General features: G+C 36.3%; 11 protein-coding genes and 5 long non-coding RNA genes across 29 annotated transcripts; 10 read left to right on the forward strand and 6 right to left on the reverse strand.

The window, feature by feature from the left end:
* Positions 1-12265: 12265 nt before the first annotated feature.
* LOC127881283 (kelch-like protein 24) lies at positions 12266-33829 on the forward strand. Its single transcript, XM_052429033.1, has 3 exons — positions 12266-12423; positions 25612-25838; positions 30050-33829. The coding sequence occupies exons 2-3, from the start codon at positions 25642-25644 to the stop codon at positions 31602-31604; spliced, it is 1752 nt and encodes a 583-aa protein (XP_052284993.1). The 5' UTR covers positions 12266-12423; positions 25612-25641; the 3' UTR covers positions 31605-33829.
* A 4300-nt stretch (positions 33830-38129) lies between these two features.
* LOC127881285 (uncharacterized) lies at positions 38130-45320 on the forward strand. Its single transcript, XM_052429034.1, has 8 exons — positions 38130-38892; positions 39962-40103; positions 40821-40997; positions 41247-41510; positions 42802-42944; positions 43177-43287; positions 44337-44414; positions 44681-45320. Exons 1-8 carry the CDS (start codon positions 38730-38732, stop codon positions 45250-45252), a joined length of 1650 nt encoding a protein of 549 aa, XP_052284994.1. The 5' UTR covers positions 38130-38729; the 3' UTR covers positions 45253-45320.
* Positions 45321-47382: 2062 nt separating this feature from the next.
* LOC127832450 (SRSF protein kinase 3-like) lies at positions 47383-98496 on the reverse strand. Its single transcript, XM_052357921.1, has 16 exons — positions 98358-98496; positions 98181-98271; positions 80536-80642; positions 78690-78798; positions 76106-76193; positions 68676-68763; positions 67978-68084; positions 67526-67688; positions 67020-67162; positions 62168-62212; positions 60930-61218; positions 59909-60346; positions 58399-58475; positions 52205-52312; positions 51394-51559; positions 47383-50717 (listed from the first exon to the last, which is right to left on the reverse strand). The coding sequence occupies exons 1-16, from the start codon at positions 98416-98418 to the stop codon at positions 50533-50535; spliced, it is 2265 nt and encodes a 754-aa protein (XP_052213881.1). The 5' UTR covers positions 98419-98496; the 3' UTR covers positions 47383-50532.
* Positions 98452-121790, forward strand: LOC127832455 (pleckstrin-like). The gene is made up of 9 exons (XM_052357930.1): positions 98452-98689; positions 103565-103720; positions 106047-106172; positions 106684-106736; positions 107324-107588; positions 108572-108718; positions 108858-108953; positions 112135-112219; positions 114735-121790. The coding sequence occupies exons 1-9, from the start codon at positions 98642-98644 to the stop codon at positions 114929-114931; spliced, it is 1173 nt and encodes a 390-aa protein (XP_052213890.1). The 5' UTR covers positions 98452-98641; the 3' UTR covers positions 114932-121790.
* LOC127832453 (pituitary homeobox 1-like) lies at positions 99548-272718 on the forward strand. 2 transcript variants are annotated; one of them, XM_052357929.1, is made up of 5 exons: positions 99548-99568; positions 267800-267911; positions 271079-271418; positions 271661-272010; positions 272217-272718. In XM_052357929.1, exons 2-5 carry the CDS (start codon positions 267810-267812, stop codon positions 272667-272669), a joined length of 1245 nt encoding a protein of 414 aa, XP_052213889.1. In that variant the 5' UTR covers positions 99548-99568; positions 267800-267809; the 3' UTR covers positions 272670-272718. The 2 variants fall into 2 exon arrangements, with proteins under 2 accessions (XP_052213889.1, XP_052213888.1); XM_052357928.1 differs by lacking the exon at positions 99548-99568 and adding an exon at positions 266950-267083.
* Positions 152018-155066, reverse strand: LOC127831146 (C-factor-like). Its single transcript, XM_052356138.1, has 4 exons — positions 154845-155066; positions 153972-154151; positions 153549-153719; positions 152018-152524 (listed from the first exon to the last, which is right to left on the reverse strand). Exons 1-4 carry the CDS (start codon positions 154977-154979, stop codon positions 152294-152296), a joined length of 717 nt encoding a protein of 238 aa, XP_052212098.1. The 5' UTR covers positions 154980-155066; the 3' UTR covers positions 152018-152293.
* Positions 179058-199900, reverse strand: LOC127832452 (fibropellin-1-like). 4 transcript variants are annotated; one of them, XM_052357924.1, is made up of 12 exons: positions 199207-199900; positions 198670-198739; positions 197944-198111; positions 189421-189534; positions 188341-188454; positions 187811-187924; positions 187546-187659; positions 182852-182934; positions 182565-182661; positions 181791-181903; positions 179647-179747; positions 179058-179167 (listed from the first exon to the last, which is right to left on the reverse strand). In XM_052357924.1, the coding sequence occupies exons 1-12, from the start codon at positions 199501-199503 to the stop codon at positions 179146-179148; spliced, it is 1407 nt and encodes a 468-aa protein (XP_052213884.1). In that variant the 5' UTR covers positions 199504-199900; the 3' UTR covers positions 179058-179145. The 4 variants fall into 4 exon arrangements, with proteins under 4 accessions (XP_052213884.1, XP_052213886.1, XP_052213885.1 ...); XM_052357926.1 differs by lacking the exon at positions 188341-188454; XM_052357925.1 differs by lacking the exon at positions 187811-187924.
* On the reverse strand, positions 209994-213406 carry LOC127832457 (uncharacterized). Its single transcript, XR_008026906.1, has 2 exons — positions 212669-213406; positions 209994-212301 (listed from the first exon to the last, which is right to left on the reverse strand). It is a non-coding gene; the product is annotated as an uncharacterized LOC127832457 (long non-coding RNA).
* Positions 272719-274485: 1767 nt separating the features above from the next.
* On the forward strand, positions 274486-319781 carry LOC127832451 (recQ-mediated genome instability protein 1-like). Of its 2 annotated transcripts, none has more exons than XM_052357923.1 (14): positions 274486-274596; positions 278667-278844; positions 283637-283783; positions 285634-285744; positions 288637-288756; positions 290353-290486; positions 290994-291232; positions 293766-293809; positions 294828-295644; positions 308202-308287; positions 308950-309060; positions 313675-313716; positions 315534-315587; positions 316888-319781. In XM_052357923.1, exons 2-14 carry the CDS (start codon positions 278740-278742, stop codon positions 317062-317064), a joined length of 2187 nt encoding a protein of 728 aa, XP_052213883.1. In that variant the 5' UTR covers positions 274486-274596; positions 278667-278739; the 3' UTR covers positions 317065-319781. The 2 variants fall into 2 exon arrangements, with proteins under 2 accessions (XP_052213883.1, XP_052213882.1); XM_052357922.1 differs by lacking the exon at positions 274486-274596 and adding an exon at positions 275423-275581.
* LOC127832456 (uncharacterized) lies at positions 296023-297116 on the forward strand. The gene is made up of 2 exons (XR_008026905.1): positions 296023-296425; positions 297083-297116. It is a non-coding gene; the product is annotated as an uncharacterized LOC127832456 (long non-coding RNA).
* An 18273-nt stretch (positions 319782-338054) lies between the features above and the next one.
* On the reverse strand, positions 338055-364149 carry LOC127881617 (IQ and ubiquitin-like domain-containing protein). The gene is made up of 15 exons (XM_052429663.1): positions 363998-364149; positions 359290-359419; positions 359052-359108; positions 355014-355109; positions 353423-353573; positions 352427-352561; positions 350861-351028; positions 349929-350260; positions 349183-349393; positions 344676-344851; positions 343600-343770; positions 342277-342453; positions 341546-341794; positions 339680-339865; positions 338055-338588 (listed from the first exon to the last, which is right to left on the reverse strand). Exons 2-15 carry the CDS (start codon positions 359407-359409, stop codon positions 338424-338426), a joined length of 2394 nt encoding a protein of 797 aa, XP_052285623.1. The 5' UTR covers positions 359410-359419; positions 363998-364149; the 3' UTR covers positions 338055-338423.
* Positions 364150-364188: 39 nt separating this feature from the next.
* Positions 364189-516869, forward strand: LOC127881593 (dynein axonemal heavy chain 12-like). 8 transcript variants are annotated; one of them, XM_052429580.1, is made up of 66 exons: positions 364189-364305; positions 370155-370405; positions 373502-373592; positions 376123-376149; positions 380766-380955; positions 382089-382164; positions 386371-386613; positions 390017-390116; positions 390411-390581; positions 391647-391821; positions 392397-392488; positions 393838-394016; positions 397127-397388; positions 398526-398732; positions 403379-403500; positions 404236-404515; positions 405284-405469; positions 407223-407423; positions 408799-408993; positions 410924-411328; positions 421698-421974; positions 422710-422866; positions 423200-423368; positions 425654-425746; positions 426676-426822; positions 427127-427372; positions 427825-428054; positions 429085-429271; positions 430990-431214; positions 433951-434136; positions 435882-436007; positions 445082-445270; positions 447870-448015; positions 451933-452071; positions 452863-453029; positions 453792-453984; positions 454742-454947; positions 455545-455619; positions 457725-457806; positions 458754-458932; positions 459947-460139; positions 466130-466288; positions 468078-468287; positions 469208-469504; positions 470672-470929; positions 471674-471895; positions 472798-473109; positions 473373-473591; positions 474386-474531; positions 474985-475199; positions 487496-487688; positions 489127-489319; positions 490721-490893; positions 491633-491773; positions 499022-499180; positions 500187-500331; positions 502241-502465; positions 505060-505239; positions 506768-506908; positions 507646-507783; positions 508996-509229; positions 510716-510901; positions 511502-511605; positions 512527-512731; positions 514572-514801; positions 515867-516869. In XM_052429580.1, the coding sequence occupies exons 2-66, from the start codon at positions 370155-370157 to the stop codon at positions 516126-516128; spliced, it is 12012 nt and encodes a 4003-aa protein (XP_052285540.1). In that variant the 5' UTR covers positions 364189-364305; the 3' UTR covers positions 516129-516869. The 8 variants fall into 8 exon arrangements, with proteins under 8 accessions (XP_052285540.1, XP_052285541.1, XP_052285539.1 ...); XM_052429581.1 differs by lacking the exon at positions 491633-491773 and adding an exon at positions 494337-494477; XM_052429579.1 differs by lacking the exon at positions 376123-376149 and adding an exon at positions 376293-376325.
* Positions 420134-421235, forward strand: LOC127881719 (uncharacterized). The gene is made up of 2 exons (XR_008050219.1): positions 420134-420262; positions 420419-421235. It is a non-coding gene; the product is annotated as an uncharacterized LOC127881719 (long non-coding RNA).
* A 7627-nt stretch (positions 516870-524496) lies between the features above and the next one.
* LOC127881706 (uncharacterized) lies at positions 524497-544358 on the forward strand. 2 transcript variants are annotated; one of them, XR_008050202.1, is made up of 6 exons: positions 524497-524706; positions 533233-533389; positions 534279-534375; positions 535095-535176; positions 536267-536341; positions 543078-544358. It is a non-coding gene; the product is annotated as an uncharacterized LOC127881706 (long non-coding RNA). The 2 variants fall into 2 exon arrangements; XR_008050203.1 differs by lacking the exon at positions 524497-524706 and adding an exon at positions 532917-532970.
* On the reverse strand, positions 527079-530868 carry LOC127881704 (uncharacterized). The gene is made up of 5 exons (XR_008050198.1): positions 530776-530868; positions 530232-530296; positions 528808-528869; positions 528432-528473; positions 527079-528013 (listed from the first exon to the last, which is right to left on the reverse strand). It is a non-coding gene; the product is annotated as an uncharacterized LOC127881704 (long non-coding RNA).
* Positions 544359-554214: 9856 nt separating the features above from the next.
* Positions 554215-560400, forward strand: LOC127881643 (uncharacterized). Its single transcript, XM_052429727.1, has one exon. The coding sequence runs from the start codon at positions 556175-556177 to the stop codon at positions 557663-557665; it is 1491 nt and encodes a 496-aa protein (XP_052285687.1). The 5' UTR covers positions 554215-556174; the 3' UTR covers positions 557666-560400.
* Positions 560401-574286: the final 13886 nt, after the last annotated feature.

The following is a 574286-nucleotide window of genomic DNA, read 5'->3' on the forward strand; positions in this document are numbered from 1 at the left end:
AATATATCAAAAAATATTATTTATTCTCTCTGACGGGCGTTTCTTGTTTGTTTTATTTTTTATTTTTTAGCAGTCACATAAACAACCAAGCAATGCAATATTGATCTTTTACACCCATTATTGCTGCTTCTTCCTGTATTTGCACGATGATGATCTGAAATATTAACATAATGATGCTATATTCTTAAATCTTTTTTCTAAAAAGAAGGGATATAGTTGACAGTTGTTCGTAATTTCATTTCATTTCATCGTTCCTTAACAAGTTGTTACTCTGTTCCTCTGGTCTCCCTCCTACCATTGAGTAATTAAATGGTAGGTAATTAACTTGAATGCGTTTTAATTCCCTTTTATTAATGTTTAATTTGAGTTGCAATGCTATGAGGTTAAATTTTATTTACACTTATATGTATCACGAATATTGCTGGGCCAAGTATGAGGTTGAGCGCTCTAAAACCGGTTTAAACCCACAATGCTTTGCATTGACCGTCCCAAGGCGGTGACCCAAGCTTTATTCTTCTATGTGTGTATGTTGTTTCGTATTGTGCTGTTTCGTACTGTTTTGGCAATTGGTCACTTGCCTTAAATAAAGGAGCAACTAATTTTTTATTATGAGAATGCGATACTGCTCCAGCAGCTGGAGTTTCACTTCTTTATATTGAAAAAGAACGCTATCAATAAAAACGATTGTTATTTCTCAAGAACACGTACCATTCACCTTAATACTTTACAAAATACCATCATTTAATCAAATTGACAAGTTTAAAACATAACTTAACAGGTGTTTGACAAAAACATTCGGCAATAATGTAATAGGAACGCAGTAAGGAACACGTGTATAAATAATTACATAATCACATCCTAAATAGCTGTATTAGTGTACCACCATAATATCTTGATTTGACCATTATAATTTGGTGTGAACATTTTCGGTCGCAATCAAGAAAGGATATCAACAGTGCTTTAGAGCTGGAGTCTATTATTGCATGTGATGAACGGCACTTTGAAAGTTCATGCTTTGAACCATTCGTGTAGATGATAGCGCTATGAATGTGACTTTATTTTATTGTGTTTTTATTATTTGAGTTTATTTTGATATTACAATACTTATATACGAAGAGAACAACAATTATTAGGAATTATATAAAATCAGTTATTCAATTAAAGAGTCAGGTCGCCAATAGAACACTAACTGCATTTCGTCCGATGTATGTATTCAGCAAACTCATTTGATTTTCACTCTAGTATGAATTGAAACAGCAGTTCTTGCATTTTCAGATGTACTTTTTATTTATTAAGTGATGTTACATTTTTAGAAAATACCTTAGATTTTTGCAGCAGTTTTCCAAAGTTAAACGTCTTCTCAAATAAGGAACCATATCCACGTTACCTCGTGGTTGAACGCAAATGTCAGGACCGTATAAAAAATATGTGACACATATACATACAATATACAAAGTATGTATCCCTGCTGGATACGAAACTGAGTAAAAATATGTTGTTACATCGTACATGGATGAAAACAAAAAATTAGTATATGAGTAAAATCAACATAATTTTGATCTGTTGTTTCTTAAACAATTTACATTCGAATGGTAATAGCATAATCAACATTATAGCATTCATGTTTACTGCACACAAATAATTTACCAACGCACACAATATATATGTATCATTATGTGTATTCGTAATACCAAGTAATTTACACAGAAACATATCAGACGACATGTAAACACAAATGGCAACAATTTTTGGGAGAGTTCCGATGTATTTGATATTACTTTATATTGTCAGACAGATGTACTTGCATCACTCTCGACACCACCTCCAATTTCTATAAGGTCTGGTTTCAAACCACAATCATTATTCTTGTAAATGAAGATTTGTTTAAAGAATCTGAAAATATCCACACAAAATTAAATTGTATGTTCCTAATTATTGTATCAAGAATATATATTATTTTGTAAAAAAAAGTTAATGTCGAAGCGTAAGTACCGATGACAAAACAATGTATGGTGAAATATACTAATTCAACAAAAAGGCATTTAATTTATTAAAAACTCAGGTACTTTTTTTAAATCAAAATAAGTGTAGGAGCGTTAAACTATAAGTGTCGAAACAACCAATTTAAAGTGACGAAATAACTACCGAGTGCCGAAGAGACCAAAGTCCGAAGTATCCAGTTGACGAAGTAACTAGGATTCAATGCTTTGAGCTTTTATAAGCGCCGGAGGGTCAGTAGCTGGGAGTTAGATTATTGCAACTACTACGGTTACATGACATTCAAATGTGAGCAGGGGTTTTTCTGCTATGTAAAAAGGGCCGTAAAACGGACCCGATCCTAAAGAAAACGGACCCGATCCAATTTTTTTTAAGAAAGAAGTGTCTAATGACTTATGATTAATAGACTCTTATACCTTAATTTTATTCTTGAAACAACAAACAAAATATATAACTTTAATTTATATAATGTTTTCCCAAAATGGCCTGGAAAAGACATGTTGTGTCAATATTTATTGATAAAAAAATTCCCAATTTGGTCCTTTTTGTCGATAATATTTTCCCAAATTTGCCTCTTTTAGCGATTAAAAAAATCCCGATTTGACCAGACTCCTTTTCCCTAAATGGCTGAAGAAAATAAAACCTGGCAGAGTTGTCGTTCCATGCTATCACATACACTTTGTTCCAGCTATGCTGGTTCCAGTCAAATCTCTGCGCGAATGTTGAGAACGACAACTCTTCGGCAAGATTTTACCAGTCAGGATCAGCAGACAATTTATTGAAAAATTTTATCTTGCGGACAATATCGGAGATAGTCGATGTATCACGATTGAGATTTAACTAGTGGCTTGTCAATGTTGTTAAAGAGTAACTTCCCTTTGATACAAATACACCATGCTATAATTACGCCACGATGCTAATCCGTGTTGTGCACCAGATTCATTTATACTGCACTGAAAAAGCATGAAGCATGCTCCAGAATTTTTAACTGCAGAATATTATACTGCACAAGTTGATGCCAAGGAAGGACCAACAGCTATATCAATTGACCTTTAGACAGCCGATTGATTGACAGGCTTATTAACCAATCAGATTAAAGCATAGATTAGGTCCGTTTCTATCCACCATTTTGTCCGTCAAACTCGCCGTTTTCCGACACATAAGCTTATACGTAATTCTGTGTTTTAAACAAAAAAAAATGGTTAAAAGGTTATGGCACTTGTAATTCAGACACAATGTATCCAGAACGGTTAAAAGATGGAACTACGTTTTTCCGTTCCCAAAACCGGGTAATAATCTTGAAAAATGCAAACGTCTTTGTGGTCGTCAACACGAACAGCTTAATCTAAACAGCGATCGCCCGAAAGCAAAACACCTATACGTTTGTTCTAAGGTCGTTATAATAAGATACTACGCGAAAATAGAAAATGTAAGTTTTGCAACTGACACGCTGTAGAAAACGAGTATCACATTTACTTGTTTGTCATCTATATAGAGAAATTAGAAAGGAACATTTAAAACCATATTTTCAAAGGTGGCCAACGTTAAATAAATTTGACATTCTAATGCAGTTGGCTAATAAAAAATACATTATAAACTTTGTTAAATATATTTTAATGCTAATAAAAGCGTAATAATAAAGACAATCAGTTATAATTTTTAATTATATCATATAGAATAAAACATTTTTATTTATTTCGGTTTAAGTCTTCCGAAATTAATGTAGCTAGTTTTATATCGTTAAAAGTTAATAAACTATTTTTAAATGCGCAAGTAATTATCAATAGGTGCCAATAAGTATAATGTTTCACCATTTGTGGGCTTTCTACTAATCCGTTATCAAAACAGATGCCGCAAACTGTGAATGACCCTTGACACTTGGATACCCGGTCTGATTAGCGAGTTTTTTTTTGTATATGAATTTTTTTTCAACTTCTTATATTTTAAACATTGCAAAAAATAGTTTAAGAGGAAGTTAATAATATATAATAATACATTGTGTATGTTACTTCTTTGACGTCATTGACTATGTTATACGATTATAACAATGCTCATGGGTCATTTTGACCAAACGCATTGTAGATATGTGTTATATCGGATTTCAATAAAACGTTCTTCGTCTTCTTATATGATTAATTTACTTACCTGTGCCACATTTGCGATGTTGCCATCGGTTGCAAAATTAACGGCTTTTAATTAAAAAACTGAAACATCTATTACTCAAGGAAAGGTATTGTGACAAACGAATAATTCATACTGTATGCGATAATTGGCGATAATTTTGCCGACTTTGATTATAAAATTAACGGCTTTTAAGTACACTAATAAAAAGTTGTTACTATTTAATAGATTTGATAATTATATTCAGCATAACTATTCAATGATAATGAAAAATATTGTATGGCCTTTATGGTATACCATGAGGCCTTTTTGTTTCACTTATGCGGCCTTTTTTGGGAAGGCCATTTTGGTAAACGGCCTTTCTGGTGCTATATCTTTAAGGGAGCTAAACACCCGTTTGATACATTACATTTAACACGTTTTAAACAAAACATGATAGCAATAGAAAAATTTCATGTAATTTGGACCGAAATCATCGGGAATATCTTCCAACGTACGTGCGATTAACGATTCGCGTATCCATTTTATGACGGACTTCGGCGGAGTGACCTCCCTTGAAATCGGGAGGCGTGGCTTCACTCTCGCTGTCGAAAGTTCAATTGTGAGTTAAATTTATTAGTTTACCGTACATCCATTTGCAAATGGTTCATCACATTGATATTTCGACCACGCTTTACGTCGACTTTACGTTCTGTGCTAATCTATGTTAAAGTTTATAGAATGTAACTTCTATCAACTGCTATAATATGAACATTCTGAATGTATGGATGTAATTTCAGGTCACTCGTGCAAATTGTTAAGGCTCTTACATTGTACTTGGAAGTAGCATTTCATGCACGGCAAAAAAGTTTGCAAATACACTTACTTAACGTGGATTTTACGAGAAATTAAATAATTCTTTGAAGGTAAAGAATATTCTGCATTGTTTGCATTAGTCAAGAGATTTTGTTAATAGTTTTTGATATCACTGGAATTTTGTCACTGGAGAATATAATATTGAAGAGGACACAAAACATGACCGGAACGTCTTAAAAGTGCACATTTATTGTGAGATTAAGAGTAAACAGGTTCGAAAAATACATTTGACTTACTAGCTTTTTATTTTTTGCCACCAGGAACACCTGATGACCACTGCCGATATGGGAATGGAAAATAAAACGTCGTAACAGAAAAGTCAAGAAATTACATGGGATTCTTTAACACAAGAGAAATGAGAGATTTCAACACGATCACCTGCTCTTCCTCAGAGTACGAAGAAATGGTGGACTCTGACATAGACCTCGATGGTAACTTTAACATACATACTGAAATGGAGTCGAAAAATGAACATTTAACTCATGATGGACACAAAATAGAATGCATTGAATATCAAGAATTGCCAATAATCAAGGTAAACGAGTTCAGATTTTGCGAATTGAAACCGGAAGTAAATAAAGATGTGATAACTGCTGTAGATTCATCGTGTCAGGAACAGGTTCGGAATATTCATATTAAACATGAAACTCAAGTTGAAAACTACCCATAATTCACCGAATCTCAATACATGCCAAGAATCAAGATTACGGAGTTAACTTTTAGCAAAACGAAACCGGAAGAAAACGAAGATATGACCCTTGCTGCAAATTCTTCCTGTCAGGAAAAGGGTCCAAATAAGGGTCGCTTGTCGTTATTGCAACTAAGTAACATTTTGACAAAAAAATCCACGGTATCGAAACTACCAGTAAGTATTTTTTTTGAAAATGAATGCTCAATAGCTAACAGTCCGATTTATACTGCCCTGAAGGGATTAAACATTAAAACAGTGGATTTAAGCGCAATGGAAGATCATACTGCGTTTCGTCCTCGTGAAGTCTTTGGTGTATGCCCGAGTAAAACATGTAACGAATCGGTGCTTTTAAATCCCTATATTAAAATTCCAAGGTGCGGCGAAAACATGACATTATTTAATTCTTGTCACGAAGCACGAAGAGAAAATGTTATTCAGCTTACCAATGGCAATAAACCTGTTTTATCCACTTTGGGCGATTGTGATTCAGAAGGAAATTTTATTAGATCATCTCAACTGAATTATGTTTTGCGTTCAAAACAGTGCAGGATATCTAGTGATTTACAACCTACCACTACAAATACTACATATGGTTTTGAATCAGCTTGTTTCCGTTCTGCCAAACAAATTAGTTTTTCTAATACACGTCGTCGTAATCATAAGGGTCTTGTAAGAAATCGAAAGCAAAGAAGTGGTTTAAAACCCTATGAATATCCTCTGGGAGATAGTTCACTGCAGCAAAACAGTCCCGTAGATTCGGATGTAGATGTTGTTGATTTGTCTGAACAAGTGGATGATGATTCGTATTTAGAAGTAGACATTGTTGCCGAATGGGACAGTAGTGAAGTAATAAATAAAATGAGGGAACACATAAACAGTGATCATAGTTATATTCCGATGAACAACGGGATTACCCCCATGGATCAGAATAAAAGTCCCCAAAATCAGAATGGTGTTATAGTAAACATCCTTCGTGGCCGGCCGAAAAAAGCTAAGAAAAGTGATCCAGACTTAGCATGGAAACGGAAAACTTACGATATTCAACATCACAACCGTTTAGAACGGATGAGAACGCTTGAAATGAAAAATCTTTTTAAAAATCTCCACAGTATTGTAGAAAAGAACCCTTCTCCAAGAGAGTCAAAGAAAAGTATCATACGACTCGCCGTGAATGAAATTCGGGCGTTAAAAGAATGCTAGCATGTATTGTTACAAGAGAAAGGGAGATTTGCTCGTCTTGTGGCTGAGAAGACAAACTGTATTACACAAAATCAAGTAAATAAGAAGAACCAAGTAAATAAGAAGTAAAAGATTCTTTAATACTATAATCATATGTATGACATTATGGCTTTTTATCCCCCGTCATAGGCGGAGGAATATTGTTTTGGCGTTGTCCGTCCGTCCGTCTTTCCGTCCGTACATCCGACTTTCCGTCCGTCCGTCCGGAGCCATATCTTGGAAGTGCTCTGGCGGATTTCATTGAAACTTGGTATGAGTACATGTATATATATCGATAAGAGGATGATGCACGCCAAATGGTATTGTACGCCATCTGTTAATAACGGAGTTATGGCCCTTTGTATCTTGAAAAAAAAATGCTTTTTAATATAAGCTTAGAGCTTTATCTCCATTAACACATGAGCCAGAGCCATGAAACTTGCCATAGTTCTTCTCAATCATCTGAGGGTGCTTTACATTTAACACCCATAATCCTAAAGGCTAAAGTCAAGGTCACACATTGAGGTCAAAGGTCACAAATTGGATGAATTATTCATTATTTAGTCATTCCTTTAATATGCATCAAAGGATTCTGTAATAACTGTTCACAATTGTTCTCCATTTTCTAGCAGCGTGTCAAATATAAGATCCAGGTTGCTAGGGTACGTCATGGTCAAAGTCACACACAAAGGTCAAAATCACACATTTTGATTAAATATGCCTTATTTGGTAAGGATTCTACCGTACTTAAAATGTCCTGATGTAATTGTTCTCAATTATCAGGCACAAACCTTAACTTATAACTTTTCTTTTAGTTCTACACCCATCCATAAACAAAATTTATTTGGCGGGGGATATCGATTCAACGAATTTGCTTGTTATGTTTTATTTTGTATGTGTATAGTTACGTTAGCTAAGAAACTTTTACGTATAAAATCATGTTTCCACAATTACGTTACGTTTACATCTGATTCATTTAAAAATAAATATTAGTGAATACAATGTAAAATAAACCCTTATCGTTTTGCAGTTAAAATAAGTATACAAATGTGTAGAGAACATCTGGTTGGTGCCGGGACGGAGAAATTTATCTGATAAGGCTTGGAAGATGAAAACAGGGCCAAAAGTCGTTACTTGTTTAAGCCTCGCCAAATAAACTTATTTGTGTTCATACTTTCCTAGTTATTATGTTTACTTCTCAATCAATATAGCAAACAATTAAACTTCAGAAACAATTTCATTGGATAAATTCTTATTAGAATCTACTTTTTTTATAACAAAACGTCAACTCAAAGATAAAGCTGTGGAGCTAGCGGAGCAGGTGCTAGTGGAGGAGCGTATCGCCCCGCGAGATGATGTCAACTATCTACAATCGCAATCTATGCGAAAAAACTTAATTTTTACGTCAGTACCGGAGGCCACCGGAAACGGAATCGAAACAGCGAAGAGATGCTGCGCAAGCATTTGTTTAACGCGTTTAAGCTTTCTCAGGAAGTAGTAACCTCTATAACGTTTGAACCAGCGCACCGATCCCCGGGGTCGTCGACGCTCGTCAATATAAGAAACATTGTAACTAAGTTCACTTACTTTAAAGACATGGACATGGTACGAAAAAGCGGAAAGAACTTATCGGCAGAGCGTATCACAGCCCGGTCACCGTAACGACTTCTTTAACTTTGAAACACAATCGAAAAAGGGTAAAGATGTAAAAATGAGACGACTTTAATATATCATTAGTGTGTTATTTATTCTATCCAATCGTCGTGATAAGGATTTAAGTTCTTCAAATGTAAATTTCAGTAATTCAGATATTATCAAACATTGAAAGAGCATCCGACGAATGATACAACGAAGAACGCTCATCGTAATCGCGCACATGTTCTGGATTTCCTTTAAAAGTTATATTTTAAGTGTCTGTTGAACGCTTTTAACGAATACACACGAATAGTTCTTGTTTGACTCGGGTATACCGGGTACCTCTTGTAGACTGTATATTTAGATACAACGATATACACTGTTGAGTCGAACTTCAAATAACATTGACCTATTATTATAAATATTTGACCTTTATATCATAGACAAACTAATGCTCATTGGTTCATTGTCGACCTGAAATGTCCCACACGTCATCCGGGGATGACTAGAAGCCGATTCATGTCACCCTGGGGTGGTGAGTTCAAGCCGACGCTAGTCACCTGCGGGCCATTTCAGGTCGACAATGACCCATTGAGCCTAACTAATCGCACGTTATTATTTCTGTATTTTTCGACCGTCTGCTAAGGTTTTATGCGAAACAACACCTGCTTTGACGGTTCGAAACAAGGTTGACACAACTCGCTATAATGGAAACTTCGTTACACATGTGTTGAAGACTTATCGTGCATTTTGAGGCGATCTCTTGCAATGCAAAAATATTTCTTATAGACACATTGAGTTTGTTGATTTTATATATGTATGGCACTTACAGAAAATATACGACTGAACGTTGACCCTTGTCGATAACTATCGCATTGTTGTCGACGCTTATGAGACATATGCAAAATTGTTGACACACTCATTTTTGCAAATAAGAAGGCAATAAGAACATTATTCATCATAAACCATAACTTTGTTTCGCTATTCGGGAATTTCCGCTAATGGCGACTCGACTGAATTCCAAGTTTTGGAAAAAGACTCAAAAGTGTTCATCGATGTGCGTTTGTCGATGTATTTTGCAAAATAAAAAAAGGAAAATAAAAGTATCTTTACTCAATTTAAGTAAGCGGAAATATTATCGATTGACTTTAATGTGCCTATTTGAATGAATATGTTTACATTGAACTCCTTTCATACATGTCATTCGTCATTGGTAAGCATAGTGCTCGATTGGTCATTGTCGGCTCGGGTACTACTTACATGTACCCCAGGTACTCTTAGGTAATCATTACTAATACCCGGGTACGCTAAATATAATAAAACGTACCCTGGATTTTTCTCCACGCTAAATCGGTCGTTGTCGGCCTTTTAAAAAAATAATTATGTTCACATTTATGTCAATTGTCTGTTAAATGGCCTCTATTATCGAAACTCAAACTCAAAAAGCATGTTGATGCAGTTTTTTTTAAGAAAAGTTTGTAAAAGATAAACATTATCGTTTTAAGGTTATCGGTAGCGCGTTTTACGACATCGGATTTTGGGCGGGAATACAACTCGGGTACAGTCTAATATTGACATGTAAGTATACTTAAGACGGAAGTGAGACAATTCACCCCCAAGACAATTCACCCCCAGGAGACAATTCACCCCCTAGACAATTCACCCCTGCTCCCTGGACAATTCACCCCCAGATAATTTTTTTTCGTTTTCTTTTGATGTTTGTTTAGGATTTAGTAATACCGAATATCTGTTTTCTAAGGATAGTTATTTGTATTCTGTTTAATTTTTATAAAGTTCTAATAAAAGCATATTAAGATGTTCTCAGAATTTCTTTCTTTTTTTATAAAATTACTTGCAATTGAAACATAACTGTGCTTTTTATCTATTGATGTTTGATTTTATTATTAACAATATCTTATTATTGTTTTTATGTCATTAAATAATTAATTATGTGTTTTTGTTTTATTTAAGATTGTTTTTATTCATTAAAAAGTTTATATTTGTAAAAAGTGTATAAATAAATAATAATGGTATTGGATTCATTATTTGGAAATAATCCAATGTTTTTTATTTGATAAGTTATGCAAGATTTCGAAATGTTCATAATATTACTATATTTATTTTTAAATGGGAAATATAATAATAAAATATTTGTCACATAATCAGTCAACAAAGTAACAACACCTAATAACAACCTTTTTCACACCACTAAAGGTAACAATAAACAGATAATCTGTCAGGCATTCAAAACTGATGAGGGTACTGATTATCTAGTGGTAGATAAGGCTATTACCGATAGGGGTTGCTTAGAGATAAGGCTGTAGTATGGAATGAGTTAACATACTGTATGATTGAAGTGGACTTGAATTGAGTACACTTTTTGTAAAAAATATTATTGCATTTCAAAACAGTAGGACCATACTAGTTAGCGGTATAATAGTGGATTTATTAAATCATTAAGTACTCGTGTAAAAGTAGCATTTTTGAAATTATAACAGAAAATGGTGTAAATTACTTGATTTGAAATGAATACTGATATTTGAAGACTTAAATATGTTTCAATACACAACACTACAAAACAAAACTTCTATCACTAATCCTTCAATGAGAGAAAATCCCACAACTTAACGTTTCTAAGAATACAAATATATATTTTTTTTAATGAGACCTTATGTTTACAGGCAGTTAAGTAAAAATAATAATCAAAGTATCAGGTGAACAAACATGGAATTTTTAATACAGGTATTACCAGGTATTAGAATTGCACAGACCAACATAATTATTTGTGAATGTGGGTAACTAAAGTCATTGTTTATCTGTCTTGACATTTGATTAATCTGTTTTGACACTTTGATAAAGCCTTGTCAGGGGTGTGAATGCTTGATTGTAATACCCATTCATGGCACGCTCCCAACCAGATTAAATTTCCTTTCTGTAATTAAAGTTTTCTTATCAATTAAACTATTGTATTTTTTTAAATTAATTATCCTATCTAACATAAATAAATAAGTTATTGTGATAATGTAAAATTCTAAGAATTCAATGAAACTAATTAATCGACTTCAATATTTGACAAAGAACTAATAATAAAATAGTAACCTAATAATATTATTTCAAACAAATGCACAAATATTATACAAAATACTTTATTTATTTCAATTTTATATGTTGTTACACAGTTTATAGAAAAATACATTGGTTGAATTGCATTTGACAAAAATCACAATGTCATCTTTCATTTACATACTACAATTATTATTTTCACGTCAAAATTGTGCTGCAAAGTCAAAATGATAACCCCAAAACATTCGTCACAACTTATTTTCAAATACGACAAAAGCAAATGACAATACAATCTCATATAAAAATATGGGGGTGAATTGTCTTGGGGGTGAATTGTCTTTGGGGGTGAATTGTCCAAGGAAATCAAACTCTGGGGGAGAATTGTCCAGGGGGTGAATTGTCTTGGGGGTGAATTGTCTAACACCCCTTAAGACTACCCGGGGTACATGTAAGTAGTATCCGAGCCGACAATAACCAATCAAGCGTTAATAGTTGTACATTATTTAATCAATCAAACTTTAAAAAAAAAGTGGCATAAGAGTCACAATACGTCCGAAAGTTTGTTGAATGGCTATAAAGGAACAAGCACCTAGCGATCACTATAATATAAGCGATTAAAGACCAAGTTGTTGGGCAGAAGTTGTCATGAGAGATATGATTTTATTAGTGACGTGTAACCGAGAATCGATAAAACAACATTTCAGGACAAGTAAGCAGACCATTATTTGCAAAACATACATTACCACCTAAAGTAAAGGATACGGCACTTTTCTTGTATGAAAACAACTCTGCTGAAGTTTGGTTCAATCACATGATTCTTTCGGTGTAGCTGTCTAACCCAGGTTTTCACCTTAATTGATCTTTAGCTAAGAGCCAATACAATATTGAGAAATCTCCCACCATAGTTGCAATAATTCAACTCTCAGCCTTATATGCCAATGCCATTAAGTTGCTGAGAGTTGCAATGCGCTCTCTCATGTCCATGGGTGCAAAATGTTATCAACAATGCAAGGGTTAAGGAACACTGAAACTGCAAGAACTTATTAAAGTTTACCCGTCTAAACCACAAACTCATCAAAATGGTACCATTAAAGCGGGTATATACGATTTTTTATATGTGTTTAATTGTAATATATTGATAAAATATGTTACAATAACACAAAATAGGCAAGAAAAATTATACATTAAAGCCAAATTTCATAAAATGCAGCGAAGACAATTTAGCGCCCCGAGCCGATAGTGACGTACATATTTTCCTACAATAACCGAAGCATTTGTTTTTGTATTATAAACCGTTAAACTACAAGGTGTTTTCCAGAAGTTTGTGCATTTTCGCTATAACTTATTAGTTTGCTGGTAAAAGTCAATGAAATTTACATATTATACAAACCAATTATTACGGACTTTATATATAAGCTAAAAATGCATGAATTCCATAAAGCGCGTTTGAAACGCGTTGCCATAGAGACCTCAGTAACGACATGCGGCGCACGTATGTATTTTATTATAAGTATGAGCGTTACGCGAAATTTAAATTTGGTTTAAATGTCGTTGATAAACAGAATTTACGGCAAATTTCACGTTACAGCGCCTAAGTCCTCCTTACAGCCCGGATTTGGCCCCTATGGACTTCCGCGTCTTCCCGGAAGTTAAATCACAGTTGCGCGGTATTCACTTTGCAAGTAAACAGGAACTTACAGTTACAGCAAAGCGAATTGTGTTGTCTTTTGACGCTGACTGGTAAAGAGACACTTTTGACAAGTGGATTTCCCGACACATAAAGTGCATTCGCGTTGGAGGTGATTATGTGGAAAAGATTTGACAGTTGTTAACTTCATAACGTCATTGACGTTGAACAGAAACGTTACACGTGCGTCGGTGTGCGCATTGTGCACATGTTTAAATCTCTGATATATATTTATTGTTTTATGTATTTCCATGATATTTGGAGAGTAGATTTGGAAAGGACGAAATATTCTTAACATGCTATTTGTTTGTCCATTTATGTTACCAAATGAAAGTTATAGCGAAAATCCACGAACTTCTGGAACACCCCTCGTAAATTTAGATGCACATCGTACATGTATGGTATACATGCTGGCGAATTCGGCTGTACAGCCGTTTTCAATTTCAGAATTAAATATCTGGCTTATTTCGCATTTTTCGACACATGTTCTTCTTAACTTTTATTTTAATTTATATTGAAATATATATATAATAAGTTTTTTACACAGTTTATATAAATTCATAAATATTTGACAAAATCGTATATACCCGCTTTAAAGCAAGAAATAATTGCTTTTTATTAACTTAGTTATTCGTTCGTACGCTGTATCCGCCATATTGGAAAATTGACCCAATATTGGTTAGGTCGCAGTACACCAATATTTTGCACGTCGAGTTATGTGATGGAGCCTATTAAAGCCGATAACGATGTGGTATTTGATACAGAATACACTGTTTCAAATTTAAACATAAAAATGTCAGCGAGAAAAGTGTGTTGAAACATCGTCGTGTTTTTATAGGGTGCATGCAAAGGATATCATCCGTAGGTTGCCATTCAGGTATATTTAGCTAAAGAAGCTTAAGCGTACAGTTTATATTGTATTGACATACCTGTACGCTGAAGCCAACCCCGTATCGAAAGTCAACCAGAGTCTTAACATATTTATGTCACGCTATAAATCAAAGAAAGCTCATTTTCTTGGATACATATCTACATATATTGTTGAATGAATATAAATTACTGCATTGGGGAATATTTTAAGGTTCAAATGTTTCAAATGCATCTTACAATAGATGAAAATAACTCTCATCAGTCTGAAATTCACAATTTTGACGCCATTGTCATTTTGTCAAGTGACGAGTTTTCATTTGGATACTTTCGGATTAACCTTGACATTTTTTGCTGAAATTGTAAACATTACTTTCGTTTTCTGAAATCTATTACTTGTGATTAACAACTTACTTCTGGTGGATTATAAGACAAATTTCAGAGTGCATCAGGTAGTTTTTAATAATATTTACTTTGAGTTTGTATTTACACTACAATTTGTTTACAAAACAAGCCAGAATAATCTAAAATACCAGGAAATGTCATTCTGAATTTGAAAATACTTGAGTACATGGTATGTTACTATAAATAGACATAACGTCATATGACCGTGAAATCTCGGGAGATTCGCATTTCAAGAAAGTCTGTCACATCACTGTTTTTCTGGATATGTACATGTAAGAGCAGAATAGATAAATTTTAAATGTTTAAGATAGTATTTTTTTGAAAGAATATATCAGTTAAATGTGAAAAATGTCAATCTTTCTGATCAAGTGGTTGATTTGGGCCAATAACTGCATTTAAAAGCTGTTTTGGACCAGTCTTTGTTAACTGTCAATTTTCGGGAATTTCTGGTTGACTTTCCTAATGGGGTTGGTCCATAACTATAAAGTCGCGCCAGTCAAAAATCATAAAAAGCAACATTTAAAGTAATGGTAGCCAGAACTAAGGTAAATTTAACATGTGAATGAAGTTTAGTCATTATTTTCCGCAATTTGTCTCGAAAGACGCCTTTTTAGTGAAGCGCACGGATTCCGTGCGCTGAACTGCACCCATGTTTATGAAGGGGTGCATATGGGAGCCCGTTTATATGGACTATCTCACACCACTGCTAGTCCATATAAAGTTTATAATAATAAACGGACTCGCAGACGGCAAGAGCCTTTGATTTTTTGATTTTTTGCTATGACAGCTCTAGGAGTCCATATGCAACCCTTCATAAACACAACCGCAGTTCAGCGCAGCAATTCAGTGCCGATCATTAAACAGACGTAGTTCGTTACCTATTTAGGAAAGCGACAAATAAAATTAAGAAAAAAACATTAAATTTACCTGAATCATTCAGTGAATTGCAGTCTACGGACATTATCCTTTGCATGTAACCTAAAAAACATGACAAGGTTTCAACACGCTATTTTTGCTGACATTTTTAGCTCGACTATTATATATGAAATATATATAGTGGAGCTATCCTACTCACCCCAGCGTCGGCGTCTGCATCTGGGTTAGCGTGCAAATGTTAAAGTTTTCATACTACCCAAATAATTTTCATTGTCCCTTGACATATTGCTTTCATATTTTGCATACTTGTTTAACAACATGAACCCAGCCTATAAACAAGAGCAGACAACTCTATCAAGCATTTTTTCATAATTATGGCCCCTTTTCCACTTAGAATATGCAGCAAATGTTAAAGTTTGCGTACTACCCCATTTATTTTCATTGTCCCTTGACATATTGCTTTCATATTTTGCATGCTTGTTAACCAACATCACCCAACCTATAAACAAAAGCAGACAACTCTATCAAGCATTTTGTCATAATTATTGCCTCTTTTATACTTAGAATATGCATATTATTGATAAATCTATGTTAAAGTTTGCGTACTACCCCAAATATTTCCTATATCTTTTGACATATTGCTTTTATATTTTGCATACTTGTTAACCAACATGACCCCAACCTATAAACAAGAGCAGACCACTGTATCAAGCATTTTTACATACCGTATTTTACCATGTATAACGCGCTACCATGTATAACGCGCATGCGATTTTTTAAAGCCAAAATGGAGAAAAAAAAGAATTCAAGACCAAAAACCCGAAAATTTGGCCGAAAATGGCCGCCATTTTTATATTGCGCAATCATTTAATCGGAGTTTTTCGGGCGCTTAATTTTTTGTTTTAAAGTAGGGAGCGTTTTTACGATCAGGAGCATGGGTTGCATAGCACTATATTTTTTGATAATTTTTAAGATTATTCTCTCGTGAACACCGATATGTCCTTATTGCTGCGCACTGCGCGTGTTTTTTCAAGACCCCTGCGCGTTAAATTCGAACCACCATTACCTATTACTCACATTTGAACAGTGTAACATTTTCATTACCTGCCGCTCACAACATCGTATGACATCTTCTTCTGCAGACCCGCAACATCGCAATGTCCAATTTTACGCAAATCGTCCGTGGATCCCATTTTATTTTTCATCGACTTAAATATTTCCCCATTAAGAGATGCTCCCCATTAAATCCAGTTTGACCCGGTATTTCGCGCCTTCACTGCGTCTAGTTGATATTATAGTGAGACAAACAATACACCCGAACGCTCAATTCCATACAGTTGGCGTTATTGGCGTAAAGCCATTTGACAAATATCATTTGTTTGTCTCTATTGAAAGAAAATAAAACGAGTCTATATCTCTATTGTTGGTTTGTAACCTACGTAGTATACTCGCACAGTAGCATATTTATGCAGAGATCGGAAAATGATTGATAAACGTATTCGTCGTTTCAATGCTTAGGGCCGAGTAATTTCGGCAAATCGGAACTCAACCTACGTAATACACTTGCTCAATTAACCGTTGAACTCCACCTCCGTTCTCTTCAAAAGGTTCGAAGGCGGAGCTTTGCACGTGCTATTATTTAATTGGACGATTGCCATTGAGGAACAAACACACAATTGGTTCGGCATGTTGATTGCTAGACAAAGGAAGCCAATTTTGTCGGCGAGAAACTTGTCGCTTTATTGCTTCAGACAGGAAGCGGCTTTCCTTTGATGACGTCAAACTGTCAATTCACATAGAGTGCAAATTTTCGGAATTGCTAACATTAAACTTTGGATTAAATTATCAAAATAAAGCAAAAGCGAAGTTGAAAAATATGATTGAAATAATTAGCCTCAGTTCAAATAAGACGTTTTGCGTTGTAAATCAACGAGTTTTCATGACAACAAAAACTTTAACAAACAATACCGCGACGCACGGGGATCGATATAGCTCGATTTTTTTTAATGAACAATCAATGAAGAAGTGTGAAAACACCAACAAAGACATTTTTTTCATCTTTTAATTTTTGTCAAAACTGTTACTACCCCGTTCATTCCTAACCTTTCCCGCTATATGTTGTTTCGACAACGGCCCCTTCAGTCTATAACATTATAGGGTGTAGTTTTCTGCAATAGACGAGTTAACGCGTGACGTCACACGCACCTGCAAAGTTTAGTCTCCGCCCACTGGTTGGCAAAAGAGGTGGAATTTATATAAGCGCATATAGAGAAGGTTGACGAAATCTTCGTTTTTAATGATAATCATGCACAATATCAAATATAATTTTACTAATTATGTCTGAATAAAACATTAGCATGCAAGGAAATGCATCTTTGGAACGATTACATTGTTGTTATTATTATTTGTTTTTACTGACAACGAACTCGGGAGTGGAACACAATCTAAGAGTTCGGTATAGGGTAACTGATTTGAACCTTATATGTCTGGAAAAACTTACCTTCTTACACATTCAATAAATTATATTGTTTAATGTAATTGTTTTATTTAATTGTTCACACTAATTTAGGCACTCTTTGTAGCAGCATTTATATCCCGGTGTTTAATTGCACCTTTGTTATCACTAACCGATTATCTCGTTATGATCGGATACTGTCCAGACAATTACAAAGAAAACATGGTGTCATAAACCCAGGGACCTATACTTGGGCCCCTGCATAAACCACATGTTGCAGACGAGTGTCTGGTCAGTAAACATAAGTCACGATACCTCAATGTCATCTCTTGGCATATTGAGCAATCATTTAAGCCACATTTTAAAGCTTAAAATACTGATAAGTTAATGTTAAAATGAAATATTTTAAAATTTAAACAAAAATGAAGTAATTTGTCGGAAATGTATTAACGGGAACGAGTGTATAAATTTATTAGCCAGTTAAACTTAATAATACATTGTTTAATAACTATACATTTTAAATATTGGGCAATTTTACTGCTATGCAATTAAGGTATTAAACGGGTACCGGCAAAAGTTAACTCCGCTATTACGTGTAAAGATTGTACATTACTGCAGATTCCGAAACACGATCATGAACATAAGCATTCACAAAAGGGGCCGTTAGATAAATTAAATATATGCATTTATCATAAAATGCTATATTTTCATCACTCCTTATTACTAATAGAGATTTCAATAGACATGCAAAAACAGTTCAATTTGCGTAATTAATATGCAGGGTTTTTCCGTTTGCATGCTAAATTGAATTTATATTCATTCAATGTAAACAAAACGTAAATTCATTCAATGTAAAAGAAAATTACCACAATATTTAAAAACAGTACTGTATGCCGCTTTTTAGGGCTTTGTTTTTATAATTGATTAAATGCACCTCTGACTCTATCGATCGCTGATGAAATAAAATACTATCCACACCACTATTAATTATAATACAATTAATATATGTTTTATTAGTGTTGAAATATAATTTATTCAAGTCTTATTATCAGAAAGAATACGGATAATGTATTATTTTGTTTTGCGGAATTGTCAGTATTAAATCTTCCGATCACGTTTACTATATGCTAATAACTACTTCGTATTTTTATGAAGAGGAAATTTTATTTGTGAATATACATTTATTTGGTACTAAATATGCTATACTTGCACTTTTTTAAAAAGGGTTTTAATGTTTATTTCGTTTTTATTATCAATTTATTGACTAAACAAAAGCCCTTTATACATGTTTTACGTTACTGTAACCAGTGTTTTTGCCAACCAGTCAGTGCGCATGCGCGGAAAATCCCGAATGTAAACAATAACAATAGGCCAGTTCATTGTTATTGTTTTGATTCCCGATTTTCGCGCATGCGCAATGCACTGGTAGTCAAAAGCATTGCTTGCAGCTAACGCAAAGCATATGGATAACGAGACTTGTTTAGTCAATAAATCAAAAAGAAACTAAAAAAACAACACCTAAATAATATTTTAAAAATATCATGTTTAGTGCCAAAAGAATGCATTAACACTTTTATTTGCATTTTAAAAGAACGCGTCATTAGCATAAAAGTAATTAAGATTGTCTGAAGACTGAACGACAGGAAATTCGACGCAACAAAGAGCTCTATGCATTAGCCGTATAATTATTTGCAGAAAAGCTTCAATAAAAATAATGATACATCTAATTATAAAATTATAATTATCATTGCATGCGTAAACTAGAATAATAAAAAATTAGTGATAGCTAGAATGTGTCAGTGTTTCATTGAAAATAAACGTACTACAAAGCCCTATTAAAAGCGAAGTTCATGACGGTATTTACATGTAATTTTAATTTGGATGGGTGTTGTTCAGAGAATGACTTGAGGAATATTAACATTCAACTGAAAAACACAACCTCACATGATGTAAATTGAACTGTGTATTCATGTATTTTGTAAACTCGTTACTAGTGATCGAGTATGAGTGACAACTATCTAACATTTAACACACACGCACAAACACACACACACACACAACATAATATATATACATATATAATATAATATATACACATTGTTTCATTACTATTTACCCCCATTGATGTCAAACGTAATTTCTTGTTTTTATGATGTATTTCGTGCATTGCCGTAACATTACATCTTCATACGGAATTACGTATTTATAATTAACCGATGCCCGCTAAATACGTTAAATATTTTTTATTTACATTTTATAATTCATAAATACTTTATTTTTTTATAAATAAAACGGGCTTGTATCTTTACCGTGTTCAATTTCCGATTATCTATAGACTTCAAATTTGTACAATAATTATGTAACATATCTAATTTAAGCAACTGTTAAGTATGTCGGTGGTAAATTTATTCAACCAAATGCCTAGTTACTTAATACTACCAGAATGAAGACATGGTGGCATCATCAATTGCGTTTAATGACCAGACTGTCATCTGCCACCTAGTGTGATTTATGACACCATGTTGTTAGTTAGGTCTGGACAATATCTGATCAAAACGAGATAATCGGATTAGGCAGAACAAAGGGGCAATAAAACACCGGAATACAAAGGCTTAAACGATTTTAAGATTGATGCAAACAATCAAATGAAAACTATTGCATTTAATTTAATTAAATGTTTATTTAATGTGTCAACATGTTAGTTTTCCCGGACCAGGGTAAAGGTCCCTGCCCAGACAAATACCATTATGGTTAATTTGTAAATGTTTTTTATTTGGATTTGATCTATTTATTCATTGTGTTCAATCTTAGTTGTTTCAGTAACGTAGAACAACTTGTTGGCATGTTGAAAAATAAAATCTAAATATAATCGTTTAAATTTAATCGATCACGCTCTATTTCTCCCCATTGATTGTATCTTTCTTTTGACTACCAAGATAGCCCGGATGTAAACACGCAGGTGCGCGTGACGTCACGCGTGAACTGGTCTATTAACTCGTCTATAACAAAAATGGCGGCAATTGTGAAGATTTACGATTACGAAATGGATTTTTTGCAATTTAGCAACCAGGAAAGCGTTGTGTCAATGTATTACGCGCACTGAATTTTTATTTTGAAATTTGAAGGTAAAAAACCGCGCGCTATGCATGGTAAAATACGGTAATTATGGCCCCTTTTACACTTAGATAATTGAACATTTTGCTTAAATTGCCATAACTTCTTTATTTATTATCACATTTTATTAATACTTTGACAAAACAACACTTACCTGAATACCACAATGGATTCCACCCAAACAATAACCCACGCCCCTACCCAGAATCCCTTCCCCCCCAACCCCCCCCCCCCCCAAAAAAAAAAGTTTTTTTTTAAACATCTAATAAATTACCCCACCCCACATTATACCCCTCTCTCAACCCCCCCCCCCCCCTTACCCCCTCCCCCCCAATTTTTTTTTCTCCTTTTTTATTTTTAAAGATCGTCTAATAAATGACCACACCCCACATTATACCCCCTCTCAACCCCCCCCCCCTCCCCCCCCCCCCACCAAAAAAAAAAATAAATTTTTTTTTTCCTTTTTTTATTTTTGAAAGATCGTCTAATAAATTATTGAATATGAATAATTTCCTCATGATGGCTTACGTTAAAATGTCAAGCACTCGAATAGTCGAGCACGCTGTCCTCTGACAGCTCTTGTTATGTAGAAATTTGGAACAGTGTAAATATTCGACATATGTTTCAACTTTGATATCGTTATTGACTTCATAAAAAATCTCGATGTGCAAAAGATTGGTGTACTGCGACCTAACCTAAAGCGACACTTTAAGTCCACAACATTACAACAGTTTTCCAATATGGTGGATAGAGTGTACCAAAGAATAACAAAGCATATTAAAAGCATTTATTTCTTGCTTTAATGGTACTATTTGCATGAGTGTGTACTTAAGACATGTAAACGTTGATAAGTTTTTGCAGTAACTGTGTTCCTTAGCCCTTGCAGTGGTGATCAAATTTTGCACCTTAGGGCAAAAGACAGCACATTGCAATTCTCACTTTAGGTTCTAAAGCTGAGAGTTGAAATATTGCAACTAACCACTTGGCCAGAATGAAAAGCTTGAATTTTCTCATTTGTAAACAACACCTAAACCATGAAAAATAGAAAACGCTCTGTCCTGTCTGTAAAACAGCTGTTAAAGTGGGTATGCACGATTTTGTCAAATATTTATGAATTTATATAAATATGTGTAAAAAACTTATTATACATATATTTCAATATAAATTAAAATAAAAGTTAAGAAGAACATGTGTCGAAAAATGCGAAATAAGCCAGATATTTATGCCCCCCTTCGAAGAAGAGGGGGTATATTGCTTTGCTCATGTCGGTCGGTCTGTCGGTCGGTCCGTCCACCAGGTGGTTGTCAGACGATAACTCAAGTACGCTTGGGCCTAGGATCATGAAACTTCATAGGTACATTGATCATGACTCGCAGATGACCCCTATTGATTTTGAGGTCACTAGGTCAAAGGTCAAGGTCACGGTGACCAGAAATAGTAAAATGGTTTTTGAATGATAACTCAAGAACGCATACACCTAGGATCATGAAACTTCATGGGTTGATTGATCATGACTTGCAGATGACCCCTATTGATTTTGAGGTCACTAGGTCAAAGGTCAAGGTCACGGTGACCCGAAACTAAAATGGTTTCCGGATGATAACTCAAGAACGCATACGCCTAGGATCATGAAACTTCATGGGTAGATTGATCATGACTCGCAGATGACCTCTATTGATTTTGAGGTCACTAGGTCAAAGGTCAAGGTCACGGTGACCCGAAATAGTAAAATGGTTTTCGGATGATAACTCAAGAACGCATAGGCCTAGGATCATGAAACTTCATAGGTAGATTGATCATGACTTGCAGATTACCCCTATTGATTTTGAGGTCACAAGGTCAAAGGTCAAGGTCACGGTGACCCGAAATAGTAAAATGATTTTCGGATGATAACTCAAGAACGCTTTTGCCTAGGATCATGACACTTCATAGGTACATTGATCGTGACCCGCAGATGACCCCTATTGATTTTCAGGTCACTAGGTCAAAGGTCAAGGTCACAGTGACAAAAATCGTATTCACACAATGGCTGCAACTACAACGGACAGCCCATATGGGGGGCATGCATATTTTACAAACAGCCCTTGTTAATTCTGAAATCAAAAATGTCTGTACAGTGGAATTCTCCAGTATGTATATCATGCATGTACGATGTGAATCTTTGTTTAGTTTTACGGATCATGTTAATTTCCTGCAACAATATCTATTCATACAACACACAAACACTAACTCAGATCCTAATTAAAAGACAAATGCTTCAGTTATTGTAGGAAAATATGTATAATATGTATAATTTTTCTTGCCTATTTTGTGTTATTGTAACGTATTTTTATCACTATATTACAATTTAACACATATCAAAATCGTGCAAACCCACTTTAAAATTATAATCTTAAAAGCTGATGGACGATCTTTATTGTGTGGTAAATCATAAAGGATGTTTGTCGTTGTGATATCCCCACTATTTATATTGATTTGTTCATATGACACAGACACACTTTTTATGCCCCCTGGTAGGGTGGCATATAGCAGTTGAACTGTCCGTCAGTATGTCAGTCTGTCCGTCCGTCCGAAAAAAAACTTTAACATTGGCCATAACTTTTGCAATATTGAAGATAGCAACTTGATATTTGGCATGCATGTGTATCTCATGAAGCTGCACATTTTGAGTGGTGGAAGTTCAAGGTCAAGGTCATCCTTCAAGGTCAAAGGTAAAAAAATAATAAATAAATAAATAAATTTTATTTCAAAGCGGTGCAGTATATAGGGGGCATTGTGTTTCTGACGAACACATCTCTTGTTGGTTCTGAAACTCAAACCATTAATCATGTGGGTATCGGCTTTGTGATTCGAATAATTATTGTGAAAATACAGTGCTCAAGCGGGGGATTGAACCCACGATCTCCAGAGTGGTAGTCAGACACTCTAACAGCGTTGCTAAAGAGCGAGCCCAACAGCAACGCTGTTGGAAGTGACTTTAAATCCCTACAACCCCCCCCCCCCCCCTCTTAATGTTTCAAGGCCCCAGACACTTGCTACAAGCGTCGACCGCTACGAAAGCAACTCCCTGAAACCGTTATGCAAAGCCTAGACCCATTTACATAGTCACAGTTCATGTTTGCCTTGTCGCCATTATTGTGAAAATAAAGAGCTCAATCAAGGGATTGAACCCACGACATCCAGGGTTGTAGTCAGACACTCTTAGTCTAACCGCATTGCTAACGAGCTAGCCCACAGCAAGGCTGTTGGAATTGACCCCCCCCCCCCCCTATTTTGTGAAAAAATGAGTCATGAACTTTCTAAAATTGTGAAAATTTGAGTCGCGAACTTCTTGAAATTGTGAAAATTTGAGTCGCGAGAGGAATTTCCCAAAATTATGAAAAACGGCCATTCTCACAGAAGGAATAAAGCCCTTATATTGTCAAAATGTGAACTTCAGAGCCTAATTAAGTTTAACTTCCAGTTTGCAAAAAATGTATTTTGGTCTTTAAAAAAAGTATTTAATGTAAAATATTGATATTTAATTGCAAATAAAAATGCAGATTCGAAATAATGCAAAATGCTAAATCAAGGACATTTACCCATGTATTACATGTATTTTGATCGCCTGATGCTGTCCTACACGAGTTTTTGTTGAGTCGCTGAACCAATTATAATTAATGTCTGGAGTAATCAATACTTGTGCCACACATCATTTTTATCTCGAAGCTTTTTTCTTCCCGATATCATGATTGGGACCACTAGTAAATTTCAGGACTTAACAGTGAACAAGTCGTGTTAAACATGGAATATTTTTAAAGGTTCAACACATGTTTGCAATTAGCTCTACAACGATTAAATAAGATCAACAGACACTCATGGATCATAGAAAAAAGAAGTTAATTGAATAACATTGTTAATAAGTGTGACACATCACATTTAATATACCTTATCCACGAGGAAGATAAAGTCAATTACATTTGCTGCATTCATAACAAATTGTACTACAGTAAGAAACTAGCATAGCAATAGTTGGCCCATGCTAACAAGTTATGCTTAAATGAATATAACAATTCTAACGTTATACCCTGTATAAATTAACGCTTCGATTCCATTTTACATAGTGACATATTGTCATTATAAGCATTTTATTATTTTACTTTGGAAATAGAAAGAGTGGCTTCATGATAAAAATTTTTTTAGAAACAGGATAAACTTTGTGTGCCAACAGCTGATATATCTACTGAGACAGCTCTTGTTAAACGCAAATATGCAGTGTAAATGGGGCTCACATAGCAATACATTACCATGAGGCTGTCCTGGCATCATTTTCACCACTTTCAGCTCATTTGGGCATAACTGGTGGTCACCATACCGCACAGGTGGGTTTTCCTATGTGTACTCTGGCCTCCTTCCACAGCACAATACTTGATCAAAATTGAAAATCTTTCAGGAACAACTAAATAGCTGGAGATTCAACATTTGTCCCAGTTAGTTGATTAGGACAATAGGTAGGAGTGCCGGGACCATTCATTATGCTGCCAATGCGTGGAAGAACATAATGAACTACAAAATACACATCTATCTTACAGTGATTCTATCTTACAGTGATTCTATCTTATAGTGATTCTGTCTTTGTGTTTGTAGGCCTACTAGGGATTTGTGCTTCGTTTCAAGATGGCCTCTTTAATGCCGAGCGATGATGAAGAAGATGATGTTGCCTCGTACAACAGCGATGAACACTCAGACTTCTTAATTAGTAACATGGAGATGTTTAGAGGAGACGCTGTCTTCACTGATATAACCATAGAAGTAGAGAATAGAAGATTTGCCTGTCACAAAGTTATTTTAGCTGCTGGATCACCATACTTCAGGTTTGTTATGCTCCCCCAAAAAAAATTGGGGGAGCATATAGTCGCCACTTCGTCTGTCCGTCCGTGTGTCCGTCCGTCCGTCTGTGCACAATTTTTGTCCGGGCTATTTCTCAGCAACTAATGACCGGAATTCAATGAAACTTTATGGGAAGCTTCACTACCAAGAGGAGATGTGCATATTATCAGTGGGTTCTGGTTGGATGATTTTTCACAGAGTTATGGCCCTTTTAAATTTTCTATAAAAAAATTACTGTCCCCCCAACTACTGTGCCCTCAAGATGTTTCCTTGTATCTGAATATATAGTGCAATATTGTGACAAAAAAACTTTGGGGAGCATCACCCGTCTCCCACGGTTTCTTGTTTTCATATGTCATGTAACTTACTCAGTGTTTTCTTTACCAGTTTTGGAATGGGGCCGGGTCCCTTTGGATTGGGAAAATTTGCTGCGTTTTGACTTAAATTGGGAAATTAGTTATTTAGTGTTGTTGTAGTTTTGCTAAAAAATGCTTCAAAATTAAGAATGCAAGTGTTTTCATTATTATATTTACTAAGGCTGAACTTAAATGGATGGGAGATGAACAAAATATTGAGATCTAAAAATAAATAAATATATTTTTTTGGAAACCTTCCATTGGGAATTTTAGCTCCCATTTGGTAAAAATATATACTTTTTTTCATTGGGAATGATTACCGATTACCGGACCCGATTATGAATGAAAAAAACAACACTGTTACTTTTCTTAATATGTTGGTGAAATAATTATTTTGACATATTCATTGCTTTCCACCTGTTCTCTCTTTAAGACGCCCTTGGCCGTTTTAGGTGGTTGCCTCTCCCTACATTTTTAGCTCACCTGAGCACAACATGATCATGGTGAGCTTTAGTGATCGCTTTTTGTCCATCGTTTGCCTTTTTAACTCTCTAGGGGCCACATTTATTGTCCAATCTTCATGAAATTTGGTCAGAAGATTGGTCTCAAAGATATCTTGGATGTGTTCGAAAATGGTTACGTTTACTTGAAAAACATGGCTGCAAAGGGGCGGGGCATTTTTCCTTATATGGCTATAGTAAAATCTTGTTAACACTCTAGAGGCCGTATTTTTTGTCTGATCTTCATGAAACTTGGTCAGAAGATTCATCCCAATAAGATATCTTAGACAAGTTCGAAAATGATGACGGTTGGTTGAAAAACCTGGCCACCAGGGGGCGGGGCATTTTTCCTAATATGGCTATAGTAAAACCTTGTTAACACTCTAGAGACCACATTTATTTTCTGATCTTCATGAAACTTGCTCAAAAGATTTGTCCCAATGATATCTTGGAAGAGTTCAAAATTGGTAACCTTTGCTTGAAAAACATGGCTGCCAAGGGGCTGGGCATTTTTCCTAATATGGCTACATATGGTTATAGTAAAATCTTGTTAACACTCTAGAGGCCACATTTATTGTCCAATCTCTTTGAAACTTGGTCAAAAGATTAATCCCAATAATATCTTGGACGAGTTAAAAAATGATGCCCTTTGGTTGAAAAACATGGCCGCCAGGGGGCGGGGCATTTTCCTTATATGGCTATAGTAAAACCTTGTTAACACTCTAGAGGCCACATTTATTGTCCAATCTTCATGAAATATGGTCAGAAGAATTGTCTTATTGATGTCTTGGAGGAGTTTTAAAATGGTTACGTTTGCTTGAAAAACATGGCTGCCAAGGGGCGGGGAATTTTTCCTTATATGGCTATATATGGCTATAGTAAAATCTTGTTAACACTCAGACTCTAGAGGCCACATTTATAGTCCGATCTTCATGAAACTAGATCAGAAGATTCATTCCAATAATATCTTGGAAAAGTTTAAAAATGCTGTTTGGTTGAAAAACATGGCCACCACGGGGCAGGGCATTTTTCCTTATATGGCTATAGTAAAACCTTGTTAACACTCTAGAGGTCACATTTATTTTCCGATCATCATGAAACATGGTCAGAATATTTGTCCCAATGATATCTTGGATGAGTTCGAAAATGGTTTTGGTTGCTTTAAAACATGGCCACCAGGGGCGGGGCATTTTTCCTTATATGGCTATATATGGCTTTAGTAAAACCTTGTTAACACTCCAGAGGCCACATTTATTGTCCAATCTTAATGAAATTTTGTCAGAAGATTGGTCTCAATGATATCTTCGAAGAGTTCGAAAGTAATTATGTTTGCTTGAAAAACATGGCTTCCAAGGGGCCGGGCATTTTTCCTTATATGGCTATAGTAAAATCTTGTTAACACTCTATAGAGGCCACATTTACTGTCCGATCTTCATAAAACTTGGTCAGAAGATTCATCCCGATAATATATTGGAAGAGTTAAAAAAATGATGCCGGTTGGTTGAAAAACATGGCTGCCAGGGGGCGGGGCAATTTTCCTTATATGGCTATGGTAAAACCTTGTTAACACTCTGGAGGCCACATTTATATTCCGATCTTCATGAAACTTGGTCAGAAGATTTGTCCCAATAATATCTTGTTATTTCAGGTGAGCGACTTTGGGCCTGTCAGGCCCTCTTGTTTATGTTAATCGTTTCAAATGAGGTCATTTGGTGCTTTATGATTCTTAGACAAACAACAGCTTAAATGTGATTGATAAGTGAACTGACCTACACAATCTTTGTTTTGACAGATAAAACATGCTTATCTTAAATGTGGGTATACTGATACACAGTGTGTTGGATGTTTGGGCTTGATTTGGCAATAAAACACATTCAAATATTTAAGCGCATCTTGAGTTACTCAAGCGTTTAGTTACTGGTTAAATTGTCCATGATGAAGTGGAAACTACTTTACATTGCAACAAGATTGGTATATGAGATGACAGGCATTTGCAAACTTTTCCTTGTACATGAAGCCTGAAATTCACGTTGCGGTTTCTGGAAAAAAATAACACTGATAAGACATTTTTAAGGGCCCTGGGGACTCTGATTTTGAAATTCAAGCGACTTGGAATTAGCTCATTTAATAACCTTTGAAAAGCACTGATATCATTAGATTATGTCACAAAGTATTTAGAGGAAAAAAATATCTTAGAAAATGTATTCAATAGACATTGACCATGGTTACAGTTGGAAAATTAATAAAATCTATGGCATGCAATTCTGTTAAACATCACTGTGTTAACACTTTCCCAATCAGAAGTTAAGTGAAAATGGCTATGTGCAAACAGCATAAAACCAGAACAGCCTGCGAGTAACTCGCAGTCTGTTCAGGTTTTATGCTGTATGCTGCTCATCAGTATCTTAGGGTTGGAAATTAAGCCTTTAAAACTTGAATCTAGTAAGAAAAGTCTTAAACTAAATTTAACTTTCTAAGGGCCTACAAATGCGTAAAAATAAGTATCTATGTGGTAAAGGGTTTAAGAAATATCCATCTATTGATGATGTCTAGTACCGGTAAGTACATGGATGCAAATGGATATATTAGTGCACTTACAAATAAAATTAGTTCCAAGTAAACTGATTTCTATGTAAACTGCGTAAAGAGCATACCCAGAAAAATTGGATATTGGTGTGTGCTATTTATACTAATGTTTTTACAAAGTTTATTGGAGGTAGACCGAGCATATTTTAATAGTTTAGTCAATTCACTCATTTATGGCAGTATATTACAGTTTCAATTATTGATATTCCGACTTAAAACGTTATTGGACAATGCCAAGTTAGGTGAAAATGTAAGCAATGACATGATTGAAATTCAATGTATGGGTTCTTTGGTGTGTACATTTCTTTTAGTGAATTAGATAGTTTTAAAGTGCTTAAAATATGGCCGTATCATTCGTAAAATATGCCCTTATAATAGTTTTTATCACTGAAAAAATCCTTTGCCACTCAGACTGAAGAAAGCAACAGAAAAAAAACAGAAAAGCCTGCGAGTATTTCACTTGCAGTATGTTCAGGGTTTATGCTGTTTGCCGTTCATCTCAGGGTTGGAAATAAGCCTTTTAAACTTGAATCTAGTAAGAAAGGTCTTTAATAAAAATTGATTTTCTAAGGGAATTTAAATGGGTCATAATGCGTGTCTGAGTGGTCAAGGGTTCACATATATCTTTTCTATTACCAGGTCAATGTTTCTGAATGAATCTATTAAGAAAGGTCTTAGATTAAAATTGATTTTCTAAGGGATTTCAAATGGATCTAATTGGTGAAGGAACACAAATATCTTCTCTGTTACCAGGTCTATGTTTTTCTCTGGAATGGAAGAATGTCACAAGAATGTGTTCCGCATGCAGCAGTTAGGCAGTGATGTGTTTGAACATGTCCTCAAGTTCATATACACCGGGAAAGTGAACATCACTGCAGGCATTATACAAGACCTGTTTGCACAGGCTCACATCTTCCAGATCCAGACCTTAGTGAATCTCTGTGTCGAGTTCTTTCAGAAGAACATGAACGAACACAACTGTCTTGCCGCTCTTACACTGGCCGACATCCATGCCCACAGAATGTTATATTTGTACGCAAAAAACTTCTCTTGTCAGCATTTCATGCGATTGGTCCTCGATGACGACTTGTACAAGCTCTCATGCGAATGCGTCGTTGATCTGTTGAAAGACAGAAGGCTTGAGTGTGAAAATGAAGAAATTGTGTATGAAACTGCTATAAAATGGTTAGAGCATGACATCGTTGCCAGAAAGAATTACCGATACAAAGTTTTGGAAACTGTAAAATTTCCCATGCTGAAGAAGACATTTCTCACGGATACTGTTGCAAAAGCACAGCACGTTGTAAGCGATGACAGAGGGAAGGAGCTCTTGGATGATGGCATGCTGTTCCACACGATTCCTGCACGACGACACCAACTCCCTCTGTATCAGATCACTCCCCGTTTAAATATGCCGTTTTCAGAAGTTGCAGTTCTACTCGGCGGTAGGCTATCTGATGGGCTGAGTAATGAAGTTGAATGCTTTGTGGCCGATACTCAAGAATTTTTCAATCTGAAGCAATTGCCTTTTAAAAAGAGAAATGAATTCTCTGCCTGTACGATTGGAAATGACATATACGTGTCTGGTGGTCTGAGGAGTCCAGAGTTCTGGAAGTATGATCCTTCGTTTGATACTTGGTTACGTGGTCCCAATTTGATTCACGCTCGAAGACGGCACGGAATGTCGGCAGTAGATGAAACGATCTTTGTGCTTGGCGGTTTTGATGAAGACAACGTTCTTGCCACAGTTGAATACTGGAGCCTTGACAGTGGTCGTTGGGAAGAAGGCGGTAGTCTCAATCAGCCAGTGGAAAACATGGGATTTGTAGCCTTTGGAAAAAATATCTACCTCTTCGGAGGCAAAAACAATGACGAAGTAGTGACCAATAGTGTACAGTGCTACGATACGGTAACAAAAACGTGTACAACGTTGAGTTGCGATTTGCCGGTCAATGACATGTGCTTGAGTTCTGTAGTGTTCAACAACTATATTTATGTAATCGGACTCGAGGGCGTGTTCCGATTTTCACCGGACAGAGAAAACTGGGACATTCTTCCGGACATGAGCTGCGCGCGTGTTAGCCTGGCTGTGTTGGATGAAAAGTTGTACGCTCTTGGCGGACGGAGGAGGGGCGCGAAAGACAATCTGTACACGGAAACCATAGAGTTTTTCAATCCAGAGACCAACTTGTGGCTTAAGGCACACAATATGCCGGTTCCCATGTATTCATATGGATGTGTAAGGATACTTCTTAGCAAAAACATGTATTTGTCACGAGGTCCAGGAGAGTTCATTGCACCAAGGTGACAAGCTCACAGACCAAACAGTCACAAATATTGTGCTATTATTATTTATGAAGTGCAGTGCTTAATTTTTAGCTCGACTGTTTTTGGAGAAAACCAGAAGTATTGTCATAGCCAGCTCGTCGTCCGGCGTCCACCGTGCTAAAACCTTGACATTTTGCTCTAAAATCAAAGTGCTTCCACCTACAACTTTGAAACTGCATATGTACATGTAGATGCACCTTGATGAGTTATACATGCCACGCCCATTTTTGGGTCACTAGGTCTAAGGTCAAGGTCACTGTGACCTCTAAAAAAAATTCTTTCATTTATTCAAAACTGTACCCGCAGCCGAACGTTGGCGCCCATTATGCGGTGTTCTTGTTTCGTTTAATTAGAAGTACCTTTTATGTGTTCTTTGAGTCCTGAAACGTTTAGTATAAATCTTTAATTGTTTAGTATGATTACGAGACAATTAGATCAGTTAGAGTTGCAAATGCTGATTGGAAGGAGAATGGAAGGAAATGAAATCTCTATTTTATACTTTCTTTGTTGACATGTACCGCTTTTTTGTTCTTTGATAATCTGCATATTTACATAGCTTTTAAAAGCATTTTAAAGAAATAATTATTCGTATAAAGTTAAGTGCTATAATATACTATTCTTGTTAATATCTTGTTTTGTTAAATGCCATTCACAGTTAAAATTTAGTTTTCAACATATATTTTAATGTTCCTTTCTGCTACAGATGACTTACAAAATTAAACTATGTTACGCTTAGCGTTGTTTAAAGGAATTTGCTATGCTCACAGGTGCATTTTTCATATTTAAATGTTAGTAAAATTTCTGACTACTTGTCTTGTCTGTATACTTTTTCGGCGTAGCTATATTAAGCCAGCTTTTCACCTTACCTGACCTTTGTAAGTGTCCAATAAAATTCAAAATAAAATTTCCCGCGGCTAGGTACGAATGAATACACTTCATTTATTCCATTGGCTGATTTGAGTATACCACCAGAACATTGGAAACATATCCGCGTCTTTGTAACACTGTTTTACTGCATGAACAAGTTTATCTCTAATGAAAAGGCTCAATAGATAGAACAGGTTTTCACTAAATTCTCGACATCAATACAGTGTGTGCGTGCACCTTTTATTTTCAGAGAATTACCAGCGCAAAAGCGTTTATACTTAAAGGATATGTTCTCATATTTAGTACTTACGTCCATATTCCTGTCAACATGTTAACATGTAAAAGTATAAAGAGCAGTGGAAGCGAGGCCTCACTTTAATGCTTTGCATTTCAACCCGCGAGATATCGGGTCAATTCGCGGTTAGTGTGTGAATGTCATAGTTTATATACAGGTCATCACCGGAGTTTGGGGCCAGTAAAATAATCGTTATATAATAAAGACGGTATCCGTGAACTAGGTGACCTGGAATTTTCTTTAGACCAGAAATATGTTAAATGAAGATATTCAGCAATATAATTATGGTATGTCAAAAATAGATTCTTAATGTGTTTTCAACAATACAATGATTAGTATTATTTTTAAATAATTTAACAATAATTATTCCACCATATTGACTAATGTATTAAGCATGAGCGCGATGATTCTCGATACTGATTAATCGAATCAAATAGCAATGCCCGACAAACCACTAAAACAGGTTTGTTCGAAGAACGCGCCTATAAATACGGATACTTCGCGTGTGGCCGGTTGACTCATATGTTTTAATTTCCCTTCCATTCTTCATTTGGTTTTCTGTTTTGTATCTATAGGTTTATGACCAGCAATATGTAATAATGTAAAATAAGCCGCGAAAACTCCGCGTAACATCCCGTACTGCGTGTGATGCAGCTAAGAACTGCACAGAAAAAGACATTCGCTATCCTTGATCTCATTCATTGAACTATCAACGCCGTATATCTTTTTATAAAGATAGTTCTTGTTTTAAGTTAATGGGAGAAACTTTATTTCAACAGTTTTCTATTATTAAGTTTTTCACTTTTGTTCTTGAATTGAAATGAACTCTGCTACATTTGTCAAGGTATTTTTGTATTTGTAGTATTTATTTTTTGACGACTTTACTTTGTATCGATATTTATTTAGTAAAACCTGTTTATTATTGTGGGAATGACGTTACAAAATGGCTACTGTTTAGTTGTACAGGTACGTTTATTTGTGTGCTTTATTGTGTTGGTTTGCATCAGATTTTGCTGTTTATTAAAAATGGAATTTGAAATATAGCTGCAGTTTGTTTTACTACCCCATGTATGGTAAACTGAAACCCTTCCACTCCTGGTTGAATCGTGTGTGTGTAATTCGAAGTTTACTGGGACCCTGCTCATTGAGGCTACAGTATGTCTGGGCCCAAAGTGGTTCCAAGCACTTCTACCAAAACCAGAGACGTAGATCTACGTCTCTTATAAAACTCGGCATGAATTGCCGGTAGGCCTTGATTGTCATTTGACATGTTATTAGAAGATGGCGCATGGTATCTTATCTTAATAACGGCATCTACACATGTTGAGACATATGGTGTCACAGACATGCCAATCCACCATTGGGGCATCGTCTCCCACTGTGGAATTCTTTCGTTCCATGATCGCATAGATGGATTTTTAGCTCACCTGAGCACAACGTGCGCATGGTGAGCTTTTATGATCGCTTTTTGTCCGTCGTGCCTTGTGCGCCGTCAACATTTGCTTTGTTAACTGTCTAGAGGCCACATTTATTTCCAATCTTCATGAAATTTGTTCAGAAGATTGGTCTCAATGATATCTTGGATGAGTTCGAAAATGGTTACGTTTGCTTCAAAGACATGACTGCCAAGGGGCGGGGCATTTTTCCTTATATGGCTATAGTTAAATCTTGTTAACACTCTAGATGCCACATTTATTGTCTGATCTTCATGAAACTTGGTCAGAAGATTCATGCCAATAATATCTTGGCCGAGTTCGAAAATGATGCCGGTTGGTTGAAAAACATGGCCGCCAGAGGGCGGGGCATTTGTCCTAATATGGCTATAGTAAAACCTTGTTAACACTCTAGAGGCCTCATTTATTTTCCGATCTTCATGAAATTTGCTCAGAAGATTTCAATGATATCTTGGATGAGTTCAGAAATGGTAACCTTTGGTTGAAAAACATGGCTGCCAAGGGGCGGGGCATTTTTCCTTATATAGCTAAAATAAAATCTTGTTAACACTCTAGAGGCCACATTTATTTCCAATCTTCATGAAACTTGGTCAGATAATTCATCCCAATAATATCTTGGACGAGTTCGAAAATGATGCCGGTTGGTTGAAAAACCTGGCCGCCAGGGGGCGGGGCATTTTTCCTAATATGGCTATAGTAAAACCTTGTTAACACTCTAGAGGCCACATTTATTTTCCGATCTTCATGAAACTTGGTCAGAAGATTTGTCCCAATGATATCTGGGATGTGTTTGAAAATGGTAACCTTTGCTTGGAAAACATGGCTGCCAAGGGGCGGGGCATTTTTCCTTATAAGGCTATATATGGCTCTAGTAAAATCTTGTTAACACTCTAGAGGCCACATTTATAGTCCGATCTTCATGAAACTCGGTCAGAAGATTCATCCCAATAATAACTTGGACGAGTTTAAAAATGATGCCGGTTGGTTGAAAAACATGGCCACCTTGGGGGCGGGGCATTTTTCCTTATATGGCTATAGTAAAACTTTGTTAACACTCTAGAGGTCACATTTATTTTCCGATCATCATGAAACTTGGTCAGAAGATTTGTCCCAATGATATATTCAGAGGGGGTAATCACGTGACAAACAAGATGGTGACGTCCATGCCGAGGCGAGCATTGTTCGTCGGTTTATACCCTTTATTACTTGTATTATTATTTGTTATTCCGCTTACTTTCCAGCCATATTAGGAAGAAAGTAACTGGCTTTTATTATCCCCCGCCAGAGGCGGAGGGATATTGTTTTGGCGTTGTCCGTCCGTCCGTCCGGCTGTCCGTCCGGCACTTTTGTGTCCGGAGCCATAGCCAGTTCTTTGGTGGATTTCATTTAAACTTGGTATGAGTATATATATGCATAAGAGGATGATGCACGCCAAATGGCATTGTACACCATCTGTTTAAACAGACTTATGGCCCTTTGTATCTTGAAAAAATGCTTTTTAGTGTCCGGAGCCATATCTTGGAAGTTCTTTGGCGGATTTCATTGAAACTTGGCATGAGTATATATATGAATAAGAGGATGATGCACGCCAAATGGCATTGTACACCATCTGTTAAAAACAAACTTATGGCCCTTTGTATCTTGAAAAAATGCTTTTTACTATAGGCACTTTTGTGTCCGGAGCGGATTTCTTTGAAACTTGGTATGAATATATTCCCGCGCCAGAGGCGGAGGGATATTGTTTTGGCGTTGTCCGTCCGTCCGGCTGTCCGTCCGGCACTTTTGTGTCCGGAGCCATATATTGGAAGTGCTTTGGCGGATTTCATTTGTGTTATTGTCCTCCGTCCGTCCATCTATCATTATGTTCATCCGTCCAATTTGCACCCATCCTCAAACAAAGCATATGTTGCGGGGGATACCTTGGGCCTTTCAGGACCTCTTGTTTCATAGTAATATTCGCTCTATATCGCGACTTTACTCGGTGCGAAATTTCTTAGCGGGATGACCTAATTAGAGATCCACTAAGAAAATTTGCGCGGAGTAAAGTCGAGATATAGAGCGAATTTAAATACGAAATAAACGCAAATCACCTTTTACTGATATGGCTAGAAAGTGAGCGTCATTTAAAAAATAAACAGAAGCAATACAGGGTATAAAACAGCAAAAAATAACTGTCTCGGTATGGACGTCGCCATCTTGACTATCACGTGATTACCCCCTCTGATATTGAATGAGTTCGAAAATGGTTTTGGTTGCTTTAAAAATATGGCCACCAGGGGCGGGGCATTTTTCTTTATATGGCTATACATGTATATGGCTATAGTAAAATCTTGTTAACACTCTAGAGGCCACATTTATAGTCCGATCTTCATGAAACTTGGTCAGAAGATTCATCCCAATAATATCTTTGACGAGTTCAAAAATGATGCCGGTTGGTTGAAAAACATGGCCACCTTGGGGGCGGGGAATTTTCCTTATATGGCTTTAATAAAACTTTGTTAACACCCTAGAGGTCACATTTATTTTCCGATCATCGTAAAACTTGGTCAGAAGATTTGTCCCAATGATATCTTGGATGAGTTCGAAAATGGTTTTGGTTGCTTTAAAAACATGGCTGCCAAGGGGCGGGGCATTTTTGCCTGTATGGCTATATATGGCTTTAGTAAAACCTTGTTAACACTCTAAAGGCCACATTTATTGTCCAATCTTCATGAAATTTGGTCAGAAGATTGGTCTCAATGATATCTTGGAAGAGTTAAAAAATGATGCCGGTTGGTTGAAAAACATGGCTGCCGGGGGGGGGGGGCGGGGCATTTTTCCTTTTATGGCTATAGTAAAATCTTGTTTACACTCTAGAGGCCACATTTATTTTCCGATCTTAGTGAAACTTGGTCAGAAGATTTGTCCCAATAATATCTTGTTATCTCAGGTGAGCGACTTTGGGCCTTTCAGTCCCTCTTGTTAACCATTATCTTGCTTAAATTGACAATCCGTAATTAACGAGCAAAACTCTGATATACACACACAAAACGAACAAAACGTCATTTATTGCGTTCGTGTTTTAATAGTTTATTTCAAATATAAACTTTATAGTGACAATTTAAGAAAAGAAAAATACGTAAACGGAATGTAGGAAACATTATTGGGACTACCGGTATACATGTATAAGTGTACGCGTGGCTACATATGAGTTATGTTGAGCATTTTGGTCGTTAATTTAGCTTTTATTAAGAAAATAAAGTTAAACAAGCAATCGGTTACGTTTATATTGAGAACAAGACAAACACAGTTTTTTCAGGCGATGGACTTTGATTTTAACATTAAAATGTTATTTAAATAATAAAATTAAAATAAAGTAATAAGCAAAAGCAGATATTCACTTTTCTGACATCTTACACATTTTCGCTCATGAAAATACCCTGGACTAGATTTTCAAAGAAATTGTATATCTCGGCCATAAATCTTTAAAAATTTCGATAATTAATATCTCCGGAATTATAAACGCTAAAATCACAAAGTTTACATCAGACTTTATATGCGGATATAACATTTTTGATTATCTTAGAATAATAACATTCAATAAAGAAAGAATTGTGTTTTGAGCAAAAGCATAACTGGAAGGAGTACTAAAAAAACAGATATTTTGGCCTTGAACATAACGTGTTGTCACTGAATATTGTCGCAGAGACGCACATGTTATAAATCTATGGTGTATTATTTTAAGTTAATTTTTTTTGACGATGTAAAATATAATTAATTCACGTTTCCAATCTTTGTTTATTGATAGATCTTTAAACGCTGTAGTCTACCAAATTATTCTGTACCGCAATTGTAGCGGGTCACGTGATGGCGGCGGTCAATTCATCGATTCTGGGATCGACAACACAATTTCGTCGCTTAAGTTGTAATTTAGGTGCATGTTGTTAGTTCTACTACTTTCGTGGATTCATGCCATCGATTAAGAACTCTAAATTTGATAATTGCAAAAAATTAAATGTTCCCAATGTAAACATTGTATCTTGAAACTGACTGTTCTTAGCTAAATGGCACTGCGTTGGACTCGCACATGAGGTGATTATCAGCAACATTTCTGGCGTATACTGCCTTATTTATAAACCATTTGTAATATCCGGTGTATAATTTCTAATGCTGATTAACCATTCAATAGTCCTGAGTACTTTTCCTTTTTTTGCGTGCAAAATCGTATACTAGTATGCCACTCCGTGCAAACCTGTCATTTTACACTGAAAGTTCACTAGGTTTGTACATTTTGTGTCCTGAAAGTGTGCCAGGATTTTAGTCCACATACCAATGTACTGGTTTAGAACCTCATTCCAACATGCCAAAGCTCCGTTCTATATTACGTTTAATTTCACGTGACATTTAGCCACATCTTATCAGAGTATGCGTCACCGTGAACGCAGAATGAGCGTATAAATTGTCACCAAAGGAATCTTCTATTCACACGCGTTTTGAATCGGATAGGGCGATGGGAGCATATAAACAGTGCACCTTTATACTCACATTGTCACTATCGGTGGCAGTGTCTGGGTCTGTTTTCGACGTGGCCACAATAACCGAGATTGAACAGCTCGTCACGAAGGCGCTCGAATGCCGTCACGTGGCCGGAATGACGTTGAGCGTTTTCAAAGGTAAGTTTGTAACGAACCAACACCCGTACCCGTATATTTTTGTTTTATTCCGTTTGCATTTTCCATAAATGTCGATGGCTTTTAAAATGTAAAGCGACTGTGTAATCGAGTATTTTATAGATTTGATAAAACATTTATATTTGGTTAAATGAAAAACTATATGATTTTGCCTCATCCGATATTCAAATTGATGGAGCAAACCGTAGTACTTACTGAGTATTTGCTAAATATGACACAGAGTTTAAACGAAAAAAAAGTCATAAACCCGCAAGTAATAAATCTTAGTATATATTATTGTTAGCTCGGCTGTTTTCGGAGAAAACCCGAGGTATTGTGATAGCCAGCTCGTCGTCCGCCGTCCGCCGTCCGCGTCGTGCTAAAACCTTTACATTTTGTTAAGGTTTTGAACATTGGCTCTTAAATCAAAGTGCTTCAACCTATAACTTTGAAATTTCTCATGTAGCTGCTGCACCTTGATGAGTTCTACATGCCACACCCAATTTTGGGTCACTAGGTCAAAGGTCAAGGTCACTGTGATCTCTAAAAAAAAAAATCTGACAAGCTTTCATTTATTAAAAACTGCACCCGCAGCCGAGCGTGACACCCGTTATGCGGTGCTCTTGTATTATTTTTATGTCCCCCACCACTATAGTGGGGGACAAATTGTTTTTGTCCTGTCTGTTGGTTAGTTAGTGTGTTTGTTTGTGTGTTTGCGTCAAACTTTACAATTTGCCATAACTTATGCAATATTGAAGATAGCAACTTCATATTTGGCATGCATGTGTATCTCATGGAGCTGCACATTTTGAGTGGTGAAAAGTCAAGGTCAATGTCATCCTCCAAGGTCAAAGGTCAAATATATGGGTAAAAATCTCTTATTTAATGTACACTTTTGCAACATTGAAGATAGCAACTTGATATTTAGCATGCATGTGTATCTTATGGAGCTGCACAGTTTGAGTGGTGAAAGGTGAAGGTAAAGGTCATCCTTCAATGTCAAATGTCAAATATATGGGAACATAGGGTTTCACAAACACATCGCTTGTTTTTTTATTTGTGTCAATTACAGGAGGCGATGTGTGGTCTCGCGGTTTCGGCAGCGCGGATATCTCGGCTGGTACTCCGGTGGACAACTCCACTCTGTTCAACATTGGCTCCGTAACCAAGTCCTTCACCATGGTGCTGCTCGGTATTCTACTCACCGAGAAAAAGTAAGTCTCACTAAAGATTGAGAAAATTGTAAAAATAATAGCATTGTTCAAGCGTGAGCAACACATTTTGCCAAATACGACCAAACAAACACATATTTCATGACTAAAGACTGTATAAAAACTAATTTTAAATAGTAAATATGGTCCTAAATAAAACTCTAGACTTAAAATAGCCCTTGCAATTTAAACTTTTTATGTTTGGACAATTTATCAGTAGTTTTGTTTTAGTACATTGCCACAATTCGAGTATTTAAATATTGTTACTTATTTACACATTGACCCAGTCCTTAAATATTTATATTTCAGCTTCGAGACTTTACGATCGATTGTCCTCACATGCTCCTCGGAATCATTTAACATAGCCCGTTAACTATCACAAGTTCTACTGAATATGCTTTGAATTTAGTTCATTAAATTTTATATCATAAATACAATACAACAAATAATAATTTGCATTCAACGTAATAAACGCGCTCTTTTCTGTATATTTTAAGTACATGACGGTATAACATTTTTATTATATACTGTGGGTAATGCCGTATTGGTAATAAAGGTAGGTAAAGAGAGGTCACCTAGCCTCTGGAATGTTGACATTACTTTCATTAATGTATATGCAGGCTAGCTAGCATAAGAAGAATAACAGTCGTGAAATTAATGCAGTCATTATTAATTTTAATTGCATTTAAATGACTGACCATCCATCTTCTTTAACTCTAGACTGGACTGGACGGCCAAGGTGATGGACATTCTGGGTCCCGAGTACGGTTTCGTGGACGAGTATCGAACACGGGAGAGCACACTGAAGGACCTTCTCTCGCACCGCACTGGATTAGATAGCCTTGGTCTGGGCTTTTTGGCGGGCTTTTCGAATGTTACCAGAGAGCAATTATGCAAGTTCGTAAATGCTTAATATCACATAAAAAAACAAATAAGAAGGGTAAGAGTAATATATTGAACCTCCTACATAGGCAATAAGCGTATTTATAAGCAGTTGCAATTAGTATTGTACAAGCACTTTCACGCCGAAAAGTTTAATGAACTTACACCTTACAACTTTCGACTAGGAAAACATTATTTAACCAAGTCATGAATGGCACGTTTATACATTATATTACATTTCTTATGATTTAACTTTTTTACTAGAAATATGAAGTTTGTGCCAGAACGCATGCCGTTTAGAGATACCTTCATCTACAGCAACTTTATGTATATGTTGCTCGGTCACGTGGCAGAGAAACTAGGCGGAGACACGTGGGAAAATCTCGTGACGTCACGAGTCCTTCAACCAATTGGAATGACGTCATCAAAACTGATGTTGAAGCCTGCGGATGCTTACCAGATGAAGACTGCAAGGCCATATATTTATAAAGACGGGATGTTTCAAAACGGGACTAAGGAAATTTACGAGTAGGTTAAGTAAACATAGTATGGATTTTTTGACTGAATTATAAGCAATTTAGCTTACATTGTTTTCCCGTTGATGTTGAACTTTCCCTTCTGTGAAAGATCGAAAAAAAGAGTGACAACCTTTACAATGTCCAATTTGTTTTCACCAATTCAAGGAATTTATTATCCTATTATAAGATTGGTATTTACGTTATTGAAAGAAGCTGTGAATGTTATCAACAAAGGTAGCTTGTTAATACCATATTTATTTTTTTAAATATAGAAATCTATTCATTCGTTTGCATATGATCAGACAAGAAAATGAATTATTACGTGTTTATACGTGACATCTCACCAACACGTTTATAATAAATTAAATTAACATGTGAGTAAAAATAATGTGAATATTAATTTGCGGGAGCTATTTTCTTCATGTTTAGTTGTGAGCGTTCGCTCACAACTAATTTAGAGAAGCAGTTTTTTTTAATTCAGTTTGCTTTAGCTACGATAGGAACGATAATTACAAGTCAATCTGCTGTTCACTACGCTAGGAACGATAACCACTGCCTCTTTATACTTCATTGGTACATTGCAGCAGACAGCCTCTACTTTAACAATAGGTTTAAGAGCTTGTGCGATGATATTGGCCAGTATAGTGTTTATAACAGCTGGTGCGACGACATTTGCCAGTCTATCATTGAAATATGTACATGTTTGCTGCTTTCAGGGAAAATGGGGCTTAATGCTGCATTAAAAGTCTGTCACGTGGGCAAAATTGTTTCTCAATAATTTAAAGAAAATAGATTAAGTATTGGATACACATAAAAAACATTTACATGATTATAGGCTTGTTATTCTTTAGCAAGGCAACCACAATTTTAAAGATGGTTGCCAGTGCAGAAACCAATTGTGAAAAAAAGAAACATAATTATTGTTGTTATTTTGTCTAAGTTATCTCTATAACATAAATATGAGGATAAACAGTGCACACACATCTCGACCTGTGCTTTAAGACACACTCTTTATAAATTTGAATGGGATGTGTTCATTTCAAACTTGCGATATAAATAGCAATAACATAGTTTTGAAAACTGAGTTGCGTCTAAGATTATGCAATAGCGAACAATTTCAGTGCCTTCAGCGCTTTGATATTTTATTTAGACGTAAGACTTAAGCAGATGAAAACAACATCCGCGACAAAAGTCGTCACAATTTTCTTTAGTTTCATTTATTTCACTGAAGATCTTCTTTCACAATATACAGACATAAACACAGTTTATCTTTCGAAAGACATTTCTCGTTACTATTTAAGCTTTCACCCTATGGAGCCAGCAGGCGCCATTTTGTCAAACGGTGTCGATATGGCCAAGTACATCCGGTTCATCATTAACATGGGAAAGACTGACAAAGGAGAACAACTACTGGACCCGGAGCTTTTAAAACGATCTTTATTTGGTTAACCATATGTTGCCGAATGCTCGTATTTCAACAAATAAACTATGATATTATTTCCGGATAAAATACAAAATATATACAAAATATATACAATAAAATAAATAGTAAATGATAGAAAATGTCTGATAGATGACTGATTAACTAAAATAGTAGGCCCTTATACGGATTGTATGTGTAAAATGTATTGGAATGTATTTGTGGAGTCATCTTAAATTCTGTAATATTACTTTAGCTGTGATCCCTGTCGACGGAGAAGTCAATCAGAATCTCAAGCGCCCAGAATTCCCCGTGAGTGACATTGATCTGGGTTACGGTCAAGGCTGGATCGAGTCTGTCTACAGGGGTAGGGTGGCATTGTTTTCCAGATAGATACGACACAAATAACGAATACCAAATAGATATTACACATCAATTAACCCCATCCCCATATACCTAACCCTAACCCTTCGTGGGCGGAGTAAACACCGCACTTTCAATAGTGCAATTTCTCTTTGGATGTGAATCTATTTAGAATACAATGTTATCGACAGAAGTTGTTCAAACAAAACAGTGAATTTGTTTAATGTACTCTTAGTTTGATTTGTACGGTTGCATATATGAGCTCTTCCATTATAACAACTTATTTGGATGTCCAAACATCATGTAATATATTGTACTATATAGTATTTTTCATTGAATACATGTATTATGGATATGAAGTACGCGCTCCAACCTCAAAGATGATATTCAAAATGTAATTGTTTAACATAATCAGTTATTTTTAACGCTCGTTTGGTTATTGTCGGCTCAGGTACTAATTACACTTCCCCGGGTACTCTTTAAGTATACTTAAATGTACCCCGGGTACGAAAAATATACTAACACCAAGGCTGAACCACAGTTTTCTTCGCGCCTAGAATCCGATGTCGAAAAACGCGCTACGAAACAAAATCCTCTCGAAAAAAGTTCCTCAAATGCTTTTTTGAACAGGAGTTTCGATAATATAGGGGCCATTTTACAGAATATTGACATAAATATGAGCATGGTTAATTTGAAAAAAGCCGAAAACGACCAATATAGTGTAAGAATTCCCGGGTACATTTGAGTATACTTAAGAGTACCCGGGGTACATTTAAGTAGTTCCAGAGCCGACAATAACCAATCGAGCGTTATTAACACCGGTTTTGTATTGGGTTGTCTCATATACCTTTTCAAGGATTTGTTTCACGGATTTGTAGTGTAAATAAACGTCAAGTTTTTTAACTGCATATTTAAGTTACAATTAATGTTTTTCTTTTCTACGTCCTAGAGTCACTATTAAATACATCCACGATACTGGTGTTAAAACACGTTTTTTATATAACATGTTTTATTGATAAACATGCATGTACATACACATTTAACTGTTGCTAGGTTATCACCTAATACGGCATAGCGGGGGAGTGTTTTCCTACATCACTGATTTGTGGATTTTCCCCGAACACAATTTTGGTGGGTAGTGCAAATGGGTATGAATTCAACACGAAACTATCAATCACATTTTGTTGCAAATATTACATGGTAAATATAACCGAAACACTTATTTCTAAATGCATCAAGCATTACTAGAACAAAACTCTAGTCTATAGACCTTGTGTAGTAAAATACATTTATAATCGTTATGATCGAATCGAACACTACTGGCATTGAAACACATTTATTTCAAGCGATGATCGATATAGCAATTATTATAATGGTCAGTAACAATTTTGCAACAGGACTCTTCGCCAGCACGAACGGTCCAGCGCTCGATTCACAATTTCTGGCCATTAGCGCAACGTTTGACCACGTGACCGATCGTTTGCTGGGACTGGAGCCGTGGATAAACACCACTACGGCGTGTACATTTCCCGAACCATGGCGTACCGCTAACGATTCGGCTATTCCTCCAGTTGAGAACGCGGCGGTGTTAACGAATGCCAAGAAATACGAAGGGTTTTACAGCAGTCTGATTTTGTCTGGTATTCGTATTGAATTAGACGGCACCAGTAACACGAGTTTGCGGTTCAAGATGGGAAAACTCGGAGGAATTCTGTACTCAACTCTTGACAAGGACCGATTTCTGATGGAGATCAGGACACCATGGGAATTCTACGTATCTTCAATGGATAAAAACAACGTCACGGCGAAGACAAACGTTACATTCATATGGGATGGGGACCACGTTAACACGTTACAAACGCACTCTCCAGTTCCGCTTAATTTTACAAGGCGAACACATGCTGGTGGGGAAGCTGCCAATGCATGTGACCCGCGTTCGCATCCAGGTTGCATTTCCATTGTCGGATAATCCTTGCAACGCCACAAGATTTATTGTTCAAGTGATGATATGTCTTTTTAATAAAGAGCTTTAGTGCATCGTGGTTTTGATAAAGCCTTTTCCACATGTATTTTAACATGTAACATTTGATTTCAGTTTTTCCCCGTTTGAAAATGTTCATCGCTAAGTAGAAATGATTAGTTATTATTACCCCCACACGTGAAAGAAATATATTTATCTTTATGATTGTGATCATTGAAAGGAAATATTGCTTTTAAGTAAAAAAAGCACAACTTTAATGAGTCTAGTTAAGTTGTTAAAGGTCAAATGCCAATTTTATTACGCAAAATGCTATTTTATAAATATGTATATTCTAAAACGATTGGAATCATCAAAAACAATGCCAACAAATATTGTGATACTAAAATAAGGTGATGTTGTTTTCCGTAAACCGCTCGGGAATTTCCTCCACCTATGTTGATGGTGACGTCATTTTTACACAAGGCGCATGACACGGAAACTCGTCCATTGTTATTACGGATTGGAAATTGAACACTTCATACTTCAAGTCAAATTTAACATTCAATATTGTGTCATTGTGTTAATGTTTCGTTAAGTAATAAATGTGCTTTCTAGGGTTTTAACAAGGTTTTATTAGAGCCATATAAGGTAAAAATGCACCACCCTCTGGCGGAAATGTTTTTCAACCCACCGGAACCATTTTATAACTCCTACAGATATCATTGAGACAATTATTCTTACCAAGTCAGATGAAGATCCGACACAAATGATGCCTATAGTGTTTAAACAAGGTTTTACTGCAGCCATATAAGGAAAAATGCTCCGCCCCCTGGTGGCCATGTTTTTCAACCAACCGGAACCATTTTCGAACTCATCCTATATATCATAAGGACAAATATTTTAACCAAGTTGCATAAAGATCGGACAATAAATGTGGCTCTCGAGTGTTAACAAGCTTTTACTATAGCCATATAAAGAAAAATGCTCCTCCCTCGGCAGCCATGTTTTTCAACCAACAGGAACCATTTACCAAGTCGTGCAAGATATCATTGGGACGTATCTTCTGACAATGTTTCATGAAGATCGAAAAAGAAATGTGGCCTTTAGTGTATTAAGACAAATGATGACGCTGCAAAACGCACAACGGACAAAAGCTCACCATGAGCACATTGTGCTCAGGTGAGCTAAAATGGCCTTGTTATCGTCAAGATAACTATTCTGACCAAAGCTTCGTCAAGATTGAGCCATAAATGAAGATAGTTTCATACATGTGGTTCCTGGAGTATATAATAAGATTTGACCATGTAATCTAGATTTCTAAAAGCACAGGAGCCCGATTTGAACGTTGCTAATAAGGTCAATATTGGACGCACACTAGTCAGATTCTAAAAGTAAATTTTTGGCTCATGCTTGTCCAGGTCATATTAGAAATACATAAAGATTCTGACTGAGTTTGATCTAGATTTTGTCAAAACTGTGGCGCCCAGAGTTGTTAACGAGATTTTTGAAAAAATTGACCCGACAATCTATTTTAAGGATGTGGGATAAAGAGTCAAACTTGGCCTAGGTAAACAAAGTTTCGTCGAGATTGCGCCATAAACGTGGCTTCTAGAGTGGCCACAAGGTTTAATAAGATATTATCTGGTGACCTAGTTTTGGTATGCACGTGACCCAGCTCAATCAAGATAAACATTCTGACCAAGTTTCATGAAGATTGAGTCAGTAATGTGGCCTCTAGAAGGATAAAAAGGTTTTTCTAAAATTTGATATGGTGAGAATGTTTAACGTGACAAGATTGGATCTTAGCCTAGAAATTGTCACAATAAACTTTAATAGTTTCATCGAAATTGAGTTATAAATGTTGGATCGTAAGTGGTAACCAGGTTTATCTCAGATTCAACCTAGATATTTAAAGATTTATCTAAGATATTGTCAGATAAACATTCTGACAAGGTTACATCAATATAGTCATGTATGTGTCCACTAGAGTGTTTATGAGCTTAAAGTTAATGTGTCCATTAGAGTGTTTAAGAGCTTGACATACGCTACATATACAGTGAGCTAAAACACGGACTCTAGATGAGACAATAATCTACGCTCCGTGGCTAAAAATAAACTGACAAAAAAACAAAACACTAAAACGTTTGCATAAACTTTAATCGCATTCAACTTAAATCACATGTATATTAAAATGCATGTCACAATATACATATCTGAAGGTATAATTTATATGCGATGAATGATAACATCTGAAAAGCTGGTTTTGCATGTAGCAAACATTTGTTAATAAAGTATATACAGGCATCTTCAAAGATGAAAGTGATCTTTAATAATTAAGCTAGGAAAAGGTTATATGAAAACTTACAATATCAACAGGATAGTAACTGCTGAATTTGATCATTCAATTTAAGTTGATTCAAAGTTTAACTCCACTGTTTCATGTGCGATTTTGGTTATCCAGTATTTCGTGAAGATAAATCTATTGGGCTTCCACACAGTGGTTACAGCTAAAAAGTTCCAACATCTTGAGGATAACCACTAGGGTGACTCCATATAAAACTTACAAATCGTCGCTTGATTTCTTTTGTGCTCTAACAACCATTTTCATTTTTTGGAGAAAAACGCATGTACAGCATTCACCTGTTTGTAAAAATGTGGGAGATAGAGCAAAATGGAATCGAAAAACTTCTTCTGTGACGACTAATCTTGAATCCAATTACGTCATATTAAAGATCTCGTTTTCACAAACACAGTGATATAAAAAACTCAATTTTGAAAAAAAATGGAAATAGAGCACTATAGCAATGAAGCGACTTAATCTAGATCTAGTTTGATGCTGATCGAATGCAAACTATTTGACTTGTATGAAGAACAATGTTTAATCACCTTCAAAACAAAGTTTGCAAACCAATATAGCCCGTTATCTTGGATGAGAAGTGGACATAATTTCATTGAACGCATTGTGATCAGTATCTTTAAAAATTTGCATAAATAAACGGACTCAACTGTTGCTAAACATTGGTTAATGAAGAACACCATGAAGAATTTCTAAGTTGAAAATAATACAAAAGCCATTAACACAATGCAAAAACGGCAACACTTGCCGCCTATACGTCTAGATCTACTATTTACATAAAACAAAATATACAAAGTGTTATTTCTGTTATAAATGCATGTTTAAGCTACTTCATGTGCATGAGCCATTGCTTAAAATATCATAACCAATAAGTAGCCTAAAAGATTGAAACGTCACCTACTAGTTACATGTACCATTCCCTTTGAAAAATAAAATAAAATAATTTGATAAATCCATCTTGCAAGCTTTTTATACATAATGTTTATCAATAGATATCTAGGCTGTAAAAGCTGCATTAAGTTGTTTAAACTTACTGGTGATATTAATAATATACCATATTAATGGAAACTAAGCAAAAACAAGCGATGTGTTTGTGAAACACTATGTCCCCATATATATGACCTTTGACCTTGAAGGATGACCTTGACCTTTCACCACTCAAAATGTGCAGCTCCATGAGACACACATGCATGCCAAATATCAAGTTGCTATCTTCAATATTGCAAAAGTTATGGCAAATGTTAAAGTTGGGGCAAACAAACAAACAAAGCAACGGACAGGACAAAAACAATGTGTCCCCCACTATAATTGGGGGACATAAAAAAGTAAAATGCCACTTTTGTTTATTTTTATCAGATCCACGGCGAACAAGGTTAAACTCCTTGGGTAATTTCAATGCAGTTATAAAACCAAATGTGAAACATTGTTACATTTACAATAAATATTTTTACACAAACAAATGTAGGCAATACGATTCTGCAAACTGGAAAGGAAACAATCCATCTATCATCCAGGGGTTACAATACATTTTTCTCATGAAATTATTGTTTTGTATGTATCCGACTTTGCACATTTACAAACAGAACAGTGGTTACTGAAGTGGCTTTCAAGTTAACAGGTCATGGCAAGCATCATACAATTTAAGGTTTTTCATTACCTGTCTCTGGTAAACCTTTCCCCCAATTTAAGTTTTATATCTCAAATGCAAAAGAAAAACTGAACGAACATAATTTTGCATTTTAACTGTTAAAGGACACATCAATAAACATACATATCTACTTATCTACATTATACAACAAACTACTGTTGGATTTCAACTTCTAATAAGCTGTTGACAAAAAAATTGTTCTGTCCCATTGTTCATAAACAAGCACATGCTGTAAGTTTCACAGTCCCAAAATATCCATTTTTTAATAGAACCGGTATGAACATTCCACATATTTGCACTGTGACTTAGTTTTTAAATAGTATCTTCTAAAGCCAGTTGTGAAACGGTAACTTTGAGGCAGACAACAATGTTGCTTTTAAAAGACTTATCTCTTTGCACTAACTGGTCTGGATCAATGCTTCATTCTTATGAAACCGCATAATCTGGCATGACTTTATAGCGGACAACGCAGCACATAAAGGCTGTGCAATAGCGCAGACTGGTCTTTAACTGGCTTAATAATGCCTCGCATGATGTAAGACACATTTTGGCTTGATGTGGATCATATAAACATTACCAAATGACTTCAAAGAAACATTCCTGCTATTACTACTGACAAGAACAAATACCGTTTTAGGCAGCAAAAAAGGGAAGCCAGTTGCACTACTTGGTATTAATATATTTGAAGATAAGTAAAGCACTAAATTGTATGGAATTAATATTGTAGCACAAACAAGTAAAACAGAAACAGATTAACAGTAAATAACAACAGTAATTCATGTATATCTCCGAAATATATAGAAAGTTTCACAACACATGGCTATTATCAAAACAGTAACAATCTTGGTTTTAATACTCTTTGTGCATGAAGATATCCTGGAATAATGCACACAAGAAAAACTAACAATTAATACATGTGCAAAACAAGATCTAAACATAAATGAGATTATGAAGCTGTTTAAAACATTCATAACAATAGTAAACACAAGTGTGCAATACAAGAAATTATTAATTTCATTTGTTTTAACAGAATTTGTCCAGTAAAATGGTTATTGGGTGGGTTATCAGAAATGGCAGGCAATATAAATATCATTACGACTGTATTAACATCCATCCCATAAAATTGGGACAACCAAAAGATATGCCGAATGACTAATATCTATATTACATACATCAATATTTTTTGTATACACCAACGTTTAGCAGATTGACAACAGGTCGAGCATAAGATGGTGAGAGGGATAACATCAAACCTTTCTTGATACAATGCCAATATGAATTTTGACTATGAATTAAGCCATGGATGTTGTAAACAGTCCCAAGCAGTGGCACGTTTTTCGGGCTCGAATTCCAGCATGGGAACCAGGAAGTCTGAAAATGCAGTGGCTTCGTCCGGATCCCACTCGTACTTCTCCATCAACACTTCGTACAGGGCCCACGGCTTCAACTTTGTGATGTTTCTCAGCTCCCCTGAAATGATGTGGACAAAAGATGACATTTAATGAAGCATTTAATGAGAAAATGGTGCTTCATGCATCTGGCTAAAGTGTCATCCCAGATTAGCCTAAGCGCTGTGCACAGACTAATCAGGGACCACAGTTAATACCGTAACTGAATTTTCGTTACAAAGAGACTACTTTTAAATGATGAATACCATAAAGCGTAAAGTGTCGTCCCTGATAAGCCTGTGCAGACGGCACAGGCTAATATGGGACAAGACTTAAGTCACATACATTAATACCAGTTTTTCCTGAGGGAGCCTAAATTAATAGCAAGTGTAAGGGAAAGAAAAGAAGGCTTGTCACAGGATCCTTTAATTGTGACAAATATTGCCGCCATGGTGAATAATAGTCTTAAGTAGTATTAAAATCCTCAAAGGCATAAAGAAGTTCAAGAGCGGAAACAAAGTCTGGATGGAACCCAACCACCCACTATCCCATTTAAATATGTTCAAATAAAAACACCTTTGAATGTTTCAACAGTGTATGTCCTCAATTTGATCCATATTGCTAAAGAAAATTCTTATCTGACTAAAACTAATTAATTAAAACCTACAAAATAGCCAACCATAGAAACATTTTCCCATAGAAAGGCGAATTTGGCTTAAGACAATTTTTAGCTAGGGGAAGCCCTGTGAAGCCCGTACCTTTTCTATTGAAGAACTCCCTGGAGTATTTTCCAGACAGGGCAATGTGTCTGGGTATGGGTCCCAGCAGCTCTATGATGTGGGCAAGATGGTCCTCGTCTCTGGAGTACTCCTCCCCCCCAGAGTGAGGCTCAAACAGGTAGTCTCCAGTGGCCAACTCAAATGCCTGAAGGGAACAACACCCAAATAGGATTTACACCAATCTAAAACTTCAAAAATGAGCCGCATTTTTGGAAAACGGGGCGTAAAGCATTTTGTTAGTATGTTGCAGCCAATGCAGTCCACAGAGGGGCGATACTTGCAACTTAGATTTTTTTTAAAGAAAGTCTCTACTAAACGAAAATCTTGTCTAGCCAGAAAGTGATGTCCCTCATTAGCCTGTGCTAATAAGCTAGACAGGCTAATCTGGGTCGACACTTTACGCAAGTGCATTCATACCCGTTTCCCAGAGCGAGACTTTAATTTGAGCTCATTAGGAACATCTAAGCAAATAATTATGGTATAAAACTATTTACTTAATCAATAATGCATTCTCTCAAATGCTATACTGCATAGGAAAATTAGAGACTTTCTAGTCACTTGGATGTGACCATCCAGGACTTGTAACCTTCTGAGAGAGCCTTCCAACACCACATCCATAGTGATCAAACTCACTAATATCGAACAGAATGGTAAACACCGTATTCCCATATTCCTGACACCACTGCAACATTTGTAATCCAAGTAATTCACAAATGACAAGATAGAATCTTGTACAAACAAGCATTCAAGCGCCTGCCCTAAACCTGACTTCAGGTGAAAGGTGTGTTACCATGCAAGCTGTGCTCCAGATGTCAGCTGGGGTTCCATAGCCAGCCCCCACTAGCACCTCCAGACATCGGTACTGTCGGGTCTGAATGTCCTCCGTGAAGTGGTGGTACTGTAACATACACCAGTGTTGTTTTTGTTTTTTTTCGTTCAAAATTTGGGTCGGTAGAGGTACTCATTCCCAATGGCAAAAAGTGTACTTAACCTATCCGGATCAATTACCCTCCATACGTATTTAACAAGACCTCTCATAACTGAGTTCTTACCAAAAAATACATAATTCGGAGGTAGAAAGTTTGAATGTACTACAAAAGGCAATATTTTTTTCTTTTCAACATGGCCGTCGGCGGCAATATTGGATTCTGGTATTTTGAGGCTCCTGGCAGTGTGACGGACAAGCACCTCGGTGATTTATCATGTGTAAGGACTAATTAACTCACATCAAGTGAGAAAATCTCCCAACCCTATTTTGCTAACAGGACTTCAGACCTAGTCCTGCACTAGTGAATATATTTTTCCCAAATAGGACCTAAAAATTCCCAATTAAAGGTGTCTTTTTTAGTTTTTTTGTTTTTTTTTATAAATAAATCTTGACATTTAGTTCATTTCCCATCAAGCTCTTAGTAAAACCTTAGTAAATTTGTTCAAATCACTTTTATTCTCAACTTTTAAGTATTTTTTAGCAAAAAAACTAATTCCCAATTTTAGCTAATACGCTGCCATTTTTCCCAATTCAGTGGGACCTGATCCCATTTCCAAACTGGTGAAAAACAAGAGCTGTCTCCATAGGATGACATATGCCCCCAATAAACTCTTTGATAGAAGTAATGAGCATTTTTCAAAACCTAAACGCATTTTTCAAAACCTAAACGCGTACCCTATGGTCAAGGTCAAAGGGGTCAAAATTTGTGTGCGTATGGAAAGACCTTGTCCATATAAACATGCAAACCAAATATGAATGTTACATCTGAAGCGACATAGAAGTTATGAGCATTTTTTGGAAACCTAAACGCAAAGTGTGACGGACAGTGTGATCACAATATGCCCTCCTTCGAAGGCATAAACAAGAGGGCCATGATGGCCCTGTTTCGCTCCACTGTTTTTTATGCGAAAAAAACGTGCAATGCGCATGGGTTGAAATGTACTCAACATGTGACTTTCTCTTTCTATCCCTCGTCCCACTGGGCGCTTAAAGTTGGAAGGGTGAGCATTTTTATATATGGAAAATGTTACTACGGTGTTAACTAAACAGACTAAAAAGCCCGGGCATTGTCGCACAGGTCCTTTGCTAATAACGTAGCTACATTTATCTCTATAAAAGATATTGTCGTTCTTTCTATTTCACATATTTTTAGATGCTGAAGAACATGTCTACGCATTTGATTTGAAACAGATTCACAAGACCCATAGGAATCAAAATGCCTTAACCCTTTACCAAACAACACATTTTGGACTGTCCCAATTTGAAAGAGGTTGCAGACGACAATTAAATTGTAATGGAATATGAAGGAAATGATCAGGTAGGGTAGAAATAATTGTGATAAAAGGAGAAATTGCTCATCTTGAGCAATTTCTCCTTTTATCACAATTATTTATAAAGTCATCAGCTACAAACCCGTAAAATCCTGCTAGTGTTTCATAAAGGGTTAATAATCTCTGATTCCTTCTCAGAGCCTTTCACACATTTATAACAAATACAAAATCTTTCTTTGTAAACAATCATCTCAAAATATGATTAACAACCCACACATCCCTATGACCAACAGGCCTGAGAATATTATGATAATCTAAAGATTATTTCTTTATATTTATAAATGTATTAAATAAATAAATACATTTGACTTTTAAGATCAATTCATAACTTATATTAAGACAAGGGACAAAATTGTCACAAAACCAGGTTTTCAATTTCAAACAGCTTCTCTGCTGACTAATTTTTACGGGTGTTGAAGTGTAGTTTAAATTACTTCATTTAACTATAAAATTATTATGTTTTATGTTATTGAAGAAGTGCAAATGTTTTACTCATCAAGTGTAAATGTTAACATAGCAACAAGTAATGGTTAGGAACCAAGTACAATGTACTGTTGGATGTGTATGTGAAAGTGAACAACAAGTCCAGGTAAAAAATTGCAGAACAGGAATAATGTATTTGCCACAAACACAATCACCAATAGTCATCCAAAAGAGTAAAAGGGTTAACCAATTACCAAACAGTGACCTTGAAGGATGACCTTGACCTTTCACCACTCAAAATGTGCAGCTCCATGAGATGCACATGAATTTATTTTTTTTGACCTTTGACCATGAAGGATGACCTTGACCTGTCACCACTAAAAATGTTCAGCTTCATAAGATACACATGCATGGCAAATATCAAGTTGCTATCTTCAATATTGCAAAAGTTATGAGCAACGTTAAAGTTTTCAGACGGACACACGGACGGACGGACGGACGGACGGTCAAAATTTGTGTGCGTATGGAAAGGCGTTGTCCATATACACATGCATACCAAATATGAAGGTTATATCTCAAGGGACATAGAAGTTATGAGCATTTTTCGAAACCTAAACGCAGATTTTGAAACCTAAACGCAGACCCCTACTTCACGGTCAAGGTCACAGGGGTCAAAATTGTTGTGCGTATGGAAAGGCCTTGTCCATATACACATGCATACCAAATATGAAGGTTATATCTCAAGGGACATTTATGGCCATTTTTGACCTTTGAACTCAAAGTGTGACCTTGACCTTGGAGATATCGACGTAATTTTTTTGCGCGACACACCGTCCAATGATGGTAAACAAATGTGCCAAATGATTTTAAAATCTGACAATGAACGACATAGTTATGGCTCGGACAAGCTCATTTATGGCCATTTTTGACCTTTGAACTCAAAGTGTGACCTTGAACTTGGAGATATCGACGTAATTATTTCGCGCGACACACCGTCCAATGATGGTGAACAAATGTGCCAAATGATTTTAAAATCTGACAATGAACGACATAGTTATGGCCCGGACAAGCTTGTTCCACCAGCCAGCCAGCCCGCATTCGCCAATCTAATAACCAGTTTTTTCCTTCGGAAAATCTGGTTAAAAATTATAAAATGGTCAGAAATATATATGGATCATTGAGCAATTGACAATCATATCCACAATTCATGAGTCACGATTCACAAATAGAACAATGAATCATTAGTAATTTAAAAGCAGCATATACGATAGTTAAGAACATTGCACATCATTAATTCCAACACCTTCTTTTGGATACAAAGTTTGAGTTTACCATGCAGTATCATTTATTGACTTTTCTTGAAATAATTATGTTCATGGAAGTTGTGTTTTTAAATTCAATAAGATATTATTAAACTGGTTAAAACACTACAAAAAAAGACATGAAATTAACATGTCATCCGAAATATTTTTATCCGGATATATGGTCACTTTCGACATATTTAAATAAAACCCGACTTTTTTTCAGTTTATAAGAAAAACATGCATAACACATGTTCTAACTTCAATTCCTTTGTAAGCAGTCACCATCCGATCTAAAATGGCACTAAATGACAGGGTTTTATCTCATGTTTACAAGATGTTGTTGTTGTTGGTCACAGCCACACGGCCGCAGTAATCTCCCCCGGGGCAGGGTCAATAATTTGAACAAATTTGGTAGAGGACTATTAGATGTCACTACATACCAAATTTAGTAGCCCTAGGCTCTATAATTATGAACAAGAAGATTTTTAAAGCTTGCACAAAAATGGCCTTATTTAAGCATATGGTAATTTGTGTGACCTCCGGGGTAGGGTCAAATTTGACCCCAGGGGCATAATTTGAAAAAACTAAGTAGAGAACTATTACATGTCACTACATACCAAATTTGGTAGCCCTATGTCATATGGTTATGGACAATAATTGTTTTAAAGTTTTCACAAAAAAGGCCTTATATAAGCATATGTTCAATTTTGTGACCCTCTGGGCAGGGTCAAACTTGACCCCAGGGGCATAATTTGAACAAACTTGGTAGAGGACTATAAGATGCCACTACATACCAAATTTGGTAGCCCTAGGCCCAATGGTTATGGACGTAAAGATTTGTAAAGTTTTCACAAAATAGACCCTATATAAGCATATGTTCAATTTTGTGACCCCCGGGGCAGGGTCAAATTTGATCCCAGGGGCATAATTTGAACAAATTTGGTTGAGGACTATTAGATGTCTGTACATACCAAATTTGATAGCCCTAGGCCCAATTTTTATGGAGGTGAAGATTTTGAAGGTTTTCACAAAAAAGGCCTAATATAAGCAAATTTTCAATTTTGTGACCGCCAGGGCAAGGTCAAATTTGACGCCAAGGGCATAGTTTGAACAAATTTGAAAGAGGTTCACCCTAGGAACATTCATGAGAAATTTCATCAGAATTGGACCAGTAGTTTAGGAGAAGAAGATGATTAAAGAAAAAGTTAACGCACCTACGACAGACACAGGACCATGGCATAAGCCCTGCTGGCCTCTTGCCAGTGGAGCTAAAAACACTGTACACACAAACTCTACAGTACCAAGTGGTAATGAATTATTGCATTTTTAAATGGTAACATTTTTTTATTATTTTTAAGTGCTAAACTATGAAATCAGGGGGTTTTTTTAGAAAAAGGGGAAGACGCTGAACGCTGGGTAAAAGGGGAAAATCGAGCGCGAAAGAGACATATTTGGGGAAAAAATATAAACTGTTCATTTCAATGTCTATAACTCACCTACAGACTTCTGGTTTTTTTTTTAGAAAAAGAGGCATGTCTCTGACGTTTTTGTTCTTAAACACATGAACAAGTATGATATTAAAGTCAAAGTCCTAAATAAAGTTGCAGGGGTAGATCTAATAATGGGAAATGTTTTCAACTGGGGCCGGGGAACGATGTTAATATTGTGATTTCAATTTCATGATGAATGGGTTGACGATCTAGATCTGCTACAGTATTGGAAGGGAAAGGTGCGGCAGCTGCCGATTGTCTACTTTCACTTTCACAATAATCCGACAGTATTAATCGTTTTGTTTACATGTACCTCCGAATCCTGCTGGGTTTCAACGGATTTTGATGATCATTCTTAAAAAATGCGTCAACGCAATTAATATTTTCCGAGTCCGAACGTTTTATTTTGTTCGTGTATGAACGCCAATTGTGAGACTTTTTTTCTGTTTTAACGTTTATATCTTGGCTTTCACATAACCCGGATGAAAATTCGACTGGTTTCCGGTAATTAATTGACGAAACACCCTTCTCGCGCAAGACCGGAATGCAGTAAAATAGTCACATGATTAATACGATTAGTTGCCCGGTTTCCATGACGTAATTTAATAGCTATATATAGAATCACTGGGATTCCAAGATTTGAGTGTTCTTCGGGAGAGAGAGAGCGCGAGATCGTTGTACATGGTACAAATTGGATAAGTGTCGACTTCCCAAAAGAAAAAAAAAACATTTCTTTGAGGGTAAAATATTATAATTTGGTGAACAATTATTTTTTGGAGGGGAAATGGTATTTTTAGGGGAAAAATTCTGGTAGGGGAAGACGCCGAATATCGGCGTCACTTTCTTAGTAAACAAAACCCCTGGAAATAACATAAGAAAATTTGTAGGGGTATCAACAGATGCCAGATTTTTTATTAAGACATCCTTATGTGATATCTAAATACTATCTAAATAACCACATGGATTTCCAATATCAGCCAAAATGTGCATTCATATTCTTATATTCTTGTAACAAAGTTCATTAATAACTTGATAAATGTAATCACTGTATATGCAATAAGAAGATATTCTTGGATTACTAAAAGATTCTTGTGGTACCAATGGAATAACCATTTGTTAATCCCTTAATTGCTAATCAATCAAGCATGTTTATGACATGCGTGTGTCTAAGTTGATTTTGCCAGCAGGAGCTTATAGCCTGTGCTGATTTAATCAATTAAGGAGAACACTGTGTGATAAAGGAGGAATAGTGTGTATTTTATTATATTTTTTACACAAATATTTCGGGTACTGCAATACTACCCAATTAATTACCCAGTACTCAGATATTCAGATATCCAAAAATACCTAGACATACCTAACGTTAGCACATAAATGTACATTCTACAATGGAAACACCATTAATTTAACAATTTAATTTAATTTAATACAACAGATGTCAAACTCACAGTCCAGCAAGCATTTCCCAAGTCTGCCAATTTACAAGGTATGTCACAGATCTCTCGCACCGGGTCTATGTACCTTGCTGAAGAAAAAAACGACATCAAATAAAAACACATGCAAAACAAGAGGGCCTGAAAGGCCCAAAGGCACTCACCTGAGATAATAAGATACTATTGGGACAAATCTTCTGACCAAGTTTCATGAAGATTGGACAATAAATGTGGCCTCTAGAGTGTTAACAATGTTTTACAATAGCAATATAAGGAAAAATGCCCCGCCCCCCTGGCAGCCATGTTTTTCAACCAACCAGCATCATTTTTTAACTCGTCCAAGATATTTTTGGGATGAATCTTCTGACCAAGTTTCATGAAGATCAGACAGTAAATGTGGCCTCTAGAGTGTCAACAAGATTTTACTAAAGCCATATAAGGAAAAATGTCCCGCCCCTTGGAAGTCATGTTTTTCAAGCAAACATGATTATTTATGAACTCATCCAAAATATCATTTACACTAATCTTCTGACCAAGTTTCATAAAGATTGGACAATAAATGTGGCCTCTAGAGTGTTAACAAGGTTTTACTATAGCCATATATAGAATATAAGGAAAAATGCCCCGCCCCTGGTGGCCATGTTTTTAAAGCATCCAAAACCATTTTCAAACTCATCCAAGATAACATTGGGACAAATCTTCTGACCAAGTTTCATGAAGATCGGAAAATAAATGTGGCCTCTAGAGTGTTAACAAGGTTTTACTACAGCCATATCAGGAAAAATGCCCCGACCCCTGGCGGCCATGTTTTTCAACCAACGGGCATCATTTTCGAACTCGTCCAAGATATTATTGGGATGAATCTTCTGACCAAGTTTCATGAAGATCAGACAATAAATGTGGCCTCTAGAGTGTTAACAAGATTTTACTATGGCCATATAAGGAAAAATTCCCCGCCGCTTGGCAGCCATGTTTTTCAAGCAAACGTAACCATTTTCGAACTCATTCAAGATATCATTGAGACCAATCTTCTGACCAAATTTCATGAAGATTGGACAATAAATGTGGCCTCTAGAAAGTTAACAAGGTAAATGTTAACGCCGCATAATGCACGACGGACAAAAGGCGATCACAAAAGCTCACCATGAGCACGTTGTGCTCAGGTGAGCTAACAAGACATGCTATAGGACTTGAAGCCCACACATTCCACTTTTGTCGCAAAACTCTATTGATTGTGAAAAACATTTTTAAAATATACCCTCTAAAAGAATAGATACATTAAACTTGGGTTTACAGTGAGATGTGCTTTTTTGGTTGAAAGAAATATTGAAACAACTGAACATAAAATATAACATTTGTGAGCATAAAATGACATTGACTTGTATTTGTTTTGGAATTTTCAATTACCTCTAATATAGAAACAGTTTGCACTGAATTCCGGAAAACAACTACTATAAGTCTCTTACTGTGAAATGTCATAAAGATTGAATACTTTAGAACTGTGTTGTTGTTTTTATGACCTTACCAGAATTCAAAGTCAGCCCATCCCCGTCCCCTTTCTCCAGCTGCTCATCGGAATCCATTGATGGAAGGGGGCCTATGTCCCCTTCTGAGACTGCTTTAAATGGATTTCCCTCCCTTTCCTGGTCCACTGAATTTTCATCACAGATAACGCCTCTCTCACTTTTCACTGCTCCCTTGGCCTCCACTGGCTCCACAGGCGAGGTTTCTTCCTTTACAGGAGATTCATGTCCATTACAAGTCTCTGACACTGATACTGATACACTAATGGAATCTCCACTGGTCGATGTAGAAATGCCCTTACTCGTATCTACTGATGGCGATTCCAACTCTGTGATGGTGGGACCGTTGATTTCCACCTTTTTGTCGATCTTGTTGTTCTGTAGAGATTCAGATGAGTTCTTCAAGTTCTGTTCCAGCACAGTTGCTTTATCAAGTGCTTCTGCAAACAAAATCATGATAAGAAATAACAGCCCTTAGTGGAATCGAAGAATTTTAACTTGTTCGGAAATAAACTGACAGGAAGAAACACGAAGGAAATAATCCTACACTCAAACTTCCATCACACTCATAAAAATCTAATTCATCTCCATCCACGACCTGCATGAAGTAAGGAACACAATCTTCCTTCAATGAATCCAATACATCAAACTTGACAAACATGACACAAGTGTTTTTTCCCTTCAAATTTGGGTCTGGTATGTGGACCCATTCCTAATAGAAAAAGTATACTTTTTTTCCCGAAAGGGACCTAAAAATTCCCAATTGAAGGTTTCCAAAAAATAATATTTTTTAATAAGTCTTAACATGTCAATTATCTCCAAATCCAACTCTATAAGTTGAATCTTACAAAATATGATATAAAAATCAATTTTATTATCAATTTTTAAGTATTTGTAAGCCTAAAATCAACAACTTTAATTTCCCATTTTTAGGCAAAAGTAAGCGAGATTTCCTAATCCAAAGGATGCCCCATTCCCAAATGGTGGAAAAAACACACTGCAACAGAGAGCGCATACAAGCACCTTTTTCTGTGGAATCTTTTGGGTTGGCGTTGTTGTTCTTCTGAGCGAGTATGTGGTTCTCATTCTGGTGGTTGATGGCGATATTCACAGTGTTTTCTATGACAGTTATTGTGGTTGTGTCCTTGGCAACTGTGGATGGTTGGTTGCTTGTTTCCTCCTCGTCAACTACCACCACACTGTTGCGGTTGCTGCTACCGTTGCTGTCGAGCACCACCATGCTGTTTCTGGCGCTGCTGTTGTTGCTATCACAGGTTGGTTCATTCTTATCTCCAGTGCCTATAAGCGATTTCTGAAAGAAAAAAAAACACAACACCTTTCAACATATGTTGTCCTCTCATGTATTGATTTGTTCACAACATAATGATTTTAATTGATGTTTTTCTTTGAAATAAGAAAGTATTGTTGCTACATGTATATTAATTCAAGTCCTATACATAACAAAACCAGATAAAGGTACAAGTTTCTTTGCAATCTGGAACAAGGGCTGTTTGTAAAACATGCATGCCCCCCATATGGGCTCTCCGTTGTAGTGACAGCCATTGTGTGAATATGTTTTTTGTCACTGTGACCTTGACCTTTGACCTAGTGACCTGAAAATCAATAGGTGTCATCTGCGAGTCATGATCAATTTACCTATGAAGTTTCATGATCCTATGAAACACTGCTATATGCAAGTTAGAATCCATAACATTCTTGTTGGAAAAAGAGTATAAGGTCTATGAATGTTCAGATATTTTCAAGACTCCTTTCTGCTTCATTAACACCTAATTTGTGAAGAAGGACCCCTCCTTATCTTCAATATCCATGGGATGTATGATTTTTCTGCTATACTTACATGTATGCGGTTACATGTTGCAATGAATTGGTGTACATGTAAAATTTACAATAACATTATTTAACACTTCCTTCATTCTGTCTTATTGATACAAGTGATAAACAATGTTCATATAAATTGAGACTAAACCAATGAATTGGGGCCCTCATGTTTATAGACAGGAGACATAAATATCAATCTCCTCACAAATGTGGACCAGATAAACATGATTTTAAACCCTGAATGTTCACACAATTAAGCTTGTTTATATGAATAAACATACATCAAGAACTTGACGTGGTCAGTAGCAAGTGTTTTAGACCTACTGTCACACAAGCTGTGTGCCAATCATTTCTGATAAAATCAAGCCATGAATAACAAAACGCAACAGAACAGTTTGGGAATTGCTAAGATATGAGTCTACCTTTGATTCTGGAGACCGGTTTGTGTGATCCGGCTCATCATGAAGCTGTGTAATATAAACAACCAGTGTTGGTGGTAGAAAGTAAAGAGTCTAAACAAGATTACGAAGGCATTAGTACTGCCATCCATAGCACAGGTATGAATCCAGTGAATGAGTACAACATTGTTATACAACATTAATGGAACACAATACGAAGCTACACTAGAACTAAAAAAATAAACCTAGATGTAATTTTTTGATAAACTATGTGAAATAATAGTGAGCAAAGAAATCTAAATTAGAACAAGCTTACAATAAATAAAGTACATGGAAAGGTTACAGTATTGCACGATCATCAAAAAATAAAAAATAAATAAATAAATAAAAGAGAACATGTATTTAAATTTAATACATGCATCAAGTAGTGCGCTTCTTTTTGCCAAATACTAATGCATGCTCATTTGAATATTTCCTGGTATTAAAAATAAAACAAGAGGGCCATGGTGGCCCTGTATCGCTCCACTGTTTTTTTATGTGAAAAAAACGTGCAATGCGCATGGGTTGAAATGTACTCAAGCATGTGACTTTCTCTTTCTATCCCTCGTCCCACTGGGCGCTTAAAGCTGGAAGGGTGAGCATTTTTTATATATGGAAAGCGTTACTACGGTGTTAACTAAACAGACTAAAAAGTCCGGGAATTGTCGCACAGGTCCTTTGCTCATAACGTAGGTACATTTATCTCTCCAAAAGATATTGTTGTCTTTCTATTTCACATATTTTTAGATGCTGAAGATCAAATCTACGCATGTTCTACAAGATTAATGAAATTTCTTTCATTCAATCATGAATCTTTTTCCAAAATTCCAAAAAGTGTTTGTAGGTTTCAAAGTTTCTGTTACTTATAGAGTTCATGACATATGCAAAATACCTAATGACGTAGATCACCTGAACTTAACTTCATTCTTGAGGCATTAGTGAGTGTGGCAGGATTGTTAACGTGGTGAAGAAATTGTTTATTGTACAAAGAAGATATTTGCCTGAGGAAACATAAAGTAACGAGTTTTTCAGGTTCATGAGGTGCCGAAAGGCAGTAGGAATGATAACTTTGTAGAGGTTGTTTGTTAAACAAAGTAAATGTTTATGCGACAAGAAATTAAATTAAAATTCATCAAGATGTTGCGATCATGGCAACACTACTTGCATATGGCATGAGGTTTTAAGAGATATCATGACAAACAATTAGCTTGACCTATCTTTCCTTTTCTTTTTCCATCTGACATTGGTTTCCTGTCATGTTTGTTTTTGAAAAATACTAGGATTGCCATATATTGAAATAAGGTATCTGACCTATTCTCTGATATGTTGCTAGTAATAGACTTAGCGGCAGTCATGTTATAAACAAGGGGATTGTTCACGGCATTGGTAGAATATACTTTTAATAGATACATCTTTATTAAGTTGGATTCTCCTTACTTTTTTGCTACTGAATATTAAAATCACTAAATTTCAATGTAACAATTGGTTAAGTTTATCTTGAACAAATATTTTTTGCAATCTGTTTATAAATCATAAAATGATGTCATTCATTTTTTTTTTGATAAATAGGGCCTATAATAAAACAAGAATTTTGAGAATGTTAACATAAAAGAATAATACTAACCATTTGGTGAAAACAAACAAAACAATACATTTTTTTTATAAAATCTTATATACAAACAAGGTTAATGGACTAAATATAAACAAACACACTTGAGTGTTCTTCTTGTGTTAATGATGTATTAAACTGAGTTAAATTAATATATATAATTTGTTTACCTTTCAATATCTTGCATTTCACATCTTTAGTTCAATGCTATTTCAATTAACTGAACAGCGTGACAAACATAATAAAGCAGAATATGCATATGAATCTGATTATACACAGATCCACTATACTATAAATCAAATCATGTTTGTCTATTTCCATGTTCGAAAGATCCTCTTCTAAACTGTTTTACTTCACGAGTAGACTGAACTCCCAATTTGCAAACAGAAACACTGGTTTCCGTGACACAAATTCACTGTGCACATTTCTAAACAAAATATGTTTTTCTTGTATCTAAAACGTAGTCTTTTTCGTTGACAAACACATTTCATTATTCCTACCAAACTATATGATGTCAGTCGTTAATTCTATTGATATTTGTCATTTCAATAATCTTAATTTTCGCTTCACAACGGCGCCATTTGCATACGAAATACCAAACACATTTTATGAAACCGATTTTAATTGGAAGATTGGGAAACGACAGCCAATCATATCGCTCGTTATAAAAATGCTTAGGCAGAATCTACCATTGTAAAATGCGGAGAGATTTCGCGGGCCGCGAATATGTTAAGCATATGTTCATTTTTGTGACCCCCGGGGCAGGGTAAAATTTGACCCCAGTGGCATAATTTGAACAAACTAAGTAGAGCACTATTAGATGTCACTACATACCGAATTTGGTAACCCTAGGCCCTATGGTTATGGACAAGAAGATTTTTAAAGTTTGCACAAAAAAGGCCTTATATAAGCACATTTTCAATTTTTTGACCCCCCGGGGCAGGGTAAAATTTAACCCCAGGGGCATAATTTGAACAAACTTGGTAGAGGACTATAATATGTCACTACATACCAAGTTTGGTAGCCCTAGACCCAATGGTTCTTGACAAGAAGATTTATAAAGTTTGCACAAAATAGGCCTTATATAAGCACATTTTCAATTTTTTGACCCCCAGGGGCAAAGTCAAATTTGACCCCAGGGGCATAATTTGAACAAATTTGAAAGAGGTTCACCACAGGAACATTCCTGAGAAATTTCATCAGAATTAGACCAGAAGTTTAGGAGAAGAAGATGTTTAAAGAAAAAGTTAACGCACGCACGCACGGACGCACACACGACGGACACAGGACCATGACATAAGTCCCGCTGGCCTTTGGCCAGTGGAGCTAAAAATAAATGGAAAAGTAAAAATAAAAATATTTCAAAGTGTAAAACATCAGAGTTAATTAATTTTAAACAAATGGATTTGATCTAATGATCAATTTGTATTTTTATTATTTTTAATCTCCTGACCTTTTTTTGGATACAGTTCCCGTAAAACAAGTAATTAAACAAGGGACAAAATTGTCACAAAACCAGGTTTTCATTGTGAAAAAAAAATCTGATAAAGGGAGAAAACTCAAACTGAACTTTTGAAATGAACAAACAAAATTAACCCCCTTTGTAAGTTTGTTTTTAAAAAAATCTATTTTTAGTCATGGCGACCTTGACATTGGAGATATTGACGTGATTCTTTCGTGCGACACACCGTCCCATGATGGTGAACAAATGTGCCAAATGATTTTAAAATCTCACAATGAATGACATAGTTATGGCCAGGACAAGCTCATTTATGGCCATTTTTGACCTTTGAACTCAAAGTGTGACCTTGACCTTGGAGATATCGACGTAATTATTTCGCGCGACACACTGTCTAATGATGGTGAACAAATGTGCCAAATGATTTTAAAATCTGACAATGAACGACATAGTTATGGCCCTGACAAGCTTGTTCCGCCCGCCCGCCAGCCCGCCCGCATTCGCCAATCTAATAACCAGTTTTTTCCTTCGGAAAACCTGGTTAAAAATGTTGGCATCACACATTTTAAATAGCATCACACAATTTACAACAACAGCAACCTCCGTTTCTATTTAAACTGTAGTATAACTTTCTTTTTTACAACAGTACTTTTAAAATGCCGTAAGATCACAAATCTTTTCTAATAAATGCCTCATTTATAAACACTATAAAATCAATTTAACCTTGCCTCGGAAGTCATTCAGATGAATATGCAAAGAAATGACAAATACTTTAAGGTTTCCATTTACTTACAAAACTTAATGACTACAAAATCAAATGCATCTTTCACCTTGTTAAGGGGGTCCAAATACACTTACAATGCTCTAGACCGGATACTGCGCAGACCCTCAATCACAATATCTTTGTCAATAATTAAAATCTTTATAAATTCTTAAGTGTTAACACAAGTAAAACTTCTAAACCCCAAATAATGCAAATGAAATTTATAGGTCAGAAGATTCCAATAAGGCAAGCCAGGCTTTTCTTGGCGTATGTAATGGTACGTTAAATGGACCCATTCCCAAAGCGAAATGCTAACAAAAATATATCCCAATTTGATTTTTTTTCCCCAATGTCCAAATTGTATTTTCTTTAATAGAAAGAAGTGAATATTAAATCTCAATTTTATTTCACCAAAGTATTTAACTATAATTCATATGATTTTGTTCTCCTAATTTGAATCATTATAAAGAGTAATATTAAATTAGTTTTTCAGTTGACTTTTCACGCATGTAAGTCCCAAACCAGAAATGGCATTTTCCCCAAAAAGGCCTACTAGCAAATTAATTCATATTGTAATTAAGCAAACACATATAAAGACAAAGGCTGACTTAGGGCCTGGGCTGCATATCCAGTCTATCGAGTGCCACACACTGAGACAGCGATTTTTTTCCCAAATGGGGAAAAGTACCCGTAAAATGCCAATGGAGAAAAAAAAGCAAAAAAAAAATGAAATTGAGAAAATCTAGTTGTGGAATCTTAAGATTGGGTATCATTGACTTCTTACTTAATTTCACAAACCCATCTTAATCTTCTTTTACATGCATTTTTGCTGAAATGTTCAATTAAAGTGCTCCTTTTTTTGTTTGCTTTCAGATTTTGAGCTTTTGGAACGATGTTTCAGATGCATATTGGAAACTTTGCAATTTTTCCTCCATTGCTTTTTACTGGTACTTTATAAAGAAGGAAAAAAATGGCTGTGAGAGGACTAGAAGGCACCATGGACTACCTTCTCCATCTCCACTTCAGAGATTTGCTGCATCTGCAGGTCCATCAGCTGCTGCTGCTTCTTTGCCTTCTTTTTCAACTTCTTCTTCTTGTTCTTTGACATCTTGGACGACTCATTGGGACGCTCCTTTGGGGCAGTGCTCACTGAAATACACGATTCAACATTACTATTAATAAGAAAATCATTCTTTAGTCATATTAATATTTCCTGATACTTGATTAATTAATTTATCTATGTCATATTTCCAATACATATTTTTCATTCAAGTTTTAAAAGTTTGCTTCTCATTAGGTGTCAGGGCTTTTTTTCTTTCTTAAAGAACTGTCATTTGTCACGATTTTCAGAAGTTCTCCAGAAGAGCGAGAATCAATTTTTCCACAATTTTGAAAACTATATTTCACAGTTTGCATCTTTAATTTTCAAGATTTTTTAATAGTTTCACTAATAGTGAGGTCGCTTAACAAAGTCAGGGATAGAAAAGCCCTGGATGTATGTTATGTATTTACCAGCTGAGCCTGGAAGCTTGTCCCCTTTCTTCTGCCATTCATATGCATCCGAAGCGAGCTTACGTACATGCGTCTCCTCCACACAGATCAAAACATTCTCTGGTTTGATGTCCGTATGAATTATGTTGCATTTTGTGTGCAAATAATGCAGCCCTTGCAAGACCTACAACAGCATTGTAAATAAAGATGAATAAACTGATAATAATAGTTTTGAAGGAACATTGTGACATACCTTAATTTTATTCGTTAGGGACATTTAAAAAATCAATATAAGTAATAAAGGGTATAAATTGACAAAAAAAAGCTGCCTGAGCATGTACGTCGCCATCTTAACTATCACGTGAGTACGTTTATACAGTTACATAAATACAAGACAACCCAACACCCAGTACTAACTACTTCAAATTCAACTAATCAATTCAGCCCAACATAAATAAGTTCACAATAATTACCTGTCTCATTATGTTCTTAACATTAGGAAGCGGTATGCCTTGATAGTTGGATCGAATTATGAATTTGAGAAGATTGTTGCCTAGGACTTCAAACACCATGCATACATCTACGAGTGCATTAAGGAAAATAATATTTGAGAAAGTACACAACTTAAAATTTTAACATCCATCACGTCTACAATCATAATGACAAACAATGTATGAATAATTGTACACTGGCAAGACTTTTCTCAAGATCAAGAATGACCAGTTGCAAACATTAGTATCTTAATTCCATCACACACAGATACAATCAATGCATTTAATTGATTCAAGAATATATATATATTTAACATCCCAGCTATAGGTAGGTTATGACAAGTAAATGAGTCTGGTTCTGGAAGATTCTTAAAGCATGTACTTTAAGTGTCGTCCCAGATTAACATGCGCAGACTGCACTGGCTTATCAGGGACAACACTGTCCACTCTTTTCGTATTTTTTGTTACAAAGGAAGTCTCTATTTAGCAAAAATCGATTTTTTGCCAAAAGTGTCGACCCTGATAAGCCTGTGGAGACAGCACAGGCTAATCTGAGTTGACACTATACACAAATGCATTAAGCCCTGTTATCCCAGAGCGAGGATCAAAGTCACTACTAAATTGGGATGATAAAACCCTTAAAATCATTTCCACAAACTTCAAAACCACTGCAAGGATACGTGTGCCATTAACACCAGATATTTTGAAGTCATCTAGTAGTTGTACAGTTCTTTCCCTGAATGGATCATTCTCATCCGCTTCTCTTACCTGAAATAGTGAAAATGTTTTCTCCATGTCATCTTAAGTATAACTTATTTGTGGAAAAAACATAAGAATACTTATCTTCAGTAATACCAATTCAATTCTTTGTTTCAGATATCTTTCTTGCTAATTTCAAGTGTTAGGTTTAGAGATCTTATCATCTTCACCAAACAGAGCTACCCATCATACCATAGCACCAACATGCCAACACAACACTCTTAAAAGGTTGCTAGCAAAATCATTATGAAAATGCTGTTTCTTTTGACAAAATCGATGCATGCATCAGAATGTTCAAGACATCTTTTTTAAATACACAATATTGTCTTATGCAAGGCCTAAAACAAATTTTTTAAGTAAAATTCATTTTAATTATTAAATACTTACCTGCTATCTCATTGCTTCTCCTTTCCAAGAGGAATTAACTTATCCGGAATTTTGACTGGGAATCCGCCACCTCAATACCGTAATATAGGCCAGATTAAACATAGTGCAATGCAACCTAGGCAAAAATCGGTAACCAACCCCCAATATTCTTTCAATATATATACAAAAATATTAATCGAATAGCGGGGTGGGAGGTGGGACTTACCGATCGCAGGTAAGTATTTAATAATTAAAATGAATTTTACTTAAAAAATGTGTTTTAATGTCATAAATACTGACCTGCTATCTCATTTCTGATTTTGCAGCTGCGGTGGGAAGGTTCATATATATTTTCCCATCACAGTAGAACCCATAAACATGGTTATCAGCTAATGATAGCAAAATCCTAAACAAGGGATATCAAGTAATCTTCGTTAAAACGGTATTAATTATGACTTCTCGGACAAAGTAATATGTCTATGTCGTAAAGAAGACACTACTGTTAGTGAAACCACAACAAGACCAAACATATACAAATTGTATTGTTGGCACTTCAGAAACGAAGATAAAAAGATGAAAAAGGTGGTCGGATTCCTCCAGAAAACAGCTTCGAGCACGTCAAAAAGTGGGGTGTGATTAATATAATGCCCACAAAACAGACAGAGCTCTTAATTCATGCGGTCAGATCCTAAAAAGGAATGCATCCTTAGATAGAGATAAGAGTAACTTTCCTTAGTCGAGGTCTAACCCCGAGAAACAGAAGCCGCAGACACATCTCCCCCTTTTTTAGGGAAATGAAGAGTGTCTTTTGAGAGCCTCGAATGAACTAACACTGCTGAGATAGAACTTCAAAGCCCCGATTGGCCATAGAAGTTTATCCTCATCTTCATGACTACCAGTTTAAGAAAAACTTGGAAACTTGAAGGTTTTTAGAAGCCATATAGAGGACTTGATATTAAGCAAGGAATCCTGGCTGACACAACAAAGTGAAGACGACATTAGATCCAACTGGAATTGGTCGTATTCAACAGAAAAAGCATGAATTTCACTTCTCCGTATGGAAAAAGCCATAATAAGATGGAAAACCGTCTTAATATTATATTGGAACTGTTAATAAGCCTGATGAAAAAGGTTCATAGGAAGCTCATTTAGCATCCCTATACATGTAACACAAGCCAAAACCGCTTAAAAAGGTAAAGGAACGAAAAACATAGTGTTGACATTCCATAGCTTGGATCAGTTCCAAAATAGGTAAGACAGCACAGAGTTGTGATGACTTACACAAAAACAAGGTATACGAAAGCATAATTTCTATCCTTTGATGGAGAAAAGAACACATTTCTTATCATCAAGAAAAAGATGAGAAAAAGGTCTATGTATCTAGCAGAGTGATTAAGGTAATAACTATGCTCTTGAATACCCAGTCAAAAAAGAATTTCCATAGAACCTTTATACAGTTCTGATGGAATTATCCATGCACAAGTAACAAGGATTGAAACTCTTAACAGAAAAACGTTCTTCTGTAGAGATAACTAAATAATGGCCAGACATGTAGTGGCACATGTTTGAATCAGTAAAATCAGATATAAGATATTTGACCAGTGAAGAAGTTTCCTGAAAATAATTGTACAAGAGACTTAAAAAGGTCGTAGAACCATAATCCTTTGGTTTATTAAGTAGATTCCATGAAATTATGGCAAAAACTCGGTTATTCCAAAAACTCACCAAGAAGGCAAGATATTTCCAGTTTATGTCAAGTGGACAAATGTATAACAATCGCACACCCTGCTGGATCGATTTCTGTGAACTGCATTATTGACGTTGTTCAGCATACCTGTATATACTGCGATCTACGATCGCATAACGCTCTTTACTAGCGTTAGATGATAAACAACGTTCTTCGATATACTTTGCATCAATTTATGTACGCCATTGCAAAATCACTGCCGCGCATGCGCAATTACATTTATTCGAACCCAACGGAAAAATAATTCGACAGAAAGAACTGCAAGACCAAACGTCCAACAGGGCGTTGAGACGACCTGGTATGAGTAAGATGATAGAGAAAATTTGATGTTCTTGCAAAGAACGAATAAGTTCCTGATTTCCAGATACAAGGAGTGATAATATGATCACCTCCGTGTCTGTAAGTAAATCACAACCGATGTGTGTTAGTTGAAACCATCACAAAGGAGACGTGAATATGTGTTGTAAATGAAAAACAGCTAAAAAGAATTTTCGCTTTTTAAGATGTTGATGTGCAGGTGATATTCATTATGATACCACATAATTGAGAAAATCAAGATACGTTGTTCTATGTGATCGTCCCTAACCTTCCCAGCTCACATCTGTATAAGATGTAAGGAAGGTTGTGGTAGAATAAACTATATTCTTGCCAAGATAATCTTCTAGTCTAGACACCACTGAATAGTGGTAAATAATGACAAAAATATGGAAATCTGTGTCATTGAATAATCCCGAGATTAATACAATTAACTTTAAAATAAAGCTGAAACGGACGTAAGAAAAGACGTCTCAGCAGAAAGACCGGTGACCGGTAAATACCAACAGGTGGCCGGAACCATTAGTCAAGGATGGGTGGGGAAAGAAATAACAGCAAGCCGAACTTTCCCACTCCCAACACACTTGAAAATTGGTAGAATAGGAAAGTGTTTAACACTTATAAGTTTTTGACCTATTTACAGTATATAACCTCTTTCTTGAACCAATAAAAGGCCCCTTTAAAATCCTGGAGAATAAAGGTCGTGAAGTCATCAATTTGCGAAGTACGGAAATATGATTGACAGTGGTACCTCCGGAATCGGAGGTGTGGTGGCAGAAAAAGGTGAAAACCCTTGGAGTAACCTTAACGGGGTTCACTCTTGCAGGTAGAATGCTTGTCAAATCTGACTTGATTAATCCATTTACTTCAAGACTCCTAACTGGGACGAATTCGAAAGGAATACGACCAGTTATAGGAAGACGGCCTGTTATGGCCAGAAGTGTAATAGAAGAAGAAGATCTTGAAGCTGAAAAGAAAAGATGAGGTCCCTCCAGATCCTTAGCATCTAAGATCTGAGTTAAATAGCTCCCAAGCCATCTACAAGACTGTAGCTGCCATGCGGTTAATCTGGTAGGCAATCCTATGTATCAGAACTCTTGTTGATTCCAGTAGCTTGAAAATATGCACTGTCATAGGGGCAATAGAAAAGCAGAAGTCGACACGAAATGTCGTCTTGCTAATCCTGCTAGTGTCACGTACTGTTTCGTGACACTGACTGCAAAGTCTGTAGCCGACAGGTAAAGGCGGTTAAAACAATTCATCCTTTGAGTCTCGAACATAAATTAATAGAGGTCAAATAATAATGTTCGACCTCAATGCTAGACTCCGAGCCCGCTTCAGCCAATCTATCTGCAAGACCAGTAGTCTGCATGTAGCCGGTTGAGATAAAAGTAGAAATAACAGATGTAGATATTTCATAATCTTCTAGTATTAGTAGTTCATAACCAGCACCAGAATAGATAGCTGGTCAGGAAAATCAACCATAGACCAAGTCAGCGGAGATGATTTGGGAAACAACGGTCGCCAGTAGAACATCAGTATTGAAAAACACAAAATGTCATGTAGAATCTTGAATTCATAAAATATTCTATTCAATACAATCATAGCCGGGGGTATACAACTAGGTAATGTAGACGATACCCGTGATACTATAAAATTGACCGATGAAAACACAGTGAAATACCAGTGATTGGTAACTGACCAGTGACTGTAGCCAGGTGAACGGACCAGTCATAATATGCCGGTGACATAACTGGTTAAAGACCGAAATATGGTGGAATCCATATGGTCTGACATCAATGTCGAGAACTGCTCGGAAAAGAAGATCGTGCCAAAAGTCCAATCCGATGGCGATGATACATCATTAAAGCAGACGACGAAGATTCATTTAATGACTAAGAAGAGGAGGAAGAATAGTCCGATGATGATAACGAAGAAGAGGTGATAAACGACTACTTATTCTGACCGATGACCAGTGACCGGTGATATGATTAGTGAATGGTGACCGATGTCTGGTGATTGGACCGGACCGGTATAATATAACTGCGTCAGATTGGAAATATCTGGTGCAGAAGAATGACCATCCACGAAGTCATCTGATAATGTAAACCGGAAAACGACGGTAGATTACCAGTATTAATAGTCATAAAGTGTCCATTGTAGTCCTAGTGGAGAAATGAACACCTAATACCGAAGCCTGAAAGTTAAACGAACTAGTGTTTTATACAAATACGGTTCGGTGACTGCAACATGTGTGGATGCCATAAAAAAACCATCACACGTGGAATGGAGACATGATATTCCGTAAAGGAATAAAATGGAGAACGTCGATATGGCCAGTAGGTTCATTAACGCCTATGTGAGAAGTTGCGACATCCCATATAACTGCGATGACGAAATATTGTTCGGCTACGCTGGAAATATTGTCTTCTACAATATTGTCTCCGTGAGCATTGATGTGATTGCTTACGAGCGTATCAACGCCGAGAACTGCTCAATGAAGGAGAGGTATGTTCGATAACTATCCTGTTGTGCTCAATGAAGAAGAGTAGTGTCCGATGTCTATCCTGTTTCCAAATGATGTCTACGTGCAGGTTGACGATGTCCTCGTTTCCTGCGATGTCGAGATCTGGATCGGCTGCGCTGTCGAGATGTGGATCGGCTGCGATCAGACCGAGATCTTCTAGAATATCGTCTCCGTGAGTGACGACGTGATCGCTTACGAGCCCCGCGACGATGAGAACTGCTCGACGAAGAAGAGCATGTCCGATGTCTACTCCTTTATGAAGACGATGCATTCGACGACAAATAGGAGGAAGAAGAATAATCTGATGATAAAGACCGAGTTCTTCTTCTTGACCGGTGACTGGTGTTATCGTTGGCAGGCCTAACTGATGACTGTTGACCGGTGACCGGACGGGTGATCAATGACCGGACCGGTGACATGACCGGACTGGTGACATGACCGGTGACCGGCCGGTCATATCATGTCCGGACCAGTGACCGGCCGGTCATATCGTGAAGGGATGACCGGCCAGTCAGACGTCGATCAATGCAGAGTCAAAGGTCCGTGATCAACGTCCCCGGTGACATACCGGTCATATCATGACCAGTGTTGTCACCGGATAATGACCGTATGGCGGATGTCAAATGGTCCGGCATTGGTCGATGTCCTTAACCAATGCCATCGGGAAAATACCTGCTGACGGGTGTCGCCATATGGACTGATGTTGACCAACTGTCTAAGAGACTTTGCATAGTACGGTCACCATCGTGCCCGATACCCGGTGACTGATGCTGCAACTTGTCATCCATGGTCTGCGAAGTCACCGGGTATTTATCCACTCTTGTTTCTGCGACCATCATGTAGTCGATTATATGACAAACAAGAGTTAAACATATTCAACCATAAACTGGTCACAGACCAGATTATCATACGGCACATAAAATCATTATTTGACCATAATGAAAATTATAATAATACTGCTGTAGATCATAAATTAAACAAAAGTTTAATTCAAAAAAGATGAAAAATAAAATGACCATCAATTAGATTGTCATACGGAACGTTAAAATCATTATTGCACACAATGGCAAATGATAAACAATCTGTCAATGAATGAGAAGAACACGCTTTGCACGATCTCGTAACACATTAGAAGAACATGCTTTGCACGTTCTAGCAATGTATTAGAACAGCACATTTTGAACATGGTCGTTCGCGCCTGAAAACACCCAGCATGGTAGAAATAAACCATTGTTCGATAAAAGCAAGCATGGCTTACCTTTACAAATGAAACAAAAATCCATTAAATCCACATAAATTAATCCGAATGAGAAATAAAAAGATAAATAACACAATTTATCTATTCAAAACCCCAATCAACCAAGTGAAATAAATAAAAAAACAAATTTCAATTCAGAGCCGTAAAAGACGCGTATACACCTAGTCGATCTGGAAAGAATATTGAGGGTTGGTTACCGATTTTTGCCTAGGTTGCATTGCACTATCGGGGGACAAAAATTCCACTCGTCCGCTTGTATTGACGAGTGAAATCTTGAAAGGACGAGTGAATTTCCCTAAAGCTCTCGTCCTACAGGACGAGTGAAAAAAGCTGATGTTAAAATATGTATTTTCTGATCAGTAAGACTCTTTTTCATTAAATAAAATCATTTTCTTAAAGCATATTTATTCCGAAAGTAGAACACGAATGAACCGGAAATACAAATTGTAAATTTTATACAGCAGGTGCGCGTTATTATGCGAGACGGTGTCCCGAGTAAATATTGGCTTTTTGGTGTAAACTTTGAGCGCCCAGGATGACAGAGAACCATCCGACTGCATCACTGTAAGAATTGATTTTTAAACCCCAAAGTACGGTTTTAAACCAGTCTGAATTTCGTCTAAAAAAATGTCTGACATATGAGCGTTCTTTAAAGGGGGTGGGTGGGGGGCGATATTCAAACGTCCGAAATGGAAAGCACGCGAGCATTAGAAAAAAGGAAAAATATTTGTCTTAATTTATTTTGTGTTCCTCATAAATAAAGTAACTTATTTCACTGCTTAACATTTCTTTTATGATCAGCTGGCATGAATAACTGAGTAAGCAGCACTTTAGCAGTGATAAAGGAAATTGTATTAGTCATATCAGCCCTTTGAAATCTTTGTTTCACACATATTTGAAGGACTAGTGCATGTGTTTGCAGGACGAGTGAAAATTTTAAAGCACTCGTCCTGCAGGAAATTTTTTTGTCCCCTGACTATGTTTAATCTGGCCTATATTACGGTAGTGAGGTGGCGGATTCCCAGTTAAAATTCCGGATTAGTTAATTCCCCTTGGAAAGGAGAAGCAATGAGATAACAGGTCAGTATTTATGACATTAAAACAAGTAAACATACAATCACTTCAAACTGCTACTTACACATCTAAGCAACTTGATTTCATCAATGGCAGTTTCCGTGTAGTGCTGAGCACTCTTGACCACTTTCATGGCCACAAACCTCTTGGCCCTAAAAGCGGAGCAAATATGGTTTGTTTAACTTTCTCATGGCAATTTTGCTATTACTATTACATGAGCCTCATTCTGAGTAAATTGGGTTTAATGCATGTGCGTATAGTGTCATCAGCCCAGATCAGCCTGTGCAATTCGCAATGAGGGAAGACCCTTTCCACTTTGATGGAATTTTTTGTTTAAAAGAAGTGTTTCCAAACTAAAATCTTGTTAGACAAAGTGTTGTCCGTGATTAGCCTGTGTGGACTGCACAGGCTAATATGGAACGTTAACACACATGCATTTAGACCCATTTTCCGAGAGCACAACTAAAATCTTTTAACACCTGAGAGTACTTGATTGATTTCAGAAATATAAATCATGGGTCATTTATTCCACATCTGTAACAAGAAAAGAACTCATTTTGTCACAATGCTTCTCTAAATATTAATAAATACCTTTTTTGGATTATATTAAGGTCCAACATTTTAATTTGTTAAAATCAAATGTATGGATTCAAATTTAACCATTTACCACATAGATACCTATTTGACACATGTGTAGTCCCTTAGAAAGTTAAATTTAACAAGCATATTCGTTGATATCCCCCACCAATATGCTTCTGGACACAAAATGTTATATTTGACACACAAAAAAGCATTTTTTCAAGATACAAAGGACCATAACTCCGTTATTAACAGATGGTGTACAATGCCATTTGGCGTGCATTATCCTTTTATCTATATATATACTCATACCAAGTTTCAATGAAATCCGCAAAAGCACTTCCAAGATATGGCTCCGGACGGACGGAAAGACAAACGGACGGACAATGCCAAAACAATATCCCTTCGCCTATGGCGGGGGATAATTAAATACACCTCTTACTTAATTCAAGTTTTAAAGGCTTCATTTCCAATCCTTGGTTACTGATGAGCAGCAAAAAGCATAAAACCTGAACAGACTGCGAGTTACTCGCAGGCTGTTCTGGTTTTAAGCTGGTTGCAAAAGCCATTGTCACTTTGCTTCTTATGGGGCAAACGGTTAATGCATTTAATCATCAAGCATCCCAAAGAAGATCTTTTCAGTAAATTCTATTTAATTATTGACATACAGATATGCTCAGAATAATGAACATAAAAAAAATAATGCACAATTACAAATACTAAAATATGTGATCTTCAAACACTCAAACTTTTTCTCCATGGGTATTAAAACAAAACAGTATGAAAATGTTTCATTACAAAGCATCATTACTTCTTTCTTCCATTTAAATTGTTCCTATAAATGTTCGCACATAACTGTATGAAAGTACAGCTTGATTATCCAGATATTGCTTCAGTAAATAAAATAGGATAAAAAGCAGATGCCTTCTATAAACTTCCCTGATCTGTATAGTAAACAAACTGGTGCATATTATAAAATGGAAATGACTTGCTGAGAAGTGTTTTCAGTAGCACCTCCTGACAAACTTAATGGAATCTATTTACATATCTAAACATAACAGCAACGCCATGCAAGTTATCATTATTCAAACAATTTACCATGCTGCTTAAAAAATTCAAGCATTTTGTTTTTGAGACTGTACATTGTAATATAAAGAAGTTTTCACAAATGTGAATTTTAGCAAAATTTCAGGGTAAAAATATAATGGCAGTAATGATCTCTTTCAATTCTGAACATCAGACAATTGAACATCAACAAGATCAAAATCAACTGCAATGAACAGGACTCACTCTTCTTCTGCACTGGATATTGAAATGAACATCAGTTAGACATACACAAAAATATTTACAACTTTTGTGCAAGGGCTAAAATACCAAACCACTGCATTTTCTATGGACTCCTGATCTACTTTTCATTCCTTGGTCGTAGCTTGAGAAAATGAACTTTATCATCTAATGATCTTATCAAGCTCAGACACTGGCTGACAAAAATTGTTAACCATCACTTTTTTACATTGCTAACCATCACTATTTTACATTGGTAATTATCACCATTTTAAATAATTGCTAACCATGGCTGATTGACATTGCTAACCATCACCATTTTACACACTATGCTAACTATCAATATTTTAAATTGCTAATTATCACTATTTCACATTGTTAACCATCACTATTTCCTCTTGCAAATAACCACCATTTTACATTTAACTACCACTATTTTACATTGTTAACCGATGGCTTTTTTTGAAGGGCCTGGCCTTCCATTTTGGGAAAAAATCGACATATCTGAGAAAGGGGAAAAAATTACCAAAGTAAGCTTCAAATTTTTACAAAATTGCAGCATTTTAAGAAATTCTCCTTTGAGATGGGGCCTTTCTCTTGGGGGAAGGGACCTATATAAGGCCCTTGCTAAAGAGGGAAAAAAGCCCTTTTTTTCTTGCATTGCATTTACATTTCAATTACATTGCCTTGAATTACATTGCTAACCATTATTATTTTAAATTGTTCACCACCATTGTACAGACATTTGAATTCCTGATGACACTGAACTATATTAATGTACATACTGGAGGTCCCAGCAGAGCCAAACAGTAGAAAAGTGCCCCCAGCCAAGTTTGCGGACCACATGGTATCTGTTGTTGAACAAGTCACCGATCTTCACCGGGTGATAACCACCTGAAAATTCACAATACAAGTATGTAAGTCAATGGCACAGGGATGTGCTTGGTGCTAGTGTGTCATGTCTCCTCTGGAAATTCCTGTTTGAATGTAAGCAGGAATATGGTCAGTGTCGATTGTAATTATTAATTGGGTGATTGAGACACATGGAATCTAGATGCTGTTGCATCATAGTCAACATTAAGAATCAATGATTCTGAATAAAGCATTTACTAATCCATGCAACATATGCTTCTCTCATTAAAAGTCAGCAAGTAAACAAGAGATGTGTTCGTCGGAAACACAATGCCCACTATTGCGCCGCTTTGAAAAAAAAATTGTTTTGTTTTTTTGACCTTTGACCTTGAAGGATGACCTTGACCTTGAACTTCCACCACTCAAAATGTGCAGCTTCATGAGAACGCCGCTTTGAATTTTTTTTTATATTTTTTTTGACATTTGACATTGAAGGATGACCTTGACCTTGAACTTCCACCACTCAAAATGTGCAGCTTCATGAGAATGCCGCTTTGAATTTGTTTTTTTGTTGTTGTTTTTTACCTTTGACCTTGAAGGATGACCTTGTCCTTGAACTTCCACCACTCAAAATGTGCAGCTTCATGAGATACACATGCATGCCAAATATCAAGTTGCTATCTTCAATATTGAAAAAGTTATGGCCAATGTTAAAGTTTTTTTTGCTATCTTCAATATTGAAAAAGTTATGGCCAATGTTAAAGTTTTTTTCGGACGGACGGACAGACTGACATACACACATACTAACTGACGGACAGTTCAACTGCTATATGCCACCCTACCGAGGGCATAAAAATTGTACATTTCTTTTTTATATAATATACATGTATGTTCATTTCTCAATAGGTGACTCAGGGAGTTTTTTTGTCCAATTAGGACAAGCACTGGTACAATACTGATTGGGAAAAAGTAAAGGGAAAATAACCTCTGAAAATTGGGAAATTTTGCTTCGTGCAATCTTCAGATTGGGAATAATGTGTCTTCCTAATTGCTTGTAATAAATTGTGCAAACCAATTAAAATCTTCATTTACATGCATTTTGACTTGAAATGTTCAATTTCAGTGCTCATTTTATTTGGTCACTAGCAGATAACGTACCTTTTGAACAAAATTGACATTTCAGTGTTCTTTTTCACCGTTTTGGGAACGGGGCCGGGTCCCTTTGGATTGGGAAAATTCACGGCGTTATTACTAAAATTGGGAAATTAGTGTTGTTGCTGTTTTGCTACAAAAATGCAGCAAAATTGAGGATACAAATGTGTCCAGTATTCTATTTACTAAGGTTGAACTTATATGGATGGGAGATGAACAAAATATTGGGAATATTTCAGACGGAATTAGGAAATTTTGAAGCTTGTCCCTAATTGGAAGGACTTTTTACGGGTACTTATAAAGAAGGAAAAAAATCGTGAAGACCACAACTTTCTTCATACTTACATAATGCATTTTAAAATGTATGGAAGTTTGCGCACAGAACTTACTTATAACAAATTCAACATGGATATGTCCTATAATACACATTGTACAGAATACCAAAAAATGTTTGTTATTAAAAATATGATATTGCATTTGAAAACAACAAACATTTTAATGATGTTTCAATAAGGCAGCAAAGTTAATTTATTTAAATGGAATTTTATTTGTTGTTTATTTAATTCTAACAAAGAGCTACAAGTTGTTTGGCAGCTGTTTCAGGTTTATTAGCAAGTTTGTGCCCACCTTTGCAGTAGTCTTTTGGATCTTCTTGCTCGTCATCATCAGATCCCAAGATCTCCTCTTCCTCCTCCTCTTCATCATAAGGTTGGTAACATTTGTTAGGGTCGGACCTGAACATGACAAAGACAGGGATTTAAAGTGATATTATGGGCATTGTTCACTGTTGAATTGAGCTGAATAGAATTAACAGGTCAAAAGAGTTAGTTAAAATGTGGTTTCTGACTAATTATCTGCAACCCATCTTGCTACCAGTTGTTCATAAAAAATATATATAATGTTGGATATTTTACATGACTAGTGAGTCCTCTAAGCCGAAATGATCCGTAAAACAAAAGAGTGTCTTTGTGCCGTATGAACGAATCTGCACTAAAACTACATTTAGATTCACATCGTAACTCGAATCATTTCTGTCGTCAGTTGTCAAAATGAAAGTACGGTTGATATTCAAAGAAATTATTTTTCTCTTTCCGGGATATTGTTTAAGTATTTTGATAATGCATTTACAAATATAAGTGTATATGAAGTGAAAACACCAAAAATAAACAACGGTTGCGATAGACACCTATAAACTGTTAGATGCCCATAATATCACTTTAAAAAGAGTTTGAAAACTAGTCAAATGTTTGAACCCGTGCTTGAAAATTTCAGAGGTCAAATACATTGTCCAAGGGGTAAACTAACGAAGCAAAGGATGATTGTGCATGTGCATACTAGTTAAATTATCTGTAAATGTTTCTTAGTATACATTTTTATCAAATACTATATGATTTAACATATTTTGTATTATATAGGATACACCTTTGACTTGGCTTTCCATTCATATTTGCATCAAAATGATGCAATGAAGATCATTTGCAGGAGTCAAAAGGGAGCAAAATTTCAAAAGGCTTGCATCAAAAACAGTATTCTGCTTCAATTGAAATCTATGTAATATATATTTTTAACACTTATTTACATATTCTTTCAAAATGTAGATGGATTCAAATAAGATCCTTCCATTGAATCATTTAGTGGCTCAACCATTCTACTGTAGGAACCAAACCATTTGAGCATTTGCAAAAGCAAATACTGGAGTATGTGCATGAACCATTTGCATAAGTCTGGAATTCATTTAAGCAAATCAATAGTTGAATAGGAGACAAGATGCATCCAAACTGCTTGAATTACACGAAAACCACTATTGATTTAGAAATACACATTCTTTTTCAATTCTTTATTATTTTTGTGGAACCTCAGCTGTTTTATTTGACAACAAGAAATGTGTTTGTCAAAAACACAATGCCCCCATTGTGTTGTTTGAAGCCATATAATTGACCTTTGACCTTGAAGGATAACCTTGACCTTTCCCCACTCAAAATGTGCAGCTCCATGAGATACACATGCATGCCAAATATCAAGTTGCTATCTTCAATAATGCAAAAGTTATTGCAAAACTTTAATCAAGGTTAAAGTTTTGGGACACACACAATAAATGACAGACAGACAGACCAAAAACAATATGCCCCCGATCTTTCGATGCGGGGGCATAAAAATTATAAGGAAATTAAGACTTCTTCAACTCCAATTATGTACCAGTACATGCTTTGTAAAATATGACAAACATAAATGATGTACGGAACACTCTTTGAAGATATGGGTGAACAACTTGTTCAATCGATTCCATCATGTATTGTCAGGAGACATCTAGACCTAGACAGCTTATAAGTTGGAAACCACACAAATATTTCCAATTTTGTCTCCAAACATACAGTTATACAGCTGTATCTAGTTTAACAAGAAACCGTCGGAAACGGGTGATGTTTTTTTTGTCACAATATTGCACTATATATTCAGATAAAAGGACACGTCTAGTAGTTGGGGGGACAAGAATTGCACTATATGTACAGTTAATGGAAAAATTCAAAGGGCCATAACTCTGTGAAAAATCATCCAACCAGAACCCGCTGATAATATGCACATCTCCTCTTGGTAATGAAGCTACCCATAAAGTTTCATTGAATTCCGGTCATTAGTTGCTGAGAAATAGCCCGGACAAAAATTGTGCACGGACGGAAGGACACACGGACAGACGAAGCGGCGACTATATGCTCCCCCCCAAATATTTTGGGGGAGCATAATAATATAAGATAGACAATTTTTAAAGAGATCCATTTGTGAAACACTATGCCCCATGCTGCCCTTTGAAGCCAAACAGCAGCTATATTCCAATTGAAAATATCATGATAAAGTTAGGGTCCATTAATTTTTTGGCAAACTTATGGGCACTGGACTTCAGAATTTTCTTTATAATAACACTCACATTGTTTTCCATAACGCTTTCAGATACCGTCCAAGTAACTTTGTCAAATAGCGAAATACAAAACTGACACTTTCAATGTAAGTCATGTAGGTAGACTCGCATCAGCTATATATCTGAAAGCAATTTTTCTAATACCTTGAAAACGGTTATTAAAGAGAACATTTAAAATGGTTATTATAGAGAACATTTTTGAGTCCATGGCCCATAATTTCGCCCAAAATCAATGGACCGGAACAAACTCACACTTCATCTGAAAGTTGTGTACGTTGAAAAAAATAAATATAAGGTCAATATCTGAAAGTGTTTAGGACAAAAGTCCATAAAATGAAATACCGCACAGACAGAAGACTGATATATGCCAACCTACTGGGAGCATAAAGAAGGTTACTCTCATTTTTTATTGTTTTTCAAAAGTAGTAACACTTAGACCTTGATATCCAGAAAACTTATGAAGTTATGTGATAAAAACTGATTATACATGTACAATACAAATCTAGTTAAATTGACAGTCAAGTTGCAAAATTAAATCATTTTATAACAATATTTATAAATAACACAGGATTGAGGCCTGTTCATTAACTAGATTTACAATGACCAATGATCAATAAATTTTCACGCAGCTGATACTCAAAAGAGATCTTAGACAAGAGATCAAAAGGATCTGAAATGTGTCTGGTTTGTTTGTTCCCACAGATCAGCCCATTCGAGTTTAAGTCTTTTAATTATAACAAAGAATTCACTAAAAGTATTATTTTTTTATAAAATGACATCAGCTTATTGTTCTGTGTTGATTTGTGTGTTGGGGTAACATACTACTAAAGATGATAAAAGTACTTTGAATAATAAATAAACTTAGGTATTTTAGGCTTTTTCCTGGCAATTTGGAAAAAATGCAGTTTCAATATTGGGAATTTTTGCGTGTGAAATCAATTGATTTTGGAAAAACTTATTAAATTTAACTCTTTATAACAATTCAACTTGTAAGAACAAATCATATTGATTATAGTTATATATTTAGTTACATGTAATTTAAATAAAAGTGAGATACAATAGTAAATTAGTAATCAGACACTTTTCCCCACACAAAAAAAAACAACGATTTTTATCCCCACGCTTTTTGAAAAAAAGGTGGGGATATTGTGGTGATCTCCGCCGTCCGTCCGTCCGTCTGTCCGTCCGTCCGTCCTGGCCACTATCTCCTCCTACACTAAAAGCACTAGAACCTTGAAATTTACACACATGGTAGCTATGAGCATATGTGCGACGGTGCACTATTTGGAATTTTGATCTGACCCCTGGGTCAAAAGTTATAGGGGTTGGGGTGGGGCCGCGTCAGAAATTATCACTCATTTTTTTAGGTTATTTTACATTTACTTCTTTATTTCAACACCGATTCACTTCAAATTGATACTGGACCTCACCTATGACAATACGGTCAATCTCAACCATGCATGGCCCCATTCCCAACCCTGGGGCGCCCCGCCCACATAGGCCACACCCACCAAAAATTTCCATTTACTATAATTTTTTCATTTCTACACGGATTCACTTCAAATTGATACTGAACTTTTGTTATGACATTAGGGTCAATCTCAACTATGCATGGCCCCAATCCCAACCCTGGGGCGCCCGCCCACATAGGCCACACCCACCAAAAAATTCCATTTACTATAATTTTTTCATTTCTACACGGATTCACTTCAAATTGATACTGAACTTCTCTTATGACATTAGGGTCAATCTCAACTATGCATGGCCCCATAACCAACCCTGGGGCCCCGCCCACATAGACCACACCCACCCAAAATTGCCTTTACTATAATTTCTTCATTTCTACACCGATTCACTTCAAATTGATATTGAACTTCTCTTATGACAATACAGTCAATCTCAACTATGCATGGCCCCATTACCAACCCTGGGGCGCCCCGCCCACATAGACCACACCCACCCAAAATTGCCTTTTACTATAATTTCTTCATTTCTACACCGATTCACTTCAAATTGATACTGAACCTCTCTTATGACAATACGGTCAATCTCAACTATGCATGGCCCCATCACCAACCCTGGGGCGCCCTGCCCACATATGTCACACCCACCCAAAATTGCCTTTTACTATAACTTCTTCATTTCTACACCAATTCACTTCTAATTGATGATGAACTTCTCTTATGACAATACGGTCAATCTCAGCTATGCATGGCCCCATTACCAACCCTGGGGCACACCTAGGTCAAACATTCGGCGTGGGGATACGCGTCGGCCTCTGCCGCGCCATTTCTAGTTACATTTGGATTTTTTTATTTTACAATTTTGCTTTGAGAATGGGTTCATTTAACTAACCTGCAGATATACCTGCAGGAAACGACCAGTATTTAATTTTGAATAGACTTTATTTTGGTTCATGTCCATTAAGTTATAAGAATTGGTGCTTAAAGTTATACACGTACAGGTGGTTAGCTTGTGGCTATGATATTAGTGATTAAAAACATCATTTTGAATGAAAAAATAATCAAATTATAACGGAAAATCAACTTCTCTGAAAAAAAGTTCACTATCAAATATACATGTATATATATATATATATATATATATATCAGGGATCATATTTTCCAGCAACATCAATCGGTCTGGATTTAAATGGGGAACGTGTCCGAAAAAAAAATTATACGAAATTATGACAAATTACGTTAAAATATATACCATTGATTTTGCCATTCATGAAGAGGGTATAATAATGTTCAAGTTAAATTGCCTTAAGCATTTTTTTTTAAACGGAACATACGAGTTTTCTCAATTGGTTTTATCATTAGCTATTTCATTGTTGTTTCGGTAACTGTTTTATCTGACTTCATCGTTGTCAATATTATTAATCTGTGTAAGTCTATACCGATGTTTTAAAACATTGTCCACTCGACAATAGCTTACAAACATGCATTGAATCTAACAAATGTCTGTGGCAGACTGTGAGTAGGTTGGCTACTGGCAATAATAAAACCAAATAGTTGAAAAACAATTCGTGTAAGTTATAGTTTGTTGTCGAATAAACCACGGCCGATAGTAAAGATGCGTAGGGATTAAATCACGAGTGCGAAGCCCGAGTGATTTGAAACCACGCATCTTAACTTCCGGTCGTGGGTTATTCAACAACAAACAATAAAGTACACAAATTATTTCGATTCTAACACGATTTTTACTAAGATTTATATAATGTATATTATTTTTATTGTGTACTATTTTATGTGAAGTTCCGCCCATAAAAATAACTTTCGGCTGTTCTGTCAATCAAAACCGCAACTTTCATTCATTTATTGCCGGATTATTACGCTGGTGGAAAATGTATCGGCATGTTTTGTTTAGTTACAGCGCATGCTTTCAGTGTATAAGGTCCGCCCACAATTATTGCAGAATATCCGATTTTCTTCTTTGTTTATATGAAAGTTTACTGACTGTATCATGCATGAAATGCACAATTTCCACGAGGATAACATCGAGGTTTTAATCTCCAAAGTAACTGTCAACGATTTTATCGTGGATGAGCACACATTACTGACCGATTAGTGTGCTAGGTATAAGCCAGTGAAATTATCGATTGATATTGACACTGGGTTATTCACGCTTAACTAATACACAACCGCGCGAATCTTCGTTGTTTGGCGTCATACGCTGATACTAGTCGGCTGACGTGCAATAGACTGGTCCTGACCAGTTTAGAGACTGCAGTGAATGGTTTATCACACCTAATCGAGATAAGAATGTAATTAGGGTATGCTAGCATGTGCACTGCGTAATCGATTTCATGACATGGGAATTTTAGCAAACAGAATCGGACCGACTCTTTGGGATTTTCAATCGGTCTTTCATGACCCCAATCGGTCTAGGACCGACAAAACCGAAAAAAATATGATCCCTGATATATATATATATATATACCGGTATATATAACAAGGTATTCAACCCAAAATGACTCCAAAACAGGGTGCATTACTTTGAAAAGCCATTACTTCGTCAATTGTGCTGCGATTTCCACGAACTTGGTCTTATTAAATGCAGAAATGAATTTTCTTTCTTGAAATCTACATATCTTGCAATATTTAAACAAATGCTGGGTCAAATTTTAAGAAATAACATAATACACAAATCGCCTGACCTACTCGTCGACGATCTGCCACACGCAAACCACCTGTGATATTTGTTATATTGCATTTTAACATAACTTAAACTCCTCTTTTCGGCACTTTTAGACACTATTTTCACACAACCAATAGACATCTATAAGTTCCCCCAAAACTGAAGAAAAAACATACATACCATACTGGACACATTAAATTGTGATTTTTATCAGTACTTTCAATAACACAGCACATGAGGAATTGTTCATTTGTGCCTTAAGAAAATCCAGGCCTTTAACAAATCACAAATATATCCATGAACCGTGGTTACCCGCTTTATTCCCTAAACACTCCAAAAAGCTGAAGAAGTCACTTTCAAGCCAATAGTCCTATGAATGGGAAACGCAAGCAGCAGCATCTTTCAAACAGCCGCATGAACATTGGAAGAGCACACAACAAAATCAATGTTCGGTAAGACCAATATCTAACTTAGAAATACAGCAGTTTGCTCAGGAAACAATGCTGACAATAACTCAAGAAATTCTGAATGATCAAGATTCTACTAGACAAAAACCAATATGCCTGTACAAACACATATTATAAACAGACTCTTTAACATGACTGCTGAGCATTGATTTTAGGAAACTGTCTGGGAATCTCTTTAATGCCTAACCTAACTTCGTGTTTTTTCCTCACCGTTTTGGGAATTGAACCAGGGTCCTTTGGACCAGTAAAAATTGTCTCATCAGTGCTATAGATAACAAGCGTATTTGCGTTATTACGCAATTAAAATAACCCAAAACGTAATTGAATTCAAAACAAAGCGTACAAAAACGCAAATACACATTTAATAATGTAATTCCCGTAAAAAACCTTGCATCACCAAACGCAATTCTTACGAACACCAGGCATATTTTTTAGACTGGTTATTTTCCGTACCAAAATGTACCAGATTGTTTATATGTCGTCTTTTCCAGCAGTTATCAATCGTTGGGGTATTATTGTAATCATTCCTAGACCCGTCCAATTTCTACTTTCATTTTCAAGGTATTCGACTCAAAATGACCCGAAAACAGGATGCATCGCTTTGAACAGCCATAACTTCATCAAATGTGCAGCGATTTTCACGAACTCGGTCTTATTCAACGCAAAAATGAATGAACTTGGATCAGAAATTCAGTTATTGTTTGTTGTTATGTACAGGTACCTTTTTGAATTCCATTTGTATAAATAATATAGTAACCTTAGTAGATTTTTATTATATTATATATATGTCATCAGGGCCCTTGTTTTGAACGTTTTTGGGGCCGAAATTCGGCCCCATTTCCCCCTTAAAATAGTATACTTTTTTTTCCATATTTCAGCTAAAAATCCCCCCCCCCTACAATTTTTATTTTTTATTTTATACCTATGTTGCAAGCTGGTATCGTGCTATTAACCTTTGATAAAATGAATATTTATGTAAAATATATTAAAATATAGCAATTTAAAGTGTTCAATGTTGGTGAAAAGATCATCTAAGATTCCCCTTGTCGCCCAAAACGACACGAAATTCCCCCCTCTAAGGGCTCTGGCCCCAATTCCCTAAAGTGAAGCAAGGGCCCTGGTCATTCCCTAAATTACCCAATTGAGTTAAAAAACCGGGGGTGAAAAACCCAATTAAGCTCAAAAGTAGGGGGTGAAAATTTTTGCTAAAACTATTGAATTTACAAAAACCCTATTGTTGTCAAAAAACAGGGGATGAATTACCCAATATACCCAAAAAGTTATCTATAGCCCTGTCTCATTGTTTACATAATTGAGAAATTTGGTGTTGTTGTTTTTGCTCTAACATATTGCCAATAATAATATTTTCAGAGAAATAAACTAAACGCTGAAATTTTTCATTAACAATAATTTTTGGGAAACCTTCAAAATTTAAGGAAGTCATTAGGGAAAAATATAACCTTTTTGAGCTTGGAAGATAACCAAAGAAAACCAGAATTAATACCACAGTTTATATCAAACTTGTGTGCTTATCAGCTTAGATTTTCTATAAAATTAATAGAGCAATCACTAAGACAGTGATTATAACACCTACATATTGTAGGACCTTTGAGATAGTTATGTTGTTCTTGTAGCAAATAATACAGCATTTTTCCTTACCACTTTGGGACTGGTGCCGGGACCAGTCAAATTGGGAAAATAAGCGTCGTTTTCATCAAAATTGGGAAATTTATTCATTATGCTCAAATCTTAATAAAGCATATACTAAACTTAAACAAGAGGGCCTGAAAGGCCCAAAGTCGCTCACCTGAGATTCAAAGGAACTGAGCTGTTCTGTGCAGCCCAAGATGTCATTAGAACAATATGTTCTTACCAACTTTCATGACTAGTGAACACCCTGGCAGCCACGTTTTTCAACAGACCAGAACCATTTTGATACACATCCAAGATATCATTTAAACAAATATACTTACAAAGTTTCATGAAGATTCATAAGTTAATAGAAGGAAAAATGCCCCGCCCACGGGTGGCCATGTTTTTCAAGCAACTGGAACCACTTTCGAACTTGTCCAAAATATAATTGGGACAAATCTTCTGACAAAGTTTCATGATGATCGTACAATAAATATGGCTTCTAGAGTGTTAACAAGGTTTAACTATAGCTATAAAAGGAAAAATGCCACGCCCCTTGGCGGCCATGTTTTTCCACCAACCAGAACCGTTTTCAAACTCATCCAAGATATCATTGGGACAAATCATCTGACCAAGTTTCATGATGATCGGACAATAAATGTGGCCTCTAGAGTGTTAACAAGGTTTTACTAAAGCATAATATATAGCCATATTAGGAAAATAGCCCCGCCCCCTGATGGCCATGTTTTTTAAGCAACCGAAACCATTTTCGAACTCATCCAAGATATTATTATAAGGACAAATCTTCTGACCAAGTTTCAAGAAGATCGGAAAACAAATGTGGCCTCTAGAGTGTTAACAAGGTTTTACTATAGCCATATAAGGAAAAATGCCCCGCCCCCTAGAAGCCATGTTTTTCAACCAACCAGCATCATTTTTGAACTTGTCCAATATATTATTGGGGTGAATCTTCTGACCAAGTTTCATGAAGATCAGACAATAAATGTGGCCTCTAGAGTGTTTACAAGATTTTACTAAAGCCATATGAGGAAAAATGCCCCGCCCCTTGGCAGCCATGTTTTTTTAAGCAAACGTAACCATTTTTGAACTCATCCAAGATATCATTGAGACCAATCTTCAGACCAAATTTCATGAAGATTGGACAATAAATGTGGCCTCTAGAGTGTTAACAAGGTTTTACTAAAGCAATATAAGGAAAACTGCCCCGCCCCCTGGCAGCCATGTTTTTTCACCGATCTCAACCATTTTCAAACTCGTCCGAGATATCAATGAAACAAATGTTTTGACCAAGTTTCATTATGATTGGGCAAAAATTGTGACTTCTAGAGTGTTCACAAGGTTTCTCTATTGCCATAAAAGGAATACTGCCCCGCCCCCCTGGCGGCCATGTTTTTCAACGGACCGGAACCATTTTTGAACTCAACCAACATATCATTTAGACAAACATTTTGACAAAGTTACATGAAGATTGGGCATCAAATGTGACTTCTACAGTGTTCACAAGGTTTTTCTTTTTTTTGACCTAGTGACCTAGTTTTTGACCCAGCATGACCCAGTTTCGAACTCAGTCGAGGTATCAATGGAACAAATGTTCTGACCAAATTTCATGAAGATCAGACAATAACAGGGCTTCCCCTGGATCAAAAATGTCTTTAGCCAAAGTTGCCTTTCTTTGGCAAAATTCTTCTATTTTTGGCTATTTTTAAGTTTTGATGAAGAAAAAGTAGTAGCCAAATAGAATTATCTTTAGCCAAATAGAACAATTTGTAGCCATTGGCTAATTTGGCGAATGGCAGAGTAAGCCCTGAATAAATGTGGCCTCTAGAGTGTTCACAAGGCAAAATGTTGACGACGCATGACGGACGACGGACAAAAAGCGATCACAAAAGCTCACCATGAGCACGTTGTGCTCAGGTGAGCTAAAAACTGAGATTTCTGGTTTATATTATATTTATCATTGAAGATTAATATATGGACAAAATAAAATACTTGCATTTGCCACCCAGTCAAATATGACATTCCTGTATTTGAATTCATACTTAGAATTTAGAAATCAAAAGTAAACGCTGCTATGTACATGTAGCAATGATTAACACCTTTTATATCAGATAAAAGTTGTATCTAATATAATGTTTCATAGACATTTGAAAACGTCTGAACAAATATCTAGTACTTGTGATGTTAACATGGACGCGAATATGCACCTGTGAATCTGTACCTAGTTAGAGGGCTGCACATACCAACGGCTTTTTTGTTTATTTTCTTGCTATAATACTTCGAATTATTCGCCGCCATAGTTGCTATTTATTCACGAAAATGTGTCGCGTTTTGATTAAGTTTCCCCTTCTCGAGTACAGAAGTATTCAGACAACAGAAACCAATTGATATATCGTCATCAACACTTTCTGCGGTTACTTCCCCTGTTGGTTAACAAGCATTAATTTTACTTTTACTCTATTTTCCTGGTAAAACAAAAGAGTAAACATCGCCGATTTTTTTTCCTGTAAAATTGGGAATTTTTTTAATTTGAATTGGGAATATTCATTTTTGAATTGGGAAAAATTGTTAAATTGGGAATGGTGCCGATTTACGGTACTAACTTTACATAGAGGAAAAACGCTGTAATAATGGAAAAACGCTGTAATAATATCTTACAGGTCAACATATGTGCTGTGTGTATGTATTCCTTCAAAGTTTATAGCATACAATTAGTTGTTCAAATAATTGTTGTTCACCTGTGACCTCCTTCACCATTAAGTAGCCAAACGATTCTTGGGCACAACACAGTTGAATTTAAATAAGTGATTATGTGATATAAATTTCAGTAAATTTATGAAAACATAATTATCGACCATTCTCTTTTGTCAATTCATTGTTGCATACAGACTTTAGAATCCAAACAATAACCTTTACCTTGAAGCGTTTTGTTTAATACCCAAGGCACTGACTGATGGCTATCATAACTAGAGCTTTGTCACAGACGTGACGTATACCCCCACATGCTGTACTGACACAGAATATTTTGCATGCTGTCTTCACAAAACAAGAGAAGGTAATTTATGGCGATTTTTAAGAATCATAATGCCATTATCATTTATGGCTATTTACACCTTTGAACTCTTGAATTCTTTCACATGACACGCCGTCCAATGAATGTGAACAAAATTAATGTACAGAGTAATTTTAAAATCTCACAATGAACAACATAGTTATGGCCCGGACAAGCTCATTTATGGTCATTTTCGTCCTTTGAACTCAAAGTGTGACATTGACCTTGGTGATATCGACATAATTCTTTCGGGCGACACACCGTCAAATGATGGTGAACAAATGTGTCAAATGATTTTTAAATCTCACAATGAACGACATAGTTATGGCTCAAACAAGCTCATTTATGGCCATTTTTGACCTTTGAACTCAAAGTGTGACCTTGACATTGGAGATATCGACGTAATTCTTTCACGCAACACACCGTCAAACGATGGTTAACAAGTGTGCCAAATGAATTCAAAATCTCACAATGAACAACAAAGTCATGGCCCGGACAAGCATTTGACCTTTGAACTCCAAGTGTGACCTTGGAGATATCGACGTAATTCTTTCGCGCGACACACCGTCCCATGATTTTAAACAAATGTACCATGTCATTTTAAAATCTAACAATAAATGACATAGTTATGGTCTGGCCAAACTTTCGGTTTAAACCCATATTCAAACTTGACATAGACATCATCTAGATACAAGTTTGGTGAAGATCGGATGAAATTTTCGGGACAGGCAGACCAACAGACAGACAGACCGACAGACAAAGTGACTCCTATATAGCCCCCATTACCAGTAACGGGGGCATAATAAGTAAGTCACATGTTTAAAATGAATGACTGAGAGAAAAGTCAAGTTAAATATGAACTTTGTTTAATTAAATAATTGCAATAAAGGCAGGAAATTTCCACAGGTCAACAGTTTTGGCTGCACATAATGGCTGCACACCATGGTATTATAGCCACCAAGGTGAATCTGCCATTAAGAACTTCTTCACAAGTCTAATTTTCTCTGTTGAAGTCTTGCACTAAGGATGTTTAACATGTGATAACATGGGTTTTGGATTGCTTTGAGCAAAAGTTTATGGCTACAGTTGGAATACAATGCAGGTGGCAGCCTAAAAATCTTTAAATAAGAAATGGTCAACATTGCAAATACTTGTTTGGAATCGGTTTTCATTATCCTCCGGACACTGCATATTGAGCAGTTAAGAATTTACAAAACTTCTTAATTTATGCAAACAATTAAACCATTAACGATTTATTTTACCTCCTAACATTTTGCATAATTCCTGTTAAATTCATGTCAAAATTCTTTATTTACAGCGTGGTTAACAACCCAAAGTCGATTTGTTCATACACACCCGCAATAACATGCGTGTGCTTACCTTGTATCAAAATACTTGTCACGTTCATTTAAGTCACGCTGGAAAGAGCACTCGATTGCAATAGGCATTCAGGCTTTTTCCGCCCTATGCCACGGGTCCGAAATTCGGCCCCATTCCCAATGCAAATCTGGCTGTTTTTTTCCCAATTGAAAAAAAAAATTCCCAATTCCAAAAAAAAAAAAAAAAAAAAAAAAAATATTTTTTTTTTTAACTTAAAATATATAAGTTAACCTGATCCGGTGTAGAAAATAGAAAGTGTTGCATAATTAAATCATCTGTTGCCTTGAATTTGTTTTAAAAACTGTAAAATATGTTAATGATTATTTAAGACTTTCCTTATTTTCCTCAAAATCCGGCGCTTCGCACCTTTTTTTTTACCTCAAAAAAGGTCAGGCCTTTTCCCCAAATTCAGATTAAAAAACCTGCACTTATCTCACATGTTAATAATACTTTGTAAAATTTTAATAATAAGTTATCAAAATAGTCGTTATTTACCAGTTAACGGATTCTTTGAAATATAAGAAACACTATTTACATGCAATAATTTTTCTCAATTGAGCCAATTTTGCGAATAATTTTTTTCCCAAAATGGGGGTTTTCACGACGCGAAATTCCCAAAATTCCAGTGTGGCATATTCCCAAAATGGAGCGGAAAAAGCCTGGCATTAGGCAAAAAAAAATTAATGACTGGACACATTTTATACAAACTTAAAAACTATTTAAAAGATGATTAAATTAGCATCCAATCAGGACGGGGGTATTCCCGCTAGACATGTGTAAAACATGGGGACATCTGATGGGATGTGCAGGGACAATTATTATTTTCAAAATCAGGAGAAAGTGAAAGAATTGTTTTTTACCATTTATCAAGCATGCACTATTCATTTCGATTATTTTAGTTGAGATAATATGTTAAAATGCAAATAGACTTGTTTTTCCTAATTTTGTTTGTGTTTATATTTTCATGCATAGTTATGTAAGTAAAACAAAATAATAGGAGTGCATGCATGTGACAATATCACTTGGTTCTTAATTTAAACAAAATTATCGATACCAGGACATGATGGAACAGGGTTTTACATTCATGTCAAATTTAATGGGTCCCTAGGACTCTAATAAATAATTTCAGGGGTCCTGTCAATAAAAATGAGATTCCCATTAACTTAGTGATTGTATTTAGCCATGACTCCGGCAAAAACTTTCGAGCCTTTTTAGTGGCAGAGGGCATTGTTTCAGTCCCAAAGGAACCTTGCACTTGTTTGGCTGATTCTGCATCTTTTGAACTCGTTTGAAAGAATGCTTGTAGGTCACCTTGTTGACATATTTGCAGACGAAAAAGGGAATATTTAAATGCATGCCATTTGAGTTACAAGCAGCAAATGTTAGCTAAAGAAACTTCAGCTTACAGTTTATTAAGTATTGACAGACATGTACGCTGAAGCGAACCCCATATCAAAAGTCAACCAGAGTCATAACATATTTATGTCACACTATAAATCAAAGACAGTTCATTTTCTTGGATACGTTTCTACATATATAAGTGAATGAATATAAATTACTGCATCGGGGTATATTTTAAGGTTCAAATTGTTTCAAATGCATCTTACAATAGATGAAAATAACTCATCAGCATGAAATTCACAATTTTTACGCCATTTTCGCTTTGACACGTGACGAGTTTTCATTTGGATACTTTCGGATCGACCTTGACATTTTTTGCTTAAATTGTAAACATTACTTTTGTTCTTTGACATCTATTATTTGTGATTAACAACTTATGTCTGGTGGATTAAAAGACTGATTTCAAAGTGAATCAGATAATTATAAAGTATTTTTACTTTGATTTTGTATTTACACTACAATTTGTTAACAAAACAAGCAAGAATAATTTAAAATACCGGAAAATGTCATTCTGAATTTGAAAACACGTGAGCACATGGTATGTTACTATAAATAGAAATACCTTAATTACTCTATGTTTTCGGACACTTAATTTTTTTTTTTCGTGTCCAAAAACTTAGATACGAAAAATATTCATAAAATACAGATGTCCGAAAACTTAGAGTCAAAATTGAAGTGTCCGAAAAAAAGCGTCAATTGTATCAACGACTACCGGTAATAGCACGCTCTTGTAAAATACCATGCCGTATAGTATAAATTACAGTTATGTATGTTTGCACTGCATTTTTAATAATTTTAAATGCTTTATTTATTTGACAGAAAGTTACTACAAGGTTGTACTTTGACCAACGAGTTCAAAGATGAGCATGTGATATATACCGATATTGATCGCTAGTATGAACCTGTATTTAATGCAATAAAAAAGCAAACAATGAATTCTTTGTTTGTTCATTTCCGATAGTTGTTGTCTAACACCTTCCATTGTTCGTAAAACTTGCAATAGGGTGCATCACACTATGAAGCGTTTAGTATATGTCACAGTTATTTTACTGAGAAGGGGTAGTACCATTGAGGTAGATAATTTAACTGTTAATTGGCACTACCCCTGCTAATTGTCATAACGCTTATGCTATCGGGCGAAACCATTGTTTCATACCAGTTTACAAAGTTATTTACCCAATAACGAAAATGTAATGGTCCGTTGCCCTCAGGCATGCATCTGCCATGTTTTATGTTAAACCCCATGATCGAAATGTCATTAGATTTCGAAAACAGGAACGTAATTTGGTGAAATAGCGCTGTAAAATATACTGTCCGAAAACTTAGAGACATTAATTATGGACAAAAAACTTGTGTGTCCGAAAATTAAGAGTAACAAAAAATATTTTTTTTTGCTAAAAAAAGGGGTGTCCGAAAACTTAGTGTCCGAAAACATAGAGTAATTACGGTAATGTCATACGAAATCTCGGGAGATTCGCATTTCTAGAATGTCTGTTTTTCTCGATATGTTAGAGCAAAAAAGATAAATTTCAAATGTTTAAAAGTATTTTGTGAAAGAAAATTACAGTTAAATGTAAAAATTGTCTATCTTTCGGGTCAAGTGGTTGATTTGGGCCAATAACTGCATTTAAAAGCTGCTTTGTTAACTGTCAACTTTTCGGGAATTTCTGGTTGACTTACCTAATGGTTTTGGTCCATAACTTTAAAGTCGCGCTGGTCAAAAATAATAAAAAGCAGGGGTTTTCCTCACTTCATTGGGAAGAGGCCCTAGCCTATGGATTTTGGGAAGAAATTGCTCATTTTGGGAAGAATTCTCCCTTAAATTACTGCTTTGGAAAATGAAAAAGCTTGTGTAAGTTAGGACTTTGGGAAAAACTGCATGATTTTAATGAAATTTTTAATTTGGAAGGGGCCTTTAATAGGCCCCTGTTATATAAGGCTGAAAACCCCTGAAAATCGCCTTCATTCATTACTGACAGCTGGACGTCCAGAATTACACACTTTCATTTTGGGGTGCTATTTGTGAAACTTTTGGCTGTTTTGGACATACATGGACATTTTCATCAAATAAAAGGTGTTTTATCATAGATGGACACTTCCTGCTGTCAACCACAATGACATATGTGTGCATTGTTTGATCTTTTATGCTGTTGCATTGTGCTATTCAATACACCTGTGAAATCATTGTTGGATACCTTTTCTCTTATTATATATATAAGGACCAAAAAATGTGTTCAAGTACCTGAGGTACTATACAGGAAAAGCACGGCTACATTCTAGTCCATATAAACAGACTCCCAGAGCCTTTGATAATTTTTGCTATGGCGGCTGTGGCAGTCCATATACACCCCTTCATAACATGGGTGCAGTTCAGCGCAGCGAATCCGTGCGCTTCACTAAACAGACGTCTTTCGAGACAAATTTAGGAAAATAATGAATAAACTTCATAAACATGTTAAATTTACCTGAATGGCAACCTACGGATGTTATCCTTTGCATGCACCCTATAAAAACACGACGATGTTTCAACACACTTTTCTCGCTGACATGTTAATGTTTAAATTTGAAACAGTGTATTCTGTATCAAATACCACATCGTTATTGACTATAGGCTGGAGCACATAACCCGACGTGCAAAATATTGGTGTACTGCGACCTAACCAATATTGGGTCAATTTTCCAATATGGCGGATACAGCGTACAAAACAAAACCCAAGTCAATAAAATCAATTATTTCTTGCTTTAATGGTACCGTTTGGATGAGTTTGTGGTTAAGATAGGTAAACTTTAATAATTTCTTGCAGTTTCAGTGTTCCTTAACCCTTGCATTGTTGATAACATTTTGCACCCATGGACAAGAGAGAGCGCATTGCAACTCTAAGCAGCGCATTGGGCTATAAAGCTTAGAGTTGAATTATTGCAACTAGGCTAAATTCATGACTATTTTAAAAGTACTTTGTTTTCAGGAATTTAAAATCTTCTTTGGCTATCAGTTATTAATGTTTCATCCTTGATGGCAACACAAGGAGACATGGAAAACGTTTTTTTGACACCAAACTAATCTCAAAATGGACATGTGTTTACACTTGAGTTGTGTCCCTTTGATAACAATAACATTTGAACAGTGTTCCAGTTTGTTTTGTAAAACATGTCACCTATCCATGGCAACAAAGAAAACGTGTAAAAAAATATCACGTTCAAATGTAAAGTAGATAACAAATAAAATGGATGTTTAAATCCTCGTTACTGCGTCGGTGTTACTTACGATCCTCTGCTAGTGGAATCTTTCTTTTTTTCGTCTGTTTTGAAACGAGTCTTCGCCTTCGAACGCTTTTTACGGGACTGGATGGCAAGAGCTGAAATAAAACAACCGAACTGATCAGTTTGTTGACTGTAATTGACGATTGTAATTGTCAATTTTGAATATTCGTAAAATAATCACCTTTCCTAGGAATTTTAGAACTCATCTTCCACCATTCATTGATAATAAACCTACTGCGCATGTGCGTCGTTGTGGACTTGAATTATGGGATCTTACTTCCGGCATAAATGTTGCAGACCACTCATCAGCCACTACCGACTTATTCCGAGTCTGGCCGAATAAACGTTAACAATAGCAATCGTGATACATCGAATAACGCCGGAATCCTCCGCAATAAATCGTCTGCTGCTCAAGAGTGTATCCGGAAGCTTTGTACATCATCAGAATATGCAAAGTAACACTGGATGGAAAAAGAATCTTCTGTCGTAAAGTCGGGGTTCCTCTTAAAATGGGTGTGTGATGTTAATATGAAATTATAATGGGTGTGTTTTATAAAAATGAATTTATAATAGACGTGTGACAAAATTATGTCCCGACAATTGCGCTTGTAAATCATGAGAGTGAGAGCAAATTGAGTTGCCTTTTGTCGTGGCCGCATGTTTGTCCTGTCTATTAATTCTCCAGATTTTTTTTATCTCCATTAAGGAGTGATACAATAAAGTTAAATAGAATGTTTTTCTTTTCTGAAACGTAAAACTTTTGTTAATGTCAGTAAATGGGATATATTGTCCTTCAAACAGGGAAGTGGACAATTTTTCCAGACAGTCGAGATTATCACCTAATATCAGCCACAACCATACATCACTGCGTCTGTCAGGTTAGCCCACTGGTTAAAACACTCACTTCTTACCTAGGGGATCCTGGTTCTATTCCTGCTCAGGAATAGTTCCTGCTAGCTAAAGAAACTTCAGCGTACAGTTTATATAGTATTGACATACCTGTACGCTGAAGCCAACCCCGTAGCGAAAGTCAACCAGAGTCATAACATATTCATGTCACGCTATAAATCAAAGAAAGCTCATTTTCTTGGATACATTTCTACATATATTGGTGAATGAATATAAATTACTGCATCAGGGATTATTTTAAGGTTCAAATGTTTCAAATGCATCTTAAATATATGAAAATAACTCTCATCTCATCAGTCTGAAATCACAATTTTGACGCCATTGTCGCTTTGTCACGTGATGAGTTTTCATTTGGATACTTTTGGATCGACCTTGACATTTTTTGCTGAAATTGTAAACATTACTTTCGTTTTCTGAAATCTATTATTTGTGATAAACAACTTACGTCTGGTGGATTACAAGACTGATTTCAGTGTGAATCAGGTAGTTTTAAATAATATTTACTTTAAGTTTGTATTTACACTACAATTTGTTTACAAAACCAGCCAGAATAATCTAAAATACCGGGAAATGTCATTCTGAATTTGAAAACACTTGAGTACATGGTATGTTACTAAAAATAGAAATAACGTCATATGACCGTGAAATCTCGAGAGATTTGCATTTCAACTAAGTCTGTAACATCGCTGTTTTTCTCGATATGTAAAAGCAGAATAGATAAATTTTAAATGTTTAAGATAGTATTTTGTGAAAGAATATATCAGTTAAATGTGAAAAATGTCAATCTTTCCGATCAAGTGGTTGATTTGGGCCAATAACTCCATTTAAAAGCTGTTTTGGACCGGTCTTTGTTAACTGTCAACTTTTCGGGAATTTCTGGTTGACTTTTCTAATGGGGTTGGTCCATAACTATAAAGTCGCGCCAGTCAAAAATCATAAAAAGCGACATTTAAAGTTATGGTAGCCAGAACTAAGTTCCTGCCAGTTTGGTTAGTCGTCACCATACCAGATAGGTGGAGTTTCCTTCGGGCCTTCCCCCTAAAACTCTAGGCCACGCCAAAATTAACACATATTATTTTAGGAACAAAAAAAGCTGGAAACTGCAGCTTTTGTTCTAAATTCATCCCAATATTTGTGACTCAATAAGATAATAAGTTATAATATTCAGTGCTTGGACACACTTTCATGCCTCAGATTATCAAGCTTCAGGTGTGTAAGGACCTCATAACACAAACACTGTCCATAACTGCCTAAACAGATACATTCTAATTGATGTTCATTTTATATTGTAACCATGATACTTCCGTTTTGGAACTTGCTCCGACTCATATGTGCATTTTCACATGAATATTTATATATAACCATTATTGGTAAACTTCCTACATCTAAAGAGTAGCGTAAATCCGTGGAAGTTCACAAAGTTTAGCAAAGACTTCAAAATGCCAAGGTATTGCTCAATTCAAATCAATTTTTATTTTAGGTCGGTGCATATATGGCAACATAAACATTAGCTATGTATAGCCATTTACCGACATATCATAACAACATAACATGTGACAATTAAACAAGCATATGCTGCTATTCCCTGTTGCTTTTTTAACACATAGTTTATTGATTTGTTTGTCAACAAAGGATTCCTCAATAGAATGAAAGGTTAGATCTTGCACTGTATTTCTATGTTGTTAAATCTTGACAATACTTGGGTGATTTGCATCAACTGGGATAGAATTTTGACCAATGTCCTTTGCAACATCAACAAAAAAGTTGCTAAATGTACTACATATTTCCTGCTGATTATTTCTTAGAGTATTATTCTCATTTAAAATTATATCTTTTTGAAAACATGACCCTTTATTTGTTAAAAAAGGTTTGATAGTTGGCCAAAAGTCTTTTGATTTAGCCCCACCTGTGCATCTTTCAATAAAGTAAGTGTTTACCGATTTTCTACGAAGTTTAGTTACCAGATTGCGTTGTTTCCTGAAAGCCTCTCATGTTTTAGTATTTTTATCTTTATTATATTTATTTTGAAGCATTCTTTTTTAATATATAGCTATTTTCAGCTCTTTGTTCATAAAAGGGGCAAGATTTGGAAATTTCTTTTTCTTTTTTATAGGCGCATGCTTATTTGCAACATCAAGAAAGGTGGAGCTAAAAGAATCATACATACAATTTACATCTGTTTTATGATCAATACTACAAAACTCAGCATTTTTAAACCTATTTTCAAGGTCACAGTTAAAATTTTCAACATTAAAATGTTTAAAACTTCTATAATAACACCATTTTGACTTAGTGGGTGGTATTTCTACTTTCAACTGAAAAGCAATCATATTATGAACATCACTGAGTCCACAGTTAAAATTACAAATTGATCCAATTGCTGAATTTACATTTGATAAAATTACATCAATAAAAGACGGATTACTATTAGCGATGTTGCAAGTAGGCTTTTTGACAAAGTTGTTCAAGTAAAAAATGTCACACATAGAGCTAAGGGGTTCACATTTTGAAGATTGTATCATGTCGTAGTTTAGATCCCCAATTATAACATAATGATCATATTTATCATGCCATTTATCAACAGTATTAAGGAAGTCTTTCTGGAAATGATCATCACTCAATTTTGGAGGCCTATAGGCACCAGCAATTAACCATTCTCGTAGCTCTGTAATATGATAAGGAAGTCCCTTTTTTCCAAGGATATTATGGTTGATTTCATGTAGCTTACTTTTATTGAATTAATTCTTCAAATGCATATCAAATGAGGCCACGCAAAATAAGTTGAAATTGGACAATAAAGCAAACAATCTGGCAGACTTGATTATTGGCAAACATCAGACACCTTTTCAGTTTGAAAATCCATTAGCATTCTGACAGCTTTGCATTGTGTCACACCATATTTTTAGACAAAAATTTCTTACAAACAATAATCATCTATAGTAAGGAACAGTCATAACAAAAAAATTGAACACGGAAATTGATCTACTAATTTTGGAAAAGTACAGGGTGCTGGTCTGTTAGAAAACCATGCCAGTGACATTACCGGTATTTAACAATTTTATAAATCTAAATACCTTAGGAGGGGTGAGGACCAAAAAGGAACAAGGCTTCATTCTGCTTTCTCTATCTAGATATTTTCCAGAGATGTCAATTTATTTAATGGATTAACCCTAGTTTGAGGTGTTGTGTTATTTATTTTAATTAAGCAGGCCGATGAGATGAAGTTTATCAACAGAACACATTCACATAGATTATTTGCAGCATTTTTCTGTAGGTGTTTACAGGACAAAATACATGTATTGGTGGTCTAAACATTAATATAACAGATAAATCTTAAATTAAGATTGGAATAAAATGCTTGTTCTTTTAAAAATTTCAGATCATGTAAGTCACTTGAGGCTGGTTCTGTTTCTATAAAAATGTTAATGCAGGGCTCGACATTAAAGGTAGTCCGACTGTCCGGGACAACCAAATTGTTAATCCGGACAAGTAAATAAAGAGTTTGCTAGTCCGACGGGACAAGTGGTCATTATAATTGTATAACTTAGAAAAAATGCCTTTAAAGCCATTATTTCTGTGGAGATATCACTCAACTTTTCCGAGTATATTTTCTATACGTTTAATCGTCAAAGCCCGAGATATTCCGATAGTTCCATGTGATACATGTACTACACTGTACTGTTCACAAGGGAAGCAACCCTTAACATTTTTTTTCTTTGCCAAGATAACAAGAATATTCTCCCTTGTAAAAAATATGCATTTTACGACACCGGTACACACCGATCTTGCAGACAATTAACGTAGTGACGTCATCTCTATGTATAGAATGATTTATTTATTTTTAAATATCAGTTAAGAACTGTACATATACATCACTTTTAACATTTTCTGTTTTATGGTGACAACACACAAGTTTTTGTCAGGTATTATGGCTTTGTATAATGTTTAAAAATCAATATCTTGAGTTTTCCTGTTATTCTAGTCAGTTCTTTTTGTATTGAAATAGCCTATAATTATGTTTACATGTATTTTGAACAATTCAAGTCTTTATGATTTGAGCATTTTGTAATATTTCATTATTTTGCAAAGTACTGGGCAGAATAAGATATAATGGTCAGGACCAGTTGCTTTTTGGTCAGGACAAGTGATATTATGGTCTACTTGTCCGCCTGGACAAGTGGCTTCAAAAGTTAATGTCGAGCCCTGTTATGTTTAACGCTCTCTTGTACAATATTTTTCTATGAATTATTAATTTGAATATTCAGGTGGAATAAAAAAAAAACAGCTGTATTTAATGGCCCTTGACGTTCCAGCGAATTTATCCCCATTGAACTTGTAGCACTAAATAATGTGCATATCTAATGTTTCATGTACATGTATTAGTCTTTGCAGGCTATAAACTATATAATATATGAAAATATATGTAATTATTGGTTTTGTTTTGTTTAACAAAACACACATATGTTTTTGTATTTTAAGCTGATCAAGCGTTGGAAGATGAGATGGATGATACTTCATGAAGTTGAACTGAAATGCTTTCTGAAGAGAGACAAAACTGTACTTGTTGAGACCATTCCACTGCAGGGAGCTTCAGTTATCTGTCCTTGTTATGATGAACCTGAAGTTAATATTGAGGTACAAGTTTATTATGTTTCACTAGTTTTTTTTATTGGACTCCATGTAGTTCTAGTGGAGTTTTTTTCAGATATACCATGATATTTTTTAAAGATTCCAGTTTATAGAATCAGTTTTCTTCAAATTCAAGGTACAAATAAATCAATTCACTTCTTAAAAAATGAGCTTAGTTTTAATTTTTGAGCTCAACTATTCTCTGAATATGCTGAGCTATGCTGGTAACCCATTTTTAGCTCGGCTGTGTTCGGAGAAGGTATTGTCAAAGCCAGCTCATCGTCCGCCGTCTGCGTCGTGCTAAAATCAACATTTTGTTAAGGTTTTGTACATAGGCTCTAAAATCATAGTGCTTCAACCTACTACTTTGAAACTTCATATGTAGCTGCATCTTGATGAGTTCTACATGCCACACCCATTTTTTGGTCACTAGGTCAAAGGTCAAGGTCACTGTGTCCTCTAAAAAAAAATTCTGACAAGCTATCATTTATTCAAAACTGCACCCGCAGCCGAGCGTGGCACCCGTTATGCGGTACTCTTGTTTGGCATCTAAGTAATGCTGTGGTTAACGTAATTGCAACATGTTAATATCACTGTTTGGAATACAGTTATTAATTTGAGGGTCATTTGGTGAAGTTACTGACCAAAGTTCATAACTCTGATCTGCAATTTAGCAGCACATGCCCCTTTTCATACTTAAAAAATTCTGGTAAAGGTTAGTGTGCAACTGCTCTATATCTCTTCTACAGTTATTAAAACTAAACTTTATATTGTATTCATTTTTTTATTCCCCCTGGATTGAAAGATCTGGGGTATATTGTTTTTGGCCTGTCTGTCTGTCTGTCTGTCATTCATTGTGTGTGTCCCAAAACTTTAACCTTGGTTAAAGTTTTGCAATACTTTTTGCAATATTGAAGATAGCAACTTGATATTTGGCATGCATGTGTATCTAATGGAGCTGCACATTTTGAGTGAAAGGTCATGGTCATCCTTCAAGGTTAAAGGTCTTAAAAACAAATCCAAGGGAAGTAATAAGCTTTAAAAGGGAGATAATTTATAAACCTGCCAAATGATATATTGAAATTTTATTTCAAAGTGGCGCAATAAGGGGCATTGTGTTTCTGGCAAACACATCTCTTGTTTATGAACACTCACTGTCCAAGACCCAAAACTGTTACCATCTTTTTACAGGAATTATTCCCCCTTTCATACTTTCAAAATTCAGGTTAATGTTTGTGTGCAAGATGAAATGTAGGTTAAGATTTGCATGTGACATGTACATATTTCTTTATTAACTACTGCAGATATTCAATTACAACTTCATTCATGTTTTCGGGATTATCATTTGAGGTCACAGATTAATGAATATAACTCTGACATGCAATTAAGCAGAATTATGCCTCTTTTTAGGTTAATATTTGCATGCAATATCTTAATATATCTCTAAATCCATAACAGATATTGAAATTAAAATTAACATAGGTGATTAGAGTCTCAAGACTTAAAACTGTGAACTGAGAAAAGCCTTTCAGAAGGATTGGACCCCCTTTTGTTCTTATACATTCAGGTTCAGCGTTGCGTGCAATAGGAAATTTTGGATAAGTTTTGCATGCAACAAGTTTATATCTCTGTAACTACTATGTATACATGTATGCAATTGAAACTAAACACACAACTTTGGGATCACCATGAGGTCCATGATTATAGCTTATAACTTAAACCTGCAATTTAGCAGTGTTATTTCCCCTTCTGTACTTAGGCAATACAGGTTAAATTTGCCTGCAGCAACTTAAGCTCTATATCTACAACAGATTTTCCTTTGAATACCAATTTATGTCTTTTTCTTAGTGGTCATTATAAATGACCAAGGGCTGCAAATTTGATATGCAATTTTATATGTAAATCAAAACTTTGAATAGTTAATTTTGTAACATGGCCATGTTTTTTGCAGTTATCTAAATTGTCAGGTGAAATTTTCATAAAAGTATGTAACTAATACAGATATTCATAATCAAATATGTCTTCACAGTCATGAATAAGTTGACTGAAAGAAATTGTAGTTAAACTATCAAAGCGGAAGAATAGTTGAGCATGCTGTCTTGTTGTTGTTTTTAGCCCACCTGAGCACAACGATTGCCTTTGTCCTGCGTTTTCTGTCTTCAACATTTACCTTGTTAATGCTCTTATCTCGAAAGTTGGTCCTTACATTTGTCCCAATAATATCTTTGCCAGGTTCAAAACTGGTTCATGTAAGGTCAAACACTAGGTTACTACATGTATGCTAGATTAAAGCAAAAGCTTGTGAACACTCTAGAAGTAACATTTATTTCAGAGAGCCTTCAAGCTAGCCACCCAGCATGGGGAGGAGCTGTTGTTTCAGGCAGCCGGGCTGCAGGAAAGGGACGGCTGGGCACACGCAATTGGGGCTGTCATACGCTCCATCACTACTTCTAGTCAAGTAAGAATCATTAATATATAGCACTAGTGGTGTTACTATTAACACTATGATAAATGAATAAAGTCAGATTAGATTTTGAGTAACTACTGCTTACAGTAACATGGCTTTAAACAAACATTTCCACCACATTTTTCAACATTTACCTAATTCATTCAATTCTTTGAGTAGACCAGTACAAATTCTGGGTCCAAACACTAATCGGCTACTGCTTTTTTGTATTTTTATTACCGGAGTGGCGTCATTCCAATATTGGTCAGTGGCGTCATTCCAATATTGTTCTAATGCCAATTAGTCTAGTCAGGAGCTACCCTATCCTCTATATAGTAATGCAAGGTTTTGTGGTCTCATTACCTGATTCTAGCGCTGGCTTCATATGGTTTAAGACCTATTTTTGCATGACACGCTCCTTGTTTATGATGAAAGCCTGGAGGAAAGCTGTGTCTTAAACTATGTATATGATGCAAGAGGTAATCAAACTCACAGATTGAATGTTGCCATGTTCTTGTTGCAGACCTCTAACAGTCCTGTAAAATTTCAACATTTTCGTGCCAAAGCCAATGTGAGGTAAAAAGTTTTGTTTCATTTCTTGTAAGATCCCTTAATGCAAAACCTTCTACTACTTTGTTATTAAAAGTGTATTGAGGTTGAGTAACGAACACATTTTGGTAAAATAAAATGCAAAATTTTGGAAACTGCTTATATTATACCATCTGTTGAATGTAATAAAATATTTTAGACATCACTTGTTTATTAAACTGGCATCATCTGTTTTAAGCTCACCTGAGCATAATGTGATCACCTTTTGTTCCAAGGGAGGGGCACTTTTCCTTATATGGCTATAATAAAACCATCTTAACACTATAGTCCTGATATAGCTATAGTAAAACCTGGTTAACAATCTAGAGGCCACATTTATTGTCCGATCATCATTAAACTTGGTCAGGAATTTGTCCTGATGGTATCTTGGACGAGTTCGAAAAAGTTTCTGGTTGCTTGAAAATGTGGCCGCCAGGGTGTGGGACATTTTTCCTCACATGGCTATATGTGGCTAAAGTAAAACTTTGATAACACTCTAGAGGCCACAACAGTAATCTCTAAAAAATCTATTGATATGTCAATCATCCGCAATACAGAAATTTGATGTCTTTTAGTGAGGTACTTGGAGCCCTACAAGACCCTGATGCTGGTGTTGAAATGACAAGTCACATCAGAAATGGAGTTGTTCACAAGAATTGCTTCAAAGGAAGTGATGTCATCAAGTGGTTGCTACGCTGGAACATTGTTCGTCGCCGCGGCGACGGGGTGGCTCTGGCACAGAGCTTGTTGAAACTGGGGCATCTACAGGAGGTGGATGTGTCTGATGGATCTATCGGAGCCTCACAACTGTTCAAAGATGACGAAAAGTTGTACAGATTTGTAAGTTTGGCTCTGTAAGGCTTAAAAAGTTACATTTTTAAAGTTTCAGAAATGTCACACAATTGTTGACCAGAAACAGTTATTTACCTAGTTCTATTTTGTACATGCCTATTCCTATTACACATTCAGATTTTCAAGGCCTTTGCTGGTTACATGTTCGGACATTAAAATTAACATTTATCACATAGAAAGTTTTCTTGTTGTATGCCAAGTTTATATCAGCAAGCTCAATTTGCCTATAAACTGTATAATTATGTGAAGTGCAACTGTGTAAGTGTCATCCCAGATTAGCCTGTGCAGTGCACACAATCTAATCAGGGATTACATTTTATGCTTTATGGAATTTTTCATTTGAAGGAAGTTTTTATGCCCCCTTCCTCGAAGAAGAGGGGTATATTGTTTTTTGTCTGTCTGTCTGTGTGTCATTGTATGTGTGTGTCCCAAAACTTTAACCTTCATTAAAGTTTTGGAATAGTTTTTGCATTATTGAAGATAGCAACTTGATATTTGGCATGCATGTGTATCTCATGGAGCTGAACATTTTGAGTGGTGAAAGGTCAAGGTCATTCTTCAAGGTCAAAGGTTGAATATGTGGCTTCAAAGCGGCGCAATAGGGGGCATTGTGTTTCTGACAATCACATCTCTTGTTTCTTAATGAAAATCCAGTATAGGCGGAAAGTGTTTTCCCTGATTAGCCTGTGTAGTCCGCACAAGTCAATCAGGGATGACATTTTCGGCTTTATGAAATTTTCATTTAAAGGAAGTATTTCCAGTCTAGGCGGAAAGTGTCTTCCCTGATAAGCCTTGGGGGTCTGCATAGGCTTATCTGGAACTCCACTTTACGAATATGCATTTAGTCCCATTTTCCCAAAACAATCCTCATTTTGAACACTTAAGAGTACTTAACAATTCCTTTCATGTTTTATGCCAAGTTTGTCATCAAGGTAAATTAACATACTGTATTTGCTCTTTTGCTCTTACAGACCTCACTAAACCTTGGTGTTCAACGTAACAGCTATTTCGATAGCTCTGACAGCGACTCTAGTCTCTCAGATGAGGATGAGGATGGCAAAATTGAAGAGAAGGTCAAAAAAGGAAAAATTATCAAAACGGGATTTCTATGCAAGAAAGTAAGATATTACTTCCATTCGTGCTTTCCAAATTTTATTCTTTTTTTGTATGCATGCCCTTTTCTCTGCAGCCTTTTATAAGTATTAATAATCATTTTATTTTTTATGATCTAAATTTTTGTGGATATTTTTGTTTCAGAAATCTCTGAGGAAAGGCTGGCGATTTGTCCGTATAGTGCTGAGAGATAGCCCCCCTCTATTACAATATGAATGTCCATACAGAAGCTCTGCTAAGGTATGAAGCCATAAAGATTTCAAGAAAAATTTTCTGTGGTGCCACATATTTGGAGGTATAAAATATTGCACTTATCAGTCCTGCTGATGTCTGTATATCCCTAAATATTGTGGACTTAACTTACATTTTTATTGCCTTGACTTATTAGCTTGGCTATTTTCAGAGAAAACCCAAGGTATTATCATAGCCATGTCGTCGTCCGCCGTTAGCTGTCTGCCAGCGGCGTGCTAAAACTTTGACATTTTGCTCTAAAAATCAAAGTGCTTCCACCTACAAATTTGAAACTTCATATGTAGATTCACCTTGATGAGTTCTACATGCCACACCCATTTTTTGGGTCACTAGGTCAAAGGTCAAGATCACTGTGACCTCTAAAAAAACAAAAAAATTCTGACAAGCTTTCATTTATTAAAAAAAAGCATCCGCAGCCGAGCGTTGGCACCCATTATGCGGTGCTCTTGTGTTACTAAATATTTTCATGCAGCGGAACTTAATTGTGTAGAATATGGTAGATTATTGTAAAATAATCCATTTTGCCTGCCACCAGCTGTGACTGGATTATTACACGTTGTCATGAATTCTGGTGTAGAAAATCTACAAAGGTAATTTGTGTGGTTATATTCTGTCCGCTAAGATATTACATTTGCATTTGTTTGTGGATCCACCTTGTAAAAATCTTGTCAAATTTTGCTTAACCATTTCTCACCTTGGAGAACTAAACATTGCTGCACCCTTTCATTGCACTTGATTTCCAACATTTTCTGCTCTGTTTACTGTATACTATGGTCAATATGAAGTAAAAGTGAACAACAATCATCTCTTGTTAGCATGAACCAATGATTTTTTAAACATAAATAATTGATGTCAAATGCCTGCAGGAATAATATTTAAGGTATTAGAAAGCATTTTCTTTTTGTTTTAATGGATTACTTTGAAAATTCTATTTTTTATGAATTTTTTAGCAACAAGGGGTAATGAACTTTAAAATATTGTTATTGAATTTCTAACCAAAAACTGGTTCCATGGCAATACTGGATGAAATGCACACTTTTCTTCAACACAATCCAAATTCTAATGCTTTTTCTTGATAAAATATCTCCTATACTAACTAGAAATACCACTTTTGATCAGAAAATTAATACAAAAAGATGTTTTGGTTCTTTTTAATTTCAATAAGCATACTGTTTACGTTGTGTTCATATCTTCCTAACAATCTGTTATGTCATCATTTTTATAGGACAATATTTAATGTATTGTGTTTTATAATTTTAAAATGAAAACATTAATATTGTTTAAGACTAATAAACAAAACATACTATTTAAAAGTGATTTTTGTTGTAATTATTGGCACTTTATTTTACATGTGTACATGTAGCAAGTTTAGGTAAATCTTTACCTATGTATTTTTTTCAAACTATATATATACAATTAACATTTTTGTACCAAAAATGTGTTATAAGATAAAAGTTTCTCAATAAAAATAACTAAAAATATATAATAACTCAAGTTTAAACATATGTGTGTCATAATTTCAAAAAGAATTGGGTGGCTGAAGCTAAATTAACTGATAAAACAATCATAAGAAGGATAAACTGAAGTATGATTTTTCAATGGTTTATGCGCTAAATTTGAGATGTCTTTGCTAGCAGTTATATAAAGTTTTCCTGACCAAAATCAATGTTATATTACTTTCAAATCATTTATGTATTGGTATACAACAAAAAAGTGGTAGAATATTAGCGGAAAACATAAGAATTTTTGACAAAAACTTGTCTGCTGAAATTTACAGAGATGTTCCGGAAATGACCGATCGTCGGTTTCCGAAAATAATACATGTCGTGGTTTCTGAAAAACAAAATGGATGTACCCAAAGATTTTGGTGTTATTGACTATTACTGGTTGATAAATGTATGATTTTGCTTCTTATTTGAAAAAGTGATGCTTTCAAGGCTGATAAACTTGAAATATGAAAGCTATTCGGTCGTTTGGCCTTTGTTTGTCAATACATCTGTACGATCGGTAATTTCCGTAACCACTCGTAAAATTGTAGCAGACACAAGTTTTAATCACAATACTTATGTTTTCCACTTATATTCGACCACTTTCTTGTTCAATACCAATACATAAATATTTTTAAAGCAATATTTTATTGATTTCAGCAAGTAACACCGTCTATAACCGCGAAAAAAAACATTCCGAACTTTTTGGTTTACGATTTTTATTTTCTAAATAGCTTGCATAGAGCATGGCATTGAATGTTATGCAAGATAAATGTCTCTACTTTCTTGAATGGATGATTTCAGACCGTTTAATCCAATCAGATAAGAGCTTTAAAACGTAATTTAGACCCATGTTAAGCGAGATAATAAAGAACCACTTTTTGGTTACTGCCAATTTGTGACATCACGAGTTGCCTCCCTTGTTGGTTCATGCTACTCTTGTAATTAATTCAAAGAAAATTGATTTTCCGTGTGTTAAGAATATGATGTGCCTTTGTTGTAAACGGATACTTCAAAATTTTGTTGTAAACAGACACCTCAAACTTCTGGCACTATATTCAGAGTTAGCTATAAATGTATAAACAAAATATTGTAAGTACTATACTGTGTTAAGAAGATATTCATATTGCATTTATTACCATACCATCTTGGGTCTCCTACAAACACTATTGACAGAGAATGCATGCTTTACACTTTAAGCCTTAATAGGTACATGAATAATTGTGTTATGATAGACATAAAATGAAACTTCTAGCATTCTGAATGACTGAATGCAACGTCCATCTAATTTATTGATCAGTAAGTTACTATTGAATGTGCCTAAGGCTATTTAAAAAATGAGCTGGGAAAACCAAGCTTAATTTTAAAAAATGCATGTGTTTAAAGTGTCGTCCCAGATAAGCCTGTGCATTTATCACAGGCTAATTAGGTACCAAACTCTCTGTATAGACTGGATTTTGAGTTTAGAGGTGACTCTCTTTACCTGAACAACTCTGTACAAGGGGAAAGTGTTGTCCCTGATTAGAATGTGTGGACTTCACAGGCTAAACTTGAAAGCTACTATATGAACATGCATTAAGCCCTGTTTTTCCAGAGCAAGGCTCAATTCGACTGTTTTTGTGCAGTTAGTTTCTATACGGCTGTAATAACCCCTTTTAGAAAATAGATCTATCCATTTTTAGGACCAGAAGTTAGAGACAAAGAACGTATCCAAGTTCATAGATCTGCAGAACTGCTACCTGGCAGTGTCCAGTCGCAGTTCCACAGGTGAGGTTCTTTATGACTTGTATTATGGTCCTTTATGTTCTGAGTGCTATGGATTATAGACAATCCCAGAATCGATAATATGGGCGCCGCCAAATTGGCTATTACGTAACCCGCGATTGAAAACGGTACTGAAGAATTTGACAGATTACAACGTTATCATAGTGTACACCCGCTTTATTCCAATAAACAGTACTTTATGACTTCGCACAGTAGGATTGAAAAAAGTGAAACATGAAACCAAGTGTCGATATGTATCACATCGTAAATCAATATAATTTAAATAAAGAATATACACGATAGATTCATAAAATATGTGTCTCTGCAACAATATTCAGTGACAACACATAATGTTTAAGGCCGAGTTGGCATTTTTAAGCATACCTTTCAGTAATGCATTTGTATAAAATTTAATTATTTCTTTATGGAATAAAATTATTCAAGCATAATTGTAAAGGTATAGAAATATCTAAAGCCTGAAGTAAACGTTGTGATTTTAGCGTAAATAGTGCCGGAGATATTAACAAAGATCTGTCAATATATAAAGATTGGAAACATCCATTCAGACCAACTTTTTATAGATCTTTGATATTAATTAGATAGATTTAAGGTTGATGTAGACAATTATATTGATATCTGCCTTTGTTTCAGCCTATATTATTTCTTATTAAATGTCGTACTTTCTATACTTTCCGGAGATATTCATTAAGAAACGTTGTAAGAATAAAGACTGAAGACGACTTCTTTTATTGAATAATACATATCTTTGTTTGTCTAAACAGTTACCATTTCGCTATTAATATTTCCCTTGTAAGCGTCATTTTAAAGGTAATATACAAATCTATAGCCGAAATGAAGTTTGTGATTCTAAAATTGTTCCGTAAATCTTTATTATCGAAACTCTGTAAGATTTCAGGTAGAGAAAAAAATTTAAATTAAAATTATGTATCTAGTTTAGTCTAAAACTAAAGTGGTTTTTAGCAATCTTTTATTTAAAATATGCTCTCAAGCTAATACAAAAATATCTAGCCAGAAATGAATTTTGTGATTTAAATGAACAAGTATCGGAGTTATTCGCTTGCAAAACTGTGTAAGATGTCAGGATATGTCATACTTTTTTATTGAAAAGGACATATCAGCTTTTGTCTACAACTTTCTAATATTATTATTTAAATTGCGTTTTACATGTTGCCTGAAATATTATTAATTTTTTTAATAGCATCTTAATTCACGATTGAAATGTTCAACATGATAAAAAATGAGCTTTAAATAAACTTAAATAGTTCCAATTGTGTTCTCTAGATTTCCTAAACGTATGTCTTTATTAAATTTTCGTAAAACGGTATGAATTTACGCTTAAAAAATAAAAACACGAACAAAATAAGTGATTTATTTTTCTTTAATTACGGATTATTAATGACAGCAACATACATCTCTTGAAAAAAACATCAGCGATAAAGGCGGGAACGAATTCGCTAAATGGGAGGCGATGATTCAAGTGTGGATTAAAAGCGTTTATGGGTTTGCCCGTGACACCACATGTCTGCACATGTGTAGATACGGAAATTAAGATAAGATATCACGCGTCACCTTTAAATAACATGTTAAATGACAATCAAGACCTTATTCAGGCCAGGGACCTACACAAATAGGTCCATGTCCATGCTGTGTTTTATTACTCTTAAACGAATGCAGATGAACCTTATTTCTACTAATTTTGTAATTTATATTTTTTTAAAATAACACGAATTATTAATGTCAGATCGATAACAGAAACTCTTTAAATCCTCAAATATATTTGTTTTAACCGTTTCGCTGCCTTATTTTGCGTAGGGACCTATACATACATATATGTATGTCCATGTTCATTTCTTCAGTACCGTTTTGGAGGCGCGCGAGAGTATTCAGGGGCGGGTAATCCGGGGGGGGGGGGGGATATTTTGACTATTAAGCGCTGTGGTGGTGTGCTAGTTTTTTTTTTAAACTCATCAAAGTGAAATCTTGCCATTAATTGCACTATAAGTTTAAATTTCAAATCATCATGCTAGTGTGAAATCCATTGTTTTGACCTTTTAAGTAAAAAATTATTGATCATGTTTGCAAAAGTAGCTTTAAGTGTAAACATTAAGTGTATTACCTACACAAGCAATAGCCAAAAAATTCGTGAATTGAATACATTAAAGGTATTTTGTTAAGTCTTCCCTGTAAAGCTATGTGAATAGGTGGCCAGGGGTGATATTCCAGAAGCATCATAAGTTAAATTATATTCTTATTCTTAAATCGATAAATTTTCTCAAGTGTTTCAGTTGATATTGCAATAGTTTGACATCAGGATTTATAATAAAATAACATCTTTATGACAAAGTTATTTGAGCGAAATCAACAACACATGTGTTTGCTTATGTGACAAAGAAATATAAAACATTGTAATTTTTAACTTAAGTGAAAATATTAAAAAAATGACTTAAAATGTTTCTGGAATACCACCCCAGACCCTCACATGATGATTGTGTTCCAGGTTTGAGTGACACCAGAGAGCAAGATCCTCCCACCAAGCTGCGTGTGTACGTGAGATCCAAGGGAGGTAAATGTCGCACATTTCAGACCAAGGATTCAGACGAGTGGTTTGAATACGTCTCTACGCTGCAGTCCCTTTGTCAAGCCAGACCGTCTTCTGCCAAATCCAACAAGTCATCAGAGCCGGTCTTAGAGTAAATAGGAGCAGCATTTCGGGAAAAGAGTGCTAAATGCATGTGCGTAAAGTGTCGTGCCAGATAAGCCTGTGCAGTTCACATAAGCTTATCAGGGAAAAACATTTTCCTCTTTTGTTTTTTTTTGTGTATGTGAAAACCCTTATAATCGAAAATCCAGTGTCGACGGAAAATGTCATCCCTGATAAGCCTGTATAGACTGCACGAGCTAATCTAGGACCACACTTTACACACATGCATTAAGCCCAGTTTTCCCAGAATGAGGCTCAAAGGTGTTAAATTTTCTGGCTAGTGCCATTACACAACCTTGATCCACATGGAACACTTGTTACTAAATGCACATTTTTGTTGATGCTAAGAGATTTGTATTTGATAATCATTAAAACTCTAGTCAAAAACCTTTTTTTTTCAGAAAAAATCAGTCAGTTCAAAATATTGAATAATTTAGCAGTTATTTGTTATTTGGTTTATGTACTTATAGATGTTGGTGATGTACTAAAATTATGATTTATAAAAAAAACATATCTTTGCAAAAAATTGTTCTTAATTTGAATGTGTTCAGGTTTGGAAGATTTTTTTTATGGACATTGTAAACTGTAAATTGTATCAAAGGTAATTGAAAGTAGATAAAAGTATTCTTGTTTCATTCATTGTAAGGCCTAATGCAACATAAATACAATTAAGAATGAATCTTATAGAGTTGATTAACAATATTAAATTGTCTCATAGTATTAGTATTCACTTTAATTAAATATACATATATTCCATATTATGGTTTCTAAAAAGTGCTTTTGTAGAAATCCAGAAGGGATGTAATTTTAGCTATGCAAAGGGTTGTACAGGAATTGCCCTATGTTAATTTTGTGCTGTAAATTTTATAAATGTGTATGATGACTGTCATTGTAACACTAATTTATGTGAATATTTCTTGTTCTTAATATGATTTGAAAATGATCATGTACACAAATATTAAATATACATGTATGTTTACAGTAAGGCATCAGTTTGGACCTTTTTCAACTTCCTGTTTCAAATATGTTACATTTTGTTGATATATTTTGATTTTTTTTTAAAGATTTTTTGTACGGACATTGTTTCTTTTTCTTTTTTTACTGTACATATACAGATTGTATTGTGTATTTCCTCTAAGTTTGATATCCTGCTATTCAGATAATCAAAACCTCTCCTCTTATTAACTTGCTCTTTTAGAAAATTTATTCAGAATTTAGTACTTTGTGTTTGGTTCTGCTTGTGTTAGTTGTCATCAGAGCTCCAGATAAGAGGCGTTTTTACGCATTGAAAACATGAAAAAAACGCATTAAAAATCGACCCAGTACGTAACAGAACGCAATACAAATCTTGGTAAGTATTTTAAATCGATTAAAGTGAGTAACTGGTTTACCAATAATCCAGTTGAGTTTTTTGTGTAAGTTAACCTTTGAATCAAAAGTAAGTCAATCCCAACAATAAGCTTGCAATAAAATTGCGGCCCATCATGTTGGTGGGTCAAGAAAGGGACGTTTTAAGCGACCATTTACTTTGTCAGTTTTCTATGGAAATGGAAAATACCCCAAAATATTCCTAAATACCCTTTTTGGCTGAAACAACGGAGTAAAATACGCTTTAACAATAATATCAGGGGGTGAAATACCCTTTACTAAATCCTTATCTGGAGCTCTGGTTGTCATCTGGTTGCTTGTGGATTTGATTATAGATATTTTGGGCTGATGGCATCATGCGGTAAAAAAAATATTACATTTTATGCCTATTGTTGCATAGAAATCCTAAGGCTTATTACATTTTCTAACTCTTAAGTATGTTTCTTTAGTAGAACCAGCACTTTTTTTTTCTTTTTTTTTTGGGGGGGGGGGGGGGGTGAAATCTAAAGAACGCTCCCACAGTAGGGATCAAATATGTGACCTTTCAGTCACTAGGCGGACACCATATCCACTGCGACCTGTATACATCATCATTCGATATTCATTGGAATAACATCCAGAGCAACTTTTTTTTAGCTCACCTGAGCACAACGTGCTCATGGTGAGCTTTTGTGATCACCTTTCGTCTGTCATGTGTTGTGCGGCGTCAACATTTGACTTGTTAACTCTCTAGAGGCCACATTTATTGTCCAATCTTCATGAAATTTAGTCAGAAGATTGGTCTCAATCATATCTTTGATGAGTTCGAAAATGGTTACGTTTGCTTGAAAAACATGGCCGCCAGGGGGCGGGGCATTTTCCTTATATGGCTATTGTAAAACCTTGTTAGCACTCTAGAGGCCACATTTATTTTCCGATCTTCATGAAACTTGCTCAGAAGATTTGTCCCACTGGTATCTTTGATGAGATCAAAAATGGTAACCTTTGCTTGAAAAACATGGCTGCCAAGGGGCGGGGCATTTTCCTTATATGGCTATATATGGCTATAGTAAAATCTTGTTAACACTATAGAGGCTACATTTATTGTCCAATCTTAATGAACCTTGGTCAGAAGATTCATCCCAATTATATCTTGGATGAGTAGTAAATGATGCTGGTTGGTTGAAAAACATGGCCGCCAGGGGGCGGGGCATTTTTCCTTATATGTCTATAGTAAAACCTTGTTAACACTCTAGAGGACACATTTATTGTCCAATCTTGATGACATATAGTCAGAAGATTTGTCTTAATGATATCTTGGATGAGTTCGAAAACGGTTATGTTTGCTTGAATAACATGGCTGCCAATGGGCTGGGCATTTTTCCTTATATGGCTATATAAGGCTATAGTAAAAATCTTGTTAACACTCTAGAGGCCACATTTATAGTCCGATCTTCATGAAACTCGGTAAGAATATTCATCCCAATAATATCTTGGATGAGTTCAAAAATGATGCCGGGTGGTTGAAAAACATGGCCACCACAGGGGAGGGGCTATTTTCCTTATATGGCTATAGTAAAACCTTGTTAATACTCTAGAGGTCACATTTATTTTCCGATCATCATGACACTTGGTCAGAAGATTTGTCCCAATGATATCTTGGGTGAGTTCTAAAATGGTAACATGGCAACCAGGGGCGGGGCATTTTTCCTTGTATGGCTATAAATGGCTATAGTAAAACCTTGTTAACACTCTTGAGGCCACATTTATTGTCCAATCTTCATGAAATTTGGTCAGAAGATTGGTCTCAATGATATCTTGGATGAGTTTGAAAATAATTATGTTTGCTTGAAAAAAATGGCTTCCAAGGGGCGGGGCATTTTTCCTTATATGGCTATAGTAAAATCTTGTTAACACTCTAGAGGCCACATTTATTGTCCGATCTTCATGAAACTTGGTCAGAAGATTAATCCCGATAATATCTTGGATGAGTTAAAAAATGATGCCGGTTGGTTGAAAAACATGGCTGCCAGGGAGCGGGGCATTTTTCCTTTTATGGCTAAAGTAAAACCTTGTTAACACTCTAGAGGCCACATTTATTTTCCGATCTTCGTGAAAATTGGTCAGAAGATTTGTCCCTATAATATCCTGTTACCTCAGGTGAGCGACTTTGGGCCTTTCAGGCCCTCTTGTTTAAAATGTTTAAAATTATACTTTTTCACAGTGAGCTTTTGTGATCACGTTTTGTCCATCGTGCATCTGACAGTGTCAACATTTGCCTTGTTAACACTCTAGAGGCTACATTTATTGTCCGATCTTCATGAAACTTGGTCAGAAGATATGTGCCAATGATATCTTGGACAAGTTTGAAAATGATTTTGGTTGGTTGAACAGTATGGCTGCCAGGGGGCAGGGCATTTTCCTAATATGCCTATAGTAAAAACTTGTTAACACTCTAAAAGTCACTTTTTTTCCAATCTTTATGAAACTTGGTTAGAACATTTGTTATAATGATAACTTGGGCGAGTGTGAAAATGGTTCCGGTCTGTTGAAAAACATGGCCTTCAGGGGGCTGGGAATTTATCCTTATATGGCTATAGTAAAACCTTGTTAACACTCTAAAAGTTACATTTATAGTTCACTCATCATGAAACTTTTTCAGGACATTTGTTTTTATGATATCTTAGGCTCCACAGAACAGGTTAGTTCCTTTGTATCTCAGGTGAGCCACTTTGGACCTTTCAGGCCCTCTTGTTTCATTAAGGAATACATGGAAACAAAACTGAATAACCTGTGTGAAAAAACACTTTCCAAGGTAATCCATTACCCTTGCAAAAGTGACCCAATAATGGCCAGTTGCAATTTTGTTGTTTCGTTTTATGCCCTAAACATCTTAATGCAGTGGTCATGTAATGATTGTCAGTGTCCTTGCATCTGTTACTTGTGAAGTAGATTATAAGGTTTCATAAAGAACCAACCCCATGCGTTTATGACCATTTTTTATAAACCCAACCACACATTGACCTTGACCTTATTGACATTGACCTTTACACCAATTATCAGACTTCACTTTGACTTTCACCCAATTTTGACGTAATTTATTTTTAGCTCCACTATAAATCAAATAGTTAAAGCTGTACTACTCCCCCTTTGTTGGCGGCTGTGTAATTCTTTGGTTAAGGGACATGTGCAACCTCACCATATCACTGTTGTTACTGAAGGTATTTTATGGAAACTATACATATGTGTTGTGGTCAGTGTGTGTGTGTGTGTGCGTGCGTGCGTGTGTGGTCACTGACCAAGTTCCATAAATCTGTTCTGAAGTTTAGCAGAATGATTCCCCTTTCTTAATTCTAAATATCATTTTAAAGTTTTTGTTTTCAAAAACAGATTCATGTTGCTACTATAACTCCGGACAAATTGCATGTCAGTTATCATTTATTATCCCCCACCAAAAAGCGGAGGGATAAAGAATAGGTATTATCCGTATGTCTGTCCATCAGGCCCTTTGTCACACACTTTTCAGGGCTCTATCTCAGAAACTATATAAGATATCAACATGAAACTTCACGGGTTTATAGAATAACAATTAGTAGATTTGGTGGGGGATATCATTTCAACGATCTTGCTTGTTTGTATTGTTTTACTATTCTGAACAAATTGAATCTCACTTGAATTTTATTGTGCTCCTATTTTGAATAAATTGCATCTCAGGACAAGTGCAATGCTTTTGCTCAATTCCTTCTTTTAATGTTTTGGAGTTTGTGTTGATTTTGTTTAACCAGCAGTTAGTTTGTTTTATAGTTTGTATACTTTTCTTTTTGAATTTAATGGCCTTATTCACTGTATAAATTGTTAAATAGTTTTTATTTTTCCAGCCTAAGTTTGCATGCAAGTAAGATTCTAGGTTAGAAAATTAGATCAGTTTCGTTCATTTATGTTTCTTCCACACATTGTAAATCATTTCCAGTTCAGTCAGTGGGTTTCTTATTGAGTTGTTGTGTTTGAGTTATGGACTGGTAGGCTTAAAATTCATCATTTCTTTGTATTACTTCCTGATAGGCTTATAATACATGATTTCTCTGTATTACTCCAAATTTGTGTTCGATGAAACATATTCATGTAAAATCATTATGCCATTGTCATCAATCTATTGCATGAGTCTGTGTACTTAGTACTGGTAATCTGATAAGATTTGCTTAGTTTGCCTCGATTGGTCATTGTCAGATCGGATACTACTGAAATATACCCCTTGTACACTTAAGTTTACATTTGTACTTTAATGTACCCCGGGTACAGAAAATATACTTAAACGTACACCGGATTTATAAGGCTAAATTGGTTGTTGGCAGCTAATTTTTTTCAAATTAATTACGTTCTTATTTATGTCAATATTCTGTAAAGTGGCCTCTATATTATTAAAACTCCTACTCAAAAAGGCCTGTTGAGGCAGGTGTTGTTCAAACAGAATTTTGTTCCGTATTCTGTAGCGCGTTTTTACAACATCGGACTTTGGCCGCGAATAAAACTTGGGTACAGTATTAATTGGCCGGGTATGTGAAAGTATATTTTCTGTACCCTGGGTACATTTAAGTATGCTTAAGAGTACCGGAGCCGACGATGACCACTAGAGCCTTTGTAAGCCCAGGAAGTGTGAGTAGGTTAACTGACTAACATTATTTGACTGAAACACTGGGCAAAAACGGTGAAATCCAATCATGTAACCCATGTTGATAAGTTTTGGTGAAGATATGAAAGATAAAGTATTGAAATGAAGAAGCTTCTTTTTCAATGATACAATTTTCTTATTTGATACTTGACAATTAGAACATGCTTTGACTAGGACTGTGACAAATGGTATATTACTATTTGTTTGACAAATGTATAGTTTGTTTCAGATTAAATAAATCAATACATGTAGCTTGCTTTTTCCATGTATTGATTTATTGAACATAACAGTTTGATTTTCTGTAATTATGTGACATCTTTTTCTGATGAAGTTACGTATATTATCGATTGTCTAGAACTATTTGACATAATTTTTTCATAAAGTTGTATATACATTTTACATGAAATTGAGAGTTATAATTTAGACATAATTGTTGTAAGAGTTCGTTACTATGAATGATCATGAATCCTGGTGTTAAAAATAGTTTTTTAATAAGAAATTGTAACAATATGGTTTATAAATGTATTTGATGTGATGTGTATTCGTATCTATTTTATAACTCTAGTTGACAAATATTGTAATAATTAATGTTAGCCATTCCTGTTTCTTTTATCCAGAAGGTGCATTCTTAAATGTTTGTTCATTTTGTTGTTTTCATGATCCTGTGTTTTATTCTGTGCGTTGTGCACTGCCAATAATCTATGATCTATTAAGGTGATTCTGTTTGTTAGCCTTTGCACGTGCTATTTTATATATTTTGTTCAATAGTTGTTTTATACCCGCTGCTATCATAATACATATGAAAACTTGGAAAGAAAATAAATTTTCGTTCCAAATTTTGTTTTATAGTTGACTTTTTTAGCTCACCTGTCACGAAGTGACATGGTGAGCTTATGTGACCGTGTGATGTCTGGCGTCCGTTGTGCGTGTGTCCGTGTGTCCGTCAACAATTTGTTTGTGTAGACAGAAGAGGTCACAGTTTTCATCCAAATTTGGTCAGAATGTTTATCTTGATGAAATCTGGGTTGGGATTGTAGTTGGGTCATCTGGGGTCAAAAACTAGGTCACTAGGTCAAATAATATAAAAACCTTGTGTAGACAATAGAGGTCACAGTTTTCATCCAATCTTTATGAAATTTGGTCAGAATGTTTATCTTGATGAAATCTGGGTTGGGATTGTATTTGGGTCATCTGGGGTCAAAAACTAGGTCACTTGGTCAAATAATAGAAAAACCTTGTGTAGACAATAGAGGTCATAGTTTTCATCTGATCTTAATGAAATATGGTCAGAATGTTTATCCTGATAATAACTGATTTTGAATCGTTACAGGGCTCCCGCTGCCGTTCGCCAGATTCGCCAATGGCGAAAATTTAGCAAATTCAGCGAATAAAATAATCGGATTTTTTTCCTGATGAATGCCGTCCCAGATAATAAACTCTTTCAGCTGTAGACTGTGCTTCAATTCATCGCCGTGTTATTGACTCGAAAAATTGATACGCAGTCGGCATTAACACCGGTCAGAACCGGTCATCAAGACAAAGAAAAACTAGAAATGGCGCGGCAGAGGCCGACGCGTATCCCCACGCCGCATGTTTGACCCAGGGGAGCCCCAGGGTTGGTAATGGGGCCATGCATGGTTGAGATTGACCGTATTGTCATAAGAGAAGTTCAGTATCAATTAGAAGTGAATCGGTGTAGAAATGAAGAAATTACAGTAAAAGGCAATTTTGGGTGGGCGTGGCCTATGTGGGCGGGGCGCCCCAGGGTTGGTAATAGGGCCATGCATAGTTGAGATTGACTGTATTGTAAAAAGAGAGGCTCAGTATTAATTTGAAGTAAATCGGTGCAGAAATGAAGAAGTTAATATTAAAAAACATAAAAAAATGAGTGAAACTCTCAGACCCGGTGTAGCGTGAGAATTGCAAGACTGTGAATTTCTTAAGATAAACCCGAAGTCTTGCATTTCTCACGTTACCCCCGTGAGAATTACAAACCCGCTGACCGTGAAAACATTAAGACCGATGTCCGATACAAGTAGCACTTATTAATTTGAATTTTTAGTAGCTTTGTAAATATTAAAAGAACAAAATGACCTTACCTCAAGAATGCAAAAAACTACTGTTCGGGTTGTTGTTATTTCCGGACATTAATGGTGAAAATTATTACTGGTAAAAATGAAAACGTCACCGAGGTAAAACGGCCTCACAGGTTAAAACGGTCACTGTTTTAAAAACAATGTGCTTACAACCGGACCCAATTTTTTATGAATATGCTTATACTAAAGTTTTACCACAAGTATACTTAAAACGTTTAGATATCACACATTCTGTGAACGCTTATATGTGGAAATATGGTTAATTCTTAAGGTATTAAGTATCTGTTAGTGTTTAGATTGAATTATAATGATTTGTTATCTTGGTAAAAAAAATTTTTTTTAAATCCTGCCAAAATTACTTAAGATATGGAAACCAAAAAGTGAATATTGTTTTATTTTGTAATATATTTACAGTTATTTCATCATTCGTCAAGTGATTAACCAAAATAATTGTGCTGGTGTTGGAAATATTTTATATTTCTAATGATTATTTCTAGCTTTTTCCCATTTTTTATATTCCCAAAATATTGTTTCAAATTATAATTGTGGTGATGTCCTGTACGTATTGTCTATAGCTAGTAATACATTTATTATTATATATAATTACATTTGATTCATGTAAGACTCACTTTAATATTGACTGAAATAATGATGTTGGTAACTTGGTAGCGGTGTATTATATTTTTTATGGCTTGCAAAAATATTTGCCTTTTAGATTTGCAAAACCAACTTACAGACTGGCATTACCAGCTGATAATAATTGCCCTCGAGAAGTGCACAACCAAGTAGTTGTCTGAAATAATGATATTGGTGGTGGTTGTGTCTTATATTTGGCTTGAAAAGCTAATACTTATTGCACATGCGAAGTGCAAGAACAATCATTTGTCTTAAAAAAAATATAATTGGTGGTGGTTGTGTCTTAATTTGCCATAACCATCTTATACTTATTGCCAATGAGAAGTGCAATACCAAGTAATTGGCTGAAAAAAAGATATTGGCATTGGTAATGTGTCTTATCTTTGTCTTGACCAGCTGATAGGAATTGCCAGTGAGAAATGCAAGACCAATTATTTGTCTGACATATTGATGTTGGTGGTTCTGTCTTATATTTGGCTTGACTAGCTGATACAAATTGCCCCTCAAGAAATTCAAGACCAAGTAATTGTCTGAAATAAAGATATGTTGGTTGTGGTTGTGACTTATATTTGGCTTGACCTGCAGATACTTATTGCGGATCGGAAGTGCAAGACCAAGTTATTGCTTGAATTAAGGATGATGGTGGTTTTGTATTAAATTGTGCTTGACCAACTGATACTTACTATCAGTAGAAATGTGCCAGACCAAGTAATTGTCTGATAATGATGTTGGTGGTAGCCGTGTCTTATATTTGGCTTGAACAGCAGATATGTATTACCCATGAGAAGTGCAAGATCAAGAAATTAATAAAATCATGTTGATTGGGGTTGTGTCTTATGTAAGGCTTGACCAGCTGATACGTATTACCCATGAGAAGCACAAGACCAGGTAATTGTCTAAAATCGTGAAATTAGTTGTGGTTGTTTCTTATTTTTGGCTTGACCAGCTGATTGGTATGGCCCATGAAAAGTGCAAGACCAAGTATTTGTTTGAAATAATGATGTTGGTGGCGGTGGTGTCTTTATCTCTCTCTCTATTGCGGAGAATACCGACGATAGTCGATGTATCGGGATTGAGCACGCCTGTTTTTACACACGTCCAAGATGTGGTGCGGTGACGGTGTTCTGGTGGAAGGACGTACTTTTATGCTCTTAAATTTTAACTGATTTTTAACTCATTATTCTGGTGGAGGAGATGCGGCAATACAAGAAACAGCTTTAAGAGAAAGACAGGACTTTTGTTCATTGCCCAAATTCCCAATTTTGTGTGCTCGGTGTAGATAAATAACTGCGTGTGTACGTGGACAAAGGAAATCGATAGTGGCCGCCATCTTGGATTTTTAGCTCATCTATTTTTTGAAAAAAAAAATGAGCTATTGTCATCACCTTGGCGTCGGCGTTGGCGTCGGCGTCCGGTTAAGTTTTGCGTTAAGGTCCACTTTTCTCAAAAAGTATCAATGCTATTGCATTCAAACTTGGTACACTTACTATCATGAGGGGACTGGGCAGGCAAAGTTAGATAACTCTGGCGTGCATTTTGACAGAATTATGTGCCCTTTTTATACTTAAAAAATTGAAAATTTTGGTTAAGTTTTGCGTTCAGTTCCACTTTTCTCAGTAAGTATCAATGCTATTGCATTCAAACTTGGTACACTTACTTACTATCATGAGGGGACTGGGCAGGCAAAGTTAGATAACTCTGGCATGCATTTTGACAGAATTATGTGCCCTTTTTATACTTAGAAAATTGACAATTTTGGTTAAGTTTTGTGTTTAAGTCCATTTTATTCCTTAAGCATCAAAGCTATTGCTTTCATACTTGCAACACTTACTAACTATCATAAGGGGACTGTGCAGGCAAAGTAATGTAACTCTGACTGGCATTTTGACAGAATTATGTGCCCTTTTTATACTTAGAAAATTGAAAATTTGATTAAGTTTTGTGTTTAGGTCCACTTTATTCCTACAGTATCAAAGCTATTGCTTTCATACTTGCAAGATTTATGAACTATCATAAGGGGACGGTGCAGGCAAAGTTATGTAACTCTGACTGGCATTTGGACGGAATTATGGGCCCTTTATACTTAGAAAATTGAAAATTTGGTTAAGATTTATGTTTTGGTCCACTTTACCCCTAAAGTATCATAGATATTGCTTTCATACTTGGAACACTCACAAACTATCATAAGGGTACAGTAAAAGGACAAGTTGCATAACTCTGGTTGTCATTGTTACGGAATTATGGCCCTTTTTTGACTTAGTAACTTTTAATATATGGTTAAATTTTGTGTTTCGATCCACTCGAAGTATCAAGGCTATTGCTTTCAAACTTCAAATACTTACATGCTATCATGAGGTTACTGTACCTGGCAACTTGAATTTTACTTTGACCTTTGAATGACCTTGACTCTCAAGGTCAAATTATTAAATTTTGCTAAAATTGCCATAACTTCTTTATTTATGATTAGATTTGATTGATACTTTGAAACTACTCTTACCTGACATACCACAATAGACTTCACCCAAACCATCCCCCGTGCCCTCCCCCCCCCCTCCCCCCTCTCCCCCCCCCTAATTTTTTTTTTTTTTTTTTTTTTAAGATCATCTCACAAATGACCACCACACCCTCACACTATACCCCCACCCCACCCCCCCCACCCCCCCCCCCAATATTTTTTTTGATTTTTTTTTTTTTTTTTTTTTAAGATCATCTCACAAATTATCACCACACCCTCACACTATTCCCCCCCCCCCCCCCCCCCGCCGATTTTTTTTTTTTTTTTTTTTTTTCGCTTTTTTGGAAGATAATGTAATAAATGTCCACAACCCCACACTATACACCCCTCTTCACTCCACTCCTCCCTCCTTTGTGATTGAAAATGAGAGTCCCTTCACCTTTAAAAAGAAAATAGATGAGCGGTCTGCACCCGCAAGGCGGTGCTCTTGTTTTACTTTGGGCATTCTAAAACTGTTTTTTACGCTTAGTGACCCTAAATATAGAAACTGTTATGACATTTTTAGTAGTCTTATTGCCGTGCCTATGTTTTACTGTAGATAATTCGTAGTTTTTTAAGCTTTTTAATGACTGCAACTTTTATTGTGAATAACTTTGATGCACGTGGTGCAGGTCGCGAGTGCCGTTGTGAAAAGGAAAACTGTCTATGGTCCTTAAATCTAGTCCCTTTTATGACATTTTAGTAGATAATTCGTAGTTTTCAAGCTATTCTATGACTTTGCAACTTTTATTGTGAATAACTTTGTTGCACGTGTTGCAGGTAGCGAGTGCCGGTGTGAAAAGAAAATTGTCTAGGGTCCTTAAATTTAGTCCTTTTATGACATTTTAGTAGCCTCATTATCATCCCTATGTTTTGTTGAAGGCAATCCATTGTTGTTGTTTTCTTTTTTCAAGCTATCCTAATGGTCTTGCAACTTTAACTGATTGCAACATTGCGAGTGCCAGTGTAAAAAAGAAAACTGTCTAGGGTTCTCAAATCAGACCCTATTATGACATTCTAAGATGCTTTATCGCCGCCCCAATGTTTTACTGTAGACAATTTGTTGTTTTTTAAACTGCTTTTATGATTTTGTAACTTTTATCGATTGCACGTGGTCACAGGCCGTGAGTGCTGGTGTGAAAATAACACTGTTTAGTGTCCTCAAATTTAGACACTTTTACGACTTTTCAAGTAGCTTTACCGTCGTCCCTATGGGTTATTGTAGGCACATCGTTGTTGTCCCTTAGATAGCCATCTTAATGATTGTGTATCTTTTTCTAATTGCAACATTGTTGCACTTGGTAGTAGGTCGTGAGAGCCAGCTTTAAAATAACACTGTTTATCCTTTGATTAATTCATATTGGTACGTGAGGGGTGGTCGTATGGTAAGCATGGCCTTGGAAGTTCGAAATAAGAAACCTCTGCCGAAAGCAGAAACACAGAAGTTTGAAAACTATGCCCTGAACATTGACAAAATGCTAAGGAACAAGCTTGAGGCCGCTCAAAGAGCTCAGGTCGTATCATACAAACTCAGTGAAGGCAATATAGTCTTCTCAACCGACGCAGTGCTATTTGAATTAATTGATATTGCACTCTCTCAGTACTTTAATAAACTGTCTGAGCAAAATTGTAACGTGAAAGTCACAGACACATTTGACAATACTGTAGTCAATCGAACCAAAAGGGTCTATAGAGTCATTAAAGCCGATGGTGTCAGGTATACGCTCAACGTTTATGTAACCACAAGTAGATTTCTCCTTAATGGTAAAAACTGTATGGAATTTCTGGAAGACGATATGCCAAATATAAATGCTATTGTAGACTTTCTGTGTGTAAGCAACAATATAGATTTGAAAGTGTTTAATGACCTGCTGGTTGAAAAGTTGACTGAATTTCTGTCAAAACAAAGTACAAATGCTCTGTCTGCAGCTTGTGCAGCGATAACCATCAATAACTGTAGAGAAGACTCTGATAAATGCCCAGGTTGTAACCGTGCATGCAAAACAAATAGTGTGCTGTGTACCAAAGGTTCTCATTGGATCCATTATCATTGCCAAAAGCTGAAGAAAGATGAAATTGAACAGTTGGCTTCGTCTCCTGACGAGTCGTTTTGCTGTAGATTTTGTAAAACTTCTGACACAAGTGCACCGTCTAAAACGTTAAATGAATGCGAATAAACTGGTGATAGCCTTGGTGAGCAAACATCTTAAAAAACATACTGTGTTGCATCACATATTGACAAAAAGAAACAACCAAAACTTATGTCAAAATCTAAATCAGACTCTAATTTACGCTTACAAATTCCAAAGGTAACCAAGGTAACAGAGAGCACGGTGGCTCTCGATATCTTATGCGATGAAATGGACAGTGGTCAGTTACAAGAGTCAGAGATAATCACTACTGTTAGTGCTGCAAGTGTCGAGTCGCGCGAAAGTAGCAACGATACCTCCAGGCAGAAGCTAGTGCAGAGTGTTGAAGTTAGTAGTGCAGAATGTTCTTGTTTAACTAAGTTGAGTGATATACGAGAACGTGAACTGAAAGTAAAGAAAAAGGAAGAAGAGGTTAAGATTCTCCAGCTTAAAAACCAAGAAAAACTTAAAGACCTTAATAAATTAGAATCCTATTTTAAACGTTTAGAAGCCCGTAATGAAGAATTACAAATTACACTCCAAACGGTTGCTAAGAGACTTGAACGTCTAGAGGCGGGCGAATGTGTTAATGATAAGCGGCATGATGCCGGTCCAATTCCTAATGAGTCTTCGCGAGAAAATGTGCACACTGGCTGTAATAGCACGATACAGGCTAGATTGACTAAATTACTTGATAGACTAACTAACTTTGTTTTTGACAAAATAGAAAGTGAACTTGAGCAGTTTATATTTAAAGACAATTTTTTGCATGATACTAATTGCGAGAATATCTCTGTTCCGCACAATAAGCGCCATATTGTTTCAAGCAATAGTGTACTAGAGGCCGCGAGTAATATAGGTGTGCATACAGCCGGCGTCAGTGTTTGTGCTATGCCGGTCCTTACGAACATTCACAGCGTTCCCCCTGTAACCCTGTCAACGACTAGTGTGGTTTCGACAGCCGCCGCCAGAGTTTGTGCTACGCCGGACTTTATGATCATTAGCAGCGTTCCCCCTGTAACTCGGTCAACGACTAGTGTTGTTTCGACAGCCGCCAGTGTTTGTGATATGCCGGACCTAACGAACATTAACAGCGTTCCCCCTGTAACTCGGTCAACGACTAGTGTGGTTTCGACAGCCGCCGCCAGTGTTTGTGCTACGCCGGACCTTATGATCATTAGCAGCGTTCCCCCTGTAACTCGGTCAACGACTAGTGTGGTTTCGACAGCCGCCAGTGTTTGTGATATGCCGGACCTAACGAACATTAACAGCGTTCCCCCCTGTAACTCGGTCAACGACTAGTGTGGTTTCGACAGCCGCCGCCAGTGTTTGAGCTGCGCCGGTCCTTACGAACATTAACAGCTGTCCCCCTGTTACGCTGTCAACGACAAGTGTGGTTTCTACAGCAATGCACTACAGTGACAGAGTAGAGAGCGTACCGAACCGCAACAGTGTAGACCGTGATAGCGAACATGTGTCAGTAGTGCCTAGACATCTCCATGGTCAACCGTTGATGTATCTACCGGCGGGCACTAGTGTAAGGAGCTTTCCTGATCAGCATCCTTTTTTGTACCACGTCAAACATCGGAACATTCCCAGATAGCACAAGGGTCGGAACCGAGTGTTAGTTTTGAACCTGGTAGCGAGTCTTCAAAAACGTTAGGGATAGCTTCTTTTAATTGTAAGAACATTGTGACTAGTACACTCGCCATAGCGGACATTTTTAAGTGTAACGATATTATACTTGTGCAAGAACATTGGCTATTTCAGTCTCAAATTGATCTCTTAAGTGAAGCTCACGCAAACATAAACTCTGTTGGAAAAGGTACAGATTATAATGACCCATTATTGCCTACACAGCTTCCGCGAGGTTTTGGCGGGGTAGGTGTTTTATGGAAGAAAGAACTTGATCCAAAAGTGACCGTGCTTGACGACGTTGGAAATTCAATGCCTGCAACTTTCTAACTTCAAGGACAATAAGGGATTAGTCATAGTGTCTGTATACATGCCCTGTCGGGGGTTGAGCGGTAATGTGACTGAGTTTTGCGATTGTGTGGACCAGTTAAGGAAAATCATTTTAAAATATAACACTGACAATTATATCCTTTTGGGCGGCGACTTTAATGAAAATCTTGGAGGGGCTCATGGATCTAGAAGACTCAATTACTTGAAAGAACTGGTAAATGACTTTGATCTTAAATTTGAGAATTCCGGGGAAACATACCTTGACCCTCGAGGCAATGAGTGTACCGAGATAGATTTTTTTCTGTACAACGTGCCATCAGTGCTAATCACTTCAAGAAAGGTCGTCCTTAATGACCTGCGGACAAATACATCGGATCACTATCCTATTAAGGTTGAACTTTTGTGTAATTTTACTTTATATATAAAGCAAGAAGACAGCGTAATAAGCACTAGGGTGAACTGGAGAACTATTGATAAACACGTATATTTTATTAGGGTCAAGGACGGTCTCGCAACCCTAGAAACTGAAATTGATGATGATAATGTCGAGGAGGTTGTTTAAGATTTCTGTGAGCTTATGAGTGAATCTGCGTCAAATCTTGCCAGTAGAAGGAAACCGTTTAATTCTAAACCTAAGTTAAGGGTGTGGGACCCAGAAATTAGAAACAATGTCATGAACATGAAAAGTGCATACACAGCTTGGAAGCGGGCGGGTAGACCGCGTGAAGAGAGTAGTTTGTTAACTAAAAAGAACTTGGCTAAGAGGGTACTACGATCCAGTGTTAGGCAGGCAATTGCGAAAAAAGACTATGAACTAAAACAGAAGACAAATGAAAGCAGGAAATATGACTCTAGAACATTTCATAAGCTAGTGAATAGCCAACGTAACAAGCAGGGCAGGTTTATTACTGATTTATACGTAGGTAACCAACGGTACCAAGAAGATAAAATTTTATGTGGTTTTCATGATCATTTTGAAGCTCTTGGGCAACAGGCTGCCAATGACTTTGTCGACAATGTATATGATGAAATCGTTAATATTGAATACGGACTGACTGTGAATATGAACCGCAATCAATACGTCCAACCTGTAACTAAAATTGAACTTGAAAAAGCAGTCAAAAGTCTGAATACTGGTAAAGCGCCTGATGTTTACAACATGTCAGTCGAACATATATTGAACTGTGAAGACAGCACCTTTGAGTATCTTTTAAAGGTTGTATCCCATGTATTTGCTAGTGGACTGTTTCCTGCGGCTTTGAAGAGAGGTGTGGTGACTCCCATTTTCAAAAACAAAGGTGAACCCAATGTGTCGGTAACTACAGGGGCATAACAATTCTACCGGTGATTGACAAGGTCATTGAAGCAATACTGCGTGATAGGATAGCACCAAACATAAAGAGCAGCCAGAATATATTCCAACGGGGCTTTACTAAGAACTCTTCACCGCTAAATTCAGCTTTTATAGTAGAAGAACTGTATCGTGAATGTCATGACAATAGATCCGAAATGCATTTGATCTTTCTGGATGCGAGATCTGCGTTTGATGTGGTAGACCACAAACACCTTATGCGACGACTGGGTCACATTGGAGTATCCGACAAACATTGGTCCCTAATCGATAGCTTCCATAGGGATTCCACTAGTGCAGTTAAGTGGAAGGGGCGTGTCTCGGCTGAGTTCAGTGGTCAGCAGGGCGTTAGACAGGGAGGAGTACTGAGCACCGACCTTTACAAGGTCTACATTAACCCGCTGCTTGATCGCCTACAAGAAGCCAGGGTGGGATCCACTATCGGTGACGTCAAATGTTCGGCCAGTGCTTGTGCGGACGATATATGCTTATGTGCCGAGACGGTCAATGAAGCTCAGGAACTGTTAAACATTTCAGCAGAATTCGCCAATATGGAGCGATACCTGTTACAACCTACCAAGAGCGTGCATATCCATGTTAGTCACCAACGTAAAAAGGGCGTGTCTACTCCCCTCTTCATGAACAATGACGAAATCCCATCTGTGCCAAGAGCTATACATCTCGGTATTATACGAACTGACTCTATGCTTAACAACCAAAAAGCTAATGTGGATGAAAATTTAAAAAAAAGCAAGAAAAAAGGCATATAGTATATTCGGTAGTGGTTACAAAGGGCAAGCGGGACTAAATGTACTGTCCATTATTCATCTTTACAAATCTTATGTTCTTCCCGTGCTTTTATATGGATTGGAACTGTTATTACCTCCTGAACGCATTATTAACTGTCTCGAAGCATTCCAAAGAAAGTTTGTTAAAGAAATTCTTAGACTACCAGACAACACAGCCAATGCGACAGTATATCTTCTATTCGGACTTTTACCGATCGAAGCACAAATTCACATACAGGCACTGACTTTCTTACATACTATATGCTCGCAAGATAAAAACAGTATTGAGTGGGCGCTACTTGTACGTCAGATTAGCTTTAAATCAGTTGACCGCTCATCCTGGTTCATACAAGTGCAGCATATAATGTGGAAGTACGAGTTGGGGACTGTTGCTGACTTAGCTGACAACACATCAAAGAAGGGAAAATGGAAGACACGTGTACTCAAGGCGGTTCATAGCTACTGGAGTGATCAAATAGACACTTTAACACCCTTATATTCCACATTATTTTTCTTGTGACAAGATAAGTATGTGCCTGGTAAGATTCTCCCTTTGCTCTCATTGGAATATACGGCCAGAGAGTCAGAACGGTTAAAAACAAAGGTACGGTTACTCACAGGGACTTACATGCTCCAAACAAAACGTAAGAACTTTAACCAGTATGATATAAACCCAACATGTCAGATGTGTGGTCAAGAAAATGAAACCGCAGAACATTTTGTGCTCAAGTGTAGTGCCCTGTATAGTGTTAGACAGTCAATTATGGTAGACAACGTCAGTGGGAGGCGATAACAGAGACTTCCTTTAATACTTTACCCGTAGACGAACAGCTCTACATACTCATCAACAGTTGGCCAACTTTAAAGACTTTCCTGAAAACCCATTTGTCTACAGAATTTCACGAGTGTGAGAAGCATTGTGGACGGTTGTTGTACGGTCTGGACAGGACACGTCAGTTGCTCTTGGTGACCAATGCAAGCCAGCGACCACCCCGTACCAAACACAAAAAAAAAACTAAAGAAGGGCATAATTCTTAATTAAACTGGCAATAAAGTTTATTGGGTATTTTTATTCAAGGCAATACAATTCAAATATATGTACAGAAGCACTCTCCGACCTTCCGTAAATGAACTTTCACTTAATGTTTTATTTTTATTTTTATCTCATTTAATATTTTAACAACTAATGAAAAATCGCGCGTACAGTTCTAAGTCGCATATATTCGCGACTAGTGGATAGACTTATATTCTAGTGAAAGGTGTGTGATTTAAGGAGTGAATAGTGTGAACGTGTAATATAGAGTGTTTATATTCGGTGGAGGATTATTCACTGTCTACAAACAATTGTTTGGTTCCTCTACAAAGGGGGTTCAAGAAAAACACAGAACAGATGGCGGCAAGCGGACGAGAAATTGCGATTAACGGCGAAAATAATAAATACCATTCAAATTAACAACGGATATCATATGGTCATTAGGGAATAATGTAATGCGTGTGTTAATTAACGCAAAATACTACGTTTGAGATAAATTACAACAACAAATATTTATCAGAAATCTGCACAGTAAATGTGCGTCACGGAAACGAGTGTTGGAAAATTGGTGTTCAGTCTACTCACAATGCGTATCGTTCGAAAATGGAAAGAGACAAATATGATTTGATTTATATGTTAGTGGATCTGTATAATACTCAGATTCATATGCATATTATGCTTTATTATGTTTGTTACGCTGTACAGTTTAATGAAATAGCATTGAACTGAGGTTGTCAAGTGCAAGATATTGAAAGGTAAACAAATACAATATATTATTTTAACTCCATTTAATACATCATTAACACAACAAGAACACTAAAGGGTGTTTGTCAATATTTGTTTATGTTTTCCCCTTATGATATTTAATTTTAAAAAATACTGAATTATATTAATAGCTACTCTTAAAGAGCTTATGATCAAATGATGTATTTAAGAATCTATAGATTATTGCAAGTTTAATATGCATGTGGATGGATATTAACTAAATATTGTCTTCATTGTAAGAAGACGTTAAAGCAGCACTTTATAATATAAAAATGCTGTCAAACATGCACTTAAAAACAATTCTGTTACTTATAATCATATTTATAATGCTTAATGTTTCCCAATTTCATGGTTTATCGCGCTATTTTATCCAATTTCATGGTTTATCACGCTAATTTTCCCAATCCAAATGCCACAGGCTGTAACAAATAAAAAATCACTTAACAGATTAAATTATTAGCAAGTAAATTCATCTAATGCTTTATTTACCATTAAACTGATATGTGACCCAGTCATGGTGTTTTAATGCTCAAAATGATTGAAAAGGTTAAAACTACTGACAACAGCCCAAAACTACTGAGAGATGCCCTCCATACTACTGAGAAGCAATCGGTAGGGTAAACAGGTCTGTGTATGTAAGTTTCAAGGTTCTAGTGCTAATAGTGTAGGAGGAGCAGGTGGCCAGGACGGACGGACGGACAGACGCACATCACCACAATATCCCCACTTTTTCTCCGAAAAACGTGGGGATAATGACTGGTGTGAAAACAATGGTGTAATCGTACATCTTATCGGCTTAAATAAACAATTACATCTGATTAAAGATTTCTGCCAATTTCAATCAATTTGAATAAAAGCCGTTAGCGAATTATCAACTTAGTCACACAATGAACGTAAGTAAAGAAGTTGATAATTGAGTTTAATTTCGAGAAGTTCGTAATGTTTGTAATGATTAAAGGCTAAATTAGTTCTGGCTACCATAACTTTAAATGTCGCTTTTTATGATTTTTGACTGGCGCGACTTTTTTTACAGGTATGTCAATACTATATAAACTGTACGCTGAAGTTTCTTTTGCTAAGGCTAAATGTGTTACAATTGTGAATGACGATAGATGAACGGGTATAAAACCCTGGATATTTTCGGCGAAAGTGTCGGAAATTTTGACTGCCATTATGCACTCTGGATCAGCAGACGATTTATTTCATAAATCAATACGGAGGAATCCGAGATAGCCGATGTATCACGATTGTGCCATTATGCACCCTATGGCGACCATAGGCAATAGACCAGTAGACGAGTGACGTCACGCGCACCTGCAAAGTTTAGACTCCGCCCACTGGTTTGCAAAAAGAGGTAGAATTCATATAAGCGCATATAGAGACTGTTGAAAAAATCATCGTGTTTAAGGATAATCATGCACAATATCAAATATAATTTTACTAATTATGTCTGAATACATTAGCATGCAAGAAAATGCATATTTTGAACGATTATATTGTTGTTATTATTTGTTTTTACTAACAACTGGAGTGGAACATAATCTAAGAGCTCGATATGTGGTTACCACAAAAATCTCTCTACTTGTCACTTCTTCGCGACCATTTTTAGTTGAAACATGCTCAGAAATTGAAATTCTTTCAGAATAAATTAAATTTAATGAACGAAAACAAATAAGGATGATAACAGACAACCAATATGTCAATTTTATGTACGCAACATAGGGTAACTAATTTGAACCTTTATATGTCTGGGAAAAAAAACAAAGACCCGTAAAATGTTTTTTATGGGTCTGTGGAAAAAAAACTTGCCTAGTTACACATTTATTAAATTCTCTTGATTCATGTAATTGTTTGATTTAATCGTTCACACGAATTTTTACACTCTTTATTGCAGCATTTATATCCCGGTGTTTAATTGCACCTTTGTTCATCACAACCCGATTATCTCGTTATGATCGGATACTGTCCAAACAATTACAAAGAAAACATTGTGTCGTAAACCCAGGGACCTATACTTGGGTCCCTGCATAAACCACATGTGGCAGATCAGTGTCTGGTCATTTAACACATGTTACGATACCTCCATGTCATCTTTTGGCATATTGAGCAGTCATTTTAGCCAAATTTAGAAGCTAATATACTGAACAGTTGCTTCAATAACATATTTAAACATTAAAAAAAGAAGACATTTGTCGGAAATGGATTAACAGGAACTAGTGTATATATATATATATATATATATATATATATATATATATATATATATATATATATATATATATATATATATATTAGCCAGGTTAATCATAATAATACATTGTTTAATAATTATACATTTAAAATATTGTGTAATTTTACTGCTACGCAATTAAGGTATTTAACGGGTACCGGCAAAAGTAAACTCCGCTATTACGTGTAAAGATTGTAAATTACTGCAGTGTACGGAACACCATCATGAACACAAACAATCACAAACGGGTAAATAATTGCGTTAAATAAAATACATATATGCATTTTTCATAAAACGCTAGATTTGTATCACTCCTTATTACTAGTAAAGAGATTTCAATATACATGCAAAGACAGTTAAATTTGCATAATATGCAGGGGTTTTCCGTTTGTGTGCTAAATTATATTAATATTGCCATTCAATGAAAACGAAACGAAAATTCATTCAATGTAAAATAAAAATTACAACAATTTATTTAAAAATTGTAATGTATTCCGCTTTTTAGGGCTTTGTTTTATAATTGATTAAATGCACCGCTGACACTATCGATCGCTGATAAAAAATAACACTATCCACGCCACTTATAATTATAATACAATTAATATATGTTTTATTATTGTTAAAATCTAATTTGTTTAAGTCTCACTATCAGAAAGAATACGGCTTACCGGTATGCATTGTTTTGTTTTGTGGATTGTCGGTATTTTGTCTTCCGATCACGTTTACTCTATGCTTATATCTACTTTGTATTTTTATGAAGAGGAAATTTTATTTGTGAATATACATTTATTCGGTACTAAATATGATATATTTTTAATAGTTTAATGTTTATTTCGGTTTTATTACCAATTTATTGACTAAACAAAAGCCCTTCATACATATTTTACGTTACTGTAACGTGTTTTTTGCCAACCAGTCAGTGCGCATGCGCGGAAAATCCCGAATGTAAAACAATAACATTCAACTGGTCTATAAGCGTCCTTTGGACTCTTACGATTCTAATGACACGGTCTAAAAAAATCAAATCTGGTAATAGATCATTCAAAGATGTTTGGCTTTCGGAATTCAAGTGGTAAGTTTATAATGCAAAATCAAAAACGATGTATTGCAAAATATGCATACAGTTTCAAAAATCAAATTCATTCACTTTAGGTGTAGTATGTTGAAAAAAGACAACATTTCAAAACACGAAAAATCAAAAGGTAATAAAAAAGAATGACAATCAATATTAAAATGAATATGCATGAACAATTTTTATATTATTAATAATATATTAAAAATAACAATAATATTTTGTTATGTTCATAATAAATATATATTGACACTTTTCAAAATGAGCTTTTTGTTTTGAAATTTAGCATATTTTTGTTATATTTCAGATCATAAAGAGGCCTCACAAGCTTAAAGTCTGAAAACATCAATGACAAATGCGCAGGCTGCAGCAATATCCAAAAGTGAAGCGGCTGTAGTGTCGGCTATGAATAATGTGTACTTTGCTGCACAACATACTCTCGCATCATCGCTGGTTCCAGACCTGAACAGATTGTTTGTCTTGCAGTTAAAAAATAAATAAAACATCTTTAAAACAAATTTGATTTGTTTTAAATTGATTGATAAAATTTGATTGTGTTTAAGTTTGCTACAAATATTGAGCAAAATATATTTGAAATCATAAATTATATTTTCAGGATGCAAATATTAATATATTTTCAGGGTGCAACCCAGCTCAATGACCTTCGTTTTGACAGCCACACGTCATATGAACACAGCTCCAGTGTGTCGGAATTTCAAAACTGTATGGCAGACGTTCTGAGGAGTGATCTTCTCCAGAAGATACAGACATCATGCAAGTACAGTATCATGATCGATGAGAGTACAGACATTTCAGTGAAGCAAAATTAAGACCTACGTTAGACTTTTGGAAACTGTTGAGTTTGGAATGGCTTTGCCACATACTTACTTTTTAGGTGTGGCTGAACTTCAAAGAACAAATGCAGAGAGCATATATGATAATGTAGTTAAATTGCTTGGTAGAAAGGGAATTGACATTCAACATCTCTCAGACATTCTATTAAAATTGAAAACTTGGAGAACTTGTTGTTTTTGTCCATAGACAGCCCACCAATGGAAAAGTTTGATTTCAAACGTGCTTTCAGGATTTGGGCTGGATTGAAGTTGAGGCGGATTATGGCCTTCTGCTAAAATGTATGTTCAGGATATCATGTGCTCATGTAATGTAAATTTATCATGTGCTTATTTTATGAACATGTGCTTGAGTTATGATGTGTGTATATCTATAAATGTTTTGTTGTACTGTTTTTTTTGTATGCTCACATGATGTGGATTATGGCCTTCTGCTAAAATGTATGTTCAGGATATCATGTGCTCATGTAATGTAAATTTATCATATGCTTATTTTATGAACATGTGCTTGAGTTATGATGTATGTATATCTATACATGTTTTGTTGTACTGTTGTTGTTTTTTTGTTATGCACACATGATGTGGATTATGGCCTTCTGCTAAAATGTATGTTCAGGATATCATGTGCTCATGTAATGTAAATTTATCATATGCTTATTTTATGAACATGTGCTTGAGTTATGATGTATGTACTTCTATAAATGGTTTGTTGTAAACTGTTTATTTTTGTTATTCACACATGATGATTATAGTAATAAATATCTTCTTTAGAACAAAAGTTATGTCAATTTCTCTGTAATAACATAAGGCGAAGGTGCTGTAATTTGACACATTTACTATGTAGTAATAAGTACCAATATTTTCCAATAAATCAACATAATTTCCATGACAAAAATTGTCAAAACTTCAATTCCGGTGGGGATATTTTAACAATTCAAACTGTTTTGGAAAGCTTTTTGGAATATCTATCTAGCTAAATTAATAAAACTAATGTATGACAATTTTTAAAATTTAACAGGGGTTGCTAGTAACTCATGGAGCTGCACATTTTGAGTGGTGAAAGGTCAAGGTCAAATATATGGCTTCAAAGCGGCGCAATAGGGGGCATTGTGTTTTTGACAAATACATCTCTTGTTAATCTTGAAAAACAAACCTAGAGGTCACAGTTTTCATCACGTCTTAATGAAATTTTGTCAGAATGTATTAATTTATGAAATCTGGCTTGGGATTGTATATGGGTCTGATAGAATTAAAGTTGATGTGGCAAGGTTAGTCAGGTGAGCGATTCAGGGCCATCTTGGCCCTCTTGTTTTAAATTGCGTTTGGAGAAACTCGGGTCAAGGCAACCTTTTTCTCAAAATAGGAAACGGGTTTCCTGTCAATTAGTTTTAATTACATTGAACGAGTATTGCCAATTTAGGACCTTATTTTAAGAACTTGCATGTTATTTAGATCAATCTCTGGTTTTATTAAGATATTGAGCACACCAGACCTGTTCATTATTATAATGTTACAACGTGAGTATAAGAATAAGTCACCAAAAAGTTGTTATCCGTTGGAGAGTAAAAATGATGTCCAGCGAATAAAGCAATTAGAAATATTTATATTATGTTGCGTTAAAATTGTTTGACTTCATAAAGGATGAAATTATAAACCTTAATTGCAAAAGGCACCAATATATGATCCGGCTATTAAAGCATCTTTATTCATGGGACACGGTAAACAAAGTACTCGCATGTTGAGTTGAGTGTGTGAATTGTTCGCAAAGGCAGTGTCTGGAAAGAATGCAGTCAACATTTGAAACCAAAATTATGTCCTCTAGTGTTGCAAATAAACTTGCACACGTTAGATCAGCTTCTGTCCAATACTATGTAGATGTCACCAGGTTTGATTTAAAGATTTGTATAAGATCGTTTGTTGCGTAGATTCCGTTGAATTTTTGATCACATGTCGATCTGCAGTGTACTTATGACTTTGTTTATGTGGTCACCAGGTATTTGTATGCAAAGACTGAGGTACCAAGAACCACTTGTCAAACTCTGTAAACAATAAGTCACAAAGTGAATTATATAGAAACCCTTTAATGTAAGTTTGTTCTGTGAAAGTGAGAGAATAGCAAAATAGTTAACTTAATTTTAGCTCTGTTATGTGCCACTTTGTGAAAAATCGGCCAGTTGCAAAATCAAAGTGGTCTTGATTTCCTGTTTGTGTCTAAAGTTGTTTGTCCAACGATTTAAAGGCTTCGATTGTATTCGTCAACACGGCGCTTTTATTTATTTCTGCAATTGACAGTCATAATTTGACAACAGGATCTTTGATTGACAATCTTTACGGAAAATTGCTTCCGAATCCGGGAGGAATAGAGGCGGAATTTGCATGTAATGCTCGAATGCCGACCAGACCTAAGACGTTTACAATTTTTACACCCTTATATTTACTCGTTATTTGAAATGTTCCAGGCGTAATTCTAAAGAATGTTCCTTGCGTAAAACAGATCCGGGAGAATTGTACAGTGAAACGTTTGTGACAGACGAAAACGGAGACGGAATTGTGGACTTAATATGTATATTAAGCGTGCTTTTAGGCTTAGAATTGTTTGTATATTTGAAACACTATTTAGAATTATTTGTTTTGAAGGAGTATTAAACATTTGGTACACAAATTCATCGATGAAGTTTATCTGTAAGAATATTCAGTGTCAACGAGAGTATTTAGGATGCCATATCATTACAAACTTATTTAAGGGACTTGTTCACATACTGTCGAAATAATAGTTAATAGTTAAATATGGTCGTTAACGTTTTTAATGTGTTTGCAAATGAAATATCTCATGTTCATGCTTTTAATTGTTTAAATAAAACCGTACTTGCTAAGCATTTAGTACATTAAATTTAACCTACTTAAAACATATGATTTTGTATTTATATAAAATGAAAATTAAATTTACATAGTATTCCTTTTTTATAGTAAATACATATTTTTGAATTGTTTAAATTCGGCGGATATGGCTATAAGTATATAAGGACATAAGTAGGCTTCATTCAAGTGCTTCCCGTTCCTTAACTGAAACTGATATAAACTAACATTCACAATGCGTCCGTAATCTGGAATGCCGCCCATAATCTGGAATTCCGCCTATAATCTGGTATTTCCCCTGAAATATGAATTCCATCTCTTAAATGAATTCCACCAGTAAACTGAAATGCCACTTTACCTTAATTACATATTTTGATAAGTATTAACGAAATTTGGTAAATATATATTTTGCATGGAGACGTTACTTGGGAAAATATTTGATCAAGTGTCAATGTCACTTTTCGTGCAATGACCTCAGTAAATTTCGAAAAGATATTTCACAAAACTGTAAAGTATAAGTATGTTACATTCAGACATAGCATATGCTTGCATTTGGGACTAGTCGGGTCAAGCTCAGGGTTGCTGTTTTTTTAAAATGACAAACAAAAACAGGTGTGTTTGGTCAATTACTTCAATTTGCATGGACCAATTTTTATAATAACCCTGCACAGAGACATAGCTTGGTGTATAGTTGTGTCGTGTCCTTTTCAGGTCAAGGTAACTTACTTGAAATAGAACAATGGCTAAATCTCAATAACTTGATTTTGGCTGGAGGTGATGTACTTAAATTTGTCTGTAGGTCGATTGCAAGAAACATAGGTTTCTTAAGGTTGCATTAAGACATTTATGGCAAAGTCAATGGCACTGTTTCTAAAAATGAACCATTTGTGTCCGGTAAATTAATTAGGAGGTTTTACACTTAAATGTTTCTTTAACTTTGCACTACTGTACAAATGTTTGAAATGAAAAGCACAAGTCATGCGGGTAACAACAATAATATCACGACTATAATACATTCAAAACAGGTCTTTTTATGTCATTATTCAAATTTTAAGTTCCCACTACATGAATAAAACATATTTTGTTTTAGTGGTTCACTGACTTCAGTTTAATTACAATTTACCATCTTTATTCAGGAGATTAATTTCAATTTCTTCCACGTTGATAATCTGTATTCGTTTCTTTGCCAATTTTGTCAAACTATAAGCATTCATTAACTGTTTAATTAGATTTGCATGTAAACCACATGCCACTTATAAATTTCATGAATTTAAAATATTCTTCTTGCAGAGCAATTTGTCGTTAACAACGGTTTTCTTTTTTATTGACATGACTTTATACTCACTGTCTTACAAGCCGCTGTCTTTCAGCGTTTATCGTTTTTTGTAATGATTTCAATAAAAACTTGGATAGTGGAATCAGTGATCAGTACCGACCCCCACTAAACGCCAAGGAATGGGCTAGTTAAACTGAAACTGAACTAGTAGACCAAACAAGCTCTGAGATTAAAATATCAGTAAAGGAACGGGTATTCGAGATAAGGGACAGATCGAAAAGGGAGATGACCCAACAGCCAGGAAGAATAGTGGCATTAACATGATCAATGACTTGTTGAACTTTTTTGGTACTTAACATGAAGGTTATGAAAGCGTGATACCACTTGAGAAAAAATATGAGAACTCTGAAAACCCAAGACCAACAAGGGTAATATTCAAAAAGATTGACAACCACAAATGTATAATGAAAACTTACACACGCTCAAAAACATGAATTCTATGAACTGTTTAAGTAAAATTGTGGTGACCCATGATATGACCAAATCTGAAAGGGAACACAATAAGGAATTGATTGGCAAAGCAAAAGAAAAAAACTAGCAGTGACCACTCGGGAAATTTCCACTTCCTGGTTCGCGGCCCTCCATGGGCAAGACAGATTGTAAAAGTGAATAAACTTTTAAAGGAAGTAAACACATCCAAGTCTACAGGTTTCACCAGATTGTATTGTAAAAGCTGTCAGATATAATCCACATATCTCTGTGTAATATATTCAATAGTTCCTTCAAGTCAGGCAGTGTGCTTATTGAATGGAAGATCGGCCGGATAACAGCATTATTTAAGAAAGGAGATACAAAATTAGCCCCAAACTACAGGCCTGGTGATTTATTTTGTGATAGACAGTTTTTATTTAAAAACCAATCAACCCGATCAACCAACCTACAGTAACTCAGAGTTTTGGACCACTGGACTAGAATACATGATCGAGGCGGTGAAATTGACAAAATATATACCGACTTCATGAAGACGTTCGACAAGGTCCCCCACAAAAGATGAATTTATAAATTGGAAATATACGGTACTAGCCCAAAACATATAGATGGGTACATAACTTTTTAAGCAAACGTTAACAAAGAGTACAAGTCTATGGGAACTATTCTCAATGTCAGGACGTCACCAGTGGCATCTCCCAGGGATCTGTTCTAGGACCCATCATATTTGTGGTGTCCATAAATGACTAACCAAAGCGTTTTCATGCTTGCAGATGATACAAAGATATACCTGAGACATCCACCACGGCGGATCATCTGATTGTACAAGAAGATATAAATACACTGTTTAAATGGGGCCGAATATGGTTGTTAAAGTTTAACCATGACAAATGCAAAGTATTGCCAGTATCAACGAAAAACCTTGGACAAGATCATAGACTATGCCAACATATGAAGGAGGCCAAGTTTTACTAGAAAGCGTTGCAAACGAAAAAGATGTAGGAGTAACAATAGACACAAAACTGAAATTTGATAAACACGTACAAAACCAAGCAAATAAAGCCAACACAATGATGGGATTAATTAGACGCTAGTTTTAGTATCTAGATAACAGAATATTCAGATTATTATTCAAGTCCATCGTTAGACCACACCTAGAATACGCTAGTAGCGTATGAAATCTATCTACAATAAAAGACATTGATAGCATTGAAAATGTACAACAAAGAGAAACCAAAATGTTACCAAAACTAAAGGATACGTCATACGAAGAAAGACTTAAATTTGTTAAATTACCCACTTTGAAATTTCGTCGGCTAGGGGGAGATATGATAGAAACATTCACGATTGTGAACAATATATATGACAAAAGAACTACAGCTGGAATTTTTTGTCTGAACATTAACACAACGATAGGTCACTATGAAAGTTAATTATTAAACACAGATGTGCACGGGACGTTCGCAAGAACGTTTTCTCAAACCGTATCGTATACGTGTGCAATAATTTACCAAGCAATATCGTTACAGCCAAGAACAAGAACACTTTTAAAAGACGCCTGGACTAATATTGGAGTAATCATCCTATGATGTATGACTTTAAGTGTGAATACAACACAATAATAACCGGAAGGAACACATTTAGATTAGTAACCAGTGAGGACCAAGAAGAGGCCGCTACAGAGGTTCCAAAGACCTGCGGTGGTAAACCACCTAAGGTTACCTAAGGTATTGAAATGTTGGCCGCTAATCCAGATAACAAGTAAACCATCGAGCGTACAATAGATTTTGATCACATTAACAAAAGGTTATTTTTTCTAGCCTATAAAATAAAGCAAAAACAAGTATTATATTATATTACATACGAGAAACATAATATTCAAATAGGAAAACACTGAATAAAAATAGCTGTTCTATGCTGCAAAATAAATTTTCCAAAATGATAATTAAAGCAATTGAACAAAAGAACTTCAGCCATATTGGCGTGCGCAGATTGTGCGTCAGCAAAACAAGATGACATTTTATGGTCTTGTAATATTGCAAGAACTAATCACTTGAAAGTAGGGAAGGGAACACATACTGGAAACGATATTCGAATATTCGTTTGTCATTATTCGAATATATTCGAATATTCGATTTAAAACCTTATATTAAAAAGTCCGAATTAATGACAGTCCGGAGCAAATGACTATTCCTGATTGCCACAAATGCCAATCTAAATCGTATCTTATATGCAGCTTTGAAAAACAGGAAAGAGTGAAATAAATTTAAAGGTCATTGATTATTATGCACTTTTTTAAATACTGTTTAGTTTCATTAGATGTAAGATATTTCAGGAAAACACATTACCGTAATTCTAATTTATTTCAATACTTATAATTGATCTGGGTTACTTTCTATCGATAATATTTATGCTTTTGGTTTCGCTATTTTTTCTGGAATAAAGAACCATTTAAGAACGATTTAATTGGTTTGGATTTGAGAAACTTAATTCTGATTAGATAATCATTGATTTGATATATGGATCACGGAATCAAAACATACATGCAAGATCTCGACGGGACAGTCTCGCCAGTTTGGTGATTGTTCCGGCGTCCCGATATGAGACAATTTGTCCAGATATTCGTTAATACGTTCTATAAATTCACAATGAAATTCGCTATTCAAGCTCTGTCTGGCTGAAAGTTACCATCGCTAATCCCTTTATTGACCCCTATTGACAACCAACTTGTACTTTTCGAGTGCAACATTACCGGTATGTTAGGCGTAGACAGCTCCGTTAGACTGCATTTAAGATTTAAGGTTAGACAATCGCTAGAAAAAATCAGCACTTTCAAAGCATCAACAATGTTCTGTTTTCGGTACTCTTCAATATGAATAAGGTACAGTAAGCTAAGTGAACAAAGAAATAAGTAGATTTATCAACTATGTAAGAATTAAATTAAATAAAGCTTAAATGAAACATAATTTTAGTGATGTTACGTATATTAATTCGGTAACTTGAAACGAATAAAGTTATCATTTTAAGTCCCCAATATTTAATGCTTAATGGCATGAACATTAAATACATATTAGCTATTTAAATACAAACTTCAATCAATCTGATACTCAATGCAAGTGATTTCGTTCCAAAGAATTATTTTATGTCTATTTCACTTATATCATATTTCAAATATAGATTCTATCTTGCAAAACGCAGTGTTGCAAAACGCACACATGTATTGCTTCAAACTTTTTACAGCCAGGATTCGATCATAAATTTCGGGAAATTATGTACAAAAGCATGAAACTGTATTCACCCGGGATTCGATAATGAATCTTGTGACAACATATTTTAAAATAATGTGTTTGTTCCGTTGTTTTGCTTCGTTGCACCCTTCTTCGGTACATGTGAATTACCGTGTCGCTAATGTAGACTAACCACAATAGTTGTATCATCCCGATAGATTAATGAGTTTTGCGATTCAATGCGTATACATCATAACCAGACAGATCCTTTTAAAGCCCCATTAACACTCAAAATCAACGAATATTTCGTTAATTATTTCGTAAAATAAAGTTAACCCATACAAAATCAGTGTTCCGTATATAATAGCCATAATTTCAACGCTAGATGTGGTCTGGTAACAATGTATCTTGTTAAATCTATGTTAACAGACCACATCTAGCGTTCACATTTTGGCTATTGCTCTAAAGAACAATGATTTTGTATGGGTTAACTTTATTGTATGAAATATTTTACGAAATATTCGTTGATTTTGAGTGCTTATGGGGCTTTAAATAATGTATTGTACCAAGTTTCTGACTACAACGAGCATGATGTCCATAACTTATTAGGTAACGAGTCGCCGCGTTGGTTTGCTTTGAGTTTATGAAGATTTTCTTTCATTAAGTTCGTAAAAACGTCCACCTCTCGGTCACTAAAGGACTTAGCCCGTTTTTCGCTTATTTCTTTTGTGACAGAGTCAGAGGCCACACAAGACAATGTTCGTCTGACAAATTGCGCGAAAACGACGTCATTTTCAGGGTTGCATTGTTGATAATTTTACTGTGGTAAGTTAACAAATTTCAATGTTTAGGTTACAACGAAGTAACCATCGTTTATACAAATACAATTATCTTGCGGTAACATAATAAATGTAAATAACTGCGTTAATCAAGTTTCTTAAGTTAATATTAATCACTGTTTATACCAGTGACCGCTGGGGTTAAAAAAAACTGTCAAAACACATTTTTTTAATGTTTATCAATATACGTAAATGTTAACATACATTTAATATAATTTTCGACTAATTTTCTGAAAATAGTTTGTACATATTGCATAACTATGAATTAATAGTAACTCGACGATTGGTCCCTCTCCTTATACCATCCCGTCTGCCAATTATCATCTCGTTCATTGATGGAAGCTGTTATCAAAGAAATGGCTTATAATGGAAACCAAAACTGCGACTTTGTACATGTACTTATAACTTTTTTGGAAGTATCTTTCCATAATAATAGAATATTCCAATATGAATTTTGGATTCGAATATGCGGCCGATTTTCGAATATTCGAATATTCGGTAACATCCCACCTTGAAAGCCATATGTTTAAGCATTATCAAGCTGTTAATCGACATGAATATGTTAATCAGTTAAATATGAAATTGAAGATAAATTTTCCTCAATTGTTGCACTAGACGTTAGACAATACTGTTAACACTTATCATAATTGAATAAATAATGCCTCTACTTAACCAGTTGTTAAACTAATGTATTACTTTCAACAACGAGTAATATCCAAAATCAGATCAAGTTAAGAATAAGTTAATCAACAAGGAACACTTTGATTCTGATAATAAAGTAACTATTGATTTTAATACTTGAGGGATATACACGTGTCAACAAATGATTATTGTAAGTTTAATCATTTTAAACTGTACTACAATACTTGTTTATATCGTCGAACCCCAAACTGTTTAATTGACATGACGCCGCCTGTCAATCAAGTTCTTATCTAAGAACTGATCTACCAATCAGCGATCGATTAATCGGGCGCGTTAGTTAGCAACGAACTGTCCGCCATTTTCTAGACAAGCTATGTATAGGTTCACTTTTACTTTAGCGAGTTTCTTTTGTTTTCCTCTTTAAAAAAGTAGATTTTAAATGGTGAAACGGTGTCGATGGGGACTATGTAACTCGGACAATCGATATCCTGAAAGATTAGTTGGTGACATTTAATTTATATCGTTTCCAAAGCCGAAAAGAGATCTTGAGAAGTGTAAGAGATGTATAAATGCATGCGGTCGTCACCACGAACAACTGAACGTCAACACAGTCAAAGACAATTATAATATATTTTTATCAGATATACTAGCAGATTTAAATAGTTTATGTTATCGATATGATTATCACATAATATTTCACGTTTTTTTTTAAATAGTTTTATCAGTTACTAGGTCATTAATATACAGAAGCGAGGTTCATCTGCATTATTTAAAGAGAAATAAAACCCAGCATGAAGCCTAATTTGTGCTGTGTTTTATTACTCTGATGGTAATGCACTTAAATGCCATTATACATGTTATTAGAAGGTGACACGTGATATATTATATTAATAACGGTATCTACACATGTGCAGACATGTGATGTCACCAATGAACGCTTTTAATCCACATTTGAGATCGAATGCCTAGTTCTCCTTTTTTCCAACGAGTTTCGTTTGATTTGTTCGAAAAAAAAGCGGGAATGAAATAAGGCAAAAACAGTGTGAATAGGTTTTATGTAACTCTGACATTCGGTATCCATAAGTTAGATTAATTAAATATATACCATTTCAAACGCGGAAATGCGGTCTTGACAAGAGCAAGTGGAAGCTTCAATGTGTAGAATAACCGAGATCACCGAGATGGAGCATTTATTTATTTCAAAAAACTGGAAATGTTATGTTAGAAATACCTACGCATTATTAAGTATGAATTATATCACGTGTGCTCGTAGAATAATAGAGAAGATCGGTACCAAATTTGCGTAACTTAACGAAATCCCCGTTATAAATCGAGTTTTGTGTGTGTCAGAAACAAGTGAAAACGATTATATGTTGCTATTTTAATAGAATCGAATCGATAAATGCCACAGGATACGATTTATTATTACTGATATAACCAATAAATGCCGACTTTGTGAGAAGATGGTACCTGCGCCAGCGTCTGATACAGGTAGCTTTACTGAATTCATACAGCGCAATTTATATATGACAATGACCAAACTTATTGTGCTGTCTTGCACTTCCAATATTAGTGATTGATAAATGTCCCATAAGCAATGTTTAATATTATAAATATCACTTTTATACGTAATAACGTGTGGGATTTTGGTACACTCGGTGTCAGAAAGCGTGTAAAACTTCACCGAAATCCCAGTTTAAAGCGCTATTTCGTGTCAAATACACGAGTGGAGATGTTTCGTAAATAACATGGGAAAATGCCGTTGAAGAAGTGTTAATGTATTGCTAATAACCAATTTCACACGTAATAACAGGTTCGATTTCGGTCAGCGCGCAAGCGTTTGAGAGCGTTATTCATGTACCGAAAAACCCATTATAATTAGCTGATGTTCTCTATAAACCTATATTTTTTGCATTCGCAGAATAACTAAATGACACAAACCCCTTATAAAAGTGTCATATTGTGTCAAAAAGTCAATAAAAAATAATCCGGAATATCGCGTTAATCTACATGCAGTATATAGGCAATGAAGCCATTTTGGTGTTAGCTTGTCTTGGTTTGCTACCCGCTGAGCGACGCGATTAAGTGGGCGGAGCGATCATAGATAAGGCGTCATGTCAATTGTCCTTGTAGTGGTAGTGCTTTAATGTTTAGCAGGTGATTGTCATTTACTTAAATAACTTTATTACTTCGGACGGTCATTACTTCGGACGGTCTTCAGGGCATTGACAAAATCACTACAAAAAACTATGAGAAGTTCCCACCATCACGCATATAGAAACCGTTTCAGTGGCTTCTTATTTTCAGCAGACGTCAGTTCCTTCGTAGCCATGGATGTCGAGAGCTTGATAACCGTCATATGTCGAATCATCTGAACAACTGACCGATCCTGAACCTCACACATGTTTTAAAAAACTGTTTAATAGTAATTTGTGTACTATACATATTCTGAAATGTGTACCTCAACAATATTTAATAACTCAGTTAAAGTGCAAGATGGCAAATGTTCGTGAATTTATTTTTAGTAAGGGGTTTACAATTGCTCTGTTCGTCCTCAACAAAGTCATTGCACCACTGTATTAAGCAGGGAGAATGCGTAAACGGGAGTTTTTCGTAAAGGAGTAGCGGATATTATCACCCGGTAAGCCACTTTTTATTTACAATGTATATTTATTATCGATGATTAGCCCTTTGGGCTTTACAGTGTTTGCGCTTCCCTCGGTTTTTTGTTTCAAGATCATTGACGTCGGAATACCTTGACTGGACCGTTGGGGCCTGACTTCCAAATATGAAATCTGGTCACTTGGGATATAAACATTAGGTCGATAGGTCAATTAAAAGGAAAAAAAGCTTGGGAACACTCTAGAAATCATATTTTATGTCTAATCTTCATGAAACAATCTCCGAGCATTTGTTTTAATCATATCTCGAGTTCAAACTCAAGCTCCGCTCCGTTGAAAAGTATGTTCGCAAAGGGTAGCAGTGAATATTTCCTTGTAAAAGCCATAGAAGTCACATGTTGTGTCCAACCTTCATGAAACATGGTCAGAACATTTGTTCCAAATGTATATTTGACTAATGAAAGTAATAAAAACATAAATTACTGTGTCCCACTTTGCGTTAAAAGTATCATTTATCATGTGACAATATTATGTTCTTCCTATTTCCTTGCATGCAATCTTCACGCAGAGTTGTCGTTCCATGCTCTCACATACAATCTCTGCCATAACAAAAAAATCCTACCAGATTTGATAGTATCATTTACTTTTATATTAGGAAAAAAGTGTATAAGTTTAGGTTTATAGTAAAGGAATAAGTTACCTTAAAAAAGTAAAAATAACAACGGTAACATTATTGCACCACATGGTTGGTTATGAAGGCAGGGATTTGATCTAGGTGCTGGTTCCAGTAAATTGAGCGGAGATTGCCTTGCCGGGTTAAACACCTACTGGGTAGTTTTCGCTAACACTATCGCAGCTCTTATGTAGCTTATCGGTTAAGAAAGAATTACTTCCGCGACCATTTTTGAAAGATTTTGTTCCCTTTTCACTTTTCCACTGTAGTGTTCATGACGTTAATCAAATATGGAGATGATCGTAATAGTACGCTTTTGTCTGTAACCATTTTAACTAAATAATCAGCTTTTCTTGTTTTTCCCAAAATATAATTTATAGAACCTTTTTTGTTTGTGCTAAATTGCTCATTAACTGTCGGCGTATTTCACTAAATGACTTAAAGCCGAAGAACCATCATGTGTTGTTAGGAAATTATGAAGGAATCCTGTTTCGACTTTATAATTACATTTGTCCAATTTTTTTCGATATTGATACACTTGATTTTTTTCTAATTTTTCTCATCTTAAACTGCCTCGTTGATTTTTCTCAAACTTTGAATTCCGCATGTAAGCTATCTAAAGATTCATCATAATTGGCCATTTCAAACAAAATTTATCAACCGGAAATCACCTGTTTGACGAAGCCCGTCGTAAGCCCATACGCAAAACCCCAATCTATTAACCGCATTTTAAAACCTGGTTTATAGCCGCATTAATATTTTCTGTTATTAGCATTGCATCAGATACATTTTCAATAGATAGATACATACAAAAAAACAATATTGACCTTACAACCCAATACAATACGAATACACCATATAAGTACATTAGCGCCTATTGAAACAATTTGAAAAGTCAAACATAAATATAAGATGTGTCGTAAATATCCTGTAAAGTTAACAGAAAGTAAAAAACCAAATTTACTATTGTTTTACAATCTTGTATTCACCAATTTTAACCAGTATCTACATTGTCCTTATAATTGCAACAAAGTTTCTGTAATTTTATTTCACAATTGTATTTCATAAGATACAAGCTTTTAGTTTAAAGCAGAATAATATGATTATATAAGAACGTGCATTTAACATAGACATGGCAATTTAGAACTGTTGAGCCAATCATATGCCAGTGTGCACATTTAAGAACATCACATTCCAGTTTTCACCTGTAAGCATATCAAATTCCTTTTTTAACCTATTAGCACATCAAATGCCCGTTTCCACCTATTAGCACATATAATGCCAATTTTAATCTACCGGCCATCATCTACCATCCCAACAGTTCGCCGTTATCTCCATTGTAAAACTTCCCAGTGCCCTCCTCGCCCTGAAGCTTCCCCATGACAGCCATGACCCTGGTCACGCTGGTGACGGTGTCAATCAGAGCGTTAGGCCCACCCATATCCGTCTTCACCCAACCGGGATGGATTGCCGTTGCTAGGATTCCGTCATTCTTGAGATCGAGGCTCATGTTTGTGGTGATCATGTTGAGTGCAGCCTACAAACACACCGTTTGATTTGTAAGCTTCTCCAAAACATGTGCAAGCACATGTTCGACACTCATTTCGTTGAAAGTGTAATATATAATGTAATATAGTATAATAACAAGTCTCACCATATAGACCACATGATAATTGTTTTATTTATTTCAGCAGATATTTTAGTTTTTAAATTTTAGATCTAAACAAGTTGTTAAACACAAGTAAGTATGATATCTCAGCCAATTAATTATGATATCTCCGACAATTAATTATGATACTCAATCATTAATAAAATGCGTACCGCGAATAGTAAGTTTATTAACAAGAGATAATAAGTAAAGGTGATGCATGCTTGATCCAAGTTTCTCGATAATTTAGCTGTATGAAAGGATTCCAAAATCCATCAACCATCTATTGTTTAATTTAATTATGTAATTTAGCTAGATTGTATCGAGGGCGATTGGCTAATAGGGACACTGTCAAATATGTTTCCATGGAAGAACCAGCACTTGGTGTCTAATGAAAGAATTTCTGAATCATCCATGAATGGGGATATATCCCAGGACCTCTAAGTCGCGAGGCGGACACAATATCCATAACCCCACTGAAACATTCAACAATCTTTCACAAGATACCGTTGAAGCTCTAAACATGTTAGATCTACCACATGACATATCTTATACATAAACGCCAGTTGATAAACGGATAATGATTGCAGTGTTAAATTGCAGTAAGGTCAGGTGAAGCCATAACAGCAGCAGAAAAGTCTGAAATGTTCACACTGAAATGTTTCTTTCTGGAATGCGTAATCGCTAACATACGAAACGCGTCATAGAAAAGGGGTCTTATGACATATGTTGCCAGTTAAGTCTGGCGAGGAGCTATCATGTTCGCTAATGAGAAAACGAAACCGTGTGCATTAAGTGACTTTAATGTGTAAAATGTAACTCTAGTCCAGGCTACGCTCCAAACCAGACTGCGCTGGAGTTACGCCTGTCGCACATGACATAATGCAAATTTACGTATAACAGGGCCCCATACCTTAGATGCTCTGTATCCATAAAATCCACTAGTAATTCCATGGAATCCGATTGAAGTATTTCCCGAAATTGATGCAAGGGATGTCGATATGTTTATTATTGCGGCGCGGTTGCATGACAGAGGTGCAGCGGGGTCGACACTTGCTGCTTGCTTCAACAGTGGCAAGAAGCTCTACAACATAGAAAAATCTTTCATATATGTGCAATGCAGACAATCATTAATGTCCCAAAAGAGTATTTAACTATTTATTAATATACTTTATACCATTGGCGACTTAACTTTCCAAAGTTATTAGAAAGCGTCATTACCATAATATATCCAGGCATGGTAGGTCTACACAAAACAGTTTGATTGTGCACTTGACATTTTAGATTTTAATAGATCATTTATTTAAAACACTAAATAACTTAACATTAAACCAACCTTAACCACCATCAGTGGTCCGATCGCATTGATTTCATATACTTTGGCCATCACTTCACGATTTGCCTCATGTATGTTGGAAAGAACGCCGATTCCAGCATTGTTGATACGGAGATTCACGCCATCGCCTTGTACTTTTGACGCTACAAATGCATTTGCACTATCTATTGAAGATTGATCTCAAACATCTGCAAAAAGTAAGGTTTTTAAATAAGTATTGAGCTTCTATCTAATATAGCTTCAAATCTTATGACAAACATGTACCCATTTGTTAATTTATATGTTTAGTTCCTATGACTACACATGAGGATACAAAATACACGAAATGAAATGGTGTATTATAGTGAATGTAGTATTTTGTAACAACCTTGTTGTTCAGGTAGTCGTGTAGTCAAGTGGTTAAATTGTATGTACTGGGTAAATGCGTGTTTGATTTCGTTTACAAGCGACATCAAGAGAAATATGGACAGTGTGACTGCTGCCAGAATTAGTTACTATAATATCATACCTAACTTCAGGACGTGAATTGATGAATTTGTTTTCGATAACCCTTGTAATTCCTGAAGAAAAAAAAAACGTTTTATTGTAAAATAATTTCGCATCATGAAGTGTGTTGAAGTCTAAGATTGGTCCCTGGCACCTGCTTTTAAGTCTGTACCTAGTTATTTGTATTCTTAAAGCTGATCTAAAAGTGCATTACAATTTTGGCGAATTTAAATCCACCTATAAATATTTAGCTTATATCTATTCATCTGATATTGTTAAGATGTGGCATACATTATTTTATTCTGATTCCGTATACCTATTGTTGTACGAAAATGATATCGTCCAAAAATTACTGAACTATTAAACAATGCTCATAAAGAAATGTACCTTTGCTGTTTCCGGCTGTCTGGAACAAGCGAACAGATGCTTTGGTGGCGACTTGAGCTGGAGGAACTGTTTGACAAACTCGAGACCAATACCTCTGTTGGCACCAGTAATGAGAACTATCTTCGGAGCTAACATATTGGCTGTGTGTTTAACAAACTTCAGCTAGTGAAGTCCCGAAAATCACAACTGCTGTCTTAAATAGATTGAAGAATGATGTGTGAATTGAAATGATTTATTTTTTTATTTTATTTGCAAAGAAAACAATAAATATAGTTCATGTTGATAAATAAGTTTAAAAGTTAAAAATAAAAACTTGCCATGAACATAAAGATACATTACAAAATATAATAATTGTATACATGGTTTGTATAAAAAGGACTACTTTGCTGTTGTATTTGTTAACAAATTACGTGTATAATGGTTCTTTTTTTTTTCAAATAATAAAATCGGATATTGTACTTGAACAATTAAATAATTCTTGCCATTTATTTCAGTTTATTTCACGGTAAATCTAATTGATGAGTGTACTTTTATCAAATCAAGCAATTGCAGATAGAAGCTAACATAATGATGTTGGAAGGAAAACATAAATCTATTACAGCAGAAGGTTACTTTGCTGCTTGATACAATCAACTGCCAGTCAAAACCTAAGCGATCAAATAAAAGCTGAACTATTGAGGCAGTAAAATTCGAAATGTCATTATTGGAAGTATTAACATTGAATTTAACATAATTCTTGTTTTCATTCGCGAGGAAAAATGATTGATAAATGAATGTCGCATGCTCAATCGCGCTATAACAAGATAACAAATAATAGTATAATGCAATTGTAAGGACACATTAGGTGTTTGGCTCGAAAGAAGTTTATTGAAAGAACGTATATATTTTTTTCTTGCAAATATTGAAAACAATTATTGAAATACAAGTCTAAAGGACATTTCAATCATTCATGTCGGCAAAATAAATCGTAAGGATTACACATACGAAAACAACATAGTCATGGGTTTATTAAAGAGTTTCAATACTCCAAACAAAGAAAACTATTTGACATTGTGTTTAAACGTGAATCTGAAGAGCTTTAGTTTGAACAAAATCTTCAGGCATTTAAACAGAAAATCAATTTGAAGTTTGTTAAATATATGTTTGAACACTACAACACTGGTATACAAAACTTTATTTCCTCCAAATACATGAAGAGCTAAACAGATAATATGGCACAAGTTTACAATTATTAACAGAAAGCATAAGTTTCATATGTATACATAAAACAATATCTTACACTTTTTAGCGATCAACACAGTAAACATTGACATGATAAACAGAGTAAAATTATATACACATATATTTGAACTAGTATTTATAAGGATGGAATTAAATTAAGTATTTATAAGGATGGAATTAAATTAATATTGTTTAGGAAAATTAATCTTCTAGGGGTCCATGAAACAGACAAAAATACGCACGTGGTATAAACATTAAACCTATAATATAATAGTGCATACGGGAATGAGTGAATATGTATAACGCACATACACGTGTATTCTCAAACCAGTGCTGATCAAAACATACGCGATAACAATCTGGCATTCTAGATACGATAACAAAAGTCTAGAATATTAAAACTTCTGTTTACTTATTATCTACTCATCGCGTATTGCGGTAAGATTGATAGCAACATAGGAAACTAACTGATTAACACGTGTTGAAAATAAATGTTATAATAAGTTCTCTCAACTATTTACGACCAGATTGCCCAACAAGTCTGTTACTTGTTAAACGTATCAAGTTTGACGCGCCTGCGTTGAGGAACTTTTGACAAATCAAGCGGTAAACTGCAGCATTGTAAGTACAAGTCTATCCCACATGTTTGAATGACGAGTACCATCGTGCGTGTTATGTGGGGTTTATTATAAGGGCAGAAAAAATTAAGGGTTCAATAATATTGTCACACCATCTTGAGCACTTGTGACACTGTTCCGCGTATAATCTCGAAAACATGCGCCCTACAGCTTTATTCGCTGATTCGACTATGGGCAGCAACTCTGGATGGGATTTCGAGATTGCATAAGATAAGGCACATATGGGTTACCGTCCTTCGGAATTATCGCGGATAGGGCTCACACGTGTTAAAAGTATTCTTCGGGTCGGGTCGGCGGGTCAAAATTAAAATACACGAGAAAATTCGGGTCGGGTCGGGTCAGACAATACATTAGTTAATTAAAATAAAACTACATTAATTGTCATAGCATGTTTTAGCGTTCTTAAATAGTCAACTGTTTGTCAAGTATATTGTTTAGAATATTGTACTTGGTATTGTTTTGATTTATTTAATAATGAATTAAATACTGAACTCCATAAAACCATTTATTAAGTTTACACAACGTTGTTGAACTTAATCAGCAAACGTAAGTATTACAAGGAATAGCGATCAAAAGTGCATGTACAGGAAAAACAACCTGTCAAGCAAAAATAAAGCTTGTCTTATTTTGAGGAGAGAAGCCAAAATAACTGTTAGCTCTAACTGCATTTTTTACGTTGAAGTCAATATATTTTATAATACAAGTTTCGTTTTTTTAACGTCGTCATTTTGGAATCTGAGTAACAAATTAAAGGAGCTGTAATCAGATTGACAAAGAAAAGAAAAGTTATAAAATACCGTATTTTTATAATAACAAGGGCTGTTTGTAAAACATGCACGCCCCCCATATATGGGCTATAAGTTGTAGTAGCAGCCATTGTGTGAATACGTTTTTTGTCATTGTGAACAACTGGTGGTGGTGGTGGTGGTGGTGGTGGTGGTGGTGGTGGTGGTGGTGGTGGTGGTGGTGGTGGTGGTGGTGGTGGTGGTGGTGGTGGTGGTGGTGGTGGTGGTGGTGGTGGTGGTGGTGGTGGTGGTGGTGGTGGTGGTGGTGGTGGTGGTGGTTATTGATACAATGCATTACAAAAATGCAGTTAGCCTTACATTTGGTAAAATTTAAATATATTACAAGGGAGGCATATGCTGTAACAAAAAGAACATGATCAATGTACCTATGAAGTTTCATGATCCTAGGCCCAAGCGTTCTTGAGTTATCATCTGACAACCACCTGGTGGACGGACCGACAGACAGACCGACAGACAGACCGACCGACAGACCGACATGAGCAAAGCAATATACCCCCTCTTTGGTGGTTATTGATACAATGCATTACAAAAATGCAGTAAGCCTTACATTTGGTAAAATTTAAATATATTACAAGGGAGGCAAATGCTGCAACAAAAAGAACATGCATAAACGGTAGCTGTTTCCCTTGTTTGAACCATGCTAAATCCTCAAAATGCCTATTTCCAGTAACTGTGACCTTCACCTGTGACCTTGACCTTTGACCTAGTGACCTCAAAATCAATAGGGGTCATCTGCAAGTCATGATCAATGTACCTATGAAGTTTCATGATCCTAGGCCCAAGCGTCCTTGAGTTATCATCTGACAACCACCTGGTGGACGGACCGACAGACCGACAGACAGACCGACAGACAGACCGACCGACAGACCGACATGAGCAAAGCAATATACCCCCTCTTCTTCGAAGGGGGGCATAATAAGTTTATATTGATTAAAATATCACGACTGGTATATTACATTACTTGAAAAAGGTTTTAAGTTTGCATATTTTCAGTAAATTCGGTAATAAAATGTTACTGGGTATGTGAACCGGGTAACTACCAGCTGTTAACTATAAATGACGCAAGTAGATTGATCATCATCGTTACGTGGTAAACCAAGGAATGCAAATGGCGCATGCGTAGTGAATTGTATATATTTTATGCATAAAATGATCAATCTACTTTCGTCATTTATAGCGTGTATATCTTTACGCAACCTATTTTCGCGATGTACTTTCGATTTCACATCGTGAAATTTATATAACCGAATATACTGAAAATATGAAAACTTAACAACTTTTTCAAGTAATGTAATATACCATTCGTGATATTTTAATCAATATAAACTAATGATTGTAAAAAAAAATATTCTTTTCTTCGTTAATCTAATCGACAGCTCCTTTAAACTAGACATTTATGCTTTTGGTGCGTCACTTCTATTCATTTATGACTATTTGTATACTGCTTAAACTGATAAAGGGTCTGATTTTACTTAACTTGTTTAAAAGAGATGAATTGACTACACGTTCAACATAATTATTATCTTGTACTTCGTAGCTTGCGACCCGAACCGGTATCGTTCGCAGAAACTTTTACCCGGATCCGCGGGTATTTTTTTGACCCGCGGATCCGGGTTTTTTCGGGTACCCGTTTGCGGACACGCCTGGTCTTTGAGTGCATATTTCCGAATACCTGGCTTCTCTGGATGGGTTTATCACGTGTCTCCGGATAATGCTCTGCCACTGCATTTTTGACACTATACCCTATACATAATGAAGCCAAGTAACAAGTCGGGATATTTGCTGAAGTTGTAAATATAACTATAGAAAATAGTACTATAGATCACAAACGGTAATTACAGGTAAAGAGTGATGTGTAGAACAAACGTTGAGAAAAGGATAGACGACAATTCGATCATATTAACATTATTTCGTACGTTTGAAACATCGATCAGCTTTTAACAACCATTAAAATTATCATTTTACGCACGTCAAATCAGTAAAACAGAAGAATATGTTGTACATGTTCTTAGTACAAAGACTTTAACACGTATATTTATTCCCCATGTTGTGTGTAATGTGTGCGCTCCAGTTAGAATACAGTGTGAAATCAGCAAATAATATTAAAACAAGAAAAGTCCCCACGACATTCATTTAGATTAAACAAACGCATACAAGTAGGAAACTGCTTCATATCTGCTATCGAAGACACACTTTTTTTACTCTCTTATTATACAATTTTAATTAAATATTACGGAGAGGACTAAAGCTTAACGTGGCGACACGCTTGAGTTATGTCCATGGGTAAATCAGTACTCAAGATTTGTAAAATCTCTAAATGCGAGATTCACACTGTTGTGTGTAACATCTGCATGAATCGCAGCTGAATGCAGTGTCTATCATATAATAGATTTGCTATCAAGAGACGATTTTAGACTCTTTCTGTAATATATACCGAAAGCAATGATAGCATTGCTATAAAGAAAAAAAAACACGGCGGTTAAATTATCTGCATAACCGGAGTTAAACAATACTTCTTTCGCGTGATGGGTGAATATAAACTGAAATGGACGAATGAAAAATCTGTAGGTTTTGTGGGATTATAAAAATCATAAATATGAGCTCATGTTTTTTTTTATAGTTAAAGATACGAATAGTGTGATTTGCTCTCAAACTAAATACCGGTGAGGCTGGGGGAGTGGGAGTGCTTAAAATATTACATTTCATTGCATATCAAAGTAAATCTTATTGCACTTGCAGACATTTCAGAATAGGCGAGTAATCATGGTACGATTTGTGAAAATCTTCATTGTAGCGCCGTTAAATGCCGCATCACCTTTAAATGTCGCAGGCTACGAGATTTGTCGCAACGTTGACGATAAATGTCGCAAGGAACGATAAATGTCGCAAATACTACTGACGTTATATGTCGCAACTTTAACGATAAATGTCGCAAAATGTTAACTGCCGATATATGTCGCAACATTAACGATCAATGTCGCACACCTTTGTAAGTCATGTAAAAAATGAGCAGTTGAAGTAAAATGACTAAAACTTTAAGGTTAGATCTAGATAACCCGACGTGGTTCCACCAGAATGGTTAGTTTTAAGTTAGTATTTTCCGAAATGGTCAGTTGTGGTTAGTATTTTCCATAAATGTCAGTTGCGGTCAGTATTGTCCGAAATGGTCTGTTGTGGTCAATGTTGAATGAACCCAATCAAATCTTATAATTCTTGGCTCAAGTAGCCAGTTGTTGATTTCCTTGTGCTAAATGAACTGCTGTTATCAAGATTGGCCAAGATTGTAAGACGTAATAAAACTGTAACATTATTACATCAACACAAATTGCGATACAATTGTATTGAATAGTGTATGTTAGTTACACGACTGTAGTACATTTATCATAAGCTTAGTTAATGTATTTCTATTTTGCAGACGCACTGGCATATGCCGTAGTTTTTGCTGGCATACTGATGAACTGACTGAAGACTGATATGTTCTCTTTAAAAAGTTTTTAAATATCGTTGCCTTCAATTAATGCTTAACATATAGGCAGCGGTATTCTATGTCGCCGATTCACTGACTCGCTGCAGAGTATAAATCTAGTGAAAAATACCTAATCACCGTTTATCAGTGAACTTAGCCTTCTGTGAGTTATTTCCTTTTTTTCGTAAATATAAAAGTATTTGGTGAGTCAAATATCATCCTCCGTACACAGTAATATTGTTTTATTAGATTCCCGATCCTTTTGGAATTTTAATTCGTACTCGTCACGGGATTAAATCCTCGGTAGAATTGCCATTCTTTCGCTTTGATCTATATGTTTCATTTTGACCTTAGGAGCTTATGGCACGGGTGTTTTTTATGCTACAAGTTGTCTCCACATGGTTATCATTTGTATCACGTTATTTTTAAATCGCAAATTAAAAAATATATCGAGTGATAAGGACATACATCTATATGCATGTGCTTACAGGAGCAGTGATAAATACTGTAAAATGTTTTATTAACTTAGTATGATTTGATGAATTTTCACATTTGCTAAAATGCAATACACAAATGTGTTTTCTTTCCTGCAGTATTTTTACCCAAAGAACATATTAAGCATGCAAGAAAATACAAACCTTACACTTTGATGACCTGGCGTATTGTTGACTTTAACACTGATTAATTCAGACACGCATGCATAATTTACATAAGCTTTAAATAAACATGGTAAATTTGTGGTTATTTTATTACATGTGCAGCATTTAAAGATGCTTTCGTAATTATATTGACATTCACGGTGCCTTAAAGGTTACAAAATATCTGAAATCCAAATATATCAACAGATAAAAACATATTAAAATTCTCTCTTAACAAACACACATATCCCGAACCAATTTACATGCCATAAAGTGAAGTTCTTTGCGCAAACTAAATATAATTACTACCTAGCGAGGTTACAGAAAATATAGTTTATATTTATTCAACTCAAAGCCGACCTTAACCGGATATATAGGTATCCCAAATCTAGAACACTTTCAAGGTGCCTGGTAAAAATGATACTATTTTATCATATTGATTAAAATAATGTCACTGGTAGATTAAAATTACTTGCAAAATAATGAAATATGATATATGTTATGGTGTTTAATTTAATTAATTAATTTACCTGGGTATTTTTACCACGTTAAGCTTTAAATCATATGTATTAGTGGGTAAAGAACCACCATACGACGTTACGTGCCGAATATTACACTTGGTATAGGACCACCATACGACGTTACGTGCCGAATATAAAACGCCAGACAGCTACCCAATACAATAGCTACCCACGAAGACTTAGTGAATTGATGCCGCATTCAAATAATATATTAACTGTTAAAAAAGTTTTTTTAACAAATTGACATATGAAATGTAGTTGTAATTTTATACACAGACAACTGAATTACAATAAGACTTGACCATCATTAATATCACTTTTACTAAATACAACAAAAAAAAGATGACGATAATATTTGAACAATTACTGTTAATGTTCATAAAAAGCTATCACTATTGTCTCCTTCGAAGTGCTTGTCATATAGATATCATCGTAAAAGCGTACATGTTTTGAAAAACTAGTATTGTGCATATGTACGGTTGAATTGAATTTTAAAATATTCTTTGGACCTTTGTTTATGTCTTAATATACATTATATCATGCGTAATCCTTTCTTTAGTATGAAATTCCTCCCACATACTGTGATAAAAGGCTAGGTAAAACGTTGCTAAAGAGGAAAACAATGCCGTGTTTAAAAATACATTGACCTACAATTAATGTTAATGTGCGTTTTTTTTTCACTGAAAGACGACTAGCGTGGAAATTCATTATGCACATACATCTTTATCCTAATATAGCGCATTTAAGATTTCAACGTTTGACAAATCGGAGCTGTCGACTGCCTTGAAACTTGATCCAATAAATTATGCATAATATTCAGCAAACTGTGCCTTTATATGTATTTACTGCAGGCTATTTTTGATGTCCTTTGGTTTGTTTGTATATGCACGTAATATATACACAACATGAAATACAATACGTACACCGAGACAATGTGTTCGTCGTCTCAGATTCGAACAATACAAATAAAGGACCGAAACTGTTTTGTAAATGTGTAAAACGAGGACTATTACAAACAGGTACATATCCAAACACAGTAAACATATTTTTAATTAAAAAACATTTTATGACATTTAAAGTCGATGGAAAAGTAAATTGTTTAGGTTATGAACAGAGATGCAAGAGCTCGTTTTTTTCTTCCAGTTAAGAATGTATACGGAACATCTCTTTAACAGTGATAATACAAATACTGAATTGTACACATAAGACGATGGGCTTAAGTAAATGAGTCTTACAACAATTTATATGTCTTACAACAATTTATATTTATATATATTTCACGAAAATTTAGGATTTTCGTGAAATGACTGTTTCACTTTAGGACTTAACAAAACACCTGCCTTCTTAAAAAATTTCATGAAATGACTGAAAAATGCCTTTAGTCATTTCATGAAATTCCTGAAACGACTTCAGCTTTATTTACAATTGTGAAATGCTTAATAAAACAAATGCAACTAAAATGCAAATATTTATTTATTTAGCAAATTGTATATCTACCAGCACTAACACAAAATATTGTACTTACATAAAAACGATGACCAGGAATAATAAACTATATCACACGAATTATAATAAATACTCTAAAGCGACCTCTTCACTTGTTGGTCACACATCAAATGCACAATGTGCACTAAACCACGTGATCAGTTACTGATCAGATAGGCTTTACTGAAGTTTGAAACGTATCGGGTTACTGCTGCGGAACGCCATAGCTGCCTTAACATGACAACGTATATTACATGACTATATTAATCATTACACGATGTTGATTTTACATTATTTGATGTTACCTTGGCATTATACGTTAATATTTAATGAGAGAATGATGATAGTGTACCATGATATGATGCTCACGGTCCATTATATGATGCTCATTGTTCATTATATCATGCTCACTGTACATTATATGAAGATTAGTGTCCATTATATGATGCTCATTGTACATTATATGATGATAAGTTTCCATTATATGATGCTCACTCTCCTTTATGCGATGCTCACTCTCAATTATATGAAGCTCACTGTACGTAACTACGTATGCCTGTTAATGTGGTCACCAGGGTATTTATATGATGAGGACTGAGGTACCGAGAACCACTTGTCAAACACTGTAAACAATCAATCATAAAGTTAATGATATTGAAACCGTTTAAAGGGATCTTTTCACGCTTTGGTAAATTGACAAAATTGAAAAAAGTTGTTTCAGATTCGCAAATTTTCGTTTTAGTTATGATATTTGTGAGGAAACAGTAATACTGAACATTTACCATGGTCTAATATAGCCAATATATTCATCTTTTGACGATTTTAAAACCTAAAAATTATAAAGCGTTGCAACGCGAAACGATTGAATAATTTGGAGAGTTCTGTTTTTGTCGTTAAATTTTGTGAAACTACGAAGATTGCTTATATAAGGTATAAAATACTTCATGTATATGTACTCGGCGGAATAGCTCAGTAGGTTAAAGCGTTTTTACTTCAGGACTCTGGCAGGACTCCAGGGGTCACTGGTTCGAAACCTGGTCCGGGCAATGTTCTTTTCCTTTTTATAAATTTTATTCTTGATTTTTTACTGGAGCTTTTACGATCCAATGTTTACATTTATCGATATAAAGCATTTAATGAATAAGTTAAAAAATGCCAAAATCTGTGAAAAGGCCCCTTTAACGTGAGTCTGTTCAGTGAAACTAAGGGAATAAAAAAATATTAAATGAAAATGACATTTACCTATTATTACTTTTTTTGATAATAAAAAATAAATACATAATAATAGATACATATTTTTAAAATGTTAAAATTCAGCAGAAATGGCAAGCAATATTTATTATAACATAATTAGCATTCATTCAGGTGCTTCCCGTTCCTTTACTGAAACTGCTATAAAGTAACTGTTACAGTCCGTCCGTAATTTAAAATTCCACCAATAATCTAGAATTCCGCTCATAATCTGGGATTCCGCCCATAATCTGGTATTTCGCCTGAAATATGAATTCCGTCTCTACACTAAATTACGCCCGAAAACTTTTGAAACATTCCTTTTGCCGAACAATTTGTCGTTTACAACTTTTTGCTTATTTATTGACTTTATACTCACTGTTTTACAACCCGATGTCTTTGTGCGTTTATTGTTTTCTTTAAGGAGTTCAATAGAAACTTTCAATAATTTTTTAATAATTATTTGTATTTGTTTGGGTTAATTATACAATGTACATGTAACGGAATAAAAAAAGTTCCTTGACAAAAACAAAGTTCGTTATAAACAAAAACTGAAATTGTGAGTTTTACGGAATAAATAACAAGCGATAAGTGTGGATTTCATCATAAAAGAATCGCTCTACTACGGCGAACATCAGTGTAACATTCGATCGTGGTGGGCGCCATTTGAAATGTCGGACTTTTCTATGATTGACCATAGCGGTTGAGTGCAGAAGCTCAGAGACTGTTAGAAAAGACAAGATTTGTGTACATACTTCAGTGTACAAAGACGGTGGAGGACAACACGATACTGGTTGTGGGAACGATAACCTTTTGTTCAACTCTACACATCTGGTAGAGGTTCGTCTACATAGGCGGTGAAGATATACAACAACAACAACATGGCCGCCAAAAAAACGGTTATTGTTGGCGTCAAATAAATCACTTCAAATAGCCTAAAATAGTTTTCTATTACATAATTAACAGATCAGGAAAACACTCATGCTTCCTTTGTTATGTGCATACAAAAGAAAATCCACTTAAGCCCAAGTCGGTCGACCGGCGAGGAGCAGGATGATTCTAAGATTTTTTTTTTTAACGCAGTCACACTATTTCCCGGTGCCGCCCCGGTTGAAGCCGGTCAACAGCCCGGCAGAGTATCGGTCAAACCGAACTGGCTACGGTTTTTACCGGTGAAGCCCCGGCAGAGCCCCGGTTGTCGCCGGTAGTGCCACGGTTGAGCCCCGGTGAAAGCCGGCAGCGTCCCGGCATAGCCCCGGTTGTCGCCGGTAGTACCCCGGTTGAGCCCCGGTGAAAGCCGGCAGCGTCTCGGCAGAGCCCCGGTATACCGTTACACCGCCGGCACTCACCGGGGCTATACCGGCATCAGACCCCGGCAGAGCTTCGTCAACGCCCTGGTTTCACCCCGGTCGTCACCGGTAATGCCCCGGCGTAGCCCCGGTGAATGCCGGTGGCGTCCCGGCAGAGCGCCGGTTTACCTATGTACCGCAGCTATACCGGGACTCTAACGGCATTCACCGGGTCGGGGCGTTGCCGTAGCTCTGCCGGGGTCTGTATGGGCCCCGGTGGAGCTACGGTGCCGTCTCGGTTGTTCCCGGTGCCGCGCCGGTTGTTCCCGGTGCCGCGCCAGTCGTTGCCGGTCCTTCCCGGTGACTCCCGGTTCATCCCGGAGGTATTGAACATTTTAATACTTTCCCGGTGGAGCCCTGGTTCATCCTGGTCGTCCCCGGTGGAGCATCATAGTGAGACTGAGCCTTTACACTGATAAAGAACGTTGTACAGATTGTGTACGTTGTCTCACGTAGAACTTTTCGCGCTCGATTTACGCGCTCGATCTGCGCAGTGAAATATCACATCCGGTAACTTCGTTTATTTCCGAAAATTATCATGAATATTTGTTGTTGTTTTTATTCTTCTTTTTTTATGTCTCGTTAACGCAAAATAAAATAACAATATCTTAAAATATGTTTATATATACCAAATATAATGTCTTCAAAAATGTATCAGAATTTTTTTTTATTCTTACTGTCTCCGTAGACACTTGTATCTTTTCGGTCTAGACCGTCAAATGAGGAACTTATTCTCGCATAAATATGCAAACAATTAAAACTATGTCGTAACCAATGCTTAGCAATTTTGCTTCAATAATATTTTTTACAACTTTTACGACACGGTCATGTTATATAGTGATGTGCTGTATTGGGAATTTGGGTTTTGGCAGCCAGCCAATTCTGACTGTCTCAGATTTGTATCATTACTATTACACAGGCCAAAAAACTTGCTGAAGTTACCTCATTACCGGTAAACAAAGTACATTTACAATCTTTCGAGAAATGGTTGTCGGTGATTTTCTTAAAAAAATATGTGTAATTTGCTACAAAAATGGTAAATCTTAGATCGTAAAATGCACAGAAAATAGCGAATAGAAACAAATTGTAGTGCTCATTATTATTTAAATCTATCAAACGCAATCATCGCATGGAAGAAGGGATTCGGATCAACTCAAAGCTCTTCGCTTAATGACGAGTTACCATTGGGATGAGTTTTGTGCTACATCGAACATTTCTGGTTTGTTTATCTAGATTGTTTGCCGTTTTCTACATTTTGTCGACGTTTACACGAGCGAGCGTCATTTCATATATTGTAATCGAAAAGAGGTATAGCTTTCTGGTATAATATGGTAAAAAAAGAACAATACTATTGTCACAAATAATATTATATTTGATGCAGTGTAGTCTTATAAACAAACTATTTGGTTTAAATATTATATAAATAAATAAATTATGACACTTTTTGATGCACCGGTAAAGAGTGATGAGAGTAAAATCGCTTCTAATTCAGAAAGGCATAAAAAGAACCTTGATTGATTGATTGATTGATTTTATTTGGTAAACATATGAACATTACATAGTTACTACATAATGCAGACAATATAAAATATATTATCACAGCAATATACATAGCAAACCATGGAATGCACACACAATACCAAGGATAACACAAAAAAGAGAAAAATGATTTTCACTTATTTCCATTGTGGTCCTTGATATTGGTGGCAGTAACCATGAAACAGTCATGTATTAGATATTTAATAATGTATATGTATCAAATATGTACTGGTTAATAAAGTACATTACTTATTAAGATGAATAAATATAATCACATGTTCATTATTATCACAGAAGTTGCATAAGAAAGTTACACACTACATATGTAGTTAATAAACACACTTTGTAGCATACTATAACTTTAAGAATAATTATGAGATCCTTGCATCTTATTGATCATAAGACTTAAAAATGTATCACAGTATTTTAATAGAACATAAAATTCATAATAAAAATTATACTATAAAAAGCTATAAAGACTCTAAAAACTGTTTCTTGATGGCACCCTTGAAATTGTTAGGTTTAGGTACATCCCTGATGTTTTGAGGAAGATTGTTCCATAAACAGATACCATTATATGTAAATGTTTTAGAACCAAAACTACCTACTCTTGGTTTGGAAAAACGACCAGAGTATTCAAATGTAAAATTTTCAGCAAAATGGTCAGATTCTGGCTGAGCTACCATATTAGACCTAGTACAACGATTATGTACGCCAGACACTGGCTTAAAATTCTCACCCATATACTCTGGTGCAATGCCATTTTTAATCTTATGTACATGACAAAGTATGATCTGTTCTACTCGTTTTGAAACAGGCAGCCAACCTAAATGTGAAAACTGTTCTTGACCAACATGTGATCTGTTATCCATATTCAGAACAAACCTAATCATCTTGTTTTGTGTAGTTTGAAGCCTATTTTTAAGTGACTGAATAAGACCAGGGTACCAAAAAGAGCAGGCATAGTCAAAGTGGCACTGTATAAGAGACATGACAAGGAGTTTTCTGGTGTGCAATGTTAAGAACTTACTTTTTCTGTATAGGAACTTTAACCTTGAGTTTGTCTTTGTAATAATTGACATAGCAATGGTTTTACCAGACAGGAACTGGTCCAATATAGCACCTAGGTACTTAACAGAACTTGATGGAGTAATTGACACATCATTGCAAGAGACATTTAACTGAGGATTTGACCTTAGTTTGGGCTTTGAGCCAAACAATATAGATTCTGTTTTACCAAGATGTAGGGAAAGTTTATTGTCCACTAACCACTCACTTATAAGTTCGAGATCGCTAGAAAGAATGGATTCAATTTCTGAAATGTGTTTACCAGCTACCAGGATGCCAGTATCATCAGCATAAAGTAAAATTTTATTTCTTACCACAGCGGCCATATCATTCACATAAATTAAAAATAAAAGGGGACCTAAAATGGAGCCCTGAGGAACACCACATGAGATGGAGGCCTCGGAGGACATAGTACCCGATACGTCAACAACCTGATGGCGATCGGAGAGATAGGAGGTAAACCACCTGACTGCGTCACTATGGAGACCAATAGCCTCAAGTTTTATGAGTAAAATACTATGATTGACGGTATCGAAGGCCTTCTGTAGGTCTAACAATATCATACCAACCATCTTACCTTTATCCATCTTAAAACGAATATAATCAGATATATGGGTAAGGCAGGTCTCTGTAGAGTAGCCAAGCCTAAATCCTGATTGATAGCTATACAGAAGCTTTTTGTCATTCAAGTAACCTTCAACTTGGTCATAAATTACTCTTTCAAGGATCTTTGAGATGATACTTAAGATCGAAACCGGTCTGTAGTTTTCAACCTCAGTCTTAACACTTTTCTTATAGAGGGGAATAACTCTCGCTGACTTGAGGTCATCAGGAACAGAACCCTGTATGATTGACAAGTTAACAATATGAGCAAGGGGACAAGATATGAAAGAAGCACTATCCCTAACAAATCTAGCAGGAATGCCATCCAAACCTGAGGCCTTATTAGCACTTAATTTATGTGTATGCTTTAAAATTGTATTTTCAGACACAATGGAAAATGAAAAACTGTTCGGCACAACACCTTTTGTAGCGTAGTAATTACTTACAAAATTCTTGCCATATTTATTAAAACTTTCTGGAAGTTTCTCAACAAGTATAGAAGCAACTGTTGTATAAAATGAGTTAAATTTCTCAGCTACTGTAAATTTGTCAAAGGAAATTTGCCCATCAATCTGAAGCCCTATGCTACTTGATGAAGAGTCCTTTTTTTAGTGGGAAGACCTATCTTCTTAAGTGTGTCCCAGAGAGATTTAGAATTGTTTTTATACTGTTCCAGTTTATCTGAAAAATAATGTTTCTTGGCCTTACAGATAAGTGACTGAGCTTTATTTCTCAACTCCTTAAAAGTATTAAAACTTTCTTCCATTCTATTTATCGTATATACATGAAAAGCTTTGTCTCTTGCCTGGATACTATTCAAAATATCAGGAGTAATCCAAGGCTGAGTGCGTTGTTTAAATCTAACTTCTTTTACAGGTGTAATGCCATCAAGAACAGATAAAAATGTATTTTTTAATTTATCCCAAGCTACAGAGACATTGTCACTTAGTAAGACACTACTCCAGTCTGTAGATAAAAGACATTGTTCAAAGTTTTCTTTACTGTAGTTTTTCAATGATCTGGTGTGTACATTGTAATGTTTACCAATTGACATATTTATTTTCTTGCGTGTACAATAAACAATACAATGGTCACTAATTGATGAATCAATGACTCCACTTTTAGAAAGTAAATCATTATCTGATACAAGAACATAGTCTATGCATGTTGATGAAGTATTACAAATTCTAGTAGGTTCTTGAATAAGTTGTGTCAAATTAAATATATTTGTAAAAGATAATAGTTTGTCAACCAGAGAACATTTGATTAAAACATTAACGTTAAAATCTCCCAATATGACAGTTTCATTTTCAACATGAACAAATTCTGAACACAAAGAATCCAACATTCAAAAAAGTTCAGTTGTGTTGGTGGACGATATATAGTGCCACAAAGTATTGGTTTACTTTTAGGTAGCAAAATGTCAATCCATGTGGCCTCAAGATCATTTCTCGTCATGTCATCTCTAGGGTTGAAGGCTAGGTGTTGTCGAATATAAGTACACACCCCGCCACCATGTCGATTCCTGTCGTGCCGCCTAATAACATAGTTTGGAATGGAGACTTCAGAGTCTGAAACTGTATCATCTAGCCATGTCTCAGTAAGACATATACAAGCTGCACGTGTACGATTGGCTAGTAATCTTATCTCGTCTAGCTTGGGGATCAAACTTCTGACATTTAAGTGAAGGAAATGTAACACGACTGGTCGGATGTTAGAGAAGAACGACTCCCCTGATCAGATGGCCCAGGGCAAGGATGAACGTCACCACAAAGCAATAATAACATAGGAAGTTGATGTTTGGTGTTACAACATCGATATAAAGTGTTTCTCTTTCTGTCTGTTGTAGAATAAGAAGTAACAAATTTTTCATAAAATACCAACTGTCCATATGAAACATCAATAGTCGACCCTTGTTGAAGTAAGTGGGTGGGGAATATGTCATCTTGGATAAAACGTTCACCGATCCGTCTAAGGATAAAAACAGCAGTAAGAATACTTCTTGTGTAGTTCATTGTTGTTGAATTCACTTAGAGCAATAATTGGAATTGTTTGTATAACGTATAAACTTTCAAAATTATAAATATGTTTTAAAGGAAGTAAACAAACATGACCGTTACAGGTTACACACACCTTACAGCACAGCCGCATTTCTTTATATGTGTTTTGTTGCTGTTTGCTTTAACCTTTTTTTTTAATTTATCAACATTAATAACATGATAACAGTACACGTACAAAGAAAACAAGAAACCGTCGGAGACGGGTGATGCTCCCCAAAGTTTTTTGTCACAATATTGCACTATATATTCAGATAAAAGAAAACGTCTTGAGGGGCATAACTTATGACAAAATAATACGATGGATGGTTTAGCAACTTAAAAATTTCAAAGGGCCATAACTCTCTAAATAAATCATCTAACCAGAACCCACAAATAACATGCGCATCTCCTCAAGGTAGTTAAGCTTCCGATAAAGCTTCATTGAATTCCAGTCAGTAGTTGGGGAGAAATAGCCCGGACAAGAATTGCACTATATGTACAGTTTATAGAAAATTTCAAAGGGCCATAACTCTGTGAAAAATCCTCTTACCAAAACCCACTAATAAAATGTGCATCTAGTAAAGGTAGTGAAGCTTCCCATAAAGTTTCATTGAATTCCAGTCATTAGTTGCTGAGAAAATGCCCGGACAAGAATTGGACTATATGTACAGTTAATGGTAAATTTAAAAGGGCCATAACTCGCTAAATAAATCATCTAACCAGAACCCACTAATAACATTTGCATCTCCTCAAGGTAGTTAAGCTTCCCATAAAGCTTCATTGAAGTCCAGTCAGTAGTCAGAGAAATAGCCCGGACAAGAATTGCACTATATGTACAGTTTATAGAAAATTTCATAGGGCCATAACTCTGTGAAAAATCATCCGACCAGAACCAGCTGATAATATGCACATCTCCTGTTGGTAGTGAAGCTTCCCATAAAGTTTCATTGAATTCCCGTGATAAGTTGCTGAGAAATAGCTCGGACAAGAATTGCACTATATGTACAATAGACAATTTCAAAGGGCCATAACACTGTGAATAATCATCCGACCATAACCGGCTGATAACATGCACATCTCCTGTTGGTAGTGAAGCTTCCCATAAAGTTTCATTGAATTCCCGTGATAAGTTGCTGAGAAATAGCTCGGACAAGAATTGCACTTTATGAACAATGGAAAATTTCAAAGGGCCATTACTCTGTGAAAAATCATCATACCAGAACCGGCTGATAATATGCACATCTCCTGTTGGTAGTGAAGCTTCCCAAAAGTTTCATTGAATTCCCGTAATAAGTTGCTGAGAAATAGCTCGGACAAGAATTGCACTATATGTACAATGGAAAATTTCTAAGGGCCATAACTCTGTGAAAAATGATCCGACCAGAACCGGCTGATAATATGCACATCTCCTCTTGGTAGTGAAGCTTCCCATAAAGTTTCATTGAATTCCGGTCATTAGTTGCTGAGAAATACCCCGGACAAGAATTGCACTATATGTACAGTTAATGGAAAATTTCAAAGGGTCATAACTCTGTGAAAAATCATCTGACCAGAACCCGCTGATAATATGCACATCTCCTGTTGGAAGAGAAGCTTCCCATAAAGTTAAATTGAATTCCGATCATTAATTGCTGAGAAATACTGTGAAATCATTTTTTTTCGCCAGCATGAAATTTCGTCATTTTTATAAAAATGACGTTTTCGTCAGCACTTAAATTCGCCAATTCCTGACTTTGAAAAAAAAATGCTTCAGTCAATATCCGATTTGTTTGTCCGAAATATTTCGCGGTTGCGAAAAATCGTAGTGGGGAAAGAGGGAGGACACTTGAGATTAACTTGCAGGAGGTGGGGCCTGTTTGTCACATGTCAATATACTAGTTTTTTGTTATCAGGTGACCAGTAATTTGCCCCCATTAGTGTATCATTATTATGATGAGCGGATTAGTGGGACCGAATAACCGTTAACGAGTGTTTGAAACCAGGGTTTGAAACAGTGAAGCCAGTTGCCAATTGGTGCCTATTCATTTATTAGCACGGCCAAACGAATAACAATCTTACCTTTATCGGCACAAATTAGAGTAGGTGCGAAGATTATTTAGTTAAATTTAGTGTTAGCAAACTGTTTGGCCAGTTTTCAATAAAGTTTCAAGAGTTTTGCATCGAAAATATTTTATCACTTTAAGTACAATAATTTTCGGAAGTGTAAAATTAACAGTGCATTATATGACAGCGGTTTCATAGGGCAAAGTTCAGATTTAATTGTAACAACCAATTGACAAGTGAGTTTAAATTAGATTGAATGCAATAGGATACAACGCAATGTTTTATTGCGTCATACTCAGTCATTCGAAACACGTGCTTTCCGGGGATTTCATGGAAATCGCGCAAAAATAAAAGTTAATTTTTGAAAACAATTTCCCTACTTTTGGATAGAACTAATCGTCATGATTGCTAATTTCTCTTTACCTGTTACGTTTTCAATTGCTATAAGTAACACTTATTTGAAACATGTATCGTAAAACTTGTAAAAGATGTCAATGACAAAAGATCGATAGCCCATAAAACGAAGCACATGCTATTTTTAAACCTGTATTGTAGTTAAACGCAAACAACCAAACACAAATCAAAATGTTCTGTATTTATTTGTAATCAATGCGAAGAAGTATATGCATCACCATCTAGTAGCCCGGACAAAAATTGTGCACGGACGGACGGACACACGGACGGGCGGACGAAGCGGCGACTATATGCTCCCCCCAAAAAAAAATTGGCGGAGCATAAAACACGGACATTGGACATATATTATGACGTCATACGTGTCTGGATACTCGGATCGACTCTATAATGTAGACATCTTCGAATCGTTCCGTAAAAACCGCTTACGTTTCTTTCTATGAAAGTTCTCATATGTTAATATTAGTGTCGTTGTGTGACGCACAACTACGCTACGGCTAAACTGCGAGCGCTATTCACATTGCATCATTGACAATCCTTAAATACAGTAGTGTACGGATTTCCCCGCGCCGTATTGACACACTCAAACATAAATCTTACTGACATTTATTCCAACGCTTTTTGACAATGTCGTACAATTATGGATCATATAAACATTTGTTCGTGCACTATTTTTGTCATGGTTGGACAATTGATCATATGAACATTTGATTCGCGTTCTGAGAAAACTGGGCATTATGCATGTGCGTAAAGTGGCGTCCAAGATTAGCCTGTGCAGTCCGCACATGCTAATCAGGGGCGACAATTTCCGCCAAAACTTGATTTTCGGCAAGGAAGGAATTCCTTGAAACTAAAAATACCATAAACGTGGAAAGTGTCGCCCCTGATTAGCCTGTGCGGACTGCACAGGCTAATCTGGGACGACACTTTACGCACATGCATTAAGCCCCCTTTTCACAGAGCACGGCTCATATGTTCCAACACTTTTATTTACATACAGGGACAATTCTTCTTACAGACATGTGTTCCTACGATGTTTTCACATAGGCGGACATTTGTTCATACAGACTTCATTTATAACGCCATTTTTGACATTGTGGACAATTGTTCCTATCGTCATTTGTGTTCCTCCGCAGTCTTTCACCTGGGTGAAGAACGAATTCCGACATAGGGGTCATTGAAAAACGGATACCGACATAGGGGTCATTGAACAACGGATACCGACATAGAGGTCATTGAACAACGGATACCGACATAGAGGTCATTGAACAACGTATACCGACATAGGGGTCATTGAACAACGGATATCGAAATAGGGGTCATTGAACAACGGATACCGACATAGGGGTCATTGAACAACGGATACCGACATAGGGGTCATTGAACAACGGATACCGACATAGAGGTCGTTAAACAAAGGATACCGACATAGGGGTCATTGAACAACGGATACCGACATAGGGGTCATTGAACAACGGATACGACATAGGGGTCATTAAACAACGGATACCGACATAGAGGTCATTGAGCAACGGATACCGACATAGGTGTCATTGAACAACGGATACCGACATAGGGTCATTGAACAACGGATACCGACATAGAGGTCATTGAACAACGGATACCGATATAGGGGTCATTGAACAACGGATACCGACATAGGGGTCATTGAACAACGGATACCGACATAGGGGTTATTGAACAACGGATACCGACATAGAGGTCATTGAACAACGGATACCGACATAGGGGTCATTGAACAGCGGATACCGACATAGAGGTCATTGAAAAACGGATACCGACATAGGGTCATTGAACAACGGATACCGACATAGGGGTCATTAAACAACGGATACGGACATAGGGGTCATTGAATAACGGCTACCGACATAGGGGTCATTGAACAACGGATACCGACATAGGGGTCATTGAACAACGGATACCGACATAGGGGGTCATTGAACAACAGATACCGACATAGGGGTCACTGAACAACGATACCGACATAGGAGTCATTGAACAACGGCTACCGACATAGGGGTCATTGAACAACGGATACCGACATAAAGGTCATTGAACAACATATACCGACATAGGGGTCACTGAACAACGATACCGACATAGGGGTCATTGAACAACGGCTACCGACATAGGGGGGGGTCATTGAACAACAGATACCGACATAGGGGTCATTGAACAACGGATACCGACATAGGGGTCATTGAACAACGGATACCGACATAGGGTCATTGAACAACAGAACACTGAACAACGGCTACCGACATAGGGGTAATTGAACAACGGTTACCGACATAGGGGGTCATTGAACAACAAATACCGACATAGGGGTCATTGAACAACGGCTACCGACATAGGGGTCATTGAACAACGGCTACCGACATAGGGGTCATTGAACAACGTCTACCGACATAGGGGTCATTGAACAACGGCTACCGACATAGGGGTCATTGAACAACAGATACCGACATAGGGGGGGGGGTCATTGAACAACAGATACCGACATAGGGGTCATTGAACAACAGATACCGACATAGGGGGGGGTCATTGAACAACGGATACCGACATAGGGGTCATTGAACATCGGATACCGACATAGGGTCATTGAACAACAGAACACTGAACAACGGCTACCGACATAGGGGTAATTGAACAACGGTTACCGACATAGGGGGTCATTGAACAACAAATACCGACATAGGGGTCATTGAACAACGGCTACCGACATAGGGGTCATTGAACAACGGCTACCGACATAGGGGTCATTGAACAACGTCTACCGACATAGGGGTTATTGAACAACGGCTACCGACATAGGGGTCATTGAACAACAGATACCGACATAGGGGGGGGGGTCATTGAACAACAGATACCGACATAGGGGTCATTGAACAACAGATACCGACATAGGGGTGGGTCATTGAACAACAGATACCGACATAGGGGGGTCATTGAACAACAGATACCGACATAGGGGGGGGGGTCATTGAACAACAGATACCGACATAGGGGTCATTGAACAACGGATACGGACATAGGGGTCATTGAACAACAGATACCGACATAGGGGTCATTGAACAACGGATACCGACATAGGGGTCATTGAACAACGGCTACCGACATAGGGGTCGTTGAACAACAGAAACCGACATAGGAGTCATTGAACAACGGATACCGACATAGGGGTCATTGAACAACGTATGCCGACAAAGGGGTCATTGAACAACGGATACCGACATAGGGGTCATTGAACAACGGATACCGACATAGGGGTCATTGAACAACGGCTACCGACATAGGGGTCATTGAACAACGGCTACCGACATAGGGGTCATTGAACAAAGGATATCGACATATGGGTCATTGAACAACGGATACCGACATAGGGGTCATTGAACAACGGATACCGACATAGAGGTCATTGAACAACGGCTACCGAAATATGGGTCATTTAACAACGGATACCGACATTGGGGTCATTGAACAAAGGATACCGACATAGGGGTCATTGAACAACGGATACCGACATAGGGGTCATTGAACAACAGATACCGACATAGGGGTCATTGAACAACGGATACCGATATAGGGGTCATAGAACAACGGCTACCGACATAGGGGTCATTGAACAGTATCTGCTCGATATTTTGTTTTTCCCTTCTGCTGCGGTTTCTTTTCCGTTTATTTTAGCACAGTGAAAAATATAATGATTTACCGTATATCTTCGAAATTGTTTGACTACTTAAAAAAAGAAGATATTTTCTCCTCATAGATAATATTTCGTAACCAATCGAACGTGGGTTGAAAGATTGATATTTTCTAATTGTATATATTACTGTAGGCCAATTATGTAAACAATTCTAGACTATAAAAAGCGCTTTTATACCAAAAGGGCTAATATTGTTATTCCAGAATTATTGATGATTTCGCACAGAATCTGATATTATCTGATAAAGTTTGCCTCATAGCATTAGCACATATATCGTCGGATACCCACGACTAATTCATTCCGTTACTCTCCAGCATTAAATGGAGATTAGCGGAATGGGTCGAGCGTGGGTATCCGACGATGCAGCTTAGTACTGCTTAACCCTTTGCATGCTGGGAAATTTGTCGTCTGCTAAAATGTTGTCTGCTGAATTTCAAAAATTTGCATTTTCTTCGATTTTTTTTTTCAAAGAATACTATCAGAATAGCAAACAGTTTGGATCCTGATTCTGTGGCGTCTCATCTGGATCCAAACTGTTTGCAAAGGCCTTCAAAATTCGGTTCCAGCGCTAAAAGGGTTAACATCTTTTAAAACCTATTTCAATTATGACATCTCATTGTCCTGTATTAAATGCAAACAAAACACTGTGCATACATTTAAGTGTGCTCTCAAGTGTGACGATCTAGTGTTCATGTTGACTGTTGCATTCAACATGACTTTGAGTGACACTTGACACGAATGTCCAACTTTTTCATCCGTCGCCTTTTTGAGAGGGAATACATTGTAATAATTCTTCTTCTTGGGTTTCCTGTTGTCTTTGTAGTTGATGTTTCTTCTTAGTTGTTGTTCTTTGTTTGTTTTTTGTTGTCTTTGTCTTCGTGCGTGTGTGATTGTGTGTGTTGTTTTTTATTGGCTGGTTGTGTGTGGGGGGGAGGGGAAAGGCTTTAGTACTGATATTGTATTAGCTAAAACACAGGTTTAAATTTAAGTCTTCAAAAATGGCAGTTTTTCTTTACTTTATATTGGACAAACATATTGTAAACATGATTCAAATTAATTTCCACATGTTTTTGAAGACAGAATAAACGAATAATAGCGTTAGAAATAATCAATGCAAATTTTCGTCCGAACTGAATTAAATGTTATATGGTCGGAAATGATACCTTTCAAAGGGACATCACAACAATAAAACTTATCTAAAGTATGCGTGAATAAATATCATGTATGCAAACTGGAAAAATGTTGTATGTGATGTTACATTTGAAAGAAAATCAAAATAAATGATTGTCAATACATCCTTATGTTTGAGGGATATTCTAAAACCGATGATTTAAATTTCTTCCTAATCCAGAAACGGCTTTTAGCATGTGTGCAACCTTAAGTTGCACGTAAACAATCAATTATGAACGGTATTTGAAAACTGAGGAACGGGAATGGTAGTTTATTTATTTCATTTGATCTACATGATTGTGTTTTTTATTTCAATTAAATTTCTTTCGATAAATTGCGTCCAATTTTCAAGGCACTGGAATGGGCTCCCTGGAAAGAATGATAAGGTATGAGATCCTCTAAGATGGCGTATAGTAAGCTCCTACAGGTAGTTTATAATATTTGCAAACTAAAATTACAAGTACGTTATTAATGTATTTATTAAATCGTTGGTCAACATATAGAAACCTTTGGAAACAAATAATACAATATTTGTAGTATTTTTGTTAACAATACTGGTCTTCGCTGATGATACATGACCATGACGCACAATCAGAAAGTAAATGCATTCGGTTAGAAAAGTGTTGATGAATATAATGCTACTCGACTAGAAAGATATATTATTTACACATAGTTGAACCGTTAAATAATGTTACTTATAACACAGCTCGATCTTGTATTACGCACAAAGTGTGTCACTTTGTAAATTATTATTCGTCATTATATCGCGCATTGAATTATTTTTGGCGAACAGGGCCTTTAAAACGCCGAAAAATAAATTTAGTAAATAAACGTTCTCAAAAACCTACTCAGCGGCAGCCGTCTCACAAATGTAGTTCCGCTGATGATCGCATGGAATGTCGTTCCAACGTCCATTAGGCCTAAGTTGTACGCAGTCCTCATTATCCAGCTAAATAAATAATGCGCTCTTTAGGTTAACGTGCATTTTTCAAACGTGATTTTGTTTCACCAGTTTTAACGTATTTTTGTGTATACAACCCGTGTTTCAATAAGGTGTATCATCCATCCCATGTTACCATAAATGGATATTCATCATCAAAAGCACATTAGTATCACTTGATTTATCATTCATCCCGCATTTCAATAAAATTATGACTCATCCATCCCACGGTGCAATAAATAAATTCATTATACTGCCCACGTGACAATAAACATTTCATAATTCAGCCCGTTACTATAAATAGATTAATAATCCATCCCACGTCACAATAAATATGTTCACCATCCAACTCGCGTTATAATACATACATTCATCATCTATCTAAGGTTATCCATTCCACATTACAAATAATTGAATCATTCGCTTAAAGGGGCCTTTTCACAGATTTTGGCATTTTTTTAACTTATTCATTAAATGTTTTATATTGATAAATGTAAACATTGGATCATAAAAGCTCCAGTAAAAAATCAAGAAAAAAATTAAAAAAAAGGAAAAGAACATTGCCCGGAGCAGGTTCCGAACCAGTGACCCCTGGAGTCCTGCCAGAGTCCTGAAGTAAAAACGCATTAGCCTACTGAGCTATTCCGCCGAGTACACATACTTGACGTATTTTATACCTTATATAAGCAATCTTCGCAGTTTCACAAAATTTAACGACAAAAACAGAACTCTCCAAATTATTCAATCGTTTCGCGTTGCAACGCTTTATAATTTTTAGGTTTTAAAATCGTCAAAAGATGCATATAATGGCTATATTAGAGCATGGTTAATGTTCATTATTACTGTTTCCTCACAAATATCATAACGAAAACGAAAACTTACGAATCTGAAACAACTTTTTTCAATTTTGTCAATTTACCAAAGCGTGAAAAGATCCCTTTAATTAACAACTTCACATGCCCACGGTGTATTTTTAATTTTTGGAGGGTAGGTTTTTATATTAGTTTAGTAAATTATAATGACGTCACTGATGTAAACTAGGCAACGGTATATAATACGAAATATCGAACTTTCCTCCTTATTACGTATGGAGATAAATTCTTTACACGGCTTCTTACTGACCCCGTACGGTGTGATGTAGGGTTTGTGCGAGCGCGATCAGTAAGAAGCCGCGTAACAAATTATCTATTTGGTACGAAATCCGGATAGTGCCATCTATAATCTCGCACTTCTTTCATCAAGGGCGACACTAGACACACGAAGCAATACTTGATCTTTTTCTTGACAGTCGCGGCGACGCACGATATTTTTCTTGACATTCGCGGCGATAATTGATATTTTTCTTTTTCTGAAAAATATCGTGCGTCGCCGCGACTGCCAAGAAAAAGATTAGGTATCGCCGCGACTGTCAAGATAAATATCGTGCGTCGCCGCGACTGTCAAGAAAAAGATCAAGTATCGCTTCGTGTGTCTAGTGTCGCCCTTGATGAAAGAAGTGCGAGATTATAGATTGCACTATCCGGATTTCGTAATTTGGCGTTACCGTACATAGATTCAACATTCATTCAACGTTTCCATAATGGATTGACGTCTCTCTAATTCTTCAATAACAAGAGTTACTATCCTCAGGCAACCATGTTTTTATATAAATATGTTTGCTATCCCTCCAACGTTTCCATGAAATGTAATTATCAGTTTTTCGTTTCCATAACTAGCTTTATTGTTCCTTTCAAGGCAGGCCGAATACCACTCTTGTAAAGCAACTAGAGATATAAGGAAATTCCAAAAATAAAGAGAGTGCTGTGCAAATTAGCACCATTAAGAATGCAAAATATTAATGAATGTCAGATATGTGATGTGGTTGTCTAATACTTTGGTCCGCGTTTTCTCCGTTTCTGTATTTGAGAACGTAGGCATGTGTAAATACGTGTTTGGGAATTGTCAAATTTGTTGTTGAAAATTGCTGAAATGGGCTCGAAGCGAGATTAAATAGATCCAATGTCTAAAAATGCAAGTCTTAATATTTTGCAGCAACTGAAATAGATTATTTACCCAGTTGTCTGGTTCCCACGATTCCCAAGCGACGAATGTGGCATTCTTTTGGCTGTGGCCCCACACCCACTTTCCTTCCTCCGCCAAATCGTTGAGGCCAATCAGGTAATGCTCTATGTAACATAAGACGTGACAAAGTTGTCTGTTCACTTCTTTGACCGACTCTGAGAGTAGTAGTTCATGTCATTATGTTTGGTTTTATAGGTTATGTTCACAGTTGCAGTACATCGCACCACGTTGTTTCTTACGCTTAAGGCACATTCCTTACTATTGTTATTTAAATCAAGCGAGTTTCTTTTTTCAATGAAGAAAACAAATTACGATTAAAGCAAATTATAAACGTTTTAAGCCACTTCCTCACGACTTAGACAAGTCTTTCATTATAAGTCAAGTTCCTCACAATGAAGATCTTTGCGATAAAGGCAAGTTTCTTATCATAAAGGCAAGTTTCTCACGATGCAGGAATGTTCCTTGAGATTTAGAAAAGGTACTTACGATTTTTGGAAGACATTTACGGTTAAAGGTTAAAATGTTTTTCGATAACGGCAAGTTGTATTACTATAACGGCAAGTTTCTTACGATTAAGGCAGGTTTCCTACTTTTAAGGAAAGTTTCTCACGATTATGGCAATGCATTCACGACGAAGTGAAGTTTTTTTACGGCATGTTTCTTATTATTACGGAAAAATTCTTACAATAAAGGCAAGTTCTGATCGATTAAGAAAAAACCTTACTATTTAAGCATATTTTGTTTAGATTAAGGCTAGTTACTTACGATTACGGACGCTAGCTTGTCCGGCCATAAAATCATTTTCCTCCTTCGAGTTGATTTCCACCAAATAGCTGTTGCCGAAGACATTGGGACAGGAATGCTAAAGAAGTACACAATTTACCTTAAACATCAACATCACTTCAGGATTTGATACAAAGACAGCAATAGAAGCGACTGGTGCAACGCTCTATATATTTCGACTTTTCTAGGTGCCACATGTTACTAAAAAGAAAAACTACCTTAGTTTTACAACAGAAAAATGATTGAGTATAGTGTTAGTGTTGAATTACTTTCGCTTCGGTGTATGTCTTTGTGTCTTGACTGAAATGGTAGCACTTTTCTCCGTGGATCACGAATTTGTCTAGGCACCGCGCTAAAATAAGAACCTTTTGTTAGTTATATAGCTTGTTAGTAACATAGGCTACTACTAAGTTAACCAGTCAATTATTTGGTAATGTAACTGGTTAACCTACTTGTAGGTTTACGCGTCCTCCTCTTCGTCTTTATGTTTACTCAGGGTTTTCGCAGGTTAACCAGTATGTCCGTAGGTTTACGCGCCCTGCTATAAATTTACCCGCCCATCCTTTATCTGTATGTTAAGCCATCCGGCTGACCGTCGGTATCAGTACCCGTTCGTCCGTAGGTTTGCACACCATTTGGCCCGTATTTTTACACACCCATTCATTTGTAGGATTACAAAACCTCCCGTCTGTATGTCTACAACCCCCCCCCCCCCCCACCGTTCATAGTTGTACTCAACCTTCAATCTGTAAGATTTCTTACCATTTCCGTCCGGAGATTCACATACCCTTCCGTCCACATATGTATAAACCTTTTCGAACATACGTTTACATACACATCCGTCTGAATGTTTACCCAACCTTCCATCTGTAGGTTAAGCCGCTCTTCCGCTTCCAACCTTCCATCTGTAGGTTTATCCACTATTCCGCTTATGAGTTTACCATCCCTTCCACTAGTAGTTTTACCCTACCCTCCGTCTGTAGATTCAAACATCCTTCCGTCTGTAGCTGTCCCCATCTACCCGTCTGTAGGTTTATTATCCATTCCTTCTGTATATTTACACAACCCTGCGACTGTTTGTTTGAACACCTATCCATCCGTAGGTCTCCCCCCCCCCCATATGTCGATAGGGCTATCCAACCTTCCGTCCGTAGTACTACATACCCTTCCGTCTTAAGGTTAACCCGACTCTAAGTTTCTAGATATACCCACTTGTCCGTCTCCTCGTTTACTCAATTGTCCATCTTATAGTTTATCGATCCTTCCTGTCTGTAGGTTTATCCACATTTTCTGTCTGTAGGTTTACTTATCCTTTCTGTCTGTATGTTTACTCATCCTTTCTGTCTGTAGGTTAATCCACCTTTTCTGTCTTTAGGTTTACTAACCTGTCGGTAAATAGGTTTGATCAACCCTTTCTTATGTAGGTTACATTAATTTGCCGAAGTTTTACACAACTTTTCATCTGAAGGTTTGCACATCCTTACATCCGTATGTTTACCCACCTTTCAGAAGGTAGGTTTATAAATCATTCTCTGTTGGTCCATCCACCCTTTCGTTGGTTTACACTTATTTTCAGCTGTTTACATACCCTTCCGTTTGCAACATCACCCACCCTTCTGTTCATAGATTTTTACAATTTTCCGGCCTTCCGTCTTTGAATTTACCGACATGTTATTCGATCTTTATCAATAAACCGTTGCTGACTCTTACAATGGAGGTAATTTGGATTTTTTAACGTCAATGTGAAGAAAAAAAAATGCCGATTATCCTTAACCTATACTTTTTGTTAATGCAAGCAAAACCAGAAATGCTACACCTGCGTGTTGTCCCATTTTCAGCCGTCTTTTCGCTATTTTGACCATTCACGAATAAGAGTCTTAGCAAATCAAATGACCTCCAAACTTGATAATGCGACTTTGTTGGAAAACAAATAATCGCAACTAGTCCTAATCATTAGTATTAATATTTTGAATAACTAATGCACGTTTGTTTTGCAACAAATACTTTCGATGACGACAACAGAAAAGTTTAAAACAGCAAACGTCTAAAAAAAGTTGTACAACCCGATTTGGATTCGCACAAGCGGATCTGTCGTTCCGTAGGCATATACATAAAGATCTAACCCAACAATATCGCCCGTTTCTTGATTTATATAAAGACTCATTAATCACTGAACAGCATATCTGGATGCGTAAATTAGGTACAATACAATAGAAAATAGAATTTTGCAAACATATAAACTTATTTACATTTAGAACAATAGAAATAAGAAATAAAAAAAGAAGATAATTTTATGGAGAATTTGGTTTGCAACTATTCAATACTATCGTTTTCAATCTTATTGGCGTCGCACTGGAGTGCGGCGACTAGTATGTAATGCATTTTTTTTTTCGCTTATGGGAGGAGAAGTTATTTTACGGATCAATGTATATATTTTTGTTTTTAAGAATATCTTGCATAGTGGTGATTTTTTGTGTAAACTAGTGTAAATAAGCGAAAAAAATGCATTACATACTAATCGCCGCTCTCCAGATCGACGCCAAAGAATAAGTTCAGAATCATTCCCCCTTAAAGTTGAGAAAAATATGAAATTACGCTAACAAGATGAAGCAGATTTTTTAAAACCTACACAGTTCTGTTCCATTAATGAAAACTGCACACGGATGCCATTTAAAAAAAGGAAACCAATGTAAATAAAATGAACTATGAAATATTTGGGGGTTACAACACAAAATCATAGATAATGGTTATTTGGGGGTTATAACACATCACAGATAATGGTTATTTGGGTGTTATAACACACAATCATAGATTATGGTTAGACCAGTATCTTTTTCTATTTTGTTTAAAATAATAGGCCAATATATTAATATTTACAGTAGAAAAAAAATCGTTCCATGTAACTTCATCGAGTGCCTTTTACACTGAAATTCCCGACGCCCTTTGATAATTATCTTGTTTAATCTAAAGCGAGATTGACGTGCTCACGATGAGCAATCGTGGTCACACAATGTCACTTTTTTTCAAACCTTGATGCCACTTTAAAACAAGAGCACCGCATAACGGGTGCCAACGCTCGGCTGCGAAAGCTTGTCAGAATTTGTTTTAGAGGTCACAGTGACCTTGACCTCTGACCAATGACCCAAAACTGGGTGTGGCGTGTAGAACTCATCAAGGTGCATCTACATATGAAGTTTTAAAGTTGCAGGTGGAAGCACTTTGATTTAAAAGCCAATATTAAGGTTTGAGCACGACGCCTACGGCTGACGGCGGACGGCTGACGGCGGACGACGAGCTGGCTATGACAATACCTCGGGTTTTCTCCGAAAACAGCCGCGCTAAAATGTTTGCCTTGGACATTTTTGAACCGAGTTCGAATCTGGGTAAGGTGCGCCCATCAACAAGTTTACATGATCAACACTTTGAAAAACATTGTTACAAATTTAGAATCCATTTGTATGACTCAAACTTGATGACACTTTGTCAGACTGTTTATTTTGACAATTTCTAGGCCTTTAAGGAATGAGGGTAAAAACCTTATAACCAGTATAAAAGCCTCAGTTACATGTCATCTTGATGAATGTTTATCTTGACTGTATGTATAGGCCAAGTTTGAAACCGGGTCATTGTTTAAATAATAAGTCACCACATTATAACTTATAAATACCAATCGAGTGGCCAACTTTATATCTCCTTTTTTGTCAAAATATTTATCTTGACAATATCTAGGATGAATGAAATTATGGGTCACGTGCGTATAAGATAGTTCAACTTTTCAAATTATAGGAAAAGACCTGTTATTCCTATATCAGCCACATTAACGACCCAATCTTGGTGAAACTAAAACAAATGTTTATATTGACAATATTAAGGCCGAGGGCGAATTTGAGTAATGTGCATCCAAAACTAGGTCCCGAGGTAAATGTTGAAAAAATCTTTGCTACCCTCTACATTTATGACTCTGATATAATTTGGTAAGAATGTTTATCTTAACAATATTAAGGCCATGCTTGAATCTGGGGCACTTGGTCAAAAACTAGGTCAATTGATCAAGTTTAGTCAATTTTCAAGGGTAAATCGTGTAAATAGAAAACGAAGAAACTGTGATAGGAAATATGGCTCTGTATTAGAGTTTTAAATGGGGACAAGCGCGACCACCAGTGCTTATATCCACTTCCTTGGCATTAGCTCCATTTATTTTGGAAAAAAAAATGCGAAGATATCTAGAAGATTGACCAGGGGCAAATGATTTTGTAAAAGCAATCGTTTTATGTCATAATAAGCGCCTTAATTGGGTGGAAATTCGCTCGTCACACATGCGAACAACATCGATTTCATCGAGGGCATCATGTTTTCAAATGGGTTAAGATTATGTGACTTTTGGAGATCGCTCAATCGCACTATATTGCAAGAGTTTTAAACAAAGGCGTTAATGTTGAACAAAAAAGAAACACAATTGCTCTCTATATTTCTAAATAGTTTTTTTAACTTTCGGGCCATAGAGCCAACTTGGGAGTATATTTTGATTGTTTATTAATGCATCTCCAAAACGAGAGGCTTCAATAATTAACGACTGTGACTGACATTGACATACACAGATGAGCGATCATCGAGCTTGAGCAAAAATTGTGGTAGCTCTAAGTTTGAATTAAAAAGACGTACCGAAAATGTAGAGCTAGGTTGAACATCGAGCCAGCGTTGACATCGACGTTTGAATGCGATTTGCGACTATCGAGCTGTTAAAAATATCGTGCTAGCTCTGATATAAAAATTCAAACACCTACTGAAAATGTCGAGGTAGTCCGAAATTTTTAGCCATCATTGACATCGACGTTCAAATGTGAACCGCGAATATCTCGCTTATGCATAAAAATATTGTTATAACTATAAACTATAAATTTAAATATGGACCGAAAATATCGAGCTATGTCAAATTTTGATCCAGCACTGTTTCCTTTCAAACCTTGATCACAATTGGTTCCCTGCCACCCACCAGCACACGTGCACGTGTACTTGTTCTGTAGGTTGTTGCACGTGGCGCCGTTCTGACACGGGTTGCCCGCACATTCGTCGATGTCTGTAAAAGAGTATATTGTTTTGCATGCGAATATCAACTGAAGGCAATCATACTTTAACTACAAGCAAATACTTATTTCGTCGTGGAAAATTCCCAAATAAATATTCCGCTTACAATGAAATACATTTCTGTCTAAATGTTCGATGGTTACCTTGGTCACAGTTGGTTCCCTGCCACCCACCAGCACACGTGCACGTGTACTTGTTCTGTAGGTTGTTGCACGTGGCGCCGTTCTGACACGGGTTGCCCGCACATTCGTCGATGTCTGTAAAAGAGTATATTGTTTGGCATGCGATTATCAACTGAAGGCAATCATACTTTAACTACAAGCAAATACTTATTTCGTCGTGGAAAATTCCCAAATAAATATTCCGCTTACAATGAAATACATTTCTGTCTAAATGTTCGATGGTTACCTTGGTCACAGTTGGTTCCCTGCCACCCACCAGCACACGTGCACGTGTACTTGTTCTGTAGGTTGTTGCACGTGGCGCCGTTCTGACACGGGTTTCCCGCACATTCGTCGATGTCTGTAAAAGAGTATATTGTTTGGCATGCGAATACCAACTGAAGGCTATCATACTTTAACTACAAGCAAATACTCATTTCGTCGTGGAAAATTCCCAAATAAATATTCCGCTTACAATGAAATACTTTCCTGTCTAAATGGTCGATGGTTACCTTGGTCACAGTTGGTTCCCTGCCACCCACCAGCACACGTGCACGTGTACTTGTTCTGTAGGTTGTTGCACGTGGCGCCGTTCTGACACGGATTGTTTGCACACTCGTTGATATCTTTATTAGTGAGCAATTACAGAAACAGGAGCAGACCAAAGACAATCGGTATTGAACATACAATTAAGATGGTATGCAATAAATAAAAGAAAAAACAAAATGGTCGGTAGAGTCACGAATCTGACTCCATTACATACTCTCTATATATATAATGCCTGCAAATCGTGACATTAGTATTGAAAAAAAATGATAAAAATAAAAATGTATTAAGAGGCTTTTAATTAACAATCTACTTGCAAGTATAATCCGAAAAAATACATATACTGGAGAGGTCGTTAGAAATGGGTAAATTAAAACAGTTTCTTAATAATATGTAAAAAAAATCCAATTCAAATGCATTTTATCAACTTAAAAGTCCCAATTAATTGAAAATCGTTGGTTAATGATATTCGTTCGCTCTTGTTGTATTTTCACAACTTTACGACTGTATATATTGTTTAGAATGATTTCATAAATAAGTAGTTCAGAAGATACAATACCACCCCCGGAAACCCGATATGATGTGAAAAGTCGGACGTGTTTGGGAAAGTTTCCGATAAATTTTGCTGAATTTCGGTAGGGTAAGTAAATCCAGTTCTATAATTGTTTAAAGGCATTTTTTAATTAAAATTACTGTTGGTATATGCAAAGAAGTTTTAACATGTTTGTTAGAAAATTCCTGGTTATTTTCATTCAGGATTATTGAAATATGGCTTTTTGAAGTCGACGATGCAGGGATTTGTCCCCTATTTAGCACTTTATTTACAAATTTCTTTATAGGTATACCAGTGAACAAGTTTTTGCACCGAAAATGATATCAACCAATTTCCCAGAGTAACATATCCGCCAGGGTTTATATTGGTGGAGAAATTCAACTTAACATTCAACATGTTGATGAAAAAATGATATGACCTGGTGCAGTGGCAAAGATGTCAAAATAGTGCGCTTACAATACAATATTTTTCTGTCTTAATGTTCGATGGTTACCTTGGTCACAGTTGGTTCCCCGCCACCCTGAAGCACACGTGCATGTGTACTTGTTCTGTAGGTTGTTGCAAGTGGCGCCGTTCTTGCACGGATTGCTTGCACACTCGTCGTTATCTGTATTAGTGAGCAATTACAGAAACATTAAATGACTTTCCAAAAAGGACAATCGGTATTGAACTTAGAATTTCGATAAAAGAGAACCAAATGATCAGTAGAGTAACCATTTATTTTAGAAATAATTCGCTTATTCATTTGTTACCAGCTTACTTAAGTAGTCTTATACAATGACACAATAAAATAGTTAATACCAGCTCAATTTCGTTATTACTATTTTTCCTATTTATTAAACATCTTACAATTCACCATTCTGTTGTTTTACTGGTAATGACAGGCAATCGTGACCTAATTGTTCAAAGCACTTAAAGTGATATTATGGGCATCTAACAGTTTATAGGTGTCTATTGCAACCACTGTTTATTTTTAGTGTTTTCACTTCATATACACTTATATTTGTTAATGCAGCATCAACATACTAAAACAATATCCCGGAAAGAGAAAAATAATGTATTTGATATCAACTGTATTTTCGTGTTGACAATTGACGACAGAAATGATTCGATGTACGATGTGAATCTAAATTTAGTTTAAGTTCAAATTCGTTCATACGACACAAAGACGCTATTTTTTTAGATCATTTCGTCTTAGAGGACTGGGTGAGTCATGTAAAATATCGAATATAATACATACTTTTTTATAAACAACTGGTAGCAAGATGAGTTGCAGATACTTGGTCAGTTACCACATTTTAACTTACTCTTTCGACCTATTTATACTTATCAGCTCAATCCAACAGTGAAAAATGCCCATAATATCACTTTAAGTATCGATAGCAGCGAGTTTTTACAGATACGCCGAAAAATTATATCGAACAAATTAATTGTGAAGGAAAATAACTGATCATTTGGGTTTCTATTTATTCATAAAATCTTCTTAAGATACGAAACCATTGTTTGTCTATAAATGATGTATTTTACGTAGGTGAATTGTTTACGTTGTGTCTTCATTTCACCTACCATGGCTAAGTAGGATCGATGAATGTTGTTATGTAACATGAATAACATTGACAATATGAACATAGACAACACATATGCTAATAGATCATCTTTAAAATAAAACTAACGCTGAGACAAAACTCCCTGAGAAAATTTCAACCTCTTTGGTAGGGATTCAAAATCACCAAACGTGTTGGACAAAAAGGCAAGGCTCTAAAATGTTCCATCAAACTTATAGGACAAAAAGGCAAGGCTCTAAAATGTTCCATCCAACGTATTGGACAACAAGGCAAGGCTCTAAAATATTCCATCAAACGTATTGGACAAAGAGGCAAGGCTCTTAAATGTTCCATCAAAGTATTGGACAAAAAGGCAAGGCTCTAAAATTTTCCATCAAACGTATTGGAAAAATAAAAGCTGCGCCATGAGCGCATGATACGCCCGTCGTTCGCCAATGAAGTAGTAAGGTAATAAATAACCCTTTGAATCATTTTTTTACTTCAGTTTATTTGTATTTGAATACATGGTTTATTTTATAAGTACATGAGCATGGAAATCACGAAATTTTGACGAACAAAGTCCCATAACTCTGGAACGACAATTCAGAATTCCGTCAAAAACGAAAGGGGATCAGGGTTTATCAATATTAAGATTGTGTTGAAATTTGAAAAAAATCCATCGAAGGATATTTGAGCTACAGTAGGACATTCAATGAAATCACGAAATTTTGACGAACAAAGTCCCATAACTCTGGAACGACAATTCAGAATTCCGTCAAAAACGAAAGGGGATCAGGGTTTATCAATATTAAGATTGTGTTAAAATTTGAAGAAAATCTGTCAAAGGATATTTGACGTAGCGTACGACATTAACAGACGGACGGACGGACGGACGGACGGACGGACGGACAGACGGACGCGGGGTATACCATAATACGTCCCGTCATAGACGGGCGTATAAAAAATCCATCGGGGGATATTTGAGCTACGGTAGGATACATGAACAACAATAACATTTAAGGTCACAGTGACCTTGACCTTAGAATGAATGACCTTGAAATGACCAGTGGTCATCTAAGTGTGCTTGCAAACCTTCATGTCAAGTTTGAAGACTCTATGTCCAAGCATACCAAAGTTATAACAATTTTAACATTTTAACATTTAAGGTCACAGTGACCTTGTGTGACCTTGACCTTAGAATGAATGACCTTGAAATGACCAGTGGTCATCTAAGTGTGCTTGCAAACCTTCATGTCAAGTTTGAAGACTCTATGTCCAAGCATACCAAAGTTATAACAATTTTAACATTTTAACATTTAAGGTCACAGTGACCTTGACCTTCAAATGAATGACATTGAAATGACCAGTGGTCATCTTCTAGTACTGGCCAATCTTTATTTCAAGTTTGAAGACTCTAGGTACAAGCATACCAAAGTTATAACATGAAATAAGAACTTTAACATTTTTACATTCAAGGTCACAGTGACCTTGACCTTCAAATGAATGACCTTGAAATGTCCAGGGGTTACTTACTAGTTCTGGCCAACCTTCATGTCAAGTTTCAAGACTCTAGGTCCAAGCATACCAAAGTTATAACAACTTTAACATTTTTACATTCAAGGTCACAGTGACCTTGACCTTCAAATGAATGACCTTGAAATGTCCAGTGGTTACTTACTAGTTCTGGCCAACCTTCATGTCAAGTTTCAAGACTCTAGGTCCAAGCATACCAAAGTTATAACAACTTTAACATTTTTATATAGCTACAGTAGGACATTCAATGAAATCACGAAATTTTGACGAACAAAGTCCCATAACTCTGGAACGACAATTCAGAATTCCGTCAAAAACGAAAGGGGATCAGGGTTTATCAATATTAAGATTGTGTTAAAATTTGAAGAAAATCTGTCAAAGGATATTTGACGTAGCGTACGACATTAACAGACATACGGACGGACAGACGGACGGACGGACAGACGGACGCGGGGTATACCATAATACGTCCCGTCATAGACGGGCGTATAATAATAGGCACAGCTCTGAAATATTCCATCAACTAATTGGCAAACTAGACATAGACTCGAAAATGTTCCAAAAAGCGTATGGACAAAAAATGCAAAGGCTCTAAAATGTTCCATCGACGTATTGGAAAAAAGGGCAAAGGCTTTAAATTGTTTATCCAACGTATCGGGCAAATTGGCAAGGCTCTAAAATATTGCCAATAAATCTTAATCATAGTAATTTTGTATCAAGAACAAATTAATTTACTCAATTTTACAAACAGATCTATACGTGTGCTGAGAGATTGAAATGCATCCAAATCCGTGTAAAACAAAAGTTGTATATTTTGATAAACGGATTTATTATGTAAATCATTAGTTACATTAAATGATACTTAATAGGATAATAATCACGTCATGAGAAAACCAGCCTTAATGACATCGACGACGTCATCGGTAAATCGTCATTTTCATAACGTCATAGTGAGTGAGATATATAGGATCTGACACGACTTGTCATATCATACCATATTTTATTAAATGAGTTCAGGAATTTTGTTAGTAAGCGAGCCTTTGGCGAGCTTACTAACGAATTTCCTGGACGAGTTTAATAAAATATGGTATGATATGACAACGAGTGTCAGATCTTTTTTATCACATGCTTTTAAATGAGCAAATAAAATAAATATTTACGCAAACATAATGATAAATCCCGAATGTTGTTTACATTTCGTGACGTCATTTGACGTTGTAACGTCATTAAAGCAAAATAACAAAATGCGATTGGTCAATAAACGAAAACTTAGCCAATGAAAACGCTTTAAAATGTTGTATTACACATGTGTAATATAAAAAATATTTAGTGGCTGTATTACATGAGAAACAGGGTATAGCATGTGATAAAGCTATTTACACGTGTGTTTTATATCGTTCGTAATTTAAGAACTTGTGGAACACCCCCGTAAACCCGATATGATGTGAAAAGTTGGACGTGCTTGGAAAAGTTTCCGATAACTTTTGCTGAATTTCGGTAGGGTAAGTAAATCCAGTTCTATAATTGTTTAAAGGCATTTTTTAATTAAGTATCTTTTGGTATAAGCAAAGGAGGTATTATCATGTATGTTAGAAAAATCCTGGTTTTTATTATTCAGGATTTATTGAAATATGGCTAGTTAAAGTCGACGATGCAGGGATTTGTTCCCCTATTTAGCTATTTAATTTACAAATGTTAAGGAATGCAAGTGAAAAAGTTTTTGCACCGAAAATGATATCATCCAATGTCCCCGAGTAACATATCCGCCAGGTTTTCTTTAAAAAATCGTATTGGTTGAGAAATTGGACAGTTCATTTATAAACTTAAAAGCTAACTATAACAGCTGATTTATGCCCACTCTGATGCATTTTAGATAATTTTTTTGAACTTTGAGGTTTCATAATTATACCCGTTCTGAAGCTTAGTTAATTGCCAGCTTATTTGTATCTTTTGTTGTTTTGTATTGTTTAAAAATCATTGTTAATGTAAAGCAATTGATTCATAGAGGTAAAAATATACGTCAGTTAGGCAATCTAAACATTTATATTAATATTTTCTGCCTATAGTTCCAATTATGGGTAAACTCATAAATCTGAACTAAATTTGGATCAATGAAACATGACTTAAAGTTGACAGCTTTTCAAACATTTCCGACAATTTACGTGTGTCAATGTCTGTTTATTTTCGTTCTTTTGGGTAATTATATATGCAAAATGTAACATAAATTTTCAAAACCCAACCCAAGCCTACATCTTATGTGTATTTGCATAGATAACCCGCAGTTCTTATCTGCTCAAGCCCCAGGCCTTGAAGGAATATATTCAGCCAGATTTCAGCAAATTATAACATTTAAAACCACGGCGTACTTTCCATTTGAGCGCAAAACGCATATTGAGAGAAATCGTCAAGATTGCATTTAAATTATAAATAGCCATGGGCTTGTATTCATAAAGCTCCTAAGGCAAATCTTTACATAAGCTGGTTTTCAGGGCAAATTTTAAAATTCAATTTTCTATTGAAATTCTAATGATTTCAGTTTTGTAATGCCAAATTACTATTATATGCAAAATTTACTTACATAAACCGATTAAATGAAAAAAGACACCAAAATGAAAGAACAAAAGACTTAAGGAATTTTTAATTATTTAATGATTTTTCTTAAGTTTACCCTTATGAGCTTTATGAATACCAGCCCTTGTCTTTTATAACTATACTCATAAAATGACGTCATAGTATGTGTTTTGCTTAACATGTCATTTAAAGTTTCACGTCATGGATAAAAGGTATTTTTGAGTAAGTATGGAAAGTCTAAGTGCAAGGAACAAGCATGCAACGCGCATAAATGAGCTGTAATAGTGAGCTTTTAAGTTTATAAATGAACTACACTCCTGTCATATCTTGACATCTTTGGCACTGCACCGGGTCATATAATTTTTTCATCAACATGTTGAATGTTAAGTCGAAATTATCCACCAATACGATTTTTTTTAAGAACCCCTGGCGGATATATTACTCGGGGACATTTGTTGATATCATTTTCGGTGCAAAAACTGGTGTGGAATGGATGCCGAACTTAAGTTTAGAACCTTAATACTATATACAATTATTTTATATTATGTTGTTGTTGTTGTTTTTTGCAAAATCGTCACTGAATAAACTGTTAAAAGTTATTTATTAAAGCCTTCTATTGAACCACGTCACGTCTTTTTTTTGCACTTAATAATTGAATGAAAGACACTGTGGTTGATCGTAAAGTATTTTCAGACAATTTCTTGATGATTTTTTTTATTTTTTAAACCATGATTCACTGTCGAATATGTGTTGTTGTATCTAAATTGTATGAGTGTTTAGTTCATTTTTAACGCCTCTTAAATGTGTGTTTACAAGTTTGTTAAACAAGCATGTGAATACTTAATAGTCTTATTTAAGACAGAATTATAAAAACTTACCTATTTAAAGTAGCAATGGATATAATAAAAGATCTAACAACTGTTTTGCTTGTGGTAATTTTGTTTTTGATATTTAAACGAAATTATTTCAAAATACCGTATGAATTTATTTAAAAAAGTACAATACACGTCATTCTATATCGTGACGTTAGACACAATTAATTAGCTCAGTGGGTAGAGTGGAGGTCCCATCTGAATTTTATTGATCTAGGCAATGGGTCGAGTCTCGGCAGATCCTATATTTGTGTTGGCATGTGCATTTTAAAGAAAAAATGTATTATTAAATGTCCACTTTATTGTTGATTGAAAATAAACGTTGTTAATTAATTAGCGTGTATTTATATAGTACTTCAAGATTTGGAAAGTGTTATATCAGAAAACTTCGGTCGTACACCGGCGACTATACCATCCTGTTCACAGACATTGGAGGCGAGTGATTATAGCGACGCAGATACCAGCAGCTACGACGACATCTGTCAGGGTCGTGAGCAGGTCAATGGTGAATGAAGTTATCGGTGGCAGTGATGACAGCGATAGTGAGGACGAAGACGATAATAAAGATCGTCCATCACTTCTACCAAATGAAAGCCATTCACACAACGTTAACAGCGCTGGCTTCCATGAGCCTGGTGAGTGTGACCCTGATATGTTAGCTGTTTATTCTTTTATGAAGGGATGTGGATGTGCGAGACATTGTGAAAAGAACTTCACACCAGCTTCGGTATATCAGTCCATATTAGAAATGCGCGAGAAGAGCAATGATGAAAAGGAAATGTTCCTTATGGGACTTTTAAGCAATTGTGCAGATACGTCTTCTAGCACGAGTAGAGGAAAGAAACGCTCCCGCGTCATACACACGTTACAATTGTTGTTTTTGTGTAAGGCGACGTTTCAACTGTTTTTTACGTAAAACGAGCTGTTATGTGCTCACTCATACAGACCGTTACTCAAGGTGGTTGTACGCCTAGAACGCACGGAAACATAAGTCAAGAACCTAGGCACGCACTATGCTTTGATGATGTGAATCGGGTTGTTTAGTTTATTATGAACACGTCCGAAGAAATCGGTTTGCCATACCCAGCAGCACCAAGGGAAAGCGACAACATTCCAATCGTTTACCTTCCCGCAAGCACTACAAAACTGCAATTGCATGCGCAATGTATTGCTGCTTGCGAAGAGCGAAGTGTACGGCGCCTTAAAATCTCCTTTTTTAAAAGCATCTTCCGCACATTCGAATTGCCAAACCGAGAGAAGACGTTTGTGGCACGTGCGAGCGACTTTGCAAGTACATTGTCGGCGCTTTAATAAAAGAAGAGAAGTTACACGCACTGAGCCCAATAGAGAACCACATCACTGACGCGCGCAAGGTTGTTAAATTAATAACAACTTAATTGATTGTAAGCCTATTAATTTAAGTAATAATGTAATAAAATATTCCCATATTTTGCATGTTTAATTAAAATGCCCGTGAAAACCCGAAAACCAAAGCGGTAATTGGTTTTAATAATTAATTCATGGTCATATTTATACAGGAAAGAAATGTTTACTTAGACTGCGTGGAGCTGGCGTAACTGGAAGTCGTTCATAGACAAACACTTCAATGCGCTACCTGGTATATGTATTTACACTGATTTCATTCGGACAAACTACCACAAATAGAATGTGTACTTCCGCTACAGGAAATGTCTGTACTTGCGAATGTCGTCTGCAATCCCCGGCGTAGTCATGGTGAAGACATGTAGCGACGGTGAAGTAACCTCCTTTTGTTTGCTGAAGAACGAATGATTACGCTTCACGAACACCGACCGCCCAGTGCCGATACTTGCATCTGGATTATCTGCTGTACAGCGCGACTACTTGCGTGACAACGTGCGCTCTATATTGTCAGCTCGGGGTCTTGAAGGCTTTCCGTGTTAGACAGCATGTGGCATTTGTATTGTGTTTCGTTTAACCAGTAATGGTAAATATATGATGTAATCTGCACGTGTTTTTGTATCACAAATGAGTAGACGATTATTTTAATTGTAAAACAAATATAGTTAATGGTAGGCTATTCAATTTTGTGAAGAAAATCATAAATTAATATTAGCACAATATATGGCATTACCAAACAGTAACACATTAACGTCATCGGTATCAAAAAGAAGAACATTGAAATTATCAATCCATGATTACGGACATTACAAAAATAAAAGATATCCGTAGTGAATTAGAAAAAAACTCCGTAGGACATGTCGTCAAAATTACGGCGTAATGACGCTCGTCTCAGCGTTCCATAGGTTCACGAAAATGGAAATCATTATAGGCTATAGGAAGAAAAGTATGACGTTTTATACATATTTCGAACCGAAAAAGAACGTATATACCAAAAATGCAAAAAAAAAAGTAAAAATCGAAAATTTGTCAATAAGGCTGGTTTTCTCATGGCGCGATTTATTATGTTTAACAAATATTAGCGAACTAGTTAGCAAATTAAGTCATAGATCATACCAACACATTCGGGCGTATACGACCAGCTACCGCTCTGAAGACACGTCATGCTTGATTGCAGACTTTTCTCCACCCAACCTGGGTCACACTTGAACATCAGCCGGGCACCAATGTGGTACATGTTACCAAGTACTTGGCCATGGTAAAGGTTTGCGAACGCTTCACACTCTGTGAAAGGAATAGTTTTCCACAAAGAAAGACATGAAAAATCCTTCTTAAAACATTTAGAACCTCTCTTCTGAATATACACCAGAGTCCGTATCGAAGGCTTAACCAATTTGCATAATCATGAAGTAAGCAACTATTGTACATATCCAAAATATACAACAAGAGCAAATCTAACGACGAACACTTGAAATTAACTGATATGTTTTAATTCTTAAGGCGTGTCGTTGTTTTTAATTTACTAAATACCTTGGTTTATTCGCGACACAATATATAGTGTAATCCACTTTCATACATTAAGATAAACCGAATTGGCTAATCATATTATTTGCCGTACTATTTTTTTTTAAATTTTAAATCAATCACTAGTCCGACGTCAGTTATATCGTCAATCCTAAAAAACACGATTTAATATAACTTAACGTAAAATAGTCCAGGAGTTTTTTGGATTTAAAGATGTATTTGGATGAAAATGTATTTGTATATGAATGTTTTACACAAGTATCGTGATGTGAGAGCTTCGATCATAATACTGTAAATTAACAACAAAACTGAACTCACCTTGATGGACACATTGCTTTGTTTTAGTATCGCAAGTTTCACCATTTTTACAACTACATGGGACCTCTCCCTAGAGGATGGATTAAACGTTTGAGTGGTAAAACAAATCAAATGACAATTTATATATTTTCATGGTATGGTGGGTTTATTTTTTTACAATACTTCTTGACATCATTGAAAACACAATTTACTTTAGTTGCTAGAAAGATGCGTTCTATGTAAGGTTTCATCTCCAAGAATTAAGTGCTTATACAAAAAAGATTATATGTGATCAAGTTAATACATTCGTCAAACGTGGTCTGCGTTGTGTCTGGCTCATTGTTATGTCTTGTAATATATTGTTATTTTGACTCTTCAAAGGCTACTGAGTTGTGGTTGCTTAATGTAATTCGGTAAATCTTTTCTCATTCGATCTTCTTTTTCAGTTAAATCCGTTCAAACGAATATTCAACGTGCACACAATTAAATTGGTGACACAAATAAAGAGTGATGATAATGCATGTTTGGAAATATAAATACGGTAGTATGAATACAAACCTTGTCAACTGTTATATCCTTCTTTCTGACTGTCACACATGTTTTGTCGTCTTCGGTCTGTTCCGTCCTGTAGAGCTCGCACACGTTCAGATATCTCCTGTGTCCTAACGCCTTACAGCGCGGTCTGTTGAGGCACTCTTTCGCGCAGTCATCGAAGGAGATACCAAAAAAGGTACGTATTCTGTCTTGACTTATAGGACATTCGGACCACAAACTTTTATCAATTTTGAAACATGCAATTAAGTTAATAATTGTAATTAACAAAATTATACGTATCAAAAAGCGTAAAATGTCCATTGTGTAAATTTCAAATTAACCTTATTATAGACTGTAATACATTTAAACATGTGAACCTTTTATCGGTATATAAAGTAATGCGAGAGTTTCTACCTTCCCAATCAATGTTTGCAACGTTGCAGTGACAGTTCATTGATTTTCAATGCATTACTTATTGATGGAGTGCAGCTACGATGATTTAAGCAGATTTATTTCGAAATCTGAATTTTGATACATCAATATGGACAGGGATTTCTGTTCACATTGTATTATAAAATCATCAAAATGACCAAAACTTATTTTAACAAAAGATTCTCCATCCAAGTAACTTGTGGATCATGGTGTGTGATCTGCTAGATGTCCTTCAGCGATAATTGGTGACATATTGATGATGCAATAGCCAGTGCGCTCTATCGCACTTTTTGCCATCTATAATCTCGCACATCTTTCATCAAGAGCGACACAAGACACACCAAGCGATACTTGATCTTTTTCTTGACAGTCGCAGCGACGCACGATATATTCAACACGATATATCGCCCTTGTGTAGGTAGCCAAAAATGCGATATATCGTGTTAAATATATCGTGCGTCGCCGCGACTGTCAAGAAAAAGATCAAGTATCGCCGCGACTGTCAAGAAAAAGATTAAGTTTCGCCGCGACTTTCAAGAATAGATCAAGTATCGCTTCGTGAGTCTAGTGTCGCCCTTGATGAAAGAAGTGCAAGATTAAAGATGGCACTATCCGGATTCCGTACATTTCTTCTTGCACAGTTGTATTGCAATCATGGTCTATGACGCTCTGATACATCTAGGCCGAGCCATTACAATCATGGGTCCATGACGCTCTGACATATCTAGGCCGAGCCATTGCAATCATGGGTCCATGACGCTCTGATACATCTAGGTCGAGCCATTGCAATCATGGGTCCATGACGCTCTGATACATCTAGGCCGAGCCATTGCAATCAAGGGTCCGTGACGCTCTGATACATCTAGGCCGAGCCATTGCAATCATGGGTCCATGACGCTCTGATACATCTAGGCCGAGCAATTGGAATCATGGGTCCGTGACGCTCTGACACATCTAGGCCGCGCCATTGCAATCATGGGTCCGTGACGCTCTGACATATCTAGGTCGAACTCGATTGTGTCCCCCTGTAGCTTGTGCAAATAGCAAGTTGTGGTGTCTTCTTTATTTCACACAGTATTTGTCTCTGGCTTATCACAACAGACCGAGTAAATGTTGGTGAAATATCTGCTATGGTTTGATTTTAGAAAATGGTTGAGTGTTTGAACGATCGTTGAGGCATGAATGTGTCTGAAAACCAGCTCGTACCTAAAGTGCAAACATTTATTACACGTGCATTACATGAAACGTAATGAACGTTTGCTCTGCCTTAAAAATCTATGGATTCCAATATTTTGAAACATGCTCAATCAGGACCAGATACTGCGCAACTATGACTGGATACTGTAGTGGAAAAAAAGTATGTACAATAATATACAACTACCAACACTTTATGGAATAAATGTTATAATATATGTGCATAACGGTTTCCCTTAATGTAAACTATTACGTTTTATGTTGATACCTGTATTAATTTTGGAGATATGCTACGGACAACATGTTATCACGTAAATCAACAAAGTTCAAGAGCTGTTCCACTATTGGTAAAGGTCTTTTTTATTATAGTGTCACCCCTATTGAAAGAACCAGCCAATTTGGCTTATAAACACCTTTACGTGTATACCATGTACCTCCCAACTCCTATCACTATGCCAGGCGCCAGGCGGATAGAAGTCGGTAACCATTCATGTTTAACGCTCGCGGCTCACGAGCCGGCCATATTGAATCAAGTCCCATGACAAACAACCATCCTTCGACAAACGCTCCCCATGGGGCTCGAACCTTCGACCTCCCGATCCCGAGGCGGACGCCTTATCCACTAGGCCAAGGCGATCGGTAGCTATTGAAGCAAGAGATATGGTTGCTTGTGAACTGAAAGTCCTTTCAGTGGGATCTATAACTTTGAAGCTGGCATTTCTCATAGTTTAAAAGATAAGCGCCGTAATAGCATTTAACACATGATAAAAATACTGACGCAACAGTCATGAACTTGTGCATTGTTGAAATCGTACACTTTTCCTGGGATGTTGTTGACAAAATAATAATGACACATGCCCGACGACCGGCGCGTCGGAACTTCAGTTCTGGCCTATGGACATTCGGAGAACGTATGTCCGAAGGGCAGGTAACAATCAGGATGAGGCCACAACATTCGTATCGAATGCCAATATTTCGGACAGAATTTTCCGTCAGTGCAACGTCACTGACGTCACCATAAAGGCGAGACTTCACCGCAAGCAGCGCCCAGGTACCTCTCGTACACTGGAATATTTTATCGAGATGCCTCTATATTGTATTCAATGACAATAGTTATGCGTACACTAGCTATTGTTGAGTGTTTTATTTAGAAATATTTACTATCTCAGAAAAGGGTTTTCTCGCACTTGAATGCAAATGGTTCATCCTTCGACCCTTAACTTTGGCATACGATTAAAGGTCCAGGGAACTGACACGATGGCTCTAGTCTTGGGGCTAACCTGTCCTGTTTTTCATATGTCAGTGCATCTGGTTCCTGTAACCTTATTCAGCTACGAAAGAGGAACTGGATTACCTAAAAAGTTTGTTTGTTAATCAACGAACCGGTGCGTATACTACTAATGCAGGACTAGGTCTGAAGTCCCGTTTGCAAAATTGGGTTGGAAGATTTTCTCACTTGATGTGAGTTAATTAGTCCTTACACATGATAAATCACCGAGGTGCTTGTCCGTCACACTGCCAGGAGCCTCAAAATACCCAAATCCAATATGGCCGCCGACGTCCATGTTAAAAAAGAAAAAAAAATTGCCTATTGGAGTAAAATAAAATGTTTTACCTCTAAATTAATTTTGTTAAAAACTCAGTTATGAGAGGTCTTCTTAAATATGGGGGGTAATTGATCCGGAAAGGTTAAGTACAAGGTCATATGATACATCAACGACCTTGATTTGACCTTATACAGTAAAAACCAGTATATGAACTTTAATGTGACAAATTTTGACGTAATTAATTTAATTACAATATGTGTGTGCACGGTTTACATAATATTGGCACATTTAGATAATTTACGCATGTTGTACTCACAGACAAGTGACTAGTAAATTGAAATTTTTCAAATTCGGAGGAAAAAATACTACAGTGAGCGGGACACGCAGGTGGTATGAACATGTGATAATCGACCAAACTCCTTATCAAGCAAACCCGTGATATTGGTTCAACGTTGGCTCAAAGTCAAACCGACGTAACATCTATTTGATGTCGGGAAGACTTTGAACCAATGTTATGTGTTGGTTGGGTAATCACTGAGTCATCCCCAGTCCTAGGGACAGGCTAAGGGGTTTCCACCTTATTCGATATGGCATTATGGCAAAAACGCACACAACTCATCAACATGAAATCATTCTCATTTTAATAGGTTTAAAAATAAATTGTTTCACATAGATAACACACAGGCAGGGCTTTTTTTCCTTGTGAACGGCCATTTCACAATTTTGACACGAACATTTTACAAATATAGTAAGGAGACTATACTTAACAAAAATTGCCATTTTCAACTGTGAAAATTGGACATTGTGGGCTTAAAACTATCAAAAACGGCCATTTCACAATTCAAAATTAAAATTTGATTTAATGTTTAACATAAGCGAGATAAGATATTGACAGTAGTAAGGCTGTTCTATGGTTTTAGATAGAGTTACCAGTCAGAATATTGTTGTAAGTGGTTATTTTTTTAAGAAAGTGTAAAGACAATGACAATAATATTTTAATGCATTATTTAGAGACATTATCATATGATGCAAGTATTAAACATGCTTTTACTATACTAATTCTTAACAAACTGAATTTCTCAATTTTCACAAGATCGCGACTCGTTTTTTTTCCACAACTTTCAGAAGTTCGAGACTCATTTTTTCACAATTTTTACAAGTTCGCGACTCATTTTTTCACGAAGTGAGGGGGGTAGGGCCGCTTCACAAAATCAGGAAAAAAAAGCCCATGACAGTTCCAAAGTTAATCATTTCAAGTCAAGTTTCCTCACATATGCTTGACACTGAGTTTATGACAGCATTGATTGCACAACCCAGAGTGGAAAATTGTGCAAGTGGCATATGTCGCATCTTAGACATGAAGTCCACGATTACATGAGTGGGAAGAAGAGATTCCCGACCCCATTTACCTATGTCCAGTCTAGATTCAATCTCCCCAATAAGTTTTGACATATTAACATGGGCTGTGAGGTCATCATCAAAAAATGGATATGAAGAAATAAAATCGTGAGATAATATCTGCTTGAGGGACATGCCTCGTTGCTTTGCAATGTCCATGCTCCTCTGTGCATCTGCCATATCTTTGGATGACAGGGCTTTCCTTTCCTTAACCCTGCACCACTAAGATACGTATTTTGATGCATTTGTGGTCCCTTAGAACATTTTATTTAATTTAATTCCTTTCTTACTAAATTCAAGTGTTTAAAGCTTCATTCCTAACCCATATATACTGATATGCAACAAACATAATAAAACCTGAACAGACTGCGATTTAATAAGAACAGCTTTTGATGTCAATAATGACTGCTTAAGATGGTCAGTGAACTTGAGAAGCTTTCTCTTTGAAATGTTGGAATTGATTTTTTTGGCTTTCTCAACTATTCTCTCCAGCCTTTATGCGCGGTAAACACGTTCACCATTTTCAATACATTTGAGAAGCTGTACAGCAACCTCTTTGTCAACAGCCAGTTCTGTCAGTAAGTTGCGTAGTGGAACGGGAACACTGACCGTCACTGTGTATGGGTTATGACGTTCGAGCACATAGTCCAACAATATTTCTACATTGTGGTTGAACGAGTGACGACGAGTGGCTCTCAGCAAATGCTAAAGATGACATTCTTTCTGTGTGATCCATCGGCTTGTTGGTTGTTAGAAGAATGAGGAGGCTGAGGATGGACCCTATATCATGGAACAAAAGCTCAAATTCAGCTACTGTACCAGCATTGCGTGTCTCTCCTACAACGTAGTGTTGTCCTGGACCCGTTGATACTCTCAGAATAGTCTGCTCAACCTTCATATCACCTGCAACACTGCAAAACCAGCCTGGGCGGTCCTAAACAACCCATTGACCAATGGAAAAGCGCCGATAAAGCTCAGGGTGTGTGAACTTCATTATTTTTATTTTTTCAATATACCATGAACCGTAACGCAAGTAGTAAATGCATATTCAGCAAATATTTGCATGGAATATTTGCAATGGTAGCTACATGCAGATTCCAGTTTCCTTCTCTGTCAGAGACTACCGCTCAGACATAGCCTCACATTCTTTCTGAATCTCAAGAAAGTCTTGATGAAATTGTTCCATCTGCCCATTAATAACCGCAAACTGCTATTGACAGCGTTCATTGGCACAAGCATGTTCTAGTTTATGAATAAAGTCCTCCACCATCAGCATACCAGTGAGGGCCCGTACATAATGACTGCCGTCCAACACTGTCTCTACCACACCTGGTCCAAACACCCCAAATTCGATCAATGTGTCATCTAGGCCAGAGCCTCGCAGAAGTTCGCCCTGACATCTAAGCTTAACACGGGTCCAATTAATAAAACATGGGAAAATCAAAGTAAATCAAAATAGCAGCCAACATGCTGTGGTAAACAGACTCGCATTTCGCAATTCCGTGACTTTCCCGCTTTTGTAAATAAAATGATCGGATCAATGTTTGCAATCAAAATGCACTAAAAAGCATAAAATTAAATGATTATCTACAAAAAAGAATGTTTATATTGCATATTTTAAAGATTTTAATACAAGTACCGTACGCAAATAAACATTTGACAATTTAAAACTGCTTGATAAGCGTTACATTTTAGTAAAATTGAAGCTATCAATTCAGCAAATCAAGGAATCAAAGGACTGAGCGGTATTAATGACAAAATGACCTTGTACATGCCGTTTCAAAAGATACATTGATAGCATAAATTTATCCTACACCCTATATTTAGTCAGTAAATATATTTATTATAAATGTAGATTGTTGTTACGGTAATTAAAAGTAAAAATTGTATTAAGTCAATGGCGGCCATCTTTGATTCGATAATACATGTTTATATATATATATATATATATATATATATATATATATATATATATATATATATATATATATATATATATATATATATATATATATATATATACATAAAAAATAAAGAAAACAAAAAATAAACTGTTCTGATAATCTTTGAGAAGAAAATAAGAATAAGGAAATAAAGAGTAAGAAGCTTTGATATAATAACATGTTTCAGTTTTCATAAGCATGTTGCGACTTGTTGTTGTTTTGTTGTTGTTTTTCACGCGTGCAAAACAGTATTGGATAGTTTTTTGTGAATATTCGCAAAGTGAAATAACGGCAACCAGTGGCGGTTGAAAATCGTTTTTGTTTCAATAAACTGACAACCAGAAATTTTGGATAAAGTACTCACAGTGCATCCAAAAGATGAATGTATGCTAACCCTCGGAATAGGAGCGTGTTTTATCGAGATCTTAATTTTCTGTGGTGACATCCGGAGTACCAAAGTAGTATACATTACGCAGCAATAATACATTAAGAAACCGAAAAATCACTCGGAAATGATGCACATTACATTCCTACCCCTTCTCCATCCTCCAATCCCGGAAAAGATAGGGCGCGTGAATAGCAGCCCAGAAACGGAACAGCCCAATACTTAAGCAAGACGCATTATCCCAACAAAATTCATGCAATGGGACTAATCCGGAAAATACTTACAAACCCGTTATAGTAAATAAACAATGTGAAATGCACGACATTACGGAAATCTCGTTTAGTAAAATAAGATTTAGTTTTTTGTAGTTTTCATGCTTTAAAAGCAGAGATTACGGTAATGGCATGCGTATTCTGGGCTGGAAGAATTTCGACGAGATGCAGGGAGCGGAATGGGCAGTTGAACATTCGAGAAAAGATTAGACTTTATTTTTCTATATATTTTAATAAGACTGGAAATAAATTTCAGTTTAACTTTTATAAAGAATTTAAGTCTATTCAATAGCAAGTCTTACACCGACTTATTTTGTGGTTGTGGTTGTTTGGCTAAACGTATTAATAAGGGTATCGTTGCTTGTTCACAACGCAATAACATATCTCCACGCAGAGTTGTCGTTCCTTGCTTTCACATACAACTCTGCATAAGGCTCAGCACGCCATTTTGTCTACCAAATAGCTAAAACCGAACAAACGCATACAATGTATATTTGAGTGGATATTTAAGATCGCATGCATTTAATTAAGAAATATGACTTTTAAATGTACGATAAATCGTGCAAAAACTTGTGAGTTTTAATGCAACTCTTTGGAACTATTTTATTGCCCATTTACACAGATGTAATCATTCCACGCACTTCACAAATGTACATGTTTTTTATTGAGTGACGTTAGGCATTGCTTCGACGTATTTATGTATGTCGGTTTCTTAACATAAAAAACATATCAATTTTATAATAATTAATTAAGACTTATATAAGATATCATGGTATGAGATAGTTTTCTTTAATGCAGTTAATGCAATGTAACCGTCGTGCAAGAGATTGTTTAGTATACTGTTACCTCACTGATGAACGCTTGGAATGATCATGACATGAATGAGACGCTTTCATAACAATAGTCCGTTCTGAGCCCAACACAGAGGTGAATGTAATGTGACCGTCGTGCAAGAGATTGCGCAATAACAAGTAAATACAAGAGCTGTCAGAGGACAGCGCGCTCGACTATTCGAGTGCTTGACAGTATAACGTAAGCCATCATGGGGAAATTGTTCATATTCAATAATTCATAAGACGATCTTTCAAAAAGAAAAAAAGAAAAAAAATTGAGGGGTAGGGGGGGTGAGAGGGGGGTATAATGTGGGATGGGGTAATTGATTAGATGATGTTTAAAAAAAATGGGGGGGGGGGAGGTTGGGGGGAGGGATTCTGGGTAGGGGCGTGGGGTATTGTTTAGGTGGAATCCATTGTGGTATTTAGGTAAGTGTTGTTTTGTCAAAGTAATAATAAAATGTGATCATAAATAAAGAAGTTATGGCAATTTAAGCAAAATGTTCAATTATCTAAGTGTAAAAGGGGCCATAATTATGTCAAAATGCTTGATACAGTGATCTGCTCTTGTTTATAGGTTAGAGTCATGTTGGTAAACAAGTATGCAAATTATAAAAGCAATAAGTCAAAGGATTTAGGAAATATTTGGGATAGTACGCAAACTTTAACTTAGATTTATCACTAATATGCATATTCTAAGTATAAAAGGGGCAATAATTATGACAAAATACTTGATAGAGTTGTCTGCTCTTGTTTATAGGTTGGGGTGAAGTTGGTAAACAAGTATGAAAAATATAAAAGCAATATGTCAAGGGACAATGAAAATAAATGGGGTAGTACGAAAACTTTAACGTTTGCTGCATATTCTAAGTGGAAAAGGGGCCATAATTATGACAAAATGCTTGATAGAGTTGTCTGCTCTTGTTTATAGGTTGGGGTCAGGTTGGTAAACAAGTATACAAAATATGAAAGCAATATATCAAGTGACAATGAAAATAATTGGGGTAGTACGAAAATTTTAACATTTTTACGCTAACGCAAACGCTAACGCCGACGCCGAGGTGAGTAGGATAGCTCCACTATATATATTTTATATATAATAGTCAAGCTAAAAATGCATCGCGGTTTGTTTCAGGCTCTCGGTGCTTTTCAGGATTTTCGTTATGCGTTTAGGAGAAGATAACCAGTGTATTTCACAGTGTTGAATGATTATATAAACGTAAAGCCACATGGCTTTACTCTACGGATTGCATTAATAACAAAGTTAGCTTGATGACTCACCCGCCGTCCTGTTTTACAAATGCATTGCTGTATTCTTTAGTAATTTGTTTTGTTTTTATATTATTGATGAAATTACCTTGTCATGATAAATATATATGGTATTATTCTTTCAAGTTTACAGTTCGGCCACTTTAATAATATTAGATTTCATAACTGGTGACGTCATCGTGTAATCGCTTATGAATTACGTCATCTTTTCTTCTTTTACTGGCTCAGCTACATGCATAGGTCATCGGGTTTATATCGTTCAAGTTTATTAATATCTTCTCTATGATGGGCCTTATTTCAATCGGTTTATTTTTTAAGCTTCATTTGATTTATTTTGGAATAATTCGGTCTTTTTGAAACTAAGGGCGAACAAGATTTGTCTCCCATTCGGGTAGGTATCGGGTTAAAAGCAAACAAATCAAACGAAAATACGGTCTGCATCTCAGATCTCTGAAATCGGTATATTTACTGTTCGTTTCAATTAAAATTTTACGTATACAGTTATTTCTTCATTGATTGATATAGTTCTAGTTCTAGTTTGTGTACATTAGTAGTTTAATGCTGTATTGTCATATAATTTCGCGACACAGATCTTTTCATCAGTAAAAGTTTAGAAACACTGATAATAGCTTTCTGCTTTTAAAACTGTGTCTGTTGCATTATTCAATTGATACCCAACATTTATTACGTTTCTGTAAGGTATTTCATTGATTGATACACCTCATTAATGTGGGTTTATTCTTAAATATTGATTGATATTCTTCTGTCACTGTCACACTTGACTATCAGTTTCTGGAAACATTTGTTTTTACCGCAATTTCATACCAGTTTAAAGTAAATTTCTTGAATTTTCGATAAATAAATTATGATGTTTTTTAACTGTTTTTTTTTATTTAAATATATTTTCTTTATAATACTGTGTGAGAGTGTTGTGAATGGTAATAGTTCAGTGTTGTGTTGTTTATTTTCACTGTCCACTGACAAAATTAATTGACCGGGTTCTTCTTCGGATACAGCACTTGCTGAATCGTTTGCTTGCTTTAAGATTCTGATTTGATATCCAGTCGATTAATATTACACATGTAAGGCATCTTACTGTTAATGATTTAATCACTTGAAATTAAATTGCTTGCATTAATTTTTTTTATAAATATTTACAATGAATGTCTTCTCAATTTTTGTTCGACATATATACAATTTGACCTTAAAAAGAGAATTGCTATTATATTGTCTTTTCATCAAAGAATTTGTTACATTTTACATTTACATTGCAAATCTGTACATTTACATTGCAAATCTGGGGGGAAGTTTTATTTATTTCAATTCCATTTGAGCTTTTGTAAGTGTTGTAAACAAAAGAAGTAATTGCTTTATATGATTATTTTTTTCATTCAGCAATATGGTTCAAATCATGTCTGCACAACATAGTTAAAAGGTGTCTATATAAGTTTCTTAAACTATTTACTAAACAATATAAAGGAGAAATAGCTTTATAATACTTATGGTAGGAATAATTAGGTAAAAAAGGAAAATTCTCAAAATGAGCAATATCTCTTTATACCAGAATGTTTAGAATTGTCTGCAAAATTATGTAATAAGACATACCGTCTTTATCCTAATAAACGCTCACGCCCTTATAAACGCGCACCTATCGTATAATCAATTGAAAGAGTGATCAAAATACATGTAATAGCGCCCCCATTTCTCGGCTGCTAAAGGGTAAAGTAATTGCATTTTATTGACAGAAAATTCTTTTTTTTTATCAACAAGGTAATTGGCAAGAACCTTATAGAAATAAAACAATAATAATAATAATAATAACATATATATTTGGAAAATACCGGTATGTACATTTATAATGAACCAAAAAATGGTCAGTTTTTTACAGTTACCTGAAAACCGTTTCATTTTGACATCAAAGAAATAAACTTATAAATTCATCTGGGCACAATAAAAATGAAAAATATTATCATATTATTCTAAGTCTTTGTTGGTTCATTTTTTATAAACATTGCTATTGTTGAGTTTTGATAAAATGGGACATGAAGATGTACTGTTGTGATACATATATCAATCTATACTTATATGGTCTGTGATATATGTGATTTGAAAGTATATTTTACTGTAACATGTGACTGTAACATAGCACTCAAGTAACAAAAACACAATGAACAGATACAACTCATTCAAAACTAGAAATGGCGCGGCAGAGGCCGACGTGTATCCCCACACCGCATGTTTGACACAGGGGCGCCCCAGGGTTGGTAATGGGGCCATGCATAGTTGAGATTGACCGTATTGTCAAAAGAGATGTTCAGTATAAATTTGAAGTAATTCACTGTAGAAATGAAGAAGTTCATGTAAAAAATGAGTGAAAATCTATACCCTAATTTCTCCTCCTCATCCTGCTCTCCTAACAAATCTAATAATGAATCAACTTCACTGTAGTCAATTATGTACATGTCATCCTAATTGGAATGACTTATGAGATGGCTGAACATGCTCTCTTATAGCCAATCTTCTTGCTCCTGTTTTGGAAATGTTATGTTTTGAGGTTAAATGGTTGACTAAATAGTAGCGTCTCAGAAATTTTCTATCGCAATCTTGTACAACAATGAATATGTTGAATTTCATGACTGTCTTTGATGTGCCTGTTCAAAGTCCACCTTGCTTTAAATTGTTTCTCACATTTTTCCCACTTAAAAATTTTACAGGATTTCAGTAATGAGTCTAAAATTGTAATTGCACAAATTGAAAGTTTCAGCCCTTTTATAGATTCTTGAGGCTCTATTCCATGAGTTTCTCATGCTTTTTATGCTTGACTGCATTCTATCTCTTCTCTCATATACAGGTGTCCCTTTGCTCCAATATTTTATAATCCCTTGTATAAACATTAGATGGATGAGCTAAACCATTTCACAGATGAGTTAACACAAACAATTGAATACTAAATACATCTCTGCGCCACTACTGTGTAACTCTATGCGCCACTTTAATTTATTTATTTATTTTTATATCATTTGGCTTACCTTCCTTTAAAGCTTATTACTTCCCTTGGATTTGTTTTTTTTTACCTTTGACCTTGAAGGATGACCTTGACCTTAACCTTAACCATTAACCACTCAAAATATGCAGCTCCATGAGATATACATGCATGCCAAATATCAAGTTGCTATCATCAATATTGCAAAAGTTACGGCCAATGCACCGTTCCGGTGGCATAAAAATTAGTGAAAATCACTGACCCGGCCCCGCCCAAACCCCCATAACTTTTGACCCAGGGGTCAGATCAAAATTCCGTCACGGTCACCGTCGCACATATGCTCATAGCTACCTTGTATGTAAGTTGCAAGGTTCTAGTGCTAATAGTGTAGGAGGAGCAGGTGGCAAGGACGGACGGACGGACGGACAGACGCACATCACCACAATATCCCCACTTTTCTCCGAAAAACGTGGGGATGATTAAAAAAAAGTTTTATTGATCAATACAGTACTAGTAATGAAGAGTTATTATGTTGCATCAAATAATTTGTTTAGTATGTCATTGAAACTCATCAACAGGTCTTAACTTTCTTTAACGCCCTGTCTCAATCTTAACAGTGTTCAGTTTTTCAGTACATTACTTGTCGGCACCAAATTCAATGAATGTCAAAACCAAAAAAAAAGAAAGTTGCATAACCAGTATAAAAAATGATTTTATCGTCTGAGGCATTAATGTTTTTGATGGTTATTTCTGGTCTTTCGGTATATGTGGAGATTTTATGCTTGTCAGGAGATGCCTGAACACCGATTCTTCCAGAGCTTTCATCACCGACACTGGTGTCATCAGCATGTTACTTGGCATAGCTGAAATACATAAATTGTATGTATATTATATATATATTGTAGCGTACTGCTGTCCCGTTTTGTACTACCCCGTATTGACTTAATTAGTTATTCGTAAACAAGTTTCAAGCAAATAACGCCGCCATAAGTTTAAAGATTTATTCTGTATAACGTACGTCGATTGTTGGATTACAACAGCGGATATATAAAACTCTGGAATATCTGGTTCGTGGAGCGTTAATCGACTTAAAAAAATAGAGATGAAGAATCTGTGTCTCGGATGAGTCACCACAGGATGTAAACAAACAAGTAAAAAAAAGAGACAATTCATGAAGGTGAACCGATTGAAATTTCAAGCAAAACAATTACAAGGAAGAAAGTAGAAAACCTTATCTGCAAACTGGATCGGCGATTCAAGTTTAACTGTTCTGCTGATCATCCACCGAATAGCACCTCTTTAGTTCTATGATCCAAAAAAAACCCCGACCGTTCTTCGTTGAGGCTCGAACCGGAATGATTCCAAAAGAACGCTGATCTTCCTTGGTCGATTCAGCACCCGGTCAACCCGACCTATGATCGAACGACCAACTAAGGAAAATCGACCCGGGTCGACAAGTTCTAAGAATCCAAGAAGGCCGCCGTAGCGAATGTAAACAAAGCTCTGATGAGGACTTACCATGAGCGATTTTTAGTAAAATGAGATATGATATATAACATAGAGGAAAATAACTATTAAAACTCTGTGGTGAGTTGAAATGGATACATATTACAAAAAATTGAGAATTTGCCTACCAGGACGCCATTAAACAAAGAAACTGCTTCGCTCCTTACAAGTGTTAAGCAACAATAAAATAATTAAACGTTTATGGAAGCTTAAAATACAGTAAGGGGGGTTTTACTTACAAAATGCATTCTGTATAGACATAATAAATATGCAGTCATGTATTTGTATAAAATTCCCTCACTGGTGATCATCAAAACTCTTGGAATGTTAATTCATGTATTAAAAGGTAAGTGTTCCTTTACTACATAAATAGTATAATGTATTTACAAATATTAATATTCAGAATATCATTGAACAGAAGGTGGGGAGCATCAATATTGTTTCTTTTAACAATCTTGCTGTGGCATTGTAGATATGGCGCCTGCCTAGCCATTGGGATGCCGCAGGTTTGATCCCTACTTGGGGAGCGTTCTTATGATCTTTGCAAATACACCATGTACTGGTTCTTCCAAGGAAACAGACTTGAGAGTATCTCAATAAGCCTAAGGCTTTGGATGCAATCTAGCTAAAAAAAATAAGTTTATTATTATCAATACATAAATCTTAATGTTTATTTGAATATTTTCAATTTAAGTTTATTTTAATTGCCTAGTCCTTCCACAGAAAGTATGTTATGTTTTGTTCTGACAAAAACAATTCACTTCCATATTAAAAAGTGATGGTTAATCTTAAGAATCTTTGAACTAAAGGCATGTTAATGTTAAGTTAAAATTATTTTTATCAATAATAGATACAAAAATGCCAAACCCTAAAGAATAAATAGTCTGACATTTTTGGAGACAATAAATATTGATATCATTACCCATGAAATGATTGAATCTGATCCCAGGAATGACTCTAACTCTGTTGACTTGAAGAATCATCAGGACTGATCTGCACTTTTAAACACCTTTAAAAAAGTAATAGTAAGGTATATAAATGCATGTTTCTGTACATTTTATGTAAATACAACAACAAACAAATATACTGGTTAAATGCAGATAAAAATACAGTTTAAATACACAGGAGGTACTTCATACTAAAGTTCAAATAACCAAGTGTATAATAAGCATAGGTGATAAGCTAGAAATAAGGGTTTGATGTTTTGAAATGTTATTGAATAATATTGCTACATACATGCATAAATACGTATGATCTGAGTGTCTTCTTATAACATACATTTAACTGTTGTTGTTTTGGATTATTTTCTTACTCAAAGTTTTAGTAAAGACCGTGTGGTCTATAATTAATTTGGAATGCATATGTATTTTTTTTCTTTCAAGGTGTGTGGCTTTAAACTTATTATCAAAACAGTTCGTGGAATTTACGTCATACTTATGACGTCATATTATCATAAACACGTCTATCACAACTGAGGTATGAAAGTAGAGCTGTAGTTAGTGGATCGTTGTCATTTGGCTAAACTCTTTTATTGGGTGAGTTTTCTACTGTTTAACTGATCGAATCTAACACTGACGATGAGACAATTTCTTATTGTAAAAAAATTTAAAACTATACAATTTGACTAATTTAACAAGATACAACATGCTGTTTTCCGGGACAATATATTCAACACATGTTCATGTACCAAGTTAGTGTTCGTGTGTCGTATGAATAGATATCGTTGAGGGACTATAATGTACCACAAAAAAATAAAAAGGAGCATTTTTTTATCTCGTTAAATCTATGTTACCACACCACATCTAGCGTAATACTAATTTTTTACGGGTTAACTTTATTATACGAAATATTTTTCTAAATTTGCGTTTATTTTGAGTAATATGTTACTTTAATGGAAAAACTAACCACTATCCTCAAACGTTTTCATTCGATTAAATAGAAAGGAATAATACTACTAAAATTTACACACATTTAGATGGTTATTTCATTTTTAGATCTAAAAGATTCATCTTTATCATTAATGCCCATTATTATGTTCTTAAATGTTGTCAGAAATTATTATGCTAGACTATTATCATTACCGCTTTCTTATTTTCGTTATTGAAGGTTAAATCTTAGTTAAATTTTACTATTTTCGATCATATTTGCAAAATAAATATTCAAATTTGAAGACAAAATTTTTAACTATCTTTTTTTAAATTTCTGACAGTGAATATCATTTTTATTGAAAAATAGCTTTTGTATAGAACAAACGTAAACGATAAAAATACCTATACACCCATTTTTTATGGCACAGTAAATAACCAATACTAAACGATCTTATCGATTATTATTATTATGTTTATACACGTGTTCTTATATTGTTCTGATATAGCTGTTACATCAACTGTTCTATTGACTGCATTAATAGATATAGTTAACTTGACGAGGCTTTAAACCAAATATCTATTAGTCGTATTTAACAATCTTTTAAGAAACTGCTGTTTTATGTATGCAAACTATGTTTCAATTTTAGCAAATTTTAAGTCTGCCCCAGCCATTACAAGTAATGAACATTGAAACGTGTTATTATCTCATAATTGTGCAATCATTTTGTAAGTTAGCACAAAAAAAGGAAAGAAAAGAAAAGCAAACACATTATATTTAACCAGTTTGAATAAAACTGTATGATCCACTTCTGCCATTACTTCATAATGCAAGTAAGTAGTCTCAGAGCGATATTACTTGATACATTGTGCTGTTATAGGAAATAATTTCCCTGATAACTTTCAATATTGTGAAAGCCATTTTGAGTTTTTATTTGTCGTTTCTCTGGTTGTGTGGTATGACTTGTTGTTTCAGATCAACATGACTAGTAAACAACTTCAGGCAAAAGAATAAGACATAAATGGCGCCATCAATCTTGATGAAAAAAAGAAGTTTCTCGTTAACCGCAGAAATGACACGGAGTTTAACCAAAAAAACTGGTAAGTGCGGCTGAAAATGCAGTAAATTTAGAGATACCAGCATTTTTCGAACTAGAATTGACCCGTATCAGAGGACAAAAGAAAAAATGTGCATGATACAAAGGAGATGACAATGACTTACTCAAGATACAAATGAACATTCAAAGTAAGCTTTTACTTCGCTGTTCTTTACATAGCAATACAATCGGTTCAAGAAAGATTCAATCTGATTGAACAAATAAGTTTGGTTTCCTCTATGATGTTCACATATTGTAGAATAAACCTAGCAATAAAGTTGTGAAACATTGTCTTGAGAAAGCTTTGCAACATTGAGACTCCGAAGATTGATGCAGTTGATCTAAGCAGTGAACTGAAATCTTTTTCTATGCGAGTTGCGAGGTGTGCATTGCAACAGGATTTACTAAACATAATATTGAAAAATAATCTAACATATAGTGTATCCAGCACTTTCATAGCCCTGCGATTCATCTTGACACTCTCTCAGTTTTTGTGGCTTGTGGCGAGCGAAGCTTCACAAAGCTCACGCTCATAAAAAAATATCTGCGAATACCCATGCCACATGAACTACTTGTTGCACTAGCTTCTCTGTCGAATGGACATGAAATATTTGGAGACATTGCGTAACTCTGCGAATCCTCTTGGCACTTCCAGTTCTTGTGGCTTGTTGCGAGCGAAGTGATACGCTGTTAATTGAGAAAAATCGTGACAATCGGAAATAATTTATCCATATTCGCTTAAACACAACACACATTTCATGCGGCGAATATGCGATTAGTGTGCCAAAAAAAACAATTTAAAACTTTTTTCAGGAACCACGGGAATGGCAATATGTGTTTTCAACATGTTTAATGCTAGTATAAAATGTAAAGACTATTCAAAACATTATAGATTGTTAGGAAACATATAATGATTTTTTCAAAAATAAGCAAATCTGTGAACACGTTCCTTAAAGAAACGACTGCAGCGGATTGTTACAAAACGTTCCCTCCTGATCGTGTTTTTGGAGTTCCAGATTCTAGTCATTCATCCTCACAAACAGGGTTTCATATAGAAAAGTAAAGTTTCCTCTATACATTTTGAACAATATGTATAGTTATATCATGTAATTTGCAGAGGAATTAAACAAAGAGGGGCTAGACATATACTAAAATATGAAAGACGAGCTCGTTGGCGAATATGCAGATGACGTCATTAACGCGGAACTCCTTGCGCTAGAGATCAAGACGGATTCAGAATCCGAAGATGATTTAAACAGGCCCATGGCGCGCCTCGTGAGGTCATGCCGGTAACGTCGTCAACGTCGGTGTACAAAGAAGTCCTCCAAATGCAGTCTGTAATTGATCGATTCAATTTCATGACCACGTTCAATCCGTTACGTGGCCACTATGAGGTATTGTTAAAGAACTTTTACTTTGTTGTTTGTTTGTATTGTTTTTGCCAGCATTTGTGTACAATATTTATTATATCGAGAGGTGTAAAATATGAAAAATGAAAATGAGTATACTTAATAAAGATCAAAATTTAGTATTTTGTTCACATATTTTGTGGTACGAAAAAAAAACGCAAGTAGATTACAATGTTAAATGGTTCTTTCTACTATATCTTTCTCATACATCGAAAAAGTGCATTATGTTTCTCTCACAATTCAACACATTACTGATCTTCATCTGTCTCCATCACTAACCGGATAGGAGGAACTATCTATGCGACTCAGAGGGCTCACCAATTGTCACTTTGACACCATGTTATTATGACAACAACGCCAACGGCCTTTATGGCAGGGCCTTGAGTTGCTACAGAGACAATGCAAATAGGTCTATCGTTACGATTAGATCTATAGTGCTTATGCTATAAAACACTATAGAACTTACCTAAGCAAGTTGCTTGGGGTAATTTCCATCGTCTACAGTGTGTAGAAGCGCAGAAATACTCTCCGCAAGATATAAAGGAACGTTCTGTCAAGAGGGTTGTTTACTGCACATACTTTCGTCATGATTACGCCATTCGCGCGTTCTTCGGTAAAGAGGGCAATAGGGCAAAACGGTCGGGATGGTCCACTGACAGTCCGGTCAATTTTACCATATTCCTCCCCATTTTATAGCCCTCCTCTTCACCCCACCAAGACAGTCTGCCACACCCCTATACCACGTTCCAAGACAACACAATATGATCTCATACTTACAGAAACATTCCTGACTAGTTTTTTCCTTTGCATTAACCACTCACCATGTGACCTTTGTATTTTATTTATTTATCACCATGTGACCTTTGTATTTTATTTATTTATTTTTAAGCCCAGAGCACTCATTTGATAATTTGACCAACCGTTTCCTTAAGCATAGACCACATTACTGAATCCTGACACATTCTATTATCGACGCCCCTTGGCCAGTGCTTAACAGACATCCGACCGCCTCAATCACTAGTTAAAGGGCGCGCGCAAACGCGTCGACCTCATATGGTTCGATCCCCAACTCGCCAACAGACTATTTCCAGTATCCGACCCCTACAGGTTATAGAGACGCCTGCCGTTCTCAGCAGTAGTGCGCAATATCTCCCTGAGGGTATCCTTTCGGATCTGGGCCACCGTATTTGCAACTTCACCCACGTACGCCGGAGTATTGTCTTTCTTACTTCGGACTCGCAAGTAAGGAGAATCGGTCTCAACTAGGAGTCGGTCGGCCGGAATCCCTCGCACAGCTGACTTTTGCACCTCATCAAAACGCGCAGCCTGACCTGAGATGCTAAAGTAGCAACGAGGAAATGCAGTGGACCAACTCAGAACCTGATCGAGGGTTCCCGTGAAGCAGTGGAGGTGTATCCGCTGAGTCGGACTTACGTTCCTCTGCATGAGTCGGAGATCAAGGGCACTTGCCTCACAAGAGTACGTGTCCTGCCCCCGAATATGCAAAATAACTGGTCGCCTAAGGCAAGCCAGCTCCAACAGCCCTACAAACATCTCCTCCTGCCTACCCCACTCTCTTTCAGGCACGGTTCTGTCTAAACCGATCTCTCCAAGCGCTACCACCCCATCCTTCCTCAACTCTCTCTCCACCTGTCCTACCACCCCTTTAACGTCCCTTAGAGGCGCCTTAGGATGTACCCCGACAGCCGACCCGAAACCAGTGACACTGGGATATTCCCTTGGGTAGTTGGGTGGATAGCAGAAAACTGCAACTCCCCCATTTACCCGCACTGGTACCTCAGGCATTGGCCCCACGGTATGCCCCACCAACGCCTCAATAGAACCAACCTTGGTCGTCTTACAACTGCGGTCCAAGTGAAAGTGGCTGTCGAACGCGGTGAGTTCAGCATTCCTAACCGAAATCCACTCTTGAACCACAGGTGCAATTTCAAAGTCATCACCCAATTCACGCTCATTCCCTAGAGACCCGGGCTCTGGAACCGACTCTGCCACTTGAGCCAACGCCATCACCTGGGCCCCTTTTGCTACACAATTGACTGGCTCGGGTCTCTGAATCAAATCCATCTCTGGACTCGACACAGTCGCCTGAGCCTCCATGACCACACTCCGATCTGATCCGGCTCCTTGCACCAACTCAGTTGCCTGAGTCGACCCAGTAGCCTGGGCCGCCACACAACAATCTGGTCCGGATCTCTGCATCAACTCAGTTGCCTGAGTCGACCCAGTCACCTGGACCACGCCGCGCCGCCTGCCAAACATTTGGGCAAGGAAATCTTCTCTTACCTCTTGGCTGCATAGCTTCAGCAACGCGGCCAACACTCTCCAGTGGAAGAGGAGCGCTCGCCAGTTTACCCGTGCAACGTGGAATATAGGGGGAATGTAAAACATAAACCCGCGAAAGACCCTTTATAACCAGACCTGGTCCTTGTCGTTCAGGCAGGACTGCTCCGAAATTGACAACCTCTGGCGGCCCACGAAAAGCCTAGCCTCATCAAAGCTCTGGAGACCCAGACTATTGATGACGCATATTACCCCTCTAAACCGCACATGGTCCTTTTCCGGATTCTCCCATGCCTCCCTACGAAACACAGGCGGAAAATGCCGGGCCTCAACATGGTGTCTTATCGATCTTGCCCTTAATCCACACACGGGACAACCCTGGGTCTTTTTCCTCTTAAAACCCACATCATCCTGCTGGGACCGGGATCTATCCCTGGTCCCAACCCCTCCATTAAACTCTGCCCCTCTATCAAGAGGCCTGAACCGTCTCTCACACCGGTCCATACCTCTTATCATCCTACCTTGAAATGACATTGCCCCTGCGGGCTCTGCCACTTCATCTATAGGCCGTGCAATACCGGGTTCCCCCACAATTTCCTGGTCAAGGTTAGCCGCCAAAGGAGCATCAACCTCCATGTCTTCCTCATCAGAGATGATTATGACCCCTTCTTCGGGGCCAACCTTGCACGCAGCCTCCACCAACCTCACTGGCGACACAAGGAAGTCCAGTACTGATTGCTGCGAGGCCATGAAGGCCTCCCCTTCAGGCTCGGCCTTGACCTCCACCAACCTCACTGGCGACTCAGGGACAACCAGCGATGTCGAATCGGAGACAAATGCCTCCTCCTCAGGCTCGACCTTCACCCTCCCACACTCCGACCCTACTGGCAACACAAGTGAGTCCAGCGAGGAAGGATTGGGCACGAGTGACTCTACCCCAGGTTCAACCTTGACCCCCTCCGATCCCAACTGCGCTGGCAACGCAGGGAAGTCCAGCGCTGTCAGGATCGGAGCCGGCTTTGGTCTCGATCTGGGCAACTCTACAGTACCCCGGGGCCTCCCGCTCAGTGAAGCCCCAGGGGTCCTCCGTAGTTTTTCAGGACCGGCCAACACCCTCTTACTGAACGAATCACTAAGAATTTGATGGCCGTACTTCCTGACCTCGGATACAAACCCTACGCGCCCTCTCCTCCTGGCCAAACTTACTTGGCCTTCCACCGCCCTTTCTACCCTACCATGGTCCAAGGGCAACATCGTCCCCAGCTCAATGACGAGGTCCCGCCCCGAACTCCAAAGCGTACCCCGACCGCTGGCCTCCTCGACCTCAATAAATATGTCACGTCCATCCATGCGACAAACCACACGTGGCGTTCTGCAAAACACCACAGATTTATAATATAATGTGCCTGAGCTTCACAAGCTACCGGCATATAGATAAGTATAGACCTTACCTGTCCTACAACTTAGACATGTATACAGATCTATTTCTTCACCCTGTTCCTCCGTGACTCCCACACACTTTCCGTGGAACCACTCCTCACACACATCGCAAGCAATCATAAAGGAACCATCATCAATCCCCCTACACATACAGTATACTTGCTCATCTTGCACATCTTTCGCAAGACCGCAACTCTCTCGCTCTCGAACCACCCAGGTAGGAAGGTTGTTCAATTTACAACTTTTTAATCGGTCATGATTCACATAAACCCTCTTTCCTCGTAATCGGACCTGGTAAAGGAAATCGGTGAATTTTTTCACTACAACCCCCGGCCCAGTACATTGTAGCGACAACTTCTTAGCTTTGCCTTTCTTTCCCGACACATTAAGCACATACACCATGTCACCAACCCGGTAGGAGTTTTGACATAACCTCACATCATTATCCCGCTTCATGTGAGCCTGATATCCGCTTAAACACTTGCGAGCGGTTTCATGGACTGACACCATACTTTGTTCTAGATTGTGGACATACTCAGTCACAGGCTGTGCCTCATGAGATGGTAATGGGTAAACCAACTCAGCAGGAGTATAAACCTCTCTCCCTAGCATCATACGGTTAGCGGTGAAACCAGTACTCCTACACACTGATGAACGCATTGCCGCCGCGATTTGCGGTAGATTTTCGTCCCAAGTATTTTCTTGGGAACCTACATAGCAACGGACTGCATCCATGAGTGTGCGATTGTACCTTTCCACCTGACCATTGGTGCTTGGTCGATAGGCAGTTGTTCGCGTCTTATGAATGTGCAATAATTTACACATTTGCGTGAACAGAATGCTCTCAAAGTTGGTACCCCGATCAGTCATTATTTCCATAGGTACCCCATACCTTCAAAACACTTGATTTACCACTGCCTCTGCAGTAACCTCAGCGGTCTGCGAAGGCAACGGTATACATTCTACCCATTTAGTGAACTGATCCACCACCATCATCACATACCGATTTCCCCTTTTCGTTAAGGGCAAAGGACCTAGAAAGTCAATGTGCACCCTCTCCATTGGGAGTCCAGAATGAAACTTTATCATCTCGCCCTTAGCCTTACGGTAAGGTTTTTTGCTTACAGAGCAACGCGGGCAACTGGATACGTACTTGATTATGTCCTTTGACATGCGGTACCAGAAATACTTGGCCTTAACCCTTTCAATAGTACGCTGTTCGCCCTGATGTCCTGACAAAGGAATATCATGGTTCAGCACCAGGATCTCTTGGCGCAATTCCCGTGGAACCAATAACTGCTGACGATCTGACTTTGGGTCGATTCGCCAAAGCAGATCCGCCTCCAATTTAAAACATTGGCGATTAATCCAATAAAACTTGGAGGCTGCGTTTGCTAGAAACAACTCTCCATCAGGAGCCTCGGTACCATGCAATAACCACTTCCGGATAAACCGGAAGTCGTTATCCGCCCACTGATGTTCTTTAAGTAGAGCGTCCCGGTCCATGAATTGGGCGGCTCTATCAGTACTCTCGACACCACAGTCTTCTCCGGTTCTTACCTCCTGGATTATGACCGGTGCTAGAGAAACAACGTTATCCACCTGGCGAATAAACCCACCCCATTGTTCTTCTGCCCTAGTACATTTCGGACAACCACCACATGGCAAAACCTCAAGGGTTACACCATGCTCATAATGGTCTCCTCCATCAACCAGCAATCGTGACAATGCATCAGCATTTGCATGTTTCTTGCCAGCACGGTGGACTATGTCCATATCATACTTGCTCAACTCCTCCATCCAGCGAGCTATATGCCCTTGTGGCTCCTTTAAATTCAATAACCAAGTAAGGCTACTGTGGTCCGTGCGAACCGTGAAACGTTTGCCCAGCAAGTAGTGGCGGAACTGTCTAGTAAACCTCAATACCGCTAGCAATTCTTTCCGCGTGGTACAATACCGCCTCTGTTCTTTAGTCAGCGCATATGACCCATAACAAACAACCCTAGGAGACCCTGCCTGTATTTGACTGAGAACCGCACCAATTGCTTTATCAGAAGCATCGGTGTCAAGGACAAAAGGGTCATTCCGATTAGGAAGTCCTAAAACCGGGGCGGACATTAGGGCCTCCTTCAAATCAAGGAAGGTCGTATCTTGGTCATCCCCCACTGATAGTCTTTAACTATTTCATAAAGCGCCCTCGACCGTCCGGCATAATCCGATATGAACATTCGGTGGTAATTTACCAATCCCAAGAAACGTTCTACATCTTTAGAGCAGGTTGGCACTGGCCAGTCTACCACCACCCTAACGTCATTTGAGGACAACCCCAAACCCTCTGGTCCTACAGTACGCCCCAAGAACTCCACCTTATGCAGAAACAGCTCACACTTCGCGGGTTTTAATTTCAGTTGGTATTGGCGTAATCTGACAAATACCCCCCGTATTGTAAGCATATGTTCAGCGAATGTCTTGTTCATAGCAAGGGTGTCGTCAAGAAAGGCTAGAACACTGTTCCAGTTCAAACCCTGCAGTACTAAGCCTACAACCCGAGAAAATGTCGCCGGTGAACTACATAGACCGAATGCCATCCGGACAAACTCAAATAGCCCATACTTAGTTGTGAAAGCAGTTTTCTTTCTGTCTGACTCCTTGACCTTAATCTGCCAATAAGCAAAATTAGCATCCAGCTTTGAAAACCACTTCTGGCCAGCTAACATGTCTTCAATCAGGGGCAAAGGATACACGTCCTTCACCGTGACTGAGTTCAACCCCCTGTTATCTACACACCACCTCACGGACCCATCACGCTTTCTAACTAACACAGGCGCGGAGCACCATTCTGAGTTAGACGGCTGGATCAACCCCGCCTCTAACATCTTTTTAAGATGGTTCTTTTCCTCCGTTACAAAGGCGACAGGGGTCCTACGCATTTTCTGCCTAATGGGTTTGGCTTCCCCCGTGTCTATGCAATGCTCAACAGCAGTAAAATTGCCAAGATCATACTCGTTTTTAGCGAATACATCCTCAAACTCACGTAAGAACCCAGCCGACTGCACCTGTTCTTCATCGTTAAAGTTTAATTTCGAACGTTCATGAAGGTCCTAGAGATGGTCTGGCACCGTGATATCTTTATCACATTTTGCCGCCTCTCGTACCACCTTTACTGAGGTCAGTTCCTCGGGCAATGGTCTCACTAAACGTACCTCTTCTGTTCTGCCTTTCCAACCAATTTCCCTTGCTTCAGCCTTACATGGTGACCCGACATGTTCACCATTGGTAGCCGTAGCACAGCCTCACTAACATGGACCGACATAGGCACTATCACATCACCACACTCAGCCTCCACTGCAAAGGTGCCGATTGGTTTTCCTAAAGAGCTCTTTACCATGGCCACCGAGTTAGGTGGTATGACAACAGTTCGAGCGACAGTCACATTTGCCTCTCTTGCCTCCACTAACTCTCCTTCTTGAGCCATGGGAACTACCTGGCCATTTAAACACATGGTGGCCCCTACGATATCGATAGTGACTCCATGCTTTTTCAAGAAATCCAGCCCGAGCAACATGCAATCTTGAATAGGGGCTACATAAACCCTTTCTTGAAAAACCATATCACCCAGTTGGATGGTTACTGGTCCCACAATGGAACCATTCATCTGCAGGCCTCTCCCTGCAGTCTTCATGTACACATGTTCCAACACCGGAACCTCTTCCGACAACTGAGCCACTACCCGGTCCGAAACCAAGGTAACCTCAGCCGCCGTACCTACTACAGCCTGTACTGCAAGGCCGTTCAGCCTCACTTTAACCCGGAACATCGAATCAGACCTTATCTGTCTGAGTATGACCGGTGGGCCCCTATCATTGTGGATCAGGTCTGGACCCTCTACACTGACCCCTTGCCGTTTAAATCGGCAAATGACACCTTCCTACCTTCTCTAGGGGTATCACCGACTTTATCACTTGCCTGTTTGGGACAATCTCTGGCCATGTGACCAAGCTCGTTACAACGGTAACAGCGGTCACCCCTAGCCGGGGACGGTGTCCTGCTCCTAAGTTTAGGACAGTCCCTTTTGAAATGCCCTGCCTCGTTGCAATTAAAACATTGGCGTCTGGCTGGGGATGGAGATTGACTTCTGGTGGGTCTTGCCAACAGTTGGTCAAATTTACCCATCAGGATGTCCATTTTCTCCTCCAACTTGACCACCCTTTCAACCAGTCTATTCTGAGAGGCCACCTTCACCTCAGCAACCTCTACCTGCCCCTCACATTCCACTTTTCGCACCAACTTTGGTCTTCCATACATTAACCCGTGAGTATGGATAGCCCATTTAAGTTTGTCAATTGCCTGTTCTATTGACACAGGCCCCTGATTTATAACTTGTTCCCCAGCCTCTCTCTCCTTAGCTCCCATGCAGAATTTCAAAATCGCTTCCTGCACCATATACTCTTCTGGCAAACCCCTAAAGGCTTTGCCAGCAAGGGTCAAAACCCTGTCCGCCCAGTCATCCACAGACTCCTCCTCTCCCTGTCGCGCACCCGAAAAGGTTACCCTTGCCGTTTCCGGCAATTCCCGGTAACCAAACCTCCTCTCGAGCTTGTCAACTACCTCTATGTAGCCCAGCTCCACCTTCCTGTCCATCACTAAGGCATAGTACTCACTTGCCTTATCGGTGAGACAGAGACACAAGAAATCCCGCTTCTCAAAGTCATCCCATTCGAAAATACCCGCGTATTTTTCAAATTTGGTCAGGAAAGCATGCCAGCTTCCCCGGCCATCATAGACCAGTGCTTTAGGTAAGGACTGGATTCTAGATTTCTGTTGACCTAGAAGCATAGCTCTCTGGCCAACAGGTGTTGCAACCGTGTTATTGGTAGCACCACGCACCGCATGTGTAGCATGTCGCGAAACACAACGTGGGGTTGCTACGCTCCTGCACACCTGCGGTGTAGGTACCACCTGTGGCGCGGCAACATACCCTGACTGTACAGGCGAGGTCATATATATAAAGAAGTGAAACTCCAGCTGATATATGTCATATGTGGTTGGTCTACAGGGTCAATTAATTGACCCTGAGATCCAACCAACATATATTGCAGCTGACCCGCTTGTGATACCGGCACATGTGTCATGATCTGATATTGACCAGGCTGTGCCCCATGCCCCATGGCATAAAACTGAACAGGGTACGTCCCATGTGCCTGGGGCATTTGAGCCATAGCCTGGTATGAACCAGACTGCACACTATGGTTCATCGGAATATATTGTGTCGAAGTCACAGACCTATACTGTACAGGTTGTTCTAATGACCTCTGCTGACACCCTATTGCCGCACTGGGCTGAGTTGCGGCCTGGTAGTGAACAGACTTAGGCTCCATTGGCATTGGCGATGGTGTCACAGTCAGATATTGTACAGACTGTTCCACTGACCTCTGATTAAACCCTACCTCCGTCCTTTCCTGTATCACTTTTGACCTTGCCCCCTGATCCCCCTTCTTAGCATCAGATGAATTGATATATGATGCAGGAGGTCCACTGAGGGACGCACTATCAATCGCTGCCGTCACCCTCTCTATTACTCCCAAACCCAAATTGGTGTCCGGCACAACGACTAGCTCACTAGCTGCCTCTAACCCCTCACCTTCATCCTCACCCGCATTCACAATTTCCAACTCATGTACGGTCCCTGACTCAGATTTGCTGAATCTTATCATATTCCACATTTGACTTGATGGTCGTATATACGGGAGTTTGGCCAAAGCATCAGGTGTAATGCTACCGTGAAATTCCCGGTACGATACAATTGATTGGGCCACCCTGGCGCCGATACCCGGAACCGTTTGTAGTTCCGTTACCGGCGCCGTGTCAATATCCACTAGTTGAACACGATTCATTTTTTTTGATTTATGTAATTAAAATAATGTGTGAAAGAAATAGCGGACAAATATTGCAACGCCGATTTTAATTTTACGGGTAAACAGCACACACAATGCACGTATATTATAATGAAATATAGGTCACACAAATTGAAATGTGCAAGCAGACAAAAACAATCACGGGAACACATTCAAATACCCCGTAAACTTGAAATGACATTGCATTTGAAAAACACACAAACACAATGATGGCATACAATTTAATAATCAAAGCACGAATTTCAATAAAAGTAACAAGTATTGAATCTCACATGTAGTGAAATTATGTTTCAATTATACCCAACAAGAAAAGCAAAAAATTCACAAGTTATTAATTTATAACTTGTAAAAATGTGATTTAATCACAAATCAATGCATAATAATTTCTAATGATAAAATATCTGTACGAGTATATCAATACTCAAGAAAAATGTAAGAAATTCACCAGTTATTACCTTATAACTAGTGAAATTGTATTTGAGTCACAAATCAATGTTTCTAATGTTTGCTGATAAAATATCTATTTGAGTATATAGATACACCCAAAGAGAACAAGTCAGAAATTCACCAGTTATTACTCGATCACTATAGTGAAATTGTGATAAAATAACATATCAAATTTTACTGATATCTATTTGAGTATATAAATACACCCAAAGAGAAAAAGTTAGAAATTCACCAATTAATACTTGATAAATAGTGAATTGTTTTCACTACAATACAGTTACACAAACAAATTCAATGAAACAATCAAATTCAATACGAAGAACACTCAAATCCATCATCACTTATAGCGGAATTATTAATGATGAAAATGTGAAACTATCAGAATTAAATTGAGTAGTAGAAATACTCTACTGAAACGGTATGCTGATTACCTAAAAATGTGGCTATTCGCCTGACGAGACAATAGACAAAACAATCACAATTCAAATGTACAGCCAGCTTAATATTGATGGCTTATATGGAGCCGAAACAAGTTACAGATGCGACAGAGCAATGTAAATAAACACTGCTCTAAATATAAACGTGTGATGATTTAAATAGAATTCACAATTCAACACATTAAACATAAACAACCTAAAAATAGACGTCACAGATCAGCTGTTAAACGGTTCAGCGAACCGCAATATGACGTAAATAGTTAAACCTAAAATTTAGGCAATAAGCTGAAAAAAAACCGACGAAATCGGTTTAGTTTAATGAAAAGTACTTTAAGTATATTAAAGAAATATTTTATTCACTAAAAGTGAACAAAACAACGATAGGAAACTTAAATTTAAATGAAACTTTATTTATTTTCAAGATGGCCGACTTTGAACGCTGACGGTTAAAAATAGCCGATTGTTTATACGTGAAAATACTGCAAGTTTGGTGCTCGCAGCGCCAATTATAGTGCTTATGCTATAAAACACTATAGAACTTACCTAAGCAAGTTGCTTGGATTAGATTCCATCGTCTACAGTGTGTACAAGCGCAGAAATACTCTCCGCAAGATATAAAGGAACGTTCTGTCAAGAGGGTTGTTTACTGCACACACTTTCGTCATGATTACGTCATTCGTGCGTTCTTCGGTAGAGAGGGCAATAGGGCAAAACGGTCGGGATGGTCCACTGACAGTCCGGTCAATTTTACCATAGATCTAAGTCATATATTCCCGAGTCAAGAAATGACACGCCGTCGCGTCTTGACAACGACGAGTCAAGCTGCTTGGGCTCAAACTATTCAGATACGAGCTGCACTGATTAAGAGACGATATCCACTGGTTCAGATACGACCTCCCTGATTTATAGTCGAGCACAAATGAAAGTGCGGAGGAGGAGGTTTCTGTGAACCATTGCCATGGCTCGTTTTATGGTCTCTGGGGTCACATAGTGAGAAGAAGTATTTATCTTTTGGAGGAAAATCCATTCTCTTGCAGAAACTTAGACAGCAGCATATCTTAAACTCTGAATTCGTGTCCCTCAACGTCTTCTATCTCGCTCTGTTTTCCGATGACGGTAATTTTTCTCCTGAAGCCAATGACCGAGTATAAAATAAACGTGCATCCCATGCTGACACTCAGGTGAATGAATCCCATTCTTTTACTGAAGACAAATATAATAAAGCGGCAAAAATTGAGTGTTCCAAAAAGGATGCTGATGAGACTGCCGTTGACAACAGCCTTTTATGGTGCAAAACAGATACAGAAGAGGTTAAAACTGTGCGAGTCATCGAAAACGCGAGGTATGTGCACATAATTTATACAGAAGTAACACAAAATGCAACAGCTACAGTTGAAAGTTATCCTACAACAGCAATTATTCAACGTTCAGTAAAAGCAAACGTTTAAGACGCGTTGTCGGATGTTCGTGTAGAAGAAGTGAAACGTCAAAGGTCAAAACTATTAAAGCTGAGTATACAGTCAAACTGAGACATTGTAAATAGGTCGATCGTTACGATTCGATCTAAGTCAAATATTCCCGAGTCTAGAAATAACACGCAGTCGCGATTTGACAGCGACGAGTCAAGCTGCTCGGGTGTTAAATATTCAGATACGAGCTGCACTGATTCAGAGACGACATCCACTGGTTCATATACGAGCTCCACGGATTCATAGACGAGCACAAATGAAAGTGCGGAGGGGAAGGTCTCTGTAAACCCTTGCCTTGTTTCGTATTATGGTCCTTGGAGTCATAGAGTGCGAAGAAGTATTATCAATTTCCTTGCAGAATCTTAGACAGCAGCATATCTTCAACACTATATTCAATTAGCCTCTCAACGTCTTCTATCTCCCTCTGTTTTTCCGATGACAGTAATTCTTCTCCTGAAGCCAAAGACCAAGTAAAAAATAAAAGTTCATCCAATGATGACACTCAGGTGAATAAATTTCATTCTCTTACTGAAGATAAAGCGGCAAACATTGAGTGTTCAAAAAAAGATATGTATGAGACTGCCGTTGACAACAGCTGTGCCTGGTTTTGGTGCAAAACAGATAGAGAAGAGGTAAAACTATGCAAATCGTCGAAAACTCGAATTCTGGGCACATAATGAAGACAGAAGCAACAAAAGATGCAACAGCTGCAGTTGAAAGTTATCCTTCAACAGCAAGTATTCAAGTTCCAGTAAAAGCAAATGTTGAAGACGAGTTGTCGGGTGTTCCTGTAGAAGGGAAACGCCAAAGGTAAACAGACTTCAAATTGTTCAGAAAATTTATTAGAAGAAAATCAAAAATGTTAAATGCACGATATTAATCTCGTTTAGTAAACTTATATTTTGTTTTGGTAGTTTTCGTGCTTTAAAGCAGAGCGTATGGTTATGGTGTTCTATTGGCTGGAAGATTTCCAACGAGATGTAGGGAGCGGAATGGGCAGTTGAACGTTCGAGAACAGATCCTTTAACTTTTTTTTTCTCTATAGTTTAAAAAGAATGGAAATAAAAGTCAGTTTGACTTTTATAAAGAACATTGGGCTACGTTAACCTGTGTGAAAAGGCTATTCAATAGCAACTCTTATACCGACTTATTTTGTGGTTGTGTTTGTTTGGCTAAAAGTATTCATAAGGGTATAGTTGCTTGTTCACAACGCAATAAAATATAATGCATCGCGGTTTGTTTGAGGTGTTCGGTGATTTTCTGGATTTTCGTTATGCGTTTAGGAGAAGATAACCAGTGTATTTCACAGAGTTGCATGATTATATAAACGTAAAACCACATGGCTTTACTCTACGGACTGCATTAATAACAAAGTTAGATTGATGACTCACCCGCCGTCCCGTTTTACAAATGCATTGCTTTATTCTTTAGTTATTTGTTTTGTTTTTATAGTATTGATGAAATTACCTTGTCATAATAAATATATTTGGTACTATTCTTTCGAGTTCACAGTTCTGCCTCTTTAAAAATATTATTTTTCATTACCGGTGACGTCATAGTGTCATCGCTTCTTAATTACGTCATCTGATCTACTTTAACTTTCTCAGCTAAATGCATAGATCATCGGGTTTATATATCGTTAAAGTTCATTAATATTTTCTCTCTGATGGGCCTTTCTCGATCGGTTTATTGTTAAGCTTCGTTTTATTTATTTTGAATAATAAACGCGTGTATATATCACGCAGCTATTATCGTTGCTAGTACAATTTTCGCTTTGATAAATTATCGCCTCAGTCTATATCTCAACAGCAATAGATTTGCAAATGTAGTTCGGCATTATAAGTGTATTTAACATGCCAATTCTTTTAAATACCATTTAAAGCATAAAAAGCTGTTAAAGCGTGTGGAAGTTAACAATATGTAATAGCGAACTCGCAGAGCCGCCGCAGGCGGCTCGAAAAGCTCGTATTACGTTAACACTTGTATTTGACTGTAGATCTACAGGTTATTGTTTTGAAGTTTGGTATCTGCGCGCGCAATATCCAAACTGGATATCCGCAATATCCGAAAGCGGAATCGGAAATGTTCGAAGTAAATAACCGGCGTCTCCTGATGGATCATAATGCTACAATCGATAAAAATGATCAAATTTACGGCTTTTAAATATTCTAAAATTCTTCTCTGTATTTATTGTGACTATATTTCGAACAACGCATCAGCATTCTTCGTGTAAAAGATTTGTCTTCATTCCGGGAGTTCCCCGTTCGATGACGTCATCACCAGATTTATCCAAGTAACGAATGACGTCACCGTTTTTGTGTACATAGCAAGTGTCCAACACCGACGACTATTCGCATGTTTTATTTAAAATGATGACAAAACAAGTAAGTGCTATTATTTATTGGACGATTGCCATTGAGGAACAAACGCACGATTGGTTCGGCATGTACTCGGGTACCAAACTTTTCAAAACAACAACCTGCACCGTCAAATACTCGATTTCATGATCATTTCATATAGTTTATTTATTTTTCTTTCAGTGTCTAAGTCATGCATCACATTTAAATTTAAAGGTGGTAAATCACATTTGAGTATCATTTCAACATGACCAAACTTTATTATCTCATCAAAAATTATATATCAGTGGTTATATTCTAGATATCTATTCTCTTCTATTGAAAAAAAATACAAGAATTTAGCTTAACTTTTATGCCTCACAAAATGGCATGATTCAAACAAATATAGCTACCTTTGACAATATCTCAAAATGAGGGAGATAGTGTCCTAATTGACATCTGAGCTAATCTTTCTGGTAAAGAACATTCTAAATTAATTATTTGATAATTTAATACTACAAATAGTGCAATGTTTATAGATACTATAAAATGTGATTGATTCTAGCAAACAAACGATGTGATCAAATGTGATTAACCATATTTAAAACATCAATTCAAATAAGATATAAATATTTTTGAGGTGGGTGACGTGACAGTCGCTACCTTTAGTACGGTGGGTGACAGACGTGATAGTCGCTACCATGAGTACGGTGGGTGACGTGACAGTCGCTAACCAAAATGACTTTTAAACAGTAGTTAGGAATATACATGTGGCAGGCTTGATTTTGGAGTTTTAGTACTTTGATTGAGTTGTTTCCCTTAGACCATACTTGTGTTTAACCAGGTGTATTACTTGACCTTAGGTCACTTCCTTTTCCCACCAAATGAAAGGCTTTTCATTGGTCTACGGGGCAGTTGAAAAGAAGTCTTGACTTGGTCAACATGTTGAGATGGTTGTTGATATTTTAAACTTAGATGTGTGTTTTTAAATGGATGGAATATTAGATTTAGGTTAGTATAAGTTACTTATGATTCTCCATAAGTTCAGTTGACCTTATAAAGTACTTTTGGTCATTTAACCTTGTATTGTTCGGCTTTTCAATTGTTGTAAAGATGAGAGCTTTCAGTAATGTTTATGTTCATAAATAACAGATTAATTACATAATATCTATTTCATTCTTTATGTGCACTCTGGAACAAAGTACTTATTTGCAGACTACTTGCACCGAGAGATTGGGGTTTTTGACAGAGTGTTGGTGAGCTAATGTTTAGAGTCTGAGTGTCATTCAAGTCCACAACTGAGTAAGCTATAGCTCTGTATTAGGATATACATGTATATTTGTGTAATCTGTATATATGTAAGTTTACATATGATCTAAGGTACATGTGTCTAAAGTACAGTTTTGTACATGTGTCTAATAACATAAAAGAGCCACTACACACAAGATAATGTTTTAACCTGCAGATCTACTGTTATTATTATATGTGATATGTAATGTAAGTACTAAATGTTATATATATGATATTATGATATATTTGGATATGTGACTGATATACATTACATGAGATTTAGTATTGTTAATATATATTTTCAGATGAGTATAAATACACTTATGAAAAGATCTTGAGCGGCTCGTTTGTTACACCTATGGTCAAGAACAGAACCTACCCCTTTATCTATTCCGGATTACTATTCCTTTAATCACACGGAACTTTCCTAGTATTCCGACATAGTAACATACAAATTAATTTAATCCTAGTATTTTGGTACTTAAAAAATACTTACAAGTGTAAAATTATCAAGGTGTTATATCAATGGTATTAAATAACATTTTTTGTGGGTGACATAATTATCACTGACCTACCTTGCATTTATTCCTCAATTATGGTAATTTGAAATTACTTTGACTTTAAATGCTCAAAAAGGAAAATAAAACAAATATGCTGCCTGGCCCTTGTGAAATCTAAATACTGTATGCAACATGGAGAAATCATTGCTGATGCCAGTGACGATAATGTGCACCTGAGAATTATAATTGAGAAGGTAGCAACAGTTGGCTGTTCTAAATTTTAACATTGTATGTTCTAGTTGATTGTTTAGTGTTTTAAGGAGGTAATGCCAATGACATACATACTAGATTAATATACATGTCCTTGGTATTAAGTAACCGTATATACCAATCTTTGTTTGCTGCACAATTTGTTTACAGTTTCATGTGTTACGCAACTTTTACCTTCGATATATCTTCTCTTCAGGTATTCATAATTATCTAAGTATAGGTCACTTTATATTTTAGATAATTACTTATAAAATATTAGAGTTATTTAGTCACAAGTATTGTTCTGTTGCTCTTATCCGCAGTTGGTATTCGAACCATTATATATTTTACCAGATTTGTGCAAAATAAGGTGATTTTATCTCACCTATACACAGTCGGCAAATTAGCACCATTTTTACAAACAGAAGCTTTTGTGGGCTTTTGAAACATTACCTTATGTGAGCTTTTGAACTGACAATATACTGTTCTAAATCATAATAAAATATCAATTAAATGTAATTCTTTGTAAAATTTTCCTAAGCAAGGTAATTATGCTATTATACAGCATTGCAGTTTACCTATATAATTTTCAAAGGTCAGATAGCGTAATTGGTAGAGCAACCCAGGCCAATATCATATGATCAATATCATCAGATGGCTCATGGGTGGATTCGGGTTCAAATCCCGATCTGACCTTCGTAGGTAAACCTGTGGTTGCAAGGCTGGTAACTGATAGTGTGACAATCTGTTTTGGGCGGGGTTTTGGGCTAAAAGTTCTGTTCATCAGGTCACATGAAACATTTTTATATGTCCCGTTTATTGTTTAATTGCTGATTAACATAATAATCAAAAGTTCATTTCCTTATTTTTTTATACCGGTGCCTATATTATTACCAGCTTTTACGAAATCCACGTTCTTCTGTAAGGAAATGCCTATAATAATTTTATTTAAATATATTCTTTATTAAAGTTATTTGTTAGTTTCTTCTATTAAACATTAATCGAGCTCGCTTTGAGGCTTTGCCTTATTTCATACTATCGTAAGTCAACACATGATCAAAACAATTGCATGATTAATAAATATTATGAGCCCAACATTTTTGGATTGACCCTGGTTCCATTAACATGACACTTCTGATGACGTCATACGTGTCGTAGTCGCCTGTTTTTCGTGACGTTTCCATTATTATTATGTCATTGAACAACGGTGAGTTTATTAATTATTTTCTATATTGTATGATATGTTCAGGAGTTAGAAAGAATTTGATGGCAATTTTATAAATGCAGAAGTCCAACCTAGTACTATGATCGATAACTTCTTTCTTCCATTCATTCACGAATACACAATGAGGGAACGGCGTTTTGAATTAGCATTTGTTATTAAAATAACAGAGATGCAGTGTTTTTGTAAGGACATGCGTTTGTATTGGTTCACCAAGGTTTACTTGTCCTAACTCGATCTAATTTAATTGAAATCGAATTAGATACCTTTCTCTTTAAATCTGTTGACAATATTTCAAGAGTAGTTTTACATTACGTCTACACAGTATTGTAGTCAAATAGTGCTAATTAAACACTAATGCCTTACAAACATTCCTTTACATATTTTCCCATTATTGATTTAAGATATTAATCAGGTTTATTAATTTAAAGATTAAGCTTGATTAATATTTGCTTTATTTCGTTGTTAGCATTAAGTGTTTCGACTTCAAAAGAATTTGGAGGATATTTGTTGATTTCAGTGAAAAATAGTAGAGTCGTTTCATGGATGGTAATATAAAAGAAATGTGCATGATAATTGTGCGATTGATTTATAAAATGTTCAAACTTACGGAGTATGGATTTTACGTCATTATTATGACGTCATACGATCATAAACAAGTCGATCAGAACTAAGGTATGAAAGAAAAGCAAGTTCCTGAATCGTGTCACTTGACTACACTCATTCATTGAGTTAGTTTTCTACTGTTTGACTGATCGAATTAAACACTGAAGATCAGACAGTTACTTATTGTTAAAAAGATTTAAAACTAGACTCAACAACATTGGCGAAAAGCCTTAGTGAAAAGATCAAACCTTATCAGGTTTTCATCCACTGCCAGGGATTCTCCATTCATGACCGAATTGGCATGCAATACATGTACATTGTCATCCTTGTCAGATCATATTTCATAATAATGCTGCTGTTCAACAAATGGATATCAAATGCAAATGAAAGTATTAAATTAATTTTTATTAGCAATTTTTTTAAACTTGGTTAACCTTTAATTCAATGGTTATGTGAACTTTCTATGCAAAATAATTATATTTTTGCATTATGAAAATAATGCAATAGGAAAACCCAAAACCATTTAATTAAGTTATCAAAGGAACCATCATTTGATTATGCAAACCAACACACAATGTATCAACATATTTTTTATTATTTTTAACATGCATATAAATTCCATTTCATTATAGTTTCAGAATGATGAATAATACGCTGTCAATTGATAAAAAATCGTTACAAATAATATATCCATATTCGCTTAAACTCATAACACACATTTCATGTGGTGAGTATGCGACTAGTGTAACAAAAAACAACAATTTAAAACTTCTTTCTGTGCCATATCGGATAGCAAAAGCCTAAGACCTGAGTATCTACCGCAACTTTGAACTAGATTTTTGGGAAGAAGAACGCAGAGAATTGAAAATTTAGTCCCCCGAGTGCAGAAAACGATTTTCTCTTGGTGACAAATGTCAGGTGATTTTGGAAGGTGCTCACTATCATGGACATAAACAGGAGATAAAACCAAGTTTATGCACACATAAAGTTTTTTTATGTCATAGTGATAATTGTTCTTGTTTAGTAGAATTTATCTTCAATACCGTTGTTTACATTTTAAATTAGTGCAGTGTAACCTTACACACTAAGGCATCAGCCAATCATTGTATAATTCAAAGTCATGTGATCTGTTAATCCAATCAGAATGCGTCTGAATTCTTTTCAGTAATATTTTGCTCTACGGTGGATTTTAAGATCATAGTTCATGCACATGGTTTAGGGGAAACAAAGAAACCCACGCGCAATTAAGTGACGTCACCGCGTGGTCAAACATGGCTGCGCCCAGCGCTCTAAAAGTACAGCTGTTTGGTCTTTCGTTTGTGAGACACCTTAAGGATTTCATCCGGAATGACACCACTCTACGTTTTGACTTAAATCTACTTGGACACCCTTAAGTGCAATACTCTGGATTCTCCGGTGCTCGCGTCGACACACTACACGTTCATTTAACCGTTATTGCTGACTTCGAACCGGAAATTGTTGTGCTGATTATTGACACTAACGACATTTATGACTCGTCGTGTTCAATAATCTCTGTGGCAAATAAAATTAAAGACCTTGTGAGAACACTTTTATTTGGATTGAATGTCCGTTATGTAATTGTGTTGCAATGTTTACACCGCAGCGCAACCCAAGTCTCTTTAAAATACCCATTTGACACAATGCGGTTCAATAACAGGGTGGACAGTCTAAATCTCCTACTTTCTGAACGGATAAGATTGGTGTCAGACCGAGCTTGCCTGTGGCGTTTAAAAGGTTTTTGGGCAATTTCTTCCAAAGAAAAAAACTTTGAAAAAAGATGGATGCCACCTATCCAGCAGGGGTCAACATCCAGGGTTGCCACTTAACTTGAAAAGTCAGGGAAATTTGATTTTTTTTCAAGGTCAGTGAAAAGTCAGGGAATATAAAAAAATGGTCAGTGAAAAATGAAATTTCAGAAAAGTCAGTGCAAAGTCAGGGAAAAATAAAATTTTGGGTCGATGCATAAGATATTTAGTGGCTATGGCAGTCTTCAGGTATCATGTGTTTTAGTAGATTCAACAGTATATTTTTTATTTGATTTTTTAAAATATTTCTATGTACATAAAACATTTACATGTGAACAGCATGTTCAAAAATGTAAACTTATCTATTTTTTTATCTTTTATTATTTTGTTGTATCCTTGAATGCTGAAAGGCTTTGCAACCCTTACCGCCAGAACTGTTTGATACTATATTTTATGCTTTGCAGGATCATTGGAGATGACAGCATGAGAGAGCTATTCTAACTTGGCTTATTTATTGTCCCCTACCGGTGAAACCGGAGGGGACTTGTGGTTTGTGCTCGCATGCCCGTTGCCAGGGTTTTGAAAAGGGGGGTGCGAATTTTTGCCATCGACGATTGTTATTGAGCAACGAAGTGGCGAAGGAGGTATGTGCGGGAGTGGATGTATGTAGTATGTAGTATGCGCGCACACACTTTGTTTACATATGCAACGACAAATTTGTAGAATGTAAACAATTAGAACAGTATAAAATGTCATTATTTATAGGAATCTTGTAATCTTGATAAAATTGGTGTGTTTTATCATTCCAACATTCTACAATTCATATATCGAGCAAATTAAATGGAAATATTTGACTTTTTTTCAAAACAATTGTTTGTCTGCTTGGTCTTCTCTAATCTCCATCAATACTAAAAAGAAATCAAAATGGTATAACTGGTTACTTTATATTACTTTTTTTAAAGCTATTTTTAACAAATTAGTTATCTTTTTCTAAACGATTTTCAGAAACATATACCATTTAAGGCTTCATTAAGACCCTATAACCACAAACTACTGGCCATATAGTCTCAAAGTCCTTAACAATACATATGAGGACGTTGAAGATCCGTCACAGTTGATGAACATTAAACGTTAACGTCAACCTTGCCCCGTGTTCACAAAGCATTTTTTGCAATCGAACATCGATTTTGCTTGTCATTGAAAATGGATTTCTATTGTAGTTGATAGGCAAAAATGAAAATCAGTGTCAGTTAAAATCGATTTTCGATTGCAAAATCGTTTTGTGAACACGGGGCCTAATCATATGTTATAACGTTTCAAATTCATTATAACAACTGTTTAAGAGTAAGACATTCCTAGGGTCAAGTCTAACATAATTATAACATTGTGGAAAGGTATGTATGTGGAGCAGAACAGATGCCATTAAGTGTTGGTAAACTACAAAAAAGCTACACTGCTTTGTAGAAATTATTTGTTTTCTTGTCATTTAACAAAAAAATTATCCTGCCTTGAGCATAGCTGATATTTTTGTTGCTGGAAAACCCTTTAGGGGACCCGAAACTGGTTGTACGGGGATATAACAAAAAGACAACGCAGTCTGTCGAAAATGCTGTGCACAATGTGTAATTGTTATATATCGTGGTATAATGCAAAGTTATTAACCAGTGACGCATTAGTCTTCGGAAATAGTCGAAGAGTGTCCTTTGATTTCAGTCATTTTCGGAAGCTGACATAACAGTCCGTTAATTATCATCTAAAATGTATTTTCTTTTTTATACGATTATTAATTCAAGTTAATCAAATTGTTTTTCAAGCCATTTAGATAATTGTCGAAAAAGGTTAATTGACTGGGATTTCAGTCCGCAATAAGTAGGCTTCATCATTTTGTTATGATATCTATTAAAGTTATAGCTTTAACAGACATTAATAACGATGACAAAAGTTACAAGACAATCATTTAGTATCAAATATCTATAAATAAGTATCGATTTTATACGGATTAGAGTGCCAGGCAAATAATTTTGAATTATACAGAAAACAAATATCCATTTATAACAAAGATTCCAATTCTATTTAGCGGGGGCCGACTTCTTAGATCTTCTCAAACTTTGCTGTCAAAACTTCTGTTGATTTCAATAATTCTACAGTTAAATATTGTGAATAAAAATCACGCGCTATCTTGGAAATGACTTAATCGAGAAATTAATTTTATGGTGACCTGGTGGTTACGTATTGAAAACAACATTATTTTAATGCTTAAATACGAAGACTCACTGGGTTCCTGGAAAAAATAAATAACCGTTTTTGCGTCAAATAAAGTTTGGTGAAACTTATAGTACAATTTTTTTACTCGTCAAACAAAATTGGGTGCGAACGCACCCAACGCCCCCCCCCCCCCCCCCGGCTACGGTTATGGCTCTGTCAGTCTGTCTCTCAGTCCGTCACACTTTTCTGGATCCTGCGATTACTTTAAAAGTTCTTCATATTTTTTCATGAAACTTTAAACATATATAGATGACAATATGGACATTATGCACGTCATTTCATTTTGTTCCTACGCCAAGAATTCTGGTTGCTATTGCAACAAATATATATATATATATATATATATATATATATATATATATATATATATATATATATATATATATATATATATATATATATATATATATATATATATATATATATATATATATATATATAATACTGACAATGGTGGAGTTTCGACGGTAGGGGACCATATTGCTTGGCAATCTCTTGTTTCAGTTATCAAGAAGACCTGCTTGTGCTTCTAACTGCATGATTTTCATGTATTAACCTATTATATATCACAGATCACAAATTGATTTTCTCTTCTAATTTCAGATTTAATAATTATAATGTACACATAGATAGACATATTACCAGCATAAGTAAACAGACATTATAAATGAATGTTGTCTCAAAGACCACGAGTTTTCATCATGGGTTGGCAAAAACTCTAAAAATGAAAACAAAGCACGCTGTCTTATATGTGGTGGTGGTTCCTTTACGCTAGGAAACATGGGAAAACAAGCTCTAAGGCGTCATGCCAAAGGCAAAAAGCACAAAGACAAGAATAAAATAAACATTAAATGGGTGGATTTGGTCGGCTGTATGGGGAGGTGGAGGCTGAATATGTCGCGAAATTAGTCAGTGAAAACCAAGATTTGATCAGGGAAAAGTCAGTGAAAAGTCAGGGAATTTTATTTCATCAGGTTGGTGGCATCCCTGACATCAGCAGTATAGAAATATCAGAGCAGCAGTGGTCGCCGCTACGAAACGCATCCTCCGCAGCTGAGCTCATAGCTTACAGATATGTGTACCTATTCAGTGTTTGTCTAGCTTAAGCTAGCTCTCTGCGTGATTGAGTCACCAGGCTCAGGTTTATTATGCTTTTATAAATGACTTCGTTGGCAGCATCATGCCACATACCTGCTAGTAATTTGCTAGCCCGTCATACTATGCTATAGAGGCCTGATTTAGATTGACAAAGTCTTTGTTTACTTTTGCTTGATTTATTTCACTGGCCTCATGCTTATTATTTTATCAATGCATAATTTATTTACCAGCCACATGCTTTGTATTATATGTATGCGTGATTTAGTAAACAGCCTCACGCTTATCATTATTTAATCTATGCATGATTTATTTACCAGCCTCATGCACTATATTTTATTTATGCGTGATTTAGTTACCAGCCTCACGCTTATTATTTTATATAACTAAAGGCATGATTTAGTTACCAGCCTCATGTCTTATATTTATGCGTGATTTAGTTACCAGCCTCACGCTTATTATTATTTATTAAATAAAGGCATGATTTAGTTACCAGCCTCATGCCTTATATGTATGCGTGATTTAGTTACCAGCCTCACGCTTATTATTTAATATAACAAAAGGCATGATTTAGTTACAAGCCTCATGCCTTATATTAATGCGTGATTAAGTTACCAGCCTCACGCTTATTATTTTATATAACTAAAGGCATGATTTAGTTACCAGCCTCATGCCTTATATTTATTCGTGATTTAGTTACCAGCCTCACGCTTATTATTATTTATTCAATAAAGGCATGATTTAGTTACCAGCCTCGTGCCTTATATTAATGCGTGATTTTGTTACCAGCCTCATGCTTTGTACAGTGTTTAATTTTATCCATATATGATTCAGTTGTCAGCAACTTGCTCTATAATTATGTGTGATTTTGTAACCAGCCTAAGGCTTATTATTATTTTATATTTTATCTAGGCACGATTTACTTGCCAGCCTTATGCCATATCTTTATGCGTGATTTAGTTACTAGCCTCACGCTTACAAATATTATATTTCCTCATGAATTATATTTCAAAATTTAGCCATTTAATTGCCATTTAGCCCGCGCTTCTTTCGTCGATTTTATCACTTAAGCTAAATGGGGATATTCAATTGTCCTTTTATACACAATGTCTAGTTCAGACACGCAAAGTATTTTAATTCCCTTTTAGAAAGTTTAATCATAAGCATGGTTGTATGGCTTTATACACAACAAATCCAGCAATCATCACTTGGACAACCATACATTAAAGAAGATATTCGAATAGCTAATTTTATAATAACATGTCAATTGATTTTCAGATGAGGCCTGCTAAGAAAAATAAAAGATCGGCAACAACTACCACATGCAATTGCTGTGAAAATACTATCACCAAGAAATCTCGCTCCACACCCACCAGCCCTCCTACACCAATACCCCCGGCAGTTCCATCACAAGAAAAGGTGGCATCTACTGGTCCATCCAATGCTCACAACAGTAACACAGTCCAGGACATCCAGGGCGGTGAGGTTAATCCTGTTCCAGCGCCTCCCAATGATTTTATTTTGCCTATCCAACAACCCCATCAACAGGTACCAGTCAACTTCTCAGATGACTCGTCTTCAGAAGATGATGTTGACCCACCAGCAGGTCTCCAGGACATTCTCAACACGCACATGATGGGCAATATGCAGAACCAGTCAGCACACCGATAATTTCGCAAATTGAACAGTCATTGTGTTAAGATATTTGGAAAGGAAAATACATAGATCTCTCGTCTCTCCTTCCTGTCAATTCTGCATCTCAACCTACTAATTTCACTCTGCCATTCGACAAACATTTCAAAGGCAAATATTTCAATTCAGTCATCTACACGCTCTACAAAAATCACATCAATTGAGGTTTGGACGTCTGCGTTCATTCGCTACATATCCGTTAGGTAATACAAGTATCCTGGGGAAACACAACAACTCCTTAAATATATTGAGAGTGTCCGGGATCTGGCTACTCGCCGTCCAAGACCAAGATTATGATTTCATTGACCTCACCCTTTTCACCGTAGTTTATTCATCATTTGATGATGCAGTAGACCTTCTTTTAAATCTGTGCCCCGGTACACTCTTTAGCAAAACTGACATTGATTCTGCGTTTGGTCTTAATGGAAAAAAGATCGAAAAGATCTGCATGCATGGCAGCTTTTTACAGATCATTTTAATGGAAAAAACCTTCTTCATAAACGCCGTTGGTTAACCTCCGACACACTACATCTACATATGAGATATGGGGCCACGAATTAAGAGAAAAGTGTATTATTCTTCACACGGATAATGCTGCTGTAGTACAAATAATAAACCGCCAGACCTGCAAAATACCTAACATTATGCACCTCGTTCGTCGCCTAGTTTTGGCAAGCATGAAGTTTAACATTCTACTCAATGCTGAGCATATTTCTGGTAAGCGTAACATATTACCTGACCTACGCTCTCGTTCACAGATCGAGAAATTTCAAGCTTAAGCCCCGCAAATGGACAAGGTCCCAACTACAATTCCGGATCATCTTCTACTGCTCAACTGAACTTGCAGGTTTACAATCTTTTGGACTCGTCTCTTGCCCTATCCACTAGGTCAAGTTACCAAAATGCACTGCAGCATTACAAAATTTTCATTCAACTTACTATCCTCAACAACCGCTCTGGCCCACTTCTACAGAACAACTAGCCCAGTTTATTGCAGTATGTAATGCACGTCAGTTAAAAGCATCCACGATTACCTCGTATATATCAGCCATTACCTATGTTCACAAACTTAATGGCCTTCCAAACCCCTCAGATTCATTGGTCATTAAGAAATTGCTTCACAGCATCCGTCGCCACAAACACTTTGAACTTAAGTTGCTATTGTCCAATCTTCGTGTCTTGGTTGCAGACAAGTACACCCAAGTTCTCATGCAAACGATGTTTTTGTTTGCCTTCTATGGGTTGTTTAGATAAGGGGAATTAGCAACTTCCTCTATGGGTTACATGAATGTTATTCAAAGACAAAACTTATCCTTTACATACAACGGTTCAATTGACCTTTCGACAGCCGATTGATTGACAGGCTTATTAACCAATCAGATTACTGCATAGATTAGGCCCGTTTCTATCCGCCATTTTGTCCGTCAAACTCGCCGTTGTTCGTCACATAAGCTTATACGTAATGCTGTGTTTTAAACAAAGAAAATGGTTAAAAGGTGCTGTTATGGCACTTGTTATTCAGACACAATGTATCCAGAACGGTTAAAAGATGGAACTACGTTTTTTTCCGTTCCATTAACCGGGTACTAATCTTAAAAAATGCAAACGTTGGATTCGTCTTTGTAGTCGTCTCAACGAACAGCTTAATCTCAACATATTAAGCTATCGCCCGAAAGCAAAACACCTCGACGTTTGTTCTAAGGTCGTCATAATAAGATACTACGCGAAAATAGAATATGTAAGTTTTGCACCGGACACGCTATAGAAAACGAGTATCACTTTGTACTTGTTTTTCCTCTATATAGAGAAATTAGAAAGGAACATTTAAAACCATATTTTCAAAGGTGGCTAACGTTAAATAAATTTGACATTCTAATGCAGTCGGCTAATAAAAAAATATTCTAAACTTTGCTAACTAGATTATTAATGCTAATGAAATGCGTAATAATAAAGGCAATCAGTTATAATTTTTAATAATATCACATAAAATAGAGCATTTTTATTTCTTTCGGTTTAAATCTTCCGAATTTAATGTAGCTAGTTGTATATCGTTAAAAGTTAAGAAACTATTTTAAAATGCGCATGTAATTATCAATAGTTGCCAATAAATGTCATTTTACACCATATGTGGGCTTTCTACTAATCCGTTATCAAAACAGATGCCGCAAACTGTGAATGACCCTTGACACTTTGATAGCCAGTCTGATTAGCGAGTTTTTTTTTGTACATGAAAATTCTTTCAACTTCTTATATTTTAAACATTGCAAAAAATAGTTTAAGAGGAAATTAATAATATATTGTGTATGTTACTTTTTTGACGACATTGACTATGTTACACGATTATAACAATGCTCATGGGTCATTTTGACCAAACGCATTATAGATATGTGTTATATCGGATTTCAATATAACGTTCTTTGTCTTCTTATATAATAAATTTACTTACCTTTGCCACATTTGCAATATTGCCATCGGTTGCAAAATTAACGGCTTTTAATTAAAAAACTGAAACATCTATTACTCAATGAAAAGTATTGTGACAAACGACAATGCATACTGTATGTGATAAATTGCGATAATTGGCCGACTTTGACTATAGATTAACGACTTTTAAGTAGACTTATAAAAAAGTTATGACTATTTCATAGATATGATAATTATATTCAGCATAACTATTCAATGATAATAAAAATATTGTATGGCCTTTCTGGTATATCATGAGGCGTTTTTGGTTCACTGATGCGGACTTTTTGGGAAGCCTTTTTGGTAAACGGCCTTTCTGGTACTATATCTTTGAGGGGAGCTAAACACCTATTTGATACATTACATTTAACACATTTTAAATAAAACATGATAGCAATAGAAACATTTCATGTAATTTGGACCGAAATCTTTGTGAATATCTTCCAACGTACCGATTCGCGTAGCCAGTTTTATGACGGACTTCGGCGGAGTGACCTCCCTTGAAATCGGGGGGCGTGGCTTCACTCTCGCTGTCGAAAGGTCAATTGTTTCTGGAGTATCAGTCTCGATCAATACCTACAATATAAAGAAGTGAAACTCCAGCTGCTGGAGCAGTATTGAATTTTCATTAAAACAATTAGTTGCTCCTTTATTTAAGGCAAGTGACCGATTGCCCAAACAGTTCAAAACAGCACAATACAGCACAATACAGACCAACATAAACACAAAATATGAATAAAGCTGGGGTCACCGCCTTGGAACGGTCAATGCAAAGCATTGGGGGTTTAAACATGGTTATAGAGCGCTCAACCTCACACTTGGCCCAGCAATATTCATAATACATTTAAGTGTAAATAAAATTTAACGTCATAGCATTGTAACTCAAATTAAACAATAATAAAAGGGAATTAAAACGCATTCAATTTAATTACTATTTAATTACTCAATTGCATTGAAGATACAAGAGTAACAGAGTTACAACTTTTTCACGAACGATCAAATAAAACTATTAACAATTGTCAACTACATTCCTTCTTTATACAAAAAGATTTGAGAATATAGCCTCATGGAGTTAATATCTCAGATAATCATCGCGCAAATACAGGAAGAATCAGCAATAATGGGTGTAAAAATTCCATATTACATAGCTTGGTTGTTTATGTGACTGCTAAAAAATAAAAATAATTAAATCAAACAAGAAACGCCTATCAGAGAGAAAATATAAATAAAATGGAACGTTATAAACCCAATGACCTATGCATGTAGATTACAACTGGGAAAGTCGGTCGTATGACGTCAGAAAAATCCATAATGACATATTGACGTGAACAAATTCCAGAGGCAGTACTAAATAAAAATATTCATGGGGCTGTGCTACTAATGAAACAAGTTTAGGTGACTTATATTAAGAAGCAAATTAATAAAAATGGTAATTCCATTAAAGCGACATTATTGGAATCAAGCAGTATATAGGTGTTTTGACAACTGAAGACAGAAATGATTAGATGTACGATTTGAGTCCAAATGTAGTTTTCATGCAGATTTGTTCATACGACACAATGACACAATTTTATTCAACAGTGAAAAATGCCTATAATGTAGTTTTCATGCAGATTTGTTCATACGACACAATGACACAATTTTATTCAACAGTGAAAAATGCCTATAATATCACTAATGATTCCAAATTTAAAGGGAAGAAAGATATAGTGAATCGAAAACCATCAAACACGTGTTTTTAAGTACATAAGCATCGTATCCTTTTGATAAAAACAAGTTAATTAAATTGAAAAGTTTAATATGAACATTCGGTTTAACATATTTTAATTTGCGGACACGCTTCAAAACATCTCCGTAAAATGATGGATGGGAGATTCCATTATTTAAATGCCACTTTAAAGAAACATTATATTTTGAAATTAAATCACCATACTTAGAGTAAAATCTAGCAAATTTATTTCTTAGGTTATGAGACAAAAAGCCTTGTTTTAGCAATTTTTTAGTTAATATTAAATTACGATCATTAAAATCTTTAATACACGAACATGCTCTGGCATAACGTACCAACTGCGAAATGTAAATACCATAGGAAGGTCCTTTAGGGATGTTGCCATCTAAAAACGGAAAATTCACAATTTCAAAGTTAAAATCGTCCCGTTTGTCGTATAAACTAGTTTTGATCAAATTATTATTAATAGTTAAATGTAAGTCTAAATACGCAGCGTCTGTATTGGACATATACAAGCATTCACAAGGCCGCTGTGCCACAATCCCACTATCCCGTCAGGTATGCAAACAGTTGTGCCCTATCCGAGCTGTATAACGTTATCTACGTAAAGCCCCACAATACCCTGGTACACTTTTCCGTTTCGCAAACGGCGAGGCCATTTCAACTACATTCTTCCGAGCACTGTTACACAGATGTGTAGTTGCATCAAACCTGGGTCCCAAACTTTTTACAGCTCACTCTTTTCGTTTTGGGAGCGCAACTCACGCACATAGCAACCCCATTTTCCCATCCCAAATTCAGCAACTGGGTCGATGGAAATCACAAGCTTACCTTAAATATACACGACCCCAGTCTCTTCCCATAAGCGTCCTATATTGAGCTTAAACAGCAACTCTCTGGACATTAGGCAACCATACCAAAAACTGGGAGCTGACGGTTTAAGGCAGCAGCTCTCGTATTATTTTCCTCATTTCACAAGCTCATATACAAGTTGACGGTTTAAGGCAGCAACTCCTAGTATTTATTTTACTTTACTTATTACAGTACATGCTCAAAGCTGACGGTTTAAAGCAGCAGCTTTTGACTCAATATTTCACCATATTTCTTTAATGTACAACAATATGTGCTGACAGTGTAAGGCAGCAGCTCAAAGGGACACCACTTTGTCTTTGTTCATAAGCCGATCTGACATTTTAAGCTGCAGCCAGCAGCTCTCTTCTGTGTATATATGTAAAAATAGCAATTTGTGTTCATGTTACATTAGTATGCAATGTTTATTTTTACATTCTTTTTGCTGGTTCATGTTATTTTACTCATAGTTTATATGCTAGTCATTGTTCGATTTCAATGGGCGGTGGGCAACCATTGTTACCCTTTTGTGGGTAACCATTGTTTACCCCTGTGGCGGTTCTCTAGCGCCCATTATGGCATTCTTAACTTGTATGTTTACATTTATTAATATGTTTTGTTTTTATACGAATATTGTTTTTATGATGCAGTTAAGAACTGCACAGAAAAAGACATTCGCTATCTTTGATCTCATTCATTGAACTCTTTACCTTTCACCAACTCCAGCCACAATCAACGCCGTATATCTTTTTTTAAAGATATTTCTTGTTTGTATTGGGGGGTTTTCCAGCATTTTTGTACAATATATTTATTTTATCGAGAGGTTTAAAATATGAAAATGAAAAAACGTAACATGAGAATGCTTCATACTTAAACAAAGCTCACAACTAAGTTTTTGTTCATTATGTATATAAGGTTTGCCTATACCAAACGTCAATCGGTAGGCATAAATATATATATATTGTTAATTATATATTGTTAAGGTGCTCTTTCGACTTAATCTTTTTAATGCATCGAATGAACGCAGTATGCATCTCTCACAATTCAACCCTTGACTGATCTTCACTTTTCTCGATCACGTACAGGATAGGAAGTATCTATGCGACTCAGACGGCTCACCAAATGTCACGTTGACACCATGTTGTTATGACTACAACGCCAACGTCTTTGATGCCTGATCCTGATTCACTTCAGAGACATTGTAATAGGTCGATCGTTGCGATTCGATCTGAGGCAAATATACCCGAGTCTAGAAATGACACGCAGTCGCCTCTTGACATCGACGATTCAAGCCACTCAGGTTCAAAATATTCAAATACAAGCTGCACTGATTCAGAGACGACCTCCACTGATTCAGATACGAGCTCAACTGATTCACAGACGAGCACAAATGAAAGTGCGGAATAGAAGGTTTATGTGAACCCTTGCCGTGGTTCGTATTATGATATTGAGAGTCACAGAGTACGAAGAAGTATTTTTATTGTGGAGAAAATCAATTATCATGCAGAATCTTAGACTGCAGCATATCTTCAACTCTGAATTCATTTAGCCCATCACGTCTTCTATCTCCCTCTGTTTTTCCGATGACGGTAATTCTTCTCCTGAAGCCAATGACCAAGTAGAAAATCAAAGTGCATCCAATGCTGACACTCAGGTGAATGAATTCCATTCTCTGACAGAAGATAAAGATGATAAAGCAGCAAACATTGAGTGTTCCAAAAAGGATGTTGATGAGACTGCCGTTGACAACAGCCATGTTATGGTGCAACACAGATACAGGAGATGTTAAAACTGTGCGAGTCGTCTAAAACGCGAATTCCGTGCACATAATTAATACAGAAGCAACACAAAATGCAACAGATGCAGTTTAAAGTTATCAAACAGCAGCGAGTATCCAACATCCAGTAAAAGCAAACGTTAAAGACGCGTTGTCGGATGTTCGTGTAGAGGAAGGAAAACGCCAAAAATCAACACTCTTCAAACTGAGTATACAGTCAAACTGAGACATTGTAAATAGGTCGATCGTTACGATTCGATCTGAGTAAAATATTCCCGAGTCTAGAAATTACATGCAGTCGCAATTTAAAAGAGATGAGTCAAGCTGCACGGGTTTAAAATATTCAGATACAAGCTGCACTGATTCAGAGACGACCTCCACTGGTTCAGATACGAGCTCAACTGATTCACAGACGAGCACAAATGAAAGTGCGGAATAGGAGGTTTATGTGAACCCTTGCCGTGGTTCGTATTATGATATTTAGAGTCACAGAGTACGAAGAAGTATTTTTATTGTTGAGAAAATCAATTATCATGCAGAATCTTAGACAGCAGCATATCTTCAACTCTGAATTCATTTAGCCCATCACGTCTTCTATCTCCCTCTGTTTTTCCGATGACGGTAATTCTTCTCCTGAAGCCAATGACCAAGTAGAAAATCAAAGTGCATCCAATGCTGACACTCAGGTGAATGAATCCCATTCTCTGACAGAATCTAAAGATGATAAAGCAGCAAACATTGAGTGTTCCAAAAAGGATGTTGATGAGACTGCCGTTGACAACAGCCATGTTATGGTGCAACACAGATACAAGAGATGTTAAAACTGTGCGAGTCGTCTAAAACGCGAATTCCGTGCACATAATTAATACAGAAGCAACACAAAATGCAATAGATGCAGTTTAAAGTTATCATACAGCAGCGTGTATCCAACATCCAGTAAAAGCAAACGTTAAAGACGCGTTGTCGGATGTTCGTGTAGAGGAAGGAAAACGCCAAAAATCAACACTCTTCAAACTGAGTATACACAAAATGCAATAGATGCAGTTGAAAGTTATCCTACAACAGCAAGTGTTCAAAGTCCAGAAAATGCAAACGTTAAAGACGCGTTGTCGGATGTTCGTGTAGAAAAAGGGAAATGCCAGAGGTAAACAATCTTCAAATTGTTTAGAAGATTTGTTAGAAGAAAATAAAAAAGGAGAATAAAATAGAAAATAACGAAGAAAGAAATAAAGAGTAAGAGGCTTAAATAGTTTAATGTTCCAGTTTTCGTAAGCATGTTGGGACTTCTTATTATGGATTTTTTCGCGTGCAAACGGCATTGGATAGCTTTTTGTGAAAATTCACAAAGTGAATAACAGTCAACCAGTGGCGTTAGAACATCGTTTTTTGTTCAAAAACCTGACAACCTGAAACTAGGGTCAAAGTACTCACAGTGCATCATAAAAAGTGAAGGTATGCCAACTCGCGGATAAGGCGCGTGTTTCATCCGGGTTTTAATTTTCTGCGGTGTCCTAAAAAGCAATCCGGATCACCAAAGTAGTATACATGGCGCAGCAATAATACATCAAGAAACCAAAAATCACTCGGCCATGATGCACATGACAATCCTCCCCTTCTCTATACTCCAACCCCGGAAAAGATACATCCCCGAGCACCGCCGGACCCCCGGGAATAGTAGCCCGGGAACGGAACAGTCCAATACTTAAGCAAGACGCACAATCTCAACACAATACATGCAATGGGAGTAATCCGGAAAATACTTACAAACCCGTTATAGTAAATAAGCAATGGTAAATGAACGACATTAATCTCGTTTAGTAAAATAAGATTTTTTTTTTTTTGTAGTTTTCATGCTTTAAAACAAGAGTACAGTAATGCGTATTCTGGGCTGGAAGAATTCCGACGGGAGCGGAATGGGCAGTTGAACATTCGAGAAAAGATGAGACTTTATTTTCCTCTATATTTTAATAAGACTGGAAATAAATGTCAGTTTGACTTTTATAAAGGCTTGTAGGCTACGTTGACCTGTGTGAAAAGGCTATTCAATAGCAAGTCTTATACCGACTTATTTTGTGGTTGTGTTTGTTTGGCTAAAAGTATTCATAAGGGTATAATTGCTTGTTCACAAAGCAATAACGAGTATATAAAACGCATCGCGGTTTGTTTTAGGCGCTCGGTGCTTATCGGGATTTTCTTTATGCGTTTAGGAAAAGATAGCCAGTGTATTTCACAGTGTTGAATGATTATATAAACGTAAAGCCACATGGCTTTACTCTACGGATTGCATTAATAACAGCCACATGGCTTTACTCTACGGATTGCATTAATAACAAAGTAAGATTGATGACTCACCCGCCGTCCTGTTTTACAAATGCATTGCTTTATTCTTTAGTTATTTGTTTTGTTTTTATATTATTGATTAAATTACCTTGTCATGATAAATATATTTGGTCTTATTCTTTCGATTTTAAAGATCTACTGCCACTTTAATAATATTTGATTTCGTTACTGGTGACATCATCGTGACATCGCTTCTTAATTACGTCATCTGATCTTCTTTTACTGTCTCAGCAACATGCATAGGTCATCGGATTTATTTCGATCAAGTTTATTAATATTTTCTCTCTGATGGGCGTTTCTCGATCGATTTATTTTTAAGCTTCGTTTTATTTATTTTGAATAATTTACGCGTGTTTAGATCACGCAGCTTTTTATCATTGCTTGTATAATTTTCGTTTTGATAAATTATCGCTTCAGTATATACTGTTATTTTTTATGTATTACATTTATTTTCATTTACATTTATTGTCATAGTATAGTACACTAACATTAACAACCAAGCTAGTTAATATGGATCTTTTGCACCCAATATTGCTGATTCTTCCTGTATTTACACGATGATGCTCTGGAATATTAACTATATTAGGCTATATTCTTAAATATTTTTTGTAAAAAAAGATAGATGTAGTTGATACTTGTTCGTAATTTCATTTCATCCTTCCTCAAAAGTTGTAACTCTGTTGCTCTGATCTCCTTCCAGTTCCTACCATTGAGTAATTAAATTGTAGTTAAATTTAATGCGTTTTAATTCCCTTGTATTACTGTTTGTGTTGCAATGCTATGAGGTTAAATTTTATTTACACTCATATATATCATGAATATTGCTGGGCCAACTGTGAGGTTGAGCGCTCTAAAACCGGTTTAAATTCCCAATGTGTGTATGTTGTTTCGTATTGTGCCGTACTGTTTTGGCAATTGGTTACTTGCCATAAATAAAGGACCACGAACGTGGGTATAATAGGAATGCAATACTACTGGAGCAACTGCAGTTTCACTTCTTTATTTTGTATCAGCTATTTACATATGATTTAAACGAATGATGTTTTAAAACTACTTCATGAATAAGTTCACTGAAGTTTTTATTAGATCTACCGGTAGCTAAGTTTAAATGGAAAGTGTGTCCAATCCTTTTTTAATACAGAGTTATGTATATCATACTCATTTTTTAACTCGTGCAACATAACAGTTCTTGAAGATTATTCTTCATGCATATGTAAGGTTAAATTTACGTCGCATTGAATGTTTTAAAGTAATATCAGTTTTGCTTCGTTCTCTGTTGAATGTTTAGTGTTCTGCATTTTCAGACAATGCATTTTTTTTCATTTATGACTGTGAGCAAATGGCTTTCATTACTACTGCAGCGATGGCGATCAACGATTGGTTGATTACAACGTGATGTTGATGAAGATGAACCAACGATGCTGGTGGTGACCTTTGTTTTAAACATCAGTTGAGTTGGGATCAGGCAAAGGCCCCGTTTACAAGGAGCTTGTGTTCTGGACACGTTTAAAATTGATTCATTGATTCTGGACTTGTTGTAAGATACATGAAACAATCGTTTAAAAAAATAAAAGCGGTTGAAGTGTGTTTGCTTTTTTAAAATAAAAAGAAGCGTAATTAAATATTTTCAATATTTTCAAGCATTATTTTCAAAGCCTTGTTAATTGTACAGTCTTTCACATTTTGATAATCTTAAACAGTTATTATGGAAGACCATAATTCATTCTTGCATGAGATATGAGTACATGTATTACGTGCTTCGTTTTTCTCGTCCCAAATAATAATCTTGAAAAAATATTTAGAAACATTTATTCACGAACGCTTTTATTTGTATATGCCACGTTTCAGTAGAGATTTAAAACGCGGAGAAAAATACTTCTTTTGATATATTCGTTCTGACTTGACTTATTGTCCTATTTCATGCCAAACCAAAAAGAAAAATTGATTTAAATGTTACAATATCACAAAATAGGCAAGAAAAATTATACATTGAAGACAAATTTCATAAAATGCAGCAAAGATAAATTGGCGCCCCGAGCCGATTGTGACGAAGATATTTCGTACATATTTTCCAACCATAACCAAAGCATTCGTCTTTTTAGTTAGTATTCGTGTGTCGTATGAATAGATATTTTTGCAGGAATTTAAAATGAACCGTTAAACTAAATTTAGATTCACATCGTACATGCATGATTTAAATGCTGGCGAATTCGACTGTACAGACATTTACGATTTCAGAATTAAATATCTGGCTTATTTCGCATTTTTCGACACATGTTCTTATTAACTTGTATTTTAATTTATATTGAAATATATGTTTAATAAGTTTTTACACATTTTATATAAATTAATAAATATTTGACAAAATCGTATTATCTCGCTTTTTTTTTAATTACGTTTCAATAGTTTTAATGTGGTTTGATTGAGAATTTAATACAATGATCGTTGATACCAATAAATTTATTATTATAATAATGTTGTTGTTCATTCTTTGTTAGACTCACACAAAGTGACAGGTAAACTCATGTATAGTGCAAATTAGCTTATGATGCGGGTTGTCATCGTAACGCTGAAACCTGGCTACGTTTTTTTTCCATAGCGCCAACCTAAATGTATTATTATTACTATTTATTATCATTAATTATTATCATTAATTATTATTATTATACGTCGATTATGTTTTGAAAGAGATATTTATTGTTAAAACTGGGCTTCATCTTTGTAATCAGTGGCATTTGTGTGAAACCTGTATAAATTATGAGAAATTGTAAATCAATGTCATTTTCCTCAAAGATGTTTTGCAAAATCTCTTCACTTTAGACAATTTAAAAAAAAAATATACATTGGTGTTTGCATTTTTCGTCGCCGTTCGATTGGTTTACGTTAAAAAGTCGCACTTCATGCCCTGTAACTGTAATATAAAATACACTCAAAGTTCAAACAACAGCGGTGCCTTCAGCGCTTTGATTAAAAAAATACGTTACTTTGCATGTTCAAATCGAAGATGCATCCTGTGAAGGCTTCATTAACAACTGCTTTTTTTACTTTTTATATAGATGCTTTAAATATTTTAAATGAAAACAGTTTGTTGTAGCTGTTAAACATGCGAACATAATCTTTCCAAAGACTAAGTAACTTCCGTAACGTTTTATATTGCGTTTGAGCGATGCTTTAACCGAGAGTTTATAAGCGTTAAATACTCGTCATTAGCTGTATTCTTATTTGTTTTTGATCTAGAATTTTAATCTGTTTAAAAAAAACAAGATGGTATATACTCGCGTAAATGTAGGTGCGAAAGGTTTTCAGTGTGCGTTTGGTATGATACAGTGAACTGATTCTACATTGTATCCCATTTCGATAACCAATTAGTCTTCCATTAACTATATTATCCTTATCTTTATTCAGCCATCTTTATTCAGCCATCGATGTTGGACTTACTCTACAGTTGTTAGTCCTGTCAGTATCCCAAGATATCATCTAAGGCTGGGCGTATGTAAATTCAGCCATCGATGTTGGACTTACTCTACAGTTATTAGTCCAGTAAGTATCCCAAGATATCATCTAAGGCTGGGCGTATGTAAATTCAGCCATCGATGTTGGACTTACTCTACAGTTATTAGTCCAGTAAGTATCCCAAGATATCATCTAAGGCTGGGCGTATGTAAATTCAGCCATCGATGTTGGACTTACTCTACAGTTATTAGTCCTGTCAGTATCCCAAGATATCATCTAAGGCTGGGCGTATGTAAATTCAGCCATCGATGTTGGACTTACTCTACAGTTATTAGTCCTGTCAGTATCCCAAGATATCATCTAAGGCTGGGCGTATGTAAATTCAGCCATGGATGTTGGACTAACTCTACAGTTATGAGTCCAGTCAGTATCCCAAGATATCATCTAAGGCAGGCGTATGTAAATTCAGCCATCGATGTTGGACTTACTCTACAGTTATTAGTCCTGTCAGTATCCCAAGATATCATCTAAGGCTGGGCGTATGTAAATTCAGCCAACGATGTTGGACTTACTCTACAGTTATTAGTCCTGTCAGTATCCCAAGATATCATCTAAGGCTGGACGTATGTAAATTCAGCCATCGATGTTGAACTTACTCTACAGTTATTAGTCCTGTCAGTATCCCAAGATATCATCTTAGGCTGGGCGTATGTAAATTCAGCCATCGATGTTGGACTTACTCTACAGTTATTAGTCCAGTCAGTATCCCAAGATATCATCTAAGGCTGTGCGTATGTAAATTCAGCCATCGATATTGGACTTACTCTAGAGTAATTAGTCCAGTCAGTATCCCAAGATATCATCTAAGGCTGGGCGTATGTAAATTATTAGTAGCGCATGATGAGACTTCGTTGACATCTCTACATCCATAATATCAGAGACAGATGGGGTAATCACATGACAAAAAAGATGGCGACGCCCATGCAGAGACTGGTATTTTCGCCCTTTATAACTTGTACTTATTGTTGAAATTTCGACTTTTCTAGATACGAATTTTCTTAGGGGAGCTGTACTTAGGTCAACCCGCAAAGAATTTTCGCATTCATTCATTCGCGAGTAAAGTCGAGATATAGAGCGAATATTAAAACGAAATAAACGCAAATGGCATTCTTGCTGATATGGCTGATTTCGCGATTTCAATTATGAAAGCGCGGATGTAGGTCAGTCTTGATGTGTGCATTAACGTGTACAAATCCATGCGGGCATGCGAATGAGTATGCCATTTAACTTCTCAACTTTTGTGAAATGCTTTAAAGTATACGAATTACTATTATTTCTAACTTGACCGTTGTAAAGCCATAGTAGCAATGCTCGCGTGCCTTAATTTTGTTTGACAGAGAGGTACTGGTGAGATCTGCGCACCCCCCCCCCCCCCCCGCCAATTTTTTTGGCACACAAAAAAACATGCATATAGGGAATTACGTAAAATTGTTCATGACTGCTACAAAGATAATTTTAAAAAATAGTTAGAAGCAGATTACAAATTAGGGTTGATTAAGATGACCGAGCAATTACCGCATATCTTGTTTATTTTTTTGCAGATGTTAATACCATAATAAATACAATTTTTATTTGCGTACCAAAACTAGTTATGGTGATTAGTACCACAAAACCAAAGTATGTCTTGTCCATGGCCTAAACCAAAGTATGTCTTGTCCATGGCCTAATCATTATCGTGTCCAATTATCCGATAGGAACCCCGTATGTTTACACATTCTACTGGCTAACTGGCAGCTGCATCCATACAAACAGGAATATAACGATTCCATAAGGTATTCATTATTATTATTCAATATATATGTATTATTTATCTTTGGTTCGTTCGGTAATGTTGTGAAACCATTTTCTTTGTAATTTTTTAAGATCTAGATTGCTGATATAAAAAAAACTTATATTTTACATATACTATGATTGTCAATAGATTGAAATTAAAGCCGTGTACGATTTTTACGAGCCTTTTAAACACTCTAAATTTCACACATATTGCCTAATCAGCAAACAAGTTTATCAGAACATTTGTTCTTCTGACATAGCAGTCGAGTTCAAAAATGCTTCTGGATAAAAAAAAGGTCAGAAGACAATTTTTTAATTCAATAGCACAAAAGCATCTCACAAATGTTTATTTCTTTCGGGTCTCATGTAGGCAACTTTGGGCCATTGACTCTCTTGCTGTTGCTTTTTATACCAACGCCCGTGATTTTTTTTTCACCAAAATTAATTTGAAATACCTTGCATGCATACATTTACAAGCGTTCATATGCTTAAAATAAAAGACATCAGTGTCAAGTTTAATTGAAAAGCACAAATAAGGTATTTAAATAAACGATAAATCACTGTTCGTCTGACATAGTGAACTTTTTTTATTATTTAATACTTCTTTATACGTTGTGTCATTCACAATAATATTTCTTTTTAATTTGATTTAAAAAAAAAACAGTATTAAGAAATAGGCTTAAAAGTTAGAGGGACTTGTTAACATTTAGACAAATAGATGATTTCGCAAAAATTGTCGTAGATTAAAAAATGTCCTAATTATTTTTAAACAAGCGAAATAGCCTTTTTAACAACATTAAAATGTAAAAATTATTGGTTTATTAATGGACAATCATCATTCGAAATTCCAAAGTCAGATTTCAAAAGTACTTAAATGTGTTGAATAGTCCCTTTAACGCGGCCCATCCACACACAATATCATTGTCAATTTTATTGATTCAATAATATTGACAGAACATTTTTTTTGCGATATTTAACGAGAAATAACTTCAACAAAACTGGATTTTTTGCTTCCAGGTTGTCAGACATGACGAAAATTGTTATGATACTTTTTCTGACTATCCTACTGGATCACGTGTCCGAGACTTCCGGTGCTCGGGGCATGAACCCCTTTAGCCCGGTAACCTGTTGCCGCATGCGCAAGTGCGTGCAGCGTTACATGGAGTGCGTGGCATTGGGTCGCACCTGCAGGTGCCGGTCAGCGAACGTCCTTGGGTTGCTCGATAAGCCCAGCTTGAGCGACATTGTCCAAGCAGCAAACGACCGTCTTTGAGAACGTGTCGACATTGCCCGAGCAGCAAACGACCGTCTTTGAGAACGTTTCGACATTGCCCGAGCAGCAAACGACCTTCTTTGAAAACGTATCGACTTTGCCCCAGCAACAAACGACCGTCTTAAAGAACGTGACGACTTTGCCCGAGCAGCAAACGACCGTCTTTGAGAAAGTGCATCTGGAATATGTTCTATGTGGTGCTTTGATGTTGTTTTGTAATAAACTGACTTTCAAACAATTATCGATTCTACGTATGGTGTGTTTTATAGCTTTATTTTTAATTTAAAATTTTAAATGCATTAAATTGTTAAGATTTTATCAAATGAAAATAGTATGTATGTATATATGTATAATACTATTCCAATTAAAAATTAAACGTTTTGACCTGGCTTATATATGTTACTTGTTAAAATAATATCTGTAACCGTATTCAAATTTAAAAAGCGCAAGAAATACACATTTTAATAAACTGGAGTGATTACCAGGTCAATTATTCGCTATGTACATGTAGATGCAAAATAAAATGCTGTCCTGTAGTGTTAAATGTTGGGACGAAAAATTGTCGGTTTGAGTAAATACGGTGTCAATCGCGTATTCTTGTACAGCTGTTGTAGCTGTCGACTGTATTCAGACTATATTCTGTATATATTATGCTTTTACAAAGGTTTGCAAATAATCGCCCAAGTACGTTGGTTCCTCAAAATTGTTATTATTTATTATAAGAGTCGTGTTCTGAGAAAACTGGGCTAAATACATGTGCGTAAAGTGTCGTCACAGATTAGCCTGTGCAGTCCGCACAGGCTGATCAGGGACGACCCTTTCCGCTTCTATGGTATTTATTAGTTTCAAGGAAGTCTCTCCTTGCCGGAAAGTTTAGGCGGAAAGTGTCGTCCCAGATTAGCGTGTGCAGACTGCACAGGCTAATCTGGGACGACACTTTACGCACATGCATTAAGCCCAGTTTTCTCAGAACAAGGCTCATAAATCTAACCAACGTTGCCTTCTCGCCGTTCTTTGATGAAGTGAAACCGGAAAAAAACAAGTTTTCTTGTATGATCTGTTGCAGTTCATCGGGTATAACAGAAACGGTCTCATGGTTTCAATTAACTTGTTATGCATGGTTTATAATAATGACCCAAACCCGAGGTAAAATAATATGCGCAGGTTGTATGTATCTTCTTTTCTAAAGTTGTTTTTACGAAATTAGATAAGTGGTAGACATGTAGAACGGACGAACTAGAAATTGCTCAATTTCTCAAATTGTATTTGTCGAAAAAAAAGATCATGTAATAAGTTATGCAAAAATCATTTTATGTCTTATTTCTTGAAATGTTTAAGGATCGGTCCAATGGAATTGGCAAAAAGCAACAAATGGAATGTGATCGAACATCTATTTAACATGAAAAAGAATAACAAATACAGTGTCTAGACACACTTTAAAGCTGTAATATGCAATAAAGATCCGCATTTTTCTGTTATTGACGTAATGGGGAATGATCTTAAAAATAACAAACAGAAGTAAATATCGCCGACGAACATTATGAACATGTTAACGACGAACGAAAGTTATGTTTATTTTCTGGAAAATAATTACAACTTTATTGTAACGTCATGTACATATAAAAATGTAATATTTATGTTTTAGTGTCCGTTTTAGTAAACTGTCCTTACTTCAAAAGACAAAAAATGTTCTTTTATGTATATTATCTCATAAATTGCATACAGTGGGCAATTTAACGTAATTATATAATGCACATTTGTATTATATTATCGTATTGTTGGTTGGCAGTGTTTTTAATTGAACATTTTATTGAGCGATACAAATTAAATACATGAACAAATGTACTCCCAAAAATAAATAATGAGGTATTACATTATTTATTGTAGTACCATGAATGTAACTAGCAGTAACTAAAATATGTAACAAGAGCTTTTATTGTTACTTTTTTTAACATTTTACATTGAAATTAGTAATCGTACCGTTTCACATATAGGAAAAGTTTACTTGTGTAGCTGCAATTGAAATATGTTTTACTCGCGTTTGCGTTATTTATGTTTCATGCAATGATATATGGTTTTTCAATTAATTTCTATATAAAGTTGTTATTTTTATTATTATTATTATTATTATTATTATTATTATTATTATTATTATTATTATTATTATTATTATTATTATTATTGGTGATTTTAATTGTTAGACATTGTAACTATGATCACCTCGTGTCATCCGTTCGAGATGAAGTTTTCAATCAGAGTCCAATCATTTCATCATCAATATTTTAGGCATGTGTGTATTAAAAATTCCACTTGGGCAGTTAAACTTGTTCTGCTATTTCTGTTAAGCATTACTAAATCGTGTCATACGGGATAACAATTGCATGCAGCTTATTGCCTCATAATGCAAGTTTGATTGCATCTATCACAGTGACTGCCGTGTTTGCAATTAGCGACACGTCGTAATCAACTCATCACGTGCTTGATGTACTGCACGGCGCTAATAACGTGTTTGTCACGCGCCATCAATAAACAATGGCGGGCGATCAAAACACATTTAGTGTTTAAGTGGTTTACAAAGTGAGGATGATCGGCCTTTTGAAAGGCCGTTTAATTGTTGCGATTGCTTCAACAATGTGAACTGAAATCAAACTCGCGTACGGAACGAGTTTACAGTTTGCTCGCCGTGTTTTGAGTTCACTCGTTTCTGTCAACGGTTCCAAGTTAAACCGAGTCTGGTATATAAGGTCCACACGGTTCAAGATTGAACTCAAACTTTCAAAGCATTCAGTCGACATCATCATAAGCAAAAGTTCGAGGAAAGTGTTGAAAATCCTGTCTGAAAATGCACGAAAACGTAAGTACCTGTATGCATTTATTAACTGTTTTAAAATGTATTCTATGGAATACATTCACTTTAATCAATATTAATTTTGTTGGAGAAAAAAAATCAATATATGCATTAAGCCACATATTATTCAGTGATTCGACGTATTTTGGCTACAGACACAAATGAAGCGAGCGAGTGCAATAGAAATAAAAATATTACATTTCATTTTTGATTTAATCAGAGGCAAGTGAAAGGACAGAATAGTGTTTTAAAATATTAACACATTTTACAGATTTATATATTGTCATTGATAACTTTAAATGCATCCAATTGGGTTTTTAACAGTTTTCCATTCTGCGGCTGTACTAACGTGAGGCCTATAGTCAATAATCTCAGCATGTATCAATAAGATCACAAACTTTTCTAACGATCGGTAATTTTTTTGTGTGCGCGCTTTATTTTAGTTGTTTGTTGTTGTTTTTTTAATGTTAGACAAGACCAAACAGCTATATGCTGTCATTTTTATACCATTTAAAGAAAATAAAACAGTCTTTATCGTACAAAATGAAGGCTTGGGCAAAATTTAATAGAAAAAAACTTTTCGGTGAAAAAAAACATTCGGGTGCGGGTCAACATGGACTACTTGCGCATTTTTTCCAAGTCATCTATTTTTAGATGTGGCAAATCGACGAACCTCATCAATTTGTTGTGCACCCAAGAGCGTTCGTTGTGCGCTTGTGTAATGTCATTGCTATTCTTAACATTACAGGTGTTCCACACGGGACCTTACAACAGTTTCAGTTTGGACGAGCTGTTTTCAAGGAAGTCATCGACAGCCATACAGAGTCTGACATCACTTCCGGTACTTAACACGCCTGACAAAGAGAACATCCACAAGACATCGACAGGCATTTCTCCCTGCTTGCCCGCAACCGGAAGCGTTTACCACAATGTACCGCGCATGATCAGCGGTTACCAGCCGCAAGTGAAAGGCGATAGTTACGCCGGTGCATCTTCTTCACGTGCGTCTCGATACGCTCCGTACAGCACATCTCACTTCCTGTCGTTCAGACACAAGACTCTCCAAGAAAGTACCGGCTCCAAACGAGGTACAGACGATTTATAACTTACATATTTTTTTACTGACCATACATATACAGTCACTGTGATATTTTTTTTAGATTTGTATATACTTAATTTACTTTATTAACGTAGATTGTTAAAATAAAAATTATTTGGCAATGTGATAATAATTGAAGAGAAAAACAACGTCCATGCATCATACAAATAAACTTTATGTTAGCGATGTGTTTTTTTTCAACGACTTTGTTTATTACATGTAGACGAAAAGGATATTGACGTTCTAGACGACAGTCAGGATAATTTACGAACCAGCGATGTTCCGAACACGACCGACTCCTCGATATCCACTCACGACTCCACCTCCCCAAAGTCGTCTGTCTCCTCGTCATCTCCGGCCAGCAGTGCGCGCACCTCCCCGGAGTCAGTCGCCGAGCCGGTCAAGAGCCCGGAGACTAGCTCCGAGCAGACGATCAAGAAAAAGGCGCGAACCAACTACACGAATGAACAGATTCAGACGTTGCTGAAACTCTTCCACGAGAATCCCTACCCCGAGTCGGAGATGATGGAAAACATTGCCAAGGACTTCGGGGTGCCCGAGAACAAAATCAAGGTGTGTCACATAATCTATTCAGATTTTCATTTTTAATCAGTTACATTCGTGTTCATTGCAATGTGATGCCCATACATTTCGACACGAACTAATTTATTTATTCGGTTAATGATTTTCAATTTTATAAACGTTAAATTGGATAATAGAACGTGATAATGTGTTTATAAATCATTTGATTATATTATAGAGTGAGTGTTGTTGTTGTTGTTTCAGATCTGGTTCCAGAACAAGCGCGCACGGTGGCGCAGGCTTGTCAACGACAACATGAACCACTTCCCTGGGCAGCCGTTCATGCCCGTGTCTCCAATGTTGTCGCCGGTCCACTCATACGGGTCCATGTACGGAAACATGATGTCGTCATCGCCGCAACATCCAGCTTATTTCAACTACCCATGGATGCAGTCAGGCGCGCTAAGTCCGAACAATAGCAACAACAACCAGAAACTTCCGGGGCACTCCCGTCTGCCGCACTCGAACATGACAGCGACCCCTGTGACGTCATTGTATTTTCCACCCATTTCCATGCCGACCAGTATTTCGCCTATGTCGTCTGCAGCGGCATATCCGCTCAGAACGTCACCACAACAAATGATGACGTCACAACAGAGACAATATCAGTACCCACATTTCCTGTATGGATCATAGGGGTACCATGGTGGCCAATAGACATTCCGCTTCGATGTGCTCGTTTTGTTAGATATATATTTTTGTTAGATATATGAATTGTTGACTAGTGGCGTCAAGTATTATTCTTGTTTTAAATAAAATACTTGATCACGTAGTTATTTTATTGACTTTATTTCCATGCGTGGTGTCCGATCACTCAGCATTAATTTGAATAAAATTTGCCGCACTTCTGACGCCAATTGTAGTGTACCGCTACAATTTAGTTGTACCCAGCCTATAGTTTAGACGGTCTTGTCAGGATGGCTACAAAACAACTGCGGTTCAACGTCTTTTATTTGCATATACTAAGAATTAATAATAATGTAATATAAAGTCGACATATTTCTAAAAGCACTCCAATGTAGACGTTAAACACAGATCTTATGAAAAGTATTTCTATATAGCGCAGATAAATTCTTGAGCTTTCTGGAGTTCATAAGATGGATCATTTTTTACTGTACTAAATACTGTAAAATACCAAAAATGTTAAGTTAATTTTAACTTGTAATATAGCTTACCATTTTCAGAATGGAGAAGATCTGACAGTAAGATCTAAATAATTTATAAAAAATCTGATTTGTATGCCGTAAAAAACGGAAATTTTGTGATCATGACAGATGCCAAATGTTGTTTATCCGCGCTATTTATACCTGTCGCTCAGCAACTTAGGATTAGGATTCTGAGCACTAACCAATCAAAATGACTTAGGTATTTCCTCAGCCAATCAAAATGACTTCGGATTACAACAACTTATCAAATGCAGTAGTTCTGCCGCGGCAAATATTCAATAATACATTTTCTTACTAATAATAACCATTTGTTATTAAATATATTGTAATTATAAATATTTCATACAACAATAGACAAATATCAGACCTAAATGAATTTGCCATTTTAACAGAGAGGAAATAGTTCGGCACAAAATATCCGAAACATGCAACTGTCAAAAGGATGCTTAAGTCAAGAATGGCAAGTTTAACAAATATATCAATAATAACTAACGGTTAACAACAATGGATGATAACTTATATTGAAAATAAGCATTTTACTAAAAAATATGCAATGTAAAATCACCCTTATGTTAATATAAATAATAAAATAGCTGCCGAGATGACGCCTTACTTCGTTGCAGACGGATATAGGCAGTTAGTTTTAGCAAATAATTTTGGTTAATGATCCTTTAAATACACCTGCCAAATCATCATCTCAGCTTATATGTGCTTACTTTAAACTATATACCTGATGAAGGAGTGATAGATGAGTGATAATAATAAACAAATGACAATTGTTTTCTTTTGAACTACACAACAATAAACATGGTAGGAGATACTACAATGTATTACAATATACATGCAATTATATCACCTTAGTCTTCACATATAACGTTACAAATGGCGCATATTTCTATGCCAATAGTGATGCAAATTTAGCATTTTTATTTTTTTTTACAATCTTGAGCAGTAATTATTGAAGACCATAATTCATTCTTGCAAGAGATATGAATCTATCTTGTCTAAAAAAAAAAAAAAAAATATTTGTCTTGTCTTGTCTATGAGTAGTACGTGTTTCTAATATCTCGTCCCAAATAATAATCTTGACAAAATACTTAGTAACGTTTATTCACGAACGCTTTTATTTGTATATGCCACGTTTCAGTAGAGATTTAAAACGCGGAGAAAAATACTTCTTTTGATATACTCGTTCTGACTTGACTGATTGTCCTATGTCATGCCAAAACGAAAAGAAAAAAATATTTAAATGACGCTTCAATACTCGTTATGTGGTTTGATTTAGAATTTAAGACAATGCTCGTTGATACCAATACTTTATTATTATTAGCATGTAGTGGCTAATTCTTTCTTAGACTCACACAAAGGGACAGGTACAGTACACTCATGTATAGAGCAAATTAGCTTATGATGCGGGTCATCATCGTAGCGCTGAAACCTGGCTACCGCTTTTTTACCTTAGCGCCAACCTAAATGTGTTATTGTTATTATTTATTATAATTAAGTATTATTATTAATTATAATTAGTATACGTCGATTCTTTTTTTAAAGAGATTTTTATTTTTTAAACTAAGCTTTATCTTTGCAATCAGTGGCATTTGTGTGAAACCTGTATAAAAATTTTGGAGTTTGTAAATCAATGTCATTTTCCTCAAGGATGGTTTGCAAAATCTCACCTCTGTAGACAATTAAAAAAAATAATACATTCGCGTTTGCATTTTTCGTCGCCGTTAAAAAAGGTGAATTTCATGCCCTGTAACTGTTCTATTAAATGCATTCAAAGTTCGAACTGCAGCGGTGCCTTAAGCGCTTTCATTAAAAACAAATACATTCTTTTGCATGTTCGATTGAAGATGCATATCATGGAAAGACTTCATTAATTATTGCTTTTTTAATTTTTATATAGATTCTTTAAATATTCTTAATGAAAACAATTTGTTGTAGCTGTTTAACATGCGAACATAATCTTTCCAAAGACTAAGTAACTTCCGTAACGTTTTATATTGCGTTTGATAGTTGCTTAAACCGAGAGTTTATAATCGTTAAATACTCGTCATTAACTGTATTCATATTTGTTTTTGATCCAGCATTTTAAATCTATTTTGAAAAAAATACACAAGATGGAATATACTCGCGTTAATGTAAGTGCGAGAGGTTTTCAGTGTGCGTTTGGTATGATACAGTGAACTGATTCCACATTGTATCCCATTTCGATAACCAATTAGTCTTCCATTTACTATATTATCCTTATCTTTATTCAGCGATCGATGTTGGGCTTACTCTACAGTAATTAGTCCAGTCAGTATCCCGAGATATGGTCTAAGGCTGGGCGTATGTCAATTATAAGGAGCGCATGATGAGAGCTCGTCGACATCTCTACATCCATAATATCATAGCCAGATGGGGTAATCACATGACAAACAAGATGGCGACGTCCATACAGAGACTGGTATTTTTGGCCGATTTATACCCTTTATTACTTGTATTAATTGTTTAAATGCCGCTCAATTTTCAGCCATATCAGCAAGAAAGTAATTAGCGTCTATTTCGTATTAAAATTCGATTTACAACTCGACTTTTCTCGATGCGACTTTTCTTAGGGAACCTGAGGTCAACTCGCTTAGAATTTTTGCAGCGAGTAAAGTCGAGATAAATAGTGAATATAAATGAGAAATAAACGCAAATGGCATTCTTGCTGATATGGCTGATTTCGCGATTTCAATTATGAAAGCGCGAATGTAAGTCAGTGTTGATGTGTGCATCAACGTGCACAAATTCACGCGAGCAGGCGAATGAGTATGCCATTTAAATTCTCAACTTTTGTGAAATGCTTTAAAGTATACGAATTACTATTATTTCTAACTTGTAAGGCCATATAGTATCAATGCTCACGCCCGTTAATGTTGTTTGAGGTACTGGTGAGATCTGTGCACCCCTCCCCCTGCCCCCCCCCCCAAAAAAAAATAAATAAATATATGAATTTGGCACAAACAAAAACATGCCTATGTGGATTTACGTACTATATCTCATGACTACTACAAAAATAATTTTTAAAAATAGTTAGAAGCAGATTAAAAATTGACCTGACAATTATCGCATATCTTGTTTGTTTGTTGTTGTTTTTTTTTTGCCAGATGTTAATACCGTAATTATTTGCGTACCAAAACCGAGTACTATTTATGAGGATGAGTACCACAAAACCCAAGTATGTCTTGTCCATGGCCTATTCGTGTCCAATTATCCGATGGAAAACCAGTATGTTTACACATTCTACTGGCTAACTGGCAGCTGCATCCATACAAATAGGAATATAACGATTCCATAAGGTATTCATTATACAATATATATGTATTATTTATCTTTAGTTCGTTATTATGTTGTGAAGCCATTTTTATTTTTATGCCCCCTTCGAAGAAGAGGGGGTATATTGTTTTGCTTATGTCGGTCCGTCTGTCTGTCGGTCCGTCCTTCAGGTGGTTTCCGGATGATAACTCAAGAACGCTTAGGCCTAGGATCATGAAACTTCATAGAAACATTGATCATGACTGGCAGATGACCCCTAATAATTGTCAGGTCACTAGGTCAAAGGTCAAGGTGACTCGAAATAGTAAAATGGTTTCCGGATGATTACTCAAGAATGCTTACACCTAGGATCATGAAACTTCAAAGGTTCATTGATCATCACTGGCAGATGACCCCTATTTATTTTCAGGTCACTAGGTCAAAGGTCAAGGTCACAGTGACCCGAAACAGTAAAATGGTTTCCTGATGATAACTCAAGAATAATTAGGCCTGTTCACATTTTGACAAATTTATTATTTTCAAACAAAATTGTCATAGATTACAAAAATGTACTAATTATTTTTAAAACAAGCTAAAAAGCCTTTTTGACGAAATAAAAATGTTAAAATAATTGGTTCATTTATGGACAATCATCATTCGAAATTCTGAAATCAGATTTCAAAAGTACCAAAATGAGTTAACAAGTCCCTTTTAGATATTTAACGAGATAACTTCAACGAAACTGGATTTTTGCTTCCAGGTTATTAGACATGGCGAAAGGTTTTATGCTACTTCTTCTGATAGTCTCGACTATCCTACTGGATCACGTGTCCGAGACTTCCGGCGCTCGGGACATGCACCCCTTTAGCCCGGTAAGCTGTTGCCGCATGCGCAGGTGTGGGCAGCGTTACATGGAGTGCGTGACATTGGGTCGCACCTGCAGGTGCCGGTCAGCGAACGTCCTTGGGTTACTCGCTAAGCCCAGCTCGAGCGACATTGCCCAAGCAGCAAACGACCGTCTTTGAGAACGTGCCGACATTGCCCGAGCAACAAACGACCGTCTTTGAGAACGTGCCGACATTGCCCGAGCAGCAAACGACCGTCTATTTGAACGTACATCTGGAATATGTTTTATGTGGTGCTTTGTTGTTGTTTTGTAATAAACTGACTTTCAAACAATTATCGACTCGACGAATAGTGTGTTTTTTCTGCTTTATTTTAAATTCAAAATTCTAAAGCCATTTAATTGTTCAGATTTTTATCAAATCAAAATAGTATATATGTTTAAATCTATTCCAATTAAAAATGAAACGTTTTTACCTGGCTTGTATATTTTACTTGTAAAAACAATATCTGTAACCGTATTCAAATTTAAAAAGCACAAGGAATTAAAAAATATATATAATAAATTGGAGTAATGACCATGTCAATTATTCGCTCTGTATATGTAGATGCGAAATAAAATTCTGTCTAGCGTCGTGTAGTGTTATTTGTTGGGACGGAAAATTGTCCGTTTGAGTAAATACGGGCTCAATCGCGTATTCATGTTCAGTTGTTGTATCTGCCGACTGTATTCAGACTGTAAACTATTCTGTATATATTATGCTTTTACAAACGTTTGCAAGTAATCGCCCAAGTACGTTGGTTTCTCAAAATTGCTATTATAAGTCTAACCAATGTTACCTTCTCGGCGTTCTTGGATGAAGTGAAACTGAAAAAAGCAAGTTTTCGTGTATGATCTATTACAGTTCATCGGTATAACAGGAACCATGGAAACAGTCTAATTGTTTACCCATGGATACAATTAACTTGTTATGCCTGGTCAATAATTATCCAAACCCGAGGTCAAATTTAATTCGCAGGTTGTATTATCTTCGGTTCTATAGTTATTTTATCAAAAACAGATTAATAATAAATATGTAGAACTTGCGAATTAGAAAATATCAATTTTAAAAATTGTTTATTTCTTCAAAAACACGGATCATAAGATAAGTACTGTAAATGTATTTTTATGTCATGTTCCGTGAAATTTCGAAGAAGCGGTCAAATGGAATTGGCGGAAAGCAACACATGGATTGTGATCGAACAATTACATATATTTTACATGACTTAGAATAACAAAGACATTGTCTAGACAAAGCTATAATATGCAATAAAGACCCGCATATTAATGTTCTTGACATTATGGGTAAGAACCATATAAATAACAAACAGAAGTACCTATCGCCGACAAATATTATAAACATGTTCACGTCGAACGAAATTTGTGTCTATTTGCTGGAAAACAACTATAATTACAAACTGAATGTAACATCATGTAAACCGAAAAAAAATGTTTTAGTTTTTTGAGTAAACATATTACTATTATTATTATTATTATTATTATTATTATTATTATTATTATTATTATTATTATTATTATTATTTTTATTATTATCATCATCATCTTCTTCTTCTTCTTCTTCTTCTTCTTCTTCTTCTTCTTCTTCTTCTTCTTCTTCTTCTTCTTCTTCTTCTTCTTCTTCTTCTTCATCATCATCATCATCATCATCATCATTATTATTATTATTATTATTATTATTATTATTATTATTATTATTATTATTATTATTATTATTATTATATTACTATTATTACTATTATTATTATTATTATTATTATTGGTGATTTTAATTTTTAGAAAATGTAACTATGATCACCGCGTGTCATCCGTTCGAGATGACGTTTTCAATCAGAGCCCAATCATTTCATCATCAATATCTTAGGCATTTGTATATAAAAATTCAACTTGGGCAGTTAAATTTGCGCTGCTATTTCTGTTAAGCATTACTAAATCGTGTCATGCGGGAAAACAATTGCATGCAGCGTATTGCCTCATAATGCAAGTTTGATTGCATCCATCACAGTGACGGTCATGTTTGCAATTAGTGACACGTTGTAATCAACTCATCACGTGCTCGATGTACTGCACGGCGCTAATAACGTGTTTGTCACGCGTAATCAATAAACAATGGCGGGCGATCAAAACACATTTAGTGTTTGAGTGGTTTACAAAGTGAGGATGATCGGCCCTTTGAAATGCCGTTCAATTGATGCGATTGCTTCAACAATGTGAACTGAAATCAAACTCGCGTACGGAACGAGTTTACAGTTTGCTCGCCGTGTTTTGAGTTCACTCGATTCTGTCAACCCGAGTTCCTAGTTAACCCGAGTCTCGTATATAAGGTCCGCACGGTTCCAGATTGAACTCAAACTTTCAAAGCATTCAGTCGACATCATTACAAGCAATAGTTCGAAGAAAGTGTTCAAAATCCTTTATGAAAATGCACGAAAACGTAAGTACCTGTATGCATTTATTAACCGCTTAAACAAGTATCGTATTCAATATATTTACTTTCAAATTTAATCAAAGTTAATTCTGTTGGAGAAGAACAACACAAGCAAATCGATGTATGCATAAAGTAACAAACTAATAATTTATTCGAGGATTGTTGGGCCACACACAAAATTAAAGTTAGCGAGCGCAATAGAAATTAAAAAAAGACAGAATATTGTTTTCCAATATTAACACATTTTAAACTTTATATATTGTCATTGATAACTTTTAATGCATCCAATTGGGTTTTTAACAGTTTTCCATCCTGCGGCTGTACTAACTTGAGGCCTATAGTCAATAATCTCAGCATGTATCAATAAGATCACAAACTTTTCTAACGATCGGTACGCTTTTGTGCGCTTTATTTTAGTTGTTTGTTTTTCATATAAGACACGACTTAACAGCTATATGCTGCCATTTTATACCATTTAACGAAAATGAAACAGTCTTTATCGTAAAAAATGAAGGCTTGGACAAAATTTAATAGAAAAAAGCTTTTCGGTGAAAAGACATTCGGGGGAAAATGGACTACGTGCGCTATTGTTTTTTCCCAATCAACTATTTTAGGTGTGGCAAAGCGACGAACATCTTATCAATTTGTTGTGCACCCAATAGCGTTCGTTGTGCGCTTGTGTAAGGTCATTGCTATTCTTAACATTACAGGTGTTCCACACGGGACCTTACAACAGTTTCAGTTTGGACGAGTTGTTTTCAAGGAAGTCATCGACAGCCATACAAAGTCTGATATCACTTCCGGTACTTAACACGTCAGACAAAGAGAACATCCACAATACAACGACAGACATTTCTCCCTGCTTGCCCGCAACCGAAAGCGTTTACCACAATGTACCGCGCATGCTCAACGGGTACCAGCCGCAAGTGAAAGGCGATAGTAACGCCGGTGCATCTTCTTTACGTGCGTCTCGATACGCTCCGTACAGCACATCTCACTTCCTGTCGTTCAGACACAAGACTCTCCAAGAAAGTACCGGCTCCAAACGAGGTACACTCGATTGTTAAATTACATATTTTTGTACTGACCATACATATACAGTCACTGTGATATTATATATATATTTATATTTATATATTTAGTTGTTTTTCTTTTATGAACGAAGACTGTTTAAAATAAAAAAAATACTTGGCAATGTGATAATAATTGGAAAAAAACGTCCATGCATCATTAGAATTAACTTTATGTTAGCGATGTGGTTTTTTTTCAACGACTTTGTTTATTACCTGTAGACGAAAAGAATATTGACGTCCTAGACGACAGTCAAGATAATTTACGAACCAGCGATGTCCCAAACACGACCGACTCCTCGATATCCACTCACGACTCCACCTCCCCAAAGTCGTCTGCTTCCTTGTCATCTCCGGCTAGCAGCGCGCGCGCTTCACCGGAGTCAGTCACAGAGCCGGTAACCAGCCCGGAAACCAGCTCCGAGCAGACGACCAAGAAAAAGGCGCGAACCAACTACACGAATGAACAGATTCAGACGTTGCTGAAACTCTTCCACGAGAATCCCTACCCCGAGTCGGAGATGATGGAAAACATTGCCAAGGACTTCGGGGTGCCCGAGAACAAAATCAAGGTGTGTTACATAATCTATAATTCAGTTTTAATCAGTTACATTCGTGTTCATTGTAATATGATTGCCCATACATTTCGACACGAACTAATTTATTTATTCGGTTAATGATTTTCAATTTTATCAACGTAACATTTGATTATAGAACATGATAATATGTTTATAAATCATTCGATTATATTATAGTGTGAGTGTTGTTGTTTTTTCAGATCTGGTTCCAGAACAAGCGCGCACGGTGGCGCAGGCGAGTCAACGACAACATGAACCACTTCCCTGGGCAGCCGTTCATGCCCGTGTCTCCAATGTTGTCGCCGGTCCACTCATACGGGTCCATGTACGGCAACATGATGTCGTCATCGCCGCAACATCCAGCTTATTTCAACTACCCATGGATGCAGTCAGGCGCGCTAAGTCCGAACAATAGCAACAACAACCAGCCACTTCCGGGGCACTCCCGTCTGCCGCACACGAACATGACAGCGACGCCTGTGACGTCCACGTATTTCCCACCCGTTTCCATGCCGACCAGTATTTCGCATATGTCGTCTGCAACGGCATATCCGCTCAGAACGTCACCACAACAAATGATGACGTCACAACAGAGACAATATCAGTACCCACATTTCCTGTACGGATCACAGGGGTACCATGGTGGCCAATAGACATTCCGCTTCGATGTGCTTGTTTTGTTAGATATATATTTGTTGCGGTTTCAAAACGCGTATGTATGAGCCCCGTTCTTGGAAAACTGGACCTAACGCATTTTCGTAAGGTATCGTCACATATTAGCCTGCGCAGAGGTTAACAAGAATATGTTTTCCGCCTAAATTGGTTATTCATTAAGAATAAACTTCCTTAACACAAACATATCCGGAAAAAGGAAAGCGGACTAAACAGGCCAATCTGGGACGACACTTTATGTGCACGACCAAGGCCAGTTTTCCCAGATCACGCTTCGTATGTACATACATAGTGATGATACGTTCAGTTTGTACAGATAATTTCAGAATTGTTTGTTAATTTAACAATTAATACTCTTTATGAACTGTTTATAAAATTGGTAGCCTCTATTAATTGTATAATACATATATTATAATAATATTCTAATGATATAAAGAAATAAATCTGTATACTTTCAATTGGTTGAGTATATTGTGTTCTTTTGTACTTATGATAATGTGTTAATTAATATCGTCACTGTTTTAAGCACGTATGTCACTTTATAATGTTTAAAAGCGCAAATCAGGACTGAATATACTTTCTTGTAGTTGTTTAACTCCATTTTAAACAAGTTACGATTCGAATAAATCGCCTTGATCTTAATGTATGTAAGGATTTTTTACCATACATCCATGTGCAAGTGCTGACAACCTACTAGGCTATCTTCATTGACTCACAATAAAATGAGAGCGAACATATTGTGTGATCTGTCCTGTAAAGAATTTAATTGAATTGAATTGTAAAATAGTTTTCGCCATTTTAGCCTGAAAACACACAAACTGACATAAATAAACAACCATTGAGAGCACAGGGTGATTAGACGGTGATTTTCGGCGTTTTTGTATTAAGTTTAAATAGTGTCGCATAATAAGAGCTAATACGCGGAATAAATGGAGAGCTTCACAGAATTTACACAAACATGAATTTTCTTATTTGAATCCAACCGACCTTATAGAAAGATTCATATGAACGCAATGGAATATTTCTTTAGTATCTAAGCAATATCAATATAAATCTATGATTTATTAGGCATTTGAACATAATTAATTGTCTTCGAAAACTGCTCCGCATCTCCTATACAGAGCACAAGACTTACGAGTACGTCCACAAGAGCCCTACTGGCGACCGTCAAACTACGATAGTCGTCTTGCTTTGGAGGGAGGTAGATGGCTGTGTACACCTTACATGCAATGCAACATACATCATTTTTGGTTACAACATAACCCCCATTAACTCATGTGGTGGTGGCATGCCGCATTCCATGCATTTTCAAACGGACCGAAACATGAGACGTCCATGGCTTGAAGTATGTGGCTACAATGGGGCGGAAGAACAAATAGAATTATGTGATTTGATTTTGCCCATTCAATTATACCAATTGAGACATAGCTTTTATGACCGCCATACAAGATTAGGATGTGGTTGTTAGCATCACGTGTTGGTAGTAAAGGTTCAAGATGGTATTTTATGTAATGTGAAAATATGTCGGTATTGGACCAGCCAGAATTAGACACTGTCCCATATTTGTTTCTTACTTCGGCGAAAACTGGTGACACCAGGATATATTTGCACATATTATACATTATGCTTCTTCTAAGTGTAATGCCAATTTACTTAGGTATATTACAAAATTCATCTAACAGGGCCAATAAAATAATAAATGCCCCTTTTCAGTGTTATTGCCCGAAAAGCTCTAGTGGTATGTAACCATTGCAGCAAATGCCACAACGAAAATATTTCCGGCTGTATGAACATTTCCTGATTTCGGATGTCCTTAAAGCCGGACACCGCCAATTTATAAAGTTACTTGTATTTGTGATCAGCATAGGGCATTATTGATCGATTAAAAGGCCGGTCTCAGTTACAAATGTAAAGCTTCCACAGAAGTTTTTCAAATTCACGTTCATCATATGTGTTATTACTTCTAACTTCTTTTGAAAAATTAACTTTTTATCAAAGGTTCTATCATATTCTTCGGACAGTACCTCGATCCGGACAACCAGAATGTTTCTTAACCAGGGCTTGACACTAATTTTTTTTACCTATTGACCCAAAGGACCACCAGCATTCAGAAATTACTGTTCCTCCAAGATTTCAAGTGGTCCGACAATTTCTATGTTATTTTACCTAAATTTTAACTTACTTTCCGAACTATCCACAATGTATTGTGCATAAAAAGAACACTATAGTATTAGTTTTTAGGGTTTTTTTAAGCAGAGGTTCAACCACCCCCGGAATAAAATTCCACATCGCGAAAAGTTGTAATCTTGAAAATACACAAGTTTACTCTCTGGCAATATCAAAACATTATCCTGTGCCCTCCAGTGTAAATTCTCACAGTAAACAAAGTATATTTTGATGGTTCTAGGATCGATAAAATGCTGATTATTGCTGCTTTTTCAAAATGATGAATACCATTTTGTTCAATTCTCTTTCCGAAAGCTTCTAATTTTATGTAAATTTGTGTATAGAATAGATCAGGGCGAAGTCAGGAGACATTTGCGGAATGCAAATCAATTTTTTGATCCGACAATAGGTTTTTGTCATCCGGGCATCTAGAAAATTGGAATTTCCAATATGTTGCTATTTTTATCCCAGTCTCGAGTCGGCCCATAAAATAATTATGAAATTATCGGTTTATTATGAACTTATAAAGTTGTTTTATTGATGAAAACGGCTTTCCACCAGTATTTCACAATAAGCTGGCCAGGATTTTTAACTGGTCCGTCGGATCAACCAAATTTCTAGTTTCACTGGTCCTCCCTATTTTTTACTGACCCCGGGTCAACGGACCACTGTTATTGTCAAGCCCTGTTAACCAATAGTATACTTAAAGCCTGCGACTAATTGAACGGTATTTAATGACAGAAATGAACGTCTTATTGTAGCATTATTCAGTGGTCATTGCTTTATTAACAGTCCCTGTACTTTACATAAAAATACGTAGTCGAGTATGCGGTATCGGTTTTTAGCTCATCTATTATTTGAAAAAAAATTATGAGCTATTGTCATCACCTTGGCGTTGGCTTCCAGTTAAGTTTTGCGTTTAGATCCACTTTTCTCAGAAAGAATCAATGCTATTGCATTCAAACTTGGTACACTTACTTACTATCATGAGAGGACTGGGCAGGCAAAGTTAGATAACTCTGGCATGCAATTTGACAGAATTATGTGCCCTTTTTATACTTAGAAAATTGAAAATTTTGGTTAAGTTTTGCGTTTAGGTCCACTTTTCTCAGAAAGTATCAATGCTATTGCATTCAAACTTGGTACACTTACTTACTACCATGAGGGGACTGGGCAGGCAAAGTAAGATAACTCTGGCGTGCATTTTAATATAATTATGTGCCCTTTAATACTTAGAAAATTGAAAATTTTGATTAAGTTTTGTGTTAAGGTCCATTTTATTCCGTAAGTATCAAAGCTATTGCTTTCATACTTGCAACACTCACTAACTATCATAAGGGGACTGTGCAGGCAAAGTAATGTAACTCTGACTGGCATTTTTACAGAATTATGGGCCCTTTTTATACTGAGAAAATTGAAAATTTGGTTAAGTTTTGTGTTTAGGTCCACTTTATTCCTACAGTATCAAAGCTATTGCTTTCATACTTGCAACACTTATTAACTATCATAAGGGGACTGTGCAGGCAAAGCTATGTCACTCTGACTGGCATTTGGACGGAATTATGGGCCCTTTATACTTAGAAAATTGAAAATTTGGTTAAGTTTTGTGTTTTGGTCCACTTTACCCCTAAAGTATCATAGATATTGCTTTCATACTTGGAACACTCGCAAACTATCATAAGGGTACAGTAAAAGGACAAGTTGCATAACTCTGGTTGTCATTTTTACGGAATTATGGCCCTTTTTTGACTTAGTAACTTTGAATATATGGTTAAATTTTGTGTTTCGATCCACTTTACTTCTTAACTATCAAGGCTATTGCTTTCAAACTTCAATTACTTTCATGCTATCATGAGGTTACTGTACCTGGCAAGTTGAATTTTACCTTGACCTTTGAATGACCTTGACTCTCAAGGTCAAATTATTAAATTTTGCTAAAATTGCCATAACTTCTTTATTTACGATTAGATTTGATTGATACTTTGACAAAACTACTCTTACCTGACATACCACAAAAGACTCCACCCAAACCATCCCCTGTGCCCTCCGAATCCCCCCCCTATTTTTTTTTTTTTTTTTTTTTTTTAAGATCATCTCACAAATGACCACCACACCCTCACACTATACCCCCCCCCCCCCCACCCCACCCCCTCCCCAAATTATTTTTTTTGGAAACGGTTAAAAAAACAAATATTTATTTTTATTATTTTATGTTTGAAATACCGTCCAACCATAGCACCCAAGAATCCCCCCCCCCCTCCCCCCTCAACCCACCCGAATCGCCCCCCCCCCCCTTATTTTTTTTTTTTTAAGATCATCTCATAAATGACCACCACACCCTCACACTATACCCCCCCCCCCACCCACCCCCAAATTTCATTTTTTAAACGGTTAAAAAACACAAATATTTATTTTTATTATTTTATGTTTGAAATACTGTCCAACCATCGCACCCAAGAATCTCCCCCCCCCCCCCCCCCAACCCCACCCTCCCGATTTTTTTTTTTTTGTGCATTTTTTTTCGCATTTTTGGAAAATAATGTAATAAATGTCCACACCCCCACTCTATACACCCCTCTTCACTCCACCCTCCCTCCTTTGTGATTGAAAATGAGAGTCCCTTCACCTTAAAAAAGAAAATAGATGAGCGGTCTGCACCCGCAAGGCGGTGCTCTTGTTTATTCATCCATACAACCATGGACTGTTTTTTTATGTTTATTTTTATTTTTATTAATGTGTCGCATTTGCCATTGCGCTTTCAACTTTTGTAGTCTGGCCTGCGCTAACCGTGATCTAGGTGATGAAGACGTCTTTGAAGCTGATTTGACACTGTCCCATCGAACTTTGGGCACAATCATAAGCGATAGTATTGCCCATCTCAATTGCAAATATCTATTGTTAAACTCCTCAAAATTATTTAAATAAGTAGCAAAACTGTCTTATGTATCACTCCTTTTCATCAGGTTGGCAGCATTTAACAACTTCGACATGCACGACCCGGAATTTCCCGAAAAGTCCATTAAGTTTTTCATTAAGCGCCATCATTGACCCAGCATTTTTCTGTGAACTCATCTGTAATTCAAATTCTCTGTTCGTTTTCATAAGTTGTGTCTGATGCGCTGATCTGCTGCGATTCAGTTTCACTTTCAGATAATCCTCCGACCCCATTTTTGCGTGAAGTTTATCGCAAATTTTAACAGTCTCTGTCCTTTACATAAAAAACGGAGTCAAGTATGCGGTATCGGTTACGTTATTTATTCATCCATACAACCCTGGCTACCTATTCTCAGCAAGAGAGTATTTAACATAACTTGAAAATACAATCAAAATCTTCCAAATATAGAACCATGTTTAATATGACGTCACGCCAAACTGGACGCGGAAAAATGAATGACGTGAACGTCTTTTAAAGCTTTAATAATATGATAATAGGTGCTAACTAATTAATGGGAAAATTAATGGGATGAAACGTATTTTTTTAAACTACTTGCATACACCATGATTTGAACAAAGGACTTTAGTGAACTAAAATATAACAGTGTATAACATTCAATCTCAAGAAATTGATGGCATATTTTTTTTAATTTGCACATAATTAAAGTACTTGAATGACAAATTCTCAATGCAGAGCATCATTCACACTTTAAAATTTATTATTCTATATTAAATTTCATGGATTATCCATGTAGGAAATAAAATAAAAATCTTGGTCAGGGTTGTTATTTCACTTATTTGAATACAAATGTATATATTGTATACTTTTTTGAGTAATTTGTGAAGACACTTATAAGATTTTCATTTTTCTTTTCCAGATAAGTCATTGTTACTGAAGTGACAGAATCAGTTGTTCCTAAATGACACTAGACAGTGAGTAGACAAAGCAAAATGAATCTTTTAGCAGTCTCAAAGCAGTTTTTGAATGGAATGGGTATACAAGTTCCTGATGACTGGCTGCAAGCTTGTGTGGAATGGATCGTTGAAGAGAATCAGGTTAGTTTATTAATGTGTTAGCAACCAATGCGAAAGACGCAAAAATCTTGTCGGACACGAGGTCCGATAACTTTTAAAATTTGTCGGACCTCGCCAGATTTTATCGGACCTCGTTTTTCGTCCGTGCCGAGACAAGTATGTTTCGCCGTTTTATTAAAAGTTGTTAAATTTTAAATGCCGCTCACTTTCCAGCCATATCATGATATCAGTAAGAAAGTGATTAGCGTTTATTTTGTATTAATATTAGTTTCATATCTCGACTTGACTCGCTACGAATTTTATTCGCGGGAGCTGTAATTTTGTGATCCAGCTAAGAAATTCCGTAGCAAGTAAAGTCGATATATAGAGCGAATATTAGTACGAATTAAACGCTAATCAAACTTTAATCAAAAATGAAGCGATTACAAATTTACAAAAAATAAAGGTACTACAAGAACGTTTAACAATATGAAAACGGAATCACCTGATCAAAAAGTTATCCACGTTTTCGCGATCGTTGACACAGCCACTTCTACTTCTTCATCAAATCTTGACACGGGACAGGCAACGGTCGTGTGGTTCCCCGCTTTCTATTTACGATCATCACAATGCTCGAAACCAGTAAAATTTAATTCAACCATGATGTCATTGATGCGTCGCCTACGTCACGAAACAATGTGCAATATTTAACTGGTTCTAAGAATCGCGCTTGGAGTTTGTTACGTCACCAGCAAAGACAGCCAGTTCGACTGGTTGGAAAATTGATTTTAAAGTTAAATAATCTATCGAAGTAAAATAAACATGAATTAGACCTTTTTTTAATATTCCTAGTTTCGTGTTCATTTTTAATCAAAGTTTTACATATTGTTTTTTTTTTTTTTCTTGTCGGACACGAGGTCCGACAATTTGGGAAATATTATCGGACCTCGTCGAATTTTATCGGATTTGTCCGAGGTCCGATGTCTTTCGCATTGGTTGGTGTTAGGTATTATTTACTCAAGTTGTTCAAGGGTACCTTATGGAACTGTTGGTTGCCATAACAAGGTCAGCACAGTTTCAGGTATAATTTTCACATTATAACTTAAGTGGTGCCCGAGTTCAAATAAGGCTTGAGCAGAAAAGAACTTGATGCTTTTTTGTGAAATCATTTTCAACTTGATTGCTTTTGTTACTATTGAGGAAGATGTATGCTCCTTATTAAAAACTGAATCCTTGAATAAGCACATAAGCTATGAAGTTGTAGTGAAAATCTGATGAATGTAGTATACATTATAATTTAATCAACACTGATACAATGATCATACCCACCATGTGAAAGTAAGTCATGTTGAGACAGTAACTTGCAAACTGGTTGTGCAATATGCAATCATAACAATGTTTTTTCATCATTTTGGTAATGGGGCCAGGGCCCTTTGGGCTGGAAAAAATCTCATAGTTTTGACTTAAATTAGTAAATATTATTTGTGTTATTAGCTCACCTGAGCACAACGTGCTCATGGTGAGCTTTTGTGATCGCCTTTTGTCCGTCTTGCTTTGTGCAGTGTTAACATTTGCCTTGATAACTCTCTAGAGGCCACATTTATTGTCCAATCTTCATGAAATTTGGTCGGAAGATTGGTCTCAATGATATCTTGGATGAGTTCGAAAATGGTTACGTTTGCTTGAAAAACATGGCTGCCAAGGGGCAGGGCATTTTTCCATACACATGTACTAGTATATGGCAACCCATGCGAAAGACAATCAAATCATACCGGACATGAGGTCCGATAACTTTTAAAATGTACCAGACCTCACCCCATTTGACTGGACTTTATTCTGCTTTAAACAAACAATAAAAATACAGTGAATAGTGTTTTTTTATCGTTATGACGTTCTCACTGTTTTACAATTCTAAAAACAATAAAATAACAATTAAATTTATGCCCGTTTAGTCAGCACTTCCGGCCGTAAACTACGCCAAAAATCGGCAGTATTACGTCCTTTTAACAAATGGCGGAAGGCACTCGGACGTCCGATAATCCGCACTCATATTGTTGTCTAATATCGAATAATAGTCACATTACACAGCCATGTATGCTGACAAAGATGCACCACGAAAACTTCTAGGGTAACTTTGCAGTCTAAATAGAAGTATATTTCATCATGTCCATTTTTAGAACTGAATAACACATGATGCCATGTAAAGCCTGTGTTTTAATAAGAGTGCGAAATTTTTGCTGACAGAGATGAGTTCCTCGCACAGAAAAGGTTAAAGCGTGAGTGTCAAAACAGACCATGTGCCTTAACTATATCGTGCAACTCGGTACATGTAGTATTTTAAAATGAAAAAACACATCAGCATTAATGTACACAATGAGATATCATTTACACACTGAAACTATACACAGAATACGTAAATTTATGAATAATAATTAAAGTCGCTCATTGATTGGTCGTAATAACCAAATATGACCAGTGAATATGAATATGCTCGCACATTTAATGGGATCATTCCTACTTAACATGTGTAAATCAAGTGACGCAAATTGCGTCACTTGATTTACGCATGTTAAGTGGGAATGATCCCATCCAAAAATTCACTTTTCATAAGCGCTTGCATAAAATGGCAGACGTTTGTGTTTATAAAGTTCTTTACATCAGCATCAATACTGGTCATATTTTGGTTTTGAACGTTGAAATCGATATTTGTTCATATTCTAGTTTCGTTTTCATTGTTTTACCAAAACACACAATTTATTTATGGTCGGACACAAGGTCCGACAATGTCGGGAATAATACAGGACCTCAGCAAATTTTATCGGCAATGTCCGAGGTCCAATGTCTTTCGCATGGGTTGATATGGCTATAGTAAAATCTTGTTAACACTCTAGAGGCCACATTTATTGTCTGATCTTCATGAAACTTGGTCAGAAGATTCATCACAATAATATCTTAGACAAGTTCGAAAATGATGCCGGTTTATTGAAAAACATGGCCGCCAGGGTGCGGGCATTTTTCCTTATATGGCTATAGTAAAACCTTGTTAACACTCTAGAGGCCACATTAATTTTCCGATCTTCATGAAACTTGGTCAGAAGATTTGTCCCAATGATATCTTGGATGAGTTTGCTTGAAAAACATAGCAGTCAAGGGACGGGGCATTTTTCCGTACATACAATGTAGGGCTATTAATGGCTGTAGTGAAATCTTGTTAACACATTTGAGGCCTAATTTATAGTCCGATCTTCATGAAACTCTGTCAGATGATTCATCCCAATAATACATATATCTTGGACGAGTTTGAAAATGATGCCGGTTGGTTGAAAAACATGGCCACCTCGGGGGCGGGGCATTTTTCCTAATATGGCTATAGTAAAACCCTGTTAACACTCTAGAGGTCACATTTATTTTCCGATCATCATGAAACTTGGTCAGAAGATTTGTCCCAATGATATCTTGGATAAGTTCGAAAATGGTTTTGGTTGCTTTAAAAACATGGCCACCAGGGGCGGGGCATTTTTCCTTATATGGCTATAGTAAAACCTTGTTAACACTCTAGAGGCCACATTTATTGTCCAATCTTCATGAAATTTGGTCACAAGATTGGTCTCAATGATATCTTTTATGAGTTTGAAAATAATTATGTTTGCTTGAAAAACATGGCTTCCAAGGGGCGGGATATTTTTCCTTATATGGCTATTGTACATGTAAAATCTTGTTAACACTTTAAAGACCACATTTACTGTCCGATCTTCATGAAACTTGGTCAGAAGATTCATCCCGCTAATATCTTGGACGAGTTCAAAAATGATGTGGGTTGGTTGAAAAACATGGCTAATATGGCTATACAGAAACCTTGTTAACACTCTAAAGGCCACATTTATTTTCCGATCTTCATGAAACTTGGTCAGAAGATTTGTCCCAATAATATCTTGTTATCTCAGGTGAGCGACTTTGGGCCTTTCAGGCCCTCTTGTTTTTGCTTGCAGTTGATTTGAAATGTAGAATACACTTGTTTATAACATATAACATTATATTTGCTTTTTGTTCAACTCATAGAGCTTAATTTGGTGGATGAACAGAATATTTCAATAATAAAAAAGTATATTTTTGAGAAACATTCACTCAGGAATATTAGGAAGTTATTTTGGAAATTATATATGCTTACCTGAATGAGCTGGTTGAAGTTCCACTCTTAATTGATTAGTTTCAGAGAACTTGTGTAATTTTGTAGATGTATCCGTAATATACAGTCATGATTACAAAAAAAAGTTCGCCAATTTTTTTTCCACCAGTTTTCTTACAGTGTAAGCACTGTCAGCGCTAGCCTCCGACACAATATCGTCAAGATTTAGTTTCACTATATTTTCCGCTTCTGATTTTGTGTTGCTCGCAGTTAAATAACTAAAATTGAGTTTTTTTGTGCCTGGGATACGATATATTCCTTTTTACGGCCTCGTGGTTTCAACATTTTCACAACAATAACACGTGGTTACATAGACGCTTTCTTCCGTACATATTATTGTGCTGAAGGTAATACTGAAAGCGCTTGGACAAAGCAGAAAGAATGCGGGTATTTGGGAGTTTGGACCAGGGTATTTCCGGGACAGATGAACCGGTATTCGTTACGCAAAGGAAAAATACCATATGCGTAATAGGCAATTTCAATTGGGTTTCGGTACGCATGGTTTTATTTTTCTATGCGTAACCGACAATTTTACATTGGGTACTTACACACATGCGCACCTTATCTGTAGCTCTGAATTCTGGTCTAATTTGACTTAAAAAAAACGCTGCATAATAACACATTATTTTCCCTTTCTTATGTCAATAGGGCAGAGTGTTGAATGGGGAGCAGATCAGCTCTCAGGTCTATGAGCAGTGGTTGCTAAGCGACCTTCATGAGCTGGAGACTTCCTGTCTGCCTGAAGAATGTAAGAGTGCCACTAAATATGAACTGAAGGGGGTGTACGCACTTCAGGTATGCATGCTATGAACTAATTTCTTTTGCAATTACTTGAGCCTTGCTCTGGGAAAACGGGGCTTAATGCGTGTGGTTGAAGTGGTGTCCCAGATTAGCCTGTGCAGTCCACACAGGATTTCTGGGGACAACACTGGGCAGCTTTTTTGGTCATTTCCGTTTATTGAAAATATCTTTCTTAGCAAAATCCCAGTTGTGAAAGAAAGTTTCTTCCCAGATTATCATGTGCAGACTGCACATGCTAATCTGGTTACAACACTTTAAGCACATGCATGAAGTTCCATTTTTCCAGAGTCAGACTTGAATGTTTATTATCATCCGCCAAAGGCGGAGGGGTATAGCATGAGGATTTTCCATCCGTCTGTCAGTTCGTCTGTCTATCACAAAATTTATTTTTGGCAGGGGATATCAATTCAATGAATGTGCTTGTACGTTTCTAAAGCTTTAACTGGTAATTATACCCCCACAAACGAAGTTTAGGGGGTTATATAGGAGTGAACTTGTCTGTCAGTTGGTCGGTCTTTCGGTCGGTCCGTGTCCGCTCTCTAATTCAAGTAGTTTTCATCCGATCTTCACCAAACTTAGTCAAAATTTGTATTTAGATGATGTCTAGGCCAAAATCGAACATGGGCCTTGCTGGGTCAAAAACTAGATCACGGGGTGTGTTTTAAACATTCAGCATGTTGTCCGCTCTCCAATTCAAGTACTTTTCATCTAATCTTCACCAAACTTGGTCAGAAGTTTTATCCAGATGATCTCTAGGCCAAGTTTGAACATGGGCCATGCCGGGCCAAAAACTAGGTCACGGGGTCACTTAGTGCGTTTTTAACACTCAGCATGGTTTCCGCTCTCTAATTCAAGTAGTTTTTATCCGATCTTCACCAAACTTGGTCAGAAGTTTTATTTAGATGATCTTACGGCCAAGTTGGTCAAAAACTAGGTCACGGGGTCACTTAGTGCGTTTCAAACATTGAGCATGGTGTCCACTGTTTTTCACGAAGACAACATGATTAATATTCTGTGTCAATGCGGCATTTGGGGGTATTCGTCACGTCTTTGACAAAGCTCTAGTTTTGATTTGCAATACTGCTCTGATGCTTTTAATGTTTACAAGTTATTGTTCATTGACTCTTTTATTCCTTTGCTCTGTTACTGATTTATTTGCCCAAAATTACAGCCTCTTACAGGCTGTTTCCCAATGGTAAAATGTAACTTTTTTTCCCCCAAAGATCTGATCAAAATTTCCTAAAAATGCAAATTTGTCCAATAAACTCACTAATTAGTTTATTGAGTTTATTATACAGTGCTTTGCAGCGCTTTTATAATAGAGCATTTTACAAAAATAAGTGTTGTAAGCATTGTATGATATAAATTTAAATTAAAAAATGCAGTTTAACATACACTTGACTTATAAATAATTGGAACACTGTTATTTATAATCATAGTAATCATGTGTTTTTATACCCTTTTTTCCCGAATAACATGCTTGATCACGCTATTTTTCCCAATCCAAAAGGTTTAAGCTTTAAAGTAGCAAAAACAATCACTGTCTGTTTTCCAATAAGTTGTGTCCATTAAGCGACTGGAACTACTTGGATGGGGGACAGGTTATTTACAACGCAAAGTAATTTAAAATAAATATTAACTCAAATTTGCTTTTGTTAAAAAAAACATGAACATATTTGAATTTTTAGCAGTAGTTACCAGAAAGGTTTTTTAATGAAATATTACATTGATAAGAATACCATTCACAAAGTTAAATGTTGTGTAAAGAGGCTGTCTTGGTGGAAATTGTATGATTGTTGTAAATGTTCAAGGCTAACTTTTTTTCCTTCCTTTCTGCCTCGCAGGTTGACAGCATCGTAGATGTGGGTGTGTCCTATTACTCGCAATCCCAGAAGCTGCAGGGAACCGAGAATGCTAATGTTCTTGTCACTGCTGACGATGCAACACAGAAGCCGGTAACCAGACCAGTGTTGTTGTTTTTTAATTCTTGGCTGTTATTTTCAATGGAAAAAAGTATATTTTTCCAAAATGGGTCCTAAAATTTCCCAATCAGTTTACCCAAATTTGTTATATAGAAACAACAACCATAACCTCAATATGTAGTTCATATCCCATTCAGCTCTTTAAGTTGAATTTAGCAAATATTGTATTTAAAGCACATTAATTCTCAATTTTAAAGTATTTTTAAGCTAAAAATAACACCGATTCCCCAATTTTATTCAAAAGAACATGATTTTTTATTATACAAAAACTAGCAGCCCCATGACAAGAATTGTGAAAAAAAAGCATTGTGCAAGGATATTGTGACTGGCTGACGGTACCTATTTTTTTGAAGTCCACGTTCTTTTGCATTATGATTAATAGGCAAATGTATGTCCTTTATGGACTTACACAATTTATTAACCAAAAGAAAAAAAAGAAATAGATCTATTTGTAAAAGCCATAATTTGTTTCGCAGACATGGCTTTAAATCATTCATATTTATTTTTTAACAAAATTGTTTAGCTTCTTTACAATGAAAATCACATAGGAATATGTATTGTACATAGACAATTGAAAGTAAACAATACACTTATGGAGACAAAGTGCTGTTATTGGATAAGTGTGTTGGTCTTTTATCATTTCTTGTTCTTCAAACAACTTTTCAAGTTTTGTTCAATTTAGATATATTTATTTGTTCATGCTTAATATTCAAAAGGACTAGGGGTATGTGACATTTTTTCTTCCCCCATATAATGAACAAGTGATTAAAATTTCATTTAATTAAAAAATAACTGACCCCTTACCATGATTGATTTTATTTGGCATCCATTTTGTTAGATTTTTTTGTCAGATTTTCATGACACTTGAACAGTTCATCTACATAATAAGGAAAACTGCGTTATTTTCTGTACAAAAAACAATTGTTTGTCTTAGGTAAGCATTGTTCTGTTTCTTAAAATACTTGTTCATTTCCACAGGAAAAGATGATTTTTAGCCGGATTTTTTTCGAAAAAATCTCGGCTTATAGATTGATGTTGTCGGGCGGGCGGGGGGGGCGGGGGGGGGCGGGCGGGGGGGGCGGGCGGCGTGCTCGAAAATGTTAAAGTTCTTATTTCATGGTATAACTTTGGTATGCTTGGACCTAGAGTCTTCAAACTTGACATGAAGGTTGGCCAGGATTAACAGATGACCACTGGTCATTTCAAGGTCATTCATTTGAAGGTCAAGGTCACTGTGACCTTCAATATAAAAAATGTTAAAGTTGTTATAACTTTGGTATGCTTGGACCTAGAGTCTTGAAACTTGACATGAAGGTTGGCCATAACTAGTTAGTAACCACTGGTCATTTCAAGGTCATTCATTTGAAGGTCAAGGTCACTGTGACCTTGAATGTAAAAATGTTAAAGTTCTTATTTCATGGTATAACTTTGGTATGCTTGGACCTAGAGTCTTCAAACTTGACATGAAGGTTGGCCAGGATTAACAGATGACCACTGGTCATTTCAAGGTCATTCATTTGAAGGTGAAGGTCACTGTGACCTTCAATATAAAAATGTTAAAGTTGTTATAACTTTGGTATGCTTGGACCTAGAGTCTTGAAACTTGACATGAAGGTTGGCCAGAACTAGTAAGTAACCACTGGACATTTCAAGGTCATTCATTTGAAGGTCAAGGTCACTGTGACCTTGAATGTAAAAATGTTAAAGTTGTTATAACTTTGGTATGCTTGGACCTAGAGTCTTGAAACTTGACATGAAGGTTGGCCAGAACTAGTAAGTAACCACTGGACATTTCAAGGTCATTCATTTGAAGGTCAAGGTCACTGTGACCTTGAATGTAAAAATGTTAAAGTTCTTATTTCATGTTATAACTTTGGTATGCTTGTACCTAGAGTCTTCAAACTTGAAATAAAGATTGGCCAGTACTAGAAGATGACCACTGGTCATTTCAATGTCATTCATTTGAAGGTCAAGGTCACTGTGACCTTAAATGTTAAAATGTTAAAATTGTTATAACTTTGGTATGCTTGGACATAGAGTCTTCAAACTTGACATGAAGGTTTGCAAGCACACTTAGATGACCACTGGTCATTTCAAGGTCATTCATTCTAAGGTCAAGGTCACTGTGACCTTGAATGTAAAAATGTTAAAGTTCTTATAACTTTGCTCATGCCTTGAAAAGTACTTACATTTCATTTTGACCTTTGAACAATATTTCAGTAATTTAAGTATTGCATTGACAAAAACACGAAAGGTACTTTCCTGTCATTTAAATCAAAAATCCGGCTTCAATGCGGTCATCTCCGACCGCGGAACTCTTGTTAATTAATTGTAATGATCAAAATATTGACCTTTATGAGATGGTGTATTGCATGAAAAGATGAAAGATTCTGCCTTCAAGGTCATATTCTTGGCATACTTTGACATCAAAGATCAAAATATAGCACTTATTATGTTATATATCTGTGTTAAAATGGTTTGTTGGGGTATAAATCATTTTATTGGATAACTCTATTTCAGTTTCAATGTACCCAAATTTAAGTATATGTTTGAAGTTCCCTGTTAAAGGTCTGTTAAAATTCATTTATAATGGAAGCTTGTATATACATGATACAAAATGTAAGTGTTTCTTCTGTTCAAAAACATGTGTAAAGTGTCGTCCCAGATTGGCCTGTGCAGTCTGCAAAGGCTTCTCAGGGATGATGCTTTGCGTCTTATCTGCATTCGCTTGTATGAGACTTTCTTCAAACAAAAAATGCAATAAAAGCGGAGAGCGTTGTCTCTGATAAGTCTGTGCAGACGGCACTTGCATTTAACCCTGTTTTCGCAGAGTGAGCCTCATATTTTGTGTTTCTGATGTACCAGTGGGAGCAGAAGTCGTCCAGGATGCTCATGTTGAGACTGACAGACGGCAGCGTGTCTGTACAAGGCATGGAGTATCGACCAATATCTTGTCTGAGTCCACAGACAAGACCTGGGGCTAAGGTAGGCATTATTACTGATAATTTCAAGTAATTTTGCGTACCAAAAATACTTGGTTTCAGATTTTATTTTGTTTCAGATTGCCCTTTATGAATACAGTGGCCTGGAAATGGTTTTGAGCTTGTACGCTCTTTTTTCCATATTAAAAAGTTGTATGATTTTTATTAATTCTTGTTGTTCAGTATTTAACAAATATGTTGGAAACATCATTACATATTTTTATGCCCCCGGTAGGGTGGCATATAGCAGTTGAACTGTCCATCAGTCAGTATGTCAGTCTGTCTGTCGGTCCGAACACTTTAATGGTCATAACTTTTTCAATATTTAACATAGCAACTTGATATTTGGCATGAACATGCATCTCATGGAGCTGCACATTTTGAGTGGTGAAAGGTGAAGGTCAAGGTCATCCTTCAAGGTCAAATGTCTAATTTATGGCGTCTGTCCGTCCGGCCAAAAACTTTAACATTGGCCATCACTTTTTCACTATTGATGATAGCAACTTGATATTTGGCATGCATGTGTATCTCCTGGAGCTGAACATTTTGAGTGGTGAAGGATGAAGGTCAAGGTCATCCTTCAAGGTCAAATGTCAAATATTCCATCCGTCAAAAAACTTTAACATTGGCCATAACTGTTTGAATATTGAAGATAGCAACTTGATATTTGTCATGCATGTGTATCTCCTGGAGCTGAACATTTTGAGTGGTGAAAGGTGAAAATCAAGGTCATTCTTCAAGGTCAAATGTCAAATATTCTGTCCGTCCGAAAACTTTTACATTGGCCATAACTTTTTAAATATTGAAAATAGCAACTTGATATTTGGCATGCATGTGTATCTCATTATGTTGCACATTTTGAGTGGTAAAAGGTCAAGGTCATCCTTCAAGGTCAAAGGTCAAATTTTGCAATATTGAAGATAGCAACATCATATTTAAAATGCATGCATATCTCATGGAGCTGCACATTTTTGAGTGGTGAAAGGTCAAGGTCATCCTTCAAGGTCAAAGGTTGAATAGATGGCTTCAAAGCGGCGCTGTTTGTATTCCTGTTTGTAAACTCCTGTTTGTATTGTTTGTGTGCACAGCATTATATATCTCCCTGAGTAATGAAGGTATTTAAATGAGACTTTGTATATTGATAGAGGACATTGAAAAGAAGTGCAGAGTGCAATAGATACAAATATCTTACCAGTATTTGTGGAGTTATTACTATTTGCTTACTTTTTATGTACCGGATCGAATGACCGGTGGGTATATTGTTTTTGGCCTGTCTGTCATTGTATGTGTCTGTGTCCTAAAACTTTAACCAAAACTTTAACCTTGGTCATAACTTTTGCAATATTGATGATAGCAACTTGATAGTTGGCACGCATGTGTATCACATGGAGCTGCACATTTGGAGTGGTGAAAGGTCAAGGTCATCCTTCAAGATAAAAGGTCACAACAAATAAAAGCGACTCATTAGGGGGCATTGTGTTTCTGACAAACACGTTTCTTGTTATACATGTAGTCCATTTTGTGTGTGGTGCATAATTCAGAAAGTGATTAAGTTATATTATAGTGCTATTTTGGTTCATGTACATGTACTCTGTTTGAGATCCTCGTTGAGGGCAGTGTGTTGTGTCGCCATGGCATCCTGATGTTGAAGGCGGACAATGTTCGTCTGCTGGGAGGGGAGGTGGACACACTCGTAGAGGCAAACACCCTGCTGAACAGTCTACAGTCTGCAATGTGGGTCCTGAAGTCATTATCAAACAACATTTTATGCAAAAGTTAAATTGAGCTGCGCTCTGACTAAATGGGGCTTAATGCACATGCGTAATGTATCGTCCCAGATTAGTGTGTGCAGTCTGCACAGGATAATCCATGACGACACTTTCCTTTTTTATGGTAATTCTGTTTAAAAAAAGGTTCTTTTTGGTAAAAATCCAGTTAGGGGGAAAAAATTTCCCCTGATTAGACTGTGCAGTTTGCACAGGCTAATCTGGGACAACACTTTATGCTCATGCATTAAGCCCTGTTTTCCCAAAGCAAGGCTCCAATTGTTGTCTGATCACAATAGCCTTTCAGATTGATTCATGCGCTACTTAGGAAGCAAAATTATGTGTTTTTTGTTGTAATTTTTATCTAATTTTTAATTTGTATTTACTAGTTTAGCTTTTAATAAACCACAAATTTCTATATGTTTACAGTAAGTGATAAAGGGTTAATCACATCCCTGGTTAACAAAATTTTCAGGGACGCAAGCAACGAGAATGCAGGTAAGGAGCACAGTCAGACCTTCACTGGCTCTGAAGTGAGAAAGAACAATACTGACCGAGCCGGTGACCGTGGCACCCAACAGAATCCAGTTGCTGGGCCTAGTGGTAGGGGAGCCACACCAGCCAGTGCCAACGAGTCAAGCTTTAAAAAGGGGAACGCAGGGACTCGAGCTAATGAATATAATCAAAAAGACAACAGAAAACTCCAAACACACAGTAAGATGATGTGACCAAGTCGCTCACATTTAATTTAACATAAATCCCAAATATTGTTCGCCGTGTTTCATATCTTATTATAATATTATTATTATTATTTTATTTGTATTGATTACTTTATATGCTCAACATTAAATTTCCAAAATTTTGACTTGTACTCATAACAAGACCATTATGCATTCAATATTGTAAATAGATAGTACAGTACATGGTTTTATTTCTGCTGGACAGCCACATAGATAGTACATGGTTTTATTTCTGCTGGTAGAACATGGTTTTATTTCTGCTGGACAGCCACATAGACAGTACATGGTTTTATTTCTGCTGGTAGAACATGGTTTTATTTCTGCTGGACAGCCACTTTGTTTAATAAATTTTGTACATTTATAAACAATGGAGTTGACAAATGTTTGTGAAATTAATATGTAAGAATATTCAGCAGATTTTGTAATATACGAAATTGTTAGATTCAAATTGAATATATACATTAAAAGATTGAATTTATATGCAATATTTCCTTTTGTTATGAGGTAAGGCCACTCCAAATTGATTTGTTGGTCTACGGATTTTTTATTTTTTTTTAAGTTGAAGAGGCCAGCGAAAATAAAATAAAATTGAAAACAGGAATATTTTCGAGCGAGCAAAGAGTGAAGAATAAAAAAAAATTCACATTTCGATAGCAAAATGTTGCGTAAACAAGAGATACAGGTTTAAACAGCTATAGTTTGCATTCAAATCAGTTCTTGTCCACAGAAAAAAATCTATGTGCAAACAAGCAATAATATATCTGTGAGTTACATACTTTTTAAATAAAAATGCACTAAAATTAAGTTTCAGATCTTAAACTTTTTCTGAAATAAATGAAATAAACATTACAAAGAACTGTTTTGATGTTTCTAAAATACACGGACCTAGCTGTTAAACATGTTCTGTCAACCATGTATTTTAATACTTTTAAAACATTGTCCATGTGACTCTTTTAGAACCAGCCTTTAATGATTTTATTTTTATTTTTTGTTCACTTAAAATCGTGTTATAGGAAACATTTGCCTACATATAGGGAAATACCGTCCATATGCCCATTTAATAAAGAAAATGCATAAAAAACTTACGTCATGTTTCCCGATGTTGTTTCAAAATGAACATGATTCAACGGTATCTGCTGATAGTTCCATGTTCGAACGTGATCAAACACATTCAAATAAGTCACAGAACTAAGCAGATGTGTTTATATTCATAAGGGTTGGCTGCAGCAACTTTTCACCGCAATTTGTTAAAACGGTCACGTAGGAAGCCATTCGTCTGGTTGTCTCGATTGAATTTTCGAGCGACTACAGTTATCGATTACAAAGGTTACAAAACACTATATTTGGCATTCATATTCAGCGTCAAAATCGTTTCTGCGAGAGTGCTTTTTTTTTCTTTTTTCACAAATTAAAAAAAAACACATGCGCTATGGTTACAGAAGAACACAAAAATGAGTGCCAGCGGTAAAAAAAATTCTTTTTTTTCCAATTTGAAAAAATAGGTGCGGCAAATCTGACGACCAACAAATCAGTTTGGAGTGGTCTTAGCACATTTTATACCAATTTAAATTCACATTTCCTAGAAAAATACATTAAAATCATGCAATCATGAACGACTTCACATACTCTGTATGTGAAGTGTGGGGCGCATTCATACCTTTTAAAAAAACATACGGTAGTTTAGTCGCACAATTTTTAGCGCATAAAGAAGGCATCTACATATCTGGAATCATTATTTACTAGCTTATTTTATGTGTAATTGGAAATGTAATTGAAATTTTAAAAAATGCAACATGAATATTAAATAAAAATTAGCACCCCCAAAGAAAGATTTCAATCAACAAAAAAAGTGTTAGGTTGAAAGATGTGGTCTCTCCTCATGATGTGGGCACAAGAAGACAAATATAAATTTTCAGTCTTTATGGGAACCATTTAATACACATGTTATAATATTGCAAAAAAAAAAGCTGTCAGCCTTGACTTGTTGTTTTGTGGTTGTTTGCTCACATATTTTTGGTATTTTAATAACATTTTTCTTCAAATTTTTCAAATCTGGATTTGTGAAAATTGAAGAAACACAAATATGTCCCAGATTGAAATAACGTGAAATCACGTGTTTCCAGTGAATTGAAGTTATTCCACTGTAATAATGGTATGTCTATTGATGTTGCAGTAAAAATAACATGCTATTAATTAGCTCTTTCCCACTTAGAAGCAAAGTGAAAATGGCTATGTGCAAACAGCATAAAAACATAACAGCCTGTGAGTAACTCAGTCTGATCAGGTTTTATGCTTTTTGCTGCTCATCAGTATCTAAGCTTTGGATATGAAGCCTTAAAAACTTGAACCTAGTAAGAAAGGTCTTAAATTAAATAAAGCATTCTAAGGGACTATAAATACGTGAAAATACGTATCTAAGTGGTAAAGGGTAAAATACAACTTACTTTACTATTCACTTTTGATATATTGTGTAAATGTATTAAAAATAAATTATCATTAATTTTTAGCCTCTGTTCAACCAGCTGGAAAACAGCCAGGAGGACAAGTGCAGGTATTGTACAGCTGTTTTTTTTCATTCCAAATCGGGTCCGGTAATCGGCCCCATTCCCAATGCAAAAAAGTGTATATTTTTCCGAACTGGGAGCTACAAATTCCCAAGGAAAGGTTTCCAAAAAAATATATAATGTTTTTTTGTTTGTTTTTTAATCTGAAGTTTTTGTTCAACTCCCATCCATGTAAGTTCAACCTTAGTAAATATAATACTGAAAACACTTGTATTCTCAATTTTAAGCATTTTTTTATTTTTAGCAAAACAACAACAACCTAATTTGCCAATGTTAGTCAAAACGCTGCAAATTTTCCCAATCCAAAGGGACCCTGCCCCATTACCAAAATTGTGAAAAGAAAACACTTTTGCAATTATGTAGATGAATTTCACAAACATACATGTATCTATCAAAATCACATTGTATGATAGGCAACTTAGGTAATTAAAAAATATACTTGTTCAGTCGGAATTTATTTTCTTCTACCAAGTAAATGTTCGATCTAAATAAAGCAGCAAGCTGTTATTAGCTCAGCATCAAATTTTCTAGGCGACAACATACAGATGTAAAATGTTTGCTCTCACAGTCACTTGAACACAACTTTAGTTCACCGTGGCGTAATGGATAAAGTGTCCGCCTAGCGATCGGGAGGTCATTCATTCAATCCCCACTAGGGGAGCGTTATCTAGATCTTCCCCAAAGACACTGGTTTTAGGCCCAGGAAACGGACTCGAGAGCGTTTCTATAAGATTGAAGCTTTCAATGCAATCAAGCTAAAGTAAATAGGTTAAAACTAACATGACTTGACTTTTTTGTTGACAACCATAATAAAAACTTACATTTATTGTTGATATAATTAAGGAATATAAATAAAATTTGAATTTTGCCCACAAATTCAAGCACTTTGAATATTATGTTTTATTTACATGGAGTGTAAAAAAAACCACTCACAATTTCTGACAAAATTTATAAAGTGTATCAAGCTAATGTTGTCTTACCATTTATGTTGACTGTTGATTTCAGGACATTTCTCAACAGGACTACGATGCTCTTATGGAAGATATGGATGACTTCATGGATGAAATTGACGACCAAGTGCCCATGGTTAAACCGGTCAATACTACTGACCGCTTCCATGGAAACGCTCATCAAAGGTCAAATGCTGGAAGTGTACAAATATCTTCTACAGCTGTGCCCAGACAAAATCAACAGCAGTGTAGCCAGCAGAGTTCAAAGCAAACTTTTCAAAAAGAGTCATGTGTTTTGCAGTCTCGGTCTGATCTCATGGTATCCAATAGCAACAAGCCGACCTCTAGTGACCTTGGTAACTGTGGGGATGACCTAGAGGCCATGGACTTTGAAGATGATTTTCCACCCATGGATGATGATTTTGAGAAAATGTGTGGAAATACAGATGAAAAAGAAAATAAGTGCTCTGTAAGGGAAAGTACAAAGCCAGATAATGGAAGTGCTATTAGGAATGTTAAAGATGTTGCTACATCAAATGGGACAACTGCTAAGATTGTTCAAAGTAGCTTAACAAATTTTGTCCATAGATCTACTGATCAAAATAAGTCTGAACCATCATCACATAAACATTTGAATATCAAGGAAGAAAATGTTCATACCAAAAATATTAAAGATGAGAATATCGCTTCAGTAGCGAAAGTATCTGAAACAGTGACAGACAAAGTGAAAACGCTAAAAGTCGAAAATTTACCGGTTATGAAAAGTGCAGGGTCAGATTCAGGCCTGATTGGTCAGTCACATGGGCAGGTGGCAAGAATTTTACAGCTGAAGCGTCAGCAGGCAGAGCTCGTTAAATGTGGAAATACTGATGGTAATTTCATGTTTTTACAATGAAACTGTTCTTTGTTTAAAGTTTGCAACAAAATAATTGGAATTATGTCAGTGTTTTTTTTCACCTATAGGGGAATGGTGGCGGGGCCCGTCCAAAGGGGAAAAACGCGTCGTTTTTTAGGAAAAGGGGAAAATTACAAATAAACTCTTTTTTATGTAATGATATTTATTATATAAATACACATTTATGTTTGAATGCAATATTCACAGCTGAATGTCTCTGTCCTTTTTCTTAAATATATATCAATGATTGTTTCAACATTAGTTTCAGACAGTTCAGCCGTCATGCACAGTCTCAGTTTTCCTAGCCAAGTTCAGTCTAATTGGAATTTTTTAATCGATGAAATGGCAAATTTGAGCATTTTTAACCAGGTTTTCCGAAGGAAAAAACTGGTTATTAGATTGGCGAATGCGGGCGGGCTGGCTGGCTGGCGGGCTGGCTGGCTGGCGGGCTGGCTGGCTGGCTGGCGGGCTGGCGGAATAAGCTTGTCCGGGCCATAACTATGTCGTTCATTGTCAGATTTTAAAATCATTTGGCACATTTGTTCACCATCATTGGACGGTGTGTCGGGCGAAATAATTACGTTGATATCTCCAAGGTCAAGGTCACACTTTGAGTTCAAAGGTCAAAAATGGCCATAAATGAGCTTGTCCGAGCCATAACTATGTCGTTCATCGTCAGATTTTAAAATCATTTGGCACATTTGTTCACCATCATTGGACGGTGTGTCGCGCGAAATAATTACGTCGATATCTCCAAGGTCAAGGTCACACTTTGAGTTCAAAGGTCAAAAATGGCCATAAATGAGCTTGTCCTGGCCATAACTATGTCATTCATTGTGAGATTTTAAAATCATTTCGCACATTTATTCACCATCATGGGACGGTGTGTCCCACGAAAGAATCACGTCAATATCTCCAATGTCAAGGTCGCCACGACTAAAAATAGATTTAAAAAAAAAAAAAAAATTACAAAGGGGGTTAATTTTTTTTGGTCATTTCAAAAGTTCAGTTTGAGTTTTTAACCAGGTTTTCCGAAGGAAAAAACTGGTTATTAGATTGGCGAATGCGGGCGGGCTGGCGGGCTGGCTGGCTGGCGGGCTGACTGGCTGGCTGGCGGGCTGGCGGGCTGGCGGAATAAGCTTGTCCGGGCCATAACTATGTCGTTCATTGTCAGATTTTAAAATCATTTGGCACATTTGTTCACCATCATTGGACGGTGTGTCGCGCGAAATAATTACGTCGATATCTCCAAGGTCAAGGTCACACTTTGAGTTCAAAGGTCAAAAATGGCCATAAATGAGCTTGTCCGAGCCATAACTATGTCGTTCATGGTCAGATTTTAAAATCATTTGGCACATTTGTTCACCATCATTGGACGGTGTGTCGCGCGAAATAATTACGTCGATATCTCCAAGGTCAAGGTCACACTTGGAGTTCAAAGGTCAAAAATGGCCATAAATGAGCTTGTCCTGGCCATAACTATGTCATTTATTGTGAGATTTTAAAATCATTTGGCACATTTGTTCACCATCATGGGACGGTGTGTCCCACGAAAGAATCACGTCAATATCTCCAATGTCAAGGTCGCCACGACTAAAAATAGATTTAAAAAAAAAAAAAAAACTTACAAAGGGGGTTAATTTTTTTTGGTCATTTCAAAAGTTCAGTTTGAGTTTTCTCCCTTTATCAGATTTTTTTTTCACAATGAAAACCTGGTTTTGTGACAATTTTGTCCCTTGTCTCCCTTTATCAGATTTTTTTTTCACAATGAAAACCTGGTTTTGTGACAATTTTGTCCCTTGTTTATCAATAAAATAGAGCAAATTGGAATGTTTTTATCAACAAATGTCGACACAATATAGATACATGATGTAACATCAGGCCTTTCCCTAGCCATTTTGGGAAAAAATGAAATTCATGTGAAAAGTGACCACTGATTTTGGAAAAACTAATTTAACTCTTTATGATAATTCAAAATCATATTAATATTATATTTAGATACTTTGTTAGTTGTTTATGAAATAAATATGAGATATATGTATCATAAGACAGTTCTTTCTAAAAAAATTCTGGAGGGGATTTTTTCTACAAAATAGGGGAAAAATATATACTATTTTTTGTGGGGAATGGGGCCGAATATCGGCCCCGAAATTGCCATTAAAAACACTGAATGTAATTGTCAATCATAAGACCTTCTTGAATTAAACACTAAATTAAGGCATTTCATGAAGTTTTTTGTGTGTATCTATTGGCTATTGGCTAAGCAAAAGTGGACAAAAGTAGACAAATATCAATTTTGAGCCTTAGCCAGACATTCCCAAATGTGTTGGACCGTCGGACCTGACCAGCGTTTTTAAGACGGGTCCGATTGAAAATGTTATGTTGTCGGTCCGAATGTCAGGTAAATAATAAAATAGCAGAAGTTTATTTATTTCATAGAAATAAAATCTGAAAAGAGCTTAAAAGAAATATGAGCAGTAAAAATTATGTATTTTTGTTAAAATTCATAAAAATGTAATGTGCATGAGCACCAAACGCTTCCGAGTAAATATGTCATCAGTTTTAACAGTAAAACAAAATCACATTCTTCAACTCAGATTGTTGTAATTGGGGCATTAACAGTTTGTTCCTGATCAAATTTACGCTTAATACTGCATTGATTTATATATCTTTGTGGCCAGTTTATACATTTGTAGCATGATTCTGAGTTGTCATATATAATTTCGGGACCGTGACAATGCAATTTTCGTAATACTGATAAGTGTTGTGTACTTTTAAAGTTATTCTGTTTTCATTATGTTTATGATATCCCACATGTGTTCTGTTGTTTTGGATACTGCATTAATTCCTAACAAGTGTAAATGTGATTTTTTGTGTAAAAATAATTTATTTACATTCTTGAGTCACTGTCACAATCACTAAACTATCAACAATGCTTTGTTATGCCCCCGGATCGAAAGATTGGGGGTATATTGTTTTTGGTCTGTCTGTCTGTCTGTCTGTCTGTCTGTCTGTCTGTCTGTCTGTCTGTCTGTCTGTCTGTCTGTCTGTCTGTCTGTCTGTCTGTCTGTCTGTCTGTCTGTCTGTCTGTCTGTCTGTCTGTCTGTCTGTCTGTCTGTCTGTCTGTCTGTCTGTCTGTCTGTCTGTCTGTCTGTCTGTCTGTCTGTCTGTCTGTCTGTCATTCATTCATTCTTTGTATGTGTCCCAAAACTTTAACCAAAACTTTAACCTTCGTTAAAGTTTGGTCTTTTATAACTTTTTGAATATTGAAGATGCAGGCTGTCAAGTGGTCATACTTTTTCCTACTTTTTCATCAGGATCCTACTTTTTCCTACTTTTTTACCAAATCTTCCTACTATTCCAACCTTTTCATTTTCAATGGAGTTTATTTAGTAAACTTGCAGGATGAATGAATCTATGGCATGACTGTATCCCTGTTAATGTGCATTCATCTAGATGAGATCTGACAACCCATGCTGACTGTCTGCTAGCAACTCTTCAGGTAAGCATAGATATTTATTTCTTATGTAACTTGTAAAATTATTGACAACATTTTTTTAAAGTAACAATAGTGCCTTGTTTACATTGTACACTGCAGACTTTACTACCTTACACAGTTTCCAGTGATGCAAGAGCTGAGGAAACTCATTGTTATCCCCCGCCATAGGGGGAAGGATATTGTTTTGGCGTTTTCCGTCTTTCCGTCCATCCGTCCGGAGACATATCTTGGAAGTGCTTTGGCGGATTTCATTATACCCCCACAAACGAAGTTTAGGGGGATAGGAGTGAGCTTGTCTGTCTGTCGGTCCGTATTAAGTGTCCGCTCTCTTATTCAAGTAGTTTTCATCCGATCTTCACCAAGCTTGGTCAGAAGTTGTATTTATATGATGTCTAGGCCAGGTTCGAACATGGGCCTTGCTGGGTCAAAAACTAGGTCACTGGGTCACTTAGTGCGTTTTAAACATTCAGCATGTTGTCAGCTCTCTAATTCAAGTAGTTTCATCTGATCTGACCAATCTTGGTCAGAAGTATGTCTGGGCCAAGTTCGAACATGGGCCTTGCTGGGTCAAAAACTAGGTCACTGGGTAACTTAGTGCAATTCAAACATTCAGCATGTTGTCCGCTCTCTAATTCAAGTAGTGTTCATCCGATCTTCACCAAACTTGGTCAGAAGTTGTATCTACATTATGTCTAGGCCAAGTTCGAACATGGGCCTTGCCGGGTCAAAAACTAGGTCACGGGGTCACTTGGTGTGTTCTAAACATTCAGCATGTTGTCCGCCCTCTAATTCAAGTATTTTTCATCCGATCTTCACCAAACTTGGTCAGAAGTTGTATCTAGATGATCTTAAGGACAAGTTAGAACATGGGCCTTGCCCGGTCAAAAACTAGGTCACGTGGTCACTTAGTGTGTTTTTTGACATTCAGCATGGTGTCCTCTCTTATTCAAGTAGTTTTCATCCGATCTTCACCAAACTTGGTCAGAAGTTTTATCTAGATGATCTGAAGGCCAAGTTCGAACATGGGCCATGCCAGATCAAAAACTAGGTCACAGGGTCACTTAGTACGTTTTACACATTGAGCATGGTGTCCGCTCTCTATTTCAAGTAGTTTAAATCTGATCTTCACCACACGTGGTCAGAAGTTGTAACTAGATGATGTGTAGGTCAAGTTCGAACGTGGGCCATGCTGGGTCAAAAACTAGGTCACCGGGTCACTTAGTGTGTTTTAAACCTCACCATGTTGTCCGCTCTCTAATTCAAGTAGTTTTTATCCAATCTTCAACAAAATTGGTCAGAAGTTGTATCTTGATAATGTCATGGGCAAGTTTGAATATGGGTCATGCTGGGTCAAAACAAGGTCACGGGGTCACTTAGTGCGTTTTAAACATCACAATGTTTTCCGCTCTCTAATACATGTAGTTTTCATCCAATCTTCACCAAACTTGGTCAGAAGTTGTATCTTGATAATGTCTAGGTCAAGTTTCATGCCGGGTCATATCTTAGTGCGTTTTAAACCTTACCATGTTGTCCGCTCTCTAATTCAAGTAGTTTTCATCCAATCCTCACCAAATTTGGTCACAAGTTTTATCTAAATGATATCTAGGACAATTTTTAACATGGGCCATTCCGGGCCTAAAACTAGGTCACGGGGTCACTTAGTGCGTTTTTTGACATTCAGCATGGTGTCCTCTCTTATTCAAGTAGTTTTCATCTGATCTTCACCAAACTTGGTCAGAAGTTTTATGGAGATGATCTTAAGGCCAAGTTAGAACATGGGCCTTTCTGGGTCAAAAACTTGGTCAAGGGGTCACTTAGTGTGTTTTAAAAATAGAGCATGGTGTCCGCTGTTTTTTGTGAAGACGACATGGAAAATATTATGTGTCAATGCGGCATGTGGGGGTATTCGTCACATCTGTGACAAAGCTCTAGTTGAAACTTGGTATGAGTATATATATGGATAAGAGGATGATGCACGCCAAATGGCATTGTACAACATCTGTTAATAACGGAGTTATGGCCATTTGTACCTTGAAAAATGCTTTTTTGAGTTTCAAATATAACACTTTTGTGTCCAGAAGCATATTGGCGGGTGATATCAATTCAACGAATTTGCTTGTTTATTCCAGTTTTATTTTGTTTCCATTGACAACAATTTGACCAAACCTTATGCATGTTTACATGATATTGCTGTTTAGAATGTAGAGATATAGAGATACATGTATTTTATTAGTGGTTATGTTATATGGAATTTAACACAGAAGTTATTCGAAAAAGATAAAACTGATGCTTTGCCGAGTTTTTATCATTTACAAATAATGAATGTAATAAATTCCGTAATACATGACAACGGATATCATGTTCTATTGATATCATAGTTACATCGTGTCGGGAAATTAAAGATAAATGCAAATAGCCTAAATTCCCCGATACATTTTCTTATTATGCCACAGCTAGTGAGGTACATTGTAACTTCAAGGTGTTACAGCGTAGTATTAAAAATATTAAATGGCATTATTACACTCCTGCGACGTCATCAATGATGTAAAAAACATAATTTGAAACTGGAACAAACAATGTAGTGCAACTGTTTCATTGACCAATCAATGATGTCATAAAAGATGTCAGGTGATAAGGTCCTATCTTCAGTTTCATAATCTGCTTTGCAATGACCAGTCATTTTGAATGTAACTTAATTAATTATAACTGCACCCTATTGTCAATTTAAAGGTTTCTGTAGCTGTAGCAGAGCATTGACACTGCTTCATTAACTAGTATTAATCTTGTACAAGTTGGTGTATCACTAAATAAATTTGGTCTTCTGCTAAAGGATATAACATGCACAATATAATTACCATTTTTATATCCGTGCACAGAAGACCTCTAACCACTTATTTGATGATACACCAAATTGAACAGCATCTAATTATACCTCTTTATCAGGTTAGCTTTGCTTAAAGCTTAATTATCAAAGATACACTTGAAGAGCTAAAATGCCTAGTGGGAAAACAAAGTTTAACCCTTCATGGATGGAGAAGTTGGACAACAGTGGAAAAACACTTGGATCGTGGTGCAAGAGAGATACCGACAATGAGTACGCAGGATATTGTACTGTCTGAATGAAGTCCATCTTGTAGTAATTCTGGTGCTAATCAACTTATAAGTCATTCAGATGGACAAAACACAAGGAAAACATGAAACCATCATGTAGATACATGTATTGCTAATACTTGCACGATAACTTGTTTTATAATACCTAGAAAAAATGCTTTCTTTCTTGCAAAATACATGTACGTAGTAACATGTATGCTTACAAGTATGTCTGAGAAGTCTGCAGTGTACAAAAGCATGGCAACTTATTATCCTATATCTACTTTTAGAGAATTGTGATTTTATGTTGGAACCTCAATCTTGTCATGATTGTTTTTTAATTGGATAACATGAGTAAATTGTCATAATATAATACTAAATTTTGTTTGTATCTGTGTCTTTAATCAATAAAAAAAACATTTTAGGTTGCAAGTGACAGTTAGATATGGTTGTTGGGCCTCAACCAGATGCAGTGCATGATGTCATGTTTAGTGAGTACAGAAATACTGTGGTATCATGACTCTGGTAAGACTTATGTATTCCTACTTTTGAGGGAAAAGTTCCTACTTTTGTCCTACTATTTTTATGGCCCCCTTCGAAGAAAAGGAGGTATATAGTTTTGCATATGTCTGTCCGTCGGTCGGTCCGTCCACCAGATGGTTTCCGGATGATAACTGAAGAACGCTTAGGCCTAGGATCATGATACTTCATAGGTATATTGATCATGACTGGCAGATGACCCCTATTGATTTTCAGGTCACTATGTCAAAGGTCAAGGTCACAGTGACTCGAAATAGTAAAATTGTTTTCGTATGATAACTCAAGAATGCTTTCGCCTAGGATCATGAAACTTCATAGGTACATTGATCATGACTGGCAAATGACTCCTATTGATTTTCAGGTCACTAGGTCAAAGGTCACTGTGACTCAAACCAGTAAAATGGTTTCCGGATGATAACTCAAGAATGCTTACGCCTAGGATCATGAAACTTCATAGGTACATTGATCATGACTGGCAGATAACCCTATTGATTTTCAGGTCAATGTCAGTGTGATTTGAAACAGTAAAATGGTTTCCAGATGATAACTCAAGAATGCTTACGCCTAGGATTATGAAACTTAAAAGGTACATTGATCATGACTGGCAGATGACCCTATTAATTTTCAGGTCAAAGGTCAAGGTCACAAGGACTCGAAATAGAAAAATGGTTTCCGGATGATAATTCAAGAATGCTTAGGCCTAGGTTCATGAAACTTCATAGGTACATTGATAATTACTGGCAGATGACCCCTAAAGATTTTCAGGTCACTAGGTCAAAGGTCAAGGTCACAGTAACTTGAAACAGTAAAATGGTTTCCAGATGATAACTCAAGAATGCTTACGCCTAGGATCATGAAACTTTATAGGTACATTGATCATGACTGGCAGATGACCTCTATTGATTTTCAGGTCACGTGGTCAAAGGTCAAGGTCACAGTGACTAGAAACAGTAAAATGGTTTCCGGATGATGACTCAAGAATGCTTACGCCTAGGATCATGAATTTTCATGGGAACATTGATCATGACTGGCAGATGACCCCTATTAATTTTCAGGTCACTAGGTCAAAGGTCAAGGTCACAGTGACTATTAATAGTAAAATGGTTTCCAGATGATAACTCAAGAATGCTTAGGCCTAGGATCATGAAACTTCATAGGTACATGCATAATTACTGGCAGATGACCCCTATTGATTTTCAGGTCACTAGGTCAAGGTCACAGTGACTCGAAATAGTAAAATGGTTTCCGGATGATAACTCAAGAATGCTTACGCCTAGGATCATGAAACTTCATAGGTACATTGATCATGACTGGCAGATGACCCCTTTGAATGTTCAGGTCACTAGGTCAAAGGTCAAGGTCACTGTGACTCAAAACAGTTAAATGGTTTCCTGATGATAACTCAAGAATAATTAGGCCTAGGATCATGAAACTTCATAGGTACATTAACAATGACTGGCAGATGAACCCTATTGACTTTCAGGTCACTAGGTCAAGGTCACAGTGACAAAAAACGTATTCACACAATGGCTGCCACTACAACAGACAGCCCATATGGGGGGCATGCATGTTTTACAAACAGCCCTTGTTGCAAAAGTAGTTCCTATTTTTCCTACTATTTGAAAAAAGGTCACTTGACAGCCTGAAGATAGCAACTTGATATTTGGCATGCATGTGTATCTCATAAAGCTGCACATTTTGAGTGGTGAAAGGTCAAGGTCATCCTTCAAGGTCATAAGTCAAAAAATACAATCCAAGGGAAGTAATAAGCTTTAAAAGGGAGATAATTTGTAAACTTGTCAAATGATATATTGAAATTTTATTTCAAAGTGGCGCAATTGGGGTTATTGTGTTTCTGACAAACACATCTCTTGTTTCTTATGCGAGGAAAAGGCCTGGCTTTCAATTTCATGTGGGGAAATATCCACACAACTGAGAAAGGTGGAACTTTTTCGTTTAAATGTAAACTTAAAATTTTGGGAAATTTGCATGATTTTAAAGAAATAAAGTCGGGGGGAAGGGACCCTTCTAAAGAAGGGAAAACAAACCCGAAAAGTATCTGAAAACTTGTGTTTTAACAGCAATTTGCATACCAGTATACAATAATTGAATTTTCAAATGAGAAAATGTCTTTATTTTGAACTTATTTGTGGTTTAAATATTTTTCAGAAGAATACTGTGAGTGTGTTCTAATTTGTTATTGTTCAGTGTTGTGTTGCTTATTTTCCATTGCATTTTTCCAATTATCATTATGTTAATAAATTTGAGTCATTGACGTTATGTTTTGGTCCTATGAATCTCAGTCCGGTCCTGCAAGTTTTTTAAGTCAATAGGACCGAATGTCCTGTGGACTAAAAATACTTTGGGGAATGTCTGCTTAGCGAGTACCATTACACATGTTTTAATATTGCAAAAAACAAACTGTCAGCATTTCCTTTCCAAAATCTAAATGAAAATTATCAAATAAAATAGTTCATTTTAAAAGGACTGCCATGTCAGTAAACCTTTTTAAACCAGGTTTTCAACTCAGCTTATAATCCTGGTTCTTAAATTGGGGTCTGGTGGTCCGAAGGGTTGGCGTGTTGTGGCTTCAAACGAATTGTTTCCTGTCAATAAATTCACTGTACATTGACCAATCTTAATGAAACTTTGGATATGGTTATATTGCAAACTAGCTGGGGATTAAAATTTGGTGACACTCCAGTTTTTATGCCCCCAAAGGAGGGCATATAGTGATCGCACTGTCCGTTTGTCTGTCTGTCCGTCTGTCTGTCACACTTTGCGTTTAGGTTTAGAAAAATGCTCATAACTTCTTTGTCCCTTGAGATATAACCTTCATATTTGGTATGCATGTGTATATGGACAAGGCCTTTGCATAGGCACACAAATTTTTACCACTGTCACCTTGACCTTGAACTTAGGGTCCGCGTTTAGGTTTTGAAATCTGTGTTTAGGTTTTGAAAAATGCTTATAACTTCTATGTCCCTTGAGATATAACCTTCATATTTGGTATGCATGTGTATATGGACAAGGCCTTTCCATATGCACAAACATTTTTACCCCTGTGACCTTAACCTTGAACTTAAGAGTCCGCGTTGAGGTTTTGAAATCTGTGTTTAGGTTTCGAAAAATGCTCAGGACGGCGAGTTATATATTATAGTAGTCGCGTATGTATGATTGATGATAAAGTAAATAACGAAGGCTTTTGACGGTTCACTAAACGTTCTATTTTTCCGTCTTTGAAAGTCTGGATCACCAGGCACACTAAACAAGTTTAACAACATTTGTAAATATAACGTGAATAATAAAGTACATTTAAGGCTCACCCTTTGACAGTTAATTTCAAGTTGTTTTAATTTGGGTATACTTAGAGTTTAAATTTACGATTTATTTAGATTATATTTTATTTATCTTATTTTTACTTTTTGATGTTGTCGATTCAGAGTTGGAAATTTGAATGAATCTGCCTTCTGAAACTCCTTCTTTTATAGACAGTATTAGCAATCAGGCAGCATGTTATGAAATCCAGACCAATGAAAACAATCGTTACCAAGTGACATTGGTGTTCTAAAATGAATGATTCTGAGAAAATTTAGCTTCTGATGCAAAACTACAATTATTTTCAATTTATAATGTTGCGCTTGTTACAATAAGCTTACACATTTTTACCCCTGTTATCTTGACCTTGAACATAGGGTCCGTGTTAGGTTTCAAAATCTGTGTTAAGGTTTCAAAAAATGCTCACAAAAATTTTGACCCCTGTGGCCTTGACCATGAACTTAGGGTCCGGGATTAGGTTTCGAAATCTACGTTTAGGTTTCGAAAAATGCTCATGACTTCTATCAAAGCGTTTATAGGGGGCATATGTCATCCTATGGTGACAGCTCTTGTTTATTCCCTCTTTGAGGCCCGCAGAATATAGGCCCTTTCTCCTTTTTTTTACAGAGATTTTCCCCAAACAATGATATCTTTTGTTTTTGGAAACCTTTAATTATATTAGTTAACCTGATCCAGTATGGAAAATAGACAAATATTGCATAATTTAATTATCTGTTGCTTTGACTTTGTTTTAAAATCAGTAAAATATGTTAAATTGATTATTTAAGTCTTTACTTATTTTTCCCCAAAATCCCGCTTTCGTGTGTTTTTCGCGCGTTTTTTTTTTCTAAAAAAAGGCCAGGCCCTTTCCCCAAAACCAGATACAAAACCCTGCACTTAGGTTAAGGCCCCTGTTAATTAAAATAAATAACTGTTTCTGTTAAATAACTTAAGTTTGGGTAGAGGTCTTGCTCTAAAACTTTTTGTATCTATAGGTAGCGTAGATGCGGATGTAGCTTTAGATTGTATTTTGGGCCAGTCTGGTCAAGTTTGTGGTCATGGTTTGGATACCTTACTGTATTGCACCAGGCCTTTTCCGCTCCATTTTGGGAAAACGCCACACTGGAATTTTGGGAAAAAAATTAATCGCAAAACTGGCTCAATTGGGAAAAATAATCGCATGTAAATAGTGTTTCTTATATTTAAAAGAAGCGGTTAACTGGTAAATAACGACTATTTTGATAACATATTATTAAAATTTTACAAAATATTATGAACATGTGTGATAAATGCAGGTTTTTTTATCTGATTTTGGGGAAAGGGCCTGGCCTTTTTTGAGGGGAAAAAAATTGCGCTAAACTCCGGATTTTGGGGAATATACAGAAAGTCTTAAATAATCAATTTAAAATATTTTACTGTTTTTAAAACAAATTCAAGGCAACAGATAATTTAATTATGCAATATTTTTCTATTTTCTACACTGGATCAGGTTAACTTATATATTTAAAGGTTAAAAAAACAAAAAAAAACAAAAAAAATTGGAATTAGGAATTTTTTTTTCAATTGGGAAAAAACAACCAGATTTGCATTGGGAATGGGGCCGATATTCAGACCTGTGGCATAGGGCGGAAAATGCCTGTGCACTGAAACTATGTTTGTGAGTAGGTTACATGCAACCTTCATATAGCTTGGGAATGGAATTAAGGATATTGTTCGATTTATTATTAACCCTTTACCACTCAGATACATATTTTAACGCATTGTAGTCACTTAGAAAGTTACATTTAATTAAAGACTTTTCTTACTATATTCAAGTTTTAAAGGCTTCATTTCCAACCCTTAGATACTGATGAGCAGCAAACATCATAAAACCTGAACAGACTGCGACTTACTTGCAGGCTGACCCGCTGTTTCCAACCCTAAGATACTGATGAGCAGCAAACAGCATAAATCCTGAACTGACTGTGAGACACTCTCAGGCTGTCCTGATTTTATGCTGTTTGCACATAGCCATTGACACTTTGCTTCTGAGTGGGAAAGGGTTAAGCTTTGTATTATACACATTAGAGCCACTTGTTACATTTCAGATTTAGAGTGTGAATATCCATTCACCTATCTGTGCAAAGTCATGGGCCAGCCATTGACCCAACAGCCCGTGTACCACACTGTCAAGGTATACAGCTGCTTATTGATTTGTGACATTTTACTTGATCTCACAACAAGACTTGATAAACGTGTTTAATCATTTTCAAAGCATGACTTAATTGTTAATTGATATATCTTGTGAAAAAAATATTATTTTCTTTAGGTTGGTTTTTAATTTACATAAAATCATCAATGACACAAGCATACCCGTATGCTAACTTGCATACATTATTGTTCCTTCTACTTAAGATCCTGTTTAACTATGCACAATGGACCATAAGTTTGTCAGTGACATTTCTGTTTACTATCCGGAATGAATTTTTTTCTGTTATTATTGTTTGTACATCAGAGTGAGACTTCTGACAACTACAGTAATCAGAATTAACATGACTTTGAAATGAGCCAATCTGTAGACAAAATGCATGTGCATAAAGGGTTATCCCAAATAAGGCTGTGGCGTCCGCCTATAGCCTTAGCCCTAATCAGGGACATCACTTTTAGTTTGGAATTTTTCATTTCAAGGAGGTCTCTTTTTTGCGAAACTGAAGTTAAGATGTCAAGTGTTGTCACTGATTAGCCTGTGCAGATGGTACAGGCTAATCTGGGACCCTGGATTGACAGAGTGAGGCGTAATTGAAATGTATGATTAATATTACCATGGCAAATTGTCTACTTGGGTATGAATTCCAGGCCTACATTTCCACCCTGACCAGCAAGTTGAATAACGTGGACAACAAGTGGACACTGTCATGCAAGATCAATGACGGCACAAGGGCAGTGGATGTAGACCTTTCCAGTCAGGTTAGTCATTATAGTGGGATGTAACCTGTGTTAAGAGCTGAGCTGAGTCATGATACTGGAGGTAAACCTATGTAAACAGCTGAGTCATTATAGTGGAAGTAGACCTATGTAAACAGTTGTGTCATTATAGTGGATGTAGACCTATGTAAACAGCTGTGTCATTATAGTGGATGTAAACATATGTAAACAGCTGTGTCATTATAGTGGATGTAAACAGCTGTGTCATTATAGTGGATGTAAACAGCTGTGATATTATAGTGTAGTATGTAAACCTATGTAACCAGCTGTGTCATTATAGTGGATGTAAACATATGTAAACAGCTGTTCGATAATAGTGGATGTAAACATATGTTAACAGCTGTTTCATGAAAGTGGATGTAAACATATATAAACAGCTGTGTCATTATAGTGGATGTAAACATATGTAAACAGCTGTGTCATGATAGTGGATGTAAAATATATAAACAGCTGTGTCATTTAAATGGATGTAAACAGCTGTGTCATTATAGTGGATGTAAACATATGTTAACAGCTGTGTCATCATAGTAGATGTAAAATGTATATACAGCTGTGTCAATAAAGTGAATGTAAACAGCAGTGTCAGTATAGTGTATGTAAACTTATTTAAACAGCTGTGCAATTATAGTGGATGGTAGAATAATGGACAACAAATCCAATTGTGGTTTCTTTTTCTGGCCCAGCCATATAACTTGTGTTGGCATTGGTGATGAAATTTCTCTACAATCATTCTTCCCCCCCCCCCCCCCCCACTGCTGATTAACTCACTTCCATGATACGGTTGAAATGCTATTGAAACATGTTTAAAAAAAACAAATACATTTATATTCATCATCATGTAATTTCTTATTCGCTCGGCTCTTTTCGAAGAAAACCCGAAGTATTGTCATAGCCAGCTCTTCCACCGTCCGCGTCGTGCTAAAACCTTAATATTGGCTCTAACTTCAAAGTGCTTCCACCTACAACTTTGAAACTTCATACAGGCTGTCAAGCGGTCATACTTTTTCCTACTTTTTCCTACTATTTCCTACTTTTTCATCAGGATCCTACTTTTTCCTATTTTTTTACCAAATCTTCCTACTATTCCTACTTTTTCATTTTCAATGGAGAATTATTTTTTTTAAGTTTATTGCAGGATGAATGAATCTATGGCATGACTGTATCCCTGTTAATGTGCATTCATCTAGATGAGACCTGACAACCCATGCTGACTGTCTGCTAGCACCTCTTCAGGAGCATAAATATTTATTTCTTATGTAACTTTTAAAATTATTGACAAGTTTTTTTTTTAAGTAACAATAGTGCCTTGTTTACTTCCTTAGCATTTGTACACTGCAGACTTCACTACCTTACACAGTTCCCAGTGATGCAAGAGCTGAGGGAACCCATTGTTTATTCCAGTTTTATTTTGTTTCCATTGACAACAATTTGACCAAACCTTATGCATGTTTACATGATATTGCTGTTTGGAATGTAGAGATATAGAGATACATGTATTGTATGAGTGGTTATGTAATATGGAATTTATTACACAAGTTATTGGAAAAAAGATTAAACTGATGCTTTGCCGAGTTTTCATCATTTACAAATATAATGTAATAAATTCTGTATTACATGACAACGGATATGATGTTCTATTGATATCATAGGTACATCATGTTTAGTAATTAAAGATAAATGCACAGAGCCTAAATGCCCTGATACATTTTTATGTTCCCAGTAGGGTGGCATATTGCAGTTGTACTGTCAGTCCGTTTGTCTGTCTGTCTGTGTGTGTGTGTCCGTCCGAAAACTTTTATATGGGCCATAACTTTTGCAATATTGAAGATAGCAACTTGATATTTGGCATGCATGTGTATCAAATGAAGCTGCACATTTTGAGTGGTGAAAGGTGAAGGTCATCCTTCAAGGTCAAAAGTTAAAAAATACAATCCAAGGGAAGTAATAAGCTTTAAAACGGAGATAATTTCTAAACCTGCCAAATGATATATTGAAATTTTATTTCAAAGCTGCGCAATAGTGGGCATTGTGTTTCGGACAAACACAATTCTTGTCTAATAATGCCATAGCTAGTGAGGTAACTTCAAGGTGTTACAGCGAAGTATTAAAATTATTAAACGGCATTATTACACTCCCGCAAAGTCATCAATAATGTAAAAGCCATTATTTGAAACTGGAATAAACAATGTTTCATTGCCCAATCAATGCTGTCATAAAAGATGTTAGGTGATAAGGTCCTATCTCCATTTGCATAATCTGCTCTGCAATGACCAGTCATTTTGAATGTAACTTAAGTCATTATAACTGCACCCTATTGTCAATTTAAAGGTTTCACAATGTAGCTGTAGCAGAGCATTTACACTGCTTTATATACTAGTATTAATCTTGTACAACAAGTTGGTGTATCACTAAATAAATTTGGTCTTCTGCTTAAGGATATAACATGCACAATATAATTACCATTTTTATATCGATGCACAGAAGACCTCTAACCACTTATTTGATGATACACCAAAATGAACAGCATCTAATTACATGTATACTTCTTTATCAGGGTAGCTTTGCTTGAAACTTAATTATCATAGATACACTATAAGTGCTAAAATTCCTAGTGGGAAAACAAAGTTTAACCCTTCATGGATGGAGAAGTTGGACAACAGTGGAAAAACACTGGGATCATGGTGCAAAAGAGATACCGGCAATGAGTTTGCAAGATATTGTACTGTCTGAATGAAGTCCATCTTGTAGTAATTCTGGTGCTAATCAACTTATAAGTCATGCAGATGGATAAAAACACAAGGAAAACATGAAATACATGCATGATAATTCACAAAAGCGTTTGTTTGGAAGTGCCCAAAAGCCAAGCAGCTCTCAGGGTTGTGGGGATAAATCTATCTGTATGCAAGTACATCCATCACACAAGGAACAGGTACAAAAGGCTGAAATCTTCTGGGCCCTTAAGGTAGCTTCAAGTGGGTATCCATACTGTTACAGAACATGTGATGGCACTCCTGCTCTGTTTCAAGCTATGTTTCCTGGACCTGTGTCTAAAAAATAAGTATTATGTATTCCTACTTTTGAGGGAAAAGTTCCTACTTTTTCCTACTTTTTTCCTACTTTTCTTGCAAAAGTAGTTCCTATTTTTTCCTACTTTTTGAAAAAAGGTCACTTGACAGCCTGTTCATACATAGCTGCACCTTGATGAGTTCTACACGCCACACCCATTTTTGGGTCACTAGGTCAAAGGTCAAGGTCACTACAACCTCTAATATAAAACTTAAACATAGGCTGTAAAATCAAAGTGCTTCCACCTACAACTTTGAAACTTCATACGTAGCTGCACCTTGATGAGTTCTACACGCCACACCCATTTTTGGGTCACTAGGTCAAAGGTCAAGGTCACTACAACCTCTAATATAAAACTTAAACATAGGCTGTAAAATCAAAGTGCTTCCACCTACAACTTTGAAACTTCATACGTAGATGCACCTTGATGAGTTCTACATGCTGCATCCATTTTTTGGGTCACTATGTCAAAGGTCAAGGTCACTGTGACCTCTAATATAAAACTGTAACATAGGCTGTAAAATCAAAGTGCTTCCACCTACAACTTTGAAACTTCATATGTAGATGCACTTTGATCAGTTAAACACGCCACACCCATTTTTGGGTCACTAGGTCAAATGTCAAGGTCACTAAGACCTCTAATATAAAACTTTAACATAGGCTCTAAAATCAAAGTGCTTCCACCTACAACTTCCTATGTAGATGCACCTTGATGAGTTCTACATGCCACACCCATTTTTGGGTCACTAGGTCAAAGGTTAAGGTCACTGTGACCCACGGTTATTGATTTACTTTCATTTATTCAAAACTGCACCCACAGCCGAGGGTTGGCATCCGCTATGCGGTGCTTGTTTACTTATTTTTTGTCAAAAATGATTTTTATGGACACGTAATTTTTAGCGAGGCTGTTTTCGGAGAAAACCCAAGGTATTGTCATAGCCTGCTCATCGCCCGACGTCCGCCGGCGTCGTGCTAAAACCTTTACATTGGCTTTAAAATCTAAGTGCTTCCACCTACAACTTTGAAACTTCATATGTAGATGCACCTGGATGAGTTCTACAAGCCACACCCATTTTGGGTCACTAGGTCAAAGGTCAAGGTCACTGTGACCTTTAAAAAAAATAAAAAATTCTGACAAGCTTTCACAGCCGAGCGTTATGCGGTGCTCTTGTTTTAATTTCTGATTTGTGATAATTCGATTAGGAATTTGCAGCGGTCATTTTCTGATGTGTCCGTGTTAAAAAAAATGTCAGTAAACCCATGAAATCAGCAAAATGTGATTTCCTACAACTTATAATTATGGAACAGGAAGCAAACACATTCAACAAAGGGTTTGTTACTTCCATGCCTTTTTACAGCCATATAACTTGTGTGCGGTTTGGTAAAAAATAAATTATACAGGACAATCACTTGAATTTAGTGAGTTTATAAGCAGGAAAAAAAACTCGAACAGAAAAATTAATCAATTGTATTTTAATGCTTTCAAGTACTGTGTAAGCTGTTTTAAAAAGCAAATAATGTTTATTGCAGCTTTTAACCGAGATGATTGGCTTTTCACCTGCAGAAGCAAATGTAAGTAGTTTTTCCTGAAAGATACTGTGATTATGTTTAATTTTAGCTCATGGTGAGCTAATGTGATTACTTTTTGTTTGTCCGTTGTCAACATTTACCTTGTTCAAACTCTTGAGGCCACATTTATTGTCTAATGTTCATGAAAATTGTTCAGACGATTTGTCCCAATCATGTCTTGGTTGAGTTCCAAATTTGGGCACTTTAGGTAAAAAAACAACAGGTCAAAGATCAAATTAAAGAAATACATGTAGCTTGTTAAAACTCTAGAAGTTACTTTTATTGTCATATCTTCATGAAACATGGTTAGCATATTTTTTCTATTTACGACTTGGCTGACTTTGAAAATGGTTCTGGTTTGTTTAAAATTATGGCCACGAAGGTGTGGAGCAGTTTTTCTTATATAGTGGAGCCTTGTTAACACTTTCTAGTCATTTAACATGGTCAAAACTTTATTAAACTTGATCAGAACATTATTTTTTGAAATGCCATCTTGGTCTAGTTCAAAACTGTGTAGTGTGAGGTTAAGAAACTATGTCACTCAATCAAATTGAAGAAAAAGCTCATTAGCACTCTTTAAGTCACATTTTAAGCAAAATCTTAATACAACCTGTTCTGTGGATATTTCAGCCTATTTCGAAAAAAGCATAAATTTGCCTGTGTTTTATATTAGAAAGTACTTAAATTATTTTTAATTCCACCTTCTCAGAATAGTTTAGTTCCTTGGAGTCTCAGGTGAGCGCCTTAGGGCCTATTGCAGTAGTGATTTACTATCCTTGTTCGATCCAAAACGCTGAATGGTCTTCACTACAACACTAACAACATTTCAAATTTTCTATTAAGCAGTGTGTGTTTTTCACCATTTTGGTAAAGCGGCCGGGTCCCTTTGGATTGGGAAAATACGTGGCATTTTGACTAAATTTGTGAAATAAGTGTTGTTGTTGTTTTGCTAAGAAATGCTACAAAATTTAAAATAAAGTGTTTTTAGTAATATATTTACTAATTTTCAACTTATATAGCTTGATTGGGTATGAACAACATGTTTAGATCTAATAAAAAGAAATATTTTTTTTTGGAATCATACTATTGGGCCAGATTCTGAACTAAAAAATAACACTGGAAATGAATTATTGTTTGTTTCGTTCAAAATCCGGTTCAATACTTTGTCCAATGGAAACCAATGTTAGCGGGTACTCATCATTGAATTTTAAAGGAAGCATTCATCATATTGGGATTGACAAATTGCAGACAGGCACCAAGCATAAATAATGTCTCTAAAAACATAGATTTACACAAGCACTTAAAGGGGCCTTTTCACAGATTTTGGCATGTATTGAAGTTTGTCATTAAATGCTTTATATTGTTAAAAGTCAACATTGGGTCTAAAAATCTCCGGTAAAAAACAAGAATTAAATTAAAGAATAAAAAAAAAAAAGAACCCTTAACAGGGCTCGAACCAATGACCCCTGGAGCCATGGAGCAACAGTCTACTACTCTATCCACTAGACCAACCGCTCTCATACCATATCGGCTACAATCCTCGCAGTATCAAAAAATTCAACGACAACAACAGAATTCTCCAAATTATTAAATCGTTTCGCGTTGCAACGCTTTATAATTTTCAGGTTTTTAAATCGTCAAAAGATGCACATAATGGATATTTTAAAGCATGGTAAATGTCCAGTAATACTGTTTCCTCACAAATATCATAACTTCAAGGAAAATTTGCGAATCTGAAACAATTTTTTTTCAATTTTGTCAATTTACCAAAGCGTGAAAAGGCCCCTTTAATAATGATTGTGTTTTTTTTTGTTTTACAGACAATGAAGGCACGCATACGCACAGAACCAGGGCTGAAGCAAGTTTTGAAAGATGTATGTATGTCATTGTCTAAATCTTGTTGCAGATGTAATATGGGTAATTTTCTGCATCATTTTAGATGTTCAATTTTCTCTTTGCAACATATTTCCACTGTTGTTTTGGCCAAAAAATTAGGCCCATTCCTTATGTCAAAAAGTTAAAAAATTTCCCAAATGACAGCCTTATTAAAATTAAATTCCCAAATTTAAGGTTTAAAAATCAACAACATTTAGTTCAACTTAAGTATGATATTTAAAGCACTTTTATTTTATATTTTTATTTCCCCCACTGTAGTAGTGGTGGACATATTGTTTTTGCCCTGTCTGTTGGTTGGTTGGTCTGTTGGTTGGTTTGCGCCAACTTTAACATTTTGCAATAACTTTTGCTATATTGAAGATAGCAACTTCATATTTGGCATGCATGTGTATCTCATGAAGCTGCACATTTTGAGTGGTGAAAGGTCAAGGTCATCCTTCAAGGTCAGAGGTCAAATATGTGGCCAAAATCGCTCATTTTATGAATACTTTTGCAATATTGAAGATAGCAACTTCATATTTGGCATGCATGTGTATCTCATGGAGCTGCACATTTTGAGTGGTGAAAGGTCAAGGTCATCCTTCAAGGTCAGAGGTCAAATATATGTGGCCGAAATCGCTTATTTTATGAATACTTTTGCAATATTGAAGATAGCAACTTGATATTTGGCATGCATGTGTATCTCATGGAGCTGCACATTTTGAGTGGTGAAAGGTCAAGGTCATCCTTCAAGGTCAGAGGTCAAATATATGTGGCCCAAATCACTTATTTTATGAATACTTTTGCAATATTAAAGATGGCAACTTGATATTTGGCATGCATGTGTATCTCATGGAGCTGCACATTTTGAGTAGTGAAAGGTCAAGGTCATCCTTCAAGGTCAAATATATGGGTCAAAATTGCTCATGTAATGTCACTTCTGCAATATTGAAGCTAGCAATTTTATATTTGAAATGCGTGTGTATCTCAAGGAGCTGCACATTTTGAGTGGTGAAGGGTCAAGGTCATCCTTCAAGGTCAAACGTCATATAGGGGGACATTGTGTTTCACAAACACATCTTGTTAAGTATATGTAAGCAAACAAAACAACCCTTTCTTAAATTTTTTCAAAACAACAATTTTTTCCCAATCCAGAGGGCCCCGGCACCATTCCCAAAAGAGTATAAAAGACATCAGATAATCTGTTAGATTTCCTGATGCTGAAAATAATAGAACATTTTTATGCTTTTCTTGACCTATAACCTATAGCTGTATGGAGATACATGTTTTGTTGCACAGGGCATACAGCAGTGCCAACAGAAGCTGACAGAGTTGATGTGTTTGTTAGAGCTGGAAACCAGTACATCTCTGCCACGCCCTAAGGTTGTAGCCACAAAACAGGTTACATCGCACCATACCAACATGCTCTACAACCGTGTGCTGGCAAACTGGAAGCTGGCAAACTGGAAGGACTGATCATGAACTGAGAAAATGTTGATATTGCAACAAGCAGTGTTATATTCTTATTTGTTGAAAGCTTTTGCTTTTAATAGCATTTTTATGTAATTAATACAAAAGTAATATTTATACCCCTCTGCTCTAAACTTTAACAACCAGGTCAAGCTTATATAACAGAGTTAATTTTTTAATCAATTTATTATATGCCTTAATGGTTAACCCTTAAATGAATATGTTCTTTTGGACCAAATTTCATATACTAGTATTTGATTTCAATATTGATTTCAAAATTAATTTTATTTAGGTCTTTAGTTTACGTAAAACATTTTATTCAAAAGGCTTGCCATGCAGTGTTGCTGCAGGGGTCTTCTGGATATACCAAGGATATCTGACTGTTTGGAATTTCATCTACATTTTTCAGTGAACAACATTCAAACTTGACGTTTTGCGTATGTGCATGTCATAAGTCGGGTAAAATTAACAAGACAATTAGAAAATCAGCGTCAGTAAAATTGCGACTCGTTCAGGCCTGTACATGAGTCACGCTCAGGAAAAACAGGGCTTAATGCATGTGTCTAAAGTGTTGTTCCAGATTAGCCTGTGCAGTCTGTACAGGCTGATCTCAGACGACACTTTCCACCTAGACTGATTAGACTTTTTAGAAGAGATTTCCTTGAAACGAAAAATTCTTAAGCGTAAAGGTTGATTCTTGATTAGCCTGTGCAGACTGCACAGGCTAATCTGGATTAACACTTTATTCACATACATTAAGTCCCATTTACTCAGAGCACTACTCATAAACATGTTATCATCCTATATAAAAATAGGGCTGAACCTGTGGTGTGGCATTGTTTTCAAGATAGATACCACATAAATAGCAGATACCAAATAGATATTACCCTAACCCTTCGTGGGCGGAGTTAACACAGCACTTTCAATTATGCAATTTCTCTTTGGGTGAGAATCTATTTGGAATACAATGTTCTCGTACATGTAGTGTCAGGGATTATTCCTCATATCTGTGACAAGCTCCAGTTTTGCATGTAATGGTGTTACCACTTCCGTTTATTTATTAATAGCTCTCCAAAAAAAAAAAAGTTGTTTAAAATATTCGTTTTTTTTTAATAAAAAATTATTGGATTTAGTTCAAGAATCGTTCTATCAAAATTAAAACTGTTAATTAATATTATATAATTGATAACTCAAGAATTGTTCTATCAAAATTAAAACTGTTAATAAATATTCTATAATGGATAATAAAGAATGTTTAAATGTCTCCATTAGGGCTTTTAGACTGATTTGAAAATCTTTTTTTATGCCCTCTTTTCGAAGAAAAGGTGGCATATAGTGATCGGACTGTCTGTCTGTCTGTCCGTCTGTCTGTCTTTCCGTCACACTTTGCGTTTAGGTTTCGAAAAATGCTCATAACTTCTATGTCCCTTGAGATATAACCTTCATATTTGGTATGCATGTGTATATGGACAAGGTCTTTCCATACGCACACAAATTTTTACCCCTGTGACCTTGACCTTCAACTTAGGGTCCGTGTTTAGGTTTCGAAATCTGCATTAAGGTTTCGAAAAATGCTCATAACTTTTATGTCCCTTGAGATATAGCCTTCATATTTGGTATGCATGTGTATATGGACAAGGCCTTTCCATGCGCACAAAAAAATTTACCCCTGTGACCTTGACCTTGAACTTATGGTCCGCGTTTAGGTTTCGAAATCTGCGTTTAAGTTTCGAAAAAATGCTCATAACTTCTATGTCCCTTGAGATATAACCTTCATATTTGGTATGCATGTGTATATGGACAAGGCCTTTTCATATGCACAAATTTTTTTACCCCTGTGACCTTTACCTTGAACTTAGGGTCCGCGTTTAGGTTTCGAAATCTGCGTTTAGGTTTCGAAAAATGCTCATAACTTCTATGTCCCTTGAGATATAACCTTCATATTTGGTATGCATGTGTATATGGACAAGGCCTTTCCATACGCACAAACATTTTTCCCTGTGACCTTGACCTTGAATTTAGGGTCCGTGTTTAGGTTTCGAAATCTGCGTTTAGGTTTGGAAAAATGCTCAACACTTCTATGTCCCTTGAGATATAACCTTCATATTTGGTATGCATGTGTATATGGATATGGCCTTTCCATACACACAAAAAAACTACCCCTGTGACCTTGACCTTGAAGTTAGAGTCCGCATTTAGGTTTCGAAATCTGCGTTTAGGTTTTGAAAAATGCTCATAACTTCTATGTCCCTTGAGATATTACCTTCATATTTGGTATGCATGTGTATACGGACAAGGCCTTTCCATACGCACACAAATTTTGACCCCTGTGACATTGACCTTGAACTTGGGGTCCGCGTTTAGGTTTTGAAATCTGTGTTTAGGTTTCGAAAAAAGCTCATAACTTCTATCAAGCGTTTATAGGGGGCATAAGTAATCCTATTGTGACAGCTCTTGTTTTAGATGAGTATTATTAACTTGTCTTTAATTTTTCGAACTTGAATTATTTCCCATGTCCAAATACATATTCTTGGGCATTTATCTATTAGCAGTGCCAAACTTGAACAATAACTGTCTAACATAAAAATATCCAAGGTTAATATACTTTGGTAGAGGTGTCACTTAATATTCACATATTTACTGAATGGGCATAATTTGTCTATCTCTATATAAGTGGATTTGCATTATTTCCATAACATACAAATAAATGAACACCAAACAAATCTTTATTGTTAAATGTTTTTTTTTTAACCCACCTTGGTTATATGGTAATACAACGTTTATTATACCCTCCCCAAGCCGCAAACCCACCTCACTTATGGTGTAAAGGGGGTATAATGAAATCACCATTACAGCTGTCTCTCTGCTTCTGGTTGTCATAGAAACAAAACTTGTCCACATGCATTCTCCTACAATTTTCAGCTCGCATCATTCAAACTGGAAGATATTATTTCTTATGATGTGAAGTTATGCATGTGCAATTTTCATCTCCCTAAGTTAAAAATTAAGAAAGTTATGCCCTTTTCATCTTTTATATTTGGTACATTACATTTTATTGTAGTCCTCTACAGAGTTTTGGTATATAATTCCCCTGGGGTAAACACTGGCGATGCCCATGTGGTCACTAGATTATATAGACTTATAAACCGCAATAACTTCTTATGAAATCTTCCAGTGAAATCACAATGCTAAGATCTTAAATATTTCAGATGTAATATCCAAATGTGGTCCTCTAAATAAGTTCGTTCAAAACATGCCCTTAGGGTAGACTGGGGGTCGCATTATCTATATAGACCTGTATATTAAGGGTATGACTAGATGCCGAAAACAGTACTGTTTTCGCGAAAACAGTAACATGTACCGAAAACAGTTAGAATTCCCACCTTTACATCGTGATAGTGGCGTTAAACTATGATTTTAATGAATGTTTACAACAGTACGCATTTAAATGATGCTTTATATTATTTCTTTTTTATGATGAGCATTTTATTACTGTTTTAAATGGAAGCATTATATAATACGAGGACATGATACCGAAAATAGTAAATTTACCGAAAATACTTAGATTTCCCACCTTTACATCGTAATATTTCCGAATCATGAGTTTAATATATGTTAACTCTAGAAAGCATTTAAGCGAAGATTCAAATATGTTTAAGACGGTACCTGTACCGGTAATTAAGTCAATGGTAATATAAAAGAACACATCATCAAAATATATATTTTAATATTTAACACATTTTAAATATTGGTATTTCTGGTAGACAAAATTAAATTAAACGAACATAGATGTTTTACATAAAGACAATCTGGAAATAAATAACATTTCATAAAAAGATGCATAATATGACGTTCAGCATCGGACCGTGTTTAAAAGTTTAAACATTTGCTGATCGCAACGACAATTAAGACAACAGCTTAATGTCGCAGGCCTATAAATAATCCCAGCATAAGGGAAATAATCACAGCATAAAGAAATACATTTCATTTAGATGCATAATGTGTCGACAATTAAGGCAAAGCTTGACGTCAACTTTTAAAGTTTTCTTTTTGAGGATGGCGTTCTTGATCGTTCGGCTCGTTTTCTGTTTCGTTGGCAAGGTTTTTTACAGGCAGATGGTGTTTTAATCAGTGTTCTTGATCCATCAGTGGAAGCCACTACATTTAAGCGAGACTTTCCGTAGTCACATAAGATTTTTTTATTTTCCGTTCTCGTTGTTCTTCGGATAACATCTCCCAAAGGTCGATGGACACTTGGTGGTTTTTAAATTGTTCCGTCTGAAGTTATCCGTACCTCGCACGGCCCTACATCTCTCCATTGATTCTCCCTCAACGATCTGCTCTACCTTTGACATGAATTTGCTGAGGTCCATCAACTTCCATTGCGTCGCCGTTTTTAATGTGATTGGCGGATTCACAATTGTTGTTAGTCCACCCTGTGCTAACCATTCCTATTAAAGACGGTTTGATAACAAAATCATTTAGTGTCGGCACCAATTTGTTGACAAAGTAAGGTAGAAACTGTTTCCCTCGGACATTTTCATCTTTTGATGTTATTAATCTCTTAATTCTATCAAGTCGTACATTGTAAGTGTCCATATCAACTGCCTTAATCAATCCATTTTCGCCAAAAACAAGTTCATTAATTTCTTTCCGGTCTGAGATTGGGTACCCTACCTCGTCTTCCATGTACCTGTTGGGGTTTTCTTTGAGGTGACGGGTGCACAACATTTGTGGAGATCCAGTGAGACACCTACTTATAGCATTTCTAAGGACTGTTTCTTCGTCTGACCCTACAGTCAATTTGGTTATTTCGGTTTCGGTTATTTCATCTGCTACATCGTGTAAGGAGCTTTACGCTTTCGTAGTGGAGTTTGTATGTATTAACGTTGGTCCAAAGCAGATGGGGGACTCACCAGTCAATCTGTTCACAACAGAGATATCTTTATACACCGTCGGTGTTACGTGGAATTCCCCGAGATTGGAAGTTTTATACATGCCCAGTACTTGGCCGTTGTTTACACAGCAGAATCGCTTTATGTCTCGGATTTGCTTTGAATTGAAGAGAAGTTCTTCTAAGGTTATAATCTGGTCAGCTGCGTTAGAGGGCATGTGGGTGTCTGTCTTATTTAATTTGTATTTCATATTCCGAAACTGTTTCTGATTGCGAGGTTTTTCAAAGTCGCTGGTTTGCACACTTCTTACATGTTTTTATATAAAATCGTTTATATAAATTTAATCCATCAAATAAATTTCTCAATGACAAATGAACGTAAATATACACTCAAGTAAAGCAGCATACTTACGGAATATACATTAATAGATACTGTAATGATCAGCGGTCTTGCAACGCCTACTGATAAGCCCCGCCTACAGCCAGACTCGGCCAATAAGATTGCTTGCTGTATTTCATATGTTGGTTACCTCAATTGTTGTGCCGACAGTTAAAACTTAAATTTGTCGGTTTAATTTTTCCATTTGAGCTAGTAATCATTTTGGATGAATTCACTGAACTAACTTTTATATATAAAAAACGTTTTAACGAGTTAAGATATATTAACATTGACGAAGGAAAATTGAGATTCGTAAGATATCTGCATGTCATTTCATTTTATTTTTATTTTGGGATCGATCAAAACGTTAACGACACAAAAGTACAGCTGAACACATGTGTTAGGTTGTACTTAAAAAATGCGTATTAAATCACGAGTGCGAAGCATTTGAAACCACGCATCTAAACTTCCGGCGGTGGGTTATTCGACAACAAACTATAACGTACACGAATTCTTTCGATTCTAACACGGTTTTTACTAAAGATTTATACACTATATTTTATTTTTCTGGTGTACTATGTGAAGTTCCGCCCATAAAATATCTTTCGGCTGTTCTGTCGATCAGATCTCCGCCTCACGTGACTTTCTTTCATAAAATACCTGATTATTACGCTGGTGAAAAATGTATCGGCATGTTTTGTTTAGTTCCAACGCGTCCTTTCAGTGTATTAGCTCCGCCCATAATTATTGCAGAATAACCCATATACGATTTTCTTCTTTGTTTATATGAAATTTGGCACGCGTGGTGTTAGAATTGAACGTATAATATGATGTTATACTATTTTTGTAGATCAACATTTATTTTATAAAGAAATATAATTACTAATTTTGCCGTGGCCATTTCATACCCGGTAAGATGTTTGATGTTTTTGCCAAGTGTCAAAGGCCATTTTCAGCTCAAATGGTCACATATTGTGATAAAAAAACAGTATCACCAACATGCCACACCGAGATATTGCAAATATGTTATCATTCATGTTTTTTGCCTTATGTCCTTAAAGCTTTCAAATGTGACATTAATGGGTTTATAGTTTAAACAAATCAGACGTAGATAAGCTGCTTTATCTCTGCTGGACTGTTATCTACGTCATGTATACGTCTCTGAACAAATGTAGATACTTAATGGGTACTCACCGCTTCAACACAACGCATCTCAAGTCGTACCATGTTATGAAAATATTTACCAATATTGTTGGTTTATGTCATTGTTATATGTATTTCAACTATAATTTGTCTAAACGAAATTAAATGTTTTCATATTGACATGTTTTATGTTTGTTTTAATTGATCATATTATCCGCCAAACAATATCCGAAATGAATCTTTTCAAGTGACGCTCCTACTGATGCTGATGTCAGCATTATTCGTTAAGTCTAAACTTGACTTCCTTCTGCATAAATGGTTCAGTGGTAAAGTCAGTTTGCAAGTAGATTTACACTCCAGCAGATGGGTTCAAAAAGAGCAAAGACCTATCAATATGTATATTGATAGGTCTTTGAAAAGAGTACCAGCAAACAGTATTTTGATTCTAGATTTTCGTTTTCTTATCTCAATCAAAGCGCTGAAGGCACTGAAGTTGTTCGCTCTTTGAACGTTTTTAATATTACTTACAGTCACAGGACATGATGTTCGACTTTTTAACGAAGACCAATCCAACGGCCACGAAAAATGAAAACACCAATGTAATTTACTTTAAATAGTCTAGAGTGGTGAAATTATGAAAAAAGGAGGAATGCCATTCATCTACAATCTCTCATAATTTTATACAGGATTCACACAAACTTCACTTATGATTACAATTAAAAAATGAAAAAAATAATTCAACGTAATAATTAATTGTTATAATAATAATAATAATTTAATAATAATAAATATAAATAAGTTGGCTCTAAGGAAAATTCTGTGAGTCTAACAGAGAATGAACCACACCATAATTCTAATAATAAATGTATTTGTAAATTCTCGATCAAACCACATTAAACAATATTTAATGTGTTTCGCCTGAAATTAAATGCTTCATTTAATGTATTTCCATTACGTTTTTATTCATTTTCATGTTCTGACATGAACGTGTTACTCCTCTACTCCACCCGTCACCAATATTTTTATGAACGTACCATCTACTGCAATGTTTAATTCGTAAATTAACGTATTTTTTCTATAGTTTCAATGGGTCAATATTTTCTTATGTTGTGCATTTATTCCGGTTTATATTTTTCATCCTATAATACTTAATGTAGTGAATTTCACGTCTATATTTATTTACACCACGGTATGTTGCAACACGCACGCTTTTCATGCATGGAACTTGACAGACGATAGCAACCATTTCGAACTCTTATAAAAACACGATTTTAAGATGCGTTCGAAGGGACTTTAATCAGCAAATATTAACAAACGGCTATAAAGCGAAATATAAATCTACTGAAATTAAATTGCTACTGCGTAGAGTCTTTAAAGGTTGTTGTTTTCATAACTTACTCGCCGTAAGGATTCAATTGCTCACCATTTGCTTTTAACTTTTCATAAGTAATATTTGTTTACAGTTAAAAGGTGTGAGGATGATGCCCGACATTGTTTTTAATTACTGTATTTATAACCTTTTTATATTACGTAAATGGTAAAACTCTAATTATGTGTTAAACAATCTGCGGTTAACGCTCACTTCATGGACCGACATCAATCAAAAGTAATAGTCGCCAGTTTACCCCGTCCTCATAAGCATTCTCGGAACCGATTGGGCTGCGAGAGTTTGGTGACGAGAAAGTAACCTGCGAATTTCTTGTGACGCATATTTGTCAGCACACACGACTGTAATGTGGCTTGTCAAATTAACCTCGGATGCCCGGGTAGTCGCCATCGAAATAATGTTGAACCAAATAGACCAGTGCATGGTGGCAAATGAGACCTTAATGTACACTGGTAGACAATATAACGACAATTTATGCCTGGTTGCCATTAAAAGGACGAGTTTAATCTGCAAATGTAGTGCTGGAAATTAAAGATCTTTTTCCCGCTCCTCGCTCGCTGCGCTACGTGTATGGCCTTTCTAGACGCCACAAGCGGTCGACCCGAACCGCAGAACGGTTTCCCCAGCATGTTGACCGTACTAGGTACCGCCGTCCTTCGACACTTCCATTATTTTCATTGGGTCACCCCCTCGAAAACCTGGCCTGTATCTCTGCCCAAGGTTCGCCACCCCCGTCCGCTACGCTGCCACCTCCGCTGCTCCCGTCCCTCTTCCGGCGATGTAGCGCAACCACTATCTACCTACGGACAATTACCATTCCGCTTAGATATCCTTCCAAGTTCTGGGAGTCAGCGAAGTTAGCAGAAGAGGACGTCCGAGTGGAGGGATGACAGTACTCGCTTGATTAATACAGCCACCCGAGGAAGTTCCCATATCCGACCCTCCTCAGACGATGTAGTAAAACCACTATCCACCTACGGACAATTTCCTTTCCGCTTGGCGAATCTTCGGAGTCTCCAAGAAAATCCAGCTGCTGATACTTCAATGACACTTCTGTTAAACAAGTGAACAGCTAAACATTGTATTGATGTGAACTTTCTTAATACATGTAATACCCCATGAGGCATTGAGGAGAGTACATTTATGTGCATTGAAAAAGTGATAGTTGCTTGCCAACCTAGGAAACAAGTTTTCTTTTATTAACTAAAACAAATTGTGAATTACTTTGGAGAGGTTTGCAGCACAAAAAAGTTCAACAAAATTTACATTTTTTTTTATTATAACCCAGTTTAAGTGTTTGTGGACGCCCATCAGAATGAAAGAAAAAGAATAAGAAATTACAATTTTACACAGTTGTATTTTCATTTTTATATGTATCTATAAAGCATGCAATTTATTATCAACTATATCACAGTCACATAACTAAAAACAATAAAACTGTTCAATGTTCCTTATTAAAAACATGATAAATTCCATGTACAGAACACACATGACCAAATTAAACCATAAACTTGAGAGTTTGTGCTTTTTAAGGTCATGGCAAATTTAAATGCAACCCTAACAAACCAGTTAAATAATAAATTGATTGGGGAAGTGAATAAGCACCAGTTTCCTCATGCATGCAGGGATAATGACTATTTCAATCCACTTTTCAAGTTATACCATCTGCACTCTCTTGACAACAGCTTTTTTTTTTTATTGGCAATGTCAATGAAGTTAAGTTTATTTACTCAACACTTAAAAGAAACAAACTATCGAATATCTACGGAATACCGTTAGGGCCGTCGTGGTTTCACATAAAATCCAGAGGGCGACAATGCGATAGTCCGATAGTACGATGGCGACACTGCGAGAGTACGATGGCAACAATGCGATAGTACGATTGCGACAACGCGATAGTACGATCGCGAAAATGCGATTGTCATCGTACTGTCGTCATCGTACTATCGAATTGTCGCCATCTTACTATCGCACTGCCGCCATCGTATTGTCGCACTGTCGCATTGCCGTCATCGTACTGTCGCATTGTCGTCATCGTACTATCGCACTGTCGCCATCGTATTGTCGCACTGCCGTCATCGTATTATCGCATTGTCGCATTGTCGCCATCGTTCTATCGCATTGTCTACTATATAATGAACTAAAATTCTTCTTTAGTTATAGAATGGGTATTGATGTAAAGTATGCCGAACTGTAAAGTATTTTTTAAAGTGGCTCCATCTAGGAAAAAATACGATGTGCGCATGTGTACCGGAAGGCGATAGACGACAATGCGACAGTACGATGACGACAGTGCGACAATACGATGACGACAGTGCGATAGTATGATGGCGACAATGCGATAATTCGATGACGACAGTACGATAACGCGATAGTACGATGGCGACAATGCGATGATACGATGGCGACAGTACGATATGACTATCGCATCGTCTCCATCGCACTATCGCGTTGTCGTACTTTCGTCATCTTATTATCGCATTGTCGCCATCGTACTATTGCACTCTCGCCATCTTAATGTCGCAATGTCTCATTGTCGTCATCGTACTGTCGCATTGTCGCCATCGTACTATCGCATTGTCGCCCTCTAGATTTTAATGTGTAACCACAATGGCCTAACGGTATTCCGTAATGCTTTAGTTACGCTTTTGAAAATAGTTTGAAAACGATCCGTCATATCTATCCGTACCTTAAACATAAGGGTTTGTCTTTGTTAACGTTTGTATTAGCTGTCAAAAAATCTATAATTAATACTTAAAATTAACAATTTACACCAGTTTTCGAAGAGCTACGAGTAGTATGGAAATACCAATTATTATTAAAATTTAATTTAATAGACGTTGATGTGTGTTGTACTTCATTTATTTTAATAATGGATTCAAATGACTTGCGATCATTCTAAACAATCGAATATAAGATGGTAATACCTATTGCACCACGAGACGAGTTTCCGAGGGATATGCGTTTGGAACGTAATAGATTCATTTCGTTTTTATTATTTCCACAAATCACACATGTAAGTGGAATAAGGCTGGCTAAATCGGGCTTCTTTTACACTGGATTGGGAGTTACAGTGAGGTGCTTTTGTTGCCATAGAAATCACTCGAACTGGCGAACAGACGACATCTTTTTCCGGCCTGGAAGTTTCATGCACGAGGTAGACTGTGCTTTTGTGCTGGGAACTGACTTAAGTAACGTCCCATGGCACTAAAATAGGAGACGTCTGTAGTTTACTGTTATTATTGGTTTCTTGTGGAGTTCATCATGTAATTAAATGTTTCGAATCACAGTATGTACAAAGATGTTACAAAACTACGAGCAATCATGATTGAACGACAGCAAACTTATAAGTAAACAATAGTAAACGGAAGAATTTGAAAATAATTCAAAGCAGAACTGTGAAAACATGTTTTAAAACAACACCAAACAAGAAACTTACTGGAGGGCCATACATTTCATATACGAGGCCCGATCGATTTGGTTGGACCTGCATCAAAGTGGTCGCACACAATGCTCGATGTTCTATACCAAAGTCTGGGTGACAACAACATGAATTTCATACTTTTAGTCGACAGCAACGTGTGGTGCAACAGAACAATTCGGTTGGTTAATTTCTTCAACAACATCAACAACAAACAATAGCACGCTAAACTTTTGAGAGGCCTGTTGACACAGTTTATTTAAAAGGGAATGTGTGCAGTGTGATTTAATAAATCAGAAATGTGAATAAGTGAATGATTGTTATATCATTAAATTTCGGTTCATTACTTGTGTTTGTGTAGATTTTGTACATGTTTTTAACCAGGTTTTGCGAAGGAAAAAACTGGCTATTAGATTGGCGAATGCGGGCGGGCGGGCGGGCGGAACAAGCTTGTGTCCGCTCTCTTTTTCAAGTTTTTTTCATCCGATCTTCACCAAACTTGGTCAAAAGTTGTATCTAGATGATGTCTAGTTCAAGTTTGAATATGGGTCATGTCGGGTCAAAAACTAGGTCGTGGGGTCACTTAGTGCGTTTTTTAACATTCAGCATGGTGTCCGCTCTCTAATTCAAATAGTTTTCATCCGTTCTTCACCAAACTTGGTCAGAAGTTTTATCTAGATGATCTTAAGGCCGAGATTAAACATGGGCCTTGCCGGGTCAAAAACTAGGTCACGGGGTCACTTAGTGCGTTTTAAACATTCAGAATGATGTCCGCTCTCTAATTGAAGTAGTTTACTTCTGATCTTCACCAAACTTGTTCACAAGTTTTATCTAGATGATCTTAAGGCCAAGTTCGAACATGGGCCTTGCAGGGTCAAAAACTAGGTCACGGGGTCACTTAGTGCGTTTTTAACACTGGGAATGGTTTCCGCTTTCTAATTCAAATACTTTTCATCCGATCTTCACCAAACTTTGTCACAAGTTTTATCTAGATGATCTTAAGGCCAAGTTCGAACATGGGACTTGTCGGGTCAAAAACTAAGTCATGGGGACACTTAGTGCGTTTTAAACATTGAGAATGGTTTTCGCTCTCTAATTCAAATACTTTTCATCCGATCTTCACAAAACTTGGTCACAAGTTTTATATAGATGATCTTAAGTTCGAACATGGGCCTTGTTTTTATTGAAAACCTGGTTTTGTGACAATTTTGTCCCTTGTTTTTATATAAAATCGTTTATATATATATATATATATATATATATATATATATATATATATATATATATATATATATATATATATATATATATATATATATATCCAATCCATTAAATAAATTACCTTAATGACAAATGCACGTAAATTTACATTTAATTAAAGCGGCATACTAATGGATTATAAATTCACAGATACACTTTTGATGAAATGTATGCAGTACTTGGTTTCGTGTATTTTGTGTCGGTATAGTTTTGTTTCATGAATTAGTTGTAAATATTCATATCAATATATTTACTCTGCTCCGAGACCGTGCCTTACACTACATACACAGTTGTTTGTTTCCACTAAGTTGGCAGAACCTCATTTTTGTGCAGACAGTAAACTTGGCCGGTTTAACTTTTCCATTTGAGCTCGTAATCATTTTGGATGAATTCACTTATAACAAGAAATATGTTTAAATGTTGATGTTTTAATGTTTGCGACCAATGTTTTAGTCATGGGATATGCATCCAATGTTTTAGTCTGGGAAACCAGATTACCAATGTTTCGATTCTAACACGGTTTTTACTAAAGATTTATACAATGTATCGTATTTTTCTTGTGTTCTATTTTATGTGAAGTTCCGCCCATAAAAATAACTTTCGGCTGTTCTGTCGATCAGATCTCCGCCTCACGTGACTTCATAAAATACCGGATTATTACGCTGGTGAAAAATGTATCGGCATGTTTTGTTTGGTTACAGCGCGTGCTTTCAGAGTATAAGCTCCGTCCATAATTATTGCAGAATAACACATAGACGATTTTCTTCTTTGTTTATATGCAATTTGGCACGTGCCGTTTTAGAATTGTACGATAATATAATTTTATACTATTTTTTTTGTAGTTCAACATTTATCATATTAAGAAATAGTCTATAATTACTAATTCTGCCGTGGCCATTTCATACCCGGTAAGATGTTTGATGTTTTCGCTAATTCAAAGGAGGCCATTTTCAGCTCAAATGCCATTTTATGGTCACATATATTGTAATAAAAAACAGTATCACCAACTTGCCACACCAAGATATTGCAAATATGTTATCTCATGTTTTTGACGTAGATAAGCTGCTTATCTCTGTTATCTACGTCTCTGAACAAATGTAGATACTTACTGGGTACTCACCGCTTCAACACAACGCATCTCAAGTCGTACCATGTTATGATAATATTTACATATTTTGTTGTTTATGTAAGTGTTATATGTATTTCAACTATAATTTGTATAAACTAAATTAAATGTTTTCATATTGACATGTTTTATGTTTGTTTTAATTGATCATATTATTCACCAAACAATTGACCTTATCGCGATGACGTCACAAAAGGGGCAGTCCCTTAGCGACGGTGAAAACAATGCCCTAGATACGGTCGATTTACTACGCTGATTGAGCACCTCTGCTGATATTTCGTCAATTGCATTCCTATTGGGAAGTCGATAGGTAATTAAATGTCCTGTAATTGGTGTTTTAAATGTCTTTTGACTATTATGAAGGATTAGATTGCACTTCGAAAGCCCGATATGATCAGAAAATAAAACTAATGGACTTAATGAATGTCCGTACAAATTGCAAGCTGGATGTTGGAAAAATGACCCGACCAAGTGGCCGATGATCGAGTACGGCGACATTCATGATTAACTTTCTCACTGAGACACCGGGTAAATTCGTTTATTCTGTAATAATGGGAGTATCCTAGTAGATGTTGATGTAATGAGTATTGTCGTTCTTTAGGGTTCATTCATCTTCGAACATTATAATTATATTTCTACTATGTCAATTTATCATGCTAATGCGAAGCTGTAAAATACGTAGGGACATCTGGTACATGACTTACTGAAAGCCTTAGTTATGTTCATTGTAATGAGTACGAGTGACAAATATTAAAATTAACATACATATATCTGTATAAATATTTGTTTTTCAAACATTATTTACCCCCGTTGCTGTCAAACGTAATTTCTTTTTTATGATGTCGATCGTTTATTGTCGTAACCAGATGTCCCTACGTATTTTACAGCTTCACATTACGTAGGGACATCTGGTACATGACTTACTGAAAGCCTTAGTTGTGTTCATTGTAATGAGTACGAGTGACAAATATTAAAATTAACACACATATATCTGTATAAATATTTGTTTTTCAAACATTATTTACCCCCGTTGCTGTCAAACGTAATTTCTTTTTTATGATGTCGATCGTTTATTGTCGTAACATTAAATCTTAATACGGAATGACGTCTTTTTAATTAACTGATACACGCTAAATACGTTACTTGTTTTTTTTTTACGTAAATTTTATAATTATTTAATACTTTAATAAATTAATCGGGCTAGTATCTTTACGGTGTAAATTTCTGATAATCAGAATACGTAGGGACATCTGGTACATGACTTAATGAAAGCCTTAGTTGTGTTCATTGTAATGAGTGCGAGTGACAAATATTAAAATTAACACACATATATCTGTATAAATATTTGTTTTTCAAACATTATTTACCCCCGTTGCTGTCAAACGTAATTTCTTTTTTATGATGTCGATCGTTTATTGTCGTAACATTAAATCTTAATACGGAATGACGTCTTTTTAATTAACTGATACACGCTAAATACGTTACTTGTTTTTTTTACGTAAATTTTATAATTATTAAATACTTTAATAAATTAATCGGGCTAGTATCTTTACGGTGTAAATTTCTGATAATCAAAATTGGACATGACTTTATATTTGACCAAATGTCAGAGATCTAATTTAAGCAACTGTTAAGTACATCGGCGTTAATTATTCATCCAAATGACTGCTTAATACTTCCAGAAAGAGGAGACACAGTGGCATCTATCGTGTTAAATGACACTGTCTGGACCACCCAGTGTGGTTTATGACACCTTTTTGTCAGTTAAGTTTGGACAATATTTGATCAAAACGAGATAATCGGATTATGCAAAACAAAGGGGCAATTAAACACCAGAATACAAAAGCTAACACGATTTTAAGACTGATGCATACAATCAAATGAAAAATATTGAATTTAATTTAATTAAATGTTCATTTAAGGTGTCAACGTGTTTTATAAAGCAACTGTATATTCAATTATTTCGGCATTAAAAATTTGGCTTAAATGACTGCTCAGTATGACAAGAGATGACATAGAGGTATCATAAATTGTGTTTAATGACCACATGTGGTTTATGCAGAGCCCCAAGTATAGGTCCCCAGCTGGCTTTATGACACCGTGTTTTCTTTGTCTGGACAGTATCCGATCATAACGAGATAATCGGTTTGTGATGAAGAAAGGGGCATTCAAATACCTAACATGCGGAAACAAAAAGTGTCGAAATTGGTGTGAATTAAATAAAAACAATAACATTTATCATGAGAATTTATTTAATACGTAACAAGGTAATAAGGTAACAAATATAGAGGTTCAAATCAGCTACTATATGTTGCATATATTTAAAATGTATTGGTTGTTCGTTCATTAAATTAAATTTATTATGAAAGATTTTCTATTTCTGGGTATTTTTATTCTAAAATATGGTCGCTTTTGTTTTCACCGTCGTCAAGGGGCATGTAACTCTAACTGACGCAAGTGCCCGGATGTTGCGATAAGGTCAATATCCGAAATGAATCTTTTTCGGCGTAAGCTGTATTAAGCCAGCTTTTCACCCTGACTTGACCTTTGTAAGTGTCCAATAATACTCAAATAAAATTTCCCGCGGCTAGGTACGAATGAATACACTTCATTTATTCCATTGGCTGATTTGAGTATAACACCAGAACATTGGAAACATATCCGCGTCTTTGTAACACTGTTTTACTGCATGAAACAATTTTATCTCTAATGAAAAGGCTCAATAGATAGAACAGTTTTACAATCAATTTTCGACATAAATACAGTTTGTGCGTTCACCTTTTATTTTCAGAGAATTACCAGCGCAAAAGCGTTTATACTAAAGGCTATGTTGTCATATTTAGTACTTACTTGCATTGCATTTCAACTCGCGAGGTTTCGGGTCAATTAGCGGCCATTTGTGAAAGTCAGAGTTTATATACAGTTCATCACCGGAGTTCGCAGAAGGGGTTGCGAAGTGTTACACCGGTCTTACTGACAATAACGTAGTGACTGTAATGCATTGCATTCCAATCCGCAAGGTAACAAGGTCAGTTTGCGGTCAGTTGCAGAAATCTTTATATAAACGCCGTCTCGTAAACTTTGTGCACTTGAAGTCTGTTTTGATCAGATAGATACTAAATAAAGATATTCGGCGATATTATTGTGGTATGTCAATCATCGATTTTTAATATGGTTTCAACATTTGCATGATAAGGACCAATTTTGATAAAATTAATTAGAAATATTTATCCATTTAGACCAGTTTATTTATGAGCACAATAATTCACTATACTATAATTATGCAATTAAATAAGATTCGAGTATTGCCGGCTGACCTATATGCACTCGTTTATTTTCATGTTTCTTGTGTTTTTCTATTCTGTAAATATAGATATCTGAGTAATAATATCACATAAAGCAAAATAAGCCACGAAATCTGGCGCAGCACCCCGTAATTGATTTGCTTATGATGTAGCTAAGAACTGCGCAGAAAAAAGGCATCCGCTACTTTTTATCTCATAGAGATAACTTTTGATCGTTCATAAACATCGACCACAATCAACGCCGTATATCTTTTTTTAAAGATATTTCTTGTTTCAAGTGACGCCCCTATTGATACTGATGTCAGCATTATTCGTTAAGTCTAAACTTAACTGTCTTCTGCATGAATGGTTCAGTGGTAAAGTCAGTTTGCAAGTAGATTTACACTCCGGCAAATGGGTTCAAAAAGAGTGCCAGCAAACAGTATTTTGATTCTAGTTTTGCGTTTTCTTATCTCAATCAAAGCGCTGAAGGCACTGATGTTGTTCGCTCTTTGAACGTACTTAATAGGGGCGTCACTTGAAAAAAGATTCATTTCGGATATTGTTTGGTGGATAATATGATCAATTATGATCACTTACAGTCACAGCACATGATGTTCGACTTTTAAACGTAAACCAATCGAACGGCCACGAAAAATTACACCAATGTAATTTACTTTAAATTGTCTACAGTGGTGAAATTTTGAAAAAGGAGGAATTCCATTGATTTAAATCTCTCATAATTTTATACAGGATTCACACAAACTTCACTTATGAGTAAAAAGATGAAAACATAAATTCAACGTATGTCTAAGTTGGCGCTAAGGAAAAGTCTGTAAGTCTAAAAAAGAATGAACCACACCATAATTCTAATAATAAATGTATTTGTAAATTCTCGCTCAAACCACATTAAACAATATTTTTTTAAAATCGCCTGAAATTAAATGCCTCATTTAATGTATTCCCATTACGTTTTTATTTATTTTCATGTTCTGACACGAACGAGTTACTCCTGTACTCCACCTGTCACCAATATTTTTTATGAACGTACCATCTACTGCAATTTTGATTCGTAAATTAACGTATTTTTTTTCTAAAGTTTCAATGGGTCAATATCGTTTGCATTTATTCCGATTTATATTGTTCATCCTATAATAATTAATGTAAAGAATTTCCCGTCTATATTTAGTTACAGCACCTGGTCTGTTGCAACACGCACGCTTTTAATGCGTGGAACTTGACAGGCAACAGCAACCATTTCGAACTCTTATAAAAACACGTTTTTAGATGCGTACGAAGGGACTTTAATCAGCAAATATTAACAAATGGCTATAAGAACAAGAGATGTGTTTGTCAGAAACATAATGCCCCCTACTGCGCCGCTATGATTTTTTTATCATTTGGCAGGTACAGATAATTATCTCCCTTTAAAGCTTATTACTTCCCTTGGATTTTTTTTGCATTTGACCTTAAAGGATGACCTTGACCTTTCAACACTCCAAATTTGCAGCTTCATGAGATACACATGCACGCCAAATATCAAGTTTCTATCTTCAATATTGCAAAAGTTATTGCAAAACTTTAACCAAGGTTAAAGTTTTGGGACAGAATGACAGACAGACAGGCCAAAAACAATATGCCCCTGTTCATTCGATCCGGGGGCATAACAATTTAAGAAAATTTATGTTTTGTTTTTTAACTTTGACCTTGAAGGTTGTTCTTGACCTTTCACCACTCAAAATGTGCAGCTCCACAAGATACACATGCATGCCAAATATGAAGTTGCTGTGTTCAATATTAAAAAAGTTATAAAACTTTAAGGAAGGTTAAAGTTATAGGAAATAAAAACACAATGATATTTGACCTTTGAACTTGAAGGTTGACCTTGACCTTTCACTACTAAAAATGTGCAGCTGCACGAGAAGTAAGAGATTGAATGGAGAAATGATTTTTTTTTTAATTTTGACCTTTGATCTTGAAGGATTTGCTTGGCCTTTCACCACTCCAAATGTGCAGCTCCACGAGATACACATGCATGCTAAATATGCAGTTGTTGTGAAGGTTAAAGTTTAAGGGAAAAAAAATACAATGATATTTGACCTTTGACCTTGAAACCAAGGTTAAAGTTTTGGGACATAATGACAGACAGACAGATAGACAGGGCAAAAACAATATACCTGATCTATCGATCCGTGGGCATAAAAAGCGAAATATACATGTACTGAAATTAAATTGCTACTGCGTAGATTCTTTAAAGGTAGTAGTTTTCATAACTTACTCGCCGTAATAATTCAATTGCTCACCGTTTGCATTTAACTTTTCATAAGTAACTATTGTTTACAGTTAAAAGGTGTGAGGATGATGCCTGACATTGTCTTTAAAGGGATCTTTTCACGCTTTGGTAAATTGACAAAATTGAAAAAAGTTGTTTCAGATTCGCACATTTTCGTTTTAGTTATGAAATTTGTGAGGAAACAGTAATATTGAACATTTACCATGGTCTAATATAGCCATTATATGCATCTTTTGACGATTTTAAAACCTAAAAATTATAAAGCGTTGCAACGCGAAACGATTGAATAATTTGGAGAGTTCTGTTTTTGTCGTTAAATTTTGTGCAACTACGAAGATTGCTTATATAAGGTATAAAATACGTCCGGTATGTGTACTCGGCGGAATAGCTCAGTAGGCTAAAGCGTTTTTACTTCAGGACTCTGGCAGGACTCCAGGGGTCACTGGTTCGAAACCTGCTCCGGGCAATGTTCTTTTCCTTTTTTTTAATTTTATTCTTGATTTTTTACTGGAGCTTTTACGATCCAATGTTTACATTTATCAATATTAAGCATTTAATGAATAAGTTAAAAAATGCCAAAATCTGTGAAAAGGCCCCTTTAATGTACTGTTTTAATTGCCATTTTATATAACGTTAATGGTAAAACTCGAGTTAAACAATCTGCGGTAAACGCTCACTTCATTGACCGGCGTCAATCAAAAATAATAGTCGCCAGTTAAACCGGTCCTCATAAGCATTCTTGGAACCGATTGAACTCAGAAAATTACAGTTTGGTGACTAGAAAGTAACCTGCGAATTTCTCGTGACGCATCTTTGTCAGCACACACGACTGTAATATGGCTTGTCAAATTAACCTCCGCTGCCCGGGTAGTCGCCATCGAAATAATTTTGAACCAAATAGACCAGTACACGGAGGCAAATGAGACCTTAATGTACACTAGTAGACAATTTAATGACAATTCATGCCTGGTTGTCCTTAAAAGAAAAAGGTTACTCTGCAAAGAGAGTGCTGAAAATTAAAGATCTTTTTTCTGCTCCTCACTCGCTGCGCTGCTTGTATGGCCTCTCTAGACGACACAAGCCGTCGACCCGAACCGCAGAACGGTTTCCCCAGCATGTTGACCGTACTAGGTACCGTCATCCTTCCACACTTCAATTATCTTCATAGGGTCACTCACTCAAATTCATGGCCTGTATCTTTGCCCAAGGTCCCCCACGCCCGTCCCCTACGCTGCCACCTCCGTTGCTCTCGTCCCTCTTCCGGCGATGTAGTGAAACCACTATCTACCTACGGACAATTACCATTCCGCTTAGATATCCTTCCAAGTTCTGGGAGTCAGCAAAGTCAGCAGAAGAGGATGTCCGGGTCGACGGATGACGGTACTCGCTTGATTAATACAGCCGCCCGAGGAAGTTCCCATATCTGACCCTCCTCAGACGATGTAGTAAAACCACTATCCACCTACGGACAATTTCCTTTCCGCTTGGTCTCCAAAAAAATCCAGCTGCTGATACTTCAATGACACTTCTGTTAAACAAGTGAACAGCTAAACATTGTATTGATGTGAACTTTCTTAATACATGTAATACCCCATGAGGCATTGAGGAGAGTACATTTATGTGCATTGAAAAAGTGAGTTGCTTGCCAACCTAGGAAACAAGTTTTCTTTTATTAACTAAAACAAATTGTGAATTACTTTGGAGAGGCTTGCAGCACAAAAAGTTCAACAAAATTTACATTTTTTTGTATTATAACCCAGTTTAAGTGTTTGTGGTTGCCCATCAGAATGAAAGAAAAAGAATAAGAAATTACAATTTTACACAGTTGTATTTTCATTTTTATATGTATCTATAAAGCATGCAATTTATTATCAACTATATCACAGTCACATAACTAAAAACAATAAAAATGTTCAATGTTCCTTATTAAAAACATGATTACTTCCATGTACAGAACACACATGACCAAATTAAACCATAAACTTGAGAGTTTGTGCTTTTTAAGGTCATGGCAAATTTAAATGCAACCCTAACAAACCAGTTAAATAATAAATTGATTATTTGTGTACATAAATTTATTTAAAATATTTTTGTTTTGGTTATTTAAAAAAAAAATAAAAACTTTTTTTTTTTAACTCAACATGGATGGGTATTCTTGTTCAATGAGATGTTGTGTGTTCATTGTACAGAGACTGCCTGTCCCTGTATGGAGGGGCCTGAGCGCGTGTCTCTCTCGTTGGCACGTTCACGAACGTGTTCGGCCATGCCAGGCAGGCGAGAGAAGTAGTTCCGGGCCAACACATGCTTCTGTTGCACCTTCTGCATGAACACTTTACCGTAACCCTGTAAAAGATTAAAGGTTTCATAAATAGTTCATTTAACATAAGTGCAAATACTAATATTTATCTTTACCAGTATGAACCTTCATGACATAAGGTGATAAAAAAAGTTAATAACTTTTCAAACATTTGGAAAATGTGTTGTTTAATTAATCTTCCTCCTTTTACCTTAGACCTTTTGCTGAAGGTAATTTATATCGCACATACCCCTTAAAGACAGATGTTGGAAGAGGTTTGACATTTGAAGTCGTGTATTGTTATCCCCCTGCTTAGGGCAGAGGGATATAGAAATGGCGTTGTCCGTCCGTCTTGTCACCAAAATTTTCAGGGCTTTATCTAAGAAACTATAGAAGATATCAACAGGAAACTTCATGGGTGTATAGATATCAATAAGGAGAAGTGCCATGCATACGAATCGTAACCCTACAGTTTCTTAAATAAGAGTTATTGCCTTTTGTTTTTTTGTATGATGTAACTTTTCATGGCTATATCTCAGACACCATACAAGGCTTCCACATAAAACTTCATGGGTGTGTAGAAATTTATGAGAAGAAGTGCCAAGCACAGGAACCATTACCAAACACTTTTTAAAATAAGAGTTATTGCCCTTCGTTGTTTTTGTATGATGTAACTTTTCAGGGCTACATGTGTATATCTCAGATAAGCTACAAGATTTCAACATTAAACTTCATGAGTGTATGGATATCAATAAGGAGAATTGCCATTCATGAAAACAATTACACTAGACTAAATTATTTGTTTAGGATTATACAGAATATGAAGGGATTTGCACCCATACATAAACAAGTTAATTGACGGGGGATATCAAATCAACAAATTTGCTTGTTATTCAGTCCTCTATTTGTGCACTTGAGCAGAAACTGCTACAGGTGAGATATTGTGATCACCATGTGGACAATTTTTAGCTTAATAACACTCTAGAGGACATATTTATGACTAAATCTTTATGAAACTTTGCCTGAATGTTTTACCATTACAATACATATGCCAAGTTTGTGTCCAAAAACTAGGTCACAAGGTCAAATCTTAATAAAAGAACGGTTCAACAAAAACTCTGGAATATTGGTGTGTTACCTCCTCCAAATTGACCAGCTTGTCATGCGAGGCAGCCTCGTCCTTGGTGAGCAGGATACAGTTCCAGGGGGACCACTCCTCGTGCTTGTTCCAGCGCACCATCGTGAGGTCAAACAGGTCGTCCCACGCGCTCAGGATGCTCTGACCGCCCCACACCTTGTCCACCAGGTAGCGCAGGTCATGCTCCTGTTAGGGTTAAATAATAGTGTTTGACTTTAATAATTATTTAGTTTTTGATTTTAAAGGCAAGAATTAAAATGATTCACTCTCAGGGAAAACAGGGTTAAATGCATGTTCTTTCCGGTTTTCCAGTTTAGGCGGAAAAGGTTGTCCCTAATTAGCCTGTGCGGTTGCTGGGACAACACTTTAGGCACATACATTAAGGCCCATTTTCCCCTAGTAAGCTCAAACAGGTGGTCCCACATGCTAAGGTTGCTCTGACCTCCCTGCACCTTGTCCATTAGGTGGCACAGGTCATGCTCCTTTTTTTACATTTAACTGTCTAACAAAGAATCGTAAATATTTGTGATTTTAAAGGCACTGATTAACAAGTGCTGCAGTCTGTTAAAAAAGGGCTTAATGCATTGAATTTTTCCAGTCTAGGCAGAAGGTGTTGTCCCTGATTAGCCTGCAAAGACTGCACAGGCTAATCTAGGTCGACACTATTCGCACATGCATTTAGGCCAATTTTACCAGAGTGAATGCTCTGACCTCCCCACTCCTTGTCCACCAGGTAGCGCAGGTCATGCACATGTCGGGGTAAGATAATAGGCTGTATTTGAACACGTTTGACTTGTGTTTACAGATTTAAAATGTGATTTTTAAGGCAGAGAATTAATAACTTAATTGTAACCTGGCCAGTATGAGAAAGTTCAAATTACTGTAAACTCAATAATTTTTGTGAGCATGAATTTGATTAAAAAGACTTCCATAGACACATAAATAAGTGCATTTCTGATTTTGAAAAAGATAAACATGAGGAATTCGCTAAGGTCTTTTTGTTAAACTTAAGGATTTGAAGCACGCATTCAACAAAATATTAATGTCCCAGGAATTAAAATGATTTGACAGTATTTGAAACACATATGACTTTCTCAAACGATTCAGAATGTGATTTCATTTAAAGGCTGAGGATAAATAACTTGATTGTTATCCTAGTATGAGAAAGTTTTTGGATTGTATCACCAAGCAAATCTTAAGACTTAACTCTAAGAATGAAGAATATCCTTGGAATCGGAATATTCAAGAATTTCTTTAATTTTGAGTCAAAAGTTGAATTCGCTACCTCTATCTTCATCATACGTCATTTAGAACATTTTAAAACTGACATAATAACATGCATACATTAAAATGCTTGACATATTTTCATGGGTCTAAGTCTAATATTTGTTCTTAAGTCTAGGATCTGATTGGTGAATATGGGTGCAGATAAATACATTCTATGTCTCTCATGAACTGTTCATTCATGTTTGTTTTTTTGTATAAGGGGAATTGATGATAAATTTAAGTAGTCTGCTTTTTTTGTATGACATGAACTAAGTGTGTATCAATCATATACCAACAAAGTAAAATTAATTCAAGAAAAAAATAAGCATGCTTGCTGGTATTTGTTAACAAAACCACAGAAAAATTTAAAAACTGATATGCTAAAATGCAGATATTAATGTCAATATTCTACCTCCGTGGTGTAGTGGATAATATGGTGTCCCCCTAGCCACCAGGAGGTCATGCAAGCAATCCCAACTGTGGGAGCGTTTTTAAGATCTACCCAAAAGACACCAAGTACTGGTTCTACACAGGAACAGACTCAAGAATGTTCTATGGGATCGAGCTAAAATAAATAACTTTAAAAAATATTCAACTTGCCTGTAACAAGAAGGCAATCTTTGAACCGTCGCCATAATGCTCCTCTGCCTTTCTGAGCTGTTTAAGCATGTAGCGATAGTGGCTGTAATCCTGACGTATTCTAGCATCGTTGTCGATCTTCTCGCATCGGCGACACTTGCCCACGGAACGAGAGTTAGAGGAAATGGCGAAATCTGTTGAAGGGAGGTAACTGTTGCAGCTCGGGCAGAAGTAGATGTTCTTCCGAAGTACAGATGGATCTTGTGGAACCTGCCAGTCAATGAAGTGAAAGAGTTAAATATTCTTTTCTGTTTGTGATAATATATACATGCCTTATTATATACACGCTTGGTGTCTACAAAAAAATTCTTATCCCTTATTTAAATTATGTTACAAACATTTTCTTCTTGCTCTTTCCAAAATATTTTACCCAGAAGATTAAACATATTTGTGAGTATGTTGTTGCCATTCAAAAATCCATCACATTTGCTGATGATCAATAACAGACAGCAAAATCCCCTACCGTAAAGAAAAATCCAAATAGATGAGAACAAAACAGTGTATGTTCTACAAATATCTCTGTGGTGTAGTGGATACTGCGTCTGCCTAGCTACCAGGAGGTCACGGGTTCGATCCCTTCTGTGGGAGTACTGGTTCTACCAAGTGAACAGACTCGAGAGCGTTTCTATAAGACGAAAGCTTTCAATGCAATAGAGCTAACACAAATAGGTTTAATCCAGAACAGTGTATACCTTGAGTAACTTTGCTGCCTCCGGGTTGAATGTGGGTGTTTTGATGTACTGAAGGAAGAGGGTGGATATTCTCTTGCGCAGACCATCCAGGTTGGATTCCTTCACGCCTCTCATCAACAGGTCTGCCTCTCGATCTATGAGCTCTATTATCTCCTGTGTGAGCTTGCAGTCGTGCTCCTGAGTTGGTAAAAAAATCTGCGTTTTGGGAAAGGTGGGCTTAATGTGTGTGTGTAGAGAGTTGGCCCAGATTAGACTTTGCAATCTGTGTTTTGGGAAAGGTGGGCTTAATGCGTGAGTGTAAAGTGTCGGCCCAGATTAGACTTTGCAATCTGTGTTCTGGGAAAGCTGGGCTTAACACGAGTGCGTAAAGTGTTGGCCCAGATTAGCCTGTGCAATCTGCTTTTTGGAAAGCTGGGCTTAACACGTGTGTGAAAAGTGTCGTCCCAGATTAGCATTAGCCAATGCAATCTGCCTTCTGGGAAAGCTGGGCTTAAGCGTGTGGGTAAAGTGTCGTCCCAGATTAGCCTGTGCCATCTGCTTTCTGGGTAAGCTGGGCATAATGCTTGTGCATAGTGTTGTCCCAGATTAGCCTGTGCAAACTACACAGGCTAATCAGGGAGAACTATATCTGCTATTATGATATTTTTCATTTAAAAGAAGTATCCTCTTAGTTAATATACATTTAAGGTGGAGAGTGTTGGATATTGCGGACTGCAGAGGCAGAAGGACGATCTGTCATGCACATAGCCCAGTTTTCCAAGAACGAGGCTCATTTAATTGATCTTAATAATAAATGACAACAACTTTTGGGGCAATTGCGCTTTACTGGTACGTAAAAAAGAATGGAAAAGCGTTTAATTTTAGCGTTGCTAAGCGCTTAACATCTAACACCTAACAATCCTTTTTATCATTTATATTTCCTTAGTATCGGGGCTACTGCCCCCAAAATCCCCGCTTTTTCGATAGTGGTAAATAACTGTGTACTGGTAAACTGCAATCTAGCCGACTTTTTATTTGCCCCAGCAATTTCTCTGCTTCCTCCTTCGAATACTAGTATTTTGGCAGATAATGATAATGATGACAATGTGATTTATTTTGTTGTGAGAAAAAGTTTACTCCATTTTTGTCAATATTTTATGATTAACACATGTTAAGAGGGCATAAAATATGTAAATCATGCAATAAAAGATGCACTATTAGGATCGAGGTAAACTCTTATCATCAAGCAATTGCAATTTATGGCCCAACCTCATCGTAATCAGTTTGCATTAAACAATAGCTGAAACACTCAATAAGTTATAATAATGTAGTACACGAGCTCACCTTTACAGTATGTTTAAGCGTAAGAAGAACATCTAATCTTTCATCCTGTGTCAGGTACTTCATGTTGATGCTGTTGTAGATGTCGCGCAGTTCCTTGGCTCGAATGGTGAACGGGGTATCCATCTCTGTAGCCTTGCCGTCAAACCCCTTCCACCTCTTGGGGGCTGCTGCCTGTGAGGTACATAAGGCAACATTTGAAATTGGGCCCTGCTCTGGGAAAACAAGGCTGAATGAATGTGCATAATGTTTGGTCCCAAATTAGCCTGTGCAGTCCTCACAGCCTTATCTGGAACGAGACTTACTGCCTAAAGTGTTTATTTTTCGCTGAGAAGAGACTTCCATTACATGAAAAATACCATAAAAGCAAAAAATGTCGCCCTGATTTGCATGTGCAGACTGCACAGGCTAATCTGAGACGCCACTTTATCCACAAGCATTAAGCCCCATTGTCCTGCACAGCAGCCCAATTTGTATATGAGTTTTTTTTCCTATTTCTAAAGATATTAATTGGCATCAAATGAGGCAAAAAATGATGTTTCTATATATTGATCATGGCAAGATCACAAGCCAATTTGGTCAACTGGCTAGATATACATAAATGACACACATTTCTATAAAAATGTGTCAAAATACCACGATTTCTAATTATTTATGATATTTTTTGCAGCTAGTGGCAAAATAATTGACAAAAGTCTGCATGTTTAAAGCATAACAAGGAAGATACGCTCTGGATGGTTAAAATCAGATACCAGTACAAAAAACAAAACATGAACACACAAGATGCCCAGTTAAAGAATACAATCGTTTTAAGGTCAGGGCCTGTATTCATCAACCCATTCTTAAACTTAAGAAAAAAGAATAGACTTAAAACCAAGAAAAATACTTCCAGTAATTGAATATATACAGGCTTCCATTGGCGACTATGTCATAAACAAAATATTTTTCATGAAAAAGATATAAGTGGTTAATGCCAACTTTGACTCAAAATATAATATTTTATATAATATATAATATATTATATATTTTAAGACTTAATTCTAAGAATTGTTTGGTGAATATGGGCTCAGATCTCATACCTTATCAAGGAAGTCTTGTATCCTCATGTCCTTGTTCTCCCCGTCTGCCTCGATCTTGTGCCGTCCAATGGCAGCGATCAGCTGGGTCTCCTGGTCGAGTAGCATGCAAAGAGCGGCCTTCCGCTCAGCGCCAGACAGTGTCGTGTTGATACGTTCCAACTCCTCCAAGCGCCATTCTGACATTTGAAATATGATTTATTACTTCATGCTCTGCGAAATGGGGTTACAAAATAAAACAAGAGCACCGCCTTGCGGGTGCAGACCGCTCATCTATTTTCTTTTTAAACGTGAAGGGACTCTCATTTTCAATCACAAAGGAGGGAGGGGTGGAGTGAAGAGCGGTGCATTGTATGGGGGTGTGGACATTTATTACATTTTCTTCCAAAAATGCGAAAAAAAAGGAAAAAAAAAATCGGGGGGGGGGGGGGGGGGGGGGGGGGGGGGGGGGGGGGGTGGGGGGGGATTCTTGGGTGCGATGGTTGGACGGTATTTCAAACATAAAATAATAAAAATAAATATTTGTGTTTTTTAACCGTTTCATAAAAAAAAATTGGGGGGGGGGATGAGGTGGGGGGGTATAGTGTGAGGGTGTGGTGGTAATTTGTGAGATGATCTTAAAAAAAAAAACAACAAGGGACAAAATTGTCACAAAACCAGGTTTTCATTGTGAAAAAAAAATCTGATAAAGGGAGAAAACTCAAACTGAACTTTTGAAATGAACAAAAAAAATTAACCCCCTTTGTAAGTTTTTTTTTTTTTTAATCTATTTTTAGTCGTGGCGACCTTGACATTGGAGATATTGACGTGATTCTTTCGTGGGACACACCGTCCCATGATGGTGAACAAATGTGCCAAATGATTTTAAAATCTCACAATGAATGACATAGTTATGGCCAGGACAAGCTCATTTATGGCCATTTTTGACCTTTGAACTCAAAGTGTGACCTTGACCTTGGAGATATCGACGTAATTATTTCGCGCGACACACCGTCCAATGATGGTGAACAAATGTGCCAAATGATTTTAAAATCTGACGATGAACGACATAGTTATGGCTCGGACAAGCTCATTTATGGCCATTTTTGACCTTTGAACTCAAAGTGTGACCTTGACCTTGGATATATCGACGTAATTATTTCGCAGGACACACCGTCCAATGATGGTGAACAAATGTGCCAAATGATTTTAAAATCTGACAATGAACGACATAGTTATGGCCCGGACAAGCTTATTTCGCCAGCCCGCCAGCCAGCCAGCCAGCCCGCCAGCCAGCCAGCCAGCCAGCCCGCCCGCATTCGCCAATCTAATAACCAGTTTTTTCCTTCGGAAAACCTGGTTAAAAAAAAAAATAGGGGGGGGGGGGATTCGGGTGGGGGGAGGGGGGGTGGGGGGGGATTCTTGGGTGCGATGGTTGGACGGTATTTCAAACATAAAATAATCAAAATAAATAGTTTTGTTTTTTAACCGTTTAAAAAAAAAATTGGGGAGGGGGTGGGGGTGGGGGGGGGGGGTTTAGTGTGAGGGTGTGGTGGTCATTTGTGAGATGATCTTAAAAAAAAAAAAAAAAAAAAAAAAAAAAAAAATAGGGGGGGGGGGGGGGGGGGCACGGGCGATGGTTTGGGTGGAGTCTATTGTGGTATGTCAGGTAAGAGTAGTTTTGTCAAAGTATCAATCAAATCTAATCATAAATAAAGAAGTTATGGCAATTTTAGAGAAATTTAATAATTTGACCTTGAGAGTCAAGGTCATTCAAAGGTCAAGGTAAAATTCAACTTGCCAGGTACAGTAACCTCATGATAGCATGAAAGTATTTGAAGTTTGAAAGCAATAGCCTTGATACTTAAGAAGTAAAGTGGATCGAAACACAAAATTTAACCATATATTCAAAGTTACTAAGTCAAAAAAGGGCCATAATTCCGTAAAAATGACATCCAGAGTTATGCAACTTGTCCTTTTACTGTACCCTTATGATAGTTTGCGAGTGTTCCAAGTATGAAAGCAATATCTATGATACTTTAGGGGTAAAGTGGACCAAAACACAAAACTTAACCAAACTTTCAATTTTCTAAGTATAAAGGGCCCATAATTCCGTCCAAATGCCACTCAGAGTTACATAACTTTGCCTGCACAGTCCCCTTACGGTAGTTAGTAAGTGTTGCAAGTATGAAAGCAATAGCTTTGATACTTAAGGAATAAAATGGACCTTAACACAAAACTTAACCAAAATTTTCAATTTTCTAAGTATAAAAAGGGCACATAATTCTGTCAAAATACACACCAGAGTTATCTAACTTTGCCTGCCCAGTCCCCTCATGATAGTAAGTAAGTGTACCAAGTTTGAATGCAATAGCATTGATACTTTCTGAAAAAAGTGGACCTAAACGCAAAACTTAACCAAAATTTTCAATTTTCTAAGTATAAAAAGGGCACATAATTCAGTCAAAATGCATGCCAGAGTTATCTAACTTTGCCTGCCCAGTCCCCTTATGATAGTAAGTAAGTGTACCAAGTTTGAATGCAATAGCATTGATACTTTCTGAGAAAAGTGGACCTAAACGCAAAACTTAACCGGACGCCGACGCCGACGCAGACGCCGACGTGATGACAATAGCTCATAATTTTTTTTCAAAAAATAGATGAGCTAATAAGCACCACTCTTGGATAATGGGGTATAACGCAGAAGTGTAAAGTGTCGTCTCCGGAACGATGCTTTCCGTGTTTAAGTTGTTTTTTGTTTAAAGGAGGTGTCTTTTTAGTGACAGTCCAGTTTAGACTGAAAGTGTCTTCCTTCCTGCAAAGTCTAATCAGGGACAGCCCTTTCTGCTTTGTTGGTATTGTTTGTTTAAAGCAAGTCTCTACTTAGTGAAAGTTCAGTTTAAGCAGATAGAACAGGTTAATCTGAGACAAAACTTTATGCCCATGTAATAAACCCCGTAATCACATAGCAATTAATTTACTTTCACCGTAGAGACAAGCTAACATTATGTTAAACAAAATCAGACTTGCCTTATGTAGCATAATAAATCGAACTGACATCATTTCATGTAAAATCGAACTTTTATTCTATCAAACTTTCACTTATGTCATTTGATATCAAACTTGCAGTCTGTCATTAACAAAAAACGTTTTAATTGTGTCACCAAAATGAAAGTTACATTCTATAGTACGTTTGTTGTTGTCAAATTTTGGTCCTTTATTTGGCTCCATTCCCAGTGTCAAAAAGTACATATTAAGTACATAAATACATTTTTTCCAAAATAACTACCAAAAATTCCCAATAGAAGGTTTCCAAAAATATTTTTTTATTTTAAATGTTTAATTGTAAAATAAATGCAAAATTTACTTAATTTCCCTAAGCAACTCTAAGGATTGAACCTTAGTAAATACAATAGTTTACTGGATTTTTTGTTTGGAAGAGATTTCATTTTAAATTCCATAAAAGCGAAAAGTGTTCTTATCTGGGAACATACTTTACGGACATGTATTAAGCCCTGTTTTCGCAAAGCAAGCTCAAATGCAGTCAAACAAAGATTGTCATTACTTACTTTCCAAAGACGGTGGTACAACAGATCAACTTATTTTCCAAAGCGTGGTACAACAGATCAACTTACTTTCCAAGGCGTGGTACAACAGATCAACTTACTTTCCAAAGCGTGGTACAACAGATCAACTTACTTTCCAAAGCATGGTACAACAGATCAACTTACTTTCCAAAGCGTGGTACAACAGATCAACTTACTTTCCAAAGCATGGTACAACAGATCAACTTACTTTCCAAAGCATGGTACAACAGATCAACTTACTTTCCAAAGCGTGGTACAACAGATCAACTTACTTTCCAAAGCATGGTACAACAGATCAACTTACTTTCCAAAGCGTGGTACAACAGATCAACTTACTTTCCAAAGCATGGTACAACAGATCAACTTACTTTCCAAAGCGTGGTACAACAGATCAACTTACTTTCCAAAGCGTGGTACAACAGATCAACTTACTTTCCAAAGCATGGTACAACAGATCAACTTACTTTCCAAAGCATGGTACAACAGATCAACTTACTTTCCAAAGCGTGGTACAACAGATCAACTTACTTTCCAAAGCGTGGTACAACAGATCAACTTACTTTCCAAAGCGTGGTACAACAGATCAACTTACTTTCCAAAGCGTGGTACAACAGATCAACTTACTTTCCAAAGCTTGGTACAACAGATCAACTTACTTTCCAAAGCGTGGTACAACAGATCAACTTACTTTCCAAAGCGTGGTACAACAGATCAACTTACTTTCCAAAGCGTGGTACAACAGATCAACTTACTTTCCAAAGCGTGGTACAACAGATCAACTTACTTTCCAAAGCGTGGTACAACAGATCAACTTACTTTCCAAAGCGTGGTACAACAGATCAACTTACTTTCCAAAGCGTGGTACAACAGATCAACTTACTTTCCAAAGCGTGGTACAACAGATCAACTTACTTTCCAAAGCGTGGTACAACAGATCAACTTACTTTCCAAAGCGTGGTACAACAGATCAAAGTCTTCTTTGTTCTTGGGATTCATCCTCCTCTCAAACTCTTTCTTGATTCTGTCGGCTTTCTCTTTCTTTTTGCGAATCTCTTCCAGCCTTTCAAATTCGAGCCGTTTTCGCTTGTCCTCTTTTAATTTAGCCACGTAGCGTTTTGCTAACCAACGTCTGTAGTATTTTTGTAAGATTATAACCTGCATTAAAAGATACAAACTTATCATACAGTACTTTCAGACAAACAATAAATATGAATTAACATAGAACAGAAAGTTTATTTGAGAATTAGGCATATACAGCTCATTGTAATAAAACAACAATAAAGCAATCATAAATACACATGCATCAAAATAACAACCTTTTTTATGCATTTTGAAAAAAATATAAGAGTTTTGTGAGAAAGTAATATTAAAGAGTGGCGCTTAATATTTTAACAAAGTTAAGTGAATATTTAAAATCCGTTGTTGATTGAGAAAAAAAAATGTGCAGTTAGAAATTATATACACATATATCAATTCTAGGAAAAAGATGATCTCTTATTAAGCTATAAATGCTCGGCTCTTAGTTTAAAAGCTTTAATACACATATGCATATAATATATCTCTTTATGAATTAATTTTGTTTCATAATCATTCCATGCAAAACATACTGTAAGTATACTGAGAACACTAATAGTGTAGAATATACAGCAAAGCATTGGGAACACACGAATTAACAGTCACTTGCCATTACCTGAGTAAGTATCATAGCATGGTACTCGTCAGCTGTAGTGTATTTTTTCGGCCGCACCAACTTGTCCTCCATGTTGGAAATGAACACCCCGATTGCAGTCATCTGAGTCGCCATGTCGTTTGTCGTCTGCTGGGGTCGATGGTGTTGCTCCACAGTCTGAGTGTCGCGGCAGTTTCTCTCCACACCAGAGGGCGCTCTAGGTTTCTGCATGGTTTGTGCAGACGCGTGGTGATATTCCACAGAAGTCTTCTTGTGTCGATAACCCCCGAGAAATGGCTTCTTGCGGGTCGTACGCTCGATTTCAACCACAACATCTTTGTAGGTGCTATCTTCTGTTAGAAACATACAATAAAACACGATGACAGATATCTTTCAAGAAAAACATTCTTGTTTTTATTTGCTATAAACCAAATTCAAAATTAACATTAGGTGTAAAAACACAACAAGAATTAGCCTATTGAAAGCAGCAACAGAAATTTGAAATAAACTGGTTATAATTAAAAAAAATATATATTGTGCAAGAAAGTTAGTTTGGTTTATTTAATTTTTTTACATACTAAACCTGTTTCAGCCAAAGCCCTTATCAGTCATATTAAAATCCACAATGACACAACAAATAAAATATTTTTGTTTTATATATAAACTAGTTAAAAAGGCAGCTATCCAAACTTGCACTTCGTCAACATCCAGTCAATGCAACATATAACTACTCTGATATGCACTTTGACAGGTTTGTATTCCTTTAGAAAATCAGATTAAATACAAGACCTTTCTTACTAGATTCAAGTTTCAATGGTTTTATTTGAAACACTAAGGTACTGATGAGCAGCAAACAACATAAAACCTGCGAGTAACAGGCTGTTCTGGTTTTATGCTGTTTGCACATAGCCTTTTTCACTTTGCTCCTGAGCAAGAAAGGGTTAATCGCATACCAGCTTGTACCCGAACTGTGATCACGTCTGGCATGTGATATTCCTGGCGGGGTCGGTAAGCCTTGATTGGCGTGTTCACAGGGTCAGCTGACTGCAGCTCCAACTGAATCGTCCCATTGGGCCCCACCCCCAGGTCAGCTAGGGTCATAGAGTCTGTCATTGTTTTACCTGAAATAGGCAACACTCCACATTTGACAGTGTGTACTTTTCTCTCATTATTTCTTATTACTTGCAGTGATTAATTTTGTTTGAAATTGGGTCTGGTATTCCCTCCCATTCCCAATGGAAAAAAGAATGTATTTTTCCCATATGGAACCTTACATTTCTCAATTAAAGGTTTCAAAATAAAATCATATATTTTTTAAGATGTAAACTTTCTTTTTCATCTCCCATCCAACTATATAAGTTCAACCTTAGTAAATATAATACTGAAAACACTTTTGAAGCATTTTAATAAAAACAACTATTATTTCCCAATTTAAGTCAAAATACCGCAAATATTCCCACACAAAGGGACCCAGCCATTTTCCAAATTTTGAAAAAACACACACTGATTCGTAATTTTCTTGAGCCATCACATTCTACAGTCTACTTGTATAATGCTTTTGAAATTTCTTTCTTCTTAAATTATAAGAAAAAACAGCTACATTGTAACCAAAATTTTGTTTTGGAAAATGTATGGGAAAATTGTATGCTGTGAAATTTAGACAAAGAGAAATTAAATTTTCAGATTTTCATCTGGATTTTGAAGAAAAAAGTTGCCACTATATACATTTTTAACCAAAATGATTTCCTAGGAGTGTAATATTTTAAAATCATATACTTTCAGATGATATCACTAGAATCAGTTTCAATAAGTGCTTTTACAATTTGAATCCCATGTGAGGTACAGAGTCGCAGGATGGAGGGAGTTCAACCGCCACCAATCCCAACTTTTGAATTTTAGAGGTGCCTATCTTCTTTTATCTTATGAAATATAATTTTTCAATCAGAGATTACAAACAGTCCATAAAAATAATGTCTGAACCAGCAATATTATTCCTTCTTTACTAAGTATCGAAAAACTGCACTTTCGCATTTAGGAAAAAAATTAAATAATGATCCCAATTAAAGGTTTCTTTTTTTTTTTTATTTAAATAAAATGCAACATTTAGTTAGTTTCCCTATGCAGCTCTATTGCTTGAGCCTAAATTAGTATAATATTAACAACTAACCAACAAACAACATTTAGTTATAAATTTTAAAGTATTTGGGAGCAAAAATCAAATACACCAAATTCCCAATAGGAAGACTTCACAACGCGAATTTTCCCAATTTCAGGAGTTTTTGCGCACAATTTTCCCAATTGGGCTGGTACCAGTACATTTCCCAATTGGGCAAAAAATCCCAGTATGAACAATTACATGAGTTGGCTGCATAATACAAGCAGTAACTTCCCAGATGTTAAAATACTGAGTCTCTTTATTGGTAAACCAGCCTCAACTAGATTTTTATTTAGAATAGACTTTCCTGGAAAACAAAGAAAAAGGCCCTTATTAATGAAGGAAAAAATCCCTGGACACTCACCATCGAACATGAGCAGAATGAGGTTGACGGGCATCTTGAGCTCTGTGCTGAAGTGCTGCTTCAACTGCTCCAGAGTTTGGCCAAGTACACACGCCTGGGTGACCACTTGACCACTTGGCATCAAGACAAACTTCACTGAAAAACAAAGGCATGGTAAGGCACATCCATTCTCAAGGGGTCGCCATGGCATAGTGGATAAGGTGTCCGCCTAGCGACCGGAAAATCATGGGTTCCATACCAACTGTGGGAGCGTTCTTTAGATCCCCCCATAGACACCAATTACTGGTTCTAGGTCCAGGAAATGAACTCAAGAGGGTTTCAAATAAGCCATAGGCTTGCGATGCAATCAAGCTAAAATAAATAGGTTTAAAACTAAAACTGCTCTCGAGGGAAATCAGAAATACTGAAAGCTTGAACCTATTTATTTAGTTTAAACCTATTTATTAAAGCTTGATTGCATAAAAACCTATGACTTATTTAAACACTATTGGGTCAATTTTCTGGGAGAACCAGTGCTTAAAAGCTTTAAAGGAGATCTGAAGAATGCTTCTGTAGTGGGGATCACACCCATGTCCCCCAGGTCACTAGGTGGACACCATTCACTCCAAGCCACGTAGACCTCTAATAAAAATAATTGATACATAATAGTTATGATTGGTTATTGTTTTCAAATAACACAATAACAGGAATATTATTGTTCAACACATTTGCCATCAACAAAAGATGTAAAATATTATACTTTTATAATATTCATAACATTACAGGAATTGAATTTGTTATTCATTCGACATTCTAAATAAGACAATATACCAAAGTTACCTGCTTATATCAAATCACCAAATTAAGCATGCTACATGACATTGGTTACATAAAGGGAATTATACAAAAGTTATTTAAATGGAACTAAAAAAAATAATTACAAAAAGTTTAAATAATTTAAAATTCTGATAATCTCTCAAAAAATGTCTGTAAAAAAAATAAAAAATGACCAATTACCCGTAGCTGTAGCCTCAAGATTGACCTTTGACCTAGGTGTCTGAGCGGTGGGGTCAACATCGGGCTCGGGCTCAGCAGTCTTCTCTGTCTCCATGCCCTGGTGGGCCTGAACAGGCGAGGGTGCTGGGGCAAGGTGCTCCGGCCCCTTGGTCTGCAGATACACATATGCCACATAGAGTCCCATGAGGATGAATCTCAAACAGTCAGCAACATTTGTTATCCCCGCGCTTTTTGGAGAAAGCATGGGGATTATGTGGTTATCTCCGCCGTCTGTCCATCCGTCCGTCCTCGCCACTATCTCCTCCTATACTCTTAGCCCTAGAACCTTGAAACTTACACACATGGTAGCTATGAGCATATGTGCGACAGTGCACTATTGGGAATTTTGATCTGACCCCTGGGTCAAAAGTTATGGGGGTTGGGGTGGGGCCGGGTCAGAGATTTTCACTCATTTTCTTTAGGTTATTTTACATTAACTTCTTTATTTCTACACCAATTTACTTCAAATTGATACTGAACATCTCTTATGACACTACGGTCAATCTCAATTATGCATGGCCCCCATTACCAACCCTGGGACACCCCTGGGTCAAACATGCCCCCTGGGTATACTCGTCGGCCTCTGCCCCGCAATTTCTAGTTCAGAATTGTTTTATAGGGCTCCCCCAGGCTAAAAATTTGTGAAGCAAAAATAACCTATTTAAGTCTGAATTCTTATTATTTTGGATATTTTATGGGTGATTACGACGGAAAACTTCATGACAAAAGGAAAATTCTTTAGCTAAATTGCCTTATTTGTAGCCATTTGCTAATTAGGAGAATGGCGGAGTAAGCCATGATTTCACTTTATTCGTACCAGTAATTTAGTTTAGCTATGCCATAGGCATCACAAAATTGTAACCACTATTTTGGTTGAAATATAATTATTTATCATTATGTTTGTTGAAGTTTTATAACTTTAGTTTAAATTTCAAGGTGAAATTCTTTTAAATAAAGGAAATAACATTATTTTTGTTTGGTTAGTTACAAAGGCATTACAATCATACATGTAATCATAATCATGGTGCTTTATGAATTTTGTTGAAATATTTTGATCCCCAAATCTCAGTTTTGTAACAAATTACTAAATTTGTTATATCATGTGCATGTAGAATAAAGAGTATAACCTATTTAAATAGGGTTGGAAATGACGCCTTTAAACTGAATTGGAAATTGCTATATGCAACCAGCATAAAAACAGACTGTTCAGGTTTTATGCTGGCAGCTGCTCATCAGTTCTTAGGGTTGAAAATAAAGTCTTTGCTTTAATTTAGTTTAAACCTATTTATTTTAGCTCGATTGCATCGAAAGCCTAAGGCTTATATTAACGCTCGAGTCCGTTTCCTGGGCCTAGAACCAGTACTTGGTGTCTTTGGGGAAGATCTAAAGAACGCTCCCACTGTGGGGATCGATCCCATGACCTCCCAATCGCTAGGCGGACACCATATCCATAACACCACAATGACCTTTGTCTTTGATTTAATTTGAATTTTTAACAGACTACAATCACTTTAAAATGTTTATGTATGTGGTAAAGGGTTAACTAGCACACCTTATGCTGAACAGGTTCATCTTCATGCGTGTCATCTTCATTGATCGGTTCTGTGGGGTCTTCTGCAGTTGTTTCACCTTCTGCTACTACAGCCTCCTATATTTGCAAACAATATGAGACTTGTTCTGCAAAAACTGGGTTTAAAGCATGTGCCAAAAGTGTCTTACCAGAACAGCATGTGCAGTATGCAAAGGGTAATAAGGGACAACACTTTATGCAAAGGGTAATCAGGGGTGTGATTGAGGCAAAGTCAGAGGGGAGGAAAATTCTGTTGACTGATTTTGACTTTGCGAATGGCGCGCATAACGCAATGACAAACATAAAAATAAACAACTTTTCGAACTTCATAACAATATTTCTTTATAAAAACCTGTTAAACTTCACATTTAACATACTGAGGATGCAAAGTAAACAGTTAAGTAAGTATTTATTGTGATCAATAGCAGCAGTTTTTCAATGTATTGAATGACAGTTAATAGACTAAATATAAACAAACACACTTGAGTGTTCTTCTGGTGTTAATGATGTATTAACTGAGTTAAATTAATATATTTAATTTGTTTACCTTTCAATATCTTGCATTTCACATCTTCACTCAGTTCAAAGCTATTTCAGTTTACTGAACAGCGTGACAAACATAATAAAGCAGAATATGCATATGAATCTGATTATACACAGACCCACAGACATACAAAAATCAAATCATGTTTGTCTATTTCCATGTTCGAACGCTACTCTCTTAATTGTTTTACTTCCCGAGTAGACTACACTCCAATTTGCAAACACTGGTTTCCGTGACAAAAATTCAGTGGGCACATTTCTTAACAAAATATGTGTTGCTTGTATCTAAAACGTAGTCTTTTTTGACAAACACATTTCATTATTCCTATCAGACTAGGTGATGTCAGTCGTTTATTCGATTGCTATTTGTTATTTCAATAATCTTAATTTTCCCTTCACAACGGCGCCATTTGTAAACAAATCACAGAGCGCATTTTAAGAACACGATTTTAATTGGAAGATTGGGAAACGACAGCCAATTATTTGGCTCGTTTTAAAAATGCTAAGGCAGAATCTACCAGTGTAAAATGCGGAGAGATTTCGCGGGCCGCAGATATTTCCGGCCGCTTATGAAATACGTCCGCGGAATCGGTGGTAGCCCCTCTCCCCCACATTTTTTAAAACGAATTTACGCAAATCTCAGAAGTGACATCCTGGGCAACCCGATCCGCGGAAATCCGCGGATCCGCGGAAAAATCACACCCCTGGTAATAAGGGACAACACTTTATGCGAAGGGTAATAAGGGACAACACTTTATGCAAAGGGTAATAGGGACAACACTTTATGCAAAGGGTAATAAGGGACAACACTTTCCGCCTACACTGGGTTTTTGTTAACTCTTTCAGTGCTGGAACCGAATTTGGAAGGCCTTTGCAAACAATTTGGGTTCAGATGAGACGCCACAGAACGTGGCGTCTCATCAGAATCCAAACTGTTTGCTATTCTTATAGTATCATTTGGAAAAAAATCAAAGAGAATGCTAATTTTAGAAATTCAGCAGGCGACATTTTAGCAGATTACAAATTTCCCAGCATGCAAAGAGTTAAAAAGAGACTTCCTTTCAACGAAAGTGTCGTCCCTGATAGTTTTGTTCAGATTTCACAGGCTAATGTGGAATACATTATACACACATGCAGTACGCCCAATTTCCCCAGAAAGAGGCTAATTAGCATAAAGATCAAATCCAAAAAAAGCATCATAGTGTGTCAAAATATATATAATATTATCATTAATTTAGAAGTCACTGTAACATGTTATTTATCATATGCAAGGTAGTTACATGCTTGGATTTTCAGTAAAAATAAATACTGGAATTGCAAACAAATTTAACTTTAGTTTCCTTTTTTTATAAATGAGCTATTCATGTTAAATGATCTTCAAGTATAAACTGTATTTTCAATTTTATGAAAGTGTGAATTTATAATACAGTGTTTTAATCATAAATGTAAACAAAACAAGGGACAAAATTGTCACAAAACCAGGTTTTCATTGTGAAAAAAAAATCTGATAAAGGGAGAAAACTCAAACTGAACTTTTGAAATGAACAAACAAAATTAACCCCCTTTGTAAGTTTGTTTTTAAAAAAAATATATTTTTAGTCGTGGCGACCTTGACATTGGAGATATTGACGTGATTCTTTCGTGCGACACACCGTCCCATGATGGTTAACTAATGTGCCAAATGATTTTAAAATCTCACAATGAATGACATAGTTATGGCCAGGACAAGCTCATTTATGGCCATTTTTGACCTTTGAACTCAAAGTGTGACCTTGACCTTGGAGATATCGACGTAATTATTTCGCGCGACACACCGTCCAATGATGGTGAACAAAAGTGCCAAATGATTTTAAAATCTGACAATGAACGACATAGTTATGGCCCGGACAAGCTTGTTCCGCCCGCCCGCCAGCCAGCCAGCCAGCCCGCCCGCATTCGCCAATCTAATAACCAGTTTTTTCTTTCGGAAAACCTGGTTAATAAAATAACACATCAACACTGTCAATGCTACAATTAAACAAAATTAAGGCATTTAAGATTAATGCATCCTCAGATGCTTTTTTGTTTTTGAGCGTTTCCATGTATTATTGTGTATGTAATCTGGTTTCCTACATGTAGTTAACCACTTAAAAATCAAAACTTGTTAACCAATAACTGATTTGGTGCATGTTGCCATCCCTTATACCTATACATATAAAGGCACTAGATGGCAACAAATATTTTAAAGATATAATAAGTGCAGGGCCCTCACACTACTTTGGGCGAAGGGGTCTGCAGCCCTTAGGAGGGGGAATTTTCGCGGCGTTTCCCTTTTTGGGGGATTTTTTTACTTACTCTCTCATTATTTCATTTGTACGTGCTTGCACTATATTCATTGCATTTTTCATAATTTAGTATGTTTGAAAAGATTAAATTGAAATGGAATTGAGATATAATAATCATGAGACACATCTTTCTATTAAAAAAAAAAAAAAAAAAAAAAAAAAAAATTAAATATTTTTTTAGGGGGAATTCCCCCCCCCCCCCCCCAAAAGGGAAAAAAAGTATACTTTTCAGGTGGGGGACTGCCGCCGAAATTCAGCGGCAGATTTGATAGATTGAGGGCCCTGAAGTGAAAACACACCAACATTCAAGTAACAACAAAGCTTAATTATAGCTGAAGTTGAATGCTCATACTGCAAAATCATTTATATTTCATTTTGTCACACATGAGATTTCTTGTTTGTTAGTTAGTATTTGTACTAGTTTAAGGACATGTAACTTGGTGGGTTCCTGATTTTGAAAAAGTCACAGACAAAAGTTAGAAAAAAATTCCTTGATCAGAAGGCTGAGAGGTTGTAACAAGAGTCCTCAATAAATTGGGGTAAAGGAGTGACTACAGGAGGTGCCCCATGTTTATCACATGCCAATTCATAAGTCCATTTTAATGAAAAAACTACGACATTCACATCTATCTTTTTTGTTTATTTCAAATGAAACACACATATCTCTTTCAATCAGGTTTAATCAAATGTCATTATCCGCATTTAAGTCTGACCTAAAGTGTGTAAACTCATAAAAATACAATATCCCTGAAAAACGCTATGAATGTAATGCAGCTTTAGTGTGTTTACAGGGAAAATCAAGTGTTAGCAAAGCACACAGTGTAATGCACTTTCAACAGTGTAGTACCTGATTTGAAAACAAGTGTAGTACCAGATTTGAAAACAAAGACAGGATGTGCATTACGTTTTATATTATTTGTTCATGTCTACCGTAATTCGGTCTTTAAAAAATGAAACATCAAATCAAATTTTATTTAAAGTCGGTACATGTGCTACAAAGAAACATTAGCTATGAATAGCTATTAGCCAACATAAACACGGGAAATAATTGTTCATTATAATCTTGAATTTTTGGATCAGTCTACCCACCAAATCTAATAAAATTAACATTACAAAAATAACAATGATTTTGCAGTTTGTGAAGGGTTAGTACCTTTTGGGTGTCTTCAACTCTTGGGGTTTCAGTTTCTCTACCTTCTTCTGTCACTTCCTATATAAATTTGTCATTAAATAGTTATTTCACACACTGAAAGTTATACTGTGCTCAAGAGAAATTTGTGCTAATTAATTATTATTATTGATTATGTGAGGATCAAATTATGAAAGTTTTCTTAAAGATTCATCACACACAGTCCGGGGAATAAAAAGATTGAGAGGGAGTGATCTTGTACCTGGTTTTTCCCTTCTGTTTGATCATCTGCCTTAGGTACGGGGTCTTCTCCTCTGCCATCATCAGGTTGATCTTGTGTTTCATCTGTGAGATCTTGATCTGGAAATTCTTGGTCTGCCATCTTGGCCAATCTGTTTCAATGAAATAGAGGTTGCTATGACGCATATTGCCTTGTATGGAATATTTTAATATAGTCCACTTAACCAATAAACCTACATGAATAAACAATATATACTGCAGTGAGTATGCCATCATGTACAGGGGTGGCGAAATCAAATGTCCGAGTTGCCCGAGTCGTACATTTGCTTGTCTGGGCAACTGACTTTTTTCAATTAAGTTGTCCGTGGACAACAAGTTTTTTAAAAGTCGCGTCCAGGTATACAAAAATACATTGTATTAAAGCCGTAATTAAGTTTTACAAAACCGGATTTTGACACATTGTCAGTGCTATTTGCGAAGCAATCAAGCTAAAATACGTGCACTTTCCTGCGCAGTGATCTCCCTTATTCTATATGAGACCGGGAGAATGCCGTATTTTCAACATTCGGCCCGACTGTTAGACAGTGTACTGACTGGTTTCTTTATTTTTACAATCAGACGGAAATAAAAAGTATCAATCTATGATAATCAAAACACGGTCTACCTTGTTATTTAAGACGACTTTAATGGTAAAGATGAAACTTTTTTTTTTAATCTTCAACAACGGAGCAGAAACTCGAAGCTTTGAGCAGCCCACCTCCCAAAAAACTAAGAAAGATTATGATAAAAAAATATGAGCTAAGTAAACGCACCAGAACATTTCAAGAAACTTGGCTAACGATTTTCAATGGTTACCAGTTTATATAATCAAATTGCTACCAGTAGCGGAGCCTCAGTCTGATGAGGTCCACATATTGGACTAGTTTAATTTGTTAAGATTACAATGTACTTATGTTCAGCACATGTTTTAATAACACTAGCTTCGCAAGATTTAAAGTTTGAGAAAGTCTTTATTATATTGTTTATAATATACTGCTATAATGAATGTACCATTGAAATACAATTATAAACAAAACAAGCAAATCATACTCATTTTGATATATTCCACATTATTTAACATTAATCAATAAATGCGTTTATAATTTATATAAACATTAACGGACAAGTGTAGTTCAGCAACAGGCAAGTTAAATTTTCTAAATGGTTGTCCGTGGACAAGTATAGTTTTTTGAGATTTCGCCACCCCTGATGTAAGAGCAAACTCCATGCAACCTCTGCAGGTCCACTCTGTTGTATTGCCATGTAAGGTTGGAATCTTGATAAGCAATTGGACATTTGGTAAGTTTTTTCAGACACACACAATGATCAGGGCTTGACACTAACTTTTTTTACCTACTGACCCAAAGGACCACCAGCTTTCAGAAATTACTGGTCCTCCAAGATTTCAAGTAGTCCGAAAATTTCTATGTTATTTTACCTAAATTTCAACTTACTTTCCGAACTATCCAAAATGTATTGTGCATAAAAAGAAAACTATTAGCTTTAGTTTTTTTAGGCGGAGCTTCAACCACCCCAGGAATAAAATTCCACATCGCGAAAAGTTGTAATCTTAAAAATACACAAGTTTACTCTCCGGCAATATCAAAACATTATCCTGTGCCCTCCAGTGTAAATTCGCACAGTAAACAAAGTATATTCTGATGTTACTAAGATCGATAAAATGCTGATTATTGCTGCTTTTTCAAAATAATAAATAAATACCATTTTGTTCATTTCTCTATCCGAAATCTTCGAATTTTATGTTAATTTGTATATCGATCATGGCGAGGTCAAGAGAAATTTGTGGAACGCAAATTGATTTTTTGATCCGACAACAGGTTTTTGTCACCCGGGCATCTAGAAAATTGGAATTTCCAATATGTTGCTATTTTTATCCCAGTCTCCAGTCGGCCCATAAAATAATTATGAAATTATCGGTTTATTATGAACATATAAAGTTGTTTTATTGATGAAAACAGCTTTCCACCAGTATTTCACAATAAGCTGGCCAGGATTTTTAACTGGTCCGACGGATCAACCAAATTTCTAGTTTCACTGGTCCTCCCTATTTTTTACTGACCCCGGGTCAACGGACCACTGTTAGTGTAGAGCCCTGATGATAACGTTTTTTTCCCAACAGTATGTCTAACAAGAGTACCGCATAATGGGTGCCACATTTGGCTGCGGGTGCAGTTTTGAATAAATGAAAGCTTGTCAGAATTTTTTTTTTTTTTTTAGAGGCAACAGTGACCGTGACCTTTGACCTAGTGACATGAGTGTGGCATGTAGTACTTATTAAGGTGCAGCTACATATGAAGTTTTAAAGTTGCAGGTTGAAGCACTTTGATTTTAGAGCCTATGTTCGAAACCTTAACTATGACAATACCTCAGGTTTCTCCGAAAACAGCTGAGCTAAAAATGAGGCATGTCAACTAATATCCTCCAGTGACCAATTATTGGTGTATTTTCAAGTGTAGTATTGGAAGCAAAACAAACAAGAGGGCCATGATGGCCCTGTATCACTCCACTGTTTTTTATGCGAAAAAAGCGTGCAATGCGCATGGGTTGAAATGTACTCAAGCATGTGACTTTCTCTTTCTATCCCTCGTCCCACTGGGCCCTTAAAGTTGAAAGGGTGAGCATTTTTATATATGGAAAACGTTACTATGGTGTTAACTAAACAGACTAAAAAGCCCGTGAATTGTCGCACAGGTCCTTTGCTTATAACGTTACGGTACATTTATCTCTCCAAAAGATGTTGTCGTTCTTTCTATTTCACATATTTTTAGATGCTGAAGATCAAATCTACGCATTTGATTTGAAACAGATTCACAAGACCCATAGGAATCAAAATGCCTTAAAATTTTACCAAACGACACATTTTGGACTGCCCCAATTTGAAAGAGGTTGCAGACGACAATTAAATTGTAATGGAATACAAAGGAAATGATCAGGTAGGGTAGAAATAATTGTGATAAAAGGGGAAATTGCTCATCTTCTTGAGCAATTTCTCCTTTTATCACAATTATTTATAAAGTCAACAGCTACAAACCCGTAAAATCCTTTTAGTGTTTGGTAAAGGGTTAATAATCTCTGGTTCCTTCTTAGAGCGTTTCACACATTTATAACTAGAAATGGCACGGCAGAGGCCGACGCGTATCCCCACGCCGAATGTTTGACCTAGGTGTGCCCCAGGGTTGGTAATGGGGCCATGCATAGCTGAGATTGACCGTATTGTCATAAGAGAAGTTCATCATCAATTAGAAGTGAATTGGTGTAGAAATGAAGAAGTTATAGTAAAAGGCAATTTTGGGTGGGTGTGACATATGTGGGCAGGGCGCCCCAGGGTTGGTAATTGTGACATGCATAGTTGAGATTGACCGTATTGTCATAAGAGAAGTTCAGTATCAATTTGAAGTGAATCGGTGTAGAAATGAAGAAATTATAGTAAAAGGCAACTGCGTAACAGGGAAATAATTTGAACAAATTTGGTAGAGGACTATTAGATGTCACTACATACCAAATTTAGTAGCCCTAAGGCTCTATAATTATGAACAAGAAGATTTTTAAAGTTTGCACAAAAAATGGCCTTATTTAAGCATATGTTCATTTTTGTGACCCCCGGGATAGGGTCAAATTTGACCCCAGGGGCATAGTTTGAACAAACTAAGTAGAGAACTATTACATGTCACTACATACCAAATTTGGTAGCCATATGCCATATGGTTATGGACAAGAAGATTTTTAAAGTTTTCACAAAATAGGCCATATATTTTTAGCATATGTTCAATTTTGTGACCCCCGGGTCAGGGTCAAATTTGACCCCAGGGGCATAATTTGAAGAAATTTGGTAGAGGACTATAAGATGTCTCTACATATCAAATTTGATAGCCCTAGGCCCAATGGTTATGGACGAGAAGATTTTGAAAGTTTTCACAAAAAAGGCCTTATAATATAAGCAAATTTTGTGACCCCCGGGGCAGGGTCAAATTTGACCCCAGGGGCATAATTTGAACAAATTTGACCCGAGGGGCATAATTTGAACAAATTTGACCCGAGGGGCATAATTTGAACAAATTTGACCCCAGGGGCATAATTTGAACAAATTTGAAAGAGGTTCACCCCAGGAACATTTGTGAGAAGTTTTATCAGAATTGGACTTGTAGTTTAGGAGAAGAAGATGTTTAAAGAAAAAGTTAACACACGGACACACGACGGACACAGGACCATGACATAAGCCTCTGGCCAGTGGAGCTAAATACTCGGAGCCGATGCATGTCATGTCATCACAAGAGTTTTATTTTTAATGTAAACAAAGTCATGGATAATAGGTCTCCACCGATAATACGGTAGGTCACCATATGATAATTGGATATTTGGCTGTGCACACTGGGTTAGTATTTGGATAGCAATTAAGTACCCACATGTGGAGTAAATGTTTTATTTCTTATATTGAATTCTTGTTTTATACTGAAGCTCTTAATTTTTATGTTTACATTTATCATTTAAAATAAGCATTTTATGAAGAGCTAAAAAAGTCAAAACCTGTGAACAAGTCCCTTTAATTTTTTTCGGTAAGGCCTTTACAATTCATATGCATCCAATGACATAATTAAAAATAAGGCATACTTTCAGATAAAATAATAGGCAAAAAACAAATATACTTAAATATTGCTGGTGCTGCATCGTACCTTTTAAAAATCACAATTCGATGAAAATGTTTATGGTGGTGGCCATTACTGTCCTTGTTTAGATGACGTCATGGCAACGAGACGCTCTTTTTCGTATGCATGATACAACCAATATCATTGGTCAATTCGCATGATATGTCCAATCAAATTAGTTATACCATCGCGTTTTTCCTAACGGGCACCTTGTGGTGAGCACAACAACCAGATTGAATGTTATTCTTTTAGATATTGTGATATTCTTCAAATTTTTTCTTAATAATCGGATTAATAGTGCTGCAAACTGAGTTCTTGTTAGCTGTCCATCAAAGGTAACACATTATGTTTTCCACACCAAGACGTTTGATGGATGGTTATGAAATATTTTGGTTTGCGTTGCGGACATTCGACGATGTCCTCTTCTCAAGTCTAGATTCCATTCAAAATGGCATTTTTGGGTGCAATCCAAAATATGAAAGAGGCTAATATCAGATATCTTTATATCAATTCTTTCAATATCCTCTATTGTTTGAACACGTTACTTCCATGCCATGCATATCACACTCGTAAAACATTTCACGATCCAAAGCCGACCATGTTTGCATATTGGCACAGCACAGCTGAGTCTAGTTCTGGCTTCCATAACTTTAAATGTCGCTTTTTATGATTTTTGACTGGCGCGACTTTATAGTTATGGACCAACCCCATTAGGAAAGTTAGTTCTGGCTTCCATAACTTTAAATGTCGCTTTTTATGATTTTTGACTGGCGCGACTTTATAGTTATGGACCAACCCCATTAGGAAAGTCAACCAGAAATTCCCGAAAAGTTGACAGTTAACAAAGACCGGTCCAAAACAGCTTTTAAATGCAGTTGTTGGCCTAAATCAACCACTTGATTGGAAAGATTGACATTTTTCACATTTAACTGATATACTCTTTCACAAAAAACTATCTTAAACATTTAAAATGTATCTATTCTGCTCATACATATCGAGAAAAACAGCGATGTGACAGACTTTCTTGAAATGCGAATCTCCCGAGATTACACGGTCATATGACGTTATTTCTATTTTTAGTAACAAACCATGTGCTCAAGTGTTTTCAAATTCAGAATGACATTTCCCGGTATTTTAATTATTCTGGCTTATTTTGTAAACAAATTGTAGTGTCAATACAAAGTCAAAGTAAATATTATATAAAACTACCTGATTCACAATGAAATCAGTCTTATAATCCACCAGACGTAAGTTGTTAATCACAAATAATAGATTTCAGAAAACGAAAGTAATGTTTACAATTTCAGCATAAAATGTCACGGTTTATCCGAAAGTATCCAAATGAAAACTCGTCACGTGACAAAGCAACAATGGCGTCAAAATTGTGAATTTCAGACTGATGAGAGTTATTTTCATCTAATGTAAGATGCATTTGAAACATCTGAACCTTAAAACATTCATCGATGCAGTAATTTATATTCATTCACTAATATATGTAGACATGTATCCAAGAAAATAAGCTTTCTTTGATTTATAGCGTGACATAAATATGTTACGACTCTGGTTGACTTTCGATACGGGGTTAGCTTCAGCGTACAGGTCTGTCAATACTATATAAACTGTACGCTGAAGTTTCTTTAGCTAAGCTGAGTCTAGTTCTTGTGTTCATTACTAAGTATGTTGATTTATGTGTTTTCTGACTCCAGGACATTAACATCCTGTCAGTATTTTATAACCTGTTCACTTAAATTTCATTTTCTAAATAGAGTATGATGTGCAAGGGGCTGAAACCCACGCCTCTTGATCTTAACGATTTCCAGTCGTTACACCCCCTGGACGTTACACCCCTAGTCATTACACCCTCTAAGCCTGGACATTACACCCACCAAGGTGTAAACATAATTGATTAGGTTACTAAGGTGTGATCACACCTACCATGGGGCACACTTCACTTGATTAATGATGTTTCTGCTTTAATTTGTGTCCAATGGGGGTCTGTCAAAGTGTTTTTTATTGTTTGTTTGTCTGTCTTATTGATGTGCAGTGTTAAAGGGATCTTTTCACGCTTTGGTAAATTGACAAAATTGAAAAAAAAGTTGTTTCAGATTCGCAAATTTTCGTTTTAGTTATGATATTTGTGAGGAAACAGTAATACTGAACATTTACCATGGTCTAATATAGCCATTATATGCATCTTTTGACGATTTTAAAACTTAAAAATTATAAAGCGTTGCAACGCGAAACAATTGAATAATTTGGAGAGTTCTGTTTTTGTCGTTAAATTCTGTGAAACTACGAAGATTGCTTATATAAAATATAAAATACGTCAACTAAGTGTGCTCGGCGGAATAGCTCAGTAGGCTAAAGCGTTTATACTTCAGGACTTTGGCAGGACTCCAGGGGTCACTGGTTCGAAACCTGGTCTGGGCAATGTTCTTTTCCTTTTTTAAATTTTATTCTTGATTTTTTACTGGAGTTTTACGATCCAATGTTTACATTTATCGGTATAAAGCATTTAATGAATAAGTTAAAAAATGCCAAAATCTGTGAAAAGGCACCTTTAATTAGGAAATAACAATTTTTTGGTGTGAAAAACATTGTTCTTTGATCTTTTCAAATAATTTGTTAATTATCAAAGTGTAATAATAACACCTAAAATTAAAGGAGTTTGTTCACACCATTATTATAAAAATTCATTTGAAGATGTTGTTGTTTGATTTTATGAGTTTTTAAGAATATTGCATCTTTATGTCGTGGCAAAAGAAAATCAAAACATCAAAGGTAACAAAGTTAATAAGACAAATGCAAATTGTTTTTACTCACTGTCCCCATATATACCAGAACAATTTTAGAGAATATCATACTATAGGTATACATTGTTACTCTGTTAAAATGCCCCCAAAACAAATATTTTGGTGTATTGATTCAAATTGTAAAAAAAAGCGTGTTAATAGTTCTGATTTTGCTGTTTCATGTGATAATTGTGGATTATGGCAGCACATTAGATGTGGTGATACCGGTAAGTCATTTTCTTCTTCCTATTATAAACATTGTAGATCTATATAATTTGAGCTCCATGACATCATGCGATTTTGGACCTTAGGGCATTTTCCGTTGTTATCAAATGGTCTTGTAACTGATAATTTAAAACGATTGTAGGACATAAGCCCCCCAGGACAAACCCCCCCCCCCTATGAAAAAATGAACATTTGGACAATTGCCCCCCAGTAGAAATGACAGGTAGGATATAAGCCCCCCAGTGCTTATTTTGCATCTGGATATTTGCCCCCCAGTTCTTATTTTAGAAGTGCACATTTGCCCCCTAGTGCTAATATCATATGTTGTTTCCATTAGACTAGTATATCTCTGTATTTGGATTCAGTATTATTTCATATCTCATAAATATATAATCATAGAAACTTGGATCATTATAATTCGAAATAAAAAAGGTCCAGAAACTCACTTTAATTGCCTAATCTTAGGTAAAACAAACATCTTAAAGAATTTGAATTGTTTTTTAATTAATCTATCAAAAGGATTATCAGCTTGTTAAAGGTGTGACATGTGTCTTTGTGATTGAAACACCAACTTGGTTTAAGCTTATTAGGGCCCTCCCATAAACTGTGAAAACATGCTTTGATTGCTACAGTAAGTGACAGATTCCTGTTAATTGTGTTTCAATATAAAAAAGTATTTCTTCAATGATCCCTCATTATCAATTCTGACTTTAAAGTTTAATGATATTGTTATTAATGAACTTTGAAGTCTGCAGTAAAATTTCATATATCATACAGTGACAATATGTTACTTCTATTTCAATATCTAACAAACTCACGGAAACCAACAGATATAGGATATTTTTACTTTATTAATACTTGCTTTAAATTAATAGCAAGTTACCTCCTTTTGTTTGAGTGATATGAAATAGCCTAAGGGCAGATTTGCTTCATTGTCAATATCAGAGACATAACACTGCATGCATTTTATGCACTGCTAATCAAATAGATATATCAATAGATAAGTGAAATACTATTGTTACTACAATAGTCATAAAACTTAAGTAACAGATGTGCTACATTGAGATAAGGATATTGCCTTAGTCTTTATGTATTTGAGGCCGTTTCCATAAATAATAAAGAATTATTTCTTATAGCTTTTATAGATTTTTTTTACAATATATTACTTTAAAAAAAACGTATCAATTACAGAATAATGATTGATTTAATATCGTATTTAATTAAAATCTTCTTTTGTGATGTTAAAATGCTATAATTTTCAAACGACCAGTATTGATCAGTAATACTCAGTAATGACCAGTACTTAATTACTTTGTATTTAACCGGTCAATATGCCAACCCTGATATAACAGTATGCAGTATCCAATATATGGAGCGCAAGGACCTGCGGGATTATGTCCGCAAGTTACTTGTGCTTCCATTTGTGCCGTCTAGTCAGATCGAACCTCTGTTCAGGAACCTCGCGCAGCGTGCCAACACAGAACCTCTGAGGAAACTTGTCAATTACATTGACTCAACCTGGATTTAGTCTTTGACCTTCCTAATACAGAGTTGGTGTATATACGGGTTACACGTCAGAACCAACAACGATGTGGAAGGATTTCACACACGTTTGAATGGCGTTTCTGGTGGTAGATTACTGACATTCTACAAACTTGTACCTGCACTCAGAAAACAAGCACTGGAGGCTGAGTTGGACATTGACCAGCTGGTTGATAATGGTGTTGTCAGACGGCAAAGAAACCAGTATAAGGAATGTGACCGGAAGATTTTTGATGCCTGGAGTAAGTATGAGGCCAAAGAGCTCACTACATCGGGACTCTTGAGATTAGTGAGTAGGTTGTACGTGCGGCTGAATATAAAGTATAGATATTGTCTAGAATTGTTAAAACTCACTAGCAGGAAGTGTACATACTGTTCAAAGTGAAATGGGATTTCTTGGCAATATTATTTTACTTTTTTTTAATCAATCATAATTTGTATTTTATTTTCAAAGTTATTTCTGTCTGTATATTCCTGAAAAAAAGTATTAATGATTTAGATGCATATTATTACATTTTGGTGAAATAAAAAGAAATGTTTAAATTTAAGATTGTGTTTTGTTTATTCTAAATAATTATTGTATTTATCATTATTTTATTTTGTTTTCAAAGTTTTTTCTGTCTGTATTATTTATGATTTAGATGCATATTATTACATTATGGTGAAATAAAAATAAATGTATATGAATTAAGATTGTGTTTTGTTTATTCTAAATATTTATTTTATTTATCTTTATTTTTATTTCTTCAAGTTTTTTCTGTCTGTATATTCTTGAAAAAAAGTATTTATTATTTAGATGCATATTGTTACAGTCATTCTGGTGAAATAAAAATTAATGTTTTAAATGATGGCTGCTCAATTAAATAATTTGAGCAACCATTAATCTCATCAGTGTCATCTTACATGACAAATCCAATTAGTGGTTCATAAGTTGATTACATATTTCTAATCTAATCAATATCTTGGTGGGTGTAATGTCCAGGCTTAGAGGGTGTAATGACCAGGGGTGTAACGTCCAGGGGGTGTAATGACTGGACACCATCTTAACTGACAACTGGATTTACATGAGCACACTCAATTGTTCTACTTACAAACTTGTTTATGTTAACCAGCACTTTTGCCATTAGTTATTACATACTCTTAGTAAATCTGTTAAAAATCTGAAATTATACCGGTGTTCAAACCAATAACCTTCAAGGCAAGGCATTTACGTAACCGTCTTGTTTATAAGTGTGGATGGTTCTTACCCATGAAGATTGCAATATATGTAAAGGTTTTTAAAATGTTAGATTTGTCATATAACTTTTCTTTGCTTTAGATTTTCAACATAGTAAACCATGAATAATTGTTAATTTTGGGACAAAAATTGCCAGTGGGTATATGATTGTATAATGGCTTTAAATTAGCCCAAAAAGCCATGTACACTGTTGGATTCCTACTTTGGAGCATTACAGCAATCACAGGAACAGATTTAGTTCAGACTTTTCAGATGGGAGTAAACACTAAAGCCACTCAATTTGAAAACACTTAAATCAGCAGGTTTAAACTTTTTTGCTTGCATGTAGATTGCATGCACAAGTTAATTGAATTTGTCCAATATTAGGCGGCTTACTTGTTATTTTCAGATGGCAGCAGTGAACGGACACACGAATGGCGTCAGTGCCCATCCCAACGGCCTGACAAATGTGGAAAATGGAGCTAGCCCAAGGGGCATTCAAATTAGGACTAAGATGGGTGGCCTGGGCCCAGATGGCTTTCCCAGACTGCCTCCTATCAACAAGCCCAACACACCTCTGAGGGAGGACCCATATGCAAACAGCAAGCTGATGACATTCAGACTGGCAAATCACAAGCAGGCATTGTTAATGAAAGTGTTGTAAGTAAAAGTATATATAATTCTAATAATTTCTGTCTGCTCATTTTTTGAATGTACAAAAAAGTAAAGTTTTTGCAATTTGATAGCATAAAAATCACTATAAAAGGTATCATCTATAGATGCAGCTTTGAAGTAGTGGTCTATACAGTTGTTTTTTTCCTTCTTTGTGACCTGCCGAAAATCGTCCCTTTCCCCTCGGATTTTTATGTTCCCCTCAGCTGGTTAATTTTCCCCTAGATTTTATTTTCCCCTCCAATTTTGTTTTTTTGAACCTTTAAATATATAAATTAACCTGATCCAGTGTAGAAAATATTGCATAAATACATTTTCTGTTACCTTGAATATGTTTTAAAAACAGTAAAATATGCTTAATTGTTTATTTAAGACTTTTTTATTTCCCCCAAAATCCGGCATTTCACGCGATTTTTTCCCTTCAAAAAAGGCCTGGCCCTTTCCCCAAAATCAGATTAAAAAAAACTGCCATAGCAACCATTATCTCAAAACAATGGTTTTGTTTTCATACGTACATTTTAAATAACTGTTTTTACTCTCTGTAATTGTAGTTTCTTAATGTTCAAAAAAAATTCCCAATTCCAAAAAAAAAAAAAATTTTGTTTAACCTTTAAATATATAATTTAACCTGATCCAGTGTAGAAAATAGAACAATATTGCATAATTAAATTATCTGTTGCCTTGAATTTGTTTTAAAAACAGTAAATGATAAATTGATGATTATATAAGACTTTTCTTATTTTTCCCAAATCCGGCATTTTGAGCGATTTATTTCTCCTAAAAAAAGGCCAGGACCTTTTCCCAAAATCAGATAAAAAAACCTGCACTTATTACACATGTTCATGATATTTGGTAAAAATTTAATTATATGTTATCAAAATAGTCGTTATTTACCAGTCAACGGCTTCTTTGAAATATAAGAAATACTATTTACATGCAATTATTTTTCCCAATTGAGCTATTTTTGCGATTAATATTTTTCCCAAAATGGGGTTTTTCACGACGCGAAATTCCCAAAACTCCAGTGTGGCGTTTTCCCAAAATGGAGTGGGAAAGGCCTGTCCGTATTAAGATGACACTTTGTTGCTTTGCCAGTCATATAAATGAAAATACTAACCAATCAAGTTCAAACTTCAAACTGAACTGCAAGGGTACTTTTTTAAAAATCCATTTTACTAAAACAAAGCATGCAAATTATATTAACCCTTGACCACATAGATACTTATTTTGACGCATTTGTAGTCCCTCAGAAAGTTAAATTTAATTAAAGACTTTTCTTACTAGATTCAAATTTTAAAGGCTTCATTGCCAACCATTAGATACTGATGAGCAGCAAAAAGCATTAAATTTTATGCTGTTTGCACATAGCCATTTTTACTTGGCTTCTGAGTAGGAAACGGTTTAAAGAACAATGTTACCATAATCGCGCGGAAATAATGGACAGTGTGGGCACATTTATCGGCAAATAAAAACGATGTTAGCTGTTTTTATATCTAGATAATACTTGACAATGTTTTTTCCATCAATGCTTTTAATTCGAGATGGAATGAACAAGCAAGTTGATTTTGAGACTCAGGTCTTTTAAAAATTAGGCTCAGATCTTTTAAAAATCCCTTATGAATAATTGTTACATTTTGTCTGCTTAGCTGGAAGTCAGGGACGGAGATGTTTGACAAACATCTCCTAGTGCAGTTATTAATTTTCCCAAAATTATAGGCTGCTTCCTGATGGCAAAAAGTAACATTTTCCCCCTTAACTCTGACCAAAATGCCCCCCAAAAAGATGCAGAACTTTTCCATAAACTTAATAATTGGTTTATTGAGTTTTTATGCCCCCCTTCGAAGAAGAGGGGGTATATTGCTTTGCTCATGTCGGTCGGTCGGTCTGTCGGTCCGTCCACCAGGTGGTTGTCAGACGATAACTCAAGAACACTTAGGCCTAGGATCTTGAAACTTCATAGGTACATTGATCATGACTCGCAGATAACCTCTACTGATTTTGAGGTCACTAGGTCAAAGGTCAAGGTCACTGACCCGAAATAGTAAAATGGTTTCCGGATGATACTTCAAGAACGCTTATGCCTAGGATCATGAAACTTGATAGGTAGATTGATCATGACTAGCAGATGACCCCTATTGATTTTCAGGTCACTAGGTCAAAGGTCAAGGTCACGGTGACCCAAAATAGTAAAATGGTTTCCGGATGATAATTCAAGAACGCTTATGCCTAGGATCATGAAACTTGATAGGTAGATTGATCATGACTAGCAGATGGCCCCTATTGATTTTCAGGTCACTAGGTTAAAGGTCAAGGTCACGGTGACCCGAAATAGTAAAATGGTTTCCGGATGATAACTCAAGAACGCTTATGCCTAGGATCATGAAACTTGATTGGTACATTGATCATGACTTGCAGATGACCCCTATTGATTTTGAGGTCACTAGATCAAAGTTCAAGGTCATGGTGACCCGAAATAGTAAAATGGTTTCCGGATGATAACTCAAGAACGCTTATGCCTAGGATCATGAAACTTGATAGGTACATTGATCATGACTGGCAGATGACCCCTATTGATTTTCAGGTCACTAGGTCAAAGGTCAAGGTCACAGTGACCCGAAATAGTAAAATGGTTTCCTGATGATAACTCAAGAAAGCTTATGGCTAGGATCATGAAACTTCATAGGTACATTGATTATGACTCGCAGATGACCCCTATTGATTTTCAGGTCACTAGGTCAAAGGTCAAGGTCACAGTGACAAAAAACATGTTTACAAAATGGCTGTCATTTCAACTGAGAGCTCATATGGGGGGCATGCATGTTTTACAAACAGCCCTTGTTTTATACAGGGATATAATTCTGTAACACTTCAATAGATAATTTTTGAAATGCAGTTAATCATTAACTTAAAAACCATTTGAATACTGAATAACTGTTATTTATGATTAATTAGTCATGTTTCATTATTCCCGATTGCATGGTTTATCCCGCTGTTTTCCCAATCCAAAAGGCAAATGCATGCTGTAAGATATAAGCCAAAAAAATCACTGTTGTGTTTACCAAAAAAGTTTAAACCTTCTTTCAGAGCTGACACGTCCATGAAGAGTTATGAGGAAACACAAGAAAGCAATGAGCAAGAGAAGACGACCCCTCCAGGACCAGATTACCCAGAAGAGGTATAAAGGGGCCACATTGTTTATATGTGTCTTGTTCTGAGAAAACTGGGCTTAATTCATGTGCGTAAAGTGTTGTCCCAGATTAGTCTGTGCAGTCCGCACAGGCTAATCAGGGACGACACTTTCCGCTTAAACTTGATTTTCTGTAAGGAGGGACTTCCTTGAAACTAAAAATACCATAAAAGCGGAAAGTGTCGTCCCTGATTAGCCTTTGCGGACTGCACAGGCTAATCTGGGACGACACATTACGCACATGCATTAAGCCCAGTTTTCTCAAAACAAGGCTCATATGCTTCTTACAAAATAACGAGCCTCGCTGTGGGAAAACTGGGCCTAATGCTTGTGCATTAAGAGTCGTCCAAGATTTGCCTGTGCAGTCTGCTCATGCTGATCAGGGACGATTTTTTCCGCTTTTATGACTTGTCCCTGATTAGATTGTGCGTATCCCACAGGCTAATCTTGGACAACACTTTGCATGCATGCTTTAAGCCCTGTTTTTCCAGATCAAGGCTCATATTTCTTTCTTTGTCAGACATCTGTTGAAGTATTACTGATGGATAGATTTGTTTTTTATTTTGCTTTAAAATGATAAGGGTATTCTTGATTTCTCATATGGTATTAATTTGTATTTTAGGAATTAAAATTACCCCCAATAGCTAATCTTGAACTTCGAAAAAAGAAAGAATTAACTGAAGATGAGAAAAAAATGGTATATTAGTATTGTCATTGATGTTTGCACACTATGCATGAAGACCAATCAATGGATAAAATTTTTGTTCACATCATTGCCACAAGTAGCACCAATCCCAGTTAATATTGTTTTGTACATGAGACACTTTGCTCTGAAATTTTAATCAATTGTACATTTATAGTGTGAGAAAAGCATCAACAATTCCTTTAATGCATCTATTAATTGATTGTAAAGAACCTAATGTGATTTTTATTACCTGCCCTGTACCAGTGAGTTTCAATCCGATTTTCTTTATATGTTAAAATGATTTAAAATAGCCACTTTCTTTTTTTGCTTTTTGAGTAAAGAATGTAGCAACACATGTTCATAGACATGACTAAGTTACGTGTTAAATTGAAACCTAAATGAATAAAAATAAGTCAACTAATTGAATTCAGTAAAAGCCTGGTTTTGGAGATATGGTTGTTATATTTTGTAAAGATGTATGGGTTAACTGGTACCTTCATTGTACATCTTTTGTAAGTGTCATTGGTCAGTACATAATTGTCTTCCTTTGATTTGAATATTTAAAGGTTTCTTTTACAAAACCCTTGAGACCCCAGTCCACTGAAAACAATTAAATGCCATTTTAAAAGCCATAAGTTTTAATGACAGTAAAAATGACATTTATTTGTTTTTTTTTCACTGGGAATTTGATGCCATTCAGGAAATGCATTGAATTATGTTTATTTTACAATTAATAGATGAAGGAGAACATTTTAAAGGTACCGTCAGCCACGAATGACGAAAAAAGAAAAGTTCTAAAATACAGTTTTTTTAATAAATAATAGTTTATATTGATTAAAATATCACCACTGGTATATTACATTACTTGAAAAAAGTTGTTAAGTTTTCATATTTTCAGTATATTCGGTAATAAATTTTACTGGGTACCGGTACCAGGTAACTACCAGTTAATGCCAGTAGATCGATCATCATCGTCACGTGGTAAACCCAGGATGCAAATTGTGCATGCAGGGCCCTCACACTACTTTGGGGGAAGGGGTCCGCAGCCCTTAGGAGGGGGAATTTTCGCGGCGTTTCTCTTTTTGGGGGATTTTTTTACTTACTCTCTCATTATTTCATTTGTACATGTTTGCACTATATTCATTGCATTTTTCATTATTTAGTATGTTTGAAAAGATTAAATGGAAATAGAATTGAGATGTAATAATCTTGAGACACATTTTTCTATTAAAAAATAAATTTTTTAATTTTTTTTTTTAAGGGGAATTTTTCCCCCCAAAAGGGGAAAAAAGTATACTTTTCAGGTGGGGGACTGTCGCCGAAATTGGGCGGCAGATTTGATAGATTGAGGGCCCTGGCATGCGTAGTGAATTGTATATATTTTATATATAAAATGATCAATCTACTTGGGTTAGGTGTGTATATCGTTACATCACCTATTTGAACTTTTCTTTATTTGTCATTCGTGGTTGACCTGTACCTGTTACCTTTATAAGCAAGAAATGTACTGATAAATTTTAGCTGCGCTCTAGACATACAGGGCTTAATGCATGTGCATAAAATTGCATCCCGGATTAGCCTGTGCAGTCCACACAGGCTAATTATGGACAACAATTTCTGAGAATGTTTTGTTTAAACGAAGTCTCTTCTAAACAAAAATCCAGTCTATGCGGAAAGAGTGGTTGTGATTAGCCTGTACATACTGCACAGGCTGATATGGGTCTAAACTTTACGCACATTCATTAAGCCCCGTTTTTCCATAGCACGTCTCATTTATTTTATTATGGGTGTTTTGTGAATGTTGTAAATGATCAACCTCTTCGCCTTGCCTAGATGATGAGCAAGGATCGTCGTATAAGGGTAAGGCAGTGTGTGGTGTCGGCCCTGCTAGACATAGTGATAGTACTAACATCTACCCCTCTTAACCAGTCCTATTCACCCCACAGATTTCTCATTATTTTAGTAAAATTTTATTTTATGATGAATGACAAATTGTTTTTAAGGCAAATTTTACAACCCTGTTGACGCGTAAACGGGTAAGATAAACAATAGAAATACATTTAATTAGTCCCATACTGGTGAAACCGGAGAGGGACTTATGGTTTGCGCTCTGTGTGTCTGTCAGTCTGTCACACTTTTCTGGATCCTGCGATAACTTTAAAAGTTCTTCATATTTTTTCATGAAACTTGAAACATGGACAGATGGCAATATGGAGATTATGCATGTCATTTCATTTTGTTCCTATGTCAAGAATTCTGGTTGCTATAGCAACAAATAAACTACAAATATTGCTGAAAATGGTGGATCCTGCGTAGGTTGGGGACTTTTATTGCTTGGCAATAGTCTTGTTATACATATTTAAGTTTTATTTCATTTTTATGTTAAGCCAGGCCTTTTTCTGGCCATTTTGGGAAAGACCTTATTTCGCGAAAACTTAGGAAAAACTAATTTTAGATGACTCTTTATAAAATTTCAAATTATAAGAAATAAATCATATAAATTATAGTTATACTTTGTTAGATGTAATTGAAATTAATTTGAGATATAATACTCATTTCTTTTATCTCTAAATTTGAGATATAATGCTCATCTCTATGATACCTCTTTAAAAATATGTATTTGGGATTGTTTTTTTTTTTAGATTTTTAAAAAACATTTTGCTATGGTAATTGGTCCGTTCAACAGACCCTTCAATATGGCTGAAAAAGGTCTGTAAGTTGAATTAATATGTTTAATCCTCTCTCAACCCTCATCTTATATGGCATTATGCTATCTGGAGACATGCTGCTTCCTCATCTTATATGGCATTATGCTATCTGGAGACATGCTGCTTTTATGGTATTGGGCAATTATGGATGGCTAAATAATGCACACATACAAATGCAGCATTGTGACAGGTACTGCCAAGACAAATGGGAATGTTACAGTGATCATTGCAAGAGCATTAACAAAGCGAGAGCTCACAAAAGTTGTATTCATTTGTGAGAAATTATAATTTACATATAAACATATTAGTTAACTTGTATGGAAAGCAAAAGACTAGTTGAAATATTTTAAAATCTGTTTTCCGTTACAGGACCACTACTTCTGTCTTTTTATACGCCCGTTTTTTCAAAACGGGACGTATTATAGTTTCATCCTTTGTGGGCGGTTGGCGGGCGGCGTCCACAGCAGTGTCCGCTCTCTAATTCAAATAGTTTTCATCTGATCTTCATCAAACTTGGTCAGAAGTTGTTTCTAGACAATATCTAGGTCAAGTTCGAATATGGGTCATGCTGGGTCAAAAACTAGGTCACGGGGTCACTTACTGCATTTCAATGATTTAGAAATTGGTGTCTGCTCTCTAATTGAAGTAGTTTCCATCTGATCTTCACCAAATTTGGTCAGAAGTTGTGTCTAGATGATATGTATGTCTGACAAGTACAAATATGGGTCAAGTAAAGTGATCAAGTTGCACAAAACCTTCAAACGGGTGTATCTTGTGACAGTTTGGCACTCTTGTTTTTTTTCGTTTAGAATATTTTGTTTGATTTTGAGTGTTTTTAGGGCTTTAATAACAGTAACGAACCCATGTTCATTTATCTGATATATATTCCTCTTTTTACTGTATGGCTTTCTTGCATGGACTTGCCTGTTTTTCGATCATTCTCTATGTTTTCTATTGAGGCCTTAAATTGGGTTTAGTTGTGGTACTTTAGTTTAAACCTATTTATTTAAGCTTGATTGCAACAAAAGCCTCAGGCTTATAGAAACGCTCTCGAGTTTCCTGGGCCTATAACCAGTACTTGGTGTCTTTGGGGAAGATCTAGAGAACACTCTAAGTGGGGATCAAACCCCTGTCCTCCCAATCGCTAGGTATACACCATATCCATTACGCCACGGCGAACTTCTTGTACCTTGACTCATCTTGTGACAAATTTATATTTGAGCCTATCTCTGGGAAAATGGTAGTAATGCATGCGCGTTAAGTGTCATTCCAGATTAACCTGTGCAGTCTGCACAGGCTAATCAGGGACAAAACTTTCATCTAGACTGGATTTTTGTTTTAGAAGAGCCTTCCTTTCAATGAAAAATACCATAAAAACGAAGTTTTGTTCAAGATAAGCATGTGCGGACTGCACAGGCTGGGGACTGCACAGGCTGCGGACTGCACAGGCTGGGGACTGCACAGGCTGCAGACTGCACAGGCTAATCTTGGACCACACTTAATGCACATGCATAACGCGGTGTATTCCCAGAACGTGACACATGTGTATAATAGTTTGCAAGGGTGGTACAATCAATTGTCAGTACAGGCCAGATTGTCCCACAGCATGTACAACAAAGTTACATTTGGCAATAATTTAGTATGTATACAGTAACTGTACAAATAAGTCAAAAAGCAACATTTAAAAAAAAAGGTACATCAGCCCTTTATCAGTTTGAATACTTGTGTTATGTTATATCCCCTTAAAAGAACTCCATTTAAGGAGTGCAGGATATGTAAAAGCAACCATGAGATTTCCCAACACTGACTTTACAGGTTGAAATCATTATTTTTTCTGTGAAGGAGCCTTGTTTGATTTTCAGAGGTAACCTTGTATTACTCAAGCAAATATTCATGTGAAGTTTACCACCTTCACATATTTACATTTCAATGACATTAGTTTTTTTTCTTAATCTCTATATTTCCCTTACTGTACTGATTTATAAAGAATAATCATGAACAATGCACATATGCATTAATCAACTGTTATACAAGAGAATTAAATACATGCACAAATTGGCATTGCTCCATGACTTGAATTGATATGGGGATTAAATCACACAGTGCCAACATTTATTGCGTACAGATTTAAATTGTCGGATATTTGTAATTGTCATTGCCTTCATCAGTTGGAGAATCTTGAAATTATTGCAGGAAATGATTAATGCTGCAAAATATTACATGTACTTGCCCCAATTACATATTTCTACATGTTGCAAAACATTCTTCTTGTTCAATAATACAGTTATAGTTTATTTTTCAAGATTGAAAGCACATAGCTTGGGCAGAGATAAACTTCTTGGCAAATATCCGTTGAAATGTCTTATCACTCTTCATACAGTATATCATCAAAAAGAAGTAAATATGAATAACTTTAGAGCGAGATTATACGATTTTGTCAAATATTTATTAATTTATATAAAATGTGTAAAAAACCTATTAAACATGTATTTTAACATAAATTAAAATAAAAGTAAAGAAGAACATGTGTCGAAAATGCAAAAAAAGCCAGATATTTAATTCTGAAATCGAAAATGTTTGTACAGTTGAATTCGCCAGCATGTTAATCATGCATGTACGATGTCAATCTAAATTTAGTTAAACGGTTCATTTAAATTCCTGCAACGATATACATTTATATTCATACGACACACGAACACTTACTTAAAAGATGAATGCTTCGGTTATTGTAGGAAAATATTTACGAAATATCTTTGACACAATCAGCTCGGGGCGCTAATTTGTCTTTGCTGCATTTTATGAAATTCGTCTTCATTGTAATATTTTCTTGCATATTTTGTGTTATTGTAACATATTTTTCAATGTATAACAATTAAACACACATAAAAATCGTATAATCTCGCTTTAAATCTAGAAAATACACTAGCAAGTCACACAATAACACATTTGTATCATCATGAGTTTTTTTTCTTACTTAACTGAAAAAACAACAACATGGTTGTATTCTCCCCAAAAAACTAATATCTTGTACATGTATTATAAATCTATATATTTACCTTTACCGTAAGTTGGTATGTTGAGATAATGAGGTTAAATGATTTGTAATATATATGATTTGTAATATGCAGTGCATCACTTAATTTTAAGGTGATTTTTGAAGCTTCTTCGTTACTAAATGGTAGTGTTAATGTTAGTATAGCTTAAATAACTAGTAAAATGAGTACTTTCCAGCTAGAAAACTAATATTCTTCTAATTCGTATTTTATATAGAACACAAACTTCGTGCTTACAGTGACTTATGGCTTGGAAAATAGAGTGTAAACTTCATACATTCTACTAGTACATAAAAAGTAACACTTACATGTACAATACTTTACTTTCAAAAATCAAGCTTACAAGTTTTGGTGGTGAATTTATTATGATGACAATTTTATTTACTGTACTGCTAAGCGAGTATTTAGTGGCCAGTAGTATTTCCGAACGTTTTTAAATATTGGTTTTTAGTATTCTCTTTTTGAATCATGTCATTTGCTGCACTATAACCAGTGTATTATTCAGTACATTCCATTGTTATTTTAATTAAATGAATTAAATATTTCAATGAAAACTGTCAAATCAACCAGATTTCTTAATGCAAATTTGCACTGAGGATTTTACACAGTTATGATATTCGCCTCAAAATAAAGGGAAAATTAGCCACAAAATACTCACCAACCAGTTTAAACTTATAAAATAAAATGTTATATCCCTTATATTGTTTCGACACAGTTGAACTACCAGTTCATGAAGAAGTGTGTAGAGAGTGGCCCTATCACTCCCATGCAGAAGGAGTGGGCCCAGAAGATTGTTCAGATGATACCGCCGGCACTCAGGAGCACCCCGTACCTTCGGGAATGTGTCGATGAACTGTTTGAAGAGATCCGAACTGACTTCACAGCAAGCATGAAGAAATCCATGGGTATGTTCAAGCTCTGTTCTGGGAAAACTGGGCTTAATGCATGTGCATATAGTGATGTCCCAGATTAGCCTGCGCGGACGACACAGTCTAATCAAGGACGACACTTTATGTTTTTATATAATCTTGTGATTAAAGGAAGTCTCTTCTAAATAAAATCCACTCTAGACGGCGGAAAGCACATTCTCATGCATTAAGCCCAGTTTTCCCTAAAAGCTGCTCAATATTTATATTGGCTTTATATCTCAACTTGAATTTTCTTGGCAGGAGCTGTAGTTTTGTGATCTCGCTAAGGATTGTCGTAATTTTTTTAAACCATACATATTGTATTACAACTACTCACAAATTTGTTGTGTTGTCTACGTCACGAAACAAGGTGCAATACATGACTGATTCTAAGAATTGCTCTTGAAGTTTATTACTTCACCAGAAAAGATGGCTAGTTTTACTTTTTGTTAAAATTAATTTTATTTTAAAGCTAAATAATCTATCAAAGTAAACAAAACTTAAACCAGTGTGTATTTTTTTTTTACATTTTTATAGTTTTGTGTTAATTTTTTATCAATGTTTGTGTGTTGTGCTTTTTTTAGCCAACACGAGGTCCAACAGCTTTTGAAATATTATTGGACCTCTGTAAATTTTGTTGGATTTGTCTGAGGTCTGACATCTTTCGCATGGGTTGGTTTTATGCATGTGCTTGAAGTGTCATCCAAGATTAGCTGATCTGCGACAACTCTTTCCACTTTTCTGGTATTTTCTGTTTAGAAGAACTCTTAGCAAAAATCCATGTTAGGTTAAAATGTTTTCCCTTATTGCCTGTGCAGACTACACAAGCTAATCTTAACCCTTTGAGCGCTGGAACCGGATTTTGAAGGCCTTTGCAAACAGTTTGGATCCAGATGAGACGCCACAGAACGTGGCGTCTCATCAGGATCCAAACTGTTTGCTATTCTGATAGTATTCTTTGAAAAAAAGTGAAGAAAATGATGATTTTAGAAATTCAGCAGACGACATTTTAGCAGATGACAAATTTCCCAGCATGCAAAGGGTTAAATGACACTTGACTCACATGGATCAAACCCAGATTTTTCTAGAACAAGACTCGTATCAATCGTACTGTATATATCCACTTACAGTTCAGCACGTGCTCGTGAAGCCGGAGGTGAAAGGCCTGGATGGGGAGGTAGCTGGACCCCCACCGGAGGAACCCACGTATGTTACAGTGATTCTTTCCTTCTTGACCGGTCAAAAGGCGCTTTCCCCATTATAATATGAATTATAAAATTTCAAATGGCAGTTGGAAAATGTTTCAAAAGGAAGGACAGTTGCGTCAATTTTGTTCCAGAAGTGCATTATCTGCAAGTGAACAAATAAAATGAGCACTAAAACTGAACATTTCAGCAAAAAGGCATGTAAAAGAATATTTAATGGGTTTGTGTAGTTAACTTCTTTTAGTACCAAGCTAATAAAAAGACCATTATTCCCAATCAAAAGATTTCAAGACATGAATAAATTTCATGTATGTTCATGCTAATTTTCCCAATTTGCGCAGTTGTGTGAAATGCTGTTTGCTTTGCAGATTAATATCTTAAAATATTTTTAAAATTGATAAATATTTTATTTGGAAACTGTCATAATTGTTTTTATGAATTTGTATTGGTCTTTATGACTTAGAAATAATGAATAATAAATTGCATACAATTAAGTGTTTAAGATTCATTCAGTCACCGCATGTTTATGAAATATTTCAAACATGAAATATTTGCTCTAAAGAAAATATTTTCATTTAGAACTACCAGCATTGACAAATTGTTCTTAATCATACTGTAATTCTTATTCACATGCATCGTCCAAATCGTTAAAAAAAATTTGTAGCATCAACCTGTTTGTTTAACTGTAAGTTCTTCCTCGTGAAAAATAGTCTTGAAATCCAGGGGTGGCGAAATCTCAAAAAACTATACTTGTCCACGGACAACCATTTAGGAAATTTAACTTGTCCATTGCTGAACTACACTTGTCCGTTAATGTTTATATAAATTATAAACGCATTTATTGATTAATGTAAAACAATGTGGAATATACCAAAATGAGTATGATTTGCTAGTTTTGTTTATAGTTGTATTTCAATAGTACATTCATTATAGCAGTATATTATAAACAATATAAAGACTTTCTAAAACTTTTAATCTTGCAAAGCTAGTGTTATTAAAACATGTGTTGAACATAAGTACATCGTAATCTTAACAAATTAAACTAGTCCAATATGTCGACCTCATCAGACTGAGGCTCTGCGCCGCTACTGGTAGCAATTTGATTATCATCAACTGTTAACCATTGAAAATCTGTGAGCCAAGTTTCTTGAAAAGTTCTGGTGCATTTACTTAGATCATATTTTTTATCATAATCTTTCTTAGTTTTTTTGGGAGGTGGACTGCTGAAAGCTTCGGGTTTCTGCTCCGTTGTTGAAGATTTAAAAAAACTAAATGTTCCATTTTTACCATTAAAGTCGTCTTAAATAACAAGGTAGACCGTGTTTTGATTTTCTTACTTTGATACTTTTTATTTCCGTCTGATTGTAAAAATAAAGAAACCAGTCTGTACACTGTCTAACAGTCGGGCTGAATGTTTAAAATGCGGCATGCTCCTGGTCTCTTATAGAATAAGGGAGATCACTGCGCAGGAGAGTGCCTGTATTTTAGCTTGATTGCTCCGCAAATTGCACTGACAATGTAATCGCATGTCAACATCCGGTTTTGTAGAACTTAATTACGGCTTTAATACAATGTATTTTTTTGTATACCTAGAACCGACTTTTAACAAACTTGTTGTCCATGGACAACTTAATTGAAAAAAATCAGTTGCCCAGACAAGCAAATGTACGACTCGGGCAACTCGGATATTTGATTTCGCCACCCCTGAAATCATTGTTTTCTCTGTAAATTGTATTTGTTTTTCAATGTTTTGTCACTATAATTTTTTAAATACTGAAGAACAAGGTATTTTCCAATAAGAAAACCAAGCTGTGGATTGATTTAGCTTGGTTTATGTACCGGTAGTACAGATATTGATTAATTGCTGTAGATTGAACTTTTATCATGCTACGTCATGTACATTGTCTTTCATTTGTAAATCTACCAATGATTAGAAAACAACTGCGTCTGAATAATTTATTGAGAAGTAAATGCTAGCAATTTATTTTCTGTCTTTACTAGAACTTGCAAGTTAAAGCAATATATGTGTACTATACTGTATATTTAAGAGTGTATTGAATTAATAAATACTAGAAGTATACTGGCATTGTCAATTGTGCCCTTTGGGTTTCAAACTGTTGCATATGCTAGAAAGAAACTTTATTATATGAGCCAAATCATGCAAAACTGGGTGTTATGTCATATGCGGCCAGCACTTACCCAAGACCAGCCTCCACATTTGCATGGTCTGGTTAGGAGCTACCCTGTCTGCAAATGAGAACACAAAACCTTGCGTTACTTTATAGTTGACAGGGATGTCCCTGACCATTGCGTTGGTTTATAGGAAATTTGTTAAGACCCATTTTCGCATGGTGAGACTTCAGTGCATCTTTATAGTTCCAGACACAAAGTTTCAAACTTCAATGTTATCAAACAACACAACAATTGCATAGAATGGAATTTAATAATTACTACACTTTACCATGTATCAAACGCAACAATATATAATTTGCATCCATTTTTAGCTCACCTGATTGCTCAGCTTTTCTGACCGGTCTTTGTCCGTTGTACGTCCATCCGTCCGTAAACATTTGCTCGTAAACACTCTAGAGGCCACATTTCTTGTCCCATCTTCATGAAACTTGGTCAGAAGCTTAGCCCCAATAAAATCTCGGCTGAGTTCGAAACTGGGTTGTGCCGGGTCAAAAACTAGGTCACTGGGTCAAAAATAAGAAAAACCTTGTAAGCACTGTAGAAGTCACATTTTATGTTTAATCTTCATGTAACTTTGTCAAAATGTTTGTCTTAATGATATCTTGATTGAGTTGAAAAGTGGTACCGGTCCATTGAAAAACATGGCCCCCAGTGGGCGGGGAAGTTTTCCTTATATGGCTATAGAGAAAACTTGTAAACACTCTGGAAGTCACAATTTTGGCCCAATCATCATGAAAGTTCATCAAAACATTGGTTTTATTGATGTGTGGGATGAGTTCGAAAATCATCCAGAGCGGTGAAAAAACATGGCAGCCAGTGGGCGGGGCATTTTTCTCTATGTGCATATAGTGAAAACATGTGAACACTCTAGAAGTCACTTTTTTTGCCCAATTTTCATGAAATTTGGTCAGAACATTTGTTTCCTTGATACGAGAGTTGAGTTGGAAAATGGTTCCGGTCAGTTGAATAACATGGCTGACGGGGGGAGGGGTGCAGTTTTCTTATATTTATATAGTAAAAAAAAGCTTGTGAACATTCTAAAAGTCACATTTTTTGCCCAATCATCATGAAACTTGGTGAATAGATTTGTTTTATATATATCTCAGATGAGTTTGCAAATGGTCCCCATGGGTCAATAAACATGGCTGCCAGAGGGGTGAGGCAGTTTTCCTTATGTGACTATATAGAGAGAAACCTTGTGATCGAACACTATAGAAGTCACATTTTTTGCCTAATCATCGTGAAACTTAGTCAATACATTGGTTTTATTGATTTCTTGGACATGTTGGAAAATGGCTCAGATCGGTGAAACACACTTTTTAGCTCACCTGATTGCTCAGGTGAGGTTTTAGGATTGATCTTTGTCCGCTGTCTGTCCGTCCACATTTGGTTTGTAAACACTCTAGCATTCACATTTCTCAAGCATTCTTTATCAAAGTTGCTGAAAGATCTCAGTCAAGTTTGATCACATAATTAATGCCATAATTATTGCCCGTAGATTGTCCAAACTTTCATTATATTGTACAAAATCCTTGTAAGAAAAGTTTGATGTTTGGTAAGGGTGGTCAACTCAAAATATAGGTCACCATATCAAATCTTACAAAAACAAAAAACACTCCCTATGCCAGAGTTTTGGTTCAATAATGATGAAACTTGACCAGGATGTTTGTCTGGTCAATATCTAGGTCAAGTTTGACATAAGGTAAAGATTGAATGAATCAACTCCTCTCAGGTGAGCGAACTAGGGCCATTTTGGCCCTCTTGTTTGTCAAAATGGAGGGAAAACGTGTTTTTTTATGAAGAAAACTGGCACATTTTTCTTCAGATCAGTCACCATTTAACTACTGAACAGTATGAATAGCTTTTTATCAATGAATAGCGCACACTAAAATTTAAAATAAAATGTGGGGGTACAAAACTGCAGGTAATACATAGTAAAGCATGGTTAATAAGAAAGTGAATTGTTTCAAGAATGCAAACATCTCAGCTGTGTATTGTATGTTATCTACTTCAGTGGTTTGGACTTCTCGAAGCCGTGGCACAATGATTTCATGGAAGCTCGTGAGAAGATCAGGGAAAACTTGCACATGTTGCACCCATCCATGCAGATTGTGCTGAACATGTGCCAGACGACACTTGGGAACATGATCCTCGTCGACTGCTCAAAATTCCGATCTCAGGGTCCAATGGAGTTTGAATCCTTGAAAAACAACATCATTCTTGACCTTGAAAAGACTGAGGACAAACTTATGCACAGGTGAGATATACCGAAATGTGCCAGCATTGTTATTAAGGTAGCGCACCCGTAATGGGCACCTGTCCAAATATGATTTAATGTATTATTTTCTTAATCAGCATCATTTCACTGAACTATATGCAAATTTTAAGGTAGGCTTTCCATGCTTTTTAAAAAAATATAATGAATTTTTTTCAAAACCACCCCCACACTCGTCTTTTGTCCAGTTTATTTTCACCCCTGGGGTATATGAAAGTTCCATAATTCATCCAGATTTCAAAATATAGGCATGCAGTTGGTGTGTACAGATGCAGTTAAGGTGTTTAAAGTTTAAACAAGATGAAAACAGTTTTCTTTTACGGACATTTATTTTTAGCTCACCTGTCACGAAGTGACATGGTGAGCTTATGTGACCGTGTGATGTCCGGCGTCCGTATGTGCATGTGTGTGTGTGTGCGTGCGTGCGTGTGTGTGTCCGTCAACAATTTGTTTGTGTAGACAGTAGAGGTCACAGTTTTCATCCAATCTTTATGAAATTTGGTCAGAATGTTAATCTTGATAAAATCTGGGTTGGGATTGTATTTGGGTCATCTGGGGTTAAAAACTAGGTCACTAGGTCAAAAACTAGGTCACATAATAGGTCAAATAATAGAAAAACCTTGTGTAGACAATAGAGGTCGCAGTTTTCATCCACTCTTTATGAAATTTGGTCAAAATGTTTATCTTGATAAAATCTGGGTTGGGATTGTATTTGGGTCATCTGGGGTCAAAAACTAGGTCACTAGGTCAAAAACCAGGTCAAATAATAGAAAAACCTTGTGTAGACAGTAGAGGTCACAGTTTTCATCCAATCTTTATGAAATTTGGTCAGAATGTTTATCTTGATGAAATCTGGGTTGGGATTGTATTTGGGTCATCTGGGGGTCAAAAACTAGGTCACTAGGTCAAAAACTAGGTAAAATAGTAGAAAAACCTTGTGTAGACAATAGAGGTCGCAGTTTTCATCCAATCTTTATGAAATTTGGTCAGAGTGTTTATCTTGATGAAAGCTGGGTTGGGATTGTATTTGGGTCATCTGAGGTCAAAAACTAGGTCACTAGGTCAAATAATAGAAAAACCGTCAACAATTTGTTTGTGTAGACAGTAGAGGTCACAGTTTTCATCCAATCTTTATGAAATTTGGTCAGAATGTTTATCTTGATAAAATCTGGGTTGGGATTGAATTTGGGTCATCTGAGGTCAAAAACTAGGTCACTAGGTCAAAAACTAGGTCACTAGGTCAAATAATAGAAAAACCTTGTATAGACAATAGAGGTCACAGTTTTCATCCAATCTTTATGAAATTTGGTCAGAATGTTTATCTTGATGAAATCTGGATTGGGATTGTATTTGGGTCATCTGGGGTCAAACACTAGGTCACAAGATCAAATACTAGAAAAACCTTGTGTAGACAATAGAGCTAACAGTTTTCATCCAATCTTGATAAAATTTGATCAGAACATTTATCTTGATGAAATCTGGGTTGGGATTGTATTTGGGTCACCTGGGATCAAAAACTAGGTCACTAGGTCAAATAATAGAAAAACCTTGTGTAGAAAATAGAGGTCACAGTTTTCATCTAATCTTTATGAAATTTGGTCAGAATGTTTATCTTGATGAAATCTGGGCTGGGATTGTATTTGGTTAGTCAGGTGAGCGATTCAGGGCCATCATGGCCCTCTTGTTTATAACTTGTTATCTATGGAAGAGCGCCATGAAATGTAAGTGGTTTCAGCCAAGTAGAAATTGGGTTGGTTAAAAACAAAGTGTCATAAAGTTCAAAATAGTATTATTTTAGTAATATTTTGAACTTAGTTTTTATTGATACACTTTATACAGCAAAAATACCAAGAAATAGACAGATTTACCTTTTACTTTTTGAAATAAAAATAAAAATGCAACATGCATGATTCGTATTCTCAGCAGTAAATCACCCAATTTAGCCATAACGTTTTTTTAATTAAAAAAATTGAAGAATGTGCATAAAAATTGCAACACATTTAACAATAAACATAGCTTATATGCTATATTAAATTAAATTACGTTAGAAAAGAAATAAAACGTGCTGCAAAAAGTATGCGACATCGGCAGGATTCATACCTGCGCAGGAAGATCCCAATAGATTTCTAGTCTATCGCCTTAACCACTTGGCCACGACAACTTCACATTAGTAAAAGCTCAAATTAGATATAGACAAATAAACAGTTAAAAAGGCTCAGCGATCTTTGAAGAAATCACGAAATCGTATTTTTCAGATGATATTTGGATCAAAGTCAATATTTATTGTGAACATACTGTATTATAAAGGAATTACATAAAAATATATCAAAATTTGAAGTTTGAAAAAAATATAATTCATCTCTCGGAAATAACCGATCATTGAAGATTGGCAATGATCGTAAAATAAATCGCGGGAAATCATTACGGGTGCGCTACCTTAAAATCTAAATGAATTGACTCTAAGTGATGTACCCTACTACATGTATATTTTAGATCATGTGCATTCACATATTCTGTTTTACATGTGCTTTTATGGTATATAGCATAATAAATATTTTGGCTGTGCTCTGGGAAGAATGGGCTTAATGCATGTAATTTAAGTGTTGTTCCATAATGCATGTAATTTAAGTGTTGTTCCATAATGCATGTAATTTAAGTGTTGTTCCATAATGCATGTAATTTAAGTGTTGTTCCAGAAAAGCCTGTGTTGTCCCCATAGGCTTATCAGGAACAACATTAGCACCTAGAATGAATTTGTGTTTAGAAGAGACTTGCTTTAAACAAAACATTCCATAAAAGCAAAAGGTGTCCCGGCTTATCTGGGACGACACTTCAGGCACATGCATTAATCCCTTTCCTCTCTCTGGGACGACCCTTCAGGCACATGCATTAATCCCTTTCCTCTCACTGGGACGACACTTCAGGCACATGCATTAATCCCTTTCCTCTCTCTGGGACGACACTTCAGGCACATGCATTAATCCCTTTCCTCTCACTGGGACGACACTTCAGGCACATGCATTAATCCCTTTCCTCTCTCTGCGACGACACTTCAGGCACATGCATTTATCCCTTTCCTCTCTCTGGGACGACACTTCAGGCACATGCATTAATCCCTTTCCTCTCTCTGCGACGACACTTCAGGCACATGCATTTATCCCTTTCCTCTCTCTGGGACGACACTTCAGGCACATGCATTAATCCCTTTCCTCTCACTGGGACAACACTTCAGGCACATGCATTAATCCCTTTCCTCTCTCTGCGACGACACTTCAGGCACATGCATTTATCCCTTTCCTCTCAGAGCATGGTTCATTTTTATAGTAAAAATGGGGCCTATAATTCAAATGCCATGCACATTTTACACTTGATTTCACATGTGCAGCTGGTACCCGAAGATCATCAACATCTTCAGTGACAAGAGTACCAACTTCAAGGCTTCCGAGTCCTTCTACAACAGTCTTACCACACTTGTCTCAAACCAGGTATAGCGCTGTTTGTTGATCTATTGGTTTGAACATTTTTTGCTTATTTTCATACTTTGTGATGTGAGCTTCGCTTAAGGAAAACACAGTATCAGTGGATTGCTTATTTATATTTGAAAATATTGTACGATTTTGGTAAATGCAACAACAATTGTGTCTGACAAATTTAAAAAGCATGATATTAATCTAACAAATTCAATTTTCCTTAAGCTGTTAGACTTTATATATATTTTTTTTTAATGTACATATTCAGAAATCAAAAATACCTAACTGACAAATTTCCTTTTCTTTAAGCTGCGAGACCTGATCACGCGCACTTTGGATGCCTACGTGGCGCTGTTTGACCTGGAGGACAAGACTCGTCTCCCCCTACTCAAGATGGAGCTCACGTTTGATGACGAGAAAATGCAGTTCTATCCGCCCAGTCAAGACCTTGAAGACACGGTGCTCTTTGTGTTGAAACAGGTGATGAGGGTCATTTATTGTGTGGCATTTTATAAGAAAATTTTCAATAAAATTCAACATTTATTAAGCACTCAAATGCAAAGTGAAATCAGGTATATTAATGTAATAGAAGTGCACTGAATTTATTATTGTACTAATTATACTTTTCCTATGTATTGATCTAAGCTTTTTTTTCTCAATGAGAAGCATGAATATGCATAATCCGAATTACTTTATACAATGTGTTTATTAACCTGAACATCATGTGCTAATTTATCCAATCTTATCTTCAAAACATTCATTCGAAATCATGTTAGAATTGGTTAAAATCGACTGTTTAAAGATTATGCACTCAAACAGAAAAGAGCATGAGATAAAATCTGTACAAATAAGGCAATAACTACCGGTTATTGAGCCTCATTCTGGGATAACAGTGCTAAATGCATGTGCGTAAATTAGCGTCTAAACTTGGCCTTTGCAGTTTGCACATGTTGATCATGGACCACTGTTCCTGCCTTTACTTGATTTTTTTTGCTAGTTAAATACCTTTTTTTTTTAAACAAAAATGTCAATATAAGAGTATTGTGTAGCCCTGTTAAGCCTGAGCAGACTTCGCAGGCTAACCCGGGATGACATTTGACGCATATGCATTAAGCCAAGTTTTCTCAGAGCAAAGCTCAGTTGTGTCTCTATCATGCTAACAGTGAAATTTGAAATAATGGACTTTTTAAAGATTATGCAGATTATTGCAATCAGCATAAGATAAAAATTTAACATATAATTCAATAACGTATTGTGTCGACCACTGTTAACTCTTCCCCTCAGAAAATGGGTGATATGGCTATACGCAACTAACAGTCTGTTCAGGTTTTGTGCTGTTTGCTTTAATCAGTTTCTTAGGTCTGGAAACCAAGCCTTTAAAACTGGAATCTAATGAAAAAGGTCTTTAATTTAATTTTTATTTCTAAGGAACTAACTAAAAAACACATCGAAATGAACGCGAAAGGTTTACAATTCTAAGAAACGAAAACACCTCAAAATCGCAGGAAAGGGTAAAAATGTCGAAGCTTTGTTTGGTGTTCCCAGATCTGCAAGACAATGCAGCAGGTGCCCACAGTGCAGTCGTGGATGTCAGGAGGGACCATTTTGTTCCACACAGACGCCTCCATTGCAGACCACATCCTCAACAAGTACATTGTGAAACTCAAGAATGCAGTCAAGGTCAACTTTGAAGCACCACAACAGCATCTGCAGTCCTTTGGTGAATATATTTGAGCCTTGTTTGAGACAACTGGGCTGAATGCCGTGATAAAAGTGTTGTCCAAAATTAGCCTGTGCAGTCTGCACAGGCTAATCAAGGACAAAAACTTTCCACCTAAAATGGATTTTTGTTTAGACTAGTTTTCAATTAACGAAAAAATCCGGCAGAAAAGTCGTGATAAGTCTGTACAAGCTAACCTAAGAAGAAGACATAATGCAATAAACCTGATTTTCCCAGAATTTTGCTCATTTGATTTTGAAATTGGGCCAGCTCAATTGTAAAAAAAAACATTAAATAAATCACATATAAGTGACTGGCATGCACCAGTATTTTATTGAAATGAATAAATATCAATTTAAAGTGTTGGGAATAATACCTTGTATATTTTTAACTAGGCATTAAAATTAACATTGTAACCAGGCATCAATATTAACATTATAACCAGGCATTTAAATTAACAGTCTTTTAAGTTAAACTTGTAATTCACTTAAATCATTCAAACAAAATAACATCCACAATTCATTTTGATACAACAAAGACCTATTTGTGCTGATTTTTAAATGATCTTTGAACAGTTGAGAGGTATGACTACATAGTGAATGGTACAGCCATGGCTGAGATCCAAAAATACATGGAGGTGGAACACAAGTTTGCAGAGTACACGGAGGTAGGTCACAGCAGCCAGACTATAGGCTGCAGTTCAAGGAAAACAATACAGAGGTAGGTCACAGCAGCCAGACTATAGGCTGCAGTTCAAGGAAAACAATACAGAGGTAGGTCACAGCAGCCAGACTATAGGCTGCAGTTCAAGGAAAACAATACAGAGTTAGGTCACAGCAGCCAGACTATATGCTGCAGTTCAAGGAAAACAATACAGAGGTAGGTCACAGCAGCCAGACTATAGGCTGCAGTTCAAGGAAAACAATACAGAGTTAGGTCACAGCAGCCAGACTATAGGCTGCAGTTCAAGGAAAACAATACAGAGGTAGGTCACAGCAGCCAGACTATAGGCTGCAGTTCAAGGAAAACAATACAGAGTTAGGTCACAGCAGCCAGACTATAGGCTGCAGTTCAAGGAAAACAATACAGAGTTAGGTCACAGCAGCCAGACTATAGGCTGCAGTTCAAGGAAAACAATACAGAGGTAGGTCACAGCAGCCAGACTATAGGCTGCAGTTCAAGGAAAACAATACAAATGTTTTAAATAATGTCTAAGCGAAAAAGTTCAAAAGTGAATATTGTAAGTTAAGAAAATAGGCTATGTGAAATAGTTGATCTTTGTTCTCCTTCTTGTCAACAAAGTAGAAAGGCAATTTTTCCAAACGTCAGCTTGTTGTGCTATTGTTGCAAATTGTACCTTAATAAAAGACCTGTCTGTTTATAAGTCATGTCCTACTGTTGCAGCTGAGAATCAGCTAATTAATACTATGGGATAATATCTTGACAACAAATTTACAAAACAACTATGTTGGTGTAAGCCAATCTTAAAATGATAAAAAATGGGTATTCCTGATCATCATTGTGACTGTTTCTTTTGAAATAAGTTAACCTGGGTCATCATTCAGCAAACAATCCTTATACTTTAGTTTACAAATAATAAATATTCTTTAAATTAAAAAATTAAAACATTGCTTTAATTTTGAGTAAAATTTGGCATAAATCGCCTCTATTTTCAATATCATTCATGTAGAATATTCAGTGAGGACAGTATCAACAGTGGTTGCCTGGATGTATTCAAATGCTAGACGTATTTTTCTTGGTTCTTAGTCTGTATTTCATTCTTAAGTCTAAGAATGGTTTGGTGTATACGGGTCCTGATCGCTTTGTTGGTGCACAGTCAGCAAGTGGTGTGGGAACGTTCTTTATAGATTCCCCCAAAGACACCAAGTACTGGTTCTATCCAGGAAAGGTACTCAGGAGTGTTTTGATAAACTTTGGCTTTGAATGCAATCCTGCAAAAATAAAAAGGTTGAAAGTAAACAAAGTAATGAAAAATACATTATACTGTTGTTTTAGCAAATTGAGAAGTACCGGAATCTCGCCAAGGAGATCATGGGTCTGCCGAGCATCGAGCACTTTGACATGATCCGGCTGGATTGTGAGGACCTGAAGAGGGGGCTGGCTGAAGGCTCGAGGAACCTGGCCAATGAACTGCTCAGAAGGGTCTCTGATGACCACAGGAGGGAGAACAAACTGTGAGTTTGGGGCTGTATTGGGTTGGAATGTGCAGGGGTGTAGGAGTGAGAACAAACTGTGAGTTAAGGGCTGTATTGGGTTGGAATGTGCAGGGGTGTAGGAGTGAGAACAAACTGAGTTAGGGGCTGTATTGGGTTGGAATGTGCTGGGGTGTAGGAGGGAGAACAAACTGTGAAACAAACCAATGAAATCTCGGTCGAGTTGGAAAAAAGGTCGTGTCGGGTCAAAAACGTCACCAGGTCAAAAAAAAGAAAAACCTTGTAAACACATGTAACTTTGTCAAAATGTTTGCCTTAATGATATGTTGGTTGAGTTCAAAAGTGGTTTGGGTCCGTTGAAAAACATGACCGCCAGTGGGCGGGGCAGTTTACCCTATTTGGCTATAGAGAAACCTTGTAAACACTATAGAAGTCACAATTTTTGCCCAATCATCATGAAAATTGGTCAAAACATTGTTTTTATTGATATCTCGGACGAGTTTGAAAATGGCCGCCAGTGGGCTGGGCATTTTTCTCTATATGTATATAGTGGCAGTTTTCCCTATTTGGCTATAGACAAACCTTGTTAACACTCTAGAAGTCACAATTTTTGTCCAATCATCATGAAAGTTGGTCAAAACATTGGTTTTATTGATATCTCGGACGTGTTTGAAAATGGTCAGATCGGTGAAAAAACATGGCCGCCAGTGGGCAGGGCATTTTTCTCTATATGCATATAGTGAATACATGTGAACACTCTAGAAGTCACATTTTTGGTCCAATTTTCATGAAATTTGGTCAAAATGTTTGCCTTAATGATATGTTGGTTCTGTTCCGTTGAAAAATATGGCCGCCAGTGGGCGGGGCAGTTTTCCTTATTTGGCTATAGAGAAACCTTGTAAATACTCTAGAAGTCACAATTTTTGCCCAATCATCATGAAAGTTGGTCAAAACATTGGTTTTATTGATATCTTGGACGAGTTCGAAAATGGTCCAGATTGGTGAAAAAACATGGCCGCCAGTGGGCGGGGCATTTTTCTCTATATGTATATAGTGAAAACATGTGAACACTCTAGAAGTCACATTTTTGGCCCAATTTTCATGAAATTTGGTCAGAACATTTGTTTTCTTGATACGAAAGTTGAGTTCAAAAATGGTTCTGGTCAGTTGAATAACATGGCTGCCAGGGGGGGGGGGGGGGGCAGTTTTCTTATATTTATATAGTAAAAAAAAGCTTGTGAACACTCTAGAAGTCACATTATTTGCCCAATCATCATGAAACTTGGTGAAAAGATTGGTTTTATATATATCTCAGATGAGTTCACAAATGGTCCCGATCGGTAAAAAAACATGGCCGCAAGGGGGTGGGGCAGTTTTCCTTATGTGACTAGAGAGAAACCATGTGATCGAACACTATAGAAGTCACATTTTTTGCCTAATCATCGTGAAACTCAGTCAATACATTGGTTTTATTGATTTCCATGACAAGTTGGAAAATTGCTCAGATCGGTGAAACACTTTTTAGCTCACCTGATTGCTCAGGTGAGGTTTAAGGATTGGTCTTTGTCCGCCGTCCGTCCGTCCGTCCACATTTGGTTTGTTTGCACTCTAGCATTCACATTTCTTAAGCATTCTTTATCAAAGTTGCTGAAATATCAGTCAGGTTTGATAATGAGCAAAATCACATGATTAATGCCATAATTATTGCCCTTAGATTGTCCAAATTTTCATTATATTATACAAAATCCTTGTAAACACTCTAGAGGTCACAATTTTGTTTAAGATTTTATGAATCTTGGTCATAATATTCTTTTTGTAAGCAATTAAGTTTGATGTTTGGTAAGGGGGGTCAACTCAAAATATAAGTAACCAGGTCAAATCTTACAAAAACAATAACACTCCATACGCAAGAGTTTTGGTTCAATAATGATGAAACTTTACCAGGATGTTTGTCTGGACAATATCTAGGTCAAGTTTGACATTTGGTAAAGATTGAATGAACTGACTCCTCTCAGGTGAGCGAACTAGGACCATCTTGGCCCTCTTGTTTTTTATGTGTGTTGAATTTGTGTATTGGTCAACCCACAAAATCAACAAAAACTAAATTTCGTCCCATTGGTGCAATAAGGTACCATGTGACATTGAAATTAGAAGGCACATGGTACCTTTTTGCACCAATGGGACGTTAAATGTCCCACAAGTAATAATTATCTAACAGTATCTGTTTTTGAAATTGCTACATGCAACTTGTTCATAAGGATATTCAAAGTAAATGGACAGAATATGAACACACTGTTAAGAACTCTTTTTTTATACATATCTCAAGTAATTGAAATACATTTGCAAAAGTCTTAAGTGCATAAAAGACAGTTCCTGCAGTTTGTGCTGATATCTTTAGGTATAAGAATGAATCATTGAATACGTCTGAAATCGGTGACAAAGTTTCACGTGGCGCGAAGCATAACAGTGCAGTACACAAGGATTTCCATAAGCAGCATTTAGAATCTGTCTCTAGTTGAAATTCTTAAGAAAAGTTGTTTTTAAAAATTATTTGAAAAAAGCACCACTTATCGGTGTGTTAACCCTTAAAGCGCTGGAGCTGAATTTTAAAGGCCTTTGCAAACAGTTTGGATCCTGATGAGACGCCACGTTCTGTGGCGTCTCATCTGGATCCAAACTGTTTGCTATTCTGATAGTATTCTTTGAAAAAAATCGAAGAAAATGCTAATTTTAGAAATTCTGCAGACGACATTTTAGCAGACGACAAATTTCCCAGCATGCAAAGGGTTAACATCAATTAATGTTTAATGGGAACCCCACAAAGTCACGTCATTCTGCACCTTGCATTCCTAAAACTTTTATTGCGTATCTGATAATAACCTGATCCCTCTGACATGTAAACTTTTTTTTCTTTTTTTTATGATCAATTTCCTGGTTAAGTAGCTCACATTCATGACTGTGTCTAGGAAAAAATGATTTTTGTTTTACCAAAAATATTTGCAGCTATGAAAAAATATATCTGTCATTTGCATATTCAGGATTTGTGAAGAATTTACCACAATCCGAGAAACGTCCCTGAAAGCACCAGAAACTAGTGAGGAGCGATAAAAAAATATTTCTGTCATTTGCAGGATTTGTGAAGAATTTACCACAATCCAAGAAACGTCCCTAAAAGCACCAGAAACCAGTGAGGAGCTGATTGAGATGATCTCCTTCGTGGAGAAAGCTCGCACCCAGGGCATGATTACGTTGAATGAGCGGATCACCCAGTCCAAGGACCGGTTGGCCTACCTGATTGACGTGTTTCTCTTTTCCTCTGATGACATTGATTTGAACTGTGAGGTGCTCACGTGGCCGAAACGAATCAACCCTGTTTTTGACAGAAATGAGGAGGTAAGTGATAGATACTGCCTTTACCCATTTATGCCTAGTGGACTCTCCCATCCTTCTAAATTGGATCAATTTTTTTCCAAAATTATGGATGTCTAGTATATTTATTTCTATATTTAGAATATTTCTTACAGAAATTCCTATAAGCAAACAGCGCAGACCCTGATGAGACTCATCTGGGTCTACGCTGTTTGCAAAGGCCTTTTTTCTAGACGCTAGGCATAAATGGGTTAAGGTTGTTGTGCAGCACATATTGATGAACTGAAAAAAAAATCCAGCAATTTTTTTTATCAATTTATGTGTGTTAATATTGTATTTAATAACTTTAAAAAGAATAAAAAGCTCTGTTTTTAATAGCTGTTTTCAAGTTAATGGAGATTGTGCTTCCAACGGTGTAGTCATATGTAACTTTTTGGGTATTTTGTGTTATTATATTTGGGCTGTGCTCTGTGAAAAGGGGGCTTAATATATGTGCGTAATATGCTGTCCCAGATTAGCCTGTGAAATCTACACAGGCTAATCAGGGATGACACTTTCTGCTTTTATGATATTTTTCATTAAAAAAAAGTATCTTCTTAGCAAAAATGCAGGTACTGCAGACATAGGCTAATCAGCCTGTGCAGACTGCACTGCTAATCTGAGATGACACTTATAGCAACTTGCATTAAACCCTTTTTTCACAGAGTGCGGCTCATTTGTATATAATAAGATCAATTGGATCAATAATGCATACGAACATATTTGATAAAAAAAATCTGCAAATAGATTATACCTTAAAGTGTATTATATAATTAAAATGTTTTAAAATTTTAATTTTCCACAGTTTATTGACAATACCTTAATAATATTAATCGTTAATACTAAGGTATATATTAATGGTTTGGAAAAATGCAGAACTGATGAAAACGGTCCTAATGCATGTGCGTAAATGTCGTCTCAGATTAGCCTGTGCAGTCAGCTAAGGTTAGTCAGAAACAACACTATCCCCCTAAACTTGATTTTTGCTGAGATAAAACTGCCTCTAAAAAATATCCCATAAAAGTTTAAACTGTCGTCCATGATTAGCCTGCATGCATTAACATTAAAGCATTTAACTCTATTTTCCCACGGCAAGGCTCAAATGTATTACTATTGCCACAGTTGATTGAGAAGTCGAAGCAGAAAGGAGAGAAGGGTCTGATGGAGAAACGTGAGAAGGTGATGCTTGAGCTCGAGAAACTGAGGACTCGAGTGGACGAGTTCAACGACTATGGTGAGCTCGACATGATGCAGCAGTATGTAAGCGATGTGCGCGCCGTGCAGAAGAGAGTTGCAGACGTCTCCAATGAGATCATGTGGATAAACAAGGTGGGATTATTGTAAATAATTATTTTTCGTGGGACATTAATTTTCGTTGATTTTGTGACTGATGCACAAATTTAAAACAAACAGGTCCAAAAGGACCAACACAAATTCCTCTTGTTTTCCAAAAATCCGAAATCCTTGTATATTAGGATGTAATTTCTGGAAAAACCCACAAAATTTTCATGCCAACGAATATAAATGATTTTCCAGTATAGGGTTATTAATAAATGGACTGTGTTGTGATATAAGTAGATTGGTATTTACAGTATTGCATTGATGATCTTTTTCAGTGTTTCATATGTATTCATATGTATAATTTACCTTTTTTCATGAAAAATTATTTATAAAAAAAACGATTTTCTATTAAAAAATGCAAATTCATTTAGCATTTTCTTATATAATTTACAACAACAAATATTTTGGTAGTTAAAATATTTTGGTTCTTTTGACAGTATTCTCATGGTATAGACATTTTAGGTTTTGTGAAAAACATGACTTTTTACCATGTGATTAATGTATCCATTTACACATTTATTGCATTGTTTCACTTGCAATTCGAGATTGTTTGCTATTGATTGTATATGACACAAAAGTTAATGTGCTTCTTTGATAAATTAATGCCAAATCAGGAGGTTTGTGCCAAGTTTTGTAATATTCCCCATCTATGCTATCCTGGGACACAAAAACCGATGTAGTTGTATTGCTTGTATGGTGTCTCCTTGTTTGTTCTTCATTCACAACAGATTTTTAGTGAAAGGATCCTTCCATCCCACCCCTGGAAACCAATACCCCTGTATTTACATCCATTTAGTTGTGGAATTGCTGTTCATTTGTGTTCCATTTTCCATTCACAATAAAAGCACATTGTCCATAAGTCATAACTTGTTCTTCAAGAATCTGATATTTAAAAAAAACAACAGTGAATTGTTGCATAAATTCTGCAATCAATGGTGACTTAAATGAAACATATTTCATGCTTTTTTACTTATTAGCTCATCTATTTTTTGAAAAAAAAATTTGAGCTATTGTCATCACCTTGGCGTCGGCGTCCGGTTAAGTTTTGCGTTTAGGTCCACTTTTCTCAGAAAGTATCAATGCTATTGCATTCAAACTTGGTACACTTACTTACTATCATGAGGGGACTGGGCAGGCAAAGTTAGATAACTCTGGCTTGCATTTTAACAGAATTATGTGCCCTTTTTATACTTAGAAAATTGAAAATTTTGGTTAAGTTTTGTGTTTAGGTCCATTTTATTCCTTAAGGATCAAAGCTTTTGCTTCCATACTTGCAACACTTACTAACTATCATAAGGGGACTGTGCAGGCAAAGTAATGTAACTCTGACTGGCATTTTGACAGAATTATGTGCCACATTTATACTTAGAAAATTGAACATTTGGTTAAGTTTTGTGTTTAGGTCCACTTTATTCTTACAGTATCAAAGCTATTGCTTTCGTACTTGCAACACTTATTAACTATCATTAGGGGACTGTGCAGGCAAAGTTATGTAACTCTGACTGGCATTTGGACGAAATTATGAGCCCTTTATACTTAGAAAATTGAAAATTTTGTTAAGTTTTGTGTTTTGGTCCACTTTACCCCTAAACTATCATAGATATTGCTTTCATACTTGGAACACTCGCAAACTATAATAAGGGTACAGTAAAAGGACAAGTTGCATAACTCTGGTTGTCATTTTTACGGAATTATGGCCCTTTTTTGACTTATTAACTTTGAATATATGGTTAAATTGTGTGTTTAGATCCACTTAACTTCTAAAGTATCAAGGCTATTGCTTTCAAACTTCAAATACTTTCATGCTATCATGAGGTTACTGTACCTGGCAAGTTGAATTTTACCTTGACCTTTGAACTTCTTTATTTATGATTAGATTCGATTGATCCTTTGACAAAACTACTCTTACCTGACATACCAAAATAGACTCCACCCAAACCATCCCCCGTGCCCTCCCCCTCCCCCCCCCTCCGAATTCTCCCCCTATTTTTTTTTTTAAGATCATCTCACAAATGACCAACACCACCCTCACACTATACTATACCCCCCCCCCCCACCCCACCCCCCAAATTTTTTTTTTTTAAACGGTTAAAAAACACAAGTATTTATTTTTATTATTTTTGTTTGAAATACCGTCCAACCATCGCACCCAAGAATACCCCCCCCACACCCCCCTCCCCCCCCCCTGAATTCCCCCCCCCCCCCTAATTATATAAAAAAAATCATTTTAAGATCATCTCACAAATGACCACCACACCCTCACGCTATACTTTACCACCCCACCCCACCCCCCCAATTTATAATTTTTTTGAAACGGTTCAAAAACACAAATATTTATTTTTATTATATTATGATTGAAATACCGTCCAACCATCGCACCCAAGAATACCCCCCTCCCCCCCCCCCCCCCAATTTTTTTTTAAGATCAGCTCACAAATGACCACCACAACCCTCACACTATACCCCCCCCACCCCCACCCCCACCCCCAATTTTTTTTTTTGAAACAGTTAAAAAACACAAATATTTATTTTTATTATTTTATGTTTTTTGAAATACCATCTACCATCGCACCCAAGAATCCCCCCCTTCCACCCCCCCCCCCAATTTTTTTTTTTTGCATTTTTTTTTTTCGGATTTTTGGAAGATAATGTAATAAATGTCCAGGCCCCCACACTATACACCCCTCTTCACTCCACCCCTCCCTCCTTTGTGATTGAAAATGAGAGTCCCTTCACCTTTAAAAAGAAAATAGATGAGTGGTCTGCACCCACAAGGCGGTGCTCTTGTATAAATAAATGATTCTACTGGTCAAAGTGACCCGAATAATTAGTTCAATGATGAGTAAACACATAAGTCTTCTGTAACATCTGTTGGCAGAGGTTTTATTGTTGAGGGTGAAACAATAGAAATGAATTGTTCCATTGTCAAAAATGTGATGCATGAAAATCATTGCATAGTTTTGTAATTTTAAGAAAAAAATCGGATTTGTAGCTTCACCAAACACCAAGTGGAACATTTGTTTTTGCATTCTCTGTAATACCGCAGTAATAAATTTACCCTTTTATGGTTGTAATGTGGAAGTCGTTTGATAAAACTATGATGTACAGATGAGAAGCTTGATATGAGGGAACCATACAATACATTATGAATTACCATATATTACTATGTATTACGGGCAGTTTTATACCCTCATAACTCAATTCAAAAAGTTGTGGGAACATTACACATTGATACAAAGCAAATCTGACTTGCTTCATTAGAAAACTGTTTTGCCTCCTTTTTCGCAAAAATGGATGCGCGGCTTGGGTGCTATACATGGTTGCTTGTGTAACACATAGTAAAGTAAGGTATCTGACATACGTACAACAAGCACATAGGTCCATGTAAACTATGGGTGCAAAATTATTAAGTTTAATAATCCAACCCATGCGAAAAACGTCGGACCTTGGACATTTCTGATAAAATTTGCTGAGGTTCGGTATATTTCCCGAAACTGGCAGTCCTCGTGTCCGAAAAGAAAAAAAAAATAAGTAAAACTTTGTTTTGGTTGGAAATGAAAATGAAACTACGAATATGTAAAAATAAATACTGACTGGTATGAATAAATCTACTTTGATAGACGGTTTGACGATGAAATAAAAAGATTTGTTACAATCCAGTCGAACTTGCTATCTTTACTTGTGACGTAACAAACTCGTTGTGCTATTCTTTGAACCTGTCAAATACTGCGCGTTGTTTTGTAACGTAAGCGACACAACAAATTTTTGATTGGTTGAAATGAATTTTACTGGTTTCAATCCTTGTGATGATCGTAAAGCGAAAGCGGGGAACCATACGACCTTTGCCTGTTCCGTGTCAACATTGAAAGCAAAAATCAGCACTTCAACCGGTTGCGAATATGTGTATTTTTTATCAGGTGATTTTGTTTCATATTGTATTTGTTTTACGTTTTTGCAATACCTTTTTATTTGTGTAAAGTCTTAATCTATTAATTTCTGAGCCTGATTATTATTTTTTAACTAAACACTAAAACTAGCTGTAAAGTGTGTCACTGTCAGACTCATAATGTCATTTTCATTGCTACGTTATTTTTACGGGGCTAAGTCTGGCGAAAAAAGAAAAAGCCAGGTGAGTATTGACCAAAGAGCAGAGGAAAATAAAAAAAGGTGGAAGGCTTATGATGTAGAAAAACGTGACGAAAGAGGATTTCAAGAGGTTTGTAATAAGGACAGGCCATGGCTTCAATTTAATGATGTATTTTGAATTGTAAAACATTGTGAACGAAATAATGATACAAATAAACTCTATTAAAGTTATTCTCTGGTATTTGGTTAAAGAAGAACAAGGTCCGGTAACATCTGGTGAGGTCCTGTAAATTTTAAAAGTTATAGGACCTCATGTCCTGTAAGATTTTTTTGTCTTTCGCATGGGTTGAATAATCCTATTATGCTGCCACTAACACATTTATTGGATAACGTGTCTAGATTGCAAGTATCTATAGCTTGCTAGTTAAGGTTTTCTATAGCTTGCTAGTAAAGGTTTTCTATAGCTTGCTAGTTAAGGTTTGGGTGCAATAAGGTAACTATTTGTATGAAAATGAAATGAAAACTAAAGAAATATTTTTAACTAACAGGAAGAGCAGCTGTACAAATACCCTGTGACGGCCTACCCAGATGTGGAGGAGATAACAAACGCTGTCACACCGTTCCAGAATCTCTTCAGTGTTGTCTTCAAGTGGCAAAAGGCAGAGAAGAAGTAAGACATTGGCCCAGTATAAAGTTTTTAGCCCACCTCAGAACATAAGATTTGAGTATCCACTCAGCTGCTGGGTATTAAGAATGTTGGGCAGGTCAAAAACGATTTCAAATCTGAGCTTTAAGAATATGCTTGTTTTCCTCTTAAATTCAAGGTTAAGTCAGACTCAAAATATAAAAATAGCTTTTATAAACACCAAATTGAGAATTGTGGCCAAACTTATCTTAAAAATTGTGGGATAAAGTGAGTCATGATATTGACTTATGTATGTCAGTGATACTAGGTAATTATGGCAAATCTCATGAACTGTTGAAATCAACATCACGTCATGTCATAACTCCTTTATTTGTATAGCAAAATTTTTGCTTGGTCACAAATAAGTGTTTATTGAACACAGCATTTTGCTTGATTATTGAAAACTAAAGAAAAGTCTTGTTGCATAATTTTATAACCTTTGATTTCCATTTGCTGTATGTTAAAGATGATTATAACTACAATTTAGCGGAAGAATATTTGTAGTTATTGAGTTTGGTCTGTGAATTTAAAAATTTAAAAATGAAAATAGTATGCCCATTTCAATGTATTTAAAAAAAAAATTTTTTAATGTATATCCAAACTTTTCCCTTTTCACAAAAATGTTTCCCATTTCAACTTAAACAGTTTTTTCTTTTATGATTTTTCGAGGTATATTCAAACTGTTTTCCCATTTCTCAAAATGCTATTTTCTACTCACAGATGGATGGACGGAGCATTCTTGGACCTGGAGGCTGAGGCCATCGAAGCAGAAGTGGACGAGTATTGGCGTGAGATTTACAAGATACAGAAAGCCTTCAACCAGAAGATGAAGAAAATGCAGATCGAGATCGATGAAATCAACCGAGAGCGCAAGAAGAAGAAACGTTTGGCCGAGGAAGACGGACAGGAGACGGGTGACCTTGAACCCGAGGTGGAGCTTCACCCGCCTGCTGCGGTGGGCGTGTGTAACTCCGTTCAGGATATGATGACTGACTTTAAGGTATATTGTGCGGTTTATTGTCATTACAAGGCATATTAGCCTGAACCTTTCCCCCCATAAGATGCAAAGTGAAAATGGCTTTTGCAACCAGCATGAAACCAGAACAGCCTTCGAGTAACTTGCAGTCTGTTCAGATTTTATGCTATTTGCTGCTCATCAGTAACTAAGGGTTGGAGATGAAGCCTTAAAAACTTGGAATTGAGTAAGAAAGATCTTAAATTAAAATAAACTTTCTAAGGGACAAGTAATGCGTAAAAATACGCATATTAGTGGTAAAGGGTTTTAATCTGGATGGGACCCATGACTTTGTGGAAACCAATATTAACAGCTCAATTTAACGTTGATATGTCCCATTAGTCCATATGTTTAATTAATTGTTATGATAGAGATTTGTATAGTTGTGTGGCCGTTCCATTCCAAACGTGTTTTGTCTGTATGAAACAATGTATTTATTACTTTGAAACACTCTACATGATGTATAAAATATTTCTGATGTGAATTATTTCCAATGCTCAAAACATGTGAATCTATAACAAAAAATAATACATGCAGAAATATGCTCCAGGATATTGTGGTGTTTTATAATCAATTTCTCCTGTTTTCAGACATCAGACAAAAAATGGCATACAGAAATACGCTCCATAATATATTTTGGTGTTTTATAATCAATTTCTCTGATATTCAGACATCAGACAAAAACAATGGCATGCAGAAATATGCTCCCTTATATTTTGGTGTTTTATAATCAATTCCTCCTGTTTTTTTCAGACATTTGTGCCAGTGATTGGCATCATGTGCAACAAAGGCATGCGAGGTCGCCACTGGGAGAAGATGTCTGCCATTGCTGGCTTCGATCTGACCCCAGACTCTGGCTCCACGCTTAGGAAAGTCCTCAAACTCAACCTTGAACCCTACATGGAGGAATTTGAAGGCATCAGTGCGGCCGCCACCAAGGTCGGATACTCTGAGGGAGTTTTATGCCTCTTGATACACCTTTTTATTTGTTTTATTAGTGCCTCATTCTTAATTGCATTACCTGGGTTTTGGGCCATTTTTGAGTAAGATTATTTTTTTTCTATAATTCTTCTTTCTGATGCGATAAGATGAGCCTGATTCTTGGAAAACTGGAATCGATGCCTGTGAGTAAAGTGTTGTCCCAGACTGGAATTGATGCCTGTGAGTAAAGTGTTGTCCCAGACTGGAATTGATGCCTGTGAGTAAAGTGTTGTCCCAGACTGGAATTGATGCCTGTGAGTAAAGTGTTGTCCCAGACTGGAATTGATGCCTGTGAGTAAAGTGTTGTCCCAGACTGGAATTGATGCCTGTGGGTAAAGTGTTGTCCCAGATAAGCCTGTGCCTGTGAGTAAATTGTTGTCCCAGATAAGCCTGTTCCTGTGAGTAAAGTGTTGTCCCAGACTGGAATTGATGCCTGTGAGTAAAGTGTTGTCCCAGACTGGAATTGATGCCTGTGAGTAAAGTGTTGTCCCAGACTGGAATTGATGCCTGTGGGTAAAGTGTTGTCCCAGATAAGCCTGTGCCTGTGAGTAAAGTGTTGTCCCAGATAAGCCTGTGCCTGTGAGTAAAGTGTTGTCCCAGATAAGCCTGTGCCTGTGAGTAAAGTGTTGTCCCAGATAAGCCTGTGCCTGTGAGTAAAGTGTTGTCCCAGATAAGCCTGTGCCTGTGAGTAAAGTGTTGTCCCAGATAAGCCTGTGCCTGTGAGTAAAGTGTTGTCCCAGATAAGCCTGTGCCTGTGAGTAAAGTGTTGTCCCAGATAAGCCTGTGCCTGTGAGTAAAGTGTTGTCCCAGATAAGCCTGTGCCTGTGAGTAAAGTGTTGTCCCAGATAAGCCTGTGCCTGTGAGTAAAGTGTTGTCCCAGATAAGCCTGTGCCTGTGAGTAAAGTGTTGTCCCAGATAAGCCTGTGCCTGTGAGTAAAGTGTTGTCCCAGATAAGCCTGTGCCTGTGAGTAAAGTGTTGTCCCAGATAAGCCTGTGCCTGTGAGTAAAGTCTAATCATGGCCAAAACTTTTTGCCTTTACATGATTTTTGTTTTGAAGGGACTCTATACAAAAACATTTATAAAATCAGAAAGTGGCTTCCCTGATTATCCTGAGGGGAATGCACAGGCTTATCTGGGATGACCCTTTAGGCACATGCATTAAGCCCAGTTTTCCCAGCTCAATGCCCATTTGTATGCATCAGAAAGTAGGATTTTTGACAAATTTAATCTTATCTTCATGTACAGTATAAACCATATGAAGTTGGAACTTAAAAATTGTGACCAATTAAACCACACAGTTGTACAACCCGGGATGAATATTTTCATATCTTTAGGTTATACCGGTAATTGTTTGTTTCATTTTAAGTTATATCCCAGATGAGCAAATTGCTAACGTTGTGATTTGATCAGTGTGTGAACTATGGTCTTGTGGTAGGATGCTGGCCGAGAAATCTTTAGTCCCTGCTTCAAATCCTGCTCAGAGCGCTTGATTTTTCTAAGCAAAAATTTATCCCACGATTGCTCCTCTCCAACAAAGTGTTTAAATGTGTACTTTTTGCGGCAAATAGGCCAATGTTCCCTGACTTCATAATTTGCCAAGTGTTAACGGAAGACTTGTATCCCAGTGATCAGGGGGAAAAAGTCGGCTGAATATGTTGAGTTATCACTATCAGACTATAAACCTGACCTTTAGCCTTGAATCTTTGACAGGAACACTCGCTGGAGAAGGCTATGAACAAGATGATGGAGGACTGGAACGCCGTGGACTTTAACCTTACCGCGTACCGTGACACGGGCATCAGCATCCTGTCGAGCGTGGACGACATCCAGACCCAGCTGGACGACCAGATTGTCAAGACCCAGACCATGAGGGGCTCACCCTTCATCAAGCCTTTCGACAAGGAGATCAAGGTGACCTTACCAGTGTTTTTTTGCACCATTTTGGGAACTGGGCGGGGTCCCTTTGAATTCGGAAAATTCGCTTCGTTTTGACTAAAATTGGGAAATTAGCGCTGTTGCTGTTTTGCTTAAAAATGCTTTAAATTGAGAATAGAAGTGTTTTCAGTATTGTTTTTACTACTAAGGATGAACTAAATATGGCTGGATGCGAGATTAACAAAATGTTGAAATCTAAAGAATTAAAAAAATATTTATTTTTTTTGGGGGGGGGGAACCTTCAGTTGGGAATTTTTAGGTCCCATTTGGGATAAATATGTACTTGTTGCAATCGGAATGGGGTCGTATACCGGACCGGATAACGGAAAAAAACACTGCTTACTGTTTGTGTGGCTGATGAAATTGTGGAACTATGAATTCCCTAGATTATGGTATTTGTTTTCCGAAAGAAAGTATAATTTGGTAGGAAGTGACAAGGAGATCACAGTGACGACACTGTTTGTGTGGCTGATGAAATTGTGGAATTATGAATTCATTAGATTATGGTATTTGTTTTCTGAAAGAAAGTATAATTTGTGGGTAATGACAATGAGATCAACTAGACTGCACTGTTTGTATGTGGTTTTTTTCCTTTTTGGGAATGGAGCCTGGGCCCTTTGGATTTTGAAAAATTGTGTTACTTTGACTAGAATTACGAAATCATATGGGCATTCTTTTGCTTACTCAAATGCTTTAAAATAAAAAAATGAAGTTTTCTAAAATTGTATTTAATAAGATTCAAGCCATAGAGCTGAATAAGGGGATGAATTGATTGATTCAAAATTAATGAACAAAAAACCCACTAAAAAATCTTGGGAATTAAAGACACATTTGGAAAAAATATAAACTTTTTGAGATTAAAAATTCCCAAATTTGACCGAAAAACAACCACATATAGTCACTAACTCCCATTTGTTTTGTACCATCGGACTACTTAAAGTTCAATTTTTTGCTCCAGGAGTGAAATAACGTAATGCTCAATTTTGTTTATTACATGGGTATTATTACACTAGTTATATAACTTTGAAATGACGTCATTTTTTTTACGAAATGACGTCATTTTTCGAGCGAATTTCTTCAGTTAAACTCTTTTACAATGTAAATAAACGTTAAAATAGCATAAGATAAAATGAAAATTTGTTGGTCATGTTATAAATAAAATCTTAGATTCGTGGTCATTTTGTATTGAATTTATTAAACTCGTCATCTAAATAAAGATAAATACTCGGAGAGCCTCGTTCTTATCATTATTTAGATGACTTGTTTAATAGATTCAATTCAAAACGACCACTCATTCAAGATCCTATATTTCCCACATACGGTCACTAACTTCAATTTGTCCGTCTGCCAGGAGTGGGAGGAGCGTCTGATCCGTATCCAGGACACGATCGACGAGTGGCTGAAGGTGCAGGCCCAGTGGCTCTACCTGGAGCCCATCTTCTCCTCGGAGGATATCATGCAGCAGATGCCGGAGGAGGGCCGCCTGTTCCAGATCGTGGACAGGAACTGGAAGGAGATCATGAAGCACACCGTCAGGGACCCCAAGGTACGTGCCAGCCATAGATGGTTTACTGTAGAATCATTATTATTGGTGTGACATTAATTTGTGGACCCCAAGGTGCGTGCCAGACGTAGTTGGTTTACTGTAGAATCATTATTATTGGTGTGATATTAATTTTTCGTTGATTTTGTGGGTTGACCAATCCACGAATTTAACACTATGACATTGCAAAATGACAGACGCTTAGTCCTATTTTTTATGCGAATTTATGTGTTCATGGAAAAGTTATTATTTGAAAAACCAATAACTTTCAAGCATTTTTTTTTCAAAATTCAGCTAATTCAGTTAATATCTTACTCTATTACTCCTCAGAAAGGTGCTATAAACTGGGATTCGTACAGCCTGTTATTGCTTGTAATATTATTAAGTGAATATCATTTTTTATTTATTGTATGCTTTTTTCAACAGAAGCACTTAAATGCCTTACAATTTTCGTTGGAATGTTATTTGCACTTTCTTTACATGAAATCTGTAAAAAAAATAATATAGTAGATTTGAAATTGTTATTGAATGTTGATGTTGATTTCATGCTATTATATCATAACAAATACCAACCATGAGGGTATTGTTTTAGAATCCTGATCGTGTGAAACTTGAGGTTTGTTCACCAAAAAGAACATTGGTGATATATGGTTAGCTATGTATGCTTCGTTTATAAATGCTGGTCGCACAGACCAAGCTATGTGATTGTAGGTAGAACTGTTGTGATAAGTTGTGTGTAAATGTATAATGTTGTATGCATTTCACTATAAATATTGATCAAACGCTCTTGCGTTCATTGTTAACATGTCACAGTGCATTGCTCTTGATCAGTTGAAGGATAGGTTTTTCATGTTTCTATAATTGATGACATTAATGGTTTACTTACAGGAATCACTTATTTTTCTTCGTAATGGGCACTTTTATACTGTTGTGTATAATGTTATGTGTTTAATACACTTCCCCAGAAACGTTGCTATACTGAAATCACAATTTCATCTGCCTGTCCTTCTGTGCTCACAAACTTGTCTAATGAAATACTTGTGCACACTTTAATGTACAACATCTCAAACTTGCCTACATGGTTCCCAAAGGCGGAGGGATATAGTTTTGGTGTTGTCTGTCCGTCTGTCAGTCGGTCCATTCGTCTGTCACAAACTATTAAGTTATGGGGGGAGGATATCAATTTAAGGAATTTTCTTGTTATAAAAAATTCTGTATGTGCAATTTATATCGTCATACATTAAAATTGCAAGTTATGCGTCTTTTTCATTTTCAAACTTGCTCCACAAATATTCCATACATCATCAATGAGTTTTCAACATTTAAGTGAAACACTGTAGTTTTATTCACACTCACATGAATCTCACCAAAAATGTTTTATTATATTCATCTTTTTCTTTTTAAACCCTTCAACATTCACTTTCTACAACTGCATCAAACTTATTTTTACCATTGCAAATTGACTTTTAAGAGTAACCTGTTTACGAGAAAATATTATTTAATGTCTGACCTACAAATTAACAGTTCATTACAAAGCAGTTTGAATTTGTAAAGCAATTTGTAGAACATTTTTTTAAATTTTAATTCAGAGTTATCACAATAAGTCAGACAGATGAGAATAAAAGTATTTACAAGCCTTGAAGTGTTGCTACAGATTCTGAATGTTGATGCATCCGAGTTGTAGTTTACACGAACGTTCTTAGGAAGTAACATAGTTTTGCACTGAATCATTGATTTATTGCCAAAAGCAGAACTAAGTTACATCATTCAGTTTACAAGATTAGTTTTCACAGGTTTGCAAACATAAACCTTGACCATTTTTTACCAAACAATTCTTAGACTGAAGAATACAGAATAGACTTGGAACGAAGAAAGATACATTCATTGTTTGAAAATTTACATGCTAACACTGGTGTATCACATCTTTATTTAGGTTCTGGTTGCCACAAGTATGACGGGACTTCTCGAGAAGCTACAGGACAGTAACGGGCTTCTTGATAAGATTATGAAGGGTCTCAACGCATACCTGGAGAAGAAACGTCTCTTCTTCCCCCGCTTCTTCTTCCTCTCCAACGACGAGATGCTCGAGATCCTCTCAGAGACAAAGGATCCGCTCAGAGTGCAGCCGCACTTAAAAAAATGCTTTGAGGGCATTGCGAAGCTTGAGTTCGACAGCAAACTTGACATTCTTGCTATGTTTAGTAGTGAAGGAGAGCGCGTGAAAATGTCTACGACGATATCAACCTCTGAGGCACGTGGCGCTGTGGAAAAATGGCTGCTGCAGGTGCAGGACGTAATGCTGGTGTCCGTACGAGACGTCGTCAGGGCTGCTCACGAGGTATTACAAGTCTTATATTATTCATGAAAAGTTGTTACAGTCTGTTCTTATATTCTTGCATTATTATTTAAGTCTATTCTTTTATTCTTGAGTTTTTGTATAGTCGGTTCTTTTATTCTTGAGGTATTATTATAGTCTGTTCTTTCATTCTTCAGGTATTTTCAAAGTCTGTTCTTTCATTCGAAGGGTTTTATTTTAGCCTGTTTGTTTATTCTTGAGGTATTATTATATACTGTTCTTTGATTCTTGAGAGATTATTATGGTATGTTCTTCTATTCTTGGGATATTTATATAGTCTGTTCTTTTATTCTTTAGAGATAATTATAGTATGTTCTTTTATTTTTGAGATGTAACTTTAGTCTGCTCTGTTAATCTTGCGTATTCATGATTTCCTTTCTCATTTGGTTTTAGTGCTAGATTTTTTTTCTCTTACAAATGTTTTACTTTAAATTTAGTCACAATGAAATATGCTTTTTAACAGATTGTAAATTTTGACACAATATTTTATCTTCAATTGTTTTTTGCAGAGAGGTAATGGAAAATACAGAATTTTTTCTTCAATTTTATACTTTTAATGAATTTATCTTAAAAGGCATATCAGGAATATGATTGGCATGTAAGACAGGCTGTTTTTTAGTCTTAGTGTTTCCAACATCTTAATACCTAGTCAATTCCTTTTCCCTATTGCACAGGTGTCTTGTCAATCTAGGTTTTCAGTCCTTCTAAATGACAGGGGATGTAGTGTCTGTATATGTGTCACTTTTCCCGTCCTTACACTGATTCCCTGAACACTAAGAAAGAATTGGGGCTAGGAACATTTAAATGAGCCAGGCTCTTAACCCTTTGCATGCTGGGAAATTGGTCTTCTGCTCAAATGTCGTCTGCTGAATTTCTAAAATTAGCATTTTCTTCGATTTTTTTCAAAGAATACTATCAAGATAGCAAACAGTTTGGATCCTGATGAGAAGCCACGTTTTGTGGCGTCTCATCTGGATCCAAACTGTTTGCAAAGGCCTTCAAAATTCAGTTCCCGCACTGAAAGGGTTAAAAACGGAGCTAATTCCATGTGAGTAAATTGTTGTCCCAGAATGGCCTGTGCACTCTGTATAGGCTTATTAGGGAAGACACTTACAGCCTAGACTTGATTTTAGTTTTAGAAGAGACTTTCTTTAATTAAATCCCTTAAATCAGACAGTGTTGACTTAATTATCCTGTGCCAACTTCACAGGCTAATGTTGGAAAGATACTTTATGCATATACATTTTACCCTGTTTTTCTAGAGTGCAGTTTATTAAATAATTAAATGACTTTTTAAATAAATATATCAAAATAAATGAAAAAGTATATATAAAAAAAAGGCATAATTTATGACCAATTTATATTACTGCCTAAATGATTAAAAAAACGGATTGAAGTACCCACTTGGCAAAGCGAAATTCAAAATTTCTTTACTCACAATTGTCTATAAAACTTCATGCAGTCGTGAGAAGTGAAAAAGAATCACAAAAAACACTTATTTTTACCATCAGTCTTACTTATTATTGTTATAATTCACCTATGTTTTGTAGAAGCTTTCCGTAAAATGTTACTTTCCTGCTTATTAGGATCCTCAATTTATGCCCCAGATATTTAACTTTCATCTTCTATTTATTCATGTAATTTTAGTACAATTTATATGTTTTGCATATTTTATGCAAAATTAGAACAACATTTTATTACTAGGTACTCAAACATAATGAGACAAACATTTGATGTAAAATATGAACTACTTTATGTATTATTTTTTTCAAAGTTGTCACAAATGTTTAGACATTTGTTGTAACAATACTGTGTAACAATACGGTTTTAGTTTCAAACAACTTTGCTACTCTCTTGCAACTTTCTTTCCAATAGAAATGGAGAGGGGTAATATTCACTTATATGTATGCAAATGTGATAAATGTGAACAATGTGTTAAAATCATACATTCTTGGTATGTATATGTTGAAAGCATGAAACTTGTATTTACTTTTATATATTTTTCCGTTTAATTTACGCTTCATCATGTATGTTAAATGTGAATGCTATTTGTATTGTGGGTACATTTTTTATATGATTTTCAATGCACTATCCTAAAACCGATTGGAATGTGTCTGTATTAGTTTTTGCTATAAATCTTTGAATTCAAGCTATGCATCTTGTTTGAGAACACTGGACGATTTCTTTTACTGGTAGTATTATTTATGCTACAGATTTTTAACAGATAAAAAAGATATTGGTCATTTTAATAATTTTATTAAAATATTATTGAAGTAATTTCAAAACAGGGACCACCTTAATGTAATGTGTATTTTACAACCAGTCATGATTATGATATACTTTGCGAAACTTTTATATGACATGAAATACATGAGCCTCTAAACCCTCCACTAATAAATCTTTTATCAGGCTTGATTTTATTTAGCTGCGCTCGAAAACATTTTCTGCCTCTCTCCCAATAATATGGGCACTTTTCTGGTACATTTAGACTTCATGCATGTGCGTCAAGTGTCATCCTAGATGAGCCTGCGCAGTGTGCGTCAAGTGTCATCCTAGATGAGCCTGTGCAGTGTGCGTCAAGTGTCATCCTAGATGAGCCTGTGTGCATGTGCGTCAAGTGTCATCCTAGATGAGCCTGCGCAGTGTGCGTCAAGTGTCATCCTAGATGAGCCTGCGTGCATGTGCGTCAAGTGTCATCCTAGATGAGCCTGTGTGCATGTGCGTCAAGTGTCATCCTAGATGAGCTTGTGTGCATGTGCGTCAAGTGTCATCCTAGATGAGCCTGCACAGTGTGCGTCAAGTGTCATCCTAGATGAGCCTGTGTGCATGTGCGTCAAGTGTCATCCTAGATGAGCCTGCACAGTGTGCGTCAAGTGTCATCCTAGATGAGCCTGTGTGCATGTGCGTCAAGTGTCATCCTAGATGAGCCTGTGCAGTGTGCGTCAAGTGTCATCCTAGATTAGCCTGTGTGCATGTGTGTCAAGTGTCATCCTAGATGAGCCTGTGCAGTGTGCGTCAAGTGTCATCCTAGATGAGCCTGTGTGCATGTGTGTCAAGTGTCATCCTAGATGAGCCTGCGTGCATGTGCGTCAAGTGTCATCCTAGATGAGCCTGCACAGTGTGTGTCAAGTGTCATCCTAGATGAGCCTGTGTGCATGTGCGTCAAGTGTCATCCTAGATGAGCCTGCACAGTGTGCGTCAAGTGTCATCCTAGATGAGCCTGCGCAGTGTGTGTCAAGTGTCATCCTAGATGAGCCTGTGTGCATGTGCGTCAAGTGTCATCCTAGATGAGCCTGCACAGTGTGTGTCAAGTGTCATCCTAGATGAGCCTGTGTGCATGTGCGTCAAGTGTCATCCTAGATGAGCCTGCACAGTGTGCGTCAAGTGTCATCCTAGATGAGCCTGTGTGCATGTGCGTCAAGTGTCATCCTAGATGAGCCTGCACAGTGTGCGTCAAGTGTCATCCTAGATGAGCCTGCGTGCATGTGCGTCAAGTGTCATCCTAGATGAGCCTGCGTGCATGTTCGTCAAGTGTCATCCTAGATGAGCCTGCGCAGTGTGCGTCAAGTGTCATCCTAGATGAGCCTGCGTGCATGTGCGTCAAGTGTCATCCTAGATGAGCCTGCGCAGTGTGCGTCAAGTGTCATCCTAGATGAGCCTGCACAGTGTGCGTCAAGTGTCATCCTAGATGAGCCTGCGCAGTGTGCGTCAAGTGTCATCCTAGATGAGCCTGTGTGCATGTGCGTCAAGTGTCATCCTAGATGAGCCTGCACAGTGTGCGTCAAGTGTCATCCTAGATGAGCCTGCGCAGTGTGCGTCAAGTGTCATCCTAGATGAGCCTGTGTGCATGTGTGTCAAGTGTCATCCTAGATGAGCCTGCACAGTGTGCGTCAAGTGTCATCCTAGATGAGCCTGTGTGCATGTTCGTCAAGTGTCATCCTAGATGAGCCTGCGTGCATGTGTGTCAAGTGTCATCCTAGATGAGCCTGCACAGTGTGCGTCAAGTGTCATCCTAGATGAGCCTGCGCAGTGTGCGTCAAGTGTCATCCTAGATGAGCCTGCGTGCATGTTCGTCAAGTGTTATCGTAGATGAGCCTGCACAGTGTGCGTCAAGTGTCATCCTAGATGAGCCTGCGTGCATGTGTGTCAAGTGTCATCCTAGATGAGCCTGCGTGCATGTACGTCAAGTGTCATCCTAGATGAGCCTGCGTGCATGTGCGTCAAGTGTCATCCTAGATGAGCCTGCACAGTGTGCGTCAAGTGTCATCCTAGATGAGCCTGTGTGCATGTGCGTCAAGTGTCATCCTAGATGAGCCTGCACAGTGTGCGTCAAGTGTCATCCTAGATGAGCCTGTGTGCATGTGTGTCAAGTGTCATCCTAGATGAGCCTGCACAGTGTGCGTCAAGTGTCATCCTAGATGAGCCTGTGTGCATGTTCGTCAAGTGTCATCCTAGATGAGCCTGCACAGTGTGCGTCAAGTGTCATCCTAGATGAGCCTGTGTGCATGTGTGTCAAGTGTCATCCTAGATGAGCCTGCGTGCATGTGTGTCAAGTGTCATCCTAGATGAGCCTGCGCAGTGTGCGTCAAGTGTCATCCTAGATGAGCCTGCGCAGTGTGCGTCAAGTGTCATCCTAGATGAGCCTGCACAGTGTGCGTCAAGTGTCATCCTAGATGAGCCTGCGTGCATGTGCGTCAAGTGTCATCCTAGATGAGCCTGCACAGTGTGCGTCAAGTGTCATCCTAGATGAGCCTGTGTGCATGTGCGTCAAGTGTCATCCTAGATGAGCCTGCACAGTGTGCGTCAAGTGTCATCCTAGATGAGCCTGTGTGCATGTGTGTCAAGTGTCATCCTAGATGAGCCTGCATGCATGTGCGTCAAGTGTCATCCTAGATGAGCCTGTGTGCATGTTCGTCAAGTGTCATCCTAGATGAGCCTGCGTGCATGTGTGTCAAGTGTCATCCTAGATGAGCCTGCACAGTGTGCGTCAAGTGTCATCCTAGATGAGCCTGCGTGCATGTGCGTCAAGTGTCATCCTAGATGAGCCTGCGTGCATGTTCGTCAAGTGTTATCCTAGATGAGCCTGCGCAGTGTGCATCAAGTGTCATCCTAGATGAGCCTGCGTGCATGTGTGTCAAGTGTCATCCTAGATGAGCCTGCGTGCATGTTCGTCAAGTGTCATCCTAGATGAGCTTGTGTGCATGTGCGTCAAGTGTCATCCTAGATGAGCCTGCGCAGTGTGCGTCAAGTGTCATCCTAGATGAGCCTGCGCAGTGTGCGTCAAGTGTCATCCTAGATGAGCCTGTGTGCATGTGCGTCAAGTGTCATCCTAGATGAGCCTGCACAGTGTGTGTCAAGTGTCATCCTAGATGAGCCTGTGTGCATGTGCGTCAAGTGTCATCCTAGATGAGCCTGCACAGTGTGCGTCAAGTGTCATCCTAGATGAGCCTGTGTGCATGTGCGTCAAGTGTCATCCTAGATGAGCCTGCACAGTGTGTGTCAAGTGTCATCCTAGATGAGCCTGTGTGCATGTGCGTCAAGTGTCATCCTAGATGAGCCTGCACAGTGTGCGTCAAGTGTCATCCTAGATGAGCCTGTGTGCATGTGCGTCAAGTGTCATCCTAGATGAGCCTTCGTGCATGTGCGTCAAGTGTCATCCTAGATGAGCCTGCACAGTGTGCGTCAAGTGTCATCCTAGATGAGCCTGCGCAGTGTGCGTCAAGTGTAATCCTAGATGAGCCTGTGTGCATGTGCGTCAAGTGTCATCCTAGATGAGCCTGCACAGTGTGCGTCAAGTGTCATCCTAGATAGGCCTGCGCAGTGTGCGTCAAGTGTCATCCTAGATGAGCCTGTGTGCATGTGTGTCAAGTGTCATCCTAGATGAGCCTGCACAGTGTGCGTCAAGTGTCATCCTAGATGAGCCTGCGCAGTGTGCGTCAAGTGTCATCCTAGATGAGCCTGCGTGCATGTTCGTCAAGTGTTATCGTAGATGAGCCTGCACAGTGTGCGTCAAGTGTCATCCTAGATGAGCCTGCGTGCATGTGTGTCAAGTGTCATCCTAGATGAGCCTGCGTGCATGTGCGTCAAGTGTCATCCTAGATGAGCCTGCGTGCATGTGCGTCAAGTGTCATCCTAGATGAGCCTGCACAGTGTGCGTCAAGTGTCATCCTAGATGAGCCTGTGTGCATGTGCGTCAAGTGTCATCCTAGATGAGCCTGCACAGTGTGCGTCAAGTGTCATCCTAGATGAGCCTGTGTGCATGTGTGTCAAGTGTCATCCTAGATGAGCCTGCACAGTGTGCGTCAAGTGTCATCCTAGATGAGCCTGTGTGCATGTTCGTCAAGTGTCATCCTAGATGAGCCTGCGTGCATGTGTGTCAAGTGTCATCCTAGATGAGCCTGCACAGTGTGCGTCAAGTGTCATCCTAGATGAGCCTGCGTGCATGTGTGTCAAGTGTCATCCTAGATGAGCCTGCGTGCATGTTCGTCAAGTGTCATCCTAGATGAGCTTGTGTGCATGTGCGTCAAGTGTCATCCTAGATGAGCCTGCGCAGTGTGCGTCAAGTGTCATCCTAGATGAGCCTGCGCAGTGTGCGTCAAGTGTCATCCTAGATGAGCCTGTGTGCATGTGCGTCAAGTGTCATCCTAGATGAGCCTGCGCAGTGTGCGTCAAGTGTCATCCTAGATGAGCCTGCGTGCATGTTCGTCAAGTGTCATCCTAGATGAGCCTGCGCAGTGTGCGTCAAGTGTCATCCTAGATGAGCCTGCGCAGTGTGCGTCAAGTGTCATCCTAGATGAGCCTGCGCAGTGTGCGTCAAGTGTCATCCTAGATGAGCCTGCGCAGTGTGCGTCAAGTGTCATCCTAGATGAGCCTGTGTGCATATGTGTCAAGTGTCATCCTAGATGAGCCTGCGTGCATGTGCGTCAAGTGTCATCCTAGATGAGCCTGCGCAGTGTGCGTCAAGTGTCATCCTAGATGAGCCTGCGTGCATGTTCGTCAAGTGTTATCCTAGATGAGCCTGCACAGTGTGCGTCAAGTGTCATCCTAGATGAGCCTGCGTGCATGTGCGTCAAGTGTCATCCTAGACAAGCCTGCGCAGTGTGCGTCAAGTGTCATCCTAGATGAGCCTGCGTGCATGTGTGTCAAGTGTCATCCTAGATGAGCCTGCGCAGTGTGCGTCAAGTGTCATCCTAGATGAGCCTGCGCAGTGTGCGTCAATTGTCATCCTAGAAGAGCCTGCGTGCATGTGCGTCAAGTGTCATCCTATATGAGCCTGCGCAGTGTGCGTCAAGTGTAATCCTAGATGAGCCTGCGCAGTGTGTGTCAAGTGTCATCCTAGACAAGCCTGCGTGCATGTGTGTCAAGTGTCATCCTAGATGAGCCTGCGTGCATGTGTGTCAAGTGTCATCCTAGATGAGCCTGTGTGCATGTGCGTCAAGTGTCATCCTAGACGAGCCTGCGCAGTGTGTGTCAAGTGTCATCCTAGATGAGCCTGCGCAGTGTGCGTCAAGTGTCATCCTAGATGAGCCTGCTTGCATGTGCATCAAGTGTCATCCTAGATGAGCCTGCACAGTGTGCATCAAGTGTCATCCTAGATGAGCCTGTGTGCATGTGTGTCAAGTGTCATCCTAGATGAGCCTGTGTGCATGTGCGTCAAGTGTCATCCTAGATGAGCCTGCGCAGTGTGCGTCAAGTGTCATCCTAGATGAGCCTGTGTGCATGTTGTCAAGTGTCATCCTAGATGAGCCTGCGCAGTGTGCGTCAAGTGTCATCCTAGATGAGCCTGCGCAGTGTGCATCAAGTGTCATCCTAGATGAGCCTGCGCAGTGTGCGTCAAGTGTCATCCTAGATGAGCCTGCGTGCATGTGTGTCAAGTGTCATCCTAGATGAGCCTGCGTGCATGTTCGTCAAGTGTCATCCTAGATGAGCCTGCGCAGTGTGTGTCAAGTGTCATCCTAGATGAGCCTGCGCAGTGTGCGTCAAGTGTCATCCTAGATGAGCCTGCGTGCATGTGCATCAAGTGTCATCCTAGATGAGCCTGCACAGTGTGCGTCAAGTGTCATCCTAGATGAGCCTGCATGCATGTGTGTCAAGTGTCATCCTAGATGAGCCTGCGTGCATGTGTGTCAAGTGTCATCCTAGATGAGCCTGCGCAGTATGCGTCAAGTGTCATCCTAGATGAGCCTGCGTGCATGTGTGTCAAGTGTCATCCTAGATGAGCCTGCGTGCATGTTCGTCAAGTGTCATCCTAGATGAGCCTGCTCAGTGTGCGTCAAGTGTCATCCTAGATGAGCCTGCGCAGTGTGCGCCAAGTGTCATCCTAGATGAGCCTGCGCAGTGTGCGTCAAGTGTGATCCTAGATGAGCCTGCGCAGTGTGCGTCAAGTGTCATCCTAGATGAGCCTGCGCAGTGTGCGTCAAGTGTCATCCTAGATGAGCCTGCGCAGTGTGCGTCAAGTGTCATCCTAGATGAGCCTGCGCAGTCTGCACAGGATTATCAGGGACAACATTTTTTACTTTTATAATATTTTTTGTTTAAATGGATTCTTTTCTAAGCAAAATTTCAGTTCAGGCCGAAAGTGTAGTTTCAGATTAGCCTGCGCAGGCTGCAGATGTCACTTTATATACATGCATTAAACCTAGTTTTTGCAGAATAAGGCTCGTATAAGTATTTGAGATGCTGGCCAAGTGCTCATTTTTATTATACGCCCGTATAAAATACGGGACGTATTATGTGAAACCCCTTGGCGGGCGGGCGGGCGGCGGGCGGGCGGCGGGCGGCGGGCGGAAGGCATCACTTTGTCCGGACTCTAATTCAAATTGTATTCATCCGATCTTCACCAAACTTGGTCAGCAGTTGCATCTAGTTGATATCTAGGCCAAGTTCGAATATGGGTCATGCCGGGTCAAAAACTAGGTCATAGGGTCAATAAGTGCATTTTCAAAGGGGCCACTTTGTCCGGACTCTATTTCAAATTGTATTCATCCGATCTTCACCAAACTTGGTCAGCAGTTGCATCTAGTTGATATATAGGCCAAGTTCGAATATGGGTCATGCCGGGTCAAAAACTAGGTCATAGGGTCAATTAGTGCATTTTCAACGGCGCCACTTTGTCCGGACTCTAATTCAAATTGTATTCATCCGATCTTCACCAAACTTGGTCAGTAGTTGCATCTAGTTGATATCTAGGTCAAGTCCGAATATGGGTCATGCTGGGTCAAAAACTAGGTCAAAGGGTCAATTAGTGCATTTTACTTTGTCCGGACTCTAATTCAAATTGTATAAATCTTATCTTCACCAAACTTGGTCAGTAGTTGCATCTAGTTGATATCTAGGCCAAGTTCGAATATGGGTCATGCCAGGTAAAAAACTAGGTCATAGGGTCAATTAGTCCATTTTCAACAGCGCCACTTTGTCCGGACTCTTATTCAAATTGTATTCATCCGATCTTTACCAAACTTGGTCAGTAGTTGCATCTAGTTGATATCTAGGTCAAGTTCGAATATGGGTCATGTCGGGTCAAGAACTAGGTCATAGGGTCAATTAGTGCATTTTCAACGGCGCCACTTTGTCCGGACTCTAATTCAAATTGTATTCATCCGAAACTTTTAAACAACTTTTTATCCTGCGTCAAAGTGGTATGGGGGTATAAGTCACATTCAGTGACAAAGCTCTAGTTCAAGTTGAATTCACCAAACTTGGTCAGAGGTAGTATATAGATTATATATCAGTCAGGTCTGATTGGAGACATGCAACCGATTAACACATGCAATATTTTTATGCAATATTTTTATCCAGTTTTATTTTGCGATATTTTCATCGGGTTTATTTTTTTCGCGATTTTTGAAACGAGTTATTTTTAACAACATGTTTATTGGTAAGTTTCATTTTTCCTTCAATCTAATCATGATTTCCACAGGTACATGAGTTTTTCACTGTGCATGGGTACTATAGAAAGGCAACTGTTTATCATTGTCATCAACCTAAAATCAATTTTTTAAATTGATTTTATGCTTACTAATTTCAAGATAAGTAATATCAGTACAGGAAATACTGCCATTCTATACCTATGTAGGTCTAAACAATTATGATTTAAATATTGTGTTTTAGAGAACAAATGAGACTAAGTGTACACTTATTGATATCAATGCATATATATGAATATCTCAGTTATATAAGTTGTTGTTGTTTTTTTTGCTTATTTCCAAAACAAATACATCAATCATCAGTGTATCATCTCCAATGGCACACGAATCGGGCTTATATTGCTCCGTCATGCGGCGCTCTTGTTAGATCTTTAAAACATATCAAGGAACCAAAAATTAACCACAAACTTCTCTCCCAATGCCAGGCCTATGCAGTGGAGCCTCGTTCCAACTGGGTGATAAACTGGCCCGGTCAGGTGGTGCTGTGCGCGTCGCAGGCTTATTGGACCCGGGAGGTGCACGAGGCAATCCGCGCGGGACCCGGTGGTCTCAAGGAATACCACCACAAGCTGCAGAGGCAGCTGGGAGACATCGTGGAGCTGGTTAGGGGCAAGCTCACAAAACAGGCTCGTACCACCCTTGGGGCTCTGGTCGTCATTGATGTGCATGCCAGAGACGCTGTGCAGGAAATGGCAGACAAAGGTAATCACATTGTCTCAATACTTATTATTGCGTTTTTATAAGACTTTGGCTTTCGATGCAGTCAAGCTCGAATAAATAGGTTTTAACTAAGAATAAAGGAGCATATTGGGGACGGATTTCTCCAGCTAACAGCTAACATTTTGACAATGAGGAAAGTAGAAGAAGCAATTGTCTTATTCACATGAACATTTGTAGTTTTCATTTAACAATTTGTGTTATCCTGCAGGGCAATTTGGGATTTTTGTTTCAATTAAAGGTCAGTTTATCATTTTATCATCTAGGAATAAACAACCAGAAACTATCGTGGAATATTTCTGAGAACACTTTTCAGTATTTTTTCCCCCATCATTTAGGGAATGGGGCCGGGGACCCTTTGGATTATGATAAATCCCATAGACTTGACTAAAATTGGGGAATTGGTGTGGTGCTGTTTTTTTTTGCGAACAAATACATGAAAAATGAGTTGAAGTGTTTTTAATATAAAAGTTACTAGGGTTCAACTTAAAGAGCTGCATAGGGAAATCGACTAAATTTTGCATTGTATTTGGCAAAAAAAAGATTAAGTAAAAAAAATAGATCTTTTTTAAACCTTTATTAGAAATTTTAGGCAGTCATATAGGAAAAACATATACTTTTTTACTTTGGGATGGGGACAAATTTTGGCCCCAAATTTGGCTAAGAAAACACGGACTGTTTGTTGCACATATCCTGGAACACTTTCACACCTCTTTACAGGTGTGTTGAGTGAGAATGACTTCAGCTGGCTCGCCCACCTGCGTTACTACTGGGAAGATGACAACATGAAGGTTCGAATTACCAACGCCACGGTCCGGTACTCGTACGAGTATCTTGGCAACACCACCCGCCTGGTCATCACCCCCCTCACAGACAGGTTTGTGTTTTTGTCACCATTTTGGGAATGTCCATTTTGCTTGGGAATAATTGCTTTATTTTGACTAAAGTTTGGAAATTAGTGTCATTGTTTTACCAACAAATACTTCAAAATTGAGTATTTAAGTGTTTTATAATGTATGTTCACTTAGGTTCAACTAATAGGGCTGGATGGGAGAAAAACTAAATGTTGAGATTTATTGAAAATAAAATGAGAAATTAAACTTCAAATTGGGAAATTTTAGGTCCCTTTGGGGAAAAGTGTATTCTTAGTTTCATTGGGAATTGGTCACTATTATGGCCTCAAATTTGAACAAAACAAATAACACCTCAGGTGCTACCGTACCTTGATTGGAGCCTTCCACCTGAACCTGAACGGAGCCCCAGAAGGGCCTGCTGGTACAGGGAAAACAGAGACTGTAAAGGATCTGGCCAAGGCCCTCGCTGTGCAGTGCGTCGTCTTCAACTGCTCTGATGGTCTTGATTACATTGCTATGGGAAAGGTAGGACCAGATATGTATTTTTTTAATAAAATGAGTCGCTTTCTTGGCAAACTGGGCTTGATGCATGTGTGTTAAGTGTTGTCCCAGATAAGCATGTGCAGTTTGCCTTGGCTAATCAGAGACACTGTTTTCCACCTAGACTGGATTTTTGTTGAGAAATGACTTCCTTCAAATGAAAAATTCCATGAAAATAGATAGCATCACTACGCACTTGCATTAAGGACAGTTTTCCTGAACGCGGCTCATATACAGTCCAACCCCTCTTAAGCAGCCAGTCAAGGGAAACGGCAAAATTGGCTGCTTAAGCGGGGTGGCCTTTTAAGAGGGGGTTGGGTCATAGGGAGTCTAGAGTTGATGAGTGCATGGCCAACTGTTCAATTTTTGTATAAACAAAATGGTAAATATGTGTACATGTACTAAGCAATGTATAGACTTAAAATAATTTTATTTCTTCCCTTCTAAAGTCAGCTGTAAAACAACATTTCCATTCAAAAAAATATTCTATTCATCTTTCTAATCATCATCAATATCATCCTCATCAGAATCAAGTCAATGAAAAAGAATCATTCTCATGATTCGTTGTTTACAGAATGCGCGTTGTATGGCCCCAATGCACTTAAGATAGGAACAGTTGTGAATCAATTATGCGTGAATAACTCCCGTGTCACTATGAATCAATAATTTAATTGGTTTATTGCAGTTTTATGTCTAAGTAATACCTTCCGCACGAATTGGTCTGGTCAGTGATCTCCTCCACGATAAAATCGTGGCCAGTTACTTAAGAGACTGATAATAGCAACCAGGTGTAATCCTACTGATAATCGTGCTTTTCATGCATAATATTATAAAAACATTTATTTCGCGGCGTAAATGGTTTTATCAAAATTAATATTGAAATCATTGTAAATATAAAACAAATATAAATGTTTTGTTAAATTCCCAAATGAGAATCAAAATTTGTAATCCGAAACACACTCCCGATTGATTTATGTTAACGAGACATTTACAAATTCTAGCATCAAAAAAGTCTTCATGTATTTCCTTTGTCCCGACAAAAGCGCGCGAAAATTATGCACCAATGTACAATGTCACGTCATACCCATGCGTGCGTGTATTAATTTTTGGATAAAAACTTTGTAGCACAGAGAACATGTAGAGCAGTTGATTTTGGTTACAAGTTGCGTTGTTCTTTTTAACTTTTAATTAGCCGATAATTGTCATAAATGCTTGAAATAGTATGATTCAACAGCTACACATAATCATACAGTTATAAATTAAGTATCTCTTTTCCAGTACTAATAGATTATATTTGCATGTGCGGAAACAAAAAGATCAAACGGTCGCATATTGCTTTTAACCCGATAACCCGATAATCTGCCGCTAAAATAATTGCAATTTGCAAACTGGCTGTCAAAATGTTTATCACACATCACGCTTCAGTACTGCAGAGCCTAAACAGCAGACTGAAAGTACGTATTGATTTTTTCGCCGTTGCGTCGGTGCAATTTTGCAAGTGTACATGACTGACGTGACCACTCATATGGGGGGAATTTAACATTTGGGATGCAAAAGTGCTGGCCGCTGGCCGGAGAAACGGGGTTACCGCTAAAGAGGGGTGCATTATATAGTGTTTACCGACGGTCGCGGCACAGACCGGCCGCCTACACGGGGCGATGAGGGGTGAACGGAAGTAGGGGTTAGACTGTAGTTCTTCAAAATTTATTGTGTTCTTTTTTTACCATAGATATCGTGTTTATTTGAGACCATCATCAAGGAACTATTTTACACAAAGAATGTATCTATTTATGTTCAATTTATCACATGCTGTTGTAAAATAATTTTTCATTTGTGGTGTATTTTTCTTCTGAACTTCACACTAAGGTATAATGGTAATCAAGTTCATAATTGTTTGTGAAAAGAGAGATAGGCAGTTAATGCAGTGGTTAGTACGTGCCCTTCTCATCTAGGTGACCCAGGTTCAATCAATTTTTCTGGAAACATGTGATTGGGGTTTCCTCCGGATGCTCTAACTTTCCCCTTCAATTCAAGAACACACAAAAATATAGAAACTTTCAGCAACAAGTAAATAGCGGGCGATCAAAGCTGTAATTATAATTTTGTGAGTTTAGTAAGTTTAATAGGCAGAAGTCCTGGAACACAATCCTGGTCCACACATAATGCAGCCATAGGACCGGAAGGACCTCAAAAATTTTGCAAATATATGCAGACATGTTTGTGAATTAATATTTTACATAAATATAAACATGTGTTTTTGCTTGTTTCAGTTCTTCAAGGGTCTTGCCTCTGCTGGGGCCTGGGCATGCTTTGATGAGTTCAACAGAATTGACCTGGAAGTGTTGTCTGTCATTGCACAGCAGGTTTGTCATACTAACTGGCTACTGTAATGCTTTGTATGCACCAACTTTCAGAGGGGTTGAACGTAGGTTTGCATTTGTCTGTCATTCTGTCGGACGTTTACTCTTCCCTAAAAGTATTGCTGCTAAAGTGATGAACATACCAAAGTATTAACCATTAAACTTGCACTTTTTCACCAGCAGAGATCAAACTTTGTAACGTTGCAAACCTTCATATTTTGGTTTGGTTACGACAATACGAGAGTTAAGGCCAATAAAAAATTGCATTTTAAAACTGTTGTCGCACAAAACTTGAAGAAGTTTGCTTCTACAGAGATCAAGCTTTATAAATATGGTTACCCTCTTTTAAACTTGTGCACCTTTTATTTGTATTTAGTTATTTTTTGCACTTCTAGAGTTATGGCCCTTTTTTGACATGTGAATCTGTGTAGCAGGGTATTTTGATTTATTGTTTTTCTCAACTTATTAGAGTTTGTAGACTTAAGTGGAATGTTGGGGCATCTATATACTTGGGACACCTGTCAAGTATAGACATCTTAGGTATAATCTTTGCTTTGAAGTTGAGGGAGGTATATTGAAATAACCACACCTGTCAGTCTGCTGGTCTGTAGATGTCAGTTTGTCTGCTGAAGTTCTACCTTACAATTTTACCATCCTTTGTTAAAAACGACAAAAGTTTAAATCATTTTTTTTTAGTTTGTCCCATACAAATATTGTCAAGAGAAGTTTTTTTTTACATATGTGAAGAAAATATTTAAGCTGACATTCATTCTAATTTTTAATAAGGAGTTGTGGGTGTGCAATTTTTACTTTAATTTTTCCTAAAAACTTCAAAGGTATGGCCTTTTTAAACTTTAAAATTCTGTAAAATAAATTTCTATTTTTAAATTAAACAAACCCATTTTTGGAATAAAAAATGCCTTTTTTTGCAGATTCTGTGCATCATTCGAGCAGTGCAGTCACACATGGACATATTCGTGTTTGAAGGCACGGAGCTCCACCTGAACCCCCAGTGCTATGTGTGCATCACCATGAACCCTGGCTACGCAGGACGCTCAGAACTGCCAGACAACTTGAAGGTTTTGCATATATTTATGTTACCAGTTTAACTTTTTAATAGTTGGATGTAACCCTAATAGAGTATCTTGATTATATATGAAGCAAGTGGAGCATTTAGAATATATTAAAGCTTTGTGAATAATTCTCAAGATTATTCCATTGAGTGATAAGAAAACCATGTAAGAACAAAATGACAAAATCTTCCGCCTTCAGTAGCATCCATATCTACATAACTGTGCAGGCTAATTTAGGACAACACTTTGCGCTCATGCATTAAACTCCCTTTTCACAGAGCATGGCTCATATGTTTAAACTAACTTGAAGGTCTTGTTCCGCACCGTGGCTATGATGGTTCCTGACTACGCCATGATTGCCGAGATCTCCCTGTACTCATTCGGTTTCCTGGAGGCGAAGGCTTTGTCTGTAAAGATCGTGACGGTCTACCGACTGTGCTCAGAACAGCTGTCATCGCAGTCCCACTACGACTATGGAATGCGTGCCGTCAAGGCCGTGCTCTCCGCTGCGGGCAACCTCAAGCTGAAGTACCCGAACGAAGAGGAGAACATTCTGGTAGGGTGCTTAGAAAAGTGCACACGGTTGTGTATGTTTTGACATTTAATAAAAGGCTTTTTACATGGAATCAGTATTTTTTGGAATGTGTTTAACTTAATTAACCCTTTACCCCTATATACATTTTTTACAAATTTGTAGTCCCTTAGAAAGTTAAATTTAATTAAATGCCTTTCTTACTAGATTCAAGTTCTAAAGGCTTCATTTCAAACCCTTATATACTGATGAGCAGCAAACAGCATATAACCTGGTTTTATGCTGTTTGCACATAGCCATATCAACTTTGCATCTGAGAGGGAAAGTGTTAAATTTAAACCATATTTGCTGTTTAGTTAGTGTTAATGTTCACAGTGTATAGGGTGTATGCAAGTCTGCTGAAATTAATATTTGCGCATAAACTTATGTTTGTTGGCGATTCATACCAGCGTGTTAACATTCTACTCTCACGACAGCTGCTGAGGTCAATTATCGACGTAAACCTGCCCAAGTTCCTGTCTCACGACATCCCGCTCTTCAACGGCATCATGTCTGACCTGTTCCCGGGTGTAACCTTGCCCGAACCCGATTACGAACTTTTCTTAAAGGCCATGGAAGAGGTGGCCAAGAAGAAGAACCTGCAGTTTGTGGATTTCTTCAAGGAAAAGATTACTCAGACATATGAAATGATGATTGTCCGTCACGGGTAGGGTCATGTTTCTATAGTATTTTTATGTCCCCCACCACTATAGTTTTGCCCTGTCTGTTGGTTGGTTGGTTTGCGCCAACTTTAACATTTGCAATAACTTTTGCAATATTGAAGATAGCAACTTGATATTTGGCATGCATATGTATCTCATGGAGCTGCACATTTTGAGTGGTGAAAGGTCAAGGTCAAGGTCATCCTTCAAGGTCAAAGGTCAAAAAAATTAAATCAAAGTGGCGCACAAGGGGACATAGTGTTTCTGACAAACACATTTCTTGTTGCAAATTGCTTTGCATTCATTAGAAAAATCTTTGTTTTTAATGCTGTATTAATTTTGTTCTTACAAATTCTTTAAAAAAAAATAATTTTAACTTGCTTTTTCCAAATATCCTTTTTTGTAAGAAGCATTTTTAATAAAAAATGTTAATTTAGAACATGCATGAGTTAAAAAAAATCTCCAAAATGATGTGCTTAAAATTGTACTGATTTTTTTTAAAGACAATCAGTAAATTATTGCATACATTTATTATGTTAGACTGATGTAAAGTAAAATAATAAGACTTTTTTGGTTTAACGTGTAAATAATGATGTCACGAGCACGTTCGCTTAATATTTGTAAAAAATGTTTTTTGCTGTTTGTGTTGCATTTTGTGTTTCAAATATATTACATCCTGGTATCAAATTGTTTGTTTTGTTGAATCTGATTTGATTTAACTAGAAATGATTACTTTATAGTTGATTCTGAGTAACATGACCGTCCTCCACGCATGAATGATATTAGAACTTCCTGTTGACCATGATATAAAATATATACCAGGCAACATTATATCAGGCAGATATCAATGCGGTGGTATGATTAACTTAAATATCTTTCTTATAAAAATTCAAGTTTTAGAGGCTTCCATTCAAACCCTTAGAAACTAATGAGAAGAAACAGCATAAAACCTGGTTTTATCAAGGTTGCAAAAGCCGTTTTCACTTTGCTTCTTATGGAGAGTGGTTTATTGTTCATAATGTTTTGGGTACACAGATTCATGTTGGTGGGTGAGCCGTTCGGCTGCAAGACCATGGTGATAGAGACGCTATGTGAGGGTATGACCCTGCTGAACGAACAGGGACACAGCGAGGAGTTTGAGCGGGTCATGTACCGCATCATCAACCCCAAGTCGGTCACCATGGGGCAACTGTTTGGCCAGTTTGATCCTGTATCACATGAGGTGAGCTTTTTCAAATATGTTTCATCCTCTGGGAAAACAGGGCTTAATGCTAGAGTGTAAAGTGCCATCCCAGATTAGCCTGTGCAAACTGCACAGGCTTATATGAGATGATACTGGTAGCAAAAATTCTATAACAATAGAAGATGCATTTGATAGAGATTGATGACTAAAAAAAATAAAAAATTGCGAATTCAAAAATTGCTTTACAGTTTGTCAACCAGTTCCGGATAATCAGCAGTTCCTATTAATTTGTATTTAATTTTCCATAATGCCCCAATAAAAACAATATCATAAGTGTCTAAGGTATACATTAGGTAAAGGAATAAATTAACAAAGTTTTAGCAAGAAAGCTTTTGTATTATGCTTACAGGGGGGATAAATGCAGCAAAAAGTTAACCGGAACTGATTGAATGAGTTATGTTTTGAAATGTGCATATGGATATAGAAGGCTTTATTATTTTCAAATAAACTGTGTGCTGATTGAAAACAAATGACATGACAATATTTTGATATACTAATTTTGTAAGTTGAATGATTTTTATGCCCCCCTTCGAAGAAGAGGGGGTATATTGCTTTGCTCATGTCGGTCGGTCTGTCGGTCGGTCCGTCCACCAGGTGGTTGTCAGACGATAACTCAAGAACGCTTGGGCCTAGGATCATGAAACTTTATAGGTACATTGATCATGACTCGCAGATGACCCCTATTGATTTTGAGGTCACTAGGTCAAAGGTCAAGGTCACGGTGACCAGAAATAGTAAAACTGTTTTTGAATGATAACTCAAGAACGCATACGCCTAGGATCATGAAACTTCATGGGTAGAGTGATAATGACTTGCAGATGACCCCTATTGATTTTGAGGTCACTAGGTCAAAGGTCAAGGTCACGGTGACCCGAAATAGTAAAATGGTTTCCGGATGATAACTCAAGAACGCATACGCCTAGGATCATGAAACTTCATGGGTAGATTGATCATGACTCGCAGATGACCCTATTGATTTTGAGGTCAAAGGTCAAGGTCACGGTGACCCGAAATAGTAAAATGGTTTTTGGATGATAACTCAAGAACGCCTACGCTTAGGATCATGAAACTTCATAGGTAGATTTATCATGACTTGCAGATTACCCCTATTGATTTTGAGGTCACAAGGTCAAAGGTCAAGGTCACAGTGACCCGAAATAGTAAAATGATTTTCGGATGATAACTCAAGAACGCTTTTGCCTAGGATCATGACACTTCATAGATACATTGATCGTGACCCGCAGATGACCCCTATTGATTTTCAGGTCACTAGGTCAAAGGTCAAGGTCACAGTGACAAAAATCGTATTCACACAATGGCTGCCACTACAACGGACAGCCCATATGGGGGGCATGCATGTTTTACAAACAGCCCTTGTTAATAATTTTCCGAAGGGTGAACTTTAATTGGCTATTTTTGGCAAAAATCTGCATATGCCGTCTCTATTACCATACAAAATAAATTTTTCCCTTTATTTTTTCATCTTCTCACATTGACACTAATCCCAAAAGAAATTATTGTGGTCAAAAGAATTCACATCATACAGTGAAAAATATCGTTATTTTTCACTGTTATTTTTCACTGTTTAAAACAGTGAAATACCAGTTTTATTTCACTGATATTTCTCTATAAACCACGGGAAAGCATAAAATAAACATATATACCTCATATAAATGTTTCAATGCTCACTTTTCCAGTGGACAGATGGTATCGTTGCAAACACGTTCCGAGAGTTTGCCTCGACAGACACGCCCGACAGGAAGTGGGTGGTGTTTGATGGGCCGATCGACGCACTGTGGATCGAGAACATGAACACGGTGCTTGACGACAACAAGAAACTGTGCCTGATGAGCGGCGAGATCATCCAGATGTCCCCGCCCATGTCCCTCATCTTCGAGACCATGGACCTCGCATCAGCCTCGGTTTGTGGACTCGAGTGCTGTTTAGCGTGTAACATTTTCATTGCTTCCAGTGTTGTTTCTCATCATTTTGGGAATGGTGCCAGGGACATTCGGATTGGGAAAATCGTGTTGTTTGGTCTAAAATTTGGGAAATGGTGTCATTTTTTTGGCAAATACTTAAAAATTGAGACTGAGTGTTTTCAGTATAACATTTAATAAGGTTTGTCCCATAGAACTGGAAAGCGAATTAAAGTAAATGTTCCATTAAATTTACCCCAAAAAATTGTTTTGGGGGGAAACCTTTAATTGGGAATTTATTGCAGAAATTTGGGGGAATTTTTACTCTTTGACATGGGAATGGGGGCAGGATTTTGGCCCAAAATCTGATCAAAAAACACTGGTGTAAGAAGATGAACTACAGGAGCCTTTTGGGTCTAGGCCCATATTGCTGCTCTGTTTTTAAATAGTGGCAAAGTGGCACACTGCTGTGCATGAATGATTTTCTGAGATGCAGTCACAGATTACCTCTGAATTTCATTTCCATTAAAAAATGTCAATTAAACAATAGACACCTGTTGGAAATGGGGAGAGAAAACAAAGTTTCACTTAAGCAGTAGGCCCCGATGACAACTTTTACAATTAACAAATGTCCACAACCATGCATCCAGTAACCAATTATGGGCAATACACTGTAACTCCAATATAACGCGGATGACGGGGTCTATGCCTCGCAACAGCATTATAAACGGATCCGCGTTATAAGTTTTGAGCTCATTTATTGCAGGGGGCTATAAAAACAGGTATGGTATAGCCTATAATATAGGTCCTGTGTACTGCCATGCTGTGTTGTCATCCGCAAATACATGCATATAAACCGAATCGTATCTATAACAGTATACATACCGCTTTTCTTATGTGCACATTTATCCGATAATCCAATCAAGTTACAACATCACTTAAAAAATAATAATCTTGCACATTTATGATGAAAAATATGTTTATGAATTTCACAAACACAACTATATGCATACGTCATTTTCAGAAGTGTAAAGAGAACAGTGCATTATGGGGCAGAGCTTTCATTGGACAAGCGAATTTAAATTTAGATTGAATGCAATACAATACATGTACAAATAAATGTTTTATTGCGTCATACGCCGTCATGCAAAAAACGTGCTTTCCGGGGACTTTCTGATACCGAGAAAAAATGAAAGTGAGTCTCTGTTAACAATTACACTGCGTTAGCATGTATATAAATCGTCTGGATTATTTAATTTCTCATACACGAACTGAAAGATTAAATGACTAAATACTAGAATGATAATGAAATGACAGAAAAACTTGTTTTATACTGTGCGCAGTATATTTCAAAGCCGCCCCTTTAATATAGTCAAACTACAATCATATCAAAGTAAGAATGTTTTTATAGTTTTGAATAACTTTAATTTTATTATTATCCCGCTTGCACTTAACTTATTAAATTAAAGCACCGAACCGCTCTGATAGGGAATACATGTAATAAGCACTGACACGCGAGTTTTTCACACCTTTATTGACATTACACAACAGATTAACACCAATTAGTCGTCGGTGTTGTTTAACCTCGAAGCGATTAAAATCGTTTAAACGGATGGTTGAATAAAGCAATCAAGATGTGATCGCCACCATCTTTAAATTGTCTGAAAATACATGAAGTTGCATAACATGGATTTGAATCAGAAATGGAAGGTTGGAGAAAAAACGGGATCCAAGACCCACCAGCGTTATATTGGATTCAGCGTTATAACGGAGAGCGTTAAATTAGAGTTACAGTGTTGGTTGCTATTTAATTAACCAGGTTTTCATTGTGAGATTTTAAAATCGTTTGATATATTTGTTCACCATCATTGTCGGTGTGTCATGCGAAAGAATTACGTCAATATCTGCAACATCAAGATCACACTTTAAGTTCAAAATTTAAAAAATGGCCATAAATTATCTTGTCCGGGCCATACCTAATGTCATTCATGGTGAGATTTTAAAATAACTTAGTACATTTGTTCACAATCATAGGACGGTGTGTCATTCGAAAGAAATACGTTCATATCTCCGAGGTCAAGGTTGCCATGACTAAAAATAGATTGAAGTTGACACAAGGGGGGTAACTAGGAACAATCAGTAACTATGCACATTTTGAATTGTCTCCCTTTATCAGATTTTGTTTTCAAATTTAAATTAAGGTCACCACAACAAAAATAGATTGAATTTGACACAATGGGGGTAACTAGGATGCAAATTTTGAATTGTCTCCCTTTATCAGACTTTTTTCAAATTGAAAACCTGGTTTTGTGACAATTTTGTCCCTTGTTAAAGAATTACCACAGTATGTGTAAGAACCAATTAATACAGGCGTGAACATCAGTTTATTATGCACAGGATTAAAATATACTGCATGTATGATAAAACAATTATTTGATTAGATAATTGATCTCGTGTGTGCTGCTTAATCAACCTGCAACTCTCAGTCGGTGTGGTATGAGTTACGTAATTATTGATCTCCTGTATCACGCTCATTCAGCCTGCCACTGTGATTTGTTGTGGTAAATTATATCAAATGTAATAAATGATATCCTGTATTACACTTATTCAGTCTGTGACTGTAATTTTGTATCTCCTGTATTCAGCTCAATCAGCCTGTGACTTAAATGAATTATCTCCGTATAACACTAATTTAGCCTGTGTCGGTAATCATTAATCTTCTGTATTCCGCTCATTCAGCCTGCGACCGTGAGCCGCTGTGGTATGATCTACCTGGAGCCGGCCACGCTAGGCTGGAGACCGATCATGCGCTCCTGGATCAACCAGTTTGGGGAGATCATGCATAAAGAGGCAGCAGACGTTGTGGAAGCCATGTTTGAGTGGCTCATAGACCCATGCTTCGACTTCATCAGGAAAAACTGCAAGGTGATGATGTTGTATGAATGTTTCGTTTTCACCGTTTTGGGAATCGGGCCAGGGCCCTTTGGATTGGGAAAAAACACGAGGGTTTGACAAAAATTGGGAAACTTAGTTGTGTGATTATTTTTGCTGGTAATTATTTAACAATTTTGAATAAAAGTGATTTTTATGCCCCCTTTCGAAGAAAAGGGGGTATATAGTTTTTGCACTGTCCGTCAGTCTGTCTGCCTGTCAGTCTGTCTGTCTGTTTGTCAGTCTGTCACACTTTTCGTGTCCGCTCTCTAATTCAAATAGTTTTCATCCGATCTTTACCAAACTTGGTCAGAAGTTGTATCTAGACAATATCTAGGTCAAGTTCGAATATAGGTCATGCCGGGTCAAAAACTAGGTCACAGGGTCACTTAGTGCATTTCAAGGATTGAGCATGGTGTCCACTCTCTAATTGAAGTAGTTTTCATTTGATATTTACCAAACTTGGTCAGAAGTTGTATCAAGACAATATCTAGGTCATGTTTGAATATGGGTCATGCTGGGTCAAAAAACTAGGTCACGGGGTCACTTAGTGCATTTCAGGAATAAAGCATGGTGTCCGCTCTCTAATTGAAGTATTTTTCATCTGATCTTTACCAAACTTGGTCAGAAGTTGTATCAAGACAATATCTAGGTCAAGTTCAAATATGGGTCATGCCAGGTCAAAAACTAGGTCATGGGGTCACTTAGTGCATATCAAGGATTAAGCATGGTGTCCACTCTCTAGTTTATACTGCTTTCTGCTTTATTTTGATATACTAAGACAATTTTATGCTCCCGAAGGGCGGCATATAGTGATCGGACTGTCCGTCCGTCCGTCACACTTTGCGGTTAGATTTCGAAAAATGCTCATCACTTCTATGTCGCTTCAGATAGCAATTTCATATTTGGCATGCATGTGTATATGGGCAAGGCCTTTCCATACGCACTTAAGTTTTGACCCCTGTGACCTTGACCTTGAACTTAGGGTCTGCGTTTAGGTTTCGAAATCTGCGTTGAGTTTCAAAAAAACTCATAACTTCTACCAAGCGTTTATAGGGGGCATAAGTCATCCTATGGTGACAGCTCTTGTTACATTATCTTTGCCTTTAACCTTGTTTTTAACCTTCATTTGGGTATTTTTAGGCAGTCATTTGGAAAAAATGTATACTTTTCGAGATTGGGATCTGTCAAAATTTCTGCACAAAATTTTACCCTAAAAGAACACTCTGTATAAACAAAAAAGGATGATGAATGTGATTTTGGCCGTATTTAGTTGTACAAATGCATAATTGGAGCCTGTGAAAGTTGTTTCTAAGAACACATATTGAAATATTGAAATTTTAACAGTAAGCAGAATTGCTCATTGTACTTAAATTGTACAATTAAGTCGCTTTCTGGGAAACTAGGCTCAATAAATTTGTGTAAAGTGTTGTTCCAGATTAGCCTGTGCAATCAACACTTTCCACTTGTATACAATTTTTCATTTATAAAAAGTGTTTTATGCAAAATCCAGTCTAGGCAGAGAGTGTCATCCCTGATTAGCCTGTGCAGACTGCACAGGCTTATCTGGGACAACTCTTGATACACATGCATTAAGCCCAATCTTTGCTAGAACGAGGCTTAACTTTCATGCATAATGTTGATCTCAATGTGTAATGCACATTACTGAATTTTTGTCTGATTTCATGTGTGGTATATACAACCCGTGTGAATGATGACTATTGTCATCTGGTTTACAGGAGTACATTGCATCGAAGCATTCCCATGTGGTGCGTTCCATGATGTACCTGATTGACATGCTGATGTCGGAGTCCCTCCATGCCCCGGACGCAGAGCACAACAAGGCCATTCGCGGATGGGTCATTGTGAGTCGTCAATGAACCTTGAACATTAGTTGCCCTGGCATTATAAAATAAATAAAAAGTTCTTTTAGATGTCATAAATTCCATCGAGTTTGCTAGATCATTTACATTAACCCTTTACCACTTAGATATGTATTTTGATGTGTTTGTAGTCCCAAAGAAAGTAACATTTAATTCAAGACCTTTCTTACTTAATTCAAGTTTTGAAGGATGAGCAGCAAACAGCATAAAACCCGAACAGACTGCGAGTTACTCGCAGGCTGTTCTGGTTTTATGCTGTTTGCATGTATCCATTTTCACTTTGCTTCTGAGTGGGAAAGGGTTAAACAAAACCATATACTTGTTCTTTTAGCATTTTCAGTTTGCATTTATATTTGTTTTGTAGGAAACATATTTGTACAATTCTTTGAATTAACATTTGTTTTCAATGACAAATATGAGTGCAATTCTCTTCTGGCCTGATTGCTTGTTATTGACATACTTTGTTAGTAAAATTAGCTTGATTGATTATGAATGAACTGGAAATGTAAGTGTATAATTCCATGTGATAACATGTTAAACTTAAATCGTTATAAATATGGTCAAGAATAGATTGAGTGTTGACATTCGGACCCCAAAAACATCAAGTAATGGTTCTACTCAGGAAATGGACTTGAGTGTTTCAATAAGCTTTCATCTTTTAATGCAATTGAGCTAAAATATATAGGTTGAAACTAAATGTTGCATTTCAGATCGGATTCTGTTGTCCATGCCCTGGTCTATGGTTGCCTAGTCAAGTATTGACAAAGAAGTGTTGCATTTCAGAGTGTGATTCTGTTTTCCATGCCATGGAATATTGTTGCCTAGTCAAGTTTTGACAGAGAAGTGTTGCATTTCAGAGCGTGATTCTGTTTGCCATCCCCTGGGATATTGTTGCCTAGTCAATACTTGACTAGGCAACATAGATCAGGACATGGAAAACAGAATCACACTCTGAAATGAAACACTTCTTCTTCAATACTTGACTAGGCAACATAGATCAGGGCATGGAAAACAGAATTACACTCTGAAATGCAACACTTCTCGGTCAATATTTGACTAGGCAACCATAGACCAGGGCATGGACAACAGAATCACACTCTGAAATGAAACACTCCTCCGTCAATATTTGACTAGGCAACAATAGACCACGGGATGGAAAACAGAATCACGCTCTGAAATGCAACACTTCTCTGTCAATACTTGACTAGGCAACCATAGACCACTGGATGGAAAACAGAATCACACTCTGAAATGCAACACTTCTCTGTCAATACTTGACTAGGCAACCATAGACCACGGGATGGAAAACAGAATCACACTTTGAAATGCAACACTTCTCTGTCAATACTTGACTTGGCAACCATAGACCACGGGATGGAAAACAGAATCACACTCTGAAATGCAACACTTCTCTGTCAATACTTGACTAGGCAACAATAGACCATGGCATGGAAAACAGAATCACGCTCTTAAATGCAACACTTTTCTGTCAATACAGAATCACGCTCTGAAATGAAACATGCTCTGAAATGGTTGCCTTGTCAAGTATTGACAGAGAAGTGTTGCATTTCAGAGTGTGATTCTGTTTTCCATCCAGTGGTCTATTGGAGCCAAGTCAAGTATTGACAGAGAAGTGTTGCATTTCAGAGCGTGATTCTGTTTTCCATCCCCTGGGATATTGTTGCCTAGTCAAGTATTGACAGAAGTGTTTCATTTCAGAGTGTGATTTTGTTTTCCATGCCATGGGATATTGTTGCCTAGTCAAGTATTGACAGAGAAGTGTTTCATTTCAGTGTGTGATTCTTTTTTCCATCCCCTGGGATATATTTGCCTAGTCAAGTATTGACAGAGAAGTGTTTCATTTTAGAGTGTGATTCTGTTTTCCATTCAGTGGTCTATTGTTGCCTTGTCAAGTATTGACAGAGAAGTGTTGCATTTCAGAGCGTGATTCTGTTTTCCATGCCATGGTCTATTGTTGCCTTGTCAAATATTGACAGAGAAGTGTTTCATTTCAGAGGGTGATTCTGTTTTCCATCCCATGGGATATTGTTGCCTAGTCAAAGTATTGACAGAGAAGTATTTCATTTCAGAGCGTGATTCTGTTTTCCATCCTGTGGTCTATTGTTGCCTAGTCAAATATTGAGAGAGAAGTGTTGCATTTCAGAGTGTGATTCTGTTTTCCATGCCCTGGAATATTGTTGCCTAGTCAAGTATTGACAGAGAAGTGTTGCATTTCAGAGTGTGATTTTGTTTTCCATCCCCTGGTCTATCGTTGCCTAGTCAAGTATTGACAGAGAAGTGTTTCATTTCAGAGCGTGATTCTGTTTTCCATCCAGTGGTCTATGGTTGCCTAGTCAAGTATTGACATAGAAGTGTTGCATTTCAGAGCATAATTCTGTTTTCCATCCCATGGTCTATTGGTGCCTAGTCAAATATTGACAGAGAAGTGTTGCATTTCAGAGCATGATTCTGTTTTCCATCCCATGGTCTATTGGTGCCTAGTCAAGAATTGACAGAGAAATGTTGCATTTCAGAGCGTGATTCTGTTTTCCATGCCGTGATCTTTCTTGCCTTGTCAAGTATTGACAGAGAAGTGTTGCATTTTAGAGCATGATTCTGTTTTCCATTCCATGGTCTATTGGTGCCTAGTCAAATATTGACAGAGCGTGATTCATTTCAGAGCGTGATTCTGTTTTCCATACCTTGATCTATGTTGCCTTGTCAAGTATTGACAGAGAAGTGTTGCATTTCAGAGCGTGATTCTGTTTTCCATACCTTGATCTATGTTGCCTTGTCAAGTATTGACAGAGAAGTGTTGCATTTCAGAGTGTGATTCTGTTTTTCATGCCATGGTCTATGGTTGCCTAGTCAAGTATTGACAGAGAAGTGTTTTATTTCAGAGTGTGATTCTGTTGTCCATGCCATGGTCTATGGTTGCCTAGTCAAGTATTGACCGAGAAGTGTTGCATTTCAGAGTGTGATTCTGTTTTCCATGCCCTGGTCTATGGTTGCCTAGTCAAGTATTGACCGAGAAGTGTTGCATTTCAGAGTGTGATTCTGTTTTTCATGCCCTGGTCTATGGTTGCCTAGTCAAGTATTGAAGGAGAAGTGTTTAATTTCAGAGCGTGATTCTGTTTTCCATGCCCTGGTCTATGGTTGCCTAGTCAAGTATTGACCGAGAAGTGTTGCATTTCAGAGTGTGATCCTGTTTTCCATGCCCTGGTCTATGGTTGCCTAGTCAAGTATTGACAGAGAAGTGTTTCATTTCAGAGCGTGATTCTGTTTTCTATTCTCTGGTCGATGGTTTCCTAGTCAAATATTGACAGAGAAGTGTTGCATTTCAGAGTGTAATTCTGTTTTCCATGCCCTGATCTATGTTGCCTAGTCAAGTATTTACAGAGAAGTGTTTCATTTCAGAGTGTGATTCTGTTTTCCATGCTGTGGTCTATGGTTGCCTAGTCAAATATTAACAGAGAAGGGTTGCATTTCAGAGCGTGATTCTGTTTTCCATGCCGTGGTTTATGGTTGCCTAGTCAAATATTGACAGAGAAGTGTTGCATTTGAGAGCGTGATTCTGTTTTCCATGCCATGGTCTATGGTGCCTAGTCAAGTATTGACAGAGAAGTGTTTCATTTCAGAGCGTGATTCTGTTTTCCATCCCGTGGTCTATGGTTGCCTTGTCAAATATTGACAGAGAAGTGTTGCATTTCAGAGCGTGATTCTGTTTTCCATCCCATGGTCTATAGTTGCCTAGTCAAGTATTGACAGAGAAGTGTTGCATTTCAGAGCGTGATTCTGTTTTCCATCCCATGGTCTATTGGTGTCAAGTATTGACAGAGAAGTGTTGCATTTCAGAGTGTGATTCTGTTTTCCATCCCCTGGGATATTGTTGCCTAGTCAAGTATTGACAGAGAAGTGTTGCATTTCAGAGTGTGATCCTGTTTTCCATCCCCTGGGATATTGTTGCCTAGTCAAGTATTGACAGAGAAGTGTTGCATTTCAGAGCATGATTCTGTTTTCCATCCCCTAGGATATTATTGCCTAGTCAAGTATTGACAGAGAAGTGTTGCATTTAAGAGCGTGATTCTGTTTTCCATCCCGTGGTCTATCGTAGCCTTATCAAGTATTGAAGGAGAAGTGTTGCATTTCAGAGCATGATTCTGTTTTCTATCCCGTGGTCTATGGTTGCCTAGTCAAATATTGACAGAGAAATGTTGCATTTCAGAGCGTGATTCTGTTTTCCATCTCATGGTCTATTGGTGCCTAGTCAAGTATTGACCGAGAAGTGTTTCATTTCAGAGTGTGATTCTGTTTTCCATGCCCTGATCTATGTTGCCTAGTCAAGTATTGACAGAGAAGTGTTTCATTTCAGAGCGTGATTCTGTATTGACAGAGAAGTGTTGCATTTAAGAGCATAATTCTGTTTTCCATGCTGTGGTCCATGGTTGCCTAGTCAAGTATTGACAGAGAAGTGTTGCATTTCAGAGCATGATTCTGTTTTCCATGCCATGGTCTATGGTTGCCTAGTGCAGTATTGACAGAGAAGTGTTGCATTTCAGAGTGTGATTCTGATTTCCATCCAGTTGTCTATCGTTGCCTAGTCAAATATTGACAGAGAATTGTTCCATTTCAGAGTGTGATTCTGTTTTCCATCCCATGGTCTATCATTGCCTAGTCAAATATTGACAGAGAAGTGTTGCATTTCAGAGTGTGATTCTGTTTTCCATGCCCTGATCTATGTTGCCTAGTCAAGTATTGACAGAGAAGTTTTGGATTTCAGAGAGTGATTCTGTTTTCCATCCCATGGTCTATCGTTGCCTAGTCAAGTATTGACAGTGAAGTGTTGCATTTCAGAGCGTGATTCTGTTTTCCATTCAGTGGTCTATCGTTGCCTAGTCAAGTATTGACAGAGAAGTGTTGCATTTCAGAGTGTGATTCTGTTTTCCATCCCCTGGGATATTATTGCCTAGTCAAGTATTGACAGAGAAGTGTTGCATTTCAGAGTGTGATTCTGTTTTCCATCCCCTGGGATATTGTTGCCTAGTCAAGTATTGACAGAGAAATGTTTCATTTCAGAGCATGATTCTGTTTTCCATCCCTTGGGATATTGTGGCCTTGTCAAGTATTGACAGAGAAGTGTTGCATTTCAGAGTGTGATTCTGTTTTCCATCCCCTGGGATATTGTTGCCTAGTCAAGTATTGACAGAGAAGTGTTGCATTTCAGAGCGTGATTCTGTTTTCCATCCCATGGTCTATCGTTGCCTAGTCAAGTATTGACAGTGAAGTGTTGCATTTCAGAGCGTGATTCTGTTTTCCATCCCATGGTCTATGTTGCCTAGTCAAGTATTGACAGAGAAGTGTTACATTTCAGAGCGTGATTCTGTTTTCCATGCCCTGGTCTATGTTTGCCAAGTCAAGTATTCACAGAGAAGTGTTGCATTTCAGAGTGTGATTCTTTTTTCCATCCCCTGGGATATTGTTGCCTAGTCAAGTATTGGCAGAGAAGTGTTGCATTTCAGAGCCTGATTCTGTTTTCCATGCCCTGATCTATGGTTGCCTAGTCAAGTATTGACCGAGAAGTGTTTTATTTCAGAGTGTGATTCTGTTTTCCACGCCCTGATCTATGTTGCCTAGTCAAGTATTGACAGAGAAGTGTTGCATTTCAAAGCCTGATTCTGTTTTCCATGCCCTGATCTATGGTTGCCTAGTTAAGTATTGACAGAGAAGTGTTGCATTTCAGAGTGTGATTCTGTTTTCCATACCCTGATCTATGTTGCCTAGTCAAGTATTGACAGAGAAGTGTTGCATTTCAGAATGTGATTCTGTTTTCCATCCCGTGGTCTATCATTGCCTAGTCAAGTATTGACAGAGAAGTGTTGCATTTTAGAGTGTGGTTCTGTTTTCCATCCAGTGGTCTATCGTTGCCTAGTCAAGTATTGACAGAGAAGTGTTGCATTTCAGAGTGTGATTCTGTTTTCCATACCCTGATCTATGTTGCCTAGTCAAGTATTGACAGAGAAGTGTTGCATTTCAGAATGTGATTCTGTTTTCCATCCCGTGGTCTATCATTGCTTAGTCAAGTATTGACAGAGAAGTGTTGAATTTTAGAGTGTGATTCTGTTTTCCATCCAGTGGTCTATCGTTGCCTAGTCAAGTATTGACAGAGAAGTGTTTCATTTTAGAGCGTGATTCTGTTTTCCATCCAGTGGTCTATCAATGCCTAGTCAAATATTGACAGAGAAGTGTTGCATTTCAGAGTGTGATTCTGTTTTCCATCCAGTGGTCTATCGTTGCCTAGTCAAATATTGACAGAGAAGTGTTGCATTTCAGAGCGTGATTCTGTTTTCCATGCCGTGGTCTATGGTGTCCTAGTCAAGTATTGACAGAGAAGTGTTTCATTTCATAGTATAATTCTGTTTTCCATGCGTTGATCTATTGTTGCCTAGTCAAGTATTGACCGAGAAGTGTTGCATTTCAGAGCATGATTCTGTTTTCCATCTCATGGTCTATTGGTGTCAAGTATTGACAGAGAATTGTTGCATTTCAGAGCGTGATTCTGTTTTCCATCCCATGGTCTATTGGTGCCAAGTCAAGTATTGACAGCGAAGTGTTTCATTTCAGAGTGTGATTCTGTTTTCCATCCCATGGTCTATTGTTGCCTAGTCAAGTATTGACAGGGAAGTGTTGCATTTCAGAGCATGATTCTGTTTTCCATCCAGTGGTCTATGGTTGCCTAGTCAAGTATTGACAGAGAATTGTTGCATTTCAGAGCGTGATTCTGTTTTCCATCCCATGGTCTATTGGTGCCAAGTCAAGTATTGACAGAGAAGTGTTGCATTTCAGAGCGTGATTCTGTTTTCCATGCCCTGGTCTATGGTTGCCTAGTTAAGTATTGACAGAGAAGTGTTGCATTTTAGAGTGTGATTCTGTTTTTCATCCCCTGGGATATTGTTGCCTAGTCAAGTATTGACCGAGAAGTGTTGCATTTCAGAGTGTGATTCTGTTTTCCATACCCTGATCTATGTTGCCTAGTCAAGTATTGACAGAGAAGTGTTGCATTTCAGAATGTGATTCTGTTTTCCATCCCGTGGTCTATCATTGCTTAGTCAAGTATTGACAGAGAAGTGTTGAATTTTAGAGTGTGATTCTGTTTTCCATCCAGTGGTCTATCGTTGCCTAGTCAAGTATTGACAGAGAAGTGTTTCATTTTAGAGCGTGATTCTGTTTTCCATCCAGTGGTCTATCAATGCCTAGTCAAATATTGACAGAGAAGTGTTGCATTTCAGAGTGTGATTCTGTTTTCCATCCAGTGGTCTATCGTTGCCTAGTCAAATATTGACAGAGAAGTGTTGCATTTCAGAGCGTGATTCTGTTTTCCATGCCGTGGTCTATGGTGTCCTAGTCAAGTATTGACAGAGAAGTGTTTCATTTCATAGTATAATTCTGTTTTCCATGCGTTGATCTATTGTTGCCTAGTCAAGTATTGACCGAGAAGTGTTGCATTTCAGAGCATGATTCTGTTTTCCATCTCATGGTCTATTGGTGTCAAGTATTGACAGAGAATTGTTGCATTTCAGAGCGTGATTCTGTTTTCCATCCCATGGTCTATTGGTGCCAAGTCAAGTATTGACAGCGAAGTGTTTCATTTCAGAGTGTGATTCTGTTTTCCATCCCATGGTCTATTGTTGCCTAGTCAAGTATTGACAGGGAAGTGTTGCATTTCAGAGCATGATTCTGTTTTCCATCCAGTGGTCTATGGTTGCCTAGTCAAGTATTGACAGAGAATTGTTGCATTTCAGAGCGTGATTCTGTTTTCCATCCCATGGTCTATTGGTGCCAAGTCAAGTATTGACAGAGAAGTGTTGCATTTCAGAGCGTGATTCTGTTTTCCATGCCCTGGTCTATGGTTGCCTAGTTAAGTATTGACAGAGAAGTGTTGCATTTTAGAGTGTGATTCTGTTTTTCATCCCCTGGGATATTGTTGCCTAGTCAAGTATTGACCGAGAAGTGTTTCATTTCAGAGTGTGATTCTGTTTTCCATTCTGTGGTCTATGTTGCCTAGTCAAGTATTGACAGAGAAGTGTTTCATTTCAGATTGTGATTCTGTTTTCCATCCCATGGGATATTGTTGCCTAGTCAAGTATTGACAGAGAAGTGTTGCATTTCAGAGCGTGATTCTGTTTTCCATGCCGTTGTCTATTGTTGCCTAGTCAAGTATTGACAGAGAAGTGTTGCATTTCAGAGTGTGATTCTGTTTTCCATCCTCTGGGATATTATTGCCTAGTCAAGTATTGTCAGAGAAGTGTTGCATTTAAGAGCGTGATTCTGTTTTCCATGCCGTGGTCTATTGCTGCCTAGTCAAATATTGACAGAGAAGTGTTTCATTTTAGAGTGTGATTCTGTTTTCCATCCCGTGGTCTATTGGAGCCAAGTCAAGTATTGACAGAGAAGTGTTTCATTTTAGAGCGTGATTCTGTTTTCCATCCCGTGGTCTATGGTTGCCTAGTCAAGTATTGACAGAGAAGTGTTGCATTTCAGAGTGTGATTCTGTTTTCCATCCCATGGTCTATTGGAGCCAAGTCAAGTATTGACAGAGAAGTGTTTCATTTTAGAGCGTGATTCTGTTTTCCATCCCGTGGTCTATGGTTGCCTAGTCAAGTATTGACAGAGAAGTGTTTCATTTCAGAGCGTGATTCTGTTTTCCATCCAGTGGTCTATCATTGCCTAGTCAAGTATTGACAGAGAAGTGTTGCATTTCAGAGTGTGATTCTGTTTTCCATCCAGTGGTCTATCGTTGCCTAGTCAAGTATTGACAGAGAAGTGTTGCATTTCAGAGCGTGATTCTGTTTTCCATTCAGTGGTCTATCGTTGCCTAGTCAAGTATTGACAGAGAAGTGTTGCATTTCAGAGCGTGATTCTGTTTTCCATCCCCTGGGATAGTGTTGCCTAGTCAAGTATTGACAAAAAAGTGTTGCATTTCAGAGCGTGATTCTGTTTTCCATCCCCTGGTCTATGGTTGCCTAGTCAAGTTTTGACAGAGAAGTGTTTCATTTCAGAGCGTGATTCTGTTTTCCATCCCATGGTCTATTGGTGCCGTGGTTGACGTGGACGGCAGGCACAAGTTTGATGCCTTCTTCAAGGAACTGCTGTCTGGAAAGTTTGAGAAACACCCGATACCAAAACTGATCAACAAATTTGATGTGCCCATCCCGCCCGAGCACTCTGTGTATGATATATTCTTTGAGGTAAGTGCTGTTTGATGATGTTTGAAGTATTGTTTCTCCCCCCCCCCTCCCCCACCTGCTAGGCTTGCTTAGCTTCTGTTTAGTGATAAAATTGTTGAGGTCTTTGAAAGAGACGTAATGTCATAGCTGTAATGTCTTTATTCTAAACAGTTAGATGAAACATAGTCTGCCATTGTGGGTTCATTTTCACTCCTTGGGCATTTTTTAAAACTATACATATTTTAGTTGTTCAGGTTAGTTTACTTTTGTATTATTATTGCATGCATAAGCTTGAGTCTGTCATTTAATCATCAAATCTCATTCCATTTGTTTCTATGAATAACTAAATAAATATGTATTTGGAAAGGACGCATGCTGTTTTGTTGTATGCTATATTTTCACAATTACAATGATGATGTATTATAATTAAGCATTCAGGAAATATCGATGGACTTTGCTTAGAAGTTGCTAAATGACAATGTGTGCAGTTTTGATGTTTAATTTTGTGAAAAATCTTGTATGTTAGCCTGAACGAGAAGATTCCAAGGTAATTTGTATTAATGTTTATACGGTCACTTATTATTAATTTGTAATAAAGATTTTATTAATTTTTAGGTCCTTGGTGTAGGTATATAAATGCAAAAAGTCACATAATGTATTTGAATCTTTAAATTTCTAAAGCTTTAAATGATGCAGCTCTTAAAAATTAACTCTTCTCCACTCAGAAGCAAATTGAAAATGGCTGTATTCTAGCATAAAAACAGAACAGCCTGCAAGTAACTCGTTGTCTGTTCAGCATTTATGCTGTTTGCTGCTCATCAGTATTCTTGGGTTGGAAATGAAGTTTTAAAACATTAATCTAGTAAGAAAGGTCTTGAATTGAATTTGATTTTCTATTAAGGGACTACAAACGCTTTATTTTTATTTTCAAAGTGCATATCTGAGTGGTTAAGGGTAAAGACGTGTGATTCATACAAAAAAAATAGAATATGCAACTGGAATTTAATAGCTGACTGTATATTAATGAGTTACAATTGGTACCTGTTGTCATGTGAGAAGTGTGGTAGTGTATATCTGCTATGTGGGACATATTTTAAGTATGTCAGTAAAAAATTGTGGTAACTTTTGTGTAAACATGTGTTTGTCCCTGGTATGTACACATGCCAGGAGGCATTAAGTGATTGGCCTGTACATTTGTTGGTTTGTTTTTATGTCCCCAAGAGGGTTGCATATAGCATTTGAACTGTCCGTCCATCCGTCCGTCTGTCAGTCCATCCGTCCGTCTGTCAGTCCATCCAAAAACTTTAACATTGGCCATAACCTTTGCAATATTGCAGATAGCAACTTGATATTTGGCATGCATATGAATCTCATGGAGCTGCATATTTTGAGTGGTGAAAGGTCAAAGTCAAGGTCATCCTTCAAAGTCAAAAGTAAAAAAAAAAATCCAAGGGAAGTAATAAGCTTTAAAAGGGACATAATTTCTAAACCTGCCAAATGATATATTGAAATTTTATTTCAAAGCAGGGCAATAAGGGGCATTGTGTTTCTGACAAACACATCTCTTGTTTTATTCTTTCTTCCGTCTGTACGAAGTTAAAATAAAATGACACATTTTTGTATAACATCAATAATGCATCATACACAGCTTTGATAGTTGAATTAATGATATCTTTAAAACACTTAACACACCCTCATGACCTGACCTCATTTGACCTTGAAGTTGACCTATTTTGGACTGATTAAATGTCCAAAGGTCCAAAGTCTGGGTAAACCCAAATGACCCATTTCAACTGACATCAATACCGCTTGCTAAAAAGCTTTGAAATCTGTATGGATGTTATTTATGAACACTCTCAACTCGCCCTCATCCTTGGACCTCATTTTAACCTGAGCATGTATTCACCAAACAATTCTTAGACTCGAGTCTTAAAATGAAGAATTTTCTTTAAATGCAATATTCCAATACTGCTTTAATTCTGAGTCAAACTTGGCATCTCTGTCTATATCATTGTTCATGAAGAGTGTTTTGTTTATGGCAAAATCCCCAGTGGTATACTGTTAATATTCAAATACTGGGCATATGTTTTGGGGGTCTATGTCTATTTCTTATTCTTAAGTCTAAGAATGGGGTTGGTGAATACGGACCCTAATACGGACCCTTGACATTGACTCACTTTTGGAGGTAAAATTATTTAAACGGTAAGTTGAATCAATATTGACAAGGCTTCCACTGAGGACATATGCATGTTATTGAATGCAGCATCTTGTTAATCATGTCACTGTATTCATTTGCATAAAACATGTAGGTATGATATATAGAGAATATTGTGTGAGTTTTGGATAAAGATCAAGTTTATCATGCGAGGCTTAGAACCAATGTAGCTCGAGGCTTTCTTTCTTTCCATAGTTGACAAAAACAGATTCTCAATTTTAGGAAAGACCCAAACCTGATCTAAAATAGTGATAGTATAAAGCTCATGTTTATACGATCCTTGTTATACTATCGATTTTCATCTGTTAATAGGATAAAATTCTTTTGTTTGGTCTAGTTCATTTGTTCATCAAATGAAATGATTTTTCTGAAATATTTATATATAAATATATATATTATAAACAGCAAAAGGGGCGTGGCAACTGGAAACATTGGAATGAGCTGCTGAAAGGAGTGGAGCCAAAGTCCAAGAAGATCCGAGAAATGTTGGTTCCCACAATGGACACTGCCCGATACCGATTTCTCATGGAACTATGCATTGACCACTGCAGGTATTTTATGCATTTTTCGAAGATTTATTTCATAATTTAAATAGTGTTGTGACTTAATTTTTAGTTAAGTTTAATGTTTCTGTGCTTGTCGTAAAGTATTACTGACCTCAAGTAAAGGCTAATAACATTAATGATTAATCCACATGTGTTTTACAGTGTTTTATGTTAAAATGTATCACATTGCATGGTGACTTATTTGTTTTCAGCCACTTATCAAAATCACGTTATCTTTCTGACATTTGCATGGTGTAATCCTATGTTTGATATTTGAGTTCCATTTTTTGCCAATTGTTTATCGACATTTTAGTCGAAGCCATCGTGGAGTACTAAGGTAACTCTACCACCTGGTTATTTTATAGATGGTTTACAAGTGTATGCATGTGCATATGATTATATACATATACTTCATTTCATAGCAGTATTGTAGTGGTTTTCTGCACCTACAAAACAAAGTTACTTTTGTAACTGCACGTTGTAACTTATTAAGCTGTTTAAATATTATTTAAAAAAATTGTTTATAAGCACTATGAAGACGTTGTTTGATGAGGAAGAAGGGAATTTTTTATATGCACATTTGTTATTTGTGAATTTTTGATATTCTGGTGGCTCATGTGTTATCAGAATATGTGTCTTGTTCTGAGAAAATTGGGCATAATGCATGTGCGCAAAGTGTTGTCCCAGATTAGCCTGTGCAGTCCACACAGGCTAATCAGAGATGACACTTTACGATTAAACTAGATTTTCTTTAAAAAAGGACTTCCTTTAAACGAAAAATACCATTAAAGCGGAAAGTTTCTTCCCTGATTAGCCTGTGCGGACTGCACAGGCTAATCTGGAACAACACTTAATGCACATGCATTTGCCCAATTTTCACAGAACAAGACACATATTATGAAAGTTATACAAATAAATTATACATTTTACCATAATATGACCACTAATAAATTTAGTGTCTATATTTAATTTGCTTTATTACATAAATATTTGTATGTGCCGAACGAAGCATTTGTATATTAAACCTACTTACATATTACGCAGCAATACATACATGTATGTATATATTCCTCCGTTTCTTGCTATTATGGCAACATGGAGGAGGAGATCTTTCCAATCAAGTCACTATAAACATTAATGTTTTTTAAATACCAAAGTTCATTTTGTGTTCGTCAGAGTCTGTATATTGTACAGAGTGTACCATTCTGAGTATTTTTGTTAATTAACCACATTGTGTTGAATTGTACATTAGTTGACAAAAATGTGTATCTTGACACATACACTTTTTCTAAAAGGTTTAATATTGGAGCCATGTTCTGGTAAAACAGGGCTTATTGATTGTGCGTAAAGTGTTGGTCCAGATGTGCTGTCCACACAGGCTAATCTGGGACAACTTTTTATGCACATGCATTCAGCCCAGTTTTTCCACATTGAGGCTTTTTGGACCGCCAGTAGCGCTATCAATGGAAGTACTGATTGCTAGCAATGGGTACAGTGATTACAGCATTTAATGCACGTGATATGGGAACAATGGCTTTTTTGGTGGATGTGTTTTATTGTATCTTTTTCTGTTGAATGGCATTTTGGGAGATTGGTATATTCAAAGATTAAATCACCATTTTAAATTAGCCTTTAGCTCAAAAAATGGAATCGTATGCATGTGCATAAAGTGTTGTCCCTGATTAGTCTGTGTGGTCTGCACAGGCTGATTTGATAGGACAATTTACGCACATGCATGAAGACCGGTTTTCCCAGAGAAATGCTAAAAAATGTTATGATATTTATTATGCCCCCCTTCGAAGAAGAGGGAGTATATTGTTTTGCACATGTCAGTCGGTCGGTCGATCCACTGAATGGTTACGCCTAAGATCATGAAACTCAGGTACATTGATCATGACTCGCAGATGACCCCTATTGATTTTCAGGTCACTAGGTCAAAGGTCAAGCTCACGGTGACTCGAACCAGTAAAATGGTTTCCGGATGATAACTCAAGAACGCTTACGTCTAAAATCATGAAACCTCATTGGTGCATTGATCATGCCTCGCAGATGACCCCTATTAATTTTCATGTCACTAGGTCAAAGGTCAAGGTCACGGTGACTTGAACCAGTAAAATGGTTTCCGGTTGATAACTCAAGAACGCTTATGCCTAGGATCATGAAACTTCATAGGTACATTGATCATGACTCGCAGATGACCCCTATTGATTTTCAGGTCACTAGGTCAAAGGTCACGGTGACTTGACACAGTAAAATGGTTTCCGGATGATAACTCAAGAAAGCTTACGCCTAGGAACATGAAACTTCATAGGTACTTTGATCATGACTGGCAGATGACCCCTATTGATTTTCAGGTCACTAGGTCAAAGGTGAAGGTCACAGTGACTTGAAACAGTAAAATGCTTTCCTGATGATAAGTCAACAATAATTAGGCCTAGGATCATGAAACTTCATAGGTACATTGATCATGACTGGCAGATGACCCCTATTGATTTTCAGTTCGCTAGGTCAAAGGTCAAGGTCACAGTAACAATAAAACGTATTCACACAATGGCTGCCACTACAACTGACAGCCCATATGGGGGGCATGCATGTTTTACAAACAGCCCTTGTTTGAAGAAGGCTCTCATCAATAAATCTAGATTGTGATATGTTTTTCTTATTTATATTAGGAAATATAATATTCAAATGTCTCTTCTGCTTTCATGTATTTAATATTTACTCTGCCAAGCTAACATGCAAATGTCATATAAATGCATGTACACATGTATTATATTTAATATCTCTCAATCTGCATATGTAATAAAGTGTGCGTATTATACCATATGGATTATGAACTATAAAATAATTTTACTTCTAAATAATTAAAGAAAATGACTGTTTGAAAGAGAAAATATTTGCTGAAATGAAATTTAAAGAAAGCATTTCTTGGTCAATGCCTTTGTGTTAAACAAATGTTATATTGGAAATGATCATGGGTTCCTTTAAAGAATACTTATATGGATCTACCACAAATACTTAATTTCACCATATGACTTCCTTATATGTTCTTACAGAGTTTCATTACTACATACTGTGTGATTGCAGGAAAACTCTTTAAATGCTATGCATAACAGTCTGCCACCGTTTGTTGATTATTTGCCATTAATTCAGGAATAAAGTCATTTTCATGGTATTGATTTAGACTTATTTTGACAACATTAATTTGTTTACATTTTCACCTCAATATGAATGGCAATTGATCCCGGCATTTCTTGCTCAGTCTGTGTTTACGATAATACCGATTTGTATGCCCCCTTGAAGTTGGAGACATTTAGGAATGCAGTTGCTTGTCCGTCCATATGTATGTCCTAAGCTTGTGTTTTGCTCTTTAAAGGGCCCTTTTCATGTTTTGGTAAATTGTCAAAATGAAAAAACAAATGAAGATTTGCACATTTTCATAGTAGTTATTATATTTGCCAGGAAACACTAATACTGAAAATTTACCATGCACTAAAATATGCATTATATTCATCTTTTGACAATTTGAAAACCTGAAAATTATAAAGCGTTACAAACACAAAAAGATGGAATAATTTGGAGAGTATTGTTATTTTCGATACATTTTGTGACACTATGAGGAATGCTTTTATCAAGTAAAAAATACAGCTCTCCCATGGTTGGTCGAGTTATCTAAGCGTTATACTGGAGTAACTCCCTGCTGATCCTGTGATGCTTAATGCATGTGAGTAAAATAGCATCCAAGATTAGCCTGCGCAGTTCACACAGGCTAACCAGGGATGTAACTTTCCACTTGCATGGACTTTTTTGTGTAAAGAAAGTCTCGTCTTGAAGAAAATCTAGGAAAGTGTCGTCCCTGATTAGCCTGTGCAGACTGCACACCCTATTCTGGGACAACGCTTACACACATCATGTGTTTGCAGGCCTATCATGTTTGTGGGTCCCACGGGTACGGGCAAGTCTGTGTACGTGCAGGACAAGCTGATGCATGACCTCCCCAAGGAGAAATTCCTCCCCGCCTTTGTGAACTTCTCCGCTCAGACCAGCGCTAACCAGACTCAGGTAATCTTCTTCTGGAAAGAGTTGTTGCCCTTGAAGTGACCTTTTTTTGATAGCTTTTGTATGACTTTAAAAATGTAGAATGATATTATCATCGTATTAACGGAGTTGATGCCTTAGAGATGAGCTTTTTTGATAGCTTTTTTATGACTTTAAAAATGGTGAATTAAATTATTGAAGTCTTAAAAGAGTTGTTGCCCTTGAAATGAACTTTTTTGATAGCTTTTGTATGACTTCAAAAATGTTGAATGATATTGTGATTGTTTTAAAAGAGTTGTTGCTCTTGAAGTGAACTTAAAAAAAAAGTATTTTGATACCTGATAACTCAGATCATCATCGTCTGAAGAGATTTGTTGCTCTGGCAGTGAACTTTTGTAATAGTTTTTTTGTGTGATAAAAACTATTGAATGATACTGAAATCTGCCAGTAACTAGAGAGTATGAAGTCTATTTGTTGCATATTTATGCCCCCGAAGGTGGGCATATAGTGATTGCATTTTTGCTGTCTGTCGGTCTGTCCGTCACACTTTTGCGTTTAGGTTTCGAAAAATGCTCATAACTTCTATGTCGCTTCAGATGTAACCTTCATATTTGGTATGCATGTGTATATGGACAAGGCCTTTCCATACGCACACAAATTTTGACCCCCTTGACCTTGAACTAATGGTCAGCGATAGTGGAGTTTCACCAGCAGGGGACATTTATGGCTTGGCAATAGTCTTTTTAATCCTTAAATATAATAAAATCAATAATGAACATCAATTCGAAGCCTTTAACCACATGCGTCCTTCACAGAACATCATCATGTCCCGTTTGGACAAGAGGAGGAAGGGAGTGTTTGGTCCTCAGATGGGGAAACGTGCGATCATCTTCGTGGACGATTTGAACATGCCCCAGAAGGAGGTTTATGGGGCCCAGCCTCCCATTGAGTTGCTACGCCAGTACCTGGACCACGGAAACTGGTGAGTTTGATATGGAAATCCTTAGTGAAAACATTTTATAAAGGAATGGGATGTGCTCTGATAAAAGAGGTCTTAATTCATGTGCATAAAGTGTCATCTCAGATTAGCCTGTGCAGTCTGCACAAGCTGTTTGAGGACATCACTTTCTGCCTAGACTGGATTTTTGTTTTGAAGAGACTTTCTTAAACAAACAATTCCATAAGAGCGGAAAGGTTCGTCACTAATTAGCCTGTGTGGACTTCACAGGCTTATCTGGGACGACACTTAACGCACATGCATTAAGCCTAGTTTTCCAAGAGCAAAGCTCATATACATTTCTTCGACTGAAAGTTTTAGTTTCATGGTCTTGATTTTGGTGTATCAAGTATTACCATTACAGTATACTCATCTTATTAAAATAATGACTTATTTTCATGACTTGAAGATATGTTGTATTATCAGTTTTGTTCTCAATGTGTACAATCTATGTAACGGTGATTTACACCTGTGTTACTATATGACCATACCACTCGTGCCACTCTGATAAGATGTTAATGCATTAGCTTCATAAAAGCAATTAAATTTGAAAAATAAATGCAAAGTGCTATCAAAAATGCAAAATTTTACATTTTTGATTTTTTTAAATTTTTTCAAAATCGTAAATTTTGAAAAGTAAACATTTTTGGGAAATAGTAAGTTTTGGGCAATAGTAAATTTAGCAAAATTGTAAATGTTGCGATATTGTAAATTTTGCAGACAATACACACCAATGATATATTTCAGGTATGATCTGAAGGACACATCTAAGATCACACTGCAGGACATTCAGTTCTTCGCCGCTATGGGCCCGCCAGGTGGTGGCCGTAACGATGTGACCCCGAGATTCTTGCGACACTTCAACATCATAGGCATGAACCCATTCAACGACGAGACAATGACGAAAATCTTCTCACTCATTATGACCACCCACCTGAGGGTGAGATTTATGATGTTGTTTTATGTTTGTTTTTTTTAGCTTTTGTGATCGCCTTTTTCCGTCGTGCGGTGTGCGGCATCAACATTTGCCTTGTTAACACTCTAGAGGCCACATTTATTGTTCGATCTTCATGAAATTTGGTCAAAAGATTCGACTCAATGATATCTTGTTTTCAATATGTCTTCTGCTTATATTGTTTTTCTGATGAAGCAAACCAAAAGCTAAGTATCATGCATTTTCTCACTTTTTTTGCTCAACTCACAAGATGAGAGATTTGAGTATCCATTCTACTAAGTATTGAGAATATGTCAGTCAGCTCCATGATTCAAACAATCTCAGATCTCAGTGAGGAGAATAGGCACATATTTGTCCTCAAATTCAGGGTTGAGCTGAACAAAAAACTCAAAATTTGTGTGAACACCAAATAGAGCATGATTGTCAAACTCGTGTCAAAAACAAACTCAAATTTGTATCAGAATACTGGCTTCAGTATGCTTGTAAGACCAGGCCGTCGTAAATATTAACTTCTAGTGTCCGAATCACATTGCTTTTTGTTACAAAATCGCTTCTAGTCTCCAAAAACGTAATGGCTTTTTGTTATAAAAATCGCTTCTAGTCTCCAAAATGTATTGGCGTTTTGTTATAAAAATTATTTCTAGTCTCCAAATTGCAACTGCTTTTTGTTATAAAAATCACTTCTAGTTTTGAATAATCATAATGATTTTTAAGTATCAAAAATCCTGGTACCCGTTTTCAGAACCAGGAGTTCTCGTCAGACTACATCTCGGTGGGGACCCAGATCGTGGGGGCAACGTCTGAGATGTACAAGCAGGCAATTGCCAACCTGCTGCCCACCCCGGCCAAGTCTCACTACGTGTTCAACCTGCGAGACTTCTCCAGGATCATCCTCGGGGTGTGTCTCATCAAGAAGGCACAGGTGGAAAACAAGCGTGTCATGGCCAGGTGAGATTTAACTCTTTATCACATAATGTGTCTGCAGATTTGAATAGCATAAAACCGTTACCTGCCATCTGTTAGCTATTACCTTTCCAAGGTGGGTTAATTCATCCGGAAAAAAATGAATTTTACTTTTAAAAAATTGTTCTTGCAACAGACTGCTTTTTATTTTTTTGCTTCTTTGCTGCAGACATTTTATTTTTTTATTCTTTGCTGCATATGACATATGATTTGTTTTTGCTAATTTGCAGCATACGACATTTGATTTATCTTACTTCTTTGCAGCATGCAACATTTTATTTTACTTGATAAAAATAAAAGCTATGCTATTGTTACCTAAAGTCTATAATAGATGTATTAAAAATCATTTTTTAGAAATTTTAAGAACTTTATTGTAAAAGACTTAAGATTGTACTTAACTGTGTATGATTACGAGTAAGACTATAATATATAATAAATAAAAAAAACTATTATAATAATATTATTATTTTTTTATTATATATTATATTATATTATTATATTATAAATAATAATAATATAAAAAAATTAACAAAAAATAATAATTTATAAATGTATTTTTTAATTGGGAGTGTTCTCTTTCAGACTCTGGGTGCATGAAGTCATGCGAGTGTTCTATGACCGCCTCACCGATGACAATGACCGCAAATGGCTGTTTGAGTAAGACTTTGAATCATAATTTTTCACACGATTATTCACTGAGTAGTCAGAGCTTTGCTATACAAGTCAAAGTTCAGCGTCGCCATTATTGAGGGGGAGGGGGGGTCGATGTGCAAGTAATATGATACTGTAAATGTGAAACCTCTCCAAAGCATTGATTATACTTAAGGGATTTAATTGAAACTTCACACTTTTTACAGATCAGCGGATATGGTCACCAAGTTCTTTAAAAGTGACCTGCAATTTAACATAATTGCAGTGTCCGACAAATCCATTGCCCGGAGCTACCGAAATTTTTCATAGGGCTACTGAAATTTTCCAGCTGACGCCTGCCGGGCTACTGTAAATCTATAAGAGCGGTAGCCCGGTTTATTGACAGACATACGTAGAATAAACACGCTGACCATGTGTTTGTACACTGTGTATTGCTTATAATCATATAACAACGTGCAATCAATTATCTAATCAGTCACCGATCACTTGCGGTAATGTCGTAAACAGTAACAGTGTATTTTAATAATCCAATCAGAATCAACATTTGTCGTCTGCTAATAATATAATGAGAGCCAGTTGGATAGTTGGCGCACATGATGCAACATCATTTCGCAGTTTGGAATTCTTTGTTAACCGCAACAATGAGTAATAGCGACAACGTTTTTGATTTCGTTAAATATCCAAAGACGCCGAACATTAAATAAATAAAAACAATAGCGGATTCTTCAAAACTGTAACGATACCGAAAATGAATGTTAATAACAACGGCGTGAACGTTGTTAACACCTGCTAATTAGTTTGCATAGTCAATTAATAATTGAATTAATCGACTGTTAATCAATATTCCCATATATGCCGGATTTATATTTTTAAAACCAAATTATGGGTGGGTAATAAAGACGATAAGAGTCATAAACACAAACGTTTAAAATTTTCTAAAGTTTCAAATGAATTTCGGCATATGGGTCTATTTAAAGATATGATGAAATAAGCTACCAATCAGGACCGTTGTATTGCAACCTGCGTATATCACCTGCCACGGTTTGCACGCGTTGTGTACAGCTATTTAAGGTTACAAAATTCTACGTTTAATAAATGAATTTCTTTGTCCAGATAAAAAGCGCGCGAAAATTGGCGTGGGTGTATTTATTTGTAAATAAAAATTTCGTAGCGGGTACAACATTGAGATCATTTAATTTCCATTAAAAGTTTCGTTGTGAATTTCAATTAAAGTACTTGGGTATCTCGCGAATTATTTGGCATTGACATTTCCTCTTAATAAAATATAATGTAAACACGCTGTATCGTTACCGTTTCGCTGTATCAGTTCCTTCATTATCGAAACAAGTATTGTACTGTATACTGACTGCACACAAGTGTCGTAACATACTGATTTAATACGTAAATTCGGACATGACTTAAAGTCGGACACAAGTAAATAAATGATTTAATACTCTTGATTTCTTGAAACTCGGTGTTTGTTGTTAAAAAGCGCAATTGCATTGATTAACACCATACGAGTCAATCGTATTGATCATCTAATCGCTTTTTTACGTTACCGACTTAACGTGCTGTCCGAATTTAAATACACATACATGTGCACATACATGTAATATCTACATGTAGTATATAACTTTCTTTGGTACATTTACATTTAAGTACACGGTGCCTGTACTGTAACATTAATTTACGATATTGACTGTGTACATCAGACTACTTGCTGTATTATGTATATGACTATTTATTATGTATGTATACATATTATGTTTATGTAAATGAAGAAATAAAATAAAGATGAGAACCTGCCTCTTATCACTTTGTAGGACAATTTTATGGGCTACCAAATATTTTTATTGGTAGCCCAGTGGGCTACCTGAAAAATAAGAAATTTGTCGGACACTGATAATTGTGCCCCTTTTTTGTACTTTGAACACTGGCTAAGGTAAACTTATAAAGTTTCTGTTATTTCAAAAACTCCCTCACACATTTTTGTTAAGTCCTTTTTAGACAGTTTATACATTTGTCATTAGTTAAAGTTAGTATTTGATACCAAAAACTAGCCAATAAGTGTTTGATTGTTGACCTGACTGTGTGAAACTATTCTCCCTCAGGGCTGTGAAAAAGACAACAAAAGATTTCTTCAAGGACAGCTTTGAAAGCCTGTTTGAAAACCTTGTACCTGATGGTGGCAAAGTAAGATTTTGTTCTAATGCTTTCTTCTTTATTAGATACGATTGCATCGCTATGTAATAATTGTATGAATTATAAACATGAACAAAAAACGTGCTCTTGTAGTCTGATTTCCACTTAATTAACGTATTTATTCTGCTAAGTTTAAATACATATAATGTGAAATACAGTGTATACTCCTGTTATGACCCCGATGGAGGGCATATAGTGATCAGACTGTCTGTCCGTCACACTTTGCGTTTAGGTTTCAAAAAATGCTCATAACTTCTATGTCACTTCAGATAGAAATTTCATATTTGGCATGCATGTGTATATCGACAAAGCCTTTCCATACGCACACACATTTTGACCCCTGTGAACTTTACGTTGGACTTAGGGTCCGCGTTTAGGTTTCGAAATCTGCGTTTAGGTTTCGAAAAAAGCTCATAACTTCTATCAAGCGTTTATAGGGGGCATAAGTCATCCTATGGTGACAGCTCTTGTTTTAATACAGTTTGTGTTTAGACAATGTTGTTATAATACATAAACAACATGATATTCAACATGAGGTCATTGAAAAATAAAAATAAACACTTCATTTTACCTAATTTAACTGAAGATTTTTATTATATGAGTTACATGTACGCTGTAGGAAAACTGAGCTTAGTGCCATGTGGGTAAAGTGTTGTCCTAGTTTTCCCTGTACAATCCACACAGGAATATCTGGGTTTACATTTTAATGTTTAAATGAAATTGTTTGTTTAAAGCTAGTCCGTTCAAAATAAAAATCCAGTCAAGCCGGAATGTGTCGTTCCTGTCAGGGTAACTAGAACAATACTTTAGGCACATTAATTAAGCACTGTTTTCATGAAACACAACTCATTTGATTTCCAAAGCAATGTCTATACCTGCTGCAACATTTTGTCGCAAAATTATGAAACATCAAAACATACATACATACCATTCTACAGGTGAAAGAGGAGGATCTTAGAAGCTTGATGTTCGGAGACTACATGAACCCGGACGCAGAGCCGGAAGAGCGCGTGTATGACGAGGTTCGCTCCCTTGATGACATGTACACAATCGTAGAGCAGTGTCTTGAGGAGTACAACAACACGCACAAGAACAGGATGAACCTTGTCATCTTTAGGTAACTGGAGAATGGCTGTATGGAAAAATGGTGGCAGAGTGTTTTATTCCTTCTTAGCGAATTGCTGTTTTTAACCATTTTGAGAAGTTTGCGATTAAAAATTTCACAATTTTGAGAAGTTAGGGACTCAAATTTTCACAATTTAAAAATGTTTGCAACTCATTTTCTCAAAATTTTTAAAAGTTCCCAACTAATATTTTCACAATTTTTAAGAGGCCACTACTAAGTTTTTCACAAATTAAGGGTACTAAAGCCGCTTCACAATGACAGGAAAAAAGCCCTGTATGGTAGTGTTTTGTATGGGCTCCTGAAGGAACAAAAGCTGGCAAGGAAGCCCATGTTTGTTTCTTGTGATGCGATTGGCACTTTTTTTCACATAGACCAACTTGATATAGCGCATATTGTGTCCGATTTTAGACCAAAAGGTTCCGGGTTTAATCTCCATTCGGGGAGGGTCCTCTGGATTTTCTAAAGACACCAAGTCTTGCTTCTTCCTAGTTTTTCTATAAGCTCAAGGCTTTTGATGCGATGAAGCTCAAATGAAAAGGTTAAAATTTAATGGTGGTTGTGACATTGATCAGTTTGTCGCTAAGGATTAGCTGCAGGAGTCCTTCGAATTTTCTGATGCTCACAAAATGTTGGAAATAAAAATTGGTATTTAAAAAAATCATACAGCATGCACTCACAGAAACAACCACAGGTATTTTGTATACCGATACCCATATCAGCCTTGTTCTGGCAAAACTGGGCTTAATTCATGTGCGTTAAGTGTCATCCCAGATTAGCCTGTGTAGTTTGCGCAGGCTAATCAGGGATGACACTTTCCGCATTAAAGGTATTATTCGTTTACAGGAAGTCATTTGTAAAAAAAAATCAAGTCTAGGTGGAAAGTGTTGATCCAGATAAGCCTGTGCAGTTTTCTAATCTGGGACAACGCTTTAAGTACATGCATTAAGCCATGTTTTCTCATATGATCTTAATCAGTTGATACTGATCATTATAATTATTCTGTAGATACGTGTTGGAGCACCTGTCCCGTATCAGTCGAGTGTTGCGTGTGCCCGGTGGAAACATGCTGCTTGTTGGTGTCGGCGGCAGCGGTCGCCAGTCACTGACTCGCTTAGCAACGGCCATGGCAGGATATGGACTCTTCCAACCGGAGATTTCTAAGAATTATGGGAAGACAGAGTGGAGAGAGGACCTTAAGGTAATTTTTATGTACAACCTGTTCTTTGCAATGATACAGCATTTTTATGTATTTGACTATAGAAAATATGAAATAATAATGTGAACCAGAATTAAATACATGTTAAAAAAAATAATATATATATGTAATGCAAGACAATGAACATAATTACAGTCTGTTATTCTTTTTTCTTGGAATTGCTTAACATTTTCCTTTTCCATGTTTACAGTCAACATTTACTCTCTGAATTGCTTAATGTTTTCCTGTGCCTTGACTTCAGTATATTAATCTCTCCTATTGGAATTGCTTCATGTTTTTTCTGTACCTAGACTTCTGTCTCTAACTCAATCCATACTACAGCCTTATTTCTAGGAAGCCCCTATCAGTAGTAGCCTTATCTACCCCTAGCTAATCAGGACCCTCGTCAGCTCTGAATGCCTGACAGATAATCTGATTATTGTTACTTTTAGAGGTGTGAAATGGTATATAGTGTTTTTAAGTATTGTTACTTTGTTGACGGTTTATGTGACAGATGTTGTATTATTATATTTCCAATTGAAAAATGAATATAAAAATATATGAAAAATTCGAAATCTTGCATAACTTATCAAATAAAAAAACATTGGATTATATCCAAATAATTTATCCAATACCATTATTATCTTTGTATACACTTTTTACAAATAGAAACTGTTAATATGAATGAAAACCATTGTTTAAAATTATTTTAAAATAATACAAAATTAATAATTAAATGACATATAAACAATAATAAGATATTGTTAATAATAAAAACAAACATCAATAAGCACAGTTATGTTTCAATTGCAAGTAATTTTATGAAAAAAATAAATAAAATATGAGAACATCTCAATATGCTTATATAAAAACTTATTAACCAGGTTTTCCGAAGGAAAAAACTGGTTATTAGATTGGCTGGCTGGCGGGCGGGCGGAACAAGCTTGTCCGGGCCATAACTATGTCGTTCATAGTCAGATTTTAAAATCATTTGGCACATTTGTTCACCATCATTGGACGGTGTGTCGCGCGAAATAATTACGTCGATATCTCCAAGGCCAAGGTCACACTTTGAGTTCAAAGGTCAAAAATGGCCATAAATGAGCTTGTCCTGGCCATAACTATGTCATTCATTGTGAGATTTTAAAATCATTTGGCACATTTGTTCACCATCATGGGACGGTGTGTCGCACGAAAGAATCACGTCAATATCTCCAATGTCAAGGTCGCCACGACTAAAAATAGATTTTTTTTAAAAACAAACTCACAAAGGGGGTTAATTTTGTTTGTTCATTTCAAAAGTTCAGTTTGAGTTTTCTCCCTTTATCAGATTTTTTTTTCTCAATGAAAACCTGGTTTTGTGACAATTTTGTCACTGGTTTAAAATGTAGAATAAAATACAAAAATAGAATACAAATAACTATCCCCAAAAAAACATGAGTTACCATTACTTAATTATTTTTTTTTTTCCCCAGGTTTTGACCAGAAATGGTAAAACTAAATCATTTTCCAAATTAAGAAAGTATTTGTTACAAGAATTTTCTTAGGTTGAAAAACTTACTGCAAATAAATAGCTGTTAATGCCAATTTGGACAGACGCATTTTTAAGTCATTAGGCATTCAATTCAGAGCTACATCTAAGTTGTCGTATATTTACGATGCTAGGAATTCACACTGTAGATTATTGGACGCATATATACGACGCTAGAAACTCCACTGTAGATTATTTGGACGCATATATACAACACTAGGGCTGAATGGGTTAAGCATTTTCTTTTGGAATTGCTTTATGTTTTTCTGTACCAAGACTTCAGTCCGTAAACCTTTAAAATTTTAAATTTTAAAATTGCTTTATGTTTTTCTGTACCATGACTTCAGTCTATTAACCTTTCCTCTTGGAATGGCTTAACGATTTCCCGTATCTTGACTTCAGTCTGTTGATCACTCATCATGAAATTGCTAAATGTTTTCCTGTGCCTTGACTTGATTCAGTTAACCTTTCCTCTTGGAATGTTTTTTGTTTTCCTGTACCTTGACTTCAGTATGTTATTATCATGGAATTGCTTAATGTTTTCCTGTGCCTTGACTTCAGTCTGTTAATCTTCTTTCTTGGAATTGCTTTTTTTTTTTTTTTAACTTGACTTCAGTCTGTTAATTTTTAGCTCGGCTGTTTTCGGAGAAAACCCGAGGTATTGTCATAGCCATCTCGTCGTCTGCCATCCATGTCGTGCTAAAACCTTGACATTTTGTCAAGGTATTGAACATTGGCTATAACATCAAAGTGCTTCCACCTACAACTTTGAAACTTCATATGTAGCTTCACCTTGATGAGTTCTTCACGCCCCACCCATATTTGGGTCACTAGGTCAAAGGTCAAGGTCACTGTGACCTCTAAAAAAATAAATAAAATAAAAATTTCTGACAAGCTTTCATTTATTATGCTCCCCCCAAAAAATTGGGGGTAGCATATAATCGCTGCTTCGTCTGTCCTTGTGTCCGTCCGTGAACAATTTTTGTCCGGGCTATTTCTCAGCAACTAATGACCGGAATTCAATGAAACTTTATGGGAAGCTTCACTACCAAGAGGAGATGTGCATATTATCAGCGGGTTCTGGTCGGATGATTTTTCACAGAGTTATAGCCCTTTGAAATTTTCCATTAACTGTACATATAGTGCAATTATTGTCCGGGCTATTTCTCAGCAACTAATGACCGGAATTCAATGAAACTTTATGGGAAGCTTCACTACCAAGAGGAGATGTGCATATTATCAGCGGGTTTTGGTCGTATGATTTTTACAGAGTTATGGCCCTTTGAAATTTTCCATTAACTGTACATATAGTGCAATTCTTGTCCGGGCTATTTTTCAGCAACTTATGACCGAAATTCAATGAAACTTTATGGGAAGCTTCACTACCAAGAGGAGAAGTGCGTATTATCAGCGGGTTCTGGTCGGATGATTTTTCACAGAGTTATGGCCCTTTGAAATTTTATATAAAAAAATTCTTGTCCCCCCAACTACTGTGCCCTCAAGAAGTTTCCTTTTATCTGAATATATAATGCAATATTGTGACAAAAAAAACTTTGGGGAGCATCACCCTTTTCTTTCGGTTTCTTGTTAAAAAATGCACCCGCAGCTTAGAGTTGGATCCCGTTATGCCGTGCTCTTGTTGTCCCCTACTGGTTTCACCAGAGGGGACCTATGGTTAGCGCTCTGTCTGTCTGTCTGTCTGTCACACTTTTCTGGATCCTGCGATAACTTTAAAAGTTCTTCATATTTTTTCATGAAACTTGAAACATGGATAGATGGCAATATGGACATTATGCATGTCATTTTATTTTGTTCCTACGTCAAAAATTCTGGTTGCTATGGCAACAAATGTTAAAAAAATCTGACAATGGTGGAATTTCTGACAATGGTGGAGCCGGTAGGGGACATATATTGCTTGGCAATAGTCTTGTTCATCTTGGAATGGCTTAATGATTTCCTGTGTCTTGACTTCAGTCTGTTAAGCACTCCTCATGAAATGGTTTAATGTTTTCTGTGCCCTGACTTCAGTCTGTTAACCACTCCTCATAGAATGGTTTAATGTTTTCTGTGCCTTGCCTTCAGTCTGTTAATCACTTCTCTTGTAATTGCTTTATGTTTTCTGTACCTTGTTAAATGCTGACAGAAGGTTCTAAGGACAGCAGGCTCGGCAGGTGCAGATGAGGTAGTGTGGTCTCCTTTGGGAAACTGTTGTGCATCAGTGAACTTGTGTAGAGCAGAATGGTCACTTATTTGTGCACAGATATGCTTGTCACTTCACAGATGTTATTTATTAGACAGTTATGCAAGTAAATGCAATGCTAGATCCATTTTGAACAATTAATTATGTTCTTCATAAAATGAAATTATTTTGTTTAATTAGTTTACTTTTTGATTAATTAGTCACTTGAAAATTGTTGATAGCATGTCTATTTTGTGCATGGTAAACTGTACAAATGTTTAAAAAGACAACAGTGGGAACAAACAATAGCTTTTGCCACATTTTCTCACAAATGAAATTGATTTTATCACATAAAAGGTTCTGTCACCCCTTCAGTTTGTTTCAGTACCAAATCTATAGTTACCTATGTGAATTGCATTAATGTTTTGTCAAGAATATTGCATGTATCAGTGGAAATGGACACCAAGTTGTTTTCCCTGTTAAAAAGATGAGCATGATGACAATGTGCCTTCCCCCCCCCCCCCCCCCCCCCCCCAGTAATGGTTCAAAGTGGTAATATGCTTAGACAGCTGCAGTATTTCATATATTGCTCATAATTTGGAAATACACTGTAACTCCAATATAGCGCGGTAAATGGGGTCCAAGCCGCGAAACAGTGTTATAACGGATCCGCTTATAAGTTTTGAGCTTATTTACTGCAGGGCGCTATAAAAAAAAAACAGGTATAGAATAGCCTATAATATAGGTCATGTATATTGCCATGCTGTGTTGACGCAAATACATGCATATAAACCGAATCGCATCGATAACAGTATACATACTGCTTTTCTTATGTGCACATTTATCCGATAATCCAATAAAATTGCCACATCACTTAAAAAATAATAATCTTGAACATTAATGACGATATATGTTTAAGAAATTCGTAAACACAACCGTACGCATATATGCCATTTTCAGAAGTGTTAAGAGTACAGTGCATTATGGTGCAGAGCTTTCATTGGACAAGCGACTTTAAATTTAGATTGAATGCAATACGATTCATGTACAAAAAAAAATTCATGTCATACGCATGCAAAAAACGTGTTTCCCGGGGACTTTCTGACACCGCGCGAAAATGAAAGTGAAACTCTGTTAACAATTACCGGTACACTGCGTTCGCATGTGAATAAATCATCTGCATTATGTAATTTCATACACGAACTGAAAGATTAAATGACATAATACTAGAATGATAATGAAATGACAGAAAAAGTTGTTTTATACAGTGGGCGGTATATTTCACAGCCGCTCATTTAATAGTCAAACTGCAAACATATCAAAGTAAGATTGTTTCAATCGTTTTGAATTACTTTAATTGTAAAACTATCCCGCTTGCACTTAACTTATGGAAATTATCGAACTGAACCGATTTGATGAAGAATATATGTAATAAACACTGACACGCAAGTTTTTCGCACCTTTATTGACATTATACAACAGATTAACACCAATTAGCTGTCGGTGTTATTTAACCTCGAGGCGATTATAATCGGTTCAACAGACGGTTGAATAAAGCAATCAACATGTGATTGCCGCCATCATTGCATTGTCTGAAAATACACGAAGTTGCATAATACGGATTTGAATCAGAAATCAAATGGAAGGTTGGAGAAAAAATGGGATCCAAGCACCCCCGCGTTATATTGGATTCAGCGTTATAACGGATCGCGTTATATTGGAGTTACAGTGTATATCAAGATTTAATTGAATATATACAAACAAAATCAATTAAATGATGAAACTTATTATCAGTAACAAATATTGTCTCTGTGGAGAAGGATATTTATAATTGCATTACTTAATCGTCTTCCCAGAAGTAATTGATGCAGATTTTTTTGTACAAAAATCAACTGGTCATTTGTGCCAATACATTTGCAATTTCAGTGTTATTTTTTAACCCTTTCCCACTTGGAAGCAAAGTGAAAATGGCTATGTGCAGCCTGCAAGTAACTCACAGTCTGTTCAGGTTTTATTCTGTTTGTTGCTCATCAGTATCTTAGGCTTGGGGATGAAGCCTTTAAAACTTGCATCTTAATTTGAATAAGAAAGGTCTTTAATATGATTTTATTACAGACTAAAAAATGAATCAAAATGCATATCTGAGGGATAAGGGGATGATTGCCTTCCCAGAAATAATTGACACAGATTGTGTGTGTGTAGAACTCTATTGACCATTTGTGTCAATGTTTTTATTAATTCATTGTCGTCTGGTAATAGCCAACATCTGCTGTGTTTGTTTAGAACCTGTTGAAGACGGCAGGGTCAGGAAAGACGATGGTGTTCCTGATAACGGACACACAGATCAAGGAGGAGTCGTTCCTGGAGGACATCGACAACCTCCTCAACACTGGTGAGGTGCCAAACCTCTTCGCAGCAGACGAGAAGTCAGAGATCATGGAGGTAGGAGACGTGAAGGGGACCTAGGAATCTTGTTGCTGACATTTTGGATTATTATACCTCACTTTTATTCACAATGCTAAACTCCCATAGGCCATCGTGACATAGAAATACTGTCAGACCCAGCGGGAATAAATTTACTGTCCAAAATATACTGTATCCTGCTGCCATAGCAATCACGTGCTACCAGCGGGAAAAAAATTATTGACAAAAAAATACTGTATCCCGCTGCCTTAGCAATCACATGCGGAATGTTTGAAACTTATACTGTCCCATTCGCGCATGCGCAGTACGCAGTTTTGCCTTTCCATTGTATTTGGATAATTAAAATATCGATTGCAGCTGAAACTGTGCTGTAAAATAGATTAATGCCATTATTTAAGCTTTGACAGGAATCATAAAAAAATTCAATTTAGTATAAACGACACGCTTACCTCAATGGCAACTTTAATTCAATGCAAATAACAATAAAATTACAACGATATACACTTCCAGTGTCTGTTCTTAAGGTGTTATGCATGACAAACACACAATCCGAAATACGTTTTGGATTCGTTCGATGCTTTAAACAAATATTTTACTGTTAAAAAAAACTCCACGTCCATATTGTTGTCCCCAAATGTTTCGTCACCGAAATGACGTCGCACGAGTACGTCATAAATTGCGTAATCAAGTGATGAAAATAAAATACGGAAAGCTGGTTCGGTAATATATTTTTTTAAGAAATAATTGAGGACTAAGAAAATTGATGGGATAAATCGATTACTGGGTCTGTGCCAAATAGAGCGAAGTTCATTTTGCTCGGCCTGAAAATCTGAACCATTAAACATATTAATGGTTGTTTATTGCTGAAATTAAATACAATTATTGAATATTAAAATTGTTCATGGTTCATATAAATTGTTCATGTTTGAATAGTTTGTTCGGTATAATAAAATAAATATTACATGTCTGACAGGGTGACAGTAAATTTGTCAACTTTCGGAAAAATACTGTCAACCTTGGCTTCGCCTCGGTTGACAGTATTTCCTCAAGTTGACAAATTTACTGTCACCCTGTCAGCCATGTAATATTTATATAATGACGCTTGGGCCCTTTCTCTTGTGAAAAATCATGTTGTGTTGACTCAAATTTGGAAATTGGTGTTGTGTTTAAAATTGAGAATAAAAGTGGTAATATGCAGTTTTATATTTACTTAGGTTCAGCTTACAGAGTTGAATAAGAAAGGAACTAAATGTTGCAATTTTTTTTATGAAACTAATTGTGAATTTAAGCCATTTTGGGAAAATTATATATTTTTTGAGATTGAGAAAGGAGCTGAATGTTTGCTTCATATTTGACTAAAAAACAATAACACTGAAGTTGCAGTTGTTTACATTCTGCTATTTTGTGTAGTACCAATAAGTACAGACACTAGCTTTAGTTACTCGTTATTTCATTATATTTTTTTCTCTTTACAGAATTGATTATTTGTTAAGTACCAGACCCATTGTTAAAGCAGATTAAACTGCTGACAGTTTATAACTGTATTAATAATCATAGTTTTATTGACAGTTAAATCAAGAAAAGTTGCTTTGAAAAAAAATATTGTATGGAATTCTTGCAATAAAATTTTACAGTTTCAGCCTAGTTTTTACAAGAGGGAACATGATAAAGCATACAACGAACTTGCCAAAGAAACCATTTGTGTGAAAATTTATGCTTAAATGAAGGCAGAAGAGAGGAAAAAATATTAGAAAACAAGAATTGAAAAGGTTTATTACAAAATTACAACATCCAAATCATGTTATAGAGTATCCGTCCTGCTATGCAAGCCCAGATGGAGGCAGAAGGAAAAGGTGGGGATGATTTCTCTCCCCTAGCCATGTTTGCGTACTTTGTGAACCGCTCAAAGGAGAATCTGCACATCATCATTGCATTCAGCCCTATTGGAGACGCATTCAGGAACAGACTGCGACAGTTCCCGTCATTGATCAATTGCTGTACTATTGACTGGTTCCAGGTGAGGTTACATTCACAGTTGTGTTTATTTGCCTTTTTGAAAATGGGAACCGGACTCTTCAGATTGGGACATTGGGAATTCGTTATTCATTTATTTTAATTTTTGCTAATACATATTTAAAAAGTGAGAATAAAATTGTTTAAATTCATTAAACTTATAGAGCTGGATAGGGAGATGAAGTAAACATTGCAATTAAAAACAAAATATTTGGAAATCTCCAAATGGGAATTTTAGGCAGTCATTTGGGAAACTATAAACCTTTTGAGATTGGAAATGGGGCAGAATTTCAGTCCAAAAGTCTCCCAAAAAATAAAAACACTGATCATATACTATTTGAGACACTTCTAAAGCCTGTTGGGTGAAAGTTAACATAAAGTGAAGTTGACTATTAGATATAGGTTTGTTTCATTGAAGAAGTCAAACCATTGTTCTCCTCACGGAAAAAAAGTGGAAAAACAACTTGTTAAGCTTGATGAATGAATATCATTTGTTTGATTGTAGTTGGTAAATGCAGTTAGTTTTAATAAGTGCCAACAATTTTAATTGTCTATTCTTTCTCATCTAATTTTAGCTATCAGATGTTTTTATTACCATTTAATTATGTCTCTCTCCAATATTGAATATGCTTCATAATTTTTATTCATAAATTTGACCATTACCTGCTCAAAAGATATCTGTAACTGAAAATTGCCATATGCAACCAGTATCAAACCAGAACAGCCTGCGAGTAAGCCACGTACTGTTCAGGTTTTATGTTGTTTGCTGCTCATCAGTATCTTAGTTTTGTAAATGAAGCCTTTGAAACTGCAATCTAGTAAGAAAGGTCTTCAAATAATTATTTTGCTTTCTATAGAACTTAAAATTGTCAAAATAAAATTTGTATATAATCTATAACGGGTCAAATTTAATGATTCCTACAGGCCTGGCCTGATGATGCATTGGAAAGAGTGGCCAACAAGTTCCTGGAGCAGCTGGACATAGAGGATGACCAGAAGGTGGAGACCGTGAAACTCTGCAAGCACTTCCACCAGGGCACCAACAAGCTGTCCGTGAACTATCTCCTTGAGCTGGGACGGCACAACTACGTGACCCCCACGTCCTACCTAGAGTTGATTAACGCCTTCAAGACCCTGCTTGGAGCGAAGCAGGAGGAAACTCTGAAGGCCAAGAGGAGATACATTGTTGGGCTGGAGAAGTTGGCCTTCGCTGCCAGTCAGGTACAGATTCCATGGTTTGGCTAGTTTGATACAATGCATGCATGATGGATCTTTAGGATGAATAGAACTTTAAAGTTATTTGTTTAATGAATCGAAATCAAGCGTAATAATTGTTAGTTTCTTTTTTTCTTTTTTTCATACAATTACTATTGAATATACAATGCTATTAAAAAAACATCAAAACAAAGATGCAATCCTGAGCACGGCATGATAAAATTGAGTTCTCTTCTCAGTTGAAAATATATAATTTCAAAGTGAAATAATTATTTACATTAATTTGAACTTATTGTGTTTAAATGAGTGTTCCTCCCCAAATAAACAACTGTGTGATATGGTTTGTGACTAATAAACGATTTCTCTGCATCAGGTCTACAGGTCGTTGCCTATATTGACCAATAAACAATGATCAATATTAAATTGTTTCTTCCATATATGTGCAGCATTCTGGTAAAAGTGTACCTAATGCATGTGCGTATAGTATCATCCCAGATTGGCCTGTGCGAACTGCTCAGGCTAATCAGGCACAGAGTTTCAGCTTTTATGGAATTTTTGTTTAAATGAAGTCTCTGTGTGGACTACACAGGCTAATCTGAGATGTCACTATAAGCACATGCATTAACCCTTTCAGTGCTGGAACCGAATTTTGAAGGCCTTTGCAAATAGTTTGGATCCAGATGAGACGCCACAGAACGTGGCGTCTCATAAGGATCCAAACTGTTTGCTATTCTGATATTATTCTTTGAAAAAAGTCAAAGGAAATGCTAATTTTATAAATTCTGCAGACGACATTTTTGCAGACGACAAATTTCCCAGCATGCAAAGGGTTAAGGCCTGTTTTCAACGAGCAAGGCTCATATATAATGCAGCGCTTGCTTCTAAGTACTCATGCTGACCTCTCACTGACCTTTTCAATCAAACCCAGGTTGCTGACATGCAAAAAGCCTCATTTTGCGAAAACTGGTCTTAAAGTGCCATATGGGTAAAGTGTCATCCCAGATAAGCCTTTTCCCCATAGGCTGGGTTTTTGTTTAGGAAAGATTTTCTTTTAAGCCAAAAAAAGAAGCCCTGTCAACCCTGATTAGCCTGTATGCATATGTATTAATCCCAGTTTTCCCAGTACGATGCTCATGTAATTCAATGCTGACCTACTTTTTCAATCGATCCCAGGTTGCAGACATGCAGAAAGAGCTGGAGGAGCTGCAGCCCCAGCTGGTGGTGTCTGCGGAGGAGAACTCTAAGATGTTGGTCGTGATCACAAAGGAATCCAAGGAGGTGGAGGAGACCAGCAAGAACGTGAAAGCCGACGAGGTGGTGGCCAATGAGCAGGCTGCGCAGGCTCAGGCACTCAAGGACGAGTGTGAGGCTGACCTTGCCGAGGCCATTCCTGCCCTTGAGGCTGCACTGGCTGCTCTCAACACTCTTAAGGTAGGAGGGGTTTCTTTTCTGTCTTGCATTTACTTTTTGTTATTTTGTATAAGAATTACTGTTAAATTTTTTATATTTTTCGGCATGTAATTTCTTGTTTTAAAAAAGAAAAGACATTTTTGTGGACAACTAAACTGGTGGGTTTCTGGGGAGGAGGGACAGAATATGTATCGGTCATTTTCCAATTTGTTTGTGTTAAATTTATGGATCAGTCAACCCACAAAATCAATGAAAATAAAAAAAATATCCCATGCATAATTAGGATTATACAGTATTTTAAATAAGCACATTTTTTCAATGAATAAATTAAAGTGTACAGAGATTGATAAATTGTGTTGAACGATGTGATCATTGCAGTTTTTTTTTTCAAATTTTCTTGTATTCTTATTGCTTTTAAAAAATGGTATAAAATTGGGTTTAAGTAAAATGTGCAAACAAATGTTTCGTGTTCTTTGAAAATTTGGCAAAATGCATGTGCGTAAAGTGTAATCCCAGATTAGCCTGTGAAGTCCGCACAGGCTAATCAGGGACGACACTTCGCTTATATGGTATTTTTCGTTTAAAGAAAGTCCCTTTTTACTGAAAATCTAGTTTAAATGGAAAGTGTCGTCCCTGATTAGCCTGTGCTGACTGCACAGGCTAATCTGGGACGACACTTTACGCACATGCATTATGCCCAGTTTTCTCAGAACAAGACACAAACGATCTGATCGCATGAACTTACATGGTACATTTTAATCTCAGCCTGCAGACATCACTATCGTGAAGTCCATGAAGAGCCCGCCCTCTGGTGTAAAGATCGTCATGGCTGCCGTGTGCGTGATGAAGAACATTCAACCGGAGAAGATCGCTGACCCAGACAAGCCCGGACAGAAGATCCTCGACTACTGGGGTCCGTCCAAGAAGCTGCTCGGTGACATGAAGTTCCTGCCCGACCTGAAGGAATACGACAAGGACAATATTGCTGTGAGTTCTTATTGAGCCACAATCTGGGAAAGTGTTGTCCCAGATAAGCCTGTGCAGTCAGCACAGGCTACTCAGGGTCGACACTTTCCCCCTGGACTGGAATCTCTTTTAGAAGAGATTCCTTTTAACAAAAAATTCAATGAAAGCGAAAAGTGTTGTCCCTGATTAGCCTGTGCAGAAAGCACCAAGGCTAATAATAGATTTTTCTGTCACACTTTTGTTACAGTTTCTCATAGCACCTTCAATTCTTTACCGATCTCTTTCATATTTGGCATGTAGGTACCTTGCATGGACCTCTACCTTTTGATGAGGTTTGAGGTCACTGGGGTCAAGGTCACCGAGGCTAATAATAGATTCACACTTTTGTTACAGTTTCTCATAGCACCTTCAATTCTTTACCGATCTCTTTCATATTTTCCACGTAGGTACCTTGCATGGACCTCTACCTTTTGATGAGGTTTGAGGTCACTGGGGTCAAGGTCACCAAAGCTAATAATAGATTTTTTTAGGTGGTTATTAACACATAGATTGACAAAGCGCATCATCGGGGAGCATCCATCAGTTTCACTGATATTCTTGTTTTCACACAATTTACCCATATATCAAGCATCCATCAGTTTTACTGATCATTATTTCTGTGTATATCTTGTTCAGTGAATATGCTAATAAAATAATGATGTTTTTATGACAACAGCATGAAATTGGTTTCTGAAATGATAGGTATGTTATATTCTTCACAATCAATAGATCACTGGAATGTCGTATTCTTTTCTCAGGGTAAATGTGCAAAAAAACAATCATGTTTTCCAGACAATCTCATTGAATCATGATTAATGAAATACAATTATGGAAATTTCTTCACAATCATTATATCACTGAAATGTATTATTTTTACTTCACAGCCGGCGATAATGCAGAAGATCCGAAAGGAGTTCATCGGAAACCCGGAATTCGACCCTGCGAAGGTGGCGAACGCCTCATCAGCCGCAGAAGGTCTCTGCAAGTGGATCATGGCCATGGAGATTTACGATCGCGTCGCAAAAGTCGTGGCCCCTAAGAAAGCGCGTCTGGCAGAGGCAGAGGCCGAGCTCAACGCTACGATGAAAACGCTGAACGCCAAGCGCGCAGAGCTGGCGGCTGTGGAGAAGAAATTGGCTGATCTGAAAGCCACTTTTAAGGAGATGACCGACAAGAAGGCGCAACTGGAATTCCAGGTGGGTTGGCTCACTTAGAGATAGAGACTTACTGGTTACGGTATGTTTTCCAGGTGGACAACTTTCTTCAGTACATTAGTTACAGGTGCTAAGAATATGGAGCCCAGAACCAGGTGAACCTTATAAGTATTCATACTTAATTTTAAGAAATCAAAATCTGACCACAATATAATATGTCTGACATGACCCCCTTTTCACAAAGCACAGCCTATATGATTTTCATTTTAAACGAATCTTGGCATGTTTTACCTGTCTACTTGTAGGTGGACCTCTGCGGGAAGAAGCTGGTGAGAGCAGAGAAGCTGATTGGTGGACTGGGTGGTGAGAAGTCTCGATGGACAAAGGCGGCAGAAATTCTTCAAAACACGTTTGACAATCTCATAGGTGATGTGTTGATTTCGGCTGGCGTTATCGCTTACCTGGGACCATTTACATCGGCCTTTAGAGACAGGGCTACACATGAATGGGTGGAAAAATGTCTGGTAGGTTGTCAGACTGGAAGTAATTGTTTAATCTGATTTTGAATCTTGTTGGCTTCATTAATTCTGAACAACATAAAGACAATGTGAAGAGCTTTCCTGGTTACATACATAAACTGAGTGTTAGTTTTGGCTAAAATTATCTGTAATTCTGGTATTTTTTGTTAAAAGAAGTCTCTTTCAAGAAAAAACCTAGTTAAGGTGGAAAGCTGTGTCGTCCCCGATTACCCTGGACTGATTGGGCAGACAATTATAGGGGCAACACTTAACGCAGAGGTCGGCGTGGTGTAATATATATGGTGTCCGCCTAGCGACCGGGAGGTCATGGGTTCGATCCCCACTGTGGAAGCGTTCTTTAGATCTCCCCCAAAGACACCAAGTACTGGTTCTAGGCCCAGGAAACGGACTCGAGAGAGTTTCAATAAGCCAGAGGCTTTCGATGCAATCGAGCTAAAATAAATAGGTTTAAACTAACACTTAACGCACATGCATTAAGCCCCGTTTTAACAAAGCATATTTTCTATACTTGTCCCAAACATACCTCGTAGCCTCGATCTGTGAAAAGGGGGTTTAATGCATGTGCGTAAAGTGTCCTCCCAGATTAGCATGTGCAGTCTGCACAGGCTACTCAGGGATGTCACTTTCCGCTTAATGATATTTTTCGTTTAAAGAGTCTCTTCTTAGCAAACATCAAGTTTAGGCAGAAAGTGCTGACACTTTACGCACTTGCATTAAGCCCCCTTTTCACAGAGCAAGGCTCATTTGTAATGCGATGTGTTGTTTATATATTTTTGCAGGCTGCAAAGATCCCATGCTCCAAGGAGTTCTCTTTGAGCAAGTGTCTGGGAGAGCCAATCAAAATCCAGGCCTGGAACATCTTTGGTCTGCCAAGGGACGCTTTCTCTATCGACAATGGTGTCATTGTTGCCAACTCTAGAAGATGGTATGATTTGTATAGTTATTGCACATTTTATTTGTTTTACATACGATTGTGTTAAAAATAGTTCTTTATAATTGTCATTCTCATCGCATGATAAAAATTATAATGATCAATTAGTATAAATCTGTTCCACTGCCATATTTGTATCACATTTTTTTGAAGGTGGACAAAAATTGCGATTTGAGCTGAAAAAAATACATATTACTCATACCTATTACACTAACACCCTCTTTGTTGGGGAGTAGTAGATATGGTCTCCTCCAAGCAACCCAGAAATCATGCGTTCAATCCACACTGTGGGAGCGTTCTTAAGATCTCCACGAGAACACCAAGCACTGGTTCTACCCCCAAAACTGCCTTGAGAGCATTTCATTAAGCCTTAGGCTTTCAATGTAATCAAGCTAAAATAAATTGGTCAATTGGTTTGTAATATTAAACTATAAATGTTCCCCCCAGGCCCCTGATGATCGACCCCCAGGGTCAGGCAAACAAGTGGGTGAAAAACATGGAGAAGGAGCGCAAGCTGGCTGTGATCAAGCTTACAGACTCTGACTACATGCGCACGCTGGAGAACTGCATCACGTTTGGCTACCCCATACTGCTGGAGAACGTGGGGGAGGAACTGGACCCCTCCCTGGAGCCCCTGCTCCTTAAACAGACCTTCAAACAAGGTAATGGGTCTTGTTAGGGGTTTGTGACCTTCAAACAAGGTATGGGGTTTTGTTTATGGGTTTGTGACCTTAAAACAACGTAAGGGGTCTTGTTAGGGGTTTGTGACCTTCAAAAGGTAAGTGGTCTTGTTCAGGGCTTGTGTGACCTTCAAACAAGGTACGAAGTCTGCTTTATGGTTTGTAGACTGCGCACTGGACCTTCTCAGAGAAAGAGGCTTATATGCAGCGGGTACAAGACTTACTTAGTTGACTGGACTTATTTAGCATTGCTAACTATTAAGAAGCATAGGTTCACATTGATTTAAAGATAGATTGGTTCAAATCTTAACCATTTGGAAGAATATTTTATTGCTAGTATAGTCTTAAGAAGGATTAAACTCTTTAATATCTGCTTGAACAACTATGAAAAGGTTTGATTATTTATAGCATTACAAGTATGTTGAAATTATCAACTCAATACAATTGTATTATTTTAAACCAGGATTTTTTTTGGGTTAATGCATCATTTGCAAACAGTAGATGATGGAAATTTTCAAACAAAAGAAATAATTTTTATTTTATGCTTTCTGGTGGTTTATAGAGAAATATCAGTGAAATAAAAGTGGTATTTCACTGTTTTAAACAGTGAAAAATAACAGTGACAAATATAGATATTTGTCACTGTTTTACTATGAAATGAAGTCATTTTTTGACGAAATGACGTCATAAATCCAGCGAAATTATCCAGTTAAACTCTTTAACAATGTAAATAAATGGTTCAAAAGCATTAAATAAAAAGAAAATTTGTTGGAATCGATAGAATATTGATTTTTATTCACTTATGATCATAAATAATACATATTTTCACTCGTGGCTGCGCCACTCATGAAAATATTATTTTATATGATCACTCGTGAAATAAAATCGATATTCCATCGAATCCAACAAATATCCTCTATGAATGTCACTCTTGGCAAGACAAGAGGGTTTTAGTAGAATAGAAAGTGCTGTGTACGGATGACTAAGTGACAGGTTGCAATTGATTTCAAAGTAACTAAAATCTTGTGCAATAAACAACTTAACTTTGACGTACTTTTATTACGCCTAAGTATTTTTATATGTAAGGCAAATTTTAATATGTGAAATATAACCGCATATAATCTAATTTGTAACACTTTTTTGTTTAATTAAGAAAGCATTGATATTAAAAAATGTCTGTAAATATAAGGTTAAGGTTATCAATGGTATGTGTTTGTGTGACCAGTATTTACAAATTATCATTGATTTAAAAAAACTTTTCTGTAAAGTATGTTGCTGTACTCTTAAAATGGTCCTCAACCAATTTTTTATGTTAAGTAGTATGGTAGAGAGGAATTTTGTGTTATTTGTATTGTGTTTTTGTCATGTTTGACATGGTTTAGCTCTTCCTTTACAGCTTGTATGTATAATTTTTTTACAATATTTTTTAAAATAAGCAGCTTAAAGTGACAATGTATGTTGATGAAAAAATAAGCTAGTAATATATGCGGTGTTTGAAAGCGAAGTTTTATTTCATTTTAAATTAAAATGAATGTTAAGAACCTTAAATAATTTGGTCACTGGTATTTAAGCCAATATGCTTGTAATAAGATGGTGCATACAAGCTTTAAAACTTGTTTTGCCAACAAATAATATTGTGTGTGTGCTATAACGATGTTTATCCTAAATATTTTGAACAGCCGGAATGGGTAGGTTACATTCCACTGACTTTGTCCTCTTAGGGGCAAAGTACTGTATACTAAACCTTGTATGTATTGAAAGTACCCATAGTTTACAAACACTAGTATATGTATTAAATTGATTAGGAATACCGTTTAGAGAAAAAATACTGGTATACTGCTAATAGAACTTTGATTTTTAACCCTATAGTAAAACTTTACAATAAAAATAAATGCGTTTAAGGTGCTTTGAAAGTATGGGTGACTTTGATAAGCACAGACAAGTTCTTTACAAAATATATCTGTGTGGTTTATATGACAAAAAAACTGTTTCAGGAATTTCCAGTAAATTTTGTATGCAAATTCTTGTGAAAAAAATGGCATCAGATGTTACCAGAACTTTCTCTTTTTGTAAAAGTATCATGGAAATGTTTTTTAAAATGCTTGTATCGTAATTAGTTGTTTACTGTATTATAAAGAGATAATCAGCCTTATTCTGGGAAAATGGGGCTTAAGTGTCATTCCAGATTATCCTGCATAGTCTGCACAGGCTAATCAGGGACAACACTTTTGGATTGTATGGGTTTTCTGGTTTAAAGAAAATCTCTTCTTTACGGAAATCCTGCTTAGGTGGAAATGTTGTCCCAGATTAGCCAGTGCAGACTGCAAGGGCTAATATGGGACAACAATTTAAGCAAAGTTTTCTCAGAGCAATGGGCATATGTATTCCATAGCCCCGTTGAACTTGTCTGTGCTGTTGCATGTTGGGATACTGGCTTGACTACCTTGTACACATTCCCCTCTCAGATGTACCAGGCAACAATCCATATTAGACTAGTAAATGTAGGGCATCAATGATTTGAGCCGCGTTCTGGGAAAATGGGGTGTAATGCATGTGTGTAAACTGTCATCCCAGATGAGCATGTGCAGTCTTTATAGGCTAATATGGGATAACACTTTCGGCTTAAAATGGATGTTTGTTAAAAAGAGACTTCTATTCAACAAAAGTTCTATAAAAGCGAAAAATGTTGCCCTTGATAAGTCTGTGCAAACTGCACATGCATTAATTCCCATTTTCCCATAGCAAAGTTCATTTAGTCTTGGTTTTACCAACTGAGTCTTATAGTCAACTTACATGACTATGTATAATGTATAACATATTGCACAATAGTTATATATATATACTTGGTAGCTTATTAGCCGGGCAAAATTGTCTGAAACTATAGAAATGCATATGTACAATAACATCTTAAAACTTTATAGATATACTGTAAATTGTAGAAAAAGGTAGTTGGATAAAACTCAAACACACCCATACATTTTGTTGACATATAGTTAAAAGTCCGTGTAATTCTTTTAGAAATGTAGAATGTAGAAATATAATAATTTATATTGCAACATTGCTTTTGTGTAGGTGTTTAATAGGAATAACACCCAAACTTCTTTACAGAAATAACTTGTAGATGTAAGAATAACAAAAACTCACCAATAAAATAATCCTTTCTTTTGTAGGTAGCCATTATGTTTATTTATAATAAAACAACTGACATAGTTGATACACCTTTTGTACTTAAATTGTAAATTAAGTGATAGACCATTAATTATCATCCATTTTAGTAAGAAAAATATAGCCATTTTCACTTTGCTTTTGAGTGGGAAAGGGTTAAACCCTGTTTTGCCAGAGCGAGTCTCCAATGTTTTTATACCAACACATGCTTATAGGGACTGCCAGTAGCGACTCCCAACATCTGCCCGTCTGCTATTGTGTATCCAGAAGCTGGCAACTTTCTTAGTTCATCTTCATCCATCTGTGTTGCAATTCAATTTATTCTCTTATCATGTGTTTTATTAATCGTAAATATCAAAAGTGCATATACAACTGTACATGTAAATGTAAAAGTGAAATCTAACTAATCAGCTTCAAATAAATTAACTGGATTTTTTATGAGGACAATCAGATGGTACTGTATGTTTGAATCACAATGGGCCATAGGTTACAAATAATGTTAGTGTGACCAAAGTCGGGTCAGTTTTTGTTTCCCGTTTTTGTAAATGAGCCGTGCTCTGTGAAAATGGTGTTTAATGCATTAGCGTAAAATGTCGTCCCAGATCAGCCTGTGCAGTCCACACAGGCTTATCAGGGACTACACTTTCGATCTAAACTGAATTTTTGCTATGTAGAGACTTTCTTTACAAGAAAAATATCATAAATGCGGAAAGTGTCATTCCTGATAAGCCTGTGCGGACTGCACAGGCTAACCTGGAAAGACACTTTGCGCACATCCATTAAACCCCTTTTTCACAGATCAGGGCCAAAATAAATGAGCATTATTAAAACCAGTTTTTTCTACTCTCTATAGAGGACCTAGGGCCAGAGGGTAAGGATGGTTAATGTTGTGGGCAAATAGTACACATTTAATGAAAATGATGCAAAGGTCTGTCCCAATGCTTCTTTATAGCTTGGGTTCACTAAAGTTGTATTTTCACTAAAGATAAATAGTAAATAGTTTGGCACCTGCTTTAAGTGTAAGTTAAAAGATGAGAGTACATTGTTGTATTTTTTAGGCAGAAAATTGTAATTGCACAAAGTTACTTAAATTTTTGTAAAGAACACTTTGAGTCCACTTAGTACCGTAAATTTGCAGCCATAAGTCGACCTAAAAACGCTGCCAAAATTGACTTTATAAGTCAACTCGACTTATGGATGAGGTACTAAATAAAAAAATAAAAAAACATATTTCTGTACCGTTTTTTTAAAGTAATAAATCTCTGAAGCGGAGGAATGATGACTGTTTACGGTAAGGCCGACTCGTCTTTTACTTATATGTCCGCCGATAACAAAATATTCATGTTTACATTGGTTTTTAATTCATTAATCTTCGTAATAAGTCCAAATAAAAACATGTAAAAATAACTTCGAAAATATTAAACATTTGTGACATACGGTAAAGTGGTGAAAATTATACATGGCAATTTGTCTATTGATACATCGCCCGCTGTCTGCTAAGAACAATAGTAAATCGACTGCTGACACTTGTACCCATTTAAAGTTAATCCGTGTAAATACAAACTGTCAACAGTTGCAGGTGTCTTCATGCCACCAATTATCGCTTCTCGGCCTTTGACTAAGATCAAAGTGTAAAGTATAGTGTTAGCATCCTTTCGATCATTTGTCTTTATTGCGTCACGCCTAAAATAGTTATCCGTTAATGATATGCACAACGGTTCTGCTACAAACTACTTCTGACCAATCAAAAATAATTACTTGATCGTTGGATACGCCTTTAACCAATCGCTATTGTTCAACTTCACATGGTATATTTTTTGATTGGATGAAGGTGTGGTTTCGTTGATTTATTCACAACTGTCCCACAATTTATGCATAATCGTTTCGTAAATAAATAGATCTTATCTGATTGAAGATTTCATTCATTGAATGATTATAATAAAACGCACTCACCCTGAATTATTAAAAAGTGTAATTGGACACATCAAATACACAATTACTTTGGATCATCTGCTTAGTATTATCAGATAAGACGTTTTTCCAGAATGCAAAAAATATTCCTCGGGTATCTCGTGATTTACGAATATGTATATAACAGTCGAATAGCGAGCGATGCGAGTGTTGGTAAATTCACGTGTTTCACGCATAATGGCGAAAGCGTTGTTGATTATTTGAGAGCAAGTTACAATTATTTTGACCATATAATGAATTTCTGCGTTCAAGATTTTACCGAATTTTCACATCAATAGCACTAACATTTGAATACAAAAATATCTGCTCATAATATAAACACTGAAAGTTATTACGTTAAATGGGATACTAATTTTGATTTGTGAAATATATATTAAGTTCGAAATAATCAATGATATGTTATTATGATTTTGAACAATAAAATATATTTTTCGTGATAATAAATCATTGAAACGTTGAATGTTTCGTTTTAAATATATTCTAATTATTAATATCCCAAAAAAATGTCAACTGCCGGTACAAAAGCCCTCAGAACCATGACTAAAACGTCACTTAAACATGTCCGAGATAAAGGAAATTTTACCCCCGACTTATGGAAGAGTCAAGGCAAAAAACCAAGTTTTTCTAGCCACATTATACCCCTCGACTTATGGCCGAGGTAGACTTATGGCCGCAAATGTACGGTAGTAGTTTTTTTTTCACATACGATAAGTGACACTAAATATTATTATTAATCATTTGTTAAATCAGTTTTTAAATAAGTCCCATTTAAAATTAATAGTTATATAATGTTCACATACAAATATTTTAACAAACAGTTAAATATTCATTTATTTGAGAATCATTTTGCATTTGAAGTTTAATGACCATGATTTGGTGTCTGTAACAGAACTGGAAAGACTTGGTAAGCCAGAAGTGTTGTTACGCACTGAACACACAAACACAAATGAGAACTTTATAAATATTCCTTGCTTAAATATGCTCAAACTTAATAATTATGGTTACCACATCATTATTATACATTAAGTACCTTACACTTAAAAAATATTTATGAACTCATTAATATTCTGTTGATGTGTTTTTTAGAGGTAAGCTTTGAAACAATGCAAGATTTATGGACATTTTTTATTTAAATAATATGCTATTAATAGTATATTTATGTTAAGTTATTCCCACATCTACTGACAGTAAGTACTTAAAACTGCATTGTAGTGTATAGTGTTGTTTATAATATAATGTCCAATCTAATGACTGGGTTAAACTATTGACTATTGAGTAATTAATGCCTTTTCATTCTCCTCAGTTCTAAACATGGGTTCATACGAAGACTAAAACATATAAAAGAGAGTTGTTCACAGGCTGCCGATATGACAATTGTTCCAACTTTTTGTCTTTGATTCAAGAAATATAAGAACATTCTACAGTGATAATTTTTCATGTGCGTTTTGCGTTATTTGCGAATTAAAATTACCAAAAGCGCATGTGACAAAAATATCTGCGTCTAAAAAAGCGCATTGATTTTTAAATAAGACAAAATCGGAAAGATATTTGTCGATACCGAATTTTTCCGCATTTAATCGGACTGCAACAGGGGATTTTTTTTTTCAAAATGCCACCAAAAATAGAATTGAAACCCTGTCAAGATCAATTAACTTAGAAGGCTGCAAATGGAGTTGCTGAATGTAATAAACATGTAGCATCATTCGAGAGCGTAAGCGAGGCAAGTACATCAAGTCATCTTCACTTTCAAATATTTTAACCAACTATAAGTTATTTGCCATTTAGGCAAAAACTTATTCAAAATAGTAGATGTACTTGCCTCACTGATGCTCTCGGTAGTTGCAATAATTTAACTCTAAGCTTTATAGCCCAACGGCTAAGAGTTGCAATGCGCTCTCTCTTGTCAATGGGTGCAAAATGTTATCAACAATGCAAGGGTAAAGGAACAGTGAAACTGCAAGAACTTATTTAAGTTTACCTATCTAAACCACAAACTTATCCAAATGGTACCATTAAAGCAAGAAATAATTGATTTTATTGACTTAGGTTTTGTTTTGTACGCTGTATCCGCCATATTGGAAAATTGACCCAATATTGGTTAGGTCGCAGTACACCAATATTGTGCACGTCGGGTTATGTGCTCCAGCCTATAAAGTCGATAACGATGTGGTATTCGATACAGAATACACTGTTTCAAATTTAAACATAAACATGTCAGCGAGAAAAGTGTGTTGAAACATCGTCGTGTTTTTATAGGGTGCATGCAAAGGATAACATCCGTAGGTTGCCATTCAGGTAAATTTAACATGTTTATGAAGTTTATTCATTATTTTCCTCAATTTGTCTCAAACGACGTCTGTTTAGTGAAGCGCAAGGATTCGCTGCGCTGAACTGCACCCATGTTTATGAAGGGGTGCATATGGACTGCCAGAGCCGCCATAGCAAAAATTATCAAAGGCTCTGGGAGTCAGTTTATATGGACTAATGCTCTCGGATGATGTTATAACAAACTCGAAACTGAGTGTTAATGATATGTGTTTTTAGTTATAACAGTTACTTTAGAAATTTAAATGTAGATCTATATGAATCATTAAAAAATCGTTGATTTTTCAAGATTTTTTTCATTAATAATTTGAAAACCAAAAAAGCTCATTGTTTTTGGAAATAGCTCATTGTTTCAGCACATGTGCACTTTAAAAACTCATTGGTTAAAAATGAAAAATTATCACTGATTCTATTTATCATATTATGCCCAATGTTAAGGATGAAACTATACACTATCTCAACATAATAATATTTTTTTTGTTCTTCAGTCCTAAACAATGGTTCATACCAAGAGTAAAACAAGTTAAAGACACTATTTCACAGATTGTCGAAATTACATCTTTCCAACTTTTTTTCTGAGAATATTGTACATTATGGAAGAAAAACAAAATTCTGTTGTTTTTATTAAATTGTTTTACAGCACATTGATGGCTTATTGACGATGCTGGAACAGCAGCGTCCAAGGTTTGATAACCAGTAAAAAAATTCTTAACAATGGCAACCTATGTAAAAGACCGAGCCAGTCCGATTGAGATAACTCGATTTTTCAGTTACTTCCCTTGGCATTCGCCACTGCGTAGGACATTGCTCGTTGATTTTCATTGATAAAATTCTCCTAGCAGAGTTGTCGTTCGTGTTGATAAAGGTAAATATTAATAGAACAGCATATCCTGAGGAAACAGATTCAATAAGTGTATCAGAACGTTAATTTCAAATTAGTAATTTTACATCCATTTTATTTTTATGGACCAATGAAACAACTATATATTTTCTCTATTTTGTTTGATAATTGTTCTCGATTTAGTAAATAAATTGCGAATAAAAACATGTAAAATTAACTTTTTACGTGATCAAAAAACTAAAGAATGCGAACGATTTCGAAACTGCAAATTGTAAACGCTGCACTGCTATGATATATATAAATAAAACAACATTTCTTTGCGTAATTGTCCGTCCCGCTAGCGCAGTGGTAAGGACGTTCGCTTTTTCACCTTTACGACACCGGTTCGATTCCCGTTCCCGGCGCAATGTTATATTTTGTATGTTTTGTGGTCACCATTCCTGACAGTTGTTTTTTTCCGGAAAATCTAATCCCCCCCCCCCCCCCCCCCAGCAGCATTTGACCATATAAAAAGTTAACAAGTATTTCAGTACAAAACAAATAGCTGGAAATTGCAGCTATCATTCAAATTCGTCCCAACTGTCGTCAATCTAATCTTATTAGGTAGGAGTGCTGGACACACTCCGGGTCCCAACATTATGCAGCCTCAGCGCGGACGTAACTCATTACCTTGGAAAAACACAAATACACACACTGGGTGCAGCCTAGGCGCGTATAGACTCAAACAAGGCAACAAACTCAAGTGCGGGCACAATCATTTAAAATTTACATATTGAATACGATATTCTAACAGAAATTACACAACCACCTAAGTGAACATACCATGTTTGATATTTCGTTCGATTGTTAGATTTCAGCATATACATGTATAAGGCCATTTCGCTATTAGTTAACTTATCAATATGTTCGTGGGCGAACTCGGATAGTCAAGTGCTCATACGATTGAGATCACATGGTCCGGCTATGTGCTCATACCTACATTCGAGAATCATCATGAATGTATTGCCACACTTAATGAACAAGAATGTGACCCGCCTCCCAGTTTCGCTCAATGGGTCAAGTTACCCACGGGTACTACTTCCCCGTACCCCTAAACTTTTTTTGTACCAAAAATGTTTCGTACGCAAAAATTTTTCGTACCAATTTATTTTTCGTACCCAAAATTTTCGTACCCAAATTTTTTATCGTACCCAAATGTTCGTATCAACATACACAATTGTGGTGATATAGATAAACTTAAATTGATGTTTTATATCCATCCTCTTCAAAAGCATCGTCACACCAGTACTGCCAGTACTTTGATATAACATGAAATACATGATGGGAGGCGGAAAACTACAACGGGCGAGGCATGGTATGGTATTGCGCAAGGCAGGGTTAGAGGGTTAGGGTTAGGGTTTGGGTTAGTGTTAAGGGTCGGGTTAGGGTTTGGGTGAGCCTAAACCCAACCCTAACCCGACCCCTAATCCTAACCCTTACCCTAGCCCTTTTTTGGGGTTATCACCCCTGACCATGCCTCGCCCGTTGTAGTTTTCCGCCTCCCATACATGATGCAATAAGGTGATAGCCTTTTAGTCCAAAATCTTGAGCCCTAATTGAGGTAACTTTTTTGTTGTTGTTGTTTAATTGGATTCTTGCCATTATACTGGGGCTGTTAATTTCAGATTTTTAAATCTATCAATTAAAGCGTTTATTGACAATCTTCGAATAATGCAAAATCTGTGAACAAGTGTCTTAAAGATATTTGAACATAACTATTTTCACTTAACAACAATACATTGTTGTGGTTGTAGTCATGCAGTTTATTGTTCTAGTATTGATGAATATACAAATGAGCTGCGCTCTGTGAAAAAAGGGTTAAATGCATGTGCGTAAAGTGTCGTCCCCTTGTAAAGTGTTGTCCCAAATTAACCTGTGCAGTCCGCAGTGGCTAATCAGGGAGGACACTTTCCGCTTTTATGATATTTTTCGTTTAAAGAAAGTCTCTTCTTAGCAAAAATCAAGGTTAGGCGGAAAGAGTCATCCCTGATTAGCCTATGCGGACTGCACAGGCTAATCTGGTACAACACTTTACACACATGCATTAAACACCCTTTTAACAGAGCACGGCTCAAATATAATTTGGTGTTTGTTAATGAATAAGTTAGTAACATATTTTGCAATGTCTCTTTCAGCTTCATTCAACTTCATATAGTTGTTGTTGTCCCTGTACATTCATATAAATGCTTAGTATGGCTCACCATTATTTTCTCTCTTTAAACTTGAAATCTCAGATGGTAAGAACACTGTTTCAAAGTTTGCTGTTAAAGAATTGAAAATTGTTATTTGTTTATTATCGTTATGTACGCTGTTAATTAATTTTTTTTATTTAAATTATTGCATTCTTAATTGACACCTATTATTTATATAATTTATGTACAGCTTGTGCATTCCAATATTCAAACAAGAGCATGGCATCATTTTCCCCATGTGCACATTTGAAAATGCATCAACACAAAAAGCTTTCTGCTTCTTTTTTTTTATAAAGAGTTCAATATGAATTCAAAAGTGAGATCTTGTAAAATAATAGCAGCCATTTGTAATCAATATCATTTGTTGCTAAGCATGTTAGACTTAACACATGATTCATACATCATTTTGGTACCAGCAATTGAGTTATTTAATGGTTCATTTGCTACGCCACTGCACCATGCATACATGACTTCCTGAAAACAACCAGCTTGTATATCCCAAAAGTTGGTGCACATTCCAGCGTATCAGAATACAGATTGTGTTTTTATGTTTGCAATATTTTTACACAAATATAACTTTGGAGAAATTGCTTTTTAAGAACATCCTATGATCCTACTGATCAAAATATAAATACATGAGTCTCAGTCTGGGAATATGTGGCTTAATGCATGTGCAAAAAGTTTTGCCCAGATTAGCCTGTGCAGTCTGCACAGGCTAATTAGGACAAGACTTGCTTTCATGGATTTTTCGTTTTAAGGAAGTCTCTTCTCAGCTGAAGACATAAAGTGTCTTCCCTGATTAGCCTGTGCAGACTGCACAGGCTAATCAGGGATAACACTGACCATGCATTAAACCCCGTTTGTGCAGAGCAAGGCTTATATGTATTTAAATTTGTGCATTAATAACACTGAAACATTTTCGAATGTCCATTTTAAGTGGTCATTAACTGCTGATGCCTTTGGAGTCAGTGTAAAATGCGTCTTGTAAATAACAAACAGGTTTCAAGCAAATAAATACAATAACAGTCATACAAACTATTGAATGGTGGTAAATTAAGATGAATTAGATATGTATACATGGACCTCAGTCTTAAAAACCAATAATGTGCTATTTTGAATGACAAAAAAAATATTGATGTTAGCTTTGGCTTTTGTATGCATGTAAAATGCACTATAGCATTTTGAGATTTCAGGCATGTTTAAAGCATGTTTAACTGTTTCACATAAACACATTTTCAAAATGGCATATATCTAGTTATAAGCTAATAAATAACCTAGTGCCCTTGTGAAAAAAAAGTAATAATATAAATAATTATTATACCCTTAAAAGATTCATATATATGCTATACACACATTTACAGCCCTAATTCCTACACTGATGTTCTGCTTTATTGAACTTAATTAACATTAACTCAGAGCTGGTTGAATATAACAAACCTCGTTCCTGTAATACTTGTCTCAATGCATGTGCATAAAGTGTTGTCCATGATTAGCCTGTGCAGTCTGCTTAGGCTAAGCAAGGGTGACACTTAACGCTTTTATAGTATTTTTTGTTCTCTTCTAAGAGAAAATCCAGTTAAGGCAGAAATGTTGTAATAGATTAGCTAGTGCCAACTGCACAGGCTTATCTGGGACAATATTTAACTCTCATGCATTAAGCCCAGTTTTCCCATTGAATGTAGCTCATATGGACACTAAGCTCAAATATCGTCTAATATTTGCCCACTGGCTTGTGCCGTTTACAGGAGGCGTGGAGATGATCCGACTGGGAGAGAACGTGATAGAGTACAGCAAGGACTTTCGCCTTTACATCACGACCAAGCTGCGTAACCCCCACTATCTGCCCGAGGTGGCCGTCAAGGTGTCCCTGCTCAACTTCATGATCACCCCGGAAGGACTCGAGGACCAGCTGCTGGGAATCGTGGTTGCCAAGGAACGGTACTGTCAACCCTTTGCCACTAAGATGCGTACTTTGACGCATTTGAAAAATTCCTTAGAAAATAAAATTTAATTAAAGACCTTTCTTACTAGATTCAAGACTTAAAGGCTTTATTTCCAACCCTTAGATACTGATGAGCAGCATGCTGTTTGCACATTATTATAAGTCATTTCCACTTCGGTTCTGAGAGGGAAAGGGTTAAAGTGTATTGTTATGTACACAGTGCAGTGTGGAAAGTATAATACTAAAAAAATCATCATTATTTATGGGGCATTGATTTTTGTTGATTTCTTATGTTGACGGATTCTCAAATGTAATACAAATACGAAAATTCCTCTTATTTACCAAAATCAGAAATCTATGATTTAATGTGTCCTCAAAATGTCATTTATTGAAAAACCATGAAGTTTCAGGCCGAAGAATATAAATGATTTAATAGTAACTAATAATGCAATTCTTATATCTACTGACAGTAAGTACTTTAAAATTAATTTTATCCCACTTTTACAGCGAATTCGGTTGATTAAAGCCCCATTAATTAAATTTCTGCTATAAACCACGGCACGAAATGACATCATTTTTTTCGACAAAATGAAGTCATAAATTAAGCAAAATTATCCAGTTAAACTCATTTTGTTTAAATAAAAAGTTTTACTGAATTAAAAGTGGGATAAATCAAATAATAGATTAGTGTTGATTATAGATCAGGTTTATCATGCTCAGCACGAAAACGAAAAAGCACTCGCCAAGGCTCGTGTTCTTTGTTTTCTAAGCCTCGCATGATAAACCTGATCTATAATCAACACTTACCTATTATTCTCTATGTAATGTACATAGTTGTTTGTGGTTAGTATGCTATGCCACATATGGGAATAATGGGCATAATGCATGCATGTCGGCACAGGCTAATAAAGGACCACATTTTCCATCGAAACTCAAATTTCACTTGCTTCTTTTAAATAAAAAATGCCATAAAAGCGTTAAGTTAGGTCACTGATTAGCCTGTGCTGACTGCCCTGGCTAATCTTGAATGACACCAATAATGCTCATGCATTTAGCCCAGATTTTACAGAAAGCGGCTCTTTATATCTGCTTATACAGTAAGGTCATGCTAACATACACAGTGCCGTGTGGTAAGTATAATATGCAACATGGAAATGTGTTGACTATTTAATAACCGCCATGATATATGAGCCGTTTTCTGAGAAAACTGGGCATAATGCATGTGCGTACAGTGTCGTCCCAGGCACGACACTTTATGTATATATTGGATTTTTTCTTAGAAGAGACTTCATTTAAACAAAAAAAGGCCATAAAAGCCGAAAGTGTCGTCACTGATAAGTCTGTGCGGACTGCATAGGCTTATCTGGGATGACACTTTACCCACATGAATTAAGCCCAGTTTTCTCAGAACGCGGCTCATATATGTCCCTGTAGCCCCGAGCTAGAGGAGGAGCGCCAGGCACTGATCATCCAGTCTGCGCAGAACAAGAAGCAGCTTAAGGAGATAGAGGACAAGATCCTCCACACGCTGTCGGCCTCCGAGGGGAACATCCTCGAGGACGAGTCAGCCATCCAGATCCTCGACTCATCCAAGATCCTCTCGGATGAGATCTCCAAGAAACAAAAGGTGGGTTGGGCAGGGGGGTGGTATAAATATGAGCGTCGCTATGGAAAAAATGGACTTAATGCATGTTTGTCAAATGTTGTCTCCGATTAGCCTGTGCAGTCTGCTTGAACTGGATGTTTGTTTGCAAGAGAATTGCTTATAAAGAAAAATTCCATAAAAGCGGAAAGTGTTGTCCTTGATTAGCCTGTGTGAGCTGCACAGGCTAATCTTGGAAGACACTTCATGCACATGCATTAAGCCCAGTTTTTCCAATAAAATGAAGGTAGATGGTTGTATGATAGTAACTGTTATAATACAACACAGGGGGGGGGGGGGGGGGGTGAGTATATAGAAGTCACTCTGTCAGTTGGCCAGTGTGTTAGTCCGTCATTTAGTCTGCATGAAATGATACAAGTTTGTGGAACATACAACTTTTGTCACGTGGTAAAATTGAAACTGGAAATATGTCATGAACATTAAACATTGATGAGCAAGTCACTTCATTTCAAGTACTGTTCACATTCCTGAGTTATTTTCCATTAAACATTACTGAGAAAGCAATCTCAGTGAGGGGGAGGGGTTATCACGGGACAAGCAAGATGGCGACGTCCATGCTGAACCAGGTATTTTTTGCCGTTTTATACACTTTATCACTATTATTAATTGTTAAAATTCTGCCTACTATCAAGTCATATCCGCAAGAAAGTTATTAGCGTTTATATTGTATTAATATTTGCTCTATATCTTGACTTTACTCGCTGTCAAATTTCTTAGCGGGAGCTGTAATTAGCTTGGCTGTTTTCTGAGAAAACCCAAGGTATTGTCATAGCTAGCTCGTCATCCACCATCCTCCATCCGCGTCGTGCTAAAACCTTAACATAGACTCTAAAATCAAAGTGCTTGCACATACAACTTCATATGTAGTGGCACCTTGAGGAGTTCTACAAGCCACATTTTTGGGTCACTAGGTCAAAGGTCAAGGTCACATCTGACAAGCTTTCATTAATTCAAAACTGCACCCACAGCCGAGCATTGGTACCCGCTATGCGATGCTCTTGTTTTGTTATCCTCTCTGCATGGACGTCACCATCTTGTTTGTCACTTGAAAACCCACTCTGAATGAAGGGTTATTAATCATGTTTGGGAAAAATCTCTAGTTAATTTAGGACATGTGGAAAGTAAAAAATGACAATTGGTTTGTGCATTATTAAAGTTTTTCACTTCAAGTATAGGAAATTGTTACAGATTATTTAAGTTTGTAGCTCTTCCATATTTCCTTGTTGATTCCTTGAAGCAGTTTTATTGTGAAACTCTTATATTTAAGTCATAATAATGATACCAAAATATTTAATTTATCTACTAATGAATTAATTTCTTTAACTATTTCATAAAGCAAGCATTAATGAAAATATTTTCTATCAGATTGCAGAGGAAACCGAGAAAAAGATCGATAGCAGTCGTATGGGTTACCGACCCATCGCCAAGCATTCGTCCATCTTGTTTTTCTCGATTGCTGACCTCCCCAACATTGACCCCATGTACCAGTACTCGTTGACCTGGTTTGTCAACCTCTACGTCATGTCAATCCACGACAGGTAGGTCACAGCCGCTATTTACATGTTATTAATGTAAAAATTGGGCAGTGCTGTGTGAAAATGGGGTATAATGCATGTGTGTAGTGTTGTCCCAGATTAGCCTGTGCAGTCCACACAGGCTAATGAGGGACGACTCATTTTCCACTTGTATGTTATTTTTCCTTAAAAGAAAGTCTCTTTTTAGCAAATATCCAGTTAATGGGAAACTGTCATCCCTGATCTGCACAGGCTATTCTGGGAGGACACTTTACGCACATGCAATAAACCCCCTTTTCACAGAACGCGGCTCAATTCTATTATTTTGTTGATATAATTTTTAAGACATCAAATTATCTTCTGTTATTTTGCTTATTTGTATTCTATGATATGTGTTTATATAGATTTACAACATTCTGATTGTAGTACCTTATATTCAATTACCAAAAATTGATATTATTTGAACTATTTTAAATAAATATTTATTAACCTTTAGCATGACTTGTAGTCCACAGGGGGCTAAATAACATATTTTTTAAGTGAAATCTTTTTACTCTAATATGAACTTAATTATACAAAAGTTTGTTTAATTTTCCTTGATAGTTAGAAATCATATTTATGAATAACAAAGTTTTTACTTAAAAAATGTATTAACAAAATGGTTCTGTGTTCTTAACAAGTATGCTTGAATTTGACTTCATTCTTTTCAGATTATTTCAGATATTGTTTAATCCAGCTAATATTTTACTTTTTATTATTCCAGCAATAAGTCTAAGATTTTGGACAGACGCCTGCGCTATTTGACAGACCACTTCACATTCCTATTGTTTGACAATGTGACACGATCTCTATTTGCCAAACATAAAGTTGTTTTGGCCTTCATTTTGTGTACTAATCTGTTAATGTGAGTGATCAGGCACATGCAGGGACTACTTTTTTGCGTATTATTCAGAGTTTTCCTAATCACCTTTAGTTGCTATATGTACAATGTATTTACTAGTTGTAGTTTTATTTCAGAACCATAAATAGATAGATATGTCTAGGTTGGCGCTAAGGATTGTGATTTAGCAGCCAAAATGCATGATATTTAGAAATTAGTTACATTGTACCACAGAACATGTGAAAGTCCATTTTATTAACCAGGTTTTCCGAAGGAAAAAACTGGTTATTAGATTGGCGAATGCGGGCGGGCTGGCTGGCTGGCTGGCTGGCTGGCTGGCTGGCGGGCTGGCGGGCGGGCGGAACAAGCTTGTCCGGGCCATATCTATGTCGTTCATTGTCAGATTTTAAATTCATTTGGCACATTTGTTCACCATCATTCACCATCATTGGACGGTGTGTCGCGCGAAATAATTACATCGATATCTCCAAGGTCAAGGTCACACTTTGAGTTCAAAGGTCAAAAATGGCCATAAATGAGCTTGTCCTGGCCATAACTATGTCATTCATTGTGAGATTTTAAAATCATTTGGCACATTTGTTCACCATCATGGGACGGTGTGTCGCACGAAAGAATCACGTCAATATCTCCAATGTCAAGGTCGCCATGACTAAAAATAGATTTAAAAAAAAAAAACTTACAAAGGGGGTTAATTTTGTTTGTTCATTTCAAAAGTTCAGTTTGAGTTGTCTCCCTTTATCAGATTTTTTTTCACAATGAAAACCTGGTTTTGTGACAATTTTGTCCCTTGTTTTTAAATATTCTCAAGATTTTTGTAGCAAATTAGAGAATTTAGTAGCCAATAACTTTATTAGTCGCAGTTGGCTAATTGTGCTGCTGTTTATCATAAAAAGGGATTTTTTATTCAGACCTGGACAATATTCAATATTCAAAGTTATCATACTATTTTAAATGGTAATACTACTTAATTATTTAGAGAAGAACATTTTTTTTCAATGGAGGGTTAGTGTAAGTGGCATGAAGCTTTTAATTGGCTTGCTTCCATGTAAAACAGATATATAATACTTGGATTGTTTACTCCCTAGCTATTAATGAGATTTTTTAACACGTAATTGTTCAGACACTGTGACAAAGAATTTTTTTTACTCCAAAAGGTACTTTCCCTATTGAGGAAAAACTAAAAAATTCTCCATTGCTATCTGAAAAATTCCCAAAAGGAACGAACACTGTCAAATTTGTGCCCAAAGTGCATTATCTGCAATATAGTTAACAAATAAAATGAGCTCATAAACTGAACATTTCAAGCCAAAGTTCATGTAAATGAATACTTGATTTGATTTGTGAAATATATACCAAGAAATTTAAAAGACTCCCATTCTGAAGATTTCACAACATGAATTTTCCCATAATTATTTGTTTGCGCCAATTTACCCAAAAAATATCGCTGCTAATGTATCCAGAAACATGTTTAGAAGCTGCAATTAAGCAGATAAATGCTTCTGAATGTGTACTCATCAACAAACAATAACTTGTGTAATAATTGTATTTTATATCATGTACATTTTCTTATGAAGTATGATTATACATTATAGTTGTGTTATTTTTTCAAAAACAAGCAGAATCTGTTAGATTGCAGCTTTAACAGTATATCCAATAGATGCAAACCATGTATTCAAACTTCCAAACGCTATTTTATGTCAATTTGGAATAAGACATCAAACTTGGAATGGATATAATATTTTGGTGATTTTCTCAAACAGAAATATTCAATTGATGTTCTAATGGTATTTTTTGTAATATTATGTCAATACTTTAAGTAAACAAAGCACTTCTCTATTAGTTTTGTAACTAACAGTTATATATAATTTATATTTGTCATTCTGACTATTTTTAAAATGTATTCATGCCTGCATGGACATAGTTTCATTTAACCCTTTGCATGCTGGGAAATTTGTTGTCTGCTCAAATGTCGTCTGCTGAATTTCTAAAATGAGCGGTTTCTTTGAATTTTTTTCAAAGAATACTATCAGAATAGCAAACAGTTTGGATCCTGATGAGACGCCACATTTTGTGGCATCTCATCTGAATCCAAACTGTTTGCAAAGGCCTTCAAAATCCGGTTCCAGCACTGAAAGGGTTAAGGATAAAACAAACAATTCCAATTTAAAATTCACTTTTGAAATGAAATCAATTTATATGATGCGATTTGAACGTGCAAGTGTCTATTTTATTTATGATTTGTCAAAATTTAGACAAGTAATTGGTAAAACTGCTTGTAATAATTTGTTTAACAAAAAAATAATTCCAAGATTGATGTTTTATTCTACCTTCACATAAAAGTGTGTTTTGTGTTCTTATTAAAAAATGAAGCATACTCTGGTAGATTGCAAAGTAGCAGTATATCCTATATAGATGCAAACCATGTATTCAAACTTCAGTTTCTTTTGTTTCAAGAGTCATTTCCCCTCATTTAGTAGCAAGTATCCACTACCCAGATACCACATGGGTCTAAACACGCATTTCGCGTATCCAATACATTAAGCTATTTTTTTGCTGTTCATTTCAGCAACCGCTCAAAGATTCTGGACAGACGTCTGCGCTATTTATGTGACCATTTCACCTATGCACTTTATTGTAATGTGTGTAGATCGCTATTCGAAAGGGACAAAATCTTGTTCTCTTTCATTCTCTGTTCAAATATCCTCCTGTAAGTATTTTGTTGGCGTATGACTGTTTCGTTGTCGTTACCAGGTTTAATTTGTAACATTTTTTCAGGGACTTTTACTTAAAACAGGTTTAAAAGTTACTTCAGTTATGGTTCTTTGTTAATTTTTCAGTAACCGGTCGAAGATACTCGAGAAACGATTGCGATATTTGTCCGACCACTTCACATATAATTTATATAGCAATGTCTGTCGGTCCCTTTTCGAGAAAGACAAGCTCCTCTTCTCGTTTTTGCTCTGTTCCAATATGCTTCTGTAAGTATGTCACCCCCTAACTCTGTCCTGCCTGTTTGGATGCCTTCATTTGAACCTCCCTTAGTGAAAACGCAGCTCATTGCATGTACGTAAATTTTCATCCCAGATAAGCTTGTGCAGTCTGCACAGGCTAATTTGGGACGACACTTTCCGCTTTTATGGATTTTTGTGTGTAGAAAGTCTCTTCTTTACAATAATCCAGTTCAGGCAGAAATTGTCATCCCTGATTAGCCTGTGCAGACTGCACAGGCTAATCTGGGACAACACTACGCACATGCATTAAGCCCAGTTTTCCCAGAACAAGCCACTTTTGTGTTCCTTTGCATAACATCTGTACGGTTGGTTTGGAATCTTGCAACTTGTTTTTCTTTAACATTTGTGATTTGCATGTGTGAACTAATTTGCATGTTTGAGTATTTAAAACATGGTTATTTTTGAGCGGTCAAAGTTATTGGAATGGCGTGTCTACGACTAACATGTCTTACTGGCTTGAAGTGTGGCTCACAAAGTTTTCATAAATCAAACTTTCATCTTAATCGTGTGCAATTCTAATGCTAACCCCTGATGCTTTCTACATAACAATATCACTATATAAACCCTTAACTTTATTAAACACACTCATAATAGTATCTATTTAAATGGACCAACTGGCTGCTATTTAAACAATGGCTCTATTTTTTTTGGTAATTGTTCATCCACTAAGTACCTTCCGGTTATTAGATATCATGTAATTATGATTCATAGGAAATTCCAATTTAATGGCAGAAGTAAAACCCCTTGACAGTCATACATGTACAGATATCATGTGGCGTTTCAGGAAATCTGACCCTGATCTTGCCTCAAAATTCTTTGCCAAAGGGTAGAGCAGAAGAATTATTTCATGGTTTCTTTCTGGTGTCTAATATAGTGCTGTAAATCACAGTTTTTATGCCCTCTGTAGGAGGGCATATAGTGATCGGACTGTCGTCTGTCCATCTTTCCATCACACTTTGCGTTTAGGTTTCGAAAAATGCTCATAACTTCTATCTCCCTTGAGATGTAACCTTCATATTTGGTATGCATGTGTATATGGACAAGGCCTTTCCATACGCACAAAAAATTTGACCCCTGTGACCTTGATGTTGAACTTAGGGTCCGCGTTTAGGTTTCGAAATCTGCGTTTAGGTTTCGAAAAATGCTCATTACTTCTATGTCCCTTGAGATATAACCTTCATATTTGGTATGCATGCGTATATGGACAAGGCCTTTCCATACGCACACAAATTTTGACCCCTGTGACCTTGACCTTGAACTTAGGGTCCGTGTGTAGGTTTTGAAATCTGCTTTTAGGTTTCGAAAAAAGCTCATAACTTCTATGAAGCGTTTATAGGGGGCATAAGTCATCCTATGGTGACAGCTCTTGTTTTTCTTAAGTCTGATTTTGTACTTTTAACAAATGTTTCAAAAACTTATTAAACCAATTTGCACACAATTTAGTTGTTTTCTTTTTTTATGTAACTAAGGTAGGAATTATATCTAGATTTCATAAACATTTGTATTATATATAGATATTTATTCATGTAAGCTCTCAAATGTCATTTATATTTTGTAAACACTGAATATTTAGCCTAAAAAACAAACTACTCATCAAACAGATAGCAAGCCAAATAGGTTGAAAATAGACTTTGGTTGCTTAATCTCTGCTCAATGATTTGTCAGGCGTTTTCGGTTTAAATACATCCCCCAGAATTGGGAAGAGGGGGAGGAGGAAGAATTTTGCATCGAGGGATTTGACTTCACTAAGATGACTGGGTTGGGTACCTCAATATCGCAATGTGTCGCATCTTTCTCTTGCTCATCCGTGAGCGTATCTTTGTACATAACTGATTAACCCTTTGCCTCTCAGATACCGGGTAGGACGCGCATGTAGTCTTTTAGAAAAATTTTATCAAATTTTAAACCTTCCTACTAGATTCAAGATTTAAAGCCTTCATTTCCAACACTAAGATACTCCTGAGCAGCAAAGAGCATAAAACCTGAACAGCCTGTGAGTTACTCGCAGGCTGAAATGGTTGTGTGCTGGTTGCATTTAGCCATTTCACTTTGCGTCTGAGAGGGAAAGGGTTAATACCAAGGGATAAGTATAAGTTTAGATTAAACATTTAAACATGCCTGCAGTGATGGTTTAATATCTGAAGTTTAAAATGCAAAATCAATACTATGTATTATATTATTAGATTTACATATTTTAGTTATTTAATTTAGTTTTTTGTTTGTGATTCTTTTATTTTGACAACTGATTCTAAAAGTAATATTTTTAATCATAATTTGCTCTATACGCTTCAACAATGCTTTAAAATGTAAGTGCTTGGTATTAAACTGTGAACAATTACTAAAAAGACTATGCGTAAATATGCAATTTAAGTTTAAAATGTGTGAAAATCAACTCTGTATGAGAAAGGTCTGAAAAATTTACTTGTTATGTATACAAATTAGTCTTCTTGAAATTACAAGCATCAAAGTTTAAAATTAAAGGAAGATATGCGTTATACAGTCCTTAAGTAAAAATATTACACCTCAGAGATATTGGTCCTTCTATATCTATATGACCGGTTTCAGTCTGTAAAATGCGATAGAGGAATCTAATAGTATATGGACCGGTCACTATTTTTTGTATAGGACCGTTCAGGGTTACACACCACTAAATGTGCACTGTGTTGAAGCGTTTTATTAAACAGCATTAAAATTAATTCAGCATTAACAAGAGTAAAAAAAAACTTAATTTAGAATAAACGACACGCTGACCTCAATGCCAACGTTAACATCCAATGTTTATAACAATAAAGTCAAAACGATATTCACTTCTATTTTCTATTCTTTCATCCCTGTAGCGAAACTTATTTTAAATCGCACTTTTATTCCTATTCCTATCGAAGTTAACATCATGCATGATAAACACACAATCCGAAATACGTTTGGCATTCGTTCGATGCCTTACACAAACAACTAACTGTTAATCAACACACCATCCGATATATCCTTAACATCCAGAGAATTTAGCTCCAACTGGAATGTTTCGTCAGAGAAACTACGTCACACGATATATATACATCATCATTTGCGCATTCAATTGCATGAAAAATAAAAGTATGGAAAGCCGGTACAACACTGTACAATGATACAGGGGACACTCTTCGGTGTAATATAAGAAATAGTAAACTCCACTTCAGTCCCAATGGCATTATAGTGACCAGCCAGGCAGCCACAAACCGTATATGGACCGAAGCCGTAGGCTGAGGTCCATATACGGTTTGTGGCTGCCTGGCTGGTCACTATAATGCCATAGGGACCTCAGTGGGGTTTACTATTTCTTAATTAATTAACTTTGTTAAAAGAAACTAGCATGAAATTAAGATTTGTCTTAACGGTGTATGAAAACTGGCAAGGGAATGTTGTTGTTGTTGTTGTTGTTTTTATCATTTTGTCACAACCTTTACTCACATACTCATTGTTGCTTGCTTTATCTGCCAATGGTAGTAGATATCATATTGTGCTATCCGTATTTGTAATAAATTTCTTGATTAGTATTTAATATTGTGTTCTAATTTTAGTAAGAACAATTTGGATTCAGTGTTTTGTAATGGATGACTTCAATTGACTAATTTGTGTTGTACAATTAATATATGAAAACTTTATATGGTTATAAAGTTTAAAATTTCTCTTCAGATTTATCAGTAAAATTAATATTGACATAATTAAAACGTATAAGTTTGATTATATTGTGCTTTACTGGCAGAGCAATATAATTTAAGTACAAAAGTTAACGTATGTATGTAATATAAGTTAAATGTTAAACTATGATAAAGTTTCCAATTATTATTATACTATTGTACACTTTATACTAAATAATAATACAATTTGTTTCTTTATTTATATGATTAATTCAGAATAAAACAATAGAAAATTATTTATTATGTATTGCAAGTCGAATGCATGAAACTTTAATACGCCAGGCAGAGGTTATTATTCACCTTACTTCATGAATTGAATGTAGCTTTCCGAGTTTATCTTTGGCATGAAAAACACAAATACATACATGTATAAGTTAGATGATTATTACATACATTTCAAGCTGAAATTCATATAATTAATCAAGAATATTAAACTATTTCCTTATGTTTAAAAATTAAATAATTTAAAAACTTTTAATATTTTTATTGAACATTACAACCCCCTCCCCCTCCTCCCATCACTCGGTATCCTGTACCCTGACCCCCCTGCTTTCCGTACACAGATCTAAGCAGGAGCTGGACCGGGATGAGTTCATGTTCTTCCTGACAGGGGGTGTGGGTCTGGAGAACAAGCTTGCAAACCCCGCCCCCACCTGGCTCACGGACAAGAGCTGGGACGAGATTTGCAGGGCCTCCGATCTGAAGACACTCAAGAAGTTCAGGTACGGTATGCGCACAGTTTTCTGGGGATGTCATATGCTAATTCATCTGCATATTTTCCATCATTGTGCTCTGAAAATAATGAGTTGATTGGTTAATCTTTGCCTGTATTTACCAACCCATTCTTAGACTTTAGAATAAAGAGTAGAATTTGAACCAAGAAAAGTAGGTGCAGTGTTTGAATATATACAGCCTACCACTCCTTATTATGTCACAAAGAAATAGTCATGTTCTCAATGATGAATGGTGTAGATAGAGGTAGTTAATGCCAAGTTTTACTCAGAATTAAACCTTTACCACTTAGATACATATTTTTACACATTTGTAGTCCATCAGAAAATTAAATTTTATTAAAGACCTTTGTGACTAGATTCAAATGTTAAAGGTTTCATTTCAACCCATAGATACTGATGAGTAGCAAGCAGCATAAAACCTGAGCAGACTGCGAGTAACTCACATGCTGTTTTTGCTCTTTGCACACACCATATTCACCATATTCACTTTGCTTCTGAGCAGAAAAGGGTTAAAGCAATTATGGAACTTAAAGAATACTCTATATTCTAAGTCTAAGAATTGGTCAGTGAATGCAGGCTCTGGGGATGTCAATCATATGATAATTAATCTGCATATTTTCCATTATTGTCCTTTGAAAATAATGAATTTAGTAGTTGACATGTTTTTCACAAATGAGCCTGTTTGGTAAAACGTGTACAAGAAAAAAAAAACATCGTGTACATCTATGTTTGATATTATTGGAATGAAAAATATAATACTTTTTAGTCATTAACATGTAATGAAAAACATTTGTTTATACTTTTATGCAAAATCTAAAAACAGTCTTTTTGATAAAAGAAATTCTCTTCTTAGAGAAAATCTAGTTTAGGCGGAGAGTTTCTTCCCTGATTAGCCTGTGCAGGCAGCACAGGCTTATCTAGGTAACACTTTACGCACAGTTATTAAACTTCATTTTTCCAGAATCAGACTCATGTTATTCTTACCAAACTTCAGACCCAATTTTATCCAAAATCTGGACAAGTGGGCCAACTACTACAACACAAAGGAACCGCACAACGAGGAGTTACCTGCCCCTCTCAACGCTGAGCTCAACGACTTCCAGAAGATGATTGTACTAAGGTGCATCAGGCCTGACAAGGTATGGCTTAAACATGAATACCGGTCCACTATTACATGAAGACCAGTCCAAGTGTAACATGAAGACCAGTCCACTATAACATGACTTCCAGTCCACATAACATGAATACCAGTCCACTATAACATGAATACCAGTCCACTACTGTAAACGTATAGAAATTCGTCGGTATGAAATTTCGTGGTTTAATAAAAAATAACTAATTCGTTGACACGTAATTTCGTGGATTTCAAATAAAAAACAACTAATTCGTTGATACGTAATTTCGTGAATTTCAAATTTTCGGAGAAGACTTACCGTCATAATTATTAAGATTTTATGAAAACAACCAGAGTAATAATAAAGCATAATATGCTTATCTGCGTTGACAGCAAGACTTGAGGTTAATGTGCACTGAACCATGAACGTGTTGCCGATAATTGTCGATAAGAGCGATAAAGCGGCGCACTTGTGGGTCCCCACTCGCTAATTGCCATCAATGTTGTTTTAACAATATTTGTAAATCACAGCGCAATTGGTCCACTAGTAGTAACAATTGAGTAATAAGGTCCCCAAAATGCAGGTGTGAAAACCGTTATGTTTCTTTTAAGTTTAATTGGCACTAATTGACATATGTGATAAATCTGCAAACTGTTAATTTGACGACGTCCCGCAAAAGAGGACAGTCGTTGATGTATTGTTTATATACTGTGCTTGGTTATAAAATTATTATTAACCAAACACTTATCAATAAAACAACATATTGCAGTAACTAGCGTATCTCAATCAAACAATGTCTCTTTCAAAATGGTTGAAAACGGGAACAGTACAGACACTTTCTCCTACTATAGCAGGATTTCCCTACCCTGCAAAGGCTCTGTCTACGACTGAAGCTTTATTAACACAGGCCGTTAATGATGCAGTAGAAGAAATGGTCACCATGATGAATAAAACGTATATTTACGATGATGAATAAAAATTGAAAAACTCACACGACTTTAGTGTTTTATTAATGCACTGGATCGCGAACAATTTGATATTTTATATAAACACAATACTTGTTATTCATACAGTAATCATTAATATCGTAGTTCTTATCATACTAAGTAATCATAAACATCTTAGTTCAAACATATGTAACATACGTAAAATTAGTGGAAAATAACAACAACAATTCGGAAATATTTTAATTAGTCAAGATAAAGTGTAATGTGACCTACTGAAGTGAAGTTACTATTACAAAAAACAAATATCTCGGAAAATCGACAACAAAATACAATGCCGGAAATGACATTCGCAAATGACCGATTTCGGATTAAAAATGTATAAATAATCGTTGGTACTTGAATTCGTGGTTCGGCGGACCAACGAAATCCACGAAAATTTGTACCACACGAACTTTAATGATTTTACAGTATAACATGAATACCAGTCCAAGTGTAACATGAAGACCAGTCCAAGTGTAGCATGAAGACCAGTCCACTATAACATGAAGACCAGTCCATGTGAAAAGTATAGGGCAAGATTTTCCTGAAGCTTTTACAGGAAATATGAGTTAAATGCCCAAGTAAACAATTTGTAGTGGATGAGATGTCTGCCTTAGCAACCGGAAGTTAAGGGGTTCGATACCCACTGTGGAAGCGTTCTTTATATCTCCCTCATAGACACCCAGTACTAGTTCTACCAAGGAAGCTTTTCAAATAAGCCATAGGCTTTCAATCCTACAAATAAGCCATAGACTTTCAATCCTATCAAGCTCAAATAATAGGTTTAAACTTATGTTTAATTATTGTAATGATTTGTATTGCTGGGAATGACAGAATGTGCATACCGGTTTACTAAAGCTGTTATGATAAAACAAAACTTATTTCGCTTAACCTGAATTTTGTGACTTTTTGTGTTTCCATTGGTAGCACTCCTTTTCCTGCTCTAGGTCAATGCAGCAATCACAAACTTTGTGACAAGCAAACTTGGCAAGAAGTTTATCGAGCCTCCACCGTTTGATCTCGCCAAGTCGTACGGAGACTCGAACTGCTGTGCCCCACTCATCTTCGTGCTCTCTCCCGGCGCTGACCCAACGATGGCGCTACTGAAGTTCGCTGAAGATAAAGGCTTCAGTGGGGACAAGTTCAACTCCATCTCCCTGGGACAGGGCCAGGTAAGGGAGCAGATAGGGGAAGATTTCAGGCTACATCAGCGATTTTCTTTCCCCAATAGGGGAAAATACTTGTGCAACACCAATAAGGAAATATTTGCACGAAAAAAGAAAAAAATTTGGAAAATGCAAGTCATGCAATCTTCAGATTGGGAATTACGGGTCTTTTTTATTTGGTCAGTACTTCATTACACAAACCCATCTAACTTTTCTTTTACATGCCTTTTTAGCTCTACTGGCCGAAGGCCTGAAGAGCTTATGTCATAGCGTGGTATCCGTCGTCCGTGCGTGCGTTAGACTTTTTCTTGTTTACGCGATAAAGTCCACAGTTTTCATCCGATTCTTTTCAAACTTGTTCAGTGTCTTTATATTAATGAGGACTCGAACCCTATTGAAAATGGGTTACATCAGAGTAAAAAGTCCAGAATTATCTCCCCTTGAATTTGACAAAATTGTGAAATAAGGCTTGTTTACGCAATAAAGTCCACAGTTTTCATCCAATTATTTTCCAACTTGCACAGTGTTTTTATCTGAATGATGAGTCATACCCCATTGAAAATGAGCAATATTGGAGTTATAAGTCCAGAATTATCTCCCCTTGAATTTGAGAAAAAAAATGAAAATTCAGTTTTTGTATGTAATAAAGTCAATAATTTTCATCCAATTCTTGGCAAACTTGCACAGTGTTTTTGTATCAATGAGGACTCAAACCCTTTTAATGCCCCCCTTCGAAGAAGAGGGGGTATATTGTTTTGCACATGTCGGTCCGTCTGTCCACCAGATGGTTTGTCCGTCCTTCCACCAGATGGTTTCCCGATTTAGGCCTAGGATCATGAAACTTCATAGGTACATTGATCATGACTGGCAGATGACCCCTATTGATTTTCAGGTCACTAGGTCAAAGGTCAAGGTCACAGTGACTCAAAACAGTAAAACGGTTTTAGGATGATAACTCAAGAATGCTTAAGCCTAGGATCATGAAATTTCATAGGTACATTGGTCATGACTGGCAGATGACCCGTATTGATTTTCAAGTCACTTGGTCAAAAGTCAAGGTCACAGTGACTCGAAACAGTAAAATGGTTTCCGGATGATAACTCAAGAATAATTAGGCCTAGGATCATGAAACTTCAAAGGAACATTGATAATGACTGGCAGATGACCCTTATTGATTTTCAGGTCACTAGGTCAAAGGTCAAGGTCACATTGACCCAAAACAGTAAAATGGTTTCCGGATGATAACTCAAGAATGCTTACGCCTAGAATCATGAAACTTCATAGGTACATTGATCATGACTGGCAGATGACCCCTATTAATTTTCAGGTCACTAGGTCAAAGGTCAAGGTCACAGTGACTCGAAACAGTAAAATGGTTTCCTGATGATAACTCAAGAATAATTAGGCCTAGGATCATGAAACTTCATAGGTAAATTGATCATGACTCGCAGATGACCCCTATTGATTTTCAGGTCACTAGGTCAAAGGTCAAGGTCACAGTGACAAAAAACGTATTCACACAATGGCTGCCACTACAACTGACAGCCCATATTTCATTCATTGTATGTGTGTGTCCGAAAACTATAACCTTGGTTAAAGTTCCTTGGTTAAATTTGATAACTTTTGAAATATTGAAGATAGCAACTTCATATTTGGCATGCATGTGTATCTCACTGAGCTGCACATTTGGAGTGGTGAAAAGTCAAGGTCAAGGTCATCCTTCAAGGTCAAAGGTCAAATATCATTGTATTTTTCTTTCCTAAAACTTTAACCCACTTATGCCTAGTGGACACTTACATCCAGCTAAATTGGATCAATTTATCATGACTGACAGATGACCCCTATCGATTTTCAGGTCACTAGGTCAAAGGTCAAGGTCAAAGTAACAAAAAACGTATTAACACAATTGCTTCCACTACAACTGACAGCCCATATTTGGGGCATGCATGTTTTACAAACAGCCCTTGTTTAAAAAGAGCAATATCGAGGCAATAAGTCCAGAATGACTTCCCCTTGAATATGAGAAAATTTTGAAAACCCGCTTGTTTACACAATTTATTCCACAGTTTTCATCCAATTATTTCCAAATTTGCACAGTATCTTTATATCAATGAGGACTTGAATCCTATTGAATATGAGCAGTATCGGAGAAATAAGTACACAATAATCTCCCCTTGAATTTGAGAAAATTCTCCTTGTTTGCGCGATTAAGTACACAGTTTTCATCTTATTCTTTCCAAACTTGCACAGTGTTTATAGCAGTAGAGCGATTCAGGCCCTCATGGACCTCTTGTTTCTGAAATGTTCAGTTTCAGCGCTCATTTTATTTGTTAACTTGCAGATTATGTGCTTTTGGAAAAAAATTAACTCAAATTTTCTGACAGCAATTTGGAGTTGTGTAATTTTACCTGGATTGGAGGAGTACTGTATAAAGAAGGAAACACAATTATTGTACATGTGCATTTATTGCATTTTATGTGCATTTTTGCAAAGATCAATAGATTATTGTCTGTACAATAATAAAGTTTGCAATTTGTGTCAAAAACATTATTTGTCAAATAAACATGTTGTGACCAGTCTTGTCACTTGATCCTCTGCAGGGCCCGATAGCGTCTCGTATGATAGAGAAGGCGCGGACGGACGGCACCTGGGTGATGCTACAGAACTGCCACCTGGCCGTGTCCTGGATGACCCCCCTGGAGAAGGTGTGTGAGGACTTCAACCCCGAGAACACACACCCAGAGTTCCGCCTCTGGCTCACCAGCTACCCCTCGGACAAGGTGAGCCTGCGCATGTAACATTTCTGCACTAAGATGTTTGTAACTGAATTGAAGTTTGGTCTAGGAAAACAGGTCCTAATGCATGTGTGTAAAGTGTGATCACAGACTTTCTGCCTAAATTGGATTTGTGCTAAGAAGAGACTTCCTTTAAATCGAATATTCCATTTAAGCGGAAAGTGTCTTCCCTGAATAGTCTGTGCAGACTGCACAGGCTAATCTGGAACTACTCTTTAACTCACAGCATTAAGCCCAGTTTTCTCAAAATGTTGCTTTAAAAACACTTCTGCTCACAGATGTTTTTAACTAAATTTTGTTCTTCTACAGAAATAGCACTCCTCTGTTGGGGTGCACACAGAAGATTAATCTATTTGCCTTTAATATTGTAACCTTCATAAATTAATGAAGCACAGACATGTTGGGCTGCTTATATGGGATTCATGTACTGGCCTTATCCTGCTTCAGTTTAGTTATGGTTTTTATGCCCCCGGATCGAATGATCGGGGGTATATTGCTTTTTGCCTGTCTGTCGGTCATTGTATGTGTGTGTCTATCAATTGTATTTGTATGTCTGTCTCAAAACTTTAACCTTGGTCATAACTTTTGCAATATTGAAGATAGCAACTTGATATTTGGCATGCATGTGTATCTCATGGAGCTGCACATTTTGAGTGGTGAAAGGTCAAGGTCATTCTTCAAGGTCAAGGGTTAAATTCTTGGCTTCAAACCGCAGTAGGGAGAATTGTGTTTCACAAACACAGCGCTTGTTTATCTCTCAAAAAGAAGTTTTGCGGAGTCAGCTTTAAGCATGAAACACATTTTGATGTACCAAGTTAACTGATGTGTTTAAAAAGCATTCCACAACTGCAGGCTGTCAATGTGTAATGCTGTTCACAGCTCATCCGTACCTTAGGGATGGAAATGAAGCTTTTAAAACCTGAATCCAGTAAGAAAGGTCTAAAATGTAATTTGATTTTCTAAGTGACTACAAATTATCAAAATGCATGTCTAAGGAGTAAATAGTTTATAGAGTTGTGTCTATAAAGATCAAATCTAGTATGAAAGGTCTAAAATGTAATTTGATTTTCTAAGGGACTACAAATGCATGTCTAAGGAGAAAATACTTTATAGCGTTGTGTTTATACAGTGTTTTGTTTCACCATTTTGGGAATGGGGCCTGGTCTCTTTGGATTTGGACAATTTGCGATGTTTTTGCAAAAATGCGTAAAATAGTGAAATTGTTGTTTTGCTAAAAAAGTTCATCAAAGTTGAGATTAAAAGTGTTGTCAGTATTATATGTACCAAGGTTAAACGTATTTAGCTGGATAGGAATTATCAAAATGGTCAGATTTAAAAAAATAAAAATAAAATTCGATATTTGGGAATTATAACCTTCAATTGGGAATTGTTAGATCCCATTGGAAAAATATATACTTTTGTCTATTGGGAATTTGGCAGTTTACTGGACCCGATTTTGAAGGAAAAAAAACATGGTTATATTTAATAATTACTATGTATTTGCTTTGCGCAGTTCCCAGTAACAGTGCTACAGAATGGGGTCAAGATGACCAATGAGCCTCCGACGGGCCTGAGACAGAACCTTCTACAGTCCTTCCTCAATGACCCCATCTCAGATGAGACATTCTTTACAGGCTGCCCTGGAAAAGAGGCCGTATGTAGTGTTTCACAATGTTATATATATAAAGTAAACGTTTAAAAATGATGTTCATTATTTGAGTCTCGTTTGGAGAAAACTGGTTGAAATGCATGTAGTGTTTCATGATATTAAACATAGTCAACATTTAAGTCTACTCCTGGTAAAACTGATTATTGAGCGAGATTATTTAAAACCTAGGGCTAATATTTTTCTTATTCCTTAAAATGGCTTTTTTTACCAATTAACAGTATCAACTATTATTTCTAAAGTTTGAAACCCAATTTTTCATCGTTATAATGCGCTACAATAAATGTAAATACCAACAGGAATTCTTTAGTGAAACGTATGTTTAGATGTGAAGAGTATTTGAAAAAATTCTGGAAAGTATTCAAACAATGCAGTTAATACAGATATCAAGACATGTGCAGTAAAAATGTTTCTCAGAAAGATTGTACACATATTTGGTAATTATTGCGCCTCATTGTTTGAAAACTGGGCTTAATGCATGTTAAGTGTTGTCCCAGATTAGCCTGTTCAGTCTACAACAAGACGCAACAATATCCACTTAAAATGGATTTTTGTTGCGAAGAGTCTTCCTTTTATTAAAGAATATCATAACAGGGAAAGTGTCATACCTAAATAGCCTGAGTGGACTGCACAGGCTAATCTGAGACGACACATTACGCATATGCATTAAGCTCCCTTTTCTCAGAGCAAAGCTCCATTAACTGTAGCAATATTCTTGTTTGTAGAACTTTGAGAAGCTGCTGTTTGGGCTGTGTTTCTTCCATGCGTTGGTTCAGGAGAGGAGGAAGTTTGGGCCCTTGGGTTGGAACATCGCCTATGGCTTCAATGAGTCAGACCTGCGCATCTCTGTCAGGCAGCTGCAGGTGGGTTTGACCAGTTGTGTCTTGAAGAGGTATCAATTATGTGTAAGGTTATGTCCTTTAGTCTTAAGGTAGTCTCAAATGTTAGTACCATAATGTGCTTAAGTCTTTAGGTAGTCTTAATTATGTGTAAGGTTATGTTCTTTAGTCTTAAGGTAGTCTCAAATGTGAGTACCATAATGTGCTTTAGTCTTTAGGTAGTCTTAATTATGTGTAAGGTTATGTTCTTTAGTCTTAAGGTAGTCTCAAATGTGAGTATGATAATGTCCTTTAGTCTTTAGGCAGTCTTAATTATGTGTAAGGTTATGTTATTTAGTTATTTGCTAGTCTCAAATGTGAGTACGATAATGTCCTTTAGTCTTTAGGTAGTCTCAATTATGTGTAAGGTTATGTCCTTTAGTCTTAAGGTAGTCTCAAATGTGAGTACGATAAGGTGCTTGAGTCTTGAGGAAATCTCAGTTACGAGTAAGTTAATGTGCTGTAGTCTTGAGGTAGTCTCAATTGTGTGTAAGGTGATATGCATTAGTCTTGAGGTATAGTCTCAATTACGTGTAAGGTAATGTGCTTTAGTCTTGAGGTAGTCTCAATTAAACTGGCTCAAGGTCAAGGTCACATTTATATAGAAATTGTGAGAACCTCCATTTTGGTGTCTGCTACTCATATCCAACGCCTTTGAAGGGTTGTCATAAAACTTGGCCACAATCTTAAGGTCACTGAGATGTTAAGAAGGCGTAATGCAGTAATGCTGACTCAAGGTCATGGTCACACTTGAAAGTGAATAGTTTAGCCTTCATTGTTTTTGTATCTGCTTCTTATCTCCAACGCCCATGGAAGGCTTTTCATAGAACGATTATGACATTCAGAAGATTTCCAGAAGTCATGAGTAAATCATGCTGTCTTAAAATAAAGATCATCATTTCAAGGTCAAAAGAATATCTGGTTGGGAAATATAAGTCTCTTGGACTGCCTTGCCTAGAGTTATCTCTGTTGCCATTTTAATAGCATGAGGGGAATGTTGAAGCTTTGTTTTGTCATATCACAAAGTGTGTGAAGACAAAACTGCAAGCTTTTGTATCTGAAGATAAATAAAGACACACTGGTATACACACAATAAGTAACATTACATTTTAAAATCGAATTCCTTGCTATACTGCATCATGCTTTTTCTTGTAGATGTTTGTCAAGTATTATGATTCAAAAGTGTTTTTCTCGTAGATGTTTATCAATGAATATGAGGAAGTCCCATTTGATGCCATTATCTACATGACTGGCGAGTGTAACTACGGCGGTCGTGTGACTGACGACTGGGATAGACGCTGTCTGCGCACCATGCTGTCTGACTTCTACACACCCCATATCATCAATGACTCCAAGTACAAGTTCTCCGCCAGCGGTCTCTATCATTGTCCACCGAAAGGGAAATACCAGGACTACCTGGAATTCATTAGGGTTAGTCCAGATCATTAAAATATTCATACATTATACCAGAAATTAATACTTTTATTGTTGCCCCTGAAAATGATTTTTGATTTATTTTGGGCAAAGATGTCAGTAAATATTGTATAACAATCCTTGCTAAATAAGAGCTATTTAATTTGCCTCTGGGAAAGCCATCATATTAATCTAAGACTATAGTTTTTTCTCTCATTTATAATTCATTTATATTCCGTGTCGCCTGTCACATGTCTTATTATGCAATCACAATAATTATATATGGATATAGAGATTCAATTATTACGGTAGGTTACCCAGACGAGAAACTTTCTTCAGTACTTTTAATGCCCGTGCAAAGAACAAGGTGCCCAGAATCAAATACACATCATAATTATCTAAAACTTACTTTTTAGAAAACAAAATCAGGCAACAATATAACACAGCTAACATCATTCAATGCATAATGCCCTTCTATGAGCCTGAACCTTCATTCTTTATATACAAAAAATAAAGTGATAAACTGTGGGGAAATTTTTCAAGCTTTTCTAAAAAGCTAGTTGCCCATTCAGAATTGACTTTCTTAATCTAGTAGCCATGAACAGGCAACCACTTATACCTATCCTTGCTTAACCCTTTCCCACTTGGAAGCAAAGTGAAAATGGCTATCTGCAAACAGCATTAAACCAGAACAGCCTGCGAGTAACTCACAGTCTGTTCAGGTTTTATGCTGTTTGCTGCTCATCAGTGTCTAAGGGTTGAAAATGAAGCCTTTAAAACTTGAATTTAGTAAGAAAGGTAAATGTAACTTTCTTAGGGACTACAAATGCGTAAAAATAGGTATCTAAGTGGTAAAGGGTTTAACATACTGGTACTAGCTGTGTTTGTGTGTTCACATTAAACATACTGGTACTAGCTGTGTTTGTGTGTACACATTAAACATACTGGTACTAGCTGTGTTTGTGTGTTCACATTAAACATACTGGTACTAGCTGTTTGTGTGTTCACATTAAACATACTGGTACTAGCTGTGTTTGTGTGCTCACATTAAACATACTGGTACTAGCTGTGTTTGTGTGTTCACATTAAACATACTGGTACTAGCTGTGTTTGTGTGTTCACATTAAACATACTGGTACTAGCTGTGTTTGTGTGTTTACATTGAAAATACTGGTACTAGCTGTGTTTGTGTGTTCACATTAAACATACTGGTACTAGCTGTGTTTGTGTGTTCACATTAAACATACTGGTACTAGCTGTGTATGTGTGCTCACATTAAACATACTGGTACTAGCTGTGTTTGTGTGTTCACATTAAACATACTGGTTCTAGCTGTGTTTGTGTGTTCACATTAAACATACTGGTACTAGCTGTGTTTGTGTGTTCACATTAAACATACTGGTACTAGCTGTGTTTGTGTGTTCACATTACACATACTGGTACTAGCTGAGTTTGTGTGTTCACATTAAACATACTGGTACTAGCTGTGTTTATGTGTTCACAGAGTCTGCCCCAGAGTCAGATGCCTGAGGTGTTTGGAATGCATGACAACACGGACATCTCCAAGGAGCTTCAGGAAACCAAGCTCCTCTTTGACTCTGTGCTGCTCACTCAGGGTCGCTCAGGCGGTGGTGGTGGCGGTGATTCTGATGCACAGCTCAGCACCATTGCTGGAGATATTCTCTCAAAGGTAAAGAAGATTGATCATACCCTGTCATCCTTGTGTAAAGTTTTAAGGTTGGGGCTCCAGAATTTTTAGCTAAAATAGTCGTACTTTAACTACTGTAAAATCATTTACCTGTATATTCATTGGCATAAAATTTAGTGTTTTTCCAAATATGACTTTCGTGGCCACGTACATTTGTATATTTTGGATTAATGGAAAAAATGGGGAGTTTTATTAGGTCATTTTTCAATGTCTTTGTGTTAAATTCATGGCTTAGTAAACCCAAGAAATGAATGAGAAAGTCCCACAAAAACTAATAATCTGACAGTATTTGTCTGGTGATTTTTGATGATTTTCAGCTTGAATACCAAATAATTCAATATTGAGAATTGTGAATTGAACACTTCTTAATTCTGCTCAAAATAATATTTTATTTAAGAAGACTAAGTCACAATGTACAATTGTTTTAATTCACATCTGAAATGAGAAGTTTTTAATAACTTTTTATGCTAATAATTGTTGCACAGTTGTGAAAACAACTTTTAGATCTGAATGAATGAATGTTTTTATGTCATGCTTCATGATAGTCCCTGATTTTAACCTATACTTCTGTGTGGTTCCCAGCTTCCTAAGAACTTCGACATAGAGGAGGCCATAAAACGGTACCCAGTGGAGTACACGGAGAGCATGAACACTGTGCTGGTACAGGAGATGGAGAGGTTCAACAGGTAAGAATACCTCCCCAAGAATAGAATTGAGCCACGTTCTGAGAAAACTGGGCTTAATGCATGTGCGTAAAGTGATGTCCCAGATTAGCCTGTGCAAAACGCACAGGCTAATCAGGGACGACACTTTCCACCTAAGTTGGATTTTTGCTAAGAAATCAGACTTTTTTGAAACGAAAAATGTCATAAAAGCGGAAAGTGTCATCCCTGATTAGCCTGTGCAGTCCGCACAGGGACGACACTTTATGCACATGCATTATGCCCAGTTTTCTCAGAACACGACTCAATTATTCTTCTTTAACTGTATAGTGACTCTCGCTCAAACTTTCACAGTTGAATATCCTTAATGTGAAGATAATTGTAAAGAAAGGAGTCTTGACTACGGCGATTTTGGCCCTTTATCTGTTTTTCCACTCTAGAATATATAAAATTGTGTTTTAAACTCTTCCTCAACATTTGGGTGGAACATGCTCAAACTTTCACAGTTGAATGACTTTAATGAGAAGATGATCATGGAGAATGGAACTTTGGCAAGGTTTTGCCGAATGATGACCCCTTGTTTTTTCCATTATAGAATATATAGTCCTCGAAATTGTTTGTTTTCAACTCCTCTTAAAGTTCTTGGTGGATTTCACTCAAACTTTCCGAGCTGAATAACCTTAATGTGTAGATGATAAGTTCATTAAGAAAGCTGCCATAAGTTTGTGCATATATTATGGCCCTTTGTTTTTGGATTTATCTATGTCAAAGCATTGGTTATGGGGGCATTATTGTGACACATGTTTCTAGTTTATCAAGAAAATGATGAAAGTGTAAAAATGATAATTGATCTCGCCATTATATTTGACATGAATTTGGTTATGATGGTGTTCAGTATATACACATGTTTCCCTGTACTGTATATTCACCGTTGTCATTTTCCAGGCTGACAACAATCGTGCGTTCCAGTCTGATCAACATTCAGAAGGCCATCAAGGGCCTGGTTGTGATGTCCCAGGAGCTGGAGCAGCTGGCAGGAAGCCTTCTGATTGGTCGGCTTCCGGCCATGTGGGCCAAGAGGTCCTACCCCTCTCTGAAACCCCTGGGGAGCTACGTTAATGATCTACTAGAGAGGCTCAAGTTCCTTCAGGTTATTGGCTTATTATTTTCTATGTTTTTTATAGTTTAAACTTTTTTTTTTTTAACACTTTACCTCTTAGATACGCATTTTGACTTATTTGTAGTCCCTTAAAAAGTTAAATTTAATAAAACCTTTCTTACGAAATTAAAATTCAAGTTTTAAAGGCTTCATTAGGCTTCAACCCTAAGATACTGATGAGCAGCAAACAGCATAAAACCTGAACAGACTGCGAGTTACTCGCAGGCTGTTCTGGTTTTATGCTTTTTGCAAATAGCCATTTTCACTTTGCTTCTGAGTGGGAAAGGCTTAAGCTCCATTGCATCACAAGCCTAAGGCTTATTGAAACACTTAATTCTGTTTCCTGGGAAGATCCAAGACCTGGTGTCTGCTGGGGTAGACCTAAAAAAATCATATCCACTACACCATGGCTTCTTATTGTCTGGTGAAAATAGTGTTCGAAAAAAATATTGTTTTTATTTCATCCCTGACATATTGACCAGACACTTTTGTATGTTTTGCAATTAACTTGAAGTACTTGCTGTTACCTAATAATTATTAAGAATATTTTAATAATAATTAGGTTTATTTAAGCATGAAGATCAGTGTAAAGCGGGAAAATAAGCTTAATGAATATGCGTCAAGTGTCATGCATTCCTCACAGGCCAATCAGGGATACTTTCTGCTTTTACTGGTCATGTACGTAATTCCGGCCACTTTTGGGACTATTTAAGAAAAATCTTTAGTGTTAGGCAACTGGTTGAAACTAAACTTCACATATATAATCCTGGGTTCAAAACTCACCTAGCATGAAAATTTTAATAGAATTAGATCGGTGAATGTTACTTAATGAACAGAAAATGATGACATGTAAACTATGCATTTTCGTAGGTTAAATGTACCTAAAAAATCGGCCACTTTTCAGTTTGATCTGCAGATAAAATTACAAAGCAATATCTTTTGACAAATGTCCTCAATTTCAGAGTATTAATCAATGTTTATACTATTAAAATTTTTGACTTGAAATTTAAAATAAATGAGAAATTATTATACCAGTTACTCCCCCTACCTATTTTAATAAATATAAACAATGGGAAACTGCTTATTCATTAAAAAATATTTGTTTTTAATGCGTTTAATAACTTTTTTCAAACATAGCTAAAAAAGGAAACACATTTTGTTTGAAAAGTTGACTTCAGTGTTGATTATTAGTAAACGCTTATATATAATATTAAAACATGTAATCTAGTAATATTCTTATAAAGGGAGGTAATTCATATATTAAAAATTTATATTTAGGTTCTGATTTGTATGTTTTGAATATAAGTTTTTGTACAATTAATTGGTAAAACTTTAATTAAAGTTTATTAGATTGAATAAAAATAATTTTATCAAATATATTTGTTTCTTATATGATTATAATTGTTGCAACTAATGATGACATCACTTTCCCCATGAGCCTAATATTTCCTGCTATATTTGTGACATTTTAACACAAAAGTTTACAGTGATATGGTTCCTACATTTGCAAAATATTGAGAGTGGGGATGGTTTTCATGTTGATTTTTCTAAATAAAAACAAAATATGTGCGTTAAGATCATGAAAATGATTTTACACAGGTGGCCGATTTTTTACGTACAGGCCGGAATTACGTACATGACCAGTATGGTATTTATCATTTGAAGGAAGTCTTCTCTACACCAAAATGGGATGAAACTTTATGAACATGCATTAAGCCAGAACAAGGCTTAAATCGTAATATAAATTCGTATTTTCTCTATTATTTTTGTAAAACGCATTGATTTACCAATTCGACACATTTGAAGTCAATGATGCGTTTCTCGCTTGCAGACCTGGTATGACAACGGCAAGCCTCCGTCCTTCTGGATCTCGGGCTTCTTCTTCACCCAGGCCTTCCTGACGGGTGTCATGCAGAACTACGCGCGCAAGTACACCATACCCATCGACACGCTCGCCTTCGACTTCGAGGTCCAGCAGAAAGACCACTTTGATGTTGCGCCCGAGAACGGTGCCTACGTGTACGGGCTCTTCCTGGATGGGGCTCGATGGGACAAGCAGAAGTACGTCTGCCATATTGATATGTTGTGATGTTTTAAGTTTTAGTTTAAACCAATTTATTTTAGCTTGATTGCGTCTAAGCCTTAGGCCTATTAAAACACTCTCAAGTCAGTTTCCTGGTAAGAACCAGTACTTGGGTGTCTTTAAATTTGGGGAAATGGAAAAAGCGTTTCTACAGTGGCATTTAACCCGCTACTTTCCAGCTGCTAAGAGACTCCATATCTACTATGCCACATATTGTAATTAATTGAGTTTATAATTGAGAATAAATATTTTGATGTTTGTCGTTTGATTATTAATTTAAAATATAAATAAGAAAATTCCTCTTAATTTGTTTATGTAAGCTTTTTTTGTATTTAGGCAAGCTTTAAATGTATTATTTAGATAATTGTAAAAGCTTTTAATTCAATATTTGCTTTGATTGTTTAAAATTCTAGTTCAGCAACTTTTGATTAACATTTTCAGTCAATATTTCCATAACATGGAGCATGCATTAAACACAGTTATTATTAAATTATGTATGCTACAACTTTTAGAGGGATAAAACAGAGTCTATTTTCTCTACTTGAAAAAAAAATGTTGCGTTTGTGATGCAAACTACTTGCACATGCTTTAAGATATTAAATTGAAAATTCAGGTATTTGACCATGCAGTGTAAATGACTAAGACGCTTTTCAATGAGGCAAATGATACACATTTAAAAAATGTGTTGCCCTTGAACAAAGCTGGCTAAGTGATGCGGGGTTATAACCATACTTTACCATGTACTACGCACAGTTTTATAACCCAGAATTTCAATTTTTAAAGTTCTGCATTATACATTTATATAACACTATTCTGACTGCTAATTTTTTTTAAATTGTGCTCTTGTAAATTCAGTCAAGTGGGAATCCAATTGCGCAATAGTCAAATTGCGACTGATTTGCTATTGTTCTTTATTAGAAAACTTTCTTCCATTTTGGCATTTACAAATCAGGTGCGTGCCATACATGGTTGGGCATAATACATTGTATAGTACAGTAGCCACATTTGTAACAAAGTTAAAGTTAAAAATATTTCAATTGTAGGAGGTGTCTTGGAGAACAACTTCCGAAGATCCTCTACGATGCAGTGCCCGGGATATTGCTGCGACCAGACAAACGGGACAACATCGATGAGACCGACAAGCGCTACCGCACCCCTGTCTACAAAACCAGAGAGAGAAAGGGCGTCTTGTCGACCACTGGCCATTCGACAAACTTCGTGCTGTACATGCTACTACCCATTGACAACCCAGTGTCGCACTGGATCAAGAGAGGTTGTGCTATGCTCTGTCAGCTAGACGACTAGTCGACAGTTCGAAATCTGTGAACATTAAGTGAGAACTGGAAATTTTATTTTGTTATCACTTAAATGAAAACTTTAAATGACTCTGTTTAACTCTCATTGTTTATTTGTGAACTATTGTTGATTTGTGGACATAAGTTTTTATGTTGTGTTTCTTAAATAACCTGACTTATATATTGATTGATCCGTCCTTATATTTTTGTTGTGCTAAACTGATTATAAGTATAAAACTTAAGCAGTAGCTTTTTTAAGGTATATTCAGAATGTGCTTTAAATCACAAATGTGAAACTATATATCTTAATTGATCAACATAATTTCTCCTTATAACACTTGGTATTATCTGCTTTTGTTATCTATAAGTGTTGTTTTTTTGCTGTGATATTATGTTTTTGATCCGTCCATGTACATTAATATATACTAGTGCAAGTATTTTATTTTACGTACAACAAATTATTGGAACCTCGAGAAAGAATTGCCAAAAATAAAAGTATTCTAATAACAAGTGAAGCATATAGATGAAATAGGGACTTAAAGTTACAACTAATCTCAATTTATCCCCAGTGGTTATTCGGTTCTTGGCTCAAAGGACCAGTTATGCATTTTTTGTGTATTTATTGTTGATGTTTTTTAGTATATGGTCTTTGCCAAGGAACTTTTCTATTACATAAACTGTATTTCAAAAGAAAATCAGTATACGAGTATAATAAAATCTGTGATAATTAGTTAATAAAGTTTTTACTGTATTGCTTTGTGTGTTTTTTCATGTTCATGATATAAGAATTTTGTGGCTGTTTGGTAAATGCATGTTCACTCATTTCTCTCCTAGACCTACTGGTACTCTGCCCCCCCCCCCCCCCTCCAACACAATGCAACACAAGACTAAACCAAAATTGAAAATCTTTAACGGGACCTTTTCACAGATTTTGGCATGTATTGAAGTTTGTCATTTAATGCTTTGTATTGATAAATGTAAACATTTGATCTAAAAAGCTCCAGTAAAAAACAAAAATAAATTTAAAGAAAAAAAAGTGAGCTTGAACCACTGACCCCTGGAGTAGAAGTCAAACGCTTAGATAACTTGGCCATTCGTGCTAATAAAATCAAGGAGTGATGTGTTTTATACTTTATATAAGCAATCCTCGTAGTGTCACAAAATATTGCAGGTTTAAACATGTCAAAAGTTGCCTATAATGGATATTTTAGAGAATGATAAATGTATTACTGTTTCCTCACAAATATCATAACTACAAAGACAAGGGCTGTTTGTAAAACATGCATGCCCCCTATATGGGCTGTCAGTTGTAGTGGCAGCCATTGTGTGAATATGTTTTTTGGCACTGTGACCTTGACCTAGTGACCTGAAAATTAATAGGGGTCATCTGCCAGTCATGATCAATGTACCTATGAAGTTTCATGATCCTAGGCTTAAGCATTCTTGAGTTATCATCTGGAAACCATTTTACTGTTTCGAGTCACTGTGACCTTGACCTTTGACCTGAAAATCAATAGGGGTCATCTGCCAGTCATGATCAATGTTCCTATGAAGTTTCATGATCCTAGGCCTAAGCATTCTTGAGTTATCATCCGGAAACCATTTTACTATTTTGAGTCACTGTGACCTTTGACCTAGTGACCTGAAAATCAATAGGGGTCATCTGCCAGTCATGATCAATGTACCTATGATGTTTCATGATCCTAGGCCTAAGCATTGTAGAGTTATCATCCGGAAACCATTTTAATATTTCGAGTCACTGTGACCTTGACCTTTGACCTAGTGACCTGAAAATCAATAGGGGTCATCTGACAGTCATGATCAATGTACCTATGAAGTTTCATGATCCTAGCCTAAGCGTTCTTGAGTTATCATCTGGTGGACGGACCGACAGACCGACAGACGTGCAAAACAATATACCCCCTCTTCTTCGAAAGGGGGCATAAAAATGTCGAATCTTAAACAATTTTTTTTTTTATTTTGTATATTTACTAAAACGTGATAAGGTCCCTTTATGTAACAACTGAAGAACTGCATTGTAGCTGTAATTCTAAATTTGTCCCAACTTTCGTGAGTCTAGTAAGTGAATTAGGTAGGAGTGTCTGAGTTTCCAAAGGTACTTTCTTTGACATATTTCCACTACCAAAATAGTTTTCACATGTATTGATATGGCAGTTTTGTAGAATAAAAACAACTATGTATGCACTGTTATGACATTTATTACCATAGTTGCTAAATTTACAAGAAACTATAGCATCAATGAGATTATAAGATCATCTGAAAGTGCATTTTTTAATGAAACAATGGTTATACAACATATAACAACAACTGAAGTATTGTAAATCATTTGTGAAATTCATTCTAAGCAATTATAGGTAGTATAATATATATATAAGATTCATGAAATGGTTATGATATTATGAATAAAGTTAATATATATCATTCAATGACACATTTAAGAATGAAACACATGATGCTCCTGTATGTATGCTTAAAGTATCTATTATGTAAAATGGAATTTGTTCTTCAAATGAATCAGAAGTCTCTCATTAAAACCCACTTCATCTATCAGTAAAATATTGATGAGCCTCACTCTAGGAAAACAGGGCTTAATGCATGCACGTAAAGTTCCCAGATTAGCCTGCGCAGTCCACATCAGGGACGACACTTTCAGCTGTTGTGGAATTGTTTGTTTAAAGAAAGTCTATTGTGAACAAAAAGTCCTCCCTGATTAGCAAGTGCAGGTCGCAATCTAGAACATCACTACCCACATGCTTTAAGCTCCCTTTTCCCGGAGTGTGGCTCAGATCCATTGCACATGAATGTTCAGACACATTGAAAAAAACAGAACACATATTCAAAAATAAACTTGGAACAAGTCTCAATCCATGTCTCTATGGCTACATTCAACTAAAGTAACCTGTACCTCAGGCTACACTTCACTAAAGACCCCAGGCTAAAGTCACACGAGGCAAGTGACGCATGATCATCCAGATGACGTCTATCTAACATTGAGCAGATTCAGTCTCTCATCCTCCTCATGTTGGTGCGGGTCCTCGTACTGGGTGAGGTCAAGGGTCAGCACGTTGCTGATCACACAATCACCTTGCTGCAATATACACAAAACAAGCAGTCACCTTGCTGCAATAGACACAGAACAATCAGTCACCTTGCTGCAATAGACACAGAACAATCAGTCACCTTGCTACAATAGACACAGAACAATCAGTCACCTTGCTGCAATAGACACAGAACAATCCGTCACATTGCTGCTATAGACACAGAACAATCAGTCACCTTGCTGCAATAGACACAACATAATCAGTCCCCTTGCTGCAATAGACACAACACAATTAGTCACTTTGCTGCAATAGACACAACACAATCAGTCCCATTGCTGCAATAGACACAACACAATCAGTCACCTTGCTGCAATAGACACAACACAATCAGTCACCTTGCTGCAATAGACACAACACAGTCACCTTACTGCAATGGACACAACACAAGCAGTCACCTTGCTGCAATGGACACAACACAAGCAGTCACCTTGCTGCAATAGACACAACACAATCAGTCACCTTGCTGCAATAGACACAACACAGACCTCATTCCTTCTCAGTACTTCACTTTCGGGGGAATGAATTTCTTGACACACATCAATCGGGTCAGAGTGTCATGTCAAGGTATATCAGACCTACTGGTAAAGGTCAACTGGGTTTTGTCCCAATCTCATATAACAGCTCAAGAATTCCTCTATCTCAATGGTATCCTGACCTCAGTAGCAGACTTTGTGCAGTTGGGACGTCTATTCCTACGTCCTCTTCAGCATTATCTCTCAGCTTGTTGGAAATGGTCTCTGGGCAATCTGTTACAACAGATTCCAATCCATCCTTCCCTAGTGTCTCATCTTCAGTGGTGGCTAGACGAGGAGACTCTCTTAGCAGGAGTACCACATCTAATCACAGATGCGAGCAAGGAAGGATGGGGTGCTCACCTGGAACCTCTCAGTCTAATAGTTTCAGGGTTGTGGTCTCATCAGGAATCTCACCCTCATATCAACAATCTAGAAATGCGAGCAGTATTTCTAGCTGTATCTCATTTCCAGTCACATCTTCGAGACACTTGTGTGATGGTATCAACAGACAACACATCGGTGGTGGCTTACATCCAGGCACAGGGGGGAACACATTCTCAATCCCTGTATCTGGAAACCAAGAAATTACTTGTTTTTTTGCAAAACACTCAACATTTTTATTCTGGCCACATACATACCAGGTGGCCTCAACGCCCTGGCGGATGGGTTGTCTCGCACACACCAGATACTTCCATCAGAATGGACACTTCATCAAGAAGTGACCAACCAGATCTTTTTCAAGTTCGGTTATCCTCTGGTCGATCTATTTGCGACCAGACACAACTACAGACTACCTCTGTATGTGAGTCCAGTTAACGATCCAGCAGCGTGGGCAATAGACGCGCTTTCGTTCGCTTGGGACCAACTGAAAGCTTACGCCTATCCCCCACCCATTCTAATTCCCCAAATATTGGCGAAAATCAGGGTGAGCTCATGCTGGATACTCCTGATTGCCCCTTGGTGGCCCAGGAGATCTTGGTTCAACGATCTTCTCAGTCTCCTGTACGATTATCCCAGGAAACTTCCTCACAGGTCAGATCTTCTATCTCAAAGCGGCAGACTACATGCGGATCCAGTAATGTTCCACTTACACGTCTGGCCGTTATCAGGCAATCTCTGCAGAAGAAACGTTTTTCTGTCAGTGCTTCAACCCTCGTTGCTTCTGCAAGGAGAAAATCCACCAGAGCAGTCTATGATGCTCGCTGGAAACTCTTCTCTAATTGGTGTATTCGAGGGAAAATTGATCCCCTCAATCCCTCTGCTAGACGCATAGCGGATTTTCTCATCTATCTTTTTGATGATAAGAAACTTTCTCTTAGCTCTATCAAAGGATACAGATCTATGATTTCGCATACATTGGCTTTTACTAAGTCATCACAAATCTGTGCTGATCCAGCGATTTCGGAACTGATTAGAGCTATGGAACTTAAACGCCCTGTATCTCGAACACTGGCTCCTAAATGGGATTTACCGTAATTACTCTATTTTTTCGGACACTCTAAGTTTTCGGACACCCCGTTTTTTAGCAAAAATAATTATTTTTCGTGACTCTTAATTTTCGGACACACGAGTTTTCGTCCATAATTAATGTCTCTTAGTTTTCGGACAGTATATTTTATAGCGCTATTTTACCAAATTTCGGTCCTGTTTTCGATATCTAATGCCACTTCGATCATGGGGTTTTACAACCAGATTAACATCATAAAACATAACAGGTGCATGCCCTAGGCAACGGACCATTTCATTTGAATCATAGGGTAAATAACCTTTTAAACTGGTATGAATCAATGGTTTCGCCCGATAGCATACGCGTTATGACAATTACCAGGGGTAGAGCATATTATCATGAGTGAATCCACATGAGTGAATCCTTTGTCTGTGGTTAAACCACGTGACCTATGTATCGGTCAGCTTAGCAATTAGTGACGTCACAGCAGAACTGTGCTTTTATCTACCGCGATGGTACTTCCCCTTCTCAGTAAAATAACTGACAAAAACTAAACGATTCAAGGTGTGATGCTCCCTATTGCAAGTTTTACGAACAATGGAAGGTGTAAGACAACAACTATCGCAAATGAACAAACAAAGAATTCATTGTTTGCTTTTTTGCGTTAATTACAGGTTCATACTAGCGAGTATCGGTACATCACATGCTCATCTTTGAACTCGTTGGTCAAAGTACAACCTTGTAGTAACGATCTGTCAAATAATTTAAGCATTGAAAATTATTTTAAATGCAGTGCAAACACATATTACTGTAAATTTATACTATACGGCATGAAATTTTACAAGCGCGTGCTATTACCCGTAGTCGTTGATACAATTGGCGCTTTTTCGGACACTTCAATTTTCGGACACCTGTATTTTGTGAATATTTTTCGTATCTAAGTTTTTGGCATACATGCCATACGTCCCGATCTCGGCGGGACAGTCCCGCTTTTGGGCCCTTTGTCCCGCCGTCCCGCCATGAGACGATTTGTCCCGACATTCGTAAAAAACGATGTAAGGTGTATAGGTTCCCAATCAAATTCGCTATGCAAGCTCTGTTTCGCTAACACTTAACACCGCTAATCCCTCTATTGCCCCCAATTAACAATCCAATTCTACTTATCGTGTGTACCAGTGTTGTTTATGACACCTTATCAGCGATTTATCGGCTAATTATTGATTTCATCAGGCATTCACACCATGGTGGTCTTCAAGATAGTGGTCGCTTATTGCTATCGATAGTTTTATTATAATGAAATAAATGTTGAAAATGTGATTATTTTGTATTTGTTTGAAACGGTTTACAAAAAAATTGTTTTGTAAAATTAACGCTACGTCATAAATGAGTCTTCTACATTCAATGTTTAGTTCCAATATAGCGGGATATTTCGAATGTGCAATATACCAAAATCGCAACAAACAGTCCAATAAGTGATACCCATCCTGTCTAGTGTAATTGTAATAAAAACAACGAGGTGCTATGCATGACAGTTTGACCCTACTCCAATTAAGCTAAAAACAACGAGGTGCTATGCATGCCAGTTTGATCCAACTCCAATTAAGCCGCGACAATTGACAAGTAATAAACTGCGCATGGACACATGCTTAAAAAAACATCGCAACAAACAGTAAAAGTGGTACCCATCTTGTCTTGTGTTATTGTAATAAAAACAACGTGTTGTTATTCATGACAGTTTGACACTACCCCAATACAGCGCCTGACAATTCACAATTCAGTTTAATCTGTGTATATAAGAAGAAAACAAAATACGGAATGTAACTGTTCGGTAGATAGTGTACTGTAACCCGTACTTGCAGTCAACTGGATAGCCTCCCCTGCGTTAATGTTTGCCATTGAAGTTAATATAATGAGTATTGTTGTCGTAATGTTCTAGATTTTGTACTCTTAAACAGATGAATATTATCTTCGTTGTTTGCTAATGTCTTATTTAATAAAACTGTCATTGTTATGTTTTAGATTTCTTGCTTCATATCAGATGTTTTATGTCTTGAATAAAAGTATCAAGAGTTTTTGTTAGTACTATACTGATTATAGTAAAGGTGGAATGATAGATCGTTTTAGGTGTCCTGCTTTTTGGTCAAATGTCCAGACAATTTTTATGGAATGTCCCGCTTTGGACCTAAAAAATTATGGCATGTATGGTTTTTGGACACGAAAAAAAAATAATTTTAAGTGTCCGAAAACATAGAGTAATTATGGTAGCTTGTGTACTTGGTTCTCTTACTAAGGCTCTCTATGAACCTCTTGATCAGGCTTCTTTACAGTTCCTAACCTGGAAGACCGTTTTTCTTCTTACTATGGCTTCATCCAAACGGAGAAGTGAAATTCATGCTCTTTCTATAGAAGATAACCATCTTCGTTTTGATGCTGTCGATGGATCTGTTACAGGATTTCTTGCTAAAAATCAACTTCCCTCTATGGCTTCCAAACCCTTCAAAATTCCAAGTCTTTCTAGAACTTGTGGACATGAAGATGATGATAGACTCCTTTGCCCGGTAAGGGCTTTGAAGTTCTACCTTAAGAGAGTAAAGTTTATTCGAGGTTCTCGTAAAGGACTTTTCATTCCATTAAAAGGGGGGGGGGCGATGTGTCTGCGGCTTCTATTTCCCGTTGGATAGCCTCGACAATTAAGAAAGCTTATTCTTCTCTTTCATCCAGTGATTTATCCCTGTTTAAGATAAGACCGCATGAATTAAGAGCTCTTTTGGCTTCGTGGGCTCATATTAATTGTACCCCACTGTCTGAAGTGCTTCAAGCTGCTTTCTGGAGGAATCCTACTACCTTCTCCTCTTTTTTTCTTTGTTCTCTTGAGTGCCAACATGACAATTTGTATATGTTGGGTCCTCTTGTTGTGGCTCAAACTGTAATTTCTTCTATGGCGTAAGTACTCTAGGCCATCCGAGAATTAAGTACGTACAATATGGTGCTAACGAAGATAATCTGAGGACATAATCTGAGGACATGATCTACGATCTCTGGCTGAAAACCCTAAATATGGGTTCTGCTGTGATGGGAAAAAATATGGGAACCTTCCCGCCGCAGCTGCAAAATCAGCTAGAGATAACAGGTATTTTTTTATGATATTAAAACAAATTTTTAAAGTAAAATTAATTTTAATTATTAAATACTTACCTGTTGTCGGTAAGTCCCACCTCCCACCCCGCTCATCGACATTTTATGTTTTTGTAAAGGAAAGATGAGTTGTTGTTCTTGTTTTCCGGTTAGGTTACATTGTACTATGTTTAACCCGACTTGGTTTTCTTTATTAGAGGTGGATGATTCCTAGCTGAAATAATTCGCGTTCAGAATAAATCTGAGTCTGCCAAAGCAAAAATCATCAAAAGACTCTATGGCGGCAATTTATATTGACTAGATGATTCCCAGCGCTTAAAGTTTTCCGGATAATTAACTCCCTGGAAAGGGATTAGCTAGAGATAACAGGTAAGTATTTAATAATTAAAAAGAATTTTACTTTAAAAATTTGTTTTAATTCTGTAAGTCCTAATGTCATTGTTAACAGTTTATTTCTGTAAGTCCTAATGTCACTGTTTATCGTTTATTTCGGTAAGTCCTAATTTCCCTGTTTACAGTTTATTTCTGTTATTTCTAATGTCACTGTTAATTATTTATTTCTGTAAGTCCTAATGTCACTGTCTACTATTTATTTCTGTAAGTCCTAATGTCTCTGTTTATCGTTAATTTCTGTGAGTCACAATGTCACTGTTAACAGCTTATTTCTGTAAGTCCTAATGTCACTGTAAACAGCTTATTTCTGTAAGTCCTAATGTCACTGTTAACAGTTTATTTCTGTAAGTCCTAATGTCGCTGTTTACAGTTTATTTCTCTTAGTCCTGATGTCACTGTATATATTTTAATTCTGTAAGTCCTAATTTCCCTTTTAACAGTTTATTTCTGTAAGTACTAATATCACTGTTTACAGTATATTTCTGTAAGTCCTGAAGTCACTGTATATATTCTAATTCTGTAAGTCCTAATGTCACTGTTAACAGTTTATTTCTGTAAGTCCTAATGTCACTGTTAACAGCTTATTTCTGTAAGTCCTAATGTCACTGTTAACAGTTTATTTCTGTAAGTCATAATGTCACTGTTTACAGTTTTTTTTCTGTAAGTCCTGGAGCCGTATTCACCAATGTACGTAAGTCTCAAATCTTAGACTCAGCTCCAGTTTCTCACTCACACTCAGACTCAGCCTTACAAAACTTAATTCACGAAACATAAAATGGTTAGTTTTAGACTCAGACTCAGTAAGATAAGTCTCAAATGCTAAGTCTACAGTGTTTAGACTTACGCCATACAATCATGACGTAACGTCGTTTGAGCGTTTACTTTACAAAATGGCCGCCGCACGAGCTTCTCGCGTAATAATAATAATATTATTGAAATAGTGTATCTAGATCGTACCAACCATTTGGAGATTTATAGGGATATTGAACTTTACAGACGGTATCGTTTTACCAGACCAGGAATCGTATTTATTTGCAATATTTGCAATATTTGCAAGGAATAGTTTGCAATACGATGCGGAGTCTGCCAGTTCCGGTCGCCCTGGCAGTGTGTATACTTTCCCGAGCAACGTGGCAAGTGGCGACAGTCAAAAATCATAAAAAAGCGACATTTAAAGTTATGGTAGCCAGAACTTTGTACTTTGTAGACCTGTGCACAGGTCAATAATATTTTGAAAGCTAGAGTGTTGAATTTGTCAAATTTCCAGCTGGTACATCGCCGTTCGTGCGAAACAAGAACTTGGTGCGATCGCTGATACGTGAGTCATTTGCGATGTGTGCATTTTGCAATTGTTCTTATTTATTGTAAACAACTGTCAAATTCATAATTCTCCGCGTTTGTTTGTTTTTTTTTCGTGAAAATAATCTCCAAACTGAATGAACGTGAACATGCACTAATTTTATGGATAATACTTGTTGTTTGAATGAAAAAGTAATAACATATAATTTGCATGTATCATAAACTATAATAATGGATATTCTCTAAATATGGAAACCTATTTGAAAACGTTTACAAGACATTTACTTCGCATAAATTTTGATTTCATTACTATTACAAATCTATTTATAGATGTAGGAATTTACTTATAGATATGTATATGCCGTCAAAAGTTACACTGCCATGACGCAGTTGGTAGCGCATCGGTGCTCAAGATTATATTTCAACCAGTCGGTGGTTCGAAATTACATCGGGGACTTTTTTTTCTCGCAACATTTTCAATATAAATTATGACAATTATTTTTTTATTCTTGGTCTTTAATGTTATGTGAATTAATGTTTATTAATTTAAAAAAAGGTGCTATAAATAATGTGTATATTATACGCCCTGTTAAGAAGATATAGGGTACACCTGAATCCATATGTGCATATGTACTTGTGTCTATCTATGTTGAAATTGAGTTCCAATACAAAATGTATTTTTGCGACAAATGCTGTAGAACGATGACATTAAATTTGATTATCAAGTTGAGACACATCAGCATATTGCATCACTTCTGACATAAGGCAGAACTTTCATTCAATATAATTCACATAAATGCACCGATCACAATCCATTTATATCAATATCTATTTACTTATTAATATCGTAAGTTTTCCAAAAAATGGGTCAATTTTAAAAGATTAACTTTCAAGTTTTCCAAGTACTTTGGGGTGCATTGATTGCACGCATGTGCATATCAAGAAGCCAGTGAACCATGTAGAAGACTACATAGGGCGAAAGGGCATTCCCACCATCAACGATCAGGTATGGCGTTACAGTCAGTTATGTGCAAGTCTAAATGCAATCGCTTTTCTTTGATACTTTATTTTAAACACAAATATTTAATGAAACAACTGTATGTTAATTTTAACAGTTTGCCATTAGCAATATAAGAAACATATCATCAGCATTTTATCAAATACCTAAGAAAAAATGTACAAAAATATGTCTTATTTTGTTAGTGTAATATAACATGTTTTATGTTAACAGCTACAGAATAACGAGCTTCACTCAAGTTCACTGCCAGTTGGCCAGGGCGAAAGTATGATGCCAGGATTTGTTGATGTCTAATTTCAAATTCACATAACTGTATCTATCATTATTCTGGAATTTCATTCAGTTCATTGAATGAAGAATTTTATTATTATCAATGATGTATATCTTGTAAGCAAATAATATCAAGAAGTGTCCCAAGACACCGCATTCAACTAATATTCCTCTTTGAATGTAGAATGTATTTTATCTGTCAGTAACATAATACAATGACCAATGTAATATTTGACGTACATTTCTTCAAGCACACAAATATTGACTGGAATTTTATAAGTACAAAAAGGGACATAATCATATTTTAATCATAGAAATATGAGTATGCCCCTTTTTGAATTAAAAAAAAAACTTATTATTTTGTGTGCAACTGCTCCATAACTCTATTATTTCTAATATAGACTTTCTATTTAAGAAATAATAGAGTTATGAAGTAGTTGCACAAAAAAATAATAAGATCCTTTTAATTACAAAAAGGGGAATAAATCTACTACTAGTATATAACATGTCAGAGTTATAGCACTTGGTCACGTATTGACACTAAACACATCTTTTTCTCTAAATGTATTATTTCAATTTCTACAGTCAACTTGTTTATTTTTTATTCTATTTTTTCTTAGTCTTTTTCCATCGGTTTCTCTGTAAGTTTTGTTAAGGTATCTCCTTGTGATCTCTTGTCGGTCTTCTTTGTGAGCGCTGCAAAAATGGATAAAAAGTGTGATTTGTATAAATGGACTTGTTCTCATATTATGATCTTCAAAGGTTAAAAAATTAATACATATATATCACATAATCTATGTATGCATTGGTACTATGCATTGGTACTTAGTTTTAACATATTTGATGCTAATTATGTTTCAACCAATGCATGACTTTTGTTGCATATTACATAACAACATATTATACAGTACTTGCTTTGTCAGATGGTATTGTCAGTATAGTTTTAAGAACTGGAATTCCATCCATGCAAGTTAATTATTAACTCTAAATTAATTGTATGCACTGCACTACCCTCCAATTAGAGCTACCTAAGTGATAAGTTTACCAATATTTAAATTTTCAAGATTTGTTCCAGACAATTTGAAATCTTAATTTAAAGATATCCAAAGCTTACATTCTTTCCACTTCATGCCTCTACTTTCATGACTGGTACACTCTGAAATCACATAAAAAAATATAGTGTCACTTTAAAAATCTAAATTAATTTAATCCAGTGATGTTTTTAATGCAATAAAATGGACAACTAATGTTAATATACTATACTTAAGTTAATGTATAATAATCCCAGTGTTAACTTTCAAACACAATGTTTAATGTTAATTTAATGCATGTTTTTTTTCTTTTATTTTGTTTTATATAAGGGTGAATCTCTATTATATTGTATACTGTGTTGAATGTGATGTATACAATATAAGTCATATGGTTTGCATTTTCAATGTTCTATACATATGGTTAATGGTTTGCATATATATTATTATCTATTTATTTACCATATGTTCTTCTCTGCTGGCTGTTGTGGCACTCTCACTGCTTTGTAACGCATATGAAGAAGCTGCAAAAATAAACCGCAAAAATTTATTCAAACATATAACTTTGTAAAACACTTAGGCACATACGCTTATGCTCATTAATAATAATAACATGTTGCAATTATGCCTAGATTTGATGTATCTGTAACAACAGTTAATTCAAAGTTAATTTAGTATGGAACAAGAGATGTGTTTGTTAGAAACAATGCTCCCTACTGCGCCGCTTTGAACATATTTATTTGTTTACCGTTGACCTTGAAGGATGTTACTTTAGGTTTGGCATTTAATGTATTTTGTTACAAAAAAGTGGATTAATTATTATTATTAAAGAGTCGCTATAAATATAAGTCAGTTCAGTGAACATGTTACATAATACTGACTATATATATTACAAACTCAGAAGCTATAAAATGCTACATAATAAATGCTAAATTATGATAGCCAAAGAAATGTCATTTCAATACAGTCATACACACAGGTATTTTATAACTAGTATATAAAATAAAATAAAAATCTACTTGTTGAAGGCTTTGTAAATTTAAAAAATATATATTAATAATAATTTAATATGAACAGACACAAAGACTTCCAAAACATATCTCAGATTGGGTGCCGCATTTCTCTGACCTTTTTAATTTCTACATTGGAAGAATAACAAATCATACTGTTTGATTACCAAGAAATACAATGTTTGTATTTGCACTCATTCCTTGAATAAATGAACTCAACAACAAAATTGAAATAGTCAAGAGATTTAAAGTATCTAACAAAAAGGAATAGAAATACTTCCTTAAATGCACAAACTTCATTAGCCGATCTAAAATTAATGATCTTAATGTTTTATTTTAATTGTCCTTATACGGAACCCTGCTATATTTACAACAAACAAAGATTCTGATACAAGTTGCCATTTCATAACATATTTCTGTGAACGAGTTCATGAATATTGTTATTTAGTGTACCTTTGGTGAGCTTACCTACATATTTCCTTGATGGGTTTAATCAATAATCATATGAATTGACAAGTGTCAGATCTTTTTTATAACACTAATTCAATTACGCAAAGACAATTATTATTAAGTTAAATTTAACGAAAAAAAAAGAAAATTGTTTTCAATGCGTGACATAGCTGTATATATTCTAGCACCATTTCAGCAAAATAATACAGTATCATAAAACATACATTAACCAATGAAAATGCTCATAAGCTTTTTACAAATTTTAACAACATAAGTAAGTATTCATTGTGATTATAACACGTAGAAAACACATATTAGGTTCGACATGTAGTAATATTGAAACAAACTAATTGCAATTGATTATAGCTTTCAACAAATTTAATTAAATGAAAGCATAACGAAAAAAAGTAATTTATGACAACTTACACCGAGCCTTGGAATTTTGGTACTTCTTCTGGCACTGTTCACCAGTTTTTGCGACCCCAAATTTTCTGAAAGTTTAATGAAAACAATTGAATGATGTATAGCAGTATTTTAGTCCAAATTTTTGACGCTCTTAAATATTAAGCTACTTTTTATATGGGTAATATTTGGAGAATTTAGCCCATATAAAAAGTATCTCTAAATTGTTTGCGCGTCTTATAAATGAGACTAGCAGTATTTATGAAACACATTACATTTCATGTTTGCCATAATGACTGTCGATTAGTTTAATATAAACGACATACAGGGTAATAGTTATCAATGTAAACTTGTAGTAATTGAAAAGTTCGTTTGGAAATGTGCAGATTGTAATCAGATACGAATAAAACACACATGGGTACGAATCTAACAGGGTACGAGATGAAAACTAAAACAATAGACCTCCTTAAATGGTAAACTTATCCGTGATATCACAAATATTCACTATTAATACTTAAATAACAATTCACGTGTGCAAATTTTGGAAACAAAGAACATGCAACTGTACCATAAATCATAACAAATGTTTGAAACTAAAACACATTCCACAATCACATCCGAAATCCGTAAGTACAATTTGCTGAGTGGTTATGTCCCTTGTTTACATAGAGGCCAGTTCATTGTTATTGTTTTGATTCCCGATTTTCGCGCATGCGCAATGCACTGGTAGTCAAAAAGCATTGCTTACAGCTAACGCAAAGCATATGGATAACGAGACTTGTTTAGTCAATACATCGAAAAGAAACTTAAAAAACAACACCTAAATAATATTTAAAAAATATAATGTTCAGTGCCAAAAGAATGCATTAACACATTTATTTGCATTTTAAAAGAACGCGTCATTAGCATAAAAGTAATTAAGATTGTCTGAAGACTGAACGACAGACAATTCGACGCAACAAAGAGCTCTATGCATTAGCCGTATAATTATTTGCAGAAAAGCTTCAATAAAAATAATGATACATCTAATTATAAAATTATAATTATCAATTGCATGCGTAAACTAGAATAATAAAAAATTAGTGATAGCCAGAATGTGTCAGTGTTTCATTGAAAATAAACGTACTACAAAGCCCTATTAAAAGCGAAGTTCATAACGGTATTTACATGTAATTTTAATTTGGATGGGTGTTGTTCAGAGAATGACTTGAAGAATATTAACATTTAACTGAAAAACACAACCTCACATGATGCAAATTGAACTGTGTATTCATGTATTTTGTAAACTCGTTACTAGTGATCGAGTATGAGTGACAATTATCTAACATTTAACACACACGCACAAACACACACACACACACACACACACACACACAACATAATATATATACATATATAATATAATATTAAACATTGTTTCATTATTATTTACCCCCATTGATGTCAAACGTAATTTCTTGTTTTATGATGTATTTCGTGCATTGCCGTAACATTACATCTTCATACTGAATGACGTATTTATAATTAACCGATGCCCGCTAAATACGTTAAATATTTTTTATTTACATTTTATAATTTATAAATACTTTATTTTTTTATAAATAAAACGGGCCTTTTTCTTTACCGTGTTCAATTTCTGATAATCTATAGACTTCAAATTTGTACAATAATTATGAAACATATCTAATTTAAGCAACTGTTAAGTATGTCGGTGGTAAATTTATTCAACCAAATGCCTAGTTACTTAATACTACCAGAATGAAGACATGGTGGCATCATCAATTGCGTTTAATGACCAGACTGTCATCTGCCACCTAGTGTGATTTATGACACCATGTTGTTAGTTAGGTCTGGACAATATCTGATCAAAACGAGATAATCGGATTAGGCAGAACAAAGGGGCAATAAAACACCGGTATACAAAGGCTTAAACGATTTTAAGATAGATGCAAACAATCAAATGAAAACTATTGCATTTAATTTAATTAAATGTTTATTTAATGTGTCAACATGTTAGTTTTCCCGGACCAGGGTAAAGGTCCCTGCCCAGACATTATGGTTAATTTGTAAATGTTTTTTATTTGGATTTGATCTATTTATTCATTGTGTTCAATCTTATTTGTTTCAGTAACATAGAACAACTTGTTGGCATGTTGAAAAATAAAATCAAAATATAATCGTTTAAATTTAACCGATCACGCTCTATTTCTCCCCATTGATTGTATCTTTCTTTTGACTACCAATATAGCCCGGATGTAAACACGCAGGTGCGCGTGACGTCACGCGTGAACTGGTCTAGTGCATTATTCGGCGCTAGTAAAAACGACATCGGTAGCAAATCCGAAAGTAAGCTATTAAATAACATATTACAACTATAAGGCAGATACGATAATAACATATAACTTACACTGATATTCTGCTCGCCACCTCGTCCCATTTTTTTCTTCGAATAACCAAAATCTTATCGGCACCGATCCCCTTATACTCGCCGATAGAAGGTTCCAGCGGTTCCGAACCAGCGCATTAAAAACAATCTCTGGCTCGAACCAATCTGGACCTTCTGGCGCTTTGTTTCGCTGTCTTCAACTGCCAAACACTCCATTCAATATTTTATATCAAAAATGCCTGCTACTATTTTTGACACTATTTGGCGCGTTTTCCCTACTAGAGAATTCGCTTAGTCGTGACGTCATAAAAAAACACGATCTTATTGAAGTCTATTTCCAAACGCGTTCGTGAATACCAATCCTGAGTCTGTCTTTAGTAAGTCTAAGTCTGAGTCAAAGTCTGAGTTTGAGTTCAAGTTTGAGTTTATTATTGATGAATACGGCTCCTGATTTCACTGTATATATTTTAATTCCTAGTCCTAATTTCCCTTTTAACAGTTTATTTCTGTTAGTCCTAATGCCACAGTTGACAGTGTATTTCTGCAAGTCAAAATACCACTGTTAACAGTGTATTTCTGTATGTCCTAATGTCACGGTTAACAGTGTATTTCTGTAAGTCCTTATGTCACTGTTTACAGTTTATTTCTGTGAGTCCTAATGCAAGAGGGGAGCTGGAGACATCCATAGTGAATGCAGAGTCTGACGCAGAGTTCCATGCGTCTGATGACTTCACGGATGATCAGGACCGCTTTAGGGAGCTCTTCTCACTGCCTGTCTCCGAACAACCCCTCAAAGGTTGGTAACAACTACAATTTGTGTAAATACTTGAGCCTTGTTGTGGGAAAACTGGGCTTAATGCATGAGCATTAAGTTTCTCCCCAGATAATCATGTGCAGTACACAAGGGCAATTAAGGTACGACATTTTTCAATTTTTTGAAGAGGAATTCTCTTTTAAACGATAATCTTGTTTAGGCAGAAAGTGTAGTCCCTGAGTAGCCTACGCAGCCTGCATATGCATTAAGCCAGTTTTGTCAGAACATGGCTCCTATCATATTTTATATCACAAATCTTTTGTTTAGTTTTAAAGCATGTGATTTTATAGATTAAGCGCACATTGTCATTTCATTAAATATTTTGTTTATTTAAAAAAAAGGTGTAAGCAAGCTCACCAATTGTTTTTAGCTGGCACAGTTACTGATCTTATTTACAAAAATGGTTTATGTGTTGTTTACAATATAAGAGCCTGGCTGTGGGAACACCAGGCTTAATGTATATGGGTAAAGTGTTTCCCAGATTAGCCTGTGCAGTAAGCTAAATCAGGGACGCCGTGGTGTAATGGATATGGTGTCCGTCTAGCGACCGGAAGGTCACGGGTTCGATCCCCACCGTGAGAGCGTTCTTTAGATCTCCCCCAAAGACACCAAGTACTGGTTCTAGGCCCAGGAAATGGACTCGAGAGCATTTATATAAGCCTTAGGCTTTCGATGCAATCGAGCTAAAATAAATAGGTTTAAACTAAATCAGGGACAACAGGTTACAACTAAACTGGATTTCCATTACAAGAGAAAAAAGTGAAAAGCATTGTACCATATAAACCTGTGCGGACTTCATTCTTTACACACATGCATTGATCCTTGTTTTCACAGAGTCCTGCTCATGTCAAATTATATCCTTTATTGGTAGGATGGGAAAATGGAAAGAGAGCAGTTTTAATCAGCAAAAATCGCTCCCTTGTCTCAACACTTGCAAAGAAGCGTGGAAAACTCTTCCTCACAAAATCGTAAGTTTTCAGACTATGTTCAAACTCTAGTTTGTAAAACATGATGTTGCATGCATCTATTTTAGTGTTTTATGGTGACATCTTATTTAATGCCATCAATAAAGATTGCTGCAACTTGTTTTTATTGCTTTAAATGTTACATAAATCCTTCAATACATTTCAATGTTTAGTTCACTAAGTTCGCGAAGTACTTGTAGCAAAATATTTTTGTAATTTATGTTTGGAATCCACATTTATCATCCAGTCATGATGAAACTGAATGTTTAACTTAACAAGATCTATACCAAGTTAAAGTTTAGGTCATATGCATCCAAAAACTGGATGCAGGATTTTTAAGACAGGATTTTAAGGTTATTATATTTTGATGAAGTATAATTCCATGTACAAGGTATATGTTATTGTATCATAGATTTCATCAACTTTGATTCATGTTGACAATGCATCAGATCTGTAAATAACCTGTCTTTAAAGCTCTTGAAAGTAAAAACTTTGGCTTATTTTGGCATTTACAATGATGCCTTACTTTCATCAAATTTTATTTATTTACCCAAGTTATTATGTGTTGTTCTTAATGATTGATTCAAAGCAATGAAAGTTTAACCATGAAACTTTTATAATGTAGAAATACTCAAGTATATTGCCCAATTTTCTACCATTTTTTTTTTTGAAAACATTTGTTATTATTATTATTGATTCATTACTGCCTGGTTCTCTTGCAGATTCCTGTGTTTTGAAAGGGACCATTCTCCATCTGTCCGAAACATTGTGGTTCCTATAAGAGATGTTGTAAAAATCACCAAAGTAGGTTTAACAAATTTTGAAACGTTTAGGGTCTTCAAGTAAATTTTGTAAGTTTACAACAAAAATTAATACAGCTTTAAGTCTGGAAACACATAAGGGTCACTGAGTATGAATATCTACTATAATTTGATTGTGGCATATATATATACATACACAGATACGTTCTGGACTAACAGTCTGGTGTTAATCTCAGATTAGTACTTAAAAACAACATGTTATAATAATTTTGTGGTATAAAAAAAACAAAAACTCTAAAGGTCATATTGACTTTATTTCATATGCATAAATACAAAATCCTCAAATAGGATACTCGTTTGCTACGATGTATTTGTCCTTTCTATACCTCATGGGACTTTACGAGGTTTAAGTCCCATTTTAATTATATTCCCATATTCATCTTTGCATAAATTTAATAAACCATGACACTAGAAAATAGTTTATCAAAGTCAGGCTATAATTTGAAATATACCGTAATATAAGTCGACCTAAAAACGCTCCCACCCTGCGTGTGGGGCTAAAAATAGTAGCAGGGGTTATCCGAAAAATTCTGATGAAGCAATAACAAGCACATAACAACTTAAAGTTGATGAGTCCTTGATTCTCACATAAAATCTGCATGTTTTCCTGGATTGTTATTTAAAGCACATGTTTGTTGGGTACAACAAAAGAAATATCATAGACATTTTTCAGGGTATTGTAAATACTCCACCCTTTAAGACTAACGCCCACCTCTTCCATTAGCCTTGGAAGACAGCACTTGGGTGCAATATTTACTATTCCCATCAACAGCTTAGGATATTTATATAATAAAAAATTAAGAATTTATGGTTGTGATGAGAGAAAATGTGCATACCACACAATAACAAACGTTAGTTTGGGAGGACAGGGTTCTCGGAGAATCTGAAATCCCACTTAAACATAAGCATTCTGCCATGTAAATTCACTGTCCTTTGAAAGTTTTAATTAAATGAGTGTAACTGTGCCTTATGTAAATTGTATAGTATCCATAGTATAGTAGTAGTATAGCTTCAAACATAACCACAAGTGTGACTACTGTCAACTGTTTATATTGTATTATTTTGTATTTCAGATTAAAGTCAATGAGCGTTTGCCCGGTAAAGGCATGTCAATACAGTTAGACATCTGTACTGATGGTACGAGTAGTGTAAGTACACCCACGTGTAAAGTGTCATCCCATATTAGACTGTTCAGTTTGCACAGGCTAATCAGGGACAACACTTACCGCTTTTATGGTATTTTTCCTTCAAAACAAGTCTTTACTAAGCAAAAATCCAGTTAAGGCGGAAAGTTTCGTCCCTGAGTAGCTTTAGACAACACTTTACATACATAAATGTACTCCATGCATGAACCATTTATGATTGTTTTATTTCAGTTTATATGTAATTTTTGAGAAAATATCTTTCCAAAGAAACTTTTTCATTGTTGTTCAGTTAATCCCATTATAACCCCACTAACGAAGTTTAGGGGGGTATATAGGAGTGAGCTTGTTGCTCGGTATGTTGGTCTGTCTGTCGGTCCGTATTAAGTGTCCGCTCTCTAATTCAAGTTGTTTTCATCTGATCTTCACCAAACTTGGTCAGATATTGTATCTAGTTTAGTTTGTTCAGTTAATATGCCTTCATTGTTGAGAGAAACATTTTATGTGTAAAGGAGGATGTTTAATGTTTCTAGAAGTTATTGCCCTTTGATTATAATGGCCTCACTTTATTATGGTTACATAAAGTCCTTTCTGTCTGTTCATCATCCAAACATGTTCATGTGTTTCTTTTTTAATGTCAAAAGCATTTAGCCTATTAACTTGGAAACTATAGCTCTGCTTTAAGGGAAGTGCACTTCATATAAAACATTACTGTGCACTTTATAATTATGCCCTCCTTCAAATAAGCTGACATTTTTATAGTTACTTCGCTTTTAACTGATCCAGTGCAGTGTAAAACAGGTCAGTTAATTAATATTAATATAAATTTGCTACCCTGCATCACACCGTGTGGGGTCAGTAAGAAGCATGTAACAAAATTATCTTATCCTGTACCCTTCATTCTCCATCATCAACATTATAACAGGAGAAAAGTTTGCTATTCTGTATTATATAACTTCGTCTTGTTTACATCTGTTACATAATTTAACCTTATTAACCTTATATGAAAAGCCTACACACCCAATGTTGAAAAGTACTCAGTCGGCATGTAACCTGGCTGAATCATTAAAAATGAGTCTTCTGTACTTTGTAAGATAAATTGCTTTGCACCTGTCGGATAGTCTTTTGATAAGTTGGTCGTTTGGTATGTCTGTTTGTTGAAAATTGTTTTTTAGCTCACCTGATTGCTCAGGTGAGCTTTTGTGACCTGTCTTTGTCCGTCGTCCGTCTGGCTGTCCACATTTGTTCGTAAACTCTCTAGAGGCCACATTTATTGTTTGATCTTCATGAAACTTGGTCAGAAGATTTGTCCCAATGATATCTCGATCGAGTTTGAAACTGGATCATGCTGGGTCAAAAACTAGGTCACTAGGTCAAAAAAAAAGAAAAACCTTGTAAACACTGTAGAAGTCACATTTAATGCCCAATCTTCATGTAACTTTGTCAAAATATTTGTCTTAATGATATGTTGGTTGAGTTCACAAGTGGTTCTGGTCCGTTGAAAAACATGGCCGCCAGTGTTCGGGGCAGTTTTCATATATTTATATAGTAAAAAAAGCTTGTGAACACTCTAGAGGTCACATTTTTTGTCCAATCATCATAAAACTTGGTGAAAAGATTTGTTTTATATATATCTCAGATGAGTTTGCAAATGGTCCCGATCGGTCAAAAAACATGGCCGCCAGGGGGGTGGGGCAGTTTTCCTTATGTGACTATATAGAGAGAAACCTTGTGATCGAACACTATAGAAGTCACATATTTTTCCTAATCATCGTGAAACTTAGTCAATACATTGGTTTTATTGATTTCTTGAACAAGTTGGAAAATTGCTCAGATCGGTGAAACACACTTTTTAGCTCACCTGATTGCTCAGGTGAGGTTTTAGGATTGGTCTTTGTCCGTCCGTCCACATTTGGTTTGTAAACACTCTAGCATTCACATTTCTCAAGCATTCTTTATCAAAGTTGCTGAAAGATCTCAGTCAAGTTTGATGATGAGCAAAATCACATAAGTAATGCCATAATTATTGCCCTTAGATTGTCCAAATTTTCATTATATTATTCAAAATCCTTTTTAACACTCTAGAGGTCACAATTTTGTTTCAGATTTTATTAATCTTGGTAATAATATTTATTTTTGTAAGCAAACTTTAATGTTTGGTAAGGGGGTTCAACTCAAAATATAGGTCACCATTTCAAATCTTACAAAAACAAAAACACTCCATACGCCAGAGTTTTGGTTCAATAATGATGAAACTTGACCAGGATGTTTGTCTGGTCAATATCTAGGTAAAGTTTGACATTAGGTAAACATTGAATGAACCGACTCCTCTCAGGTGAGCGAACTAGGGCCATCTTGGCTCTCTTGTTTCTTGATATCTAAGCACTGACCACTGTACCGTCCTTTAACTGGATGATATATGGCAATTGTCAACAATTGCACTCTTCCCACGCTTGCCTTATGTTTGATACATGGCTTCTGTTGTATATGTTAGGGCTTTTAGATAACAAAAATGCTGAATATTTGCATTTAAATAATGTATATCTTCTGGTTCTTAATATTCTGTACGGAAATTGCTCCATTTTAAATTAATTACAAATGTGAAGGAAGTGAGATATTATTTGAGAAGTGAATTGCTTGTTTTTAAAATTTGTTTTCTTCGCACAAACATGTGCATGTCAGGTTTGACAGCTGTCATAATTGTTTGCTGTCGGAAACACTATCTTATATAGTCTGAACATAAAATGTAAATGACAAACAAAATTCACTCTACATCTATGAAAGAATGCAGACAACGCGTACTGAAAGACACCACTCTGTTTTGTGTCTTGAAAAGTTTTAAATGATAATTTTAGCTTTTATTAGAACATCAGATTAGGACTTTATTGAATTTTTCATGTATTCAAGGTACGTTAGGGCACATTACATTTCCATGTGTGTCTTTGGCTGACACTACTAGACAAATGAACGCCACCATTTGTTTTCAAAATAAAAACAATATAGCGCAAAGCGTTATAACAGTCTATGTTGTAAAATACGTAGGCTAAATTTAACTATATCATTAAAGGAATATGTGTGCAGCAAAATTATTGCTGCAGGCGCAAAATAAAAATATTTTTATTTCGTTTTAAGACTTTTGGGTGTGGCAAATCCGACAAACATTTAATCAATTTGTTGGGGCCTTGTCGTAAAATAAATTCATCTCTTGGAAGTAATGCATACAATATTTGCTGTCAGTGTTGTAAGACACTTTGAACTTTATAATAGTTCTTAATTCATAATCTTAAATTAAGATTTTGGGTTAGCTAGTTTCCCATGAAATGTTTTCAAAATAATTGGGAACCTTAAAATCTCTAAATTGTCACTTCAGAGGATAAGTCCATTGAACAAAATGTACTGAGTAACATTTTATGCTTAATTTTGCATGAAATACAATAAATTGTATTCATAAATCAAGCAACGAAATAGAGGAGACAGGTAGATTACCGTCTAGATTGCTATCTACGTCTCTGGAAAAAGTAAATATCTGTTATTGCTTGTAATTATGGTATTATAGGATGTTTTAATTTCTACTCTCTGTACACCTATATCTAACCTTGCGTTTGATGTTCACAAATTGAATTCACCTGTATCATACCATATAATGTGGGATACACTTTATTGATTTCAAAGCCACCCATGCATAGCATTAAACAGCTTAAGAATTACACTATACTGATCGGTCGTTAAAATTTTTTAACAAAAGTTTTACCAGTACAGTGTATTTTTAGAGGAATTTTTAACCAGGTTTTCCGAAGGAAAAAACTGGTTATTAGATTGGGAATGCGGGCGGGCTGGCTGGCTGGCTGGCGGGCGGGCGGAACAAGCTTGTCCGGGCCATAACTATGTCGTTCATTGTCAGATTTTTAAATCATTTGGCACATTTGTTCACCATCATTGGACGGTGTGTCGCGCGAAATAATTACGTCGATATCTCCAAGGTCAAGGTCACACTTTGAGGTCAAAGGTCAAAAATGGCCATAAATGAGCTTGTCCTGGCCATAACTATGTCATTCATTGTGAGATTTTAAAATCATTTGGCACATTTGTTCACCATCATGGGATGGTGTGTCGCACGAAAGAATCACGTCAATATCTCCAATGTCAAGGTTGCCATGACTAAAAATAGATTTTTTTTAAAAACAAACTTACAAAGGGGGTTAATTTTGTTTGTTCATTTCAAAAGTTCAGTTTGAGTTTTCTCCCTTTATCAGATTTTTTTTCACAATGAAAACCTGGTTTTGTGACAATTTTGTCCCTTGTTTGTTTTTATTTTAAACATATTTATTTCTTTGGCAAATACAGCTGTGTACGTCAATCATGCTCAATACAATTATTATAAGAAAAGGATTGAAACGAAAGAAATAATTATTATATAGTTTCTCTTCTTGCAGTAGTATTTAGGCAATAAATGGGTGTGCTTTAAAACATATTTCCATGAATATGCCAGAAATTAGAACTGTACATAATAAATATAAAAAGTATAAAAAGAGAAATTCGATGATGAAGGATGATTGTTCATTCAAGGCCTAGAACATTAGGCAACAGCGAGTTGTGACTTTGCAATTTTTTGTTTTTTGAAAACTTATACATGTATTGTATTATAAATAGAGATATCCGGCCTAAACATCTCATCTTTCCATGAAAACTAGATTAGTCAGACTCCAGTAATTTAAACTGTTTACACATGATCAGTTTTTATTTAAATATTCATATGCTGATAAATTGAATAATGCATATTTGTGGTTGAAATAAAATTTAGCCACATTCCATTCTAAGGCTTGCTGCATTAACATATAATAAAAAATGCACATCTACTCAAAAACTGTGATGAAACTACGCTGAGTTTAGCAAGGAAAGAGACTCAAAAGTACTCTGTTTGTGGTCAAATTGATATAGGAGCATTTATCATTGCACTTGTCAGCCCTTAAGTACATATGTCTGTCATACATTCTTACATTCCGAAGCTTTTGATTTCATTTACACTTTTACCACTGGGTGGATTTGCTCATAATTTCACAATTAAAGGGACATTTTCACATTTTGGTAAATTGACAAAATTAAAAAAAAAGTTTCAGATTCCCCAATGTTTGTTGTAATTATGATATTTGCGAAGAAACAGTAATATTAAACATTTTTTTACAATTCTCTAAAATATCCATTATATGCATCTCGTTACGATTTAAAAACCTGGAAATTATAAAGCGTTACAAGCGCGAAACGATTGAATAATTTGGAGAGTTCTGTTGTAATCGTTATATTTTATGACATTATGAGGATTGCTTATATAAAGTGAGAATACACCACTTACAATGTGAGCACGGATGGCTGAGTGGTTTCAGTGCTAAACTTTTACTCCAGGGTCAGTGGTTCGAGTCCATTTGAGGATAACGTTTTGTCTTTCTTTAATTTTATTCTTGTAGTGTTTTAAGCTCTACTGGCCGAAGTCCGGAAGAGCTTATGTCATGGTGTGGTTTCCTTTGTCCGTCCGTGCGTTAGACTTTTTCTTGTTTACGAGATAAAGTCCACAGTTTTCATTCAATTCTTTTCAAATTTGTTCAGTGTCTTTATATTAATGAGGACTCGAACCCTATTGAAAATGGGTTACATCAGAGTAAATAGTCCAGAATTATCTCCCCTTGAATTTGAGAAAATTGTGAAATAAGGCTTGTTTACGCAATAAAGTCCACAGTTTTCATCCAATTATTTCCCAATTTGCACAGTATTTTTATCTGAATGTTGAGTCAAACCCTATTGAAAATGAGCAATATCAGAGTTATAAGTCCAGAATTATCTCCCCTTGAATTTGAGAAAAAAAATGAAAAATCAGTTTTTTTTATGTAATAAAGTCCAGAATTTTCATCCAATTCTTGGCAAACTTGCACAGTGTCTTTGTATCAATGAGGACTCAAACGCTTTTTTAAAAAGAGCTATATCGAAGCAATAAGTCCAGCATGACTTCCCCTTGGATATGAGAAAATTTTGAAATCCCGCTTGTTTACGCAATTAATTCCACAGTTTTCATCTAATTATTTCCAAATTTGCACAGTATCTTTATATTAATGAGGACTTGAACCCTATTGAATATGATCAGTATCAGAGAAATAAGTACACAATAATCTCCCCTTGAATTTGAGAAAATTCTCAATGTTTGCGCGATTAAGTACACAGTTTCCATCTTATTCTTTCCAAACTTGCACAGTGTTTATAGCAGTAGAGCGATTCAGGCCCTCATGGGCCTCTTGTTTTTAATGAAGGTATTTAGTTCCAATGTCAACATTTAGCAATTTTAAGCTTTTAATGACAAACTTTAATACAAGCGAAAATCTGTGAAAGGTCCCTTTAAGTACATAATAAAATATGTCTGTATATACATTCTTACATCCCAAAAATTTTGATTTCACATACTCTTTTGATAGTGGGTGAAGTTTCGGCAGCTGATTTACCGTAATATGTAGATGATTGTAAAGAAAGGAATTTTGGATTCAAAACATTAGGGCAGACATTTGACCCTTTGACTTTGCAGTAGAATATCTAGTGGTTTGTGGATGGTGTCCAAACATGTGTCACCGGGGCATTAGTGTCTGTGACACGTTTCTAGTTTACTTTAAAGTTTGATGGCTGAACATATTTATGGTTGAAAATTTCTGTGCTCTCCATGCCTTGGAGGTAGAAAATAATTGTTCTTGTTTTTATTACGCAGGTGTTACGGTTTGGCGGTATTTTAAGACGTGAAGACATGGTCAAGGACATAGAACATTGTATACAGTCTGCCAAACAGAATGAGGCACAGTCTGGGGATAGAGTGAGCCGAAAAACATCTGATTGGTCTTCAACTGATCATGTGACCAACTTCACGTTTGGTGCTTATTATGAAGATTCTGAATGATGTAAGGAAATGAAATAATATTATTGTATGTTTTCAGTTACGTATCTTGTACTAACATAAAGAACTTATTTCATATTAAGTACTTGTTTGATAAGGGATACAAAATATTTTTTGTCAATCTACATAACCAAAATAAAAAAATGGGAGATAGATATTTGTGCATTTTTATAAAGTTATTTTTATGAAAATACTTGCTTGTGTTGTTCTTTCCATGTAGCTGGTTATTATTTTGTTATATGTTAATCATCAGTGAATTCCTGTTATTATGTTTAAATGCTCATTTTACCATTAGGCAATTTGAGGCAATTTGATGTTGACTTCAATGCCATTTCAGCGACTGTGATTATGTGTATGGTGATTTATATTTCACTAAATTGTTTTTATTGATATGATGTGTGTACGCAGATATTATTGCTAATATCAATACCAGCTAGTTTATATGGGCTGTGCTCTGTGAAAAAGGGGTTTAATGCATGTGCATAAAGTGACATCCCAGATTAGCCTGTGCAGTCCGCACAGGCTAATCAGGGACGACACTCTCCCCCTAAACTTGATTTTTGCTAAGAAGATAATTCCTTGAAAGGAAAGATATCATAAAAGCAGAAAGTGTCCTCCCTGATAAGCCCGTGCGGACTGCACAGGCTAATCTGGGACAATACTTTACGCACACGCATTAGACCCCTTTTTCACAGAGCACGATTCATATACATGTTGTTCATGTTCTACCTCTTCTGCTGATGCATCACTATATAAACTACATTAATATGAGCCTTGATCTGGAAAAATGGGGCTTAATGCATGTACGTAAAGTGTCGTCCCAGATTAGCCTGTGCAGTCCGCACACATGGAAAATAGGGACGACACTTTTGGCCTTCACTATATTTTTTGTAAGAGCAGACTTTCTTTAAACAAAAAAAATTGGAATAGTTGTTAACTGTCAGCCTTGATTAGCTTGTGTGGACTGCACAGGCTAAATTGGGATGACATTTAACACACCTACATTTAACCCCCCAATTTCTGTCAGTCTATGTATATCAAAGGTATAAAATTAATGTTGCCATTAAATGAAGTTTGTTATGATGAAATCTGTTGCAATTTTTTCGGCGTAAGCTGCATAAGCCAGCTTTTCACCCTGACTTGACCTTTGTAAGTGTCCAATAAAATTCAGATAAAATTTCCCGCGGCTAGGTACGAATGAATACACTTCATTTATTCCATTGGCTGATTTGAGTATACCACCAGAACATTGGAAACATATCCGCGTCTTTGTACCACTGTTTTACTGTATGAAACAATTTTATCTCTAATGAAAAGGCTTAATAGATAGAACAGTTTTACACTCAATTCTCGACATCAATACAGTTTGTGCGTACACCTTTTATTTTCAGAGTATTACCAGCGCAAAAGCGTTTATACTTAAAAGGCTATGTTCTCATATTTAGTACTTACTTCCATATTCCTGTCAACATGTTAACATGTAAAAGTATAAAGAGCAGTGGAAGCGAAGCCTCACTTTAAAGAATTGCATTTCAACCCGCGAGGTTTCGGGTCAAGTCGCGGACATTCAGAGTTTATATACAGGTCATCACCGGAGTTCGCGGTCAGTAAAATAATCGTTATATAATAAAGACGCTATCCGTGAACTAGGTTACCTGGAATTTTCTTTAGACCAGAAATATGTTAAAAGAAGATATTCAGCAATATAATTATGGTATGTCAATAATAGATTCTTAATGTGTTTTCAACAATACAATGATAAATATTATTTTTAATAAATTTAACAATAATTATTCCACCATATTGCCTAATGTACTAAAGTGATATTATGAGCATGTAACAGTTTATAGGTGTCTATCGCAACCGTTGATTATTTTTGATGTTTCTACTTCATATACACTTATAGTAATTAATGCAGCATCAACATACTAAAACAATATACCAGAAAGAGAAAAATAATGCATTTGAATATTAACCGTACTTTCGTTTGACAACTGATCATGCGTTTACGAGTTGAACCTAAATTTAGTTTTAGTGCAGATTTGTTCATACGACACAAAGACACAATATTGTTTTACGGATCATTTCGGCTAACAGGACTGGGTGGGTCACGTAAGAATATCGAATATAAAATATATTTTTATAAACAACTGGTAGCAAGGTGAGTTGCAGATAATTGATCAGTAACCACATTTTAACTAACTATTTTGACCTGTTAATTCTTTTCAGCTCAATTCAACAGTGCAAAATGCCCATAATATCACTTTAAGCATGAGCACGATGATTCTCGATACTGTTAATAATCGAATCAAATAGCAATGCCCGACAGACCACTAAAACAGGTTTGTTCTCGTGTGGCCGGTTGACTCATATGTTTAAATTTCACTTCCATTCTTCTTTTGGTTTTCTGTTTTGTATCTATAGGTTTATGACCAGCAATATGTTATAATGTAAAATAAGCCGCGAAAACTCCCCGTAACATCCCGTACTGCGTGTGATGCAGCTAAGAACTGCACAGAAAAAGACATTCGCTATCCTTGATCTCATTCATTAAACTATTTACGCCGTATATCTTTTTAAAAGATATTTCTTGTTTAAGTTGTATTATTTTACCTACATTTCAACAACATGCTGTTGGGAAGGTTACATGCATTAGGACACGCCTGTGTAAGCACTCAAAGTGTGCTGGGGGAACACCCAACATTTGTCACATCTTAGGACAGCCCTGATGTTTATGGATTAGTCCTCAACAGGTGGTTTATGCAAATTAAGTTTTTGAAAGTATGAAATGTTTACCATGGAAAGCAACTGGAATTCTTTTGATATTTAATGCATTTTACATATTAAGGAGTATAAAAGTAACAAAATGTAGGGCAATTTAAATTCATAAGAGCATGTTGGAAATAATTGTTAGTCTGACTTGATTTTCATGGCCATCCTATATGTCATGTGTTAACACTGCGTTTGCACAAAAATACTTAAAATAAACATTCTCCGGTCATAATAAATTTGTATTAACCCTTACAGTGCGGGAACCGAGTTGTGAAGGCCTTTGCAAACAGTTTGGATCCAGATGAGACGCCACAGAACGTGGCGTCTCATCTGGATCCAAACTGTTTGCTATTCTGATAGTATTCTTTGAAAAAAAATCGAAGAAAATGCTAATTTTAGAAATTCAGCAGACGACATTTTAGCAGACGACAAATTACCCAGCATGCAAAGGGTTAATATGTTATCTGTTTAGATGTGGTATTATACATGCACATATGGAACACATGGAATGGAACATTGACTTACTCTTACAGTATAATTCAAGTGAATACAGCCCAGTCCTGTGTTCTTCCATAGCATGTACATTGGTGGCCTGTGTTCTTTAACTCTTTCAGTGCTGGATCCGAATTTTGAAGGCCTTTGCAAACAGTTTTGATCCAGATGAGATGCCACAGAACGTGGTGTCTCATCAGGATCCAAACTGTTTGCTATTCTGATAGTATTCTTTGAAAAAAAATCAAAGAAAATGCTAATTTTAGAAATACAGCAGACAACATTTTAGCAGCTAACAAATTTCCCAGCATGCAAAGGGTTAATATCACACAGATGGCAGCGCTTCCAGTGGGATAGACACAAGACAGACTCTTAACCTCCGACTATTTGACTATATACATATACAACGTGCTCATGGTGAGCTTTTGTGATCGCCTTTGTCCGTCCTCCGTTGTCCTTCGTGCGTTGTGCGACGTCAACATTTGCCTTGTTCACGCTCTAGAGGCCACATTTATTGTCCAACCTTCATGAAATTTGGTCAGAAGATTGGTTTCAATGATATCTTGGATGAGTTCGAAAATGGTTACGTTTGCTTAAAAAACATGGCTGAAAAGGGGCAGGGCATTTTTCCTTATATGGCTATATATGGCTTTAGTAAAATCTTGTTAACACTCTAGAGGCCACATTTATTGTCTGATCTTCATGAAACTTGGTCAGAAGATTCATCCCAATAATATCTTGGTCGAGTTTGAAAATGATGCCGGTTGGTTGAAAAACATGGCCGCCAGGGGGCGGGGTATTTTTCCTTGATACAGTGGTCTGCTCTTGTCCACCCAAACCATCCCCCATGCCCCCCCCCCAAAAAAGTAATTTTTATTTTTTTATTTTTGAAAGATCATCTTATAAATCATCTTATAAATGACAACACCCTCACACTATATCCCCCCCCCCCAAAAAAAAATTATTTTTTTTAAACATGGTTACAAAATTATTATTTTTTATTTATTATTTTATTTTTGAAAGACTGTATAACTATTCCTCCCAAGAACCCCCCCCCTCCCATTTTTTTTTTTTTTTTTTTTTCATTTTTATTTCTTATTTTTGGAAGATATTGTTTTAAATGACCACACCCCCACACTATACACCCCTCTCCACCCCACCCCTCCATCTTTTTTGATTTAAGTATTGAGATAGGTCCCTTCACCTTTAAAATGAAAAATAGATGAGCGGTCTGCACCTGCAAGGCAGTGCTCTTGTTATATATTTTGTATTTATATTAATATATATTTGTTTTATATACCATTAAAATAAAATAAAAACTTCTTTGTATTTATCTTATTTGATTTCCTTTGAAACAAAACTGTATGCCATATTTTCATGATAAAAACCAAAGACCTATGTATATATAGAATGTGTATTATAGTTCTTTGTAAAAACAAACAATCTAGAAAATAATGGGAATATAATTTTTCTGGCAACTTGTGGTGTGAAAGCAGTATTTTGTAAAGATAGCTATGAAAATATATATGCTAGTATCTTAATAATCAGATTTAATATTCAAAACTGTTCGGTTTCTAAATCATCATTTATAAATTTATTGCTACAGCGCTTCATGTACCAGCTACCAGTTGTGACCTATATAGTAATAATTACAACACTTGCGTTGATGGTAAGTTGACATTGTAAATGTTACAAACGAAAACAGCATGCTTTGAGTGTATCTAGTTTGTCAACTGTTGCCTGGGGACATGGCTTTTGTCACATCACAAGGCTATCAATCTTGGCCCTTTGCATGCTGGGAAATTTGTCGTCTGCTAAAATGTCGTCTGCTGAATTTCGAAAAGTGGTATTTTCTTCGATTTTTTTTCACAGAATACTATCAGAATAGCAAACAGTTTGGATCCTGATGAGACGCCACAGAATGTGGCGTCTCATCTGGATCCAAACTGTTTGCAAAGGCCTTCAAAATTCGGTTCCAGCAAATAATCTTAGTTAGAACATGTCACACTTTTTGTCTTGTAAATATCCGACAAGACATTTAAACCAGTGCTCTGTCTTAAACTGAGTAATTTATTACACAAAAACATTATTTGTAACAATAATAGTTTCTGTGTGTAATGTATGAGGTATAAGGTTAAAATATTTGTTGTTTTGGCCTAGTTGTATTTAATATTCTACATTATGCACTCTTTACTGCTGGTCATTTTTATTAGATGAAAAGTTGTTAAATAAAATTTCTATATAAAGTTTTTGATGAAACATGCTACTTATAATACAATTTGTAAGAATGAACTTCAAGACACTGACAGCAAATTATATTCTAAGCCTTTATTTGTTCACAAATATATTTATGAGGGTATACACTTTTTTGTATGAACCTCAGTGAAAGGAAAGTTGTTCAGAGTATAACATTGTAATGTTATTGAAACACCTGTTCCCCCTCCCTCCCCAAAACTAATAAAAACAAATTGGAAATAGAAGAATTTAAATGTTAATAGCTTTACATAGTATTCAAATGTAATGTACACATCGTATTGTTGTAAATTAATTTTTTATTTGGTTACTTGATAGGTCAGGCAAGTAGTCTTAAATTTACAACATGGAAGGCGAGGGGTCATGTGCGGCAAATGTTTTATCTCTAGAGTATTATTACATACACATTTTCTGAGATTTAAAATCATACCCTTAAAAAGAAGATTTTATTCCACATTTACATTCAAAATAACTGTTAATTTGCTACCAATTATCATATAATGTACTGCCATTTAGTCAAACGGATTCACATACAAGTTGTTTCAACAGTATGTGGTTTTCAAATTATCTTATAATGAAATTTGGAACTTAAGTTTACATTTATTAACTTATGATTTTAAGTCTAATGGCCCCAGGACTTTTCACAGAATGTTTTCTGTAGTTTGTTTTGAAAGATATCCTTAATTATTTTCTGGTTTACAGGCGGTTGATTGGATGTAATAGGATCAATTAACTGGATGTTTGAATTTCAGAATACTCTTATACATGCCTGTCTATCATGTGAGTAAGTCCAAGTGGATTACAGTTTTCTTCAGATGATAACTTGTTCAAAGGTTACGCATGATTTAGTTTGTTGTTGCTGTTGTTGTTTTTAGCTCACCTGAGCACAACGTGCTCATGGTGAGCTTTTGTGATCGCTTTTTGTCCGTCGTGGGTTGTCCGTTGTGCGGTGTCAACATTTGCCTTGTTATCTTTCTAGAGGCCACATTTATTGTCCAATCTTCATGAAATTTGGTCAGCAGATTGGTTTCAATGATATCTTGGATGAGTTCAAAAATGGTTACGTTTGCTTGAAAAACATGGCTGCCAAGGGGCGGGGCATTTTTCCTGATATGGCTATATATGGCTATTGTAAAATCTTGTTAACACTCTAGTGGCCACATTTATTGTCTGTTCTTCATGAAACTTGGTCAGAAGATTCATCCCAATAATATCTTGGACGAGTTCGAAAATGATGCCGGTTTGTTGAAAAACATGGCCGCTAGGGGGCGGGGCAGTTTTTCTTATATGGCTATAGTAAAACCTTGTTAACACTCTAGAGGCCACATTTATTGTCCTATCTTTATGAAACTTGGTCAGAGGATTCATCCCAATAAAATCTTGGACGAGTTCGAAAATGATGCTGGTTGGTTGAAAAACATGGCCGCCAGGGGGCGGGGCATTTTTTCCTTATATGGCTATAGTAAAACCTTGTTAACACTCTAGAGGCCACATTTATTTTCCGATCTTCATGAAACTTGCTCAGAAGATTTGTCTCACTGATATCTTGGATGAGTTCAAAAATGGTAACCTTTGCTTGAAAAACATGGCTGCAAAGGGGCGGGGCATTTTTCCTTATATGGCTATATATGGCTATAGTAAAATCTTGTTAACACTCTAGAGGCCACATTTATTGTCCTATCTTCATGAAACTTGGTCAGAAAATTCATCCCAATAATATCTTGGACAGGTTTGAAAATGATGCTGGTTGGTTGAAAAACATGGCCGCCAGGGGGCGGGGCATTTTTCCTTATATGGCTATAGTAAAACCTTGTTAACACTCTTGAGGCCACATTTAATTTTTCCGATCTTTATGAAACTTGCTCAGAAGATTTGTCCCACTGATATCTTGGATGAGTTCAAAAATGGTAACCTTTGCTTGAAAAACATGGCTGCCAAGGGGTGGGGCATTTTTCTGTATATGGCTATATATGGCTCTAGTTAAATCTTGTTAACACTCTAGAGGCCACATTTATTGTCCTGTCTTCATGAAACTTGGTCAGAAGATTCATCCGAATAATATCTTGGACGAGTTCGAAAATGATGCTGGTTGGTTGAAAAACATGGCCGCCAGGGGCCTTAACACTCTAGAGGCCACATTTATTGTCCAATCTTGATGAAATATGGTCAGAAGATTTGTCTTAATGATATCTTGGATGAGTTAGAAAACGGTTACGTTTGCTTGAAAAACATGGCCTCCAAGGGGCGGGGCATTTTTCTTTATATGGCTATATAAGGCTATAGTAAAATCTTGTTAGCACTCTAGAGGCCACATTTATTGTCCGATCTTCATGAAACTTGATCAGAAGATTCATGCCAATAATATCTTGGACGAGTTCAAAAATGATGCCGGTTGGTTGAAAAACATGGCCACCACGGGGGCAGGGCTATTTTCCTTATATGGCTATAGTAAAACCTTGTCAACACTCTAGAGGTCAAATTTATTTTCTGATCATCATGAAACTTGGTCAGAAGATTTGTCCCAATGATATCTTGGATGAGTTCGAAAATGGTTTTGGTTGCTTTAAAAACATGGCCACCAGGGGCGGGGCATTTTTCCTTATATGGCTTTATATGGCTATAGTAAAACCTTGTTAACACTCTAGAGGCCACATTTATTGTCCAATCTTCATGAAATTTGGTCAGAAGATTGGTCTTAATGATATCTTGGATGAGTTTGAAAATAATTATGTTTGCTTGAAAAAAATGGCTTCCAAGGGGGGGGGGGCAGTTTTCCTTATATGGCTATAGTAAAATCTTGTTAACACTCTAGAGGCCACATTTACTGTCCAATCTTCATGAAACTTGGTCAGAAGATCCATCCTGATAATATCTTGGACGAGATCAAAAATGATGCGGGTTGGTTGAAAAACATGGCTGCCAGGGGGCGGGGCATTTTCCTTATATGGCTATAGTAAAACCTTGTTAACACTCTACAGGCCACATTTATTTTCCGATCTTTGTGAAACTTGGTCAGAAGATTTGTCCCAATAATATCTTGCTATCTCAGGTGAGCGACTTTGGGCCTTTCAGGCCCTCTTGTTTGTTGTTGTTGTTGTTTTTTTGTTGTTTTTTTTGGTGGGGGGTAGCATTGTGTATGACACAATATTGTTATTTATTATTGTTTTAGTTCTTTTGAGCAGATAGTTTTTGGGTTAACCTTTCGTAAAAAAAGCAGAGCTTTTCTACCAATCTTGGCGTCGGCAATGACGTTGGTTACAGATTTTTGTTATGCTAGTAACTCCTCTTAGTAACAAGATGATGTCTAATTACTCCTGCTCCACTTACATATTTATGCCCCCCTTCGAAGAAGAGGAGGGTATATTGTTTGGTCGGTCTGTCGGTCGGTCCCTTGGTTGGTCGGTCTGTCCAACAATTGGCTTCCGGATGATAACTCAAGAACGCTTAGGCCTATGATCATTAAACTTCATAGGTACATTGATCATGACAGGCAGATGACCCCTATTGATTTTCAGGTTACTAGGTCAAAGGTCAAGGTCACAGTGACTCGAAACAGTAAAATGGTTTTCGGATGATAAATCAAGAACTCTTTTGCCTATGATCATGAAACTTCATAGGTACATTGATCATGACTGGCAGATGACCCCTATTGATTTTCAGGTCACTAGGTCAAAGGTCAAGGTCACAGTGACTCGAAACAGTATAATGGTTTCCGGATGATAACTCAAGAACGCTTACGCCTAGGATCATGAAACTTCATAGGTACATTGATTATGACTGGCAGATGACCCCTATTGATTTTCAGGTCACTAGTTGTATCTTGTGACATGACCCATACTTGTGAGCTTGCTCTTTACATGTGATGGTATAACTACTATCTAAATCATACAGAGTAAAAAATGTTTCATTAGAATTGACCTCAAAACAACAGTGGTCAGTAAGACCTCCTACTAGTTATAACAACCGCGATAAATAAAACGGCTATACGGCATAGCTACTAAAAATTATTATTTACGGTTAACTGTTTATCTTTAGGCTTTAGACAGCTTCATAAAGCTGTTATGTTGCATTTGATAGCTTGACTACGGTTATAAGTTAGACAGTAGACAATTGATAGTTAAACCACAGTGCAAAATAAGATTTCTCTCCTATTCTTGACAATGGATGACCCAACTTGGCTCTGAGGGACATTATATCTACTGTGAAAATACGTCTTTTATGTTTGCAGGTTTGTTAACATTCCAAATGCTTAAATAATTTAAAGTCGCAAAGTCAAATACCCAAACAAAAAATATACACTTGTTTTGTTTGCACGCATAATGCTTTTGATTGAACCCAATTGTGAGCTATGTATTACAATAAACCATTAAAATAGGACTAAATCCGCGTGTTAATATGATACTATTGAAAAAATATTGTAACTTTGTTATTTATGTTTCACAGTCGTTGAAATACAAATAATGGCCCGATGGTGCGGATCGATAGGTTTTTCATTTACGGTTTTTAATGTTTTAAAAACAGTTAACAGTGTCAATGCAACAGTTGACACAATACTGTCATTTCAATACGTATTGTATCATTACGGTGACTGTGTTATGTCAACGCCTTAAGACACATTCTTCTGACATTCTGTTATTTCTTAACCCTTTGCATGCTGGGAAATTTGTCGTCTGCAAAAATGTCGTCTGCGGAATTTCTAAAATTAGCATTTTCTTTGATTTTTTTCAAAGAATATTATCAGAATAGCAAACAGTTTGGATCCTGATGAGACGCCACGTTTTGTGGCGTCTCATCAGGATCCAAACTGTTTGCTCAGGCCTTCAAAATTCGGTTCCCGCACTGAAAGGGTTAAGATACTAGCATTTCTTTACGAGACTTTGTAACGTGTTCACTTGTATACGCGTGGTTTATCCTGTAACAAGCCATGGGTAGAACCTAATGCCGTGAACGATGTGAACGAAGTTCCGGAAATTCCAAGCCATTGTTTAGAAAAATGCACGTGCTAAAACGCGCAATAAAGCAATCTTGACGACCATATTATTTCAGAATTATGCAGCGCGGTATAAAAACACATCAGCGATAGATGTTCTATGTCACAAAAATGTTATTTTTTAGTTAATTTTGCATCTTATTTGCATTTATTAACATAATATTTTCATAGTATTATTCAACACATGTGACGTTACTCGGAGTGTTCACTCAACGTTTATGAATTAAGTCGACATCGTTTTCAATTGTTTTGCCGTGAGAACGTCACGGAAAAGAACGTTTGCATGTTTTCTTCGGAAAAATGGAGGTACAGACGATTTATATGGGCAGTGCTCTGTGAAAAGAGGATTTAATGCATGTGCGTAAAGTGTCATCCCAGATTAGCCTGTGCAGTCCGCACAGGCTAATCAGGGACGACACTTTCCGCTTTTATGATATTTTCTGTTTAAAGAAAGTCTCTTCTTAGCAAAAATCGAGTTTAGGCTGAAACTAGGCGGTTTACTAGAGTAGATTTAATGTTGTTTTGGACCGTGTGTTTGTTTAATGATTCCATAAAGTAAATGGGAAGTTTTTCATGCACACAACAGTATGTCTGTCGGTTTCATAATGATACGATAGTATACCCGCTCAACTGCTTACCACACATAATTAAGCGCTTAAATTATTAATACTGCTGGTTGGAAAAAGCGCCTATTGTCCCTTGACAATCGGGTATAAATATTAAAATTCTCTCCTGACAAAAGCCTACAAAAGAGAATATCATCGTGACACGCAGTGCATTATCCTTAAAGGGGCCTTTTCACAGATTTTGGCATTTTTTAACTTATTCATTAAATTCTTTATATTGATAAATGTAAACATTGGATCGTAAAAGCTCCAGTAAAAAATCAAGAATAAAATTAAAAAAAGGAAAAGAACATTGCCCGGAGCAGGTTTCGAACCAGTGACCCCTGGAGTCCTGCCAGAGTCCTGAAGTAAAAACGCTTTAGCCTACTGAGCTATTCCGCCGAGTATACTTACTTAACGTATTGTATACCTTAGCAATATTCGTAGTTTCACAAAATTTAACGACAAAAACAGAACTCTCCAAATTATTCAATCGTTTCGCGTTGCAACGCTTTATAATTTTTAGGTTTAAAAATCGTCAAAAGATGCATATAATGGCTATATTAGACCATGGTAAATGTTCAGTATTACTGTTACCTCACAAATATCATAACTAAAACGAAAATTTGCGAATCTGAAACAACTTTTTCAATTTTGTCAATTTACCAAAGCGTGAAAAGATCCCTTTAATACCGTTTACAATACTCGGACTACCATAAACCAGATAATTGAAAAGCGTTTTTACTCTTTTCTATGTTCATTCACAAGAGCGGGACGTGACGGCCCGGATAATTCGATTTTCCATACGCAATTCTGTGTACACCCGAATACACCTATAACTACCTACATTCCTCTACTAAAGAGCCTATATTTATTATTATAAAATCTCGCCCAGTGCGAAACGGATTGTCGTATGTTATAGCTTTATAATTTACCAGTGAAGCGTGTACCCACAGCTAACCACCGAGTTTATTTAAAATACTACTTTGCCCACTTACGTGCCTACTATTCGCTTTGACCGCTTTGGGACGTTGACAGTGGTTAAATACCAGCTATTTTCAAGCATAAAACTAGTGTCGGACGAAAGTACATCTGTTTCGGAACTCGCTGAATTCCAGGCTGATTGCGTTTCTAGAAGTGAATACTCAACACGAGTATCGATCTGGATTATTGAAATGTATCTTGACGTGTTTTGTGGGCAGTTTAACTATTGGAATTAATTTGTGGAGCCATTGGCGGTGCACCTATGTATGCAGCGATGTTTCGTATGAAATATTAGTTCCTGTCGACATACCAGACGGTCAGCGTATGACATATGTTGACAACAACAACAAATATTCATTATGTGACTTGTGCTACCGAGTGTCTGTAAAAAAATTCGAATGTATTAATTATTCTATAATGAACTATCCAAAGACTGGAATGTACATGTCGACCTAATTTTTATAACGAACACGATACCTGTCACATAACAATAGTTTTCATCTGGGATCAAGCTTAGATACACCCTACACGAAAAATACATTTTCTTGCAAACGGACCTAAGCATATGGAATAACACAGGAAAACCAATATAGCAAGCGAAGCACGAAAGAATGTGCTTTAGTCGATAAAGTCGTTGAATTATGAAACTGATCAAACTTGTTTAACCACTGGAACAATATTTTAATGGATCACGTACGTTATTACCACGAAATTAGAGTTCTATTAATATACTGTTGAATCTGATACCTGTTGAGAAAAGCAAACGGGATTTCACGAAAATACTAAAGGTATTTATTTGTTTACCCGTGTGTGTCAACATGGATCCTAACAGGAATTTTTACTCCAATATGGATTTAAGTAGTTCGGGGGATTTTCAATCCCCCCTTAATATGCAGTCGATACAGAACATGACGCCGGAGCAGATCATGCTATTGAAGCAGATTAACGCTCAGAAGATACAGGCTCTGCAGTTGCAGCTAGCGCAGACGACCCTACAGAACTCAAATGCCGGACTGCCGGGACTTGATCCGTACGTGTCAAACTTCCAAGCGTCATCTATGAGTCCCCCGGCGTCCGTTTACGCTCCTATGGGCCATATGTACAGGTCCCATGTGCCGGCTAACGATCAAGGTCACGTTTACTCCATGATGCCGACGACTGCCGCGATGCCTCTGCTCAGATCGCCTATAACACATGTACCGGTCAATTCTCCCCTGAACGTCAGCATTAATGGCCCCGTGCCAATGACACAGAATGTGCCAAGTTCGGTTGTAAGCGAGGATTATAATCACATGGCTTATCCTAATACGTCGATGAATATCAATACAATGACCAACCACTCTCATAATCAAACGACTCGGTTTAACAATGTACCTGACAGCCTTCCTTTGCACAATGTCAATCGACCAAAAGACTCCAGTTTTTCTAGCAGCAACTATAGTTCCTCGGCGGCGTCGACACCGCAGGATTCCCCGGGAGTTCCGAAGAAACCAAGTCATCCAACCGACGTACCCAATGGCTCACGTTACGCGGGTGAACGCCCAAGACAACGCGTCTCCTCACCGCCGCCTATTAAACCCCCGTCACGTAAAAGCAGCACCTCGTCCGCGTCGATACCAGGTTCTCCGGGCAGTTCCGGTCCTATGTCGCCCGATGGCGGAATCTGGGCTGATCTATCCGAACAACTGTCGCCTAACGGGTCCCCGAGGAAAATGAACGGTGATGCTAGACAGGCGCAAATAAAAAACAAACCTCTAAAAATGGAAACTCGGTACCCGCAAGACAAGTGCTATACCTGTTTGAAAAAGGTCTATCCGATGGAAAAACTGGGACCCGTCAAGGGCGTTGTGTACCATAAAACGTGTTTTAAATGCAAAAATTGCAATACCAATCTTACGCTAAAAAACTTCACACATAGTCAGATAGACTCGTTCGATTTGTCAGTGTACTGCAAATCTCATCAGCCCCTTTCCTCGGAGAAGGGAACGAAACTTGATACACAGAGCTTTGAGATCAAATCTGCGCTGCAGGCGCCAAAGAAAGATGTGATCGCTGGGGAGGCCAACAAGGTGCCCGTTCACACGTACAGTTATGACGTCATGTGTCGCCAGATCGAGCACGCGCGAACTGCGCCGGTAGCGGATCTTAAGTCAGGGGTGAAAGCGAGGTCAAACGCATGGGATAAAACAAACAGGGACCAATACACGGAATTCCCTTCCAGTGTTGTTAAACACGATACCCCAGTGGCGGAATATCACGAAGACGAATACAATAGATATAAGATTGAAACTGAGCCGGATTATACGTGACGTCAGTGTGTGTGTGTTGAACAGAATAAAATGTCTGGTAACTGTCCGCTATGGTGTTAGTCTGTGAATTAATCACAAGGTCAAAAATCAAAATGTCATGCTTATCAAACTTTAATCTTTATAATTATTCCATTTCTTTAAAACGGGTATGGTGATACTTTAAAACGAATTTGTCTTGCCAGGGCCTTACTCGTAAAGCTGTGGCGAAAATGTTTACGGTAACTTGGTTGGCGTAAGATTACGTGTGTATCATTATATGAGCCTTGTTCTGACAAAACTGGGCTTAATGCATGTGCGTAAAAATCCAATTAAGGCGGAAAGTGTCGTCCCTTATTAGCCTGTGCGGACTGCACAGGCTAATTTGGGACGACACTTTCAGCATAAATTGGATTTTTGCTAAGAAGAGACTTCATTTAAACGAAAAATGTCATTAAAGCGGAAAGTGTCATCCCTGATTAGCCTGTGTGGACTGCGCAGGCTAATCTGGGACGACACTTTACGCACATGCATTAAGCCCAGTTTTCTTAGAACAAGGCTCATATATTCGCCGTATAACGTTATAATTCAAATAACTTTTCAAGGATAGTGCACGTGGAGAGTAGCCTTTGTGTGTCCTATAAATCGGGCAACGCATTACTATCTATGTTTTTTTTGCACGACATAACCAAATATCTTTGCAACAAGTCTTTAGATAATTTTGGATTTTTTGGTTATTATGTACACATATATACGCTTTCTGTATGTACTTATCAAGTAGTTTGTGATATAACTGATTATACGTGATATTACCGGTATATATCTTACATTGTACAAATGAACGTGATATTATTGATTGGTGTGAGACTGAACTAATAAATGTCTTTGGACATTATTATATCGACCATATAATTTGTAATGTCTTTCTTATACTATATTATAATAATCTGCGCGTAAAACCGCATGATTTATCACATCTATTTCTGAGTGTATTTTGCTGGTATTTTATACTATTTTAAAGTTACACGTGTTAAGTAAATAGCGCAATCCCACCCACTATAATAAACCCCATATCAGTACATTTTATAAATAAAGAAGGATAGTATATGATAAAATATTAATTTTCTTTCATAAAAATAGTTATGTTGATAACGTATACTACTTTTTTCTTATTATCTCACATGTGCACAACTTGCTTATAGTGAGTTTTTTTTTGTGGTTGCCTTTTGAACATCGTTCGTCAACAATTTCATATAAACGACATCTCATTCTGGGCTTGTATTCACCAAACGATTGGAATATTCAAGCCTTCTTATATTTTGAGTCAAATTTGGTATTTACTGCCTCTCTCTGCATAATTCTTCATTCATTTCATTCATTATGATATGGACATTAATACCATTGTTTGTCTGTATATTTATTATATACTTAAGTCAATATTCTGACTCAACTGCACAAAAATAATTCCCGTATTATGCTACTCGCTAGTTTTCCAATTCCGTATTACCATACTAGCCGGGCTACTTTTAATGACGTCACTTTGAATGCAGAACATTATAAGGGCATTCTTTCTTAATTATGAACGCTTAAACTCATTTTTGTAATTAAATGATTCAAAGTTGTATATAATAAAAGGAATATTACGCTAGTCAAGTGTCCCATGTGTTTGTATCAGTCTTGTGGCTTGCGCTATTTCGTATGTCACCCGAGGATCCGCCTCTCGTAAGATACGTCATCACACAAGCCACTCGACTGATACAAGCACGAGGAACAATTGACTAGCGTAATATTCCGTATATATTGAAACGCTAGGCGTTTTTTTTCCGTTCTATGTCTAGTCTGTATCCGTAAGTCTTTGAATGGGTTGGTTAAAACGGGCCCATAACCGCTTGTGTATGGTCACTTAAACGTACAGGAATGATCATTGGGTGTCCATTTTTGTTCTTGCAATTATTCCTGTTTGCTTCGTGTGTAGGTCGCCAGAGCTATGAATATATTATATAAGAGAAAAAACAACATTGTGAAAACCAGTCGTGATAAACAATAACAAGAAGTTAACATTGTAACATTTTCGAGTGATTTTTCTACAGTTTTGTTTTGATTACTCATTTCGGTCAACACTTGCCACGATCCAATGAAAACATTGTTTGTGTAGACTCATTAAGGTTGTGTTTTTTTTATTTATTTCTTGAAAATACCAGTTGTTAAATTTGGAATATAGCATCGGAGATTGGTTTTATACAGCGTTTGTTTAAATGATGCACCTGTGGTCATAACTGCTCAGTCTATTGTTGCAATATCGACGTTGTGAAGCGCACTGACTTAAATGTTTATAACACCGTATCATTTATGGTTCGCTACACATGGTCAAATAATGCCAATTAAGTTAAAGTCACGCCCTGATAGTCACGTGGTTTATTTACAATTCATCAACAAAATCTTTTTTTAAATTGTATTTCTCAGGTGAGCGATCTAGGGCCATCTATGGCCTTGTGTTTATAAGTTGTAGTTTTTTTTGCAATGTTACACAAATACAAAAAAGTTGCACTGTAATCTATGTAAATCGAAATAAATAACGTTTCTTTGAAGACAATGTTGGGAAGCCTACTTGCTCAAGAAATTTACTGGAAAAAAGCGTGTTTTTAGTGTTAATAGCCCTATATACGTGTATCACATGTGTCTTGAAATGTATCGTTTATATTGTTTAAACTATATGTGTTTGATATTATTCTATATTTACACCAAATCGTGTCTTTATTTATTATACCAGTTATTATAAAAATACATGTAAAAAGAACAACGTCTTTTCGTTGATATTTCGGATTTAAGCTTGACAGGCACATAGCGAGAAACTGTTTTCTGTATGTAATTCCTATTTAAGCATGTTTTGTAAATAACTGTGACGCATTAATATGGTAAATCGATTGAAAAAAAATCCTTCTGTCGAAGCAGTTATCCTATCTGAACTTTAAAGAACCGACCGATGGACAATATATGAAGACAGAATGTAATCGTTCATTGACGGAAAACCATTCTATTAAAGTGAACGCATATTTGAGGTTAGTATAATAAGCGAGTTTAATGGTTGTAATTTTCATTCATTGTTATAGATGATAGAAAAGCGTGTCGGGTTCCATATACCTACCGAATTCGGCGACATATAATGCATTCACAAAAAGTGTCCATGTACTTAAACAATACAATTGAAGTGGCCCGAAGACTCGCGACCAATAATTTAAGTATATTGATTATAGCCGTGCATCAACGAATTTACGAATTGTGTTTGGATTGTTAACTCATTATTCTTACTGAAACACATATTTAAACAATTCTAATCAGAGTGACATTGCAGTCAATGTGTGGAAAATGCATAAGTTATATACTGATTCTGATTATTATAATGGGGCGGGGGGACAGGTGGTCTCCGGTCGGTAACATTGTTACCCCATGCTTGCAGGAAACTTTGCTTATGATGGTTTATAGGACCAGTTTGGTTAAGGTCGAGGTCACTATTACTAAAATTCTCAAAAAAATCGGTTTCCATTTAAATTTGGATGCAGGTATTGCACTGAAACGTTGTGTGTATATATGGTACATAAAGACCAATTTGGGCCGGTCGGGTCTAGGCCAAATAAAAATAGGAAAACAGCCAAGGTTTTCGGCTACTTACTAAAGTTTGCATTGCTTGATTTAGTGCAACCTTGAATATAGCCAGCTTAAAGGTAGACATAGCTTTGGATTGCATTTCGAGCCAGTCGATTCAACGCCAATGCTGCCGTTACTAAAAGTAGAAAGATTCTGTACAATAACTGGAGTTTCAGCGGATGCGGTATACTCATATTTTTAGTAGGTAGCTTACCTTAACCCATTTATGCCTAGTGGACTCTCCCATCCTTCAAAATTGGATCAATTTATTTCCAAAATTAGGGACGCCTAGTATACTTATTTCTATATTTAGAATATTTCTTACAGAAATTCCTTTAAGCAAACAGCGCAGACACTGATCATGCGGCGTCTCATCTGGGTCTACGCTGTTTGCCAAAGCCTTTTTCTAGACGCTAGGCATAAATGGGTTAAGAAATAGACCTAGCGTTGAATTGAATTTGATGCCAGTCAGGTTCAAGTCAAATAAAAAACTGAGTTTGGATTGAGATGTTATGCTGAAATATCGTGTGTATGTAGCTTACATGCATGCCAAGCTCGCAAATCAATTGTGGGCCAGAAATGTAAACGTCAATGTCATTTGTAATAAAGTAGTAAAACGGGTTATCATCAATAACTTAAGTCGTTATGGAAGCATTATTTTGAAATTAAGTGCATTTGAAGTTTAGATGCAGAACTAGCATGGTATTGCCTTTGGGCCAGTTTATCAAGGTCAAGGTCACTGTAGATAAATACCGGTAGACAACAACAACTGTTTCCGCTCAATAACCTGAGTTTTGATGGAGGTTGAACGTTTTCATGGTGTACGTAGGTAGTGCCAGGCAGATCCAGGTTGGAATTGCACAATGATTTTAATTAATAATTACAACGTTGAAACCTTGTTTCATGGCGTTGCTGCTTCTATTTCCACATTTGAAAGCAACCGATCTTCTGAGCCAGACAGTTGTCCGTCTACTGTCGTCCGTCGTGTGCCTACATTGTCTTTAAATAACATTTGCCGAAACCACCAGGTCAATTCGAAATACTTAATAAGAATGGTCATATGGTGACTCTGGTCAAAAATATACCCTTGGTACTAACAGGTACCATGTGACATTGAATTTAGTAGGCACATGGTACCTTTTTGCACCAATGGGGCGATATACAAATCGTTTCGGCCTATTGCAATGGAGCAAATTGAGTGACCTTGATATGCTGTCTTGAGGTGGTCCTCTTTATAAGTGATCTAAATGGTTACAGTAGCCAAACAGTTATGAGATTAAAAAGCGAAATTCCCATCTAAACTGACAGTTTTAGCAGATGCGATACTAGGATATTCCTCGACATAAATAAACTATAATTCTGACACAAGCGGAACTATAGTTCCGGTAACTGTGAGGACAAATATTAAAATAAACAATTTCTTGTAATATTTCATTCACAGGAATATGTGTAATGTGACTGTCTTTCAAAGTACACCAACATATTGCACTTTATCTTAAAGGGGCCTTTTCACAGATTTTGGCATTTTTTAACTTATTCATTAAATGCTTTATATCGATAAATGTAAACATTGGATCGTAAAAGCTCCAGTAAAAAATCAAGAATAAAATTAAAAAAAGGAAAAGAACATTGCCCGTACCAGGTTTCGAACCAGTGACCCCTGGAGTCCTGCCAGAGTTCTGAAGTAAAAACGCTTTAGCCTACTGAGCTATTCCGCCGAGTACATATTCCTGAAGTATTTTATACCTTATATAAGCAATCTTCGTAGTTTCACAAAATTTAACGACAAAAACAAAACTCTCCAAATTCATCAATCGTTTCGCGTTGCAACGCTTTATAATTTTTAGGTTTTAAAATCGTCAAAAGATGCATATAATGGCTATATTAGACCATGGTAAATGTTCAGTATTACTGTTTCCTCACAAATATCATAACTAAAACGAAAATTTGCGAATCTGAAACAACTTTTTTCAATTTTGTCAATTTACCAAAGCGTGAAAAGATCCCTTTAAAATTCGGGCTCTAGAGGGATTGGCTTATTTGTCACCTGTATGTTCACATGTTATACTGGAATGTTCTTGTGATGTTTTACGATTGATTTGTGTATTTCGTTATCAAGATTATAACATCAGTAATAAAACTTCATAATTGATTGCGATTACTTTGCTTGCCATATTGCCATTAAGATGTAGAACCCTTGGATGTAGTGTTGACATTCATCAGAGACCGAATGCCTCGAAATAACGAATTGCTCATTTTTGCATTAATGTCCGGTATAATGATTAAAGGCATTGCCTGAGCGGTTTTGTAGTTACATATTAATGAATGGCAAATGATAAACAGGCATAAAAAATTATCAATAAAGTATCTTTATCGTGTTGAGTGAGGCGAGCGCACAATGGCAATCTTGTTTAGTAATTTACATTTGCAGTTTTCTGTTGGGAAACCGACTAAAATGCCGAAATCTATGCTGTTGAAGTGTGAACTATGTTCACACTGGAAACATTTTTAAAGTCAATGGTAAACTGAATGAAATTTTCGGTCTAAATAAATGCGAATCTTTGCACGTAGCAGATCATTAATTTCCCATCAACATTAAGTAATTCGAACGACGACTATACGCGTTCGTTAATGGATTGAACAACACCATTCCAGACGCACGCTTCACGTGAAACATGTTAAGTCATGCACGCAAATGGATTGGATGATAATAATTTATTGCATTGCTAAATGGGTGTGTTGTAATTGAAGTTGAAAATTGATCTGATATCCGCTTCATCTGAATATTATATATATATATATATATATATATATATATATATATATATAGCTCCTGTTACGCAAACCGCGAGTATCTTCATAGGTCGTTATATATATATATATATATATATATATATATATATATATATATATATATATATATATATATATATATATATATATATATATATATATATATTTATATATATATATATATATATATATATATATATATATAACAAAGTCTCTATTAGCCTTGTTGTATTTGAACAAAAACGCTGTATTTATTTTTTGCCGAAGATTTCGACCTCACGGTCTTCATCAGCGGCTATTTTTTTATTTTCAGATGTATATATATATATAGGTCTCAAATTCTGCTAAAATTTTACAAAAAATGTATCATCTCATAAACATTACGCCGCGGTTCATGACATTTGACCAAGATCGGATGAAAAAAAAAGTTGGACTAACAGTTCATATGTAAGAAATAGATTTGTCAAAATGTGGACTTAAACCGATTCGCTCCAAAATGCTGACTTGTTTTGAATAGGGCAAACAATATTTTGATAGAGAATTCCATTGTGATTCACTTTCTATCGCAAATTAAATCTTCAAACTCAACGGTCCATAGCGCCAGAAGTTCACAATATATGAAATGTATTTTTTATAGTCAGACGCTTATAATCATTTTAACAAGTTTTCACTCGACCCTGAAAAAACGCGCATACTGTTTCTCTTTCCTTTAAAGGGGCCTTTTCACAGATTTTGGCATGTTTTGAAGTTTGTCATTAAATGCTTTATATTGATAAATCTAAACATCAACAATCTTGGATCTAAAAATTTATAGTAAATTTGTTTTAAAGAATACAAAAAAAAAGAAAAAAAGTAACCCTTAACACGGCTCGAACCATTGACCCCTGTAGTCCTGGAGTAAACGTTCATTCACCTAAACCTCTCGGCCATTCTTGCTCATACAATGATTGGTGTATTTTATTCTTTATTTCAGCAATCCTCGTAGTTTCACAAAATATAACGACAACAACAGAACTGTCCAAATCATTTAATCGTTTCGCGTTGTAACGCTTTAAAATTTTCAGGTTTTTAAATCGTCAAAAGATGCATATAGTGGTTATTTTAGAGCATGGTAAATATTCAGTATTATTATTCCCTCACAAACATAATAACTAAAACGAAAATTTGCGAATCTGAAACAACTTTTTAAAAATTTTGTCAAATTACCAAAACGTGAAAATGCCCCTTTAATTACATAGAAATAATTAAAATTATGCACTCAGGGTACTTAAATAGGCGGAAGGTATCACATTACGCTCGACACTAGATGCTTTGTGGTAAAGTAAACATCATTCTGAATAGAGCTGACCAAAAACATACTTCCTATTTTGGAAATTTTATATCTTTTCAGCAAACCTTCCTTTAAAGCTATATATCTCGCAACATTACATATCATCATGAAGTGTCGCAGTGTCACTTAATTGTTTTGAATAACCTACAGAGACATCTGAAACAATGTATGTACCTTGCTATCATGGACCTTCATGAATACATTTATATGATTTTTTTAAATCATAGCGCTACATGAAGTATCAAAGATTTGTATCGTATATTTACGCTACATACATTACAAAACCTTCAGTAGACAGTTTTATTATAGGGGAGGTAACTCAAAAACGATATCTTGCTCTAGGGACAGAAGTTGTCTACCTTGGTGATTTGATACTTACCGTGTCTCTATTGGACGGTAATACCTTAATGCAGCTTCAACGGGATCGCAGAACATAAAGAATTGCATCAAATGCGAAGGTCATATTCAAGAAGTCTGAGGTTATTGTTTTGATAAAATTTAAGCTTATGCCCTATGCCGTGCTCATCTCTATCGACACGTTTATGTTGGTCGCCTAAGTCCGATGTTTGAATCGTTTTTAAAGACCAATGTTATTGCCATTTCTTGCGTCCACTTTGCTTACGTAAAATGTGAGGGTCTTTGCCCAAGGGCAATGCTATTGTCATTGCTTGAGTCTCGTTCCATGGTTATTCACCACCTCCAGTGATGTGGTCATTGTATACAATCAATCAATATTTGATAAGTGTCTACTTCAAATGTTTTCTTTTATTGCATACACCCAAAATAATTGACATTTACCTACGTCCTTTAATGTCTGTTATGCATATATACATGTATATATATACATTGCTGCAGTGATTGTCTACGTCCAAAGCTTGGGTCACTTCAAATGTCTTATGCTATGTAAAATACCTACGTCGAATCTGTGGTGTTTGGAAACATCCTATGACATGGTCATTGTATCCGCCCAATGTTTGCTTCATTTCTCTACTTCAGATGACGCGGTAATTTCTTACGTCCAATGCCATGATTATTGCTTAGGTCCCATGTTAGGACTATTGCTCACCTCCGAGTTTTTTGCATTTGTTAATATCTATGGCCCCTTGAATATTGTCATTTCTTTCGTTGAAGACTAAATTATGGTGATCGCTAACGTCCGATACTAGCGTTGTTGATTGGTTAGGATCAAAGTTATCGTCTGAGATCAGCACTCCTTAAGCCACTAAATTGCTTATTACAAAGACATGAACTTAAGAAATTGCTAACGTCCTATGCTAGGTTGATTTCTAATGTGCGATGTAAGGAACGTTGCTTGTGCCCGATACAACACATTTAGTCCATGGCTTGGTGCATTTCTTTCTTCCAACGTTAGGTACGTTGCTTTTGTATGATGCTTAGTAAAATTCTTACGTCCGATGTACGGTACATTGCTATCGTCAGTTGCTAGGTACATTGACGTCAAAGTTTAGATACAATCATCACGTGCTATGCTAGATTTGTTGTTTAAACCAAGGTAAGGTACATTGCACATGTCCAAGGCCAGGTAAGTCGATAACTTCAAGGGCTGGGAGTATTGATAACTTATTAGACTGGGTATATTGATAACTCTATAGGCCGGGTACATTAATAACCTCTTAAGCCGGGTATATTGATGACCTCTAACTTCTTAGGCTGGGTATATTGCTAGCGTCTATGCTCGGTGCTCTTATGTCCGATGCTGGGTTTGTGCTTACGCACATGGCTGCTAAAGTCCGATGCAAATAACATTGCTAAGTCTGATGGTAGGAGCATTGCTTACGTACGAGTACATATATAACGGCCGATACTCAGTACAAATATAACATGCGATGCTTAGTTCATTGCTAAGTTCGTTGATAGGTACATGGCTTGCAACCGTTGCTATGTACATTGCTAACGTCCGATGCTTAGAACATTTCTTAGGTCCAATGCATGGTCAAGTGCTAACGTCCAATGCTTGGGATATTGCTAACGACAAAATCTATTTATATTGCTTAGATCCGATGCTAGGAATATTGCTAACGCTTTAAGGTTCACTGCTTACTTCCGATGCTAGGGACACTGCGTCCAAGGCTAGGTATAGTGCACTCGACCGATGCTAGGAAAATTGCTTACATCCGACGGTAGGGTTTTTGCTTACATCCGATGCTTGTTTCGGTGTTATCATCCGATGATATGTTCATTTTCGTCGACCTCGGTTATCGTCATTGCTAACGGCCTATGCTAGGGTAATAGCAAGTAATCAACTCAGTAATTGTTTGGTGTGCTCACATGTATAATGATGCATGTCTTATATTATTTGTAATCGCTGTCATGCAAGACTATGGTCATTCCTAACTTCTGAGGCTAAGATCAATGCTTACGTCTGGGACTATGGTCATTACTATCTTCCGATGCTTTTGGCGTTTTGTTATATCAAAGCGTAGGTTATTTCTTACGTCCGTACTATGTTTATTGCTAACGTACGAGGCTTCGGTCATTGATTACATCCAATGCTGTGGGCATAGCTTACCACCGAGTCTATGGTCCGTGCTGACTTCTTTCGAGGCTTAGGCTATTGCGTACGTCCAATGCTGAGGTGATGACTTGCTTACGTCTTAGGCGTTGGTCATTGTTAACGTCCGAAACTATGGTTATTGCTTACGTACGAGCTTATAATAAATGCGAACGTCCCAGGATATGGTCATACCTAACGCTCGAGACTCAGGTAATTGCTTACGTCCAATGCTATGTTTATTGCTATCCGGCGATGCTATTGCCTTGCTAACGTCCGAGGCTTAATTCTTTGCTTATGTGCGAGGCTATGGCTAATAGTTACGGCCGGGCTATTGTTATCTCCGAGACTATGTTCGTTCTTACGTGTAAGCTTTCAATCATTGCTTACGTCCTACTCAATGGCAATTGCTTACGTAAGAGATTAGTATAATTCCTGACGTCCGAGGCTATGGTGGTTGCTTAAGTCCGAGTCGATAGTCATTTCTTACGTCCAAAGCTAATGTCATTACTATCGCTTGAGGTCTAAATTAATTGCGAGGCTAATAACAGTGCAAACGTCGAAGGTAATACATAAATATGACGGTAGCTAACGTCATCATATTAAGTTATTATGTAATTTGAGGCTATGGTCATCACTAACATCAACATGTTATTGTGAGCGTCTCAGTCGTACGTCATTTCTTATGTCCTTGGTTAAGGTCATTGTGAACTTCGAGGTTTGAGGTTCATGTCATGACAGGGTAAGATGCTAAAATACTTGCTAACGTCCAAGAATATGTCTAATGCTAACGTGCATACATGTTATTGCGAGGTCTCTGGCTTTGTTCATTGCGTTCGTCTGATACTAAGGTCACAGTGACGATCAAGGTAAATGAGATTTCTAACGTTCAACGTTGTAAGTGACAATTGCTAATGTCAGACTCTAAAGTAAATATGTAGTTAGAGGCTATTTTCATTCAAACGTCCGATGAAGAGATCATTACTAACGTCCGAGGTAAAGGGAATTGCTAATGTAAGAAATTCAGGTCATTGCTACTTATTTGGGCTAAGATCATTCTGAGGTCAATTTAATTGTTTTGTGAATTTCATTCCCGATTATGTGGCAATTGTTGAAATCGATGATAATGTGGCATGGCTATAGTCCGAGGCTATGGCCATTGCCTCATTGGTAACGAGGAAGACTAGGGCCATTGGGAGGTTCGAAATAATTGCTGACGTGCAAGGTTATGACTTTTGCTGACTTTCAAGGAATTGACCATATGTAAGAGGCAAATATAACTGCTTTTGTCTAATCTATGGTCATTTCTAACGTCTGCCGCACTGGGGTAACGTCCAAGAAGATTATAATATTTTAACTACCGAGGCTATGGTCAACGATAATGCCATATACTTCGGTAATCTCTAACGCCAGATTTCATTGCCACAGCAAGCATCATTGGAAGGTAACAACTAAGTTCATCTCTGACGTATGTGCAAGCTGGATTGCAAGCAACGGAGACTAAGTTAATGTCTGGGGCTGGCGTAGAGGCTAATGGTTTTACTATAGGAGTTACTCCATAAAACGCAAAAGTGTTTTTTCGCTTAGGTCTTTAGCGTCACAGCTGGCATTGTGCCTCAATCAGAATTACTGTCATTTAACAAGTAGAGCATTTTAATGACGGGCAGGTGGTCACTGCTGTTTGACGGACAATACGTTCATCGGACACTGGTTGTTTTGATGGTTTGAGTTATGCGAGGTATATAATGATTCAGGCGATTGCTGTTGTCGATGTGTAAATTCCAAACAATGTCTTAACCATAGGCCTTGTTATTTACTCGAGTAAAAAAGCACTAACTAGACTTCCTTAAGCGATGATGTAATTATATACAACAAAATATTCGTTTTCAAGCTTTATGTATGTATTTGCTCAGAGTTAACATAAAGTTACAGTTTATAAAAAGACAAAAATGTATTATGGATCTATTATGTGGTATTGTAATTATAATATTACACATTTCGTTAGACATTGTTATTTACATGTGTTACACAGACAAACGCAATAAAAAAGTATAAAAACATTGTAACGCATCGATATCGGACCATTAGTATCAGGCATTAAACAAAATCGATAAAATACCTAGATACATTAAATAAATAATATTATGCAATTATAACTTCGAAATTCCACGTACTTCTCAATCGTATTATCGTTTATTACTGAGCTATAGAAAATTCAACCAAATATAAAAAAGGAATGTTTTCAGCGAGATTCTTAATCGTGCAATGGACACATTAAATTTTATTTACAAGACTCGTGGGAGGGTTTTGAGTGAAGTTTGCAGGCATACCGCTTGCAGAAGAAGGTAGAACAAATACGCATAACATCAGCATGTACTTATTAACATAACACACATGCGTAATTTAAATGGTGTGCGCAAAACATGACCGAACATTGGGTATGTCATAAAGCGAATCAACGTATTTCTATAACGACAATTACATTATAACTATATTTAAACAAGAAGATTGAACTTAACAATGTAAAATACATAATGAACATTGAGAAACTTTTGTTTTATTTGTTAAATGTTTGTCACAACGTTACACCCAATTATTGTATTGCTAAGTATAGGGGCCATTTTTGAATGTTTTGAGTTAGTTTATTTCTGTTAAATTGAAGATAGTTATGAAAATCTTCATGTCAATAGTTATTGATGAATTCCCTATACTGTACTAATAAATTCCATCAATAAACACATGAATGAGCGAGTTTCAGTATATGAATATTGCATAATAAACGATCATAAATGTACATATTTCCAGCAGTTACAGACTGAGCAACAAACAGAATGAGAAAGTGGCCAGCACTAACATTTGGTCTCGGTCTGGGAAATTCGGGCATCATACATGTGTGCAAAGTGTCTACCTTGAATAAGCCTGTGCATTCCGCGCAGGCTCATCAGGGACTACACTGTCACCTTATATGGAAATTTAAGTTTAAAGAAAGTATTTTCTCAACGAAATTCCTGTCTTGATATAAAGTGTCTTCCCTGATTAGCGTATGCGGAATGCAAATGCTATTCTGGGACGACATTTCACGTTCTTAAGACTCTTTTTCCCAGAACGAGGCGCATTTACAAGTTGACGGGAGCAGGGTGCGAGTTTATTTCCTGACTACTCGCGATAGAGCACGAGACATTGCAGTCATAGCATATTATTATATTGCAAAATTACCCGTTTACTTACAGAAGACATTTTGACACACATACAGTCAATAATAACATCAAATACGCACACACAAACACATACATATATTTTTTCTGAAACGGCGTGAACATGATATTATACGGGCAAAAGCCCGCGAAGCGGGCGTTGACCGTTCATACATATGGGAATTTAGACATAAAATTACATAAGAATACCACATATGGATACATCTCAAAAAAATTTGCCACGCGACATATATTTTCGCGATGCTATTTATGACCTTGAACAAATCTAAAACACTTTGACATATGCTAAATCACATGTAAATACATACCTCAGGAAAAGTTATATCAATGACATCATAATTGTGTAGCGAATCGCACTAAATATTCTCGCATTATTTGTTTTTCTTCGCAACCGTTCCAGAATTAAGTCATTACTCAATTATCTCCCCTGAATGCTCTTCTTCAGTGGGTATAAGCCGAAGACTGGTTCACTACATATAAAGACAGTCTTTACCACACACAATTTAGGTGAACATAACCCGTCTTTAATATATTGCCGAATCTCAGATTTCTGTCGAATTTATTTGCTTTGATCTTTTCGATATCTTATTGTTATTATTATCCTGACAAATCACAAACGCTTGTTAAAAAATTATTTGTTTTAAACATTATAGTTGGCATCTCTATTCTTCCAGTATTCTCGGGGTATTTCAATAACGACACCCTACTGTTTATTTAGCAGAATATGTGACGCATTTTCCATTCGCTCTCAGAAAGCATTCTATACATGGATGGTGACGTCACTTCGTTATTGTCAGTAAGACCGGTGTGTACACAATGTCTCAGAAAGAAGTTTTACGTGTGATCATGAGCAATATTCTGGTAAGTTGTCGTTGTTATCCACCAGGAACACATTTATTCACAAAATTTAAAGATATTCCGATCTAACTTTTTAGCTTTTACTTTTAACGTATTTACACCTCGTCTGCTCGCACTTTACCGATATCCCGAAAGGTTACATATCACTATAATTAGTTAAGGCCTAAAACCACAAAATCCGATACCGTTGGATTTTCGTACCACAATCTTACGAAAAAAATCTTCCAGATTCGAAATCAACAAAAAACAAGACATTTATAAATTGTCAGCATTAATGCCATTATTGACCAAATTTTAAGATATTTGTTGGATTTCCGTTTTTAAAAGCTGTTCTGCGAAGGCAAGAGCTGGGCATCATACAAGCCATTCTATCCAGCAAAACTGACAGTTTTGGTTTACAGAAATCAACAAAGGAGGGATTGATGAATCAAATTTCCAAGCTATACACACAGTTATTATCTGTGGTGATCTTTATTGGTTCTGTTTGTTTACTTGGATGGAACATGTGTGAACTTTTATAGAACTTTGAAAAGTCTATATATGTCTATCTATAAACAAAAATCAGCTATTGTATAATAAGATCAGATGTGCAAACAATGTCAAAGGGTTGTTAAATTAACAATTTGAAGGCAATTATGCTGAAAAAATATGAAAGTTCCCATGCAATTTTTGTCTGTATATCGACAAGTGTCTGCCGATAATTGTCAAACTAGTAATACAAAACTTACCACAAGTATGTAAAAGCACTAAGTACCTGTGATCATTTTTAGTAAGATAGTGTAATTCTAAACGGTAGCAAATAGCTTGTTTAGTAAATGCATAATGCAATTAATATGATTTCCGTTCTATTGTGTAATTAATAAATTGGTTGTTACTTGTTAATCCATGATAAATGTTTTATGGCTAGTACAAAACCAGCAATGTTAATTTTGTAAAAGGTAATACAATAACACCACTTTGTAATTTCATATACGTAAATATTCTTGAAATGTAGGTTGATGACAGTGTTTTAGTTTTACTTATTTTGTAACAATTATTTTATGTGCAAATAAATGATGTGAAGTGTTTTGTATCTCCACACAATACCACATACCTTTTTATATATGTTCTGTGTTATGTGTTATTTGAATGTTTAAATAAAAAAATATGGATGATATAACATGATGCATTCTAATATTTGCATTCAAATTGTAACTATAGAGTTAAGTGTATGCAGTTTAGACTGTGATTTTAGAATTGCTACAAAATGGCTAGTTTTTTAGTGGCGACAAAATTTAAACTATTCAACAATAGTTTGCGAAAGAAAATTAGAAACCTGCAAGATACCTGTATTTATTAAATATTTTAATTGCGAATCAAGTATGTTGTTATGCTGTTACACATAATTATACATTGATAATAAATAAGAAGACAATTAGTGGTGTTAACGTTTCCCAACAGTAGAAATCATTCTTCTGATGAAGTCAGTGATATACAGACGAAAGCTCCAGGTATGGCTTTCAATACGTAGTGTGTGTTATTTGACAGTCTAAAACTTATTCGATTAAAAAAAATCCTGTCAAATTTGTCAATCAAAATTGATTTGACACATCACATGATTTTGATTATGTTAAATCAGTGTACTGTATGCTAAATGCAACTGCTTTAGCAAGCTGTCAAGTTGAATTGAGACATTTGATGAAGCAAACTGTTTCCTGGGTAGGACCAGTATTTAGTGTCTATATGACGTACCATGACGTCGAAAGTCTACAAGACCTACTAAGTAGAACGAGAAATGTACTTCGACGTACAATTTTCACCGACCCTTGAGTGTTAGCCAATCAGAAGACACCTTACGTCTGTTGCTTTTAGAGATTTTTGATATTGAACATTATTAATATTATTATTATTTATACTGAATTATGCGACTATCGACCGCTTTCTCATAGATATTGTGCGTATTTATTAAACATTATTATTATTATAATTTTTACCAAATTATGCGACTATCGACCGCTAACTCATAGATATTGTGCGTATTTATTGACCTGGCGTGGCGGAATTAACCTCTGACTTATGCAAGTTATGGTTATCACAAAATACGACCAACGGGGAGTTTATAATACATTATTTATCCCATTAATGCTTGGTAACTGGTTACCGTTGGGAATTTCCTACACAGTAATGCGCTGGACGGTCGTGATACTCCGCCGCGCATGATCATTTCATACACACAATATGCTGAATAATTTTAATTTTAAAAAAGTAACAATTGAATCTTCTTCAAATTTGTATATAATCTATTTCAATGCA

The sequence above is a fragment of the Dreissena polymorpha genome, chromosome 5 (genome assembly GCF_020536995.1).
Source record: "Dreissena polymorpha isolate Duluth1 chromosome 5, UMN_Dpol_1.0, whole genome shotgun sequence".
Lineage (NCBI taxonomy): Eukaryota > Metazoa > Mollusca > Bivalvia > Myida > Dreissenidae > Dreissena > Dreissena polymorpha.

Bases quoted from the DNA above. Each gene is read 5' to 3' on its own strand.
- LOC127881283 (XM_052429033.1), top strand. From the start codon at position 25,642: ATGGCCTCTTTAATGCCGAGCGATGATGAAGAAGATGATGTTGCCTCG. The intron at 25,839-30,049 runs GTTTGTTATGCT...CTCTGTTACCAG, and splicing joins GCTGGATCACCATACTTCAG to GTCTATGTTTTTCTCTGGAA.
- LOC127881285 (XM_052429034.1), top strand. From the start codon at position 38,730: ATGGGAGCATATAAACAGTGCACCTTTATACTCACATTGTCACTATCG. The intron at 40,104-40,820 runs GTAAGTCTCACT...CTTTAACTCTAG, and splicing joins ATTCTACTCACCGAGAAAAA to ACTGGACTGGACGGCCAAGG. The intron at 42,945-43,176 runs GTTAACCATATG...ATATTACTTTAG, and splicing joins TTTAAAACGATCTTTATTTG to CTGTGATCCCTGTCGACGGA.
- LOC127832450 (XM_052357921.1), bottom strand. From the start codon at position 98,418: ATGCGCAGTAGGTTTATTATCAATGAATGGTGGAAGATGAGTTCTAAA. The intron at 98,272-98,357 runs GTGATTATTTTA...GTTTTATTTCAG, and splicing joins TTCTAAAATTCCTAGGAAAG to CTCTTGCCATCCAGTCCCGT. The intron at 51,560-52,204 runs GTAACACACCTT...TGTTCCCTTCAG, and splicing joins TCTGGAGCACAGCTTGCATG to GCATTTGAGTTGGCCACTGG.
- LOC127832455 (XM_052357930.1), top strand. From the start codon at position 98,642: ATGGAAAAAGAATCTTCTGTCGTAAAGTCGGGGTTCCTCTTAAAATGG. The intron at 106,737-107,323 runs GTAAAAAGTTTT...GATGTCTTTTAG, and splicing joins CGTGCCAAAGCCAATGTGAG to TGAGGTACTTGGAGCCCTAC. The intron at 107,589-108,571 runs GTAAGTTTGGCT...TTGCTCTTACAG, and splicing joins ACGAAAAGTTGTACAGATTT to ACCTCACTAAACCTTGGTGT.
- LOC127831146 (XM_052356138.1), bottom strand. From the start codon at position 154,979: ATGTTAGCTCCGAAGATAGTTCTCATTACTGGTGCCAACAGAGGTATT. The intron at 153,720-153,971 runs GTTGGTTTAATG...TCTATGTTGTAG, and splicing joins GACCACTGATGGTGGTTAAG to AGCTTCTTGCCACTGTTGAA. The intron at 152,525-153,548 runs GTATGGGGCCCT...GTGTGTTTGTAG, and splicing joins ATGGATACAGAGCATCTAAG to GCTGCACTCAACATGATCAC.
- LOC127832452 (XM_052357924.1), bottom strand. From the start codon at position 199,503: ATGGACATTTTACGCTTTTTGATACGTATAATTTTGTTAATTACAATT. The intron at 198,112-198,669 runs GTGAGTTCAGTT...TTCCTTTCACAG, and splicing joins AAAGCAATGTGTCCATCAAG to AGTGTGAAGCGTTCGCAAAC. The intron at 188,455-189,420 runs GTAACCATCGAA...TCACTAATAAAG, and splicing joins GGGAACCAACTGTGACCAAG to ATATCAACGAGTGTGCAAAC.
- LOC127832453 (XM_052357929.1), top strand. From the start codon at position 267,810: ATGGCGAAAGGTTTTATGCTACTTCTTCTGATAGTCTCGACTATCCTA. The intron at 267,912-271,078 runs GTAAGCTGTTGC...TTAACATTACAG, and splicing joins ACATGCACCCCTTTAGCCCG to GTGTTCCACACGGGACCTTA. The intron at 271,419-271,660 runs GTACACTCGATT...TATTACCTGTAG, and splicing joins AAGTACCGGCTCCAAACGAG to ACGAAAAGAATATTGACGTC.
- LOC127832451 (XM_052357923.1), top strand. From the start codon at position 278,740: ATGAATCTTTTAGCAGTCTCAAAGCAGTTTTTGAATGGAATGGGTATA. The intron at 308,288-308,949 runs GTATACAGCTGC...TATGAATTCCAG, and splicing joins CCGTGTACCACACTGTCAAG to GCCTACATTTCCACCCTGAC. The intron at 315,588-316,887 runs GTATGTATGTCA...TTTGTTGCACAG, and splicing joins TGAAGCAAGTTTTGAAAGAT to GGCATACAGCAGTGCCAACA.
- LOC127881617 (XM_052429663.1), bottom strand. From the start codon at position 359,409: ATGGCAGACCAAGAATTTCCAGATCAAGATCTCACAGATGAAACACAA. The intron at 353,574-355,013 runs GTGTGCTAGTTA...GTGTATCTGCAG, and splicing joins ATGAACCTGTTCAGCATAAG to ACCAAGGGGCCGGAGCACCT. The intron at 344,852-349,182 runs GTAAGTTGATCT...TTCAAATGTCAG, and splicing joins GTTGTACCACGCTTTGGAAA to AATGGCGCTTGGAGGAGTTG.
- LOC127881593 (XM_052429579.1), top strand. From the start codon at position 370,155: ATGGCAGCAGTGAACGGACACACGAATGGCGTCAGTGCCCATCCCAAC. The intron at 431,215-433,950 runs GTTTGTGGACTC...CCGCTCATTCAG, and splicing joins TGGACCTCGCATCAGCCTCG to CCTGCGACCGTGAGCCGCTG. The intron at 490,894-491,632 runs GTAGGTCACAGC...TTATTATTCCAG, and splicing joins GTCATGTCAATCCACGACAG to CAATAAGTCTAAGATTTTGG.
- LOC127881643 (XM_052429727.1), top strand. From the start codon at position 556,175: ATGGATCCTAACAGGAATTTTTACTCCAATATGGATTTAAGTAGTTCG.